The sequence below is a fragment of the Equus przewalskii genome, chromosome 10 (assembly GCF_037783145.1).
Source record: "Equus przewalskii isolate Varuska chromosome 10, EquPr2, whole genome shotgun sequence".
Classification (NCBI taxonomy): Eukaryota; Metazoa; Chordata; class Mammalia; order Perissodactyla; family Equidae; genus Equus; species Equus przewalskii.
This window is the reverse complement of record NC_091840.1, coordinates 53,375,486-53,863,072: the sequence shown is the minus strand read 5'-3', so window position 1 is coordinate 53,863,072 and position 487,587 is coordinate 53,375,486. Positions and strand designations below refer to the sequence as shown.

Here is a 487,587-nt window from a genome sequence, read left to right as displayed (position 1 = left end):
TGGTTTCCTGGACTGGTTGCTAGAGATTGTGGGTCAGAGTTCTATTTTTATATATGGTCTGGCCATTGTCCATTTGTATATTCAGTCTCTCAATATACAAGTTTTTTTTTTTTGGCAAATCTGAGTTGCATGACTGTGGAAAATGTACCTTCATCCCATACAAATACTACTATCTACTGCCTCCTAATACATACCTCCCAGAATCCAGTCTACCTCCAGTCCCATTGTTTTATGGGAGTTCTGCTTTTGACTGTAGAAAGATGATGAGGATGGAGAGTGTGGAGTAAGATTAACTGGAGGACAGGAGGGGGTAAAATATTATTATGGTTACTTCACATACTCAGCACTTATGGTTAACATTACAGGTCAGCAAACCATAGCCTGTGGATCAAATCCAACCCACCACCTATTTTTGCAAAGAAAATTTTATTGGAACACAGCCATGCCGATTCATTTATGTGTGTATTCATTTATGAATTATGGATTATGAAAAATCTACAGCTTTTTTCACACTATAAGGGCGGAGTTGAGTAGTTACAACTATACAGAGACTGGATGTCCCACAAAGCCTAAAATATTTCTCTCCTCACAGAGAATGTTTGCGAGCCTCTAGTTTAGATAGTATAATAACAAATCTTGTGGCTGGTAAGGACTCAAGGTGGAGAAGGTATACAGCAGTCTCATTTTCACAAAGTCAAATTCAGAATGTGTCTTGGTGGTTTCCACATGCTTTAGAGTAAAAGGTCATTCTTTGCAGATTCTAGAATCAGGTAACCCATCAGTGATAGTTGTCAAAATGAAGAGTATTCTTCTTTTTGTGTGTTTTCTTAGTTATTCGAGTAAGAAGTTGGGAGCGATTGCGCTGAGTCCCTAGCTAAATATCATTTTAAACAATAAATCCATGATGTGCTTTCTCATTAATGGTTATTAATGGTACTAAGTACCTTCTTTTCTCCCTCCTGACCCAACCTGTTCTTGAGGCTGTAGAAGTAGTGAGCTCACACTTCTGAGAGCAGGAGTGTGTTCATCAGCCATCTGTCTTGCCTGCCTTGAGGACACGGTGATGAATAGAATATAGTCTCATCTTCAGAGAGAGGGAACCATCCAGTGACAATCCAAACTTGTCATAAACTGTTATTAATTATAATAAAATGTGAAAAGGACAATACTAGAGACTGTCTACATTCCATCTGAGTCAGGTCACTTTCCATACCGCACTCTCCCTGCTAATCAAGAGTCAGCAGAAAGATGGTTTTTGTTTATTTGTTTGTGTTTTTACCCCAGCATCAATTCACCCTTCTTCTAGTAAAATTGTTCATCACTTTTTCTTTGGGGAACTACCTCCATCCTCTGAACCACTTTCTATCTACTTCCAGTCCACGTATTTTTGATAGGGCTCAATTCCCGACTCTAGAGCCGAAGCATGTGACTTGGCTTAAGCTAAGTGGATCATTCCATCCCTCGTCCACAGTCATCAGTGGGGCAATGGGCCTATGATCCCATCAGGACAGTACCGTCAGACCCAAGTTTTAGTTTAACTGTTGAGGTAAATCAGGGCTTTCTACTTTCTCTTGAGCTTGAACTTGGGAGGATGTCGGGCAGGGACACTGTGGCCACTTTGGCACCATGAGGGGAGTAGCTATCTGAAAGTGGAGCCAAGACAAGGGAAGTGGAGCTGAGAGATGGAGAAGAGAAAGCATTCCTGATGATATTGTTTGAGCTGCAGCCTGCACACTGGACTTTTCATTAACATGAGCAAAGTCGTCTCCTCCCCAGTAAGCCAGTGTTTTCTGTCCCTCTTAATGAAGAGCCACAACTGATGCAAGTGGCAAGTAAAGAAGAATTTCTTCAAGAAAGAGGAGAGCTGAAGATGTTTATGGTAACGGGGAAGGAATCCATCAAGAAGACAGTTGAGAGAGAAAACATAAAAGGGATACCATACTTCCGTGGTCAATTTCTATAGGAGATGTGAAGGGCAAACCTTCCATCACTTTGTTTATCACATAAGGACTCAAGATCACAGACTTAGCTCTTGATTTTCACTCTGCTTTTGAAGTAAGGCAGTAAACCAGAAATTAATATAGGCACATTTCCCTGTGTTTATTCACCACTCAGTGTTTAATTCCCAGAAGGATGAAAGAAATACTTACTTAATTAAATGTGCTAAACAATAACAATCTCACTTGCTTTTCACATGTACTTGTCTTACAAAAATATGGCATGAAAACTCTATGAAGCTATTTTTAAAAAAATTAATCCCACACGCTATTTAATTATAATAATCTATGGAGTGTAACTGTGTGTTTTCCACCCCAGGATAGAGGTGGGCAGAACAAGGAAAGCTGCCGAAAATATACCTTCTCAGCTCTTTGCTTTTGCGATTGTGGGAATTCTTGGGGCTTGGTATTAACTTTAGTTCTCAGGGGTGGTCCTCTTGATTTTTGGAAGAAATCACACATCCCAGAGACCTAGGGAGCTGACCCTTCTGGTGGGAGTGGGATTATAAATTTGCCAAATATATATTCAGTCGTGACTGCCTGAGTTAATGAAGTAATACATGTCTTATCAAACATCTGAAAAATTATGTTCACCTCTGAGCTGGTCACATGGGTGGGTGTGAATGAGGGGTAGGATGGGAAAGAGTTGTGATGGAAAATAAATGCTGTTCTTCAAGGTTCCTGGAATTGAGAAGAAGAGAAAAGATCCTTGATTCTTTATCTAATTGCTATTTTTTCTCATATTCAAAGATAGCTTTCCTGATTTTTCTTGTTTGCCTCGAGGAAAGAGGAAGATCTCAGTTCCTTTTCACTCTCTTCCTCTTCTTTTAGCCACAACCCCCTTCCTAACAGGAGATGCAGAACCAGATGGACCAAATTACTTCCAGTATGTAGGGGACCCAGTCTACCAAGAGGAGCCTTCCAAGGTTGAGAGATGAGTGGACCTGGGCTGTGCTGCTCTCTATTCCAGTGGTTCTCAACTGCAGCCACACATTACAGTCCCCTGGGGATATTTAAAGATATCGACACCCAGGCCCACCCCAGGGTAGCTGAAGCAGTAGCTGGGGATGGGGCCCAAGCCTTAGGATGTGTTAAAATATCTCCAGGTGATTCCATTGTGTCGCCAGGGTAGAGAACTGCTGGGCTTTGGGGAAGCTCTTCCTTCTACAGGGTCAACGCAATGGAAGAGCTGACCCTTTTTTCCTCATTTTAATTCTCCTTCTTCCGATCTTTGTTTCTCTTTCCACCTCTCCCTCTCTTTGACTTCATCTATCTTCATCTGTTTCTCTGCTTTTACCTTTCTTTCTCTCTTTATTCCTTTGGACATTCTAATTTACGGAGACCCTAAGAGAAAACTAAGCCCCCACTGCCTCTTATTCCTTTAGGATCCCTTCAGTTACTGAGGTCATGATTGAAGTAAAAAGAATTGCAACAGCTCTGGGTGGAAAGCCGAGCCCAGCCCGACAGAGCCCTGGGGTGGAGTGATTAGGGCTGCTGTGCTCTAGGGCTGGGTCAGTGCTTCTGAGTGTGATCCTGCGCAGGCAGCATCAGCAGCACCTGGGAACATGTTAGAAATGCAAATTCAGATCTACTGAAACAGGAACTCTGGGAGCGTATCTCAGCAAATGTGTTTTCAGAAGACTTCCAGGTAATTCTGATGCATGCCAAAGTTGGAGAACCAGCCTCCGTGGACAAATGCTCCCGGGTTTACTCTTCACAGGCCTCTACCTTGGAGAAAGGAAATCTTCCAGACGTCTGAGCTCACAGTGGACTCAGAACCTATATTTTTCCCAGTAAATAATGCTCTCTGCTGAAAGAATCAACCCCAAATCTCAGTGACTTGTGTGAAAATAAAGAGAAAAATGAGAAGCAAGAAAAGCAGAGAGTCCTTATTCAGAGCTTGCTATAAGAAGGGAGTCAGTCACTCTGTGAGAGACAAGGGCATTTCTATAGTTAGTCCCTCCCCCTCCACGCACATACCCAGTAGATCGAAAGTAAGTCACAACCTCTTCCAACATTTCTTGAGAGCTTACTCTGTGCTGAGCCCTGTTTTAAGTGCTTTACATGTCTTAACTTATTTCATCCTCGCAAAAACCCTGTGACTTAAGCACAATGGTCATCCCCATTTTATAGATGAGTTGTCAGAAGTGCAAAGAGTTTAAATATAAGGTCTCTAGACAGTAGTGGCCTGGCTCCAGGGCCACAGTCCTTACCACTCTCCTTTGCTGCCTCTTGCCCTTCGTGGGGAGATTTCTTCCAAGTAAGTTTCATGTTCACAAGTGATAAACTACACAGATAACTTGCATGTGTTGACTAGCATCCTGGCAAATATGAAAACAGGAGGATTTTGTCTTTTTTGGTGGGAACAATAGAGTTCATCATATGAAACCTCATATGATGGCTACAAATTTGTGCGTTTTTGAATTGAAGTTGCCACATTATTTGGGCTAGGTTGTTTTGTGGTGCGTTTCGTGCAGCCCTATCTGATGAGCTTATTTGGAGTTGGAGCTAAGCTTAATTTCTGTGGAGACAGAGAGAGAGAATGATGGTTGGCTTGGTATTGGTGAGGATCAAGGCTGCCCCAGGGAGAGAAGCCCAAGGCATCCTGCCCTACATACTGATCTGTATCATCCTCCGGGAAGCATAGGACGTCCTGACCTGATCTGATCTGATTCTTATCTAAAGTTATAGGCCCACCCAATAACCAGACCCCAGTGCCACTGACACCATTTAGTGACTTTTTACATTATCTTTCCTTTCTCTTGTAAAGAAATAACTCACACACCTATGCCTTATAAATTTAGCTCTAACCCTCAACACATGGCAGCTCTGACTGCCCATGGGTCCTGTCCCCATGCCTGCAGCTCTTACTGCCCATGGGTCCTATCCCCATGCTATTCTCTGAATAAAAGAGCACTACTGCCAGAACTTGAGAGTCCAAGAAATCTTTGTTTTGACTCCTTGACTCACCGAGCCCGCATCAGTATGGCCTAGAGGTAAACCTAATTTTCACTGTCTTGGCTTGACCTGTTTCATCAGATTCTAAGAACAAAATCAGAGACAATCACAATGGTTGTGAGGGGTGAGCTGCTCACTTCATTGGTGCTCATGGGGGTCAGAAGGGAACTGTCAGGACTGGGAAGGCAGCCCACAAAGGTGTAGACAGAACTTATGGGGCTTCTCTGACTCTTTATTGCTCTCCTCCCGAGGGAAGGACACCAGTGCCCACTGGTTGACCACAGGCTTGAGCTGAGCCCTTAAGTTAACAGGAAGACTGGAAAATGTCTGGTCTCCAAGGGAGTGGAAGCTCACATCAACTCCCTAGACGACTTTTTTCTCCTATGTCCACCCTAAATTCAAAGAGGAGGATCTGTAATCTGGATTGACCAAATTCCAGGACAAAATGTTTAGTCCTAGTCCAAAGTGAATCCCAGGGACACCCCTTCTTCACATATTCTGAGAAGTTGAGAGGGCAGGGATTTCTCTCAAGGGAGAGAGAGGCCAACTAGCTCAGTTTCACCTTGGCTGTCTACACTGCGTTCTCTTCCCTCCACCACCACTGACCAACACACATGCTTGTGAGGCATACTTGCTCACAGGGTTGGATAAACAAGACTGGGAGGAGCTATTCTTTTCTAAAAGAAAGTCAGGCCATCTTTTTTTCTCCATTTGGCCTTTCGTCCTTTGAGATCTTTCTCCCCTCTGGTTGATGTCAGCTGGCCTGGGGCACACCTTGAAATGGAGTTGCCTAGATTTAATAAGGCCCGGGCACTCTGATTATACCAGCTGTGCCCTAGATTTAAGAGTCTCTCCCTCTTTTTCTTCCTCCAACTCTTAACTAGTTCCAGCTGAGTTCACTAAAATTCTACACGGCCCTAGCCAATCATAAATGTTTCTTTGCTCTCGTTGCATATATTTCTCTCTAAGATTTTGTGTTGAGAAGTGACAGTTTGAGGGAAAGATTTAGATGTTTGGGATTTGATATTTCATCTTTCTCTTTCTGCTGTATTTTGACATGATTTCAATTTACTGCTACGCTGACTTTCTCTTGGTGACACAGCTTTCTACAGTTGTCAGAGCTACACAGTGAGACCAAACCATAGTCCAGCTCTGAATCTTCAGAAGCTTTACTGACTTGTGAGAAGGGCATCATGGAAATAAGCAAAATCATATCTCAAGGCCAGCTCAGGGAAGTAAACTTTTCAGCAGTTTATATAGATCACGCTGTACTCATATTGTTCAATAAGCCCTTATGATGTAGCCAACACCTTTTACTATAAAAACCTACATCCCATGACCTACCCGGAAGTGGGATGACATCCCCAATTTTCAGTATCCAAGGGAGGTGTTTATACCCAGGAGTTCTTGTTTATCATCTTGTGGGTTCTTGAAATGCCTGGGTCATCCCCCTTGGTTCAAGGTATTACTCATTTACTTGCGCCCAGGCTATTTTTCAGAATCACAGGTTCTACCCGTTATATTCAGTATTAGTACTTCAGAGCTGCTATAGATGTGGGAGACTAAGGAATCCCAGCTCTGACTCTGTTTGATTTGGAGGTTATGTAGTTTTGGTCGACCAAACAATCCATGGCTTGCAGACATATTATGTTCAGCCAGAACTCATTGGCCCAGAGAGTGTTTTCTTTTTAAATGAATTAATTGCCATCATTTTAAAACCCATGTATTTTTATTCTTTAAAAATATAAAAGATAGGCCATTCTGGGCTGGCGTTTCCACACTGTAATGATTGGCTGGGGGTGAGAGGTGTAATCCCCTTTAGACAGGGCTTATGCTCTTCAATTTGATGTAGGGCTCACTACTTCCTAATGGATCTGACATGTGATAGTAGCTAAGATTAAAGCTAGACTAGAAGTCATGTCTCCTCAAAGGCAATAGTAATTGTCTTATAAGAGATACAACAGAGAGTGATGGGGACTGGGCAGACCAGAGATGGCGTGTTCTTTCTAAGAGGGACAGCTGCCACTCAGCCCACCTGGCCCATGTTGCAAGCCTCAATTTACCAATTCCCCAATTACAAATGGAACTAATACACTCTCTGCCTATTAGAGAGTGATAAAAGCACTGTCCAGGAAAAGAAAGAAAAAGGGGGCAAGGGTCAGAGAGGCTGATGGCAGACTCTGCCCCCTAAGGTGGGTGCCCCATAGAACTTCCCATTCATACCGTAATTTAAGCCAACCTCTGTAGGAATATTGGGGCTCCTTTATAGAGGACGTTCTGCTGGAGAATGGCGACAAGCTTTGCTGCTTTATTTTCAGAAATGTGTAGCATCTTTGTTCAAAGTGAGTCCTCCAGTCCCACTTCTTTTAAAAATTAAAAAAATAAATTTTATTTTTTCCATTAAAAGAGTAATGCATGCTCGTTATAGAAAATTGGGGAAATGCATAAAAGTAAAAGGAAATTTAAAAATTACCTAGACTGACTACAACTGTTAATAATTTGGGGTAGCTTTCTTTCAGTCATTTTGCCACACTCACGTGCACACACACACACACACACACAAACACACATACACATATATACATTTATATATAAAATGATCTAATGACATTTATGACATTGTGCATGCTGATTATTTTTGCAATATAAAAGTAATGTATACTCATTATGGAAAATTAGAAATTATCAAAAATATAAAGAAAATATAGAGAAATAACTATAAATTAGATACAGTCCCACCACCTAGTGATAACATAATTGATTTTGGGTATATTTGCTTACTCTTTTATCTACACACTTCATACATATACACAACTTGGGTGTTTTAAAGCCCAGTGTAACCAGAATAATCTCAGTCCTACATGGAAGATAGAGGGGGACTTGTGACAAATCCTGTCTACTGCTAAGTAGTTTATTAGTCTACATATTTTTTAAAACATTAATGATGTAGATTATTCAATATGATTTTTGAATAAGGAGAAAATGACTCAGAATCCTCAAGTGGCCGCTGTGTTGCTTTATACAACTGAAGTGTTAAGGATGGGGCAGAAGTTCTGATTTGGTGGGTCTCCGGGCACAAGATCGCCCTGCTCCTCGCTGGTCGCCCCGCCTTGCGAGGGAATTTCTGGAACCCAGTGTGTACAGTAGAGCGCTCTGATTCCTCCCAAATTTAATCTTGATTTTGCCACCACGCTTCCTATGGCCCCTCAATGGCTTCTCTTCCTCCTTAGGATAAGGTCAAGCTCCTTCACAATGGGACATGCAGTAGTCCCTGCCCAGGAAGAGATGGCCTGAGCATTAAATGAGTTAATGCATGCAAAGTGCTTTGTAATAGTGCCTAGTACGTAGTAAGCCTTAAATTAACGTTAGCTATCATTATTATTCTTTTCTACTGCCTGCATTCCTTCCCCTTATTGTGTGGGACATGGCTTCTGGTTGCCCCAGATTCGAATCATTAAGATCCATTCCCTGAGAAGGAAGGAATTTTCTCTCTTTAAATTTCAATTTGGAAATTAAAGAAACAGACTTTAATTGGTCTGGTCTGAGTCATGTACCTACACTGTGGCTGGGGTATGGTGGGAGCCTGTTACCAAGATGTGTGGGGGGCATGGCGTGGTAGCCAGGATGATGTAGGACGAAAAATCAGATGTCTATGCTCTCTCCTTAAGATTTTCCCGTTTCCTTCCTATCTCTCCTTAAGATTTTCTGTTCCTGATATATAAAAGCCTTGTCTGCTTGTAGTCTATTGAGGATATCGTATAGTTTCTCATTCCTATGATTTTATGACCCTCCTTTGAGTCTTTAGCATGAATGTTCCCTTTTCCTTAATCTGGGGTATTTTGCAAAGGTCTCATGCAAGATGTATATAAACATTGTGTCAGGCAAGTAAATCCTACTGTATTACCAGTAAACGACTTTATTCCTTCCTCCTACTTTTCAGGTTATTCTTAGAAAATAAGAAGTCATTTGGTAACTTCTCAGCTTAATAATTAATATTCCCAGTTCATTATAATATTAACAGTTCCAAATTAATGTGAAACTTACACTTTCCCCTGGCCTAGGCTCAGGCTTGCTTTGGGCTGGCCTGCAGCAGTGGGAAAGGGGGCTTTTCCCTTTTTCTCTGTTGGTACTTGTCCTCCTCCCCTGGCCGTTTATTAGGCTGCCGCTGTGGGGGCCGGTGTACAAGGTGTGATACTGCAATGGACTAAGTGCAAGAGCAGATATCAAAATCTTTGTTGTTGGTGGTGGTGCTGTCGAGTGGATTCTGACTCCTGGTGACCCTGTGCACAGCAGAGCAGAACCTGCCCCATCTTTCTGCACCATCCACTGCCCTTCTGGTGCTTTATCAGACAATGCTCTGCTGCTCTTCACAGGGTTTTCATGGCCATGTTCTTTGAAAGTGGGTGGCCACATCCTTCTTCCCAGTCTGCCTTAGTCTAGTAGCTCCGCTGAAACCTGTCCACCATGGGTGACCCTGCTGATATTTGAAATACCTGTGGCATAGCTTTCAGCATCACAGCAACACGCAGCCACCACAGTGTGACAACCAACGAGCAGGTGGTGTGGTTCACTGACTGGGAAATGAACCCAGGCTGTGGCGGTGAGAGTACCTAATCTTAACCAGTAGACCACCAGGGCCAGCTATCAAAATCTCGTTATCTTCTAACAAGCCAGACATTAAAGAAATTTGCAAAAGAGTAAAATATTTCCACTCTTCTCACTATTTTTTAAAAAAATACAGTTATTTCTTATAAAAATGTTTTATTTACATTAACACATCATGGATGTATTGTTCTTATTTTAATATGCTTCAATAAATAATTTTTTAACTGCTCTTCACTTTAATTTTTAATATAATAAATGTATATAGGTATGTTTTACCCAAGCAAAAGCTCTTTGAGATTCTCAATAATTTTTGAGTGTACAGAGGTCCTGAGACTAAAAGTCTCGAGAACCACTCTTGAAAGATATGGGTGTACCAGCTTTAAAATTTATAGGCATAACTCAGATATGCAAGTTTCGCTTGTCTTCATTTCTCGGTCATGGTGGTGCTCTGCTGTTATGAGTCCTTGAAAGAGATACCCATTCTTCAGAGGTATCTTTCAGATTCCTAGCAGGGCACTCATTGTCTTCTGTGTATCACTTAGGGCCTGGGGGCCTGGAGTTAAAGGTGGGAGAGGGACTTGCTCTGTGTAGACGTGTCTTGCTACCATTTCCATGCTACCATACCTGCTGTATGTGGGCATGGAACAGTCATCAGAAGTTTTCCTCCCAGAGTTCTAGGCAGGAAGCTGAGCAGAAGTCTGAGTTCTGCCCTCAGATGCTCCTTCTATGTGAAGAATTCTGTCATTCACCTCCCCCTTCCCCCGTCCCTACTAGCCCACCCCATGGTGGTGATCCGTGTCTGGGCTCTCTCAGAGATACGTGTGTATAACTCCCTTGCTATTTTCTCTGATTCCTCCTGAATTTCTTCTCTCAGTGCATAAAGGTATTTCTCTCTGCCCTGTACAGCATGGAAGTTCTCCACCAGGAAATCTGCTGTGCAATCTACTCAGTGGTTTCTTATCAAGCTTGGCTCATTGAAACTCAAAGGTCAGCTTTCAATATCAACGACAATACTCTCTTTCCTCTTTTTTGCTACTGTGAGCTTGACAAAAGTCAATTTTGAAAGTCAAGGTTGAACAAAGACTTCTGGTCTCTAACTTTCCTTAGGGGCAGAATAGATGGAAGGTTTCTGTTGTTTTTGGAATGGTGGAGAAAAGAGTAGGGGTAAAAGAGAGGGGGAAAACCCACCACAGTTTAAAATCATCACCCTGTTGTAGAGAAATATTTTAATGTGATTTCACAGAATCCACTGTTAGCATGTCCTGGAGTCCTGAGTTTAGAACTAAAGGGCAGGTGCTCTGTTCATGGTTTCTCAATGCTTCCCAGATGTCTCATTGTAAAGAGGCTGCTTAAGGTATGGGCTTATCCTACACTTCATTTTCTGAAAAGTGCCCACAACTCCAGGGGTGGACGATTGCCGCCATTTTGGAGTATGTGTTCCAAGGTTCCTTACCCACAGCTATGGGACCAGGAATAGACACTTGACGCAAAGTGTGGCAGATTGTATTTTCCAAGGATGGCCATCGCAATATCTCCTATCTACATGCTTTGCTTACAAGGTAACCTTGCTAAACTCCCTTCAGACTGTAGACTCTGTGTCCTCTCTCTTTGAACCTGGGCAGAACCTCATGATTCTTTGACCTGGAGAATGTACTGTGTGACTTCTGAGGCTACATCACTTGAGATAATGTGGCTTTCACCTGGATCACTCTCTCAATATCTCCCTTTCGCCCACTCCCTGTCTTTTTTCCTACCTCCAGAGCCTTGCTCTTGGAACCCGGCTGCCACGTGGTGAGGACACATGTAAGAGTTGAGGTTCCAACCAACACCTAGTGTTGACAGGCAGACATGTGAGTGAGGAAGCCTTGGAGAGGACTCCAGCCTCACCCACCATCTGACTGCAACCACATAAGGGACCCCGAGTGAGAACTGGCTGGCCTAGCTCAGTTAACTCTCAGAATAATGAGAGATTACAGCAAGAAATAATTGTTGTTGTTCTGCTGTGAAATTTGGGATGTTTTGTCATGCAGCAAAAGATAACTGACATGCAAGGGGAGTCATTATAGAGATTTTCAGATTCTCTCCCAGGGATTTTGGAATTGGGGCACAAAGAGGTTGTGTCAGCTAACCATAAGGGTTGGACCTGAGAAGTCATGCAGACTCAACCACTGAAGATGTCATTTCAGTCAGGTTTGACGTGTGTGAAAGGAACCACACAGAGAGGAATCGAAATTTTCATAAAAAAGGAGAGTTCATGCTACCTACGGAGAGACTTTTGTCATGGTTTTGGGTAACTTTCAGCTTCTTAGATTTGGAGAAGCCCCATTATACATTCAGGCCTTAGGTCCTGTGGGATGGTTTTATATATAATAATAATCATCATCATAATAAATAAATAGTATTCTCATTTTTTGCCTCAACTACTTTAAGTGAGATTTTGTTTCTTATAACCAAATGACTCCCCGTTAAGACGTCTACTAACCACTTTGAAATGGAAATGGACATACCACTGGCTTCATATAAAATAAACCAGCTGCAGAAAAGTTTTTACCTGCTTTAAAAAATGAGAACATTTTGATGGTTTTGTCACAGTCACGAGGAGGGGTCATTTGCCCTGTAAATTCCCAGTCTTTAGCTCTCAGCACAACATGGCAACTGTGGTAGTCACTGATGCCACTCACTGGATATTTTCTGCTCCCCATCTACCTGGAATGTTATAGAATCACATTTCCTGGCTCTCCTGTGGTGTGGTGGGATGGTATAACCAGATCTAGCCAAGAAGATTTGAGCAGAAGTGATATGTGTCACATCTGGGCTGCCATTTAGTTGTCCTTGCCAGACCCTCCAGCATTCTCTTTTTCCTCTGCCATGGTGGCAGGCAATGTTACGGATAGTGGCTGCTCTGCTGTCTCTGAGCCCTTGAATAAGGATGAGGAAGTGTAACGGAAGTCCCAGCTGGTCCACAATAGAGTGGGAGTGAAAAATAATCCTTTGATGTTTTAAGGAGATTTGGGAGTTGTTTATTACCATAGCATAATCCAGCCTATCTTGCCTGATACAGTGACTCTGCATCACACGTTACCAAGAAGATTGAGACCCTCCAGGAAAAGCTCCCGGAGCAGCCCCTTCTCCTTATCTCAATGGCTGCCATCTTGCCTTCCCAAGAAGTTTCTGAGGAGCACCTTTCCGTCCTCCTGTACTCCTCCTTTGCCCAAGGGAATGGATCTTTTTCTGTATCCCGTCCTTACCCAACTCTCCTTTCTCTTCAAGTTTTAACACACTCACGTTTGTGCAATCTTTAAAAATTCTCATTCAACCTTATGATGCCTTCCAATTGTTGTATATTTTCTCTTCTATTAAACTTTCCTATAGATAGTTTATACACTCTGCCTCAGCTTTATCCTCATTTCCTAAGTACTTAATCCTCTGTAAACTCATTTTTGTTCTACCCTCTTCACTGAAGCTGGTCCCTTAAAGTTGTTTGGCTACATGGATCAAAGCTACTCTGATCCCCCAAATTCCATATCTTTCTTCTTCTTGTTTTTTTGGTGAGGAAGATTGGCTCTGAGCTAACATCCGTGCCAGCCTTCCTCTATTTTATATGTGGGATGCTACCACAGCATGACTTGATGAGCAGTGTGTAGGTCCATGCACGGGATCTGAACCTGTGAACCCTGGGCTGTGGGGCCGCTGAAGTAGAGTGCACGAACTTAACCACTATGCTGCTGGGCTGCGCCCACTGCCCCTCCCCCCAACTCTTTATTCTTATCGTAGAGTTATAGAATTTCAAAAGTGAAAAAAAAAAAGGCAGAATGAGGTGCTTCTCAAACTTTAATGTGCATAGAGTCACCTAGGGATCTTGTTAAAAGGCAAATTCTAGGGTCCCACCCCCAGAGATTCTGAATCAGTACGTCTAGGGTGAGGACTGGCAATCTGCAGTGCAGTGAGCTCCCAGTGGGTACTGATGTTGCTGCTTGGTGGGCACACATTGAGTAGCACTGGATTAGATGACAGTTTTTTGTTTTCTCCAAGTCTAAAATAAAGACTGTTATATGGACCAATACCCCTTGGGTAGCAAACCAGATCTTCTCTATGTTTGCTGTGATGAACCAGCAGGAGTAGCTCTTACAAATGGTTGAAGAAACAATAATTAAGGTACATGCAATTGGGAAAGAGGGCAGCTGTCCCAGTCTTCTACATTTAGCACGTATCTCCAGAACTGGGACTTGGGGTTGAGATTGAGGCTGGAGGCAAAACAACTTGTTTTTTCTTTGTGGAGAGAGCTGTGGTCCTGAAACATACATTTGAGCTCTATGTCTATGGACAAACAGTAAAATAATGAACTGTTGAGACCTTTCTGTGAAAATACATTCTTTGGGTTTTTTTTTTAACAGGTTGATTAACAGTTGTTGATTTTGATCAACAGTTTGTTGTTTGATTTTGAATTGATTAACAGTTGTTGATTTTGGGAAATCACAAAAAGTTAAATAGAAGAGGCCATTTTCTAAGGACCTTGTTCTTCCTTTAGCTTAATACCTTTTCTTCTTCTGTAGCCATCTTGTTGATACAGGGCAGATAAGCTGGCAATTGCAAAGATGCTATCTCATAAGCAGTGGCTCCAGCCAAGGGTTTTCTCCTTCCCTCCTGTCACTCTATCCTCCCACTACCCTTCTTCCATGACTAGTACCAGGTGAGCTCACCAACTCCCTGCAAAGTCTTTATTTTTTTTTTAAGATTGGCACCTGAGCTAACAACTGTTGCCAATCTTTTTTTTTTTTTTCCTGCTTTTTGCTCCCCCAGATTCCCCCAGTATATAGTTGTATATTTTAGTTGTGGGTCCTTCTAGTTGTGGCTTGTGGGACGCTGCATTACTGTGGCCTGATGAGCGGTGCCATGTCCACGCCCAGAATCCAAACCGGCGAAACCCTGGGCCGCCGAAGGGGAGCGCGCAAACTTAACCGCTTGGCCACTGGGCGGCCCCCTCCCTGAAAGGTCTTAACAAAGACCAGAAGCAGAGACTAAAAGTACCGAGAAGGATTTTTAGAGATATAGAGTGATCTGGTCCACTCATTTTGTTAAATGAGAAAATTGAGATTTGAAGAAGAAAATAAATCTTTCAAGGTCATGTAACAAAATGCTGGCAGAGCCGGTACAATGAACAAGGTCTTCTGACTCCCAATCCAGTGCTCTTTGACTGCGTATTCTCATGGGATGGGAAAGTCGAGATGGGCAGGACCAAGGAAGACAGCAGGATGGGTTACTCACAGGTTCATTCAGCTACCTAGAGGCCCAGTTATAATTTGAGTATTGTTTTGTGATAATTCAGGGATAAGATATATCAGACGTGAGAAGAATCTTTGAGTCTAATATCCCAACTTTTACAGATGAGGAAACCAAGGCCCAGAGATGACATTGGCCAACACATCCATGATGTAAAAGTTACTGATTGCCTCATTCTTGAACTTTCAAAGCACCCATTCCCATCCTCTGCTCTTTGTGATTTTCCCACTGAGTGTCCTTGGTTTTCTTCTTAGAATCTTGAAGGAAAATCTTTCTTACTCCTCCCTAAGGTTTTGCGCTTCCTTCTCATGCTCAACTAGAGAGAAGAAAGATAAGTGTCCAAAGTGACATTGAAGGTGAAAAGTTACCAGAAACTTCTTCCATCTCAATGCTTCTACCATGAGTTTTCTCTGTCCTTAGCTTGTTAATGATGGTATATCAAGACCTCATGTATTCAGATCTCACCAATTTGGAATTAGTGACAACTGTGACAGAAGCTAAATTGAGGTTTACCTTTGAGAGTCAAAGAGAAAAAGTTGAACAAATTGTTAAGAGTTAATGATATTTAAAAGGGGATATTTAACCTACTTAAGAGAAGAATCTTTTAAAGTATTTTAGAAACACCATTTAAAGCATGTTCAAAACTCTCTGGTTCATACCTGTTGACCATTTTTATATTAATTACCCATTATTCTTCAAAAAGGGAGATTCCTATTAGGGAACATGTTGCTAGTCTGATTTAGTCATTGTATGTATGTGTAAGCATTGTAATTAAATTGCACTCCTCGAAAAAAAATTTTTTCCAAATCTGAATTTTATTTTCCCTTCTGTTTCCTTCTGATGATGAATACAGATTAATGAAGCTTTCCTATGCTTGTAATGTGTGTGTTTGTGTGTGTACTTGCTATGGATCATCATGGGTTAGAGCCTGTATGATTCAGAAGCAATGTACTGTAATAATGATTGCTACAGCGAGCAAAATACATTTCAGAATATGTGTGGTTATGTGTTATTATGTATTAGAAGAGTAAACAGGTTTGAAACTTTGTCCTAGGTAAAGAATGCCATTGCCAGGAGATAAAAGGATTTTTGAATATAAGTTCAACGCATCCAGTGAGACTGGTTTTCATTACAAAGGAGTTGGGCAGTTGGTGAGGACATGTGACTCTGGATTCTAGGAACACTGGAGGTGCTGAAGTTGGCTGAAGACCATGTCCTGTTTGCCAAACCTTTGTTTGCTGAACCTGAGCCCACCAATATCTAGGTTATGGTGAAAATTCAGAAACACAGAACAACAGATGAACTTAGCAGCAAAGTGAATATGTGCCAAAGAAAATGAAAGAGGAGTCCAGAGAAAGAGGGTCTTGAGCAAGACTCCAAATCTAAATCAATTTTCATGGTGCAACTTGATTCTCTGGTTTAAATGGCATGGATATTTAACCACCTGTACTCTAATCGCCCATGGTAACTACAAGAACTAACTCTAAAACCAAACTAAGACCTAATGTCCAAGAATAATAGTGCTAGAATAGATGAATATGGATACAAAATTATAACTTCTAATTCTGCTTTGAATTGGTATACCTTCTCCTTGGCACTTGTCTTAAGCCTACCTTCCTACATTCCTTTTGTTCTCCATTTTTAAGAGCATCATTAAGGTCTAATTTGCATATCATACAATTGTCCCATGGTAACTATAAAGTTTGATGATTTTTAGTAAATTTATACAGTTCTAAGCATCACCATAATCCAGTTTTAAAAACTGCTCCCATCACCCTAAAATTTCCCTCATTCCCACTTGCGGTCAATCCTTGCTTCAGCCCCCATCTCGAATGATCTTTTACATTTCTGTGATGTTTAATTGCCTTTAGTTTTGGCTCTGTGTTTGTAAAAGTAAGTATGTGGCTACTTTAAGAGACACAGGTTATGTTGAAACGGCTTTATTTTTTTAATCCATAAATATCTGTTACTGACAAAAGTGGAAAAATCCTTAAGACTAAACCTTACTAAAGTGATATCTGTTTACAGTACATATAGAATGTGCTTTGACAGGTAAGTAGAACAATGAGATTTGTACAGAAGCAGCAGTTACGAGAGCACTGCTCATCATGAAGCTTACTTATGAGGAAAGAAGAAACCGCAAAGGTACGATAGAAAGGTACTTTTCATCAGTACTACCATATAATAAACATGGAATCCATAAATTGGGCTAATGCGTAAAAATGTTCATTAATCCCCCCTTAGGAAATTGTGTCCCCAAACTAAAAATATTACAGTAAGAAGTGCTTTTTATTAGAGAATTTCAAGAATTCTTTACTACAAAATGTCTAGTTGAGTTATAGAACTAGAGGAATATTTGCCACTATGAAGCAAATGAATGAGTCCTCCCATGGAGTGGCATTCAAGGGTCACAGCAGGGGTGGACAGCAAAGTTGAGCAGGGGTGTTCTCTCCCTCAGGAGGGAAGATATTAAGGAGACGTATAATGTCATTTCTCTGACTGATGGAAGGTTGGTATGTTTGCCGATTTACAGGATGGGTTTGATGATACTGACGTGTACTCTGAATTCTTGCTTCACAAGCTTTCACCGGGAGGACAGCAGTCTCAGGAGGAGAGGCTAGAAAGGTACTAGGACGGGGTGAGCATCCACCTCCTAGCAGCCCAGGGGCTCATGCCGCTTCCTCCTCCAGCTGAAATGGAGCCCAGTGTCCAGACTCGGTCTTCAGGACACAAGTTCTGGAGCGGGCTATAATCACATCCATTGCTACACAGAGCCTTGGAGGCTTGGAATGCATTTCCAAGCTGCCCTCAAATACAGACTTCACGCCCTTTTGGGCCAACCTCTGGACTTTTCTCCTCCAACTCATCCCCTCTCTGAAATTGGAACCGCCTCCCTCCAGCTTTGAGGACCACATGAAAATGAAAATTTCAAATTCAGAATTCCCCAGTGACACAGATACCCAGGATGACTTAGGTGTGTCTATATGAGAGGCCTTCCATGACACATGGTTGGTGACCTATTGAATGGGTAGGCCCTTACACTTTCAGATAGAGAGCATCCCTGGGTGGCTGAGACCATGGGGCCCACCCCAGGCTTTGGTGAGGAGTCTGGTGGCTGTCTATGTCATCTGAAGATGTCACCTTGGGGCAGGCATAATGGGATGTGTGCAGGTCAGTTGAGGTGGGGAGGAATCTGAAGAAAGGAGGATGTGCCAATGGGGAATGAAAGCCCTAGCATGTAAGAGCTGGATGAAACTTCAGAGCTCATCTAGTCAAAGCCCCTTGTTTTACAGATGGGGAAACTGAGGCACTGAGCAAGAACGTGACATCCTTGGTCACATGGCAAGATGGAGACAAAGCTAGGGCCAAAGCCATGTCTCCAAGAGCCTCAGCCCTGTGCTTTTTCCTCCTGTAGTATGCTGCCTTCAGAAGTCAAATATAGAGCCCAGGAAGACATAGCTTTCATATCAAATCTGTCAATAAAATGCTGCATTTATAAAAATATCATTTGAACCCTGAAAAATACTTCATTAAAACACAACAAGCTTCCTTGAAAATACTCCAGAGCAAAGTTTCCCAGGTTTGGGGGAGGATGGTGGAGGAATGTGTGTGGGAGGCAACATGTCAACTCTTCCCAGAGCAGGTGCTTCCTGGGGTCCATGTCATCAACAGCCCTTTCAGATGACCTCCCATCAAGTCCACAGTGGCCTGTGGATGGAGTCTGAGGATGGAAGGCTAGTGGCAGACAAGGTTTCTCTGAAGAAAGTGGATGGTTTGGTGGCAGGGTTATTGGAATGAATATTTCTCCATGCTTAGAGAGTCATGAGGCTCTCCAGTCTTTGGGGACAAAAGGTGATGTGTGACACACACAAGCAGGACAGGTGTAAGTGAGGTGGAACAGAGGCAGAAAGCCCTCAAGAATATGAATCTTTGGCCAGCGCAGGAGCCTCTGGGCTAGTGGCAGGCTGGGGCAGCAGCTTCAGGGGACTTGCCAGCTGCAGGGACCAAAACTGATCTTTGAACCGTGATGCCTCTGACAGGACAGCTTCTCTCCCTTCCCTCCCAAAGATTAGAGGGTGAGATCCCTTGGCTACATGCCTAGGAGTATCATCTCATAGGGGCAGGAGGTGAAGGATAAACCAATGAGGCAAACAGAAGTCCTGAAGAATGTCGCATTTTTTGACTGCTTTCATTGAGCGCTCTAAGTTTTAGAACTAGAGAGTATAGCAGGCCTGAGGAAAAGAAATAAGGAGTGGAGGAAGGTAAATGGACGAAGAAGGCAGGGCAAGTGAGGTGAGAGGAAGGAAAGACTGAAGTGGCATAGAAGACTGAGGTTAAGACAGGAGGTTCAGGGTGTGAGAGTGGAAAGAGGGGAGAAGAAATTAGAATTAAGGAAAGGTTGGAACTTTCTAGAAGGCAGACCCATGACCCAAGACACTGTGGAGCCCTGAGGGCAGAAGCCCAGTTAGGGGGTTAAGGGAATTCTCTGGAAGGCCTTTGTGATTTATGAACTCATGGAGCCAAGAGTGAACTGCAGAAAGCAGGGCAGGAAGGGTGGCATTACATGAGCGACCGTGAGAGCTTCTTTGCCATCAAAGGGCAGGGAGACCAGCAAGAACCTTCAGGGCAGGGGAGAACCTGTGCAGAGCCCAGTCCATTCCCATGAGAGCAATGGAAACTCGCACAAAGAGCAGAGTGAGCAGAGGGAAATTTGGGGCTTTGGGCTTCCCTTGTAGGGGGAGGGGACTTTCATTGTCAGGGAGGGATGGCCCTTCTATGTGTGGCAGAAGCCACCAGCCTGGTGGGGCTGGAAGTCGTGACGTTTGGGTCCCAGTGCCAGAACCCTCTCTTATCTGCTACATGAATTTGTCTTGTAATGCAGCTTTGCTTGTTCCTCAGACATGGGTGGGACGATGGAATAAGTGAGAAATTTCTGTGTCCCAGTTAAGACATAATTTTATGGATTTTTGACTGAATTAGAGCAACTCTGTAGACTTCTTTTTCTTTTTCCCTCCCTCTCTCCCTCTTCCCCTCCCTCCTTTCCTTTTTTCTTTGCTTCTTTCCTGCCCTCCTTCCAGACCCAAGGGTGAAGCAGAAGAATCATTTAAAAGAAGTGAAGGTTCAGGTAGAATATTCTGATCCAACTGACAACAGAGGTTTTAAATCGGATGAGGCTGGAGATGAGAAATGTTTTGGAATCAACCTATCAGACAACCCCTGAGACAGACAGACAGGTCTGGGTAGAAGCGTCATCCTGAGGGCTGGAGAGCTTGGTGCCGAGAAGATGCTCTGACGTGGGATGAGATCAGGTTTCTGGTCCGGGGTGTGTGTGTAGACACCTGGGGAGGGAATTCTCACCCGCCCACGTTCTCTCCCCTCCCCACCAGCAGGCAGCCCAGTGAGACTGGCTGAGAGCTGGATTAGAGGGCAGTGGGTTTAGGGGACCAGCTGTGAGAGACACACCTTTATTTCTGGGAGTGGTGCACTACTCTATTTAGGATGATTTCCTCCAGCCCAGCCCTCTCAGCCTCGCCTTCTGGAACAAACAGTCATAAACCCTTGGGGACCAGCCCTTGAGAAGGTTTATGTGTTTGTAGGGGAGGAAAGCAGAGACTTATTCCTGTCCTCACAGCCTCGCAGTCCCTGTGACGCCGCCCCAGTGGCGAAGCTGAGGGCTGTGTTCATCACCCCCAGCCTTAATCCACTCCTGACTCATGTGATGGGGAGTCTCGGGAGGAGACAGGAACTTTGGAATTCTTGAAATAAGTAAGAGGAATCAGTCGATTGATTTCTCTGTGGATTGTGGACTTGGTCAGATTAAAAATTCCCAGGGCTGACACTGGGGAGTTCTCGCTGCCCCGCCTCCCTTTTAAAGGGCCATGCATGTTGTATGCAGAACTGGGGGAAGCTAAAATCCCACTGTAAGGTCATTGCTTTTGGAGTCTGACTGTGGTGACAGTCACATTTTTAGTATCATACCTTCACCCAATGATCTGGAGCTGATTCCCCTAGCCCCGGCCCAGGGAGATGCCCTGGCCCTGAGAATGGGGGAGCCTCTTCTCTCCCTTCAGGCTCTGGTTTTGGGGGAGTGGATGCAACTTAGTTCACTGTCTCCAGGAGGCGGTCACACCCTGCCCACCCCCCCAGGTTGGAGGCAGAGAAGGAGCTGAGTTGGGCTGGCAGGGTGGTCACCCAGCAGAGCTGAGGGCATGGATCTGCCTGGTACAGAGGAGGGACTGGGGAGCTGCCCATTAGCCCCCAGACCAATAGCCTGGAGTACCATTATTTGCGTTTGCTAATGGGTCTCTGCCCCTTTGACATAGAGGAGGCACTGGTCGGAAGAAGCAGTAGCCAGGAGAGAGGAGTGGAATTGTCGGAGGACAGGAGGTGGGGAAGGGGAAACAGGCAGCAAGAGCGAGTTCTAAAGATAGAAGGGGTCAAGCAGGGGGGTAGTGATCGGGAGAGAGGAGCGGGCAAGGTGCAGGACAACTGCCTCGGGTCCTCCTTTATTAGGGGCTGAACTGACCTTCTCTAGAAGCCTCTGCCTCAGTCCCACCTGATGTGCCTGATGGGAGACAGGCAGAGCCCTGGACAATGGGAATGGTGAGCCCCTGAGACCCAGAGCATCACAGTGGCCCTCCCCACCCACCGCTCTCTGGCCAGGGCGGCAGATGCCTCTAGGGCGCAGAGTCGGGGAGGGGAAGGCAGGCCTGAGTGGTGGGTCACAGTTCAGACCTAGAGGCCCAGAGGAAGTGTGGAGATAATCAGGTTGCCGGGGAGGGCACCCCAAAAGTCCCTGCACCCCATCGCTACTCTCCTCTGGGAGGGCTAGAGTGAAGCCCCAGAGAACTCAGGAGTGGAACATTTAGGACTAGAGGAGGGGCCAAGTCTCCCAGAATAGGGGCCGGGGGGCCTTCTAGGTGGGGCAGCCAGCTGGAACTGGGCAGGGTTCCCGGCAATGAGCAGGCAGCCGAAGGACGGAACCCCTCCCTATCCTGGGCCTCAGGGAGGGGTGCAGGGCCAGCGTGGGGCCGTAGGGTCAGTGAAGGAAGGGCCACTCAGTGGGGACCAGAGAGTTCCAGCAGGCAGAAGAGAATCGTTATTGTGCTTATGGACACGGCAGCTCCCCGGCTCTGAGAGAGCGAGCAGGCAGTTTTTAGGCACTAGAAGATTTCTGTGATGCGGTTTTAGGTAAATGAATGAGACCGAGTAGTCTATTCGGTCAGCCCATTGACTGCACCCACTGGCCAATTCAAACCCAGGCAGCGTCGGACCAGGATCAGGCCAGGGTCTTTTGGCTGACAGAACCTGCAGCTGAGCCCCCAGGAGAGGGAGAGGGGATGTGGGACTGCAAGGGAGTTGGTGACATTGGGGAGGGTGAGACTGGGGCCTATACCCTCTCCTCACTCCTCGCTGACTCTTCTGGAAGAGTGAGAGCAGTCGCTCTAGATCCCACGTCTGAGCATGCTGTGCCAGGCCACCAGGCTGTGTCCCCCTGGAGTATGGCTTTCTGGGCAAAGCTGGCCCACCCCCAGCTCCTCTGGAGGGGACAAGGGAAGGGAGATGTACAGGGCTAGAAGTTCTGCTCCAGGGCCCTCCTGACCCCTGCCCTGCCCTGCCCAGTGGCTCAGCCCCTCCTGGCGGTCAGACGGTCACTTCGGTCTTGCTGGCTGTATAGCAGGTGTGGTGGCCCGGGATGTAGTGCAGCTGCTCCACCGTGTTGTGCCTGCGCGAGGCAAAGGCCTGGCGCTTGGCTGCCGTCTGGCTCTTGCCCAGGGTGGCGTAGGAGTTATTGGAGGCACTGGGATGGGAGTGCATCTTGGTCATGCGGTAGCGGTCCAGGACGGGCGTGGACACAAAGACGTCCGTGTGTGAGATGGCCCGCGACAGGGACTGCTCTGGGAAGGTCGTCCGCTCCGGGGACAGCAGCGGGTCCTGGGAGTGCAGGCGCTCGGTGGAGAGCAACTGCTCATCGGACAGGATGCGGTCATAGGGCATGCCGAATTCATCTGCCAGGCTCCGCTGTGGGGACAGGACCCTGTCTTGGGACATGGCCCGGAGGGGCCGGCGAGGTCGCTCTCGCGGCAGCGGCTTCTGTTGGGACATCTGGATGACGTTGAGGGGGAGGGTGCCACGGGCGGCCAGGTCAGGCAGGTGCCGTCTCCTCATGTAATACTCATCAGCCTCCTTGTCAGCTGCAGGGGAAAGAGAGAGAGAAGGCAGCTGGGGTGACACCAGAGCCAGGACTGAGCTAGGACCCTGCAGCCCAGACAAGTGGAGGCAATGCTTCTCCACTGAATGTGCAAACCATTCAGTCTTCTTAAGTGCAGAGTCTCATTCAGACCTCTTGGGTCTGGGGTGGGCCTGAGAGTCTGCATCTCTAACAAGCTCCCAGACAATGCTGATGCCCCTGGTCCGTGGACCACTTTGAGTAGCGAGGAGTTAAGGGACTTCCTCAAGGTCCCCAGGAGTTGAGTTCACAGCACAGTGGAGGGCAAGCCCAAGCCCCGAAATTCCCTCCAGTGCAGCTTCTACTACACGTGGTCAAGGAACAGAATGGCTCCCTGGTCTTGCTGAAACATCCAAGTAGCAGCTGGCGGCTTTCCAATGAGGTCCACGGCCTCTTTCCAAGGAAGCTGGGTTGCAGAACCAGCCTCCTGCTAGAATAAAGTGAGATGCTCCAACTAGGAGGCACTTGTGAAAATGCTTGGCTGGTGACTTAGGAACATAGTGACAACTTCTCTGGAGTAACAGCCAAAGCACAAGAAACCAACACATGGGCATCCGCCCCACACAACCACAGAATCAAGCCTACACATACTTCACCTGTGCCCACAACCTGAGCAGGCCAGAGCAGTCCTCTATGTGCACCCCATTCAGATGCTCCACCCTTCTCTCCATCCAGGAGGCCCTCCCAAGCTCACACTGCCTGCTGCACCCTTGAATTTACCCATGACATACACAAGCCTGCTTTGCTCCAAATTTCGGGAATGAGGCTTCCAATAGACAGCCTTCTGGATCTCTGCAGAATGTGGGAATGCTGACTGCTCTTCAGTTTTCCCAGAGGGTCACTGAAGGGTAGATCTTACCTCCTGAGTCACATTCCCTCATCCCAGGGCGTGCATCAGATTCCTTGGGTCATTGAGAGTCACCACCTCTAGCCACAGAAACTCAATGTTCCACGTTAGAGGTGGCTGATGTGGAATCGTGGGCTGACTTTCTATCAGGGTAGGTTGCCCTGTAGCTTCAAGCAAATGCTCAGTGCTGAAGTTGGGTGGTCATCAAAATAGAGTCTTGGGGAATAAGGGCAGAAGGTCCAAGGGTTGGAAAGCTGAGAGACAAGAGCTTTCCTGCCATGTACCTTCTTGACATTGCAACATCTTAAACCCATCAATCGCCAGAGCTTCCCCAGACTCAAATGTCAGAGCTGGGATCACTTGATGAACTGGACTCAACTGATGGAATGGGGTACATGTGTGGGATGGGGGAGTCTCAGGTTTTCAGGACAGTGTTGGGGTGGAGACAAGGCTCTCTCTTGCAGTTAAACTAGCGCATGAGTTGAAGCATTGCCTCCCATGGGAAAGTGGACCTGAGGACTCCATGACCTCCCTTTTATCTAGGGGGAGAATGGAATCAGACCATAAAGAACAAAACAAGGGGCTTGTCTATTCTCTTCTTCATGCTACACCTTGCTCTTTCTTCTTGGGACTTTACACTGGTCCCCTCAGGTGTAGGGCAAGAAAGTTAGACACAGGAGAATGTCGTGGAAGCCCCAGAGGCAGACCCCAACCCTGGGAAAACCCCACTTACTTAGCCTCTTCAGGGATGAGTACTTGCTGGGGTGGGTCTTCACTGCAGACTCATAGGATGGGGGCAGGTGGGCCAAGTTCTGGAATGAGCGGGAGAAGGAAAGGTCATAGGGCTCGGTGGCTGATGTCAGGATGTTGTTCATCCGTGGCTTCTCTGCAAGAGAAGGGAGGGGTGCATTGCATTAGTGAGGACAACGTTTGGGGCAGGCAGAAGGGAAGGGTCTAGGTTCTATCTCTTCACTTTCTGCCTCATCCCCATCCTGCTTTCCTGGCCTCCTGTGCTAGGATATAGGTGGTGCTGGTGACTCAGTTTCCCTCATGCTCAGTTCCAGTTGTCAACAAGCCTGGAGGCAGGTGCTATTTTAGGTGCCACTAGCAACAATGCCAGTGTGCCCTTCCTTGAATGGCAAACTCTTTCTGCCAGTACATCGCTGGGCCATCTGATGAAAATGTAAGCCTGATGGAGCTGAGGGGGGTCATAAAATCATCCACTTTGGTGTGAAAGTTCTGCCCTTTCTCTAACAGCTTTAGGCAAATTTAGCTCTCAAGCTTAGAAAAATCTGGGTTTGAAGGAGTGCGGGTGACTGGTCTTGTCTACATACCCATAGAAGAACTGAGTCTAGGACCCAGCTCCACTGAGATTCCAACCCACACTGTCCATGATGTCATTTCACTTCTCACATCACCCCCTTCTGCCTCAGGCTTCTCTAATCCCCACGTCTGAATAGCCCCCTTAACTGTCTCTGAGCTGCTGGAGGAAAAAATGTGGGCAAAATGCTTAGCACATCATTCCTCTTTTCTCCCTCCCCTTTCTTTCCTCCTCTTGAGGTAGAACCTTGAGATTCCAAAATCTGAAGAGAGAGAAGGGAGTGTTGTTCAATGCCAGACCTGAGGAAAAGACTCGGGGAAGGAATGAGAGAAAAGATGAAAGGGAATTGATGTGAATGACTAATGAAGTGAATGAGCTGTCCTGGGCTCTGGGGGCCAGAGAAGGAATAGCACAGGAGTGAGGGGTAGAGGAGATGCCGGTCTGGGTGAAGGAGTGGCTGTGAAGATGGAAGGACATAAAGGAATGGAGGTCTGGGGAAGGAAGATGAGCATGCCTTGGTGCTTGACTGACTTGAGGCACAGCAAGAAGTCAACAGGTATTTCTGGGGGAAACAGTGGTACCATTCCCAGGACTGAGGTAGTTAGGTGGCTCTAGTTTGGCCATAACATCCCTCCATCCTCTTTGGTTTGGGATGCCCAAGAATTGGCAGGCTTTAACTTTGGAGAAATGTATCAGAGGACTGTGGCTCCCCATGCCTCTTGGCAAAGAGAGTGCTGAACCATGGAAGGCTGGAATTCTATGAACCATGGGACAAAGGGAAGCACTCCTAGCCTAGCCTGGTCCAAGGGCAGCCTAAGCACAGGGAACTCCCAGCTTCTCTAGCCCTTCCTGCCTTCACTGGCACTCCTAAAATTGAGCCAGGGGAGCCCAGCCAATGAGCTGGTGTTCACGCCAGCTCAGTACATATGTGAGGGGGTGGGGGATGCTCTACATCCCTGAGAGATCAGAACATGCTGTATAGAAAGAGCCTCCCCGGCATGGATCGGGACAGACGCCAGGAAGAGGAGTGGGCGGGAAGCTGGGAGCACTGCTACCCAGAGCTGGGTAATAGCCACTGTCCCTTAGCTCTTGTTTCTTCATTTTTGGCCATGCTAGAGAAGAACGAACTTCCCTCTGCCTGTTGGCATCATATTCCCACCGAGGGCATCACTCAGCTCATCTACTTCCAAATGCAACATTTCTGGATGCTCTTACCCTACACTGTTCTCCAAAACATGCCGATGAGCCAAGGCCACCTCTTCCTTGCCTTCTGCCTCCACCAAGATTGCCCCTGGCCTCTTGCTCATGCTCTCTCTCTTATTGCAATGGCCTTCCTTATTCTTTCTTTATCCAAATTCTCCCCTTGCTCAAGGCTCTTCGCTATGACAATGTCACACCTTTTCAGCCCACAGTGATATCTGGTCTTCAAGCCCCTATTGCTCTTGTAGTCAATACCACCCAATTTAGTGTCTACGTGATCTCTCATCATTTGACTTGAGTTAGTCTTGTTGATCTCCAAAGATTGCAATCTCCTTGACAGCAGGAGTCTTGCTTTCCAATTTTTCTGATGCCTTCATAATGCTTGGCCCAAAATAAAGATTCAATTAATGCTCTTTGCTTAATCAAGTAGACACAGGCCCATTCCTTGCTTAATAGTCTCTCTGCTATCTCCTGGGAAAAGTGTAACATCCAAAGAAGGAATTCAGAGAAAACCCTGCTTCCACTAGGCTGTGAGCTGCTCAAGGGCAGGGACTGAGTCTCATCTATGTTCATCTCCTTGCCACCCAGTGGGAGAGAGAAGACAGGAAGAGGAGGAGGGAAGAACGGTTCCCTCTTTCGTATTTAAGAGGCTGTGCCTCTGTTGGCTCCGTCTGGGGAAAACCAGATCATAGTTATTCTTCCAGAATGTTACTGAGTAAGGGGAGCATTCCTTGCTTGCCTTTTCTGGCTCCTCTTCCTGCTGCTGCTTAATCACCATGGGCATCCCCCAGGCTGTCTGCTCATGCCTTCTGCTTTTCTCTCTCAGCCTTCTCGTACAGATTGCCCCTACTCCCAAGCCTTCTGTTACTGCTTCCAAAGGGTAACTTACATCTTCAGCTGTAACCTCCCTTCAGACCTCATGTTAGCATTTCTCACTGCCTGTTTAATGACTTTTCTTGCATATCCTGTGGTTGTATCTAGCTCCAGATGTCCAGATCCAAACTCACCGTCAACAATTCCATCCCCTGTACACACTGGCTGCTTTCCTGATTCCTTAGATTGTGTTAATACTCCCCCACCCCATTCTTCTAATTAATCTTGGCTCTCCATTTTACTTATAATTGATTCTCATCAGTCATATTCAGTTAGTAACTGAGTTTTCCCAAGTCTTTCTTCAAAATGTATCATATCAGAACACTCCTTTCCATTTCCACTTTCAAAATCACCACTGGTATTATCTTCTTTTTAATTGATCTCTCTAATTTCTTGCAGTTCTAATTCTTCCTAGACCCCACAACATTTCACATCTTATTAAACTGTTGCTGTCATCATATATTTCCACTAGGAGCCTAGCACTGGAGGGGGACATCAAAATAGTCCACTTCTCTGCTCCTAATTATATTGTCCTTCAATCTCAACGCTGAAGTAGGACATGATCTGACGTGATTAGTAGGTCTTTCTACCAGGTGAGCTGTAGAATTTATCTTTGTTTTGAGTTTCTTTCTCACTAAAATTTAATGATGTTTTCACTGTCTCACAGCAAAGACAGAAGAATGACTGATAGTTCATAATTTACATGGCTGTCTTATGTTCTATCAAGTTTTGAGCAGGTATCAAAAACACTTTTTCTCTGCAGTTCCAAATATGAAGTTGTGATCTGGTGTGAGGATGTTATAACCTAAGAGGGAAACATGGCTTTGTAACCCTTTGGCACGATGCTGACACTGCTGTGCTCTACAGGTTTCAGCCTCTTCCCCTGCCAAGAGGTGGAAGCTCAAATCACCCAGTTCGGTTTTGTGTTTTATCAAATCTTAATTAGTTCGAAGAGGATCGATATAGTTCACCAAGTCTCATGTCATTTGTAAATGGTACCACAAGTAGCCTTGCTCAAAGGAGAGTGTTCACTCCTTGCTGTGGACATATGGAGATTATGAGTGCAAGAAGGGATCTGGATTGCAAGTGAAAATGGGTTAAGAAAGGGTCTCACTCCTTCCCTTTCATGGTGCAACATCACTCTGATGTTAGAGACAGACACACCAAGAGGACAATGGTCTAAAAGTGAGAGTGAGGCATTGTGGCCCTGGAGGAAGGTGGACACCTGCCACCTTACACCTCCTTAGCTTCAATGAGTCAGTGATCATGTGTCTGATACCCTGATAGGCATCAGTGGTTAGGATGGAGCCACTTGGAATGAGGATGGAATGCAGAGCACTCTCAATCATCTCTCACCATGTGTAGGGGTCTGGGTAGCACTGCTTAAAATCGGATGGTTATACTGATGATCACCTGAAAGTTATAGAAAAGAAATTTTTAATGAAGAATTCAGGCATTCCGTTGTCTCTCCACCACAACAGCACCTTTCTTGACCTCTAATATGCTTCTTTGAGTCAAAGGAATACTTCTAAAAAGCCCAGGCCTTTTGATGACCTGGAAAAATAAAGGGCAGGGGGCAGTGTGTTAGCCTCAAAGAAGCTTCCCTCGCTGTTTCTCTCTCTCTCTTTCTGCATCAGGGCTTCCTTTGTCACCATGGTGACCCACCCACATCTGTGCATCTGGCTGACTAGCTACAGAGGCTTTGTTGGGCAAGGGTGGGTAGAGGAGGAGAAGGATGGAGACTAGGGGGCATTTGGCAAGTATGCACACATAGGGTGGGGAACTGAGTAGGGGAAGTAGATCCTTTTTAGGGGGTGGGGGATGTTAGGGTATGGTTAGCTAGGAAGAAGATGTCTTAACTTAGGGGGCTTTGATTTGTTCCCCATCTTTATACACAAGTGTCTGCATCCTGAGATGCAGCAAGCTGATGTGAACTGTCCACTGCTTGGGATCAGGAGTCCTGGGTCCTAGGCTTTGTCCTGCCTATAAATGACACAGCCCAATATTCAAAAGCACTTATTTTAATTAATAAGTCCAAAAGTATGCAAAAGTCCACATAGATTGAACAAGCCACAACATTAATAGAGTCTTAGTTGCCAGAGCCCAGAGTTCGAGGCATTCCAAGGGCTTCTAAAACTGAACGGAGATTTGGCTTAACACTAAAGCGCACTTCAACATTGTATTATTGCTTCAATTCAACATTGCATTTTTGTTGTTCATGAGAGCATGCATCTAATTTCAACTAAAGCAGAGGGAAGAGGAGGTATGACATCTTTGCTTTAGTTTATCTACACCATGGACTACAGCTCGGCCATTCTCTGCTAGACGATCTGCTTCCAGTTTCTTACGTCTTGTTATTGAAACCATCTTTCCCACCTTTGGCATAGTACCTTCTGGATACTCATTTTTCTACCTCCTTCACTAGATCCCTTTTCCTCTTCTATTCTCTAAATATCAGTGCTCCATAAGGCTCAGATGTCTTCTTGAGGAGTTGGGCTCTACCTTCTTGCCCAAGTTGATTCTTAGACCTACACTTCTAGCTTGAGGTCCAACTAGTCTGTAGGGGTAGATTTTAAACTGCTTATGGACATCCTTTTGAAATCCCTGCCCTTAGCCCAACCCATTACATCCCAAAGTGAGCGCGTCATTTTATTCTCTAATGCTCCAGCTTCTGTCCATGGTACTAAGGTTCCATGGACTTGGAATGTGAAACTTCAGTCATCATTCACTATTTCCCTCCCTTCATCCTCCGTATCCAGTGAGTCCCCAAATCCTGTTCCTATATCCATCTCTTAAATCAAGGCCCACAATATATCATTTTGTTCAGATTTCTCTTAGCTTTGGTCTCTGGCCACTTCTAAGATAAATCATCCTGTGTACTCCTACCACACAAAATTTCTCATACCAATGGAATCATTACATCATTCTTTTGGTTCAGACCAGAATTTTAAATTGAATAGTTTATCCCCACAGACACTATCCAATGTGGTGTGGATTTGGGCAGTAAGTCAGAATTTCTCACACGAAGACATTCTCCCTTCACAAGATGGAATATTAAGTTATTTCCAGAAAAAAACCATTTGCCAAAGGTTGAATCAATTCTACATTGGACCTGGATTTAAGCAAAAAGAGAATCCAAGAAGGGAGATAAAGGACAGATTTTTTTCTGCTTTTCTTCCAGAAGCAAGGAGAAAACCAGTTTCACTGTTTTTTTTTTTTTTTTCTTATTTTTTGGTTTGTTTTTAAGCAATATGGCAGCATCAAAGACATAGTTGCAAGAAATGAGAGAACCCAGGCTGAATGGTGGACAGTGGCAGTGAGAGAGAAACACGTTTAATCTTCCATCTCGGAGTCTAGGTGTCACCAGGAGAGGGGGATAATTCATGTTTGGTTAATAATTCCTGGTAACTAGTAGTCTCCAGGCTCTGTGCTAAACACTTTCACATACATTTTTTAAAACTAATCTTCACAATGATTTTCACTTGAGTATGTATTATTGGCCTACTGATTTCCAGACACTGTTAAAAAACTCCTTAAGTATCTTCTTTGAAGTAGTTCTTAAAATTCTTTTCTAAACAGGTGAGTTTACAAACAGGATAAATGTCTTGAATTTAGATATTTTGTAGACAAGTGGAGTGCTTTTCCTTTGTTTGAATCTCACTTCCAATGTTTTACTAACATTTGATTTTTTCCTACATTGGCATTAAGGAAAATAAGGCATAAAGATGAAAATTAAAACTGTCCTAAAATAACCCCTGTGACATTCTGTTATATTTCCCTTTATTTCCCTCCCCCTGTAAATTACTGTGTGTATGTAAACATACACACACACACACACGCATAAACAATAGTGCAATGAATAACCATTTGCATTTTTCATTTTGCGTGAGTGATTATCAGATTACAGCTCTTAAAATCGAGAAATCAAATATGGTGATTTGATCCTCACACTTGTGCAGAATAACACATGTGAGGTTATTCATTGCAGCATTTTTATAGTAGCAAAAGAAAAGAAACAAGCTAAATGTTCATACATACATGTACATATACACACAGAGATAAATTTGGATAGTTTCCATATGGACATATGTAGGCATGCTATATGTAGGCATGGTATACTGCTTTTAATCTGTTTCCTTTATGCTTAATTGACAGCATATCTTGAATAGATTTTCATGTTTTGAAATATTCTTTGAAATATTTTGTATGGTTTCACAATAGTCTTTTCTATAGAATACTCTTATTGTATATTTGTATATATAATTTAAGTATAATATGTTTATTTAATATATATACATTTAAGCATTCCCCTATTATTGTGTATTGTTTAAAAGTTCAGTAATGTTATCCCAAAAAACCTTCAACACAAATCTTTGGCCGAGTCTCACTTCCCTAGGCTAATAACTAAAGGTAGTGTTTCTAGGTCAAAACACTGCCAACTGCCTAGTGATGTGATGATGTGGATTGATAGATTTCCTCATACTGAACCATTCATTTATTCCTGGGAAATACCTTATTTGATTTTGGTGTCTTAATCTTTCATTACAACACTGGATTCTATTTTCATATATTTTATTTAATTCATGTATATTCATAAAAGAAAATTTGTATTTTTTTGTGACATCCCAGGTTTTTGTATCAAGATAATGATTGTAAAGTCAATGAATAACATTTCATCTTTCTTTATGCCTTGAAACTAGTAATATAGCATATGACATATCTGTTCTTCGGAAGTTTGAAAGAACACAACGATAAAAATGCCTTGTGTCTTTTGGGGAGTCCTCCTGTTAGCGCTATGGTAGGTGGTTGGCTTGTGTTATTTCATTGACTGCACGACAACTTTGGGAAGCAGATGTTGTTATCATCACCAAATAGATTAAGGAAACTGAGGTTTGGAGAATAATTTGAATAATTTGCCTAACAGGTGAAGCTGGGATGCAAACCCAGGCAGCCTGGCTGTAGATCTCACATCCTTAATCATTATGCATACTGCCTCTCATACCTGGCAACATTTTCCTTGCATATTAATTCATTCAAGTTTTCTAATTCTAAATTCTATTTGTAATTTCTATTTTTCTTAAAAAAATCCATTGGGCATCTTCAACTTTATTAGCTTAAAACTATAATATTCCTTCAAAAGAAAAAATCCGTATATGAAATGATATCCTTTTCTCATTCTTCATTTTCTGTATTAATGTTTTCTGTATTAGCAGTTTATTCATACTCATTCTTTTTCATAGAGCTACCTCATATATATATCCCTTCATTTTTTATCTTCAAATGATTATTTTGTGCTTTTGGATTTGTTAATTCCTGCCTCCTAATTTTCTTTGGTTTGGTTTGTTATTGTTTTCTAATTTCTGGGTTTGAATCTTTAGTCCACTTATTTTCACTCTTTTCTGTTAACAATATAAGGTCTTTAGCTCTGAATTTGTCTCTGGCACTATCCCATGAGCGTCGTTATGCAATGTTCTTAGCGTTGTTGTGTCCTAAATGATCTCTAATTGAAGCCTTGATATTCTCTCTGACCCAGGAGTTCTTTAGTAGAGTGTTGTTAAACTTCAAAGAGTTTGGGTTTGTTGGTTTGAACTTGTGCCATTAGTTTTCTGTTTTATTATATTGTGGTCAGAGAACAGAGTCTGTACAATTTCTGCTTTTTGGAATTTATTGAAATTTCCTTTGTGGTCTTGTATATGGTCAATTTTGGTAAATGTTTCATGAGTACTTAGAGAAAAGGTATATTTTCTTTTTGTAGAGTACAAAATTGACATATATCTATCATATATTGACATAAATCAGACACATGAAATACGTTATTCAGTTCCTCTCTATCCTAATTCATTCTTTGCCTACTTACTCTGTCAAAGACTGAGGGAGGTGTATTAAGGTCTCCCACTTCTGTTGTGTTCCTGTCATTTTCTCTTTGTATTTGTTACAGAATTGGTTTTATGTATTTCACGGCTACATTATTCAGCACAAAAAGGCTCATGATGCCTATGTCTTCTTTGTGGCTTGTATGCTTTGTCAACATTAAATAACCCTTTCTGTCCTATTTAATGCCTTTTTTTTAGCCTTTAAGCCTTCTTGATCTGATATTTGTATTGCCCACCCAGCTTTCTCTTTGTTTACATTTGCCTGATAAACTTTGCCTATCCTTTTATATCTAACCTTTCTGTGTCATGTTGTTTTACTCTGGTCTCTTGACAAGAGCATACATTAAAAAAAAAAAATCACCTTCTGTGCTTTGGCACTTTCTAGGTTGTCTTGCTTGCTGAAATCTTGATAGCTAATTCTCCTGCTCAGAAAACTGTCCTCCCTTCTATTGGGGTATCCTCTCCTCCTTGCTCTAGTTGTACGATATGACCCTGCTCCTCTGCACACAGCCCAAACTCTAGGTCATGGCTGATTTGACCAGGTTGGAATACCTGACTCAACCTGGGCCTATGAGAGCTCCTTCTCCAGAAATTAAGAATCATTATAAGAGAGGTGATTCTGGATCCATGACATGTAAACTAGATAGCTGTGGGCAGTCTTGTAGATTCAGAAGAGAGAAAGTCAGAGACTGTGGCAAATTGTATTTTCCAAAAATGGCCACAGTTATACTTCTAGTCCCACATGCTGTCCCAGAACCTTCTCATTTCCTCAATAGGTAGAGTATATTCTCCTCCTTGAAACTGGAGGGCCTTTGTGACTGCCTTGGTGCCCATAAGGAAGTGCATGACTTCCACCGAGGTTGCAAAAGGTGATCTAGCTTTCATCCGTTTCTCTCTTGTGGCACACTCAACCTTGGATCCCAGCCACCATGCTGTAAGGAAGTCCAGGCCACGAGCAAAGGCTACCTGTAACCGCGGTCAGCTCCAGCTAAGGTATCCATCAACAGCCGAATCGACTGCCAGACACATGAGTGAGCAAGACTTCAGATGATTCCCGCCCTCAGCCTTCTAGCTGTCCTAGCCGATACAAGTAGAACAGAGATGAGCTATCCCCACCGAGTCCTTCCAAAATTATAGGTTGATAAGCAAAATAAATGTTGTCTTTATTGTATCATTTTCTAAAATTAAAATATTTCTTTTGAGGGGCCAGCCTGATGGTGTAGTGGTTAAGAATGTGTGCTCCGCTTCAGCGGCCCAGGGTTTGCAGGTTCGGATCCCAGGCATGGACCTTCACACCGCTTATCAAGCCATGCTGTGGCAAGGGTCCCACATATAAATTAGGAGAAGATGGGCACAGATGTTAGCTCAAGGCCAATCTTCCTCAGCAAAAAGAGGAGGATTGGCAGCAGATGTTAGCTCAGGGCTAATCTTCCTCAAAAAAAAAAAAAAATATTTTGAGATCATTGTAGTTTCAAATGCAACTATAAGAAATAATACAGAGGTCCTCTGTACTCTTTAGCCAGTTTCCCCAGTGGTTCTATATCAAAACCACAGTATCGACATCAATACAGTCAGGTACAAAACATTTCTATCACTAGGAGGATCCCTCATGTTGCCCTTTGTAGCCACACCTACCCTTTCATTAACCTCTGGCAACTGTCAACCTGTATGTTATTCTATAATTGTGTCATTTCAAGGAGGTCATATAAATGGAATCATACAGTATGGAACCTTTGGGATTGGATTTTTTAATCAAGCATAATTCTCTGGAGATTCATCCAGGTTGTTGCATATTTGTAACAATAGTTAACTGGTTGTATCGATAGTTGATTCCTTTTTATTGCTGAATAGTAAATATTCCATGGCATGGATGTATCACAGTTTGTTTAACTATTCATCTTTTGAAGGACATTTGGATTGTTTTCAGTTTTGCTATATTATAAATAGAGTTGCTATAAACACTCATGCGCAGGTTTTTGTGTCAACGTAAGTCATCTTATTTATCTGAGATAAATGCCTAGGAGCGCAATTGCTGCATTGTATGGTGGCTGCCTGTTTACTTTTTAAAGAAATGCCAAACTGCTTTCCAGATTGGCCGTACCATTTTACATTCCCCCCAGCAATGAATGAGTGGTCCAGTTTCTCCACATCCTTGCCAGCATCTGATGTTGTCACTATTTTTCATTTTCACCGTGATAACTACGCAGTGATACCTCACTTTGGCCTTAATTCGCATTTCCCTAATGGCTAATGATGTTGAACATCTTTTTTTTTTTTTTTTTTTTGAGGAAGATTAGCCCTGAGCTAACTATTGCCAATCCTCCTCTTTTTGCTGAGGAAGACTGGCCCTGAGCTAACATCCATGCCCATCTTCCTCTATACGTGGGACGCCTACCACAGCATGGCTTTTGCCGAGCGGTGCCATGTCCACACCCGGGATCGAAACTGGCGAACGCCAGGCTGCTGAGATGAGGAACGTGCGAACTTAACCGCTGCGCTACCGGGCTGGCCCCTGAACGTCTTTTCATGTGCTTATTTTTCATCTGTATATCTTCTCCAGTGAAATGTTTCTTGATTATTTTTGCCCATTTTCTAATCAGATTGTTTGCATTTTTCATGTTAAATTTTTGAGTGTTTTTCTATATCTTAGATTCTAGTCCTTTGTCGGATATATGCTTTGCAAATATCTTCTCCATCTATAGCTTGTCTTGTCATCCTTTTAACATGGTCTTTTGCAGAATGTAAGTTTCAGTTTTGATGAAGTTCAATTTACCAATCTTTTCTTTTACAGATTATGCTTTTGATGTCAAGTCTAAGAACTCTTTTCCTAGCCCTACGTCCTGAAGATTTTTTTCTGTTATTTTTCTAAATGAGTTTTGGTTTTATGTGTTACATTTAAGTCTAGGATCTATTTTGAGTTAATTTTCATATAAGATGAGACTTAGGTTGAGGTTCTTTTGTTTATTTATTTATGGATGTCCAATTACTCCAGCATATTTCTTGAAAAGGCTCTCTTTCCTTCATTAAATTGCTTTTGCACCTTTGCCAAAAAATCAGTGGGAAATATTTGTGTGAGACTATTTCTGGGTTTTCTATTCTGTTCCATTGATCTACATGTCTGTTCCTCTGCTAATACCACACAGATTATTGTAGGAATCTGTGTGGTAGCTATGGGATATTTGATTTCTGTAGCTCTAGGATATTTCTTGGAATTGAGTAGACTGATCTCTTCCACTTTATTTTTCCTTTTAAAAATTATTTTAGCTATTCTAGTCCCTTTGCCTTTCTATATATATTTTAGAATAAGATAGTCTGTATCTACAAACAATCTTGCAAGGTTGTTGATAAGAATTGTGTTAAACTTGTGTATTATTTGGGAAGAATTGACATCTTTAATCTGTTAAGTCTTTCAGTCCATGAGCATGGTATGTCTCTCTATTTAAAGTGTACCATTTTAATTCCTCTGACATTTTTGCTACATTTTTTAGATTATTTTCTTAGTGGTTGCTCTAGTGATTATAATATGCATCTTAACTTATTTTAATCTTCGGAACTAACATAATTCCAGTAGCATGTGGAAACTTTGTCCCCATATTGCTCCAATGAATGTTCCTCCTTTATACTATCTTTGTCGTATATGTTCTATCAATCTATCTACCTACCTACATATGTTATACCCAACAATACCGTATTAAAATTGTCACTTTATAAGGTGTTATTTTTTTTAAAGTGAAGAAAAGACAAGAGAAAAATATGTGTATAGAGTCTCTTACATTAACCATATATTTATCATTTCTAGTGTTTTTCATTTCTTCCTGTGAATTTGATTTATTGTCTAGTGTCCATTTCCTTTCAGTCTGTGAAGATTCTTTAGTATTTCTTGTAAATCAAGTTTGCTAGCAAAGAATTTTCTCCCTCTTTGTTTATTTGAGAATGTCTTTATTTCACCTTCATTTTTTGAAGGTTAATTCTGCTGAGTATAGAATTCTTGGTTGACAGGTTTTCTTTTAACACTTTGAGCCTCTGGCCTCCACTGCTGTAGATGAGAAGTCAACCATTAACCATACAGATGCTCCTCTTTATGTGGCGAGAGGTCAAGGATGTCACTCAACACTCCTAATCCTTTGAGTCTCTTTGACCCAACAGTAGCACAGTTGCCAGTCCTCCCAGCCTGCCCTGGCCTGGCAGAACCTTGTCCTGACTGATCTTAGGGGAGGATGGGAGCGGTCCTTGGCATGAATGTCATAAACTCTCACTGTTCCTGCTTGAAGTTGAGCAGTTTTTTAGAAGTTTATGCTGGGAAGCATAAACACTTCCCAGATTGTATACTTTGATCAGTTTCTAGAACACTGACATGGCTGTTTTAATCATTTCTGTCCAGCTTTGTAGTTGCTTTGTGGAGAGAGGATTTGCTAACCTTCTCACTGGGCCATGGCCAGCTTCACCTAGGTGTTTGGGGTACCGTCCCCGATCACACTGCAGCTCCCTGTTTCTCTGCCAGGCCAGTGGAGGAGAACTGGAGACCTCAGTGCTTAGTCAAGAAGATGTTTGGAGGGAGGTGGGGAAGAAGCAGGAGCTCTGGCTGGGTCCTTAGTCCCTGGATAGCTTAAAGGTATTTTCAAAGCTTTTGGTATCAGTAAAATCGCAAATATTCTTTGTATCCTGGGACAATGAGATCTGTGTCCAGATTTCAGACCCGTTCACACATTTTGATAGTTAGAATATTGGCTGAGAAGAGTCATTTGGTATTGAAGACACTTCCTAGGAGGGTATAATAGGCTCTGAAGTCTTTTTACTCTGAGATGAAGGAAGTTACTTGCTGCCAAAAACTGACGTACTTTCAGAAATAGATTCCACGTAGGGCTCTTTGCCAGCCTCACCATAAATGCAGACTCAGTGGCTCTCTCTACTTCTTCCAGTTGGTGTGGCAAGAAGGGTAGGAGGCAACAGAGACTCCATGTGAAGACCACCTTGGCCCACATCAAAGCAGGCACTTAAGGGTGCCTCTAGGACGGTGTTTCCAACACTGGCTTCAGGGAGTCTTGTGGGTTCCTTTGAAGTGCCTTAAGGGCCGCTGTTTAAGAGACTGAGTCTAGTGGGTGTTGTTTTAGCACTGTCCCCCTCACCTTTACCTCACACCGAGCAGCTTGATTTCCATCTGTCTTCTGTATTCAGCTTATTCCTAAGATCTTATTTAAAGAAACAGTTCCATTGCTAATATGTTTAAAATCCACTGATCAAATTCATCTACTTCATTTTACAGGTGAGAAAAGAGGCCCAGAGAAGTGAAGTGACTTGCCCAAGATCACAAAGTTGGTGGCAGAGAAAGGACCAGGTCTTTTTTCCCAGAGTTGTATTTTTTTCGTGATGTGTGATTGTCTGCAAGCTTGTGTGCTAGTTACAAAGTCTCTCTTGTGCTCTCCAGCAGAGGTTCCAAGCAGCTGTGTGTTTTTGGGTGGCTCTGCCCCTCTTAGCTAGGTGCATTTGGCCAAAGTGTTTATCGAGGTTCCCTGAAATACTTTGAACTCTGGGGTTACGGGGAGAATGGAGGGTAGTTCTGGGTCAAAAAAGCTTTGGATTCTGCACACTAAATCCTTCCCCTTGGATATTCACCATGCATGTTAAAGGCTAAGAAGTCTAGCCATAAATAACCCATTTTATTAGTTATTTGACCATGGGGATTCTTTTTTCACCTAACACAGTGAGGGTGCAGACAGGAAACAGATACCAATCCAATGGGGTATTTTAGAAGGACTTAATAAAATGAGTATTTTCAAAGGTTTGGGGAACCCATAAGGGATAGTACAGTGCCCAAGGACTAGTAAGAGTGGGCACCTTTATACAAACGGAGCCTCAATGGTGAAGGAAGGCAGTTGCTTCTGGAACCCAAAGGGAGAGAGTTGTGTAGACAGGGCCCCCTGATCTTTGATTGAGGGACAAGCCAGTCCCCCGTGAATGGACCAGGAGGTAGCCTGGGAAGTAAGTATCCCAACTTCACTCTCCTCCATCCCTCTGATCTCTTTCCAGGATTCCCCATTTGCCAAACCCAACTAACATCCAAAGAACAAGGTAGCCCCATGAAGCAATCCATGGAGGCCAGCACTCAGGAGACTGAACAGGGTGGGCGGTGGATACAGAGGGTTAAATGGACAAACCGTCCAGCACAGACTTAACCCACTGTGACAAAGGCTACTCTAGTGCATCGTGAAGACGGTCTGTGGGGTGTGGGCAGATGGTGTTCTAGGTAATGGATGGGAGGTTTGGGGTGTGTGGGCAGCTAGGTGTTGATGAGGAAGGGAAAAAAGCAGAATTTGTGATGTACAAAGAATAGGAAGGCTAACAATTGCACGATTTTGCCCCAGAGTTCCTCTCTACTGTGATGTGTATACAGTCTTTTACACTTGGCGTCCTGTCTCTCCCTGGACTTATCAAGGGATCACATCTCCACTCCTCAATTACCAGTCTCCCCATCCCCCTCCCCTTTCAGGGAGTCCTGGGCTTGGCACAGTGCCCAGTGAGGGCCATCAGCCTTCCTGATGGATTGAGCTGGATAACATAACAATTAATTAGTGCTCAGGACTCATCGATCGATATGCTGACAAGACTACAAAGTGACAAAACAATCTCCATCTGAGCTCCAAGGGTGCTTGAAGGAAGCAGAGAAGCCAGGTGGGGCCCTCTGCCCACTGAGAGAGTGTGGACCACCTGTGGTTAACAGGTCTCTTAGAATCAGAACGTCCCCCCTCACCTCTGCAGCCGCCAAGCTGGTGGAGCTGACTGAGTTGCCTCACATTGGTATCTGGCTTAACTGCTAAGGGAAGTGGCTAGTTTTCTCTGTGGAGCAAATAAGCTGTGTGTATGCATTTATGTGTCTGTGTGTTTGCTTATGTGTGTGTTTGGGGTGGGGAGGGGGTGAAAGAGAAGAAGAGTGATTTGGGATTGGACGTGTCTAGTGACAGATGTAGCAAAAGCAATTTCTGTTTCGTGAGTCACAGGAAGATTGTGGGGTACAAATAATACCCAAAGACATAAACAATGACTTGATCAATGGGATCCTGAAAGTACAAAACAAAGAGGTAATATGCATGTTGGTTATAAACTCTCAAGTCTCAGGCCTCATCACCACCGGAATTGCTATGATCACCTGCTTTCCTCTCTGCCCTTTTGGGTCCACCCTACACAATCCTGCTAGATTAGTCTCTCTCAAATGCTAATTTCATCCTGGCCTTTAGCCTGCAAGTATTCCAAACTGCCAATAGATTAACAGATGCCTAAGGCCAAAGAGTTTTGAATTCTAATATACCCAAGAATCACCTGAGGAACTCATTAAAAAATTCTGGGCCCTTCCCCCAGCCCGTGAATTATGATTTAGGTGATTTGAGAAGGCCACAAGAACTAGCATTTTTAAAAGCATCCTAGTTGATACTTTTGCAGCTAGAATCTGGACCACACTTTGAGAAATGCTACAGATGTTACCGCATTTTCAAAGCTGCCCATGGTCCAGTTCCATCTCATCTCACCCAACACACCAATGATTAATGAACTGGTTTCACCTCTCCTATTCCCAACCCCTGCCACCACCTCGGTGCTTTGGTCAGGAACATCTTCCACCTGGATTACTCTTCTCCTCACTTCCCCCAGACCCTTTCAATCCTTGAAGATAAAACTCCAGATTCATCTCCATAAAGTCATTCTCAGGTCCTCCAGTACACGGTGATGTTCCTTGCCCTCCTGATAACTGCAGCATTTATTACCACCACCATTGGTTTTGGTGTTTAATCATATATTATTTTGCTTTTTTACTTTTCTGTCTCATTCATTCACTCTTTCAAAGATGCTTAAATACTTCTGCATGTAAGGCACTTCTCCCCAACTCTTAATACAGTGAACATTCCTGGAGGTGGAGATCGATCACACTTCTTTTGTGTTTACCTTAACACAATACTCGCTGGGCTGGGTTCCTTGGTGGCACTTGTACAATTTCTTGAATTATGAATGAATGAGTAAATGAATCAACTCTTGGGCAAGAGGCCATGGTGATGATACTTGATTGCCCATCCTACTTTCTTCTTGTTCTCCCCACTCTTCTTCAGGCTCAGAGTGGCAGATTTTCTGGGCCTGCAGCCAGGTTTGTGGGTTGTAATATTTTGTATGTGTCTGAGTACGAGTGTGTGTGGAGGAGTAAGGCACCCCTCCTTCCTCACCTCAAATCCAACCCACACTTTGCACTCCTTCTTGAGGCTCAGTTGCCATTCTAATGCATCTCAACACAAGCCCATGAATCCTGGTGATGAAAAAGTCAGTGTAGAGAGGCAGGCCTGTGAGTCATGGTGTCAAAGGTGGGACTCCTTCCAAGACGACTGGTTGTTGCCAATGACATCATGAGGCCATCAATCCCTGTGCTTCTGTCCATTCTCCATCCTTCTTTGTGTCTCAGTCTCCTCTTCCTGCCTCAGAGGCTTTGACTTGGGGTCCCCTGGGTCCCACCCATGAGAGTCTGGCTTCGTGTGAGCACCTCCCTAGCAGGCCTGCTCTGCTTCTCCACTTCTGGCAAAGATTTTCATTTTCAGTTCTGCCTGAAGAAAATGGCATCATGGGGGTTGTCATGCCCACACAGGAAAACAGTGTCTTCTGCCAGATTCACTTAAAAAGACAAAACTTTAGGTTTCCCTGGGAGAGCTGCCTGCTACCTGCTGTGATCCACTTCTTCCTGATGGCTCTGGTTCATCTGAGCCTGGAGGCACTGGAGCTGTGTTTGTTCTGCTAGTGGTTATTGTGATCACTACAAAAGGAGTATTTACCATCCCCTCCGCTCCAGAGGACGAATCATCCTCTTGGCAATAAGGACTCTGAGCTTGTTCCTGAGAGCTATTTAAATCATACCTATAGAAAGTCAACCTTGGGATGCCCTGGAATTACCTGAGAGGAGGATAGGGTATGAGCACAGATGTGTGATGAGGTGGATCTGGGAGAACGTGAGGTGGTCTTGGCCTCTGATGCTAGGCCAAGCTGGCCTGTCAGGTGGGCTCCCTAAGGAGGTTTAAGGTCTAAGATATTCCCTCAGAAGTGAGGTTTTTGTGAGATTCTTTGGCAAATTCCATTCTCTTCTCACCCCTACCCATAGATACCCCATCCTACCATTTCCCAAGCTTGATCTAGGCACCCAATTCATCTACTGGGTAATACAAAGTGGCTCAGTATCGCAAGAGGTGACTCAAGTTGAAATATCTAGAACAGAGGGATGATTGATATTTAGAGGGCATGCAGTCTTTTGGGAAAGCCCAAAATATCCCAAATAAGAAGTAGGTCACTAGAGGACCTGCCTCTGTCCTGTAATTACTATAAGCTATGAGTGTATCTGACATACTGTCAGATTTCTCTTTAAGAAGTGAATTTTTGGTGTGATCTGGGTCCATTTTTAACCTTCACGTTTGTTCACGTTATCATACCAACTAGAGGAAATTCTAAGCCTGGTGCCTGGTGCAAGAAAACACACACACTGCTATCCCAGCATAAATGGAGTTTTATCATGTTTGGGCAAAGACTACATATGTGTGTGTATATATATATTTTTCCTATCAGCTACCATTTGTTCTGTCAGACACTGTGCTAAGTAGTTTATAAGTATCATGTCATTGAAATCTCACAACAATTCTATAAGGTCACTCACACTTTATAGATGACATTGAGTTGCGCAAGTTTGCATGGAAAATAAGTGGCTGAACCCGGATTCAAACTCATATCTAAAGACTCCAAACACAGTGCTCTTGAACTCTATACTATACTGCCATTTTGCAAGCATGTAGCAATATAGACTCATCTGCAGCATCAACCACAGAGCTGGACTGAGTTTCTAGAGGGATCTAGGTTCTCCTGATTTGCAAACTGGTAATAAATGGCTGATACCTGGAGATAATCTCATACAATTTCTAATCTACAGGAACTGCTCTTACACCTACCACACATACCTCCGTGAAGGCTGCCCCCCGACTCAGCCCAGGGCAATGCAGATCTTTCTCATCCTTGCATTTCCCAACGGATGGCAAGATTCTAGCTTCCCATAGGAGTTCTCCTGTTTCTTCCCCTAAAGCCGTCATGCAGTCAGTGCATGCAGCTTAGCAGAAGCCGGCCACACTGCTAGGGACATAGAGGACCAGGAGTTCAGGCAGTGAGTGTTCTTTTGCTGGGGATCATCATGCAGGCAGTGAGTCATGGCCGTCTGGAGAAATGTGAACATGTGGGAGCCCTCAGCCCTCCCACGTCTGCTTTCCTGCCCATGGCCTTCATAGTCTCCACACACAGCCCTTGCTGGCCTTCCCAGCGAGTTTCATTTATATGCAGTCATTACTGTCTTGTACTCTGATTCTTTCTCCCTAGCATGTCTCTTCCCCCATGGCCACTTGCTCAGTTCTTATCCATCCTTCAAGACCAGCTGAAACACCACCTCTTCACTGCAGCGTTCTCCAATCCCTTCAGCTGCAGGTGATCTCTCCTTGTTGTGAACTCTCTATGCTCTATAATATTTGGGGGGCACTTACCACTTTCTACGTTGTGTTATAATTACACACGTGCATGCCTTGTCTCTTCTAGCACACTGTAAGTGTTTTGATGAGGGTGGGTGATAGAGGATTCATCTTTGTATCTACTAACTTATCTAACATAGTGCTTCCACTCAATAAGCATCTATTGGATGAATAAATGAGTTCTTTATGCTGGGCTCTTCACAGATGTGAAGGTGCATCTGACACAATCCTATTTGTACATAATAGGTGTTCAATAAATATTTTTGAATGAAATAATAAATACGTGTATATATAATTGCAGAGCATCCATAAAATATTTTGAAGATTTTGGTCGAGTATATTTAGGGAAGGCTTCATAAAGAAGGTAAATCTTGAACAAGGCGATAAGAGAGACTTGATTTTGGACTGGGACATGGGAAGTCAAGGAAGGGACTGCTTTCAATTAAAGGAAGGCCAAGAATAAAGAGTAAGGGTGGAGCCGGCAGGGCAGAAGGTTAGGATTAGATCCAGGGTATGTGCTGGGGAAGGCAGCAGTAAAGGTGGGTGGAATGAGGTTAGCTTATGGCAGGTTTTAATGGCACGTTAAAGACTTTGAACTTACCCTGTTGGTAAGTTCTCAAACGTACCAACAGTAAGTGTTGGTTCTCAAACAGGAGGGTGATATGACAAAGGCCTTGTTACCTAAGGACTGATTAGTGGGAAGGACTGGAATGAGGAAAGGAAATCAGTTGGGAGGTGCTGTGGTCTGAATGTTTGTGTCTCCTCAAAATTCATATGTTGAAATCCTAACCCCCAGATGGTGTTAGGAGGTGGGGCCTTTGGGAAGTAATTAGGTCATGAAAGTGGAGCCCTCATGAATGGGATTAATGCCCTTATAAAAGAGACCCCAGAGAGCTCTCTAGATCTTTTTCTGCCATGTGAGGATAAGACGAGAAGTTGGCAGTGTACCTCCTGGAAGAGGATTCTCACTAGACCCCGACCATGCTGTCACCCTGATCTTGGACTCCCAGCCTCCAAAACTGAGAAATCAATCTCTGTTTTTTCTAAGCCACTCAGTCAATGGTAATTTGTCATAGCAGCTGGAATGATTTAAGACAGGAGGCTACTGTAGAAATGCAAGTGGGAAGTAATAGGAACTGAATCGGGATTTCTTCCAGACTGAGGTCTCTGTAATTCATGGTCTTCATGTTTAATGAGCAAAGAGCCAGGTAGAAGATGTAAAGAGGGCTGACAATAAATACTTGATTACATTTCTTCATCGAGGGACTCATTCCTACTGGTTGCTGGTTGCAGCATTTGTCTCAGGCAGATGGGCAGGCTTCGTGGCTAACAGACAGAGCTCAATTGTGATGACACCCAGAACCCAGAGCCGCTGTCCACGCTCACACAGTGACTCAGATCGCTGACAGACTTGGGGCTTGGGCTTGGGGCTCTAAATGAAATGTGGGGAAGGGGAGAAGAGAAAATTTACCCAAAGAAGAATTACTCTAGGAGAGATAGGGAGGGCCAGAAAGAAGGATCTGTGTTCACCGGGCACCAGGTGCTTCGGCCTTGGAGTTCACAGATGCTCTTTCTCCTGTCCACTGTCCTACCTTTACTGGTCCATCAGACGCTAATCACGCAGGCTCTGGAGGCAGTGGAGAAACGGTATGCATGACTTGGTCCACCTGCTTTCCCCAGGGAAGATTTGGTTCCCTATTTCTCCCCTAATTCTGTACCACTTATATCCTAGTTCAAATCTACCAACAGGCACTGGCCAAGTGTCACTCAAACCCTCTCTTCTCTTGCTTCAATTTTCTCTGCCCCCATCAAATTTCCTCTTCTATATGTGTCTCTATATTTTATCATTTGCTTTCTTAGTGAATTTCTCGTTACTTCCCCTAATTACTAACTTTCTCATATTTCCTCTGCTTGGATTTCATCATGCATTGTTTTTGAATCTGTGCATGAAGCCAGCGATTAGTGTCGATGTCATAAATATAAAAGACTCAATAAACTTTAGGGACTGTCTTGATTCTTTAGACACATTACTCTATTTAATTTTTACAGCAACTCTGAGATGTAGGAACTAGTATCATCCCCATTTTATAGATGAGAAAACTGAGGCACAGAGAGGTAACTTGCCCGGGTCAGAGGGCTGTTGATCAGGGCACAGGTTGAGGAACCCAGCCGACTGCAGAGCAACCATCTTAACTCTCACTAACAAGATCTGAGTGGCTGTTTGTTCTCCACTGCTTCACAGTTGATCGCGTCACGGCACATTCTACTCAAATCACTTACTAAGACAACTGAAAAGACGTTATTGATCTCCTGGGAATCCTGTTCATATGAACATTGCAGTAAAATAACAAGCATCAGCTGATATCCCCATTGCGAAAGAAAGAAAAATTAATAAATTCATCATTTGTTGGACAATTCCATGGTGAAACAGATTCGCTTATTAGACTGAGAAATGTCTACCATCATTATCGAGTCCAGCTCCCTTGCTGTGAAACATATCCTTGCTTTGTTTGTGAAGAGTTCACACACCGCTTCTTTCCCTCATGAGTATGGGAAGCCTTCCACAAAGAATAGCTTAAATAAATGACTAGCCTTGACAACAGACATGCCAATGATGCTGCTCCAAATTGATCCCATGCTGTTCTGAGACATTCCTTCAAGAGCGATAAAGTGAGGGGAGACTTGAAGGAAGCATTCCACCTCTGCACTCACTAGTTGCACTCCTGGAAGTCTCTGGAAGTCTCTCTGTCACCCTTTTGGAAACAACTCCAGTTGTTACTAGTTTTAATTTTTAAAAACTATATAATCAACACATGCATTTGTTGAAAAACTAGAAAACAAAAATGAACTGAAAAAAAAAGATGTGTGTATTTTTTTCCACAAAAAAATGGGATAATGCTGAACAAACTGTTCTGTGATGTGATTTTTCAGTACCAAAATACTGTATTTTTCCAAGTGAATAACGAACACATCTCTGATGACTGTAAATGTTAGCTTAGCATTCAGCCATATAGACGCTTCATAATCGTTGTTGCTGTTTTTTGTTTTTTTCTAACTAGATCCCTATTGTCAGAAATCTGAGTTGTTTCCATTTCAATGGTGTTATAAACAATACTTTACACCTCTGCAGGCAGACTTTTGTGCCTATCCTTAATTGTTTTCCCTAGGAAAAATTTCTAGAATCAGAATTTCTAGGTTAGAGGGAATGTAATTGTAAAGGTTTTGGTTTAATTTCTTGTCAGAATGTGCTGATTGATAATTCTTTCAATTCTGAATGAGAGTGTAGTGCCCACTCCCCTCACTCTGAGTGGCACTGGGTAGGATTTATTTTTTTCTTTTCTAAGATTGGCACCTGAGCTAACAACTGTTGCCAATCTTCTTTTTTTTTTCCCCTGCTTTTTCTTCCCAAATCCCACCAGCATATAGTTGTACATTTTTAGTTGTGGGTCCTTCTAGTTGTGGCATGTGGGACCCCACCTCAGCATGGCCTAATGACTGGTGCCATGTCCGAGCCCAGGATTCGAACCTGCGAAACCCTGGGCTGCCAAAGCAGAGCGTGCCAACCTAACCACTTGGCCATGGGGCCGGCCCTGGATTTTTTCTTTTTTGAGGAGAGTGGTTTTCACCAAGTTGAAAGGTTGTATTGCATTGATTACTAGTGAGAGTCATCATTTTTTAATTTCTATGATATTTGATAGGGGAAATATGTTTGGTGTATGTTTGAATATGTTTGATAGTTTCTTTTGCTCATTTCTTCTCCATTCAGGTGATTATCTTATTTTTATCTTCTTGTTTTTTAATTTTTAAGAATTCTCTATATAAAGGATATCAATCCCACATCCACCACACATTTTTCACAATTTTTTTTTATCGTTTGTCTTAATTTTTTGACTCACAAATATCTTAAACTCAAATACAGTCAAACATCTGTATTTTCCTCTGCATTTTGTCTCTTTGGCAATTTACTAATTTATTTATTTATTTATTTATTTTTTTAATTTTTTTTTTTTTTAAAGATTTTATTTTTTCCTTTTTCTCCCCAAAGCCCCCCTGGTACATAGTTGTATATTCTTTGTTGTGGGTCCTTCTAGTTGTGGCATGTGGGACGCCGCCTCAGCGTGGTCTGATGAGCAGTGTCATGTCCGCGCCCAGGATTCGAACCAACAAAACACTGGGCCGCCTGCAGCAGAGCGCGCGAACCTAACCGCTCGGCCACGGGGCCAGCCCCTGCAATTTACTAATTTATAATTCAACAAGCAGTTTGTGAGTAATAAATAATAATACATAAATGGAATCGTGAGCAATTTCCATTCCCAGATGGCACAAATGTTGTTTTTCCTTATTCTTTTACACTTTCACTTTTGGCATTTCAATCGTTAATACACGTGCATTTATTGTGTTATGTCATGAGATAAGAATTTAATTTATTTCAAAGTGGTTAACTGTTGAGTCCAATGCAGTCTTTCCTCACTTTTATGCAAATCCATCTTAATCCCATACCAAATAATTATCCGGCAAGGAAGCCTCCCGTTTGGCAGCCAAGCACAGGGGCTATTTAGATTAATGATGGTATCCGGGGGCAGCCCAGTGAGAGGTCTGCAGGGGGAAATGTCTATGAACTTACATCCAGAAGTGATTCAACAGTTTTGAGAATATTTTGATAAAGGAGCAACTAGGGGAAATCAAGATTTTGCCTAGGAATCTATCTTATAAAATGTTCAGCAACAGTTGACTATGAAAGAAAATGGCGAGCTAAGCTAGCTCATCTGAGGCCTGCCTCATGCAGGCTGTTGTCTTTGCGGTCTGTGGCCTGAAGGTACATCTCCTTGGGGCTCTGACACCCACCTGGTGCTGCGGAATCCCCCTGCTGCTGGCCCTGGCTCTCTGTGCTGTTCACATAAGTATGAGCATGTTCTTTATCTTGAAGTGATCATTTATTTCCACTGGAAGTCTGTGTCTCAGTGCTTTCCCTGTCCACCACAATTCATCACACACACGATCCCATGCTGCTTATTCTGTCTTGTTGGTACCACTCTCACACTGTTTTAATCATGAATTTTTTATTTTACCTTTAAATATCTAAATATGTAGCAGCACAAGTGTCCATCTGTATTTTTACACGTATGTGTATGTACATATTAGTCCCATGCATTTATTCTGCCAGAGGTATTTTACTGCTATTTTTGTGAAATTAACAAATCCAGATTTTTGTTTGGAATTACGTTTATAGATTAACTGGGGGGTAATTGAAATTTTTCCCATTTGGGGCCATGGTATGTATACCCTGTTTATTTAAATCCTTTATTATATACCTTAGTAAGTATATTGTCTTCTTTACATAGATCCTGCACATTTTTAATGATAACATTTATTTGTAATTATTTCATATTTTTCTTGTTATAGTAGTTGTAAGTGCCTGATTTGGAAAATACTATCAAGAAGCCAAAAATAACTTTGGGAGGTTATAATTTACCAAGAAATTGACAAAATTTGAAAGTAACTCTCAGGGACTTTATAATATTTAAAGTTTATTTTAAAGTTCTTCATCTTTAAAAAAAAAAAAAAACTGATGGACTAGAAACACATAGTTACAAATAAACCTAGAGGGAAGGGGCTTGCTTCTGATAGATTTGGCAACTGGATCAGACAAAGCGGTCCAGTTCAGAAGTGTAAGGTAACCCGTGGATGCGCAAATTCTGAGTGACACCAAGAGGCTTCCAGCTGTCTCTCTAAATCCAGGTGTCTCCCCTGATATTTTACTTCAAGCTCCTTTTTACTTAAATAGTTTTTACTGGCAATAGTTCTTCATTACACAGCTGAGTTAAAAACAAACCAGAATAGAACACTCAAGAAAGTGTTTGCTTCCAGGCCTGCTTAAGGACCATTCTGTATGATGGGCTCTGCTCCTCACTAGCTTCTTGATCTTAACAAGCACTCCAGGTGAGCTCCTACCTGCCTGGACCAAGCAGAAACTGAATCCCATCTTCCAAAAGGGGAATGCTTTCCCACTCCATGTAACAGACCTAGTCCCTTCCCAGACATTTTACCCAAAGGAGAAGCCAGCTTCCACTTGATCAGCCCTAAGTTGGGGTTTCCCCAGGCCAAGGTTGCATATGAAGAATGGTGGATGTTAGTCATGGCTATTCCCTAAAAAGACCTCTTCCTATTCTGTGAAGAAATCCATAAAGAGCACTAATGGACTATGTATGGAGTAAATAGATTTATGGACAGGAATCAGTTCAGGCTTATGCTATAGGCATTCTGCATAGACTCTTGGTTTGGAGGGAAATTTAAAACCGCACTGCAATATTATTATAGGACTTGGTAAAAATCTCTGGCTGAGTAAACTGGCTTGAATTCTGTCTCGTTGGTTACTGCTGTGGGTCTACTGTTGGATGAATTATACACGTGCATTTTCACCATATAGGGATGAGAAGGATAATCATTCTTTTTATACTGAATGAAATTTTTGTAACGTTTATTTTATTAGCTTATTAGGAATAACCTGATGAGAAAATTGGCCTTTCTGGGTAATTACTGCCAGAAAGAATGGCATAGATCCAGAGTTGGCAAGCTGTGGTCTATGGGCTAAATCTGGCCTCCCGCCTCTTTTGGAAATGCAGTTTTATTGCAATACAGCTACACTCCTAGTTTATGTATTGTCTGTGATCCTTTCCTGCTAGAACAGTAGACATGAGTAGTTGTGAGAGAGGGTGGAAGGCCTGTAAAGCCTAAAATATTTAATCTCTGGCCCTTTACAAAAAGTGTTTGCCAACCCCTGGCATAGATCACCTTCTCGACATTTGAAGTCATTATTTTTGGTTGATAGTCCCTAATTTTTATCCATTTTACACAAAATCTCATACAAGTTACCTTGGTCATTTTGCTTTATCCCTGAAGGTAATATGACGTGGCAGTGTTCAAACCAGAAAGTCTGTGTTGAGACTTGCACTTTGCCTGGGGTGTGTATGTGGCCAAACGTGCTCCAAAAGCTTTGCAGGCTAAAATGGTTTTGTCCCTGCTATGTGGGGTACAAGTGTGACACGCTCACCCGCCTGATCCCACGTGGAGTAGGTGAAAAAGAGTGGCGCTGTGGGGACAGACTGTGGGCACATTTTGGACTCAGGTGTGCCGTAGAAATGAAGCAAGCACTCTTGCCAGCTTTCTTAGTTTTCAGAGGCAGACGTGAACTGCTCTCAGATTCATGGTCTAGTTCACACTGCAGCGTATTTGCACTGCCCACAATACAGTCTCCAGCTCTCTACCATGCAATATTTATCAATAGTGTGGTTGAAAGAAACAACATCCAGGGAGAACTATAGGAAGGAAATATAGGCTGTTGACTCATCCTGATATTTGAAACTATATCTGAACCAACGAAATCTGCAGAGATCAGGTAGCTCACAGCACAGGGTACCACCACCACCATTCGCATTTACTGACATTCACTCTGATACGCTCAGTCTATTGACGGTCATTATGTGAAACAGCCCTGTGAACCTCATCATTTAGGCTATCTTTGTTCATGACATCACATTATCCCCTTTAGGAAAAACCCCGTGAGAAAGAAGCTTTATTTTCATACCAATAGGTATACATCTCTTGGCTGATGGACCCTTTTCTTCTTATGAACACTATAAATTGCATACCCGAGAAGATCCCATTTCTCTGGCTGGCTGTTAGAACGGCCAGATCAAATGTGCAGGCGGGTAAATGACTGGGTCGTACAGTTTAGCTTAATTCCCGCCTTTACTTTGTCCTCCACCTTTGTTTTGCTTTCTCCCCTTTTAAGTCCTCTTTTGCCTTTGTAAGGCGCTTTAATTCCTTTGAGACAAAGTGAAAGCTATAGGAACAACAACGAAAGTCAAACACAACAGCAACAACCAAATCCCGCTGGCCTTCCACGTGTTAGACGTAAGAGAACCCTCCACCCCTTGTTCCAGGGCTTTGCAGTGTGTTACTTTTCAAGATGATGATCTAAAAACGATACAGCCAACCCATCTCTAACCTTTTTCCTTTTAAAAAGAAGATTAAAAAACAATCAGATTATAGCAGTAAAAACATTCAGAAATTATAGAAAAACAAATAAAATAGAATAAAATTAAAACTACCTATAAGCCCACTACCCAGAGAATTATCTTGTTTCTTAAAATATAAGAACTGAACTCAACTACGATCCATGAGTTCAGCCTGCCTCCTCCAGGACACTTTCTTTTATAATTCTGGACCATATTAATCTACAGAAGGAAAAAAAAAAACTTGTCTTTCTAGAATACTTATTTTTTGCCACAAGTTGCCATCTCATGATTTTAGGTGTTGCCATTTCATAAGTGAAAAGGTAGGGTCCAGTGTCTTTCTCAGGAGTTTTGGGGCCCTGTGACCAGATGGCGTAAATGTGACCTCATCATAGGTTCAAGCTAAAAGGTATGCATATTCTTTTCAAAGAGTTCAAGATTGTAGTTCTGTACAGCTCTCCACCCAGTAAATAACTGTGTGGAGAATACAGCAGATAAACATAAGCACATTTTAAATAAATATCAAAGGAGCCGTTTTCAAAGCTGACACACACGACGTTTGACCATCATAATTAGTGTAATTAGTTAGAGTCAGCCTGACACTTCATTGGTGGCCCAACCCCAAGCTACAACTTCGACTTCTCGCTCCGGCTTCCAGCCAACGCTCGTTTCTCCTCTCTCAGGCGTATCTATCTCCTGAGCTCACAAGAGAGACAGCTGCCCGCTTCTGCAGTGATCTTTCAGCATTTTGATTCAGCTACACTTTTAGGTGTTTTGTTAGATTTCCTCTGCAGACTCTATCCTCCCACAGGCAACGGGAGGACTAAATTGCCAGAAACAAGAACAGTGAGGTGGCAGCCCTTGTGCGGCGGAGGCAAATCCGGCCAGAGTGAGCAGGATGCTCTTCTCCCCTCTCTATTTTTTAAGCTCTCCAACTTCTCTGCTCAGCTCTAGGACGTGCCACACACATGTCCATGCCTGTTAACTCACAGGCTCCGTTGCTGGCTCCTAGAAAACTTACCATCGGGGTTTTTTAGCTGCTCTGAGAGCGCTCAGAGTCAGTATCCAGAATGAGACCACTGTAAACATCTGCTGAGAGACTGTGTTTAAACATTGGTAAGAAGATTCTTTAAAAAATTCTGTTCAAGCGAAGGATACAAATTGTTTTAGAAGATGGCTCTGAAAACAGGGAATCTGAGGCAATCTGTAATTTCAAGGCACATCTGGGAACTGGCTAAGGCAAAGAAGCATCTGGAAGCCTAGATGTAAAGTATTATTGCATGCATGCCAGCGTAGAGAGGTTCCGGTTGAAAATACTTCATTGGAATGGAGAACAAAAGCGCCGTCTGAATGATATGAACTATGCCAGCAGCTAAGGAGACAGACCCTGGTTGTGAGTTTGGTGTTTTTTAAACACTCACTGTAAAAACTACATCTCTAAGTAGACTTTCCTTCTTCATCACTCCTCCTCTGTCTCTTCAAAGAGAAAAAAGATAAGCTAGGAGGGAAGAGCTCAAGTCTCGCTAGTTTCTTCATAACTACTTTCTGAAAAGCAGCCATGACAAGAAAGATCGGCTCAAAGTTCGTAACCAGCAACTCTCAAATAAGCTGCAAATATTCTTGGAGTTAGGCTGACTTAAGCCTCAAATCCCAGGAGGGTTTTGCCTAAGCTAAGAATGAGGATAAGTTGATATTAGGGATTTGTGAAAAAGATACCAAATAAATACTCATTTTTATAAAAATCTTGCTGTAAGTAAAAATATATATTTAATTATTATCTTCAAAAACTTGCTTTGTAGAGTAATGTACTCCACTGGGTAACATTGATCGAGATCAACTGTCTTAATAAAGAATTTAATTTTTGTTAGTAAATTAAAATGGGGAAAGTTCAGGATTATAAATTTCTGGAGCATGACCAGAAAAGTCTACCTTAATCTGAATCCAAGCTTTAAATCCAAAGCATCATGTCTCATGGTGACCCTGTACCCCAATCTGTCAAACAAGTTATTTATCAGGTGGATGTGCAGTTCTCAGGCAGACACTATCAGAGGGTCTCTAGGACTATCGTGGGGAATGGAACAGACACAGAGCCTGCACTCACGGAGTTCAGGATTTACTGGCAGAATCAGGTAATAATGAGTTAACAAACATAAATAATTGCTAATGGCGATCAGGTCTCAGAAGATAACAACTAGACATAAGGGATGGAAGACAACAGAAGGTGGTGCCTATTTAGAGTGATCAAGGAAGGCGGGCTTCTCTGAGGAAGTGACATTTATGCAGAGATCTTAAGGATGAGAGGGGCCAGCCATGCAAATGGACATGGGTGAGGAGGAGGAGAGCATGAGAAGGAAGAATGTGTGTGTGCATGTGTGTGAGTGCAAAGGCCCTGGGGTAGGAAAGAGTTAGGCTAAGTTGAGCACATGCATAGTTAAGAAACTGAAATGACCAGTGTGCCTAGAGCAGAGAGGCTGAGATAAGCTTGAAGGAGCAGAATCAGTCAGGACTCTGGGCCGGTAAGAAGGCAGCTGCAATAGTCTAGCTGGGAAAAGATGGTGATTGGTACTAAAGAGGTAGTGGGCATGTTGAGAAGCAGACAGATCCCAGACATAATTTTGAAGGAAGAACTGTCAGGATTTCCTAATGCATTATATATATGGAGGATGAGGAAATGAGAGAAATTAGGGATGCTACTCAGAGTTGAACGACTCAACCTTTGCTGAGATGGAGGAGAATGTTGGATGCACAGTTTGAGGGGGAGGGAAAGTCAAGAATTCCTTGTTTCACACATTAAGGGTGAGATGCCCGTGAAACACTGAGATGGTGATGTCAAGCAGGCACTGAAGTGTGCAAGGCTGGAGTTCAGAGAGAGATTGGGACTAGAGATGTAATTCAGAGAGTCATCGGCATGTAGATTGTATTTAAAACGATGAGAGGAGGCAAGTTCCACTAGAAAAAGAACAGTGTAAACACAGAGAGGAGAGAGAGGGTCCACGAGAGACCTCAGGAAGCCTTAAACCCACAGCCTGAACCCAGGGGCCCGAGAATGAGGGGGCAGTCAGGAGGGAGAAACAGGAGAGTGTGGTGTCATGGAAACCAGGAGAGTGGAGCATCACAGGAAGACAGCTGAGCCTTCAGCGAGGCTAAGTGAGGGGAGGAAGGGAAGGTGTTTACTGGATTTGTAAACATGCATGTCAAGGTGACCTTGGCCAGAGCAGGGTTGATGGAGCGGGGGAAGCAGAACCCAGCGCGGTTGTGGGTTGAAGAACAAACGGGAGGCTAGTGTGGGGACAGCAGGTATGTACAGCTATTATTATATTATTTTTAACTGTGGTAAATACACATGACATAAAATTTACCATCCTAACAATTTTTAAGTGTACAGTTCAGTGGCAACCACCTTTCTACTTTCTGTCTCCATAACGTAGAGTGGTATCCTACAGTATTTGGCCTTTCGTGACTGGCTTATTTCATTCAGCATAGCGTCCTCAAGGCTCATCCATGCTGCAGCACTTGTCAAATTTCATTCCTATACATTGCATGGATACACCGCATTTTGTTCATCCATTCTTCCGTCAATAGACACTTGGTTTGCTTCCACCCCTTGGCTGCTCTGAACCCTGCTGCTGTGACCATGGGTGTGCACAGACAGCTCTTTTGAGTTGAGTAACCAGGTGAGAGCTGGAAGGGATGTGGAGGCAAGGGGCGGGTTGGTTTTTGTTTTTGTGTTGTGTTCTGCCCCAAGCTGAGAGAAGCTAGAGCATTTTTGTATGCCACCTGCAGAAGGAGAGGCAAATGCTGAGCAGAAAGAAGGACACCAGGAGGCATGAGGGGGGAGGCCAGGCTCTATAGCTGCACGTGGGGAAGCTGGCCTGACAGGGGCGCACGCTGCCTCTGCTGAAGAGATGGGAGAAGACTTGGCTTCAGATGCAAATCCTGTAGGGGCTTTGGTGGTGGGAGGATAAGGAAGTTTCCTTCAAATGGCTCGAGTTTTCTCCATGAAGTGTGGAGCAAGTTCATGAGCTGAGAGTTGAAAGAAGGGAGGGGAGGAGGTTTGGAGGAGACAGAAGGGATGAAACGATCATCTTAAAGGAATGTTTCTAGTAGAATCACTTGCAGAACTTTCCAAATATTCTCATAGCTGCTCCCTCCTCCACATTGCGCCTGGGATTTAAGTGGTCTTGGGTGGGTCCTGGGCCTCTACAATTTAACTGTAGTTTAGTTAAAAACTGTATAGTTTTAAACTACAGTTTAGTTGACAGTAGCTATAACTAACTATAAAGTTAGTTATAAACTCCTTAGACGATTCTAATGTGCCACATGGGTTGTGAATGATTGTCTCAGAGTGGGAAAGCAGGCTTGTTAGAGAAAAATAATAGGATTACTGGGAATGCGGAACCCCAATCTGAGATTTATAATCATAAATTTCAAGTGAAATGAGCTTGTACAGGTTTCAGAGTGTGGATGTGTGTGTGTGTGTGTTTCCTGGCTCAACATGTTGAAGTCCAGCAGATTTTTGTCATCAGCCTTTTTCTTTTTAAACTTAATCACGTAAGCGCCCATCTATTTCTCATCACTGACTTCTGTCGATAATAGGAACAGCTAATGTCACCATGTGCCAAGCGCTGTTCTAAGCATCTCCTGTCCATTAATTTTTTCAGTCCTCACAATATCAACATCTCCATTTTACAAAGAAGCAAATGAGGCACAAAAACAAGATCAGGCAGTTGCCAATATTCACATAGTTAATGTGTAAGAACGGTGGGAGCTGAGACCAGGAAATCTAGACCCGGAGTCTGTGCTCTTGACCATGGGACCACACCACTTCTGTGTGCACAATCTAAAATATGTACCCCCAGCCCTGCCCTTCCTACCACGTGAAACAGACAATGGAATTGACAAGAATGCAATTGTCGGGGGACACTTCACAGGGTTGGAAGAAATCCTTCGATAAACCCTCTGGCAAGGAGGAGACCCCACAGAGGGCATGAGAGTGGTGATCAATGGTGGTGGGCCCTGCTGATGCTGGGGTGGGGTGAGCAAGTAGTGAGGTGAGCCTGGAATGCAAGCCTGAGGGCAGAGCTGAAATTCTTCACCTGCTAGAGGAGAGGGGTGCACAGGAGGGGTGGTGTGACCCAGGGGAACTTTGGCAAACAGATATGACTGAGGCCGACATTGAAACCCTACCCTGCATGTTCCCCACGAAATCATCTGCTACTCTTACATTGCCCACCACTGATGTCGTTAGTGTTAGTGGATTATTTTGGGGGAAGGTGACCAGGTGCTGAGGTCTATGGCAAGACTGTGTGGGTGGAAAGCAGACTAAAGAGAGGGGCAGTTGCATCTGGGTTATATCACTAGAGCGCAGGCTACATTTTGGATGGTCTCCTGGACACTTACACCATTAAGCTCATTAAATGCAGAATTACCTCCCTAATGCCCCAAGCCAGTTTCTCTTTCTGGCTTCCAGACTCTTGCCAGTGGTAGCAGATTCCCCAACTTCAAAGACTGGAAATCTCAGCACCATCTTTGAGCACAGAACCTGTACCAAAATGTATTGAGTTTGGGTGGATCTTGGCGTAGCAATAGAGGAACATTGGAGATTTTTTTATCAACATGTCTGAAAGTTTGGAATGAGCATCAGACAAAGACTTTTTTAGACATCCCTATGGAGACTATCCTCAGCTGAGAACAGTCCCACTGGCTCCTTTCCTAAGCCATTTATCTAACAAGCGTGGGCAGGTACCAGTAACCGCCATTTTGATGGATTTAGCGGTGGGGTGCTAAAGCCACCTCCCACTAGCTCCCCTGAGCAGATTTTCAGACATTCAGGAATTTTGCAAGTTGGTCGTAAAACCATGGGTAGTTTGAAATCAGCCATGGCGGGAATATTTACACCCCAGAAATCAGCAAACACTGTAAATTGGGGGTACTCCCCCAGCTAGTTCCCGCTCCAGCCAGTTTACCAGCACATCGCTGACTTAGTGCCCGCTGGTTGTGATAAGGTGCTGTTAGGTTCGTTGGGATCCCCGTCCTTATTCCGCCTCTGTGAATGAGCTGGAGGAGGTTAAGTGTGTTGTCAAGCATCACTTGGCTGGTGAGTAGCAGCACTGGAATTGGAACCTAGTGTCTTAAACTGAAGGTCTGAAGAGAGAGTGGAATTAGACCCTGAGGTATTATTACAAGGAGTCGATTTGACATCTGCCACCAATGTCTGGAAGATACTGCCTGGGAAGATAGTTCCTGAGCTTTCTGTCAGACATTCCTACAGGAGAAGTAGAGATTTCACTTCTGAGGCAATGTGATGCTTGAGGAAGCGCTCCGGTGTTCAGCTTATAAAAAGATTCCTAATTATCTGCATGCAACCCTGGAGGGAATGATGGAGACTTTGAGCATTTTCATGCTAATGACTGGGATGATGTCATAACATTTAAAAATCTGTATTTGGAGAGACTCCCTGGCGCTCCGCTGAGGTCTCTCTGTTGGAACTTTGTTTTGCATGAAGATGAGAAAGAGAGGGAGGCTCCTCAAGATTAGGCAGAGAGCTCTGGGTAGGGGAGGTGTCAGAGCACACAGCCAGAGCAGAAGTCTGCATCCTGAAGAATTTGAAGGAAACAATGGTCTTCCTCACTTCTCACGAGCTCTCTCTTAGGGAAATGAAGTGGATGCTGCCGGGGCCCCTTTGTTGAGCTGGTGCACCTACCCCAGTTCTTGGGAAGATCGCCTTGGTCAGAATCCGAGCCACTGTACTAGGGAAGTGTTGGGGTGAGGGCAGCCTTCAGCCAATGTCTGATGGCGAAGGGGTACACAAGGACAGTCCGTATGCCTCGAGGGATGAGCAACACTGCACTTTGTGCTCCAGGGCGCTCCACGGTCTCCGTGGGGCCAGTCTCCAGCTGAGCCCACATCCTTGCCAGCTTTCTTCCCCTGCCCTGCCCTCCTTTTTCACACCCTTTCTCCTGAGACAACTCCCTCAATAAAACACTTCCCCAAGAATCCCATTTCAGACTGTTTCTAAGGAACCTGACATAAGATGGGAGATTTCCCTATTCTGAGGATCCAAGAAATATACGAAGTCTTAGTGGTTACTTGGAGCATCTTCTAGGGTCTCCTGGTGATGTCACTTCCTCCTTCCCCATGACTCAGAGAAAGATTTAGGGGAGTTCTGGGTCCTCCTGGTTCCCTGGCAGGGACAGCATCACCGGCTCTGGTCTCGGAAGGGGCTGTGCAGAGCTCTCTGTGCCACTTTGCAGCGCCCTGTGCTCCTCACAAGATGACCTCCTGGCTCCCACAACACCCCCTCAAAGCAACAGGGAGAGCCAAGGATGTGGGTGCATGCTGTTCACTTGGGGAATGATCTCGGAATTCAGGAAAGAAAACAAGCCTTATATTTAAGGGTGTGCAACTGAGGCTGCTGCTATGTGCAACAGGACATGTGCTACGTGCAGGGGACTTCAGGGAGATGTTATTTTTATTCCCACCTGAGGGAAGGGCAGCTGGAGCACTAATGCACTGGCTCCCATCCCACACTAGCTGAGAGTTACCCCAGGTGTGTTAACTCCCTTGCATTTCTGGGTTTCTCCTGAATGAGGCAAGGCCTTTGAGTACAAAGTTGTGCATAAGAGGGGATGCTGTCCTGGTGAGGGACTCTCAGGTTGCATGGAACTGTGCCTGGCAGTAGAGGCTGAAAGCAGTCACCCACCTCATCATTTCAAAGTGTCTTAAAGCAATTCCCAAAAGGAGGACATCATTAGAGCTGGTTACTCACTTTCCTTAAAAAACGGTAAGCCTAGTACCTTCATGCCTCGGAACTGTGTTATCTCAGACACCACCAGAAGCCCAAGTCTTATGCCCGATGCCTGACACATAGGAAGTTCTTAACATGCAAGTATTCAACACAGGGGAAATAAAACAGAATATGAAACTTTAAATCAGGCCGTTAAGCGTGAGTCAAATCTCTTTAAAAAGACAAATGACTGATGGAACAGCAAGACCAGACAGTGCCGTGCCTGAAGCTGTGGTCACAGCTAAGGCAGGACAGGGCTGACCACGAGGAGGTCGGGGTGCCGGTCAGCCACAAAGCACAGAACCCAAACTGGCTGTGCCCACCCAGGCACCGTCCAGGGGAGAGGGCGGGAAACAGGGGCAGCAGGGCCTGATGCTGGCAAACTTTCAAATCCTGCAACCTACTCCCCTCATTCTGCCCTCCCGCTCCTCCAGCACCCCTCTGAGATGGTCAGCTGCTTCTGTGGCTTGCCTGAGGGATAAATTGTACTGGAGAGTCCAGCAATTGTCTGGTCTGCCTGACAGTTCTATTTCTCATCACAAATAAAGAAGTTGGCCTCTGGTTTATATAGTCAGGTCTCCTGTGAGTTTAGTCACTATGAGTCAGCCTGTTCGGGATCAGCTCCTGGGCACTAATGAGATGGAGCTTCTGGAGGGGGAAGATGGACTCTCAGCTCTAGCATGGAGTAAATTCTCTGGAGTAGATGCCACACCAGGAGGGCACTTGGGGTCAGCTAGCTGGCATCCTTGCATGGACCTCCCCTACATATTTCTCCACTTGTTTAGTGGAGAGGCAGAAGAAGAGCAGGCTAAGGGAGGTCAGTAATGAGGTCTTGGTAGATCACGCCACGGAGGATGGGAGAGAATTTACGTAAGTCAGCTTACAGGATCTGTTACCCAGAGATGTGGTATAGGTTGAAAACGAAGAGATTCAAGAAGCAATTTGCTCATTTAAAAGTTATATCTTTTTACATTAATGGGAGAAGAAATACAAGAAGAGTCCTTGGTACATAGTAGCTGATTAATTGTTTGTTAAATGAATAAACTATAATTGGTCAAGGAACATGTGAAAAAATATCCAGCCTCAGTGATCAGAGAAATGCCTATTAAAACAGTAATGAAATATCACTTTCCCCCTCTTAGATTAACAAAGTTAAGAGAAAAACATATAATATAAATGAAGAAAATAATACATGCTCCTTGGGAAAGGGAAAGTAAATAGGTATTCTTATAATTACTCCAAAATTTCTGGAACTAAATCCAGTAATATGCATCAAAAATCTTAAAGAAATATATAGACCATTTTGCCCAGCCATTTCATTAATAGGAACGGACTCTAAGAAAATAATTGAGCGAGTTCACTGCAAAATTGTTGATAATTGCAAAAAATTGGAAACCACCTCAGTGTCCAACAGTAGCAGAATTAGTTGAATAAAATCCCCAGCCATGGAATACTGCTCAGTCTTTACAACTCAAATGTAGAGAATGACCAAATTTATACCTGTTAAGTGAAGAAAGCAGGTTGGAAACAGTAAAACAGAATATGACTCTCTCTTTTAATTATATGAACTATTTGCTTGTAAACAATCCAGAAGGATATGTAATAAAAGGTTATCTTTGAGCAGTAGGATTATTGGCATTTTTATTTGCTTTCTTGACTAATTCATATTTCCTAATTTGTCTATAATCTAGTTAGAGTGTTGCAATAATAAATAGGTACTTATACTTAAAAAATAAAGTGAATTAAATGTTGCCAATTTCCAAATGGACTGGATTTGACTTAGGAGGTGTAAACACAGAGTTACAAAGTTATCCTGTACATGTAAGGTTAACTGAGAACAGAACTCACGATAGAAAGTGGAAGAATGAGCTGTTACTGGGTGTGTGAGGTGATTACTGTAAGGGGTGCTGCACTTATGAATGAGTATCCTGCTAGGTAGGGCAAAAAAGAACAGAGCAGGTGAGACTGTTTTTTGCTTGAAAGGGAAGGCAAACAGATTCATCTGAGGGGCACATTCCTCCAGGCGCAAAGATGAGACAGGATATATTATGTATTAGTGCCAGTAGATAATGTAGTTATTCTTTGTTAAATAGAGTGTCAATCCCTCATTCAAGAAGGTAATTTTGAATAGAACTTTCCTTAAAAACAGAGGTTGCAACATTAAATTGTACTTTGAAATCACTGAGTGTTCAAATTGGATGGAAGTAACCTTGGGGATCAAACTCATTTACAGATGAAGAAACTGAGGGTCAGACTGGTGAAGTAATTTGCTCAGTGAGCGGGAAAAGTGGGACTAGAATCCATATCTCTTGATTCCTGGCCCAGTGCCCTTTGTACCACACCCCAAAGTCTTCATCCTCCATGCCTCTGGCTTATTTGTGCATTCAGAACTGGACAGGCTGTTGCCAGCCATGTGTCAGTTGTGTCTGACTGACCCATCCTCTGATTAGGGTCTTCTCTGAAGCAGGAATCTCGTCTATCCACCACACCAGCTGCACAGCGCTCTGCACACAGAAGGCACTCGGGCTTACTGATTTGCGATCAATGAGGGGATCGTGCGCAAGATGAGAGTTTCATAATACGATAATTTCGTTTTATTATAACCTAATTTTCTATAGCTTTGAAAGGTTAGACAACATTAAAGGTTGATACTAATAAGCACGACCGTACTAAGTGAACATTTACTGAGCACTTGCTGCGCACCAGACAGGCTTCTGAGCACTGCTCATATATCATCTCATTTCACCTATGACATGGGTGCTCTTCCTACCTCCATTTAACAGATAAGAACGCTCAGGCACAGAGCAGGAAATGAATTTGGCTGAGGCACCATGTCTAGAAGATGACAGAACTGAGGCATCAACCCAGGCGGAATGTTCTAGAATTCGATCCTTAGCTACCACCTACATTGACTCTCCAGGAATAACAAGAATGATAATGCCTACCATGTGGTGAGCCATTTGCACGAGCTGGGGCCTGAGCTTGGTTAATTCTAATATACTGGTTGGTAGACAGTACTGTCTGCATTTGATTCAGGGCCTGATGTAAGTTATTTACCCCAACCCAAGACAGCTGATAAGTGATGAAACGTGGATTGAAACCCACGTCTCTTAAATGTCTGTGTTGTTTCTACTCTATCCTATAGGAAATAAGAGCCCCACAATAGGGCACATTTGGAACCTCTGCATAGAAACCAGGCCGAGCAAGGATTTTACTCACCTCCTGGATTGATCCCCAGATTTGTGGCTTAAAAACTACCTAGACAGTTACAGGCTATGGGAATGCTTTCCCCATTGTGGGCCAACCCCATCACTAGGCAAGGTCGACTGGGTGGCTGTTTCTGCATTTTGAAACTTGGAAAAATTCTTGCCCAACCCAGGAAGGCCTTCAGTTGAAGCAAGAATAGAGGCTAATAGAGGCTTCTTCCCCCAACCAGGACTCAACAACCACTCAGGCACTCCATTTAGTGGGTGGACAGGCGAGCATATGGTGTCCCAGTGGGGGATCATGGGCCCTTTGGAGGGGGTAGGCGTCAGAGTAGGCTTCCTGGAGGAACTGCCGTCTAATCTGTGATATCAAGAAAGAATCAAAGGAGTGAGCTTTGGGAAAGGAGGCCGTGAGTGAAGTGGCTGAGGGACAGGGCTCCCCAGGTTAGGAAGGTGCCAGGTCACTCGTGTCCCTTGATGGCTCAACCCTGTGCAAAGCTGCAGGCAGGAAGTGTATGCTTCCCTCCCAGTTTCTCTTTTATGTGCCTTTTGCTCCTTGCGTGATCCCCTTCTCTCCTCTCCCATCTCCCACATCCAGTCTGCCCCTTCCTTCATGGACTCCTGCTTTCAAAGCTTCTCTTCTCCAAGATGTAAGTGATCAATAAGACCCCACATGTTCTGCCACCCATGGCGATGTGCACAAAGCATCCCTTGGACCATCAGGAAGCTGTGCGTCCTCTCTCCTCATCCTGGCTTCTGCCTGCTGCCACTCTAGCTTTCTCTTCCCAACCCCAGAGTGGGACACCCGCCCAACTTACCCCGCTCCCTCTGGTGAAAGTCCAGCCTTGTGCTTCTCATTGTTGTAGGAGTTAAGTTGCTTGCTCTGGTCTCTGTGGAGGCAGTTTGGATGGTCTAAAGGGGAGGGAGTTTCCGGGCCAGGCAGCAGTTGCCAAAGGTGGGAGTGAGGACATCTCTGCCTATCCAGGAGACAGTTCTCTGCAGTTGTGGAAAGGCACTGTCCTGGTTTACACCCCAAGAAGTGAGATAGCCTTGGGCATCTGCAAGCTCTCTGAAGCTCCATTTGCTGATGGCCTCACATAACTGTGGTGAGCCTCTACTGAGATGAGGGTGGTTGAAAGTGCTTTGTGGACGGTAAAGCCCTGTGCAGGTATGACTATGTGTGATGCTGTAGTGGACTATGGGTGTGTGCTTTTGGAGTGAATTCACCCAGACTGGGTGCCTCACCTCAGGATTGCTAATGGGCTTGGGGGTAAAGCCTGAGGAGGGGCTCTCCTAGCAGTGGGTAAGCCACTTCTGCCCATGCTCAGTCTGTATAATCCTCCAGCCAGATAATCGGGCCTTCAACCCTACTTACACCTGGATTATCTGAGAGGCTATGGTTGTGTAGGCATGGAGTCTGAATTTCTTTTGCCTGCCCATCCTTTGAGAGTCAATCGATGCTTTATTCAGTCAAACCTTCCTGGGAGGGTTTTAAGATGGCATTATTATCCCTTTTGGGTACAAAATCTTGTCCCCAATGCTCTTTATTCCTATAAATGAGAATGATTGATTTAGACTCTTTTAATGTAATCCTCAGACAAATGAGTGCTTCATTGAAACTTAATATGATCACCTGGAAAGGAAATTCCCCTCCTGAGAGACAAGGAGCCAGACAGACTATAGGAGAGACATCCTCTGAAGGCATGTGGGAAAAGCTCTCTCTCTCTTCCTCATTCCCTCCCACTTGGGGGTGTGTATGGAGGGGAGAGAGCAGTAGGAAGAATAGGAGGGATGGAGTCAGTATGTGGTGTGTGTTGAAGATGCTCAAAGTTAGGGAGGAACGAGGCTGGATGAGCTCAAGAGCTTCCATTCTTCATCCAGTTCCTCAGGCCAAAAACCTGGAGTTATTCTTGACTCTTCTCTTTCCTTCACACCTCACATCCAATTTTCAAAGTGTTGGCTCTAAGTATAAAACATGCCCATTTTGGGAGGGTCAGAATCCTCATATGGCTTCTCCTTGTGCTCAGAATAACATCCACACTCTCTACCATGGCTTGCAACATCCAATCTCTTTTAGCCTCTGTCTTCTTCTCTGAACCACCTCCTTTCTTCCTCATACCAAACAAGCCAAATAAGCTCCATCTTTGTTATTCAAACATGGCAAGCTCCGTCCTACCTCAAAGCATTTATCCATGGTGTTCCTCTGCCTGCTGTTCTCAAGGCTGATTCTTCCCTGTCATTTAGATCTAAGTGCACATTTTTCTTCCTCAGGAGGGTTTCTCTGACTCCCTATCTAAAGTGTGTGCCATATCACTCTTTTGAATCCTATTGCCTTATGACCCTTATCACAACTTGCATCTGTCTTATTCATGTGCTTGGTCATTGGCTCTCTCCCCTACTAGAGGATAAGTCCTTTGAGTGAAGGGACTGTATTTGTCTTTGTCAATGCTTGTATCACCAGTAGCTTAAAGAGTGACTGGTACATAGTAGGTAATGCAATAAATATTTGCTGGATGAATAAAAAGGAAGCCACAAGAGTGCAAGCCAAGGAGAGAAGCAGCGAAGAAACTGGCCCTCTGAATGCTGTGTCTGCCATCTTGTATGTAGCACCTACCTATGGATACCACCTATGGGGACATGACCAAGGAGCAGTGGCAGAGTAGACATAGGGATGCCCATATGGACTGGCTCAACCACTGTTGGACTTGAGGACTTGTCCACAAGTTCCTAGGCCTGAGAGATCTTCAGGTCTAAATCCTGTCTTTCTTAAAATATGTGAGAAATGAGCCTCAGAGAGCTTCAGGCACTTGCCCAAAGTCACACAACTAGTATACCTCAGAGCAAGAATTAGAATCAGACCTTGGCTTCCAGTCCAATGTTTTCTCACTGTACCTTGCTGCCCCCAGTGCCTTGGGATACAGAAGAATGAAGCTGCTTTGGCAGAAGGCTTAGAGAAGGTCCCCAGTGCGTCCAAAGTTAGTTGCCTGGATGATGGAAGCATAGGCAACTGACTAGTGGTTGGCACTGGGATCCTTGGGCTGACTCATTCCCTTTGGCCTCATGTCTCCCTTGTGTGGGAGGGTGACATGTGTATCAGTGCTTGCAAGTCACAACTAAGTGGAATTTGAGCAGATATTTCAAGAGGAAATACAAAAAGAATGAAAACTTTATGAGTTTGGAGGGGGTACTGAAGATCAGAAATTAAGGAATCGTTGTTTTAAAGAAGAGATATACTTTTAAGTTAGAGGCAAGAGACAATGTTAGAGGCAAGATCATAATGTTGAAGCTGGGGGGTGTTGGAGGGGCAGCAGGCAGATTTTCACTGGGCTCATTTGCTCTAAATGCTCTTTTCAAGTAATAAACTTGGAGAGGTGGTCAAGCCTCTTCTGTACTGCAAGAGAGAGTATCATGTCTCAGGGATCTAGGGAAAGAGGGAAGGGGAGGCCACATCTGTTTAAAAACAAGTAGAAAAGTAAGGGAATGGGTTACTTTTCCCAGCAGGTGGGAAACATAGGGTATCTCTTAATTCAAGAGGCAGTGCAGACTGAAATAGACCTGGTGGTTCAAGAAGGATGGAGAGAGATGCCTGGAGAAGAGACCCCTGTGCAGAAGGCAGAGGTGGTGGTGCACTGCTCTGCTCCATACATCACCACGGCCGAGAAAGCCTAGGCTTGCCATGAGTGGGAGGTCTTATGTGTTATTTGCAAGGAAAAGGCAGATATTCTGTTCCCCAGGGTGCCTGTCGAATTCACTTTACTTCAAGAATAAAATAATAATAATAATAATAGAAAAAGTTGTATTTATTGAGCAATTTATACTGCAGGGTGCTTTATACACATTAGTTTATCAAATATTCATGAGATACTGGTGGGACAGGTATAATTATTTTCCTCATTTTACAGATTAAGAAACTGAGGCTGAGAAAGGCTAAGTAACTCACCGAAGATGCAGAAGTGATGAATGGCAGAGCCAAGACTTGAACCCTCACTCTGCACCATTAGGCTACGTGGCTTCAACATGCCTAGGCTCTAAGATCCTCTCTTCAGGGGCAGGCAGTCTTGACACTGCCTCCCTTTTCCCCTGGTGCCCATCCTTGAGTCAGTGTGATGCTGCCTCCTACTCCCTCCCCAACAGACTGCCCGGGTGCTGTCCTAGGTTCTGAACTTTGTTTTATAAAACTTGAAGTGCATAGGAAGAAGGGTCTGTCTGCACTACTGATTCTAATTTTAAGCTCTTTTATAAAAGCTCACAGCACATCATGGTGTCACACTCTGAATGGCATCGGGTCACTATTTTTTCAGATAGTAGCAAGTCCAGAAGCTCCCAGATGAGCATCCCACTCCCACTTAGTGCTCCACTGGGGCTGAGAATGATCCCAAGGGACCAGTTGGGTGCAACTACCAGACCTCATCATAATAGCATGAGTCAATACATAAATTAACTTTGAAGAGCTCAATCCTATCTACATTCTCATGTGATTGATTATAACTGATGGGTTTTGGGGGACTGGGGCAAATAAGGACAATGTCTCTATTTTCCAAAGGGGAAAAGAGACCATGACCAAAGGATTTGCCTAATGCTAAACTCCTTATGTGTGGTACCTAGATCTCTCTACTAAATTAAGACTCTTTCTGCTATTCTATATCATCTCCCCAAAGTGATGACAGACAGGAATCAAGGAAGGGGAGGAAAGAGAGAGTAAGAAGGAGGGAAGAGAGATGGAAAGAAACAAAGGGAGAAGAGGTGCAGGGAGGCCAGAAGTAAAAGGAAAAGAGGTGTAGATGTTTTCGGATAAGGGAACAGGATGCTCTTATCACTTCCTCAAGTGTCACTCAGAGAATGGGTTTTCTTCAGTTTCATGAATATCAATGTCTCATTCAAGGGCACAATCTCCTGGATATGCTTTGTTCCCTATCTCCTGTTTCAGTGGAAATCTACGTTAAGAATGACCAAGTGTCATACCACAACTGCAGATTAAGAATCAAGTTCTTCCCAGTTCTACCATCCCCCAATCCCCACGAATACTCCCTACCCTTTCACGTCTCATAACACTGTCTTCTTTGCCTATAATATCTTTTAAGCAACTGGCCCTTGGTCATGAAGCAGTTGAGAGGGCCACTATTCTTCCCTGAGTCCATCTCCAACCAAACCTCTTCCAGGAAGCTTTCCCAGATCCTTGTACATGGAAAACTTTTCTCCTTCTTGGAATTCTCCATTATCCTTAGATTGCACTGCTATTCCAACACTTATCATGGACTCTCTTGTGCTATTATAATATGTATCTGTGTCTTCTCCATTTGATTTTGCATCATCTTTGGAAGGCAAAGTCTTTATCCTATTGTTTTTTGGTCTCCTGCCTCCCAAGCATACTGGTCACCAAGCACACTGATTCACAAAGAAAGTATTCAATATTGTTTAAATGAATAGCATTTTTTACTTGAAAACATTTCTAGGACATATGTAGGACTTAATTTTACAGAGATGACAATGCCATAAAAGAATCCAGTTATCTTATCTGATTCACAGTCCTGTCTTTGTTTATTCCATTGAATTTCCATCCACTCCAAGGCTCTGGGAAGCCCCATGAGCTTGAGAGTCATTGACCTGAGTCTGCATGAAGCAGAAGACTGGTTCCCAGGACAGTGTTGCCATTGTACTCTAGACTATGTCTAAGGTGGCCAGCTCCGAGAAAGCTAGTGTAGGAAGGTCTTAGGAGAGAACTAAGAGGCACTCTTGAGTGTTCCTACACTAAAGCATGTGTCTGGAGTCTATGGAGTTACATTCTACTCCATATCTATCTTTACAAGGCCAGCAGTCAGGGAGATTTCCATTTTTGGAGCCCATACATGAACCTGGCAATGTTCAAGAGGGATCCTCTTGGCAAGAACTTCTCCAAAGGACTGTCGTGTGTGAGATCCTGGGACATAAGCCACACTTCTACTTTCTTTTTAGAGGAGATATAACAATTGTAAACTCCTTTGTGGAGGAGAAAAGAGAGAGGCGGAGTTGCCTGGACTTTCTGAAAGTGCTGGAACTTTTCTCCCAACAACACAAAAAGACAAGGTTCTGGTCAGATATTTACAGCCCCTGAACATGGAGGTTTGCTAAAGCATCTCAGTCCCAGAAAAGTCAGAGATTTGGAAGTCCAGTCTCAGGAATCCCAGATGGGCACTGGCTAGTGAGGACAAGGAGAGTTTGAAGGCAATGTTAGACACATATTGATTGAACATCTTCATAAAAGCCTATGTATTTTTTGGGACACAAGACCTGGGTTTACCTTTTCTTTGGGGTCTTCTGGACCCTGCCGAGGACCAATGGTATCACATTCTGAGACCAGCAGCTCCTTTTCAATCCAAGTATCTCCAGGTCCCTAGAATTTGTCTCCTTTCCATGAGAGGTGTGAGGGAGGGTGTGTCCCTCCCCTAATTGCATCAGGGTATATTTGTGGCATCCCTGCTGACTTTCATGCTGAGGCTCCAGGTCACTAGAAGCTAGAAGTTCCCCGGATTGGGGTGTAACCATGGATTCTCCTCTCTCTCTTTTTGCAACACCATCCTCCTTTTCTACATGGGCTCATCCATGTGATTTGAGAGACAGTTTCCTTCTCCATGCCTTCAAATCTCTGGCCAAAGCCAGGGATGCTGGCTTCACTTCTTAACAACAGGACCATGTCAATACCTGGGGACAAATCTCTCCCAAATGGGTTAAGTTCCTCATGCTTCTATGATCAGGACAGAGAGGGCAGGCTAGGAGGGATGGACAGCCTTCTCCTTATGATGAAATTTTCTCAAGGTGATGAAAATTCTCAAGGTGAAATTCTGCAGAGTGCTTTAAAAATTCTACCAAAGACTGGAGGCCACGGAGCTTCCACTGATACCGGGAGACTCAGTCTGCTAATAGCTGCCTCATTTCTGCTCTGCACTTTGAGATTTCATGCAGAACACTCTGGATTGCAATGCTTCACCTGCAAGGCCTGTGAAATCAGCCTTCCCTCTTGCCCTTCATATGTGAGCCCCTTCTTACCTGCCTCCCTTCAGCAGAGGGCCAAGAGGCTCAGGGACACTTCCAAGGTCATTGAGGAGTCATTTTATCCAATCCATTGCCTTTCCATAATAACTCATGCATCCATCCCAGATAAGTGAGCATCTCCCCTAGGTTTAAAAATCGCCAGAAGGCGTTGTGTTCTTTTGGTTCTGTTTTTATTACATTGTGAACATTGGTACAAGGTTAAATACACACAGAGACAGACATCAGAAGGCTGCAGAGAGCATACACAGTAACATACTTGTACACAGAGAAGGAGTACAGAGAGACTGACAGAGCACACAAATACACATAGAATACAGATAACAGCTACAGGAGTGTTGGCTCCATCTGGTATACATTCCTACACAAAACAGAGCATAGGATACAGACAGCGATGTCAGTTGATAAACATCATCAATTAAAATCCAGCCATTGGGTTACATATGACAACAACAACAATATACAAAGCCTTATTACATCTCCAAGGGGCAAAAGGTCTAGGAAACCTCAAAGAGCTTTTGGGAATTGTCTCAGAGGCTAGGCTCTGAGGGGAGGAATGAAACAAGCAGACCACAAAGATAACCAGGGGAGGAGACCTGACTGTCAGGCTGAGAAGTGGGAACAATGGAGGCAAGTCAGTGGGGACATGGGGCCACATTCTTCAAGAACCTCAGGGACATCAAGAAGATCAAAGGCCCCTGTCTGTCCAGACCCTCAGCCCCAGCCCCACCTCCACTCTCCAGCCCTGCTGGAAAAGTCCAGGGATTGATAATGACTGAACAGGAGCCTGTTTTTGCTTTAAGTTACATTTGGTGACTGAGGTCCCAGCGCCAGCTACTAGGGAAAGGATGTCACCCCTGCATGGTGAGCACTGCCATCAAAGCCCCCGTGCTGTCAGCCTTGGGTTCTAGCCTTGGCTCTGCAATCAACTAGCTGAGCGATCTTGGACAAGTCACTTAACCTCTCAGTTTCTTCATCTGTCATATGAGGGCGCTGGCTAGATGACCTCTAGACCTCTCCCAGTTCTTATAGAGGGAAATTCAGATGCATTTTAATAGCACCTTTTTCTGAAGGAGAAATAAAACAAAAGGGAAGTGAACAAAGGTAATCCATCTTCCCAACCACCCATCTACCCACTCACTTCCACAGTCGCAGTCACTCCCAAAGACCAGACCCTGAAATCCAGCAATTAGATACCTTGAGACCCGGCTTTAAGCCGAACCCATCCCAAGAAGCCACCTTCTGTTGAGGGCAGACTTCTCAGGAGCAGGAGTAAACTAGTGCATGCTGCTTGAAAGTAGAGATGACATTGTATTTGCTGTGTAAACCCTAATACCCCAACCCAGTGTCTGGCAAATAGAAGCTATTTTTAGCCTTCGCCATCTGCAACTTTATATGTCAGAGTAGTTTGAACCAAATTTCGGTAGGACTCGAGTTCAAAACATTTCAGTCTTTCCCTTTGTTTCTGAGGCTCAAGTAGAGGGACCTCAAAAAAACCAAAGTGGAAAATAGGGAACAACAAAGTGATTTGGTATCAAGAATTGTCCACTTCCGGGGCTGGCCCCGTGGCCGAGTGGTTAAGTTCGCGCGCTCCGCTGCAGGCGGCCCAGTGTTTCGTTGGTTCGAATCCTGGGCGCGGACATGGCACTGCTCATCAAACCACGCTGAGGCAGCGTCCCACATGCCACAACTAGAAGGACCCACAACGAAGAATATACAACTATGTACTGGGGGGCTTTGGGGAGAAAAAGGAAAAAAAAATAAAATCTTAAAAAAAAAAAAAAAAAAAGAATTGTCCACTTCCTGGAAAAGCACTGGCCAGGGGACACATTAGTCCCTCCACCATCTCTGTCTGTCTTTCCCGCCTCTTCCTCTCCTTTTCCTTCATTAGGAGAGGGGACAAGATCCTTTTTCTTCTTTCCCTATCTTCAAGGCACCATTGGGACTATGAAGGGTGTGTAACAGGAGTCTCTTTTTCTCTGAATATTTCTAGGTGGCAGTTGTCATCTCTCTCCTTGTCTTCTCCATTGCTCAGTGCTCAAAAAGCACCACCTTATGGCCCCCTGAGTTCTTTGCTCCATGTCTTTTCTCTTTTCTGGCCTTTAGCATCCACAGAGGGCTACTGCCTACATAGCTGTCACCCATTCTCAGAGATGGGATTAATCACACCTTCATCTTCTCTTCTAGTACCAAACGAGCCTCATTAATTCCTATAATTGTTTCTGAGCCCTTTAATTGTCTTTGCCATCTTGAAAGTGGCATCTGTTTGCTTGGCTCTACAGCAGCACTTTGGTTTATATCCTTTTCTATCTGTTAAAAGCAGTAGAGATTAAGTAATTAAGTACCTGGCCTCTGAAGTCAAACAGACTTGGGTTGGAGTCTTGGCTCACTGCTTATAAGCTGTGTGATCATGGCAAGTTACTTAACTTTGCTGGGTTCATCTATAAAAGGGATTAACGAGAGCACCTACAACACAGCACTTGTGAAGACCGAAGGAGGTCAGACATGCAAAGTGCTTACCACAATGCTTGGCACACTGTACCCCTTAAAAAGAAAAAAGCAACTCTTTCTGCCTTGCCTCCCAGTCTCCCTGTAGACCTATGTATAATCTATAGTCCAGCTATGTCCACCCAGAACTTGCTGAGATGATGGAAATTCCAATATGGTAGCCACTAGCCACATGTAGCTACTGAATACTTAAAATGTGGCTGTGCAACTCAGGAAATGAAACTTTAATTTTATTTCGTTTGAATTATTTAGATTTAAAGTGCCACATGTGCTTAGTGGCTACCATACTGGAAATATCCAATGGATATATGGACATATATATATATATATATGGACATAGCTGGGCCAGTGGCTACCTATAGCTATATCTTTGCTGTACATGAGGGAAGGGCTGGCCTTTTGAGCACACTGGGGAAAGTGTGATATGAAATGTGTCATGGGCTGGGGGTCTCCACTTGACACTACCATGGAAGCTTCAGCAGGTCAATTCACCTCTGTGCCTCAGTTTCCTCACCTATAAAGTTGAGTAGTTGACCAATGTTCCAAGATCCCTTCCATCCAGGGCTGCTGTCTATGAGCACATGGACTGTGCACAGCGCTACTGCAGGCTGGCAGCACCATTCACAGAGACTACAATGTGAAGGGTGCCCCCTGGAGTTGCGGAACCTCATAGTCTTGCTTCTCTCCCTAAATATTCTGGGGCTTGACAAGGTTGATTTCCCAAACTGCCTCTTCTGAGACATCCTGCAAGTCTGGAGGGGCTTCCAGGCTACTTCAGAATGCAATCTGTGAGGGGAACGGGGGTGCTGGGGAAGAGTGCATGCATATGACATTAGGTCTGAATCCCTTTGCCAATACTGCCTGGTTAATCTGCCCAACCCTCTGCCTTGGTCTCAGACTCCACAGACATACTGCAAATGTTTACACCCACTATTTAATAGGCACTAATGTGAGGCACTGCTCCTATTAAATCACTGAATGAGTAGACATGCAGTCTTAGTGGACATTAACACCATAGCACAAATTAGCCCATTCTAAAGTGCTAACTAGCTGAGAGCCGTTTTGCTAAGGCAGAGAGCTATTTGGAGTCTGCCAGTGCCTAGAGAAGGTAGACCTAGATAGGACCTGGTGGGCGAGTGAAGCAGAGGTTTCTGCTGTGTGCATGTCTGTGGGGGTGCATGCAGAAGTACTTTAGAGGAGTTGAAAGGTCCTGAACGAGGGGACAGTGGTGCTCCATGGCCCACTTCCTGGGTGGCCCCATTCTGCCCAGTGCCGGCCCCGCACAGGGATGCATGAAGCACTATTCACACAGCAGTGCTGCTCCTGCCGCCTCCTCTTGGGGTCCTGCCATCTCTCTCAGTTCACTGATGCCACGCATTCTAGGCCCTGTGAACTTCCTGTTCCAGGGTGGACCCTGGGGTTTGCATCCTTGCCCTTCTTTTCAGAAGAGAAGCTTCAGTCGGCTGGATGTTAATTACGCATCCTTAGGCAGCCAGCCCTGTGTCGCTGCTAAGGGGCGCAGCCACAGCTGTTGCCAGCCCAAGCCCTGGAGGCCCATGGGACACGCTTGTGACAGCAGCCTAGTGTGACTGCAACATCCTTCCTTCTCCTCCTGTTCTCTCTCTTAAAACTAATCATGACAATGAAGTAAAAATAACAAACATTTACTGAGTGACTACGCCATGCTCTGTGCCAAGCACTTCAGATCTGTCACCTCACTGAATCCTCAAGCCAATCCCTAAATGTAGGGATTCAGGCTCAGAGAGGTGAAGTAACTCCTACAAGGTCACATATTTTATTACGTGGTTGAGCTGGAACTCCAACCCAGGTCTGTGTGGCCCCGCAGTCCCGGCTCCCCGCTACCGCCTCCTTCTTTCCTTTCTTTCATTACACTGCTCCTTCCCTCCCTGCTCTCTCCTGGCACACAGACTCAGGAGCTGCCCTGGGGAGACAGACACTCACGTCGGTGATTCTAATGGAGTGTGAGAAAGGATGGGATGTGGGGAAGGATGAGCCATCAGGGAAGGCTCTATGGGAAGATGCGTGCTTGGGCTGAGCCTTAATCGTGGAAGAGGACACCTCCCTGTTTAGTCTGAGAACTCAGGCTTACCAGTATGTCCCACTTGTGGATTCTATTTGTGGAGGGGAGAAACTGGAAGAGGAGAGCAATGAGCTGCTAGGCTACAACTAGTAAGAGGCCCCCACCCCTCACCCCACTCCCTTCTCTTCCTTCTACAAACACTGTGTTCACAAAGCACTTACTGGGAGCTGAGGGATGAATATATAAAGAAATAAAGTGTGATACCTGCTCCCAAGGTCTCGAAATCCAGGCTGGGAGCACATATACCCAATGGCTTGTGCTGTAAGTCAGCAAAATAGAAATGGGCTTTGGCAACATTCAAATATGGTGCCGTGTGGGCCTGGAGGGGAGGAGGTGTCTGAGTCTGTTACTGAGGAATAGACACAGGAAGAAGGTGAGAGAGGGAGAGATGGCGAGGAGGAGAGCCTTAGAGAAAGAGGGAATGGAAAATAAGGTGGCTGCTGGAAGGATCTTATGAGGAGTGAGAAGTCTGATGGGCTTGGGAGCTCAAGATTGTGGGGTACATGACTGGTGACAATTAGTGGCCAGCTTTGGGGTCAAGGGAAAGATTTTGGACAAATGTTTGATAAGGCATGATTGGTTCCTGAAGTGGCATTTTCCCAGTGTTTTGACAAACTTGCTGCTGTTTTCAAGGCCAGCGGCCCAAAGCATCTGGGAAGCCTTCCCTGTCTGTTCCATGGTACCAGCCTCCTTGGCTGACGCACCTTAGGCACAGTTATCGGCTCTTTCTTGGACCACTGCAGTAGCCTATTCAGCGGTCATACTGTTTTACTTGGACCCTGCTACGACCCCCCTTTCTCCTCACAGCAGCCAGAGTGATTGTTTTAACCCGTAAATCAGATCACCTCCCTCCTGCCCACCAGGCTTGATGGAAATCAGGTCATTTGAAAATGACAGCTGAGACACAAGAATTTCTAGCAGCAATCTCAGAACATGAGGTGGTCTAGTCTCCCATGATGTCAGGTTCCTTGTTCTTCACCCATATTTTTTTTGCCCATGATGCCCTCTTCTCTTCTCCTCTCCCCAGGTCAAGGCCTCAGGGTGTCCCCTATCAGAAATGGTCCTGAGGAAAGAATCTAAAGAAGCCTGGCCAAGGACAGGGCTCCTGGGACTCCTCCCTGCCAGAGTATGTGGTTCAGTGTCTGCAGTTATGCGGAGCAGCATGCAAACTGAATCTGGCAAGCATAGGTATTTCTTCAGCCTTCATTGTTTTAAAAGTTAGGAAATTACATACAAAATCTGGATTCCTGACTTCTCTTGAAAAATGAGACAGTACAGTCACACAAGATCTGCATTCCCAAGTGGAAATGATTGGAGAAAGCTCAATAATTGGCTGATTCCTTTAAATGAGACTATGCTTTCCAGTTTGCCACAATCCTCACCACTCCCTATTGTTTTCCATCGGTCTCACCTCATCCCATTCTATGCCTAGCTCTTGTAGGCATTTGAGTTTACAGCCTCCTGGACTGCAGCAATCTCTTGTTAATTTTACTCTACAGTGAGTCCAAATCAAGATAGTAACTCAGGAGAGCTTGCTTTTAAGTCTCGTCTGTGAGGACTGAAGGGTGTTAAAGGAGTTTCAGGTGGCAGAAGATTGGCTGGGAGAAAAACAGTGGTAAAGGAAGGGGCACCCTCCTGTGGACCTGGAAATCTCACCAGGTTGGACACCATTGCTTGGCAAATGGGGAGGCCCAGTTAGTTCCCAGGAGATTATGCCTGGAGAATCTTAAGTTTTGTTACAGGTAGACTGTGAGTAACAGAACAGCAGGCATAAGATTATTTCTAGTACATAGTAGGTCATCAATAAACAGTTGTGGGATGGATGGATGGATGGATGGGTGGGTGGGTGGATGGATGGATGGATGGGTGGGTGGACGGATGGATGGATGGGTGAGTGGGTGGATGGATGGATGGATGGATGGGTGGATGAATAGATGGACGGGTGGATGGGTGGATGGATGGATGGGTGGGTGGATGGATGGATGGGTGAGTGGATGGATGGATGGATGGATGGATGGGTGGGTGGATGGATGGGATGGATGGATGGATGGATGGATGGACAGATGGATGGGTGAGTGGATGGATGGATGGATGGATGGGATGAATGGGTGGGTGGACTTTTAGTCTCAGGTTCAGGACTTGTTCTGGCTGAGTGGGGGCATGGGCCAGACATGAAGGAGGTGCCCTGGGAGAGGTCTCTGGGAATCCTCCAGATGCAGCCTCTTTTAATAACTCACACTTTTTTCCCTCAGCTTCTAATTGTGTGACTTAAAAGTCTGGTCTGCAGTCAGAACTGCACAACTATTACACATTTCATAGATAAATCAACCCCCTGATGGTTTGAAACTAAAGGGACTGAGAGAATGCGAACCCAAGACACATGAACCAACATGCTCACTCAGTTCTCAGAGGGATGGTGTGGTGGCTGCGCCCACACCAGGAACAGTGGAAGAAAGCTCAGAGTCCTTGTAGTCTGGCAGTCTTTGTACCACATTTCCAGGCCAGGGGCATAACTAGGGGACACAGAAGCAGGTGGCTACCCTGAGAGAAGCCCCGAGGGAAGATTCTGGACATAGGGCTCCTCTTTGCTAAATTCTGCCAAACAGCATTGGAAGGAGCTGGAAGAAGGAGTGCATGCATGCTTAGGGCACACCCCAGGCCAGTGGTAACCCCAGCACGGCAGGTCTCATCTGCTCCTCTGCTCTCCCCTCGTCCCTGCTCTTCTCTAGCAACCTTCCAGTCCCCAGTTCTCTTGGCCTTCTGAAACTTGTTTCCATCTGGCCCTATGTGCTAGAGAACACAGCCCACTGGATGCAGCTCAATCTGTGACCCCCAGGGAAGGTGAGAAGGAAGGACAGAGAAGTACTGAAGTGCTCGAGTAGAAAAGTCAGCTTGCCCAAGGTTGCATAGCTAGTGAGTGAGGGAGCCTGGCCCACTCTGACTCCGAGGTTCACACTGTTTGATTAATACACCCCAAAGACTTGACAATAGACAAGATGCTTCCACCCTGAGGTTTGGGCTTCTCTCAGTTACAGCTGTGTGAAGACAGGGTGACTGACTCATTCCACCTTGCCTGGGCCTTTCCTGGTTTTAGCCCTGAATTTCCCATGTCCCAGGGAACCCCCTATTCCTGGGCAGACTCAGGATGGTTGGCCACTTAATCTAAAGGTAGGTCATCCTCAGCCCAGTGAGCCTCAGTTTGGTTATATATTTGGTGCTTTGAACAGTATTAATTACTATTACTGGCTCCTGACTCCAGACATTTTGATTTAATCGATCTAGACTTCAGCCTGCTAACCAAGAGTTGGAAATGCTTCCCTGGTGATTCAAATGCATGGCCATGGTTGAGAACCACCAGCTCAGCCCGAGGAATCTAGCCCGATACTCTCACCAGGTTAGTCAATCGTCTGCTCGGCTTTGTCCATGTCCCTCTGTGATATTGTGATTTATAATAAGAAGTATACATTTGGTCTTCATCCCTATTTCTGGCACAGAGCTCTGAAAACTCTTGGAATTTCTTGTAATGAGAGGATCTGGGTGTCTTTTGTTATGTAAATAAGGTGCCACCAGGAATGCATAGACCTAAGATGGGAGTTGGTTGCCAGGAGAACCAACCCTGTGATTAGAGGGTTGGAACTCAGTCCCACCCCCCAACCTCTGGGGAGGGGAGAGGGGCTGGAGGTTGAATCAATTGCCAATGATCAGTAATTCAATCCATAATGACTATGTAATGAAGCCTCCATAAAACCCCGAGAGGACAGGTCTCAGAGAGCTTCCAGCATAGTGAACACGTGGAGGTGCTGGCCAAGTGGTGCACTTAGATGGGGCATGGAAGCTCCGCACCCTGTCCCCACACCCTGCCCTATGCATCTGTCCCATCTGGCTGTTCCTGAGTTATATCCTTTTAAAATGAATTGGTAATCTTTTTTTTTTTTTTTAAAGATTGGTACCTGGGCTAACAACTGTTGCCAATCTTTTTTTTTTTTTTCCCTGCTTTATCTCCCCAAACCCCCCCTGTACACAGTTGTATATCTTAGTTGCACGTCCTTCTAGTTGCGGGATGTGTGACGCCGCCTCAACGTGGCCTGACTAGCGGTGCCATGTCCGCGCCCAGGATCCGAACCCTGGGCCGCCGCAGCGGAGCACGCGAACTTAACCACTCGGCCACGGAGCCGGCCCCTAAATTGGTAATGTTAAGTAAAATATTTCTCTGAGTTCTGTGAGCCACTCTAGCAAATTGATTGAACCCAAGGAGGGGATTGCAGGAACTTCGGATCTATAGCTGGTAGGTCAGAGGCACAGATGACAACCTGGACTTGAGATTGGTGTCTGAAGTAGGGGGAGGGGGTGGACAGCCTTGCGGGACTGAGCCCTTAACCTGTGGGATCTGACACAATCTCCAGGTAGATAGTGTCAACAATGAGTTGAAGTGTTTGGGCTGCGAGCCACTGTGGCCCCGAGGAAGGGGCTTGGTGCAAGGGCTGGGGCAAGGCAGGGAATAGGACGGGGGTCCAAGCTGACATGGGACTTTCAGGCAGCGGATTCTAAGGGAGTAGGAAAAGGGTGGCGTGAGGGAGCTATAAGGCGGTGTGGGGAGAGAAACGCTCTGCTCCTGCCCCCGCTCCCCCCGGCTCTGAGGGGGATGAAGCCCGGGTCCTGTCCGGCATGTGGACTGGGAGGGTGGTGGAGATAGGAGCGCTGGCTGAGCCGCAGTCTCCAATAAGGATGTCACTGAGGGCTGCCGCCTGCTTGTGCAGCCTGACTTAATTGGTATTTCTCCTCATTATCAGATTTAATCACCACCTCTCTGGTGAAATAATTTTTGACTCAAATGAGAAATTAGTATAAAAAAAGAACACGTAGAAGGGAGAACGGAATTCAGTAAAGGAAACATTTTTAGATAACTTTTTTGTATCGTGAAACACTATTCTCCTTTCCATTCTCTCTATCTGACAGGAGCCCAAAGGCCAGGGTCTCTAAGGGACTCCTGCACTTGGCAGCTGTCTCCGGCTGGGGGAGGAGTCCAGTGGTTCTGAGGTTGCTGAGGCTGGGAATCTCCAACCCGAAAATGTCTCTCTTGCTTTGGTGCCCATCCATATGGTCCGCCCTGTGCTTGGTCCCTTGCTGATGGGCTGGAGGTGAAGAACCTGTGACTTCTCTTGAACTCTGGGGTTTTCAGCAGATGTGGGGGTTGGGGGGAGTGTGTGAGTGTGTGTGTGTGTGTGTGTGTGTGCATGTGTGTGGTGCCAAACAAGTAGCAGTTGCTTTATTTCCTTCCAGGAGTCATATTTGACCAGCTAAGTGGTCCCAGGGACCAGGAGATGCCCCTGCTATATAGATGAGGGAGGTGTCCTGAACTCAACAGTCCTTAGCCACAGCTTCCTGAGCCAGCCCTGACATTCATAGAAAAGTTAAGTAAACGTTAGTGTTTGGGGGATCAGAGAAGGGTCCCCATTTGCCAGAAGGTGGCCGAGGGCAGATGGGCTGACCTCCAAACTCCCTTCCTACCAATGCTGGAATTCTGTGATGGAAGCCGGCATGACAGAGGGACTGTGGGCAGAAGAGGGCAGAGAGGAGCGGAAACCTGTGAAGAGAGTGTGATAATAAAGAAGCAAAAGGAAGCGAAGGAGGGGAAGGGGGCCTTGAGCTTGGGAATCCCAAGACTATCTGAACAAAAGTGCCTGAGCTAGGGTCTGATTTCGGGTGGGGTGCATGCAGGGCCCTGGGCTTCAGGAGGAGGCTGCATTTGCCTTAACCTACCGTCAGGGGAAGGGACACCTGGTGACGGGACACCAAGCCTTAATGCATAGAGGCGTGTGTTGCATGGGGGACAGAGGTGGAGAGAAGATGCAAGTGTTTACTGAGCCCTCACCATGCACCATGGTCTGGGCTAGACACTTCCATGCATCTACTCCCTACAACAGCCTTGAGAAGTGTCCATCATCTTCATTTTATAGATGATAAAACTGGGCTCAGAGGGATTAAATGATGTTCCCGCAGTACACACCCACTGTTAGCAAAGGGAGACCTGAGACATAAACCCAGTCTTTCTGATTCCTAGACTGGATCATCTTCTACTGTATCACTAAGGCTTAGGCAGCTTGCTGGTCAACGCAGGAATGGTTTTTATTAGCCAATTTCAGGGACATTCAACTGAACTGTTGTATTCAACTTAAGCCGTTGTAACTATTAGTACAATTCGACCTAGGTCCAGTAATAAGAAGCTAAACATTTGGAACCCGTGCTCTCAACCTTCTGTGGCCTCTTAGCAGCTCATCCCTCTCTGATTGCGCATTCTTGGAAAACTCCAAGGAGAATATGAAGATCCAGGCAGGACCCCCACCTGCTATCTCACATCCAGGATTCTAATTATACCACACTTCACTTCCCCAAAACCTTCAACAGTTTCCCTTGAATTGCACAATACTGGACACTAATTTTCAAGTTGGCATTTAAGTCCCTACACATAAGGGCTCAATGGGTCCTTCCAGTCCTTCTTCCTGTTACCATTCCATACGCCAATCAAAAGGGACACCTCCTGGGCTGTTTCCCTGTGGCTCTATTTATTCAAAATTTTCTTCCTCACCAGCCTCAACTCCTTCTGGCAAAATTCCCACTTAAGGCTGTGATTTCCATGAAAACTTTCCTGGTTCATTCTGCTGATAATAGGTCTCTCCCTCCAGGTTCCTCAGTAAGTTACAGAGCTGGCCATGGCCTCTTGGACCCTCACTGCCCTGGCCACTAGCTTAGTCCTTTTCTGGAGAATCTTGATGTTGGGGAGGCCATTCCTTAACCAGGCAGTGGCACTAGGCTGAAGGGACTCCAAAGGAACCCACAGTAGTGGAGGTCAATGAGGCCGGGATCTGGTGTGAGACCTGACTTTGTGTTTTAAATCTGTGCTTGTCTGACTTCTCCTGGGAGGCCCAGGCAAGGTTTGCTGCACAAAGCCAAAGCCACTGGCAAAACTCTTCCTTTTCATTGGGCCATCAGATGGATGAGGTCATCACACTTGAAATGCTCCTGTGGCTGAACCTCTCTCCCTGAGCTTTACAGCCCCACACAAATTCACCAACAGACGCCTCTTGTGCTCCCTCCCACCACCACTCATGCACGATCTGGAGGAAACAAGATAGGAAACGGCAAGAAAGGCCTTTGGCCCAGGTCTGACCACCAGCAGCTGGGAACCAGGCTGCTCTCCCTTCCTTCTGCAATGAATAAGGATCCAGAGTCACCACCGGCTGAACCTCTCCAGAGTGTAGTAGAGCGTGTGGGCTCAGAAACCGCTGGAGCAGAGTGTGAATAATGGAAACTGCTTCTGACTTAATTAGACTCACATTAAAATCGCACTCCCTGAAGCTTGCCGAGGCGGCAGGGAGGCCCCCACTCCCCCCTCCTCCGTGACCTGGGATGCTCTTCCCATTCCATCCAAGTCCGAACATCCCTCCTGCTCTCCCTTTCTCCTTCATCCTTCCTCATCTCTCACCCCCTCTCAGTGTCTGCTCCCCTGTCACGATTACTCACCATTCTTTTCTTCCCCTCTCTCCCTCCTTCTGCCTCCCCTCTCTCGGGTACCCCACGGCCCTATAGCTGTCCATCTACAGTGTCTCTCTGCTCAGTAACCATGAGCACAGGTCAAAGCTTTGGTGTGCGCTCGTCCTGTGAAAACTAGAACGGATGGCAGGAAGAAGAGTCCTTCAGCTCTAGCTCCTGATACGCAGGCCTATATATTTCCAACCCGCTTCTGATAAAGAAGAAATAACAGTAATGGCTGATTGAGTTTTCCTGTGGCTGAAGACAGAAGGGAAAGCCCTTAGGGCTACGGATGGGAACTCTTATCTCTGGATACTTGTAAGCCAGGGTTTCTCAACCTCAGCTCTATGACATTTGGGGATCAGATGATTGTTTGTTGTGTGTCAGGGTGGGTGGGTGGGGCTGTCCTGTGCATTGTAGTTTGTTTAGCAGCATCTCTGGTTTTTATTCAATAGGTGCCAGTAAAGTGGCACCTATCAGGCTAATGAAATTGGGCTCATGAAAAATGTCTCCAGGTATTGCCAAATGTCCCCTGGGGAGCAAAACTGTCCCGGTTTGAGAAATGCTGTCTCAGCTTAGCTTCTCATTTGGGCATCTGTGCAGCTGAAATAGAAGGCCCACTGGCCTTGGTGTTTATATCCTGGATCTTCCATTTCCCAGCTCCCACCCTTGGCTTCCTGGCACCTACCCTGAAGCACATTTAAGCTCTCTGAGTTGGTCTGCTCATTTGACAAATGGGGCCATTGCCTACTTCACAGGCTTAATGTGAAGAACAAATGAGACACAAACTATAAAGCACCACATCGTATTACAGAAAGTATATTTCAGTACTACACTGTGTTATTATTATGTGCAAGGAAGACTAAATCTATATACTCATGGGAGAGTTAATTTTAAGTGATGATGGATAAGGGCACTCCAGAAACTCAGTTGATTAGATTGGGAGACTTGTGAGAAATAGTTTAAAGGGAGGAAGGGACTCAGCGGTTGGGGTGGGAGAAGGAGAAAACCGGGAAAGCAGTTGTGAAGAGAAGGATCCATGAGAATAGGGGCTCTGACAAACACTGTGGTTAAGAGGCTAACAGTCTCGGGGGTGGACTTCTCCCTAATTGAGGGACTGATCTGGGGAGTCAATGAAGAGACATGTAGCTCAGAGCTGAAGGGGAAGGGCAGCTGCACTGGAGTGAGGGGGAGACATGGCAAGAATCGAGAGTCTTCTCGGCTAGCCAAGGAGAGTGAGCAAGGAGGAGAGCCTGAACAGGAAGGCTCCAAACCAGGATTGACACGCCCCAAATTAAGAAAATAAGATAGCTTCAGAGATATACTTGGCAGGGAGGAGTACGGATATCTGCTGATTTTGTCCCCAGCATCTCTTGTCCTTTCCTCTGGGAACAGTACCCTGATTTTTCCTCGGGGAATGACTCATTTCCCATTCTCTATCCGTATGACTTCAGGAGTAGACATGAGTGTCACATCCCCCCAACTGCAGCGACAGAGTCAAGGATGGGCACATAATCAAGTGAGGCTTCAGAGCCAGTGAGCGTCAGCCCTGGGACTTCTACACACATTGCTGGAAAGGATGCCCTCTTTCTGCTGAGGGTGCCAACCTGGAAGGATGTGAAGGAGCCTGTCTGAGAAGGAAGCCAACACAGAACAAAGCAGAACAGAGACGGACAGAGACAGATGACTGATGACACCATCTGTACACCTGGATCCAACCATGCCTGAACTCTAGCACCCCAGGCATTTTCAGTAAAATGAGGCCATAAATTCCTTTTTTCCTTTTTTTTCTTAGTCCAGTTTGAGTTGGGCTTCTGAAGTTGAAATAATATAAGTACTCAGTAATATAAGGAGTAAATATAAGGTAATATAAACTAAACCGGCAAAAAGGTTGGCTTAGGAATCAGGAATTCTAATCTTGGCTGGAGGAAGTCATCTCGCCTCTCTGAGCTTCAGTTTACTCATCTATATAATATGAGGATATTGAACAAGATGGTGTTGAAGGACCCTTCCACTAGTAAATGTGATCATTTTGGCTACTCTGTTACCAATAATTACGGCCTCCAAATAGTGAGCACTAAGACTTCCTCAGGGCCAGTTACTGGACACTGTTCAGCCACTGTGTGCGGCTTCTGGTTATCTATTTGTCCAGAAAGCTGACGGCTCACAGGGCTGGCCTTGAACAAAAACGTAAGGAAAGTTTTTCTCCTTTGGAAACATAACCTCCACCAGTGTTACAACACTCTAGGTTCTTTAATCCCAGTGGCTCCCACCCAAACAAAAACTGATCTGGTCATAGACTTTTGCCCCCTTGCCCTTTAGTCTAGATGAGATTTGAACGAGTTTTTGCCTTTTAAAGCAACTTGGGCCAACATTTCGTTGGGCTCCTAATAATCTTCACTGAGAGGCACTTTATGACCCTCAGGGCAGCTGGCCTGAAGGTGAGTTGTCACCAGTGACTTGCTGTCAAAAAAGGTCACAGCCCTAAGATCAGACTCCAGGTTCTCAGGAGGGGGCAAGGCAAGCTAATTTCTTTCCAAGCTGGAACTCAGAAGAGACTGGCAGACCAGAGAGGATATTCACAAAAGGGTCCTGGCATTAGCAAATTGCTAAATTGAAATGTTTCCCGGCTCAGAGTCAGGGGCATTAGTACACTCCTGCTCAGGTAATCCTGTCATTTGGCGCTCTAGCAGCACGTTCTTCTGGCTGGAGCCTCATCTCGGGCTGTTTGTCATTCCTGCACTCCATGCTTTGATGATATTTCCTGGGTTCAGGGCCGGATTAGGACAAGACAGCAGCTGACCCTTCCCTGGCCCCCACCCTCCTCCCAACCAAATTCCCCATCGTCCCCTACGAGCACTGTTTATGGTTAATAATGATAAGCTGGTGAGAAAGTGTCTTTCGCAAACAGTGAAAAACAACAACAGAAATCTACTTTCCACCCTGTCAGGCTTTAACTGGCACATTAATTGTCATAGCCTCTGGATGCTCAAGAGAGGAGGAGAGAACCTTGCTACAACTTGGAACTTCATTCATTCATTCATTCATTCACTCAATGCCATGGCTCTTGGCGCCTCCTCCTGGTGGATGTGGTGATGGTCTGCCAGTGCTTACGCAAGCCTGTGTACGTGCGTGAACAGGGCTGCCTGTGTTTTCCCTAGTTGGGGGTCAAGAAACTTCTGTAAAAGGCTGTGTAGGCTGCACGCTCTCTGTCATAACTATTCAACTTTGCCGTCGTGGCCTGAAAGCAACCATACACAATATGTTAACAAATGGCGTGGTTATGTTCTAATAAAACTTTATTTATTGACGGACATTGTACTGGCTGTGGCCCCACAGGCCTAGTTTGCTGACCCTGAGGCTAGACACCAACTGCACTGAGTGACTTGGTTTATCATTGTAAACCTAGTAACAACAGTCTGCCTGTTTCATTTCTCATCCTTCTGCAATGGGTGTTGGATGGCCTTCTTCCTGGGAAGGTATGAGGAGAGCTGATGAAGACAAACGGGGTAGAGGAGATGGTCCCTTGAGATTCCTCCTAGTCCCCAGATGCCAGGGTCCAGGGTGGATGAAGAATGATGGAAGACTCTTCCTCCGTGTGTCTATTTATGGTCTCATCTTGGGTGGTGGGTCCTTCAAGATAACATGGCACAGCGCCCACAGGGCTGGGGTCTCTGTCAGCCCGTCTTATTGATCCTGCTGGTGATGCCATGTCATAGTGTGTATTTATTGATTCAACTCCTTGTTCTTCCCTTTAGCAGTCCTTGCATATTTACAGTAGAGGTGTTTCATAATTATTTGTTGAATATCTGCCAACTACGTGTCAGGCCCTGTGCTAGGCATTCTGGGTTCAGAGGAAAAGACATGGTCTCTGGCTCCAGGGAGCTCACAGAGTAGTAGGCAAAAAGAAAAATAAACCATTACAGTACAAGGTGTTGGGTGCTGTGATGGTGGTAAGCTGACAGGATGATGGAACAAGAAGTTTCAAGCGCCACCGAAGACTAGGCAGGGGCTGACAGCCAGGCCCTGTCTTCTTCTCGGACTGAATTCCAGAGCAAAGAGTGCCGCGTGGAAGAAATAACTCCCCTCTAGGCGGCTGCTAGAGTCCCACCCAGTGCTCTTCACCTGCTCAGAACCACAGAGCGCTGCGGCAGAGCCCTCCCAAGCACATTTGTAGAGATGAAGAGTGGCCCATTCAAGTTAAAAAAACTCCCCCTATTTGCTTCTTACAGCAGTTTTTGTTTATCTCATTATCTCCCAACCTGAAGAACAGGACCATCTGGCATGCGGGCATGTTAACAAGATCATAAATTAGGAGGAGAAATGAAGCCAGATTTCCATAATGGTCGCAAGACAGAAATCAACAGTGCTGGGACGGCATTTGCTGGGAAGGTAGGGTGGGGGGAGATGGAGCAAAATGAAAATGCCGCCACACAGCCAGTCTGAATGAAAAACACAAATCCAGAGTCATTTAGAAGGACTGTTTTCAAAAAGTGCCGGCGAAGCATCTCTCTCCCCTTTCTCCCCCTTCCCTCCCTCTTCCTGTCTTCTGGGTCTTCCCTTAGGAATGGGGCCAACTCGAACCCCCTTGTTCTCGTAGGTTATTATTACAATTATTGTAGTAATTGTGGGAAGACTGACGCAGCTTATCATTTCACAGAGGAAGCCTCGCCCCATGCACAAGTCCGCATGCTGGCCAGAGCTCTGGGCCGCCAGTGCTTCCAGAGATTTCTAGTATATCCTGGGACTCTGTGCCTTGGTTCTGGCAAATGCACTGAGGGTAATTAATGAGAGGGGGCATTGCCCACCAATGGCTTGGATGCTGAGGGTCCCCAGGACATGTGCGCACGCACAGCTTTCCCCAGGGTCACCACCCATTAGATTGCTCTTCCCTTCTTGGCAGAGAGCCCCTCCCCATTCCCCATAGTGTTAAATGACATTAGATGCCCCCACCTGGGGCCGGCCCTGTGGCCGAGTGATTAAGTTCGAGCGCTCTGCTTCGGTGGCCCAGGGTTTTGCCAGTTCGGATCCTGGGCGCGGACATGGCCCCACTCATCTAAGCCATGCTGAGGTGGCATCCCACATACCACAGCTAGAAGGACCCACAACTGAAAGTGTACAACTATGTACCGGAGGGGCTTTGGGGAGAAAAAGGAAAAAATAAAATCTTAAAAATAAATAAATAAATAAATAAATGCTGCCACCTTTGGTGGCTCTGGATGCCCTCCCTGTCTGTCACAGCTTCTCCAGTCCTACGCCTCCCTCTTTGTGAAGCTGCTCTCCTCTCCTAGGTCATCTTTCCCTTCTTTTGACCTATCCTGATAGTAAAAATGCTATATCTGTTTTAAAAATGCGGAGAGTGGGAGACAATTTTGTTCCGTTGATGGTACCTATAGAGGGACCTCGGGAAAAGGGTCTGTGCTTCATAACAGGTCCACCCGGGCGATGCTGTGTGGCGTACGGCTCTACTGTTGCCTGCAAATTTCTCTCTGCTCAGTTTCTTTTCAGGGGACAATTCATTGACAAATTTTTCAATTTCTTTGATGATTTTTCACCTATTCAGCCCTTTAAACTTTTTTAAAAGTCGATTTTGATAATTTATACTTGCCTAGAAAATTGCTCTCTTTGTGCACATTAAAAAAAACCTATTTTCTATATCTGTGGTTTCTTACCCTATTTTTGTCCTTATTTTGTATATTCATATTTTTCTAGTTCTTTCTCATTAATGTGGACACTTGTTTTGTATATTTTATGTAAGCTGCAATTCTTGGATTGATTAATCAATTCTGCTTTGTAATTTATTAATTTATGCTTTTATCTTTATCAGTTATGCCTTGCTAATATCCGAGGATTTATTTAATTGTATCTTTCTGTATTCTGAGATGAATGGATAATTCATTTGTTTTCATTCATTTTTGCTCAATCAGTTCACTGACATTTTCTTTACAGCCCAATATATGGTCAAATTTTGTAAATGTCCCAAGGTCACCAGAAAAAAAAACATTTTAACTTCTTTGTAGGTTAGTGATATAAATATTTAATTATTGAATCTTTATGCAGATGATTATGGCCTTATTTATTCTTTGAATTCTGAATTTCTCAAGAAATGCTCCCCTTTATTATTTGTCAAAAATTTTTTTCAATTCTATTTGGGTTTTACATATATATATAAAAATACATATATAGATATTTTCTTTTTGGTGAGGAAGATTGTCGGTGAGCTAACATCTGTTGCCAATCTTCCTCTTTTTGCTTGAGGAAGATTATCGCTGAGCTAACATCTGTGCCAAACTTCCTCTATTTTGTATGTGGGATGCCATCACAGCAGGGCTTGATGAGTGATGAGTAGGTCTGCGCCTGGGATCCGAACCCAGGAACCCAGGGCCACCAAAGTGGAATGGGTGGTGGAACTACACTACCGGGCCAGTCCTTGGGCTTTATATATTTTGATGTAATATTATGTGCATGGAGAGGTGGGTCAGCTAGATGTTCATTATGGATTATGTACTTCGTTGGTAAAAAAATGACTGTCCTATAAATGATTTATCACTTTATTTTTTATTTTTTTGCATCACCTGGTATTTTTCTGTCCAGCTCTTAACTTTTAAACTTTTGGAGTAATTATGCTGTAGGTATGTTTCTTGTAGGTGATATAAAGCTAAGCTTTATTTCGTGCACCATTGAAAGTCTGTATTTTAACACAGGAGTCGAATCCATTTATCTTTCTCTCACACCTGATTTGTTTGTGCTTATTTCTGCATTATTATTATTATTTTGTTTTTTTGCTTTTTATGTTTCCTTGATTGTTAATTTCATATCATTAGCTTTAGGGGATCATGTTTTGTTTAGTTTTCCCCCTATAAGGTTATTTTTAGTCAAATATGTATTTTTTATGTTATCAAAATCAACAATGAAACTATACCTAACGACTGATATACATATAAGAGGAAACTGTTATCTCATACTTCTATCTTCTCTATTCTTCCCAGATTTACCTGTCATGGTATCAATTTTTGGCCCTATTTAACATTGATAAATGATTATCCTTACAATGTCCTTTTCTTTTCGCCTTCAAGAATCATGATATTTGCATTGGCTTGTAACTGCGTTGACAATAACTCTTTAGAACTGTGCATCTAAGGAGTTTCCATGGCCACCACTGACGCCACGGTCTGCTCTTGAGAGCTCCCCGACTCATCGTTTGGCTGTCAGGTATACATCTTAGTGTACTTTCTTTTTAGGAGGAAACTGCATGATGGTATATTTTTGGAATTTTTACATATCTGAGAAAGCCTTTGTATTGTCTTAAAAGTAAACAACACCTTGGTTGGCTGGTGTGTTCTTGTTCTTGATTCAGAACCTTTCCCTCCCCTGTGTAGCTGCTGCTCTCTCTCCATCTCGCTCCCTTTTTTTTTTTTTTTAATTTTTTTAGCTTTTTAGCTGCTTTCTGGAACTTACATCATCTTATGTTATGGAAATCTCTGCGGCAAATCTAACTTGCGTTCCTTTGTAGAGAGCTTTTTTTTCTTTTTCAATTCCCCGCCTGGACATTTGTCGAATTCTTTATCCTTGTAATTAAAAACAAATCATCAATATATGTCTATGTGTTGGTTACTTTCAAATAATTATGCATGCGGAGCCCTTTCCATCTACTCATTCAAGTCTTTCTAAATTCAGGAAAGTTTTCCTCTACTCCGTCCTATTTTGTCCTTTATATTGATTCGATTCCTTTTTAAAAAATGAATCCCCTTGCACTTCTTCAAGGACTCCCTTTATCAGTATGTTGGTTTTTACTCTCTGAGCTCAAACCCAAGGGTCTTTTTTCTGGCCACTTCCATCTCCTAGTCCTTTTTGCTTCAGCATCTGGAGAGCATCTCTAGCTTGTCCTTCACGACTCTGTTGGTATTTTTATGGAATCTATTTTGCTCCCTGTCATTTCCAATGGCATTATTTGCTTCCCTTGTTTCTTTCCTTAACCTATCATGCCTTTAAAAGCATCTTCAGTCTGTCATCTTATTACCTCCTCTTTTATCTCATATTTTATTAAGTTTACGGTCTCTTCTATTTCACTTAAAATAAATGCCATTTAATATTTACATATGTTTCTAAATACTTTTAAATCATTTTTTATCTCTAATTCTTGAATGCTATGTTTATCTTTTTATATACTCCATATTTTTAATATACCTCACCCCCACCAACTGACTTATCTTTAAATGAGATGGCCATCTCAGTTTGGAATGGCCCCAGATGTAGTACCATCAGATTCTCCTTGGGAACCCTTTCTGTTCTATCCCGGATGCTGTACCCCACTCAAGATCCTAAGGTAGTGTAAGTTACACACAACTGTCTACAATTCCAGCAAGTGACTGTGATCACTCTGACTTCTTTCCAGCCAAGGCTCAGCTTTTTTTGTCTTGTAGGTAACAATGTGGGAGTCCGGCCCCTTCTTGGAACCCATGCGGGGAGCACACTGAAGCAAAACTGCCATGGCGGCAGCACTCCAGAGAGTCAGGAGAAAGCCTGGTAGACAGGGGCCCCTGACTTTGGGGTGAACCTGGCCATTTTCTGGCGGCTGTCTGGTGGGGCAGTATGTCACTTGGATAACTTCTACTCAGTCTTTAGATTTCCTTTTCATTCATTCATTCATTCAATAAATATTAGTTTATTGATCCATTCAACAAGTGTTTGAGAATATATGCCAGGCATAGTGATAGTCGCAGGGGATATGATCCAGAAAAAGAAAAACAAGGTCCCTGCACCAGGCTTTCATTCCAGTGGGTCAAACAGACTCACCAGTCCCAGTCTAGAGACATATGGCAAAGGAGTAAACAACCACCCAACAAGTGGATTACAGACTGTGGTAGAAGCTGCAGAAGATATCATAAAGGTCAAGTGCTGTTACTTTAGATCCAGAGGTCAGTGAAGGCTTCCTCTGAGGAGATGACGTTGGAGCTGAGACAGGAGAGGTGAGAGAGCTGGCGTGTTGGAGATCAGAAGGGAGCCCAACACTTTGGAGTAAGTGTGCCAGTGTCTTCTGTTAGCTCTCCAAATCCACTCTCACCTTCTCTACTCTTATCCACCCCAGATTCCTTGATCCTCTGGTTTCCAGCCAGGCTCGGTCAGTGGGGATCCCCAGCAGGAGGGTAGGTGGACAGGGAAGTCAGTTAGGGTATACATTTGCCCAGCAGTGCCCACGTGGATCACTGCAGATTGGCTCCAGCTCCTGTATGTGGCCTTTCCACACCTTCTCTGCGTCTGGCCCCCACCCCTCCCTTTGCCCCATTAGGTCAGGGATTATAGCCACTCTCCACCATTGTTAGCCCCTTGTGAGTTTCCCTAACTATGCCCAACTTTTCTTCAAGAACCCACTTCAGGTGCACCATTTGCTTCCTGCCAGAAGAAAGTGGCACGAGATGACATTGCACATTTTTCAGGGCAAAACAGATGACTGTCCTCTGTCCTACCACCACACATTCCTCCGATGCCGAGTTATGACTTTAATGCTTACTGAATTGAATCACTGTCTGCCTCGTGTCTGCCTTGTTATTCACTTTAATCTTGTTTCACTTGCTTTTGGTGGAGACTGAGAAGGGGATGCCCGCTCATCTGGATCCCAGCGGGTCCCAAGGAGCGTGTGTCACAGTCCTTGCAGAAGAGAATCCAAATTGAGGGGGGCTTGGGGTGACCTTTGGGTCTCTTTGAGGGGGACAGTCTTCCTAATAAGAGAAGGGGGAAGAGCATCAGCAGTTTTCTGCACATGCCTGCGGGGACTGAGCCCTGTAAGGAGGCCTCCCCAGAGAGGCCCCTGACCTCCTTCTCACTGTGGGCTCATAACCCACCATTGGAAACCGAGAAACTCCGAGCAGAAAGCAGCAGAGGTGCTCTGAGGGGGCTTGGCTGTGTGAACAGAGGCTCTGCTCAGAGTTGCCACCTTGATGGTCCCATGAGGAGGAAAATCAGAGCAGAAGGTCTGCTGAGTCCAGACAGGAGCCCCGAGAAGAGAAAACTGCCTGCTCGCCGTGCCATTCAGTCTAGAGCAGCCACTCTGCTGGGCAGTGGGAAGAAGGAGGGAGGAGGAGGAACCAGAGCACTGCATCAAGGGATCCAACATGGCGGACATTCTGAGGGAGGCCCGTGTGGTCCAGGCTGCCTCCCCACCAGAGGGCAGCACACCCTCAATGCCTGCTCTCTTTTCCTCCTCCTCAGGGGCCATAGTAGTTTGCAACTGCTGCTGTGACAAGTTACAGCAAACCCACTAGCTCAAAACCACATAAACTTATTATCTTACAGTTCCAGAGGTCAGAAGTCTGAAATGGGTCCCACTGGGCTAAAAGAAAGGTGCTACAGGGCTGCGTTCCTTCCGGAGGCTCCAGAGGAGAATCTGTTCTCTTGCCCTAGAAGCTGCCTGCGTTCTTGGCTTGTGGCCCCATCCTCCGCCTTCAGCATCAGCAGTGTAGCACCTTTCAAACTCTCTCTCTTAGATGCCCCCTCCTGCCTCCTTATTATAAGGACCCTTGTGATTCCATTAAACCAGCCTGGATAATCCAGGATTATCTTCCACTCCCCATTGCCGTGAATGTAGCACATGTACAGGTTTCAATGATTAGGATGTGGACATCTTTGGGACCATTATTCTGCCGACCACAGGGGGCTCATTCTGCTTGTCCCAGAGGCTTTCTTCTGTCCTTGGGAGGGCACCAGGGCACAAAGACTTATCTTCAGAGGAAATGGTGGAAGCCACAAATCTCAGTCAGGACCCAGTGCTGCTTGGGGCCTCTTCAGGAACAGCCTTTCCCTCTCAGGTGGGTTTGGAAAGGAAGGAAATACTGGCCTGATAAAGGCGGACCACTTCACCAGCGCTGCTGGTCTAGTGGTTAAGATTGGGTGCTCTCACCACTGTAGCCCAGATTCATTTCCTGCTCTGGGAACCACACCACCGTCTGTCGGTTGTCATACTGTGGTGGCTGCATGTTGCAAGTACAAGCAGGGTCCCTCATGGGGGACAGGTTTCAGTGGAGCTTCTAGACTAAGACAGACTAGGAAGAAGGATGTGGCCACCCACTTCTGTAAAAACTGGCCATGAACACCCTGTGAAGAGCAGCAGAGCATTGTCTGATAGAGCACTGGAAGGTGAGACGATGGTGCAAAAAGATCGGGCAGGGTTCCACTCTGCTGTGCACAGGATCACTAGGAGTCGGAATCGGCTCAACAGCACTAACAAAAGGTGAAGCAAGACTGGGTGGAGGGAGCGATAGATATCCCAGCAGCGGCTCCCCCTTAGCCCCCAACTCTGAGAGGGTTGGCTCCCCACAGTCAAACACGTGCTGAGTCCTAAAGTTCAGGACGGGATCCCAGGGCTGCACAGCCCGTGCAGGTTCTGACCCCTGTGGGCCCATGGAGAGAAAAGTGAGGTCCTTCACGGTGGGCACAAGGGTTCCCCTGACCCCTTCCCATGCCACTGACCTGCATTCAAGACAGGGGCCTCGGGGAGGGAGGGGTTGGGTAGTTTGTGGCTGCAGCTCATGGCTTCACCCTGCAGCTTACTCTTTTGAGAATCAGACTTGGACTGGCCTGTGTGCTGACAAATCTGGGTGCTGTCCCGTTATTCCTCTGGGAATAACCCTAGGGAACAGTGTTCCTAAGGTTAGAGTTCAGAGGAGAACTAGCCTACAGCCCTCCTGAGTTCTCACTGTGCTAAGAGAGTCAGGCACAGTAACCCGCCTTCCTGCAGGATGCCCCTGGATGATTCTGTTCCTGGCTTATGAAATCTGGGTCCTGTCTGTGCAGCCTGTCCCTCTGCAACCCTGTTAAGACACCAAAGCCAGTGGACTCTCCTCTGCACTCTAAGCACGGGCAGAGAGAAGGTGTGGCAGCCATGTGGCTGGTGTTTCAGGAAAGCAGGGGACATCAAAGAACGGGTTCAAGGAGAGAGCTGGCCTGGGGAGGGGGCGGGAGCAGGAGGAAAGGGCAGCGAGTGGGCAGTGAATGGAACAGCGCAGAGGGAAGAGGAAATCGGAGTGCATAAACTCATCGCCCCTAAGTTGTAGAACCGGGAAAATTAAAAATATAAATAAAACAATGCTTTTGTTCTCCGATGTCCCTTCCAGCTTTAAAATCTTATGCTTCCATAAGCTTTTGGGGAAAAGAATAAACCAACCGCTAACATCAAGGAGATTTTGAAAGCTTTCAAGGTTTTAGGAGCTGTGTCTGACGGGAACAAGGATGTCTGCTGCACACGTGGGAAGGTCTGAAGGGAAAGGACACGCTTGGCCCTCCAGCCTCTGACCAGAGGCTGACCCAGAGCCAGCGCTGCCTTCCGGCACTTCCCTGCATCTATTTCACCGATCTAAGATCTTGGAACACGGAGAGTGTTTTCCTCTCACACCAACAGAGCTGCAAGAGGAGGCCCTCCAGTCCATCACATAGTCCCCTCGCCCAAAGCAGCAAGACCCCCTTAAGACAAAGAGCAAAGCCCTCCCTGTGGAAAGCCCTGACAAGGGCGGGTGCCGCCTAAGCTCCGAGGCTCTGAGTGGCACTACCCTTGGCTGTGACCACCGTGGGGATGGTTCCTCTCCTGCCCCACCGCCTTCTAGCTTTTCTTCTTTTATGCAGGGACAAAGTCATCTGCCATGCCTTTTTGCCATCTAGTAACAGAGGACACTGAAAAGTCCTTTGGGACCGTTGTCATAATATGGTCAAGGTGACAAAAATTAGAGGTGACTTTTTTTTTTCTGCTGAGGAAGATTCACCCTGAGCTAACATCTGTGCAAATCTTCCTCTATTTTGTACGTGGGTTGCCACCACAACATGACCATGGATGAGTGGTGTAGGTCTGTGCATGGCAACTGAACCCGGGCTGCCGAACTTAACTACTAGGCCACAGGGCCAGCCCTAGAGGTGATCTTTAAAATCCATAAACTGGGGGAGGGATGGTCTCTACTTGAAGTTAAACCTTAATTATCTCCCAGGTGGGAACCAGTGTGTGTGTGTGTGTGTGTGTGTGCGTGCACACACACCCAGCTGGTCCTTAAACTTTCTGAGGGCAGAGACCATCTTTCGCTTGTTCATCATTATAACCCTAAGGCCAAGAGCAGCACCTGGACACAGCAGATGCTCAATAAGGACTCAATGAATGGATCAATAATTAGGAAGGAGGTAAATCTTCATACCCATAGGAATTAACTCTGAACGGCTTGCAAATACATCTTGGCAACGTTCCCCATAAGGTCACCTAAACTAGTGAGAGGGATGTTCCACGTTAAGGAAAAATCTGTAATCTCAAAGCTTCTGGTGTTTCCTTGTGGCTGCTGAGTGGGAAGACCCAGAGACATGCTCCTTTGTTTAGCAGGCGTTCAGTGACATTTGGGTGCTACAAAAAGTAGGCCTGGAAGGCGGGATGGGGGGTGAATAGCCTAATCTGCATAAAAGAGTCCTAAGCAAGCAGAAAGGAGGAAAGACAAGCCAGGTTCCAGGAGGCCGACTCAGGGGACACATGGGCCATGAGAAAGTCCCTGTGGAGGGCAGTGGTCAATACATGTCTAGGATCAATGATGTCTAGGATCTGATATCCATTTAGAAACTGTTTCCTGCTCTCTGCTTTTCTTTTACCCTTCTAACTCCAAATTTTCAGAAAAAGTGCTTACAAAGCCTTGTGTAAGGGGGGCTTTGGAGGATGAACAGAAAAGGAGGATGGGTGATGTCTGGGGTGGGTGGTCTAGAGAAACATCTGTGACTGAGGAGTGAAGACCAATTATGGATAGCCACGTGGAGGTGTAAACCTTAGAGTAACTCAGGAATGGACAGGGGCAAACACGCCGGTGGCAGGCTGAATCATGGCCCCCTAAGGTTGTCCCCGAAACCTGTGAATATGTCACCTTGCTGGGCAAAAGAGACTTTGCAAATGTGATTAAGTTAAGGATCCTGAGCCAGAGATGATCCTGGATTATCTGGGTGGGGCCGATGTAATCAAGGGTCCTTATAAGAGGGAGGCAGGAAGGTCAGAGTCAGAGAACGGAATGTGATGACAGTGAAAACAGAGCTTGGAGTTGTGTGGTCAGGAGCCAAGGAATGCAAGTGGCCTGTAGAAATTGGAAAAGGCAAGGAAATGGATTCCCCCTAGAGCCTCCGAAAGGAACACAGTCCTCCTGACCCCTTGATTTCAGCCCAGTGAGACCTATTGTGGACTTCTGAGCTCAGGAACTGTAAGATAAGAAATCTGTGTTGTTTTAGGGACTAGGTTTGTGGTAATTTGTTACAGCAGCAATAGGAAACTAATACCTTACTTTTCCACAGAGAGCCAGGAAAAAGCTAACCCTTGAGAGAAGGGAGACAGACAGCAGGGTTCTGATGAACATATGGGTGGGGCTAGTGAGTTCTGACCGCCTGGTTCAGTAATAGGTAGTTCAGTGTGGCTTCCTTTGCCCTATCTCAATTCTAAGAACTGGTTATTGTTAGTGCCATCAAGTCAATTCAGACTCCTAGTGACCCTGTGCACAGCAGAGCAGACCCTGTCCAGTCTTTTGGTGCCATCCTCTCACCTTCCAGCACTAAATCAGACAGTGCTCCACTGCTATTCACAGGGTTTTCATGGCCAGTTTTTTTGGAAGTGAGCGGCCAGGCGGTCCTTCTTCCCAGTCTACCTTAGTCTGGAAGCTCCACTGAACTTGTCCACCACGAGTGACTCTGCTGGAATTTGTAATACCAGTGGCCCAGCTTTCAGCATCACAGCAACATGCAGCTGCCACAATATGACACCCGACAGACGGTGGTATGTTTCCCCGACCGGGAAATGAACCTGGGCTGCGGTGGTGAGAGCACCAAGTCTTAACCACTAGACCACCAGGGCTGGCTCTACACGCTAGACACCCGTGAAAAAGCTAGCACAGAGGGCTGGGGAGAGGGAAACGGTCCTTCACAACACACAACTCCTATCCTCGCCATCAGCCATTCTCCACCAAGATCCCAGTTATGAAAGGACTGATTGGCAGGTCTGATGATCAGACTGTTAGGCAGAAAGGCAGGTCTTGAAATAGAGCAGGCGGCACCTACAACCAGTCTTGCCATGTCATAGACAAGGAGCTGAGGTCTAGATAATGACTCGTCCAAGCACAAAGAGCTAGAAGTGGAACCAAAACCTCAGGCTGCTCATTTCCAAGCATGTGCCCTTTGCTCCAGAAATGCCCTTGTCAAGGACTGGGCCCCAGCACAGGATTCTCTGCCCTCTCACCTGAAGGTGACGTTCTGCTGAAACGCATAGCTGAGTGAGCCAGTCTGGAGTGCCATTATCTATGACTACGGGGCCATCCAGCTCCCTCTCCTCCATGTGAGAGACCCCTGAGGACTTTGGGTTGGGCGTGTCTGTATCTGAGAGGGTCACTTCAGAGGTGGTGGGTCTGGGGCTGTGGGTGTTGTGTTCCCCACTGTCATAATTGGCCTTTATAGTCCAGAGCTGCCTGCAACCCAGAGGGCACCTCGGAGCGGAGGCTGCTTCCCTCCTTCAGGAATGTTTTCCCCTTCCTCAAGCTCCTTTATCCTTTATGGCCTATTTAGCATCCTGTGTTCTTTCCCTGACCAGCCCCCTCAGATTAGGACCTGTCTGTCTGGTGGATTCTCAGCACTTTCAGGCTCTACATCAGCATTGATGGCAAATGTGTTCTTTTGTCCTCTGGATGTTTGCATTCATAAATTCCTATGTTTGGCAAGCACGATTGTGCAGCCACTGGGGGCAGGCCCCAAGCTAGCAGCCCTGTGTGCTGAGGTCTCGAACCCTGGAGCCCAGCTCAGAGCCCAGGCCTGTGGGCTGTGTGAACACAGGCTGTGCAGTATGAGAGGGCGCACTGCTGCTCCCCTCCACCCGCAGTGGCTTCCCCAGGACTCGGTTTCACGAGAACCTTCTTCAGCTTGAGTTTTTAGCACTGGGTTTGGGGCCGTGGTGGAGGGAATATTTCTGCTATTAGCAGAGTTGAGTTGAGAGCAACCAAAGCTACATGACTGTTTATAAGCTCTTCCTTCTCAAAGGGCGCTTCTTCCCACGCCGTGGAAAAAGGCATGGAGGCTGCCTTTGCAAGGGCTCCTGGCACACGTGCAGCTGTGTGAACTGCAGCAACGTGAGGCTGTCCTTCTGAACGGCACGGTAAGGTGACCCAGTGGGAAGCGCAGCCTGGGAGCAGTGCCACCCCTGGGGTTCCTCCGCGAAGCACAGGACTCAGGCAGAGAAGGGAGAGCACACTGGCTCTTGGGGTGACTGTGGGGGAGCAGAGGAGGGGGGAACCAGGGCAGGGCGGGAGTAGGTGGGCAGGGTGGGATCAGACAGAGGTGGGCTGGGATAGGAGGCATGCAGCACGAGTCCAGCATTCTAGAGAAGCCTTCAGTTCTCCTGGGGGCAGGCGACTAGGACAGCTCGACAGAGGAAGCTGAGGAAGCAGCTTACCTGGTCTAGGTGATGGGATCCTGCGTTCCCTCCCAGATGTCAACCTCCTGGCTCTCCCAAATGCCCCCTCCCTCCCTTTAGCTGAGGACCACACGCACTCTTCCCCCACACCTGCACTGGTGCACCCTTCCCGGAGGCTGAGAAGACGGAGCGGTGTGTTTCTGGAGGCCCACCTGCTCTTCCCTCCCCTACACAATGCAGACAGCCTGGCAACTAGATACTGATTTGGGGAAACCAGAAAACGGTCCTCGAAAAATTAACAGTGTGGCTGTAAGTCATGTTCTTAACTTAGCACAACGTTTTAAAATATGCATTAAGTGCTTATTATGTACAGGGGACAGTAGATAGTAAGCAATGCTTTATGTGGCCTGACGCCCGTCCTCCGGGACCTGATAATCTAATGTAGGACATAAGCCATATATATGCAAACAGCAGCAATGCAAAGTTGAATGTGGGAGGCATCATGAATGTGAAAATAATTTAAGAGACAGATACGATTGTTATACCCAGGCTTCCTGGGGAGGTGGCCTCTGTACTAAGCCCCAAATGCCTTGTAGGAGTCAGTCAGCTGGAGATGGGAAGGCAGAGGGAGCAGAGAAAGCAACGCGGGAAGCAGGAAAGGACATGGTGTGGTGGGAAGACGGGGAGAGGATCGTTGGGCCAGATGCTGTGGGAGAGGAAGCTGGAACAGTTGGTAGAGGCCAAGCGTTGAAGGCTTTGAGTGCTGGTCTGAGGAGTTTAAGCTTTGGGTAAGTGATGGGGAGCAGCCGAGAGTCTGGGAGGAAAGTGGAGACATTATCAAGGGGTGGCTTTGATTCCTTTGACAAACAGCCTGCACCTGGTGCTTATAAAAGGGGGTTTCTTTTTTGGCTTTTTTCTTTGCCTGGGGGCACGACGGGTCCTTCCCCCATGATGGGAGTCTGAGCTTTCCTGGCTCCCTTCTCCAGGGAACGGCACATTGATGTCAGGGAAGTGAGCTTGTGATCGGGGCCCGCGTGCAGAGGGGAGCTGTTACTAGGCAGAGGTGCAGTTTTGCCTTGTTCCACACCTTTCCTGAGGTGATGAGACTTGAAAATCACTCAGGCAGGATGGAAAATGGATCCCCTGCTCCCTGGTCCCCAAATCTATGAGAAATATGTTCTCCTTTGAGTGATAGGGCTAGGGCCCGGGTGGGCACGGGAACGGGGCTAATTATGATGTTAACAATTATAGTTCATCCAAACAGGAGGAAAACGAAGCACAAAATCTATTGATTGTATGGCTTCTTGTGTACTGTAAATTTAAACAAAGCCCTCTGCACGACCTTGAATTCAATAGCTCTTTCCCCAATGCCTTATAGGTGCCTGGCATGTGTTTACAATATGTATAAGCAAAAGCTTTTCACATCACATTACACTTGAGACGCATGAGGAGTACAACCTAAATGTCCATCAGTAGGGGGCTGGCTAAATAAAGGATGGCACATTTATTCCACGAGGTACTATGTAGCTATTAAAACAAGAACACAATAGATCTGAATGAGCTGACCAGGAACGTGCTCCATGACATACTGTCAAGTGAAATAAGTTCCGGACCAATATGGATGGCATAATTTCACTTTCATATAAAAAGATGTATGTGTATATAGGCACACAGATACGCAATAAAGCCTAACAAAATCTTAGAAAAGATTCTGTTAAAGGCTAAGTAATGGAGGGTGGGATTGGAGGAAAAGAGGCTGTAATTTCGACTTCTTTCTTTAATCATTATAAATGGTGGGATTTGAGGCAGCTTTCATTTTCTTTTTGTTCGTCTGTATTGTTTTTTAAAATAAAACCTTTTAAAAGATTCATAAAGGGTTTTCACTATTTAAAGAAGTCATTTGGTAAAGTGAAGCATAATAACAGCTATTGTTTGTTGAGTGCTTGCTGTATGCCAAGCCCTGTGTCAAGAGCTTTACAAACACTATCTCGTTGATTCAATCCCCTTTTGAAGTAGATACCATTATTATCTCCACTTTGCGGACAAGGGAACAGGCTCATAGAGGTTAAAAGACTTGCTGGAGATCCCACGTCAGCACGTGGTGAAGCCAGTATTCCATTTGCGGTCTGGTGGCTGCATAGGCTAATTTTGACTGGTACACTGCTCCTGAACAATCCCTTGAAAAAGGGAATAATTCTGTGTTCTGTATTTAGGTTTTTCATAAAGCAGAGTTTAAAATCATGGGTATGTGAAGCGATGATTCGTGGTGATGGTCAGCTTCATAAGAACAACATCTGAATTTGTACTCCACTTCTCTTCACCCTTTCTTTCCTCCTTTCTTCTTTCCTTCCTCCTCTCCTTCCTTCCTTCCTTCCTTCCATTCATTCATTCAACTTTCCATCTATCTATCCATCCATCCATTCACGTACCCATGCCCTCATCCATCCTTCTATCTTTCCATCTATCCATCAATTGAGCAAACATTTATGGGATGCATGCGAGGGAATTTGTTAGGAGCTATGAAGAATACTAAATGGTATCAGACAATTCTCAAGGAACTTACAGACTAGCCCCATGTCACTGTGATGTGGTTCTTGGGCTGGATCGGCTGAAGATCACAGTTATGAAATCGAGGAAGCCAATGCCCATCACATCCCTTGGGGGACTGAGCCTGGGAGCCTCCACATGGAACCTCTGAGACTTGGGCCTGGAATGCCCCGGTGAGGTGGCAGCCTGGATCTGGGAAGGAGGGTACGCTGGGGAATCTTGCACCAAGGTGAGGCCACCTGGGGAATGGGGATTATGCCTGCTTTTGATCTTATTAGGAAGAGACCCAGGCTTTAATAAGTCTGAAGAAAGTCTGCTTTGTTCAGATGGAAGGTTGCTGTCTTTTGATAACGGCATGACTGCTTTTGTGGGGGACCCAAGCAGAGAGAAATGGCTAGGCTGCTAGGGGGGATCCTGGTGATGGTGGTGAGGTGGTGCTGGGTAGTGAGGTGCAGCAGCCAGAGACTCTCTCCAGTAAGGTCTCCCAGGGATGACAAAGCACCCTCATCAAAGAGTCCCCACAATTTGATCCTGGGCCTGAGGATCAAATTGGAAGAACAGGAGTGCAACTGGTGGCATGAGAAGGGATCACAGCTCCTGCCTTTTCTCCTCTCTGAAGCTGTGTATCCTCAGACATAGATGATATTTCAAGTTGTGTCACAGTCCCCAGTAAAGGCAACTGTGATAACAAGGGAAGAGTACAGGGTCTGGCATCAAAAGCTGAGTTCAAACCCTGCCTCCACCACTTAATGACCTCATCATCATAGGCATGCCACTGAACCTCTATGAGCCACTGCTTTCTTATATATAGAATGAATGGTTGTGGAGATTAAGTGAGAAAATCATGGGGCAGCGCCTGGCATGGGTGCTTTGCATTTATTTTGGTGCATGTTTTTGCTGCTGAGTGAGGCCTTCTCCCAGCTCCAGACTGTGATTTGCCCAGAAGCTGCAGGACATGTCCCTATTCAAGAAACAGGCAGATCAGAGGACTCTCCATGCTACTAGCAGGTAGTCTGTCCTTCCTAGACGAACTGTAACACACTCTTCTCAGTTCCTGTGCTCTAGACCTATCCTTCTAGAGGAGCGGCTCTCAAGTAGGAGCCATTTTGTCCCCTAGAGGACATTTGTAATGTCTGGAGACATTTATGATTGTCCTAACAGGGGAAGAGGATGCTACTGGCTTCCAGGGGGTGGAGTCCAGGGATGCTGCTAACCATCCTACAATGCACAGGACAGCCCTCCAACAAAGAATTATCCCTCCCCAAAATGTCAATGGTGCTGTGACTGAGAAACTCTGCTCTTGGGTCAAGAATGAGAACAATGATGCCAAGCTGGAGAAGGTGATTCATTAAGGCCAAACCAGGTGTGGATACTAACAGCATCCTTCCTGAGACCTGAGTTGGGGCCAAGCATTATTAATAATGATGATTATGATGGGTCTAATGGTAATATTGAACATTTACCCCCAGCGTCTTCTTTCCCAGTCTTCTCCATCTCAGACACAGCACCACCACCCAGGGTCCAAAGCCAGAAGCCTGCAGGTTAGCCTGGATTCTTCTCCTCACCCTCTTCCATGTCCTACTCAACTGCTGGTTCTGTACACCCCACATCCACCTGCTGCCCGAGGCACCTTCCTCTCTCTCTCGACTTCACCATTCAACTGCCTCTTAGCTGATTGGTCTGCTCCCCGGCTTGCCTCCTGAAGTTCAGTCTCCATAGAGCTGCCAAACTGATCTTTTAGAAAACATTATTTCAATCACGTCATGCCCCTGCTTCAAACCCTCCCACTGCCCTTGGAAGAAAGTCCGAATTCCCTCATGTTCCTTGGAGCTCAGTTCCTAGAACAAGTCATGTTCTTCCCTCCTTGGGGCTTTTGTGCACTCATTCATTCCAACTGTGCAGAGAGAAGTTTCTCTGCCTTGCCACAGGCTGCCTTCCGCTCAGCTTCCTGAGATCTCGGTTTAAATGACTTCCCCTCGGACAGGCCAAACCTGATCTCTCCAAATAGGCCCACCTTATTATTCTCCTCCACACATCCCTGTTTATTTCTGTCGCTGCATTTACACAGTGTGCAATTAAGTAAACTAATTATTTTGTGTACTTATCATCTATCTCCCTCTACTAAACAAGGGTATGACCTGTGTTTCTCATGTTCATTGCTGTTTCCCCAGCACCTAGCACAATGCCTAGCTCCGGTAGTTATTCAAGAAATTCACTGTCAAATAAATGAGCTGCCTTTTAAAATTACATATGGTGTTGTAGTTGACAAAACACTGTCAGCCATATTTATTATCTCTAGAAGGAGGGCAGTAAAGGGAAGCTCTCATGGAGGGTTGTCTACCGTTGGCATTGATGGTGGTGGTGGCTATAGAGTAGATCCTGCTAATAATATCACCCAGTGGCAGCTGCACAGCACTCCATCCTGGGTGGGGGCTGGGGGGAGGGTCAGCGGTTGCCTGATCCATTGTTCCCAGTGGCTACAAATACTTAATAGACAGCTGTGTTAAGATTGGAATCTGTGATCTTGCAACACAGACAGATCTCTTGGCCCACTGGGGAGAAACCCTTACTGGTGGCATCCTTAGCATGCCTCCTAACTGGATAAGCCATTCAGCCTCCAGGGCATGCCTTATAGATCATAGATTCACACTGGCCTTGCCCTCTCCACCGAGGAGGGAGCAGAAAGAAGGAGGGGATGGGAGGAATGGGCAAGGTTTAGTCTTTCTTCTCTGTCCCTTTGCCTTCTTTCTCTTAACTTGCTGGTCCCCCCCACCTCTCATCCCCCAGTGTATAGATTTGCCTGAATATTTTTGCATCTCTCTAAGGTTCATTAATTTTTAGTTGTCCACCAACATCAACAAAACTGTAAATTGTGTCCCTATTTACACTTTTGGAAGTAGAGTTGTATTAAGTATATTTTCTTATTTTCTGTATTCTTGATGAACTGGCATCTGGGGCCTTGCTGACTGGGGGAGGTACTCCCCCTTCCCAGGTTAGCTAATTCTGAAAGATACTGAATGACTTACCTGTGAGCAAGCCTTTCATATGCAAACTAACCAATCCGGAGCCACGTCTTCCCTCCCCCCATCTCCTCCAAGGGTCTCTTACACTCTGGACCACTACCCACCTGCCTTAATCACTCCAGGGCTAGGTACCAGGCAACTAGAGTCAGCCCTGATGCTTCAAAGCCCACTAAAATTATTCAAACCACACAATCCTCAGCCTACTTACCCTACCCTGCCTTTTCTTTCCTGCAGAAACCACAATAAAGACTCTTAACCATCTTTTCCCCTCGATTCCTCTGCCTCCTGACTGACCCTGATGCTTCCTCTGGTGGCCCTTCATGGCATGCCATGCCTTCCAATTTGAGGGATCTGTGAGCATAAAATCTTCTTCTTCCATAACAGTCATTTCCATGTCTATGTGTCTTACGATACTTTACTATGAAACACATCCTAAGTAAATATTAAAACAAGTGTTTTCTTTTGAACTGTATATCAAAAGATGATTTTTACATCTATACAAATATTTTTATTTTCAATAGATTCAACATACACTGTTTGGATATACTGGCACTTCCTGATGAAGACAGAAACCATGAGATACTCATTCATGAATTAACTGATAAAACTATCCTGAAAAAAAATCCCTCTATTTTGCAAACACACTTCTTATTCCAGTCACAATCCATTGATTATGGCTTTCTATCAGCCAATAGCAGATTAAGAGACAGTCAGAGACTTGCCACCTCTCTGCAGGCTCACCCATGCCCCGGGGCAAGTGGCAGGACCCATGTCAAGGGATGTGCACTTTGCTTAGTCAAAGACTAGATATCTGAGGATCTCTCTGGCCCCTTTACCCAAGAGCCCTGGATCTGCTCAGAGGGAGAAGTATAAAAGCTCATCACTCTCTTTCCTCTCAGTCCCAGATGCAAAAATTGTTGGGTTTCTCTGCTAGACTTGGGTCCATCATTTTTACCAAGAAAATCAGATTATAAAGCTGCTTCTGGGAGACCGTACTGGCGCCTGGCTGTGCTGATTGCCAGGCAGTGGGAAAGTTCTTCCTTACTACGTCTGGACAAAATCCCTCATGTGGTGGTTCATGCCCTTCTCTTCCTCTTCTGGCCTCATTGAGCCGGGCATTGCCATCCTTCTTGTAGAAAATGTCCACAGACTTGTACATTGTTATTTGTTCTCCTCCACAATAAATCAAACAGATGGCTTCATCCTTTCCTCACAGGTCCTATTTTCTGGCCTTTAATCATGTTTGTTGCTTAATGTTGGCCAATCCGCTCGGCAGCCATTTGTCTGAGACCTCTATGGCCAAGGCTGTCCATGGTCCCTCTTAAACTCGTTTGGGTTCTGGGGTTTGATGAGCAATCACTCCTATCAGCGGGCTGGATATTAAACAGCTGGGGCTCTCTGCAGCCATTTCAGGGAATTGCCCAGAAGATAAGGAAGCAATTTCAGAGACAAGAAGCAATTGCTTCAAAGACTCCATCTAGTTTTCTTCAACTGTTCTGTGGCTGAACGCAGAAAAATGATGGGGGGAAGGAGCTGGGCTCTGTGTTTCATAGCCAGACTCTCTTTTGTTCCCATTATTTCTCACTTACAACACCAGCTCACTCAACTGGAGCCTGTCCCCGGGGTTGGGGAGTGGGGACCTTAACAGAAATTTCCTTCTCCTACCTCTAGATACTGAATAGCAGATAAAAGATAACATGCAGCCTGAGTCCAGGCAGAAAGGGGCCTTCATTCTTTCATTCATTAAACACTTACTGAGCATCTTCCACGTGCCAGGCATTGTGCTGCAGATGCTGGTGAAGGTAAAGATGAATAAGCTCCATACCCCGCCCGCCTGCCCCTGTAGAGATTACGATCTAGCAGTCAAACAGACACTGCCCTTATTATCCAGGGTAGGCTGTGAGAAATGCTATCACAGGGGCACATTATTAATATTCAGGAGGCAGTCCAGAGGAGTACCAGATTAATTCTGTGTAGGAAGGGAAGGGAAGGCTTCCTGAAGGCTGGGGCATTTGGAATGAGTCTTGTATTCACAACGTCTTTTAACCCATGACTCCATTTAATTCTCACAACAACCCAATGATGTGGGCAGGGATTATGCTCATTTGTCAAGTGGAATATCAGGGCTCAGAGAGGTTGGGCGACCAATCGAAGACCACCCAGGGAGTAGGTTTGCAGATCCACATGGAGCCTGTCTAAATCTAAGAGCAGTGTTGTGCCATCTTGCTTCTCAGGAGAGGAGGGTGGACTCAGGAAAAGGCATTGCATCTGGGGCTGGTGGATGCCGAATTGGTACAAGGACACAAAGGTGGTTTTAGCACCAAACAAGGGGGACTGGTCCAGCCTGACAGTTCGGAGAGGGGCTCCTCGTCCTGGCCATCACGACTGCCTGCATCCGAGGTTCAGTCTCCTCTGAGATCCTTTCCATCACACAGCCCCATCCATCCTCATTAGCACAAGGTCTGCTACCCTCAACAGGGTGGCCACAGAAATAACTGCTCCTCCTTCAGCGTCTGTTTCGGTAGAGCTCAGAGCTCACTCTTTGGGTCATTTAGCCTTCTCTATGCCCTGACAACAAACCCAGAGGACGGAGAGCGAAGAAGGGGTGATGAAGGGACAGGAGGAAGAACTACCATCTGTGCCCACTGACTAGCTTTGCAAAGCTTATTCCCTTCCATCATTTCATCCATGTAACAACATGACAGGCAGATATATTCTCCCTTTTACAGATGAGGAAACTGAAGCCTGAGAAAATTCTATTATTGCCCAGGAGGTGCTCACTGGTTTGACCTAAAGAAAGATAAGACTTGTAGAGAATATGACAATTCTTAACACATGGTAAGTGCTCAATAAATGCTAGTTGTTTTGTTGATGATGTTGCTTTTGTTAAGCATCAGTATCTCTATGGAAGACAATGGAAAACTGAGATTGCCCCATGCAGCGATTAGCCTCATGAAGCTCATGGAAAGCTTCTGTTCTGCAAGAGGGCTTTTAACGTGTGTTGTAACTGTGGTCTGTATGGGTGGGGGTCTAACTCAGAAAAGGCTCCTCTGGAAGACTTGAGGCAGGCTCATGCATAAAGGATTGATGGGCTGGGATAACAGCAATCGGGGAGGAGTGCATGGCAGAGAGATGAGTGGCAGGGACAGCACTGGGGGTCGGGGAAAGGGACATCTGCCACAGCCTAGGGAAGGCTGCATGCATTAGAAAGACTGCGTGTAGATAGGGGAGAAGACTCGGCCAATGGAGCTTTTTTGGCATAATAAATATTCAGTTGGTCACCATGAATATTCAATCAGGAAGAGATTTGCAGATAGGCCCTTGAAGAAGCTGGGATTGACAGAGGGGCTGACTTCTTTTAAGAGTCTCACAATATCAGAAAAAAGCAGAAGTGGGGAGAAGAAGATTGGCAAGAGTTGTTAGCTCAGGTGCCAATCTTTGGAAAAAAAGAATCTCCCAATATCGGGGGAATGTACGCCACAGCAGAGAACTGGATGGGATCACAGGTGGAGGCAAAGAGCTAGAAGTTTCAAAGAAGAGAAGTGGGAGAGTGACAGCTGGCAGGAGCTGAGGGTGTGCCAGAAAGACTTGAAAAGCATCGCTTAGTTGAACGGCCAGGGCATACAGTGGAATTGTGGGTCTCATTATTTGCATTTGTGTGCAACTCTCTACAATCTCTAGGGGATATTTTCCTCCTTGGCAGGTTCTCATAGAATCACAGAAATACAGCGCTAAAGAGAATGTTAAAGGCAGTCAGTGACTACTGCGGTGCTTAACCCTGTGCGGAGGGGTGTGGCTCCGCCATGGTGGTGACCAAGGGTGCAGGCCGCCATCCACCTCCCACAGTACATCCTCAAGGTTATTTGCTTTACTTGCTGGCTTCTGAGAAGAATTTCACCAGAGGACATGGCTGTGCAGCTACAAAATAAAATGTGTGAAAAACAACTGTCTCGTCCACACCCATCATTTTATGGATGTGGATGCCTGGGGCCAGAGAAGAGTCTTGTCTAACTCAGAGGCAGAATGCAGGCTGATACTCAGTTCTGCTCACTCCCAGTCCAGTTTCTGCTCATTTCTGTCTGTGAAGGAGGGTGTTCTTGGAGCCCGTGCCAGCTCATTTGGTGCCTTTGGGTGAATAAGAAAAAGGCGGACTCTTGTGGGTAGTCATAGCCCCAGTGAGCAAAAAGGCTCCTTCTGCCAGGTGCCTCTGTGCAGAACGCAGCTTGTACAGTCCTGTGTGATGAGAAATTAGAGGTGCATATGGTGGGGTCCGGGGTGCCATTTATGGATCTTTCTTCCTCCTTCCAATCTTCTATGTACCACTCATGCACTTTTTTAAAATGTGCATCTAGTAAATGCCTCCTGCATGCACAGTGACACCTTCCTGACTCATCTGGTAAAGAATACCACTGAAAAGGGAAAGTGATGGGTTTAAATTTCAAAATGCTTTTCTGACTATGGCAATTTTAAATTCCTAGAATGCGGGTAGGAGACTGGGAGAGGCTGTGATGCTTCGAGGAGGTGAGTGAGGGTGAAGGTGTGGTTAAGACAGTGTGGCTCCATAATTGTCTCTCCTGTCAGCCTGCAATCCTTCATGCTCACTTGGAGAAAATGGGCTAGCTGGAAGACAAAGGCAAGTTGGAGAATATCTTACAATGATGTTTATCGTTTTGACTCCTAAGAGCTTTCTGATGACCAGATGGGTCTGTAGTGGTTCATCTTTGCAGACACAAGCAGCACCCGGTGCACCGCCCTCCTGCGGAGGGATGCACTTGAAAATGGAGGAGTGCACACCCTTCCTGGGGTTTCTATGGAGGCTGGGATGTCAGGGAGAGAGAGCTCTAGGGTTGGGGGGAGAATCATCGCTTCTGGGCTGTTCTTGGAGCAAACTCTGAAGGGTCTGTGTTCTGTTCTCATGAGGAACGCCATTTGGTGTGATGCTTACATTTGTGCATACACTTCCTTTCTTGCAGACTCAGTAAATATTTGTCAAAGGAATGAAGAGCTCTATTCTCCTAAGAGGGTTAAAACTCCTCCTTTCTCACAAATTTGCTTGTGCCACTACCATTTTTTAAGCTCCTACTTATATCGCGTCCACTGGGTGCCAGGCACTGTTGCAGGGGTTTTACATGCATTGATGCATTGGATCCTAATCCTATGAGGTGAGTACTGTTATCCCATACCAAATCCCTACAAACTCCCTCTCCTTTAGTCTTTAATAAGTAGTATAGGCTGTCATCCTTGCATTAATTCATTCCCTTATTCCTTGACTATTCCTAAAACACCTACTATGTGCCAGGAACTGACTCAGGAACTGTCCCAGTACTAGCAACAGCCGGATGAGATCCCTGTTTTAACAGTGCTCCTGTTTTAGTTAGAAAGACATAGACAACAAGTTAACACAAAAGTAACCAATTTGAATAGGTGCCCTGATAGCTATGAAGGCCCTCTGAGAATGTGGCCCTTAAACTAGCACGTAAAGGAGCCAACATGCACAGAGCCCAGAGAAGAGCATTCTACAGAGTAGGCAGCATGGCCACAGGCCCCGAGGTGGGAGAACCCGGCTCGTCTGGAACATACGGAAGGCCAGCTGACTTCAGCAGAGGAAATGCAGAGGGGAGTGGAAAGAGGGCTGAGCTGTAGGCAAAGGCCAGATCACTGAGTGCTCCGAAGGCCAAGGGCAGTGGGACGTCAATGAGGGGCTTGAAGTAGGCAGTTAGCTGATCTGATTAATGTCTTAAAAGAATCACAATGGCTGCCTTGTGGCGAAAGGGCCGTAGCGGAAGAGGGCAGAGAGGATGTGGGAGGTTTGCAGGCAGTCTTGCAGTAGCCCTGGCAAGAGATATTGGTGACTTCCGTTGAGACAGTGGCAGGGAAGATGGATGGAAATGGACCATTTGAAGCAATAGTTTGGAGGGAGAACCATGAAGAATTGCAGATAGAATGAATGTGGGGAGTTAGAGAAAGAGAGTGATAAAGAATGATTTCTAGCTTTTGACTTTAAAAATTGAATGGATGACAGCCACTTGGGAAAATAGTTTGACTTATTGGTTTATATAAGCCAATCTAAGTTATTGGTTTAACTTACTAAATTAAACATAAATATACCAGATGACCCAGAAATCCCACTCCTAGGTATTCACCCAAGAGAAATAAAAACTTACATCCAAACAAAAACTTGTACCCTAAATGTCCTTCAGTGAGTGAATCAATAAACACATTGTGGTATATCCTAACCCTTAATCCTGGCAATCACTGATCTGTTCTCTGTCCCTATACTTTGACCTTTTCCAGAATGTCATATTTATGAAATCATAAGTATATAACCTTCTGAGACCAGCTTCACTCAATCAGCGGAACGCCTTTGAGATTCATCCACACTGTCGTGTGCTTCAATAGTCCATTCCTTTTATTGTTGAGTAGTTTTCCAGCAACGGTTCCACCAAAAGCCAATTTTAATGTATGGAAATTTAAAAGTAAATTTAACAAATGTTTTGAAATAGAAAAGGAAAAAGCAGCAGCAGAAATGACAAAGAAATTTTTTGGATGGTGGTACTATTTTCTGAGATGGGGAAGATGGAAGAAGAAAGGGATTGGTGGGATGGGGAGGGAGATAAAGAAGCTACATCTGAATTCCGTAAATTCTAGTTCAGTAGGCTTGAACCAAGCTTAAGAGTATGTTTGGTTAGGCAGCAAGTAAGCACTGCCCCTCTGAGGGTCTGTGGGAGGGGAGGAGTGTGAATTTCTTGAGGAAGAGGAATGGGCGGGGTGACGGGGTAGGGGGAAATGAGAGTCCAGTCTCCCTGAAGCTGCTGTGCTGAGTGGACCCCAGAGCCTCCCTTGTGGCCAGCACTGTCCATGGAGTCAGGCGGCAAATGACCTTTTCTCATCCACATCTGATTGTCTCTGCTGTTCCTGTGCAGGTCTTACCCTGTTTGGGGCCAGCTGTCATTATCTCTGAACCTTTTCCAAAATCATTAGTGTAGATTAATGAGACATTACAAGAGGAAGGGAAGTGCTGGAAGGAAATAGATGCTGTCTGTGCTCTGGTCCCGAGGAAGTTCGAGGAGTGTTTCCCAGAGACCGGGATCCAGACTGAGGGTGGGAAGGAAGAGGAGAAGAAAAAGGAGGGGGAGGGGGAAGAAGCTGGGTAGAGGGGGAGGAAAGAGATGCTGGCTCCACGAGTCTTTTAGATTTCAGCTTTCTGGTTAGAATCTCAGCCTCCGGGGTATGTAGCCTGCCTAGTGGAAAGCTAGTGCCGGAAGCAAGACTCCAGGCACAAATTCTGCCCACTTCCCACCTTCGCAGTGGGGAGAAGCCTGCGGATATACATATCTGCTTTTGAGATGTTTCTGCAACAAAGGGCTGGAAAGGAGGATACCAAATTGTGAACAGTGATTTCCTTTAGCTGGTGCAATTATGGGTGACTTTGGGGGAAAAAAACTATCATAAAAAGGAAAAACATCGGGAACCCTAAGCCATGGATTCCACACAGACACAGGGATGGTGTAAGTCACAGAATGACCAGGAGGCTTTGGTCACTACTCTCCCTTCTCTAAATTTCTCCGGTGTCATGGCATCTTACTTTTTCCCTTGGGTGTTCTCTAATTCATGGGAAAATATTATCCCCATGTTAGACTATAGGAAGGCTCTTCCAAAAACTCTATGCGATGAGGAGTATCCGCTACACTCAGATATGCTGGTTGCTCAATAAACATTTCTTGTAGAAATAGAAAAATGACCACTCAACAGGGTCTACCCCAGTGCCGTCCAATAGAAAGATAACGCAAGCTACATATGCAATTTTAAATTTTCTAGTAGCCACATTAGAAACATTAAAAGAAGCAGGCAAGATTAAATTTAATAATATATATTACTTAATCCCATATATCTGGAATAGTATCACTTCAACCTCTAATCAGTATGAAAATTGTTAATATTTTCCATTCTCTGTTTGTTTGTACTACCTCTTAAAAATCCGGTGTGTCTTTTACTCTCACAGAATAACTCAATTTGGACTAGCGACATTTCAAGTGCTCAAAAGCCACACGTGGCCAGTGGCTACCTTATTGGGCAGCACTGGTCTAACCCAAGGCTTGACATATGGTTGACTGTTGATATTTTCTGAATAACTGTCTGAATAGGGACCAGAGGGAGAGCTGACCCTTGGAGGGGCTTGGGCAATATAATGCTGTGGGATTCAGTGCCACGCTGTCAGGTCCGAGAGCAGGGGATATTTGCTAATGGGATATTGCCCCCACCTGTGTCCCTGGCATGACACACAAAGGTGTCGACCTGCTGCATTCCTCTTACTCGTTTTATCTAGTGATCAGGAAGCTGGCTCTGTGTCCTTTAACCAGCATTGCCAATGAAAGAGGAAACAGGACTGGGCTTGCATGCATGGTAATGTTCACATGGTGGGCAAAGCCTGCCTCAGAATTCCAGGAACACAACTGTGAGAATGTGCAGACAGGGGAACATATAGAATACACATGCCTCCCACAAAGAAACGCTGCACACAGTTGGGGAGATGCAATGATGGAGCCACCCATCACACTGCTACCCCCAGGAGTGCTCGTCTTGTCAGGGCAGCTGGTCAGCTGCCTTCTCTCTTGCAAGCTGGTCCTCTCTCAACTCACCATGCGTGGCTCTGCTTGAGGGACCTCAAACCATCCCTGGAAGTGGGGGTTGTTCTCCACATTGTGTGGGCCTGTGTCCTGCCCACAGATAAGCAGCAATGCTCCCCATTGCCTGTGTCAGGCAGTTGCTCAGCTGGGTGAGCAGGACCCTGATGGCAAGTCAGAGACTTTTAGAGGTAAAGAGTCCTTCCATTGAGCCCAATCTGCAACAGATTCTAGAAATTTCTTCTACAGTCTTCTTTATTGATGGTCATCCTTCATAAAGCTTGAACATCTCTGAACACGGGGAGCTCATGACAATGCAGGCAGTGCATTCCACGAATGGCAGCTCTGATGGTCTGAAAAGCCTTTCTGATATTGTGCCCGATTCTGCCTCTATGTAACCTCCACACGCTGGGCCAACACAGAGCTAGCCTGCCCTGGGCTGTGCGCAATGTGCATTTGTGTCCAGGATTCAACTCAAATGCCAGTTCTGCAGACAGGACCTCCTCAACTACTGTGTTGGTCCTTGTCCTCTATCCCCTACCCAGTCACTCTCTGTCACATTACCTGGTTTGATTTACGTCCCCTCTGGTTTATGATATATTTATGTAACATTATCTTAGCTACTTAACTACTGGACTATTTTCTGTCTTCCCAACTGAAGGTAACCTCTTTGAGAGTATTCACAGAACATATAACCATGTCTGACTTGGTAGATGGTAGATAAACTTTTGTTGAATGAACAAATATGTATAACGATGTATTTATATCTATCTAAATGTATAAATATGCATTTTTATCTCCTCCTCTTTCAGAGAGCAAAGATAATGAGAACTGAAAAAGCCAATTGGATGTGGTGAAATTTTAAGATAGCAGTTTGTGTACAGTGGGGAAAAAACCCTGAGATCATTTTGAAGGGGATAAAAGATGGATGGGAAAAAATGGAGCCAGGGGGCTGTGGGTAAAACTATGCATTTGAGATGCCCTTGGAAGAGTGGGGAGGAGCAACTGGTTGCACAATGACTAGAAGTTTCCATTTCTTTATTGTCTAGCTCCTCCTGAACCCCCAGCAATCTGACCTCTCTTCCTTTGTCATACTATTGAACCTGGTCACGAATAATCTTGCCAAATCTAAATTTTATTATTTTTTATTTTCCCATTTGTTCTGTTCTACCTTGCTCCTTATAATGAATGAATAAATAACATCTTCAACACCAAATATTGAATTGCCACAATGAACCTGGACCCAGTGCTGACGAGGCAAGGGCTCATAGTCCATCAGCAAAAAGGCATCGTGCACCGCAACGGGTTTCTAAAACCATTGACCAGTTGTGCTTTCTCACAATTCTTCCTCTCTTATTGTGATCTCCTTGTCTCCTGGTATTTTCGTTCTTGACCTACTTTCTTGGATTACTCTTTGTTACGGGTTGAATTCTGTCCTCCAAAAAGACATGTTGAAGTCCTGACCCCCAGTATCTCAGAATGTGACCCGATTTGGAGACAGACTTGCTGCAGATGTAATTAGTTAAGGTTAAGATGAAGTTATAATGGAGTAGGATGGGCCTTAATCCAATGTGACCCATGTCCTTATAAGAACAGAGCTATTGGGGAGAAGGGCAAATGAAGATGGATAGGCAGAGATTAGACTGATGCATCTACGAGCCAAGGAAGGACAAGGATTGCCAGTTGTCACCAGAAACTAAAAGAAGGGCTTGGAACAGATTCTCCCTTAGAATCCTCAGAAGGAAACAAGTCTAGAGACATCTAGCCTCCAGAACTGTGAGATAATACATCTGTGTTGTCTTAACCTGCCCAATAGTACTTTGTGACAGTAGCCCTAGGAAACTAAGACACTCTTTCTTTGCTTGGTTGATTTCTCTTCTTCCTTCCATTTTCTGTCTTCCTCATCTATGATTCTCCCACGCCCCCTTTCTACAAGACCCACCATTTCTTCACTCTCTCTGACCTCCACACTGAAGACTTCCAGGCCTCAATTTCTATTCCTAACTTTTCCCTCAACTTCCTGCAGATCTCTAATCTCAATCCTCCATATATATTTCAGACTCAGCTGGAATCATACTAAAATAATCTTTTCTCCTCTGCCCAACTGTGTTCCCAAACATCCTTCTTTCTGCCCCGTCACTGTCATGCTTTTCCTCACCCAGACCTCAAGTTTTTGACTCCTCTGTTCTACCCCTAAGTGAAACTTCACATTTGTCACCTTTTCTCTCTTCTCCACTTTTTCCCACCTTAATTCAAGACCGTATGACTTGGATTATTGCAAGGGTCCACTAACTCATCCTTGTCTCCAGTCTTTCCTTACCTGGGGGCCATAAGGTCTATGAAACTCAGCTGTGACCGTGTTCATTCCTCCTCAAGGACTTAGGGTCTTTCTAGCAATAGGCAGCTCTTTCCAGGCTAGCCTTACATTGCCCAACTGCAGCACCACATCTGGCCCATCTCCTCACCGGCCCCTCCACTGCCCGTGGACATTTCACCTCTCATAGCATGGCTTAATCCCACTGCTCTGGACTGAATGCATACTTATCTCTAGATCTACTGACCTGCAGCCAACACTATGGGGGTGTACTAACTAAAAAAGGTAAATGATGTTCTCTAACCATGGGCCCATGAGTTATTGTGGAGCAGGATGTATTAGCCTGTCAGCATTGTTTAGTAACAACAATTGGATTTATGATTTACAACTGGTTTCAGTGGATGCTGAGGCTAGGTGAGTGGTTTCAATGGTTAAGGCTGGTCATGTAGCTAGAATGTGCCTCTGTGACCAGCTCAATAAGAGACCCCGTCGTGAACAGACTTGGGGCTTCCTGGCACCAAGATGCTTTGCATGTATGCTGACGGTGGCTCAAGACTTGGGGACAGTGCATAGCCTGTGTGTCAGCCTGCACCTGAGATCTCCAGACCCCTCTGAGTGCATATTCTCCTGCTATTGGCGTGGCCTTAGCCTGTGATAAAACTGTTCTGTGTGTATAAACTGGGTCTTGTGAGTCCTTTTAAAGGTTGAACATGTAAGGTGATTAGTGTGTAATTAACACAGGCTTTTACTATGCCTTTCTGACACATGAACTGCCCAGTCTATTTCTTTCTCCCATCCACCCATTTGAGATCTAACCTCTAAGGAGGTCTCAAACTCCACCCCTCCAAGAGGTCTCAACCACTGTCTTCCTGCCTTACTGCTCTTCCCAGAACTTGGCCTCCGGGGGCTCTAACACTTGGTTAACTTGTATCATTTTTGGGCATCGCACCTTAACAAGAAGTCCAGTTCCAATTCAGCCAGTTGTTAGCTATACAAAATTTGGGAGGTTACTAGGGATGCTAATGCCTACCGCAAAGGATCGTTGTGCAATCTGAACAAAATAATGTAGAAAGAGTGCCTGATGTTTAAGAAGCAGGCAATATCTTCTCCCATCCCTGTATTTTCTTGCTCTTTCCAAAGAGACTGTAAGCTCCTTAGAAGGGATCATTTTTTAATATTTGCATGGTGCCCCCCAAAGCAATAAGCCTGGTGGGACACAAAACAGACATTCAAGTCACAGAGTTCAAGACTGTCATGAGAAAGCTAATGGCACGATTTGTGTTGAGTACACCTCAGTGGAGGCACACACATACTGGCTTGGCTTGAGACAACTTAACTCTTAGAAAACTTTCTTTCCTTATCTTTTTAATAAGACAATCAAAGCTCACTTTCCAGAGTTAAATAAAATAAGGTACGCAAAGTTCCCGGTGCTTAGGAGGCACTCCATAAATGTTAGTTCTCCTCTTTGCTGCTCTTCTTTCCCCTTCTGCTCCCAGGGGATTATTAACGAGGTAGTTATTATATTTCCATTGTGTACCCTAACACACCATGTCCTGGGGGATGCACAACAGACAGTCACAACAGAGAGCCTGAAGCGTCATTAGAAAGTGGGAAGCACCATTACCATGCAGCCGCCCATGCCCACTGGCCACTATAGTTTTCAGGTTTGATAAGTCTTCTCCTGGCTCATAAGCCTTCATCTTCATAACGCTCCCCCTCAAGCACAACGGGGGTTATTTCCATCGGTAACAGAACATGCCTGCCATGAAACACTTGGGTTTAGAGTGGAAGAAAATGAGAAGAAGAAAAATTCATTGAGGAATAATCACAAAGCCTGTGCTAAAGCCTTTAATGGGGCAGCTCTCCTGTGAATCCATCATATAGGACCGAGCAGGAATCTGTCAAATCAGCAAGGGTATTTATTATACACGGAGAAATATGAAATGCCTGCCTCCTCTCTGAAAAGGTTGAGTTGGAAAAAAGCAAAAAACCCTGTGGAGGCTGGAGTGGGGTGAGCTGTTAATGAGTCTGGCATTAAGAGATCTGTGTTAACTCAAGGGAGGTGGCTCCATTCCCAGGTTTGATTCAGCCTGTTCCGGGGGAGCTGTGGGGGGTCTTCTCTGAGGTCAGCAGCAGTTAAACTAAAATATTCAACTGCCCATTATTCCCATAGATTACACCACTTTCCCCAGAGTATTTTGGGAACGAGACAATAGCCCCACATTGCGTGAATTAGTCCAGCCCTAAATTCTGAGGATATCGTCCTTAATTTGGAGATCCTTCCTTCTCATTTCCTTCCTGCCCTCCCTCCTCAGAAAACTGTGAATGCTGTAGGTTACTCCAGTTCTGAATGTCACCTTGACACCAATTCTTGTGTGCATATTATTTGTTTTACACAAATATTTTTGTTTACATTTGGTTTACAAATAAAACTGATGGCTTTATTTTCACCTGAGGATAGTTCATTGTTATTGAGGCAAAAGTGATAGCTCTCTGCTTCCTTTGGAAGAAGCAAGATGGCGCCCGGTCTGAGAGAAGACAGACTCAGAGGGGGCTCTGAGAGTCTAGATTGGAGTAAGATCACACAGTGGAGATTTTTAGCTAGACAAATGTTGGGGATGAGATGGTACCTGCTTCTTCAAGTGTTCAGACTGAAAGAAGCAGAAGGGTTCCGGAAGCCATATCTCACTGGCTTCTCCTACATCTATGGGAGATGGAGCAGGCCCGTATCACTCCTGTTTTCTGACAAGGAACCTGCATCTCAGAATTTAAGTGACTTGCACAAGATCACAATCACAAAGGCAAACACAAGATCAGAAATTTCCTGGGCTCCACACTGTGGAAGCTGGGTTAGGAAAAGCTGAATCAGGTGGCTGGTCAGAGACATCCAGAGAGAACAATGACACGTCTTCTAGGCTGGACACAGCAGAAAACCACAGCTCCCCCGCCCCACCTCTTCATCTTTACCTGTCTGCTGCAATTTCTTTTCACTCAACATTTTTCTAACAGTGTTTTGCCGACAGCAGCCTTTCTGGGGAGGAGTGTGAGGAATTGGATTAGAAATGTTATATTGTAAAGGTCAGAGCCACAGTAATTAGCACAAACATGATTGAATAGTGACAGTCATGCACAGCAAGGATGGAGAGCTGCTGAGTTTCCATAGTTCCTAAGGCTCCAAGTCTTTGTCTTTAAAACCAGTCCCACCATACGTGGAGGACGTGTGTGTGTGTGTGTGTGTTGGCTTCTATGCCGTTCACCACATGTAGATTCATGTGACCACCACCAAAGTCAGCTGATGCACAGTTCCATGCAAGAACACTGTTTTGACCCATGCTGTTCCCTCTGCATGCAACATCCTCCATCACTGGCTATTCCTTGGTTTGGCCAACCCCTGTGCATCTTTCAAGACTCAGTCCACAGGTCATCTCCTTTAAAAAGCTTGCCCCGATCTCTTGTCTACTTGTGCATAAGAGGTTTTGTTTACTTCCCCTGGGCCCCCAGAGCTTCCACTGCTTACCTCCTTACCGTCTCCTTGCCTATTTATTATTGTTATAGCCTCTCCTAGCTTTTGAGCTCTCTAAGGTCAAGGACAGTGTCTCTAATATCTCTGCATCACCAGTACTTGGCATACTGCCTGACACATAGGAGGGGCTCAATCATTGTTTGCTGAATGTAATCAAAGGTTACAAAGAATAAATGTCCTACGGCCGAGGGCAAAACTGTACAGAAGCCAAGCTATTGTACAATTACGATTTAATATACTTGACTAATATTGGTATACTTCCATTGCTAAAACACATTAGTATTAAATTAATCTGAGCTATTTTGCAAGGATAGATGGGTGAGCGTGTACAGTGATGCTTTGCATGCAATTACACCTCTTCCTTCAGGAGTATTAAGTGCTCTGCAGATCCTCTCCTAAATACCTCCCCTGAGTTTTGCTTTACTGTTATACCTTCAGCTTCATCAAGGGCCATCTTTAAAAAGTCATATTAAAACCACCTCTCTACACCTGCATTTTCTATAAAACTGTCATTCACTGCCTTCTACATAATTTATCTGCACTGTGCAATAAAATTATTTTAGAGTTTAACACTGAGAAAATCATGGTCTCCTTGCCGAACTACTAAGGCTCTATCTTTCTAGTAACTAGATGTATATAACTGATCATCTTTTCCTTTTTGACGTGGTTGCCAGGAAACTCAGTCACATCTGATTCTCGTTTGCTGATTCTCAATCATTGTGTTAACCACTCTCTGACTTCCTGGTATTTCCTTGGGAGAATTATAAACCACCGTTAAATAAATCTCTGTTGCTTCTTCCCTTGGTGTAAGCCACAGGGGTTGCCTGTTTGAGAAGAAGCTACATCTAGATCTATGCCTGGACGAGAAGCTTCTCCTTTGATGACTTTAGATTTGGGGCTCACATTTCTTTGTCATTGTCGTTACTGTTGTTTTGTTTTGATCCAGAGCACCCAAATCCACATAGCCCATCCCTCCTGACTCACAGGTAGGGAGGGATCTCTGGTGGACCTCCATTTCGACTGCTCTGGAGGACCATTGGTCTCTCTGAGGTTTCTTCCAAAACTTCTCAAAAAGGCATTTCACGTATGTTGTATCATCCGTGTGAAAATTCCTTATGGCTGTTTTCATGAAATATGGTAACAGAAAAAGAGACAAAAACTTAATCATCTTCCTTCTTGGTCTTGATTTTTCTACCCCTCTTTTATTTCCCTGACTTTATTTTATGCTTGTCATTTATGAGAAGATGTCTCAAATCCTTTCCAGAAGGAAACAGTCCCTCTATGTCTAGCTCAAATGTCTCTGACCCTGTGAATCTCTCCTGATCTTACCCTCCCCACCCATCTCAGGGGGCAAAATGGACATCTCTCTTCTCTGTTTTCAGAACAACTTTATCCTATTGTTTCTGTTACAGCATAAATCGTATTATATCGTACTTTTTTATTCACATGCCTAAGAATCGCCCTAGCCTCTGTGCCTCTTGTGGTCCAGTGATGTGCCCCATTATCTCTGTATTCTACAGGCCTCCCCTTAGTGGAGGCATGGATGCACACACTTTTCATGCTTCAGTTTCTTTATTTGAAAAATACACATAGTAATGGCATCTACCTTATATGGTAGTTGTGAGGAGTAAGAGAGATGAGCCAAATAGGGCCTGCCACACAGAGCAACCACTCAATGAAAGCTGGTTCATAGGAACTATTATTACCAGTGGTAGTACCAGCACTATTGTTTATAATATTCCTGGTACATAGCAGTGCCTGGTACACAGTGTAGAGCTCACTAAGTATTTGCAGAATAAATGCTGAGTGATGAGTGTATATGAATATGCTATCCCTCTCTCCTTGTGAGGGGCATCATGCTGCCCATTTCTGAGATGGGAATGTAGAGGCAGACATCATAAAGGGTGGAGCTGAAGCCAGCATCCACGTGTGCAAATCCCTGGCCTTATGCTTTACACTAAGATGTGCAGCCTTTGTCTGAGGGCTCAGGCACCTGCAAGAGAAAAGAAACTCTCCAAATCCCAGGGTGTCTGTCCTTCAGGACTCCTGAAGACAAGGCTTCTCAGGCCGGGTCAAGCACGTGTGTCAAAACTGTCAAATGCAACCTCCGCTCAAATACCCAGACGGGGCAGGGAAGACAGTGCACACACACTCCAGTGTAATCGTGGGCACTTCAACTTCAACTCAACTTTCACCAGTTCTGAGTTTTCTTTTTCTGCTAGGAAGTGCCAGGACAGACAGGATTTAGACCTGTCTCCTTCCTTGTCGGAGCTCAGGTGGCAGTGCTAATGAGCAGTGGCTTGGCTAAAAGGAAGGCTGCAGGTGACAGGCGAGACATCATTAGATCGGACGCCCAGGCCAGCCCAGCCCAGCACGGCTCTGCTGCCTGGGATCCCACACCGCCCTGCTGCATGCATGGAGCCCGGCAGCCTCCCACCTCCCGGGCTCCCTCCCAGCACGCCCAGAGGTGGTGGGAGCTCTGTCTGTAGGAGGATCCTGTGCAAAGGCAAACTTCTGCCACTAGAATCTATTAGGAAAGAGTACCAGAAACCAGTGTGTGTGTCAGGCACTGGGCTAATATATGTGTTATTTTACTTAATCTCACAACAGCCTCTGAAGGAGGTGCTATTGTTAGTCCCATGTGCAGGTGCGGAAACCAAGGCTAAGAAAGGTCAACTTTGTGTGAGGTCACACAGCTAGTGAAGGCTGAGCTGGGATGGGGACTCAGGTCCTCCTGGACCCAGAGAGCTCTTCATGGCAGTGTTCCCTCTGCTAGTCTCTCAAGAGCAGGGCTCTGATGGAGTCACAGAAAGGATGCGTAAGTTTTTCGGGGGAAATAGGGGACTTGTGGGAAAGGAAAAGGCCAGAAACTTGAGAGGCTTTCCTTGTGGGCAGATCCAAGTGGATCAGGTTCAGGCTGCCCCCAGGCAGGATGACTCATTGTTGGCTGCCCAGCAATCCCGTACCATCCATGTGACTTTGAGTCTGAGGCTCCATTTCTTTAGCTATAAAATACGGATAACAATACTAAGACATGATAGTATTCCAAAGATCCAGATGCCAGAATATTGGAGAACTACCCTAAAGCATGTACCAGCGTGATGATGACAATGAAGTCACCTGTATACACACAGAAAGGGGATGGCAGAGGAAGGAAGAGCTCCACAAGAGGGAGACGAGGCAGTGGCAGTTTTCCACTTCTCGGCTTTGCCCTGGTCTGCTCTGAGGAGCTGCTCTGGGCACTGCACTTGTTAGGAACGAAGGCCTCCAGCGTTCTCTCATTTAGCAAAGGTGAGATGTCCACAAATCTGCTCGCTGCTCACAGAAGCCTCCCTTGGAAGTTTCTAATACATGGTTTCCCAGCACTGGGTCAATGGCGTTCATTATGGGACCAGACTCAGCTCATAGTCAACCCAAAAGAAGTTAGTTTGAAAAAGTGGCAGAACCCTGGGTATGTGTCAACTTAACGCAGGTGAAATTGTCTAACACTATGAGACTAGTAGTGACTATGAATATAATTTGGGTTTGACTCTTGAACCTATGACAACACTTTCCTTCCCACGCCTCACCACATACATACCCACTATAGGTATGTATGGAGAGTAATTTTAGCCCTTTATTGTTTACTCCATGGATGTTCAAATCAGAAGTGACTCGTCAAATCTTGAATGCCATCCCTCATCGGATTCTCACTAAGCTCGTGTTCTAGTGTGTCTACTGACGAATGTTGCACTCCTGATAGAGGCGGGCCAATCCACCTAAGGATGGCTTAGATGGTTTTGATGAGGATTTTAGGCTGGTTACTTTTAAAACTACAGATGAGAAGCAGGCTCCGAGGACTGGAATTTTGCTTGCCCTTTTGAGACATTTGCGTTTGTGAAGGAAGAGGGGATGACCTTGTCGGGACCTGAAATTGGCCACCCCAGGATATGTCTCTTTGGCATCAGGATTGTTTTGGACTGATTGCTTTCGATAAACTGGGACAGGGAAGGAGGCTCTGGGGAATGGAACTTGCCCTTGTTGGGACACATTTACATTTGTAAGGTAAATCTGTACCTGTAAAACGTGCCTCCCTTTCTGTACCAGGAAGAAGAGGAGAGATGACTTTATCCCTAGAAACTCTTAATGGGGAAGGCAAGAACTTAAGTTGGTTGCTGTCTGGCAATCTCATGTAACTGATTTAGGGTGGAGGCTTCTGACCTTTACTTAATCCGATTTGATTCTTGTCTAAAAGTCATGGGATCACCCAATGACCAGATCCCACCTGCACTGATACCATTTTTTTTCATGTTCTTTCCTTTGTCTTCGTAAAGAGATGACTCACATACCTATGCCTTAAATTTAGCCCTAACCCTCAACTCGGGGCAGCAGCAGGAGCTCTGACTGCCCGTGGGTCTTGTCCCCATGCCAGCAGCGGCAGCAGCAGGAGCTCTGACTGCCCGTGGGTCCTGTCCCCATGCACCAGCTCTGCCTGCCCATGGGCCCTGTCCCCATGCCAGCGGGGGCAGCAGCAGCAGCAGCAGAAACTCTGACTGCCCATGGGTCCTGTCCCCATGCTATTCTACTCTCTAAATAAAAGAGCACTACTGCCAGATCTTAAGAGTCTAAGAAATCTTTCTTTCGACTCCTTGGCTCACCGACCCCGCATCATTTCCGCACCTTCCTTATGCTAAAGAGTCAAATATGTTCCTGTCCCTGACCATTCTAGATGGGTCAACATTTCAGAATATCCAATCCCTCGTGCAAATGAAAGACCCTCACATGTCTGTGCCCATAGACCTCTCTTTTCAACCCTTCTCCATGGGGGTAGTTTGCAATCTTTTCTGTCTGCTCTCCTGAATTTATCTTAAGTTGGCTCTTTCAGGAAGGCAGCTTTTGGGAGGCCCCATCAGTGCCTTCAGCCTGGCTTCCTGACAGCAGAGGAACTGGGAAGGGTCTAAGATGCATCTGGAGGCGGACTTATGGAAGGAAGCAGCTCCTTCATTCATTAGAAGAGGCTGAAGCTTCGGGGAAGATGGCGGTGAGGGACTCAACTTCCCTCACTCCTTCCTCTTTTCACATTTTTCTCTGCTGTCCTCTCTATGTCACCAAGTTTTTCCCTTCTTCTCTCCCTTCCTCCTGATTGGCCATTTCTCTCTGTATCTAGGCTGTTTCTGTCCCACCTCCTTTCTCCTATCTCTCAATGCAGCTATAAGAGCAGCATGTCTGGGAGTGTCTGGGCCGGGAAAGGACCCAATCCAAACCTCCAGTTATCAGCCACAGTTGGGTATTGGAGGCGGGCCAGTGGTGGTGGTGGTGGTGGCAGTAAGAATAATGAAAGAGCCTCCATTTGTGAGGTGGCTATTTCTATATTTCAGGCATTTGCTCTATATTATCCCTGATTCTTACACCCCGTGTAGACGAGCAAACTGATGCTTAGAGAAGCCATGGCTTGTCCAAACCCACAGAGAGGTAAGTAATATAGGAAGATTTAAATAAATAGCTTTTGGGCTATTTAGATCCAAATCCAAAGCCTGTGTTCTCTCTTCCATGCTCCCCTGCTTCTTCCATTCACGCCTGGGGTAAGTCCAGACCCGGCAGGAATGCACGGAGGAGTAAGGGGGAAGAGGAAAGCAGGAGCGAGGGCTGGTATATTCTCTTGTCACAAACTGGATTTTCCCCTATCCTTCCATATCCCCTCTCCTCTCAAAGAAACCCACGAAAGTCACCCGATGGAAGTGTTGTTGGCTAGAGTTTAATGCAAATTATCAAGTAGCAGATACTTGTTTGGTTCCCACCCATCTTCTACTTCTGTATCTCTTTCCCCTTCTCCATTGCTCCTGAAGGAGAGAAATGCCCTGGAGGGCAGGCTCCCAGTCTTCCTCTTTCTTGTTTCCTGCTCAGCACTAAGCAGGTACTAGATAAGTATGGAATGAAAGAATGAATGGATGAATGAAGGATTAAATTCACCAGGCCAACACACCCAGCACCCTCAGGCCGCCTCCTGTTTAGTTGGGAGGCACCCTGCTATGCCCTGCCTGGGTTGTCTTTCCCTTTCCTCCACCCAAGTACAATTAGGGTCCATCCCCTCAGGATGTTCTGAGTCATAAAAGAGTGTGAACCTCCTCTCTTCTCAGTAAAGGACCAGAAGACATGGAAGGAAGAGCCATCATCAGATCATAAAACCCTCTCTCCCCAAAGTGCTAAAAACTTTAGACCAAAAGAGACAGGTGGAAGCAGAGTAGCTTTCAGATGTTTCCAGAAGCAGGCATGTGATTACGCATAAGGAAGAAAAGATGAGAGTGGAAGGAGAAACTAATGTTTCTGAAGTGATCCTAAGTGCAGGGTAATTTCCTGGCAGCTGTATTTATATGATGTCCCCATCGTAGAGATGACATTTAGGATCAGTTGGATTTGGTTAGTTGAGTGATGGCACCACTTGCTTAAGGTCGCACAATTAGTAAGCCGTAGATGCAGGATCCAACTTGGATATGCTGGACTCCAGTCCATGCAGTTTTTTTTATTTTTCAGGGGTCTAAGAGGACACAACTTTTTGAAGGTTCCACTCATGAAGTATGTGGCTCCCCACTGCTAAATAGTAGGGCTTTCCTGTGTTCTCTTTGGGAAGGAAAAGTGTTAGCAAATGACTTCATGCCTTTCATCTGAGAGCGAGGCTGGCCAGGATGACTGAGCGCTGCCCAAAATGCTGGCTCCTGCACCGACTGCTCCTCCACCCTAAAATATACTTTCTATTTCACTCCATCTGTTGATGGATCTCCGTGACCACTTCTGTGCAACCTCCCCTAGGTCAAGTGTGCTTTAGTCTCCAGTGGAAATACTTGTCTCTTCTTTGAAGGATTTTCTTGGGTGCAGAGAACTGGAAGTGCCTGGAAATTTATGTCCCCAAGTCAAGCCCTTAGCTGTGACTGATAGGTTCAGGAGTAGGAAAGCCCAGCCCCCAGGCCAGCGTGACTCTAGGTGTAATTAACACCCCCTGTGGGCTCAGTCCTCCTTGGACTGAGCCTGGATTTGCTTTATTTGCTTTCCCTCTTCTCCTTCCTTGTCCTGTCCTCCCATTCCCTTACAGCCTCCTCTGAGACTTGCTTAATAAATCACTGGCATGCGAATCCTCCTCTCAGGGTTAGTTGCTGGGGAACCCAACCTTTCCTTGACTCCTGCTTCATCATCTGTGACTGGGGCCCCTGAAGGTGAGTCATACTCTAGCCATTGTTTTCCAACAGGAGTGAGAAATAGTATCTTTAAAATAGAGTGAGCTTGTTACATATGCTTATTGTTATGGACTGAATTATGTTGCCTCAAAATTCATATGTTGAAGACCTAACCCTCCAATGTGACTGTATTGGAGACAGGGCATTTAAGGAGGTAATAAACGTTAAATGAGGTCATAAGGGTGGGCTGCTACTCCTTATAAGAAGAGGAAGGGACAGCAGAGTTCTCTCTCTTTCCGGGCATGCTCACAGAGGAAGGCCATGTGAGGACACAGTGAGAAGGCTGCTGACTGAAGCCAGGAAGAGAGCTCTAACCAGATACCAGTCCTGCTGGCACCTTGATCTTGGACTTCCAGCCTCCAGAACTATGAGAACATAAATGTCTGTGGTTTAAACCACTGACCATGCTGTTTTGTTATGGCCGCCCAAACAGACTCATACAGTTACTAAGGAAACACTCTAGGCTTAAACAGGGCTTAACGCTTGGAGAAGGAGAAAGATGAAAACAGGGACAACAAAGTTGTGAAAATCATGCTTAGGTCAAAACAAATCACTGATTAATTAATTAGTTAATAATTAAACAAAGACCATGTACCGAGTATCTGCCTTATATCAAGCATGGGGATGGTGATGCAGAGGTGGCCCTTAGGCAGCAGGGTAGTACGAGAGAACCTTGTAGAAAGGATGGAAAATAAGTCTAGCACTAAATCCTCATCCACCCTAACTCAACCTGCCAAGGTTCAAAACATCACAATGAGTGACATCAGGCCAGAGTCATCTTATCACTATTTCCAACATTATCGTCACCAGCTCCACTTTCATCAGCAGCAACAGTGGCTGCAGCCCCAACATCAGAGGGTCAATGTTAAAATTCCCCTGATCCAGGCTGCACTGGCTGCTCTTCGAACCAAATCCACCACTACACCTGCTCACAAGGACCTGTTACGCTTACGGACTCGCAGAATCGGAAAATGAATGAGAGAAACACACGGGACACGCAAGCACATGGAGTGGAATGTACCTTTGGAGCTCTGCTTGGAGAGTCAGGAGAAATGACAGATAGTTTTGCTACTCCTTTTTGGGAGTCCTCATAACTGGCTACTAATGAGCCCCACTCACTGTTCCATCCCTCCATGCCAAGTGTCCTCATGGCATAGAGAACAAGTCTATCACCAACTTAAGCCTAAGATGAAGAATGAAGGAAGTGTGTTACTGCAAAAGAAAAATGCTGAGCTGGGGCTCACTACGGTAGCAGGCACTTATGATCTCCCACGTCTGGTTTCAGGTCCAGTTATGGAGGACAGTTCCCTACAAGGAACTACTTGTTGGGAACCGTGTCCCACTTCAAGAAGGCACTGTGTCTCTCTTTTCTGCCTTGGAGCCTTCTCCAAACCCCTGGAGATCCTCTTAGTCTCCACCCAATGGCAGCCTGGAAGCATGGGGAATAAATCGGTCTGGGATGATCCTCAGCCAACAAGAGATGAAAGCTGGTGGATAAGTGACCTGGTGTCCTATCCTTTAAGAGACAATTCCAGGCACTTTCCAAGGTTGCAGGTTAACCAAGCCCCTGTTGTCTACAACAGCAACTTTGACAACACAACCTTGTGCTGGTTTTTTCTCCTTTCTCTCATCTCCTTGACCCTCACTGATGCTTCTTTGGAATAACCTTCCCGAACCTGAGCCCCTCTCTTGGGCTCTGCTCTCAGGGGAACAAACTAAGAGAGCTACTACTTAGTGACACACATGTTACACAGCAGAGGCTAATGACTTGTCTCCCAGGCCTTTTGGCTTCAGTTGGGGAGTGGCCATGACGCAGACAGCCATGTACAAGTTTGACCTTATGGTTGGAAAATTCAGATTTCCAATAGGGCATCCCTGAATTGAAGACAAAATCTTACAACTCGATGAGGTTCTTTGAAAGTCTAAAAGAGAATCTTTTACTAAAACAACCAAGCAAAAGAAGTTACCAATTCATAATAGTCAGGAGCATCAGGATTCATTCATTTGTTTAAACATTCAACAACTGTTTCTCAGTGTCTACTATGATAAGCCCTGACGCTAGAGTAGAGTTCGGACAGACAGAGGTGCTGCCCTCATATGGTTTACAGTCTAGAAGGATAAACTGACATTGAGCAAGTCATTAAACAAACTGGTATAAGTATGGGACCAGCCCAGTGGCATAGTGGTTAAGTTCATGTACTTTGCTTCAGTGGCCCAGGGTTCGTGGGTTTGGATCCTGGGTGCTGACCGAGAACCGCTCAACAAGCCATGCTGTGGTGGCATCCCATATAAAATAGCAGAAGACTGGCAAAGATGTTAGCTCAGCAACAATCTTCCTCACCAAAAAAAAAAAAAAAAGGTATAAGTACAACCAAGAAGAAATACGAGACACTGTGAAAGTGTATAATGGGGATCTGATAAAGAATGGGATGATAGCAGAGTCAGAAATCCATAAGTAATTTTCAATTAACATTTACAAGAGAATGATATAGCTGAATAGCTTGTAGAAGACCATGTGGATACATAAATACATAGGTACAATTCGGTGCCCATCTTAGCCTGTTCAGGCTGCCATAACAAAATACCACAGACAGGGTGGCTTAAATAACAGGAATTCATTTTCTTACAGTTCTGGAGGCTGGGAAGTCCAAGATCAAGGTTATGACAAGGTAGGTTTCATTCTGAGTCCTCTCCTCTTGGCTTGTAAGTGGCCGCCGTCTTGCTCTGTGTTCACATGACCTCTTCTTTGTGTGTGCATGTGCAATAGAGAGAGAGAGACGGAGAGGAAGAGAGACAGAGCGAGAGCTCTCTGGTGTCTTACAAGGGCACTGATCCCATCAGACCAGGGCCCTGCCCTCATGACCTCATCTAACCCTAATTATCTCCCCAAAGCCTCATCAAAAAATACCATCGCATTGAGAGGTATGGCTTCAGTGCTCTTTCAGTGGCATGACAAACATTTAGTCCATAACAGTGCCTCTTTCGACAACCTTTAACTGTTTTCAATCTTTAAAATTTGTGAAGGAGGCTAGGGTAGCAAGATTTAGAAATGTGGTGAGAGGTTTTCACTTCCTCCTCCTCTGTCTTGGATATTTCCTTGCATTTCAGGTTAAAAGACTGTTTAAATGTACTAGATAGGTAGAGACAAGAGTGATGTATTAGACTAGAAAAATTCTTAAATGTGGGAGACAATGGTACTCGGTACCAGTTAAATAATATGTAGAAACTGTATTTTACGTAAGTTTCTCCTGCGTGTAAGGAAAAACTCTAGATGTGACACAGGGGTAAGTGAAGAAACTGAAGATGGATTTGCGTGAAGCTAGTTACACCTGCTGCTTTATGCTAAGGAAGACCGGAATGCTATCCTTATAAACCTGTAAAAGGAACCGAGGGAGGGGTGGTCAGCTGGCTGCAGAGTTCAGGCCAAGGTCGGCTTGCATTATTAGACACCGCTGCAAATACTTGTGAGGACACTGGGGAGGAAGAATATTTGGGCTGTAATAAGTCTGGACCTTAGTGATCAGACAAAAGAATGCCAAAAGGAGTCTCTCATGGTATACAAAACGGGGCTCTGGACAAACTTGGAATGAGCGCGCACTGATTTTGACCTCTCACATCTGTATTTCCTCCTTTGGTTAAAGCCTCTTGATTTCCTTTTGGAAATTACCTGTTTTCCATTCAATGTAGTCTTGTTTAGTCTGCAAATCCCCAAACAAGTCAATAAGATGCTCTCCTGGGGCTTTGCATCTCGAGAGGAATAAGCGAACATGAGGACAAGAGTGGCTGAAGGTCATTCAATCCACGGGAGGCAGCCTCTAGAGTGTCCTGGGTCCTGAGTATTTCTCAGCCAGGATCTCATTCTCCCTTTCAAGTTTTTGAAGATGTTCAATGTAATCTTTTTAAAAAATATATTACAGCTTTTTTGAGCTGTAATTCACATACTATACAATTCAATATTTATGTATACAATTCAATGATTTGTAGTATATTCACAGAGTTGTGCCATCATCACCACAATCAATTTTGGAATATTTTCAACACCCCAAGAAGAAATTCTGTACCCATTAGCAGTCACTCTCCATTTCCCCCCAGCTCTCCAGTCCTAGTCAACAACTAATCTACTTGCTGTCTCTATAGATTTCTCTCTTCTGGACATTTCATATGAATGGAATCATACAATATCTGGTCTTTTGTAACTGGCTTCTTTCCCTTTGCATATTTTCAAGCTTTGTCCATGTTGTAGCACACGTCAGTACTTCATTCCTTTTGTGGCTGAACAATATTCCATTGTATGGATATAGTACGTTTTATTTATCCATTCTTCAGTTGATGGACATTTGGGTTGTTTCTCCCTTTTGTTTTTATGACCTACCCGATTGTCCTTCCAATAAATCCCTCCTCTACTTAAGGTAGGCAGGGTCAGTTTTCATTGCTTGAAGCTAAACAAGCATAACAAATACAATTTTCTCTATAACTGCCCATATAGAACATATATTTCAGATGCAGTTGCCCCAGGTTCAGGTAGCATCCAGCCCTGTGCCTCATTCAACTTCCACCTTTTTTTTAGGACTCTTAGTGACGTAGGCTGAGCATAATAATCAGGGCCGCAAACTAGACTTTATAGATAATTGAATGTTTGGGGTATCTATTTAGCTGTCCCATTCTCACTGACTCTGAGTAAGCATCCACCCTACCTAGTGTCCCAGGAGAAATGCTCACAGCCAATAGCAGAACCCATCCTATACGGAAGTGTGAAATCTATTTTTATTTTTCCTTCTCTTAGCTTCTCAAGGAGCCATTCCTTCACCACCACCTCAAGGCCTTTATCTTCTCCTTCCTGACCTTTCAATGTCCACTCCCATGGAAGACTCAGACCTTCACAGTGAGCTTGCATCTTTTTATTCTTTCCTTTTTTGTTGTATGCTATGAGACAAGGGTTGATATTTGTTTTTCCCTTATGAATATCTAGTTGTTTCTGCATCACTTTTTGAAAAGACTATCCCTTTTGTTTTTGGTGAGGAAAATTGGCCCTGAACTAACATCTATTGCCAATCTTCCTCTTTTTGCTTGAGAAAGACCGTCACTGAGCTAACATCTGTGCCCATCTTCCTCTGTTTTGTATGTGGGATGCCTCCACAGCATGGCTTGAGGAGTAGTGTGTAGGTCCTCACCTGGAATCCGAACCTGTGAACACCAGGCCGCCGAAGTGGAGCATATGAACTTAACCACTATGCCACTGGGCCAGCCCCTTTTTATTCTTCCTTACAAGGAAATTTGCTTTCAGGATTCTTAGTACCCCAAGGGCACTCTAACAGTGGCAAAGCACTTGAGCTCAGTTTGTTACATCTGTAAAATGAGGGGCAGTGGCAGTTGGACAGGTCAGTGATGTTTCCACTTTATCTAGTGACAGAAACAATTCTTCCAGTGCTGTCATGGGTGAAAACCGCAGACACAGGCGAGGCTGAGGAAGAGCTTTGCTGTATTTTTTTCTTTTTTTACTTAAAGTACCTAAATCTAGCTTGGAAGGTGGTGCTAATGTTCCCCCCTGCCCCATGCCCCGGGTGTGTTTGTAGACTGAATGAAATTTAGGCTTAGGGAAATGCACTGCTGGGTGGGGAGGAAGAGGGAACGGAGCTCTTGGGCGAGATCAGCCCTTGCAGTGGGGTTTTCTGAAGGGTGGGTACAAATTCATAGGAGAAGTCTGAAGAAGGAATCACTCTGGAAAAATCCTGGACTTGAGGACAAAGAAGCAAAATTAGGAGCTGAGGCTGTCCATCATGTCACTCCCTCAGAAAGGGTGGTTTTCCTTGCACCACGGGAAAAAGTAGATTTAGTATGTAGTTGAAAATGTTACTTCTTTGACTCAGTGATATAACCCGATCTTTGAGCAAAATGTGATGCAGCCGTGGGACCCGGTGTGATGGTAGGGTGTGGACTAAACAGAGCCATCAATGGGGGCTGCATCTCTGCTGCTGCCTGTGGGGAGGATGCAACTGCCTCCCAAGGGAATCACGTCCATCTGGGAGCTCTGTGTGGTGAGCAGCTGTGAGATGGTGCTACTGCTCAGTGCTATGCAGGACAGCAGAGAGGATCCGACAGCCAGAGGAACAAGCTGCAGGGCTGACGACTCGGGCAGCACGGAAGACAATTCTGCCTTCCCAATGGAAGGACGTGTGGGAGGCCGATACTTGGGATACATGATAATCTATGCTTCAGTCCCTCCCCACATTATCCCAAGTCTTGACACCCCAACCCTGTGTGAACCAGTCCCTAGCCCAGCTAAAGGGAGACTGGCTTAGCCAATGCCCATTCCGGCCACCAAGGCTTCTTGGTGACAAGCTGCCCTGACGTGAGGATGCTGCTCCACTTACGTCTCTTTTACGTCTCCACCAAAGCCTCTTGCTGTGCTGCGTGTTGGAACAGGCCTGGGAAGGGATAACACTGCTCCTGCTCTGTTTGTGCTCTTTGCTGTTCTAAAGCAAGGAGTGTTCAGACTGGATGAGGCGGCGGGATTCACACCCTGCCTCCGAGTAATGCCATCTGTCCCTCAGTCCTTACTCTATCCAGTTGTGTCCAGAAACAGAAGTCTGTCAGGATGCAGACCCTGTGGAGCCCAGGTTGCTGAGGCAAAGACGAGTGCCTGCCAGGCCTTAGGGCACCGTAGGACAGAACCAGAGCGACTCGTGGGGCAGCCTCTGCACGCCCCTCCCTCTCTGCTCCTTCATCTTCTCTTCAGTGGTGCATCAGCCGGGAGAGTTGGAATCCCCTCCCCCTACAACGTCAGTGACTCCCAATGACAAAAGTTTATTTCCTGTTCATGCTCTGTGCCCACTGTGGGTTGGTCGGGGGTGGGATGAGAGGGTCTGCTCATCACAGTCACTCAGGGATTCAAACTTTGCTGGTGCCATGGCAGAGGGAGAAGAGGCCCTGGAAGGGTCTTGCTATTACATGCTGGGCCTGGAAGCAAGACTCTTCGCTTTTACTGCCAACACCTGGGCCAGAACTAGTCTCCGGGCCCCACGCAATCACATGAAGCCAGAAAGTACAGTCATCCTATTGGCCCTGAGTGGGCAGAACTGGAACTCTTTGACAAACAGCACTAATGACTAAGATAACTGGAGACAATGTGGTTTTAGGATCAGGAAAACTCGAGTTGCACTCTTAACTCCACCCTTTCTGGCCAAGTGACCTTTTGTTTCTGTTATTAGTGCTGTCAAGTCAATTCCAACTCCTAGCGACCCTGTGGAGAGCAGAGCCCATTCTTTCTGCACCATCCTCTCACCTTCCAGCACTCCATCGGACAATGCTCAGCTGCCATTCACAGGCTTTTCACGGCCAACTTTTTCAGAAGTGGGCAGCCAGGTCCTTCTTCCTAGTCTGTCTTAGTCTGGAAGCTCTGCTGAAACCTGTCCACCATGGGGGACCCTATTGGTGTTTGAAATCCCAGTGGCATAGCTTTCAGCATCACAGCAACACGCAGCCATCACAGTATGACAAGTGACAGATGGGTGCTGTGGTTCCCTCACCAGGAAGCTAACCTGGGCTGTGGTGGTGAGAGCGCTGAATCTTAACCACTAGACCACCAGGGCTGGCTGTGTGACCTCTAACAAATTATTTAAGTCTGTGAGCCTCAGTTTCCTCAACTGGAAAGTGAGGAAATAACACCTTCCTTGGGATATCCACTAGTGTTTAGCACACACAATAGGGCACTGACAAATCTTAGCTCCCTTCCTTCCTCTTCCTATTCAAATACCTGATCACGGGTAACTATCTTGATGGACACGATTTAATAATCACTTTCGACCTGAAGAGTAAATGCAGATAATGACATAAGTTTACTGGGTTTTTTTGCAACTGTTCTGAGTGGTATTCGCATTTTGAGGGGCAAAGTTCAAATGGTCAGACAGGCTTTGAACACCGTGGGGTGAAGCCCTCTGAAATGGCTCCCATGATTCTCACCCCCCAATATTAACACTCTTCTGGAATCCCCTCCCCTTGAATGTGGGCTGGACCCAGCGACTCACAGAAATGATGGGTGTCACTTCTGGGATTAGGTTACAAAGGACTGTGACTTCTGTTTTGCTGGTTTTCTCTCTCCCGGCTCTGTCTCTTGACGCCTCTGATGAAGCAAGTTGCCCTGTGGGAGAGGCCCATGGGGCAAGCATCCAAGGGCAGCATCTGGACAATGCCCACACGGAAGTGAATCCTGCCAACCAACACTGGGTGAACTTGGAAGTGGGTCTCCCCCAGCTGAGCCTGGAGATGACTGTAGCCTTGGCCAACCCTGAGATGTCAGTCTTGTGGGAAACCATTGGTCAGAGGCACATGGGTAAGCCAGGCCTGGACACCTGACCCACAGAAACTGTGAGATAATAAATATGCATTATTTTAAGCCTCTAAGTTTTGGGGTAATTTGTTATCCAGCAATTGATAACTAATACAAACACTAGCTATATGCCAAGCATTCTGCGAGGTGTGGAAGCCACAGAGGGTAGAACATTTCTCTTTCCTAAAGAGACAATCTTGCTGCCACCACCCAGTGCCCACACTTAGCCTCACTCCTTCAAGCAGGGACAGCACTCACATTAAGTGCAGCCCAGCCATGCTTGGAGTGGGCTGTTCTAGAACACACATGCCTTTCTTGACCTCAAACTTCCTCATGCTTGATGAACCCTGCCTTAGCTGTTTCAAAGGACCGAGTACATGCCTGTTTCCTACCCCTATCCCAGTTCTTTTATCAGGAGACAGTTTGGTGTGGTGGTCAAAATCAGATTCTGGAGCTAGATTACCTGGGAGTCAGGCTCTGTCCCACTACGTAATAAGTGTGTGCCTGTGGGAGCGTTATTCCACCTCTCTGTGCTTTAGTTTGCTTAGGCGTAAATGAGGGATAAGATAGTACTTGGGTTGTCAGAGGGTAAAACGAAGTATTACAAATAAAGAGCACAGCCTAGTGGCTGGGCAACGGGTCGGTACTCAATAGACGTCAGCTCTCCTTAGTCTCAGACGTCATGGCTCTCTGACTAGGTGGAGCGTCTGTCCTGCTGAACATCCATACGCTCTCAGCGCTACTCCAGTCTCAGCAATTACACTCAGTCTATATCAGTAAACTAGGGACAGCCAGGCCGTGAATGGCTACAATCCAACTCAATTCAATTCAACTATATTTATGTCCTGCTCCATCTCCCCCACCCAAGAACAGGGTGCCATGAATACATGCTAGGATACCTCATATCGGGGGTTTTACTTTGCTTCATTTACATTGTGGACTGGAGTTTTCTGTTCTCTTCACCTCCTATTGGTCCTCATATGACTTACCTCTGATGGGAAGTGAGTCTTTCAGCATAATAATTCATGTAAGTTGTGTCATGAACACAACCCATGAGAGGCAAGTTGTGCAGAAAATATCTTTAAAATTAATTGATTAGTTAACTAATTAGTTAATTAACTTGAAGACATTTGCCTGTGAAAAGTGAGGGCCTAGAGTGGAACAGGACTCGCCAATGCAGTGTTGAGGGGTGTCATGGGAACTGGCCTGGGTTTGATGGGAACTGGCAGAATGAAGCCTGGGCCTGGAGGGCAGGACGAGTAGAAAAGCAAAGAGGAAAGGAAGTGAGAGGTGGGTTCTTCTGGCTGTTTTGACTGAAAGGCACCCAGAGGAGTCTTAGAAAACTTCTGCACTATCCTCAGGGCTCTCGAGCACATCCCTAGTTTATGACACGTAACACTAGGTTGCTTCTGGTAGTATCTTTGTACCCGTTGCAGGGAGTCGATGCATGATTGCAACATGGTTTTGATGTTGGCTTCTGGACAGAGGTTGTGTGGAAAAGGAAGATGGAGGAGGTAAGATGAAGGTGGAAGATCTAGAATATCTGGGTCAACAGATAAGGATGGGAGGATAGAGAAAAGCTTCTCCAACCCTCCCCTGCTTCCCCATGTTTTACTCTCCCCCATTTTCAGGATTATTTAACTGTATGGGACTCGCATCCAACAAACATTTACTATGCACCTATTATGTGTAAACATACTTATTTTATTCTAAATTATTGTTTTGTCTATTTACATTTATTAAGTTTTGAGAATGGTTCAAAAATAAATATAATTTTTTTCTTGCAGTGCTGTGAAGATAAATGATATGCAAACTCATGTTCTAGTGACAGAGGCACTTCAGGCAAAGCTGTCACTTGCCTTACATAGTACCATTCTCCAGAGGTGTGTGCCCTGCCCCAGTCATCTCTTGGTAAGATGTCAGGCTCTATCTTCCACAAACTGACATACGCCTTCTGAAACCACTTAGTTTTCATTTTTATTTTTGGTGCACATCTCATGGCCCATACTTTCCTGTCATTCTAATTAGAACTCATTTGACTGATCCTAAAACTACACCTTTCAAGGTAAATAAGCCCCTGCCTCATTCATGAACACTATAATTTGGGGGCCAATATGGGTTTGTCTTTGCATGGTCCCTTTTTATGCTTAGAATGCTCTTCACTTTTAAGATTTCCCTCTCACCTTTTGTCATTCCATATAAAAAGAGACTAAAATTCTTAGATGGTCCTTATTGGGAAATCACTCCTGTAATTTTGTGGTTTACATGTAGTGGACATTTGTTTTTGCCATCCAATATCTATTCTTCCTCTTTCTGGTGACCACATCCTTGTTTCTGTCTAGGAAATGACAGTCTTCCCCTACTCTTAGTCTATCTGGCTGCGGTGAAACTGTGCCCACTCCAGATTGGGAGCATGTTCAGAACTCAAGTTGATCAGCATACAGCCCTCTCCTGCCTATAATGAGCGGCTCAGTGTTGGGCTTAGAGCTCTATCAAAGCTGATGAGACACAGTGAGTGTTTTACTGGGACTTCAAGGAAAGAGATTTTGGTTTTCTTGCAGTACAGAAAACTGCGAGGATTGAAGGGCTTGAGCTACCATCACCATCTGGCTACAACCACCATCTGGCTCATCACATGATAGCCGAGAAGGAGACCAGTGTAACTAAAGACACACTATAGAAGATTAAAAAAATAACTCGGGCACATGGTAGTATTTTTGAGGCCCTAAATAGAGCTGTGCCTAAAGCTAGACCCAACTTTAGTCTTTCATCTTACATAAAACAGTAATTTTTCACTTTCCTTAAGCCAGTTTGGGCTGAATTCCACATCACTTGAAACCAAAGGAGTCTTTACTAATACAGCTGCATCAGTGAAAGCCATTTTCATGCCTGAAAATGTAGCCATCTGAAAAGTCAAGGGAAGTGGAACAAAAGAATGCTGGAAATGGAAAGGATCTTGTTAATTAACTAGCTCCAATCCCATTAATTAAAAAATGAGGAAACTGAGAGTCAGGGAGGGGAATTCCGTGCATGGGTTCCCATAGTTGCTTAGTGATAGAAGTGGGAGCAGGTCCTAGATTTGACACCCAGTTCTCTTTGTCACTTATTTCCAATTAGATTGGAATGGACTCTCAATCCCATCCAACCTACCCAGCAGTAACTACTATCTGAAATGTGGTTGTACTTTCCTCAATATTGCTTTGTACTTTAAGTACATGAACAGTAGATACTTCAGCGTTGAACTTTAAATTTTATGTCAATAATATTGTACACATCCTGCTGGAGCTTGCTTTTCTCACTCAGTACTGTGTTTTCAGGTTTATTTATGTTGATAGAGGTAGATTTCTTAGTCTTTATCTGTGCAAAAATATATTTATTTTGTCTTAACTCCTGAATGATAGTTTAGCTCCTTATAGACTCCTAAGATGATGATGACGCTGTTTCATCACAGCATCACCTGGCACAGTTGTGTATGTTGTGCAGTCTTCTGCCAGTTCAAATTTGTTCCTGTGTAAGGAACCAGTCATCAATTTCTATCTGCTGTAAAACGTTACCTGTGATTTTGGATTTTGATTATTTAACCTGCTTGAAAAGTCACCGTGTTTCTTGAATGCATGCATTCAGGTCATTCATCAATGTTGGAAAACTTTTTACCATTATCTATTCAAATACGGTTTCTCCCATATTCTCTGAATATTTTTTCTTTCTGTAACATATAACATTTTAGTTATATGTGGGATCTACACATTTTAAACTAGTTAGCCTAATTCTTCCCTTTTATACTTTCCCTCTGCTTTTTATTCTGTGTAAATTTCCCTAAATTATTTTCCAATCTACTAATTCTCTCTTTGGTGGTGTTTAATCCATTATTTAACCTATCCACCGGGATTTTTCTTTTTAATCTCAGTTACTACTTTTTCCATGTCTAGAAATTGTATTTTGTTCTTTTTCAAAGTTTCCTGTTCTTTTTTCATAAGAGTTTATCTTTTACTAGTAGGATGAATTCTTTTCTTTACATTTTCCATAATTTTAAGTACACTTTTTATATTCTTTTTCAGATTGCTCTGTCAAGTTCCGGAAGTCTAATTATCAGATAATTTGCCTGGCTGTATGGTGAGCTGATCTGTTGAGGACTATTCCTTTTTCCTTCAGAAATCCTGTGGTTTGCCTTTCCACTGTATTTCTGTTTTTGCTTCTATTCAGCACCCTAGGAGTATCACTGTCCCTAGGAGCATCAGAGTTCACATGTTTTATGATATATTTTTATGTTGATGGTTCCCTGTACCCTCTGGCAGTATAAAATCAGACCTCAGACCTCTAATAAATGCAGTCTTGGTTTTTATTTTTCAGGAGAAACTTTTTTACCTGACCAAATGCAAGCAGTGAGAGAAATACTTCCTTGTCACTGCCTTGTAATGATGGGTATGTATTTTTTTCTAGTTGTACTAAGGATGCAGTTTTTTCAGGGTCCTGAGTCTATGCTTTTCACTTTGCTCAGGCCTAAGGTTGGTGTCCTTTTTCTATGTGGGAGAAAAAAAATCCAATGTCATAGGTTATTGGCATGAAAAAAAACACTCCTTTCCATCCTCCAAGAATAGCTCCAAAACCAGCCCATACATTTACCAATCTGGTTTTAATTTCTTCTTTTTTTCTGGAACCAGTGATTTCCCCTTCTTCCTTTTGAGTCCAGCCATGCATTTTAATTTATTTGTACTCTATCAAGCAATTTTTGATGTCTATAGTGAAAGAGTTTTCAGGTTATCTTAGTGTACCTAACCCAGTTTATTTACCTCTGCATACCCTTGGTCATGTTTTTCTGTTGATGATACTGGTGAGCCTCCATGAAGATCTCCTGGCCCAAATGCTTTCTTGTAGGTGCAAAAGGAATGTTTTCATCTCTATGCCCTCCTTCATGGTGTTCCACTTGTTTCGTTGACTAGGGTCTCTCTCTGCAGTGACTGCTCTAGGTCCCTCATGTCACTCACAGGCATGTCTTGTGCCTTGCTGTGCATGACTCTTGCCTCTCGTTCTTGGGATTTCCTGTTGCTACTGAGGCATGAGACTGTGGGGCCCTTTGATGAATGCAATGACTTGCCCAGCTGGCCCAGCAAGGCTGCAGGTGGAAAGATGGAGAGTGCTTCTGGCTCCCTTCTATCACAGGCTCAGCCCGAGTATGGTAGCTTGTGCCATGGATGCTACCTTCCTAGGTGCCAGGGGTCTGGATTCCTAGGTGGCTACTGGAGGGCCTAGGAGATAAACCCAGAAGTACAGGAGAGTTATGTCACATGGGATACGTTTGACCAAAGAGAGATAAGAGCTAGCACAAAAATTCTTCTCCCTTCCTCCTCTGAGATGGACTATTAAAACATGCAGTGTTTTCAGGTGGCCTTTCTGAAGACGGCCTTAGAGACTGAGCAATCAACTGTACTTGTTATAAAAGCTGTGATATAATCCCTTAAATTTTCTCTCCTGCTTTTCCTGACTCACTCCTGTTTTTTCCACACTCCAGTTTTCCCCCTGGAATTGTATTCCTTTATATACTGTTAACACCTAAGACTTTGCCTCAAGTCCATTTTCTAGGGAACTCGGGATAAGATATTCATTTGCCATCTTACTGAATCTGTAACCCTTCTGTTTGTTTCTAATCAGGCAACAATGGAGGGAAGGCAAAAAGCCCTTGCAAGTAAAAGGTACATTCCTTCCATTGTTTTTTTTTTTTATATGGCTATCAACCCTGAACAGGCTCTCAAAGCTTCCATTCTTTCTACCTCATGGCCTATTGCATCTTGGTGCTGGATACAGGCAAAGTGGAGATAGCTGGCAGTATAAGATCTAGGCAGTGCTGAAGTGAGTCAACTTCTAGATTCATGTTATAGGCTATAAGTCCTTTACTTGTACAACCCTGTCTGCAGCTTATATAATGAAGTTTAACAGTGGACATTGATGGGGCCTGAGAAATCCCCCTGGTGCTGTTATTACCTCTTTCTTGTTGAGCAAATTATCTTTTCCAGCCATGCCTCTCTGCTGAATCTGCAAGATACTTCTGATAGTACTCTTCATTTTAAATAAGGCTTTCTAAAATTTCATCATGAAAACAATGTTCTTAACACAGTGTTTTATCACCAGGAAAATGCTACATGGCAACATTTAATCATAAGATCTCAAAATAGGAGAGCTAGAGGAATCCCATCACAGGGCGTAGTATATGGGAAAGGTCCAATATTCATTAAAAGACTGAACACATTTATATGAGGAAACACAAAATGGTGAAAAGGTCTAGGAGACCAGGAATAAGAAGACATGGGATGTAGACCTGCCAGCAATAATTTGAGTAGGTCATTTAACCCAAATGGGCCTGAAACTGACTTCTGAACACCCTTGCTACATGGCAAGAAATCCCAGGAGAGATAAGAGACAGAATCCTGCCTCCTACTATGGAAGTTGAGGAGGTTAGGTATGCTGTCTCTCAGCATCCTGGGAACCAGAGTGCAAGCTAATCTTAGCCAATCAACTGGTTCCATCTAGGACTTTGAATCTAGAGCAGACGATGCTATAAGGCAAGTGACCATTTAGAATTCATTTGGGTGGTGGCAGTGTCAGCTCCTTCTGGGGCCAGTGGTAGTAGCCATAGGGCCAATTGTGGCAATAGCAGTGCCAGTGACACTCTTCCTGTGGCATTTTGCAGTACAGTTCTGGCCCCTACTTTCCATTGATTCTTGGATAGTTTCCGAGCCTGGATCTTCAGCTTTGCTACTGAATCTGTGAGCCATGTGATATCATTCCAATACACTCCTTCTCTGCTTAACATACAGAGTTAGTTTCTGTTGCTTTCAACCAAAATTGTACAAGCAGAAGGTCTAAAATTCTTACCTTGCTCCTAATATCCCACAAACTGCTGTGTGATTCTTTGGACCTTGCATAGTACTTAAATACATATGGCCTTATATCATCCTCAAAATAGCCATATGGGAATGCTTTATCATCCATATTATATGGATGGAAACAAATGAAGATGACAAGGGTAATGGCTTGCTCAATGACACATAACCAGTCCTGATAGGGCAGGACTTTTGCCCAGTTGAATGTCCATGTGCTTCTCTTATGTCACCAGTGGAACTATATCCAGGTTCAAATGAGATGATGAGCATGAAAGTGCATTCTAACCTGAAGAACACTGTACAATCGTTATTACTGTTTAAGGTCACCCAGGGACAAGGTAGCAGACATGGAATGAAAAGACAGATCTGAGTTCTAGCTCAGTGCCATTTCCATTACACCATGCCCCCTCCCTGCAAAGGAATGCTTTTTAATTAAATTTATAGGTTACATTTTTTGCTACTTATTTTTACAGGTAGTTTTGGCATAGAAATAAGAAATCTCTTGGCTATATTCAAAGAATTCAAGAAATCTTTGCATGGTGTTTTCAAGAGCCATATGAAAATGTCTCTACCTCACCCCAAATCCCTAATGATTCTTTCAAGGTCATCTAATTATACCAGTGATTTAATCATAACTCTTGAGTGAATTTATGATAACAATGGAGAATCTGCTCTGGAATGACCCAATACCCTCCAAATTGTCCTAACAGGATTCCTTTCTTAGTTCCTGTCTCTCCTGCCCTCTCTTCTTGTTAAACCTCATGACTTAATCGCATCCCTTGACATTCCTGGAAGCCTCCCCTATTCTGGTAGGGAGGGAGAAAGGCAGGTGAACAGAGGAATGGAAAGACAGGCAGTGCCCCAATTAGTAGTCACTGCTGAGCAGATGAAAATGGAATAGAAAAGAAATGATCTTCACTGACCAGATAAACAAGACTCAAGTAGCTGAAAGGGAAAAGAGCAAATCCATCATAAATCCAAGACTGTGATGGTGACAGTAGGCTGGGGGGTGGAGGAAGAGGCACTCTTCCTTCCCCATCAGCCTTTTCAACAAGCAAAATGACTGACAGCCTCAACCAGGGCCAGGCTTATGCTATAGTGGGAAACGTGGGCATAGGGCAATAATAATCACAACAAAAAACTTATATTTGGATAGCACTTTACAGTTTGCCAAGTGAGGCGGGCAGCGCAGTTATTACTTCTCTTTTATATATGAGGAAATAGCCTCCAAGATACGCTAGGAGACTTGTCGAGTATCACATAGCCATTAAGTGGTGGAGCCACGGATCAAACCAAAGAACGTGTGTGTGTGTGTGTGTGTGTGTGTGTGTGTGAGTGTTGGGGGCGGGGGAGAAGAAAAAAGAACAAAGAAATAAGGGGAGGGATATGGTTGAGAAGGGGAGGCAAGACAAAATGTGGAATAGAGATGTCTCTTATACAACAAGATGGAACGAAGAAGAACGATACCAATAAAATAACCATCAGGATAAAAGATCTTACCCCATATGGAACTGAGAGAGAACATCCCAACCAAGCATAGATCATACAAATGATCTATCATCATTACTTGGACACCAAGATATTCACAGATTTTTTTAAAAACATCATAACGATTTAAAAGAAAAAAAAATACACTGTCACAGAGTATAAAGAACCATGGCTTACATTTCACATTTTTTTGGTGATACTTTGGACTTATTCAGTTCTACTTCCAACATTTGGAAGGCATTTGTTTGTTTTGAAGTTTGAGGGTTCAGGAGGGGTGCATTGGCCTGCATTCCACATGTATCCCTGCTTACAAGATACGCTGATGTCTGCTTCTTCACGATTCCTCCTTGTTGCCTTTCCCTTAAAACTGACCAAGCTAGTTCTTAGATCTCTCCCCTGATAATAACAGAGGCTGAATTTATTCAGAAGGAAACACCCATCCTGACCTGTGACCTCTTCATCACTTTGCTTCATAAATGCTCAAACTGTAGCTCAAATTCCAGAAGCTCTGTTCCTGCCATGACCAAAATGCCAGCAGTGACTTTGCTTAGAAGAGGATACAAAGCATCTAGCTAAACCCTAACCTGAGTGAAGGTTACGTCTCCAACTGGCCCCCAGTCTGTGAAGGGCCAGATCTATCCCATAGGGTCTCAACTGTGATCATCAACATCCAAGGTGAATCTACAATGCCATTTCCCTGAACAGACTGTCTAGCTGGTCATCAGGCTGTACCAAAGGGCACGTTGTGAGTGAGCATAGTTGTCTTACATAATCTTGCAATCAAAAGTTCTAAACACAAACTATTCAATAATGTATCCACTTAATTCTTCAACCTACTTTATGTTTTTAGAATAAACCCTCTTGTAGTGGTACTATAGTTAATAACTTTATTACCTATTTTGTTAATTAATAGTTTGATCTTTCTGAAAATAACCCTAGTCAAGCTTTAAACCAGCCCCTAATTTTTGAATCTAGAGAACAGACTAGATTAGTTTCTTAGTCGCTCTTTGTGGTTTAATGGATACTGATCACGCCCTCTTTTAGCCTGTTCTGTCACGTCGGAGTAATGTGACCATTGTTGTTACTGTTGTTATTATGAGTTTGCCAATCAAATCTGTTTTCAAACGGTAGCTTTTTAATTTAATTCTTTTTTTTCATAATAAATAGAATATATGTTTTAGAGTCAGGCAGATTTGAGCTCAAACCCTAACTCTTTTGCTTATTATCTGTGTCAACTTAAATAGTTTGATTTATATGAAATGCAGGTTTTGTATTTGTAAAGTGAAGACACAAATAACTATCTCAAAGGGTTAAGAAAGGATTAAGTGAGACATGAAAATGACCTACAGAAAGCAAACACTCCAAAAATGTTAGTTTCCTCCCACATTCAGTCTTATGTCTCTCTTGAATTTGGCACCAGAAATCTAAATATCCAAGTGGGGATGCAGCATACTTTTGCACATAGTCAATATACATCAAGAACATAATGAATGCTTTCTGTTTGCTATTTAAAAGCCAACATAAATTATGTTTTTTGTTGGCCTTTACATAAACAAACATGGGAAATCCTAAATCTTTAAAAGCAAAGTAATTTTCACTCAAAATGAAAAGAATTTTTAGAAGAATGGGAAGAAAATAATTTTCAAAAATGAAACATTTTGATATTTATGAGTGCAACTGGAGATATATACAGTTCCGCTGACATTTATGAACTCTGGCCAATCACAATGAGATCAGATTGACCAGCAATCAAATAGTCAGTATTTCTCATTGTCCCGTAGGTATGGCCAACAAAGCAGAATAGACTGATCTCTTGGAGATCCACAATGAAGATTACCATATATAAAAGGCTCCAATAAGTTTTACGGTAGACAAATGAACCTTCAATGTTAATGAACCCTACATTTTACAAATTTATTTGGGACCCTTTTTGTTCATGGGACAACTATGAACACAAAACAGAATTAGCTGTTAGTACTCTGGGGAACACAGTTTGGGAAACACTAATCTGTTGGCTAATACCAAAATCCTATAGTACAAAAACAACAAACAACAATAAACAAAAATAGCAAACCCCACAACAAACTCCAGACCTGTAACTGTAGTTTAATATACATAAATGACATAGCTAATGAATAACTTCATTAATAAATATCTTGTCTACAGCCTTTAAAACTACCAATAATTGTCGGGCTTAAGCAATATCTTCTTCTTCATTAAATGACACCATGGTCATTAGCGCCCGTAAGTAACTGCACATTCATTTGAGTTTTAGTTGCTTCGGCTCTCACATAGGGCACGGGCTCAGTTGGCCAAGACTGTCAGCTGACACTTATAAAGCATAAATTATTTTCTGGGCTTACTCATAATTACCTAACCTAACTGTGCCTCAGTTTCATCATATGTAAAATGGGGATATTTCCTACTCCTTTAGATTTTTTGAGGATTAAAGGAGATTATGTAAAATGCTTAGTACGCTACCAGGAACATAAGTGTTCAATAAATGCTCACTGTTACGCTGTGAACTTCAGATTATGAGTTTATTCATTGTTTTTCTCTTTTGTGAAGAATAACCTTCTTTATCCTCAAGGTATATATATAGCCACTGACACGCCAATGTAGCCAGCAAGCTTCTGCATCCAGACTGATATTTACCTATATGCCATTTACAAATCATTTGGCTTTCAAGTAAAAATCCGTAGGGAGAGTTATTATTATATGCAGGTTTCCGAAGTTCTCCTTTCATACCTCCTCACAGAGGGCGTTTCTGGGGAGAGCGGGGAGAACGGCAGGGCAGCAGGGTGGCCCTTCTGTACTGAGAGAGACTTTGCAAGAGTTTGCGCTGACTGACATTTCAATGGTGGGGAGTGGCGGGGAAAGAAAAGAGGCATATTTTCTGTATCACTCACCCTCCTTCAACGTCCACAGGAACCCAGTGCCCTTCTGAGGGCTGCGTGGGTCAAAATGAGTGCTTCCAGGAACATGCCAATAGGAGCTGCATCAGCACTGAGGTTTCTGACAGTCTAATAGGGATGCTGGTCCAAGAACTTTTTTAGCAAAGTCAAGGATGAGGGTTAAATGATATGGTGAGTAGTACAAAGTGGTTTATCCCAACACCCTTTTTCCTGACCTGTCTTTATTATAGGGTCTGGTAAAGCTTACAAAAAAAGAAAGAGAAGGAAGAGGAGGAGCGGGGTGGGGGGGGGGGGGGAAGGGAAGGTAGAGGAGGATGGGGTAGGAAGGAAAGAAGAAAAAGAAAGGAAAAAGCCCTTACTTTGCCAGTTTCAGTTTTGGCTAACGAGTCTGTGGTAGGTGGATGGCCTCCATCCTCCGGCCCTCCCAGTATGCACATCTCTTCACATTGTGACTTTGCAGCTACTCCCATCAGGAGATGGGGGTCTGTTTTTTCAGCTCTTGAAGCTGAACTGGCCTTGCTTTGGCCAACAGAATGAGACAAAGTGATGTTGGACCAGTTCTGAGGTCAGGATTCAAGAGGCCTAGCATGCTCCTGCCCTCTCCTGGAAACGCTGCTGGGCAGCTGGCCAGAACAAGCCCCGGGGAGCCTCCAGGATGATGACAGACACGTGACCAGGCGCCCCATCCACACAGGCTGATCCGCCTGCTGACCTCAGCCCAATGCATACACATGAGAAAACCCCACAGACAAAAGAACTCCCTGGCTGAGCCAGCCCAAACTGCCTCCCACGTGGATTGTAGTTAAATAAATTGTTAGTTAAATAAATGCCCTAGTTTTAGGATCATCTGTTAAGCAGCAGTAGAGAAGTGGTACAGAGACAGGATTGGGTGGGGCATCCGGTGGTATTACTCTCCCTCTGTCCTCACTCTTCTGCCCTTGAATGCCTGGACAATGTGACAGCTAGAATTTTCCAGCCATCAAGCAACCACGAGGGAGAGCACAGCCTTCTCGCCTTGTGAGGTAAATAAATTCCTCTTGGTTTAAGGGAGGTTTTCTGTAACTTGCAGCTCAACACACTCCCAACTGAAAGGGGGAGGTTACTGAAAGTCTGACTGGAGTTAGGGTGATCAGTGATGGCAGGTATAGGATGCATAGTGGAAGGAGATAGTGGCCTGAGGGATACACGATCAAAGTTCATTCATTCATTCATTTACTCAGTCCTTGATATATGCACTAGTGCCTATCTGCAGACCTGTGAGTGGAGGGAGCCAAGTGGATGGGAATCAGACCCACAAGCTCTCATGGTTGGGAAGGACGTGAGGAGTCACCAAGCCCTGCCTTCCCCCAACAAAACCTTTTATGGCATCTCTGGTAGGCTCCTCATTACCATGCAGCCTCCCTCTAATTGTCAGAAAGTAACTACTTCCAGTTAAACCATTATCTGTCTACTTATTTTCACCCACTGCTCACAGTCCTACTTTCCAGATTGTTCCTGTGAAGTCTGCCTAGGAGTAAAGGAAATGCATGCAATACACAGCGGGTGGGGCTGGTGGTACGGACAGAATACAAAGCAACAAAGCACGTTTATGAAGTCTAAACTGTCTTCAAAATCACGCTTTATCTTAAAAATTCAAAAACATGTAGGGGAGACTCAACAGAATCTTGGTTTGTCTTAATAGAGAAATCATATTTCTATTTCTTCCTATGAAATAAATGTGGTCCTTGAGGAACATATACCACCTTTACCTGGTGGCTTCCACACCTCTACTCCTGAGGAAGGAGACCAGTTCATTCTCTACAACAAGAGGGCTGTTATTTATTGAGTTCTCACACACGCCAAGCACTGCGCTAGGCACCTCACTCTCATTCATCACATCATTCTCACGACAGGCCTCTGCGCTATTATTTTCTCCATATTAAAGATGAAAAAATCAAAGTTCAGAGATTTTAAGTGATTTTTTTTTCCAAGGCCTCAAAGCTGGTCAAGTGGAAAAGATATTTACACCCAGTTCCGTAGATCCCCAAAGCTCATCTTTTCCACCACAACTTGCTGTTAATAAGCAACAGCCTCACATATTCAAAGACAACCTTTCTCTTATCTTCTCCAAATATCCTGGGAAGGAAAGAAAACTAAAAGAAGATCACATTCCATTTTCAAGACAGAATCATAAAATGGTAGGCATTCAGTAATTAGAGAAAATGGAAGGGAGAGGCAGAGTTCTTTTTATTTTTTTTAAGTCACTGCATCCCAGAGAGCCTGGAGACCATTTGAACACACCCACTGGAATCCTGGGTGCATGTTTGTGGTGAGTAAAACTCCAGGTACCAAGAAGAAAATACTAATCACCTGGCAAGGTGAGGAGACAGGTGTTGTCCCCCTAGATGGAGAGGTTCTCCATGTTGAGTTTGGGGGGGGGGGGGGGTCCATGATAACCTCAGTGAATTAGAAGTGATTTTGCCAAACCAAAAACCAATATGAGGGGCTTCAAAGCCAATGTAAGAAATTTTAAAATATACGAAAGACAGGAAATTAGTGAGAGAGAGAATAGGAGAGATTAACTAGACCAAATTTAATCTGTTTCCCTGTTTCAGTCTACACCAAATACAATAGACCGATGGTTCTCAGACCTTGCACATGCACGAGAACCACCTGGAGAACTTGTTAAAAGCCAGATTGCTGGGCCTCACCCCCAGAGTTTCTGATTAAGTAGCTCTGGGGTGGGGCCTGATAATCTGCATTTCTAACTTGTTCATAGGTGACACTGATGCAGGTCCAGGGGCCACAAATTGACAGCCACTACCTCCTAAACTATTCCTGGAGCCAACCAAACTGGAAGAGTGGATGCAAGGGTGTCCTAGACCTAAGAGATGGACCAAGGAAGACTGGTTAGCATCCACCTGCAAAACTTTCATATTACCAGTCAGCCAGGTTATTGGAGGGCAGTTTATTGGGGTCGCCACTTTCATAGCAAGGGCCAGGGCAGAAGCTGGACTTCAGAGGTAGAGCTTACTCTAACCTTAACTGTTACTGGACCCAAGCTCAAATCCTAGCTCTGCTACTTAATGGCTGTGCTAAATTGGACAAGGCACTTAATCTCTCTAAGCTTCCTTTTCCTCACCTGCACCAGAGAGATCATAACACCTAACTTGTAGAATTGTTATGAGAACGAAAGAAGATATAGGTGAGGGACCTGCTAACACAAAGTGATGTTCAAGAATTGATATTGCTTCAGGGAATTGGGTAAACTCATCTAACTTCCTCTGACCATTGTGGATGGGGGTATTAAAACTGAAAAGGTGAGGTCAGAGGCAACTTGAGTTATTCCTCCTTGCTAGAGCCTGACTCTATAGCCTGCAGCTTTAGGGAATCAAGGCTGGTTTAATGAGGGGCCTAAGAATGAGGGACAGTTCTTAGACTTCTGGGAGGAGGAAAGGCATCTGGATCTTAAGCCACAGCTTGTGTCTACTGCCAATGAAAGGGGATGAGGAGAGCTGACCCCTTCCACCAACACAAAGAATTCTGTGAGCCTTATGACCTCTTACCACTTTGCTTCCAGTACCATATAAACCTTTCATCTTGGTGCCTTCGGACTCAGGGAAAGGAAAACGACCAAAGATAGGTGTATCAGAAGCAACACATTAGGGCATGCCAATGGTCTACCCAGGTAAGTTGTGGTGGTGTCCCCCAAGGGGGGCCTGGAACTCTGATCCTTTATGATGTTATCCATACGTGGTTGGGATGATATCCTAAGAGCTCCTACTTTCTCAAACAGACACATGGCATTGTCAGTTACTAAAAAAAGACAATGTTGAACAATAGCTCCATTAACTTGGAACTATGGATGCTCTTGAGTTTGAAGACCTCCTATTTAATCTTTAATCTTGCATGTGAACCCATGTCCGATTTTTTTTTGAGAGGGTAATTATCACTAGTATTCTCCATAGAATAGTATTTGAAAAGCAAGTTAGTTATTGTTTGACCTAATTAGGTGCACGACTTTTAGAATTTGTACTGGCTTCTTCAAAAAGAAGAGCTAAAGTTATTTTAGACACTGAAGCTATAATGACACCACAATGCATGGGTCTAATGAGTAATTTTATCAAATTAATTATTTCTAAAAGGATAAATTTTTATGCTCACAAAGTCACTCCAGCTTTTTTATATTTTGATCTTTGTAACTAATTTTAAAGATCACACTATGTCTGTTCCACTTCTCTGTGAGTCTTGCAATGGCCCCAGCCAAAAGCAATAACATTTGAATTTGACCGAAGCCCCAGTCTTTATAGTCTTTCAGCGCGTCCTATCACCCTGGGTGATTAAAGTCAGTTGGTTGAATTAGCTTTCAGAATTGTCACAGTTTAATATCATAGTTTCAATAAGGCAGCTGTGAGCAAGGAAGACAGCTGAGCTCTTCCAGTAAGAACCATCTGAATTAATCATCAGCCCTCCACCACATCCCACCTGCCTTGATCAATGGGCAAATAATGGTTTGTACACTGGGGAGGTATTTTTCTGAGGTTCAGTAGTAAATGGATGGCTTCAATTTCTCAGCAGTTTATGTTTAGCTCCTTACAATTTAACGAATCTTCATGCCTGGTACAGAACTCCATTACAAGGCAATATCAGCTGAGCTATCCTTTGAGGACACGATACTGAAATCATGTAGCTTTTGCATCTATCTACTTGGGTGAGGTCATATATTAAGAAGCATGTTTTAATTATGTATCTTAATTCTTTATGACAGTCGTTCTCAAACTTAAGCTTGCATCAGAATTAGCTGGAGGGTTTATTAGAACACACATTGTTGATCCCCACCTCCAGAGTTTCTGATTCAGTAAGTATAGAGTAGAGCCCAAGAATCTGCATTTCTAACAAGTTTCCAGGTAACACTGATGCTGCTGGTATGGGGGCCACACTTCAGAACCAGTGCTTTGAATATACTAATGTTACTTTTATTTTCAAAAATTAAGTTGTAATGGTTTCCCATGTGGCATAAAAAGGACTGAGAATATAGAAACTACTGTGAAGTCCTTACCTTGCTGGATATTTTTCTCTCACAGAAGAAGAGTCTGCTGTAGAAAACTTTGTTAAAAACATCAGCTCCCAGATTCTCCCGCTGACCTCAGAGATGGGAAGAGGCATGTGTGCCTGCCGGGTCTGAGCGCATCAACTCATATTTGTTCCTACGTGTCAGGGAGACCACATCTTGGAAGAAATGGCCATGCAAAAATATTGATACCAAGTCTTAGTTTTTCAAATGTGAGGTCACCAATGAAATGGTTCACACTAAAGTTGAAAAACTCCAGGAACGAGGGCAAATTCATTTCACAGGAAGGTCCTTGATTGTGTGACAGGGACCCCATCACTCTAATTTTCTTCATGGAGGAAGGGGTTTGGATGCACCCCAGAGAGCACAGGCGGAGGACTGAGGTTCCTCGTTGACCCGGAAAAGAGCCATCAAGCAAGGACGAAGAGCAGTATCATTAACAGGAGTATTATAGACTCAGAAACCATCAGCCGTACTCCTTATTATAGCATATCCAAAAGCAAATAAAATTCTAGGAAAACAACAGTATTGTTCTCATTCTGAATAATTTTATTTTGCATTTATAGATAAGTTGTCCATTGAAGGTTCCTAAGTCTCTATTTCCTGAGAGATGGGTATGTCTGTACGTGTGTGTGTATTTGACAGAGAGAGCAAAAATGAACTGGATATGCCTACAATTGGAGGACTGCTACTCTAATAAGATGGAGAACTCTGATGGTTCATTCTGCTTCCACGGGTCAAGTTAGGTCTCTTACTTACTAAGCCATGAACTATGGGGAAGGCTAACAGAGTCCTACTGAGAAATTTGATCGATGTTGTATCTGAAGAGGCCCACTGTCTCGTGCAGTACAGCAGGGAAGAGCACAGACTTGGACCTAGTGTAGCTGGTCCTAATAGAGACTCCACCATTTACCAGCTGTGTAATCTTGGCCAAGTTACCTAATCTCTCTGTGCCTTAGTTTCCTCACTATGAAATTGAGATACTAATAGTACTTCTCTCATAGGGCTGTTATGCTGAGTAAAGGAGTTAATATATGTAAACTACTTAGAGGAGAGCCTAGCAAGTAGAAAATGCTACATAAGTGCTAGCTATTATTATTTATGTCCAAATACTGTGCCATCCTTCTCCTTTTGTTCTATGCAAATTCCTCATGCTAATGCTATTTAGATTGGCTAACATCCAAAATTTAGACTTCTGTCATAATTATCTACATATGGCAGCAGGATCATTCCAGAACTACCCTAATGACTTTGATTAGGACCAATCACCTGTGCCTATTTACACAGCAGAATGATTGGCAGGGTTTTGGAAGGACTGCGTATTCCAATTATACTCTCTTCGGCTATGGACCAGTTTGAGCAAATATGCTAGTCAGAATCATGCTAAAACAGATCAGTTTATGTACATCTTATACCCAATAGGGAAAGCCGAAAAAAGATAGAAAAAGGAGAGGAACTGTTGATTCATTTACTAAATGTTGTTTGAGCTTCTGCTGTTTTGAGCATCGTGCAAGATGGTGTAGAGTCAGAGGTGGGCAAGACACTCCCACTCTCAAAGAGCTCACCTTCTAGTGGAGTGGGAAACAGATTAGAAAATCAATACATACTGCACAAAATCCTAAAGATTATCATAGACGTTTCATGGGCTGCTGGAGGAGCACAGAGCAGCTGCCTAGAACTGCAGTGCCCACTTTGGTCTGGGGAGGTGAAGTCCTTCCAAAGTCAAGAAAGAAAGAAAGAGCTGAAAGACAAGTAGGAGCCAGCCATGCCAACCAGGTGGGCAAGGGCATTCTGAGCAATGCTGAGTACAAATGCGCAGAAGTACAGATGACACTGAAGGAGGTGGAAGAGGTAGGGAAGCAAGATACTAATTTCTTAGGGTTCTTAAGGAAGGACTGGGAGTATAAAATGACAGGAAGTCAAAGATGAAGGGGTTGTGTGAGTGAGAGGTTAATCCCATGAATGTGGTGTGTCTACCACATGCCCATGTAGTTGTGTAAATGCACAATCCAGATTGCTCCAGAAGAAGGAGAGAAGCTAAGAAAACATTAGCCAACAATTAAGAATTAATTTCCTGTACAAATGGAATATACTGGATGTACAGGCTTGCTAATGTTGCTATTGGTTATCTGCAGAAAGGGATGTATTTCAATGAGCTCTTCTGTGATGATAATATGTATTGTCTAGCTGTCTGGAAAACAATATGCAGTGCCCAGCTGGTTGGTTGGAAAATGGATTTTGGAGAGTAGCTAGCGGGTCCATGGTTGAGATGGGAGCTAAGCAGCTGAATCACAGATTCACTCTGGTAGGAAACAGCTCCCAGACCAGCAATTCTCAACCAGGGCTGCACAAAGTCATCACCTGGGAAGCTTTGAAATTACTGATGTCTGGGTCCCAGCCCCAGAAACTATGACTTAGTTGTCAAGGGTTCAGCCTGGGCAATAGGATATTTAAAAACTCCCCAGATGATTCTAATGTGCCCCCAGGATTGAGAACCATAACTCTATTCCTTTGTTACCTGAAGTTTGCTCCTGGACAAGCAGCAACCCTATGATTCGTGAGACTTGCTGCATCTCAGGCCCACCCAGACCTACAGGATCAGAATCAGCATTTTAACATCTCAGGCGATCCAAACGCACAAGAGAGTGTGAGAAGCACTGACCAGAGCTGCGTGTCAGAATCACCTTGGAAGCTGATCAGAGTTATAGATTGCACTTCTATAGATTACGATGGAGGAGGTCTTGGATGGAGCCTTTCATCTGCATGTATTTTTTAAGTTTTGGTGAGTTCTGGTACGCAACTGGAGTTGGAAACCACTGTCTCACTGTGCAGTTAAAGTTGAACAGCGGGCCCGCGATGGAAGGATTTGGGGAAGACTGCTGTTATGCAGACCGGATGCTCCGCCCCTCACATAAACGGAGTGCCTTATGAGAAGGGGAACATACGTCACTCAGGGATCTTTGTGGGAGGGCTGCGCAGCCCCTTGTAGTTGCAGAGGGAACAGATGGAGATAATCAATGAGGCCGAAGGTGAGGTCATCCTTGTGCTGTAAAATGGCTCAAAACTTCAGTGCAGTTCTCCAGAAAGGAAAGTTGAGAAGCAAAGAATTTAAATCTCCTCGTGTTCATCTGTGTGTGTGTGTGTGTGTGTGTGTGTGTGTGTGTAGTGCAACAGAGCATTAATATGCGTCTGTGGGCATCCTTCGGTTCTTATAAGAATGTCTCTCCAGTTAAGGAGTCCCTGCGATTCATGCCTCACAATGACCTCCCTCACCATCTGGCCTGCAGCTTGTCATTGGCAGAGAGTTGGAGGCCCATACAGGCAATGAGAGGGAAGATGGAGGAGGGCGGGCAAACGTAAAGACAGAGCCATGACAGTTCATTACAGGCATTTTCCTTCCTCTCCCTCCACTGAGAGCCAGCTGGAAGCAATCTGGCGTCTGGGTCAGCAGGGCGTTGGGCTGCAGAGGCACAAAGCCTGTGGACTATCTCCGCCCTCATTCCGGTCTTCAGGGGGCTAGATTAGGGCCCGGTTCCAGGTCCCTGATGCCATTTCCTGCTCAGTGACATTCTTGCCAATAGAATCTTTCAGGATCTAGCACAGGGTCAAACGCAGAGAATGAATGAATGAATGAATGAATGAATGGGTGGATGAATAATAAAAGTATATTATTCCTATTGCATTTCCTATTTTTTCCTTCAAGAGAACAAAGGAAAGAGCCTCAGAAGCACCTGTGCCAGGAGCTTTACTGAATCTGGCTTTGATGTCCTTAGAAGCTGCTCGATATTTTTATTTTTATTTTGACAGGACACCTTGCTTCTTTGGCTGAAGTGTATAATTTCCTACATAGCTCTTGAGTGGTGCCTCAGCCCTCACACGCAAAAGTAAGAAAGCAGGTGTGAGAACTTTATGTCCCTGGGCTGTGGCCTCAGGGCTACGGGGACTCCCCCTGCTGTCCCTGCCTTGGGATTTCTAGGCGACTGTGCTCCTGAGTGGCCCCAGTGGGACCCCCCTGGGCCTGATTGACAAGAGGCCTCTGGGAATACCATCCAGCCCTCCTTTCTCTCTGCCTCCAATTACCCAGGGTGGGGGGAGCGAATTGAGAACATATTTAGAAAATGTGTTCATTGTTGCTTTTAAAAATCTGCTCTGTAATTAGGTACCACGGGGGTAGTCAACCACGAAAAGCCACAACCAATGCTGTCAAGTTCCATAAAACAAAAGAGAAACCAATTAATCAAAACGGAGAAGAGGCTGGCTGAGCCTCAGCACCTGTCTTAGCTCCTCCATGCCTACACCCACCCACTGACAGCCCTGACTCTCAGGCAGGCCCCACTCAGCCTGGGCATTTCCAGAGACCATGTCTCACGTTGGCATGAAGTCACTGCATCTTTGACCTCTCACCTGAGAACCCATCTCATCAATAATGGGGCCAGCAGTTTTGTTGTGCTCCCCTAGTAAAACTTCCAGAATGAGCCTCTGAACCTGACAATTGCAAAAAAGTAAAAGAAACAATCAGCATCTTAGCACTTTTTGCATCGTAGGGGCTTCTGGGAAGTGTTTGTATGCACGGGAAGAGATGAAGGTGCAAAGACCTGCTCAGACTCCGTCTTGTTCCCTGATGGTTTCTGAACTTTCTCTAGTCAAACCTGAGTCTTGGAAAGGATTGCCCTCTAACACACAGAGTGAGTGAGTGAGTGTGAGTTTTAAGTAGAGCGCTTGAGGAAGTCTTAGTTGTATTAGCATAACCACCAAGAAGCGTGGTCTCTCAGGGGCATTTACTCTCTGGGATTCCAAGCCACCTAAAATGAGTTCTCTTTCAACCCTCCCTCTCCACGAGAGAGGAACTTCAGGGTACCACGGTCAAAGGATAGAAGGTTGTGAGGCAGCCAATCCAGAAGCTTCCAGGCAGAGCACTAGGTTCTTTCCATAGGGTTCCAAGTATTTGTCTGACTCTGACCCAAAGGAAGAATCTGCACCTTCTGGCATACTCCAATAGACACACTTCTCGTTCCTTTACTGAGGCCTGCCTCGGTGCCTCCCAGTTGTAGCCTACAGTTTCCACTCAGAAGTGACGCACTCCATTCTATCCATTATTTAATCTTCCTCTCCTCCCCTCCCAGTCCAAGAAGAATACATTTCTTTGCTCTCGTCAAGTCTGGAATGTCCCAGTGACTTGCTTTGGCCAATGACATAAGTGGAAGTCACACGTATCGTATCAAAGTGGAAGCACTGAAGAGCTGGCGTACCATTTTTCCCGCTTCTTTTCCCCTCCTACATTAGCTGAGGAGGTCAGCATTTTAATTGGAGAAGTGACTCAGAGTAAAGACCATAAGGGTGTGTTCTCCCACAAAGTCTGACAGGTTCAGAATACCTCCCGTTAAGTGGGGAGGAGAGGTGGGGGCCTGGGGAGCAAAGGAACAGCAGTTCTGAGGCCTGTGTCTCAAGAAGAACTGTGCATGTTTACTTGCACACGGAGTTGACCGGAATCACAAAGGTTAGGAAACCTCCCACTTTAAGAGTTGAACTGCCCAGGAACACGGAACCTGATGCTTTAAACAACCCCATGCCTCTGACTCTCCACGGGAAGGTGGTGGGCTGAGAAAGCTGTGGAGTTCCTAGAACGTGTTCCCCAACACTCATTTCTGATATGGCCAAGGAAGATACCGAAAAACCTCCTAGAGGGCGGAGCCAGGAGCCATGGCAAACACTGGACAAGGAAACCCCTCCAGAGAGCAGAACTGCAGCCTAACTGAGGAACACTCCCCAACCCAGGGCAGGGGCCCCTCACCATGTCTGCTCAGAGAGGCTTCAAAATTGCCAAGGATCAGTGGCTGCCTAGTGCCTCCCTTTCTTCCCCTTTCTGAATAGGAGTGCTTGCTGTGGGTTCCCTGTCCATATTCTTACCGCACTGGGTGTGCGTGGAAGCTAACATGACTTTTTAGTTTATAGATCTCTAGAGGGATTATGAAGAGCCCCCTATAGACCTGATGTGGGGAAAACTCTTAGAAGTTGAAGTGCATGAAAAAAAGCAAGATTTACGTAAGTGAAAAGGTGGGAGACCAAACATTTCAGGTTTCATGGAGACAAAAAGAATAAGGTTCCTTCAGTGAAAGGTTAAGTATACCGCAGGCTACCCATATATGGTTTGAACTGAGAAGAAGGGAAATCAGAATGACCAGGAAGGTGGAGGAAGTTGAATGCCTAGCTAATGGAAGAATGGAAGAAATACAGGAAATGAGGAGCCACTCTAGGATTGTGAGCGGGAGTATGATTTGCTGAAAATGATAGTGAAGAAGGATTAATCCAGCAATGGACTGTGGGAAGGTGTAGAGCAGAGATGGGGTAGGCAGAGATTCCAGTTAGGCAGCTATTAAATTAAACTAGAAATGAGCTGACATTTGTATTGGGGCAGGGGACAAACATGAAAGATTCAAAAGATGTACTGAAGATGAACCAACAGAACAAGGATGGGGGCCAGGGAGTATGTATCAAAAGAATCAAGCAAAAGTAATGCTCATTTCCAGTTTGGGCAACTAGAGGAAAATGATGTCAATGAATTTTTATCAAACATAGAAGTTGGTTTTGGAAAAAAGATGAAGATTCACCTTAGGACATGCTGAGTTTGAGATGACGGCAGAAAATGCAGGTAGGTCTCTCCCTTTTCCACTCCCTGCTAAAAGATTTTATCACTGGAGTTCAGCAAAAAGGTCAAGGTTGAGAGAGATGTTCTTTGGGCCATTTGGCATAGGAATGATGACAGGAGTCAGGCATATGAGTACATTCTCTAAGGGAAAGTTTTAAGAGAAGAATAGAAGGTTAATACAGAGCTTGGAAAATATTTGTGGAGTGATGGAAGGAACCTATATCCAGAAAAGGAGATAAAGAAGGTGTGGTCAAAGGAAACTGTAGTCTAGCATCATGAGAAATGACTTTCAAGTAAGAGTGGGCAGTCCATGGTATCAAATTCTGGAGAGAAAGCAAAAAACAAGAAGAATGAAGACTAAGACAAGTCCTTAGATCTGGAGATTTAACTTTTATCAGGGATCTTTAGCAGTGGAGTTTAGTCTAGTTCTTTGCCTGAAGAGTTGCATCATCATCTGCTAAAATTCCTCACCTTCTGCATGGCCTGACATTTCCGTAAAAGTTGTTCCAATTCCTGTGCTGGTGCATCTGCCACTCTAGGAAAATAGGGAGAGGAGTGATGAAATAATTCCATACTTGTCAATGACATAATATTTAGTCCTATATCCCATTAGTAGAATTAATAATCACCACTTAGGGTTTCTATAGTCAGTGGCAAAAGCAGGAAGTAGCTACTGCATTACACATAAAGCCATGCACTATGGCTGATCGAGTTAGATTTTGCGTCACATGTGTACCTATATCTATACACCTGTATATTACGTGAATCCTATTCAGCTCTCTGTCGTATAAGACAATCAAAAGTTTTATAATCAGGCAGCCCTGGCCTTAATTCCAGCTCTCTTATTTCTAGCTGTGTGCTCAGCATAATCAGAAAATGTCCAGATTTTAAATTACATTTAATAAAAAAGGAAAAATAACAAATCCCAGCAAATTATCTTTCCAGTCCTGCTACAAGCCTGTGGTGAACAAGGTCAGTCTGGAAAAAACTACATGGAAGAGAGAAAAGGAGAGATATCATCAGGCTTAAGAATGATCTAAAACTACTGTTGAAATGAGGAAGGTCACCCTAAGTGTGAAAACTGAAAAGGTGTTCTGGTAGGTCAGAGTACTGGCTACATGCAATTCCAAGTGACAGTCTTCTAAAGCATAGCTTCTGGTTAAGAAGGTGGTAAAAAGGAAGGGAGATTCTTTGGAGATTGGCTGGTAAAGGGGAAAAGCAGTACAGGGGTGGAGAATGGGTCCTGTAAAACAAAATAGAATAAGAAAGAGGACACAAATCTCCTTCCTAGTAATATAATAATAATAATAATAGAATGCAGTAGAGAAATTGTACTTCCTATACTAATAGAAAAGGCTACCACTAAAATAGGAATCTGACAACTGCCCCAAATCTAAAAATGGATAGAAGAAATATGAATAAACACATACAAATCTACTGTTAAAAAGTAGAAAATGAGAATCCAAACACCTCTACTGACGACAATTTTCTTCCAACCCTACACAAAAATAACCAGGAAGCAGGAGGAAATTGAACACGACACTCTGAAATGAATTAAGTAGCCTTAAAGACACATTTTGTGGTCATAAAAAATAACACCTTGAAACAGAAATTCAAAAACTAAAAACAAGTGGCAGAAAAAGAGATAGAAATTTAAAGAGAATTCATTGAATTCAGCAAAGCAATAGAAGAAAAAGACAAAATGAAAACTAAAGGACAAGATGCCTAATAAAGAATAGAGTCAAAATAAAACTTACTAAAGACATTGATGAAAGGCATGAAAGCGATCAAGACAATGAAAGTGAACTGATGTAAGCAAAAAGAATTAGATAGAAAATGGCTGCACTGGAAGAGGAAAGGAAAAATGGCATACCTATAATTGGAGTCCCTTAAGAAGAAAAACAAAACTGTGGAAGATATACAAAACTATAATTCAATCAAACTTTTTTTTAAATTAAAAGAAGATCTGATGGTACATATCAAGAGTCCAACAGGTACCTGGGAAATGTACTCCCAACGATTAACTCTGATGCCCTAGTAAAGCTAACAGACTTCAAAAACAAAGGAAAAAATTCTCAAGGCTTTCAAGCAAAAAGAGAAAATAACTTACTAAGTCAGAAGAATTAAACTGTCATCAGACTTCTCAAAAAATAGCATACAAAGCAAGGCAACGATGGAATAGCATTTCCAAAAAACTCAAGGAAAGAAAGGGTGAACCTAGAATTTTATAACCAGGGAAACTTCCCTTTAAGTGTCAAGGCTACAGAACAACAGTTTCAAGATAGAGGAACTTAGGGAATTCTGCACCCATGAGCCCTTTTTGAGCAATCTATTGGAAGATGAACTTCATCCAACCAAGAGACGACTGGGCAAACTCCGGTGGAAAAATAACAACGATGAACATGTAGATATATAGATACGTACAGTCATGTATCACCTAACAACAGGGATATGTTCTGAGAAATACATTATAAGGCAATTTCGTTGTTGTGTGAACAGGATAGAGTGTACTTGCACAAACCTAGATGGTATATCCTACTACACACCAAGGCTATATGGTACTAATTTTATTGGATCATTATAAACACAGTCCATCATTGACCAAAATGTTATTACGTGCCACATGACTGTATATAGATAGAGATAGAGATAGAGATCTCAAAGACTAAAACACAAATGAGTAAGAGGGTAGACGATTAATGTGAAGATGCTATATGCGACAAAGTAGAAATAATGCAACTAAAAACTGGGAGGAGAAAGTCGAATAAATATTCTGATCGTTGTATAGTCAAAAGGTGTAAGTTAAAGGATATCAAGAAAAACTGATCAACCAGATGAAAAAGATTAAATATAAACAGTTGGGACTAAGGAGCATTAAACATTAAGTACTAAGGTAACTACTAGAAAAAAAAACATAAAAACCAACTTAAATACCAAAGTTTAAAAAATAAACCAAATAGCAAAAATAAATATACATGTCTTGTAGAGAAAGTTATTAATAAACTATCCTCCAAAAGCTCTAGGCCCTGATGGTTTTATGGGGAAATCTTCAAAGACCAGACCAGACAGTTGAACACAAGGTTTTAGAACATTGAAAATGAGGAAAATTCCCAATTCCTTTAATAAAGCAGGTGTAACATTGATACTAAACATGACAGAGATAGTACAAGACAGACAAGGATATATCAGTATCATACATGAATATTAATACAAACACTAAATGAAATATTAACAAACAGAATCCAATACCGTATTAAGAAAATAATACATGACTAAGTGAGATTTATTCCAGGAATGCAAGATTGGGCGGGGAAATCCATTACTATTATATACCATATTAATAGATCTAAGGGAAAAAATCACAGATTATCTCTCCAAGGATGATGAAAAACTTTTGACAAAATTCAATACTCATTCTTTTTTTTGTAGGGAAGGATTCACCCTGAGCTAACATCTGTTGTCAATCTTCCTCTTTTCTTTTTCTTCCCCCCAAAGCCCCAGCACATGGGTGTATATCCTAGTTGCAAGTCCTAGTTCTTCTGTGTGAGCATGCTATGTCACAGCATGGTGACAGACAGGTGATGTGGTTCCATGACTGGGGAATGAACCTGGGCTGCCGAAGCAGTGAGAGCCAAACTTTAACCACTAGAGCATCAGGGCTGGCTCTACTCATTCTTGATTAAAAAAAAAGAAACCTCAAGAAAATAGGAATTGAAGAACACCTTTTTAACATGAATTAATCTGAATCAATATACACCTATGTATCTGTCTATCTATCTACTTTTTTCCTCAAGACAGTATCTTAATGGGAAAGCTCCAGGCATTTTCACTATCATCAGAGACAAGGCAAAGATGCCTTCTATCTCCAACACTATTCAGCATTGTGCTAGTGGTATTCAGCCAACGCCATCAGACAAGAGAAATCAATTAGATGTCTAAGTGTAAAGAGGAAGTAAAACCACCTCTATTTGCATATGACATGATAGTGTGCCTAGAATGCTGATGATAAAAAGAACTCGAACAATAAAAGGAATCACTAAGATCGCAGGATATATAACCAACACACAGAAATCTACAGCCTTCACACACACAAACATAACCAATTACAGGTCATAATAGTAGAGAAAACCCCAACGTGATCAAATACTTAGAAATAAACCTAACAACGCGTGATCTTGGACCAAAAAAACCACCACTTTCCTTTTGCTATAAAGGAAATTAATGGTACATTTGAATAAAAGCTGTAGATTAGCTAATGGTATTTTATCAATGTTAATCTTCTGATTTTGATAATAATACTGTGGATATGTAGAAGAATGTCCTTGCTTTTAGGAAATACACACAAGTATTTAGGGGTAAAGGGCCATATCTGCAATTTACTCTCAAATATTAAAAAAAAATTACTTATGTACTTTTAGAAAACAAACATATGTATATACAATACGTGTGTGTGTTTGCATATATATATATACAAGTGCAAATATATACAAATACAAATGTATAGAAAGAGACAGAGAGACAAAGAGAATGATAAAGCAAATGTGATAAAGAGTCAAAATTTTGAGAATTTGAAGGGCATACAGGAATTTTTTGCACTATTTTTATAACTTTTTTGTAAGTCTGAATTTCTAAATAAAAACATTAAAAAAATAAAAAGTCAGTGAAAATTAAGTGGTGGGCCTAATACTGGTTTATAGAAATGATGGTAGAATAGGATGGACTAGTAAGCAGCTGTCGGAAGAATAAAAAATTAAGGTAGATCTGCATGCGCAGATGTTGAATGACCTCCAAGCCATACTACGTTTCAAAAGCAAGATGCAGAATGATGCATATATTGTATTCTTTTTTGTGTTTAAAATGCATTTGGTTGGAGTTATAAAGGGTACAATGATGGTGCAAATAAAGGGGCATCAATTCTTACAGAGGTGTAGGGGGGTAGAGAACAGCTATGGAGAAGACTGAAGAAAGGACATGAGAAACTGCCTACACCATCCCTGACCGTGTGTTTCAGCACACATGAACAAGTCCCGGAACACCATGACCACAGGCATCTAGTAGAAAAGTTTGCAGGTAGGGAGGTGCAGACCCAGAGAGGGGAAGCAATATTTCCAAGACCACATTCACTTGCAAGAACTTCTCAGGTCTCTTGACTCCCAGTTTAGTGTTGTTTCAGTTCTTTCACTCACCCATTCACAAAACATCCACTGAGCATCAATTATGCGCCAGGCACTGTGCCAGCCACAGGGAACACAGTGGTAAACACCCCAGGCATGGTCTGTGGTCACATAGTTAGTGACAAAAACAGACATTAGGCAAGAAATCACACACATTACAAACAATTTTTTGAAGAGGATGGGAAAAGAAATATTAAGGGTGCAATTAGAAAATATAATGGAAGATCTGGTCCCGTTTGAAGGCCAAGGAAGACTTACTTGAAGAAGGGAAATTCAAGCAGAGACCTGAACAGTGAGTAGATTGGTTTGATGAGGACCAAAGGGGAAGAATGTTCCAGACAGAAGGACCAGGCTGTGAAAGGCCCTAAGGAAGGAAGAACAGAAAGGAAACCAATTTTGGCTAGAGTGCAGTGAACAAGAGGGAGAAGAGTATCCCAAGAAGCTCCAGCAGTAGGCAGGGGCCAGAAAGGGCAGGGCCTTGTATGCCACACGTTTGCTTTGTCACATGGTCAACAGAGGAAGAGAGGAAGGGAGGGGCAGTATGTGCACGTTGTCATCATTTACGAGTTCTGAACTCAGCCAGTATTTTTATGTTTGTTGTCTTCTGAAGACTTAGAGTTAATATTTAAGACTCCGAATCCAGCAGAGAGCCTTTGCAGTTTTATAAAGCAGAGGGTGACAACAGATCTAAGCCTGAGGTTAGGTTAGGTAAACTGGATTAAGTCAGATTAAATTAGGTGAGAATAAGTTAGGTCACTCTGGCTGCTCAGTAGAGGACAGGATGTGGGTGGCAAGAAGGCAACTCCATGCAGGAGGTCTTTGCAAGTTGTCTATATGGGAAGTGAGGGAGTCGTGGACAGGGATGCTAAGTAAAAAGAGGGAAAGCAGTGGTCAAGGTCAAGATAACAGAGTGGAATAGTAATGGACTTGGATGTGGGCAGTGAAGGAAAGATGCCAAGGACAATAGGCCGGGTTCTACTTGAGCACCTGAGCAACCAGGGGAGCCATTTGCTGCGGGACCCAAGCCTCCATCTGCGCAAGCATAAGCTTCTGTCAAATCTGCCACCATCCGATCTCTGCGGAGCTGTGTCCATGTCGCAGCCTCGTCCACTCCAGTTGAATGGATTCAGGGTTCCTGAGCAGCTGTGTTCAATTGCTCTTAGTCAAAAACCAGAAAACCATTATGCTCCCCCAGAATCACTCTCCCAGGGCAAAAGTAAAATGCTGTACTGGGAAGCAGATGAAGAGAACAAGAATCTGACATCAATCCTATTCACGCAATGACTACTTTATAAGCTCTGGCCCCTCAGAACCTAAGTCACACATTTCTGCATTGCTGGTGGAAGGGCCTTCAGGTATGAACTGTGAAAGATCTGCTGTTAACCTCAGAACACATCCCCTCTCTCCAGCTCTGCAAACATATCCAGAGGGTCTTCTTGCAAGTATCTCAGAGTGTGGGCAGGAGAAAAGGCAGCTCTGAGAACGCACGGGGGTGTTCAAGCTCAAAGCCTCCTTGGAGAGAAAAGCTGTCTGCCTTTTTCTATGAAGTACGTTCGGGAGCTATCTTATCCTAAAACTACCCCGAGTATCAGAGAACAAAGGGGCTTATTAATCCTCAATGCGCTGATTTATATGAGGAAACTGAGGCCTGACACAGTGAAACTACCAACACTGCAAGTCGGAAATCCATGGGGGAGGCCACAGCTGAGTCTCCACAGAGCACTGGCTCCACAACCCCACTCAGCTCCTTTCAGCACTGCAGTCAGAGTTACGCCACGATTCACGCAAGGGAGCATGCTCTTGGTGGGGGACAGAGGCCTGGGAAGTTGGCCATAAATTTGCTATGTCCATCTCTGCCCATGGAGTCAGCCTCCTACAAAGGCCTGCTGTTTGTGCATCTGTTTTATTCATTAGTTTTATTCTTAAAAGCAGAAAAGTGGAAAGGAGGAGGAGGGTATGGGTAGTGATATGAACTAGAATTTTGAACTCAGCCCATATTGTGTGGCTAGGAGGATTCAGGACACTGCCTCCAACCCAGCCTTCTACTTTCATTTCTTGCTATCCCCCTATGGGTGTCCCCCATCACTTCCCTGCTACCGCCCCACAGGTGTCCTATGGCCCCATCACTTCCCTGCTACCGCCCCACAGGTGTCCTATGGCCCCATCACTTTCCTGCTACCCCCTACAGGTGAGGTGTCCTATGGCCCCATCCCTTTCCTGCACCCCTTGATGAGCATCCTGTTCCATGGCTGCACTGGCATTTCCACTTCCATGCCTTTGTTCCAGAGGCTCCCCAACCTAAAATGCCCACCCTGCCCTACTCTTGGCTTCTCCCATTCTTCCTGCCCACAGGACATCTCAACTCCTGTCTCCTCTAGGAGGCCATTTAGGACTCCTCCATACAGAGACAACGTTTTCCTCTTTTAAACCCCCTCCACTCTTCTCAGGATCTACTTCACAGCACTTCCCGTGTGCTTGGCAGGAATCGTACTGCCTGGCTTCTTGAAGGCAGACACTGTTTTACTCACCTTTGCTCAACTAATACTTAAGTTTCACTAAAAGAACAAATCTCCATGATTTTGACATCTGGGACAGGCCACTGGAGTCTTAGGAAGTCTCTGTGCATCACTTCTCAGAGCTCAGGTAATTTTCTTCAAATTGTTTCCCTCCCCAGCTGCAGGACAACCTGGCTTTCAGTATGCAGAGTATCGAATGAGACTTCATGGCAAATGAAACGGAAGTGACCGTCAAGACCATCAAGGGGACCACACATAAAAGAAAATTTCTTCTATAGCAGTGCTTCTCAAACTTTAGTGTGTGTATGAAGCACCTGGAAATCTTGCTAAAATGCAGATTCTGATTCAGTAGGTTCAGGGTGGGGCCCAAGAGTCTGTTTTCTAACTAGCTCCCAGGGGATGGCCATGAGGCTGGCCCTAGTGTTTTCCTTTGAGCACTAAGATTCTACAGCACCCTTAAGCTATGGAAGATATGAAGAGCTACCACTTCTTGAGGGTTTAGTGCTCTGGTGCATGAGTTATCTCATACAATTCTACAACAGCCCCGTGAGTTAGGCGGTACCATCACCTTATTTTATAGATGAACGCCATAGAGGTCAAGGTCACATGACTAGCAAGTAGTGGCGCAAGGAGTGAATGAGCGTGTCTGACACCACTGATGCTCTTGTTCTCACCATTTTTCTTCTTCCACAACTATCTAAGGAGGGAGGTTTACAGAACTATTCGGAGGGGAGTAAGACTGAGGCTGAAGCCATGACTCTAGGCAAGAAGGGCTGGGATTTCTTTATTCTGCCATGTACATAAGCTGCATAGAAACAGAGTCACAGAATTATATTGTTATGTTCCAGAGAGTGGTGCCCTGAGAACATCAGTATTCCACCCCACTTCTAGGCCACCGTGAAACCCTGGCAACTGTTGATTGAGAGGCTGTCTTCTCCTGGCCACAGACTCCAGCTGGCAGAGAGATGGCATTCCCACCACCTTCCCGGACTTGACAGCCCCACCGCTTAGTTGTCAGGGTTGTGAGACTCTTGGCAGTGTGCAGCAGAGGATGAAAGGGGCCTATGCCAAGGGCTGGCTCCTGGGAAGGGGAGATTCCCAACTTGGATGACCAGTCAGTGCCAAGACCGGTGCCAGGAAGAGACTGTACTGGCCATAAACCTGCCCCTGGGGCCAACTTGAGCCATGGGTCATGGCAAGAGAAAGCTCAGTTCTGGCACTAGGAAGGGATAGGAAAGCAAGAAGAGCACAGGCCCGAGCTGCTAGACGTCTGGTTGAGGAAGCTAGCCTCTGAGAAAACGGAAGATCTTGATCGTCCATCCTCTTACAACAAGGATTTAAAGAGACCACCGAGATTCAGGGCACTTCCCCTCCTGCAGGGGCAGAAAAGGGGAGTCAGGCTGGCGGAAGCTGAGGAGTGAGGGATGCTTCCCTGGTCCCAATGTACCAAAAGGACTTCTCTCTTGCCCCACTGCTGCAGACTATGTGAGGTCTATTTCTACCTGGGTTATTCTTCTTTTGAGGAGAACATACCTGCTCCCTAGAGGCAAGAGTTGAAACTTCTCAAGGCAAGGAGACTTGCAGTGTATCCTGGCCCTCCTCCTTTGCCCTATACTATCTCTCCTCTCCTTACACCAGCCCAGCAGATTGTCCCAGTGGACTGGCCTGGCACCCTACATGGGCCAATGGCAGTAGGCCCACAAACAAGCGTTAAATAGGGACACGCACGGTCCAGGACTTAGTGAAAGGCCTGATAGATGGGAATGTTCCTCTGTGCCACCATTTACCGAGATAATGTGAGTTAGGTGACAGCTTTGATGCAACATTACCGGTCAGCGTGCCATTTCAACCCAAGCACTGCCTTTAGAATGAGGTGAGCCAAAGAGGGAAGGAAAGACTGTGGACTGACTTCCTCGATGCCTTGGAGAGTGGGCCTCCCAATGGCAAACTGGGTGCTCCTACCTTAGAAGTAGACTCTTGGATGGCTCAGGAAGTGGGCCCAGGGCACTGTGCTCCTCAGATCAAGCTGCACGGTTTAACTGCTGCTAAAACCAATCTAGGTGGAGACAGAGTCCTTGGTCAGATTGAGGGGAGTTGCAGCACCCTTTCTGCTTCCTGGAGGGTTATGGGTGTTCTTAGCAGGACCTACTTGGGAAAGGGGGTTTTGCAGAATAGCTGCCTTTAAGCAAAATGGCTTAATTTCTAAGCAGAAGGATCCAAATGAGAAACTCTCAAAGGTATTGCACTGGGTTTTGTTTTGCATTATTTCCTTTTATTTTGTTTGAACAGCAGTTATGTTAAGAAATGGATCCACTGGGTGAGCATGGTACTCATCATTCATGTAGGCCCATCTTTGCTTCTGAAGTAAGCAGTTTTAACCAATTAGCCACTGTGTGAGGTTGACAATTCTAACAAAATGTGGAATTACACTGATGCCATGTATTTTCCTAAGTGTAAGGCTTAGGGACAGCCTGTGTGTGCTGGCCTGGATCATGCAAATACCACTGAACAAAGCTGAGCACACTGAGGCAATGCCTGGTTCTCAGTATCCAGCCATTACTTAGGATTGAACAGGCACAGAGTCAACAAAGGGAGCTGTCCACGTGTGCACGTCACACAGCTTAGATCTTGGTGCCCTCAGCCCAGAAGCCAGGAGTTCCTCCCTCCTCTGCTCCCACTCCTTCCCGCCCACTCCTGACCTATGGGGAGGTACGGGAAAGAATGCTCCCAGGTGGTACTGGCTTCTCAAAGGCCAATCTCAGGCAAGCCAGGCCCAGCCTTCCCTCTCTCTTGCTTTCTGGCTCACTGTTGCCATGGACACCAGATGCCTTCTGAGTTCTGCGCTTTATCTGGAGTCTAGCCTTTGAACACCTTGGTTTAGTCAAACCCACTCACTCCCCTGGCTCCCTAGAGTGTGAAAATATCTAAGCTGGTTTCTTTCACCAAATGGCTCGAGGGTCCCCTTGCCACAATCCACAGGATGATATGAAGGCTCTTGCTCAAATCCTGGTGTGGGGGTGGTGGCCTGAAGTTCTGTAGAAGCCTACACACTCATTCTTTCTTTTCTAGAAGAGAAGACCTAATTCTAAACCCTGTATCATGTGCAGCCATGGCAGCACCCAGACAAATGGGCTGGTGAGAGAGATGAGCAGGGGTCCAGGGGGCACATGGGGTTCAGATCAGCAGTGGGGCTTGGGCAAGGGCTGAGGGAAGACATCCAAGAAGGACAGTGCTGGGTAGGATGTCCCTAGACCACCTGGAACCTGAAGAAGCTGAAGCAGGTCCCTGACCTCAGCTCAGACTGACCTCTCCACTTCATTCAGCCACCAACTCCCACGAGTATCCCTTGGACCTTGTCATCACCAAAAGCTACGCCACCTCCTGTATTCTAATATCTCCCACCCATCACACTGACCCAAAGGCTCTGGTCCTTGCTTTCCCTTGCCCCGCCCCCTTATTCTTGGTAGGCCTTTTACCCAGACTCATCATAACTTTTTATTATGGAGCATTTCAAACATATCCCAAAACAGAGAGGCTCACATAATCAACCATCCTCTTCTCATCACTCAGTTCGCCCAGATCATGTAGAAGCACATCTCAGGCATCATCCATTCTCTCTTGCAACCTCTCCATGTTGGGTGCCCCATGGATCCTTTCTGGAGCCTCTGCTCAGCTGGGGAGTGACAGCCACTCCCTAGCTGATCTCATCCAGTCTCCTGGCTTTATGTACTGGAAATTCCCACATTTATGTCCCCAGCCAGTATATCACCCTTGAACTTGACATTTCCACATGGATGATTAATAAGCATCTGAAACTTAATATGAAGCCAGACTGAATTCACATCACCCCCGACCTCTGCCTAAACTCTGTCCCTCCCACAGACTTCCATCTTCCTAATGCCTCAGGCCAAAAACATCTTGTTCTTCAGATCCTTAAATGGCCCACAGGAACTGTGTGGTCAAACTCTAGTCTGTCTCTGACTTCACCCTCTGCTGCCTACGCTCCAGCTGCATGTGCTCTAGCCTCATAGCTGTCCCCACGAAAGCCAGGTGGGCGATGCGTGGCTCTTCGCTCGGCCTGAGTGACCCTTCCCTGGGAATACAGATGGCTTGATCCTTCACCTCCTTCAGTCTTTGCTCAAATGTCACTTTTTTCTGAGGCCTCCTGGATGCACTTTTAAAAACTGCAATTTCTCCCTTCCTTTCCGTGCCTCATTCTGCTCCAGAGCTTTTTAAACTCCATCTGACATACTTCATATATTTAATTCTGTCATTCTTTCTGTCATTTGTCACTAGCATGTAAGTGTGTCTGCTGTGTCCTCAGTGCCTACAGCAGGGTCTGGCACAGAGCTGGTGCTCAGCGCATGTGCTCATATGAAGGAACCAACAACCAGATGGGCAATGGCGGCCGCTGCCCAAACAGGCCCAACCAGGCCCAACCACTTTGAAGCTCCTATCTTTTATCAAAGGCTTCAGAGATCTCTCTCTCTATCTCTGTCTCTCTCTCATCACACACACACACACACACACACACACACACATACACACGCCTTTCTCTGGCTCCTGGCATGGTGGAAAGGACCTGGTGAACAGTGAGAGACACCAAAGGAGAGCAGGTAGTACAGCATGTCACCCCCACTCTGAGCACAGCCTGAGTGCAGAAAGTGGCTGCAGTAAGCACATGCCCATTTGCTGCCCCTCCCCCACAACTGTCCCCCAAATAAGGACTCAGCCCTGGGGTGGCCTGGGATGCACGAACGGAGATCATTGGAATTAATATTGACATGTGGGGCTTCTTTTCGACCAGACGCAAAAACAGCCAATCTAACTGAGATTTTAACCAAACTGCCTAAATAGAACGGGGTCCCTGCAGACGTGTGCATTTGGACAGACCGTGAGAAGTTATCAAGGGGACTGAGCTTCCTTTCTGGTAGGACAGACTCTGTTAAGCTGGTGTTAATGCTCTAGTGACTGGTCTGTCTTCTTTTTGTGACTTCCCGTCTTGCATCGGTTACTGAGTGCTTACCATGTGTGGGTCCCGTCGAATCACTGCTGCTAGCCTGCCTGGCTCCTGCCGTCTTCAAGAGGCAGGATGCGCAGTGGCTGAGAGTGCGATCTTTGGAAATTGGCCTGGATTTGGAATGAAACAGCACTGTCTGATGTTGACTTGGGCAAGTTACTCAACTGCTCTAGTTTCAGTTTTTCACCCATAAAATGGGGATAGGAAGAGCTCTCCCATGGGTTGTTGTAACGATGAGAATAAGACAGTGTGGTAAAGCACTTGCAAATACCCACTGCTCCCTAGATAGAAGCCTTTATCATGGGCTTCCATCACCACAGTCTGGGCAGACTCGGTGCCTCCCTAAAGACTGCCTTGGGCTCCTGTGTGGGAGTCTGGATGATCGTGTCTAATTAACAGAGAAAACGTTGTAGGGGGAACTAAACTCAAGGCCACTCCGATCAATATCTTCCTTAGCCTTAACTTCCATTTAACCTAAGGAATGAGCAAGCAGGGGGTCAAAGAAAGAAATCAGACCAGGGGAGACATGCAGAAGTAGTTCCTTAGAAGAAGGAGAAAGCAAGAAGAAAAGTCAGAATTAAGGGAAAAAGCACATCATTCAGTGAGAAAGTCCTGAAGAGGGGTGTCTGTACAGATTCTGAGCCCGTGAGCCTAGGGTAGTGCTATGCCACCTAGGAGGCCGGCCAACAAATGTGTGACCTCCTAGGCTAAAAGGTGGGGTCTCCCAACAGGATAGAGATAGAGCAGGGGCCTTTGGTGGTCATGAAGCCTCCATAGTCAGAATTCTATTCCTTCCAATGTTTCAACTTCTCAATCCCCCTAACAAAGCAACATCCACTTATTTAGGCTCCATTTGAGAGGACTGAATTACCCTGCACCTGTGGATCTTGTTATAAAGCAGGCAGACCTATACACATCCTCATCCCTACTCTCTGAAATTGGAGGAGTCCTCACTGAAGCTAGAGAGCACTTCTCTCCCCATGACGCCCTGGGGCGTGAGACGCGGCAGACAGGGTTGGTGACATCCTGGCTTCCCACGAAGGTTCCCAATGCCATTTAGAACAGAGACCACCCATGCTAGGTTTTTACATAATCAGAGTCTGACTAGAAATCCATGTTAACTTCCATGATGCAGGTTGGTAGCGCAATGATATCACCCTCTAAAGCAGGTGTTAGCTACCCTATTGGTTCTGAGAGTCATGGTGGGGCTACACAATGGGCACGGCCACCAGAAAGCCTAAGGCAAATGTAGGAAGAAGGGAAAAAGGAATAAAGGGGGTCCAGCAAGGCAGTAACTGAAGCAGAAGCAAAAAAATAAGTAGAGAAAGAAAAGGAAGAGAATTAAATACACACAATGGACAAGGGTCCCATGTTAGACATCTGAGTGGCTCCCTTCCCATGGGATATTCACATGGGGCTGGTTTGCTTATAGGTGCTGCTTGGAGTTGAACTTAGTTTGCTCTGGAGGAAGGCAGCATGGAGCTTGGCCCTTTTCCAGACATCTGGGCTGTGCAGGGATAAAGAGTTTCTGATATTGGAAGGGAATCCCCCTTTCCAAAGCCCCCCTCCCTGATCCCAGTCTCTTTGCTCATAAAACTTTAGTTATTATCTAAATAGGAAAATACACACAAGGTCCATTTCTGGACAGAAAAGGATTTAGAGGCCCTGGGTGGATGGGAACGGAGAAGAGGATCTGGTAAAGGCAATGGCCAGGAGGACAGCCCATACATCACGCATGCACAGGAGGGCTGGGTGAGGCCACAGAACAAGCGAAGATGGGCAGATAATAAGCAGCAGTCACAGCAAAGCCCCACATGCATGGGCAAGATAGCGTCTCCTGGATACTCCAGGTGACTTTAACCAAAAAGACAGACAAGGATAAAGAATCACCTTTATGCTGTTCTGATGGAAGTCTAGTTAATTTGAAAGTAGTCTATGTCCACCACCTGATAAATGCATCATCTGGCTCCCCTATGGCTCCGATCCCTTCTCCTTCTACTCATCTTCTATCCTGCTTCCCTCACACTGGCCTCCTTCCTATTTCTTGACACCACAAGAAAGCTTCTACTTCAGGGCCTTCCTGTCACCTCTGCCTGGGATGCAGGTCTCCCTCAGTGATCAACTTATCCAAGAGAGCTTCCCTGACAAGAGCAGCTTCCTGCCGCAGCACGCTGCCCTTACCTGCTTTAGGTTTTCTCCTTGCACTTATCGTCCACAATTTATTTTGTCTGCTTCCCCCAATGGAATGTGAGTTCCACAAGGTCAGCTTCTATGTTGTTTACTTCTGAATACTGCTTAGCACATAGCAAGCCTCATGAAATATTTGTTGGATGCATGTGTGAACCAAAAGCAATAACATTTATAATATATATGTATATTAATATATTTATGTTATATATATATGTATATAAAGTGTTGTATTGATTGAACTGTTAGGTGTTTCAGGGCGAAGCATCTATACAGAGTAGGGGTAACGATAGGAAACCACTGTAGTTGAGAAGCCTTAGTAAGAGTTGCTATGCTCTGTTGGAAAGATCCAGATTTGTAGCTCTGCTCCACGGGTCACAGGCGTGTGGTAGACAGCCTCCAAAATGGCCCCCAGTGATCCTCGGCACCTGGTGTTCAGACACTTGTGTAGTGCCCTCCCATCCTGAACAGGGCTGACTTGTGTAACCAATCGAATATTGTGAAAATGATGGTGTGTAACCAGTAGGCTTGGTCATAGAAGGCATTGTGGCATCTGTCTTTCCCCTTCTTAGATCACCCATTCGGAGGAAGCCCAGCCACCATGCTGTGAGGACAGTCAAGCAGCCATGGAGAGAATGTCATAGGGAGCAACAGAGGCCTCCTACCAACAGCTAGCACAATGTGAGTGAGCCATCTTAGAAGCAGGTCCTCCTACTCCAAGTCAAGCTTTCAAATGATGCAGCCTCTGCTGACATCTTGACTGCAACCTCGTGAGAGACCCCAAGCCAGAAGCACCCAGCTCAGCTGTTCCTGAATTCCTGACCCACACAAACTATGTGAGGTAATAAATGTTTATTATTGTTTTAAAATGCTACATTTTAGAGTAATTTGTTTCACAGCGATAGATAATTATCACAAAGCAGATGACATGGGGGCCGGCCGTCTCAGGTTTGAGTTGATGTGTGTCTTTCACTGGTTAACTGTGCAGCCCATGTCCCCTTCTGGAGCCAGCAGGTCCCAATTTGATTCTGCAACTCTTAGTAGCCACAAATGCCACCTGTATCCTCAATAAACTTTATTTAGACACAAAGAGACACAACAGAATATACATACACAGATACAGATTTTTTTTTCTCTATAGGATGAACAAACATCACATAGGGAATTTAAAAATTTGGTGCATGGAATGTAAGAAAAAATTGCAACGTTCCTTGTTCACTCACACTTAAAACAGACACATGTTTCAGAGGAAGACAGAGATATACCATCCCTACAACAGAATTCACAGTTGGGCTATAACAGTACACAGGTGTGAGGACGGTAATCAAAGGAGTTAGGGATCCAGTTACTCTTGATATGACAGGATGCTCACAACACTAGTAGGACTCGGTTTAAACAAAAGGCAGAATCGAGGATTCCACACCCCCTCCACAGACGTTCTGCAAGCTGTTGGCTAGGTCATAAAGCAGCTCGGCAGAAATGCCACGTTAGCTTTCATCTTGCGGCTTGAAGGTCTCCATAACCTCTACCTTTGTGTCCACATCACAGAGAGTTTACATAGATGCACTTCAGATGCTGAAACTCTCGACATGCACGCTGGCTTCGAAACCCACAGTACGGAACACTGACATTGGTTTATAAAATGTGGCTTTAGAAAGGAAAAGGAATAATAGCCAAGAGGAGAACAAACACTTTGCAAATGCTGCCACATCCGTTGGCAGTGTTTGCCACCATGCTGCCTGTGGTCCCCTCCCACAGGGAGCCGCTGGCGTCTGTGTCCTGCTTCACGCCATGGGTGGAGCAGGATGGATGCCTCTTGGGAGTCTATTATTACCCTCTAAAGTCACACTTGTGACCTCCAGGTCACTCCTGTCAGAAGCCACGCATGTCTCCTGGACAAGCTGCAATGGAACCACCCCATTTATTCCTGTCCCAGACAAGCCTCTGGCCTCCACACCATCTTCACATTTCAGATTGGGGTTCCCTAGGCAACCTGTGTATTTTAGTAAAAAATGGTTTCCACTGTACCCTTCGTGTGTCCTCTTCCTAATGTGACAAATCCAGAAGAGATGAAGTTATGGAGATCAGGTCCTCCACTTCGGTAAGCATCCTTTCCATAATGTCCTGCAAGAAGATGGGGCAGAATTACCTGGCGCATCCATGACACCAACAAGGAGACAAATGTTGCAGCTCCAGCTCATCCCATGATGATGAGGAACTTAATTTCAAATCATCAGTAAGTCAGAAGGGAGAAGCAGTCAAGGAAATATATGTATATATTTTATATATAAATTTATATATAATATATAATATATAACATACAACATATAACATATAATATATAATAATATATATATTATTGTGCAACAAAGAAGAATCTAGGAAGGTTATGTTGAAAGCAGAAGAGGGGAAAGGGGGCACATGGCTTGATTCCGGCATTTCTGGCTGAGCGAACCAGAACATCAGTCTATTTGTCTTAACATCTTTCCCTGTGTCCTAGCTTCCCTCCTTTTCTTTCTTGCCTTATTCACTTGTTGCCTTTCTTTTCAAAGCATAGTGGCACGGGTCTGATCAGGACTGCTCTATGGATGTGACTGTTTATGAATCACGCCACATCCGATGGACCCGTAGCGTTGTAGCTTAGGAGAAATTCACCATCCACTGAGGCTGACAAGTGGAATAGTGGTTATAAAACACTGGAAAAATATTTATGCGCTCTCCTCTCTTGCCTTTCTGCAATAAGATCTTATCCCTCATCAGCCTAATGCATCCATCTTCCTGTGGGGTTGGGGTGAGGAAAAGACGGAGGACAGGTTAGGACCCTGGGAGAAGAAATTCAAAGAGAAAGAGAGTTAACGTTCTGCTTCTGACATTCGAAGTAGGATTTCACAACACACTTGCAATGCAGGCACTGAAAAGGAAGAAAGGAGTCTCAAAGTGCTATCCTGAGCTATGCACGTGAGGAAATGGAGAAAAGTCATACTTTTGTCATGGTGCCACAAGAGCGTATTAAACACTGTACTTATAACAATGTGGAGAACTACATAAGATATAATACTAAAAAGTGGACAGAAAATGCTATATTAAATATGATCACAATGCTGTAAAAAATTCAAACCAGTGTATAACAACAGCCACAAAAACAAAGATTGAAAGGAAACACACCAGATACTGACAACTGCCTTTAGATAGTTGGAACATGAGTTTTAATTCTTCTCTTTCAACTTTCTATATTTTCTAAGGTTTTTTCTTATGATAAATATGTAATTTTTATAATATAAATAGGTAAAATAAATTTCTAATGGAAAAATTTATGACAAATGCAATGATAACCTAAATCACATTTTTTTCTTAGTGGGGCACCCTCTGCATTAGATCTCAAACCTGGGTGCATGTCAGAATCATCTGGAAGCTTTTAAAAATGCAGATGTCCAGACATAACTCCAGGGGTTCCGATTCAGTTGGTCAGGGTCTGGGCCTTAGACAAGAGTACTTTTATTTTTATTTTTATTTATTTTTTAAATTATTTTTGTGTGTGTGAGGAAGATTGGCCCTGAGCTAACATCTGTTGCCAATATTCCTTTTTGCTTGAGGAAGATTGGTGCTGAACTAACATCTGTGCCAATCTTCCTCTAGTTTATGTGGGATGCCGCCACAGCGTGGTCGCAGTGCTAGGTCTGTGCCTGGGATCTGAACCTGTGACCCCTGGGCCACCCAAGTGGAGCACACGAACTTAACCACTACAGTACCGAGCCAAGCTCTAGACAAGGGTATTTTTAAAAAGCTCTCTAGGTGATTCTGATGTGCCCCTGGGAAGGAGAACCTTTGCCCTGGAGTAAATGAGGAGGGAGCCTAAGTTCAGTTTACTCAGGTGGGTTCAACGAACATTGGCTGGGACCCTTGTGGGTGCCTGGCTCCACCCACTATTTAAGTCCTGGGCTACAGTGTTCTTCCTCTGTAGAATGGAGTCTGGCTGGCCCAGTCCCTTCCTTCTTCTCCCAGATCAGTGGTTCTCAAACCTGAGTGTTAAAACACCACTACTCTCACTCCCAGAGTTTCTGATTCAGTAGATATGGGATGGGGCTCAAGATTTTGCACTTCTGTCAAGTCGCCGGGTGATGCTGATGCTGCTGTGTCGGAGGACCACACTCTGGGAACTGTTATCCTAGCGCATCAGGAACATAAGAGGATTCTACCACTGTCTCCCTCACGCCATCCACTCTGGAATAAAATACCTCATTCCTCAGGGCACACAGCTTTCCACAAGGAACTCTCTTTCTGTAAAATATGTGGTCACAACCCAGAATTTTACAGAATAGAATTATTGGAGCTGAACTAAGAGGCTTCTGTCCATATCGCATTCCCAAGTGATGTCACAGCTCCAAAAACGGGACTCTAGTACCTGGAGAAATGCATCTTCATCAGGGGATTAAGGGGAGGGGGACATGGGGTGGTGGAAGAGCACGCTACACGCCCCCAGGGAGAGTGGGGACTTTCTCTCTCCCCGCCATCTGACAATAGAAGAGCAAGAAAAGGAAGTAACAATTCAGAACTCTCATAAATTTGGACCTCATTAATTCAGAACCTTGTGATACATCCTGCAGAATTTGGGCTGGTTTATTTTTGTGCTCCTTATAAATAAAATTTTTGATAAACAAATCAATACTGAGGAAGACGGAACATAAAACAGTGCCTGTGCGACTGACAAATCATTCTTATCTGTCAGCTGAACAAGGTCCCTCAGGACTAAGTGCTGCCCTAGTGCTCTGGGGCGATGCTTGTTTGAAAGGGAATCAAATGAAGTTTGCTGATCACCTACCATGTGCCAGGCAGAGTGACAGAGCCTCTGAAAACACAGCCTAATTTTTTTGGCATAATAATAACAAACATTTTGTAGCACTGTGAAGTTTACAAGGAGCTTTCATATATACTATTTACTTAAAATTTTAATCACTACAGCAGGGTAAGTTGTGTATTATTATTACTCCCTCCATTTTACTGATGGAAAAACTGAAGTCAAAGGTGTGAAGTTGACAGATAAGTGAGCCAGCACTAGCATCCAGGTCTTCTGACTCCACCCCCATGTCTATTCTGTCATGCACACCTGGTTTCATTTACTCCTCACAAGAGCCCTGTGAAAAACAGTCACTTTCCCAAGTTCATGGAGCTAGTCAGTGGCAGACCCTGGATCCTAACCAGGGCCACCTGCCTCCAAATCCACAATCTTTCTACAACTCTCACCCTAGCCGCCTCACCCCATGGTCTAAACAGTGCAGTCATGACTCTTGTCTGAGACTTTAGCCAAGACCCAGTGGGAATGCTAAGCCAGGAGAAGTCCACTTGATGATGACCAAGTTCATGGAAGTTGGATCTCAAACATGCAGAGCTTCAAGTACTGAGGGTTTTGAGTTGGGAAAAGGAAAGATACGCTCAGGGATAATGAGGCAGGGCCAACAGCATTTGACACAAAGAATTCTATGGTCGAGTCAGTTTGGAAAATTTTGAGTTAAATAAAATGAAAAGTAAACACGAAAACCAAGTCTAGGAACCTGTCAATGGGCACCCAAATCCCCAGGGAGCCTTTACATTTTTCAAAGGCATCTCTCGGGACACGTTTTGGGAAAGCTGCCCATGAGGTTGAGTTGGAGAAGGCATAGCGGTAGTTTCAGCTTTTGTTCCAGCTGTGGTCCTCAAACCTGAGTGCATCAGACTCACGTGGACAGCATCCGCATTGCTGGGCCCCAACTCCAGAATTCCTGATTTAGCAGGTTGGAAGTGAGGCCTGATGATTTCTATTTCTAACAAGTTCCCAGGTAACGCTGATGATGGTCACAAGTCCAGGAACAACACTTTATGAACCACTGTGTTAGGGAGAACAATTGCCAGGTCAGTCTTCAGCTGGATCTAAGCCAATGCTACGAGGTCAAGGTCTAGAATGATTTACATTCTCTGTACCCTCCAAAGGAACAATCTGTTTAGCACAAACAAGGGCAGCACGAGAATAGTTGGTAAAAGTGAAACCCCACGCAACTGGATGGTCAGAAGAGAGTGGAGTCAATGATTCTTCTTTGCCTTAGTCAGGCACGGAGTCCATGGGTTGAGGACAGGGATGGTATGAACGGGTATCATAGAACTTTAGCCTTAACACAAAGAACCACCCCCTTCATAGTTCTGCACTTTGACCCCACATCTGTGCCCTTCTGCCAGCCATCGAGGCAGGAGGCCAAAGGGGTACGACCTTTGCCCAAATTTCAGTTCCAGAGACATAGCCGTATATCAGCAGAGCTCTAGGCAGAGGTCAGCAAGAGGTATGTGAGCATACTTATTAAGTAGTATGTGCACACCCATGTCACAATACTACAAGTGTACAGCCCCCGATGGGGAACAGGGGTGGTTTCAGGCTGCAGAGTGTGCCCACCACCACCTGCTGAATTGAACTTTGCAAAGCAGCCTCTGAATGACCTCTCCACCTCCAGTTCTGCCGCTGCTCTCTCACCGTCGCCATCTCCAGAAGTCAGAAGTCATAGGGACAGCGCTGAGGGACAACTGACCCAAGGCAGGAGGCAGATTAAAGGTAAAGAGAGGTCCAAGGCCGGGTTCCTGGAGCGGCGCAGTGCTGGTGGCTCTGATGAGGAGGCGACCCTGAGCAACTAGAGGGAAAGCTTCTCTGCAAAAGCGATTTGCTGCAGGAAACAGGAGGAAAAAACGAGGCAATATCTGAATGGTGATCTCAATAAGATTTAAGAGAGTTTTGCATCTGTGAAACGAGATTAACAGCCATGGGAGGGAAACAAACTGATCAGGACAGTTTGCCTGAGTTGCATATAGGGACAACAGAGTGGACACTGAAGGAAATTGGAGAAGTAGATTCCAATGAGAGAGATACACTGGGTATTTAGTGGGGAAGGCGAAAGAGATGAAAATGATGGGAGAAAAGAAGAGACAGAGAGGACAACTCTAGAAGTTACTGTCCATTTAAAATAAGATTACCAGAAGAGAGACAGAAGGGATAATTCAGAAGCAATAATTAAAAGTTAATAGATATTTTTCTTTCTGAGCAGATGGAAGACTTTATGTTTAGTCAAGCATCAGACTATATGTTAGAAGGGACCAAGACCTAGATATACCCTGGTGAGATGCCATTTAGAAAAATAAGGGAAAAACTCAAGCCAACTTCATAAAACACTAAACCTATAGAAAATGAAGTAACTTTCTAAAGAATTTTGAGGCTTATTTCTGTAGAGGCAGGACACTGTACTGGGTAAGGAACACGCACTCTGGAATCAGTTGACAAGATTCAAACCTCTCTGTGTATCTCTCACGTCCATTTCCTCAAAGGCAAAAGGAAGCAATAATAACACACATTTCATAGGCTGTTAAGAAGATTCAGTGAGTTAATATATAGAAGGCATTTAGAACAATACTTCTAAATGCTATTTAAGAGTTTGCTAATGTCTTTGAGCAGAGATGTTTTGATTCCATTCCTCTACCTCAAAATTCATTGAAAATAATGAAAAGAAGGAAGAACGGAAAAACTTTCTGCAGGAGAAAAGGCCAGACTTTTCACTGAGTAGAGGCAGCCCAAGTGGAAAACACACACACACACAAACATACACCTAAAAATCAGTTCAAAAAGGACTAAAGACCTAAATAGGAAAAATCAAACCTTAAACCCATTAGAAAAGACTATAGGAGAATATGATGTTCATCTCAAAGTAGGGAGAGCTTTTCAAGCAAGAATCAAAAGGCCCCGACGAAAGAGAAAACAACTCAAAAATGTTAACATACATCAAAAGCCATCATGAAACGACAAGTCAAAGGCTAGAAACATGTATTTACATTAATATCCAGAACACGTAAATCACTTCCAATTAATAAGAAAGTAAAACAACCAAATAGAAAAAAGAGGCAAAAGTGAGGAAAAGGTGAATCACAGAGGAGAAAACTGGAAGGGCTGATGCACAGAGAGTGGTGTTCAATCTCACAAATAATCAGGGAAATTCAAATTAAAACTATAACAAAATATCATTTCACACCCACTAGACTGGCAAAAATGAACACGCCTGTGACAACCGACACTCGTAAACAGGAACAAGAACTCTGGCATCCTTCAGGTGGGAACGCAACTGCTCTGGAAAGAACTTGGGCGGGGGCTAAGAAAGTTGAAGACGCGTATATCATGGAACCTGGCAATTCCACGTGTAGCATACGCCCAAGATAAGTGCTCACACATGGGCACAAGGAGATGCGTACAAGCTTGTTCTATGCAATACAGTTGTCCCTCGGTACCCACAGGGGATTGGTTCCAGGACTTCTGCAGGATACCTAAATCCTTGGATGCTCAAGTGCCTTATATAAAATGGCAGAGTCTTTGCTTTTAACCTAGACATATCCTCCTGTGTACTTTAAATCACCTCTAGATGACGTTTAATACCTAATACAACGTAAATGTTATGTAAATAGCTGTTACACTGTCTTGTTAAGGGAATAAGGACAAACAAAAAAAGTACATGTTCACTACAGATGCAACCACCTAGGCCCTTCCATCAGCAGTTGGTTGAATCTGTGGATGCAGAACCTGTGGATACAGAGGGCTGACTGTATTGTTTGTAATAAAGCCCAACTGAGGAAAAAACCTATATTCCTACCAAGGGAAAAGTGATAAATAGCGGTATACTCATACAATGTAATCCTATACAACGGTGCAAATGAAATGAACCAGAGCTCGAAGTGTCAACATGGACAATTCTCAGTTATAATGTTGATTACACTAAGGAAGCTTAAGAAAAACAGGAGGACATCATATAGAGAGAGAGAGTTAATTTTAAACCATGCAACATCTCATTATATTGTTTAAGGATACATACATATGTAGTGTTACTCAAGTCTCAGGAAATTCAAAGGTAAATAGTGATTTCAGGAAAGCAGATATTCTGGAGGTAGGGAGGGGAATGTAATCGAGGAGGGTATATGAGGTGCTTCTGTGTTTTATTTCCTACGTTGGGTAGTTGGGGACACATTTGACTATTAAATAATTCTTTGTTTATTAGATAATAGACAGATAAATAGATGATGGATGGATACATAATGGATGGATGGATAGAGAGATGGGTAGCTTTTGGTTAAGTAACTGTTACCGAAGTACTTTATTCACTGCCAAATTATCCTTCAACAATACAGGAAACAAAGAGTCTCAAGTTTTAAGAACTCAGAGACTAAAATAGCCACAAGTCCTCATTGGGGGGAAGAAAAGGCTGATGAGGAAATCCATCAAGCGAGCAGGAAAACCACAGAATTTCTAAAACCATGGATGTATTTATTTGTAATCTTCAAGCAGCACACAAATCCAAAAATTCCTTAAGAAAAGATTGGTAAATTAGATTATACATTTTTAGCACTTAACAAATTGTCTTTATTGACAAAAATAAGGTTAGAAGTGACACTGCAGTTGCGCTGGAAAATCTGGTATGCAAATAGGGCAATAAAAGTACATTGTTTCGATGAGATAAAACCCAAGGCAGCTTCCGTGAGAGGGGGAACAACTCTCCATCTTTAGAGCCTGCTTGAAATGCAGAGCATGCACGGAGAACAGACACGGAGCTGCTCTCTGAACAGCTGACAGGGAGCTCAAATAGCACTGGGGCCCCGCTCTGCAACCACGTCACTGCTGAACTTCTCTATAGAAAACATTCCACAGACAACAATCAAGGCGCACGGTAAACCCCAGGGAAATATGTTCAATACACGTGAGAAAGGGCTTTTTCCTTTGTTTACAAGCTCAATCATATCAATAATAATAATAATCAAACACTAGAAAAACGCACAAGGAAGGGGCCGGCCCCATGACTGAGAGGTTAAAGTTCTGTGCGCTCCACTTTGGCGGCCCAGGTTTGTGGGTTCGGATCCCAGGCACGGACCTAGTCCACTCACCAACCATGCTGTAGAGGTGTCCCATGTACAAAAAAAAAAATAGAGGAAGATTGGCACAGATGTTAGCTCAGGGCTAATCTTCTTCAAGCCACAAAAACCCACAAAAAACACAAAAATGCATAAGGAATACAAATAGGCAATTACCAACCCCCTCCCTCAGAAAAGAAAAGTTTTTTTAAAGGCCAATGGAGATATAAAAATATGATTAACCTTAACTCATAATTAAGAAAATGCAAATAAAAATACCAAGTACGTTTTTAAAAAATCAATCAATTTGGCAAAACTTAAACATTTGCTGACACCCAGTGCCGGGGATGGGCTGCTGCTGGTGGGGGTGTAAATGAGTGGTGCCTGTTTGCAGGAGAGGCCTTTGACTAGTATCTCTCTGTTGGGAATTTACCCTACATATATGCTCTCAATTTTTTCCATAATATATGACCCATCTAGACAGCTCAGCATTGACTGCAGTAGTTTCTGTCAATGGAGGCTGACTAAACTAGAATCCCTCCATATGATGGAACACTATGCGGCTGTTAAAAGGAATGATGCAGAGCCATATGTGATGTGGGAAGATCTCCAAGACGTAGAAAGTTAACAACAACAGGGCACAGAGCAATGTTTCAGTATGATCCCTTTCATCTAAATAAGAATGAAAATGATATACACGGAGAGAACACACAGGGACCCGCTGCAGGTGGGATGGTTTATATAAAAAATATTTTTTTCTAGTAGTAATTGTGAACACAAACTACTAAAACTTCCTTTCCTTGGGAAGAGGGCCTGGGATGAAGGGAGGGAGGTGTTTACCCTTGACTTTTATTACTTTCTCTACTGTTTGAATTTTCTAAACATGTGTTTTGTTTTTTATTGAGTTCACCATAGTTTACATCAATGTGAGACTTCAGTTGTACCTTATTTCTTGTCTGTCATCACGTAAGTGCTCCCCTTCACCCCCTGTGCCCACCCCCCACACACCTTCCCCCGGTAACCAGTGAACTGTTTCCTTTGTCCATGTGTTTGTTCATATTCCACATATGAGTGAAATGAAATGATCTGGTGTTTGTCTTTCTCAGTCTGGCTCATTTCACTTAGCATAATTCCCTCCAGGTCCAGCCATGTTGTTGCAAATGGGATGAATTTGTCTTTTTTATGGCTGAGTAGTACTCCATTGTATATACATGCCACATCTTCTTTATCCAATCATCAGGCGATGGGCACTTGGATTTTCCATGTCTTGGCTTAAACATGTGTTATTTTTATTTTTTCCCTATTCACAGAGTTTATCTCGGATCAGGGAGTGGGGTCATGGGCCATTTTCTGTTTTCCTCTTTATACTTCTACATAGGAAAAAAACTCTAATAAATGTCATTGTATAAAAAGAAGTACAAGGGCCAGGAAGTGAGAGGGGCCACTTTTCCTTGTGTAAATAACAAAGCATTTCTCAAACGCAGATGTTAATACCCACCTGGCAGGAGGGTGGGAAGGATTAAATGAGATTCTGTGTACAGACTGTTTCCTCTAAACTCTGCACCGATAAGCCTCAATCAATGGGAGCTTCTATTCACATCAAGACTACAATCTTTCCTCTCTCCCAAGCAGGGAACTCCCTGGGGTCCTCTTACACTGTGTGTGCCCCAAGCTGACCTCAGGTCAGAAAGAGTCAAGAGCAGAAGGTGCTGGAGAGAGTTTAGGCTTTGCTATCCAGCCTGAGGGCTCCTCCCCGGGAAACTCCAAGGCTCCTTGCAGTTCCCAAGAGCCTACAGCCACAGCTCCAGCATGCCGAGGGGGCTGGCAGCCAGGAGGCCTGTGTTCCTCTGTGCAGTCACTTTTCGCCGAGCAAATAAGGCAGCTCTGAGCTCGTTCCTCCAAGGTAAGCTGGGGGCAGGCCAGGTCTAATTGCAGATTGCACTGACAATGACTATTTACTAGTTTAAAGATCTCTAGAGAGCAGCTACTGGGAATGCTTTATTTTATGTGACAATTCTAGTGCTTGCTCACACAAGCGCATGGGGACTGTTTCCTCCAGACTCTGTGGAGTTAGCAGAGCTGTTGGCAAATAAAATACTCTGATCCAAATCCACAGATCTCCCCTCTTGTGTCTTCACTCTGCTGACTGTAGCCAGGAGACCTGGGGATGGTCAGCAGGTACACAACCCACCTAGTGAAGGCCATGTGTCCACAGCTCTGAGGGCTCAGGGTAAGCAACCCCAGATGGCCAGAATGGCATGGAAACCACCTTGGCCAACACTTCCATTTGATAAAGGAGGAAATGTAAACCCAGAGAGGGTGAGTAGAGGCATTCTCAAGGTCACACAGGCAAAGAGTTTTGGAAACCAAACCCCAGACTCCTGACTTTCAAGATGGTGCTATTCATCTTGTCGTCTGCCAGGAAAGCAAGAGGTCTCGTCAGATACACAAAATGAGGATCACAACCAGTGTCCAGTGGGGGCAGGACTTGGAGTACAGCTTGATAACCATGGCACCAGAAGGTAAGTCCTCCAAGAAATCATTCATAAACCAAACCCTTTCAATTCAAATTAATGTCCGCCATTGGTTTTGTTGGTTTGGATTTAAGAAAACTGGTGCTTTGTGTTGGAAATCAAAACAAACAAGCAAAAATATAAATAGGTCCTCTATGGAGGTCTCCAGCTTTGTGGCCGGGGCAGACTCGGGTCGACCTCTTCCACAGCAACTGGGGAGCACTGCTGTGGTCTCCTGTGTATTATATAGGCTTTTGGGTAAGATTTCTTTACAGAAAGCATTATAGGGCTCAAAAATAAAAGTCTGAACTCCACACCTCCAGCGCATCCTAATTATTTACCAAGGGGATGAGCGAGAGGCTTGCTCCGTGGTGACATTAATCTTCAGAGACTTTAGGAGGGCTAAGCTCTCTCCCTTCCCGCAGCCATTGAGACAGAATCAGAGAATGTTACAACTGAAGGAGTGTTCAAGGTCACCTTTTCTAGCCTCAATATTTACGGATGAGGGAACTGGGGCTGAGGACGGAGAATGAACAGTCTAAGGTCACAGGGGTATCAACTGCTGACTGTGACTAGAATCCACATCTTCCCAGACCAGAGCTCTCCCCAGTGCACCACGCAGCCCACAGCCTCCTCTGTGCCAGCGGACATGGTGCAGAGGATGGTCTCTCTTTCAGGGGACCCCAGTGCGCCATTTATTTTCCAAGGCTGTAATCCCCTTGGAAAGATGCCCAGAGTCTAACCAAATTCCCGTCTCTGACTGTGATCACCATTGCAGTCCAGTCTCATCTTGAGAGCAGGACCCTGGCCAAGAGCATCCTGAAGAAGGCCCGGGTAGAAGAAGCAAAGGATGCAGGCACTCTGCAGGGAGGGGAGACTCCTTCCTGGCCCCACACATCCTAGGAGATTAGGCAGACTTCAGGCTCAATTAAGAATCTGTGAATTGGTCAAATCCTCTCTTCTTATCACAATGCAGACTCACAGTGATTGGCTTAGCCTGTGGGGCACTGTGGCCTGCTTCCTCTCTGACTCTTCACTTCTTCTCATACTCTGCGAGAACACTGAGCTTCCTGTGGGTGCATCCAAATTAGTGGGGGTCAACGGAACGATGCTGAACATCTCTACCATTTGATATAACGGATGATGTGCCTCTACACAGAAACAGTGGCAACGAATGCCTTTTATGATCTAGAGGAAAATATTTGAGGAAAATATTAACATTATCTCCATTTTGCAGATGAGTAAACAGTCTCAGAGAGGTTAAATAATTATACAAAGTCACAGAGTGGCTAATCTGTGACTCAGAACAGACTCTAAATCCTCTGTCACTATTTATACAGGGGTTCCTTTCATTCTGCTAGGCTTCTAGGAAAGCCACGCTTCTAGCAGCTGCTCAAGGGACCCCACCTCTTCCAAAATACCTAAGGGAGACCCTTCTGACCGACACAGAGCAGAATAAGAAATGGGAGAGGGAAGAATTTTAGAAGCTGTATTTTTTTTCAGACTCTATCTCCCAATGGGGAAGCAATTTAATTTGTGAACTATTACATGTATCTGAGAAGTTATCAATGAGAGAAAGTTCATATTCAAATGACTGAGACATGTCTCAGAAATAAATAGGTGGTAAGAGCATAGGCTTCCAACAACTCAGCCTGGCCCTGACCCCAGCTGTGTGACTCTGCACAAAGCATTTACCCTTTCAAAGCCTCAGTTATCCTCACCTGTGAAATGGTATGAGTGTCTGCCTCATAAGGATGTGAGGAATATGAAATTAAATGCAGTAATGCCTATAAAGCACAGAGTACCTTACACTTATTTATTCAATAAGTGGTTACTATAATAATTATTATTACTAGAGGAGCAAACCTTCTCAAGTATCCTGAATTTTTCAAAACACTCCAAGAGATAGAAAAGAGAGAGTCTTCGTTTCAACATTATTCAAAGCTCTAGGAAGGTCTCTCCTCCCTCTACCCACCCTTGGGGAGAGTCCCAAGGCTCACACTGGTAATAGCCGTTTCCCTTGGTAGTTTAGGGTATTCTTGGCAATTCTTATGGCTGTGATTTGGGAAAGACAGACTCCTGAAGATCCAGTGAGAGGAAACACTCAAACCCAGCTCCTCTCACATCAACAGGAAACCACTCGGTCTCACAGCAGCCTGCCCTGGTTCCTCTGGGATGCCACGGCCCCCATTTTATTCCCGAGATCCTGGGAAATTTCAGGTTTGTGTGGGTTGGACCACATGCTAGGTTCTAGGAACAGAATTTTGCTCAGAAGTACCCAAGAGTCTTGTACTGTATTGTCCAAATGTGACTTATATAGGGCATCTGGTGGTATTTTACGTCACCAGTTGACTCAGGTTCTCTGGAAAAGTGGGTCACACGAGAGACCGGGGTTAGATGAAGTCAATGTTGAGGGGCTGAAGGAACAACAAGGACTCTAGTGGGGGGACCTTCTGGCAACTTAATTTGTGGACTATTAAATATCTCTGAGAAGAGATCAATGAGAGAAGGTTCATATTCAAATTCAGGGCATTTTTACATTGATTTAGGGTACGCATTTATCATGTTGAATAATGCAGCCTGGCAAAATGTGAGAAGAGAAATTAAATAAAGTGAGTGACTAGCAGGCATAGGTGCAGAGAAGCCTCAGAGATTTCGGAGCTAATGTCACGTGTGACTCTGTCCAGATGTTTCCTTCTGGGGGCAAAGCCAGCTCGCTCACCCTGCATCCCTGGAGCAGTCATGAGGGAGCCATGGCTGTCATGGGAGGGTGGGGAAAGGGGCCTCGCTGTGAGCATGGCATCCTCTGATCAACCTCCAGCTCCTCTCTTGCCGGGTTTGGGGGTGCGGGCAGCCGCACTCCTGTTAAGACAACAGAAAGCTGGAGGGGAGCATATATGGGAAATGATCCACATGAACTGGCCCAACATTGCACTCTCTTGGGGGTGAGCTCCTGCCATTTTCTCCTTCCTCCAATCTGCCACTCCCAGGGGTGGGGGGGAATACGATGCATCCAGTAGGCGAGATGTTGCACACTTCTTTATTTTTCCATGTTTCTTTATTTGGTAGGTGAATTCATTAGCACAGACGTGTGACCCAGCCTCTTGGTCCATTCACAAGGGGAGCACGTTCTACTTCTCCACCCCTCTCCCGCCGAGCAAGCGTGCAACCCTGTCAGAGCCAGCTCCAGGACCCCTCCCTTCCCCCTGCTCTCAGACATGAGGTCACATTCATTCAGTGGAGTGTGACGCAGAGTATGGCCCACCCCAAGACTGCCCGGCGAAGCATCTTCTCTGCAGGCCCTGCTCCTCCTCTGTGGGTCCCCAAGGCTGGATTTTGAAGGTGGAGGCGGCAGGGCCTCCACTTGACCTCTGTGAACTGTATCACAGGACTCTTGACTTCCAGCTGCCTTGGCCAGGGGGAGTCACCAGCAGGAGAGGGGAGGGCAGGAGGAACGTGAGATTACAGCCCTGCCCCACTCCATGGACGGCCTGCAGGAGCTCCTCTCCATAGAACAGTCCTTTCTTGTTCCTTTCCCTGCTCCCTTCCCCCTTGTCCCTTTAGCCTTTGTGTGGGATGGCTTGCCACTGATACTTGTCCAAAAAACTACACTATCCCTTATAGTTTCTTTAAATCCGTCCTACTTCTTTTTTTGATAATGCTTTTGTTAAACTCTTCTCAAATTACCCCTTTTAAGAGTACCACCTGTTTCCTGCCCAGGCTTTAACTGATACATTATCCATCACCATCCTGAGCCTTCCTTCTCACCTTATCCAGGTGAGATTCCACGGTCCATCCTTATAACTGCCCCCAGCCTCCATCTCACTCCACTGTGCTCACCCAGCAAAACCACCAGCGATGAAATCCAACAAGCTGCCATTTAGCAGCTGTAGGACTTCAGGCAAATTACTTGACCTCTCTGAACCCTAATTATCTCATCTGTAAAATGAGACTAATAAGAGTGCTTAATGAGGGTTTTATGATGATCAAACTAATTAATATATGCAAAGTGTTTAAGACTTTGGGTAGATATGCTAAGTACTTAATAAATGGTGGCTATTACCATTCAAGAGCTGAGCAAATGAGCCTGGCCAGGCAAAATGATGCTTAGGAGCGGTCCCAGGGTACGTGGGGAACGGTCTGCCCTCTGGAGCCACACTGACCATCTGAATTCAATCTCAGCTTCATTTCTTATTAGCTGTGTGAGTTAGGACAAATTACTTAACCTCTCGGTTTACTCATCTATAAAATGAGGAATATAGTAGAACCCGTCTCATAGGGTGATTGAAAGGATTCGATGAACAAACATATGTAAAGAATTTAGAACAGTGCCTGGGATGCGTTAAGCGCTACATGTTTGCTATTATCATTGGCGCTGCCCAGTATCTCCTAGAATTAATGACCAAAATTCCCAAAAGCCTCCTCAATCCTTTAGTAATGTTGTTCTCCTTCTCTGGAATGTTCACTCTTCTACTTTCCCAATGTCTTTTATGGCTTCTCCTGACTCCTGGAACCTCCAATACCTCCTGTTCTCCATACCCTGCAAGTGATGACCTTGCCTCATACTCCATGGAGAAACTGGAACAGTAAGAAAGGAACGCTCTCATTTACCGGGAGCTTGCATCCATCCTCTCTGTCTTCTCTGATAGTATAGTGACTGAAATCCCCTTGTTCCTGTGCGAGCCTAACACCCATCACCTTTCATCTTCTCAACAACGTAGCCCCTGAAATGATCTCCCTCCGCTCAATCATCAATTTCTCTACCTCAACAGGATCACTCGCACTTAACCTTCTCCACACTCTCACAACTCTGAACACAACACTCTCCCTTGACCCCATGCCCCCATCCCAATCACTGTCCCATTTCTTTGCTGCCCTTCACAGTAAAATTTGTCACAAGAGTTGCTAATAGTAAGTAACCTTCTTCACTTCACACGTTGTTCTCTGTTCTTTCCTGTCTGGCTTCTACGTCTACCTCTCCACTTAGCTATACTTGCCAGCATCAGCCATTGGCATAATGGATTAAGGCCCATCCTGACTCAGTATGACCTCATCTCACCTTGATTACCTCTGCAAAAACCCTATTTCCAAATATGGTCATATTCACAGGTACAGGGATTAGGACTTTAGCATATCTCTTTAGGGGACACAATGCAATCCATAATTATGGTCAAAAGAAAACCTTATTTATATAGCCCCTAAAACTCTCTCTCCCCTAGGCTTCCTTATGATCACTTACCCAATCCTAGAGTCTTGATTCCTCTCTTTCTCTTATCATCCCTATCATCAGCAAGTATCATCAGGACTATATGTAAAATTCACCCACTCTTCTCCATCTCTCCTGCCACCTCTAGTCAGAGCCAACACCACCTCCACCTGACCTACTGCAACAGGAGGACCAGCCTTCCTACTTAACTCCTTCCCCACCACCATCTGTGTTAGACATAGCACAACTTAAAAGCACTTCCTAAAAACAGACATCAGATCACGCTATGCCTCTTCCTAAAATTTGTCAAGGCTTCATAATACACTTAAAATAAAAATGTAAAATAATCTGCAAGACACAACATGCCATGGCCCTGCTGATTCCCTTCCGCCTTCTACTTTCCCCTTGGCTCACTGCGGCCACAGAAGATTCTTTCTATTCTCCAAACACGCCCAGCTCGAGCCTGTCTGACAGCCTTTGCACTGGCAGTTCCCCCAGCCTGGAACAGTCTGTCCTCAGATCTGTGCAAGCCTACATCCGTCTTCATCATTTAAGTCTTGCTGCAAATGTTGCCTCCTGAGAGAGACGTTCTCTAATCACCACATCTATTGTAGGCTCCCAACATTCTCTATCACATTATTTTATTTTCATCACGTGCATGGATAATTATAAAAAATCATCTGGTTCACCTATCTGGTTGTTGTTTATTACGTGTACCCTCTCTTGCACCCTAGAGTTTACAAGAAGTTCCACAAGAAGGGAAACCCAGTATCTAGAACAGTGTCGGTCACATAGGCTGGACCCACTGAATGGTTGTCGATGGATTAAATGAATTTCTTCTCTCTTCTTAAATTCATTAGAGAACTTTAAACCATTAAAACATATATATGTTTGATAATTTCAACCAATAATGTCTCTATATCTAGGAGAACCTTAATGATATAAGGGATTTCTTTACTTGAATTATATCAATTGCAGTAATAATAATCACAATAGCTATTTTTGTTTGTTGTTAGCGCCATCAAGTCAATTCCATCTCCTAGCTCCCCTGTGCAGAGTAGAGCGAAACCCTGACCATATTTTTGTGCAATCCTCTCACCTTCCGGTGCTGTATCAGACAATGCTCTGCTGCTATTCAGAGAGTTTGTCGTGGCCAATTTTTTTCGGAAGTGGGCGGCCAGGTCCTTCTTCCTAGTCTGTCTGAGTCTGGAAGCTCCGCTGAAAACTGTCCACCATGGGTGACCTGCTGGTATTTGAAATCCCAGTGGCATAGCTTTCAGCATCACAGCAACGTGCACCTGCCATAGTATGACAACTGACAGCTGGGTGGTGTGGTTCCCTGACTGGGAAACGAACCCAGGGCATGGCAGTGAGAGCACCAAATTTTAACCACTAGATCACCAGGGCTGGCTAAACAATAGCTATAATAGTTATTATTTAATACTGAGGTTTTTTACGAGCCAGACCTTCTGCTTTGTAACCAGTATTTCAGTTAATCTTCCTAAAACCTCCGGAGGTGGACAAGAGCCCCCACTATTCGGTAGTTAAGGATATTGAACCTGAGAGTGTGTAGGCATCTTGCTCCTGTTCACATATCTCATTGGTAGATGACCTGAGCCTCAAAAACAAATTTTTTATGGCTTAAAAAAATTGTTGCTTTTAACAGCAATGAAATACCACTACACACCCACCACAATGGCTAAAATAAAAAAGACCGGCAACACGAAATGTTGGTGAGGATGTGAGAAATGAGAAGTCTCATACACTGCTAGTAGGAATGCAAAATGATCAACCACTTTGAAAAACTTTTCGGTTGTTTCTACTGAAGATGAAACATTCCTGCTCTATACCTTGACAATTCCATACCTAGGCATTTACCCAAGAGAAATGAGCACCTATGTCCACAATGAGATATGTGCAAGAATGTTTATTGCAGATTTATTTAAAAGATTAAAAAAAAGGAAATGATCAGAGTGCTCATCAAACGTAAATTGAATAAATACACTGTGGCATATTCATGAAATGTAATACTGCACAAAGTGTGAACTAGTGACACATGTAATAACACGTGTAACTCTCACAAATATTATGTTAAGTGAAAAGCCAGACAGAACACAGTACATGCCATATGACTCCATTATATACGAAGACCAAGACCAAGTTCTTTTGAAAGAGGCTCCAAAAGAACAGGCAAAGCTATGTGATAGTGACAGAAGTCAGAATAGTGGTTCCTGGGGGTTAGGCTGGCAAGGGGCGTAAGGGAATCTTATGGGGTGAAGGAAATGTTCTATATTTTTGATTAGGTGCTGCATAAAGGGATGGGGACGGATGGATAGATGGGTAGATAGATACATAGATAAAATCATTGACTTATATACTTAAGATTAGTTCACATTCCATGCTTTAGGATTTATGTTATACCTCAATTTTAAAAATCCATGCTTTTAATCCTTGCACTAAACTGACTCTTGTTTGTACTCCAATTATAACACCACCAAGAAAAAGGCAACTATTCTCAGTATTCTAGTCCCCTAAATGCCTATATTTAATGAAATTTATAATCCAAAGGCCACCAGAGCTGCAAGGGAACTCAGAGATCCCCCATTAGAAAAATTAGGAAAGAGACCGGAAAGAGAAAGTGAGCTGTAAAATGCACAGTGCTCATAAATGGCAGGATTAGTCTAACACATCCTATCTCCTGCCTCCAAGTCTAGTCAACATTCTTTCCTCCGCACAACACTCCTTAGAAAGACCGTCTCTGCCATTCTTCTGCAAGCAAGACGACTCACAGAGATTTAGGATGTAACTCTGGGAGAGCTGACCCCATGATAATGAACAGCCCAGCAGACTTCCTTCAAAGAAAAAGAATGCACCCTGGCGCTGTCCAGGAAGGATGGAGAAGGGACTCATTGTGAAGACTTTTGAGCAGAAAGGCTTCAGAGCAGAGGCTTAAGCTGGGGCTCTAATGAAGCTGTAGCATCTGAGCCTGCTCACGTCGGGTGAGCAATGAGGGAAAGAGATCCCAAAAGAAAGTGGTACTGTACATGCCAGGAAGCGAGAGTATTCATCTCAGCAGCGGCCCGAAGACATTTATCCCGCTAATAAACTCAGTGCAAGAGCTGACAAGGAGTTTAAGGCCCAGAACTCCTTCCAGAGTAGTGATTTAAGTAAAAAGAATTATTTTCCCTGAAAGGTGAAGCCAGGCTAAACCCAGAAGTCTGATAAATCTCTAGGTTTAGGAAACCTCTGATCCAAAGGGAAGGCCAACCATTAATAAAATGGTCACCACTTCTAATGTGGCACTCGACTATATGTTTTACATAAAATCTCATTCAGCGGAATCTTTGAAACAACCTCACAAAGAATGCATTCATTATCTCCATATGGCACATAAGAAAAATAAAACCTTTCTCTGTTTAAATAATTTGTCCCAAACTGCATAGCTAGTAATCTAAGTAGGTCGGATTTGAGCAAAATGTTGTTTTACTCCAAAGCCTGTGAGCTTTCAGCAGCACCAGGCTGCTGTGAGACATAAAGATATATTATCACAAGAAAGTGCAATTAGTGAAGGCATCAGAGGCAAGAGCAGTGGAGGTCATGTCCAAAAGAACTGGGCCCAGGAATATGGACATGGCGATCGAGGATCTCAACCCCATGGGGAGAAGCGGAAAGAATATATGTTCAGTATTCTGGGCTCAAGCAACCATTCGGCAAACCCCCCAGGTGGTCAATCAGACGAGGCTTGTAGTCTGCTCTCCCCATGAAAGGGACAGGGAAAGGGCCCCTGAACCCGGCTGGCTGTGACCGGATCCCACGTCTGAGCACCCACAGCTCTTGCCCTGTTCCTTATGGCACCACTCCCATTCCACCGTCGTTATTATTATTGGTCAGTATGTCTAACACCACGCGCTGCACAGCAAGGACCAAGTTCCACCTTCATTGCCAACCCGCGGCCAGCAGAGCGCCTGGCACGTGGTGGGTGTTCGTTAATTGTTTGTTTGAATTAATGTTTGTTGAATTAATTAATGAACAAACACTAGTTTGTTTGTGTTGACATTCTCATCATTTGAAGTTCTGAGTCACGGGACTTCACGCTTTATCTACACGTCAGGAATGGTTATTAATCAGTCACAAGGACCCGTCAATGGGGTGAGCAAAACCTCCCAAACTGCTTTTGCCTCCAAGTAGATGCCAGCCCAAAGTGACCCACACCATCGTCACAGCCCCCTTGGAGTCAAGGCCATGGACACGGACTTACACACAACAGTCATTTACTCATTCACTCCCTAGGGGGCTGGGTGAGATTAACTTTGAATTTCCTATCTTGGATGATGAGATGGATCCAGTTTTTAGGTGCCATGTACCTTAAAACAAAAACACCCTCTAAATCAAATTAATTTTTGTTTAAAAGTAAAAGGAAATAGGGGCTGGCCTGGTGGCACAGTGGTTAAGCTCTCAGGCTCTACTGTGGTGGCCTGGGGTTCACAGGTTGGGATCCCAGCTGCAGACTTATACACGGCTCATCAAGCCATGCCGTGACGGCATCCCACATACAAAATAGAGGAAGACTGGCACAGATGCGACAGTCTTCCTCAAGCAAAAAAGAGGAAGGTTGGCAACAGCTATTAGCTCAGGGCCTATCTTCCTCGCCAAAAAAAAAAAAAAAAAAAAAAACCCACAGGAAATAGTGCATATATTAGATATTGTGAAAATGTAATTTCCCCTCAAATTAATTTACATGTAGTTTTAAAACAATTCTAATGAGAACCATGCATATGTGAACTAAAAAGCTGATAAATCTAAAGTCTATCTGGGAAAAATTAATGTAAGAGAAGAGCCAAGACAGTTTGAAAAAAGATGGAACAAAAGACAACCTGTACTAGATATTATATATTATATAAAGCTACAATCATTAAGACAGTATGGCACTAACCTAAGAACAGATCAATGGAACAAAACCAAAAAGCCAGGAGAAAGATCCCAGTAAATTTAAGGAATGAGGTTATGACAAAGATAGCATCCAAATCAGTGGAGAAAAGAAAAAAAGAAAAAAGGGTCTTGGTTATCTACTTGGGAAAAATCAGAGTGACGTCCACAGTTTCTCTTCACACAGACAGCTGAGGGTACGGGCCCAGCCGAACACTGTACTGAAAGCCCTACAATAATTTCCTGATAAAGGGGTGGGCCTGAAAAGCTTTGGTTTTTCTGTGTCACATGACCCTTTCCCATTATCTGGCCAGAGCTGATTGGGCCAGAAACAAAAAAAAGCACTTTTTTCTCTCAAGAATATAAATTAAGAGTTTGAGATACTCCAGTCAGAGTAGTCAGCCATGTAAAGACACAGAGATGGAGCTGGAGTCCCCATCAAGTGACCTCAAAGCAGCACACAGTCCATAATTCTGTGCCCCCTGAACCATGTGTGAGCTGAAAACCTGGTCCAGGGAGAGGCGAGCTGTTGCAGAGAGCGAGCCCCAAAGAGAGATGCTCTGCTGGCGCCCGGGAGGCCCTGTGGCCCCGGCAGCCATGAGATGCCCCCTGTATTGTTGAACAAGCTTCCGTTTATTTGAGGTATTTTGAGCATGTCTGTGCTTCTTCCAAACAAACATATTCCAAGTAGAACAAACACCATCACACGTTCTAGTTATAGTCTAGAATTTAATATGAAAAAACAAGATCATGGGGCTGGCCCCGTGGCCGAGTGGTTAAGTTGACACGCTCCGCTGCAGGCGGCCCAGTGTTTCGTTGGTTCGAATCCTGGGCGCGGACATGGCACTGCTCATCAAACCACACTGAGGCAGCGTCCCACATGCCACAACTAGAAGGATCCACAACGAAGAATATACAACTATGTACCGGGGGGCTTTGGGGAGAAAAAGGAAAAAATAAAATATTAAAAAAAAAAACAAGATCATAAAAGAAGCAGAAGAAAATGTTGGTGAATACTCTCCTAATCCTGGCTGAGCGAGACGGGTCTAAAGATGCGAGCAAAGAGGAGGTGCGACAAAAGGAAGGACTAACAGCTCAGATTTCACAAAAAGTTTCAGAATTTTGTGTGTGAAAAATCACCATGAAAGTACACCCATGTTCACAGCGGCAATACTCACAACAGCCATAAGGCAGAAGCAACCCAAGTGTCCCTCACTGGATGGATGGATAAACAAAATGTCGTATATTCCACGGGATATTATTCAGCCTTAAAAAGGAAGGCGATTCTGACACCTGCTACAGCATGGATGCACCTTGAAGACATTACGCTAAGTGATAGAAGCCGGTCACAGAAGGACAACTACAGTATGATTTCACTTACATGAGGGACCTAGAGTGTCAAATTCATAGAGACAGAAAGCAGAATGACTGCCAGGGGCTGGTGGAGCGGGGATGGGGAGTTGTTTAATGGCTATCATGTGTGTTCCAATTTTGCAAGATGGATAAGTTCTAGAGACGGATGGTGGCAATGACTGCACAACAGGAACGTACTTAACTACTGAACCATGCCCTTAAAGGTGGTTAAGATGGTAAATTTTTTGTTATGTGCATTTTATTTTAATTAAAAATTTTAAAAAGCTGTTAATGTTTTTAGCCTATATAACAAAGCCCTTACAAATAAAAAGAAGAGATGATCTTCCTTAGGGAAAAAACAGACCATGCACATGAACAGAAAAAAGAAAATGGGACAGTATCTTTTCAGGGCAATTTCATGATATATAACAAGAATCTTAAAACACGCCCACCTTGTGACTTAGTAATTCCACTTAGAGCAATCTAGCCAAGGGAAATAATTATAGACATGGCGGAGTCTTGTGTACAATGATTATCATCACAGTATTATTTATAACAGTGTAAACCTGGCATCAAGCTAAATGTGATTGACGGCTGAATAAATTGTGTCACCTCCAAAGCCTGGATGTCATGCAGTCATTCTCTGGTATCTTTTGAAGACTATTTTAGTGCTGTGGGAAGTTCTCATGAAATAACATTAAGTGATCAAAAGATTTATAATTAACATAGAACATGATTGTATCTTCGTAAAAGAAACAAAAAGTCAGGGGAGACACCTGGGGACAGAGGACACATCAGTTGCTCTCAAGGAGTTTGTTGGGATTACGAGTTATTTTCTACACTCTTCTGTTTTCCAAACTTTCTTTAACGGGCAGATATTCCTTTCATAATAATAAGCATCCTATATTGGAAATGGGGTGCATTTTGATGGGAGGGGTTACTATGAAATTGAGCAAAATAGTCATAATGCAAAATGTATGTACAGCCTGCTGTTACCAGCATAGGCCTCCCAATTTGTGCAGCCCCCTTTCTCCTTGCTATCTTCTTTCTCTTCTCACGGTACAGCAGAGCAACAGGATGAAAACCCTGTGCGAGCCAGGTCTCCAGCCCTCGCCTCCCTAAGCCTGGGAAAGTCAAAAGGTCCTTCTTTCCCTACCATGCACATTGCTTCCCTTGTGTGGCATTTAGAGGAAAGGAAAACTATCAGCCCCTCCCCCGCTCACTCAGCAGGGACTTTGCTGTGCAGCTTAAAGGGGACACACGGGGGCTTGGGTACAGGAATTGGCAGCTGGTGTGCCGCACTCCTTGGATGAACAGGAGGGATGCTGCGCGGTTGACGGCTTGCCCATGGTGGTCCTCCACTCAGAGGCAGCATCGGGGCCAGCAGAGGCCAGGCAGATGGTCTGGACCCCACAGCTGTCAGCAAAGGGGAAGTGGCCTCCTGATTCTCTGCTCATTTAGGAGAAATTAGGCATCAACACCCTCGTCTCTTCGGGTGCGAAGTTTAAATAAGACATTCCAGCTGAAGCGGGTACAGGAAGGTCTTTTGCCGTGACTGGGAAGAGAATAATCATGCAGGATGTTTGCCTCTGCTAGCCGGCAGCACTGGGAGCTGGCTTCACTCAAGTGAGGCAGATCAAGGAGTAGAGCCCAGAGGAGACCAGCGGGAAGCAGCCACCTTCACCTGGGCTGATGGAGCCGGGGTTTGGACAGCCTGTGCATGCTGCTTCTAACTCATATGATGTGGACTGCCCGGACTGGCACTCGAGTCTCTGCGGGCCCAGAGCGCAGTGTGTACACCAACAGGAAAGATGGGGAATTGGTGCAGGTCAGCTCATTAAGCCAATCCTGCCATGGGTGGATTCTGCTGGGCTGAGCCTGCTCCTTCCTGGCCCCAACCTCAGCCACAGCCCCAGAAAGGGATGTAGCATTGAAACTCCTCACCCTGGCCACGAACGCTAGAGTTTTGTGAAATTGCTTTGGTCAACAAGAATGAATTCAATGCCTCAATAGAGCTACTAATTCAGAGGCGCTTGTGGGTGGGAGACACTCTGCTTGAGGAAAAGTCAGGAACAGGATAGGGTGGGGAAGGGTTAGAGTTAGGAGTGGAGGGGTAATTGAGGCCAACTTAGCTCCCATAATCCTTCAGACTGAAATCCTGGTGGGCAGAGCCCCTGCCTGGCAAATAGGCACTCAGCAAATGTGAATTCCTCCCTGACCCCCACCCCCTCCTTACTGCCCACAACAATCTTGAAAGGGAAGTATCATCATACTCATTTGACCAGGGAGAAACCAGATTCAGAGAGGTTAAGCAAATCACCCAAGGTCACTCAGCTATTGAACAGTAGTGCTTCAAATCCATTACCCGAACATTAATTCAGATGCAGGTCATGCTCGTGAATTTGTTCAAGAATTTAAAGGCTATGCCGGGTGTAAGCGCAGGTTTGAAGTTTTCTTCACAAGCCTTAGACAGAGTGTACGTCTGAGGCTGTGTCAAGTGGGCCCACCCAGGACTGAGGCAAAGCAGTGGGGTGGAAACCACAGCGTTCCGGGGCTCCCCACGGCTTAGGCAGAAGACCAACAAGGGAGTTGGGGGGAGGGCGGGTTACCAGCCTCATTTTCAATGTTGGAAAAAATGAGTCTATTTTGGAATAAAAATAGCATATATGAGCAAAGAGGAGCATTTACCTAGTTTCACAGCTTTGAAGGACTTTGATTTGTGGACCGACTTCTCGGGATAACAAACTTAAGCCCATCTCAGTTCCTCTGGGGCCTGAGAACAGAGGACCTACAAACAGCCCTCGCTCTGCCCTCTCTCTAAGCTTTGGGGTGCAGGGGCCTGGAACAAATGCTCTCAATGGGCCTCTCTGGAGAGTTCAGTCAGGGCTTCACCCTAATGTGTTAATAGTTAAGGGCTGAATACATGGCACCTCCTGTAATTATCTGCATTTAATGGGAGTAATGCCCTGACTAGGAATCCTTTGGTAAGGGGTGGGAGTGGGGTTGGTATCTTTTCATTGTGCTCCAAATCATGACCCTACTTGGCTTCCAAATAAAGTGGGTTGCTAGCACTTTTAAAGAAAGCTCCATGATTAAACATATTCAAATTTGAAGGCTCAATGGCACACAGACTGGGAAGAAAGAGAGTCTTCAGCCCCACTGCATTTAAAAATGGCTATTCTGTTTCCGGAGGGAAGGAACAAAGGAGGAAATCACTGTGTGAGTAGGGGGGAGGCACGTGCCCACAGACAAGGCACAGACCATCTGGTCTTATTAGCTGCTGTGCCCTCTGAACTGTACCCCGCGGACTGAGACACAGCTGCCTTGGCTGATGTGTGAGCAACTCTGGGCCTCTCCAATCTCTCCATGCCCAGGGCTTCCAGTGTGACATTGGAGGCATTAACAATACGGTTGAGATGCGCCTCGTTAATTTACTCCCATCTGCCCTGTGCCCTTCCAAGCAAGAATGTGGAGAATGGGACACGGAGTACAGGGGTCCTTGCTGACATGAAGAGGAGCCCTGGTAGGCTCTCTGTCGCCACCCAGGCTCCACCCTGTGCAGCGGTACAGTGTATAGGAGGAAAAGTCAGGCAGTGTGAAGACCTCCCTACTCAAAGAGCAGTCTTTAGAGCAGCAGCATCGGCATCACCCCGGAGTTTGTTGGAAATGCAGAATCTCCACCCTAGACCTACTCAATCAGAATCTGCATTGGAACAAGTTCCCCGGGTGATTCTCAGGCACCTTCAAATTTGAGAGGCATTAGTGTAGAGCACTGGGTTGATCCTGGGAGCGGTTTTACTCCTACAGGTGACATTTGCCCATTTCTAAAGACATCTGTCAGTATCTGGAGACATTCTTGGTCATCACAACTGGGAAGGTGGGGGATGCCCTGGGTAGAGGCCAGAGATATTGATAAACATCTGACAATGCACAAGAGCAGCCCTCCAACAATAAAAAATTACCCAGTCCAAAATGTCAATACTGCTGAGTCGAGAAACCCCTGGGGTAAAGAGTTTTCTTAGGAAAGGGAAAAATTCATTGGGATCTGCTTCCTTTCTGTATCTTCCTCATAGTTCACTTGAAATTATTATTTAAACATGAATTCATACAACATGCCCAGGACAAGTCTATAAACAGATGTCTTCTTTCCAGCATTGAGTCCCAGAAGGCAGGAGTGATGTCTTCCATTTCAAAGCAACATTAAAATCTAAATTATGAACAGATAAATATCTTTCTGCCATTCCTCAAAGCGTCTATCTGTTCCTTGTGATTATCATGGTACCCTCTGAGTGTACCCATGATGATGCGAGGGCCCTGCGGCTGTGGGCAGATCTATTGCATGGCTTTTCCTAAAGCTGGAGGTAGACTGTACTGAACTCGGTTTACACATCACCCCAATCCGGGCACTTGCCTTACTTGTTGGTTGGAGTGACCCAACAATGGCTTAAGCCGTGAAGCCCGTTTTCTGTCACAGGCAGTGAGGATTCTTTCAAGGGTCAGACTCTAGAGTAACCAAACCAAGGTCCTCATCAGATACCTAATCAGTCATGAAATCTTGTTGATTCTTCCTTCTTACATCTCAATCCCACCCCCTCCTCCCTAAGTCCACTGTCAATCATCTCTTACTGAACCATTAATCGTGCCTACTGTTTTTTCTGACTTTAGTCTAACCCCTCTCCTTATTCAATCATCATAGAGTGACCAGAGCAATCTTTTTAGCATATAAATCTGGTCATGTCATTCCCTTGCTCAAAACTCCTTAACAGTTTCCCACCGATGAAAGGACAAATGCTAAACTCCTTAGCATAACGTTAAACATGATCCTGCCTTCATCTCCTGTCATGCTTATCTTTGAATATCCAAATATCCAAGTCATGTGCAGTTCTCTGAAAACAATTATCTTGGCTATCTCAACATAGTTTTACATAGTTTTTCTTTTTCTTTTTCCTAGGATACCTCCTTCTCAAAGTGCCTACCCAGTAAAATTCTATTCATTCTTCAAGCTTCAATTTGAGCATTACTTCCTCTGTGAAACCGACCCTGATCCTTTAAACAGATAAAATTCTGCCTCTTTTATCATTTCTTAATCGTGTCTTCATTATAGCAATGACAAAATTTTATGACAGTTGTTTTGTTTGCACATATCTATTTGCATTAGACCCTGAGCTTCATGAGGACAAGAACCATATTTATTCTTTGTATCTCCATCACATGGTATAGGTCCTAATTATATTAGTAGCTCATGGGAAACTTGCTGAATGAAAAAAGTATTTTTAGAAAGATGAGAAAGTTAATGTCATATGGAAGAGGGGGACCAAGAGGTGTATGCTATGATTAAAGAAGAAAGCCATACTGAAGATCTATATAGTACAAAGAATCAATGATGATCCATAGTTTCTGAACCTGAATGGTGGTACTACTAGGGGTGGGGAGAAAATAAGGAAGTCAAAAAGAGACATAGGTTTAAGGTGAAAGATGATTTTAAGTTTTTGGTGGGATATTTATAGAGAGATATTCATCAGGAAGTGAGAAATGTAAGGATGCAGCAGGGGCAAGAAGTCAGAGCTCAAGAAGTGGATTTGAGAAGGACCTCCCTAGAGATGAAAGTGAGACCCATGAGAACAGAATATATTAATAAAAGAGAGGAGAGAGAAAAAGCAGGTAAATGTCAAAGAAATTTCACCTTTGTGGAAACATGTAACTGTAGATGGTGGGAGAAAGAAGAGGAATCCCAGGCTGGAGAGAGATCTGCTGGAAAGGCAGGCATAAAATGGAGACAATGTTTATACTGGGAAATCAAAGAAGGAAAAAATTTACCAATCTGAAGATGGTTAATAGCTTCAAATAAAAAAGAGCAAATAGACTAAGCACTGAAGGAAAGGCATTGAGTTTGGTAATTAGGTGGTCACTAGTGCTCAAAAGCTGGGTAATTGCAGAAATAGAAATATTAAATATGTATATATTATATATATATTATATATATTTAGGCATCCACAGTTTGAGGTTTTAGCAGCAGAGCAGGTCTTGATGCTGATAATACCCAAAGGGGAGCTGCTGGTTGTGGGTCACCGAAGTTGGAGAGATGGAGTGACCAAGAGGCCAGAGCACTGAAGTTCCAAAGATGAAGGCAAAAGAAGAGCTGTCTGCCGGGCTGAGATTACTGAAAGAGCTGATGCACCTAGGGTAGGGCAGATCAGAACAGCAGGCTGGGCCGGGACAGGTCAGAACAGTGGCTCCTGTAAGCACTTTTGTTGCAAAAAGAGGGGTCTCTTTTTTTTATTTTTTGGAGTGGTCTTTTTAAAGAGCAATTCTGATCAAGTTTCTCCTCCCCCAATCAGTATCAACTATTTTCAAGAAGAATGAATTCCATGTCTCTTATTATCTGTTGATTTTAATAAACATTGGAATCTGTCTGGGGAATCAAAGAGTTCTTCACTTGATCCACACTCCTCAGAGTTTTCAAATTTGGATCATGTCCTGCCCTAACCTTTGTCTTTGACAAACTGAAGGGCACTAAGCTCATGCTTGTGTTTCAATATGGCAGCCTCCAACCTCCATCCCACCAATTATTTTCGTGTTCTTCCTTCTTGACATGTGGTAACCAGAGCCACACAAAGCTTTTCAGCTGCCAACGAATAATAGTCATAAAGAAGGACACTGTTTTCCACAGTTCTCAGTGAGCCCTCTTTTACCACACTGGGGGGGGCAAAGGAAATGCCAAAGAAACATTTATTTAGATAAGCAAAGCATATTTTGACGTGCTTCTTTGGTTCCCCTGGGGTCTTGCAAGACTCCACTAAAATCTATTAAGAGAAGGTCCAGTGCAAGCAGCTTTAAGCCCTGGACCCATACAACATCTTCCACTTGTTCATATTGATCCTCCACAGGCTTCATTTTCACCTGCTTCAGATCTATTGATTTGAAACCTTTAAGGTAAATAATCACTCCTCTTTTTCTTTTTTTAACCTTATTCCATTCCTTCCTTCCCATGAGTTATCAGACTTAGCAGATAGTGAAGCTGATTGACAGGTAGAACACTGCTGAGGCCAGAGCAGACACTTGGAAAGCACTGGATCTTTGTAAACAAAGCAGTTGTCCTTAGCACTAAGACCTGAAGATCGCCCCAGGCTGCTCAGCTACAGGACTTGAGCTCAGGAAGGCACAGTCACAGGCATTTACAGTTTCCTTCCAAAGTGCTGATCCATAAAATCCATCCCAGAAATAACTTCTATTGTTACTACGTAGGTGGGTGACAAAAGCACTAACTCAAAGGACTTTGTGCCAACCAAGCATAGAAAATAGTGCCAAATAATCTTATTCTAGCGTATTTACTCCAAAACCAACTCTGAAATCAAGGAATCTGAGAGGTGTTAACCTGAAAGGCTACAGGCCTAAGACATAAGCTGCGAAACAGTTTCCTTCTGACCCAATGCCTGCTGAAATATGAACAAAGTAATACTGATGGGTGATGAGCTAGGCGTGGTTCTGCTGGTGATTCATGATGCAGAGACACAGTGGGTGAATCGAATGGTAGACTTATGGGGTGGTACCTCTAGCAAAATTATCAGGGCCAGCCACAGTTTTACACTTCTTGGCAAGGCACAAACAAATATCTAGCTGACAGCATGTTTCCCCGTGGCATAAATTAAACCAAAGGATCCCAGGCAAACGTGGCCCTTAGCTCAACTCGGATAGGGGTGTGGTGTAGCGCTCCCTTCTCTCCAACATCTCAAAGCTTTAGAAGCTACTTTGGGATAAGTACACCTCTGCTTGTCTGTCCCCCCCAGAGAAAGCAGAGCCAGATGAGGAGGAGGAGCAAAAGGATGGCCAAGTTTCATGATTTCAGCTCTGATATTTGTTTCTATGTTTGCTCAACTCTTTTCATCGGTGTGAAGAATACGATTCTCACAAGATAATTATGTGGTTTGGAAATGAGCAATCTTGATACAAACATGAAATCTATATTCTATTTTACAACTTAGGATCTCAAGTGTTAAAATGTACAGATTGGGTAGACTGCTAAACATAGGCCCCAAAGGAAGTGTTTCTTTAAAAGGAAAGAAAAGAAAAAAGCTTGGTCGGACATTGCTGAGTACCAACAGAATAAAAGAAATAAAACTTCACTCATCAGTTTAGACGAACAGTGAGGAGGCCCTTTGCAATCACAGAATATTTTAAAAGAAATCATATGATTATATAATTATCTATTATATTAAATTATATTTTATAATTTATATTTATATAATTAATTAAATTTATATAATTTATAATACTATAATTTATAATTATACATTAAATAATTGTATTAAATGATTATTTAATTGTTTTTAACACAGAGGGTGATTGTCATTAACGAACCAAGAATGGTCAAGAAGGTCTTCAGGCCTGCTTTAGTAATAGGGAAAAAATTATTTACAGTTGGCATATCCATGATCTTGTAGGTGCATGGTTATTGTTAAGTTCTTGTGAATTATTTTTATCCTCTTAAGGATATATAACACCCCTATCCTTGTTTATATAAACAAATAACTTAGAAATTCTTTTCTGGCCTCATCAAAAGAGTAAAGCTAAGCTTCAGCCTAGGTCCTATCCAGACCTTCACAAATATCAAAGCAAAGGGGCCCAGTTAAATGCTGCCTCACCATACGTACTCCCAGCACGTGGAGGAAAGCGGGGCTGGGTAATTCAGCTAGGACACATTCTTACGGTGTTATGATGATTTACAGAGCCACTATATTCTGCAAACAAAATTGAATTTTACATCCTGTTATGGATCACCAATTAGCTCTGCTAGTCTGAAAAAAATCCTATTTACTCTCAGAAGTTAGCTCTGAGTTTTGGCTTTATATGTCCCCATGGATCTTTCTTTCTAGGTCAAGTCAGTTCAAGAAAGAGGAGTGGAGTGGGTGATGGGCGACGAACCCCATAAGCACCAGGCCAGATGTAGCATGAGTGTCCTCCACCATCACCCAATCAGGGCTCTCAGAGGAAAAGGTGTCCACTCTCACCCTTGGACACAGCTGTTTCTTCTCTGAGTCCACTTTCATCTTCACTGATAGGTTCTGGATCTCTCCTGCGTCTACCCACACTGCTCTGATTCTCTGCATTACCTGCTCCCTTCTTCTTTCTCCTTTAGAATCAGATTGGGTTTGAATTCCAGCTTACAATTTACTTTCTTTTGGACCTTTGGTCAAGTTAGTTAACATTTCTGAGCTACTGTTTCTTCATCTATGAGATGGAAATAATAAGATCAATCTCAAAAAGTTATTGTATTATTAAGATAATACAAGTGGACTATGTAATCTAGGTTCTGGTACCTTTTAGGTTCTCCATTACAGATCGAATTGAAAATGTCTTCTCTAATGGTACCAAATGACGTACTAGGTTGTGAATCTGAAGGCCTGTTCTCAGCCATTTAGTCTTTTCCATTGTTTCAGGCTGCTGACCACTCAGGCCTTTCTCTACCCTCCTGGCGCTTCCACTTCTCTGATTGCTCCTGCTTTCTCACCTATGCTGTCTCTTCTTGCTTTCCTCTTGCCAGTGTAGACATCCTTCAAGCCCAGTCCTCACTCCTCTGCTGGTACCCCATTTTTCCCCTGAAAAGATAACACTCAAGTTTTAGTTCCAGCCCTGACCATTATCCTCAGTCAAGTTTCCACCTTCCTACCTTCCTTGTGAATATTTGTACGTGGAGAATATATCATCACCATCTCAAACTCAGTATGTTCACATACATAGACTTTGCAGCTATAAGATGGTTTAAGTTATAGATTCACCTCCACAAACATGAAATGCAATGGCCTATAAACTCAGTGAAATGAAAAGATGTCATTGCGCTTCAAAGAATAACTCACTACATCAAATGATATAGTGAGATATCAAATGATATCAACATAAGTATTCATGAGAATATCTTCAGTATATTGACTATACCATGAGTATATTATTGAGTATCAAATAAGTATATCAATTTATTATATCAAATGATATATATCACGTATTTCATGAATATATCATGATCAGTATATTGAGTGTATCACTGAGACTCAAATATTTCTACTAATTATATCAAATAATAAACTTATATGGGCATAAGTAACAATTATTTATCACAACAAAAAGAATATTATTCTAGACTACCAAACAAGCATAGAATGGTATACTATTTGCGGAAACTATTTTCAGTTGCCTTTAACTATCTCTGGAAATATTGATTTACTGGTTTCTCTCAGATGATTCCATCTCAGGATGAACCGACAGATTTACTTTACTAGTTTGGGATTTAGAATACTCTTAAAGAGACTCAAATTTTCAAAGTTAAACTAATTCTTCAGGCAATCATCTAGCTTTGTAACCTCTGAGAGCTCATTTAAAATGGTTCTTTAGATCTTAAAACAATTTCAGAGAGGCAAATCTTCTTGAATATAGATGTAAAAATCCTTAATAAAATATTACCAAACCAAATCTAGCAATATATAAAAGGACTATACACAATGACCAAATGGGATTTATCCCATAAGTACAAAGCTGATTTAACATCTAAAAATCAATTAATATACTATGCCACATCAATAGAGAAAAAAGCCCAAAAACATCCCCACAACTCCACATAATCATCTCATTAGATGCAGAAAAAACATGTGACAACATACAACACCCTCTCATGATAACAACACTCCACAAACTAGGGACAGAAGGGAACATTCTCACCTGATAAAGAACATCTATGGAAAACACACAGCTAACATTATACTTAATGGTAAAAGACTGAATGCTTTCGCCCTAGGATCAGAAATAAGACAACAATGTCCACTTATAACTTCTACTGGACTGGAGGTTTTAGCCACGACAATTACGCAAGAAAAAGTAAAAGGCACCAGTGGAAAGGAAGAAATTAACTATCTCTATTTCCAGATGGCGTGATCTTGTCTACAGTCATGTGTCTTTTTAACAATGGAGATATGCGCTGAGAAATGCATCATTAGGCAACTGCGGTGTTGTACAATCATCATAGAGTGCACTTACACAAACCTAGATAGTATAGCCTACTACACACCCAGGCTAGATGGTCCTAATCTTATGAGACCATCATCGTATATGCCATCTGTTGTCGACCAAAATGTCGTTATGTGGTGCCTGACTATATATAAAATCCTAACGAATCCACTAAAAAGACTACCAGAACTGATAAGTTCAGCAAGGTTGTAGGATATAAGACAATATATAAAAATCAATTGTATTATACACTAGCAACTTTGACCTTTGGGCAAGTTACTTAACCTTTCTGAGCCACGGCTTCCTCAATCTAAAAATGAAATTAAGAAATTAATTCTATTTATAACATAAAAAATAATAAATTTAAGAAAAAATGCAAGATTTTTACCTTGAAAATTATAAACATTGTAGAAAGAAATTAAAGAAGACCTAAATAAGTAGGAAAACATCCCATGTTTATGGACATTGTTGTTAATGTTAATATTGTTTAAATGGCAACATTCTCAAAATTGATTTACAGCTTCAAAGTAATCCCTATCAAGATTCCAACTAGCTTTTAAAAAAAGTGACAAACTGATTCTTTAAAACGCATAGGAAAATGCAAGGAGGCCAGAATAGCCAACCCAATCATGAATAAAAAAACAAAGTTGGAGGACTCAGACTTCCCGATTTCAAAACTTATTACACAGCTACGGTAAATAAGACAGTGTGATACTAGCATAAAGAAAGATCCATCGATCAATGGATTATAAAAGAGAGTCCAGAAATAAGCCTTTACATTTACGATCCATTGATTTTCAACAAGGGTGCTAAGAAAATTATATGAGGGACAAAACAGACTTTTCAGCAAATGGTGCTGATACAACTGGATATCCACAGGCAAAAGAATCAAGTTGGCTCATAAACTTAAATATCACAGCTAAAACTATAAAACCTTTAGAAGAAAATATAAGAGTAAATCTTACAGGAGTGAACTTGGATTAGGCAAAGGCTTCTAAGATACACCACCAAAAGCAAAAGCAACAAAAGAAAAATAGATAAAATATATTTCATCTTATTTAGAAACATTCATGTTTCAAAAGACAGCCTCAGAAAAGTTAAAAGATAACCTACAGAATGGGAGAAAATATGTGCAAATCCTACATCTGATAAGAGACTTGTATCCAGCTACACAAAAACCCTTTCAACTTAAAAATAAAATGACAAATAACCCAATTAAAAAACAAAGGATTTAAATAGACGTGTCTCCAAATAAGATATCCAAATGACCAAGAAGCACAAGAAGAGATGCTCAATGTCATTAGCCATTGGGAAAATGCAAACTGAAACCCAAATGAGATACTTCTTCACACCCACGAGGATACTATAATCCAAAAGACAGATTCATAGCCAGCATTAGCGAAGATGTGGAGAAATTGGAACTCTCACTCACTGCTTGGTGATGCAACCACTTAGGATAGCAATCTAGCTGTTCCGAAAAACGCCAAACATAGAGTTACCATATGACCCAGCACTTCCACTCCTACTTACATACACAAGAGGACTGAAAACATATGTTCATGCAAAACTCTATACACGAATGTTCATAACAGCATTATTCATAATAGCCCCAAAGTAGAAACAACCCAAATGTCCATCAACTGATGAATAAATAAAGCATGATGTATCCATACAATAGAATATTATCTGGATGAACTTTGAAAACATTATACTAAGTGAAAGAAGCCAGTCCCAAAGGACTGCATATTGCTTGAATCCAATCACACGAAACGTCAAGAACAGGCAAATCCATAAACACAGAAATCTGAGGGCTGGGGGTGGAGGAGGCTGGGGGAAAGGGAGAGAGACTGCCAATGGGAGAGGGGTTTCTTTTTGGGGTGATGAAAATGCTCAGAAATTGATTGTGGTCATAGTTGTACAACTCTGAAAATACTAAAAACCACTGAATGATACACTTTAAATGAGTGAATTGTATGACATGTAAACTGTATCTTGATGAAGCTGTGCTAAAGAAATCCTGGAGACCTGATTTACCTGTCACATCAAATCTACAGCATCCAATCCAGCATCCACCGCAAAATGGATGCAATGAAGGATGCTATTTTTGATGTTATGAAGAGTACTACTAAGGTTTGGGACACTTATTGGTGGCATTATGGCTAGGGCTGCTAAAATCCCCCCTCACCCCATCTACCCTTCTCCACATGAGGTTATGAGGGGCAATGGCACGTGGAGAAAAGGCGCTGCTGTATTAGCTGGGCTTCTGCCAGAAACCTCCTTTTAGAGCTCTCTACTCAGCAGGGCTGGGACTTAGGGCTTACCCAGCGATTCCCCAACCGTGGATCTCAGACCAGCACCATCAGTACTACCTGGCCACTTGCTAGAAATGCAAATTCTCAGGCCCGCCAAGAATTAGGGAGTGAGAAACTCTGGAATGGGGCCCAGGAATACATGTTTTAACATGCCCTCAAGGGGATTCTGATGTAGCTCAAGTTTGAGAACCACTGATGTAGTCTAAAGCCTAGGGGACCCAGGTCTGGATCTCACCATCACCTGCCCAGGTCCCTGGTATAGGAAGGCGCAAATGTGTCAATCGTTTCTTACGCCCCATCTCACATCTCTTGTCCATTTTTGCTTTTGGCCGTGACAAGAGCAGCCAGCTGGCTGCACAAAGGTGTGTCTGGAGAGCCCCTCACTTCAGCTGCTCCTAGTAACTCTTGCTTTCTGCCCTGGGGCTTTGCACACTGCTGTGGGAGCCTGCTCAGCCATCCCATCATACGTGCAAATCTGGAGTGAGGGCATTTAACCACGTCTGGGTATGGGATTCAGGAGATCAATGCTCCCTGGTTCAGCTTCGCAGGCAGAAAATTTCAGGGTCCTTTCCCATGTTCTCAGCAGGATTGAGTTCCTGTTATCCCTAGTTATAACCAGCTCAATAACCCCTTGATTAGCTATCTCTCCTTCCTTGTTTGCTTTCTCGATCCTCTACTCCTTGCAATCATGTCCCCAAGTAAAGTATCCCATCCAGCCTAGTTTCAGGCTCTGCTTTCTAGGGGACCCTAGCTAAGTCACTGATCCCTGTGAACATGGGCTAAAAATGCCCAGTGATGGAACCAATCACAGCAGCTTCCACCTCTTAGAAAGGATCAAGGAAATTGATTGGGAAGCTTACCCCGGCTTGAGAAGCTGAGCTGAAAGCTCCTCTCTCCTTCTTCCAGATGCCCACTGGGATGACACACGATTTTCAGTTACTATCCTAAATAAATTATTAATTTGTCTCCAAGCTTAAATCACAAACAAGTTATTGGGGAAGAAGGGAACTGGCACTAGAGTCGGGAGCTCCAGCTGTGTTTTTCTGGGCACTCTTTCACAAGCGCGACCTCAAGTCAGCTCCTGTTTTCCGTCTTTCGCTGCACGCAGTTGTGGGTGTGAGTATTTCAGTCTCCTGGTCTGTAAAATGAGAGGCTTGGACAAGAAGCCCCAAGGTCTCCCCCAGCCCAAACTGTCCCTGGTTCTGTTTCTGGAGAGATGTGCAATTCACACAGCTTGAAAAATACATAGGAAATGGGTAAAGGTGTACCCTCAAAATCAACATGAGACCGGGGCTTGCTCTGCCTCCCTCCATCCCCAACAAGCTGAACTTTCCAGAACCAGGACTTTGTCTGTGGCATTCATAGCCAGTATTCATGGCCCACTTCTGCACAGAATAGCTGCTATATAAATATCTGTGCAATTAATGTCTCTTCCTATGAGGAAAAAAAATCAACAAAATTCCTATCAGAACATAGGTCTGTCTTATAGTCCAGGATGCAGGGGATTAGCTGTTTCTTCTGGGGAGATCCCATAATCTCTACCCACTACTAGGAAATTGTTACTGCTCTGCTGATGGGAAACAAGGTTTTGAAAAATCACCTGTGTCCTTGGGAGCATCTTTATCCTCTCTCTTTATCATCAGGGATAATACCCCGGATGCCAACAGTGACTCCAAGTCCCTCCTTTCCCTCTCCATCACCACCGTCCCAGCTTGGGCCTGGCCCTTTGCACTGGCTAAGTGCTGCACAGGCCTCAGACATCTCTTTCCTTCCTCCTTCCCTCCCTCCCTCCCCATCACCTCAGGTCTCAGCCTCTCCATGATGGATGGCTCCTCCTTCACCCCTGCTCAAATACTGCCCCTCCCAGAGGACTTTGGCTCCTCAGTCATTTAATATTCATGTGGCTTAGGCTACAGCTCTATAGGTCTTTCTTTTCTGGTAGGTACCTCTGCTTCTCTGGGCACTGGGGGCTCTGGGGTCGGAAAGCAAAGAGCAAAAGTGGAAGGGGTCTTCTCCTCTATCACTCCCCTCCCCTTCAGCAGTAATAGGGGCAGAAGGTCATTCAAGAGGCTGGATGAAAATTAGCCAGAGAGACAGGATACCCTGGTGATGTCCACTGGTCTCTGGGAGGCTCTGAAGAGAGTGGGAGAGGTGCAGAGACAGTGGGCTGAGGAGGCTCCCATCTCTGGGCTGCCCCCACAGCCCGCCGTCTTCCCCACTGCTCAGGCCTACTCAGGACTCCCAGGTCTCTTCTCTATTGCTGGGCCACAGAGCTGTGGCAGGTGGCAGAGCCCTCTGCTTGGTGCCTACTGGCAGCCCCGTATCCTACTGTTTCCTCCAAGAACACTGCACACGGTAGAACATGGGCTTCTGTGGAAGGCAGGGGAAGCCCGTGGAGGTTAGCTGAAGTACCCCTATGGCTTCAGGGCCAACCACGATAAAAACAGGCTAACAGATGAAAAGCAGTCCGCTGGCTTGTCCTCAGGCATGAACTGGCTGTCTCTCTCAGTAACCCGCAACCACGTGTGGCAGTTCTCACTTCCTGATGGTTACCTTTGGGGTTCAGTGTGTTGCCCTCAAATCCATTAACTCTTATCCTAATCTCAGTAGGGACAGAGATCCAATAACACCACCCCCAGAGGATGCAGCAAATACATTTGGGAAAGATACCATGTATAATTAATCAACAGCTAAATATCTAGTGTTCCTCATGATAATCTGCTGCAAACGAGATCACCAAGAATGTTCTATGGGCAAAGGCACCAGGATCACAACATAGGGGAGAGCACAGACTTGGAGCCAGGCTGTTGGGGTTAAAAGTGCAGCTCCACCTTGGGTGGGTTACTTAACTTCTCTTGGCCTTTGTTTTCTCATTTGTAAAATGGGTGTAATAAGAGCATCTAATTTATAGGGTTGCTTTGAGGGTTCAAAAAGTCAACATAGATAGGGCCTGCAAGCGTGTGCTGCCATCATCATCATCATTATTATTATTGCTGTTGTTGCAGTAACGCTGTATGGTGCTGGGATTATGGGCCCTGAGACAAACTCAGTCCTGGGTCCCCCAGAAGACATTCACAATCATTATCCACAGGAGAGACTTGAAAGGATTCTTGGGGCAGCGTGCAGCCTGGCTGAGCGCCACCTCTGGAACCGCAGCTGACCAGCAGTGCTCTATGGGCCGCAGTCTTTATAACCCCACCTCCACCCAGATCCAAGCTGTATCCCTCTTGTTTTTCCTTGTGTGTCCCCCTAGGGACTTACTGGGACAGATGGTCACTAGCTTTCTCATTCCACAGGTCACTGCATGGTGCCCACTATTCCAGCCAAAAGCCCCAAGAAAACCATCTGTGATCCCAGCCTTGTTAGGTGGCCTTCATGTGACTGGGGTGTCATCTCTTTGGAGTGTGATATCGGAGACCTCACGCTGCCAACCTAGCTGGCTTCTTTCCGTGCTAGACTGTCTGCAAAGATGATCAGCAATAATTCCTCCTGTCTCCATACATGCACGTGGCTACTCTATCAAGAGATGGTTGTCTGTTTTCCCTCCCCTTGAATCTGGGCTGGCCTGGAACTTGCTTTGACCAACACCATGAAGCAGAAGCAATGCTGTGCCAGGACTGGGTCTAGGCCTTGAAAGGCCTGCAAGCTTTTGCTTTAGCCACCAAGTAGGAAAGCTTAGCCTAAACTACTGACCTATGAGAGGACACAGGAGAGAGAAGTCCAGCCTTCTGAGGCCTAGATGAGCCAAGCCCCCAACTGCCCTACCATTGAATGCAACCACGAGAGCGAGCTCAGGCAAGCCCAGCAGGACAATCATCCAGCCAACCCTCAGAACTCCAGGAAATAATAAAGTGTTGTTTTAATTCACTAAGTCTTGGGATAATTTGTTATGCAGTGATAGATAACTGAGACAGTCCTCCAATCCCCACAGCACTACCCATACTCAGTTCATTTGTGCTCAAGCTTACATCACCACGCTTACATGATCACTGAGAAGTCATGTTCTCTCAACTTTTACAATGGCAGAGGGAGCAACGTACAGGAAGGCAAAACACAGGTACCCAGTTTCATCACTTAATTAGCTTGACACAATTCGAATAGTAATTAGCTTTTAACAGGCCGCTCCTTTGTTTCTCTCCTGGGTCTCATGGAGGGCCCTCGTTTGGGAGCAATTCTTGAACTTCTCTGACTTTTCTAGCAAGTCCTCAGCTTACATCCGAGCTCCAGTTCAAATGTCTTTCTCCACTACCTTAACCCCGAAGGCCCTTTGAGCCTAGGTCCAGGTCCATCCTGCAAGTCAGGACTGCTCTCTGTCTATGGCAACCAAATACCAAACGGGAAGTTCTTCCCTGGGCTCCACTAGCTGAAATCTTTCAGCCTCGCCTGACTTCTACCTGAACCCTTAATCCTTGCAGCCACACTCTCCTGAAACATAGGAGAGAAGAGGGAAGGAGAGAGTCGTTGCAGAAAATCTTTCTAAGTGTGGCCTGTGGAGGAGATTTTATGCTTTTTTATCTTACTTCAGGGTGAGCAGACTATTCCTAAAACATACTGTTCAAAATCTAGAGTGCTGTTAATTTTCATAGTTATCCTTCAAATACTTTTATTTTTATACATACAAATGAAACATGCTTCTTGTAGAAAAATTAGAAATCATAGACCCAAAAAAGGGTGAGGGGATGAATCACTTATAACTACTTTGAAATAACTACAGTAAACATTTGCAGATGATTATTCTAAATCTTTTCATTCATATTTAAAGAATTACAGTGAAAACAATTTGATCATGGTTGCACACCAATTTTTGACTTGCTTATTTCATTCAGTATATTCTGAACAGAACTTCATGTCAACACATACACATTGACAACATACTAGATGGGCCTGGGGGGCAATTTAGTGGCCTCATAGTTTTCTACCGCGTGGGTTACTACACACATTTGTTGGTGTTTTTTAAAGTAAGTCTCCTATCGTTGGGTATCTAGTTGCTCCTAGTTTTTTAAAATTTAAACAACATTGTAGGGTAACACACAGGAATGTGTAGTTTTCGTATATCATTCAATTAATTCAACAATCCTCTCTCATTGCACATTTAGGTTATTCCCAGTTTTTCAATAATTTAATCAGCAAAACATCTTTTTCATGTATCTTTGTGGCTTCAGTAGTAATTTGTAAAGGCGTAAGATTAGCATAGCCAGTTAAAATTCAAAGTCACCTTGAACCACAAATCACAGGATGACCAATTACGAGACTGATAAAACTTTCATCAGAAGCCTTCTGGTATTAAGAGGACCTGCTTAGCAGGCCGTGCCTCTAGGATACAGATTCTAGGTTGTTTTTCCAGTAGTAGTTTCTCCCTGGCCCATCACTCTGGGGTCAGAGTCCCAAACCATCATGTAGCTGGGAGGAGGGAACAACTAGTGGTAGCCCCTACAGCCTCAATAGCAGATGGATGCCAAGCCGCTGTCTAGTCTGCATACAGCTGTTGAACACCATGCTTCTGCGTGCTCCAGCTCCTGTTAGAGACCTTACCCAAATCAGATGCTGAGTCCAGAAGATTCTCCCTCAACAATGTATGTTTCTACGTGGTTCCTACCTGCACCCTGGTGTCAGGCCTCACTCACTTCTTCTTGGGCCGTTGCAACGGTCCCCAGTTGACACCTATGCTTGCCATCCCCCCTCTTCCAAGACTTCCTAAAGCTCAGAGCTTGCTACCCCCTGCTCAATCAACAGCAATGGCAATGAATAAAAGTGCTTTCTGAAGTGGGCACTGTGGAATGCATGATGAATAAATAAATAAATAACCGACAATGATTATAGGTTAGGTGGCTCGCCAGGGGCTCCGGGAACAAAGATGAAACAGTTACGGCTCCTTATCCTCCAGGGACTCGTGTCTGATAAGAAAGACTGGCAAAAAGCAGCAGTAGGATAGTAGTGGGATACAGACTGTCCTTAGCCAGGTAGAAAGGTCATGAGAAGAAGTCCAGAAGTGCCTCATTACACCTGGCCAAGCAAAGCCAACCTGGAGCAGGTAACCAGTGAGCTGGTTCTCAAAGGAAAAGGAAAGTCTATCAGAAGGACAAAGGGAGTCCCTGTCACTGCCTCTTTGTGCCAAATGGAGAAGCTGCATTTCCCAGGAGGAACTCTGGCTCCCTAGAGTTGATGCCAACAGTCCACCATGCTGCACCCCTGGGCCCCGGGGTCTTGGTGCAGCTGTGACGGACAGCTCTCTGCAAGTTGCCAGCCTCCCACATCCAGTGTGCCAGGCACCTCTCTGCCTTGCTGCTCAGGGTTTTGCCCAGTCATGTGCAGGTGCGATCCAGAAGTGCTGGGAACTAAACCACCAGGATGCTGGGCACAGGTGGCCAAATGGCCCACCTCCCAGTGGGGCAATCCTGAGGCACATTCTGCGTCATGCCATGGAGGGTCCCCAGGGGGGACCAGTTGCCCGTGGATAACCAGCTCATCCACACATCCCATGCCAGCTTTTCCTCCCGCCCAGTCACACTTTGCCGCCTCCCGCATTTCTGCCCCTGGACCCCCTCTGCAAACTACCTGCAGCCAAGTTCTTGTCTCAGGCTCTGCTTTTGGGAAAACCTAACCCAAGACACACTCTAATACTCTCCATGATTCTGGGGTCCTAAGAAGACTTGGGGCTCAATCTTAGGTTGAGCGAGGCAAAGAGGAAAGAGAAAATGAGCCCATGTGGGGTTTAAATCTGGCTCATCCTCACCTGACTTTTACACTCTCCCCACTTGCCGCACACGGACTCCAGCTCCCTTGAACTTGAGGAGTCCTACCGTGTTCTTACCACCTCTGTGCTGCCTGCCCTGGAGGAAGTTTGCAGACACTGGAGCAGCTCCCACACAGGTCTGCTTAATGACTTTCTGGAAGAAATCAGAGGTGACACAAGCACTGTAGAGTATCACAACGTGCCAGCGCTGAATCCCTGTGCCCTGGGCAACTGGGGAAGGACAGGACAGATGGCAGCTGTCAGGCCTTTAATTGCACGATGTTCCTCAGAGATGGTCAGGGGGAGGCTGTGCTCGTGGCTCAGTTCCTGCCTCACCCATGACACCATGGAGGGGAGAAGGGGGCACTGTGACTTCTCCTCTGTCCCCTCCTCATTGGCCTTCTAGAGCCCCAGGTGCGTGATGTGGAGAAGCTTCATTGTGGTGTCAGAGGTCAGACTGAGTACAGACACCTTGGGGTAGCAGCTGCAGGTCATGCCCCAAGAATGCAATACTGAGGTCTCTGGGGGCAGGGGGTCCACCCTGGGCCGTGTTGGTGACATAAGCATCTCAACCCCTCAGCGTGCCTGCGCTCTCTTCTCCCTCTCCCCTCCAATGGTTTTCCTCACTGTCCCTTAAGCTCCCAGTACCCCTCCCCAATCCCATGCCCACATTAAGGTTATTCAGGCAAAAAAGGTATGTAAGGACCAGAGCCTAAAATAGAGAAACTTATGGAGTTAGCTAACATTTCATAGCACTCTCCAGTTTTTTAAGATGCCATTTGCACACCTCATTTGAACCTCCAAGTGATGCCGTGTAGTAAACATCATTGTGACCCTCATTCTACAAATGAGGAAAAGGAAGCTCAGAGAGGTCCCATGACTACTCAGAGTCACCCAGCCAACGAGTGGTGGTGCCAGAAAAGGAACCCAAGTCTGCCTCCCTTTCGTCTATGCTCACTGGAACCTCAGGGCTCTGATAACTTCTGGGGAACATTCCACTTTCCTTGGGCATGAAATTGGCTGAGACTCCGGGTCTCTGCCCCAAGAACCTTCTCTGTGGAGCTGGCTTGGGGAGACAAGGGAAGAAGGGACCATGAATTTTGTGCCACTGGAACCTCAGCTCTCTCGCCCTGCCTTCAGAGGCCCCGGACCCTGATGAGATCCCCTATGGCAGCAAGGCTGCCCACTTTCCTGCACCACCTGTCCTTGTGGCCAAGCGTACAGAAGGAGCATTTTCATTCATTCACACATTTGTTCACCTGTTCCCCCAAACTCCGTTTGTCAGCGGCCCTATGCTGCGGGCATTGCGAGGCTCTGGAGTAGAATCTCGAGGGAGCACAAGTGTCTAAACAGAGACCTGCAACGTGGGATGGATGTTGTAGCCAGGAAGGACTAACCTGCGAGGACAGCGGAGGACGGGGCGCTCTGCACTCATATCTGTGTTCCCTGGTTACAAAACCGTCATTGTTTCCGAAGAGCACAGGCCATGCTCTTCCCCGCAGCCCAACAGAAGATCTTGAAGTGCCACCTTTGAGCACCCACTGAATGTTGAAAGATCTTACAGCTAGTCATGCCAAGGCTAGTACTCCATCAGCACCTGCTCAGAGCTTCGTGGTCTGAAATGATGCTGTTTGATCTGAGGGCCGGCTTCCAGGGAAGCCTCTTAGTGCCCCAGTGGCAGGTGACAATGGCACCATGCAGCCCCCCACCCTCAGACAGGCATCCCAGATCTGCAGGGAGAGCCAGTCCTGGCCAGGACTCCAGCTTGGCTTCAGCGTCAAACCCAAAACCTAGACTTGCCTGGCCAGTGCTCTCCTGGGAACGGAGCCGGACAAGCCGTGTTATAGCCCCCAGTATCCTGTTAGGGACCCTGATCCCCATGTGGCTGACTTCAGGGGAGATGGCACCTTGGGAGTCTGGTGCTGACAATGATTTTCAGGCCCTGGGGGCTGATTCTCAGGTACTCTCAATGAGCTGTTTTTACTCAGAAAACTTCTACCACCAACTGTGTAGGTTTTCCACACTAAGCAATTCTCCAATTCTCTGTGGACACCAACTGGGTGTCCTATGATTCAATCTAATTCTGACACTATCTACCTGGAGTCAGTGTCAGATGCCACAAGTAAGGGCTCAGTGCCACAAGACTGCCTCCACTTCAGGCTCCAATCGCAAGTCCTAGGCCTCCCATACTTCTGATCAACTGGCTGTAAATCAGGGCTTCCCATGATCCCCTTCTCAGTTTGATAATTTGCTGGAACAGCTCACAGAACTCAGGAACATGCTTTACTTATTGTCACCAGTTTATTATAAAGGATATGACTCAGGAAGAGCCAATCAGAAAACATGCACAGGGCAGGGAACGGGGGTGGACATGCACAGAGCTTCCGTGCCCTTTCCCGGCACCCCACCACCCTCCAAGCCCCTCGATGTGTTCGCCAACCCAGAAGCTCTCTGAACCCCACCGCTGAGGGGTTTTCATAGAGGTCTCACCACGGAGGCACAACTGATTATATCATTGGCCCTTGGTGACTAAACTCGACCTCCAGTCCCTCTGCCCTGTCTGAAGGTTGGTGGGGGGAGCAAAAGTTCCAAGCTTCTCATCACAGATTGGTCTTTCTGGTGACCAGCCCCCACCCTAAGCTATCTAGGGGCTCACCAAGGGTCATCTCATTAAAACAAAAGATGCTCCTATCACCCCTGACACTCAGGAAATTACAAAAGTTTTAGGAGCTCTGTGTCAGGAAATGGGGACAAACTAAATGCATAGCTCTTATTAGGCCACACTCTCCAATGCTTCGGCTCTCACAGGTCTGCTCTCTGTGTGGACCAGAGGAACCCACCCATCCCACCACCATGAACATCATGAGACGGGGCATAAATATTCCTTAGAATGCAGGACCTGTCCCAAGGACTCAAGCAAAACCATGAGGGAGCTGTACTGATGTTTTCCCATCGCACCATGAAGCAAGCCCTCCAGGGGCAGCTGCCGCACACACGGTTCCCTCTGAAGTTCCCTCCAAGGGCTCCTGCTTTTGCCATCTCGCCACACAGACTACGCCTGGGCACTGCGCTGGCCACACAGGCTTCTGTTACCACCTGCGGCAATGACGCCAAACACTCCGGCAGGCTTCAGGGCCAGGGGTTGACAGGCTTCCAGTGGAATATCATGCGATGGGCCACTCTGTCATATCCCTCCGCTAACTTATTCACGATTTTTCTAAAGCAGTGCAGTGCATTAACCACTGATCTGATAGCGTCACAAAGCCCTGTGGGGACATATTCATCCACTTCAGCTTAAAGCACTCGAAACCTGGAGGAGGTGGCTCCCAGCTGAATTCTCCGGAGCCTGGTCTGCACTAAAGGGGAAAATAGCAAAGACAATGGACAGCAAATGCAAGCTGGGGCAAGGGAGACAGGTCTGTGGCCCTCTCACACGTGGCCCTCGTCCACCCTTCATCATGGGAGGCAGGAGGAGCCAGAGCTGTGTTTAGTTTATAATTGACAAAGAACAAATGGTCCTTTTCAAAAGTTTTGGGAGTCTATGGATCTGAGCCAAGCTATGGTTACAATGCATGTCTATTCTCAAGTGTCCAGAGAATGAATTCATCATTTTACCCAGAGGGATGGACAAAAAGCAAGTTGTCTCCAGTCTATGGCGCCCAGAGTGGCAGAGCTGGTGTAAAACCAGAGAAAGCCCACAGACGACACATCCAGTGGGGGGATGGTCCCCACATGATTATTTCCCATTGTTTTCAACTCTAGTGCTCTGTTTATTGGCATCAATGAGACAGGTGACATTTTAATTAAGATGCTCACTTGTCTCCACTTTTCAAGAGAAGCGGGGGAGGATTGTGGTGTTTGGATAATTGAATCCATAACTCCTGCCATTGTAAGTGTGCACAACCAATCAACGAGAGTGTGTGAGCAGGAGAGAGAGAAGGGGGTGGCGGAGAGGGGGAAGGAGGAAGGGAGGGAGGTAAGATGGATGGGCTCTGAGGGATTAAGAGAAGAAAGGAAGTAACTGAGGTCGGCCTGGCAGTGTGCATGTCTGTGAATGAAAGAGACACAGAGAGAGAAAAGCAGCTACTGAAGGCTCGTGTTTGTGTGCAGAGCTGGGGGGCCCAGAGGGAGGAGGCAGAGATGACCACGGGACTGGAGGTTTGTGTATGTGAGAAACAGCTGGAGGAAGAGAAAGATGGAAATCAGGAAGTGACCCAAAGGCTCTGTGTGTGTGTGTCTGTGTTTAAGGGAGAGAGAATGAACTGTGTGTACGTGTGTCATGTTACAGAGAAAAAGAGAGACAGGAAGAAAAGAAATGAAGAGAGCTTGTGAGTGAAGGAGAACGCAGGCGGGTCTGTTGTGTTTACGTGTGAGTTCCTGTACGTGTGTGTGCTTCGATCAATGCATTTGGTTTCATGCATGCCATCTTTTCTATTTTAACTGTATATTGTTTATTTTCATTTAAAAAGTAATATAGAGTCATTAGAAATAGGAATATATAGAAAACTGAAGGGAGGCAGGAATCACCCATAGACCTACCTCTCAAGAACAAAGGAAGCAGGCTTTGCAGTTTTTTCTTAAGCACAGCTGTAAATCCTATTTAATTGGACTTCTGAATTCAGCGGTGAAATTTACCTGAAATAACTTACACTAAGCGTTTTGCAAAGGGCCCAACTGAGAGTCAGCATGCAGTAAATGCTGTGGTTAGTTTATGTTGTCTTTTTTGACCTCTACTTTCCTGAGGAAGAAGCATTTCCAAAGGAATTTCTGATGTTCAATTAGAGTTTGCCAAATAAAGAAGGGTAATCATGAATTATGAAGTCCCTCCTTTGAAGCTTCTTCCAGATGCCACCGGGACAGGAGAGCCCAGGCTTCCACCTGCCTGTGGAGTGGCCGGTTCAGCCCAGGTGAGAGTTCCCGCACAGGTGTCTCCCCTCTGCACCTCTGGATGGCAGGGTGGCATCTTTGCCACAAGGACCACCTGCCAGTTCCTGTAAGCAAGACATTCGCTGGCGGTGCTAATTTCAGTGGATCTCTTGGTCAGCTAGAACTTCAAATCTACTTTCCAAGACCGTACACTTCCAAGAATGACTTCATGTCGTCTCTCTAGGTGACAGATGTTTTGTCTGAGTATAAAGTCCCGGCTTGCAAACTCAGAACAGTGGGAGACTTCTCCATTGTCTTCCAGCCCTTGACACCAGACAGAAGACCGAAGCCAGCCTGAATATTATTACTTGGAATATATAATCATTTTTAAATTATCTTAAATGATTGGATGCTTACTGAGTTTTTGAACTTGTACACTCCAGTATCCTGGCAAGGTGCTCTGGGCACGGCTCTCTGTCTTGTTTGCCTGTAAATGAGGAGCATTCTTTTAACAGGGACCCCAGGGAAACCCAGGGAAAGTGATTCATTTGTATCTTGGATTCTTCTCTAAAATTGTTGTGGTGTTTCTTTGGGAACAGCTCTCATTTTTTGCCTTTTCTCTGTCTTTTCTATCTATAATCTTTTCTCTCACTATCTCTTATCTCTAGCATTACCCTTAGAATTACTGGAAAAAGTCTCGCTTTTCATCCTCATTACTGATTGGATTTTGCTCAATATCAGTTCTACTCTTTACTCGCTCTGCCATCATCTAGCACAGATGGAAAGGGTGTGAGCTTTTCGCCTGCCGAGAGTCCCTAACTCTAGGGAACCACTTCGGCGTCTTTCCACAACAACCCTGCATAGTCCAGGTGGTTCAGATGGGCTGGCTCCCTCTCCCCGAGGCCCCTGAGAGGCAACCACGTGAGCGGTCTGATCAATCAGAGGACCTCATCTCCCTAAAACTGGTTTAGATATGGGCCAATCTAAGACAAGTCAACCAGGATTTTAACCAGAATGTTGGAATGTTTGCTAGAAATAAAAGGAAAGGCTTCACTTTCCTCTTGGCTATGAAGCTGTAAGGATTATGCAAGTTGGGAGTTGCTGGGGGCCACATTCCCCTCACATGGCAATAGCCTATCTAAGAATGAAGTAAAGGCAGAGAGACTGGGAGGAATGGGGGACAGGGGCGCCAGAGAAGCAGAGAACTGAAAACATCACTCACGCACCTTGATCCGGGTGTGCCTGACACATTACACATAACGAGCCAATACATTCCCCTTTTACAAAACCTATCTGAGGTTGGTTTTCTTTACCCTACAACCACTAAGAATCCAGACCAGGACAGCTGGTTCTGCTGGACCATGATAGGATTTTCTCCCGCCCCCACTGCCTGGTTCTGGAAGACTTCTTTAATGAAAATAGCATAAGAAAAGCTGTACTATCCAGCATATTCGTTCCCAAGGCTCTTCCTAACTCCAACCCTACCTAAAACATTTTCTTTGTGTGGAGACTATGGCTCCCAAGATGCACTGTGCCATCGGCCATCTCTTGGTCCCTTTCTGGAGTCTGTAGGGAAGAATCAGGAAAGGAAGGGGCAAAAACTCGTCACTTGGAGAGAAGGTGGATGCTCAGTTTGTCTGGAAACTATGGTTTCTCAATCAATGGGTAGCAACTGAGATAACAGTGAATGCTAATCCTACATACAGTAGTTCCATTCCATAGATTGGATGCCAATTCACATTTTTAATCTAGTTCCAACAACTCTGTAATTAGTAGAAATTCCTCTAAGATTCTGATGGTCGGTGGACGCACAGTCTCGGGTTCAGTGGTCCACGCATGGCTGTACTTCTCTGTGTCTTCATAGGGCTCTTGATGTAAAGTCGGAAGAGGCTACAGCAGGGGCTGTTAGCCAGACAGCATGTAAAGTCAGAAGTCCGGCCATCTTTCCTTTATTCTCTCTTTGAATACTGTGGATTGCAATTCTGAACCACATGCTGACTATGATAACTTAGAGGGCTAAGAAGAGAAATGTGCCTAAGCACTGTCCTGAACATCCACTGAGCACTGTTTATGAAAGCATTGTTTTTATTTATCATTATTACCATCGTTATCACTAGCGTTATTAGTGGCAGAAGCACATTTCAGCACTGGGGCCTCTACAGCCACTGTTCTCTCTGCAAGAACACTGGACCCAGACGCCCTCAAGGCACACGCCTCACTCCATCCCGCTCTTTATCAAATATCACCTCCTTCAGGGTGACTTCATCTAATGAGCACCTCTTCCTCTGCTTCGTCTCATTCTTCTCCCTCATACTTATCTCCACTTGACCTACTGCATATCTATTTGTTTGAGTAATGTCTATCTCTCTCCTCTAGACTCTAGAATATAAGCTCCAATGAGAAAAAGATTGTTTCCTTACTTGTAATTTTTATTGAAATTTTTGTAAAATTACTCTTGTTGACTGTTTTATACTTTACAACACACACACACAATTTATTTATTAAATGTTTACTAAGTCCCAGACACTGTTCTAAGCACTTTATATGGATTAACTCACTTAATCCTCAGGAAAACCCTGTAAGATGAGTACCAACATCAATCCCATTTTCAGATGGAGAAACCAGGCATGGAAAGGTTAATTAAGTTGTCTGAGGTTAGGCAATTAGTAAATGTCACAACCCAGCTTTGAACCCTTACAAGTCTAGCTCCAGCGCCAGACTCTCATTCACCTCACCACACGCAAAAAGACTCTCTGGGGAAAGCTCTATTATCATCACTATTTATGATAGTGAGACCCAAGCCCACGGAGCAGAGGGAGCACATTCAGTCACGCTGTGGAGAACCCACACTCGCTCACAGGGACGGGGGCAGGACCCAGTTCCTGACCAATATGCTGGCTCCCTAGAGTCCATTTGCATCCACATCAACCCCCTGACATAGTTTTCATGATCTCTCCTTGATAGCTTAGGAAATTGAGGCTAAGAGAACTTAAAAGCCTGTGCCAAGGTTGCACCACTAGTAACTGACAAAGTGCTTTGAAAATAAATTGCAAGTCTCACCAAAAAAAGTGAATGAGTTTTTCATTTATTAAAAAAAATACATGCTTTTAAATTTGTTAAAACATGTGTGTGTGTATGTGAGTATGTGTAATGCTTCTGGAATAAGTCTGGATGGAAGAGCTTCAATTTTTAATTATCTTTTGTCACAAGTTTATACTTCTTTCCTTCAGTGTCACGAGACTTATATTGAATTTATCACGGCCACTGCTGACGAAGATTTCGTGAATAAAATAGACTGAGCTCCTCTCTCCTCCTCTTAGAGGGTCCTGAAGCCTCTCTAAACTGGAGCATCAGGGAATATCTTGGTTCAGCCCTCCCATTTCTCTGATGGGGAAACCGATCCTCAGGGAGGTGAAATGACTGGCCCAAGGTCATCCAGCTAGTGAGCAGCAGAAACATTAACTACAGAAACCCAGTCACGGTGTTCTTTCCAAATCAGAACACCATCATGCTGTTCCACCAGAAACCATCTAGGAATAGATGATCCCTTTATCCTGGGTGAATTTGGAAGTGAGATAACAGTTACTCTGATCTCTGACCCTGCACCCCAGGTTTCAGACACATAGTTTTTAAGTTCATCTTCTCAACATCATCTGCGTGGACCCCACCCCGGTCAGATGATGCCCCTACACTTCGTAGGTGCGCTCTAACCCTAGAGCTCCTCTCACTCCCACCCAGACGAGTAAAATGTCCACAGATTTTTAGGGCAAGGACATATTTGGACACTGATGCTAAGAGATGGGCACTCTCCTGTGTGAAATAAGGGATTAAAGTTATTTGGGTCCGGCTCCGTGGCCGAGTGGTTAAGTTCGCGTGCTCCGCTGCAGCGGCCCAGGGTTCGGATCTTGGGGGCGGACATGGCACCGCTCATCACGCCACGTTGAGGCGGCGTCCCACATCCCACAACTAGAAGGACCTGCAACTAAGATACACAACTATGTAGGCGGGGTTGGGGAGATAAAAGCAGAAGAAAAAAAAAAAGATTGGCAACAGTTGTTAGCCCAGGTGCCAATCTTTAAAAAAAAAGAAAAAGAAAAAAAAAGTTGTTACTTTTATGGGAAGATGTTTATTTCAGGATCTTTGTCTTAGATTGTTTCCTCAAGTCCTACTTTGCTGTCGATGTGGTAAGATAAGCGTGGGGCTGGGGTGCCGGGGGCTGCTTGCTACTTTCGTGGAAGCTCCCTACTCTGGGATGTTGGGAGGGAAGAGTGTGGCCCAGAGGAAAAGGCCTCTAAAGTCTGCCTGCATTCTTAGCATTAAGTAATTCAACAAACTCAAACTAATTCAACAAGTCTCATTCCAAGGCCAGGGGGATTGCCCAGGGAGATCTGGGTTCAAAGACTTCTCCTACGCTTGATGTATGTTTACTGAGATGTCCTCTGAGCACATAGTCCTCTGGAACCAACTAACAAAGACAGGCAGATGGTCTAGGATTCTGAAGACTGGGGCACTGGCCAAATATGGTGCCATACCATTATGAACGAATGAGTAAATAAGCTTGGCCCCAACTCCAAGGACTGCCCTGTGGGTGATAAGCTATAGGATTCACTGGCTACTGGCTATCCCTTCACATTTACATTGCCAGGAGTTTAGAGCCCTCAGTGCTCCAAATGAATGCACGCTGGATGCAGGAGTGAACTGGAGAGGGTATAGACCCCAGTAAGAAAGGAGAGAAGGCAGCTGACCTAAGCCACCTTCCTTGTCCTTGCCCCACATCCCCCTCCCTGGGCCTTCGGAGACTGCTCTGTGGGGCCCTCCACTCACTAGATCTCTAAGCCTTCTGGGATGGGGAGCACATCTTTACAGTTGCTGTCCCCTTATTGTTTCTTGGCATTGTTGACTGGAGATAATGTATAGTCATGGACTTTCAGAGCAGGAAAGACCCCTAGAGATCGCCGAAGCCAGCACTTTCATTGTACCACTGAGAGAGTTAGGCCCTGAGGGAAAGTAATTTTTCCAAGTTTAGCAACCCAAATCAATGTCTCTTGATATTGAGCTTTATCCACCGCGCCACGCACCCCCCACCCCCGAGAGCATGGCACACTTTCCTACAATGATTTTGCTTCTCTAGACTATGAAACACAAAAGTAGATGGGGAAGATTTATTGTCATTGCATTTCTTAATTCTATTTTTTTTTTTTAAGACAGTCAAAAAGCCTCTTTCCCCTTATTGTTTGGGATAAGCTTCCTGCAACAAGAATGGGCTTCATTCCATCTGGTGTTGTAAAGCTCGCTTCCACCTAGAGAGCCTGTCTTGTCAGTGCCCCGGAATTAGGGGCTGGAATTCCAGATGGAGCCGGACAAGGAGATGACCATTTCTGGGTCACCCAGCTGCCCAGTGCCCTCGGGTGGCCGCAGCAGCGGGGAGGGCAACCTAGTTTGCTTAGGAAATATTGCAGATGTCCCAGTTTATCTGATGCAGTCCTAGAAAAGTATTGGCACTGTCCTGTTTCTACAGCTCGTGCAGTTAACCTGACAAATCCCCGCTGCCCCTTCAGCCTGATCAAGGGAAATGGAGCCCAGCCCTGACTTCTACTGTGATTTGCCCTAAGTCTTCATCTCCCTTTGGGGTGATCCCAGCTTGCATCAAGGGTATCCTGACACGTCAAGGATGCCATTTGAGAATGATGGCACATTTCTCAGAAATATTTCTGGGCACATGCAGACCCTATTGGGTGAGGAAGTGGAGCCAGAAGCTAGGACCTCAGGGTTTATGCCTGGGTTGGTCAGTCTGCTTGGCTGTGTAGAGCAAAACTGATGGTAGTGGAAAGAGGTGGGGCAGAATCAGTGGGGTGGGGGAAGGCACCTGGGATCAAACATGCAGGAGCCTGGAGTTTCTGTCCTTCTTGTGCTACAAACTAGCTGTGCCACTTTGGGTATCTCCTGTCACCTCTCTGAGTTCCAGCTTCCCCATGGATAAGCTAAGGAGACCTACCTGTAGTGGAGGAATGCTTAATAGTTTCAGGTTTCAGAGTAAACCTAGAAGTCATACCTTCCAGATTTCCAGAATATGGTTCCAGATTCTCCAGCTCAGACTCTCAGAGGTTTGTGGAAAATCCCAGATCGGGGGTCAGGAGTCGGGGAGGAGGGAGAGGATTACAGCTGGCCTGGTCTCCACTATCCATGTTCCCCATCAGGGGCATCACTGTGTCCTCTTGTCTTTCCTCTCCAAAGCACCACCCAAGGGCATTTATGGATTTCCAAATGAAAACTGCTTCTACTCACGGGGAAGCTTGGCACCTAATTTCCTTGGGAGCTCCATGAGGGCGCAGCCTCTGCCTGCTCGGACCCACCGCATATCCCCCTGCCCAGCACAGGCCGCAACACTCAGGCAGTGCTCAGGAATTATTTACTGGATAAACAAATTCATGTGAGTTTCTTCTTTACCCTTTTACACCAAAGACAACTCACAGATAATTTTCTTTCTAAGTGCTGCGTTACAGGGGAAAGGAGGGGTGTCACAGACAGAAAAGGAGTCCAGGGAACGGACTGGGAAGTCTTCCTCTGTGTATGGGCATCAGATCCGACAGCCTACAGTCTGACACACTTGTGTGAATCTTAGATAAGATGAAAACCCAGTACCAAAGCTGAGAAGAGCTGCAGATGGAGAAAAGGTTCCAAGAGATGTGTAGCCAGAAACTTAGAATAACGAGCCTTTTGGGTTGCTGTTCCCATGAAATAAGGGTGCATCTCCTGCTGGGTATATACCCTGAAGTGTTGAGGCATCTTCAGTTGTCTTATCTGGAATAGCCTTCCTTCTCTAATTGACACTCTAGGATCTAGAATGATTTCAGGCTGCAGTACAAAGTAAACGACAAATGGGTACATCATACAGTATATACATTATATCTCAATAAAGCTGTTTTAAAGAGTTAAGTGAGGTCCACGTAAAGCTGGGACTGCGGATCAGGGAACTAAGTCCATGCTGGGGCCCCTGGAGCATAAGGAAAGGATGGACAGGAAAGAGACGGTTGGTGAACTGCAGCATATGATGCCCTGGCCAGGAAGGCAAAGACGACAGGTTCAAGCCCCAGCTCGGCCGTTAACGAGTGTTATGACCTTGAGCAATCCTTTGTGAAGTCTCAGGCTCCTCATTAGTCAAATAAAGCCGGCTGGGTGTGATGAGTGCCAGCTTTCTATTATTCTTTGGTTTGGGAATTATTTTAAGACAAGCTAATGAAGTTTAGATAAAATTAGAACTGAGTGAGTTTTAAAGAACTCACCCTGTTCTCAGGGACAAAGCACGGAACAGAATGGAATTCCAGGTTCCTTTGCGAACATTCCTGATGAAGGACTTGTGAAACATTTGCTCCTGTGGGCCTGGGGTGAGAAGAACTGGTTAAACTGACCTGAAAATGCTTTTTCAAAAACAATAATGTCAGTGAGTCACTCCTCTCTTCTCCTGGTCTCTTTCTCCCTCTCCCTCAAATCTTCAAACGTTCCCAGAAAAACCTAAAGAAACACCTCAAAATTAATTTCTAAAATAAGCATCCTATTGATACTCCCCTGCTCAATTCGCCCTTTAAAAGATGGATGTAAATCCACATTTTTACTGAGGCTGAGAATTTTTAGGTAAGAGACTTGGTGAAAGCATTCTAATTGAAACCTGGCATTTTACATTTGGATCAACTCATTGATAAATACAGTAAATTCCCCCCCTCCCACCCCCCGTGGACCAAATACATGGGGCTATTATCCCCAAGAAGAGAATGATGTACTGCAAAATAATTAATAAAGTTAGGTTTTCAATTCCAGTATAACTAAAAAGGAATCATACTCCAGTTTCTGAAGTCCTGAGTTCCAGTTCCAACATGGTTTGTATTGAACTAATTCTAATCTCTGGGCAAAAATAGAAAAAAAACTCAATTATTTGAAGGTATCGGAGGAAAGACGAAAAGCAGCAGAAACTGGAGGGGATTTGACCCTTGAAAGAAAAACATCATGTCTGGTGAGATGTATGTTTATACTGCTTTTGTCCTGTAGGAACTCACCAGCCCACAAGGAAGAAAGCACCTAGGATTCCAGCAGAAAGCCAGAATGTCATTGGCCTGAGTCAGAAGACAGAGTTTGGGGCTGCCAGAGGGACTGAAAATAGAAGGGGGAAATCCTGGAAATGAGGGAGCCTCAGACGGAGGGACCCCCAAAAATCTGCACTTAAAGTCCCCTCCAATCCTTGGCTTCCCCTGAACTGTACATATGGAAACAAGTCCGCCAGGGTCAAAGGCGAAAACAAGAGCTGCAAAGTTAAAGGGCTGGGCAGATTTCAGCCCAGTTCAGAGGAGATCAAATTTCATGTCCTACTGACTTAGAGAAACGTGGTAAACATCTGAGACTTTTTAATATAACCCCAGAAAAGGCCATGCTTTAGGGGTAAAGACTACATCTCTTGCCCTTAGGACTATGGGCAAAACCAAAAGACTTGCCCAGGAAAGTGCAAAACCCAGCCTCCACAAGTTCATGATCCACCAGTAATCTCACCAGTTGCTAGAACAAGACACATCACCCTTCAGAAGATGATAGCAGAATCCAGAGTCTCGACAATCCATTATCCACAATATTACAAATATGTTCCAATACTAAAGGAAAATATGGTGATAATAAATGAATAGGTGAAAATCTCAGCAGAGGAATGGAAACTCTAGAATCAAAGAGTCAAACAGAAATTCTATAACTGAAAAATAATGACACCTAAAATGTAAGAAAAAATATTAACGGATATGCTTAACAATAGGTTGGAGATGACAGAAGAATGGGTCAGTGAGCTTGAAGACAGATTATTGGAAATGACCTATTCTGAAAAATATAAAGTTTTAAAGGGTCCGGCCTGGTGGCATAGTAGTTAAGGTCACACACTGTGCTTCAGCAGCCCAGGGTTCAAGGGTTCAGATCCTGGGTGTGGACCTACACAGCGCTCGTCAAGCCACGCTGTGGCGACATCCCACATACAAAATAGAAGAAGACTGGCACAGATGTTAGCTCAGGGACAATCTGCCTCAAGCAAAAAGAGGAAGATTGGCAAGGGATGTTAGCTCAGGGCCAATCTTCCTCACCAAAAAAAAAAAAAGTTAAAAAAAATGCCTCAGTAACCTGTGGAACAATATCAAGCAAACTATCATATATTCAATTGGAGTCCAAGAGGGAGAGAAAAGAGAATCATGCAGAAAAAAATATTTGAATAAATATTGGCTAAACTTTTCCAAATTTGAATTAAAAAAACAAACCAACAACCTCATATACAAGAAGCTCAGTGCCTTCAAGCAGAATAGATTAAAAAAAATACATAGACACACCCTAGTCAAACAGCTGAAAACCAAAACTTAAGAAACAATCTTTAAAAGTAGTCAGAGGAGAAAAATGATATATCACATACAAAAAAAAGAGAGAGATTACTACTGATTTTATTGACAAACAATGGAGGCCATAGACAATGGAATAACGTCTTTAAAATGCTCAAAGGAAAAAATAATGTCAAGCCACAATTCTATAAACAGTAAATAACTTTCAAAAATGAAGGCAAACATGCTGGAACAATCTGACCAAGAAAGTAAAGTAGTATTGGATTATAACCCAAAGTATAAAATAAATATCCGCAAGTCATATTGATATACCTAAGTGGAAGAGAACAGACAAATCTCTCATGTGGAAGATTCTGAAATGGAGACATTCTCCATTTCTTAAATGTGGGGTGCACATACCGACCTCCTTCCACAGACTAGAATACGGAAGTGGAGAGAGATGGAGAAGAGCAACCTGACAGTGGAGAAGCTCACAAACACGACCGAAGCCAGGTAATCAAGACTAACACCAATGCGGTAAGTCATAGGGATGGTACACACCCTTGATTTGCTGTGATGAAAATGATACTTTATCTCTGTGGCCTTCCTCTTCAAAGCACATAGCCCCAGTCTACTCATAAAAAAACACAAGACAAATACCATTTGAGGGACATAATACAAAATACTAACCAGTCCTTCTCAAAACTGCCAAAGGCATCAAAAACAAGGAAAGTCTGGGAAACCGTCACAGCCTATGGAGACTTGACAAATAAATGTAACACAGTATCCTAGATGGAATTCTGGAGCAGGAAAAGGACACTAGCTAAAAACTAAGGAAATGTGATAAAAGTATGGACTTCAGTAGCAATAATGTACCAATTCATTCATTGTTAACAAATGTACCAGACTAATGTAAGACATTAATAACAGAAGAAACTGGATGTGGGTGTATAGGAACTCCTGGCACTATCTTTGCAACTTTTCTACAACTCTAAAGATGTTCTAAGTTAAAAGATTATTTTAAGAGAAAGATAATAAAGACATAGACAAAATTTTTTTGGATTATGGCCAAAAAAAGACAGTTTTTAGATCAACATAAGATGAGAGAATTTATCACCAGCAGATCCACTCTATAAGAAACCGTAAAGAAATTTCTCTCCACTAAAGTGAAATAGTACTAAGGGGAAATGTGGATCCCTAAGTAGAAAGAACAGTCTTTGGAAATGGCAAATATGTACAGATAAATACCAAAACTATTTTTCTTTCTTTTGTTACATTCTTTAATTGACTAAAGTGAAAATAAAACAATGCAGAATGGGGTTTAGAATACATGTAAAAGTAAAATTAATGTCACCAACAGACAAAGGATGAGAAAGGTATAAATGAGAGCACATTGTTGTAAAGATCTTACATTATACATGAAGGATATAATATTAATTCATGGTAATGGTAGACACTGAGAAGTTTAGGAGACATAGTGTACTCTCTAGAACAATGGCACACAAAAAATTATTTAAAGACATATAGGTGAAAAGCCTATAGAAGAAATAGAATCCAAGCAAAGAACAAAATGACGACAAAAACAAAACTTGATTAACCTAAAAAGAGGCAGGAAAAGAAGAAAAAAGGAACAAAACCAGAGGGGACAGATAGAAAACAAATAGCAAGACAGTAGATTTAGATTCAACTATATAAACAATTACATTAAATAGAAGTTGAGTAAACACTGTAATTAAAAGTTAGAGATTGGGCTGGCCCAGTGGCACAGCAGTTAAGTTCGCACATTCCGCTTCTCAGCAGCCTGGGGTTCACCGGTTCAGATCCCAGGTGCGGACATGGCACCAATTGGCACACCAGGCTGTGGTAGGCGTCCCACATATAAAGTAGAGGAAGATGGGCATGGATGTTAGCTCAGGGCCAGGCTTCCTCAGCAAAAAGAGGAGGACTAGCAGTAGTTAGCTCAGGGCTAATCTTCCTCAAAAAAAAAAAAAAAAAGTCAGAGATTGTCAAGCTAGCTACAAAAACCAGACTTGTCTTATGCTGTTTGTACTGGCTGCCCTTTAAATATAGTCACAGACAGGTTGAAAGTTAAAGGACGTAGAAAGATCTACCCTGCAAAATATCAAATTCCTGACCAATACTATTGGTTGCCAACCTGGAACTCATTCTCATTCACTTTCTCATTGCCTGCCTTTCCTAAAGAAGCTGAGAAAGTTAATAATTCACTTTCCTGGCCTCCTTTGCAGCTAGGAGTGGCCATATTTCTAGTTCTGGGCCGCAAGATGGGAATGGAAACTTGATGGGCTGCATTAGCTTTCCTGGTAAATAGGATATATACAGCTAAAAATCATCCTTTAACTCCATTGTACCTGCCTTGAATACAAATGTGAAACATGGCCATATAGTAGCTGCAAAGAGTTCCCTGACCCAATTCTGCTATGTGTACATGGAGGCTTCCTCACACCAACAAGAGCTTCTCACACACCAGCAGGGTGTCCAAGAATTCAACTCAATTCTGACACTATCTACCAGGAGATAGAATCAGATTCCACAGGTGAAGGGCTTAGTCCCACAAGATCGCCCCCCACTTCAGACAGTCAGATGCCCAGGCTGTTACTTTTGCTTCTAACCAACGGGCTACAGACTGGGGGTCCCAAAAACCCCCTCCAAATCAGGATGCCAATCCCAAGTCCAGGTTGTTACCCATACTTCTGACCAACTGGCTGTAAATCAGAGGTTCCCACAACTCTCTCATGGGGTTTGACTAATTTGCTAGAATAGCTCATAGAAGTCAAGAAAACCCATTTACTCACTGGATTATCCATTTATTCTACAGGATATTAATGGACACAAATCAACAGCCAGAGGAAGAGATACAGGGCAAGGTCCTGAACAAATGAGCTTGTATCTTCGTGGAGCTTGGGGCCCGGTATGGTGGCACATGGAAGCATTCTGGCTCCCCACTGTGGAAGTTCTCTGAAAAAAAGGCCAATGAGCCATCCTTTTTGGGGTTTTATGGAGGCTTCATTACATAGCCATGAGTGACTAAGTCATTGGCCACCGGCAAGCGATGCAAACTGAAGCCCCACCCTCCCCAGAAATGAGGAAGCGGGACTGAAAGTTCCATTCTTCTGATCTTACGGCTGGTTCTCCCGGCAACCAGCCCCTACCCTTTGGGGGGGGGGGGGGTTGGTCCAAACTTCACCTTCATCAACATAAAGGCTTTTCAGGAACTGAGGACAAGAGACCAAATATTACAACAAAAGATGTTCCCAATGCTCTTATCGCTCAGGAAATTCCAGGGGTTTTGAGAGCTATGAGCCAGGAATGGTGGACGAAGACGAAATACATCTGAGAAATATATTTTGGTCCTCTGAATGACCAAATATATATTTCTTATAAATCACAATATTGCAGTAGCAATCATGTGACATAAGGAAAAAAAATCAAGAAAATGACAGAGATGTTGGTGAGTATATTATTGACCTGCTTCATAAATACTTGATGCCTGTTATTTTTTGAGAAAAAATATCTCAATTTGTTTATGCGACACAAGTTAGTTATTTTGTTTTGCTTTAAAAAAGCAATCCAAACTGATACAATTTAATACAGACATGAAAGAGAATTTTCTTGCATCTGCATATATTTATGATCAGTCTGGCATCATATTTCCCACTCTGCATTACACTCAGAAAATACATTTTCACAAACGTTGGTTCTCTGGAATACAAGTTCTCTCACACTAATACATGTTTATTTCCATATGAGAACCACAAACAGGACCATGAAGAAGAAATGTGCCAACAGCTGGCACCTTGCAAATGCAAAAATGATATGTGAGGAAGTAGAGAAAGTCCCTCTCCCCTTTCCTGCATTTTTCTGCTTCCTGAAAGATGTGATCACGTCACACAAGAGGACAGGGTAGGGGTGGAGGCAGTTTGCCAAAGTGCAAATAAAAATGGGCACTCCTTCACAGATGTCCCTTTACTTGACTTGTTTTTCCCCTCCTCCTCCTCATCTCCTCATCCTTCTCCTCTTCCCCCTCCTCCCGCTCCTCCTCCTGCTCTTCCAGTTCCCCTGTTTCTCCCCTCACCCTTCCCCCCTCCTCTCTCCCACCACTCCCACCCTCACACACAAACACTGAGGAATTATAGATTGGGGACTTAAGACCTAGTACTTCCCAATTTCCCTGAAACCGTTTATTTGTCACTTACTTGTTAAGCACCAAAGATATTTACAATTCACCCTAAAGAGAGTCAAGGTATAACTAATGGCTGGAATTGTTTTCTCCACTATGTCCAGATAAATAATTGAAAATATTAAGAGGACTTCTGTTCTCGTCCTACATTCATTCTTTCCATTCTCTGAATGTCCATTCATGCATTGAAAATGTATCAAGTATTCAATATGTTGCAGACAATAGGGACTCAAAGAGGAAATAACCACTTATTTTCCCTTTCAAACATTTTAGAATTTTTCCACGTTCTTATCTTCTAGTTTTCTTTTTAGGTAATCCATTATCATGATTGTTTTAACACCGCAGTATTGCAACTATTTACCTGTCCTTCTCCCCTGACTTAGTCGAACTGACAAGGGAAAGAACAGAAATGTATTCGTTTTTCTGTCTACAGTGCCTAGGAATGTAGTATACGTTCAATTAATGTGTGTTAAACATTTTAACGAATTGATGAATGCATGTTGAATAATCCTTGTATCCTCAAGCATGGAAAAATAAAATAATTTGAATAATCCTAAAGCTATTATGCCATTCATTTTCCTTCAGTTTGTAAAAGGGAATAAGGCAGAACTGACTGACTTAGATGGTTAGAGTATTAATTTTAAAAGTGAGAAAGCAACTCATAATTTCCAACCCTTTAGGGAAAACAGTAGCATGAAAACGAAGTACTGGACTGAACAAATTGAAGAATTCCTAACAACAGAATTAACTCGAGAAACAGAAAACAACTTTAAAATACGTAACATTAGTTCCCTCAGAGATTTGACAGAACATCACACTATTAAATAAGAATACACTAACACGAAGACGAAGTAAAGTTCGTGGAGAATTTGTTGCTATTAGTACCATCGAGTCGATTCTGACTCCCAGCCACTGCGTACAGCAGAGCGGAACCCTGCCCGGTCTTTCTACGCCATCCTCTCACCTTCCACGTTACATCAGACAGTGCTCCGCTGCTGTTCACAGGGTTTCATGGCCAATATTCTCAGGAGTGGGCGGCCAGGTCCTTCTTCCTAGTCTGTCTTAGTCAGGAAGCTCCGCTGAAACCTGTCCACCATGGGGGACCCTGCTGGTAGTTGAAACACTGATGGCACAGCTTTCGGCATCACAGCAACACACAGCCACCACAGGACGACAATCGACAGGTGGGTAGGGTGGTTCCCTGAGTGGGAAATGAACCAGGCCACGGAAGTGAGAGCACCAAATCTTAACCACTAGACCGACATCTTGGAAAAAATAAAACATCACAAAAACAAAAACCCAGGGAGAGCTGAATACCAGTCCCAGAAAAGCTAATGCAACGCTGAAGCACAAATTGGTAAACGCTATGGAAAAAAATAACAAATTAAAATTATGAGAGAAAAGTAGCGTAGATAGTTTGAGTTAAATCTGGTATCCATCTAATGAGAATTCCAGGAGAAGAGAAACAATAAGATGGAATGACAAAAATCCAAAAATAAAGCATTCAGATAATAAAGACACAGTGAGTACCTTATGAAGATATCCGTCATTCATTTATTCAAGCAATTCAAACATTCAAGTGCTTAATAGATGTTTATTGAGCATCTACACGTGCAAAGCACCATGCTAGATACTGCCTATATAATGAGGAGCAAAGGTAATTACAGTCGCTGCCTTCCTGCAGCTTATTTACGGTGTAATAGGAAAAATAGATGCTGTATCAACCCCGCACTACACATACACACACACACGTAAAATGCACAATTACAGTTCTGATAAGAGGATGAGGAACAAGCGAATGGTGTTATCTAGTACAAGACTGGAGGTGGCCAGGCAGCAGGCAGGGAAGTGGTGATTATGCTCACATCCAAAGGCCATGTGGAGTTACAAAAGCAGGGAGTGGCAGGACAGTGTATGTGGAGAACACATTCCAAGAAGAGGAAATAGTCTGCACAAAGGCCCTGTGGCTTGGCATAGCAAGAAAATAAAAGGCCAGTATGGTCAGAGCTCAGAAAATAATGAAAGGCATGAAATATGTGAATCCCAAGTATAAAAAAATCATATATTGCCAGTTTCCAAAAAGCAAAAATAAACTTAACTTACAAAGAGAGCTTGGTATTATACTTCTCACCTGCAAGACTAGGTGTGAGAAAATAATTGAGCAATGACTTCCAAGTGTTGAAGTTCAAACATTTGAATCTAATTCGAAGGTGATAAGGAAGCAATGTTAATTTTTTTAGTATGATAATGGCATTGTGGTTGTTTCCAAAAGACTGTCTTTACCTTATTATCTTTCAGAAATACATACTAAAATATTCACTACTTATAGACGAAATCGCATGATCTCTAGGAGTTGCTTCCTAATAATCCAGTGTGGGAGAGTGAAGCAGAAGGAGGTGGGTCATGTGAGATAAAACAAGAGTAGACAAGAGATATGCTCTTCATACCATTCTCTATAGACGTGTATACGTTTGCCATTTTCTATAATAAATAAAGTAAAAACAGAAGTTTTAAAATTAAAATCTAGAAGAGTAAATAAAGATGTTTTTCAGAAATACATTCCTAGGCTTGTCACCCAAATCTCAGTCTATTTTGTAAAAGGAAGGGGGACTCCACCAAAACAAAAACAAAGGAAGGAAGGAAAGAAAATAAGGGAAAAGTAAATACTTAGTTATACTATGGCTATGAAACTCATTTAATTATTTTTCGAGGATTCCTAGGAAGTAAAAACAAATGTGTATATATAGACAAACACACATATATACACATACACATATATTCTATAAATAAAATGATAGAGAAAGGCAGAAAATACAGGACTGAACAAAGATAAACTATACATTATTAATAAGGAAACAGGACTAGAAATATTATATCAGATAATAGATACTACAAACCAAAAAACAGCATCAAATGGGATAAAAAGGAAACCATGTTTTGGTAAAAACTACTGACCAAAGAAGCAACAGTAATCATGCCTTTTTTTGAACAAAAGAAAAATACAGTAGAGAAACATTTAAAGCAAAATCCAAAGAAATAAAAGAGAGTTTGACAAAACCATAATCACAGTGAAAGATATAACTAATTCACTAAGGTCTTCAAAATATGATGCAGAAAAAAATATATAGGATATGTACATTATACATAACAAAACTTGCAACCATGGATGGATAACCAAACAAACATAAAAAACGTGTTTCCCAAATATCCATAAAGTATTTAGAAAAACCAGTCACTAAGCCACAAAGAAAAGCTATACCTCTCAAAGTAGAAATCATAAAAGACACTAATCCTCAAATCAAAATCATATATTAGTAAGTGAGCAATGGCCAAAATGATAACTATCTGGAATATTTTTGAATGCAAAAATAAAAACTCTGCTAAATAATTTTGGTGTAAAAAGGAAATTCAGGCTAAAATTATAAATTCTCTAGAAACAACTTTTAAAACTGAGATATTTCAACCTCGATTAGATGTGGCCAAAGTCTTATTTCAAGGAAAAATTATACCCTTAAATGCATTTGTTAAGAAAGCAAGAATGAACAAAACTGAATAAGCCTAAAGAAAAGAGAAGGATGGAATTAACACAAACACAAGGAGAAACTAATTGAATACAAAACAACAGACTTGACCAACCCAAACCTAGTTTATTGAAAAGTCCAGTAAACAAAATGTTGCAAAATCAGGTCTCAGTTGGAAGGAGCAAATGCACGGAAACCCATCCAATGTCAGAGCTGACAAAGGAAAATTAACAAGACTCCTGTGAAAACCTTACCGGTAATTTTTAAACATACTATGTTCAACTTTATACCAATAAGTTTGAAAATTTAGATAAAATAGACAAAATTGGCTCAGGATATAATAAAAATTAATCCATCAATAACAATAGAAGATAATAAACAGATAGCCAAAGAGATACTTGCCTCAAAATTCACCATGCCCAGATCATTTTATGACTGAGTTAGATCAAACTTTTAAATAACATATAATTTCTTTGTTATTTAAACCACACGAGAGCAGAGAAAGAGATTAAAACTGTTTTTCAATCATTCTTTGTGTCTAAATGATAAATGTCTTGTAATAAATACAAGAGAAGTGTCAGACTCATTTGGTTGCTCATACCAAAACCAAACAAGAATATTAGGAAAAATGAAAGTTTAAACCAATCTCATTTACAAATTTCAATGCAAAAAGTCTAAATGCTAGCAAACTAAATCTCAGTGCAAAAACACAATAAAGCATGAAGCTCAAGGTGACTTCATTCCAGGAATACAGGGAAAGTTCAACAGCAGAAAAGCAAAATAAGTTATATAATTCACAACATTATAAAGAAAAGCCATATGATTGTCACCCTAAGTGCAGAAACAGTCATTTTTTTAAAATTAATTTTTCAGTAACCTAAAAAGGTTTAACTTAACAACAAATCCCAAAAAACAATTCTACAAGGAGTGCCTGTTACCACCATAATTATTTATCTTTTTTTTAAAGTCACAATCACTGTACTAAGAAAAAAAAGAGAACCAAACATTGAAATGCAAGACATATGTGTCAGTATTTGTAGATGACATGATTGTTTACTTACAAAATCTAAGACAATTAACTGCACCACTAGTAAAACTACTGAGAAAATTCAATAAAGTGACCAAATAGAAGAAAAGCATGTGAAAATAAACAGCTTTCCCGCACACTGGCAAAACCCAGTGAAAAACAGCTCTATTCATTTAATACTAAAAATGACAAAACACCTTGTGATAAACACAAGAGAAGTATCAGAACTCTATGACAAAAAGTTTGCTAAAAGAAATAAAAGAAGGAAGGTCTGGATAACTAAAAGACATACCATATTCCTGGATAGGAAAACTTAAAACATTTAAAATGTCACTTCTCCCCAAATTAAGACATCAATTCCATTCAAGCCCTTTTAAAATCTCATTCTTTAAAAAGAGAACTTGACAAGCTGAGTCTAGAAGTCATACAGATAAGAGAATGCACATGACCAGCTGGCAGCATTCTGTAAAAGAATAATGATGAAAGGATATCTGTACCTTCAGACACCGAAATGTACCACAGAGTTCCAATTTAAAAAGCAGCACGAATGATGCAACAGTCCACTGAAAAAATACACACAATAAAAGTTTCCTACCTTATTTATAAACCAAAGTCATTTCCAGATTCATTTTAAAATCTATGGGAATTTTTTCCAATCTAAATATTGAAAAAAGAAAATATGAAAGCATGTTTTATAAATTTGCAAATAGGAAGATCTTCCTAAATGAGACAAGGAAACTCAGAAGCAAAAGGGAAAAGATCAACAAATCTGACTTCATGAAAATTTAAAACTTTGATACTTTGAATCATGAAATTGGTTATAACCAACTGTGAAAAAATATTTGCAACATATAATAACCAAAATGTATCTATTATTCAAAACATAGCTAAAAATCAGCATGGAAAAAACAAACTGTCATTTCCATGCATAGGGCTGTCAGTTACAGCAGAGCACAGAATGCAGTTTGAACGGCACCCCTTGTTCCACATGACCATCCTGGTCTAGAACGTTATTACTTTTCACTAGGAGTAGACAACAAACAGCCTCTTAACTGGCTCCAGGATTCCTTTTTGCCTCCCTATAATCCACTGTGTATACAGCAGTGAAAAGAGATCTCTATAGTTTTATTTTCAGTAGGATTACATCAGTTCTCTACCTAAACACTTCAGTGGCTAACCACTCACTTAGAATGAAATCCAGTCCCTCTCCGCGGTCTGCAGGCTCCTCCGTGGCCTGGTGCTTCTCTGTCTCACCCACTTCATCTGGTTCACCTCTCGGCCTTCATCCCTATGCTCCGGCCTCCCGGATCTTCTTCTAACAATCCCTGACTTCTCAGGGATTTTGCACACGCTATTGCTGGTGCTTAGAAAGCTTATCAGTGCCGCCTCTAACCTCCAGGCCTTAACTCCCACGCTCTTCCTGGCTGGCTCCTTCACACCTGCAGGTCTCAGCTTCAGTTCTACCTCCCAGAGAGGCCGTCCCCAAAGGTCCCATATAAGGAGGTGTCCTTTTATTATTTTCTAGCCCAGCTCCCGGGTTGTTAACTTCATAGTTTGTTTTCAACTTGTAATAATTTTATCTGTCTTGTTCCCTAGAACATGAACTTTTCTAGCAGAGAAGGGAATCTGTCTTGTTCACTGCTGGATCCCTACCAGCTACAGGACTACAGAGTAAGTAGAAGGTGCTCAACTAAAAGGCTGTTGAATGAAAAACAAAAGGGGTAAATAATATGAATAGACAATTCACAGAAGAAATAAAAGTGATATTAAATGCATGAAAAGAAATGCAAACTAAATAAAAGTGAAATATAATTTTTTAATCTATCAGATTGGAAAAATCAGGAAGATTCTTACTCTTCAGCGTTCCTGAAGTCATAGAGAGGAGTGCACTGTCACACACTGCATGAGTGTAAATTAACCCAACAATTTTGGGGGCAATTTGGTTTTTCACTGTGGTATGCTAGAACCAGCCTGAACTGGCTTAAACGAGTTCACAAGAGTCCACAGCTAAATATTCAGGATTTTTGGAGAGCAGTTGCTAGCCCAAAATTGGCCATGGTGGCGGTATTTACACCACAGAAATCAGCAAATACTATGAATCAGATGGTTGTTTTTGTCAGCTTGTTTGTTGTTTTGACAGCCAGTTTACGAGCACACCAATGCCTATATAATGTGTACATAAGAAGGAAAAATGGACATTTTGATCTAGTATTCCCACAGAAATTACGGCACAACTGAACAAGGAAAAAATAAATTTAAAAAAATAGACAATGTGGATGCCTAGATGCCCATTCGTAGGAGAATGACTAAACAAATTCATGCCATACTACAAAATAGCCACTTAAAATGAATGAGGCATATCTACGGACAGAGCCAAAGCTTACTGTTGAATAAATAAAGGAATTTGGAGGATATATGTAATTTTATCTTATTTTAATAAATTATATCTGCTTATGGTATATTATTTGATATGTCTGGACAAGGTCTATTTGGATGCATGCCAAACTGTTGAAAGTAATTACCCCTAGGACTGAGATGGGGTGGGAGAGGAGGTGGGGTGAGCTTTGCTTTTTAATTTATCCATTTATAAATTGTATGCATCTTAAAAACAGTAGCAGATATTTTCAGGAAAAAAACAACCAAGTAACTTTTGGATTAAAGAAGTAATCAAATTGTAATTACAGACTATTTAAAAATCATGACAATGAAGATAATACATAGCAAAAATTATGGAATGTGGCAAAAGCTGTAATAAGAAGGAAATTCATAGCTTTATATAATTTCATCATTAAACAAAAAGCACAATAATAAATTAACTAAGCTCTTGAGTTAATATGTTAGAAAATAAAACTCGGAAATCAAGAGAGAAGGATTCATGGATAAAACGCAGCAATGAATGAATACAGAAAACATGAAAAGTATAAATAAATAAGTCCTAGGCACCTTGTTTTATGACAAAAAAATCAGTAAAATTGGCACATTTCCTCGAGAAATATATAAATATATATATTTACATCTACCAATGAGAAAGAGGATATAACTAAAAATGTGAAGATTAAAATTCATGAAAGTAGCGATACACTTAAAAATTGAGAGCCAATAAAATGGATGTGCTATTTCTTAAAAAAAGAAATTTACATTTTAAAAAAGAAAAAAACAAAACCCAAGCAGGTTATTGACTAATGAAAGAATCTTCCAAATTTGTCCCCCCAAAATGAGGTTTTTGAAACTTCAAGGAAGGTATCACATTTACACTATTTAAATCATCCTCACAATAGAGAAAAAAGATAAGCATCCCAATTCATTTGACCAGTATTATATGACAATGGATCTGTAATACAATATAATTAGGGTGCATTTTACTAGTATAACCATGACTCCAAAACTTGACACTGTCACACACTAATAAGAAAACCTCAGACCAAATCCCATCCACACAACTTCAAAGATTCCAAAGAAAATCCTTTGGAGTTTCCTCTCCCCACAACAGCCAGAAGTGATCCTTTAAAGCATAGACAAGATCATGCCTCTCTCTTGCTCCTGACCCTCTCAAAGCTTTTCAGCTCTCTTAGGATAAACTCCAGAGCCTTCCTCTGGCCCTCAAGGCCCTTCATGAAGGGCTCTAGTGACCACTTTGACCTCATTTTCTCCCCTCTTCCCATGCTCCTGCTCCAGCCATTCATGACTTCTTGATGTTCCTCAAAGAAGCCCACTGCCGTCCAGTCTCAGGGCTTTGCAGTCTCTGCCTCTGCTGTTCTTGAGCATCCTATCTAGGTAGCAATGTTGGTCATCCTAAACCCCCTTACCAGCATTATTTTCCTTCATGGGCTTTGCCATTATGTCAAGCTATAATATGCACTTGATTATCTACTTACTGTCCATTGTCTTGAGCCAACAGCTGTGTCATCGTGGGGCCACAGATTTCGTTTTGCTCACTTTTGTAGTCTCAGCTCTAAAACAGTGCCTGGCAGACAGTGTCATTCTGTGAAGTTATATTATGATTTGAATATTTATTTACTGCCTCAAGTCAAGGTAAATTTCATGAGGGCGCAGACTTTATGCAAATAGTGTGCATGATGGAGACTGCTAGCTGTCCATCATAATCCATTCTCCCCATCTTCCATGGGAAGCGACCTGCAGTGCGACACAGAGGTGGCCGTGTGCCTATGATCTCACCTAAGAAAGATGACAAGAGAATCATGTGCCACTTCTGGTCTGAAGCCTGAAAGCTGGTGGTCCTGCCTCCTCCCCTTCCCCTCCCTTTAAGCTGGAGCACTGATGCTGAAGCCCAGCTCTGGCCATGCAGATGTGAACAATACCTCAATATGTCTGAGTGAATAAATGAATCCCTGTTCCTGACATTTCTGTTCTAGATTTGGAAATGCGGCAGGAAAATCCAAAACCAAGATAAACCACAGGAATCTGTCGGTAGAGGAGGAATTGTAGAAGAGAAGGAAGCACTATTTGTAAAGGGAATTAAGGAAACCGGCATGCAAATACAGGGCAGAGCAATTGCTTGTGTAGCAAGCATCTTTACATTTGATTTAATGAAGCACTAAAGTTATTGACAAACCACTCTGTAAATTATTGATAAAGCTTTAGAGTATGGTCACTTAACAGAACCCAGTGATCACTCACGAGGGGATAAAAATCTAACATCAGAAGTTAACACATCAAGGCATCGCAGAGTGAAAGCCAAAACAAGCACAACAAAAATGAGGGAAACTTAGGGACTAACTCCGCCCAAGCAGACAGATGTCCTCCTGCCTCCAAAGAAGAACCAGAGCAGACAGACCACTTATGAAAGGGGATCCAGGCAGAACAGACACAGGGTCAGGAGGAGAAACAATCCAATGAATCAATTCAAGTTATGGCAGAAGCCAATTTGCAATCAGACCCAAGCAGCATCTTATTCTCCCTAAAGGACAAAAGCCAGTTACGTATGGTCTCCGCCATCAAACACTTGCTTCAAGAATGCCCATGTGGAAGATTTGTGCTTCACCACCAGTGACCAATCTTTGGAAGTTTCGTAGCAGGTGAAAGCATGAAACTGATATCCTACGTGTTTACTGAGCTCATTTGTCGTCAGGCCTTCAGATCCTGCTCTGAAAGGTTGTCTGCTCTCCCCTTTATGTAATATTCTCTTTACAGCTGTGGCCTGCCTTGCAGCCACCAGGCTGGGAGGGACTCCCCTGTGGATACTTACCAAACAGAACTCGAGTATTGGCTACAGCCTGAGCCCTGGGCAAAGATCAGCTGTAAGATCGCAGAGTTTCTTTATTAAAGAACAAATCATGCTGGACAAACTTGATTGCTTTTCGGATCAGCCTGTGAAATGAGGGGGATTAGCAAACACGGGCGAGCATGGTATCTGGGGTGTTCCGTGAGTTATTTAATGAAACGCTCTGGAGATTAGACTTGGGGAGCCTGAGATGTTTGGCTCTAGGTAGAGGGAGAAGGAGAGAGCGCCCATGGTGCCCTTGGGTGTAGAAGGAAGAAAACTCTGCTTCTGCCGCTTTCAGGAAATGTCATTTTGCTGCACTTGTGTGCACATATGAGGTGGGGAGTAAGCACCAGGCATAGGCAGATGTCTGCGTGTTTAGGGGGCTGCGATCACACTGATGGAATTCTGGCAGATCTGTCCCTCTTGCTGTGCCTTCTCCACTTGGCACCTCTGCCCTCTGCGTGGCCATCCTCCTGAAAAGGAATTGTGAAAAAGCCCAAACACTGGGTGAAATTCAGGGCAGATGATTCCTCCCTCTGGATTTCTGGTTTCTCCTCTGTAAAACTAGCGGTTGGACTCGGCTTTCTCAGGATCTCTCTCACTCTGCCCTTCCACGATGAAACTTTAGTAACCTGAGCATGTGGCTTCCTTGTGCCCGTGTCCTTACCCCACCCCAAGCTGGACTGTCAAGACAACAGCTCAGACATCAAACTCACTTGGAGTATTGAAGGCACCAGAAGAAACTTCCCCTTTTCAATGACACTCCTTTCATTTGCTTGTTGATATTAAAAGTTTTATAGTTAATTTATCTTAAATATTCTCATCTCTTAAAAGAGGGGTTGGACTAGAATTTCTAGGGTCTCCCTACCCTATCTAAGTAACAATTTTGGTCATTCCATATCCCCTTAGCCACATTAATTTTCTTCAGAGCACATACCATTATGTGAAGTTATATTAACCATTTGAGTATTTATTTACCTCCTCAAGTCAAGGTAAACTTTATGAGAGCACAGACCATGCAAATAGCCTGCATGATGGAGACTGCTAGCTGTCCCGCACAATCCATTCTCCCCATCTTCCATGGGAGGAGAACTGCAGCCTGACACTCAGGTGGCCATGTGCCTCTGATCTCACCTAAGGAAGGTGACAAGAGTACCATATGCCACTTCTGGTCTGAAGCCTGAAAGATGGCAGACCTGCCACCTCCCACTGACTTTCCCATTTCTATAAGCTCAAGGACTGATTCTGATGGCCAGCTTTGGCCATGCAGGTGAGGACGATGATTTAAGGAAGGCAGAGACACAATGTGAAAGTAACCTGGGTTCCCAAACCATCTCACGGAGCAGAGCTGCTCATCACTCTGAAATTGGACAGCTGTGTGAGCAGCAATTATCTCGCTGAAGTCACCGCATCATGTGGTCTCTTCATTAGAGTAGCTCAGACTCTGATGCAGAAACAGCAGTGCTAGATATATGGCACTGTCTTAATGGTTATTTTGCAGACAGAGACAGAAGGGAATAAAAATTTTCCAGAGATGGAGGGGCATAAGGTTGGAAAAGCCAACTGCTTATTTCTTCAAAGTCTCTTTCAAAGACCTGTTAAGACTTCTCCAGCAAAAGCATCAATCCTTTTGGCAAAGATCGACTCAAGAATGCAGCCTTCCCTTCCCACCCATCTCTACTGTTTCTGATGGCCTTGAGACAGCCACCACTGAAATGGAAGAGACAGGCACAGGTACAAAGAAGCAAAGGCAAAAAGCAGATTTAAGAACTATACAAAGAATACTGAGTGTGGTTCCTGGAATATGGAACTGACTGGAAGTAAGTCAACCAGAAGCCTACTAAATTTTCTAGGGGGACTGCATTGCCAAAGCAACACTGGACCTGGCCTGAAAAAGCTTGTGACTGTTCTATGCTTAAAACCACCACCACAGCCCTGACGTGTACGAGAGGGAAGCAAGAGGTGACGCTCTCAGTTCTCCAGGAGGACGCGCCTCCCAGGGCCCACTCAGGTGCTGTCACAGAGAATGGAGAAGGAAGACCCCCTCCCAGGCAGGGACTGGGGGGTAAACACAGTCATCACAGAGCATGGTGGCCATGGATATGGGAGTTTTGTTCAGAAAGCAGAACCAGGGTCTCAGTTAGAAACCTCCTCCATTCTCAAGGCAAAGGGTCTTCACAGTTCCCACTCAGCAGAATCCCATCATTGCTGTGGACTCCCCCTCTTCTCTTTTCTGAGTGAAAACTGTTACTGTGATTTCTTCTGCCTTGGCTCCACCACTGTACACTGTGTGGAACAGGAGGAGAGTGGGGTGGGACGGATGAGGGGCTGTGGTGGAGGGAGGGCTCAGATTACTTACTTTAGTGTCTAGACCTCTGGACCATAAACAGATTCATCCAGACCTCATCAAAAGAGAACTGCTCAGGGTCCAGAGACCCTGGACCCTGAGCTGGATGTGCTAACTGATGAGACTCTGGGTGGTTTCCCTTGGGGCAGGGTTGAGTGTTCTGTTTGCAAGAAGAAGGATATGCACAGTTGTTTGATGGCCAAAAGCAAACTGTAGGGACAGGGACTGCCAGTGTCCCCCAGTAATGCCTTCCCCCTCCCTCTGTGGTGATAAAATCAGCCTCACTATGGCTGGCCAGTTCATTTCCCAGCCTTCCTTGTAGTTGGGCTTCCCAACATAGGGAAGCAGAAGTGACAGTGTCACACCTAGGCCAAGGGCTGCAGGAGGTGGATCTGCCTCCCCTACTCACATTCATTCCTTGAGGGCCAGAGCACAGATGGCTGTGACTCAACTTCCACCACACAGAAGACGCCCTATGCTTAGGGAATGGCAGAGCCACCCACCAACTCCATATCAGACTGTTACGAAAGAGAGAAAGAAACTTCCATTTTTGGGATGCATTTTGGGGTGTCTCTGTTAAAGCAGTTTAGCATGTCATCCCAAGGGGCTTCATCAGCCAATTCCAGTTTGCTGTGCATAAGTCTGTGTGGGGACCTGGATGTTGCAACCTGGCCTAGGCCTTTCCTGCCCCCACATCAAGGGCTCCCAAGAGCAAGTTGCTTTTTGGTTTGGGTTTGTTTAGCTTTGTTCTTCCTCTTCCTGTGCATTGTCTATTGATCTTGGAAATTTATGTAAACTCACTGAATCTGGGTTTCCTCACCTGTTGAATATGAATATGAATTCATGGTTAACATGGTTGTACAGAGATTCAGGAAATAGCTAGTTTTGCTGAATGCTGGCAATGTACTGAGTGCTTTATAAATGCTTGCTTAGGCAATGCAAACAATACGCCCCCAATGAGGAAACCAAGGCACAAAAGCTACGAACTCACTTGTCCAAGAGGACACCACTGGCAAGTGCTTTGCTTAACCTTGGGTGAGATGTGATGTACGTGGAAAAGCCTCAAAAGGCCCAACGCTGCAGGCCAATGTGACATCCAGGCCTCAGCTGTTGAAGGATTCTTTGAACCATGTAAAGTCTGAACAACAGGCTGTCCATGGAAGTACATCATCTGAGAATGCTACTGTCACAGCAACTCCTCCTGGTCCCTTGCTCTTCAACCAACTGGTCAGCCAGCAGCCAAGCAGGAAGGAGAGGTCTCTTGCTAGTGGTCAAGGGTGAAGGGACCAGCGTGCTACTGCCCTCAGCCCCACCCCTGCCAGGAGCTGCAGCATGTCCCACAACAGAGTTCCCCTGCACTCAGTCTTAAGTGTCTCTGGAAGGTTCCCAGAGTTCTCCTCTCCTCTCCTCCACACCTCGCTGATACTCCTTCCTCTGCGTCATCACTGAAGCATAGCCCTAAAGGGCAGAACTGACTGTGGGCTGTGTCTTGGCTTCGGGCCTTCCTCATATCCTCCTCTGACACCCTCCAATGTCCCCTACTCACTCCCTCTCCAATGAGCTCAAAATGCCTCTGAAAAAATGCCCTTCCTCATACATCCCAGCACATGCATGCCCCTTGTTTCTCTCTGCTGGCTTCCCCCGTAGCATCCTAGTAAGATGGCTTCCCATGCATCATTCATTCCCACCTCACAGAAACCCCAAGGTGGAGGCTCAAATGGGGGCTAAAAACCCTTCTTTTGACTGTAGGTTTTAGGATCAAATCTGTATGAGGAAAGGGTAGGTCTTGAACCCAAGACATCAGACGCCATGTGGCTTTCTCACTAGATCCTTCTCTCTCTCCTCATCAAGGTTACATTTCCTTCTTGTTTTCATGACATCATGCTGGCTCCCCTTCACCCCCCTCCCACATAGCTTTCATCAAGCTCCAGGCACTAGCATCTCTTGAGGCCCCTATCCTCGGGGCAGAGCAGGCTGGGCAAACCCTCAGGAGGCAGAAACTCAGAGCAAAGCGGTCACCACCAGTCAGCTTCTTGCCACTCTATCAGGACCCCCATCTCTCACCGGGAAATATGCAAACTACCCAAAAGGTTCCAGGCAATTGCTCCCAAACTCAAGGGGGCGTTTGATTCTTGAATGCTTTCCATTCTCCACTCTCCTTTCTAGAAATAAGAAAGTCTGAAGAATTCATTCATTTGGTCACTCATAGTGAGCACTTCCCAGGTCCTGCTAGAGGCTTATGTATGATACAGCTTCCTACAATGGTGGGCATCCTGCCCCCCACTCCTGTGTCCACCTCACTCTCTCTGAAACCCAAATGAAGGGAACAGACAGACGGGGAAAGCTTGTCATCCCCAACACTTCTCCCTGTCCCTAGGTCCATCCCCGAGTCACAAGGACCCAACTCAGCACACTCCTCTTAGGAGACAGTCCCACCAAACAGCTTCATTTCTGCCCTTCAGTTCTGCAGGCATCTGGGGAGAGAGGAAGGTCATCTCAAGGACATGTAAGGTCAACATGGATTGCAGGCCTCTAGAGAATCACAGCTGATGGCTCTCTTTGTCCCGAGTCCTGGAGATGATTCCCCCAAGGTTGGCCCCTGGGTACCCATGTGGGTCTCAACAGATAGAGTTTTCTATCTACCTCCTGGTGGGATAAGATGACAGCACACTCATACACACTCTCACACAGTCACATGCACATACGATTGCACACACAATCACACATTTACACACAACTACACAACCTACACTCATAAGCACTCACACATGTAATCCCATACTCAGTCACACAAGCACGCAAGCGGATCACAGCACTGTACGGCATGCGGCCTTGCTCACCCTCACGGGGAGTCACCACGCTCCTCAGCCAGACCTATGAAGACCCCACTGCTGCAGCACACCTTGCTGGGAAATGACAGTCTCCAGCGTTCAACTAAGCTCCAGCAGAGCTGGCAGAAAGTTCCAGTTTCCATCAAGAAGCCTCTAATGCCAAGCCTCTCCCTGCACTCTACCTGGATTAATCTCTGCTTTTTTCCCTCCCCTCCCCCACACTGTTTCTATAGCAACCTCCAGCCCCTGGATATGGCTGTGCTGCTGAGAGCTCTGACCCTTGGGGGCTGCCTTCTTGGCCCTACCCATAAAATGGCTGGGCTATGAGCCAGGTAGAGGTGCTCCAGGACCCAAGCATTATCATTCACGTTGGAGGCAAAAGAGGGCTTAGACCAGGCCAGATGTTCTAGAGGCCACCAACCCACTCAGGCTATTTCCTCAACATCTGCTCCTTTCTCTCTCTCCCCTTTCAAATACACATCCCTGGCAAGGAAAGGCTCGCCTGTTTCGGGCGCTTTTATGTACAGAGGCAGATGTCTAGGTGCTCCTGTGGAAAAGGGAGCCGAACAAGGATCTGGATGTCCTGGGACCTGGATTCTGGCCACGGGTCTGCCACTTGCTGGCTGTCAGCCCTTGGGCAAATTCCTCATCTGTAAAATTAGGGGTTTACACTGGATGAACTTGAGAGGTGCCTTCCAGCATAATGTTCTGTGATCTATTTCACTCTCCACAACTTCTTAAATTTTGCTGGCAGGAAACGGAGCCTGACAAAAATTTGGATTCTTTCAGAAAACTCCAACCACAGGCCTAAGGTTCAGCTCTAGGCCCCTCAAGCAAAGTATAAGCAAAAGGAAGGGACCGTCTACAGCTCAGCGCTTTCCCTTATGGGGCATCTATCCCCAAAAGTAGGGCACCTGCAAGCCCATCCCTCCTGCCTGCATGACCTTGACTTGGGGATCCACAAGGATGCATCTAGACTGCAGGAACCTTCATGGGAAAAGCAGCAAATGTGGGATGTTTCTGGAAGCTGCCCCCAGCTGGAAGAGGCAGGAAGGAAGGGAACAGCAGTGCAATGAGACTAAGGACACTCACAAGAGGAGAAAGGATCATTCATGCAGAGGATGACCTGAGGGTGGACAGCCGCCACACAGCCCTCCAGCCAGCACCCCTGCACAGGAGTGAAGTAAGGGAGAAAGTGACCCAAAGTACTGCAATCATTGGGACTAGCACATTAGGCTGCAGCAAAGCCTGAGGGCCCCCAAAGAAGTGGGAAATTGGAAAGACAAATAAAGGTCAATGTACCATCCCCTCTGATTGAGATGCGATTCTACCCACCTGGGGATTCTGATGCTCTGGGGAATGTGTGGTTAATGGTCCAGGAGGTTGCAGGGCAACCCGGGGATAAACAGTTCAGCTTCTACTTGAGATTCCAATGTGCCCAGCCCTACCTCAGCACCCAGCACCACATTACAGGCCGCAGGGGAAACAGAACACTAAGATTTCTTCCCGTTTCTGGAAGGCCCAAGATGAAGCTGAGGATGAACTCCAGGAGGCTCTGCTGGGGACTTCCTTTGGCTTTGGGCCTTGAAAATGCCCTTTAAAAGTGTTTCCCCTGCCTGATACTGAAGGCTGTTTGTTTTCTCTTCTGAGTGAACATGTTGTGATTTTTCTCTCCCCTCTTCACGCAGGGCTCAGCAATTACAGTATGTTCTCCAAGCACAGGCAGATGGGGCAGGAGGCTGGGGCTGCATTCTCCCCGTAGGCTCCACCTCCCTCCCCAACTGCCCAAATTCTGAAATTATCAACTACCATTTCAGGGAGAGCTGTGGTTCCCGGCCAGCACATCAACGAATCAGAAAATAAGAAGACTGCTTTTCCTACAACCAACTCCTCTTAAGAAGTTAATGTTTACACCCACAGTTGGTGACTTACAACAAATGGCCCTGAACTTGCAATGAACAATTCTCCCCCTAGAAGGTCACACAGGCTTGCCACAAATACCCCTCTTTCATTAGAACCACAGAAGTCTTGGATGTCCGATCCAGATGGGACTTTAGAGATCAAAACTGAGAGTGGCCCAAAGCCTTCATTGTGCATGTCAATTCAGATCAATTGATTGAGCTGCCTGGAGAACAGTGTTGAGAAGGATTCTGAAGATGAATTTGGATTCTGAGGGACAGAGGGCACGGTCAACTACTGATGCTCCACGGGCACAAAAACAAGAGTGGTGGCTCACATTCCATGCACTGGCCCTTCCTGATGCTGCAGCAGGATGATGCCCAGGGCCAGGACTACGCTGGTTGGAAGCCCATGCCTTGGGCAAGTAGACAGAATAACGGCCTCCAAAGATGTCCACATCTTAACCCCTAAACCTGGGAATACATCACCTTATAGGACAAAAAGAACTTTGTAGACTGGATTAAGTTAAGGATCTTGAGATGGGGCGATACATTCTGGATTCTGTGGGTGGGCCCAATGTGATCACAGCGTCCTCCTAAGAGGAGACAGGAGGGTCAGAGTCAGAAAGAGAAGGTGATAGGGTGGTGGAAGCAGAGACTAGAGTGACTTACTTTGAAGATGGAGCAAGAGGCCACAAACCAAGGAATACAGGCAGCCTCCAGCCCTGGAAAAGGCAAAGAAATGGATTCTCCTCTGGAGCTTCCAGAAGGAACCAGCTCTGCCAACATCCTAACTTTAACCAAGGGAAACTCATTTCAGACTTCTGGCCTCCATAAGTGTAAGAGAATAACTGTGTGTTGTTTTCAGCCACTAAGTCTGTAGTAATTTGTTACAGCAGCAATAAGAAACTAATACGGCATATTACTTATTCTCTGTGTCTCAGTTCCCTCATCAGAAAAATGGGAGTAGTAATAGTCTCTACCCCAGATGGAGATGTTGGGACAATTATACAGAATTCAATATATATAAAGCACTTACAATAGCATCTGGCACTCAGCAGTTCTTAGTAAATATTAGCTATGACTATTCTGATCCAATTGCTTTATTTTATAGGGGAGAACATTAAAGTCCAAACAGGGAACATGATGTACTAAGGGTCGTGATGACACAGCGAGGAAATGTGGTCATTCCTAGTTCATTACTCCTGAGAAGCTCTCTCGTTCACAAAAGGGGACATGGGACCTACAGAAGATGCAACTCTTCTGGGTCATAGGAGGAGACAAGGTCCAGAACTGAAGCCCCTTTAGCAGCTGACTCTGACTCTCTACTGTCCCTGGACGAATCTCCCACTAACGTCAACCCCCCTCAGACAACCGCCTTCGACAGGAGAAGAAGCTGGGCTCCTTCCTATCCTCCAACTCAGCCATGAGCTCTGCCGCTTTGAGTTGGCTGCCGACAGTGAACTCGGCACATGGTTTGCCCACTGGGAGTCACTTGTTAGTGTTCTTAGTTCTCTGTGAGCCTTCCCCCAGCCATCCACCCACCCCTAGGCTCCTATCTCAGAGCCAAAATCTGTACCAAAAAAAAAAAGTCACCATTTAAACACCCCACTGTACCACCTCCTCACAGACTCACTTTCTCTGGTCCCCCCTACTGCCACATTCCTCAGCCTCACTGGGACAGGCCCCGCTGCTTTCTCACCAGCCCTCACTCCTTCTTGTCATTACTCTCTCCCTGCTGGCCCAGTCTGTATTTCATAATCTATCATTAAAATATCTGCATTTCTAACAGTCTCCAATCTCTTGCTGTGTCTCCCTTTGCCACGCTCACCTGGAACCCTCTAATTCTCGTCAACTCTCTCTCCTCCAGTTCTGCACTCTTCAGCTGGACTTTTCCAGAGACGACGGCACAATCGGGCTTATTGGTTTCCCTTTAAACTCGTGGTCCCAGATCTCCACTGGGCACTCAGTCTTGTCAAGCAATCCCTCTTAGTGTGCTTCCCACTCTGGGAGCAGACTGTCCCACACCTCTGGTTCCAGACCGGAGGCAGTATGCACTGCGGTGAATAACACAGGTGCTGGGATGAAGCCACACAATTCAAGTCCCGTCCCTACCACATCCCAGCTGCAGGATCTTAGTTCAGTGACTGAAGTGCTCAGGCCTCAGCTCCTCATCTGTTCTTCAAAAGGTTACATCAATTAATACATGTAAAGATTTTAGAGCAGAGGCTGGCACAGAGTAAGCCCTCCACAAACACAAGCAATTATTACTCTCGTTTCAAAACTCTCCAGCATGGGATCCTCTCAGCGACTGACCTCACCTCGAAAGAGAGGAATTTTCTCGTCCAGTAGCCACCAGATTCACAAACCCTCCAGCATCGACATCCACTTTCTCTTTCTTCCTGCTGACACAAAGGCATTGCACCTTCTTTTGCTGACGGCCAACCCCTCCACTTCACCTGGGGATTCCATTCCTATGTGACTGTGACAGAAACTGCTAGAGACTCTAGACTTTGACAGAGGCGGACCCATAATAGCTGCCCCATCCTCCTTCTATGGTAGGAGAAACTCCAGTTTTCAGCTGACTACATGAATACTAGGAAAAAAATACTACACTTCCAGTCTCCTTGGCAGCTAGGCATGGCTGTGTGACCAAGTTCTGGCTAATGTGACATGAGGAGAAGTGATGTGTGCAACCTCTGGGATATAATTTTAAAAGGACAGGCCTGGCTCCTTTATTGCCCCTGCTTCCATCTTGATGCTTGGAATGTAGATATAGTGGTAAATTAATCTGGACCCTGAGGCCAATAACCTTAGAGATGGTGGAACAAACAGATTGAAGGAGCTGGGTCCTTAAACAACCCTGTATAACAGAACCATCATTCCAGCCCCAGAAAGCTTATCTTTGGCTATTAGTTGAAAAGAAAATAACCTTCTGTCTTATTTAAGTTACGTTATTTGAGGTCTCCCATACACACAGCCAAACCCATATCCTAATTAATACATTCACTTTTTCTTGGATTCACTCATCTATTTGTCCTTTCTCCATCTTCAATCTCCTGTTTTCTATTGGATGGAGCACTTTGCCATACATACATGTTCTGGTATCTTCCATCTGTACAAGACTCATTCTTGATTCCACATCCCCTCAGCACTACTTCTTCAATTCTCTTCTAAGCAAAACTTCCTGAAAGTGTCATCTATATAGTTTCCACTTCCTCTCACCCAACTATTTTACCCAACCAACCCAAACTGGCTCGAGTCCTTACAACCTGCCTGGGACGACTCTTTCCGAGGATGCTGATGACTTACTTCTGTGTCACACCCAAATGGGTGTCTTTGTGTTCTCATCTTATTTGACTTTTCCATGGCTTTGAAAAGGCTAGAAACACTCTCCTCTCCAGCTTCTAGAACACCATGCTCTCTAGGTTTTCTTTCTGCCTCCTTCATATGATTCTGTCTTTCTAACAAACCTTGAGGTGTTGGTGTGTTTTAATACTTAGTCGGCCCTCTCCTCTACTAGTTCAATATTCTCTTCCCAGAAGACTTTACCCCATCACTTCCTTTACTCCCTAGGTGCAGATAACTCACACATTTATATTCCAGTGCAGGATGCTCCTGAGCTCTACAGACACTTGTCCATATTGCGTACAGGACAGCTCCATTTGAACGTCTCAAACCAAACATGTCCAAAACGATCTCAATGTAAATGTTACCTCCTGAGACGGGCTGTTACGGGGTGAACTGTGTCCCCCTAGAATTAATATGTTGGAGCCCTAACACCTGGTACCTCAGAATGTGACTGTATTGGGAGATAGGATCTTTAAAGATGTGATGAAGCTGAGGTCTTTAGGGTGGGCCATCATCCAATATGACTGGCGTCCTCATAAGAAGAGGGAATTCAGACACCAGACAAGCATGTGCACAGAGGGAAGACCATGTGAAGACGCAGGGGGAAAATGACCATCCGCAAGTCAATGAGAGAGGCCTCGGAAGAAACCAACCCTGCTGACACCTTGATCTTGGACTTTCAGCCTCTAGAACTGTGAGAAAACAGATTTCTGTTGTTTAAGCCACGTGGTCTGTGGCATTTTCTTATGGCAGCCTGAGCAGACCAACACAGAGACCTTCGCTGGGCACCCTAGTCTAAAGAAGCCACCAGCAACTCCCCACCACGTCACTCTGTTCTAATTACATGCCTGGGAAGCATCACTCTGACCTTCTCCGTCTGCTTATTTATCATCTCTCCCTCATTAAACTCTAACTCCACAAGCGCAGGGATCTGCTGACCACTACCCTGCACTGCCCACCATGGTGCAGGGCACATGGAAGTCCCTCCGTAAATATCTATTGGATGAATGAACACATGACTCTACGTTCCGGCTGATTCTAAATAAAACTGAAGAAAGAAGAGGAAGGGAGGAAGTGAAGGGGAGGCACCAGCAGAATAAAAATAAGCTGGATATCTTCCAAATCACTGGAGAACTAAAGGGGCAAAAATAGGAAAAGAATTGAAGGGAAACAGTAAGGAAGGATTTTTTAAAATGGAAAGCAAACAAATGAAATAAAAAATATAAGAACCAAGTATATCGGTTATCAAATAAATATGCATAGGCTTACCACCTCTGTTATAAAACCCTCCCACATAGAGATGCAAAATAAAATCTGAAGGTAAGCCGTGTAAAAGAGATGTACCTAAAATAAAATTATATGAAAAGATTAACAAGAGGGATGAGCAAGCCTTTATGAGGAAAATGCAAACATGCAAAGAGTCAGAGTCGGCAATATTAATGTTGTTATAGAGCACAGAATTGGCAATATCAATGTTATAGAGTGTAGAGTTGGCAATATTAATGTTATAGAGAGTAGAATTGAAGGCAGAGAGCATCGCAGATAAGAGGGTATAACCCACTATAAATATATTTGTTCAATGAACCCTTACATACCAAACATAAAAAACATATGCACTTTTTAAATACTGTAAATATAGGTTAAACCACAGAAAGTTGTGAATATTTAATTGTCTTGACCTATAAAACCAGCAATTTATTATGTGCATAATAGAAGAAATAAAACACAATCAATAATAGAAGAAATTAATACATCTCTATCATATTTGATCAAGTTGACAGAAATAAATAAGGATAGAAAAGATTCGAATAACATGATTAATAGACTTTCTTTTAATTATTATATATTAATTATGTATTGTAAACAAATATTCTTTTAAATGCCCACTAACAGTTACAAAAATTGATCATATCATATACCACACATATACAAAAAAAAATTGAAAATTTCCAAAATTGAGAATAATATTGGTCACTCACTCTACCTAAAATGCAATCAAAGTAGATGTTAATAACGAAATACGAACAAACAAAAAAGGCAAACTAAATTGAAATTTAAGAAACAAAGTCTTTACAAAGTCCTCTTTAAAGTATTAAAGATTACTCTTTGGGTAAAGTGTAATTCAAAACAGCAACCACAGATATTTAGAACATACCAGTAACAAAAATAGTCCACATAAAAACTTTTAGGATTCAGTTATAGCTACTGAGAAGAACTTACAGCTTTAAGTTCTCTCATATTTAAGAGGAAACAATAAAATGTAAAGAATTCGGAATCCAGCTCTAATATGTGCACTAACTGGTTCTAGGAACCAACTAATTAAACCCCTGGCAACCCCAGTGAGAAGCGAGAGAGCACAAGTACCAGTGATGGAAGAGAGGAGAGGTACATAATTGCCGATTGAGAAGAGCTATTTTTAAATAATAAGAGGCTGTTTGCAGCTCTATGCCAAAAACTCAACAAAACCGAAATGATTTTCTCTGAAAGTATAAATTGCCGATATTAATTCAAGGACAAGTAAAAACCTAAGAGTTGTAAGAATCATGGAAGAAATTGAAACTATTGTTTAATATACATATATTTAATAAAACATAAACGTGTGTGTGTGTGTATATACATCTAAGTAAATATAGATATAGATATAGATTTTTTTTAAGGTTCTTGCCAAGGGCAATTTCACAGGTAAGTTCCTTCAAAGTGTCCCAGAACAAAACATATTGGGGAGGGCGGTGGGGGGAGGAATAGAAATGAAAACTTCTAATTCATGTTGCAAAGCTGGCATAACCTTGATCTCAAACCTCAACAAAGATACTTATGAAAAATAATGATAGAAGACAGTTTAAGTCATGAAATTAGATGCATAGATTCTAAATAAAATATTAGAAAACAGAATCCATCATTATTTTAAAAAGATAGCAGACTTTTGACCAAATTGGTTTTATATTCCAAGAATGAAGACTATATCAATGCTAATACACCATATTAACAAATTAGAGAGAAATATAAGTAATTATTTAAATAAATGCCCCAAAAAGGCAGCAGATAAAATTCAACATCTATTCTTAATTTTAAAATAAATCTCAATGAAAGGAAATTAAAATATATCTCTTTTCATGATAAAAATAAAAAATATCTGTTGTATGTTTACTATTTGAAAGGTTTTGTGTTAAATGTTTTACAATATTTTTTAAATCCTCGACGAGATCAGTCACAAACAAATAGGGGCTATCAGGCAAAATGAACCATGATCAGAGGCAGTTCCAGAAGCAAAGAACTGACGCCAACTATCCTCGTCACCATGTAGCCTTATTTTGGAGTATTAGCCAGTGCAAGTAAACAAGAAATACAAATAACAGGTGAGCATATTTAAAAGAAAGGGTCAAAATCATCATTATTACCAGATGATATGAATACAGATCTAGAAAACCCAAGAAAATCAATTTTTAAAAAAACCACTGAAACTAATAAGAATTTTCAGTATGGTTGTCAATTAGAGAATAAATGTACAAAAGTTAATCTTTTATACCAGTAATAATTAGTTTGGGGAAAGGAGAAAAAGAGGGAAGAGAAAGAGAGAAGAAAACCGTGGTCCCACTCACAATTATGGAAAATTATATAAAATGCATAGTGTCTTTTAAAAGAAGTATGGGAATTCATGTGAATAAAATTTAATATATTATTGAAGGACACAGAATGCTTGTTCTGGGACAGAAATTCTCAGTAGTAATATAAAACAAGTTAATCTAAAAATAATCTATTATCTAAAAATGCAGTAAAAAATAAAAACTAGCTCTATTGTAGTTTTATTTTGACAAAATAATTCTAACGTTTATACAGAAGAATAAAAATAAAACTGCAAGAATAATTAGACTGTCTCCTGTACTGCTCACAAATTGTGTGAGTACAATCAACATGGAAGGAAATTGGGCACTTTAGACTAAAAGTCTTTAAAAACATACATATCCTTTGACTCAGCAATGCCACTTTTAGCAATTTATCCTAAGAAAATAATTAGACAGGTGTGCAAAAATTTTTGTCAACGTTATTTACTGCAGCATTATTTGTGATAAAGCGACACAAGAGTACTGTCTTCCTGGGCCAACACCAGGGTCCCCGTTGAATAAAGTAGGCTGCAGTGCTATGAAAAAGCCGCACGCAACTGCAAGAGGAGATTTTGTAACTGGCCAGGTACTTGGGGATATAAAGGCAGTACTGCTAATTTCTTTAAGCAAGGTAATGGTATTGTGGATGTGGCATTTTTTTTTCTTTTAAAGATTGGCACCTGGGCTAACAACTGTTGCCAATTCTTTTTTTTTTTTCTGTGTTTATCTCCCCAAACCCCTTCTGTACACAGTTGTATATCTTAGTTGCACATCCTTCTACTTGTGGGATGTGGGACACCGCCTCAACGTGGCCTGACGAGCAGTGCCATGTCCGCGCCCAGGATCCGAACCCTGGGCCGCCGCAGCAGAGCACGCAAACTTAACCACTCGGCCACGGAGCCGGCCTCGTGGCTTTTTTTTAAGACTCTTTCTCTTTTAGAGACTCAGCCTTAAACATTCACAGACGAAATGATGTCATACCTGGAATTTGCTTCATAATAATCTGGATAGCAGTGGTGTGTGTATGTCTGTGTGTCTGTGTGTCTGTGTGTGTGTGTGTGCATGTGTGTGGTGTGTGTTGGGGTGGAGGGTGGTGGAGAGGCTATGAATAAACAGGATTAGCTGCGAGTTGACAATTTTTGGAACTGTATCATGGTACTTGGGGGTTCATTAAATATACTATTCTACTTTTACATATGTTTAAAATTTTCCAGAGCAAAAAAAAATAACTATGAAAAATGACGTTCTACATGTGTACTTATTAATATGTAAAGATATTCATGATATATTGTTAAGTGAAAAGAACAGGTTTTGAAACACTGTGTAGAGCAGAATCTCATTCTAAAAATTCAGATATACATAAAAATAAAGACCAAAATGTCAACCAGTGATTGAGTAAGATTATGAGTTGTTAATCTTTTCTTTTATTCACTGCATTTTCACATTTTTCTATAATGAAAATATTTTACTTGAGTTATAAAAATTATTAAAAGGAAAAAATTCAATGGGAGCCACATTCATCAAGAGCACAGACAACTCATGTCACTAGTTAAGATGGTTCCTTCCTCATATCGCTAGACTTACACCAAAATATTTATATCAGGCATTCAGGCCATCACCTCTTCTTTTCCATCATTCTGATAAACACGTTCAAGGTCTTCCTCCTACGTCCTGCTTCCAAGGCTAGGGGCAGTGTTCCGCATCTGAGAGGTCCCTAATTCACGTCAACTAATTAAGTAAACAAATTAATGAGATTCTGGACACAATGTCCTGGGGTCCCATGGCGTTTGAGTAGACATGTCACCTGATGAGACAGCCTGTCCCTGGACTGGGTTCCAGTTCCTTTGAAGGGAAACTGATGTTAGTCCTGACTTCCATAGAAGAAGATCCTTCTCTACTTTACCAGCAACATTTCTTTCCCAGCAACAGACATGATCTTCTTGGATATGTTCCAGCAACATCCAGACACATAACTGTGACACAGGGCAGGATGATGTGAGTGCTAACCAGAGGTACAAGCCAAAAGCTATAGGGGAGAGAGGAGGGGATAATTTTGATGTGGATGAAGTGAAGGGGAGTATCCTAGAGGGCTTCCCAGAGGAAGCAACATTTCAAGCAAGGCTTAGGGGATGACAAGGATTCCACAGGTGGTCAAGGGAGACAAGGGAGTTCCTGACACGGAGAACAACAAAAGCAAAGGCACAGAACTGTGTAATCTTGGGATTCAGGGACACAACCCTTTCCACCTGTTCCTGAATCTTTGGTAGAGAAGGAGACACACGCGTACCCTTGTCTGCTTGTCAGTGACAAGGTCCGGTCTGGGGGATGTGGGGTGGGAAGGTGGGGCGGGGGGGTGGCAAGTGGCGGGAGGTGGTCATCAGAGAACTGGACTCCCTTGTTGGAGGCACGCTCGTTCCTGCTGAAGCGATGGGAGGCACAGCTCCAGCTCAAGGATGCGCCTCCCACGTGGGGCCTCCCCTCCACCTGACAAGAAAGAGATACACACACAGCCGCTGCCACCAGCTCCACCCTCCCTCTCATTCCAACTGCTGTCACTGCAGCCACTAGCTTCGACAAAGTGCCAAAGAGCCACTTCCCAGCCCCACTAAGCCCCATCTCTGCCACAGTTATTTTTACAGTAAACAGAGACCCCCGCAAGCTCGGGCGCACACGCTCTGCAAAGGAAAAGGGGATTCCTGCCCCAGTGGCACTTGCTCAGATTAAGCTCCCATTAAATGTGTATTGTATCCAAGTGAATTAACTCCCCAACGAAAGGCCCTGAGCTGTCGGTTGGATTTATCTTTTACAAGGCGTCCACGTCATTATTCCAGACGAAGAAACGATCCCCCTTCCTTTTTGAAGATACACGCTTTCTCCGCTGCAGGGAAGATGTGCTCCTCCCGCGTCACGGCAGGGTCGGGGGACAGGGCAAGGTCGGCCCCATGTCCCCCAGAAATGTCGTCTGCAACAAGCTGAAGGGAAGGAAGAAAATGGCAGCAACTCACAAAAATCGCGTGCTGCCTCCCAGCCTCAGGATGAAGACTCTGTCCCTCACCACACGGGCCGTGCAGACTGAGTCCCAGCTCAGACTTCTAACACGGCCCTTCAAGTTGCCCAGATCATAGTGGAACAAGCAGAAGATCCCGCTGCGGAGACCGCTCTGGGGAGGTTTCCCTCTAAGGCGCCTGGGTGCACGTGAGTGGGTGTACCAGGGACCTGTAACTCGGTGAATATTTCCAGGCTCTTTTACCTTGTTGATTTCACCTTAGCAAAATGTCACGTGTTTTCAAAATGGCACCATGTTCAGTATCCCGAGCCGAGCAGCAGGTCATGGGGCCAGATGCGGTCATGCTGGGGTGCCACCTCCTCGGAGCCACAGCAGCTCTGGTTCAGAGGAGCAGGGGCAGAGCAGAGGGATGGAACCCTGCGCGAGGAGGTGCTGGGCTGAACACATCACTAACCCTCTTTGGTCTCAGTTTTCTTCCTGGAAGGATGGAGGCAGTAATATTCGTATCTCATGACTGTTACCCAGTTTAAATGGGACCCCGTCAGTGAAAATGTAAAGTGCTATAGAAGTGTAACATAGCATTAATGAAATAAAGAATAGAATGAATTCTAAGGGGCATCCAGATTATCTTCTTATGGAGCAATTTGGTTAAGTGAGCACCATAACCAAAAGCTACTCCTTCAGTGAGAAGGTCTCTTTTAAACCCATAAGAAGACAGAAGAAAGTATACCCAAAAGATAGGGCAGACACTGTGAGTTATCCACCCAACAGTCAAATTGTCCCTCTCCTTCCTTGCTAACAAAACATATTATTTAGGGCACTGATATGGTCAGCTAAATAATGGTTGCTGGCACAGCCTGTCCCCTATTCCTGTTGTTTGGAGTGTAGATGCAAAGCCTGGAGCTGGGGCAGCCACCTTGTAATCATGAGGCAATAAGATTAAGGTGAAGTGAGAAGATGGGAAAAGTAGGATTCTCTGAAGGCATTGCTGAGCAGCTGAACCAACTCCAGAAATGGCCTACCTTTGGACTTTTTTTTTTTAATACAACCTAATTATTTGCAATTTATTTTATTTTTTTAAGATTGGCACCTGAGCTAACATCTGTTGCCAGTCTTCTTTTCTTTTCCTCCCTTCTTCTCCCCAAAGCCCTCCAGTACATAGTTGAATATTCTAGTTGTAGGTCTGTCCGGCTCTGCTATGTGGGACTGGGCTCAGCATGGCCTGACGAGCAGGGCCATGTCCGTGCCAAGGATCTGTACCAGCAAAACCCTGGGCTGCAAAGTGGAGCCCGCGAACTTAGCCACTCGGCCACAGGCCAGACCCTGGACTTCTGACTAGGTAAGAAAATCAACCTTTATTTGTTTCGGCCACAGTCGGTCAGTTTTCTATTACTTGAAATTGAACATAATCTCAATGATAACAAAGCACTTCTCCCACTCTTTACCAGGTAAGGGTGTGTGTGTGTGTGTGTGTGTGTGTGTTTGAGGTGGTGATACGGCAGCCAGAGTTTTCTAATGGAGATCGTTCCGTGCAGAAGTACAAGAACTTCTGAGTGAGGAAAGCTTAGGAGAACTAAAAAGGGCCGGGGGACTAACCACCCACCAACAAACGCATCGAGCCGAAAACGCGAAGCACACTTTGTAAAGCTCAAGTTGACGAATCCTACAGGCATGCTCCACTCTGCTTCCCTACGAGCAAGAGAAGCGTGAGGTAAGTTTCCCCAGCACAGGACACAACTGGAGTTTCCTTATTAGCCGCTAAGGTTTCACGTTATTGAAATCCAGCCCTGCCCCTAGCCCCGATCGCACGCCCCCTCCCTGTCCAGCAGAAGACGACGCTGCTCGGCGCATGCGCGACCCCGCGGCTCGTCCGCATGGCACAGGCGCTAGCCGAGTCCCCAGAGCTCGGCGGCGGAGTTATGCGCTTTGTACAGTGTCTGCTGCCTCCACTTTGATGCGGCTAGCTCATTTTCCTTAATTCAGATCAAAAGAACAGAAAAATAAGCATATGCACGAATTTATTCAGCAGGAGGCTTCAGCCCTCCTTGATTTTACTTCTGTAGCAGACAAATGAGTGGCTGAGCTATAACAGGAGCGATTGAAAAACAGACCTTGAATCAGAAGACCTGAGGTCAGGTTTGGGTTAATACCTCCGGGTTGTGTGACGATGGACACATTAATGAAACCTCCTGAACCTCGATAGAAAACCACCTGTTTAAAGGAAAACAGTTCTTCCTCAACGGACCCATCTGATGGTTAACTGATATATGCATATACATACACGCGCGTATTTGCTTTTGTGGAGTGCCGTATGAATGCGATGAATTTTACTACATATATTGTCTAAAAGGACAGTAAGTAACAGGTAACTTTTCTATGGGGACACTTTGCAGAGTTCAATAACCCTAAGAAGTCGGAAGTTTTATCTTCATCTATCAAATGAAAAATCTGAAGATTTGGTTGGGGAAAAAACCCAGGCCTTCTGCTCCAAGTTCAACGATGTGTGCACTTTCCCAGATCAGTTAAACCATCCTGGAGCAAATAGGTACAAACAGCAGGACCGTTTTTTAATGTAAGCCTATGCTGAGCTCTCCACTCTCCAAACCTGAATGTGGGATGTGGCTTTTGCAGAAATCAGAGGGAACGGCTCTGTCTACATTCCAGCGTGTGGACTTGGAGCCTCAGTGAGGCCTCTCCTCACACCTGCCACTTGACAGGTGCCCTCGGGGTTGGCAGGGAGGGAGATGCCCATTCGCTTCTGTCTCTGGACTAGAGCGGTGAATACACAGTGTGCTAGCAAATAAACAAGAGGACGTTTAGGCCAAATCATCTGCCCTCTTGTCCCTTCCCCACCTTCTCCTTTCTTTCTGCCTCGATGAGTCAGCTCTAGCATTCCACCCTGATGTTCAAAGTCTGGAAAATAGATAAACAAGAGGATTCCAAAAAGCAAGGCAGCGTAAGCTGATCTAAAGAGTAAAGAGAGGGAGACCTGCAGAGGCCAGTGGGCAGTCTGGAGGAGTTTTGTGAGCCAAGAGAGCGGGGAAGCAGCTTCTGTGGAAAATGCAAGGCATTGAGAGTGAGGAAGACTGAGGAAAGGTTTTTTAAACATTTTTTTGTAATTGTTTTAATTTTAATTTTTAAATTCTTTTAATTTTTTAAATTTGTCATATGCCACAAATGTTCCCTTCAGTTTTCCTTCCAGAAGACCAGGCCAAGATTTGAACTGCTTTTTAATCATATTTGGGTATTTGACTGTTGCTTCTTCAAATATGACACCACGTCAAGACAGCTAGTTGGCCAGCCTGGTGTTTTGTGAGTTTATTTTGAGGATGTCCTGGGATCAGAGACTTCAGCAAAGTTTTAAAGTGTTTTTCAGTCATGCTTGGTTATTTCGAAAAGAATCTAATAAAGAAATTGAACTTTTAGTTTAAAATCTTCCTATAAAAAATAAATAAAACTCCAGACTCAGATGGCCTTACTAGTGAATTCTACAAAAATTCTTACACAGAAGTGAAGAGGGGGGGAAAACCTCCCAATACATTCCATGAGATCAGAATTATGCTGATTCCAAAGCAAGACAAAAAAGCAGCATACAGACCAATATGCCTTATGAACGTAGACAAAAAGTACTTAACAAAATTCTGCAAATCAAATCCAAAAATATAGAAAAATGAGGGGCCAGCCCTGTGGCCGAGTAATTAGTTTCCTGTGCTCTGCTTTGGCGGCCCAGGGTTTCACCGGTTCGGATCCTGGGCGTGGACATGGCACCGCTCGTCAGGCCATGCTGAGGCAGCGTCCCACATAGCACAACCAGAGGCACTCAACTAGAATATACAGCTACGTACTGGGGGGCTTTGAGGAGAAGAAAAAATAAAAAAGAAGATTGGCAACAGAAGTTAGCTCAGGTGCCAATGTTTAAAAGATATACATACATAAAAATGATAAGAAATCATGACCAAGTAAGGTTTGTTCCAGGAACGCAAGGTTAATTTAACATTTGAAAACCAATCAGTGTAATTCACCATATTAACAGACTAAAAAAAACACTGGGATATGATCATCTCAATAGATGCAGAAAAAGATACAGAAATAGCCACAATCCAATATCCATCCTTGATAAAAACTCTCCATGAACCAGCAATAAAAGGAAATTTTCTCAACTTGATAAAAGGCATCTCTGAAAAATGCAGCAATAACATCACAATGTAAATAACTGAATGCTTCCCCTAAGGTCAGAAACAAAGTGTTTGCCAATTAGACTCAATATTACATAGGGGGTTCTAGCCAGCAAAATAAGACAAGAAAAAGAAATAAAAGGCATCTGATAAGAAAGGAAGAAGTAAAACTGTCTTTACTGCAGATGACATAATTGTCCATGTAGAAAATTCTAAAGAGTCTGTGAAAAAGCTAGTAAAACTAATCAGGGAATTTGCAAGTTGCAGGATACAGGGTAATTATATAAAAATCAACCATATTTTTATATACTAGCCACAAGAATCAAAAATTGAAATGGTCAGCTGTTTTCGAATGGGAGTATAAATGTGAATACCATTATCATTATGGTGTCCCCTTCAGGCATTCCCCTGGGACAAATCCTGGCATTCAAGGCCTCCACATTCTGTTTCCAACCCCTTTCTCTACCCTGCTCTCCTACTATTCCCCACCACTGCACCCCTCCCCACGAGCATGCTACTTCAAAGGGGCAGGTCTATACTCCGTCCTATGAAGCCCACTTTTTCTACCCTGATGGCCTTCCTCACTTCACCCCATTCCTACCTTGGCCAATCCCTCCCCCACTTTCTGACCAACCGAGTCTTCGCTTCCCTTCAAGGTCATATTCAATATCCGTCACTTCTCACGCTGCCTCCCTGGACCATTTCAGTCTTTGGCACAGTGCCTGGTACACAGCATGCATTCACCAAAGCCTAAGAGAATGAAAGAACTTACAGCACGCTCCCGTCTATATGAATCCCCACACACAACTCACGTGTACCCCTCAATTCAGGATGGTTCAGTGTTGTATTTTGACCTCTCCACAGGCCTAGGCACAGCACCTTATTCCTAAGGATGATAAATAAACATTTCTTCAATCACAGTTTTGTGCTGATTGTTAACTCCTGTACAGCTATGTGACTCTTCATGTACACACACCTTATTTGGTTAGACTAAATTCTCCATGGGCACGAAACCCCATCAGTGGTTCCACAGTGCCTACAATAGGGTCAGTACTCAATTAATAATGGTTGAATAAGTGGATTAATGAAGCTGAATCTACGTGGAGTAAATTTCAATCATAGCAATCACACATCCCAAGGGAAGTTTCAAAACAGAAGCTGCAAGGTGCTGGAGCGAACCTTTACGTGGCAGAATTGCTACCAAGTCCCATTTCTTCAGTGGCTCCCACTTAAGGATGTTTATACAGGAAAACATCTTGTTCCTTCTCAAAGAATGGCAAAGCTCGAAACACCCACCCGGCCCTTCTGACCCACGCGAGCTCACAGGCCGGAGGGTGCTGGCCGGCCTCAGCTCAGTCGTCACGGCTCTGAAAGTCACCGTGAGCGTCTTTTACAGGAAAATCTAAGGAGCCAGGTGTTTGCCCAGAGCAGCCCTGAGAGCGCAAGCCTGCTAATGAAAACCGAAAATACAGGTCACTGCTCTGGCCTCATCTCTCTCTCTGCTCTCTGCTGTTCTTGGTCCCAGTGACCTTATGGCTGTGAATGAAAAATAATAGGAGGGGTGGAAACAACGCTCGACCGGGAGAGCAGAGGGAGCCTGTCTTTAGAAGCTCTTGTAACCACTCCTGGCACTGCCACATACAAGCTGTGTGACCTTGAGCAAGTTAGTCAGCCTCTCTGAACTTCAATCCTATCATCTGTAGATGACAGTAAGAATAATCATATCACTGACTTCATAAAATTCCAGTCTAATTGCCTCTTAGGAAAGTGGGTTCACATGGACCAAAAGAAACTACAGTTGCCTGTCCTAAAAGCATGGAAGAACAAGTCTAAGATTATCATACAACACGCCTCCCAACTACACAGTAATAATATGAGTGAGTACCGTCTATCACACATCAACCATGTGCCAGACCGTGCTAGCTGCTTTCTATGTATTGTCTCTCATCTCCACAAGAATTCCAAAAGTACATACCAGGATTCTCCTGGAGACAAAACAAACGCAGGTCCTGAGAGGTTAAGCAACGTCTGTGCTCAAGGTCACACAGCCCCCTCACTCTTTCCACTAAAACGGTGCTTCTCTGGAGCTGAAACCGTGGCCTGGCAGAGCCCTGCAGCCCTGGTCTCACACCCCTGCCTTCCCAAAGGATTAGAGGAAGTGTCTTTGCAGCTGTACCAGAAGGAGGAGTCGAGTCAGGGACCCAAACTGCTCACTCAAGAGAGGACTCAACAGCGAGCCTTAGACTTAGCTGCTTTAGCTTCTTTCCATGGAAGACACAGGGCTGTTTCTCTGCCACGAGGACACCCGACCACCTCACTGTAAAATGACCGCAAACTGCGCCCCAGCATCCCCATCCCGAAGCCATCTGGCTGGCAGTGTCTTCTCACCACCCTGGCCACTCAGCTCCACCTGCCTGCCCTGCCCGGCCTCCTCAGAGGCCCCATTTCCTTTAATCTGATTCTTTCGGGGAAAGAAATGCCACATTTATTAAAGTGCAGGCTTATCTATTTCATCACAGATCTAAGCTGCAGTGATAAATCCCCGCACTAAACACACACAAAGGGAAATAGGAAGCCTGAATACCGAGCAGAATCCAGAAGCAAGGAGGGGTAAGTGTGGGCTTCAGCCCAGCTGCTGGCTGTCTTCCCCACCCACGCGGGGGTCTTCATCCAGAAGACACTGTCCCTGCCTCCCTACAGAAGTAGGGGGTTGAGCTGAAGCAAGGGCCACATTGACATACTTTCTAGATAGTTCTGGCAAAACCTCCACAAATTTTCTGTTTAGGAAAAATTGGCTTTGTTGCATCTTGTACAACTCCGGAATAATCTAAATGGATTGCCTTCTCTTCATTCAGCAAGCACGGGCCAGGAGACAGGGTGCAGGAGGGCCCAGAGTGCCCGGCAGTGAAGGTGCAGGCACCCAAAGGTGAATGTGCACAGCCTAAGATTCCAAGGAGCTCACAGCTGGGGACACAGGGTCAGGGACTCTGCGCAGAGGTTTCCCAAAATGTATGGGCTTCACTAACGGGATGATGTCTATAGACTCCATATCAGAATAAAAGGTAGGGAAACACCAACCCATCAGAGCTTTCAGACACTTCTTCAGGGTGCCCCGTGGCCTCGCCCACCCTGCGCAAGTGCACAGTCCACTAGAGGACACCACAAACCATCATCACCGTGGGAAGCACAGACGGTAGCCACAGTGATTCAGCCCACCTGATGGCTTTTTACACCCCTGGTTTGTGGTAGAAAGCATCACACTCCCAGCCCCCTTCCAGGCCACACTGTGACACTGATCACTAACTGTCCCCCCTGAGTCATTCTTCTCCAGTGGAAGAACATATTTTAACTGGTTACATAGCCACCCAAAATGAAGATTACAGTGACTAACATGATGTACGTGGGAGTGGTATGGCAACTTCAAGCAAATGTCCTTAAAGAAATGCAGCATGATCTTCTTGGTCCTTTTTTCCTTCTCATGCTTGAAATGCAGGCACAATGGCATGAGCTTGGGCAGCCATCTTGGGCCAGGATATGGAAGCCACATGCTTAGGAGCAACTGGATGTGAGGAGCCCCAGTCCCTTACACTGTAGAGTCATACCATCCCTGGACTGACTTCTCTTACAGGAGAGAAAGAGAAACTTCTCTTTTGTATCAACAACTGTTATTTTACGTATTCTGTCATTTACGAGCTTACATAATCATAATTGCTGCACCCTGTCTAATGTATTAAATAAAAGCATTCATCCTGTCATCCATCTGTTCAAGAAATAGTTACTGAATACCTACTAAGTGCCAAGATATGTGCATTGCGAATACAGTAAGCAAAACAGACATGTCTCTGTCCTTGAGGCACTTATAGTCTAATGGGTCATTATTGGTTCTGCTTAGTTATGGTGAGATATACCTATGGCTAAATTCAGGTCTAGAACTCTGGGAGAAGGAAGTCTGTATATGTACGTATATGTACATGGGGAGGTGTGTGTGTGAGAGAGAGAGACCAGATTCTTTGACTTCTCTTATAATTGCTGTGGCAACATCCACTGGAAAGCTGGACACTCCAGCTCAGCTCAGCTCCTCCACCAACACTCAGATCCTTCCTTATCTTCTTTTGGGTAAGAGCTCTCAGCTATTCATTCCAGGTCCTTGCACTGGCCTGGCCATTCTCATCACCCATCTGCTCTGGCTAAAATCTTTGAAGTCATCCATGACTCTTGTCTTCCCCTCAGACCTTCCATATAATCCATTAACAAATGATGCCATTTCTACTTTCAAATCAATCCTGAACTCTTTATTAGATACTAGTATTGTAAAAATGATGAATTTCATAAATCTAGTAATTGTTTCATGGTTGTGTAAGAGAACATCCTTGAATTTAGAAGATACATGACGGAACAGTTAGGAGTGAAGAATCATATGATGATATCTACAACTTGCTCTCAGATGGTTCAGTCTGACGACAATGATGACGATGACGATGATGGTGATGATGATGGTGAGAGCAATGGTGATGATGATGATGGCGAGAGTGATGAGGATGATGATGGTGATGGTGATAATGAGAAGGAAGGAGAGGAAGAGAGAGAGGGGCAAATGTTAACAACTGATCAAGGCCATATAGGCATTCACTGTATCACTCGATCACGTGCAAATTTTCCATTGGTTTGAAATTGTTCAAAGTAAGAAGTTGAGAATAAATAAACGCCGAGGCTGAGCCTTTCTTACATCCTCCATCACTATCATCCTAGTCCCCCCCTCCGTCTACCTCCCATTACCTGGATGGTGCAATAGCTTCTACCTCTCCCCCACCGTCTCCTTTCCTCCATCTTTGCCTTCCCAGGGCCTATTCTGAATATGGCAACCAGAGTGATTATTTAAAACACAGATCATATCAGTCCTCACCTGCAAACCCTACAAGAGCTCCATCACACCCACAATGAAACCCAAGACCCCACCATGGCCCACAAGGCCCAGCTCTTTGACTTCATCCACTAATGGGTCTCTACCTTGGCTCTCTCCACTCCAGCCACTCCGGTCTTCTTGTTCCCCAGACACACTAGGCATGATCCCACCTCCACCCCACACAAAGTCACATGTGGCTCATGCTCTCAGTCATTTGAGTCTCTGCTGCAGTGTCCTTTCTTCAAATCAGGCTTCTGCCTACCACTTCCCATCACTTCCTACTTTCTTTCCCTGCTCTATTTCTCTTGGAAGCACTTATCATTATCATTGATCCTTTGGAAAAGAATCAAATTGTTTTTGTATGAATGAAGGGATCAGTATATCTTGAGTCCCATCTTCACCTCCCCCTTTCCTTCCTCCCAAGGTGCTGCCAAAGGGCTGTGGTCCTTTCGCCACCTCCTCTGGGCACCTCTCACCTTAGAACCTCACAAGCCTCCTCTGCAAGCCCCTTTCAGGGTCCAACCCTGTCCCATCCCATCCCCCATCACTAGTCTAACGAGCCATATGGCAGCTCCACAGTAGACAATCCTTCTTCCCACATACCTCCTGCCCTCCAGGGACACAGTCCTTATATTTAAAGAAGGAAACAAAAGTCCCCTGCTCAGAGCAGCCTTCTCCAACAGGACACTAAGGACCAGTTCCTTCTGGCCTTTTCCCAGTCCTTTAATCATTACTGTCTGTTTATAGAAAAGTCACCACCAACCTTTCCAAAGGAATTGGTCACTGCTCCACTTTGCAAACCTTTGGTCCCTAATCATCCCTACCCTCTCTCTAGGCTCTTGTTGACCCCAGTTCACCAGCCAGGAGCACCCTCCATCTTCCTCCTCACCCACTTAATCCTACCTACCCTTCAAGGCACTCGGTGCCCCATGCCGTGACCAGAGCAACCTCCCTCTGAACCTTCTGAGCATGTGGCCTGCAATTTGCGGGGGCCGGGGGGGGGCACCTGTACAGCTGATTACTTTTTATTGTATAGTCTTGTCTTTCTGCTCCTGGATTTACGCTCCTGAGGCCAGGACTGTATCTTATCCATCATCTCACTCTCAGAGAACCTAAGAGAGTGCTCAGTGCATAGCGGGTGCTTCACATCCAGCTATGGATGGCTCAATGCCGCCTCTTCCTCCATCTTCGGTTCCTAAAGAGCCTGTACTCTGTAGGCGATGGACTTGGAACTCCCTGGGGAAAAAGACCCCTAACCCTCACTGGGTTAGAGGCTGGGCTCCCCCTCACCCTGTGAGCTCTCACTCTTTGCAATCCTGAGGGCCAGGCCATCCAGCCGCCCTCCCTGGAGCCCTGCGGCCAGCTATCTTCCTTGCCCAGCACCCTCTCGCTCCTCTCCTCACTGCACTGTGGCCGTTGGCCCCTCTGTTTTGCCAACTCACTGAGGTAATTGTGAATTCTAACCCTGTCCACAGCCCTCTGGCTTTCCCTCTCGCCTCATGTTCGTGACAGCCGGAACGGATCCTAAATCCTCCCACTTCCTGGGTGCGGTGGGCAGTCAGTGGGCCAGCTCAGAGACTCTCCCTTCTCCCCGGCCATATGGTGACATCAGCCTCTGTCTGCCCCTTGCTCAGGCTCAGGCTGCCTCCCTGGCAGGAGGGGCAAGGGGGGGTGTTCCGCTCTGGCAAAGCCAGCACAGCTCCCCAGGAGGATGAGGCCCGGAGGCAGGGAGGACACCGAGGGCACAGCCAGCCTGGCCAGGGCAAGGGCAGCTCCTCTGGCCTCCGGAAGGCTCTGCCTCCAGGCACACCCCTTCTATAGCAAGCCTGTGCTGGGAAAAGCCATTCACCCTTCAGGATCGAAACACAGGGGCTTCAGACTCACTCTTTAAATGGAATTAAATGGTGAAGTGGGAATGAACCTCTCCTCCCATGACAAGCCTGGTACTCAGAATGGAATGGTGATTTGGCCATCAGGTTCACCTGGGCTCTGACTCCGGGGGTCACAGACTCCCAAGAGACAGAAAAGTTGGTGTGGCCACGAAGAGAGTGAACTCAGGCAGCCTGGGTCAGCCCCACACCTGGCCACTGATAGGCCATGCACCTGGGGATGCGCTGCCACGTCCCTCCACGCCCCTGCAGCCCCTAGTCCGCTGAGATAGTGAGAACACTCACAGGAGAAGGCTCTGAGCACATCAGCTCTCAACAAATGCTAGCTACTGCTCCTAGGAGAGTCTCAGAAACAGGGAACCTTAGAAGGTGCTAGGCCAGCGCCCGCCCCAAGCTGAAAATGCCCAGTGGCTCCCTGCATCCTGCTTAAAGGCCTCCTGGGTGAGTGGCGCCTGGCCAGGAACCGAGGGGCTCATGTCATGCGAACATCTGCCCTTAGGCTCAGCAAACACTGGCCTCCTCCTACGGTCCCAAGTCCACACCCAGGGCAACCAGGAACAGGTGTAGACCAACAGCCCCGGGACAGACTTCACGTTGCTGCAGGGCGTTGCCGGTGCCCTGTCAGCACCTCTGGTCAGTTCAACTTCAGGGCTTGGGCTCTGGGATCAGACTGCCTGCATTCAGAGCTGGGACTAGCCCCGTCCTGGTTGTGTGACCTCGGGCAGGATTCTGAAGCTCCCTGAGCCTCAGTGTTCTCATCTACGAAGTGGGCGTGGTAACAGCGACTGCTTCATAGGGCTGCACAAGAATGAGATCAGTGAATGCACGGAAGGCACTTTACAAAGCACGCCAGTTGTTAATATCACTTCGAGAATGGGCTTCTCCAGCTTCCCAGCAGCCGTGTCACTCTCCTGGCACACACAGGGCACGTGTGCCTACAGCAGGACACAGCAGCACAGGTGTCAGCACACCAGCCACGAGAAGAGCAGGCATCTCGCTGCCCTGGATCCGGATTCAAGTCTTTCAATGCAGCCTAAAAACAGCTGTTTGCAGAGCTACCAACCCATCTGCTCTGTCTGTTCACACTAACAGAGCATCAACTACACCCCATGACTCTCGCATATGACCTGCTCTTCCCCATGGAGGACTTACGGGGCCTTCTGATCCAAATGTGGGATTTTTAACATGTCATTCACTTTCCGACTCGTGTGCCAGGCCCTAAACCAGGCTCTGGGGATTGAGGGGGAGCTGAGCTGACACCGGACATGCCTTAGGGAGACTGGAGAGCACAGAAGTTACTAACTCATTTACTCCTCACTACAACACATGGGGAGATACTATTATCCCTGTTTACAGACCAGAAAACCTAGGCACAGAGAGGTTAAGTAAATTGGTCAAGGCCCACAGCTAGGAAGAGGTAGAGCCGGGTTCAAAGCTGGGCCAACACTCTTCCCTCACCCCACTGCCTCTCTGCAATGATAGGGGAGCCCAGGGCAGGGGCTCATCGGGCCAGGGAGTCAGGGAACGCACCCCCGGGGAAGTGAGAGCGAAGCTGAGACCTCGGAGACGACAAGGAATAGGAAGACTGAAGGAGAGTAGCTGCAAAGAGAATATTCCAGACAGAGCACAGAGCAGAGCACGCTGAGCAGCTCGAGAAGGTAGAGAGAACGCGCTCCAGGGACCGACCGGGCTCAGGCGGCGGGACTTCGGCTCCAATGGGGGCAGAGGCGGGAGTTCTACTGCGGCCGCAGAGCCAAACGGGAGCCTGTGCCCTGTACCCCCGAAGCTGCACAAAGGAGGTCGCTGAGCCGAAGAGTGGAGGGCACAGGAGCCAGTCTGGCGTGGGCTGAGGAGCGGATGGAGGAGAGGAAGTCGATGCAGCAGGTGCAGACAACTGTCTTGCCAAGTTCAGCTGTCAGGGAGAGCAGAGGCGGGCAGGGTGTAAAGCAGAGGGAGGGTGTCCGTCTGTGTTAAGGTGGGGGTGCGGAGCACATTTGCATGCTAAAGGAACAGAGCTCACAGAGAAGTGGGGAGGGGGCACAGATGAAGGGGGCAAGGTGTCTGTGGGCTGACCTGAGACACAAGTGGAAGGATGAGGCTTGAACAGCAGAAGGGGGATTGTTCAGTGTGACCTTGGGATGTCTACACCCATGGAGACATTTTGAACCCTGAGTCTGTCATCATCCAGGGGGTGCTGGCCAGCCCCCTAGTGATGTGTCCCTTGTAAATTTAATAAGCACACTTTCTACATCATCACCCAGGTGATAGAGAAAGCCACCGAGAAGGTGAAGGCTGCGGAGGGCCGTGGTCTCCACTGCGATGTGGTTAATTCATCAACCTTTGTGAGCCCTCGTTCCAACGGCTGTCACATCAGGATCAAGTGACACCCTGGCCAGAGTCACAGGGAAGGAAGGAGGGGAAATGGGGCCTGACATTTATGGAGCATGTTGGAGGCTCACAGCTTTGAGTTGGCCATTGACTCCCCCACAGTATCCTAGTGTGGGACCGGTAGCTATTCACTTGTCACACAGAAGCAAATGTCACCGGGAAGGTGCCTGTGGCTTTCAGAGAGGGGTTCAGAACGGGGTTGACAAACCAGAGCCCCCAGGCCAAATCCTGCCCACCGCCTATTGTTGAGAATCAGGATTCATGGTAACACAGCCATGCCCATTCATCTCTGTATCACTGTGGCTGCACCGGTGCGACAATGGCAGAACTGAGTAGCTGCACCAGAGACTTAACAACCACAGAGCCTATAATATTTATAATCTGACTCTTTTCAGAAAAAGTTCGGCCTCTGTCAAGATCCCTGGACTCAGGTCTATCAGCTTGTCCAAGCTTAGGTGGCATTTGGACCTTGGTTTGTCTAATTACAAGACCCACAGGCTACTGATGGCGGGGGGGTGGGGGTGGGGGGTTGTCCTCTTATGAAGGAGGAAGGCAGAGAAAGTTCTTTCATTAACCCATCTTGCTATTAGAAATGCTAACTGGTATCCTGCTTCTCAATAGAGCCCATTTCCACTACTCAGCAACCAGGTAATCTTATTAAAATAGAAAGAAGATCATTCTACTTAAATAAAATCCACACTCCTTACTGTGGCCTCCTAGACCCTGCATGACTGGCTCGTGTCTACCCCTCTGTTGTCATCATGCACTGCCCATTCCTTCATTCACTACACTCAATACCCATGTCTGCTTTCTGTTCCTTGAACTTGCCAGGTTTGCTCCTGCCTCAGGGCCTTTGCACTTGCTGTTCCCTCTGCCTGGAATATTCTTCCTCCAGATCTCTCCATGGCTGGCTCCTCCTCGTCGGTCAGGTGCCAGCTCAAATGCCACCTCTTAGGACCACACTGCTGAAAACACTCCTTCTCCCCAAGGTTCCCCTAACACATCACCTGCCTGATGGTGTCCTGAGCATTCAGCACTCTCTGAAGTTATTTACCAGTTTACTTTACGTCTCCTCTCATAGAGTGTCACCTCCACAGAGGGAGAGGGTTTCTTCTGTTCATGACTGAAACTTGAGCTCAAGCAGACACTCGATATCCTGAACATTTAAATCAGCTCTGCTCTATGTAAATGCGATGCGGATCCCAGATGTGAGCCATCATGTGATTTTACATTTTCCAATAGTCACGTTAAAAAAATAAAAAGTAACAAGTGAAATTAATTTTAATAATAGATTCTATTTAACCCAATACACCCAAAATGTCATCATTTCAACATGAAATCAATATAAGAAATTACGGAGATATTTTACATTCCTTTTTTCATACCAACCCTTGGAAGCCCTGGGAGGCTCTAAAACACATTTCAAGCCCTCAACAGCCACATGTGGCCCAGGGACCAACCGGGGAGACAGTGCAGACTCGAGACAGTGTTTCCCTGTGTCAGATGCTCCTCTGATGGCTTTACATTAAAACTCACTTAAACCCCACAGCACCCCTCGGAGGGAGACACTATTACTAGCCCGATTTGACAGAATGGGGAAGTGAAGGCAGAGTCCAGATTCAGACCAGACAGTTTGGCCCCACAGTCTCTGCTCTTAACTACCATCTAATTTGCCTTCAACTCTTGGTTGAAGGCAAGGGTGAATCAAGTGACGGAACTTCATAGAAAGCATCCAGTATCACGGGGAACTGGTGACAACAAGAACACAAATGGGGAGTGGCTCTGAAATAGACCATGAAAGGTCTCATTGTCCAGAAATCACTCAACTGAAATGTCCCGCAAACCCAGAGGAAGCAAGAAATGAAAATACTGGAACAACCAAAATTGATGTAAAAGGCACGTCCTTCCACTGAGAAAGGTGGGCAGGGCCTGTGGACTCTTACTTAACCACACAAGCTTAAGGAGCCTGGTGTCTGCTTGCTCGTCTAGACAAAAGCCTTGACTAGGAATGGGGAGTGGCTATGCTGAGGTCAATAGGAGGAATGAACCGACTGCTGAATCCAAGAACCCAAGGGAGGACAACAGCAAACCAAAGAAGCTCTGCCATGGGGTGGTGCGGGGGTTGGCGGGGGTGGGGGGACGCTTCACACTCACACACATCACAGCCCCTGACAGCATCCCTCTCACAGAACGCTCCTTCAGACTTTATTCACCACCCTTCCGATCTCAGCAGGCTGCCTGCACCGTTTACACGCACCCCTGGCCCACGCTGTCAGCCTGTTGACCTCCTGGGCACCCTCGAGGGCCCACCCAAGCATGGCGGTCCCGGTGGAGTCTCAGGCGTCCCACTCCCTCCTTTACTCCCAGACCGCGTGGCCCTTGTGAGGATGTCTACGTGCTCGCCAACACTTCTTCAGGGGGCAACAAAAGCTTGGGTCAAGTGTAATGGCAGACTCTTTGCAAAGCATAGATGAACGACGTCCTGTTGTCTGCATTTAACAGGAAGTGAAATAGAAGGGACCAGGAACAAGACAGGCTCATCAGTACAGTGCCTGCAGCCCAGACCAGGGCTACGTACGTGACCTGGGGCAAGGTCTCCAGTCTCCCTGTCCTCAATTTCCTCCTTGTAAAATGGGAGTAACAATGATGCTACCTCATAGATTGTGCTGATTAAACGATGTAATGTGGGTAAAGCACATATCATGGTGCCTGGTACTTCATGTTATCTATAAGTACCGACTGAAGCTACTCCTGTTATCAGAGATTAGTGATACCTTTTCTCTCCCACCACCCTTGACTCAATCCACTTTCTGGATTTTTCAGACCCTGCAAGGAAGCAATAGGGAAGGAGTGGCTGCCTCACGTGGCTGTTGTCATCAGCCTTTGGTCCACCTTGGTTCATCCCCAGGCCGAGAGCTGCAGGGGCCAATAACTGCAAGAGCAAGGGCATGGTGCAGCGGGGATGGAGGGAACCTAACATCTGCGCAAAGAGTAATGAGGCTGCACATGAGAAAGGCCAATGCCAGTCCACTGGGAAAACATTCAAACAACAGGTATAGATTCGGAAAGAAACTATTGCCAAGAGAAAACTTCAGAGTGAAAGGGGATGGCCGGGGAAGTACTAGGAATGAAAAGATGGGAGCACTGTGGGCAAAATCAGCGCATTTTTTAACAGAAGAGCTGAGAACCAGTCACTGCTGGAGACCTCTAAGGTGAGAGATGGATCAATGTAATCAGAGAAACCGTGAAAGGAATGTAGGCAGAGGGAAGCAGTGGGAGTCAGGAAGAAGGAAAAGGAGAAAAGACCAGGTGGAGAAAGAAGGAGGAGATGCAGCATCAGGAGATGGTCATGATGATGATACAAATGAAACTGACTGCTGAGCACCAACCCTGAGGCAAGCCAGTGCAAGCACTTAAACTACAAGGATTACTTCATTCAAGCCTTTCAATGGCCATTTACTTATTCCCACTTTACAGACATGGAATTGAAGCCACTGAGCCTGGGTCCTAGAGCTTGTAAGTGGGAAGCCAAGATTCACACTCAGGTCTGTCTAGCTGCACAGGCCACATTTTCAACTCCAACACTGGAGCCTGGAATGCTGAGGCCTGGCCCTCCCACCTCCCACCCAGGCAAGCTCTGTGTGCCTCAGTTTCCTCACAGGCCAAGTGCAGGGTGGGTCAACTGATCTCACCATTCCTTTAGAGCTCCTAAGTCTTACAACGCTATCATCTCAGCCTCCTCTAGAACAAGACAGTACTATTCCCCTGGGGATGACTGAGCCAAGAAAAGTCCCATTTCCCACTAGGGGCTGAGGTTGGCCCAAAGTTTCCCATGGTTCAGGTACATAGCCTAGGTTGTCTGGCTTCACCTACAGCTCTAAACCTATCCCTGGAAACAGGGACTCTGAGCTTCCTGGGCTCCTGAGACCTCTGTACAGGAGTCTTTCTTGGCAGAGTGAGCACAATGGGCAGGGCCCCCTGGGTTACTGCATCTCTGAGCCCAGCCAGGGAAGTGAGGCTCCCAGCCTCTGGCTGCACTGAGCCTTGGAGTCCTGGGTCAGCCCCAGACAGGAGGAGAGGGCCTGTGGTGCTTGGTGAGAAGCCTGGGCACTGGAAACCAGGGCCTTCCAGCTCAGCTCCCCACCCGAGGACCAGTCCACTGGGCTGTCAAAGGGACCGACTCCACACTGATTTTGCAGAGGGCCACAGAAGGTGCACGCAAGCTTGATGGGAGCTCTTCAGCATGCAGCTTCGTAACCAACACCCACACCTTGGCTCCTATGTTCAAACACGTAAAGGACGGTGTCCCCATTCATTCATCCCTGCACAAATGGCCACTAAGCAATGATGACAATCTTTGAGGCAATGTTCTTGGTTCTGGGATACCACAGTGAATAAAAAGATCAAACCCCTGCCTATATGGAGCTTCCAATCTGATAGAGACAGAGACGATAAACCAAGGAACCAATAAATATACGATAGTAGATGGCGTAAGTGCTCGGAAGGAAAGAAAGCACAGGATGAGAGCAGATGAGGAGGTTAGGAAAAATGGTGCCGTCTGAGTATCGAATTTCACAACACAAACTTCTGGTGCTGGAAAGTTTCTGCCACAAAATAGAGAGGGGAAATACCCCAGGGCAAGAATACGCGTGGCACGAGGAGGGACAGGGTTTCTGGATTCCAGTGAGAGAAGCAGAAGGCAAAACGAGCTGAGGTTAGGGGAGCACAGAGGGACTGGCCACGCAGGCTTGTGGCAAACAGCAACTCTGTCAGCTGCGCAGCCTTCATTCTTGGTCTCCATGAAGCTTAGAGTCACATCCCTTGGCTCCCTTCATTGTTAGTGTCATCGAGTCAATTCCGACTGCTGGTGACCACAGGAGCAGAAGCCTCCCCAGTCTTTCTGAGCCATCCTCTCACCTTCCAGCGCTTCCTCAGTGCTCTGATGCTATTCACAGGGCTTTCATGGCCAATTGTTTTCAGAAGTGGGCAGCCAGGTCCTTCTTCCTAGTCTGTCTTAGTCTGGAAGTTCCACTGAAAACTGTCCACCATGGGAGACCCTACTGGTATTTGAAATCCCAGTGGCACAGCTTTCAGCATCGCAGCAACAGGCAGCCGCCGCAGTATGACAACCAAGAGACGAGGGGTATGGTTCCTTGACTGACCGGGAAATGAACCCAGGCCATGGCGGTAAGAGCATCGAGTCTTATACCACTAGACCACCACTGGCTCCCTTAGTTGGCCATTGGAGTGTACAGCTTTGACAAGAGGCAGGATGACTGATTGCTCATTTATACAACTCACAGTGGTGTGTAGCCAGGGCATAAATATTTATTTCCTCCAGCTGATACCACTCTTGATAATAGGAAGTTGGATATCAAAATTCTGGAACCCCGACACATGATGTCATTGCTACTGCCAGGGACAGATAGCCCACCTCACTCTCCCCCAGCTGCTCCAAGGCAGGCTCTTTAGGAGTAGGTCAGGCCAGGCGAACATGCTGGGTCTCCACGCCTCCTCAACCATGAAGACCAAGCAAGCCCACAGGAAGCCTCTGAGATCCTGGGCTCAGGGCACCTGTACCCCCAGATGTGGTACATTTCCTGATGCCTGGCTCTGCTTGGCCTTCTAATCAATTCTGCCTGCTTCTGCCCAGCTGTCCCCATTCACAGCTGCACACTGACGCCCCACCCGCCCTCCAGATGAGCCTGAGTCCTCCACCCCCATTCTGCTCCACCTGCTTTGGAGAGGATTTGTCTCGGCAGCCCACCAACCTGGACCAGCCAGGGTCGATCTGGTGGGTCTTGATGCAAACCCAAGTCCCACAGTCCTCTAGGATGTTTTCCTTATTTGACAGTTTCCCTCTCAGCTCTGCTTCTCAAAGTTTGCCTAACAAAGGAACCATGTGGGAAGTTTTTGAGAAATGTTAATGCCTAGGTTCTCCTCCAGACCAAATAAATCAGAATCTTTAGGTGAGGCCCAGATACTAGTATTTTCAGAACTGCCTACATAACTCCAATGTGCGGCCAGGGCAGAGAATCATTGTGCTAAAGGGTTCTTCTTCAATTTTAATGTGCATACAAATCCCGTGGGGATCTTGTTAAAATGCAGATTCAAACACAGTAGGAATGGCAAAGGGCCTAATATTCTGCATTTCTAACAAGCTCCCATGGGATGCAGTCTCTGCTGGTCCGTGGACCACGCTTTGAGTAGCGAGGGTTTATAGGCAGGCAGACTTGAGTAGAGGAGGATGGAAGTGGGCTACACTGATTTTCTACATCCAAAGTAACCGTCCATTATGAAGCTCCCTTTAAAGTTGGAAAGGGACTTCTAGAAGAGTAGGATAAAAGGGAAGGCAAGGAAAGAGGAATTTTCTACTAATATGGGATTAGGAGCTTCTACCTAAGAAATGTTATAGGACCCACTCTCTATTATAAATAAAGTCCCCAACAGAGTATCCAGCACATAGTAGGTGCTCAATAAATGTTACTTGTGCTACTCATAGTATCATTGTTTTTATTATTATTAAAGCAGGACCCTCACTCTACTTCCTAAACCAAACAAGCACATGCTTTCAACATCCAAGACTTTAACAGAGTCCCACAAAGCCGTATCATCCTCAGAGGATGCACCACAGGCAGGCGCCAAGCACGGGCTGGCTTGGGTCCAGGGGTTTTCATCCTAGACACAACCCTGTGGACCCTGCCTGGTCTAGGGACACAAATGCCTTTGTTTCTCTCATTTATTTGATTAGTTTGCCGTGATTGGTGGATATACTTCCTCAGCCCGGTTATGGCTAATATTGAGTGTTGACTTTGCGGCAGGACCTGTTTTAAGTGCTCTCATTGGTTTAACTCATTACATCCTGAAAAATAACTCTAGGCAGCAAGTATTATTAGCCACTAGGCTGACGAGGAAATTCAGAAAGGCAAAGAAACTTGCTCAAGGTCACATACATAGTACGTGATAGGACCAGAAAGCAAACCACCAGGGACAGTTTTCAGAGTCCAGGCTTTTCCAGGACTCCTCAAACTTGACTTGCTAAGCGATTTCATTAAAATGCAGGTTCTCATTCAGCAGTGAGATGGAGCCTGAGACGCTGCATTGCTCACAAACTCCCAGGCGATGCTGAGGTGGCCGGTCCACAGACAGCCCTTTGAGCGGCAAACTATTCATATGCTATGATGCCTTCTGGCATTTCTGGGTATTTCCCTTAAGATCCCCCTAAAAGACTCGCCACCATACTCCTACGATTGGTGATTTGTTGATTTGACCAATGGCAAAATCACAGTAAACCTCCACTTTGAAACACTTACACAAAGTTCTGCTTAAACTTCTGTTCAAACTGCAATATTTTGTGGCAAAGGATATTAGCTGTTTGGAAAAGCAGTTGTGTTGATTATAAGCTGTAGATGTTGCAGGTTGTTACAAAATTGCATTTAAATTTAAGCATCACCATTGAGAATGCCTTCTGGGCCAGCAAACAATTCCCATCTCTACAGGCCGAATGAAGAGTTCCAATTTGAGAAATACGGGAAGAGATTTCTTGAAACACAGGAGTGAATCATATAACTCTAAATTTTCCTTCTCAGATCACCAGAGGAGAGGATGTATGCAGAAACCAGAAGAAATGACAAGTCTTCGTGCCCAGGGAAAGGCAGTTAAGGGCAAACGAAGACGTCTACTTAATCAGGCTGGACTCAGAGGCTGGGAACTACATTTCTTTGAGCTTCATTTATTTTCCATACGATAAGAAAAATAAGCCCTGCTCAGTTTCCTTCACAGGGTTACAGTAATGACCAAGTAAAAGAGTAGAAGGCATGTTGCTATTAAATGGCAGCTCATCATATATCCAGGGAATCTATAACACACAGGAAAGGGTCACCCTGTAATGCGGACATAATCCCCGCCCTCGGGAAGGGCTCTTTGCGATAGCTGAGCAGTCTCTACATCTGAGTGCAGTGACTTCTTGTCCCATTTCTAGCATCCTAGGCAGCCTAAACAGTCCCACTACACGGGCAAGTGGGCCACCACACTCCACCATGGCTGCCACAAGCTCCCTTTCAGGTAAAAGAATTATGCCAGCCACTCACTAAATCACGGATGCCCTAAATCGTCAGCTCCGGTCCAGCCCGGACACTCATTGGCAGCAGCCTCCCACATCAATCCCTTCCCAGGGGGACAGTCCTCAGACTCTTCACAAGGCTGCCTGCCCAAGAGAGTCTCTCACCGCACAGGGCTCCGCGAGCTGCCCTGCTGGAGCAGAAACATCACCGAAATTTCTCAGCAGTCTCAGCAAAGACTCAAGGCGATCAGCTCTCACTTACCTGGAGTCTGCTTGGCCGTGCGCACGGGGGTGTAGTGGTTTTTGGAGGACGATCTGACCGGTGTGTTCTCTTTGGGAGAGGTATCGATAGCCGAGATAGTTTCTCTTTCACAGTGTGCTATGGGGATTGGTCCCTGTTGTCTTAAGATGTCAGCCAGAGCCCTAAACAAGAAGGAGATCACACAGTGAGATTCACCGAGCAGGTGTGCATACCACAAGCAGAGTGGGCTTACTTTCGGAGGCCCTCTGAGGCGCGGCGCCTTGGGAGGAGATGGAGAGACAGCACTTGGTTCTCAACAGTCACAGCTTCATCTGGTGCAGGTCTCAGTGGGAGGGCAGGGTGGAGGTTGCCATGCCTGGGGGTACAGGAACTGAAAGGCAGGGGTTATGGTTTCTTTCTTTAATTCATTTCACTTCAACAGACTCTGAGCCCTTTCAAAATACCGGCTCCCCAAATACCCCCCATGCCAGGCAGACATCTACAGCAGCTGCCCAGTGGAATGCCACTGCAGGGGAGGGCTGACACCGCTGGCCTCAAATTCAGCAGCAGGTTACTAATATTAGGGGCATCAACTTCCCCATCGAAAACCACACACTGGTGACCCAAATAAGTACAAGACACAACTCCCGCCATCAAAGAAAGGTGTGATTTAGCTGCACAGACAGGATGTACAGAGAAAAAGAGGAATATCAGAACACATGGATGATGCAGACAGTGAACACAACTGGAGCTTAGAGGAGGGAGCAATGACAAACACAGAGAGGAACACAGACAGGAAGAAACAGAGATGCACAGAGACGTTGCTGTAGCTGGAGAGCCCCACCCCTCTGCAAGAGACCCAGTTACCCCAAGAGGGCAGCTCTCATTCACTCAACACCTGGCTTCGACAATCACACGTGCATTTATTGAGGACTCACGTGCATCAGTCACTGCAGAGACACAGGTAAACAGGACATAATTCCTGCCATTGAGGGGCTCATAATGTAGGGGATCGCTCCCCTACCTGGTTTCAAACAGGACGCCCTCTCTCGGTGGAAAACATGCAAGGATGCTGTGAGGAGGCAAAGATGAGTGTGGACAAGCCACTAGAGACCACCATCTGGATATTGTCATTTTAGGGCCAGGTGCCCAGTCCTGAGTGCACCTCTATTTTGCATGAGTCAGGCAACGACTCTTCCATCTACTCAGGGTGCTCCTGAGGGGTGGGCAAGGCACTTCACCTCCAGCCCTCTCCCAGCCAGCCCAGCCCACCCCAGGCTTCACTTGCACTGGGATTCTAGCTCCTGCACTCTGCCCCCTTGGAAAGTGACAATCACAGCAGTTTAAAAATGTGTCTTGTGAATTGTTTCCTTCCATTATGCCACCTCTGACATGCCGAACCTCCTAGGAGAAGAGCATCAAGCTGGCAATCTTATCATTTACTGGCATTTATACAGCAATTTCAGATTTTCCAAATGCTTTCCCCTCACTGGTTTTCTTTCCTCTCGCACTGTAAAGGAAGGAGCAGACACACGCCACCACGCCCATTCACTGTCGTGGACCAAGCAGTACGGGAGAGCACAGAGGCTCACAGCTTGGTAAAGGAAGTTCAGGCAGACCTGGCGTCTGGGTCAGAGGCCACAGGTTCAGGGCCTGGGAAAAAGAAAAAAGCATTCCCCTAGAAAGTCACGATATTTGGGTTCTAATTCCAGCTCTGCAACCAATTCACTGTGAACCTTTGGGCAGATTTGTTAACCTCTCAAATTGAAATTTAATCTTCTTTTTTCCCCATCAGCAAAATAAAAAGTATAAACTAACATGACCTCTAAGATCTCTCCTAATTCCAAAATTTGATAAATATTTTATATTTGTTTAACCACACATCCATGCAAGTTACCTTGATCCCTTCACCCCTCTGGTTATCAAAGGCACTTTCCTACCAGCTTTCCATGGGAAGAAAATAGTGAGTTAAAAGTTCTAACAGAAATATAGAGCAATGGAATAGAATTGAGAGTCCAGAAATAAACCCACACATCTATGATGAACTGATTTTCGAAAAGGGTACCAAGATCATTCACTGGGAAAAGAAGAGTTTCTTCATCAAATGGTGCTGGGACAACCAGATATCCATGTGCAAAAGAATGAAGTTGGACTCTTACCTCACACCTTATATAAAAATTAACCCAAAATGGATCTCAGACCTAAATATTAGAGCTAAAACTATAAACTCATAGATGAAAATATAGAAGTACATCCTTGTGACCTCAGATTTGGCAATGGCTTTTTAAATATGACACCAAAAGCACAAGCAACAAAAGAAAAAAGTAGATGAGTTAGATTTCATCAAAACTAAAAACTTTTCTGTATCAGATGATACCATGAAAAAGGAAAGACAACGCACAGGATGGGGGAAAATATCTGCAAATCATATTTCTGATAAGAGAATTGTATCCAGAATATATAAAAAACTCTTACAGTTAAACAAGAAAAAATAATCCAATTTAAAAATGGACAAAGAATATAAATAGAAATTTCTCCAAAGAAGGAAATATATGAAATATATATGAAAAGCTGCTCAACATCATCAGTCATCAGAAAACTACAAATCAAAATCATGAGGCGATACCCCTTCATACCCACTAAAACAGCCGTAACTAAAAAGCCAGATAATACCAAATGTTGGCAAGGATGTGGAGAAACTGGAGCCTTCATACGCTGCTGGTGGGACATGTAAAAGGGTGCAGACCCTTTTTGGGAACAATTTAGCAGTCCCTCAAAATGTTAATCACAGAGTTACCATATGGCCCAGCAATTCTACTCCTAGGTATACTACCAACAGAAATGAAAACATATGTCTATACAAAACTTGTATACGGTGGTTCATAGCAGCACTATTAAGAATAGCCAAAAGGTGGAAACACCCAAATGTCTATCAATTGATGAACAGATAAACAAAACGTGCTGTATTCACACAATGGGTTATTATTCAGCCTCAAAAAGCAATGTTGTACTGACACATGCCATAATTTGAATGAACTCTGAAAACAGCATGCTAAGTCAAAGAAGCCAGTCACAGAAGATGACATGCTGCATGATTCTATTCATATAAAATGTCCAGATTAGGAAGCTCCATAGAGACAGGAAGCAGATTTGTGGTTAGCAGGGGCTGGATGAGGGGCACACAGAGAGTGACTGCTAATCGGCACAGGGTTTCTTTTTGAGGAGACGAAACTGTTCTAAAGTTAGATAGTGGTGATAGTTGGACAACTCTGAGAATGTATAAAAATCACTGAATTGTACACTTGAAAAGTTAAGGATGAATTTTATGGTCGGTGAATTACATCTCAATAAAGCTGATATTACAAAAAAAGTTTATATTCTTTTTCTTTTTCTTGCCTCCCAAGTTCTTATAAAGACGCCTACCTCTCTGGTGCCTAAGAAGGAGAATGGAGTCACGTGGTTAAATCCACCGCCCTCAGTAGGCCAATATGAATCTACGTCAGTGGTTCGCAACCACGATGATTTTGTCTCCCCAGGCACATCTGGCAATATGGAGACATTTTTGGCAGTCACAGCCAGGGAGGGAAGAGCTACTGGCATCTGGTGGGTAGAGTCCAGAGATACTGCTAAACCATCCTACCCTGCACAGGACATCCCCCCCACAACCAAGAATTACCTGGCCCCAAATGTTAACAATGGTGATGTTGAGAAACCCTGATCTACACGGCCCTAGATGAAGTGGGTCTTTGATTTATGCTCAATGCAGTCTAGTTCCACAGATATCTACTGAGCAGCTGTATGAAGATCAGACATTAGGCTGAGTTCTGGGACACACTGAGGCTGGAGACATTGAAATGAATGTCCTGAAGGAGCGGGCCTTGTCCATTTGGGCCATCGCTGTATCCTCAGATCCCCAGGTCTTGCCATATTGCCCAGCTATTACATAACAGAGAAAGGAATGAAGATCGTCCCTGCCCCAGACTTTACAGGGCTTTCAGCCCGGCATCACTTTTGTCCACATCAATAGTGTAAATGGCAATTTCAGAGTAGATTCTCTCCAGGGCTCACTGGTCAAGGAGGAGCCAGCAGAGAAGAGATTTTCAAAGAGTTCAACCCTCCCAGAATGGGGAGACACTTGTGCCCATCTCCTGAGAGGCCTTGAAGGACGCAGGCTCGGAGGACTAAGAGATGACAAGGAAGACGCCTTCCTGAAGACCATCAGGCTCAGTGGACACCAAGTGTGCTTGGGTCTGGCTTGCTGCTGGAGAACGAGTTTTAAGCCTGGGTTATAGCTAAGTTGTCTCCTCCTGTCTCTAGGTCATGTGAGGAAAGAAGATAATGACTTGCATTGAATTCCACTGCCCAGTTGGCTGGGCTGAGCTGGGCAGTGCAGCCAAACGGGAAGGACAAGCTAGAGAAGGTGTTCCTGAAGAGAGCCCATCTGGGGGCGGGGACCCAGCCCTGTGTGGTCCCAGGGAGGAGGTGGAAATCAGGGACACGCTCCTCATCAGCCACCCTGTGGACTTCTCTGACTCCTGAACACCATTCTCCAAGATCTATCCTTTCCCAGTGCCTTCTGGCAATGAGAAAGGTGGGCCTAATTCGCAGACGGTGTGTCCTTAGGAGCTGTCCCCTCCGCCAGGTCCCCTTTCCCCCGAATCACACTCAGCTCGGTGACCTCCCTCCTTGCTCCCGTTCCTCTCCAACTTCCATCTCCTTCTCTCCAGGGTGCTTGATAAATATTATTCTAATTCTGAAATGTGTGATCCCAGGCTCACCTAATTAATTTGGATACGCCGGAGGAAATGGGTTAAGGCCTGAGCTACTTTCTAAGGGCAGGAAAGAAAATTGGTCACTTGAGGAACAAGAAAGCGGATGTGGTAAAAGAGCAGGCAGCAGGTTTCAGGGTCTGAGAGAGGCAGACTTCGAAAGAGGGGAAAGAGAGGGACAGACAGACAGTGACAAATACACAGAGAGAAAAAGAGAGACAGATGGACAGAGGTGGAGACAGAAAGAGAGGGAAGGGAAACAGGTGGAGAGAGACGGGCAGCAATGAAGCCAAACAGATGGAAAGAGAGGGAGAAAAGTCAGAGACTCAGAGCCAGAGAGAGGCAGAGATGGGGGAGTAAGAGAAAGAGACACAGATGAGGAGACACAGAAAAGAGAGACAGAATCAGAGGGACAGAGACAAACGGGTAGAAAGAGCAAGGGAGAAAATGAGAAATTCAGAGATGGAACATGATTGAGAAGGTGAGAGACAGGGAGAAGGGATCAGAGAGAGACATTCAGGGGGAAAGAGAATCAGAGGGAGAGAGACAGAGACGGGCAAGTGCAGAGTGAGGATGGGATCCCCACCAAGCACCCAGGCAGGGAGGGAGCCACCCCCACCGCCCACCCAGGCACGCTACGGATGTGTCTAATTCCAGAACTTGAAGAATCTTGCTAATGGTCCCATTCACTCCAAGCTGCCCCTCCCCCTGAGCCACTTTTGCTGCAATATCTGGATACATCAAACAAAAGAATGCTTTTGCCCGGGTTATCTGGATAACCGCCTTGGTTCGCCGCTCCTCTCGGCACATGGATTCCTTGGCTCTGGCAGAAGCGTGGCCAGCAGGGCAAAGCAAATTAATTGGAAAGCAAATCTGAGCAGGGAAAACAGTCACTCTGATCCTTCAGGCCAGGAAACTTAGCGTTCTATAGAACTCATGTTTGTATATTAATCACCTGCGTAACTGAGGTACCATCGTACATTTGGATAGCACTTTACTGTTTCTAATTGTGTTCACCCACCTTATCCCGTGTGACTCCCATACTAACCCCTTTGCAGCTATTACTTCCTGACCCCCCTTTTTTTTTTGGTGACAAAGATTGGCCCAGAGCTAACATCTGTTGCCAATCTTCCTCTTTTTTGCTTGAGGAAGATCGTCCCTGAGCTAACATCCGTGCCAACTGTCCTCTACTTTGTATGTGGGATGCTGCCACAGGATGGCTTGACAAGCAGTGTGTGGGTGTGTGCCTGGGATCCGAACTGGCAAACCCCGGGCCGCCAAAGTGAAGCACGTGAACTCAACCACTGCACCACCCGGCTGGTCCACTACCTCAATTTTTAATAAGAAACTGAGGCTCAGAATAATTCTAGGACAAGAACATGATGGACCAGAAATTTAAACTTGTGACTTGAGTCTGAGTGTCCTTCTGCTCACTGGGACCGTCTCTTATATACATCTCACTTTGCTATGAATCGTCAGCTTGAATGAGTGCTCGTGGTCTCTCCAGCAGGGTCTGCTAATTTAGAAAACACCAGTTAATATTTGGGCATGGAGAAATAATTGGCAAATGAGTGATTCAGATCACGACTAATTATTTATTTGCTTAAAACCTTGGTTAATGTTGTCAGTGGTCCCAAGGAAATGAAAGTGTGTTTGAATTTCCCTAAGTGTTAGAGTTATCTTGATACTTGACGGACCAGGGCCAGTCAACATTTTGATGTGCTGCCACCTGCATTCAAGACATGAAATCTTTCTTAAAATGGCAAATGATTTCTCTTAACAATAGAAAAATAAACAAAACTTTGTTCGTAACTTTGCTTCATAGTCTTGCCTGCTTGGGAAATTAAGAGCTATCATTTATTGAGCAATTGCTATGTGCCAGACACTGTGCTAAAGTCTTACATGCATTATATTATATAACCCTCAAAACAACTTTATATGGAAGGTGCTAGCACCATCTGCATTTTACTGACAAGAAAACTAAGACTTTGCGAGGTTAGATATCTTGCCCAAGGTCACAGAGCTAGTAATTAGAAAATTCAGATTTCAAACACAGGTAGGTTAAACTACAGAGGCTAACTTTACACCACTGAATTATCCATCCAAGACGCCATCCACCCACCCAACCATCCATCGATCCATCCCACAGTCCATCCTGCCATCTATCCACCCATCCCACCATCCATCCTTCCAACCCTTCATCCACTTAATGACATTTGTTTTTCCACCTACTAAGTCCTTGCAATGGTCTCTGAACATGAGATTTTTGGAGAGTGTTCAGTCTTTAGTGGAAAAATCTACACAGAGAGACCTTAGATGCTGCTCAACTGCCCAGTTCTATTCACGTAAGTGAGTCATCAACATCAACAGCTTCGAAGGTTTTTACACTGTTTTAGCAGGTAACATTTCCGTCAAATGAAATTCTGAGTAGAACACCAATATACTTCACTAGATGCCTGCTCTGCAAGAGGCCAAAATAAGGAGCCACAGTCCTGCTCTACCAAGCTCTTGCTCTCTCTATCCAGTAGTCCCTGGGCTTCACGAAATTTCCATGTTTAAAAACTTTAAAAGAGGGCCAAATGAAAAACTTGCAAGTTTTTTGTCCTCATCTTCACTGACTGAGCAGAGAGTAAAACTTAGGTCCCCCCAAATTAAGTGGGGACTGGAGATCCTTAGTTCATCTGGTCAGTCTTTTTGATCTCCATTGATACGCTTTCCATGTGGACCCCATGAAAGTCACTGCTCGCTAGAGTGGATCAAATGGAAACGAGCCTTCTGCTTCCACCATGTCTCTGGATTTCTGAGCCATATCAATGCCACAGAAGGGAGAAAATAAGTTCAGCTAGCATTCAGTAAGTTTTTCTGTGCCAAGAGCAAGGCAAGCTGGATAGTTTAGACCCCTAATCATGCCCTTTCTCTTTTCGGGGGCAGTAGGAAGAAATTTATGCCATGGGACAGGTATGATAAAAAGTCAAGTAGATGAACTATTCCACAAATAAGCTGTTCTGGTTAATGTTCTTATTCCTAAGGACTAAGGAGAACACTCTTGTTTTTGAAGAATTTTCTAAAAGCATTCCTGCCTAATTAAGTAGACTATGCTGTATATAATTAATTTTTTAAAAAAAGAATGCATGGTTCTTCCATGAGAGGGCCACCAGTCTAATCTTTAGTTCTCTTTGTGGAGAAAGCTAAGTAAAATGTAGACGATCTAGGAAATGGAGCTATTCATATAAAACTGCAGGACAAATCATGGAAGGTTATTTTTCTTCTTTAAGTAAATCTCTCATAGCTACTTCTTTTGTATTTCTCCTAAAAGTAGAGTGTGGACATTCTATTCCAGTTAAATGAAGGATTCTGGTTATTTGAGTCCTGGCTAACTGAGCTTTTACTTGACACTGACACCCTGGGGACAGCTAGCATCCTCTTTAGCCTCATCCTCATGCTTATCTACTGGGCAGTCGAAGTGCTTTCATTCTCTGAAATATGCACTCCGGACAATTGAAGTGAATATATTTTTAATAAACATGGACCAAGGAGAATGGCTTAATTTAGTTCTCCTTATTCCTGGTTCTCTCACAGTCCGCTTGAAAAACACAGCTGTCGGCTTTGTGTGTGCACAAGTCCGCTCTCCTCATACAGAGAGGTTCCGAATGGATGCAGAGATCTCCTTTGTTGTGGTAACAATGTTTGTGCTTCTGCACTGAGCTGTTCTGCAGGTCTGAGCTGTCCCGGCACAAGTGGAATTCATTGTGGCCAATGAACATCGCAGGCCTCGGCCAGGGAAGGCTCAGCCTGCCTGTCTGTTCCTCAGGAAAGCAGGGCAAGTGGCTCCATCCTGACGGGGCCCTATCCTGGGCTGCCGCTCAATGACCAGCCATGAGCTAGGTAGATGTGCATCCCCTGGGGCCCCAATTTATCCCAAACAGCATCATCTCCACACACTGCATTCCTTGCCTCATGAATCATGTGAAAATTCACCCAGGCCTGGGAAATTTGGTTTTAGATTTTTCAGAAATATTTAGATTGTCTGCCTGAGAATGAATCAAAGATCCTGATGCATCAAGGGCAGCTACCATTCGAAACTGGGAAAACACAAACGCTACCGAGATTTGTTAGCACAGCCGCACGGTCAACCAGGTGATAGATGAGTTAGTAAATGTTTCTGCATCCGAGGTACAAACAGGCTGATGCTATTGTTATGACTGTTGGTGTTGCTTTCTCGTTTGGCTATGGACACAGACCTAAATCTGTAGGTGACGCAAAATGAAGGCAGCATAGCCTAGTGGCTAAACACGGGGATCCTGGAGCCAGAGTCTCTGGGTGGAATGCTGGTCACTTAGTAGACTATTGGTGATCACCAGCTAGCTACTTAGGTGGCCTGTGGTTCTATGTCCTCATTGAAAAAATAAGGCCAAGGGTTATGTCTACCTCTTAGGGTTAGTATGAAGATTACATGAGTTAATATTTGTAGAGCACTTAGAACAGAACCTGGCACCTAGTAAACACTATATAAATATTTGATTAATAAATAAATCTAAATTCAACCTCCTAGTGTCTACACAGGCTCAGCCTATAGGATCAGAACAAAAGTAGAGGGGGAAGGGGGGGGTCTTGGAGGACTGACTCGACAATGCCAGACAGGCAAAACTTCTGGGGTGGAGACTGAACCACATGGCGCACCTGTGACCAAGGGTCATCCTGGCAGGGACCACCCACATCCCATATTTTCCTCTCAGGCCTAAGGACGGGAATGCATATGGCCACACACCAGTTTTCGCTGAACTCTGAACTGGGAGTTTGCGAGCCAAGCACCAAGAGAGTGTCTGTCTGTTCCTTTCTGCAAGGCCATCAAAAACTGTGCTTCCACCACATGCAAGGAAGCATCAAGATAAAGACCCATGGAAAAGCAAAGGGAGTCACATCGGGAGCAAAAGAAACCAAGATTCTATTGGGGCGTCAAAGGGCAAATGGAACAAACTGGCCAGGGCAACATTTTCAAGAAAGGATTCAGTTATTTTTTTCCTTTGATCTTCCTCCCTCTCCTTTTCCATCTTTTCTTTCTTCCTTTTTTTCCTTCCTTCCTTCTTTAAAAAATTATAAACATTATTGTCATTTCCAAGCACAAGTACCTTCACATCAATGCAACCTTCAGAAAGGTGGAATACACAAAAAAAGACCACCCAGCTCCCCCCACCTTAATTAATTGAGTCATTCATTCATCAGTCATATTTACTGAGCACCTACTCTGTGCCAGGCACTGCTCCAGGTACTAGAACAGAGGTGTGAAAAAACAAGCACACGCACGTGTCCTCTTGACATCCCTCTTGACAGCATGGTGGGGAGATGGATTGGTGCCTAGGGCTGGAGACTGACCAATTTCCCAAAAGAAATCTTTAGATATTTAAATTGTGTTTGAATGACTGAAACCCACATGGTGCTCTTGGCAACATCACTTGGGATTTTACTATAGAATTACAACCCCTTTTCTATGTGGACAAACTTTGTACAGCATGAAGACGTGAAACCACGTCCTGTGAGAAACAGACTTGTAACCAGGGATGTCTGTCCAGAAGAAAGGAAGATTGAAGGGGGCCTTGACTGCTGTCTTCACAGGGATGTCTTCTTCTCTTACAGATGAAAGGATACATTCCCTCTGGGTTGCTACAGTGGCCAGACCTCATGGCTGAGAAGTCAAAGATGGAAGTCAATTCCCCATGAGAATTAACTGGAATTGCATCTTAAGAATAGAATGAACTGGCTCTAGGTGTAGGGGGAGCCCCAGCTCTAGCGGCCTGAGCGGAAGAGGAGGTAGATCTGGTGCCCAGAGGCAGAGGCACAAAAACACTTCATGAGTCCCTTTCAACCAAGAGATTCTATGAATTTAAGACGCTAAAACCAAGCATTCTCATGAGGCCATTTGCAGACAGCATTCTTATCTGAATGGAGTGCGCAAGAAAAATGCATTTTTCCCCCACACCCTAGGGCTATTGCATTTGAAAGTACAGATGTAGACTCTGTTTTCCCAAACCTCCCAGGTGGGCTGAGATCAGAATGGGTCAGAGAAGAACAAACCTCCACAGCTTGATAGCCCACATCCTATAGCTTGGCTAATGGACCAGAACGGGGCCAAGGGATTCTCCAAGGTCATGGGGACAGAAAGTGACAGAAGCTAGGATTAGCCTGCCTCCTATCTCAACTCCCAGGAAATGCTCTAAGGCAGGGAAAGATGGATGACAACCTCCAAAAGTGAGAGAAAGGGGGCTTTGCTAGGTGTCCCTTGAAAGCCAGATAAGCAGGCAGAGGGAAGAAGATCACAGTTCTTTTCTATAAGGGGCTGGGTGCTAAGTGCATCCTGTCTCGTCCCACGGTAGGTGTGATGCCATCTCCTCAATCCAAACAGTGGTATTGGGGACAGTGATGCACGAGCAGGCTCCTTAGGCAGGAACAGGTATTTGAGAAAGAACAGAGGGAGCAAAGATAGAGCTCACCATCGTCTTATCCCCCAGAGACGTTGTCCTAAATCTGCCTCTAGGTTGCCAACTTCTCGTGCCCAGCTGGTCATCCTCATGGCAAGAGGGGATGAGGCCCTGGCCTGCTGCCATAATTCCTAACAGAGTTCTCAAAGCTGAAAGAGAGAGTTTCTGGATTCTAAAAATTCAGTGAAATACAAAAGAAAAGAAACAGGAAGCGGGGAAATTAGCAGGAGCCCCCAGAGGGGATTAAAAAGGGAATTCAAAGCAGCCAACAGTCAAGCATCACTAATTCAGCAAAAATGGGGGCAGGCTAATCCCAATCAATGATACAGACATGAAAATTATAAAACACTTCAACGGAAATGCATTTTTACTGCTTCCTGGCCATTGCAGGATTACAAACTAGGCTAAAAAAAAATTTGATCTTTGGAGAGCTACTTTATTGAATAGATAAGAATGATTTGTAATTAGCATGCGAATTGTCTACGGAAGAGCCTGCTTGGAAACAATCTGCCCTTCTGCATGGTGTATGTGGCCTGCACAATCTCTGCAGGCTTGTCTGAACTATTTAATCTGTTCATCACAGCTTTTTATCAGACGGAGAAGAGAAAAACAACTTTGCCCAAGTCCAATTTGGGTAAATTTTGAATTAGCAGAGTCTGAATAGATGTCATTTAACGAAGTTACAGCAGGACAAGTTCAAGAAGGAGAAGTGGAGGGAGAGAGGAACGGGACACGACTCCACAGAAGAGAGGAGGAATCAAAAGAAAGACAGATGGAGAGAGAAGCGACCGTGGACAAAGACGTGGAAAGGAACAAGAAGAAACACTTTAATGATGTAACTTAAAAGAGAGAGAGAGAAGCGACAGATCCTCTGCTAAAAGACCCGATTCTCTTTGCAAATACTTGAGGGCGGGGGACGAGGCGCTGGCACGGAGGTGGGTAAGAAGCCGGCTGTTGATTATCTGAGAACAGAAAAGCTGTGTAATTTCCCACAGCGTGGAGAACCTTCCAAGCCTATGGGATACCATCCCTGGGAAAGTTGAGGCAAATTTCTCAGGATGCAGTAAAAAGTCAGAGAGGGCCAACTGATAGTCCAACAAGGAGGCTGGAATCCAGATTCTTCTGCAAGTTCTGGAGCAGCCTCGGCACTTGGGCTGGGCCCCCTGCCCTGTCATTTCAGGGAGGTGGGTTAACCTGAGCCTACCCTCAGACAAAGCTGCCCAGAAGTCAGGTGACTGAAGCCAGAGTTCCCTACTGGTCTGATCTGAGGCGATCCTAGGACTCGGGGAAAAGCTCTCCTGGCAATAACTTCTTTGCTTTAATGGGGTTCGGCCCCCTCTCTGCCCGACCCCTGGGGATGACAGCGAGAGTCTGTATTCTCAGGACCTCAGAAAGGAGAGGACAGATGGGCTCTGGAACAAACTCTCAGATGCCACCTAAAATGAACAGCCACTCCTCCTCACCCCAGGATGTCCTCTCGGGGTTCAAGACCAAAAGAAGAGGGAAGAGGTGACTGTCTGGGTGGAAAGCATACTCCCCAGGACATTTGGCTAAGAGAACCACGAATATGGCCAGAGGACAGATGTCCTAAGTAATGAGACTTTAATGCCGGAGCTAATGGGAACAGTACACAAGACCAAATGCCAAAAAAGCAAGGAATAATGAGAGTGTTTGCGAAGCCTGCAGACAGCAGCGGCTCCCCTCCCTGAACACCGGGGAACAGAGCCAAGGTGCTAGCCTCCCAGAGCCTTGGTTGGAACTCAGCCTCCGTGGGTCTTGCGATGGGGACAGCAGCTCTGGGCAAAGAGGATCAAGGGTTCTCCTGCCCCTCTGACCAGGACAGAGTATAAGCCAAGCTAGGGGCTGAAATAGCACTCAGGAACTCCATGTTCCTGAGGAGAGCGAGGGAAACGGTTCCCACACCCACCCTAATCAGGTGAATGCCCTGGTCAGGGACCCCCCCCCCCGGGGCTGCAGACCCCAGAGCATGAGCCTGCCACTGACCACCACCATGGTCACGACCACCCCCACTGACCATGATGACCGCAGCTTGAGAGTGAAGCCCACGGCTCCAAGGGCTTCTGGGATTCCTTCCTTTCCATGTGCCTTTCAGGACAGCAGGTGTGCAGGCACAAGTGACAGAGAAACATGGCAGAAGAGCGAGGAATTGGAAAGTATGGCTGAAGAATCGAAACAGGAAAAGAACAAACTAGAGCAGGGAAGCAGAAGTGAGCTGGCTGAAATTCTGCCTTGTGTGCACAGTGCTGGATGTTACAAATGGGGCAGGGAGGGGACCTGTGATGAATGGAGCTCTTTGTGAGCTGTATGTCTCAGTAATTAAAACTAGGGATGGCCGAGGCCCACCCTCTCGCCCCCAAACCACTTCTTTTCTCCAGCGCCCCTGTCACTCTCAGGAGCTAGGACTCGTGCAGAACTGCCGCGGGGTTCTTTCAATACTGTAAAGGTTTGGGCGGTTTTTCTTTTTCCTCACTTAAAGTCAGGGTATTTTGTTTCATTTTTGGTTTTTTTGCATCTTCTCTGTAGTGCCTTCACTATCCTCAGCCAATATAATCCATCTGGAAAAAGAGCCCTTTCACCACCCTGGCGCCTTCGTGCCCTGCATGCAGTGTGAGCCAGGGCCACCAACCCAGTTCTGCAGGACCTGATCCATAGGTCAGGTATCCTCCCATCCCTCACTGTGATAACTGGTCCTGCGCATGGGCAGGTGGGTCTTTGCTTTCTCAAGTAATCTGGGCATCCATGACCCACTTACATCCAGGAAGGTGAGAGCCAGCTGCCCTGTGGGCCCCCAAAGGAGGTGCAGAAGGGCAATCTCCTAGCTGTGCAACCTTGGGCAAGTTACTAAGCCTCTTTGAGATGACTTCCTCGTCTGTTAAATGGGCACTCATTGCAGAGGGTGATGGAAGGATGCAGGGAGACAATGTGTGTCAAGCGCTTAGCAGGGTGTCGGGTACACAGCAAGCCCTGGGGAATGGGAGCTCTATGAGGGTTTCTCTATCACCCTCCCTGCTCCATCTATGTGACCTTGAGGCCTCATCTAAGTGAGATCTGAGGTCCTCCTCAAAGCTGGCTTTTGGGGTTGTATACGTGATTGGGTTGTGTAAGCTGCTGGGAGACAGAGCTCCCCCGTTCCTGTCGCTTGAGCAGAGACCAGGGGGCTCCCCAGCCACAGAGGAGGACTGACTCCTCCCAGAGTGTCCAAGAGTGCCCTTTAGGGGGTCAGCAGGGTGAAAGGGTCTGCCCCAGCCCACACAGTGGGTGCCACACCATTGCCCAGTCCCTCTCTACCCACTAAGTCCTGATTGAGAAGGAATGCCATCCCACCCACAGCAGCACAGCCTGCTGCTTCCCCAACCACAGAACAGCAAGAACTGGCAACAGCTGCTGCACCTGGTGGCCCCTTGTCACCGGCCCTTAAACTCCGCCGGCCCTACGCTTGCTCCATTTCTGTGATTAATCCCACTGAATGCATGCACATTTGGGGGCGTGGAGAGGCTCAGGAAATGAACACCAGGAATCTACCAGAATGCTCCCTGGAAGCCCCCTCCTCCCGTGCTTGCAAACATTTCTACTTCATCGATGGCTGTCTGGACCAAGCGGTGACCCCATCTGAATGCCAAATTGCAGGGGCGATGGCCTCAGATGCAGAGAAGGGAGGGCACAGACCCCAAGCCTGGCCACATGCATCCCAACGAAACTGGGTCCCTTTACTCTCAAAATCAAATTAGGAATCTAAATTGAGCTATCTCTTCACTGTCTCACGCAGAAATGTGGGACATTCATTTTTTTTCTTTCATCCTTTCTGGGCAGTTATTTGAGCTGTTTTCTGCATATTCAACTCCTTTCTTTTCCCCCCTCTCCCAACTCCCCCACTGTCTACCCTGACACACTGATATAGCAAGGGGCTGATCTTCTTCAGGCCGGTAACTCTCTTTCCACACGAGGAGTGGCCCCTTCAAAGTGGTCATCACGAGAGCACGGCTCGGATCCACAGGGCTGCCATTCATCACCAGAATGCCTCTTCTGGGCACCTGCCTTCGGAGACAGCTGACGTGGTTCCTAGGAGAGCAGGTCTCCTAGGAGAGCAGGTCTCATTACTGGAGTCACTCTTTATTTCTGATGAATAACAGGTCCAATCACCTCTTTCATTCATCGGCCTCAGCCCCATGACTTATGGCTGCTTACAAGAATCAAATCTCCCCTAAGAGGATAAAAATATGCTACCATTACAGAAAGCCAGAATGACACGCCATGGGCTCTGAAAGCACTTCCAGAACTGTGGAAACGTTTTCCAGGGAAGAATCAGCATGCAGCCTCCCAAGGTGACTGCTCAGAAGGACAACACATTAGGATATGTACGTCCTGGTTCTTTCAGAGGAAGAATCAGCCACATTGCAGGCAGAGGTCCCAAACTGCAGGCCACAGAGATTCATTTCACATAATGATTGGACCCCAATTTCCAGCTGCCTTAGCTGTCCTCCCTGAAGCTTCTCTGGACCCCTCACCTTGGATTCACCTTGGCCCTGTTGGTACCTCCGCCCAGAGCTGAGAAAGGGCAGGGCTGGCAGCAGTGCATGTGTTTCTGTGGTTCACAGAGCTGTCCTATATATTCAGGGGGCCATCTTCGAGGACAAACCTGAAACCCCCACACACACAGCCACAGGATGCCTGGAGGTCTCTGGTCTCTGGCCAAGCTGAAACCCATTGATTTGCCGGGTCTCAGCACTCCCGCCCAACTCTGGGAGAGACAGAAAGCATTTGCAGCCCAAATTTTTAATTACAGATTTCTGCCCATTGTTTTATTCAGCGACCCATTGCCCTGGTTCTCAACTCTGGTTGGGGCCATGTTTTCCTTCTTCAACGGTCTGCATTACTCAGATCTTATTAAAGGATTATGCTTAGATCAGGTTATTGCCCTTTACAAAGGAATGTGGAGAAGCTGCGGAAGGACCAGGGAAGATCAACGGAAATCATTTTAGTGGATGGAAAAATTGAACGAGGAAGAGCTAAAAAAAATGTAGGGAAGAAAGGGAAGGGAGAACTGTCACTCACATCTCTAAATATCTGAAAGTTATTTGGTGATGACTAAGAAACATGTGCATAAAGTAAAGCAGAACATATTTTCACTGGCCGAGATGAGGCTGAGCAGTACGATGTCAAGAGCACTGGCCTAGGACGCAGGCCCCCTGGCTTCTGGTCCTAGCTCCTTCACCCACTAGATAGGGAACCCTGGCATGGCAATCTAGCCTCCCTGGGCTTCAGCCGCCCCACTTATAAAATTAGGGAGTTAAGTTAAATGACTCGCCTGCAATAAAAATTCTATGATTCTGTAACAGATGACAAACTAATAGAAAGTACTACTCTGCCTTTTCAAAACATTTCGCACTTACTTCTAAAGAATAAAAAAAAGAAGAAGAGATTAGTAATCTGTCCTGGATGGGGTTTGAAATAAGCTTGCTCAAGACCAGGGGTCTGAGACCTTCTGAGGTTTCACTGGTCCACCCTCCCAGCAAGCCCTCTTGCCGGTCTGTAACATCTACAAAAGAAGATGCTAGAAATACGAGGTCATAAATGTGACTCAGGGAAAAATAATGAGTTGGAGTGTCCCAAGACAGAGAAGAGAGGAAAACAATTACAGCAGAAGGTATTTTAAAAATTAACTTAACCTAGGCCCATCAGAGCCCCCTCCTCCATCACCTCCTTCTACACCAGCAAGTTCAAACCACAATTTTGTGGTTCCACAGGATGTATATTGTCAAGGGACGTGACCAAAATTGTAGGACAACATGCACTTGAATGCACCATAATTTCAAAAATAGATTGCGCAGGACTCTGAATTGGGGAGACGGTGGCAGAGAAGCAGGAGAGTGGTGACATCCAATAGCCGGTAGCTGGACTAGGACCAACACGGAGTGGGGAGGCTCACTGACTACAAAAAAGAGCCAGAAAGTTAAGATCTAAAGGCAATCGTGCCGAGCCCTGGGGAAATCAGGCAGTGGAACACGAAGGATGAAGCTTCTTTTGGTGTAGTTCCCTTCTATTCCAGATCTGTGGGCACGTCTGTCTGGGGCTAGTGAATTAACCTCTTTCAATCAGCTCACTTTTTCAGCTGTCTTAACCACTGCTTCCTGCACAATTGATTTGAATCGACTGCACAGTCAATCTGATCTCTCATTAAAATACCTTGAAAACAATTAATTGGACTTTTTCTCTACCTGTGTCTTGGCAGCCTAGAACTGTGGGTAAACTCTTGGTATCTTAGCAGCAGATTCCTCCAAATGAATGTGCTCTGACCCTGGGGCAGGGCTGGATGAGGGGACAGAGGGGCAGGGGTGCATGCCTTCTGGGCTCAGGGCAGAGGAGAGGACAGGAAGAAAGTGACAACATACAAGGGAGAACTGTCAAAGTGCACATTTTTTAAAAGCATTTGCATGGATCCCCTGCTAAATCAAGAATGAGCTCTGCTAGCCCCACGTGTCAAAGGTAACATACACTTGATAGGCTAAGGTTTTATAGTTGGAAACACATCTTGCCCACAGCAGGTGAGCAGGGCTCATCCACTGAATGAATGCACCGCACGTTGCCACTGGCATCAGGAAGAAACCGACCACGGGCTCTGGGCACCGCTGTCCATTCCTCACCCAATCACCTTCCTCCTTTTGCTGTCTTCTCTGCTCTGTCTTCCTGGTGTCTAACTCCTCCTCCATAAGCCTTCTTAAACTCTTCCACAATTTCACCGCTTTCCCGACATGTGTTTCTTTTTTACGTAAAGAAAATGGAAAACATGCAAGACCTTCAGTCCAAGGCAAGATTTTTTTGTGTGTCCTTCCAACGGCTATATTTGATGTAACTCTCTGTTTAGACCAATTCATTATAGTGAGCTCACAGTGCTTCAAAAAATGGAGTGTCTTGGGGTGACGTGACAATTCACCGCCCAGGAACCTAGGATGAGAACTCACTAAATCAGCCAGTAAAGTGGTCCTGCTACCGTAGTTCTGTGGTTTGTGGGGACAAAACAGAGCTCTTAGGGTTTGTAATTAATTTCTCAAGGGACAAAAGGTGGAACAAAGCGTTCCCTTGATTCCACTAGAAATAAGCAGAGGAACCCAAAGACGAAGGACCCTTTGCCGGCTGTATGGGTCACCTCCCAATAATTTTCCTTTTTCCTAACAACATCTGCTCAGGTTTTCCTTCCCACAACCCTGAGCACTTCCCCCAGCCCCACATGCCTCCATCCCCTGCACCCCTATGCAGGCAGTGGGAGGACCCAGGGCAGCTCTGACTTCACCAACTCGTCTACAGCATCCTAAGAGCTTCCTGACCCATCTGTTAATTAGCCATTTAAAAAAGAAGCCACACAGCTCCTCCCGCAGAATGATTTTCATCTCCAAGACACTAATGAGTCAACTTAGGGTGAGGAGGAAGGAACAGGTCTGAACATGAGACAAGTGGGACAGAACTGAATGTCAAAGGCAGCCAGTCTCCTGGGCCGAGCCCCTGCCTTTGGGAGGAGAACATGGCAGCCCCTCCCTGAACAGACAGCCCCTGGGAAGGATTGCAGAAACCGATCAGGAGACACTACAATCCATGCAGGCCTGCGGTCCATCCGCTCGAGCCTCAGCCCGGGCAGGTGGAGAGTAAGGGGAAGGTGAGGTAGAGAGTGTGGTGAGAAATGGGGTTCTGGGTGGGAAAGGAGGGGGCCCAATGTCCAGAGGGCCTCCAGGTACAGAGCACTGGGTCCGTCTGGCCATCTCTTTCTCCTCCCTGGTGTCTAGCTGAGTATGACTTTACTCATCTGTGAGAAGCACCCGAGAGCTGATCATTCCCCCTACAGACAGTGGCTTCTCACATAGAAACAGGATAGCAAGGTCTAATCACTTCTGGAAAAGCCCAAATCTGTTCTTCCCAGAGGGGCTGGAGACGGGAAAGGAGCCCTGCCCTCAGGAATGCATGCACGCATGGCGGGCAGGCGGGCAGGCAAGGGCTGGCCACAGCCTGGGAACACCAGGAGGAGGCAGAGGGCTGATCTTGGGGCGGCATCCTTCTTTTCATCCCTTCTAACACTCCCACAAATATCCCTTTCAATGAGGTAGCTCTCCTCCCTCAGACTCAGCCTCTGCTTGCCCATCTACATCTTCAGAGAGGATCACCCACTGGAATGAGCTCCTCGCCTTTTCAGAAAGGAAATGTCTTTGCTGAATATTCCAAGGAATATGTAAGAGAACGCACATCCCACTTCCGGTTGACCTCTGAAGGGTCAACATTCTTTCTTCTACTCCACTTTCCCTAGGGAAAACCCACTACGGTGTGAATATTTATCTCCTTCTCCATCACTCTCTCCTCTTCCCTACCCCAATTCCCCAAAAAGACAGTCTGCACAAAACTCCCCAGAGCAGGAAGCAGTGACCTCTGAGGTGTGAGCAAAGTGAGATGAGTCGTGGCAAGACTCACACCCAGGAGTCGGTGAGCAGCTCCCTGCAATGTGCACACTCACCCTGACACGCCTGGGAAGGAAGAAGTGGAGACGGGATGCTGTTGCGCCTGAGTAACCGAGATTTGAAAACCAAGTTTCCCGACCTGCCCAGGGTCACTCATGGAGCATCCTAGATGGCTCTCTCATGCTCTGTCCCCTCCCCACAAAACACAGAGACAGACATTGTCCCCTACCTAACAAGCACCAATATGATAGCTTCCAAAGCACTGAGGAGGCAAGACTGCAGCTGCTGGAAGAGGTGCTGTGAACTGAATAAAATCAGGAGGTGAATCTGAGGGAGAAACATCCCATATTTACATGATTTCCTGAGGGCTGAAATTCATCCCCCTTCCCACGGTTAGCTCTCTTCCCTGACCCAAGAGAGAAACTGCACCAATGGCATCACCATTGAGCCACGCACTCATCCACAAACTAGTTTCCCCAGTTTGGGATTAGGGAGATCTGTGTGGTGGGGAGCGGAGAAAACACCAAGAGGGACAGGGACATCTCCAACGTCACAAGCCAATAGAACACAGGCCAATGCCCGGCATCCAAAGACCATCAATATCCTCCCAGGTGATGATGAATAAACTCAGTGGCAGGTGGCAAGGTTAGGGCAGGGGGCAGCTCCCTCTTAGAGTGTAGAGAACAATGGCTCAAGGAAGAGAGAAACTCAAAGAAAGGTTTGTGAGAATCAATCAGCAGGAGGCCATGGCCAGAGTGGAAGGTGATGAGAGGCCAGGACCACAGGAGAAGGCAGACAACCCTCTGGGCCTGGAGACAGAGGTAGAGAGACGATATGGACCAGGTACATGTGTGTCAGGAAGGTGCCTGCCCATAGGCATTCCTTCTCTGCTTTCCATAGTGAGCCAAGAGAGAGACTTCTTCGCCAGACAAGACCCAAAGGAGGGAGTGTCCTGTCCCTATTTTACTCTCCATCCCACCTGCCCTCTGCATTTGAAGGCTGGGATTGACCACAGACCATGTGTCACAATTTCTCCATCAGTTCCGAGGACCGGTCCAGGCACAGACACACTACCTGAGAGATAAGATGGGGGTAAAAGGAAGTGTGTGGCACTTTAGGGTGATGAGTGAGAATTATAAACGGGTCTCCTTTTGGAAGCACCCAGTTCTAACACCTGAGTTTGTCAGTATTAAAGTATCCACACTTTGAGGATCTGACTCAATGAAACCTGCCAGGGAATATGATCTTTTCTCAACATCCACAGTATCAAGGGGAAAAAACACATCATGTCCAGAAATTTCTATCTGCCTTTCTCTCTCTTCATCGAGGTACAGGTGATTATGTCCCCAGCAGCGAGGGAAGAGGTTTTCAGGCCAGAAGGATAACAAGCAGAGTGTGGGGATGAAAGGCGTATGGCTCAGGGAGGGGCCCGCTGGGCGCACTCAGAAGCGGGACTGCTCTGGGGGGTGGTCGCGGTTACCAGGGTAGTGCCCACACCACGTGCCAGAAATGGAGGCATTTTCTGGGGCAGGGTTTGTTCCCTGAAAGGACTTTGTTGAACCAGGTCCAGCCATTCATCATCACGAGGGGACAGAAGCAGAGCTAACTTTGCATCTTCTGAGTGCATCATTCCCAGAGTTGTAAAGAGAGGCTGGTTTCCTGTTCTCTCAGCTTTGACTTCCCAAAGGGCTCCCCAGGAGCTAGGGCGGTGGGGTGGGCGGCAGTCAGGGTGGAAGCATGGACTACGATATTTGAGCTCCTGGCACAAGTTTTGATAGGAGGCAGTCCCCACGCCTCCCTAATGCAAGATGCCCACCAGGTTTAACACAGCAAGAAGTGTGAACTCAGAAGAGTTCTGCCTACAAGGTTTAAAAGAACAAGTCCTCCAGTCTCAGCAGGAAAGATAAGCATCCCACTCAGCAGGACGCAATGAAGAGACACCATCTGCCCTTGGTCAACACGGAACGGATAAATCTTTATTCCTTCTTCCCCCAGGAGGCATCCTTCCTTTATCACCCTCATCGCTAACACCATGCAGTTTACACTAAATCACTTGGTACTCTTTCCAGCGAGGTTCCAACATTGGTCAATTTCCTATGTTGAAGATAAGCTCTGGTCTGACTCAGAAACCAAATGCAGTAAGAGCCTACACCGAAGTGCCCACATGCCATGAAAACTGAACCCTAAATCCCCATCCAGGATTACAGAATTGGTAAAATTCTCAAACTTCAGGGACTCGACCGATCCAACTTACTTTGCCTTGTAAATCCCCCTACCCCCAAAGCATGCTTTCAGGTTCGGAAGAAATGAAGAGGAAAAAGAAGGCTCTGATTTATTTCATGTAAAAGAAGCGAGGGTGAAACCGACTAAGAGAGAGTCGGGAGAGAGAGGAGGTGATGCCAAGAGTGAAGAGGACAAGGAAACATGTTAAGAGGGGTGAGGCCACGGGGAGATCGGGGGCGGGCGCCAGGGGGCCGCTCTCACCTGTGGATGTTCATCTCCCGCGGAGGGCGGTGGGCCTTGTCATAGGAGACCTTGGCGAAGACGCCGGCCACGATGACGAAGGCGATCACCCCGCAGGTGATGTAGACGGTGAAGTTGGTCTTGTCCTTCTCCGGGTCGTACTTGTTCTCGGGCCCCGGCGAAACCACCTTGGTACTGGGCGTCTGCACCCACACCGGGCTCTGGTAGTTGGTGCACTGGCGCTGGTCCAGCTTCTCGTGGCGCTTCTTGCAGCAGAAGCGGTAGTAGCAGGTGCCGCAGCAGTACAGGTAGCCGCTCTCGCTGTTGTTACACTCGAACTCCTTGTCGTACTGGCCGCTCACGTCGTAGTAGCCCCAGCACGTCTCGTAGGTGACGGCCGCGCTGGCCGCTGCCACCGCCGCCGCGGGCTGTCCCCGCCGGCTCCCCGCCTCCGGGACGCCGGGCGCCCGGGCGGTGCCGTTCAGCTCGCGGCCGCCCCGGGCCAGGGCGCCCCCGGGCCGCCGGCCCCCGACGGCAGCGGCGCCGGCGCTCAGGGTCCGGTTGGCGGCGCGGCCGCGGGCGCCGTGGGCGCCGGGCAGCAGGTCCAGGGACTCCAGCGAGAGCAGCAGCAGCAGCAGCAGGAGGCGCCGCAGCGCCATGGCGGGGCCGGGCGGGAGGGCGCGGGGAAGCTTCCGTGGCAGGCCGCTCCCTCGCCGGCCGGGCTCCGAGGGCAGCCTCGCGGGCCGGGCTGGGGGCGCGGGGCGGTCAGCGGCGCCGGGGCGATGGCGCCATCGAGGCGCGGGCGGCGGCGGCGGCGGCGCGCGGTGCGCACGGACCGGCCCGGCGCCGGCTGCTCGGGCTCTCACGCTGCGCGCCGGCTCCGCGCTCCCCCTGCGGGCTCGGCGCGCCTCCCGGGCAGCCCCATCCCCCGCCGGCGGCGGAGGCCCCGCGCGCGGCTCGGCTCAAGCAGGACCCGAAGCGCGGCTCCGGGCGGCGGCGGCGGCGGCGTGGTCCCGTCCGGGCGGGTCCTGCGGGACAAGACGGGAGCCGGTCACGGGGTGGGGCGACGGGCACTCCCGGGGGCGGGAGGGGAGCGCCGGGCGGGGAGGGAGCGCGCAGCCCTCGAGGAGCGGGGCTCCGGGCCGGGAGGGGCGCGGAACCCGCTCCCGAGACGGGCCCCGGCGGCCCTGCGCGCCGGCCACCGAGGGCGCACGGGCCGCCCGAGCCCCCGGCTGCCCGGCCCCGCCGCGCGCTCCCGCCGCCGGCTGGCTGCCCGGGACGGAGCCGGCGGCGGCTGGGGTCGGGCGGCAGCGGGGTGAGCGCGCGGCGGCTGGACTCACTCACTCACTCACCATGCCCGGCTGCGACTGCAGAGGCGGCGGTGGCGGCGGCGAGGCGGGAGCGCAGCGGCCGGAGCGAGCGAGCCAGCCGGGAGCCGCCGGCTCGCCGCCTGCACTAGTGCCGGAGCGAGTGCGAGAGGGAGCGAGGGAGACACACGCACTCACACATCCGCACACACGGGAGCGCCGCGAGGGGAGGGGAACAGAGGGGAGGGGAGGGGATGGGAGGGCAGCCGCTCACCGCCGCCCACGTCTACACGCCTGGGTGCCCGGGAGGAGGGGGGCTCCTCTTTGCTTCCCCGTCCTCGCGGCACTTGAAGCTCCGCGTCACCAAAACCCAGGACATCCGTTAATCAACACGGCGAACCAGGCGGGCAAAGACGGGGCCAGGAGGAGGGCGGCAGTGTCCCCTCCGGAGCCAGCCCGCGGCGGGGCCAAACCTCCGCTGCCTTTGCCCCGTCCAGCCCTCGCGGCTGGTCCCACCCTACCCGACTCCTGAGCTGTGCGCTGCCGAAGCCTGAGTTGGAGTTTCTGCAAGCCTTTGCTTCTCCCTAGTGGTGATGCTCACAGTGGAGGGAAGAGGTCTAACCCATTGCTACAGGTTCCTAAACTGAGACCAGGGGTCAAGTGGCATGTTGGACGTCATTTGGCTACCAGCAAGCAGGGCCTACACTCTCTTCCCCTTTTGCGCTCTGCTCCCCACCCTGCCTTCAGCATGCACACAGGCGCGAGACAGCCCCAGCCCAGCGGTGGGTGGCACCTCTTATTTCTTCTTTCTGAGACTTTTTCCAGAGCGCTGGGGCAGAGTCAGAAAAGCTGCCTGAGCCTCTAAGACTCGGCTTTGAAATCCCTGTGCTGTGGCTGACGGGAGGTGGGTGCAGAAGGGATGTGTCCCTGTATGGTTGCTGGTTGGGTCTGTGGAAAGGAGGCCTGGGTCTAACTTTCAAAGGCATGAGGCCACCCAAGGGGAGTGGTAATCATCTTTGGCATGTGTCTGTTGGAGCAGGCGCGGGAAATTAAAACAAAAAGCAGTGGCCACTGCCAAAATTCTGCCTTCTGTCCTGGACTTGTGAGCAAGTAAGTGCCCAGCAAGCTGAAGTTGAAGGCAGGGGACAGGTTGTGAGAGTGTGGACTGGGCGGTAAAGATTGTCCCCAAGGCTGTCCACTCAGTCCCACTCATGCGTGACCCAAACCAAGGATCCCCTGTGCCGGAAAGGCAGAGCGCCTCTTTTTGGAACTCCAGAATGGACACACGGGAGCTGGAACCGAGATTCCAAGGCACAGGAGGGAGATCTCCATCCTAGGATGGGAGGTGCACCAAGACCCCTGGCAACTCCCCTCTTGCTCTTATCTTTCTGATCCATCCCTCACCAACTCCTCCCTAGTCCTCTGCACTTCCTCCCGTTCCCTCAGCTTCTGCTGCCACCCTTTCTTAATGATTCTGTTCGACAAATATTTATCTAGTGCCTACCCTCCACCAGGCACGGTGGTAAGTGCTGAAATAAAAGTTGAATAAGACAGTTCCTTTCCTCAAGGAGGGGGAGCTTGTAGACCATCAGGGGGACAGATAAACAAATGATTACCATATATGTCCCATGATAAAGGTGGGCACAGCGTGCTCTCAAATAACAGGCACCCAGCCTAGCCCTGGAGGGGAAAGGTCGGGGTCAAGAGCAACTTTCTCAGTGAGGTAATGAGCAGAATCTTGAAGAATGATTAAGAGTTAATACAGCAAACAAGAGGGGAAGGATACTCTCCGAAGAGGAAACGTTATTAGCAAAACCAGAAAGACACCAAGTGGTGAGGCTATATGAGCAGGGGATACAGCAGTTGAGCATAAACTCTGAGGAAGTCTTCCAATTAAAGCTGGCAGAAGGGCATTGTATCCCCTGCCAAAGAACTTGAATTTATTCTACAGTTGATGGGGAATTGGTGGTGGATTTTACTCAAGGGGAAGACACTGTCAGATTTACACATTCACTGGATCTCTAAATCAACTGGAGTAAGGAACATGGGATGGGAGGAGAGCAATATGGAAGCCATTTAGATAATCCAGGAAAGAGGTGACGAAGGGATGAAGTGGGTTACTCGTAGTTGGTGCCTGTAGTGGAGATGACCAGCCCGGTTAAAAGAGCAGGCAGGTTCAGGACCACGTTAGCGATGGTCGTGTTGAAGTGCCTTTAAGAGCTCTAAGTGGAGCTGTTCAGCACAAGGGTTTCAAGCTCAGGAGTGCAGATAAGACTATATAAATTTGAAAATCACAACATAGGCATATTTGTCTGGCAATCATAAGAACATTTTCTTTACCCTCATACTACATGCAGTTTTTAAGTCACTCTCTTTCTTTCCTCTTCCTGAGCTTTCACCTCCCCTTCCTTATTTCAGAATTGCCTATTCCATATATCTGGGCGCTTCCTAGCAATGGGTACAAATGTGTCTTGCTCATATGGACTCCAAGATTTGATCAGTGGATCTGAATAAAGTAAATTGCTTTGGTTCCTTAGTCCATTTCACCCACAAATCTTTTCTGAACCCCTGTGCTTATAGATGGTGGTGTCAACAAACTCAAAGAAAACAATGGTATCTCAGAGTTAGGTAGGATCTTAGGGTTTATTCATTCCAACCCTTACTACAGTACACTATACTTATTGATGCTTCTAGTCCTCCCGATTTGCCCTTTGTACTATACCAGGTTGGTTGCCTACTGACATCCATTTCCCTACTTTCTCCTTCTAGCTTCAGTACCTGAACTGTTGACCATGTGGAAGTGTCTTTCTCTTGTGGATTTGATTCATTAAAAAGTGACGGAGAAGAATCATCTCTTTCAACACCTATATCAACTTCAGACAGCCCATAAACTCAGGAGAAAGCCACCCAATCCCTGGCTGTAGAAGACTGATCCCAGTTGGCCTGAGCCAACCATAAGAATCCCATTCCCCTTGCTAGTGATTGGTTAAGAATGGACATGCGATCCAGTTCTGGACAATACGAAGCAAGGGGAAATTTTCTTTGCTATTAAAAATAGTGGTAATCCCTCTACTTTTTTGAATGTTGTTTCTGTGGATGTTATGACCTTGGGGTGGGGGAAGGTGAGGGTAAGCCAGACACCAGTCATTAGTTTCAGTTCATCTTCGGTTTGATAGTCATTATTGCTGCTCACTGAATATCTCTGCCTTCCACGCATAGAGTAGAATTGCAGTTCCTGGCTTATTTGTGAGTAGGAGGGAAGAGTAACGTAGTACCACTGGTCAACAAATCGGGAGCAAAAACGATGTGTGTTATTTCTGAAGCAGAGCATCTAATCACTGCTTCAAGACACGCGAGAGTCCTCATTTTCTTCTGGCATGGCAGTCAGCAGTGGGCTGTGTGGCACTGGCTTTGTCAACCTGTAAGTGACCACAGGAAGGAGAACTCTGCAGTTAGTAAAGATAGTGCCCCGCCATGGACATGTCGCATGAGTAAAAATATACTTTTTCCTCATAAAGACGCTGGAATTGGGTCTGTTAGCGCAGCATATCCTAGCCCATCCCATCTAATATGCTAAGGATGCCAGATGGAGAGATGGAAGGAACATTATTGAGCCACTCATGGAACTAAGTCCAGGGCTCTGTCAACTCTGGTCTTCCAGTAACGTGAGATAACTGTTTGCTTTTGTTGAAGCCTTTTTGCATCGAGTTTCTCTTACATTCAGCCAAAGGCATCCTAATGGATACATCACGTATTTTCTGTCTCCATTCTGACTTTCTCCAGGGTTTCTACCTAGCTATGCAACGTTGTACTAATCATATCTGTCCTTGGAATTCGATTTTCTCCTCTACAAAATGGGGAGCTACTGGAGGGAGTGTTTCTAACAACCAATCTCTCTCTCTCTTTTTTTTTTAAGATTTTGTTTTTTCCCTTTTCTCCCCAAAGCCCCCCGGGACATAGTTGTATATTCTTCGTTGTGGGTCCTTCTAGTTGTGGCATGTGGGATGCTGCCTCAGCGTGGTTTGATGAGCAGTGCCATGTCCGTGCCCAGGATTCTAACCAACGAAACACTGGGCCGCCTCCAGCAGAGCGCGCGAACTTAACCACTCGGCCACGGGGCCAGCCCCAACTAACAACCAATCTCTATTGTCTCTCCCCACTGTGAGTCTCTACCATGGCCCCATGGTCCTGCATGATCTGGTCCCCTGCTATCCTTCTTGGCTCATCTCCTGTTACTCTCTCCTTATTCTATCCCTCCAGCCACACAGGTGTCCTTGCTGTTCCTCAAAGCCTTTGCTTCTGCTGTCTGCCTGGAACCCCTTCATGCCCCAGATGTATGCAGGGCTTTTTCTCACACCTCCCTTGGTTTCTGCTTCAGCATCATTTATTAGAGAGGTTTCCCTGACTATCCTGATGGAAATAGCACAACCATCACACCACTACCCAATAGTTCTTCTTCCATCATGAGTGCCTTCTCCCCGTCATGATGCCTCATGGCATTTATCACTAATTGATACGCATTCATTTAGATATTTTTTTAAAATTCTATTCTAACTTTCCACTAGAATGCATGCTCTTGCTTGAACTTTGTTTTCTGTTTTGTTGACTGTTGTATTCTCAATGCCTAGCACAATGCTTGGCATGCAGTAGTCTGTGGTGGACACAGAAGGACTCATCTCCAGGTATCAGCTCTTCTAGGGCCTGTCTCAGCTACAGGAAGTTGTCTCCTGTAGGAACACAGGCTTCCTTCCCTGGATGGGCCACATCTGATGACTAATCAAGTTGAAGGTATAAAAGCCCAGCCATTTCAGCCCGTTGAGGGAACTCTGATGGCTGTATTTTCTCCAAAGGCCCAGAGCTCCCTGTGGCCGAGGCTTTGTTGGGCCTGAATCTCATCTGCTCAATCCTGCTTATTCCCCCATTTCCATAGGTGTTGATCGCTGAAAAAGAGCCTGCAGGCCAAAGTTTGTCTCAGCATCTGCTTCAAGAGGTCTGAGCCTGCACCATAGGCATCCAGTAAATATGTGTTGAATGAATAAATGCATCTATGACCCATAGTTCCCTCCATGACATCCCTATAAGTGATTATATAGTTTTTGCTTTAGCATATCCAGTGACAAGTTAGGAACTATCTCCCAGGGCCATAAAGTCCAATGTTAAATAGTTCTAATAGTTAGAAAATTAGAATAGTCTGTGTTTTGTTATTGTTGCTGATAGGTAAATCAATTTATTGGCTCATACTGAGCTCACAGTTGACTAGAGTCTTTTTCACACCTGTATTAGTTAGGATGATTTTTTGCATCCATGTGAAATACTTCATATATATTTTAGTTAATTTTACAAACTCGAGCCCATTATTCCAGCCTTTTAAGCATCTTAGGAACTTGTCATCCAATATGTTATTTCTCTCAACATAGTAGACATTTGTTCCTTACCTCACAACATTCTTCTCTCTTTCTTTCAGCCATAGTCTCAGATCTTTATTCAGAGATTTGCCCTCCATCAGTCTCATTCCATGGGGTCTGCATGGGGTTCCATGTGACCCAGACTTAAGCCTAACAACACATCTTAACTCCTTAGTCTGGAGATTTAGACAGAGTAAGCCAGTGGCAGAAACCCATCCAGTCAGATGAACCACAGGACTTGTGTGAGCAGGACCAGAAAGATGCTCAGTCTTTCTCCTGGGAGGAGGTCACAATGACACTGTGGGAGTTTTCTTGCCCTCTGAAGGGAGAACCCAGGGCTGCCGCGGTCCCCACAGAAAGCCAGCGAAAGCATCCAGCCGGATACTAGGCTAAGCCAAGAGATGGAGAGAAACACGGTCTTGTAGGCACCATTTGAACCATGAATTTAGCTTTGTCTGAAGCCTGCCTATAGCTGCACATTTGTGTTACCTGAGTCAATATACCCTTACTTTAATTAAGCTCTTTTTCACTGGATTTTATATCTGCAACCAGAAGGGTTATAAATGATACAATAGACCTCACAGTTGACCAACGGCTGAAGCCTTAAGTTGGAAGAAGTGGTTTGGCCCTCTTCTGAATGACTCCACATGTCCCCTCTCTGTTTCATGGCAAAAGAGATCTGGGGACTGGGGATGAAAGGAGCGGGACAGGTCAACATATGGGAGATATCACAAGTGGCCCTTCCTAGCTGATGTCATCAAGGTGCCTCTAAACAGTATTTAGGCTAGGACCCACTAGTTCACTGGCAGCAGCTGGGAGAAGGTGCAGACATAGGTGAGTTTGTTGCTGGCATGAAAACCCACACCAGAGTGGGACAAGGTCAGGGGGAAAATGACCAGCTATTAAAGATTGTTGCAAAGGTACAGCCAAGCTTGCTAAACCCAGTGTCCAAGGGGCACATCAGTCTCAACCAGTTTTGGAAATTGTCAAAAACACGGTATCCATTCAGAGAGACATAATGTATAGATACCCAAGACTGGGGCAATCTAGGCAATTATCAACAGAACCAGCAGAGCATATTAGTAGGAGCAGGGCCTCAATTTTGGCGTTGGCATTGGGTATTGGCAGAGTGATGCTGGGGAACTGAAATTAGGGATCTAGCCAGCAGCTCTGGTCAAAAGATTTAGCCAAATGAGCCAATGTGGGGAGATGCATGGAGTGGTCCAACTTGGAGATTTGTTCCCTTGTGTGACTGAGAGCAAAGGAGACTCGAGGAGCAATGTGGAGGCCAGAAGCCATGGCTAGTTCTTAATCGAGATTGAGAGTGGCACTGAGATTAAAAATGGGATAACTCAAGCCACTCCCATGCTTTCCACTCAGACAAATCCTGTGGGTGAAACCAGTTATAAGGCATGGGGGAAAGCAGCTTTAAGAAGAATGGGCACATGGGCAAGGGCAGAGGAGCAAACAGCATCTTTGTAGTAGATTATTGGTGGCCACTCCTCCCATCAAGAGGGAGAGTCTATCTGTCCCCCTTTTGAAGCTAAGCTGGCCTTGTGACTTACTCTGACTAGTAGAATGTGGCAGAAGTGATGTTGTGCCAGCTCCAAGTCTAGCCTTTAAGAAACCTGGCAACTTCTTCTTTTGCATTCTTGAGATCTGGCCACCATGTAAGAAGCTTGAGCTACCTAGAGTACTGAAAGATGAGGCATGAGATTGCCACTTGAGAGAGATCCTGGAAGATGAGATGCCGTCTTTGGCATTTCATTCCCAACTGAGCTTCCAGCTGAAAGCAGCATAGGATTGGGCCTACGTGAGACCAGAAAAAGAACCATCCATCTAAGTCCTAGTGAGCCCACAGAATCATGAAAAGTAACAGATAATTGTTGTTTTACATGTTTTAAGCCACTAAATGTTATGGTGGTTTGCGACAACACAATAGACAGCTAAGATGATTCACATATCATAGCATAGACTCTAAAGAGAAATGTATTAGGCGCAACTTCTGGCCACAAGATGTCTGAAGCTATTTGTCATTAGCTGCTGTATTAGTTGCTGTGGCTGCCATAACAAAGTACCACAGACTGGGGTGGCTTACTAAACAGAAATTGATTGTCTCACAGTTCTAGAAGGTAGAAGTCTGAAATCAAGGCATTGGCAGGGTTGGCTCCTTCTGAGGGCTGTGAGGGGAGAATCTTTTCCAGGTCTCTCTCCTTGGCTTGTAGATGGTTGTCATTGTGTACACATGATGTTCTCCTTGTATGTATGTTGGTCTCCAAATTCCATGTTTTTATAAGGACGCATGGCGTATTGGACTAGGGCCCACCCTAATGACTCTGTTTTGATTTTATTAGCTCTGTAAAGACCTTATCTCCAAATAAAGTCATATTCTGAGATACTAGAGATTAGGACTTTAACATATGAATTTGGGAGGGAGGGAGGCACAATCCAACCCATACACCTACTAAATGGGAAAGTAGTATGCTCTGTAGAAAGCATTATGAAAGTATGAGTGCACATGAGGAAGAAAGGAAGAGAGGTCATGTTTGCAACTGTCTCTTATTAGAGAGATGTTAGAAAATGCAAGTTTAGATCATACTGGAAATGATTGTTCTTTTTCATACTGTTTTCAAGACTCAAAGCAATTTCTCTAGTGAAATAAAATATATTCCAAATGGGAAGTACAGGAAAAGGAATGTCTTCCCTTGGCCTTCCCCACCTAGAGATGGAGTCGAGGAAGTTTGCACGTGCATAATTAGAACTCTACAACTGTGGCATTTAGAATTGGACGAGTGCACAAGAATTCATATCCTCTGGACTCTTTCTTCTAAGCCTCTATCTAGTCAGCCAGACATGTGAAGGCAAGGATGACCTCAAATCATCTCTGCGACTAGCCTGGCCGGGGATTAACTCATCTCTACATTCATTTATTCATTTCTTATCATTTACTCTGCCAATCATTCCTTGAATAAATATTTAATGAGCCCTCACTATGTGCTAGGCATTGAGTGAACCCCAAAATACAAGCAAATAAATTATACTTTCTGACTTTCTACCAGGAATCCTTCTTAGGGCCTCTTAGAACTCCTTCCCTCTACCACATACCGGGTGTTAGCAACTGAATGTTTGTGCCCCTGCAGCAGTCATAAGTTCTGACCCCCAATGTGTTGGTACTTAGAGGTGGGGTCTTTGGGAGGTAGCTAGGGTTAGATGAGATCATGAGGGTGGGGCCCACGTGATGGAGTTAGTACACTTATAAGAAGAGGAAGAGAGCAGAGTTCTCTCTGCCACGTGAGGGCACAGCAAGAAGGCAGCCGTCTGCAACCCAAGGAGAGAGCTCTCATCAGGCACCAACTCTGCTGGCACCTTGATCTTGGATTTCCAGTCTCCAGAAGTGTGAGAAATAAATTCCTGTTGTCTAAGCCACCCAGTCTTTGGTATTTTGTCATGGCAGCTGGAGCTGACTAAAGACACCACTAAGATTGGGAGGAAAAAGTACTTCTGTGAGAGGGCTTCAGAAATGTTTTTCCCCCTAGCTGAATGTGCAGCGGCTCCCTGGGACACAGATTCTTTCGGGTAGGTCAGGAGCTACACGACCAGGAGGATGCCTTAGCAGATTCAGAGCACCCCAGGAGACATTCTGGAAACACAGTTGAAGAGTCTAGTGTGTGGGCGACACCTGAGCGCCATGTTCTGACAGCTTCTTGAGAAACATCACTCCTTAAGGGGCTGCTGCACATTCTTTGCAACATTGCTAGTAATGATAGGTGAATGTGCATGCACTTTGATACCTTTAACTCCAAAATGTAGAACCCTACTGTTAGAATTGGTCTGGTTATTATGGCTATCTTAAGAGTAAGGTCCGATTACAGCACCAAATGATTGAAAGTTGTTTGGGTTTTGTCCCCAATCCTAACATATATAAAGCAGTTCTGTATCTTCAAACATGTATTGAGTCACAAAGTAGCTCATTTTAGTTGAATGTTTCCTGGGTAAACTTGCACTGAATCATTTTCGATGGACACATTTAACTGGATCTATGGAATGTGATTTCTCTACATAGCATTACATCCAGTCACTCCTTGTGGCTAAAACAGGCTCTAACAATGTGCTATGCCATAATGCCCTCCTCTTGTGCCCAAGGCAGACATGACTAATCAATTATAGAACCCTTTCCTGCTGAGACCAGTCATAGCCACAGAAAGCCCTTCAACACACAAAGCTCCAAATAGCCAACAGAGATTAACTAGAGTTGGAATTAGTACAAGAAATAAATCTTACTTGCCTAACAGCTCAATGAGAGGCAACAGAATGGTGCAAGCATAGTTCTATTACTTTACGTAGACGTGGATTTAGAATTCTGTTCCAGTTATACAGCTTTATTGCCAAATTGAAACATTTATGAAAGGAAGGGAGTGAGACTGCAAGGGACACCAGTGTCATTGGTTATTATGTGCTTTTTACTGAAAGACGTCACAGATTTATAGCTAGAGGAAATGCACACTGGAGTTAGCTCTTTCTGAGAAAAGTGATAGTGGAAAGTGTGCCAAACAAATGCCAAACATAATGGTGGTACAGCCACTCCCAGGCATTCACGTGCAGATCCTGTGCATCACTGTTAGATTTTCTCTTTGGTTGGAATTTGATATTTTATTCAAAACCGCCACGAATTGACCTACAAAAATCTATTTCTCTATAAAACTAGGAGGCTTGTTATGAGCACGTTAAACATAGATGCGATTTGTCATAGCACAGGGTTCGTATCAACCAGTGTTCTGTATCAGGATAAACTGCTTTTGTCCTTCTGTGTCATACGTTTACATCATGCCTTTTGTGTCTATCATCACTTGGGTCCCCCTGAATTCGGTTTCTGACTTCCATGAAGTTAAACAGGCCATAGACAGTGGTATCTTCAGTAGAACAGGTACATGTGATCAAAAAGAACCCCACGAAAAAACGGTTGATGTGTCTTTTTTTTCTTTCAAAGGAAAAAAAATTGCATTAACTAATTGGATCTAACCCACTGATCTAATCCAATTGACTGGGCACAAATTGGTCATTAATACAGCCAAATGAATAAACAGCAGTTCTTGATTCTGTGTCAGGATGTAGACACTATCTGGATGGACCATCTGCTGGTTGAGTGCCGAGCTAAGGGTAAATCACTGAATAGTCAAACGCCATCACTAAAACAATGGAGGTAACTGTGCTGAAAGGACTGGTTCTATTATTGTTAACTCCTACCAATTTTCAAAATTACCAACTTGATCCTGAAATTACTTCTGTGGACAGATGTCCAATCTGACATCCTCAGCCTTGATCAAGACATTGAATAGCTCCATCTGCAGACATAACCAGTGCAGGAGTAGGGCCTGCTGGAGCTAGGTACCAATTAAAGAGGGAAGGCTGGCCTGAAGATGCTTGCCAAGGGAATTTCTGGAGATAGTTGGCCAGAGAACCTAAGAATCATTTTATCAACCTTTTGCTTCAGGGTCTGGTTTTCTAATTTATTTTTCAAACGCTAGCTCTGCACCTGACTGTGCCTGCTCGTTTTATCTTCCTGTTCGTTTTCCAGCCCCCAGCCCCCAGCCCCAACTCCATCTCCTAGAAGTCTAAGCTTGGGCAGAGGAGTTGAATTCTCTCAAAATCCTTTTATCAGGAGGAATCACCAGTGGCTGAAGGACAAGGTCATGGTGGTATGGCGTGGTGATGGAGGCAGCTATGGGGTTGGGAACAGTTACAGATCAAACAGAGAAACTGGGACCGGGATAATCCTGAGACATACAACATTGCAGTTGTGCTCAGGCCATTTAGAATGGGCACAAACTCAGCGAAATCACACATGGAGAACGAAGCAAAAGATTCGTTTAGAACCAGGCAGTCAGCCCAGAGAGGTTACACCCGAGAAGGAGATTGAGGCAGGGCAGCGAATGAAATCTGGCAGACCTAGAAGACCTCAAAGCAGGAAGGGTGATAATTCAATGTCCGTCTAGCAGTTGGGAATAAGGATGTCCACAAGAACTGACAGGCAGGGCAAGACATCGTCACTGGGTCCAGTCACAGTGACAGGGACCCTGGCCAAGAAATGGCTTACAAGCTTTCAACGTGAGCAGATATTTATTCCAGAGCATGGGCTCTCCAGGGCTTGCAGGGGGAAATAGCTAGAGATGCAACTGACGTGTGGGATAAACCCCACCGGGCCAAGCGTGAGTCTGTGCCCGTGAGGCCTCCATTAGCCTTTTTAGATGACTCCACTCAATTCTCTCCACATCACTTCTGTCACAAGTCTCTCTTTAGGTCCCTCCCCCCCCAATAGATTTCATAAATATGCATACTATGCTGGTTGCACAATTTTCATGATTGAAAATGTCTAATTGACCATTATTTTTATTTCCTTTCATTTTACCCTTCCTCCCATTCTTTCAATTTGATATCTTCTCAGGTTTTGATTTTCCATCAACATGTTCCCATTTTTGCATATATCCCCCCAGGGTATGTTTTAACACATTTAATTTCAGGATATGCCATTCCCTCTGAGAGATAATATATTCCAGGAGTAGAGAGAAAATTTGGCAAAAGAGCTTAGGAATTTGGTCTTAATTCTCATCTTCAAATTGTGTATTGCCCTCTCTCAGAGTTTCCTTAATTTTTGCTCCCTCACCTTTATAAAGATTACACGATATAGGACAGTGGTTCCCAACCTGAGGATGATGAGATACCTCTGGAAACTATAAAATTGTGTGTGTGTGCACGTGCACGCTATTTTTAGGAGAGATTTCATCAGACAATCAAATGAATTCAGACCCCAGAATAAAAAATAAAAACCCTAAGAATTAAATTCAGAAGACCTGAATTCCAGTCCTAAGACTACTTTATTCTAGTTCAGCAACTAGTGAGTGACCTCCGGGGGCACAGTTTCCTTTGCTGTAAAACAGAGAAGGTAATTCTGGCCTTTCTGTTAACAGAGTTGTGAGGATCAAATAAGATCATGAATGCTAAAGTATTTTTGAAACTCAAAAGTTCAATGAAAGTGTTCGTTTTTCTTATTCTGCCAAATCTCTCAGTTACGCAAAAACATAAGGGCTGGATCAAAAGTCAAACCAACCCAGTTCTGGCAGCTAGGGACGTGCTGTTTTTTGCAGCACGCACATGTCCTCTGTGATATTTAAGCCTTAGTGAATTCCTCACTGGCTTTGTGTGCAAGTGCAAAAGGATCAGAAGCATCGTGGCAATTATCCAGTTTATTAAATCAATTATCTGGATACTTGGACGAATGAGATTATATATTCTTGCTTCACTATTTCTATCTGAACCCTACTCTCCCTTTTGGTGTATAGACATTACTGAGGACATAGTCCTTGTGTGGACAGCTGCCCTTGGAGAACAACGGTTCTAAGAAGCTTCTGAAATTAGCTCTGTGTGGCGTTGACTCTGTTACCAGCTCCAGTGACAGCCAGCTTGGAGTAAAAGATGGAATGGTTCAATATTTTCCCTGCAACAGAGAAGGAGTGATCCCAGCTTGAAAATTAAACAAGGAGCCAGAGTCAAAGAGGCCAGAGCGAGGACCCAGAGGAACAGGTTATACTTTATTACCAAGAGAGTAACACCTTTTAATTGGTTAACACAACAAATAAAGAGGTGGCAGCCTTAGCTGGCTTCTGATTTGTTCACGCACCAAATGGATTTGAGAAAACAAAATCCTTTCCTCATTTAATTTAGAAGTTGTGATTTTGATTAGGGCGCAAAAGGCCACACAGGAGACAAAATGTGAAACAGAAGGAGGAGTCTCACTGATAAGACCTGAATTTATTAGAAAGTCCCCTTAAAGGCATGCACAATGAAATGAAAATAATGTTATTAATTCAACATTAAGAGGGAGATTTTAGTCCTATGAATGTCAGGAAGAGAAAAACCATATTTTGCAGGAAGCAGCACAGAAGACGGGTTTATGAGGACTCTTTAATTTTGAGTAATATGTATGTCAACTTCATGGATCCTTCCCCAAATTTGCCTCTTTCCTTCTATGGCTCAGTCATCCTACTCTGTCACCAAGCCTAGAACAAATAAATTGGAATGCTGAAAATATTGCTTTCACTTCTAAAGGAGTCTACCTGAAATTACAGGCATTTAGAACGGCATTAAATTTTAAAACCACAGCTTGCGACCATCATCATTTTTTACAATGTAAGCATAGCTATGGAGGTGGTTGTGAAGCTTCTGGGCTCTGATGGCAACTGCAAGGGTTTTCTTTTTAGTCTGGACTAGGTTTCATATTGTAGTTGGCTTTCAGAGTTCCAAGCAATAATATTGATACATTATTGTTAACTAAAGTCCATACTTTATTCTGATTTCTTTCGTTTTTCCCTAATGTTCTTTCGCTGTTCCAGGACCCCATCCAGGGTACCACATTACATTTGGTCTTCATGTTTCCTTAGGCTCCTCTGGACTGTGACACTTTCTCAGACTTTCCTTATTTTTGATGACCTTGACAGATTTGAGGAGTATTGACCAGGTATTTTGCAGAAATCCTTCAGCTTTGGCTGGTTTGATGATTTTTCTCTTGATTAGACTGGGACTATGGGACTGGGGAGGAAGATCACCAAGATGAGGTGCCGTTCTCATCATATCAAGGATGCTTGCTATTAATATGATGTAATAATATAAACCTTGATCACCTCTGCTGAGGTAGTGTTCGTCAGATTTCTCCACCATAAAGTTATTCTTCTTTTCTCTCTCTCCATACTGTACTCTTTGCAAGGAAGTCATTATGCGCAGGTCATGTGTAAAGAGTGGGGAGTTACTCTCCACCTCCATGAAGGGGGCACGCATACATAAATTATTTGGAATTCTTCTGTACATGAAATTTGTCTCTTCCCTTTCACTTATTTATATATTCAGTCAGTTATTTACATCAGTATAAACTCATCAAGAAACGGTGAGACTTGGAGGGGCAGCAATGAAAGAATTAGGAAAGATGATCAAGTGTAAGTATCATTAGAGACCAAGGCCAAGATTATCCACTCTCGTATTCCCAGTTATTATGTACGGGTGCAAAAGCTGGACAGTGAAGAAGGCTGACAAGAAAAACATTGATTCATTTGAAATGTGGTGTTGGAGGAGAGCTCTACAGAAATGCTGGACTGCCAGAAAGACAAACAAGTGGGTCCTAGAGCAAATTAACCTTGATCTATTGCTGGAGGCAAAAATGATAAAACTGAGGCTGTCCTACTTTGGGCACATCTTGAGAAGGCAGGATTCTCTGGAAAAGGCAATAATGCTGGGAAAAGCAGAATGCAGCAGGAAAAGAGGAAGACCAACTATGAGATGGATTGACTCCACAAAGGAAGCCCCAGGCATGAGCCCAAAGGAGCTGAGTAGGGCTGTTGAGGCCAGGACACTGTGGACATCTCTCATTCATAGGGTGGCCAGGAGTCAGAGCCGACTTAGTGGTACATAACAAGTGGCCTCATGGATATTTATACTTTGGGTTATAATCCTATACTACTTTATTCATTTTCTTTCTCAAATTGTCCCAGCTTTGTCTATTGGGAGCTCTTTCTGTTGGCTCTTATGTCCATTTGACGTACCTCCATTGGATTTTTTGTTAATTTGTTTTGTTTTTGAGCACTTCCATACTTTCTAGCACTATAAGATCTTCCAGGTTAGTGTTGTGTATTTACTGCCACAACCCTAGACTCAGCCATTTCTCCAAGGAGCCCTGGTTCCTTTTGTTGAAGAATGCTATTACTGCTCTTTATTTATTTTAGGTATCTATTTATATTACATTCTCCCAATCCTTCCATTGTCTCCCTAACTTTAGGAATCCAATTCTTTCTCCTGATTCTTTACTATTCTCTTTAGTGCCTTCAAACCTGCTTTACAGATGCCTCTAAGATTGAAGATTTTCATCACATTTGGAAACCCTTCTCTAATATCTCTTGCTTTTCGTTCATATTTCTACTGAACATCACGTTTTCCCCTCCCTGGCACCTATAGAGTGTCAGCTGAAAGTTGGAAGGAAAGAAATACTAAGAGAAGTGAGCTCAAGCCATCTCCCGGGTGGCGTATTATTTTTAATTAACGCTGCTGCCATTTTCTCACTTTCCCAGCCAAATTAATGCAACAAGAATTGTGTTGGCATCTGCGGCAGCAAATGGAGAGGAACAGCAGTTTACAAGGAGGAGGATGACTGCCCCCCACCCCCACTCTGGGTACACTTTGGAGCAAGGCACAATTCACATACAGATTGCCAGAATGCGACAAGTCTATGAGCTGGAACTTGGTGGCTCTGGGAACATGTTTTCTCCAAGACTGGCAGCAAGTCCTACTCTCCATCATGCTAGAGACTTCGAAGAAGACTCTCTCCTGATGAGTGCCCTGCAATCACACATAGGGCCAGCTTATGGGGAGCACAGGGGTAAAAACTGAGCACCCCCAAGACCTTGCTGTTCATTTCCAGAAAGAACTGGGATCACAGGAGCGTCCACACCCTCTCTTCACTTCGGCTCAGTTGCTCCTTCCTTACTCTCCACTCTTCAGATCACCACGCAAAGAAAGCCAGATGACGTCCTTTAAGTTTGGCTCAACAGACAGTTCTTGAGGGCCGAATGCACACCAGTGTCTTTGGTTCAAGCTACAGGTTCAAAAGGGTTACAAGATATGGCTCACAGTCCAGTGCAGAGACAGCAGATGATATCAGACTATGCGTTATCTTTAATGTACAGACCAACATTTACATAGTGGATTATGTTATATCGCCAGCCCTGATGGGTTAGTGGTTCAGATTTGATGCTCTCACCGCTGAGGCCCTGGTTTGTTTCCCAGTCAAGGAACCACATCACCCCATCAGTCGGTTGTCATACTGTGGAGGCTGTGTGTTGCTGAAAGCTATGTTTCAGCAGGACTTTCAGACTAAGACAGACTAGGAGGAAGGACCTGGCCATCCACCTCTGAAAAAAAAAAAAAATTGGCATGAAAATTCTATGAAGGCAGCAGAGCATTGTCTGATACAGTGCCAGAAGAGGAGAGGATGGCACAAAAAGCCTGGGCAGGGTTCTGCTCTGCTCTATACATGGTCGCTGGGAGTCAGAATTGACTCGCTGGCACTAACAACAACAAATTGTGTTAAATACATAAACTCTGTGGGTTTTCTCCAACTTTTTATTTTTCAGAAAAATATCTTTTGCTTCTAGATAAGTAAACTTATTTATTACCTTTTAATTTCTCAAATAATATCTCAAAGCATTCTTCTTTTAAAAAATTAAAACATTACAGATGAAGCTACTGTTCCCTTGAACAAGCCTGCCACCTCCTCCCAAAATCACCTATTCCTTCTTCTTCCCAAATCCTGAGACAACTACTGTTTCGGGTTTGTTGTCTCTCTTCCCAGAGGAAAGGTATGCTTTTTAAAAAGATGCTCAAATTCAGGACTGTCTAATTCAAAACGGTATAGCTGACAATCACTCCCTCATCTCTCCCCTCTCCTTCCATTCTTTTCCGCCTGTCACTTAGCCTGGGTTGGCGATAAAATTCCAGGCAGTGCTTGGAATGTGGATGAGCCAAAATGGGTCTTGTCAAAACCGAATAAGAAGGATTGAAGAGAGAGGCTGGGCCTGGGGAAAGCACGCAGCTGTCCTCATTGACTAATCCAGGGTGGACCAGGGAAATGAGCAAGGAATGACTATCACCAAGAGAAGCAGTAGGGGAGGGGCGTGCAAAATTGGAGTAAGCATCCAAGCTGGGGTGGAGAAGTGGAGAAGGAGCACCCCATCTCAGGCCTGGGTGGGACTGGAAAAAGCAAGGCGGTGCAGGTAAAGCCATAGTCTTTGAACAGACCTTGGTCGTAGGCAAGACTCTGTGGATCCCAAAGGAGAGGTTGGTTTAACCAAGACTTCCTGCCATGGATATCTTTGTATACTTTTTACTAACAGCACGCAGTTCGAGAAACATAACATTGCCATGAGCATAGAAGTCCCCTCCTGAAAAAACTTGAGGTTTTCCTTGGCAACCCTATTCAAAGTTTTCTGTCCTGGTCTCTAAGAGCCCCAGAGGGTTCAGCAGAACAGAGAAAGGGGAGTTGTGTGAGTGTGTGAGTGTGTGTGTGTGTGTGTGTTGTTGGAAGAGAGCACTCCTTTTCTTGTGTAATAGGGACAAGATTTTTAAGATATTAATATACATTTTTTTTCCTTCTACATCCATGACCTGCTCCCTAATAGACTCCTGACGTTAACCCACCTGGGGAGGAGAGGGGACTACTTTGCTAGGGAGGGAATTCATAGGACTGGTTGGGAAGGGAGGCAAAGAGATGCTTTTGACCTGTGCAAAGTAAACAATAGGGTTGATGCTGGGCGTTGTTAGGAAAGGACTGATGTTCTAAATTCCCTAGTTCCCACTTCACACATCAAGGGTCAGGCCCGCCAACAAGCTCCCAGAGCTTTGAGTAAAGGAGGTCTGAGTAGGTAGGAAAGAAGTTAAAGAAAAACTCACTCTTTCTGACCTGAGTGATGGTGGGGAGTCAAAGGCAGAGAAAAGAGGAAACAGAGGACAGGGAGAGCGACTGGAAACTGTTAAACAAGCAACCCTATATCCCCTTTTAGAATGTCTCTCTCTGTATAATTATAATATGTAGAATTAAGGCAACCTGGGGCATAGCTGGGAAGGTGGAGGTGCTGGTTGGGCAGGAATGGCTTGCTCCCCTGAGCCGCCCTTGCACCCCATGGTGTGTGGACACTGCCTCAAGCGCCATGAGGCCCACTGGTAGAAGAAGCCCACACAGAAGCAGCTGAGAGGTGGACAGCCTTGGCCAGGGGCCAGATGGAGGCTGTAGTAAAGACATAGGGAGGAATGCAGCATCAGCAAGAGCAGAGAGGAGGCCATGGGCGCACTGATGGGCCCTGGGTCCTGGCCCAGCCAAGAAAGAAAAGACCTCGGAGTCTCAGCCACAGGCATTAGCATCAAACACCTGCAGGACATCCAATGATGTGCTGTGGGTTCCTTGGGGCAAACAGAAGTGCCTCCGGGTGCTTGGATCCTTTCTTTTATCACAAAAGAGGGGAGGCGGTGATCACTGGCCGCCTTCCGTGTTTTCCGGGCCACGTATCACCGCAGTCTTGCAGGGTGTGCTGGCCACGTTCTCTTCACCCCTTACACTCATCCTTTTCCTGGAACAGGAAGTGCAGATACTTCTGGCTCTTTCTCCAAGTGTTGTTCTCCCCACACCTTCCCTGGGAGAGGCATTTTGGACAGCTTAGTCTTTTGTGGCCTCTTCCTGGGCAGAGGATTCTTGGTCTGGGAGACCCAGCTCTGTGGGACAGCTCTGCTGGCAGCCTGGGCCCTCGAAGTCTCCCCTTGCCATTATAGGACCAGCAAAGAGAGAGCACATCCCTGCCTGTTAACAAGGCTCCTGCAGAGCTGCTCCTGATAATAGAGCAGAAATAAGTCTGAAATGGCTCACCAGGGGAAGCTGCCACCCTCCCAGCCTTCCTTTCAGGATTTACCAAGTAGGCAGGATGCTTCTGCCTGAGCAAACTTGATAATCACAGGGCGTGATGGTGGGGAGAGCTCTCCTCTGAGAAGTGGCTTCCTCCGGAGCCTTCCCAGATCTCAGGCACGGAGAAGGGACACCAAAGGCTCAGCTTCTTCCTGAGGTAGAAACCAACACAGGCCAGTTTAGAAACAAAATTGGCACTACTGGCTTGGATTGCAGACTCCCACTTCTTCTAGAGAACAACAGATAGGCTCAGACCTCAGGCTGGGGGCTGTAGTCAACATGAATGGTCCAAGACCATCCTGATTCCATGTAATATTCTCTCTTCAATAAAGACCCTTCCCTTAGTGTATAATCAATTGCCATTTCATGTTACTATCTCTGTAAGGCTTTTCATCTCAACTTAAAAAATTCCACGTGTTCAATTTCTTCATCTCAAAACATAGCCCCTTCCTGTATCCATAGCTACGGAAGCTGGGATAAGTCAGCTGGGGTCCCTTCAGAGTCCACACTCACATATCATATCTCATCATAAATAATTTTAATGGGAAATGTTGAATGCTAATAAAAAAAGCGGAGGTTGAAAATGATGTATGTGTTCAAAGGAAGGAAAGATGCCATTGTCTTGGGGAATTGGGAAGGCTCCACGTGTCTCCTAAGTGGTGAAAATAACCGGAAGAATTATATTGTGTCAGATTATATCATGCTGCCTAAATACACAGAGAAATTCATTCACTGTGGGGTAGTGGAAAGGTCCTTGAACTAGAAGTCAAGGCAAGGTACTTAACCCTTAATCTGTAAAATGGGGAGAAAATTCCAGCCCTGATGTCCATAGTTCTCAGTTTCGATAGACACTTTTCCTACAGAATTTGAGAGTGTACATTTTTCAACCACCACACTTGGGTAGTATATATGTCACATTTCTTGATTTTTTTCCCCTAAATTAAGAAAAACTGATCAATTGGATCTCATAAAAATTAACTTCTGCTCTGTGAAAGTCACTGTTAAGAGAATGAAATGACAAGCCACAGACTAGAATAAAATATCTGCAAGCTACATATCTGACAAAAGAGTGGTATCCAGAATGTACAGAGAAACCCAAAACTCAACAGTAAAAACTAAAAAGTCCAATTAGAAAATGGGCGAGAGATATGAACAGGCATTTCACTGAAGGGGATATACAGAAGGAAAATACGCACAGGAAAAGATTTCAGCATCATTAGCCATTAGGGAAACACAAATTAAAACCACAATGAGAGATCACTATATTCGCATCAGAATGGTTAAAATAAATAGGGACGATACCAAATGCTGATGAGGATGCAGGGAAACTGGATCACTCATGCATTGCTGGTGGTACAGCCACTCTTAGAAGTTCGGCAGTTTCTTGCAAAAGTATACATGATTACTAATGACCCAGCAAACACACTCACAGGCATTTATCCCACAGAAATGAGAACATATGTTCACACAAACACCTGTACATCAATGTCCATAGTAGCTTTACTAGTGAAAGCCCCAAATTTGAAAAAACCAAATGTCCTTCAGAGATAAATAGCTAAGTGGTGCTACATCCATATCATGAAATCCTGCTCAGCAATAAAAAGGAGGTAATTATTGATATGCAACAAGTTGGATGAATCTCAAGGGAATTATGCTGAGCAAAAAAAGCCAATCTCAAAAGGTTACATACCGCCTTTTTCCATTGATATAACATTCTTGAAATAAAATTATAGGGATGGAGAACAGATTAATGCTGCCAGAGCTTCATTACAGGAGGCAAAGGTAGGAGGTAGGTGGGTGTCATCATAAAAGGGCAGCGTGAGAGATCTCTGTGGTGATGGGAAATGTTCTGTATCTGTGGTGACGGATACGCAAACCTATACATGTGATAAAAATGCACAGAACTAAATACACACATGGGTACACAAATGCACACACAAATACACCTATACACTGAGTACATGTAAAACTAATAAAATTTGAACAAGATCAATAGATTCTATCAATGTCAATTTCCTGTTTGTAATATTGTATTACAGTTTTCCAAGATGTAACCATTGAAGGAAAGTGGATAAAGGGTATATGGGATTATGCTACCATAAAGTATAATGTAAAACCCAAATTTCATAAAAGAAAATATTAATAAATTTAACTTAATAACAACAGTAAAAGGTCTGCATGAGGGAGATATTTAGCAAAATCAATGACAAATGACAACCTGAGAAAACATTTGTAATTCAATCAGAGATGATTAGCTAATTTTTCCAACTCATAAAGAGCTCTTAAAGAAAGACTAACAACTCAATAGAAAAATGAACAAAAGATGTGACTAATTGTTCATAGAAAAGTATAAGATGACCCTCAAATACCTGAAAAGATATGAACCTCAATTGTAATAATATAAATGAAAATTAAAACCACACTGTCATACCTTTTTTTAACCACTCAGATTAGCAATGATCAAAAAGTTTGATAACATCATGCTAGTGAACGCGTGGGGAAAGAGGCAGAGTTATCGTATGAAATATAATGGTATAACCTCTATGGAGGAGAGCAATTAGAAATCTCTCAAAATTACAGATGTGCATTCCCTTTGACTCAGCAATTCCACTTCCGGAAATTTATTCTACTTGTAAACTTGTCCACGTGCAAAATGATACTCAGGCTATTTATGGCAGCACTTGTTTGAAAAGCAAATTAATGGAAACAAGCTACATGCCCATCCAGTGGGGAGTAGTTAGAGAAATACCGGTACATTCATATGGTGGAATACAATTCAGCCATAAAAAAGTATAAGGAAGTGCTTTATATACTGATATGAAATTATCTCCATGAATGGCAAGTGAAAAAGGAAGTTCAGAACAGTGCGTATGATATGTTGCCATTTCTATCACAATGGGAATATGTATATGCTTGTCACTGCTTATAAATGCTTAAAATTCCACAGTAAGAATATAGAAAAGTTGAATAGCATTGATTTGCTTCTACAAGGGGAATTTTTTCACTGGGGGACGAGGGTGGCAAGGAGATTTTTTTTGTATGTACATCATTTCACAACGTGGAGGTTAAGCCATGTGCATTCATTGTATATTCAAAAATAAATTAAACTATTTCTTAAAGAATACGGGCTTTGAAAACTATCCTTTCCTAAATATAAATGATTGCCAGAGTTTTCTGAGGCCCAGGAGGCCTCCACATCCCCTGCTCAGCTTTCGTAAGTGATTGGCACTGAAGCTGCACTGTCTGCACAGGAAAGAGAGAAGCTGGAGCCTTGGTGGACAGCAGGGAGTAGGGGTGAGTTGGTGGCATCAGGGAGAGCAGTGTTTGAAAGAGCAGACAGGTCTTTTCACCTAAAGCAATGCAATTAGGACACCTGGTGCCCAGTGATGTGGGCTCCCCTCACCAGACCTGCCCCCAAAACCGTGTCGGCAAAGGAAACAAAAAGGAGACATTTGAGTGCCCCTGCCTTGATTCTCCTCTCTTGTTACATTTTTAACACTGAAATTACTCCTACCTGAGATGATTTCATTGAGTATGTTTTTGGTTCGTCAACCTCAGCCGTTTCCCAGGTGAAATCTGAAACTGGCCCCCATACACAGAGGGCAGGGAGAGACCAAAGAAAGAGGCAGACCACCCCAGATTGGTAGGTTGCAGTGTCAATAAGCAAGGGAACTTGCATATGAGGCTTACCTTGGGTGGCCACAAGACAAGTAGATCTCTGTACCCACCCGCCAGAATCTTAAAAGTTTATACGGAGACCTTAATGGGATTCAGTCACGTATCCTGTTCAGATGGTCTCAACATCTTACTCTCTCAAGGCTGCATCCTTGAAAATGGATCCCACTGTGGGAGTGGTGGGCAGAACCTACATTCCAAGGACAGTGGATGGGGTTAGGCCTCTGATTGCCCAGGTCCAGCTCTGAGGGTCAACAAGCAGTCATATCCTCTCCATGACCTGCTCCAACAGTGTTGAGACATCTGTTAATTTCTCCTCTACCAATGGGGTGTTTAAACAACCAGGGCCAGCTCCAAGAGGAGCACTTTTAAACTTCCAGGGCTGTTTTGTCCTTCCTGCAAGGCTAGCCCAACCCCTGTGGTGACTCTGTAGCTCTTCTGTGGCTGGTTGCAAGAAGCACTAGAGTCCAAACTCCCTCCCAGCCTCAGAGTCTAGACCATGGCGTCCAGACACGGCTAACTGCATTACTAAGGTGAGCAAGGGCAATTCCAAACTAACAGCTTACTGTTGTGCACTCTCCATCCTCTCTTAGATGTCTTCCCTTTGTACAAGTCTCTGAAGCTACCTCTGAAGCCCAGGAGAATTTGTCTCTAGTTGCTCCTTCTGGAACTGTCTTCAGAGAGCCTGCTAAGTTTTGTGCTCTGATCTGCAAGTGAAATTCCTAAGGATGCATTAGATCGAAGGTCACTGCACCCCCTTCCAACATTGACTGGAAAGCTAACTGGGTACACTCTTCTCTGCATCTCCCTCACCTGTGTAAATCTGTGGTTCTATTTCATTATCCTGTTTTATTCTTCGAGCAGCTATGCTGTTACTGTGGCAGAAACAAGAAGCTGCAATATTCATAGGTCTATTCACAGAAGACGTAATAAAATCTGACCCCGTAGGTCAGGGCGTTCATATCCCATGGAAAATAGTGTGTGCATGGGCATCAGGATTAAATACATATATAATACTAGGGTTTCAGTTCATCTGCCTAATATATTTGACAATGACTCAATTTATTGCAAACTAAGATTTAGAAAGTTCAGTTTACAGGTTGACAAATTAGCATTTGTCTGCACATATTTCACTATTTTGCATAATTAATTCCTCCCCATAGTACACAGGCATTTTCATCTACAACAAAACCAGCCTATTTCTTGTTCCCTTCCTGTTAGCATCATGTAAATGGTATTGATTCGGAAGATGCATATTCTTTTCCAAAGCATCCCCTGGAACATGACTGAGATTTTCATCCCAATCATTATCAGCTGTTTATTACCCAGCTTCCCAAATCTCATTCAGAAAAGAAAATTAGAAAAGGAAAAGTTGAGTCATAGGAAACAAAGACAGCTGATGAAATGGATTCTCCCAATTCAGATTAACTAGGTGTATTAGCTAGTGTTACAAGGAACAGAGAAGAAAGAAGCTAATTAAAACTGGCTTTAACAATAGAGAAAATATACTGATTCATTTGCCAAAAAAATCCACAGGTAGAGTAGCTCAAGAATGCCACCAAGGGTCTTTTTTTGTCTTTCAACAATGTTTTCTTCAGCGTTGTCTTCTCCTAAGGCTGGCTCTCCTCTTCATTCTAAGATGGTGTTCAGAAGTTTCAACAGCTACCAGCTGCAGCAAGAAAGAGCCACCAGCTTTATTCCCAGCAAAAGTCCTAAGTATCACTCTGATTGGATTGGTTAAGGTCACATGCCCAACATTGAGCTAATCACTGTGGCCAGAGAGGACAAATGCCCTGATTGGTCATGTGCTGTCTCTCCAGAAGAGGGGTAAAGTGAGCTTGCCTAGAACAGCGTGCATCTCCAACCCGAACTGGGAGCTGTTAGGAAAAAAAGAAGTTTGGGTGGAGGGGAGGTGAGGGGCAGACAGACAGGAAAGCAACGAGAAAGTATTTACTGCAGTAGAGGAAAGTGAATCTGAACTAGAGAAAAGTCTGAATTATAGAAGACTGCCAATCTGAATTTTTAAAAAAATGTTCTATACTGCGGTTTTCTTTCTTTCACGTACCTGCAGTAACTTGAATTAGGCCAACAAGGTGTTGACAGGCACTCGCTTGAATGAACAGATACAGCTGATTGGCAATTAGCCTCTCAATTATACATAAGCACACTGACTTATTTTCTTTTTTGTAGTAAGTACTTGAGAAGAGTTTGCTCTTTGAAGGCAGGCACACTCAGCCATTTTTATGAAGTATTGTTCATTTCTGTAGGTTTGAAATCTTGAGGTCACTGGGGTAGGAGTGGCAATTAAGGCCTTGAATGGAACAGGAAAGAGGCACCACTGCTTACTGCCCTTCCTTCTGTCCTGGGAAATTGGACAAAGCAAGGAGTTTGGAAGACCTGGCTAAGAGAGTCCATAATGGAGCATGGGCAAGGACAACAGGTCTGGATTTCCACCGGGTAAGCATTTGAGATGTTATAGGATAGCAACCATCTTTAGTGGTGTAAACCTAATCTCACAATGTGTTTATATTATTGTTCGCATGGCAATTATTTCCCTGTTTGGAAATAGCAGGAAAGAGATCGTACTTAGCAGGAATGACTGAGTCTTTCTACTAGAGTGGAACTTGGATAACTGTACAATCACTGCCTAAAGCAGAAATGGCAAGGATGCATTCGATTCTCCTTCTCCTTCTCCTTGCCAGTGGCAGACATAACTAATCAATCAATGCTCACTTTTCTGCTAAGCCTAGAAATGACTTCACAATCGCTCTTGACTAAGTGCTCCTGGGAGCTTCTTCCGATTGATCAGACTTGGAAACAGAGATAAAATCTGCTTGACATAAAAAATTTTAGCCTGATTCTTTCCCATTTTCATTTTCTGTGATGTTTCTCTTAAGGACACAATCTATTTGGTAGCTCATTCATTCTCTATGCTGAACTGATGGATCTATGGATCCTCTTCTTCCTGAAGGAATCCTTCTCTGTTCATGGCTCTCAGGTGCCTCCTGTGACAGCATTTTCTCCCAGGATCATTTTTAAGCGTAACAAGCTGTCCCCAAGTCACTCCTTATTTCATTATCTGTAACCAGAAGTGATTGGTTAATTTGCCCTCCTTTTCGGTCATACTGTTTATTCCTATCTCTGGGGTTCTTGCCTCTGCACTCCATTTGGAATAAGAGGCAGCTGCACAATATCTCTTTTTTTTTATCCCCTCCTCATCTTAAATAAATACAGCCAGGTTTCTAGGTCATGAAGGTTTGTGTAATGTGTACTGATTATGTCTTAGTGTGAAGGCAATGCTCCACCTGCATCAAAATTTACTAGGGCGGGGCCCTTATTAGAAACGGTATTTCTGGGCCTGATGCTGAAGCCAATAACTCAGAATTTCTGGTGATCTGACTTTTTAGCTGAATCTCAAGGTGATTCTTATAAACACTAAAGTTTGAAAATAACTGCTACCGGAAACAGAGGATTGAGGAAAAATGATGGTGAGCCTACCCAGACAGAAGGAGTCTTAAAAGTTTTTGACAATGGTATCTCCTGAGCTCTATTGATTTTCAGGGGGAGCTATGTCTGATCCTTCTTAAGCCTTCCCTGACTCATATCTTGTGATTCTTCTCTGCTGAAAGTCAGACTAGAACATAGCCAGAATACGAGGCAGGCTGATGGAACCTTTGTATGGGACACCAGCCTGATTGTGCCCCTCAAACGTCACTGGGTAGGAGAAAGTGGAGAAAATTGTGGTTTACTGGAATGCTCTCAGGAAGTGACATGCACGTGAGTTAGAAGGAATATTCTGATGAGTTGCTTAGGGGGAAAACATTCAAGAAGCTTGTCCATATAATAATAGTAATAAAAATAACCACAATAATGATGATGATAACATGGCTTTCTAAGGAGATTGGGTGCGGTGAACTACAAGGCGTGGGTTTTGCTGCATGGAATGTTCAAAGTTTGGGCCAGAGCTGAATGTTCTGGAAGAGAGAACAGTCTAGGAAGCGGTGCCAGTGGCCTTCCACCACTGCTTCACCACCTCTGTGATTGGTTGTGTTTATAAATAAATGAACCAATAAACACTCAAATTATAACAGTTTTAAGAGGCACCGAATTTGTAACCTTCCTAGGAAATCTGTATATTTCACTGTGGCCTGTGAGAACGATCCAATTCTTTCATTTTTCCTTTTTATTCTTGAGAATTTTTCTCCCAGGACCCTATCCCTTTCTCTCAAAAGTCAGCTCTATAGACTTTAGAGACCACACGATTCATGCATTAAAAATAGAAACAGAAGCCAATTAAGGCCCTAAAATCTCAACTAAGAGTTATTTGCATCTCTGAAGAAACTTCTGACAAGCATGACAAGCAACCACAGCTAATAAGTCTTATCGCTTCACACAGAAACGTCATCTCAGGCTGGTCCCCAGTCCTTTCTCTCCCTCCTCACTGGTGTCTTTGAATCCTAACATACAACTCAGAGTGAACACTTGCCTACTATCTCTCTGCTTTGGAAGATTTATCTCATCTCCTCTGCTTACCTATTCAAGCAAAAAGTCAGTTAATTTTCTGATGTTCCCCCTCCCTTCAACACAAGTGTCTGCAGTATCAAATACAAACTCTTCAAAGTCCCAGAAATATTGAGGACCTGCCTCTAAAGGTTTCAGGCTGGCCATAAAATTCTGTATCATTTTTTTCCCCACTCTCTGATGCTTATTGTCCCTTATGCTGTTCCAGTGTGTATGTGAGACAAGGATGGCCTTTGGCAACGTGGGCAAATGTACCACTCTCTCTTGGGAATACGCATCTAAGTTCATTTTTCATGGATTTCCCCTAGGTAATTATTTTTATGGGATATTAGTAGATGGTACATTCTTTACTTGCCCCAAACTCCTAAAACTATCTAAAATACAAGATGAGCCCTCTTACCACTGAATTCTATTTAGGAATCTAATAGGTTTCTGGTCAAGATGGCAGCCTGAGCACATGTTGCTACTTCCATATTCTCCCAAGTTTGTTGAAATTACTTAGACACACACACAAACATACACTCACACACCATAACAGAGCAAGAGATAAGAAATAGATACCATTAATAACTCTTAAATTTTGAGGAGTATCTGGAGGATACAGTACAGTTTTTATCTGACTAACCAAGAAAAAGTAGAAGAAACTTCAGTCCAAGGCACCAGAGTTAAGCATCAGTCCTCTCAGAGGAGCCCAGAGGAGATCTGAGTCAGAGTCCCCAAATGCTAGAATGAGCATAGAGGTCATCTTCGGGGTTTTTATTGGAGAACTGCATTTTGAAGACTCTGTTAGTGAGTCCTTTTCCCTTAAACAGAGTTGCTGGCAGCCACACCCTTTATCCTCAGGCCAAAGTTTAAGAACTGCTTTTAAGAGAAAATAGCTGATCTGTTGCTACCAGAAATGGGTGATCTATCATTGTTGCTTTGTAACAAACCACTCTAAAACTTAAAGGTTAAAAATAATCCCATATTATCTCCTCTCATCTTTCTGTGGGTTGACTGGGCAGCTTGATGGTTTCTCTCTCTCTCTCTCTATCTCTCTCGTGTAGGTGCAGGAGGATGAGAGATGGGGCTGGTGGAGTCTACTGGAGGTTTCTCATTCACGTGTCTGGTGCCTGGGTGCAAGCCATCCAAGTGGCTCGGATATCTGGGTTCAGTCAGGCAACTATCTCTCCATACAGCCTCTCCATATGGCAAGCTTCAGCTTCCTCACTGCATGATGGTCTCAGGAAAGTTGGACCTTTTACATGCCACGGCTGAGTTTCCCCAGAGCAACTGTTCTAGGAGACAGGAAGTGAGAGCTGGCCCAGCCCCAGAACTGACAGTGTTACTTCAGCTATAGGTCAAAGTAATCATAGATCCCCACAGACTCAAGGAAAGAGGGTTCAAACTCTACCTTGCAATGACAGATGTAAACAAATGGTTTGCATTCATCTTTAGTCTACCCTAGGAGAGCTCCTGATGAGGATGTTGGGGACTGCAAGAGAACAGAGCAGAACTAAATCACTCAAAGGCTCCAGTCTCAGAGGGATTTGCAGTGGCAAGTATGGGCGTCCCTAGCCTGTTTCCTTGTTCTTGGTCCCCAAACATTACAAGGGAATCTGCCTATAATTATGTTTGCTGACTGAAAGCTCACATTTGGTCTGTCTATTTAAGAAAAAGCCTGTTATGAAAGAGACATACACAACTCCTGAGGAAATGCACACCAATTATCTGCACATATCAAAGTAGCTCTTCATTAAAAAAAGAAAGAAAAGAAAAAAAACCCTTGCAAACAAAAAATGCAAGGCGTTAAAAAAAAACAGCATCATGAAAGAGACAGAAAAGGATCAGTATACACAAAATAAATAATCCCAGAGGGGGAAAAAAAGAGATAATTTAGGGAAAAGATGAGAACTGTTTAAAATATTCTGATTTCTGCCTACAGGTTTGAGAAGTTACTATAACTACAAATCAGAAGCTGTCTGCTTTGAAAGAGTTTCAATCAGGGAATAAGAAATAACTTTTCAAAATTAAGACATTACTGCAAGAGTAAAGATTTCACTAGATAGGTTGAATAATAAGCAGGCAGAGCTGATCAAGTTTTTGATGTGGAAAATAAAGTCAAGGAAATCTCTCGGAATTAAGAGCAAAAGGATAAATGAAATGTAAGAAGAAAATTAACAGACACAATGACAAATCTAGGAGACCTGACAGCAATCTCACTGCCTTTCTAGAAGAAGAGAACAGAAGCATAAGAAGGTAAAAAATAATTATATGCATTAAAGATAAAAATAAAATTCCCTAAGGGGCTGGCCCAGTGACGTAGTGGTTAAGTTTGCGCGCTCGGCTTCGGCAGCCTGGGGTTCACTGGTTTGGATCTTGGGCGCGGACATAGGCACTGCTTATCAAGCCATGCTGTGGCAAGTGTCCCACATATGAAATAGAGGAAGATGGGCACAGATGTTAGCTCAGGGCCAATCTTCCTCAGCAAAAAGAGGATTGGCAGCGGATGTTAGCTCCGGCTAATCTTCCTCACCAAATTAATTAGTTAATTAATTATAATAAAATTCCCTGAGCTGACAAGAGACATAACTCTTATGACCACGCATCTACTGAGTAGAGTAGAGGGAAGGATAAATAAGAAAATAACCCAATATAGACACATCCTGCTGAAATGTCCTAACTCAAAGGAAAGAGTGAATGTTCTTAAAGCTTCTAGGGATAAAAAGAAGGTCACCCACAAAAAAGCATACTGAAATCCGCTTCAGGTCAGCAACACTGGATTTTAAGTAGAGGAGCAATATAGTCAAATTTCTAAGATGAAACTTTCGAATCTAGGCTTCTATACCCAGCTATGCTATGAAGAAAATTCAGGGACATAAAAACAAAAAAGATGTTTATGGACACACAGGATCCAGCAAGTGTATCACCTGTATTTCTTATATGTAAAGAGAATTTACCAAAGGGTTCCCACAAAATGAAGAGAAACTGCAAGAGGAAGCCTGGCACGAAACACGCACAAAGAGTCGAGTCGAGGCAGCTGAGTGTAATTCAGAAGTGGAGGAAGCAAGAAAGACATTAAAAGAGAATACTTTGGACTGAAGTGCTTGGAAATTACAAAGAAAAGATGGATAAATGTGATTATCCAAACTTTTAAAATTTCACAACAACAAAAATAAGGTTGAAATATAAGTAGCAAACCAGAAAAAATATTTGTATCACATATGACAAAGGACAAATATTCTTAGTATAAAAGGCTGCTCCTCCCTAGAAATTCCACCTGAGCAGGATTCCATTCACACCCAGGGCTCCTGTGAGTGTGTGAGTCGGGAAGGAGTGTTAGGAAGTATTGACTTTCAAAGGAGGCCATGTGGCAGTGAAGGGACTACATGTAGAGGGCAGGGGACATTTTTTTCTTTTAATTGAAGGTCTTGCTTTTTAAAAATTTTTTGTTTAAAGACATTTTTTTGTGTGAGAAGATTGGTTCTGAGCTAACATCTGCTGCCAATCTTCCTTTTTTTTTTTTTTTTTTGCTTGAGGAAGATGGTCCCTGAGCTAACATCTGTGCCAGTCTTCCTCTATTTTGTATGTGGGATGCCTGCCACAGCATGGCTTGATGAGCAGTGCATAGGTCCACACCCGGGTTCTGATCCCATGACCTCCAGACCACTGAAGCAGAGCACGCTAACTTAACCACTTCACCACTGGGCTGGCCCCAGCAGGGGACATTTTTTTAACAGCTGCCACACGTGAGACTTTGAGGAAAGAGAAGTTAGATGAAGGAGAACTTTTAGGAAGTTTGATTCTGCTGCATATGTGTGGATGTGTTTAATAATTATCACATTTATTCGTCATTATGACCTCCTGAAAAGCAATTTGCTTAGCAGTCAGAACTTGGTGAGTCCTAAATCAATCAGCTTTATTTTTCCTATCGGTGCTTTCATCCACACTCTATTGAACCTGCTTCCCATCCCCTCAGCCACAACTTGGGCAAACTGTATACCTTTCTGGTTTCTCTAGTTATTAAAGTCCGGTCTGGTTTAAGGTTTTCATCAAATATCCCATTTTGGGGATAAAAAATTGTATTTTTATACAATTTCATGTCTCTGTGTAATCTGCTCTGGAGCCTTGTAGGGAAGCAGAGGGTGGGGTCTAGTTTCAGACCCCTCCCTGGCAGTGCAGGGTGGGGCCATGGTCTGCTTCTGGGTTATCTTCTTCACACCACATTTCCAGGCTCTGTTCCTCCAGAAGAGCAGGGAAGAATTAGAGGGACATCAGAGATGGCCCTGCCTGGCAGCTTCCCGAAGCATCCTGGTCTCACTGAGTTCATCTCCTTCCATCTGTTTCCATGGGTCTCCAGAAATGTGGTGGCTCCTGTGTAGATGTGTGTGAGGTTTTCCTGGGATAATCTGCAACGTCATTGTAGCCTATTTTGTCACTGATATCCTCCTCGTCTCCCTTTGGAGCTGCCAGTGGTCCATACCCTTGACTTTGCTCCTGATGGATATCACCGTGCTTGCCTGACTGAGCCCTGGGCACGTCCTCAGCACCTGCCCACTCTTCTAACTTGGGCAACCCTCTGTGTGATGCTGTGGGATGACTAAGTGCCTCTTCTCACTCTTAGAGGGTCTGGGAGGCCAGGGGTGCAGCCCCTCCATCCTCTGTCAGGCACACTCTACCACAGCCCCCACTGCTCACCTGCCGAGGGCTTCTTCTGCAAGCTTCCTATCTTAGAAATCTCCAGGGAAGGGAGTGTCTGTCACTCTGCTCATATCACTTTCAGGAACACGGTCAGATTCCCCAGGAATTGTCACGTGTGCCCTGTTCCGAGCGTGGGATCCGACATCTCCTGGCAGAGACTGGCAATTTCTTCTAGTGATGCCCTTAGAACCCTCTTCCCCACCTCTCACTTGTCTTTTTTTTTGAGGGGGGAGGGAATAAGGTCCCTGCCCCAATGAGAAGGAGAAGGAATGGCTCCCACAGACACTGTACCTCGAACTTCTAATGATCTTCCTGCTCATCCCTTCTTGCTACACTTCATGCTCACACACCTCAGGACAGTAGAGAGCTTCCATCTTTGCCTGATGAATCTCCAAACCTGGGGACCTCACCCAGCTCCTAGGCTGTGCCCCCATCTGCTAGTCCCACCTTACAGCCCACCCCCAGCTTTGCCAGAGATTTCTAAAGCAGGCTGTGGTGCTGCGGAAGAGAAAAGCCACACCCCCTCTGAAATGTCAGAATACTTTCTTGACTATGGCCATTCATATACTGAAAATGGTTCCATTCAGATTTTTTTTCCGCCTCTCTTTACATTTGAAAAGACAAGAGCATTAATTAACATATGACTTGATGTAAAAACATAAATAGAAATCATAACAAAAGTCTAACCTTTAAAGGGTTCGAATTTAAAATCTCTGAGAAAGCAAGTGATTATTTTATTGATGTGGTTTCTCCACCAACTCTCAAAGCCTGCAGGTGTTAAATTAGCTGCACAAGAATTTCTCTCTGCTTCCGAGTCTGCGGTAGAAACACGCTAATGAGAATTAGAGGAAATTAATGGGAGAGGGTCCAGGAGGCCACGAGAGAAGTTCAGCACAGCTTCCTGTTGGTAAATTTTCAGAAAAGCTGCTTTAATTTACCACAACCCAGGAGCTGATAAGTAAAAACAATAAACGTGCAAAATTACCACCTTATCATTCCTTTCTCCTAATACACAAGTCTAAAAAATGCTAAAGGGAATGTCAGCATCCAAACAGCCACTGCCAAAAAAGCCACCCCAAAACAACAACCAAAAAGCAGGAGGAGGAGTGAGGCATTCCCCACACCTGCGTCCAAGAAACTGAACAAGAGCAAGACTGACGCTAATACTGACGGTGCCACGAGTCTATAAACTCTGACTCCAGCGTGAAAGATGGGACTAGTGCTAGATCTTTGGCAAACAAAAGGTTCATAGTTTATCTGGTCCAAAGAACTCATTTTACAGATAAAGAAACTGAGGTCCAGAGAGATTAGGATGGTACCAAGATGGCTCCTAAGGTCTGTGACAGTGTTGGGATTTGAAATCACACCTAGAAGCCAAGTCTGCTAAGCCGTATTTGATGGTGACACAGACATTGACAGGGATGTTAATAATGACAGTGATGTCAGTGGCCAAGAGGGCGGTGACTGTGTTAAGGCTGACCTGAAGGCCAGCACGCATGCTATTACCAGTATTCTATTAAATTCCATCTGGCGAATATTTATTGAACACCTACTGTACTGAGCACTGTTATGACCTCAAAGAATTCATGGTTTAGCAAAGGAAGCGAATGCCCAGTATTCAAAGAAATACATATAAGCCAAGATGATAAATGCTGGGCCAAGTGCTCTGGAAACAAAGATAAAGGAGCAATTAATCCTACCTCAGGCACAGGAGGGTGCGGTGGCTTTCTGAAAAGAGTGGAGAAGAGTAGCTATTTTTTTTAGTGGGGATGAGTACCAAACAGGCTCCTGAAAGATAAGGCGTCTGTCAAGAAAAAAGCGGGAAGAGTGAGAAAGCGTGAATGAAAGTAGAGTCTGGAAAGCGCACAGGGAGTCTGGGGAATGGGAGGGGAGTCCAATTTACAGAAAGGCTGGAAATGTCAGCTGGAGCTAAACTGGATTTATATAACCTTCTGCTCCAGGCTAGAGATTTTGTTCTTTATCTTGCAAATGATGGAGAGACAATGGAGGACTTTTTTAGAATGAGTGAGAGTGGATCAGATTTCTGCTTTAGAAAATGATTCTGTTGGTATTCCAGAGGATGGATGGCAGAGTACAGGGTCTAAAGGCAGGAAGATCAATGAACCAGCAACTGAAATAGTGTAAGCGAGAAAGAAATGGCCCAGCAAAGCCATGCAGGTGGGGACGGAGAGGAGGCCCGGGTTGTGAGCAATGTGTCTGCGGTAGAATTGACAGGACTCGTGATGGTGGCATATGACAGCTGGGCAGCTTGGACTTCTGGTGAGAGCATTATTGATGCCGATGTTTAAAGGACTGTTCACAATGATGATGAAGCTAACACTGAGCTCCCCCTTCCTCTCTGCTTTCCGGCATTGACTGCTGCCTTGTTCTTGAACATCAAGCTTGTTTCCACTTCTGCTTTTCTCTCAGCCTGGAATGCCCAGCTCCAGATTATTGTACAGCAGGATCCTCACGCTTTAAGCTTCGTTAAGGGTGGAATTATGTCCTCCCAAATTCGTCTGTTGAATACCTGACCCCTCAGTGCCTCAGAACGGCCCCTTATGTGGAAATAGTCATGGCAGATGTAATTAGTTAAATTAGGATGAGGTCACACTGGAGTAGGGTGCGTCCATGATCCCATATGACTGGTGTCCTTCGGAAAAGGGAAATGGGAGATAGACACACAGGGAGAACTCCCTGTGAAGATGAAGACAGAGACGGCAGTGATGCCTCTTTAAGCCAATGAATGGCAAAGATAGCCAGCGAGCCACCAGAGCGAGGAGAGAAGCCTGGAACAGATTCTCCCTTGCAGCCCTCAGAAGGAAACAACACTGCCAACATCTTGATCTTGGACTTCTGACTTCCAGAACTGTGGGACAGTAGATTTCTGTTATTTAACCCCCCAGTCTGTGGTACTTTGTTATGACAGCCCCGGGAAACTAGTATAAGAACTCAGACAAATATACAAGGCCTTCGCTGACCACACAACCTAAAATAGTGCCTCCGTGTCGCATCACCTTGATTCATTGCCTTCACGACATTTAACATTCCTTATGTTATCTTGCTAATGTGTTTGTTTAGTTGTTGTATCTATCCCTGAAGCCACATCCTGCCCTGCCACCTTTAGAATGCACACTCCATGACGCTGGGGGATTTTTCTGGGTCTTTGATGTATCTCCAGATTTTAGAACAATCTGGCAATAGCAGGCAATCAATAAATATTTTATTGAATGAATGGATAAATAAACTATTGTCAATCTTGACATTAAAGCTAACTCAAATACCAATAACAACTCAAGGGGCCAGCCCTGTGGCCAAGCGGTTAAGTTTGCAAACTCTGCTTCCGTGGCCCAGGGTTTCATCGGTTCGGCTCCTGGGGGTGCACCTAGCACTGCTCGTCAAGCCATGCTGAGGTGGCGTCCCACATAGCAGAACAAGAGGGACCTACAACTAGAATATACAAGTATGTGCTGCGGGGCTTTGGGGAGAAGAACAAAAAGGAAAAAAAGAGGAAGATTGGCAACAGATGTTAGCTCAGGGCCAATCTTTTTTTAAAAAAAAAAGAAGGATGTAGTCTTTAAAAAGAAAAAGAAAAACAACTCCAGTGTTATCATCTGTCCTCATTGGATAGTGTTGAATTTGGAAGGCTCATCTTCTAGAGCAGAATCATTTTAATCACTCTTCACTCAAACGTCTGGGCTGGGACCACTTGGGAAGTGAGACTGTCCACCAGAAAACCTACAAGGGCCTCCCCAGGTGGCTTGACTTCCACACAGCAAGACACCCTCAGCAGAGCTGGACATATACGGTGACTCAGAACTCTAAGTGTGAGGACTCCGAGGACAAGGTGGAAACTGCATCACCTTTTATGACCCAGCCTCGGAAGTCACTCTGTGTCACTTCCACCATAGTTGATTCATCAAAGCAGCCATAAGCCCACCCAGATTCAAGGAGGGAGGGGGACACAGAGCCCCACCTCTTGACGGTGTGGAGGCAACATTGTATTGCAGAAGAGGATGTGGGCTGGGAGGTGTTTTGTTGGAGCAATCTTCGGAAAATGGAGTTTGCCACAGATTCGTATTCAAAACCTGAATCTTGGGTCTTGTTCCACAAGATTCTGATTCCTGGGTCTCAGTCCAAGACTGGAAACCTTTTGGGAGTCTTGGGAATGCACTTTTCTTTTTTTTTTGAGGAAGATTAGCCCTGAGCTAACTACTGCCAGTCCTCCTCTTTTTGCTGAGGAAGACTGGCCCTGAGCTAAGATCTGTGCCCATCTTCCTCTACTTTATATGTGGAATGCCTACCACAGCATGCCGTGCCAACCGGTGCCATGTCCACACCCGGGATCTGAACTGGCGAACCCCGGGCTGCTGAGGAGCAGAGCGTGTGCACTTAACGGCTGCACCACTGGACTGGCCCCGGAAATGCACATTTTTAACAAACATTTCAGGTGTTTCTGACGCTGAGGTCCACAGCCCCACTGTCTAAGAACTCTTCTTCCGGCCTGTTTACTGTCTCCCAGCAGCTGCCACCTTGCAATCTAAATGCACAAGCCAGTCTGCTGTCGTTCTCTCCCCAAGAAGGAAAAACGTAGAGATGCAATAAGCCAAAATGCCAGGGCTCCTAAACCTATAAAAGCAAGCTATTAATAGAACTATAGAGAGAGATAAAAAATTACCATATTTACATATCAATTTTTAAATAGCCTTAGAGAAATATTGCAGAATGAAAAAACCTAAACCAAGTTTTATGCCCTTAGTGGTGCAAATGTTGTCAATTTCTGCCTAATGAAATTGCTAGTATTCTCCTAGTCCTAAATTATGAATTTACTGTAAGTCGCTTCCCAATATCATAGACTTTGTGGGGTGTTCGTGTGCTTTCTGTGATTGCTGAGGATGCTTTAAAAACCCCTCCAGTTGGCATCTTTTTAGAGGTGGCGACCCTGCCTCTCACCTTAGCTTTTGGGTTAATGCTGATTCTTCCTGCTCATTGTTCTCTGGTTCATATCCATGCCGTCCTGTAGACAATGTCAAAGCACCACAAACGATCATGCCCTCATCCATTACAGTTCCTAAGATTATCTTAGTCTGAGTTTAGGTTTTTCTTGCAACAGGTTACAAACCAATCCCGAAGCACTTAGTGGCCTTTGTGAGAAGTTACAATGGCTTGCATCACTTAAAAATTTTTAAAAAGCTGTTAACTCCCTGAAAAGATTTGAACCTGATTTCTTTCCAGAAATTGTCTTTGAATTGATTATGTGTTCCCCGGCCCACCACCGCCATTCTCAATCCTATAAACGTTATCTGAATGTGACAGAGGAGCCCTTCAGTGAAGATCTATTCTGGACCCATAACGGCTGGCTCGGGGCAGGGTGCTCTAGGCTGTGCGTAATCAATTCCTGAAACTGGTTGTTAGGGGCTCAGAGCTAGACCCAAATTGCTCTGCAGATCAGACCTAGGAATGGAAAGGAGCCAGGTGAATTCTGAGACAAGCAAAGGAAGTGAGGGGGATACAGGATCGGAGACCAATGCACATCCCAGGGGCCAAGCCAGCCAGGAGCTGAGCTAATTAATGGCTGTTAGAAGAGCTAAAGCAAAGCCAGGTGAAAGTGATAACAGAACAAGGTAGCCGGGAAAGTACCAGTGGTTCTCCTATGGGTAAGAAGGCTTTGGCTCATGGCCACCAGTCTTAAGGAAGTAGTTGGGAGTCCTTGATGATGCAGAGTGACTGGGATGCTGATGCTGGTGGTGCATGCTCAGAGCACACCGGTGTGGATGCTCGGGACCCCGTCTCTGCAGGACAACCTCGGCCAGGTGTTCATTGGGCTGCCTGGGCAACTCAATGCCAGTGGGCCAGACTCACAGCCCAAGTGCTTCCCTCATCTCCTCTTTGGTCCCCCAGAGTTATGAACTCACAAGGGAGGGATCCTCATGGGTTTTGGAGAGTGGGGTGTCGGAGGGAGAGCATTCCTGAATCATCTGCAGGATGCTGCCCTTTAAGAAGTTAATTAGGACTTCAGTTGTTTATGATAATGATTGTAATCATGATTACTGTAGAGATTACTTATAGCTCTGCGAGGAATATTTTCTGCAAATCTGTGTTGTTTTCCTCTTTATTGTGGCAGCCTTCCTCATCTTTCCTCCCCCTCCTTTTCTAAGAAGCCTCATCCACCTGCTTTCCACCTTCTTCCCTTCTCCCATCTCCTCCTTTTCTTCATCCTTTCCCGTTTTGAATAACTGAATCATAGGACGTTAGAGACGGAAGCTGAATCAAGACCACCTCATCTAACCCCAGCCCTTTACACCTGCATAAACTGCATCCAGTGAGAGGAAGTGACTGTTATGGTCACGCAGATGGCTCATGACAGATCGAAGCAGAATACCCAGGGCTCCTAGGGCCATCTGATGTTCTATTTGTTGCTCTCCACAGCCGCATCTTCCTGGTTTTCTTTTTTCTCCTTGCCTGCCTTCCTCCCTCCTCTTTCTGACTCTAGGAAAGACGGGTGGGTTCCTGAGGGCTCCCAGAACAAGAAAAGCTATGTGTTTGTGGTGTGAAGAGCTTGCAAGTGGCAAGAACTACTGGCCAGAAACAGCCATCTGAAGCCCCTAAGGATTCACTGCCCAAACTTGTCCCAACAGAAACCCACACCTCCCTTCCCATCCAGCACAGAGCACTGGAGGGGTCATTCTGACTTGCGAAGTGTAAATTGGTTGTTTGGTGGTGGTTCACACCAGGAGCCACTGAATCCCAACCGACAGTTACTGACATTATTGCAAATAGCAACTTTTCTGCTGCAAATGAAGCTGCAAATGAAATGTTGGTTTCCAGCAGGGCGCCTCCAACTGTGTGTGAATTGTTTGCAGGCATGCACACTGCAATGCTGGCCCTTTTCTAGTCGTTTATTTTTCTTGTCTTTGCTTAGGTCATGCTTGATGCTGGGGAGCCTCATGGAACTCACTCCTACGGACCAAGGTCACAGCAATCCCAGCCTCTGCTGTTCCTTGACTGTGTGGTACATCTACTATGATGACAGAATCCTAAAATGCTTGAATTAAAAGGAACCTCAGCCATCACCCCATGCTCTACTCTTTTATTTCACAGATGATGAAATTGACACCTAGATAAATTAGGGTCTGACATTTAGTGAGAAAGTTAGGAAGCAACCTAACTTAGGAAGCAGGGGGAGGGTGGAAATCAGGGACTAATATTTATTGAACTCCTACTATGTGCCAGGCGTGAAACTTGCAATCTCATTGAATTTTTCAAGTGAGGACTTTTAAAAAGGAAGGGCACTGAGACTCTACATGGATGAAGGACATGAGCGATGTCACACGGTGCAAAGAGGAGGAGTCAGTGGCAGGAAGCCTTGCCTGGTCTCCCTCCAAAGGCCAGCTGGTTCTTTGTTCCAGACCCTGGTGTAGTCTTGAAAGTGCATTCCTGCAGAGCCACAAGCACTTAGAAGTGGAGGAGAAAGGAATTCCTCCCCCAGGTGTGGCCTGAACTCCATACCCCCAGCCCTGCCCAGCAACTGCGTCTGCTTTCTTGCTCTGATTTTTCCTCCACATACACAGCCCACTAAGGTGTATTCCCTGCAAGCAATATATAGACTGTAAGAGAGTGCTTCTGGAGATTCCTTGTATCTGTGCCCACTACTTCAGTGGTGCAGTGCAACTCAGGCTCACAATTGTAAATGCCTATTTGTCACTTCACAGAAAGCTGTGTTGCTAAAGGAGATGAGAGAGTCACTTGGGTTTAACAAATAGGAAATTAGTCTGGAACCATCAGTGTGGATGGAGTCTATCTCAAAGACCTTTTCAGAGACATGAGGATTACAATGTAGGTATTTTCATTTCTACCTCCACCTTTCCAGCAAATGAGACTCCTGGGTCATAAAAAACGCCTATTTTTAGGCCTCTTGACTCTTTGCATTTATGGTTCAGTATTAATTTTGCTTATTCTAGTCATAATCACTTTTTAGCTTTCTATGTGTCTAGATGTATCTAGTACTTGAACAATTTGTCAGAATCAACCCAGCAATACTTGTTTATGTGATTATTTTAATAGTCTCTGGCTCCCCCATCAAAATGTAAGCTGAGATGATGTCAAATTTTTTCACCATTATACTCCAAGCCCTTACTACAGTGCCTGGTATATAGTAGATGTTCCGTAAACAGTTGTTGAATAAATGAACAAATGGATGAGTGAATGAATGAAATAATAATTTATTTTTCATCTGCCAAAATAGGGAGATGAGAAAACTTTGTCTTGTAATTGTTTTAGAATGATAAATTAAATGCTTGGAATAAAGTGCTCTCATTCAGCCATTTGGTCTTTAATTCATACTCATATTTTTTAAAGTTATATACTAGGCTTTGTGGTTTACTGGGAGAAGCACTGGAGATCAGATTCCAACCCAGCACCACTATTTTGGGTGCCTTGTAACAGGCTGCTTTTCCTCTCAGACCCACAGTTTCTCTCCTTGTAAATCAAGGGTGTTGGAGTCAATGAGCTGCTTATTTCCTTCTAATCTAATGCTCTTTGAATTTTATGAGAAACTATGAGCCATATCAGGTCAAGAGAATATCTGTATGCTACAGCTTCCTCAGACGTATCAGTACATACACTTTGCTTCTAGGCTTCTAGGCTGTGCTGCCAGTCCTGTGAAAAGCAAGAAGGACTCAGGGCCTTGCTGATAACTGAGCATCTTGCTAGCGACTTTCTGTTACTGGATGTGTTCCTTTCCTTAATCCTCATCCATTGCCATGGAGGGCAGGAGATATTCACACCCCACTTCATGTTTGCCACGCACAGCTGGTCCTGGCTTACCCACCCCTCAGACACTTCCTTTCCTAGGGAGCCTGGCGGAGCTGGTGTGTTGCAACTCGCTTGCCCCGCTGATCCCTTACCTTATCTGCACAGGTTGAGGAAGGCCCAAATGAGTGAGAACTGAAATTGCTCAAAAGTTGGAACACTGCTTCTCAAAGTGTCTCCCCAGAAAAATTTTTCCAGTAAGAAACTCCAGCAAAATGTTTACCACCATCAACAAGGTCTGGGAAATGCTGCCTAATAGAGCCACTTCCTAGAAATTCACAATGCACTCCGCATATTTTAGTGTCTGAGTATCGACACAATAAACAAACCTCTGAAACTTTATTTAATCCTGTTTCCTTAATATATTTGACCACAGAAGCCTCTTTTTTCCTCATCACCCTTATTCACAGATCACAAAATTCTTCCTTGTCACACTTGTGTGGGAGACCTTGAGATCCTGAAGGAAGAGAAATGGCCAATGCCAGCCCAGGGCTAATTTGCACAGAAGATAAAGTTTCCTTAAAAGGCACTGCTATGTCACTTTCCAGACCCCTTCCATCTCCTGGGGTCCGGAGCCCTCCTGTTGTTCACTTTCAGCATCAGACCACCGATTCTGCTCCCCACCAGCTCATTTCATCCAAATGAGGGTTGGACTAGGAGCTGTACTCATTCACTTATGCTGTAGCCATGGGTCTAACAGGGGATTTAATCATCACTCAGGTGGGCAGAAGGCCACATCAAGGCATCAAGGGAAATTTAAGTACCTGTTTGCGAAAAATACTGCTGAAGAAGAGAAAGGTAATATGAAGTCGAAGACAAATAAGAGTCTATATCTGAAAATGACATATTTCAGAATCAAGGACAAATTGTTAGGAAATGATCTGACATTTTCTGCAGCGTATGTGAAGTCATTATTTCTCTGACACATAATAAAAATTTCCTTTTTGTTTTTTTTTTTTAAAGTTTGGCACCTGAGCTAACAACTATTGCTAATCTTTTTTTTTTTTTCTGTTTTTTTCTCACTAAATCCCCCCAGTACGTAAGTTGTATATTTCAGTTGTGGGTCCTTCTAGTTGTGGCATGTGGGATGTCCCCTCAGTGTGGCCTGACAAGCGGTGCCATGTCTGCGCCCAGGATCTGAACCAGCAAAACCCCAGGCCACCAAAGAGGAGCACGGGAACTTAAACACTTGGCCATGGGGCCGACCCCCTAAAAATTTCCTTAAAGAGAGGATGACCTAAATGAAAAGACAGTAGGATAAGATGGAAAAGGAGGTGGAAGAATATAACAGTGAAGCTAATATTTTAACAGGAGTTGAAAAAAAATAGAACTGATTCTGCAGGAAAAAAAAATCATATAAGTGGCATAGAGAACAAATTGGAGAAGTTCCCCAAGAATATAGAAGAAAATGAGGGGAAATTCAAATTAGCAAAATAATAGATAATGAGAACAGAGAATGAAAAATCAGCATAGAGATGATTATTATTTTTGAAGTAGAAAAATAGGACAGTTTAACCAGAAGCAATAATCAAAGACACAGTAGAAGAAAATCTTCCTGAGATGAAGAAAGACTTGTGTCTACATAGCGAAAGATTCACTGCACAGTAAAAATGTATATGCTTTATTTTTTAAAACCTAGAAAAAAGAATTAATCAAAATAATGGTAATATATAGTCTGACTTCTTAGATATAACCACTGTTAACATTTTGGTGTATCCTTGTTGCTTTTGCTCTTTTCATAGTTTATATGGCTATATTAGTATTTTGAAAATAATTTTTGAAAATTCTACTCAGTGAAAGGGATAAAAATAAAGATGTTTATTTTGGCCTGGGCCACTAAAGCAGGATCAGGATTTTCTTGGGGACCAGCATGGCTGTCGTGGTGGCAGTGGGGATTATGGTGATAGACATTTGAGAGGTGGGGGGCCTTGGGGCTGGGCCCTTGGCCAGCTACCCCTCCTCACTTTAGTTGTTTCCTTCCCAAGGTAAACTTAAAAATTTTGGATTTTGTTTTAGAAAGTACTGACCTGCAACCATTGATCAGTTTTGTTTGTAAAAGAGAAGAAAAACACAATGTAGTTAGTTACTTGACCAGTTGTGGGATTGAATTGTTTGTAGGCAGCTGTTGGATGTCAGTATCCAGATGGTGGTTTCCTTGGGTATCTTTAGGAAAAGCACCAGTAACTCTGTGTTTGGAGAGTTCAGGAATCTACTTGTCTTCAGGTGGGAGGCACGACAGAATGAACTCCAAAGACCCGTTTCTGTTCTGTTAGTTTGTGTTTCTATGGTGCCACTGGATCCACTTCTAGCCATTCACTCTAGTGTTTCATCACCATAATTAACATTGCTGTGTGGAAATAGCAAGTGTGTAGGAAACCAGGAGAGAGAGAACTTAGGCCCTAATGAGCACATCAATTACAATAAGGATAAACTTACTGTCATTCCCACAACTGATCTTCACATTACTTAGCTGTTGATTGCAAACGAGCAGAAGGAAGGAAAAATCTCCTATAATCCTACCACCCATTAAATTACTACTAACTTTTCGGTGTATGTCCTTTGAAGCTTTATGCTGCACATATTTTAAGCAGGGATTTTGATCATATCCTATAGTTTAAATTGTATATATTTATTACTTAAAATTCCACCTATTTTTCTGATATGGAAAAGAATAGATGTTCATTGTAGACAATTTTGGAAAGTATAAAAAATATAATGAAGAAAATTTTAAAACGATCCAGCTGCCCATTACTTAAACATAACATTGTTAGCATTTGGTGTATATTCTTTAAGTGTTAAAAATCTTTATTGTCTTTCTTGATTGTAGCAGTTTTATAAACACATGGTAAAAATTCAAACAATATAAAAATATATTAAGTAGAAGGTGAAGTCCTTTGTCGTCACACCCTTCTCAAAATGACCACTGATGAGGGTTTTCTGTACGTTTTTCCAGAATTTTTTCTAAGCACAGACATAAGTGTATGTTTATTTCTTTACTCATTTTTCTACAAATTTGGATTATAGTATACACTCTCTTTTTCCATATTCTTTTTGCATTTAGCAATATGATATGGTAACATTATTATTTATTTTAAAAAGTTTCCAATTGATTCATATTTAGGTTTCTTCCCATTTTCTGTTAGAAACAGACCTGTAAGGGATGCCCTTTTACCTGTGTCTTTCGCAGTTGCATAATCATCTCTGTAGGAACCATAGGGTCAAAAGTCTCACAATTTTAAAATGTTGATAAAATGTAAGTTTTTTTGTTTTTTGTTTTTTTTTAGGAACATTAGACCTGAGCTAACATCTGCTGCCAATCCTCCTCTTTTCGCTGAGGAAGACTGGCCCTGAGCTAACATCTGTGCCCATCTTCCTCTACTTTATATGTGGGACACCTGCTACAACATGGCTTGACAAGTGGTGCCATGTCCCCATCCAGGATCCAAACTGGCGAACCCCAGGCCACCAAAGTGCAATGTGCATACTTAACCGCTGCGCCACTGGGCGGCCCCAAAATCTAAGTTTTAAATCTTAAAACATATTGCTTTCAAAGGGGGTATTCCAGTCCCACTCTTGCCAACAATGTATGAGATTACCTGTTTGCACAAAATTGGGTATTTTTAATATTTTTTAATATTTGAAAGTCTGATAACTGAAGAATCTCAGTATTCTTTTAATTTGCATTTATTCGTGTCTCGTGAAGCTGTGTATCCTTTTATGTTTATGGTCACTGTCACTTATTCTGTAATTATTGCTGTTCTTACTCTTTTCCCATTTTCTTTTGGACTTTTTCTTGTTTTTTTACTTACATGTAGAAATACTTCATACATGCTAGGTATCAACCTCAGTTTAAGTTTTAAATAAACAGAAAATTTCTATTCAAGTTCCTGGACAATGAAAATATCAGCATGTTGCTTTATGGAGCATTTTTGTTTTTTGGTAGCGAAAATTAGAAATTTTTGATTTAGTAGTTCTGGTGTGATGTGCCACATGTGTAAATAATTTAACTGTTACTAACAAATGGCATAACAAAACAATATCAGATAACATTTTAAATGATCAACAAGCTTGCCAGGAATTGTGAGGTGAACAATATGGCCCAAGAAAACATATTTCCCAGAAAAATACATTTCCACGAATGAACGTACTTTCTGAGGAAAGTTCTGCAAAGCCAAATTCTCCCCACAGGCCAAAGGATCCCCCTGAACGTGGAGAAAGAACTGGATTCCTAACTTAGGAACCAAAGCGAGAAAGGAAGTCTTTCCCGCCCCTTTACTGTGGTAACGAGGTTAGAAATGAGAGGAAGGGATGGACGTCACCTGCCCCTCCCCACACGCCTCCACGTTGGAGCAAGGAGCAGACCTCAGATTTCCCTGAGATGCAGACCTTGAGTTTCTAATCCAGAGTAACGATACTGAAGAAGGAAGAAATGCGTTTCTGCCTATTTTCAAGTAGACAGACTCAGCTGCGGCATCATACAGGTGTCTGCCAAAATTGCTTTCAGTCCCTTACAGGCAGACTTGAGGCACACGGAAAATTCCCTCCAGTGCTGGCAACAGGTTTGACTGCCAAACGTGGAGTGTTCGAGTTTTCATCTTTTTTTTTTTGCTATCTTAATAGGCATTTCAGTGAGAAAGTTAGAAAGATTTTTCAGCAGCTGCTATCCAGAAGCCATTTAATTTTTTGAGAAGCAGAGAGAATGAAGTTTTCATATGTGTCTGTACGTGTGTGTGAACTTTTAATTAAAGTATAATATATATTTAGAAGAGTGCACAACGGTGCAAATCAATTAATTTTCACAAACTGCACACAGCAATGTAACTAGCATCCGAATCAAGAAACAGAATATTACCAGTACCCCCAGAAGTCTACCTGGTGCCCCACTTTCCTGACTTCTGAAGTCATAGATTCATTTTGCCTGTTTTTGACATTTATATAAATAAAATAGTATATTACATACGTTTTTTTTTGGTCTGACTTCTTTCATTCAACATTAAGTTGTGAGGTTCGTCTACACTGTTGCATGTAGTTGCAGCGTGTTCATTCTCATTGCTGTACAGTATTCCATTGTGTGAATGTACCACTATTTGTCCACTCTATTGTTCGCGGGCATTTGGTAAGTTTCCAATTATGGGCTATTATGAGTAGTGCTGCTATGAACATCCTACAACATGTCTTTTGAGGAACATATGGATGCACGGGAGTGGAATTACTGGGTCATAGGCTATTGCACATATTCATCTTTAGTAGATAATGCCAAGGAATTTTCCAGAGTCGTTGTCCCATTTTATATTCCTGACAGCAGTGTATAAGAGTTCCAGTTGCTCCCCATCCTCACCAAGACTTGGTATTTTTTGTCTTTTTTATGTTGGCAATTCTGGTGGGTGTGTGTTAGTGTCTAGGTGTGGCTTCAATTTGTATTTCCCTCATAACTGATGAAACTGAGAAACCTCAAGAAATTTTTTTTGGCCACTGGATATCCTTTTTATGAACTATTGCTTCAAACCTTTGGCCCTAGAAACCGTACTTTAAGCAGAAGTCTTTCTATATATTTCTTTGGCCATTAGAAAGAGTTCACATTGGCTCCCTAAACCAACTTCATGACAATCAAATCATGTGAGAGGAGGTTAGGATGCCCACTTTACAGATGAGGAAAGTGAGGCACAGTAAATGTAGATGATTTATCCAGGCCTTCATTCTTGGTAAGTGAACCCAGGTCTTCTGGTTTTCCTTCAACTGACTCTTGTATTCTAGCATATTGCTAGTCATGGCCAGCTGTCATTGTGGAGCACCAACTATCATTGCCAGGGTCTGTGGTGGATCTAGAGGACCGAATGATGAATAAGGCCTGGATCATGCCCCAAAGAAAGACCTTGCAAATACCATTTATTGGTAGCATAGTTTGTCTAAATTCATGGTCATAGCATGTGACAAAATGGACACAGTACCCCATGCACTAACTTAAACCTGGAGAGAACGATCTCAGGAAAATTAAGAAATGGCTTAGGACCAAAACATTGGGACTGTATCACCTCTGGCCCTGCTGGTTGGGTTCAAGCTCCAGCTATACCACAAAGTGGCATGTGATCATGGACTACTTGCCTAAACTCTCTGTGCTTTCATTTTTTAATTTCATTTTTGTTTTTTGGAAAAGGGAATAATTATAATTCTTTTTTCTTTAAGATTTTATTTTTCCTTTTTCTCCGCAAAGCCCCCCAGTACATAGCTGTATATTTTTAGCTGTGGGTCCTTCTAGTGGTGGCATGTGGGATGCCACCTCAGCATGACCTGACAAGTGGTGCCATGTCCCCACCCAGGGTCCGAACCGGGGAAACCCTGGGCTGCTGAAGCAGAGCACGCAAACTTAACCACTCAGCTATGGGGCCGGCCCCTATAATTCTTAATTAATAGAATTGTCACCATGATTCAGTGAATTAATACATGAAAGTTCTCAACAGAGTGCCTGGCATATGGTAAGCACTATATGCCATGATGCCAATAAATACTAACTATAAACATTATTATTGTTATACCCTGGGCTCTACTAGCAAAGTGACTACGTCATTCTTGGATGAAACTCTCGGAGTATCAGGATTACTCATTCATCTTCCCTCTGTCTCCTTATGCTCTTCTTTCTGCTATGCCTTCCCATCCCTTCTACATCTCTTCTCTTCAGGTCGACTTTTAATTTTGTCTCCATCCCCTTATGGACCATGGGACATGAGAATTCTAACAAGACATTTCCTGGGATGTGATACCCCGCTCAGCGTTTCCAAAACCAGCATTACCATTGGTCTCCTGGAGATGATTTAAGGTGGTAAACACACTAAGCATTGCATTACATTGAGTCACCTTGAGAAAATGTTATAACTCTTTAACCCCACTCCAACCTTCTCAAGACACCAAGGAGGACATCTCAGTGTAGTGCCAGCCTGTCTTTAACGCATCTCTAATGGTTGACACTCCCATTTTGCTTTAACAAAGACACAAAAGGTCCAACCTAAGAGCCTGAACTAGGAAACAATATTTCAATGATACCTACTAACATTATCGTGTATGTATAGTTATCTTCGTTTTATATGTGATACTGGTTTCCATTTAGAGCAGTAAAGATTCATTCTTTATTTAAGCCAAATATGTGAGCTGATTTAAATAAAATTATCAAACATATTATGATATGGCCAAAAATTATGTGAGTGTGAAAAACACTGCTTTAACTTGAAGAAGTGTGTCTTTAATGTGACACGACAGCCTCCATGGCCGACCAGTGGAGAATTTCTTCCCCTGCAGAAGGAGATTCATTCTGCAGGAGAAACAAGAGCTTGGGTTGAAAAATTAAATAGACTTGGTTTGGAGTGGTTTCTCTACTTGTTTACTATTTAACCTTGAATAATTATTAATCTCTTTAACTTCAGTTTTATCATTTGCTTATTGAAGATAATTCCTATTCTCTGATTAAATTAGATAACTCGTGTAAAGCATGTCATTTAGTGTCTGACTCACAGTAGGTACTCAGTAAAGGCCATCACTTTGTTGTAATACCTCACCGTATGGGTGACTATCTTTCTTGTCTACTGTTCCCCATTCTTCAAATCCTAATCTCAGTTTCCAAAGACCTCATCTCTGAGTTCCAGCACAGCCAAGGGCACTTAAACACAACACTGACCTAACAGATAATAGGTGCTCAGTAAGGGCATTTTAATTGATCAGTCGATTAACTGATTAGGAGACCTCAGGTAGAGTTGTGGGTGAAATCCCCAGTGAGCCCACATCAGCACACCTGTTTATCAGTCCACTCCAGAGAAGTCTTTAAAGTTGTCGGAGGAGGCACATAGCACGATATTCTGTTTGGTTAAACTCTTGTTTTGTTTTGTTTTCTCCTTTACTTGGACTAGGGGGATTTGAGATGGTGGCAGAGCTTAAGTCTATGGGATGAAAATAGGCAATGTAGTCTACTTTGGGATGATCTCTTCATTTTGCCCTTTTTGAACTTCTTAGTTGAAATTCCTCACTCTTCTGTGTGGTGCCGTAGACTCCCATTCTATCTCTAGGATAGCCATTGTCACTCTGCTGCTGAACATGAGGGAGGGGTGGTACCCATTCCCACTGCTCACGTTTCTGTAGAGGAGGGAATTCCTACTCCATTACACAGGGATGGAATGCATAGGAGGAATACTTAGGCTTTTCTCTACTTTCTCAGTCTTCATCATGAGAGGAAGAGGAGCAACTAACTAATTGATGAGTTTGGCAGAAAAATTCCAGGATGCTTAGCTCAGGCCCTGCTCTCCTCTTCTCTGAGAGCCAGCCTGCCTGCCAGAAGCACACATTCTCTGCTTCTCCACGCTTTAAGTTTACGAGACAGTCCCCTGTGGGGGAAGCCTGTGGTTGACAATCTGTGCCCATGACTCGGAGCACTTGTATCTAATTAGGAGGGGAAATATTAGGAAGATCATTGCAGACACATTTAGAAGCTTTCCCTCCAGCCCAGGTGACTAGACTTGGGATCACCTTTACCTTAAGAGAGGATTGTCAAAGCAGAAACACAACAATGGAACCAAATTTTTTACCTTTGGATTTCTAAAGCCAGGATTCGGGATATAAGACCAATAGCTTCAGAAGAATATGCAAAGCAGTTTTTCCCACTCTTGGACTAGATAATGATGCCACAAACCGGTTGGGAGCAAACAGATAGTAGCCAAGCCACTAATAAAGGACTGTCCATCCCAGGCACAAGTGAGCTCCATCTGTCCCCAGTACCAGAGTGGCACGTGCAAGTTGAGTCACCACCTGAAGATCTTCCCTTCCCATTCAAGTGAGAACTGAACATCCTGTGTGCCAAGGAACTGCGAGAATTCCCACCTCTCTACCACCTAGTGAGTAATTTTCACGGAAAGCTGCCGGAACATTGCCTGTTGATGTAGAATGATATCCAGATGCATTTGGACACTCTGTACAACCCTCCTCCCCCTTGCCATGTGCACAGTCCTCCTAGCATGACCCAGAACTCTTGGAAGCTCTTTGAGATGGAGGTGATGGTGGTCTGGACAAAATAAAAGAATGATGGTGGTTTAGAAGTAAAACCGCATATTCTTAGTTAAAGTGAGACTGAATTGGACCAATCTAAGATTCACTCCTTACTCATCCCGAGAATAAGATGCTCCCCACACCTGTTCTATCCTTTTGTATTCCTTGAATCATCTGACACAAAGGAATTATGCCTTTAGAAGGCCTTCGATAGAATACATCTTTGTTGGATTTAATAGAGGTTTATTTGAAATTTAATGATGCTTTGTCTATCCGGTCAATGGGCGCACTGATCGTGTTTCTGACACTTAGTTCCTAAATCAACTCTGGTCAAAGCTAGAAGCAACAGATGTCTCTGTATGTTTGGTTTCAGGTACTGAGGTTTCCATGTTAGGAAAGAAAGCTTTTCTTCAAAGAAGAAAACAAATTTTAGAAATTTGGTCCCCCCTGTCACAGCAGGTATATTGCTAGGTAGTCATACATGCCTTCAACTCCCAGGTTCAGGCATATCTGGAGAGGTTGAAAGTCAACATAACAGAGCACAATAGTTAAGTTAGGAACTCCGACTTTGAAATTTGATGGTTACAGGCTATGCCACTTTCTACCTATAAGACCTTGAATAACTTGTTAAGTTCTCTATCCCTCAGTTTTTCATTTGTATAATAGGGATAATAAAGTCTCTGTAACAAAGAGTTGTTCTAAAACTCAATGAGATGGTGTCTATAAAGGGATTAGAAAACTCTCTAGCACAAAAAAGTTATCAATATATGGTAGTTACAACTTTGCATAGTGAAGCCACGCTATAATTTTTTAAACTCAAACCACCATCACTTATTCAGTTGAAGCTGTGAGAGTCACTTGCTAGAAAGCTAGGAGAACAGTGAACCATTAGGTCATGTGACTTCCTTTGAGAGGCTAGGAAAAAAGGGTGTGGGAAACAGTTGGAAGACTGCCCTATGACTCAGAACCTCAAAGTGCTAGTCTAAGCTCCTCCCTGTGGTGCTGTGGCAAGTCTAGGTCATGCCTGAGCGGCTCTGGACAGGAGCAGTGAAATTGCACTGGAACTACCGCCATCTTGAAAAACCTATCACCAGACGAGGTGACACAGTCTGTTGAGCACCCTGGCACTTCAGTGGGAAGAGCTCAGTGACCTGTGGCTGAGAGTGAGCTTCTGGCAGGCAGCAGACTGCAGAAATGGCTTGAGTCATTTCAGGCTCATTAACACCATCTGCTGTGGCCATCTAAGCTTGGTCAGCTGGAGAGGACTCCTAGGTTATTGACACCATGGGGACCTTATAGGAGTGATTTTCCTGCTGTTCAGCGATCACCACTCTGTGGAAAGGACCTCCATGAAGTGATGCCCATTATCTTCCTTGGTTAGGAGTAGGCAGTCATTTATGTGTTACCATTTGGGTTCTACTGCAAGGATTCCTCACTCCCCAAATCTTTCAACTCCCCCCAATTCCTTACCATCCAGCCACTGTACCTGCTTCTAACTGTCCCATATTTCCTACAACTCTGTCATTACTTTGAGTGAAAGAATAAAAATAGGGACATAGTTCCCGGAGGTCGCAGTTAGATAAGCTTCCTTACTATTTCCTTATTTCGGAGTAGTGTACCCCCAATCTTCTTTCTTTATGCACGCTTTCTCTCTCCCAAGTTTTTCTCACTTATTCACTCAGAAATTATTTTCTGAGTGCATCCTATATGCTAGGCACACAGCATTGTGCCAAATGCTGGGGAATAGTCGTGACCATGACAGACAGGGCCCCTGCTCTCATGGATGGTATATTCTAGTGCAAGGAGACGGAAACATGTAAGTGTGTAAATAAGATCAGTTCAGATTGTGAGAGAGGTAGTGTGGTGCAGCGGATACGAGCCGGGTCTCTAGGCCTAAGTTCAATTCTTTGTAACTTCACTTGTTAGTTGGGTGACTTTGGATGAGTTACTTAACCGTTACAGAATATTCCTGATTTGTGAAACGGGGATTCTAATAGGACCCCTCGAAGCATTTGACCTGAGACTTAACTGCTGACCTGGAGGCAGCCACGCAAAGAACGTGAACAAGAACGTTTTAACAGTAAGTACAAATGTCCTATGATGGAAACAAGCTTAAAGGATTTTAGTTACTAAAGGAAGGCCCATGTGTCTGGCAGACAGTGAGAAATGGTAAAGGTGAGAAAGGATGGGACTGGACAAGGAGACAGGCACCGGATCATGACGACCTCATGGGCCACGCTGAGAACTTCGGATTTTATTCTACGGATTTCATTCTATTGATTAGGTTTTAACCTCTGCCAGGAGCGATTTCCCCTCACCTGGTCCTTTATCTTCAGAAAAGAACCTGCTGATGAAAACTTACTCATATTTCAAACTCAGTTCTCATCTCGTTTTCTCTACAGAGTCTCTATTCCCATACCCATCAGAAAAATGAGTTCCTGCCTCCTTGGTGCTCCAGTCATCACCTTGGTTGTAGATATTTTTGTTCCCTTTATTCATTGTGAGTGTTTAAGGTCAGGGATTGAGTCCCATTCATTTTAGAATCACCTAGCAAAGTATGTGGCGCAAATGCATAATAAATATTCTTTCGATGATTGAGTGGATGAATAAATGTGTGATGCATAAATGAATGAGTGAATGAAGGATATCTGCTTGCGTCTTTTGGTCAGATTTGTTAGTTGAAAATCTGGATCCGAAGGGAATAATATAAAGGCCAAGTAGATTTCACCTGGAGCGAAAACAGACGTTGAAAACAACTGAGTGAATAGAGGACATAAAAGGGAGAAGAATTGAAATGGAACTCCATGTACTTTGATGAAGGACACACTTCTTTTTCTCACTTCTAACCCTAGCTGTTATCATGTCAGCTGGGGAGAATCACACAACAAAAATTACTCAGTAAAAACCACAATGCTCCACTTATCCAGGAGTTAGACTTCTGACAACCCCAATCTCTTTAACTTGGGCAAAGCAAAACAAAACCCACAATGAAAACAAAAACAAAAAAAACCCCAGAAATTAAAGGAGAAACAAATTAAAGGAAAAGAAATTAAAGGAAAAGAAGTGGTTAGAAAACCCACGATCTCAGAGTCAGAATTCCTTCAGGTAACAGCCTGTTTATTTCCTTTCCTTCTTTTTTCCCTTGCTTCCTGACTCTTGTCCTTCTTCCCACATATTTATTGGGCACCTACTGTGTGTCAACATAGTACTGCTGCTGGGGCTGACAGTCAACACGACAGGCAAGTCCTTGTGCTCAGGGAACTTTCTTTCTCCTTCCCTCTTTCTTCCTGCCATCCTGCCCGCCTCCTGACCTACCTTCCTTTCTTGCAAGCTTCTCCTACCTATTATAGTAAGAAAAGGCAAGAGACTCTGAAATCAAAGATTTAGGGTTCAGTTCCTGTCTCTGCCAGTTGGTAATTTCTCTCTTCCCCAAATTTTGAAAGCTCTAAGTTAAACCTGCCCCAGGTACAGGAAGTCATTAAGAAAGCCTGAAAGAGGAGGACAGCACAGGAGGATCAGAGACCTAGGAGGGAGCCTCATCTCTGGCATTTTGACCCCTATGCCCTTGGGTGAGTATGTGACTTCTCCGGCCCTCCGTCTCTCCATCTGTAAGGGGCAACTACTTTCCTTCTCAACCTTCTATGGCTCTGGGCAGCACCTTTCAAAGTGGTAAGTCAGCTCATATCCCTGCCTCAAGTGCCGTTGTATTTGCTACAACTAGCAGATGCCACATCTGCCAGCCTGTAACAACACCTCCAGGGAAAGAGCCTTAAAGATTTTACGAAAAACAGGTCTTTTTCATTTCTCTGATGAAGAGACTGACTTTAAAGCCAGGAAGAGAGAACTGTGTGCAATTTGATGGAATTCAAAACATCAAAGGCGGTTGAGTTGGTGTTTGGAACAATCTCTCAGGTCAAATCTAATTTTATCTGAGCTGATGTTTCCAAGCTCTGGTAATTGCTCCCAGCAAAACTGCCAATTGCTTGTTGTAAGGCTGTGAGTGCAATTGCTTCAGGGCTGCCAGCAGAGGGGCCAGCAGATGGCTTTTGCCTTTGTTGCTCTTGGGGCCTGGGCACGAGGCAAGATTTAAAATCTTGGGAGCTACGGGCTGATGTAGCAGAAAGGAACTGCACCTGGAGTCAGGACCTCTGTCTTCAACTCTTGGCTCCACTGGAGATCTTCAGAGATTCTCCTTCCCAAGGGCGTTCCTGGTTGAACTTGACAGTGTCGTGTGCTGGTTTCCAGAAGACTTTATGACAGAAGAGGGATGGAGAGAAGCTGGGGCTGGTGGAGGGTGGGATGCTATCTGGGCATTAGGGAAGGCAAAGTTGACTGACAAAAGCACAATGTGGCACAATGACTAGTACACAGCCGTTTTCCTGAGTTAGAAAAGAAGTGTCAGCCTAAAGATTAGGAGTCGCTGAGAATTGCAGTAGGCTGCTGGCGTTGGGGCTGACAATATAGTTGTGGAGAAAGGACCTGTGATGGTTAATTTTATATGTCAACACAGTGTGCCCAGGTATTTGGTCAAATATTATTCTGGGTGTTTCTGTGAGGGTGTTGGATGAGATGGATGAGATGAACATTTAAATCAGTAGACTGGGTAAAGCAGATTTCCCTCTCTGACGTGGGTGAGCCTCATCCAATCAGTTGAAAGTCTGAATAGAAAACAGGGCTGACCCTCCCCCAAGTGAGAAGGAATTCTCCTATGCGACACTTTCAAACTGGGTCATCTGCTCTTCTTGGTTCTACAGCAGCCCAACGGCCTTTGGACTTGAACTAGGTCATTAGCTCTACAGATTTTTGACTTGTCAGCTCCCATAATCACAGGAGCAATTATTATAATTCCTTATAATAAATCTTAACAAATAATTTCCTATTGCTTATGATTCTCCTATTGATTTTGATTCTGCTTCTCTGGAGAACCCTGCTAACACAGGGCACTGTATCTGCAGTAGACACTCTTGTATTCAACAAGGTAAGTTGGATACAGACATTCAAATAAAGAACAAGTCAGAGTCCAAGGCAACCCCTCACTTGATCATCTGTTTGAATCTACCAGACTCTAGCCCCCCAACCTCTTTCCAGACGTAGAAGGGAGGAGATCTACTGTTAGCCAAGCACAGCAGAGTAGCCTCTAAATTTTGGAAGATTTCCTAATCCTTTATCCTCATCTTCTTGCCCTAACTTGGTAATGAGGGTTTTTGTACTCTTATCATCAGTATTCCCAGCCCACCCTCTTAGCTCAGAAACAAACATGGCGGACACCCACTTTATATCTCCTCCATTCGTGACATTCCAGATTCCACTTGAGAAACTGGGTGACTCTCATCTGGTCCCTGGCTTGTTGAGGTGGAGCATCCACAAAGTATGCAAGGATGCCAAGGGAGAGCTTCTGGACCATGCCTTGGACTAGTTCTGGGATATAGGCTGAAGGTGTACACAGATGTAATTTTATTTGCTGTAAGTGATATTTTGATATTAATGTGTATGATTTAGTTTGATTTCTTTTACCTTCTACCTTTCCCTTCATCGTTGAAGAAAGGGCTTTCCATATATACTCCCCTTAGGGTACTGATGGTACAAAGTGAACCAAAGAGTCAAATGCAGGTCTTTTGACCTTGTAGTTAATTTGGGGGGGATAAATCTATCTCAGATATTAATGCTATAGATCTTTATTCCAAGAACCAGGTGTTTGAAAAGAAAAAAAAAACCCCGATGTTTTGAATTCTAGAAATCTTGACTAAAAGATCAGGAGGTAAGGCTTGGAAACAGAGAGCAAAGTTTGTCCATAAACAATAGACTACAAAGAGGACTTTGGAGAAGAGCTAAGTCCCGCCCTAAAAGGAGGAAGAGCAGCTGAGTTTCAGGAGAGAAGGAGGAGTCTGAAAGCATCCTGGCAGCAGCGGGGTCTGCACACAAGAAGAAGCCTTGGAAGTAGGGTGATGACAGCCCAGCAGCTACAACAGTGAGTTCTAGAGTGTCAGAGGCAGGTGCCCAAGGCTGGAGAGTACCAGCTGCTGCCTCCCCTACGATGGGCTTCTGCTCATGCCAGGAGGGTACCTGCCCCGACCTCCATCCCCTGTCATGAACGGAAATCACTCTCCTGTCTGGAAAGATGAGGAAGGATGTGGAAAACCCTAGAATTAAATGATCATTTACCTAAATGAGATTAAATCTTAAAGAGCAGAGAATGAATTGCCTTAAATTAGCAAGATTACATATTCCACCTTCAGCAGAGATGGGATTTGAGACCTAAACCAAATCATTTTATAAATTAAGTTTTGTCTTTCCAACTCTCATTTTTTTCTTTTACTACAATATTTATTCCTGTCCTGATACCATTGATGGAAACGGCCAGATTCTGCTGGGCTGTACAGATTTGTAAATCATAGCTCTCTGATGCCAGGACTGTCCCCAGGAGGGAAGCTGACTCAAGAGATCTAATGGGTTTGAGGCTATCCTTCAGGAGCATTCTTGTGCATTTACTATTTCCTCTTCTATTCCTGCCTTTGTTCCTGTTAACATTGTTATTAATGCTAGTTACTGTTATTTCTTGAGAATTTACCATCTTCTAGTAATTTGCTAAGTGCTATAGCTAGATTATTTCGTTTAAGTATTGTCACATCTAGTCGAAGTAGGTATTATCATCTCTGGTTTATAAATGAGTAAACTGAGGATCAAAGAGGTTAAGTTACCACTTGAGGTTAAGTTTTTAGGATTTCACAGCTGGTGGGTAGCAAGTGTGGGATTGAAATTCATGTATCCCTGATTCTATATCCTTTGCTCAAAGGTGGCTCAGTTATACTGAATTGAGTTGAATTGAATAACATGTGTACTGACCTGAAGTGTCTGAAGGACCCTCTCTCAAATCATTCCAATCATTAGAAATTTAATGAATAATTATTATTTGTTTTGGATGCCCGTCCTCTACATCTCTCTGTTTGAGATATTTCCCACTGTTGGGTCTTGGTGGAGAACCATTTGAAATGGCTCTGGGTGAACACAGGCAAGCAACACTCAGTACATACTGAGATTCAAGGGTAAAAGGTTCGACAGCCTCGTAGGTCACCCATTCTCCCATCATCATACCGAGCAGCACTGAGACCTGTACAAGACCTGCTAGATGCACTATGGGGTCATCACCAGGAAAAGGACCTCACTTTCCTTTTGCTCTTTCATTTTATAGGGCAAGCTTGAGAGTGATTTTCACGCAGCAAATAAACATGGGCTTGGGAACCAAATCTGCATTTAACTGGGCCAACTGTCCGTGGAAGTGCCGAGAAATGCCAGCTGGCTAGCACCTGGAGACTTTGGAGGAAGTTGAGATCATGTGCAAATTCTCCTCATGGGGCGAGGGGGAGCCCCCAGTCTCAGCCAGCTCATTGCAAGCCAACCTGAGTTTCAGTCATTTGATAGATAATCTTGCTTGTCTCCGAAGTCCAGGGGGCTCATCAAACGTAAGTCTTTCCATTAGGGGAAATGATGGGTCCATATATGAAACATGAAGAAAGAAAGGATTGTTCAGCCTCTACTTCTACCCACTTCCTGGTACTGGAAAAGTTTCTGTCCAACCTGAGGGAAAATCTCTAACCCAGTTCTTTTCATCCAGGTGATCTCAATCTAAGCAATGAAACATGTTCATTCCCAACTGATGGAGAGGCCCCATTCAGATAAAGCCCATTGTGCACATGCTTCCGGTGCTGGGCCCAGCCCAGGCAAGCAGAGGCATTCACTGATGAAGGGCCGGACCTGGGTGGGAATTAAGTCAGTCAAGATGAAAGTCATGTCCCCTTCTTCTTCCACTCTCAAAACCTAGGCATCACTTGAAGGGTACCTGAGCCCATTGGCCCACATTCCACTCTATGCCATATGCCCATCCTCCCCACCCTGCTATGTCCCAGCAAGGGTACAGAGGACAGAATCCAATGGGGATTATAGAGACCAAAGGACACTGCCAGCCGTTGGCTTCCATCTCAGGTTCCAGACTGTGCTATTCCACTACCTACTCCAGCTTCCCGAGTGCCCAGGAGCTTTGCTAGGACAGGGAAACCTAGAATTGTGGTTATTCTTTCAATGAGATCTTCTCACTGGGATGCCCCCCTGCAATCAGCAGGAGTTGTTCAATAGATATGTCGGCACATTTCCCCAGGGTCAAAGGAAAGTGCCATAATCCAGCTAAAGGGGGCTAAATGGTGCTACCTGCACTGCCTAGCAAGCTCAGTAATGTTTGGGGTCTTCCCTGTTTATCAGTGCACATGGTGGCAATGTTTCTGTCACCGTAAGTTAGTTTCGCCTGTTCTTGGATTCCTCTACATCTGGCTTCCTTCACTCAGCATGAAGTCTTTGAGATTCACCCAAGTTGTTTTGGGTATCCGTAGCTTGCTCCTTTCTATTGCTGAGTAGCATTCTCTTGTATGAAAATACTACAAATCATTCACCCAGTCTCCTGTTAAGGGACGTGAGATTTGTTTTCCAGTTTTTGGTTATTCTGAATGAGACTGATATGAGCATTCTTGTACAAATGTTTTTTGTGGACGTGTGCTTTTATTTCTTGTGGATACAAAGCTAGGAGTGGAATTGCTGGGTCATAAGTTAGACGTGCGTCTAATTTTAACAAGCTTCTCTTCTGCTAAACTTACCTAGAGTTGGTTTGTTTCTGACACTTGTAATGAAGAGCACTCACACTACTGGCATCATTGTCACTATTATTAATTATGCACTTTTGTTGAGCAGCATAAAATATCAAGTACTCTGCTAAGTGTGGGGGATACAGAGGTGAAAAGACAAGGTTTTGTTGTCAAGGCTATTAGAATCTAGAAAGAGGGGCACCACATCTACACATAGAGATATTAAAAAATGCAAGGGAGCTCATGCCAGGGGCCTAGCACACGGAGAGAGAATGCTCGGTAGTTCAGAGGAGGGAACCTTCTGACGCCCGGGATATCCACTTGACGCTTCCTAAAGACATGGGACTGAGATGTGCCTTGAAGAATCACTCAGTTTCATTGAGTAGATGTTAAGTGAATTATAGAAAAATCAGCTCCATGGAATATTATATGATCATAAAATTATAATTAGAAAAATGGAGAAAAAACTTGGAAAAAAATGGTACACTATTCAATGAAAATGGCAGAATAAAACTCTCTCTGCTATGATTATGACTATGTAAACTCTATGCTTATGAACGTGGGATGGAAAGAAAGCTGGAAAATAAAAACAAAGGATGTATTTTTGTGGTGCAATTCTGGGTGAATTTTCCTCTTAATTTCCATTCTCCTTTGGATTTTTTTGTTGTTGTTGCAATGACATTTTTGAAGCAACAGGAGCTGGGAAGGAGATGAGTATTCCCAGCCAGAAAAACAACCTTGTCACAGACTGAAGATGTGAAAGTAGTTTGTTTGCATGCCAGGATTTCTGCAGTTGAGTTTTCGTCTGTTGAATAAGTGTGCTCAGACGGCACTACCAAACCAGAATCCAGGACTGTTTTGACTGAATGTGCCAGACAGGCGCAACTTAGGCAAGCAGCCCACTCCTGGACTTAGACAAGGAGCCACCAGCATCTCAGCAAGTCCTTTCTACCCGAGACATGCAGGAGAGAGAGAGGGACTCATGGGTGGGAGCGTTTGGTGGGGGAGTCTGGGTGGCAGGGGGTTTGGAGGCCTAAGAGGAATGTAGAGAATCAAGCATCTTTGCTCTGGTAGCTTTAGGAGCGGCAGTCACACCCTTTGTCCAGCACCACTTACCCCACATCCCTTTTTCCAGAAAAACTGAGGAGCAGGGAGCTGCCTATCCAGGGGCCAACTAAGCTGCTTTCATTTTACTTTAATTGGCTCCAAACTGGCGAACACGGTTGTGGGGATGCTCCCTCTCCTAGCATCCCATGGCACAGTCAGTGCAATCCAGGGAGATCACCTTACTTTCAAGCAGCTCAAACAGGGGTGCCCAGCTGCAATCCAGATCAAAGAGGTAAGCAACCTGTTTCCAAATGAATTACTGGTCAGGGCAGGTTGTGAGGCACTCACGTTTTTCGTACAGAGAGCAACCTTGGAAAGGCCCCCTAAAGGGTGGGAGGGTTTGGAGATCTCAAGCACAGGGGCTGTGTTAGCTTTCCTGGCTCACATATCTAATATGAAATATCAGATATCAACTTGAAAGGGATAATCATCAGGGCTTTCTCAAATCCTTGCTTCTGTCACCAGGCGTACCAACCTGTGGGTACAAATGAGGTTGCGTTAGTGTGAATTGGATACCCTGTGTCGCTGACTTCTGCTCTCTATCTGTTCCCTGTAACCTCCCCCAAAGCCCTGCTGTGAGTACCTGTGGCCCCAGGGTGCTCACAGAGAGCCCTCTTAAGGTCTTCTGCCTTGAGCTTATTGTTGATGCTTATGTCCACGTAGAAGGTTGAACAATCCCTGCCTCTTCTGCTGAGGCTACCAGGAATTTCCACAAAGATTGTCTGCTGGTTCAGCCAGAGCTGCAGAGCCCTCAAGGCAATGCATCTTCACTAAGCGACCGCTCCCCACTGCGTGTGATCCTCAGCGTGTGAGCTGAGCTGGCTTCTACCCAGAACTAGGGAGCAAGACCCCCAAGTTCTGCTTTCCTTTGTCATTTGAGCCTCAAAGCAGCCTTCTTGGTGCCTTGGATGAGCCAGAAAGCAGTTGATTCTGTTTTTACATTCAGTCTTTCTCATTTTAGGATTCAACATTGACCGTAGAGCAGGGCTATGGATCAGGCACCTGGATGGGTCCACAGTAGGCCTTTGGTCACATCCTTCCCTCCCAGAAAGGTCCTTCTGCCTCCTCAGCACTTTCCAAGCAGTTTATGCTGAGGGATACATAAATATCACCATCCCCACACCCAGAATGCGTGACTCTCTGTGTGGCTCAGCCATAATCCCCCTCTACATGCCCTCAAGTTATCTAAACTCAGACCTCTTCCAAATATAGGTGCTGAACAAGAGGATGTGAAACACTATATCGCAATCACTATTCACCTAACTCCCTCCTCTTCACCATGTGTCGTGGGTACCATGGTATTCCTGATGTGTGCTCTGGTCTTATTTAGCATCAACTCTCAGCTCATATTATCTGAGATCAGTGATGCCCTGAGTTTACTCCCTGAGCACCCAATGGAGTATGAGTGAAGCCAGTTGATATTGGACAGTATCTTTGTGTAACTGTGTTTTGAAATGTACCTGGGATTTATTTTAATTATGTTTGGTAAGACACATAGACATGGAAATGACTGTCATGAAGGAAAAAGGTTTTATACTGATAGATCCTTAGAAACAGGAGGGAGGCAGGGCCACATGGGGAAGCACCAGCGTCAGTCAGGAGGCAGAAGAAGCAAAGGAAATGTGGGCAAGAGCCTTAACTGTGATTTCTTCAGGAAAGAACTGGAGAGGCAGGGGAGATAGGCTTGGCATTGGCTTGTTTGAATAATTTCTGCTGGCTCTAAGGTGTAGGGGCTGTTCTGTTTGTCTGGTACCTGGCCCCTGCAATGGGGTGATTAGGGCACATGGATGGTGGTCTGGAGTGGAAGAGGTGGTTGGAGAAAATGGGTTCTGGATTGGGTAGTTTGCACATGAGTGATGCACTCAGGTGAGTTGTTTGCTATCTCTAGGAACTGGTTAGCCCTGGGAGGGACAATCTCTCCAGAGTCAGCAAGGCCCCACATGTCAAAGGATCTGAATAAGAAGACATGCCTACTACAAACTGTCATACATAGATTTATTATAATGGTTAACTGTTGAACAACCTTACATTCTAGTTCTGTAACCTACAAATCTAAGTTCCCAAGAGGATCAAAACTAACAAGAAGGCAGAGATCCAAATAGTCAAGACACTCCTGAACCATCACGGAGCATCAGTGGTGACCTTGAAGGAGGAAGAGGTCACCAAAGGGAAACCCAGGGTGTGTGTGGATAGAGAGGAAGGCTGGCAGTGCTGATGTAGGGTGTGGTCTGTGAAACAGCAGCCTCTTCTCCACTGGCTGAATTGCTGACTCACTAACAGAAGTGGCTAATCCACCAAAGGACAGTGCTTGGATCATGCTGCTCTCCTCTCTGAACCACTGGTCTCAGAATCATTTACTCTCAGTCCCTGTGGGACAAAGACTCTTTGCTGTAATGTGGTTGAGTGGGACAGGCTTAGATGGCTTTCCAGCTCTACAACTCATGACTTGAGTGTCTTTGTTATCGAGTAACCTCTCAGCACCTTGGTTTCTTAAGATGTAAAATAAGAATAATATCACTGTTGTTGGGTCATTATGAGAATTCAATAATATATAGCATGTCAAGTGCCTGGCACAGAGCTTAATACATGGTAGGGGTGCAACAGAGATGGTTTCTTTTCCCTGACAAGGTTGTGACAGTGTTGCTAAATTAGCATTTTGCCCCATGAAAGTTTTTCAAAGACCCACTCTGCAGAAAGTACAGCTTGGGTCCTTGAGGCCACTGCAGCTTTTAGACCCAAATCAAGAATAGGGGGAAATGCTTCATAGAATCCTTTTATCCACTGAGGCTCCCATGGTGAAACTCATAGTGAGTTGGAAATAGCAAGCCAAGGTATTTGTTGGCACCCCAATTCTACTGAGGGAACAATAAGCCTTTTGAAAACTGTCATGTGCCGTGGACATGGAGTTGGTAAGACAGGTGTCTAGCCTTCCTGTCCTTGCCTGGAGAAGGAGTCTGCTTCTCGGTTACAGAAAAACGCCAGGAGGGGAAATACAGACGCGTGAATTTTAGGGGCTCATTTTCCAGAGCTAACATTGGGTCATAATGGAGAAGAATATTTTCTGTTGCTGTTGCGTTAATAGATGTTATTTGTTAGAGCAGTTTCAGCAAAATTGAGAGGAAGACACAGAGAGTTCCCACATACCCTCTGCTCCCCTTCCACACACGCATATAGCCTCTCCCTCTCAATATCCCACCAGAGTGGCACATTTGAACCTACAGTGACATGTCATTATTACCCAAAGTCCATATTTTACATTAGGGTTCACTCTGGGTGCTGTACATTCTATGGGTTCAGACAAATGTATAATGAACCGTATCCACCATTATAGTATCGTGTAGAGCAGTTTCACTGCCCCAAGAATCCTCTGTCCTCTGCCTACTCATTCCTCCCTCCGCCCATCCCCTGACAACCACTGATCTTTTTACTGTCTCTATAGTTTTGCCTTTTACAGAATGTCATATAGTTGGAATTATACAGTATGTATTCTTTTCAGATCAGCTTCTTTCACTTAGTAATATGCATTTAAGTTTCCCTTATGTCTTTTCATGGCTTGATAGCTCATTTCTTTTTAGCATTGAATAATATCCCATTATCTGGATATACAGCAGTTTATTTACCCACTCACCTAGAGAAGGACATCTTGGATTCTTCTAAGTATTAGCAATTATGAATAACTCTGCTGTATACATCTGTGGGAGGATTGCTGGGAAGATGGCAGCATACAAGGACTCTGAACTCACCTCCTCCCATGGATGCAACAAATTTATAACTACTCTCAGAACAATTACCCCTGAGAGAGAACTGAAAACTGGATAAAAAGAACTCCCACTCAAGGGACAGTGCTGACTGAGTGGAAGAGGCAGAAATTCCTTTCTGGAGAGGAAAAAGCTACATTTTAGCCGTGGTGCTTCATCCAGAAGCAATCTCAAGATACGAAGCTTTTCCTGGAGGAGTGGGAGATCCAAGCAGGAGAGCTTTGCCACAATAAGCAGCTTTTGGACTCAACACAACCAAGATGAGTGTCATCATATCTGGCTTTGCTGGCTACTAATAACAATGGGGAATACCCCCAGAAAAGCTGTCAGACCTAAGGGGAAAGAAAATCCTTTTCTTAAAGAGGCCCATACACAAATTCACACATTTCAGAAAGCAACCTAAAATCACCAGAAAGGTGCACTGTCCTTCAGAGAAAAAAGACTCACTGGGGCGGGGGGGGGGGGGGGAACAACAAGATGGCGGAGTGAGAGGTCTTCTTTATCTCTCCCCCGTCGAATCTACAACTAATTGGACATTCATCAATTAACAAAGGATATCCAGATAGCATCTCAAGACACCTAAAAGTCTCGTGCTACTACACATCAGAACACAGACAGACTTCCTCCCGGGAGGAGGTGGAAATAGGTGAAAACTCTCTGACCCCCGACCCCTGGACAGCCTAGTTCCTGCAGGAGGCTCTCTTCCAGCGGACTACACCATAGCATCACCAAGCACCAAGGGCAGGAGTGTGCATTCACCAGCAGAGCGACAGTGGAAACAGGTGACAACACCGCTACCCAAGCCCCCCGTGATCACACCTAAGCCCAGGAGGAAATCCCCAGGGCCCCGCACCCACTGGCAGGGAAGGCCTCCACTTGCCATTAGCAGGGAGGCCCTGCCCAGAAGCCAGAACAAAGAGAAGCTCCTGGCGGGCCCGGCACGGCACCAGACTGCAAGCTGCCACTGAGCTCATGGTCTCCGGCGCACGGCTCAGTACAGGGGGCACCCTGACTTCCTGTAGACGTGCTTGGGGACACGTTTGGAGCTCCAGTGCCTGGCTCTGTGGCACAGGGGAAGGCTTCAGGGTCCCACACCTCCCCGGCAGGGAAAGCCTCTGCTCGCCATTAGCAGAGAGGCCACGCCCAGAAGCCAGGAAAAAGGGATGCTCCCAGTGGGCAGATCCCCTGGGGCGGCTCCAGACTGCAAGCTGCCACTGGGCTCACGGTCCCCGGTGCAGGGCTCTGTGCAGGGAGTGCCCAGACTTCCCGTAGACGTGCTTGGGGACATGGTTGGAGCTCCAGCACCTGGCTCTGTGGCGTGGGGGAAGGCTCCGGGGTCCCGCATCTCCCCGGCAGGGAAAGCCTCTGCTCGCCATTAACAGGGAGGCCACACCCAGAATCCAGGAAAAAGGAAAGCTCCCGGTGGACGGACACCCCGGGGTGGCTCCAGACTGCAAGCTGCCACAGGGTGTACGGTCTCCGGCACTTGGCTCAGTGCAAGGGGTACCCAGACTTCCCGTAGACGTGCTTGGGGACACGATTGGAGCTCTAGTGCCTGGCTCTATGGAGCGGGGGAAGGCTCCAGGGTCCCGCATCTCCCCAGCAGGGAAAGCCTCTGCTCGCCATTAGCAGGGAGGCCACACCCAGAATCCAGGAGAAAGGAAAGCTCCCGGTGGGCGGATCTCCCGGGGTAGCTCCAGGCTGCAAGCTGCCGCTGGGCTCACGGTCTCCTGCACACAGGTTCCTACAGGGTGTGCCCGGACTTCCCGTGGACGCACCTGGAGACTGGGTGGAGCTCCAACACCTGGCTCTGTGGCCCGGGGGGTTGCTCCAGGGTCCCACACCCCCCCAGCAGGGAGGGCCTCTGCTCGCCATTGGCAGGGAGGCCCCACACAGCATTCGGAACACCAGGAAGCTCCCTAGAGCAGAATTCCCCACAAGGCAGCAGCTTACAAGCCACCACCAGGCCTACGGACTCTGGCCGTGTCCCAGACGAGGCAAGCGGCTCCCAGAGATCCTGTGAGAGTAAAGTGGGGCAGAGTAGAGCTCCAGTGAAACTACTGCATAGCCCAGGAGGGAACTCCAGGTTCTTACAGCAGCCTCAGTGAAAGCCACTGCACAGCACTAGTGGAGAGGTCCCGACTGGCAATCACAAGGCAGGAAGGCCCTGGGGCAAAAGCAGCACAGCTAAGTGAGCTAATGACAGACTGCAGAAGATGCCCATAGCTCTGCTGGGACCTATAGTGGACAAGTGTGATCTGGTGGGCTCTGTTAGGGACAAATCAGAGATTATAGGTGATCCTGCTCCTGGCTGATGGGAAAGCCCACAACACCGCTGCAGACCACAAGAAGGGAGCACGTCTAGGTGGGCTGCAGCAGTAGGCAGCAGCAGCCTGAGGCCCCCTTGCGATAGCCCCCACAACCAACGAGGGACTCCACAGGACCCCTGTGACTATGAGGAGGGGTCCAGACCCAGTCAGTAACAGCTGACAGGGTTCCTGGTTGGGGCAGTCTAAACAGCTGCCCCCCCACACACACACCAGTCGCAACAAGTGGAAGCAACGACTAAACTCTATCTCTATGCGGAGGCACAAACCCATGCCATCAAGCAGTATGAAAAAATATATTAACTCTCCAGAACAGAAGGAAAATGATAAGCATCCAGAAAACAATCCCAAAGACAATGAAATCTACAACCTAAATGACGATGATTTCAAAACTGCCATTATGAAAAAACTCAACGACCTAAAAGAGAATTCAGATAGACAACTCAATGAGTTCAGGAGCTATGTCACAAAAGAGCTTGACACCATAAAGAAGAACCAATTAGAAATACTGGAGATGAAGAACACAATGGAGGAGATTAAGAAAAATCTGGACTCTCTGAACAGTAGGGTCGATAATATGGAGAACAGAATTAGCAATTTGGAGGATAGGAATATAGAAATGCTGCAGGCAGAGGAGGAGAGAGAATTAAGACTAAAAAGAAATGAAGAAACTCTCCGAGAATTATCCGACTCAATTAAGAGATGCAACATAAGGATTATAGGTATACCAGAGGGAGAAGAGAAGGAGAAGGGGACAGAAGGCCTGTTCAAAGAAATAATAGCTGAGAACTTTCCAAACTTGGGAAGAGAGATGGAACCTCATGTCACATAAGCCAATAGATCTCCAAACTTTATTAACGCAAGAAGACCAACCCCAAGACATATAGTAGTGAAACTAGCAAAAGTCAATGACAAAGAGAAAATACTAAGGGCAGCCAGGCAGAAGAAAATAACTTACAAAGGAAACCCCATAAGGCTATCAGCAGGTTTCTCAGGAGAGACCTTGCAGGCTAGAAGAGATTGGAATGAAATATTCAAAACTCTGAAGGATAAAAACTTGCAGCCAAGAATACTCTACCCAGCAAAAATATCCTTCAAATATGATGGAGAAATAAAAACTTTCCCAGATAAACAAAAGTTAAGGGAGTTCATCACCACAAAACCTCCTCTTCAAGAATTGCTCAGGAAGAAACTCATTCCTGAAAAATCAAAAAAAGGAAAGGGGTTACAAAATCCAGAACAAAGGAGATAAGCAGAAGGACAATAACACAAAGTAACAGCTCTCCATCAGGACAAAATGCAAAAGAACTGGAAAGCAAGTGATAAAATTGCAACAGTAGGCCCCCACGTTTCAATAATCACACTAAACGTGAATGGATTGAACTCTCCAATCAAAAGGCACAGAGTGGCAGGATGGATCAAACAACAAGATCCAACAATATGCTGCCTCCAAGAAACACACCTCAGCCCCAAAGACAAACACAGACTCAGAGTGAAGGGGTGGAAGACAATGCTCCAAGCCAATAATGAACAAAAGAAAGTAGGTGTTGCCATACTTATATCAGAAAAAGTAGACTTCAAAGCAAAACAGGTAACGAAAGACAAAGAGGGGCAGTATATAATGATAAAAGGGACACTCCACCAAGATGACATAACAGTCATAAATATATACGCACCTAACACAGGAGCACCAAAATTCGTGAAGAAACTCTTAACAAAACTAAAAGGAGACATCAACAGTAATACAATAATAGTAGGGGACCTCAACACCCCATTAACACCAATGGACAGATCATCCAGACAGAAAATCAACAAGGAAATTATAGAATTAAATGAAAAATTAGATCAGATGGACCTAATAGATATATATAGAACACTTCATCCAAAAACAGCAGGTTACACATTCTTCTCAAGCATGCATGGAACATTCTCAAGGATAGACCATATCTTGGGAAACAAAGCAAGCATCAATAAGTTCTGGAGGGTTGAAATAATATCAAGCATCTTTCCTGATCACAATGCTATGAAACTAGAAATCAACTACAAGAATAAAGCTGGGAAAGGGCCAAAAATGTGGAGACTAAACAACATGCTACTGAACAAACAATGGATTATTGAAGAAATTAAAGAAGAAATCAAATATTATCAGGAGACAAATGAAAATGAAAACACACCATACCAAATTATTTGGGATGCAGCAAAGGCAGTCCTAAGAGGAAAATTCATTGCAATACAGGCTCATCTCAATAAGCAAGAAAAATCTTACATAAACAACCTCAAACGACACCTAACGGAATTAGAAAAAGAAGAACAAACAAAGCCCAAAGTCAATAGAAGGAGGGAAATAATAAGAATTAGAGCAGAAATAAATGATATTGACACAAAAAAGACAGTAGAAAGGATCAATGAAACAAAGAGTTGGTTCTTCGAAAAAATTAACAAAATCGACAAACCCTTAGCCAGACTCACTAAAAAAAAAAAAAAGAGAGAGAAGTCTCAAATAAATAAAATTAGAAACGAGAGAGGAGAAATCACAACATTTACCGAAGAAATACAAAGGATCATAAGAGAATACTATGAAAAACTATATGCCAACAAATTGAACAACCTCAATGAGATGGATAAATTCCTAGACTCATACAACCTACCCAAACTGAATCAGGAAGAAATAGAGAATCTGAATAGACCAATCACAAGTAAAGAAATAGAAACAGTAATCAAAAACCTCCCCCAAAATAAGAGTCCAGGACCAGACGGCTTCTCTGGAGAATTCTACCAAACATTCAAAGAAGATTTAATACCTATCCTTCTCAAACTGTTCCAGAAAATAGAGGAAGATGGAGCACTCCCTAATACATTCTATGAAGCCAACATCACCTGGATCCCCAAACCTGACAAGGACAACACAAAGAAGGAAAACTACAGGCCAATATCACTGATGAATATAGATGCAAAAATCCTCAACAAAATTTTGGCAAACCGAATACAGCAATATATCAAAAAGATTATACACCATGATCAATGGGATTTATACCAGGGACACAGGGATGGTTCAACATCCGCAAGTCAATCAACGTGATTTGCTACATTAACAATATGAGAAACAAAAACCACATGATCATCTCAGTAGATGCAGAGAAAGCATTCGACAAGATCCAACATCCATTTATGATAAAAACCCTCAATAAAATAGGTATAGAAGGAAAGTACCTCAACATAATAAAGGCCATATATGACAAACCCACAGCCAACATCATACTCAACAGACAAAAACTGAAACCCATCCCTCTCAGAACAGGAACAAGACAAGGGTGCCCACTTTCACCACTCCTATTCAACATAGTACTGGAGATGTTGGCCAAAGCTATTTGGCAGGAAAAAGAAATAAAAGGAATCCAAATAGGCAACAAAGAAGTAAAACTCTCGCTGTTTGCAGACGACATGATCTTAGATATACAAAACCCCAAAGAATCCATACAAAAACTATTAGAAACAATCAACAACTACAGCAAAGTTGCAGGGTAGAAAATCAACATACATAAATCAGTAGCATTTCTATATGCTAACAATGAACTAACAGAAAAAGAACTCAAGAACTCAATCCCATTCACGATCGCAACAAAAAGAATTAAATACCTTGGGATAAATTTAACCAAGGAAGTGAAAGATCTATACAACGAAAACTACAAGACCTTCTTGAAAGAAATTGACGACGACATAAAGAGATGGAAAGACATTCCATGCACATGGATTGGACGAATAAACATAGTTAAAATGTCCATACTACCTAAAGCAATCTACAGATTCAACGCTTTCCCAATCAGAATTCCAATGTCATTCTTTACAGAAATCAAACAAAGAATCCAAAAATTCATATGGGGCAACAAAAGACCCCGAATTGCTAAAGCAATCCTGAGAAAGAAGAACAAAGCTGGAGGCATCACAATCCCTGACTTCAAAACATACTACAAAGCCACAGTAATCAAAACAGCATGGTACTGGAACAAAAACAGATGCACAGATCAATGGAACAGAATTGAAAGCCCGGAAATAAAACCACACATCTATGGACAGCTAAGCTTTGACAAAGGAGCTGAGGGCCTACAATGGAGGAAAGAAAGTCTCTTCAACAAATGGTGCTGGGAAAACTGGACAGCCACATGTAAAAGAATGAAAATCAACCATTCTTTTTCACCATTTACGAAAATAAACTCAAAATGGATCAAAGGCCTAAAGATTAGGCCTGAAACAATAAGTCTTCTAGAAGAGAATATCGGCAGCACACTCTTTGACATCAGCTTCAAAAGAATCTTTTCGGACACCATAACCCCTCACATGAGGGAAACTATAGAAAAAATAAACAAATGGGACTTCATCAGGCTAAAGAGCTTCTTCAAGGCAAGGGAAAACAGGATTGAAACAAAAAAACAGCCCACTAAGTGGGAAAAAATATTCACAAGTTATTTATCCGACAAAGGGTTAATCTCCATAATATACAAAGAACTCACACAACTCAACAACAAAAAATCGAACAACCCAATTTCAAAATGGGCAGGGGCCATGAACAGACACTTCTCCAAAGAAGATATACAGACGGCCAATAGACACATGAAAAGATGCTCATCATCACTAATCATCAGGGAAATGCGAGTCAAAACTACACTAAGATATCACTTTACACCTGTTAGAATGGCAAAAATTTCCAAAACCAAGAGTGACAAATGTTGGAGAGGCTGTGGAGAAAAGGGAACCCTCATACACTGTTGGTGGGAATGCAAACTGGTGCAACCACTATGGAAACCAGTATGGAGATTCCTCAAAAAGTTAAGAATAGAAATACCTTATGACCCAGCCATCCCACTACTGGGTATCTCTCCTAAGAACCTGAAATCAGCAATTTCAGAAGCTCCATGCACCCCTATCTTCATTGCAGCATTATTCACAATAGCCAAGTCATGGAACCAACCTAAGTGCCCAGCAACTGATGATTGGATAAAGAAGTTGTGGTATATATATACACAATGGAATACTACTCAGCAATAAAAAAGGACAAAGTCGTCCCATTCACAACAACATGGATAGACCTTGAGAGTATTATGTTGAGTGAAATAAGCCAGACAGAGAAAGACAAACTCTGTATGACTCCACTCATAGGTGGTAGTTAACATATGGACAAAGAGAACTGATCAGTTGTTGCCAGGGGAAAGGGGGGTGGGGGTAGGGCACTAGGGGTGAAGTGGTGTACCTACAACATGACTAATAATAATGTACAACTGTAATTTCACAAGGATGTTAACTTTTATAACCTTAATAAAAAAAAACTCACTGGATAGGCTCTGGGGACATCTTGGCAACAGGTAAGACCTCCCCCTGCTGGGACCACCTCCCCAGGGGCTGAGACATTGGTGCCAGACATTGTTGTGACCTAATACAGGTGTGCTGACACAGACGCTGACAGACACCATTGGAGTTCTTCCCCTGGCCTGTTAGCCCAGGAGTCTGCCCCACCTACTAGAGCACCAATTTAATCCAGCTAAGCCAGGGCAGGAGCTCACCCTAGGGACTAGGCCCCACCCAACTGCAAGCCCTCAGGCAACTTGTGGGCCTGAATAAGCCAGGTGTGTGGGACCTCTGCAGTAGGGTGAGTGGGTCCACCTCAGTAGGGCAGGGCATGTGCAAGGGGCAGGCCTGCATTGGTGGAGTGTGTGGGGCCTCTGCAGGAGGGCACTTGGGTCCACTTCAGTGGGCCAGGGCATGAGCACCAGGCAGGACTATGTGGACAAGGTGTGTGGGCCCACAGGAAGTGGGGCTTGTCAGCTACAACAGACCTGTGCTTCTCAAACAGCCACACAGGGTATTGGACCCATCTTCCAAAGCCTGAAACAATTGTGTGCTGCCACACCTGGGGCTAGTTGCACCCACTTGAACTCTTGAAAGAGCTGACAACAGCTTTGCCTCCAGCATACAGCAATTGTAAGCCCCTGAGTGCAGCAACTGGCCACACTGGGGACCTACTCACTTAACAGAAAAACTGCAGCAGGAATGTGCTATTAGACCTTGCAGCCAACTGTGCTGGGTCTCCCCATGCCTGATAAGGTGACTGAAGGGAACATAGCAGCTGCACACAGCTGAGCATTACAACCAGACAGCCAGGGGGACAGCTTAGCCTCCCTGTGCACCTGCAGCAAGAACAGTCCTGCCACAACAGAAGAACACATGTAGCCCACACAGGGAACACTCCTGGAACACTTGGAACTAGTGACAAAGGAGAAGCACACTGCTGGGCCTTGCAAGGCATCTCTTACATAAGACCACTTCTCCAAGATCAAGAGACATAGCTGATCCACCAAATACATAGATATAAGCACAGAGAAAGAGGCAATATGAAGTGACAAAGGAATATGCTTCAAATAAGGGAACAGGATAAATCCTCAGAAAAAGAACTAAATGAAACAGGGATAAACAATCTACCTGATAAACAGCACAAATTAATATTCATAAGGATTTTCACTGATCTTGGGAGAGGAATGGATGAATTCAGTGAGAACTTCAACAAAGGATTGAACAATATAAAAAAGAACCAATCAGAAATAAAGAATACAATAAAGAAAATGAAAATTTGCTAGAGGGACTCAATAGCAGAGTAAATGATACAGAAAATGCGTAAGTGAGCTGGACAAAAGACTACGGGAAATCACCCAAGCTGAACAAATAACAGAAAAAAGAATTAAAAAGAATGAGGACAGTCTAAGGAACCTCTGAGACAATGTCAAACATACTAATATCCATATTATAGGTGTCCCAGAAGGAGAAGAGAGAGACAAAGGGGCAGAGAATCTATTGGAAGAAATAATAACTGAAAACTTTCCTAACCTAAGGAAGGAAACAGATATTCAGGTACAGGAAGTACAGAGAGCAGCAAACAAGATAAACCCAAAGAGGCCCACACTAATGTCAAGTGTTAAAGATAAAGAGAGAATCCTGAAAGCTGCAAGAGAAAAGCAACAAGTTACATACAAAGGAAACCCCTTGCGGCTATGAGCTGACTTCTCAGCCAAAACCTTACAGGCTAGAAGGGAATGGCACAATATCTTCAAAGTGCTGAAAGGAAAAAACCTACAGCCAAGAAAACTCCACATGGCAAGGTTATCCTTCAGAATGGAAAAAGAGATAAAGAGCTTCCCACACAAGCAAAAACTAAAGGAATTTATCACCAATAAACCAGCCTTACAAAAAATGCTAAAGGGATTTATTTAAAGTGGAAAAAAAAGACCACAAATAGGAATAAGAAAATTATTTTAAAAAATAAAATAAAATTACTGGTAAAGGCAAATATACAGTAAAGGTAGCAGATCAACCACATATGAAGCTAATACAAAGGTCGAAAGATAAGAGTACTAAAATTATCTATTTCCATGATAAAAGGCTAATGGATACACATGCACAAAAAAGAGGTTAAATATGATATCAAAAACATAAAATGTGGGGAGGGGGAGTAAAAGAGTAGAGCTTTTAGGAAGAGGTCAAACTTAAGAGATTATCAACTTAATGTAGATTGTGTACATAGAATATGTAGGTTATTGTATATAAACCTCATGGTAATCACAAACCAGAAACCTATGATAAATAGACAAAAAATTGAGAAAGGAACAAAAAATAATACTAAAGAAAACCATCAAACAACAAGGGAAAAGACCAACAGAAGAAGAAAAGAACAGAAAAGAACCACTGAAAAACCCAGAAAAAAAGTAACAAAACTGCAATAAGTACATTCTTATCAATAGCTACTTCAAATATCAATGGACTAAATGCTCCAGTCAAAAGACATAGGGTAGCCGATGGATAAAGAAGCAAGACCTATAGATATGCTGCATACCAGAGACACACTTCAGACTTAAAGACACTCACAAACTGAAATTGAAGGGAAAAAACCTACTCCATGCAAATGGCAATGAAAGAAAAGCTGGGGTAGCAATGCCTATATCAGACAAAATAGGCTTTAAAACAAAAACTGTAACAAGAGACAAAGAAGGGCACTACATAACGATAAAAGGAATAATCCAACAAGAGGGTATAACACTTATATGTATCTGTGCACCCAACATAAGAGCACCTAAATACCTAAAGCAACTATTAACAGACATAAAAGGTGAAATAGACAGTAACACACTAATAGAAGGGAACTTCAACACTCCACTTCTACCAGTGGATAGATCATCCAAACAGAAGATCAATAAGGAAACATTGGCCTTAAATGACACATTAGACCAGATGGACTTAGATATACAGAACATTCCATCCAAAAACCATAGGACACGCATTCTTTTTGAATGCACATGGAACATTCTCTAGGATAGATCACATACTAGGCCACAAAACAAGTCTCAGTAAATTAAAGACTGAAATAATACCAAGCATCTTTTCTGACTACAATGGTATGAAACTAGAAATCAAGTACAGGAAGAAAATCAGAAGAGCCACAAATAGGTGGAGAATAAGCAAAATGCTACCGAATAATGATTGAGTCATTGAAGAAATCAAAAAGTACCAGGAGACAAATGAAAATGAAAATACGGCATGCCAAAATTTATGGGATACAGAAAAAGTGGTCCTAGAGGGAAGTTTATAGCAATACAGGCCTACCTCAACAAACAAGAAAAATCTTGAATAAATAATTTAACAGTGCACCTAAAGGAGCTAGAAAAAGAAGAACAAAGCCCAAAGTCAGTAGAAGAAGGGAAATAATAAAAATCAGAGCAGAAATAAATGCAATAGAGACTAAAATAACAAATGAAGAGATAGTTCTTTGAAAAGATAAACAAAATTGACAAAAGTTTAGCTAGACTCGCCAAGAAAAAAAACAGAATTCTCAAATAAATGAAATCAAAAATGAGAGAGAAGAAATTACAAAGGATACCTCAGAAATACAAAAGATTATATGGGACTACTATGAAAAGCTATACAACAACAAATTGGATAATCTAGAAGAAATGGATAATTCTTAGAATCACACAATCTTCCAAAACTGAATCAAGAAGGAATAGAGAATTTAAATAGACCAATCACCAGAAGATCAAAACAGGAATTGAAAGCATCCCAAAAAATAAAAATCCAGGAGTGGACGGTGAATTCTCTGGTGAATTCTACAAAACATTCAAAGAATACTTAATGCCTATCCTTCTCAAATTCTTCCAAAAAATTAAAGAGGAGGAGAAGCTTCCTAACTCATTCTATGAGGCCAACATTACCCTGATACCAAAACCAGACAAAGACAACACACAAAAAAGAAAATTACAGGCCAATATCATTGATGAACATCGATGCAAAAATCCTCAACAAAATTCTAGCAAATCTAATACAACAATACATTAAAAAGATCATCCATCATGATCAAGTTGAAGTTCCCTGACCCTTGGCTTCCTCCATCTGTTTTTCCAAAAGCCTTTGGTCCTTGCTGTCCACTGTGGCTGTGTTCCAGAATGGCAATGCTTCCCAAAGGAACAAAGTAGAAACTGGGGTCCTGTGAAAACTGGCACGTAGACCAGGAAACAGAGTGTCAGGAAGCAGAAAGGAGTGGGGAATACACCAGGAGTGGATGCTGTGAGGAACACCAGCATACCCACTGCCGGGTCAGCTGGAGAGCGAGCAAGCAATGAGCAAGGAAAGCAAGTAAAAGTTGAGACTGGGAAAAATCTCAGAGCAGCGGAGGTGCTGACCATCCCTTCCTGGTAGGGACAAGCAAACACCAAACCAAGACACGTTGGAGACTAATCTGAGCAGGTCCCGGGATCCAAGATTTCCAAAGATGATGTACATCTATGTTTCTTAACATGGAAATATCTTCAAGACATAATTTAAATGGAAAAGGGAAGCTTCAAAACAGAAACCATGCTATGATTGCGTGAATATAGTACGAATATATGTATGTATAGAATAACATAGAAATTTTTCCTAGACCATGGGTTTTCCTGTGGGAATTGTGTGTAAAATAACCTGCAACAGGAGCTTGCTTCTCTTCCTTTTTCTCCCTCTCTCCTTTACTTTCTCTCGCCTTCTCTCCCTCCCTCCTTTCCCCCCACGAGTGTAAATGGAATGCTACTGTGCGCTACCTACTTGGGGATCCTATGAAGCAAGCAGGATTGATAGAGCCCCTGCCTGGTTGGGTAGCTTTTGGACTTCCTTTTCTCTAGAGGGTTTATCACTCTGCGGCATTGTACACACTGTGTGTTTGCCTGTTGTTTTTCTGTTTTCCTTCTAGAAAGTAAGCACATGAGAGCAGCTCTGAGTTGCTGGAGTGAGCCCAAGTGAGTCCTCACTCACCAGGCCACTCCTGTGCACCTTCCTTGGGGTGGGGAGGGGTACTCAGCCTGAGAGTGCAGCCACCCACTCCTTCTCAGCCCCTTGGACAAGGAGGATGGACTGCATTGCCAGCAACATGGCAAAGATCAAAGGCAAAAATAGTAGCGCTCATGAGAGAACCCCAGGTGTGTGGACTGAAGAACGAACAAAGGCATTGCGTATGTTTTGGAGAGTTTTTATCCACAAATTTATTCTTTTCAGCTTGCAATGAAAATAGATTAATAACTATGGAAGTACTTTTATTATTAAAACTGCCATAAGAAAAATATATTTTTTTGTCAGTCTGAAACTCTGTAGCCTTTAACCACTTTGCTGTGAGTATGGAAACGATGTATTATAAACCGTTTTTTTTTAAATTGTGAAACATGGTACACAGGAAACAATGTGCAAAAAGAAAAGATGGACAGCTCAAAAATTTGTCACAAAGAAGATATCCAAACACCCATGAACTTAATACCAAGTCAGGAAATAGAACATCATTAGGACCCTAGAAGCCCCACTTATGCCTAAGCTGGCTCACTGCCCACCCCTCCCGCCAAAGAGAACCATCCTCCTGATGTTTATGGTTCTCACTTCTGTGTGTGTATATGAGATATACATATAAACATCACACATGCATATCTAAATGCTGCATTTTGGTTTTAGCCATTCCTTAAACTTTCCGTAAATGAATACACAATATGTATTTTGTTGTTGTGTCTGGCTTCCTTCATTCAACACTGTGTTTTCGTGTAGGTTTACACGTGTTTTCATTGTGAGGTTCATGTTGATGATGCTTTGTTTTTCTTCATTTCATTGCTCTGGGGTTTGTTTGTTTGTTGTTTTTAAAGATTGGCACCTGAGCTAACATCTGTCTCCAATCTTCTTTTTTCCTTCTTCTTCTTCTCCCCAAAATCCTCCCAGTATATAGTTGTATATTCTAGTTATGGGTCCTTCTATTTGTGGTATGTGGGATGCCACCTCTATATGGCTTAATGAGCGGTGCCATGTCTGTGCCCAGGATCCAAACCGGCGAAACTCTGGGCTGCACAAAGCAGAACGTGCAAACTTAACCACTCGGCCATGGGGCCGGCCCCTGCTTGTGGTGTTTTGATGGATGGACATACCACAAGTTATTTATCTGTTTTTACTGCTGATGCATGTCGGGTTGTTTCCAGTTTGGGGCTGTTACAAATAGCCCTGCTGTGAGCATTCTGGTACATGATTCCCGATGCACATGTGTACGTGTTCCCGCTAAGTTATATAGTTAGAAATAGTTAGAAATGGAGTGCTGAGTTATAGGGAACAGACATCTTCAACTTTAGCAGACAATGTCTAACAGTTTTCCCAAGTAGTTGCACCCATTTCCACTCTTTATAAATTTATAAACTGGTTGTTCCCTGTCCGCACTTACTTGGTAAAGTCAGCCTTTCAAATTTTAGCCATCCTTCTCAAGGGTATGCAGTGGCTTTGCATTGTAGTTTTAATTCACATTCTTTGATTTCTAATGAGGTTGAGCGTTTTTTTTCATGTTTGTTGGCCATTTGGATATGACCTTTTGTACCTGTTTAAAAGCCTGTTCAAGCCTCTTGCCCATTTTTCTGTTAGACTGTCTGCCTTTTCTTATTGACTTATTACAGTTCTTTATATTCTGCACGCAAGCCGTCTATTGGCTTTATGAGCGACCAATATATTCTTCCAGTCTTTGGGTTGCCTTTTCATTCATTTTCTCATTGGCAGCTTTTGATGAGCAGAAGTTCTTAATTTTTTAAGATAGTTGAGTTAACCTTTTCCTTTGTGGTTAGCAGTGTGTTGTGTGTGTGTGTGTGACATTTAAAAGTCATCTACCCCAAGATCATGAAGATATCCTTTAAAAGTTTCATTGTTTTACTTTGAGCACTTAATGCATTCTAAATTCAACCAGAATTAATTTGGGGTATGACATATGAGGTAAATGCCAAAAGTTTCTTTTTCTTTCCTTTATTTTTGTGTATGAATATTTAATTGTTTCAGCAGAATTTATTGAAAAGACCACCCTAACTTCCTTCTCTAAGGTACCACATCTGTCATCTGTCCATACATGCACGATTCTATTTCTGGGCTCTTTTTTATTCCACTGATCTATTTGTCTATTCTTGTCTTAATTAATCCAGTCTTATAACAATTTTTGATACCAAAGTAGAGTCAGCCTCCCACCTTGTTTGTCTTTGAAAGCATCTTACCTACCTTTACCCTTTGTTTTTCCACTTAAAGGTTAGGATCAGTTCCCAATTTTCCACAAAAAATAAAAACCTGAGATTGTATTGAATTTATCAATTTAGTAAGAATTGACGTCTTAAAAATATTGAATTTCAAATTTGCATGGTACATCCCTTCATTTATGTGGGTCTTCTTTAATTTCGTTTTTTACGTTTTCTACAAAGAAGTCATACAACTTTTGTTAGATTGATTTCCTGGTATTTAACATTTGATATTTCTGATGTTCATGTAAGGTGTATATTTTAAATCTTTTATTTTATAGCAGATATTATTTCTAATCTTAAAGGAAAAACTCTTAATAATTCACCATAAAGGATCAAGTTTGCTGTAGGTATATGCAAACACAAACACACACACACATATACAAAAAAATACCTTTTATCAGGTTAATGAAGTTTCTATTCTTAGCTTGCTAAGTTTTTTTTTAATTTAATGAACAGAAGTTGAAATTTATCAAATGACTTTTCTGCATCTGTTATTTTTCTCCTTTATTCTGTTAATGTGGTGTATCACATTGATTTTTGACTGTTTAATTAAACCATGCATTCCTGAAGTAAATTCAAACTAGTCATAATATAGTATCCTTTTTGTATATTGCTGGATTCAGCTTGCTGGCATTTTCTTTAGAATTTTTGCCTCCCTGCTCACAAGTGAGTGTTTCCTTTCTCATAATGACCCCATCAGATATTTGTGTTAAGGTATTCTGACCTCATAAAACACACTGGGGAGTAGTCTATCTTATAATCTGAGGAAAGTTTGTGTGAGATTGTCATTTGCCAGTGCATCCATTTGCTCCTAGAATTGCATTTGTGGGAATATCTTAAATTATGGTTTCATTTTCTTTGAGAGTTAGACTATTTGGATTTTCTATTTCCTCTTGTGTCACTTTTTTTTTTTTTAAAGATTTTATTTTTTTTGTCCTTTTTCTCCCCAAAGCCCCCCAGTACATAGTTGTGTAGTCTTCGTTGTGGGTCCTTCTAGTTGTGGCATGTGGGACGCTGCCTCAGCGTGGTTTGATGAGCAGTGCCATGTCAGCGCCCAGGATTCGAACCAATGAAACACTGGGCCACTTGCAGCGGAGCGACTCGAACTTTACCACTCGGCCACGGGGCCAGCCCCACCTCTTGTGTCACTTTTGATCAATTATATTCCTGCATCCGTTTCATCTAAAACTTAAAAAATTTTTGGCAGAAAGCTGTTAATAATTTTCTCTTATTTCCTTTTGAAGGCCTGCATGCTCTTTAGTGATACGCCTCATCTTCTTCCTGGTGTTGCATATTTGTGTCTTCCTTTGTTTTCCTTAATCAATCTCCTTAGGCATGTATCGATTTTGTTAGGCTCCCCTGCCCACCAAATTTATGGCTTTACTGATCCTCTTTTGTAGACTATTTTCTATTTCATCAGCTTCTGCTTTTATATTTATTTTTCTTTCTTCTACTTTTTTTATAATTAACTTGTTATGTTTTAACTTATTCCTTTCTCAAATTTCTTGAAACGTATGCACCCTACTAGTTTTCTGGGGTTTGTGTTAAAATGCACATAACATAAAATTTACCATTAGTAACATTTAGGACATTCACAATGTTATGCAACCATCACCACTATCTAGTTCCAGAATATCTCCATGACCCCGAAAGGAAGCTCTGTACCCATTAAACAATCACTTACTATTCCCCTCTTCTCCCAGTTCCTGGCAACCACTGATCTGCTTTCCGTCTGTATGGATTTGCCTATTCTGGTATTTAATACAAATAGAACCATTCAATACATGGCCTTTTGTGTCTGGCTTCTTTTACTAAGTGTAATGCTTTTGAAATTCACCCATATTGTAGCATATATCAGTATATCATTCCTTTTTGTGGCCAAATAATATTCCACTGTCTGGATATACCACTCGTTTATCCATGCATCAGTTGATGGACATTTGGGCTGTTTCTTCCTTTTGACTATTGTGAATAGCACTTCCATTTGCATACAAGTTTTTGTTTGTGTACCTGTTTTCAATCATTTTGGGTATATACCCAGGAGTGGAATTGCTGGGTCATACGGTAATGCTGTGTTTAACTTATTGAGGAACTATCCAACTGTTTTCCTCAGTTGCTGCACCATTTCATCTCACTACTTTCTTTTTCTAGTTAATAATTATTTTAGGGCAGTTTTAGGTTTACAGAAAAATAGAGCAGGACGTACAGAGATTTCCCACATGCACTTTCCCCTGCCCTGCACATAATATCTCCTATTATTAATGTCTTGCATCAGTGTGGTACATTACAACTGATGAACCAATATTGCTATATAGTCTTTAACTAAAGACTAGAGTTTATATCAGGGCTCATTTTTTTGTGTTGTATATTCTGTGAGTTTGGACAAAATGACATGTATCTCCTGTTTCAGTAACAGAACAGTTTCACTGGTATAAAAACCCTTCCTCCACCTCATCCCATTAGTTTTTATATTTTTATTATCATTTGGTATGACTTATTTTCTAATTTGTATTATAATTTCTTCTCTTCTATTTAGTTATATAGAAGTTTAGTTCTTAGTTTCCAGCCATTTACAGGATATTTTTAGTATCATTGTTGATTTATAGCATTCTTGAATTTGATCAGAAGACATATTTTGTATTATTTCAATCTTTTGATTGAATTTTAAGAAACTTGCTTTTGGGCCAAGATATGATGATTTTTTTGTAAATGTTCCATGTGCACTTGAAAAGAATGTATAGTTCTCAGTCATTAAGGGGAATCCAACTTATGTCTCTATCAGGTCATGTTTTATGATTGTGTTATAGTAATCTTCTATAACTTCACTGATTTTTGGTCTACTTTTCTAACAGTTATTGAGAGAGGAATGTTAAAATCTCCCACTATGGTGGTGGATTTGTCTATTTAATTTTGGTTCTATCAGTTTGTCTGTATATATTTGGAGGCTATGTGATTAAATGCATACAAATTTACAACTGTTCTATCTACTTGGTGAATTGAACCTTTCTGTCATTATAAAATATTCCTTTTTATTTTCAGTAATACATTTTGCCTTAAAGTAGATTTTGTCTCTTGTTAGTTTAGTTATACTAGCTTTTTAAAAATTAAGTTTTGCGTGATGTCTTAGTCTTTCGGTCTGCTATAATGAAGTACCATAGACTAGGTGGCCTCTGAATAACAGAAATTTATTTCTCACTGTTTGGGAGGATGGGAAGTCCAAGATCAGGGTGCTGGCAGATTCAATGTCCAGTGAGCGTCTGCTTTCTGGTTCCCAGAAGACCATCCTCTTGCTGTGTCCTCACACGGTAGAAGGTGGGGGTGGGGGCACCAGGCCTGGTTGCCTAGTGGTTAAGCTCGGCCTGCTCCACTCCAGCCTGGGTTCAGTTCCTGGGCGCAGACCTACACCACTCATCTGTCAGTGGCCATACTGTCTTGGCAGCTCACATACAAAAATAGGAAGATTGGCAATAGACGTTAGCTCAAGGGGAATTTTCCTTAGCAAAAAGAGGAAGATTGGCAACAGATGTTAGCTCAGGGCAAATCTTCCTCAGGAAAAAAAAAAAGAAAAAGAAAAGAAAGAAGGTGGGGGAGGGAGGCTCTGGGGTCTCTTTTATAGGGGCTTCAGCCTTGTGATCTAATCACTTCCCCAAAGCCCCACCTCCAAATACCATCACACTGGGGATTAGGTTTCAATATATAAAATTTGGGGAACACATTCAGTCTATACCATACAATATCTCTTTTTCCATCCTTTTATATTTAACCTTTTTGTTTCTTTATATTTAAAATTCACCTCTTATAAGGAGAATATCTTTTGTTTTTTTTTAACCCAGTTGACAACTTTGTATTTTAAATGGCATATATAGTCTTTTTTATTGAAGTAATATTGGTTTATATCATTATATAAATTTCAGAGGTACACCATTATATTTTGACTCCTCTATAGACTACATTGTGTTCACCACCAAAAGTCTAGTTGTCATCTGTCACCATACAAATAAGCACCTTTAGCCCTTTCACCCTCCCTGCACCCCAATTCCCCTCTGGTAACCCCCAATTTGTTCTCTGTATCTATGTGTTTGTTTATCTTCCACATATGAATGAAATCTTATGGTATTTGTCTTTATCCATATGACTTATTTTGATTAGAATAACACCCTCAAGGTCCATCCATGTTGTTGCAAATGGCAAGATTTCATCCTTTTTTATGACTGAGTAGTATTCCATTGTATATATATATACCACATCTTCTTTATCTGTCAGAATGGCTATTATTAAAAAGATAAGAAATAAAAAGTGTTGGAGAGGATGTGGAGAAAAGGGAACCTTCGTATGTTGCTGGTGGGAATGTAAACTGGTTCAGCCACTATGGAAAACATTAGGGAAAGTCCTCAAAAAATTAAAAATAGAAATACCATATGATCCAACTATTTCACTTCTGGATGAAAAAGAACATGAAAACACTAACTTGAAAACATATATGCACCCCCATGCTCATTGCAGCATTATGCACAATAGCCAAGGCTTGGAAACAACCTAAGTGCCCATTAAAGGATGAGTATATATTTTATTGATGTTTATTGTAATTGCTAATATATTTTTGTTTTACTATTTAAATCATCTTTCTATTTGTTTTCAATTTGTCCCACCTTTACTGTATTCTTTGTCTCTTCTTTCTTTCTTCTTTTGGATTTTGTTATATTATCCCATTTTAGATAGACAAGCTTTTATTACTCTTTCAGTATTTACTCAACATTCAATTTTGAATTTTGAATGTCTAATATTGATTACTACTTTATATCTGTTCTGAAAAAATGTAAGCCCTTATAACACTTTAATTCCTTTTTTCCTCTTTTCATCTTATAAGCAACTTTTATTGTGATTTTAATTTTATATATATTTTAAACCTAATATGTTATTATTATTGTGTTATACAACCAATATGTATTTAGCCATGGATGTCTTTTTCAGAACTCCCAATTTCTTTACTATTTCTGAACTCCTATCTATATTTATTCTCCTAAAGAACACCATTTAGTATCTCTTTAATGCAGTAATGAAATTATTTATCATTGTTTTAAAATATTGTTACTTCTTTATTTTTGAAAGCTATTTTTCTGAATAGAATTCTTGATTGTCTACTGTTTGCTTGCACTTTAAATTCATCATCTATTGTTTTCTAGTTCCTGTTTTTCCTCTGGAGAAGTCAGTTGTCAGTCAAACTATTGCTCCATTAGCTGTGACCGTGGTACCTCTTAGTGCTGTTCGCCAGTTACTTCTAGCTCTTCAGCTCATGGCTGAATTCTACTTCCGAGACACTTGTGGTTGGATGGCGGCATGTGATTAATTCTGGCTAACGAGAGGCAAGTAGAAGTAAAACATGTCACTCTCAAGCTGAAGCATTTAACTGCTGATGCAAAACCTTTCAAAATTCTCTTGTGCTTCTGGGATGGTGCCTGGCAACATTATAGCTGGTAACAGACCCATTGTGTCAGTTTAGGTCTTTCAGGAAGCAGAAGCTTTGACAGAGAACTACAAGAGTTTTATAGGTGGATGGGTGACAACTGTGCAAGATAAAGGAGGAGGAAGCAGAGTTAGGTGGGCAATCCTTCAGACCGCAGTGTAGAGCTGACACCAAATGTCGAGTTGAAGGGGAAGGAGGGAAGAATCAGGTAGGGAGAGACTCAGCTTACCATGCAGATCTGACAAAGTCTTGGCCAACCAAATGGGGAGCTCTGGGACAAAATCTTGCCCTTTAGAGGACACTCTAATTGAGTTACTGTGCTCAGTCATTGGCTGAGAGATGCTTGAGCAGAGGGTGACTTTGGCTGTACTGCTGTCGTGGATCCTGAAGATGCCGCAGCTGAAGGCTCAGCTAGTTGCACTCCTTGCAGCTGAACGGCAAGTTCTTTCTCGAAGGAAAATGCAAGTGATGTACTTTTTTATTGCCTCCACACCCATTAGCCTGCATCCCTGAGTGATTAGGATGAGCCACGTGTCTTCGGTCTCCTGCTGATAGATACACAGTGGGGATGTAACATGAACAAAAAACTTACCTTTACTGTTTATGGTTACTGCAACTTTGAGGTTGCTAATATATCTTACTTTGCTTAATAAGCAATCGTTTTTTTTCTTTCTCTAGCTGCTTTTAAAATTTTCTCTTTGTCTTTGGTTTTCAATAGTTTTTATTGTTATGTATTTAGATCTGAACTTCTTTTCATTTATCCTTCTTGGGCTTCTTGAATTTTTGACACCTTATCTCTTTAAATATTGCTTCATCATTCTCCCTTTCCTCTCCTTCTCACTGTGTTCATATCTAGTATCCTCTGTTTTGCGTTTCTACCCTTTTGTCCTCCAAGATTTATTCTGAATATTGTCTTCTGATCTATATTTCACCTCACTCATTTCTATTTGGCTCTGTCCAATCTACTGTTAATCTCTCTGTTGAATTCTTAACGTCACTTTTTATTTCCATTCTAAAATTTTTACTTGGTTCTTTCATTTCATAGTTTTTAATGCTTTGTCAAATTCTCAACTGTGTCAGTTATTGTCACAGACATAATAAGTGTGTTTATTTTAAAGTCTGTGCCTACTAATTAAAAACTCTAGAACCACGTGAGTCTATTTCACTCTTTGTTGTTTTGCTGAGATTTGTTCACTTTTTTTCTCTTGTGCTGTTTTTATTGTGTGGCACACACTGTACTGGAAAAATTCTTTGTAGAAATAATTTCCATTTGCTTCTGCCGTTTGGTAGCTTTAACGCTAGAGCATCATCAGAGATACAGATGACGGGAAGATGTACTTCACGCCCTGGAAGGACTTGTCTACTTCTGGTTCACTCTGATTCTAGGGTGCAGTCCTTTGAAGTTCCCACACAAAGTGAGAGTGCTCATAAGAGCCCAGCCTAGTGCACCCTAGACTTTAATTTTTGACCTACCAACTCCTCCTAGCCACCCCCCAAGGAATCAGAAATTACCCACAAGTGAAAAGTGACCGGAAACTCTAGGCTCAACTTCCTGGGGTCTGTCCTCACCTGCATCCTGTCCAGAAACTTTCTATTACCTTGGCAAGTCAGTTTCCTGGGAGATTGATTTTTGAGATGAATCTTTTGTAATGTAATTTTTGTCATCGCAAGGTATCATAAAAACTCAACTATCTTATTATGGCAAATGTGTATATGTTTGTGTGTATAATATATATATATGTATATACATATAAATATACTATATATATAACTTCCTATGATAAAGCAATAAGTAGGAACTAAAAATTCAATTGCATAAAATGTAGGTTAATGGAAATTGATATTTTTTCATTCAATCTGTATTTCTACAAGACTGTATTGTCATATACTGTACAATATTGATTATGTGCTGAAATGAGAAAGTCCCAAATTATCACAAGGTTTTCACCTCCTACTGGATCCTTTCTCCAATAAAAGATAATAAAGTTAGCCATCCCTTTTTCCAAATGGGGGCTGCCAGAGGATGAGAGCCCAAACACCAATCATGTCTTTTCCAAATTCACACCAGCGTACAGTGTGTTATTTCAGGACACACACGCACACAAGCAGAGCTTGAATTAAAATCCAAGGATTGCTGTATTTGTAGTTGTAGACCATATAATCTTCTCCAGCTACTTTGGCAGGAAGGAATTTATTAAAGGTCATTTAGTAGCTTGGGAAATCTTTGGAAAGGCTGGTGGAACAGGTTTTGGACTAAGTTTCCAGAAACGATTATGGATGAGAACCAGTTACCTCTGCCATGTTTAGAAAGCTGTTGCCATTACCTTTCTCTCTAAAATGGATGATCCATGCATGCCTCTTACCTCAGCTTCAAATCAAAGTCTCACTTGGGTGCACCTGATTGGTAGAAATTCAATGAAGTTGCTTGCTATTATTGTGGTTGACTTTACATTATTCTCCCTTTAAATCCAACATATTCTCATTGGCTGCTTTGGGAACAACACAGAAAGCCATTGCAGATTCTTGCACTTGCCTCTGGAACTTCCTCGGGCTCAAGAATTATCCTGGGCTGCTTCTTAGTGATTTCCCACCTTTCTTTGTTGGCTCCCATCGTGGCTGATATCACTGGTATCATGTACTGACTCTTCCTCTGTGCCCTGCTCTGTTTGAATTGGTGAGCTCATTTTAAACTGCCTATTTGAGTCTTAGGATAGAGAGTCCAGCGATTGTGTCTCAGTTCCATGCACCAAAGTCCTGGGAAAGTTTCCTCCATCATCTATGATGCACCTGGGTCTTTGAAATGCTTCTCCAAACAGTCTCACGATGCCCTCGTCCCCTCTCTCAGGGGAAGGGGGAGATACTGTACTGATTTATTCATAAGAGAGAGCGCTCTAGCATAGGAAAGCTCCCAAAGTGAAGGGCCTTCCCTGGATTTGTGCAACGTGGTAGTACTGACACAGCATCCTTTGGTGGGAGAGAGAAAAAGAACTGGGGAGGAAACAAGCAGACAAAAAGAAGGAAGATGAATGAAGCCTGGGATATTTATCAAGATGAATATAGTAGCTCTTAGACTTTTGAGGCTGGTAACACAGTCCTCTTGCAGGCTGCAAAATAAAAGAGATCATAGTATGTTTCTCTGTGCTTGCAAGACGTGGGTCGTTTCAGTGAGTTTCTGGGTGTGAGGCGAGGATGATCGTTAGAGACCTGTGTTCTCACCATTGTACCTGGAAGCACCTTGTTCCTTTTGATCATTTTCTATTTCATGTACTATGTTTAGCATCTCTACATTTATACTTATGCCTGTGATCTTTTGAAGATCTAAGCACATGAATTTCTGTAAAGGTCAAAGAAATCTCGTTTAATGTTATCTCCAATTTGGGGGTGATTTTTTTTCACTTGATAATAAAGATTTTGTTTTTAAAAATAAGGAAATACGTCTTTGATTTCCTATCTTTGGAAATTCTTTTTGAATACACTTTTCATACATGCACATATATTTATATATGCCGGACTATGCTGCTTTCAGCGTTTCATGCTTATGGGTCCCAATGTGTGCATTCACGCACGTGTGCGTGTGTGTATACATGCGTGTATATTATGAACTGTTATTATGAAGTAATGATAGTGGTTTTTGTAACATGAGTGCTGAAATGACAAGAGTAGCAAACGTCTAGGGCAGTGAACTCAACTGGGAGGGACTTTGCTCCCAGAGGGCATTTGGCCATGTCTGCAGACACTTTTGGTTGCCACAACTGGGATTGGGGTGCTCCTGGTGTCTAGTAAACAGAGGCCAGGGATGCTGCCAAACATCCTACAATGCATGGGACAGCCCCCCACAACAGAGTTATCCATGCCAAAGTGTCAGTAGGGCCCAGGTTGATAAACTCCGGTCTAGAGGTGGAGAAGCATATTATTAACTGAACAAGTGTTTCTTGGGCACCTATAATAAGCAGGACTCTATTTTAGCTATGGCTCAGATATAAGCGTAATCCAAACATATTTTGATATGTTCTCTATTTATTTAGTAAGAGAGTGTATCTGGAAGGGTCCCAACTGGACATATTTGGTATGCCCAGAATAAGCTAAGCTGAAGAGCTATTTACAAAGGCGTGACTATAGGGGGAGCACAAGGAGCAGTGTGGTTACCTGGGCTAGTGAAGCTAAGGTGCTCTCCTCCCTCGGCCCTATAGAACTTAGGGTTGTGGTGGATCCTGGAACCTGGAAGGGGATGGAGTCTCCTGGCGTCAGCTACCTTAAGAGATGTGGCCACTTTGAGGTGACTTCCCAGGGAAAGAAAAGGGAACTAAATATCCCAACCTCCCTCCCACTTACTGTATGAGCTCCTCCTGGGCCAACAGAAGCTGGAGACATGGGCGACGGCTGGTGTTTGCATAAAGCTCAGCATCCTACTACAGAAGGCAGGAGAGAGAAGAGTGAAAAGTGGAGCAGATCTGGGGGGAAATGAAGGCAAACCAGAGGTCTCTGGGCAAAGACTTCTTTATAAATAACTCTCATTTAGAGCAGACATTGGTGAGCGCCGTAAGGGAGGCCCAAATCAAGGGCTCTCAGCTTTCAGAGGTGTAAGGGATTCTTTCTGGCTTGGAGGAGCTCAGGGACAGCTCAGTAAAGGATGCGGCATTTGAGAAGATGGCCTTGAGGAGTGAATAGAGTAACCAGCACGTCAGCCTTTTCCCACTTTGAAAGGTCACCTTCTTCTCATCCTGCAGGGAGCGAGGAGGGTTTCCTTCACAGGCCTTCCAAGCCTCGTCATCCTACTCCCTCCCACGGCTCCTAGCACCATCTCTGTTCTCTGAACGTTTGACTGGGAAGCAGTTTCTCTCTAGATGCCTCTTGCTCTGCATGGCACCCACCATGAATTGGGCCATGAATAGGAAGGGTGAACTGGGAAGGCCCTGCTTCCCTTCATTAGTCTGTTCCTCTGTCCTTCATAAGCCACTGTTACAGAAATAAATACAAAAGTATATACATACATACATATCTCAACTGTTACGTAAGATTGCAGTAATCAAAGGACATTACAATAGAGGAGCACAGATATTTAAAACTCTGATACGACTTGCACCGTGGTACAAGGGAAAACAGCCACAATGTTAATCACATGCAGAGAATGCCCTATGGGCTCCCTCCAGCTCCTAGTGGTGCTGTTCTGTTTTGGGGTCTGCTCCCCATCGTGAACCCTTTCCTTCTTCGACTCTCCTTCCTATGACTCTTGACTCAGGGTTCAGGAAGCCTGTGTCTTCCTCCAGGGACCAATCTCAACCCAGTAACTACCTCCCTCCTGGCCAACAGAACACTTGCCCAGCTGTGAGTCTTTCCATTTAAGACAATATCCCAGGGAGAGTCCATGGTGGTCTTTGGCAACCCAAGTCCCAAAGAGCTGTCCAGGAGTGATGTGGATGCTCCTAGTCCAGCCCCCTCGGGGTCTCCATACCATAGTGAGTTGCGGACAATGCTTCTTCTTCTACTGATGCCTCATTGGAGAGCTATGGGATTTCTTTCCAATTCCTCCTCCAGCACACACACATAGCGTTTCCTGAGGATAAATATTAATTATCAGAGATATTAAAGTCTAAACCCATCAGTTGGAAAAGAAATATTTTTCTAACATCCCCATAGTTTTCAAAACGTCCGCTCTAAATGTAATTAATGCCTTACATCATTTGCCTTTGAGCAGTGTAGGTGCCCTACCCTTTCAAACGGTGACCCGTAGAGCCCATTGGAAATAAGAAATGGGCCCATTTTCCAGCTTTATGCCTCTTAAGAACTGCTCTCATGGCTACACAAAGACCTAACAGGGGCTTTGTAATTACTTCTCGAAAGAGCTAGATTAAATTCTTCGCCAAGGGCCATGCTCTTCCCCAGACTCTCTGAAGGGAGAGGAAAAGAATAGCTTTGTTTTTCTAGCACCATAAGATTTTAAATTGAGAGAGACGAATTGGAGTGCAAGGACTGATATTCAAGGTAAAGAAAACAATGTGAGCAAATAACACAGGGTGGAAATAACAGACATAACCTATAGTTTGCTAACATTATCTGAATATGCGAAAGCAATTAACTGTGTATATATATAACAAGTATCAAATTATAGTTGATGTTTAATCATTTCCTTTAAAGATGTTTTTGTATTTTTTTAAATTTTACGTACCCGATTAGAGAAGGATATCAACTCACTGGAATAGAAACACAAAGTCATGTTGTTTTTCCAATTTCTGCTATTATTTGGGTTATAATTAGCCTTTTTCTCCCTCACTTGAGAGCGGATTCCCTTTATGACATCGCAGTTGAATTCCATAACTGTTTGGTCACTTTTGGTTATCAGCTCAATCTTTCTTCCTTTCTCACAGATTCAGTGCTGTTTATTTTAAATTGCTAAGTCTGTAATCTTTTCAAAGTCCTCATTGCCCATCCCCCAGCCGCTTCCCCCCACCACAGGGGCTGGCTTGCTGCTAGTGGCTTGGAATATAGAGGGTTGTACATGCCTTGCGATGTTGGGGTGCAGGGAAGGAAGAGGGTGACGTGCATTTTCTTACTGGCTGCCCAGGGGAAAGTTGCTTCTTTCTGTTGGCTGCTGTTTTGCTCTAACGCTGAGTAGCCATTGGCCACTGGTTCTCCCCGTGTGTCGAGTTTCCAAAAGAAAGCTGGTTACTTCACAGAGGATATTTGTTGCTGTTTCAGAGAGCCCTAGGGGGTCCTTCCCGCCTACATGTTACCCTAGATTTGTCTCTCAACTGCCATGTCCTCTCCCGATTCCTCCTGGTACCCACTCCAGGCTGTCTGTCCATCACCTCTTGTTTATGGGTCTCCCACAGCACGTGAGCAGCCCTGTAGGCTGAAGTACCTTCAGGTTGTCTGGAGCTACCTGCCCTCATGCAGACATGTAAACCGCTTTACGCCATGAAGTGTTGAGTCCTGGCTCCTCCACCCACATATCCTTCTCGGCCATACCTTCTCTCTTCCATTACCTCTGACACACCCTAGTAGTAGGCATTTTGCCAATCCATTCACTTGTCGACTTTCAGACAAGATGACCTCTAGTCCCCAACTTAGGGGAGGGAGACGAGATTCAGGTACTTTCCACTTTATGATTGATTCTCTTGGTAGCTCTCTCTCTCTTAACTTCCGGGAGAAAAAGCAAGAGCTACTTTTCATGCATGTGACACTCCTTCAAAATGCCACCTCCTCTCCTTCTCAGCCTTCCTTTTATATTCCCTTGTGCGAGGAGTGGGCGGGCAGTGCTAACTGTGCTGAGTGGCACCATTCTACATGCCCTGAAGGAAGGGGGCTGACCACACAGTTGGTGACCCTCTCAAGTGAGAACGTGGGGTACTTAGCAGCACTTGTTCTCAGTTATGGACCTTAGTAGCCAATTCCAATATTTGGCAGCTGACATCATTCTGTTACTGTTGTGACCACCCTTTAAAGATAGATAGACCTTCTCCCAAAATTTGGTTTGTATGTCAAAACTGATGATGCTACACACTCACCAAGATGGTATGAAAAGGCTTATTACTTACATAATTGAGGTCTCTGGGGAGAGCAGGGCAGGCCTCTCAAGCAGGTCCAAAATGACTTCAGAGATGGAGGAAAGGAGACTGTCCTGCATTAGTATGGTGGTTAAAGGATGAGACCCGAACTGAGTTCCCAGGAAGAGGCAGGGGCTAGTGGAGTTTGAATTTCCTGCTGGTGCCAACAAAGGAGCACTCAGGCTTTCTTACCAGCTTTCCCAGACGTGGCGTACAAAAGGTAGAGGGAGAGATGAAAGTTAAAAACTGTCAGAAGTCAAACATAAAAGACGGGCCATATTCTTTATTACAGTTACATAGAAATTAGAGAAAATAAAGATGATGCTATTCTTTAAAGTGGTCACTGTAGAAAGCTGGGTCTGGTCCTCCAAGAAGCGGAACCCAAGATGTGATTAATTGTGCAAAGTTTTTTCAGAAAAAGGCCTATGGGGAAAAAAAATAGGGAGGGGCCCAGGCAAGCTGGAAAAGCCATCAGACTGTGAAGCAAATTTGACCTTGAGTGAAGGACAGAGGAAGAGAAGGTTTGATGGAAAGATCCCAGACTGCCGTGTACTCTAAAAACAGGTCAGCAAAGTCTTGGGATGATATCTTTGAGCCAAGGTTGGCCATCAGAGGAGTCCTTTCTAAAATTGGGTCTGCCATCATGGTCCTGCTGCATGCATTTCTGAGCTGGGAACCACATGGAGGCCCGGCCTTCTCATGAAAAAGTGAATGGATTTCACAGCTCTGCAGCTGGGCCTCTGCTCAAGTGTCCTTCCTGTAGTTGGAGGACTGCAAGGCACAGGCTCACGGCCACCACAAATGTACACCTGGTCCAGTGATTCTTTCATTGCTAAAAACATTTTGGAGTTCCTTTTCAGGGAAACTTCCTCACAGGATAGCACAGAAGCAAGGAAGGGACAAAAGAGTTTGATAGCTTTTAAAGAGACTCTCTGTTGTAGTACCATTGAGTTGATTCCGACTTCTAGCACCCCTGTGTACAGCAGGGTAGAACCCTGCCCTGTCTTTTTGCCCCACCCTCTCACCTTGCAGCACTAAATCAGAAAATGCTCCACTGCTAATCATATGCTTTTCATGGCCAATTCTTCAGAAGTGGGCGGCCAGGTCCTTCTCACTGGTCTGTCTTAGTCTGGAAGCTCTGCTGAAACCTGTCCACCATGGGGGACCCTGATGGTAATTAAAATCCTGGTGGCATAACTTTCAGCATCACAGCAACATGCAGCCACCACAGTGTGACAACTGACAGACAGGTGGTGTGATTGCCTGACAGGAAACAAACCTGGACCACGGCGGTGAGAGCGCCAGATCTTAACCACTGGACCACCAGGGCTGGCTAAAAGACTCTTTACTTTTGACCCAAAACAGCATCAGCCAGCTTGATTATCCATCTTACTACTTTGCAGGGTTGGTTCTGTGTGGCTTTGGTTATTGCAAAAAAAGAAAAGAAAAGAAAAGAATCTTACATACCACAACTAGAAGGACCCACAACGAAGAATATACAACTATGTACCGGAGGGGCTTTGGGGAGAAAAAGGAAAAAATTAAAAAATCTTTAAAAAAAAAAAAAAAGAATCTGCACTTAAATGATAAAAGTCGTCATCATTAATGATATTGCAAGGAATACACTATGGGATCTGAAGGCAGTTCCAAGGAACAAGGTGGCTTTACTGAGGTGAACCATTCTCCGTGTATGTAGAATTTCAGCGGTAATTCTAAAAGATAAAAATAGCTCTGTGTTACACCTTCTTTTCGTCTCTGTATGTGCACAAGCAGATGGGTATGTGCGAGGATTATTCACTGTGAAGCTGATGAAGCCCCTCCAAGGCTCTGTACTTAATTTCGTATTTGTACTTTTATATTCTTTTTATCAAAGGGAGATTCCCAAATTTTATAACCTTTAGTGCCCATGAAGCTGCCGTCCTCTGCAGGTATGTGTATTTGTGTATGCACATACACATGTATGCACAGTGTGTTCTCTGTGTTTCTATGGCTTCTCCCCCTCTACCGTCACTCTTAGATACATACGGTTTTCCATATGGGATAATGCTCATCTTCACTCATGTTTTTAAATGCCTTTGGATTGTTTAATTTTAAAAAAGCTGAAGGGTAAAAGAGAAAAAATTCCTGGTGAGACGAATCTCTGAACCGGAGAGAGGGCTGGAGGAGGAGCATTTTCTTTCCCTCCCAGGGGCTCACGCTTGAAGTTTCCACTGTAGACAAGTTTTGGGGAAAAGATCTCCTTCTTCAATCCACTAGAGGGCATCGGTGTGCAGACAATTGTCAGATTTGGGCAGGGTGCTGAGCTCCAGGGAGTAAGAAGCAAGGTGACTTTCATCCTATACCCACTAAGTCCCTTTTCCTTTTCAAAACACCTCTTCCTCCAATCAAGATATTTCTTCTTGCTCTGAATCATCCTAGTATTTCCTTCTCACCTCCTACAGCCCAATAAGGCCACACACATTCCTCCTCCAGATTCGTTGTTGTCATGACTATCATCCTGTGCATGAAGGTTAAAGGATCCCCATTGTCTTTAGGAGTATAGGCCAAGGAGACACATGGGCCATGGAAAAAACACTGAACTGACTATCAGGAGACCTGGACTTAAGCTCCAGATCTGTCATTGGCTGTGTGATCTTGAGAAAATCACTTTACCTCTCTGATCCTAGGTGTGCTTATCTGTAAAATGGGAGGAAAAGTCTTCTAAAGTTTTATGTATCTATAAGAAAAGGACCAGATCTAGGTAACTATTCTCATTTGAAAGCAAAAGCCTAGTTCTTTCCTGTCATTCACCAAGTAAGCAACCCAAATCAGTGCTTAAAGCTTTCATTCTAAAATTCTACAACCAGCTTCCTTAATATTGTTTATAAACTCCTGATGAATGAAATTCAAATTAAAAACTTTTTTGAGTTTCTAGACCAACATGTAAGGAGCTTAGAAGTCATCTCTCCCATCCGCCAACAAGAGAAAAGATGAACAAACTGAAAACCAACAAGTTTTCTTAGATCCATCAGAAAATTGATGCTATAGGGCAGACTGATGCCCCCAAAATGGAAGAGGCGGTCAAGCAGACAGAGACCCACACCTTACTGGAGCTGAAGCCCAGGAGCAGAAAACTCTGCAGGAGTCAATACCAGCTTCCTTTTATCCAGTACACAAAATGACAAGGCATACTAAAAGACAAAAAAACACAGTTCGAAGAGACAGAACAAGCATCAGAACCAGACTCAAATATGGTAGACGTGTTGGAATTCTCAGACTGGGAATTTAAAATGACTGTGGTTAATATGCTAAGGGCTCTGATGGAAAGAGTGGCCATCATGCAAGAATGAACTGGTAATGTAGGCAGAGAGAGGAAAACTCTAAGAAAGAATCAAAAGGAAATGCTAGAAATCAACACACGTAACAGAAATGAAGAATGCCTTCCATGGGCCCATCAATAAACTGGACTCAGCTGAGGAAAGAATCAGTAAGTCTGAAGAAATGAATGAATGAATGAATTTGGAATTTGCATTCCAAAACTGAAAGGAAAGAGGAAAAGAATGACAAAGACAGAACAGAATACCCAAGGACTGTGGGACACAACGAAAGCTGCAGCATTCACGTATTAGCAATACCAAATTAAGGACTTCCACTCTCATCTACTCAGTACTCCGCCACCTCCCACATACCCACACCACTCTACCCTGCAAAACCCTAAGATGAACTATGGTTTTCCTTGTAACTCTTAAAATTGCCAAATCTTATTAAATTATCTTTGTTTAAAAGATGAAAGACTTCACAAGGGGTGGGGGAGAATTTGAGAAGGGGGGAAGAGGGCTCACTCAGTCTCTCTGTCACCTCATTCAGTTGGGCTTGAAGTGATTTCTACCTTCTCCTGTCTTCTACCTGAATCTCTGACTCCTCAAAAGACAGCTCATTCAAACCACTGGACTGTGACACATGAGGCCTCAGAGACGATGTTTCTTTATGGTACAAGCTGGAAGGTCCTACTCCATTTCCACTATACCTTTGTATGGAGCTGGAGACAGACTGGATCAGAATTTGGAGTAGCACATAGAGAGACAGACTCCTTGCTGTCCCTCCAAGGACACAGTCTTGAGGTCTCCTGACTATACTCGTTTCTCCTGTTGTATCCCCTCCTCTTCATTTTAATCACCTTTATTATAAATTCCTCATAAAAGGCCTCCTACCTTCCATCTTCATTCCTACCCACTCCGTGGTTCCATTTGCATCCTGCTTAAGATTCTTTGGTAGCATCCTTCTTGAGAGTGACATTCAAGGTCATCTGGGACCTAGTGAATGATCTCTTGCTGTATCTCTCTGACCTTTTCTTTTCATACCAGCTGCTGAGTTTGTGCAACACTCAGCTATTTATTGTTACTGAAACCCAAGACATCTTCTTACTTCCTTCTCTTTACATTTGCTCTTCCCTCTGTCCTAGAAAGATCTCTCCTCTCTCTTTGGACTGAATAATCAACATCGTGCTTTAAGATACAGCTCAAGTGTTACCTCCACAGGAAGTCTTCCCTAAAAAAACCAGCCCAGGTTGCATGCCTCTCTGACGTCCTCCCCCATAACACAGGCACAACTCTGCTGTACCACTTGCCCTGGATTATAACTGCTTCCCTATCAGCCTTCAGGTGCCTAGAGGGCGAGGAGTATGTTCCTTTCTCCAAACCCACTGTCTGGTACAATATATGGAACAAGGTTTGTTACATGATAAAAGTATGAATGAGCTGATAGAATGTAAAATCTCAAAAATACGTTGTGAAAAGAAGGTAAATGTGGGTCATAAGGGAGAAGAAAAGAAAAGCAGAATTTAAATACAAAAATTAGGTGAATTAATGCTTCAGTCCTGATTCAGACGATTAAGGAAATACAGTTTAAGAAATGCCTTTTGAAAAGCATTTTTGGAAAGACTTAATTGGTAGAGCTAAAAAAGGAATACGTCTCTCAAAACGCGAAATCCATTTATCAAAAGTCAGAAAGCAAACAAAACATGAAAAGGTGGAAAGCACAGAAAAGATGACAGAAGAAAGATCAAACACTGGAGTTGTACCAATAAAAGCGAAAGGAGGAAGCTTCTCTATGAAAAGACAAACAGATGGGGTCAAAACCCCAAACCTGAGTGTCTACAATCTACACACCTAAAATAAAGTGATCCAAACAGACTAAGAGACACTCAGAGACATGACTGAAATATTAAAAAAGGAAAAATATGGAGAATGGAAGTTAATATATTACTAGAAGACAAAATAAAGATCTAAGGCAAAAGACATTATACAAGACAAAAGCCTCTTTGTTTTACTTTTTAATAATTTGAATTTTTTAATCAAACGAGTTAAACATGTGCATTGTCTAAAAATTAAATTCTAAAAATGTATGACATATATAGCTCCTTCCTCCTCACCCCATCCAACATTCTAAAGGCAACATTTTTCAACTCTTGCATAAACATGTGTGGTAGCCATCACTTTTCAGACTTTTGCATTTCTACCCTAACACTTAAGTGAAAATCTTGCCAGTCCAGGATGCTAGGTTGGAGTAGGTTTCTCTCAGAGTTTTGAAGTCTTTGCCTCATTGCTTTCTAGCTCCTGCTTTTCTGAAGTCCAGTGACATTCGGATTACTGATCCTTTGTTTGTGACCCATTTCCCACCCCACCTTGGACGTTTCTAGGAGCCCCCCTTTCTCCCAGTATTCTGAAATTTCACTATTGTGCGTACCGATGTGGGTATTTTATCATCCATCGCTCTGAGCATCTGGTAGGAAGTAATCTGGGAGCTCTTACCCTTCCATTCTGGGAAGGTTAATTTTATTGATTTTTGTTTTCAAAAACCGTAATGAAATTAGAGCTGGATTCTTTCCTCTTGTCTGTTTCCTTATCATTTTGTTCTACTTCTCTGAAGACTTTTTCAACTTTGTTTTCCAAACTCTTTACTGAACTTTTCATCATGGTTATCACATTTTTAATTTCCAAAGGCTGCCCCCTCTGATTGCTGCCCCCTCTTTGTAAACAGCATCCTGTACTTGTTTCACAGACGCTCGGTATTTTCCTATCTCTGAGGACACTGATTCCAATCTCTTTAAAGTTTAAAGAAGTTAAACTTTACAACTCCCTGCATTGTTTTTACTTCTGCCAATTTCCTTTTTGTTTGTTTTGATTTCTCTCTTTCATATCAGAAGTTTTCTTCAGAGGCCTAGTGATTACCTGCTGTTCACATTTGCGAGTGAAGCACTAAATAACTAATGGAAAGCTACGCAGGTGGAAGTTATTGACTTGATTGTGTGGTAAACAAGTGGCCGTCTAGCTTTTCCTTGGGAGCCCAAAAGTCAGTGTAGGTAGATGTTGTCTTTGGTTGTGTATAGAAAGGTTATTTTCTCCAGCCTAGCTCCCAGAATTCTGAGGCTGGCAGGAGGTGTTCTCATCATTCAGGAAACGGACTTTTACAGAATTCCCTGTCTTAGTTCTCCATCTCACTCTGACCCTACTCGATGTTTAACGAATCTGAGTTTAAAGGCTCTCCGATTCCATTTTTAAAAAGTATTGGTCTTTTGCTTTATGTTGGGGATAATTACCTGACTATGTAGGGTAGTGGTAGGTAGGGTAGGGCATGTTAGATCTAACTGCTTCTGTAAAGACTTTCAAAGACTCCTCTGGTTGTCAGACCTGCCTCCCCTCAGGCTTCTCTGGTATTTGGTTTCTCCAGTCCCTCAGGCTTTCTGGCACTGGCACAGGGAATACTGCTCACCAGCTTCCCCCTCTACTGGAGGTGGGACAGACCTTTCTCAAATCGCTGTCATTTAGCAGTCATCCATTCATGCCCCCTTTTCACAGAAGTAGTCTGGTCTGGGGTTGCTAAAGTCTTCTGGTGTCACCAAAGACAAAATTTAGGGTTCAGTTTCTCCTTGTTATTTTGGAATGATTTTGAAAAGAAACAGAAACCAAACCACCTCCTCTCTGTGACTTTAAAACTGGAAGCCTCATTTGTTTTGATAAAAGTTACAATTCACAGTGAATATATAACTGACAAATTTTTACCTGGGGAATAATGTTGCATCAAAATATATAAAAGCAAAATAGTTGATATTCATGGAGAAATTGACAGAATTAGAATGGTCATGAGGAAGTTATTATACTTCCTTAAATCTTTGACAGACCAATAGGCAAAAATAGGGGGTTTGAAGATCTGAATAATGTAATTAATTAGTTTGATTTAAAAAATATGTTTCAATCTCTGTAATTCACAGAGAATAAAAAAGAACAAAATACAAACTTCAGTAATAGATCCGAGACCATCTGAGAGTGTGTCCCAGATGAAGCTGACATTTCAGATGGGTAAGTAAAGGGTAGATTATTCAACAAATGGTGTCGGGAAAACTGGCAAATGATCTGGAAATAAAGAGAAAGAGACTAATGATTTCTGCCTTCTAGTTACTGCTGCCAGTTCTTGGCAGAGAGTTTGACACAGGGGCTTTTCCCAAAGAGTCCTTGTTTCCTGGTCTTTAGCACATTACCATAGGCTACTTTCTAGGAATTCCAAAGAATAATCAGTATTAAGCCATTTGGCTTCATCTGGTCATTTAAATGGCTACACTACAGTCATGTGCCACATAAAATTTCAGTCAACGACAGACTGCAAATATGATGGTGATCACATAAGGTTAGTACCATATAGCCTAGGTATGTAGTAGGCTATCCCATCTAGGTTTGTGTAAGTACACTCTATGATGTTAGCACCACAACGGAATCGCCTAACGACACATTTCTCAGAATGTATCCCCATCGTTAAATGACACACGACTGTACGTCCTCAACTCTAAGACACACACTTTTGTTTCACAATTTGACATTTTTGATACCGAGATGTATCTTACAGTCAATAGTGTCTTATAATTGACTTTTTTTGGGGGTCAGAGATGTATAAAATAGTAGTGTGTATTAAAACCTTTGGCGTCTTAGATTTATGAACTGGGGTACTTCACCATGTTTATGTGTGTGCCTGATTTTACCTTAGTTGTGCTTGGTAACTGTAACCAAGAATTCACACCCACTGAATGGTAACTTAGCATTCTAATCAGAAAGCCCACCTGCCAGAGAAGCTATCAGATGTGCTTCTGTCATGTTTATCTCTGATCAATGTCTTTGATCAATATAATTAGCATGACAAATTCTAGAAATGGATTTTCATTGGTGAAATAATGGTGTTCAAGAAATGTAAATTGGCTAAAACATCTTTTTTCTTTTTACAGTTTTTGTGTGAAGATGTTTTCTTTTTTAAAAAATTTTTTCCAGTTCTACTGAGATATAGTTGACATAGAACATTGTATAAGTTTAACGTGTACAACATAATGATTTGATATATGTATATATTGCAAAATGATTACCACGGTAAGCTTAGTTAACATCCATCTCTTCACAGTTACAAATTTTTTTTCGTTTGATAAGAACTTTTAAGATCTACTATCTTAGCAAGTTTAAAATATACCTCACGGTATTGTTAACTACAGTCCTCATGTTGCACATTACATCCCCAGGCCTTATATATCTTATAACTGGAAGTTTATACCTTTTGACTTGGCTAAAATATTTTAGAGATCCATCCCAACTTTGACTAAATAGTATTTAAACATCTAGCAGCAATTTTAGTCCGTGCCTTTTCAAGGCGTGCATCTGAAATGGTCTGTGCACAGCCATAATTTTCCTTCTGGATTATTGTGTTGGCTTCCAGTGAGCCTCTCATGGAAGGTCAGCAGAGAGCAGGACTTCACAGAGCTCACGTGACAGCTTATGTGAACTGCCTTTGTGCCTTACTGTTAATAAATATTTTTGTCTAATAAACATATATTATGTGATTTTGGTTGGCGACCTTCTTTCATTATACCCTGGTGGGCAAGGTTGTGGAGGGTTAGCCATCTCTAGTCTACCTCCAACTATTGGAAGCCACCAAGAGCTACCTAGAATAAACCAATGTTTGTGCACGATCAACTTGTTTTAGAAAAGTTCACAACATCTGGGGAGAGACTTGCTCCAGCAGGATTGGTAGTTACCTGAGACTCTGCCCAAGCCCATTCCTTTAGACTTCAAAGGTCAGTAGTCAGAGATCCTGGCCTCTGGATTATCTATGACAGCACTGATGAGCAGGGTCCTTGAAGACAACTAGGCTGGAGGACATATGTGTGCATAACTTGCTCTGTAGTTTTAGTAGGAAGCGATGTCCTGCTCAGAAAACTGCTGGCATTAGAGGCATCAGCAGCAACACGGCCTTAATCAGGTGAGTGATTGGGGAGCAGCCCAAGATCAAGGAGGCACCATCGAATCTCCTGCTCCAGCAAACAGGCAATTGTGGACTAGCTCTTTAGACATGAATTAGCTGATCTTGGGGGTTCTTTGTCCTAGCAGCAGAGGAGAACTTTAGATGGAACATTGGATGGATGGGTGAGGAAAGATGAAACTGGACTTCCTGATATGGGTCAGAGTTTTATTGAGTTGTATTTTTGGACATCAAGTTATCTCAGACATATTATTTCAGACAACTTGGTGAAGCAGGATTGTATTTGTGGACTGTAATAAAGCAACTCAAGCCAATTTAGTTCTTTCATGAGTATATGTGTGTGTTTATGTATTTGGTAGCCCCTATCGTGAAAGGTAGATGAAGATTATACTCTCTTTCTTAATTCTTGCAACCTCACTACTAAGTGGTGATACAGTAATAAAATCAAATCTCAGGTCAAATTTCACCAAACGTACAGATATCATTAGTGAGAAGATGCAAACAGTCCTACAACCTTTCTGTGGTAGTTTGTTTTTTTCACACCTTTAAGCACCCCTACCAGCACAGTACGCTTACCAGCACTCATACCAGGCTTACATTGAGGCAGAGGCAATTGTGTTCTCTTTTTTTTTTTTTTTTTTTTGAGGAAGGTTAACCCTGAGCTAACTGCTGCCAATCCTCCTCTTTTTGCTGAGGAAGACTGGCCCTGAGCTAACATCTGTGCCCGTCTTCCTCTACTTTATACGTGGGACGCCTACCACAGCATGGTGTGCCAAGCGGTGCGGTGCCATGTCCGTACCTGGAATCCGAACCAGCAAACCCCAGGCCGCCGAAGTGGAAAGTGCGCACTTAACCGCTGCGCCACCGGGTTGGCCCCAGCAATTTTGTTCTTAAGGCTCTTCACCGAGTAGGATTTGAGGCAGTAGGACCTTCCATAATGGAAGCATAAACTTCTGGACCTGCCTATTTTATACCTGAGTCACACAGGGTGTTGGGTCCTGTTAACCATTCCTAATCATCCATAAACCTTCAATACTGCTGATCAAATCTCCCTCAGACAAAACTTACTCTAACATTCCTTACCTTGATTGGCCAACCTGAAAGCGGTGTTTCAAATTAGAATGTTTCACATACCAATTGGCCAAGCCCAATATGAGGGTTCATGTTAGTTTGTTCTCACACACACATCACATTGATCATACTAAAGGACTTTAAAATGCCACACACACATCAATGATATATTGATTATTTATGCAATTGATGACAGTGAACCATCAAGAACAATGTTATAGAAATATATTTGTTCTGCAATATGGAGAATAACATGCAATAAAGATTAAAAGATAAAAAAGGAAATATATTTGTTGGTATTGAGTGATGTTTACAATATGTAGATAAAAATCAAAAAACGGTACTAACCAGTATATATGTACTATTATATATGCATAGTATATATAATACTAATACATAGTATTATACTATAGTATATAGTATAATTATATATTATTTAACTTTGATGAGGCTCAAGGTATGCCACCCCAAAATATGCCATTTTGGCATATTGGTTATTTTGAATTAAAGTTATTTAAGAAACAGCCAATGCAGGAAGGACACTCTGACCCTCATTTGTCCCCCCTTAAAATGGGATTTAGATCTCCCACATGAATGATGTCTCTCCTGTACCAGGAGAAAGAGACAGCCTTATCACCAGAGATGGGGAATCCAGAGGCTGTGTAAACAAACCTTGTTACTTCTTTACTAATTTACTACCCCAAGCCCAAACTTCTTTGTCTTGTCAATTCTTCACACATTTGTTTCTTTGTTTAAAAGGTATAAAAGCTGCCTGCTTTGGTCACTTCTTTGAGCCTCATGTCTTTGGTCTTCTTTACATAGAAAATTAAATGTGTTTTTCTTTTTCTCCTGTTAATCTGTCTTATGTCAATTTAATTATTAGGCCAGCCAAAGAACCTAGAAAGGAAAAAGGGAGGCGTTTTCCCGCCCTACAACCCCCATTCTCTTTTTACACAAAAGTTTGGAAATACGTCAGCCAAAATGTTACAAAAGTTTTCAAAAGTTGCATCAGCCAAAATGGTAATGGTGATTGTCTTTGGATTATGTGTGATTCTTTTTCCTTCTTTCTGTTTGAATTATCTGTACTTTCTAAGTTGTCTGATGTGAATGTGCGCTATTTGTATAATTAGGAAGAAGGTGAGTTAATTGATTAAAGTTAACAGATGGCAGGTAGAAACTTTCTCGTCAAGGCACCAATGCCCAACATGCTCTCTTCTCAGTCTCCTTCCCATGCCTTTGAGCAGCATTTAGTGCATAGTACTCTCTCCTTTTAAAAATCTTAAAAAAAAGTTTCAGCAGCTTTATTGAGGCATAATTTATATGCCATAAAATATACCTATTGTAGGTGTGCAAGTCAACAACTTTTAGGAAATTCAGAGTTGTGCAACTGTCACCATAATTCAGGTGCAAACAACCCCATCACCTGAAAAAGTTCCCCCACGCCCGATGGCAGTCAGTCCCTACTCCCACCCCAGCACAGGTAATCACTGATCTTCAGTCTATATGGATTTGCCTTTTCTGACTATTTTATACAAATAGAGTCCATCAGTATGAGGTATTTTCTGTCTGACATCTTTCACTTAGCATAATGCTTTTGAAGTTCAACCGTGTTGTAACTTGCATCAGTAGTTTGTTCCTTTTGATGGCTATATAGTATTTCAGTGTATGAATACATCGTATTGTTTTTCTCCACTCACCGGGTGCTGGGCATGTGGGTTGTTTCCACTTTTTGGCTATGGAGCATTATGCATAATGCTCCTATGAACTACTCCTACAAGTCTTTGTACAGACCTAACTTTTTGTTTCTTTTGGGTGGATAGTTAAGAGTGGAATTGACAGATCTTCTGGTAAGTTTAAATTTAACTTTTTAAGAAACTGCCAAACTGTTTTCCAGGTGGTTATGCCATTATACATTCCCACCAGCAATGCATTAGGGTTTTAGTGTCTCCATTCTGTGAAGAAACTGAATTATTAATGATTTATTAACCATTTATATATCTTCTTTGATGAATTGTTTAATTCTCCAGCTCAGTTTTAATTGGGTTGTTTGTCTTCTTATCATTGAGTCACAGTTCTTTATACTCTGAATATAAATTGTTTATCAGATATGTAATTTTCCAATATTTTCCCTCATTCTATGATTTTTTTAACTTTCTAAACAGCGTCTTTTCAGAGAAAAAGTTTTTAATGTTTGTTGAAGTCCAATTTATTGATTTTTCTATTATGGATTATGCTTTTTTGATGTCATATTTAAGAAATCTTTGCTTAACCCAAAGTCATAAGATTTTCTCTTGTTTTCTTCTAAGGCTTTTATAGTTTTAGCACTTAAATTTAAGATTACAATCAATTTTGAGTTGATTTTTGTTCATTTTGTGAAATAAAAATCTGCTTATCCTTAAAAAATTATTGATATACCATTGTCCCAGCACCTTTGTTGGAAAAAAAGTCCTTTTTTTTTTGGAGGAAGATTAGCCCTGAGCTAACTACTGCCAGTCCTCCTCTGTTTTGCTGAGGAAGCCTGGTCCTGAGCTTACATCGTGCCCATCTTCCTCTACTTTATATGTGGGATACCTACCACAGCATGGTATGCCAAGCGGTGCCATGTCCACACCCTGGATCCGAACCGGAGAACCCTGGGCCGCTGAGAAGCGGAACGTGCGAACTTAACCACTGCACCACCGGGCCAGCCCCAAAAAGTCCTTTTTTAAAAAAAGGTAGGGGGCCAGCGCCATGGCCGAGTGGTTAAGTTCGTGCACTCCCTTCAGTGGCCCAGTGTTTTACCACTTTGGATCCTGGGTGCGGATATGGCACTGCTCATCAGGCCATCCTGAGGTGGCGTCCCACCTAGCATAACCAGAAGGACCTGCAACTAGAATATACAACTATGTACTGGGGGGCTTTGGGGAGAAGAAAAAAAAAAGAAGATTGACAACAGATGTTAGCTCAGGTGCCAACGTTTAAAAAAAAAAGATAAAATATACATAGCAGAAAATTTACAATTTTGGCTAAAATTTTGAGTGTAAAATTTTTTTAGTGTAGTTCATTTTTTAAATGCAGTTCAGTGGCATTAAGTGCATTCACATTGTGCAACCATCCCCACCATCCATCTCCAGAACTGTTTTCATCTTCCAAGACTGAAACTCTGTACCCATTAAAAACACCTCCCCATTTCCTCTTGCCCCCACCCCATGGAAACCACCATTCTACTTTCTGACTCTGAATTCGACTACTCTAGTGGAACATACATAAGAGGAACCATAAAGTATTTGTGCTTTTGTAGCTGGCTTATTTCACTTAGTATAATGTCTTCAAGGTTCATCCATATGATAGCACATGTCAGAATTTTCTTCTTTTTAAGGCTGAGTAAGTATCCCATTGTATGTATATACCACGCTTTGTTTATCCATTCATCTGTTGCTGGACACTTGAGTTGCTTCCAACTTTTGGCTGTTGTGAATAATGCTGCTATAAACATAGGTGTACAAATATTTGTTTGAGTCCTTGCTTTTAATTCTTTAGAGTATATACCCAAGAAGTGGAATTGCTGGGTTATATAGTAAATCTATTTTTAATTTGTTGAGGAACCGTATTATTTTCCACAGCAGCTACCCCATTTTAGATTCCCATCAGCAGTGCACAAGTGTTCCAGTTTCTCTACATCCTTACCAACACTTGCTATTTTCTGTTTTTTTAAACAATAGCCATCTTGATGGATGTGATAAAAAGAAAAAACACATTCTTTTTGACTCCCTCCTTCTTAAAATGTTCTTTTTCATACGGCTTTTAGAACTCCATATGGCTCTGTATTTCTTCCTACTGCGCTGGTCATTCATTCTGTTTCTTCTGCTGCATTTGCCTCTTCTTCCTGACATAACATTTCAGACCTCCTATTCTCTATTCTTCTACCCTAAAGAGCTTTTAAAAAATTAAAACCCGGAGGAATTCCAAGATGGCGCCGTGAGTAGTCCTCTTTGTCTCTCGCCCTTCGAGTCTACAATTATTTGGACACTTATCGCTTGACAAAGGATATCCAGACAGCATCTCAGGACGTCTGAGACACCCACGCGACTATACATCGGAAGGCGGACGGACTTTCCTCCGGGAGGATGTGGAAATAGGTGAAAACTCTCCGACCCCGACGGGCAGCCTAGTACCCGCAAGCGGCTTTCTTCCAACGGACGCCCCCAGAGGATCCACACACATCTAGGGCAGGAGCGAGAACACAACAGAGGAGCGACGGTGGAAACAGGTGACCAGAACCCTACTTAAACCCCCCGCAATTACTCCTAAACGCAGAGGGAAACTTTGGAGTTGCACACCTGAGCCCGCGGGGAGAGTCTCTCCCCGCCATTGGCGGGGAGACCCGGCCTGGTGCTCGGGGCGCCCGGAGGGTCCCAGAGAGAGACACGGAGGGCACGGAGGTCTCCCAGCTGCCGTTGCCCGCCCCGTGGGACTAGGGATTGCCGGAGATCTCGGAGAGGACCGGGGCGGGGGAACTTTCAAAGGCGGGTCCGGCGACCCGGTGGGGAAGCGCCGGAGCTCCGCCAGGCAGCAGACAAAACTCTCTGTCTGCCGGTAGCAGAGGGGCCACGCTGAGCACTCAGGGCTCCCGGCAGAGGCCCGGAGAGAAGCCCAGAGGGCGGGGCGACCCCCAGCTGCCGTTGCCCGCCCCGGGGGACTAGGGATTGCCGGAGATCTCGGAGAGGACCGGGGCGGGGGAACTTTCAAAGGCCGGATCGGCGACCCGGAGGGGAAGCGCCGGAGCTCCGCCAGGCAGCAGACAAAACTCTCTGTCTGCCGGTAGCAGAGGGGCCACGCTGAGCACTCAGGGCTCCCGGCAGAGGCCCGGAGAGAAGCCCAGAGGGCGGGGCGACCCCCAGCTGCCGTTGCCCGCCCCGTGGGACTAGGGATTGCCGGAGATCTCGGAGAGGACCGGGGCGGGGGAACTTTCAAAGGCCGGATCGGCGACCCGGAGGGGAAGTGCCGGAGCTCCCCCAGGCAGCAGACAAAACTCTCTGTCTGCCGGTAGCAGAGGGGCCACGCTGAGCACTCAGGGCTCCCGGCAGAGGCCCGGAGAGAAGCCCAGAGGGCGGGGCGACCCCCAGCTGCCGTTGCCCGCCCCGTGGGACTAGGGATTGCCGGAGATCTCGGAGAGGACCGGGGCGGGGGAACTTTCAAAGGCGGGTCCGGCGACCCGGTGGAGAAGCGCCGGAGCTCCGCCCGGGCAGCAGACAAAACTCTCTGTCTGCCATTAGCAGAGGGGCCACGCCCAGCATTCAGGGCTCCCGGCAGAGGCTCGGACAGAAGCCCAGAGGGCGGGGCGTCCCCCAGCTGCCGTTGCCCGCCCCGTGGGACTAGGGATTGCCGGAGATCTCGGAGAGGACCGGGGCGGGGGAACTTTCAAAGGCGGGTCCGGCGACCCGGAGGGGAAGCGCCGGAGCTCCGCCAGGCAGCAGACAAAACTCTCTGTCTGCCGGTAGCAGAGGGGCCACGCCCAGCATTCAGGGCTCCCGGCAGAGGCTCGGACAGAAGCCCAGAGGGCGGGGCGTCCCCCAGCTGCCGTTGCCCGCCCCGTGGGACTAGGGATTGCCGGAGATCTCGGAGAGGACCGGGGCGGGGGAACTTTCAAAGGCGGGTCCGGCGACCCGGAGGGGAAGCGCCGGAGCTCCGCCAGGCAGCAGACAAAACTCTCTGTCTGCCGGTAGCAGAGGGGCCACGCTGAGCATTCAGAGCTCCCGGCAGAGGCCCGGAGAGAAGCCCAGAGGGCGGGGCGACCCCCAGCTGCCGTTGCCCACCCGGTGAGGCTAGGGATTGCCGGAGATCTCGGAGAGGACTGGGGCTGGAGAGAGTTCCAGAGACCCAGCTTAGTAGCCTAGGGGGAAACCCTACAGGCTCACAGAAGCCTTAGGGAAAGCCTCTGCACAGCACCAGTAGAAGGCACCCAGCCGCCAGCCACAAGGCTGGAAGACCCCAGGGCAAAAGCAGCATAGCTAGGTGTACTAACCACAGACTGTAGAAGATGCCAATAGCTCTCCTGCGACCCATAGAGGACAAGTGAGATTTGGTGGGTGCCGACAGCAACCGAGCGACAAATAAAAGTGATCCCACCCCTGGCCGCTGGAAAAGCCCATAACACCGTTGCAGACCCCAAGGAGAGAGCGCATCTAGGTGGGCAACAACAGTAGGCACCTGCAGCCTGAAGCCCCCCGTGACGGCCCCCACGGCAGAGGAGGGAATCCAAAGGGCCACTGTGGCTACGAAGAGGGGCCCAGGCCCAGTTAGCAACTACGGACAGGGTTCCTGGTTGGTGAAGTATAAACAGCTGCTCCCCCCACCGCAGCAGCTGAAACAAGTGAAAGGAGCAACTAAACTCTATCTCCATGCGGAGGCACAAATCAACATCATCAAGCAATATGAAAAAATACATTAAATCTCCAGAACAGAAAGAAAGTAACAAATACACAGAAAACAATCCCAAAGAAAATGAGATATATAACCTAAATGATGATGACTTCAAAACAGCCATCATTAAAATACTCACTGAGTTAAGAGAGAATTCTGACCGACAACTCAACGAGTTCAGGAGCTATGTCACAAAAGAGTTTGATACGATAAAGAAGAACCAAACAGAAATACTGGAAATGAAGAACACAATAGAGGAGATTAAGAAAAATCTAGATGCTCTGAACAGTAGGGCCGATAATATGGAGGAAAGAATTAGCAATTTGGAAGATGGCAATATAGAATTGTTGCAGGCAGAGGAGGAGAGAGAAGCAAGACTTAAAAGAAATGAAGAAACTCTCCGAGAATTATCAGACACAATTAGGAGATGCAACGTAAGGATTATAGGTATACCAGAGGGAGAAGAGAAGGAGAAAGGGGCAGAAAACCTATTCAAAGAAATAATGGCTGAGAACTTCCCAAATCTGGTGAGGGAGATGGATCTTCAGGTGACAGAAGCCAATAGATCTCCAAACTTTATCAATGCAAGAAGACCAACTCCACGGCATATAGTAGTGAAGCTAGCAAAAGTCAACGACAAGGAGAAAATATTAAGGACAGCCAGGCAAAAGAAACTAACCTACAAAGGAACCCCCATCAGGCTATCAGCAGATTTCTCAGCAGAAACTTTACAGGCTAGAAGAGAGTGGAATGATATATTCAAAAATCTGAAGGACAAAAACCTACAGCCGAGAATTCTCTACCCAGCGAAAATATCCTTCAAATACGATGGAGAAATAAAAACTTTCCCAGATAAACAAAAATTAAGGGAGTTCATTGCCACAAAACCTCCTCTTCAGGAAATCCTCAGGAAAACCCTCATTCCTGAAAAATCCAAAAAAGGAAAGGGGCTACAAAACCAAGAGCAGAGGAGATAAGTAGAAGGACAACAACAGAGAGTAGCAGCTCTACATCAGAACAGATTAAACCATGGGACGAGAAACAAAGGAAACTGAAGAAAACCGGAAAACAAGACACAAAATGGTAGTGGTAGGCCCCCACGTCTCAATAATCACTCTAAATGTAAACGGATTGAACTCCCCAATCAAAAGACACAGAGTGGCAGGATGGATCAAAGAACAAGATCCAACAATATGCTGCCTCCAGGAAACACACCTCAGCCCCAAAGACAAACACAGACTCAGAGTGAAGGGATGGAGAACAATACTCCAAGCTAATAATGAACAAAAGAAAGCAGGTGTCGCTATACTAATATCAGACAAGGTAGATTTCAAAGCAAAACAGATAAAGAAAGACAAAGAGGGACAGTATATAATGATAAAAGGGACTCTCCACCAAGAAGACATAACACTTATAAATATATACGCACCCAACACAGGAGCACCAAAATTTGTAAAGCAACTCTTAATAGAACTAAAAGAAGACATCAACAACAATACAATAATAGTAGGGGACCTCAACACACCATTAACACCAATGGACAGAACATCCAGACAGAAAATCAACAAGGAAATAATAGAATTAAATGAAAAATTAGACCAGATGGACTTAATAGATATATATAGAACACTTCATCCAAAAACAGCAGGTTACACATTCTTCTCAAGTGCACATGGAACATTCTCAAGGATTGACCATATTTTGGGAACCAAAGCAAACATCAATAAATACAAGAGAGTTGAAATAATATCAAGCATCTTTTCTGATCATAACGCTATTAAACTAGAAATCAACTACAAGAAAAAAGCAGAGAAAGGTGCAAAAATGTGGAGACTAAACAACACGCTTCTCAACAAACAATGGATCATTGAAGAAATTAAAGAAGAAATCAAATATTATCTGGAGACAAATGAAAATGAGAACACGACATACCAAATCATTTGGGATGCAGCAAAAGCAGTCCTAAGAGGGAAATTCATCGCAATACAGGCTCACCTCACTAAACAAGAAAAAGCTCACGTAAGCAACCTCAAACGACACCTAACAGAACTAGAAAAAGAAGAACAAACAAGGCCCAGAGTCAGTAGAAGGAGGGAAATAATAAAAATAAGAGCAGAAATAAACGATATTGAAACAAAAAAGACAATAGAAAGGATCAATGAAACAAAGAGTTGGTTCTTCGAAAGAATTAACAAAATTGACAAACCCCTAGCCAGACTCACCAAGAAAAGAAGAGAGAAATCGCAAATTAATAAAATCAGGAATGACAGAGGAGAAATCACAACAGATACCAATGAAATACAAGAGATCATAAGAGAATACTATGAAAAACTATATGCCAACAAATTGAACAACCTGGAAGAAATGGACAAATTCCTAGACTCCTACAATCTCCCCAAACTGAATCAGGAAGAAATGGAGAATCTGAATAGACCAATCACAAGTAAGGAAATAGAAACGGTAATCAAAAACCTCCCCAAAAACAAGAGTCCAGGACCAGACGGCTTCTCTGGAGAATTCTACCAAACATTCAAAGAAGACTTAATACCTATTCTCCTCAAACTGTTCCAGAAAATTGAGAAAGATGGAGAACTCCCTAACACATTCTATGAAGCCAACATCACTCTGATCCCCAAACCTGACAAGGACAACACAAAGAAGGAGAACTACAGGCCGATATCACTGATGAACATAGATGCAAAAATCCTCAACAAAATTTTGGCAAACCGATTACAGCAATACATCAAAAAGATTATACACCATGATCAAGTGGGATTTATACCAGGGACACAGGGATGGTTCAACATCCGCAAGTCAATCAACGTGATACACTACATTAACAAAATGAAAACCAAAAACCACATGATCATCTCAATAGATGCAGAGAAAGCATTCGACAAGATCCAACACCCATTTATGATAAAAACCCTCAGTAAAATGGGTATAGATGGAAAGTACCTCAACATAATAAAGGCCATATATGATAGACCCACAGCCAACATCATACTCAATGGACAAAAGCTGAAAGCCATCCCTCTGAGGACAGGAACAAGACAAGGGTGCCCACTTTCACCACTCCTATTCAACATAGTTCTGGAGGTGCTGGCCAGAGCAATTCGGCAGGAAAAAGAAATAAAAGGAATCCAAATAGGTAACGAAGAAGTAAAACTCTCGTTGTTTGCAGACGACATGATCTTATACATAGAAAACCCCAAAGAATCCACAGAAAAACTATTAGAAATAATCAACAACTACAGCAAAGTAGCAGGGTATAAAATTAACGTGCATAAATCAGTAGCATTTCTATACACTAACAATAAACTAACAGAAAAAGAACTCAAGCACTCTATCCCATTCACAATCGCAACGAAAAGAATAAAATACCTTGGGATAAACTTAACCAAGGAAGTGAAGGATCTATACAATGAAAACTACAAGACTCTCTTGAAAGAAATAGGCGATGACATAAAGAGATGGAAAGACATCCCTTGCACATGGATTGGAAGAATAAACATAGTTAAAATGTCCATACTACCTAAAGCAATATACAGATTCAATGCTATCCCAATCAGAATCCCAAGAACATTCTTCACAGAAATTGAACAAACAATCCTAAAATTCATATGGGGCAACAAAAGACCGCGAATTGCTAAAGCAATCCTGAGCAAGAAAAACAAAGCCGGCGGAATCACAATCCCCGATTTCAAAACATACTACAAAGCTACAGTGATCAAAACAGCATGGTACTGGTACAAAAACAGGTCCACAGATCAATGGAACAGAATTGAAAGCCCAGAGATAAAACCACACATCTATGGACAGCTAATCTTCGACAAAGGAGCAGAGGGCCTACAATGGAGAAAAGAAAGTCTCTTCAACAAATGGTGCTGGGAAAACTGGACAGCCACATGCAAAAGATTGAAAATTGACCATTCTTTTTCACCACACACCAAAATAAACTCAAAATGGATCAAAGACCTAAAGATTAGGCCTGAGACAATAAGTCTTTTGGAAGAGAATATAGGCAGTACACTCTTTGACATCAGTTTCAAAAGAATCTTTTCGGACACTGTAACTCCTCAGTTGAGGGAAACAATAGAAAGAATAAACAAATGGGACTTCATCAGACTAAAGAGCTTCTTCAAGGCAAGGGAAAACAGGATTGAAACAAAAAAACAGCTCACTAATTGGGAAAAAATATTTACAAGCCACTTATCCGACAAAGGGTTAATCTCCATAATATACAAAGAACTCACACTACTTAACAACAAAAAAACAAACAACCCGATCAAAAAATGGGCAGAGGACATGAACAGACATTTCTCAAAAGAAGATATGAATATGGCCAATAGACACATGAAAAGATGTTCATCATCGCTAATCATCAGGGAAATGCAAATCAAAACTACACTAAGATATCACCTTACCCCCGTTAGATTGGCAAAAACATCCAAAACCAAGAACGACAAATGTTGGAGAGGTTGTGGAGAAAGAGGAACCCTCATACACTGTTGGTGGGAATGCAAACTGGTACAGCCACTATGGAAAACAGTATGGAGATTTCTCAAAAAGTTAAAAATAGAAATACCCTATGACCCAGCCATCCCATTACTGGGTATCTATCCTAAGAACCTGATATCAGATATCTCAAGAGTCCGTTGCACCCCTATGTTCATTGCAGCATTATTTACAATAGCCAAGACGTGGAACCAGCCTACATGCCCAGAAACTAATGATTGGATAAAGAAGATGTGGTATATATACACAATGGAATACTACTCAGCCATAAAAAAAGACGAAATTGGCCCATTCACAACAATGTGGATGGACCTCGAGGGTATTATGTTAAGCGAAATAAGTCAGTCAGAGAAAGACGAACTCTATATGACTCCACTCATAGGTGGAAATTAGTATATTGAGAAGGAGATCTGATTGGTGGTTACCAGGGAAAAGGGGGGGTGGGGGGAGGGTACGGAGGGGGAAGTGGTGTACCCACAACATGACTAACAAAAATGTACAACTGAAATCTCACAAGGTTGTAATCTATCATAACATTAATAAAAAAAAAAAATAAAAAAAAAATAAAAAAAATTAAAACCCATAATTTTAATCGTGACCCGTACACTGAATTTACCTGACTTAAAATCTCTAGTCTCAATCTTCACGCCAAATTCCAAATTTGAATACATAACTGCCCAATCGACATTTCTACTTTCATACCTAATAGGCTTCTGAGACTTAAAATAGTCGAAGCACATTCTTAATTTTCGCTCCAATTCTGCAGATCCTGTTGTGCCCTCCTCTCGATAAATGGTAACGTCATTTACCCATTTGCCCAGGATGCATATCTTAGATTATCTTTCACTCATTTCTTCCTCTCATACCCTCATCTCATTCAACAGAAAATCCTACCAACCTACCTTCAAAATACATTCTGAATCCAACCACTTGTCATATTCCACACCCCTGACATCTGAGTTCAAGCTGTATTAATACCTCTCACAGACTTGTAATAGCTTCCTTATTGGTGTCCTTGCTGCTATTCTCCTCTCTCCCCACTGCAATTAATTCCCCACACACAGAAGCCAGAGCAATCTTTGGAAAGCATCAACCAGTCATGTCACTCCTTGCTTCCAAGCTTCCAATGGCTTCCCTTGACCTAACAGCATCCAAAGACCCTACCGTGGCCATCAAGGCCATGGGATCTCAGCTCTGGCTGCTTCTCTGTTCTTATTTCAGACCACTCCTGCTCATGGCACGTGGCCACACTGGCCTCCTTGTTCCCTGAATTCATCAGGGCCTTGGCACTTGCTGTTTTCTTTCCTAGAATGCTATTTCCTTAAATATTTTGCACGGCCTCCTTCATCACTTCAAACAGGTCTCTGAACAAACTTCATTTCCTCAGAGAGGCTTTTCCTGACTATCCCTTATAAACGGGCTCCCTGTTGCATCATTAGCTGTCATTTTACTTGTGCTTTACTTTCGTCCCAGCTCTTATCATTAACTGGCCGAACATTGTATAATTATTTATTTGTCTATTTATTTTCTCCCAGTCCTGTCACATGACAGCACAGACATTGTCTTTTTTATTTACTTCTCCATTCCCTGGCACCTAGAACAGTGCCTGGCCCCCGAAGAATTTATATTATCTTTTAAAAAAAATAATACAAAAATTTGTGAGGCTTCCAAATAATTTCTTCTATGAGCCAGCAGCCTTTGTTATATATTAATAAAAAATTCCCTCTCTTTATTTGATGGAGAGTTTTACTTTCTGATCACATATTCAATAACAATCAAATAAAATGTCAGTCAGTCTAAACCCAGAGTCCTGACATTCTGACCTCCTTTCTCGGTCAATACTTAAGAAATTTCCCTGAGGACATCCGTTTGCTCTAGTCTTCCCCATCCCACTTGAAGTCATCAACAGGACAGCCCTTGTTTCCAAGTTTCTACCTTGATTTGATCTCAGGAACAGCATCTGTGCCCTGCGGTGAGAGATGGAGAAACCCCAGGAGGGTTGCTAAATCAGGAGACTGGCTTCATTATTATGCATCCCCTGCAAATCCTAAGCATGACTTATGAGACTCCTTTTAGGATGATTAAAAGAAAGAAAGAAACTAATGAGAAGATCACACACTTCATTTGTAGCAAACATTTCAGGCAGTTTTCTTCCAAGATGTTTATAAAGGAAACCCAGGGGAATGAATTGGGTCTCTACATCTCGATACCCCAAGTCAAAAACTGCAAGAAGCCATATATCTTAAAGAAGAATGCGGGATGTCCAGTAGAGCTGAAACCTGGAGATAAATGGTGTGTGGTGCTTGGTAGTGTGCGTGTATGTGTGTGTGTGTGTGTGTGTGTGTGGTTGGTGGAGAGCTGATGTTGGAGAACGATGAGAATGAGGGTAGGTGGTGCCCAGATGGCAAAATATTTACAAGAATTTTCAGTGGGGAACCATTGAAAGGTTTTAAGCTAGGATCTGATTTAATAAAAATTGCATTTTGGAAAGATCTTTCCAGTTGCAGTATGGAGAAGGAGGTGGGGGGGCGCACAGAGACATCAACACAAGTGACAAGATTGCCGTAGTAATTCAGGGGAGATGTGAAAGTGGCAATGTGGACAGAGAGAGAGATAGCAAAGTGCAGGAATGACTTTATATCCTGGGATTTGAAGGAGCACAAAGCCGTCTTTAGAGAATCTTAACCTCCCAAGAGTAGCACATGGTTCTCCCTTAGAGAGATGGACAGAAGATGAAGAATTAGTGCTTCCATTCCTCTGCAAACCCTGAGAACCTTCCCGGGGGACTAAGATCCACGCTGCAGATAAAATGAGCTTCTCCTTCTCCTTGGGTTCTGATAATATGGGCAGACCTGTGCGGCCACAAGAGGGACATGACCCGTTAAGAGAGCTTTCCAGCGTAAGATGGAAAGTCAAGTTTTACGAACCTACTCAGAGTAAACTCTGCTCTCACCAACTTTGCTCAACCATAGTAACGAGGGCAGTGAGCCAGGAATAGAGGTATGTCAGGAGAGTTCCTGAAGACCCTGCCAAGCAGGGCAGTGGACCAACATGGAAATGACAAAAAGTTAGATGTAGACAGGTCACATGAGATATCAGAAGAAGCCTGGCCACAAACATAGTATGGCACCTCCTCCAGAGAAGCCCTGTACAAGCCCATTCCTCTCCGGAGTCAGACCAGGGACCTTGCAGGAACCTCCTTCTGAGCTGTGATTTCCTGCCAGCCAATCATTCCTAGCATGTGCCTGCTGGAATAATCTGTCCCAAACCCACACATTGGAGACTACTGAGTTTTTTCTTTTTAAAAGCAGAACTTCATACCAGACAGCTGTCCTGTGTGATTGTTCTCCATCTGCCAACTCCTCTTCACCAACCTCCACCAGATCCATTCTCCACCTTTCTCTGCTCAGCTCTGCTCTCTGTCCTGTATCACCCCAGGCTCTTTCCAGATGCTTTCTGATTGGGTTCAGCCGATGGGAAGTATGAGCAGGAGGCTAGAAAGTGGAGGAGAGAGAGGTCAGGATGTCTTCCCCTCTTCCTCCCATCTTTGGCGCTGCATCTTTGGCTTCCCTCCATGACTGTAGCTCCCTCCAGGTGGCCCCTCCTCCACTGTTCCAACTCCTTCAGCGCTCCATGAACATCTTTCCTCCCCACGTTCCTTCAGCCCTAGGGGTGGCCACAGCTTCCTTCTGTTTCTGGGCTCTCCTCATCTTTTGTTTGTCCCCTGAACCCAGCCTACCTCTCTGTAAGTGGTCTCTTCATGTATTTCTCTTCATGTACTGAATCATCTGCAGTGAATTCAGTTTCCTGCTAAGACTCTGACAGAAGCACAATTCCATTATAAATCATGCCTGTCATCTGCATAGTTTATGGTGCTTCCCATCATGTGGGACTTCAGCCCGAGGAAACTATGGATCAGTACTCTAACTCGTGTTAGGAATCATGTGTTTTCTTCTAGGTACTCACATATAGGTTTGTCCTTATCTCTTAAAAATACGCGCATGCGTGCTTGGCTATTCCACAGCAGTTTTGGACCTTTTCCATGGCGAAAAGGACTGGCCTCAGAGTTGTCTTTATAAATTCCCTTTTGAATTTGAGGTGGAGTCTTCGGTTCCATCTAGTCATATCCTTATTTTCCTCGGCTACGTGTCCAAAAGTTTAACATCCATGGTGAGAATTCAATTCTGGTCTATTCTAGGGTGGGGATTTAATTTGAGATCAAGTTAATCTAAATTATTGAGAACAGTATCCCAAGATGGAACTCAAATCGTGAATGGGGATCCCCCTACCTCTGCCGCTGAGCAAGCTGTCTGTTTACTCCTATGTAAATAGGATATAGAAATCAGGCCTTTTACCAGTTCTCACCAGAAATCCAATCAGCCTTAACATTTCATGATTTTTATAGACTTAACTAAAGGTTTGGGGAGTCACGGAAACCAGTAACATCCCATCATGCCCACATTCTGCCCCCTCACTTTTCTTTCTTCTCCATAATTCCTTCCTCTCAGTTTTCCCCCAGAGGCTCAAATTCTCCTTCATAAAGCAGAATAACTTCCCTCTTCCTCTGCAGATTTAGCCATTGTCTTAGATTGAGTTTCCTGGGTGGAGGCTCTGAGACAGAGAGTTGCGTGCAAGATTTTTAGAGAGTACTCTTAGGAGGCACGAAAGAGTGAGAAAATAAGATTGCACAAAAGGAGAAGCTGGCTCACACTGTGTTTGCAACTGGGACCTCAGAAGATCCCATGGGGAGGCCTGTAGTTGGGATGGTCCTTCCTAGTTGTTTCAAATTGTGCAAGGGACGGGAACTTTGTATTCTCTCGTCAGCCAGTCACTGGCAGTTCTCAGTTAGGTTAGCAGATTATGTTCCCAGCAGTCTGGGGATGGATGTATTGGCTTTGGAGAGGAGATCTGGGTGGAACACATTAGTATCTATGACAGGCTGATGGACACCTTGGCCCTATAGGCTCAGGGTCTAATCCCAACAAGAATGCTATCGAGAATTTTCCCAGCAAGGAGAAATTTCTCCCTAAGCCAAATTTTCATAGCGATGGGGAGAGAATAAAAATTTCTCCTCATTTTTCCTTTGGTAATATTGATCCTGTTCATAACAGTGTTCATTATCTGAGTTCAAGGGCAGCCACTCTTCAGGACTTTGGCCACTGACCATCTTTAACAGAGCATATACAGCCGTGGATAATTAATAGCAGAGTTACCATCTCAGGGAGCTGGTTGGAACTGTCCAAATTCTGGGTCTTTGAATTAAAGATCATGGAGCTTGAAGGTTCCATAATGAATCATCAGGTGAAGCCTCCTACTTTTGGAAGATAAACAAATGCACTTCACATGCTAAGCATCTGAGTCTTTGCATCATTTATCCCCAGTTATATGACCGAGAAGCTATAAAGACACAACCAGGACACATCCCATCAAAAAGAACCTTTTCCAGGATACTGTACTCTCTCGGGTGGAAGTCAGTAATACCTTGCCTGAGAAGCCCACAGACAGGGGTGATGGAACAAGAACAGGAGATACCATTTCATAGACAGATAATGTGCTTATCTGGTGAGCTCCCGACCAGATCGATAACACCCACACCTTCATCATGATTCTTTCTTCAGGGAGGGTCCAGGTCCCCATTTGGAAGACCTTCCCAAACTACCTTAAGGAGCTTGTTCAAGACTCAGTTTTCAGAAGGGGTCTGCACTGCCTGGGTCTACTTTGTGGTGATATTACCTTTGTTTTGAAGCCCCTCAGCCCTTCTACAATGCCAACATCCCACTACTTGACTCACTTGGAGCCTCAAACTTTAATCTTCTTGTGTCTATGTCTTTTCATCCACAAATTAAATTTAGCTGCTCAACATTTTCCCTTTCTTTTTGCTCATTTTTATCCCCAATCATAAAGTAGAGATGGTATAAATTATGGATCTGTGTAGTTATATGATATTGCCTATGTCCCTAATATATATATTTGATATATTATTAATGGTTAGTCTGGAGGGTAAAATGACTTTTTAGAAAGAAATAAAATACAGGGGGTCTCAATTACATGAAGAAGCAATCAGTAGAAAAAGTAATTTTTGCTAAGATGATAAAGTTCTATTTAACATTCAGTAGTTAGTTGGCAATCACATTAAAATGACACTTTGATATGACATATATATGACATATATTTACATATCCATAAATCAATAATTTATTTTAATTCATTGTTGAGATTTATGTCTTTCCAACTCGATTTTAATCTAGTCTGTGATATATTTTGATGCCTTATTTTTTTATTTACCGTAGAATCTAGTATATTTACTTGCCCATAATACTCATGAAACATTGAGTGGCTAACTTACTGAGATCCAATGTTCTGCCATGTCTCTGCTATTCTCCTATTTTTGTTAAGGTAGTGTTTCTCTCCCTCCATCTAGCCCCTCTCACACCCACTGAAATTTATCTGAACCAGGTCTTGTTCTCACAGTTGTAGAAATAGTCAGCTATAATGATAAATGTAATCCGGCTCACATGGTCAACAAATTGAGGCAACTTTAGGTCCTATATCAGGTAAACCACTGTGTTTCTGCGGCTTAACATAATAAAATTTATTTTGTGTTCATGTAAAGCCCAGTGTGGGTGATCCTAATTGACAGGTAATTCTTCTTGATGCAATGACACCCAGATTCTTTCCATGTTGTGACAACCATGTGGCTTCCAACGTTACATGCTTGTCTGCCTCCAGTTGGTAGAAGGGCAAAGGACTTTGAGATTTTTCAGACCAGGTTTGGAAGTGGTGCTTATCACTCTAGCTGGCACACCATTGACAGACTTAGTCCTGTGGCCTCATCTGACTGCAAGGCAGGTCTATTTCTGTGTCTAGGAAGAAGAGAGGACAAACGGTGAATAGCCATCCCACCCCTATCAATTAGGATTTAAAAGGGGAGAGGGGAAGACAGGAGGATATTATGGAAAAATGGTGTATAAATGCTTCAAATGCCATCTTTATACTAATGTGTTCTGTCTATCTTATCAGCCCAGATCTCTCTCCTGAGCTCCAGATCTTGTATATAGATACTGATGACTCCACTTGGGTTTTCCACATGCCATTCAAATTCACCATTGTCCTCACCATATCTACTGCTCCTCTTGTTTCTTTTCTGTAATGATGGGGACAATGGTTATTCATCACCGCAGGTGCCTTCTAAGCAGGATAGCTCCTTTTTATTGGAGACCCCTGTTTTTTGAGCACCATGGTGGAGTTGAGTTCACTATGCAAGTGTTGAGGGAGAAGCTGGAGGCAAAGCTCAATTTCTCTTAATAGAGAGAAGAGTAAGCTTGTTTTGCCTGAGGGGAGTGGGTGTGGAATCCAGGAGGCTGAGCACTGTGGGGAGAGAAGGAGAGAAAGGAACGGTAAATACAAGTGATAAAGACTTTATTGTTGGTATTATCTAAGGGAGATTTTATAGAGCTGAAATATTGAACAGGGGTTTTAGTGCTGTTTGTTGTGGGCTGAGTGATATAAACCCCTCATCTACATAATCTTCAGTAATGTCTTGCTTGCTCAGTAGAGATTTTGAGAGAATGAATTATTTTATAGTGATTGAAAGATATTTGAAAATTTTTATCTGGTTCAACATGGCAAAGAGCAGAGACAACATTCAAGGTTGAAAAAACTTGGGGATAGCAGAGGGTACATCCCTGAGAATTAGCACAAATTGTGGGGAGCACTCCAGAGTCTCACAGGCTATGGAATTGATGGAAGTAGGAAGAAATTATAGAAGAGGACCTCATCTGACGTCAGAGTTACTCTTGACTCAGTGAACAGCACTATATCATCTCCTAAGTTCTCTAAGCCAAAAATCTGAGTTTTGTCTGTTCATTGATGTATGTATATATGTGTGTGCGTAGATATATATATTGCTAAAGAAATATTGAATGAATGAATGAATCCCTGGTTCCTTTCTCTACCCGGCCTACCTCATGCAAATAATATCTAAGTCCTATTGCTTCTAACTTCATTGTATCTGTCAAACCTACCTTCTTTTCTTTATCTCTACCTCGTCTACTCTATCTTAAGCCACCTACATCTCTCACTTGGATAAAGGAAGCAAATTCCTATCTAGTCTCCCCGATTCCAGTCATAACTCTCTTTCTAATCCATCTTTCTAAAATGCAAATTTGATCAAGTCACTTCCTTGCATAAAACTCTTCAATGGCTCCAATTTGCCCTCAAACTCCTTAAAATGGCTTACAATAAGGTCATTCTTGATTTGATGTCTATTTAACTTTCCAGACTTTTCTCTTGCCACTCTCAACCTCACACGGTGTGTTCCAGCAACGCAATAAAAATTCTTCGATTGTACCATATGCTCTCTTACCTCTGAGTCTCAACTATTCCATGTTTTCCTTGGGACCCGAACACTCCATGTTCTCTCTTGCCTTGGGACTTTGCCCAGAGCCCTCTTTCTTTCTCTTGCCATTCCCTAACTAACTTTTACCTACCTTTAGGTTTCAACTAGATGCCACTTCACCAGTGAAGCAGTTGGTGGCTCCCCTAAGGTACAGATTCATTTCCCATCTATTGCACTCTATGTTCTCTGCCTCTATTGCACTGTATGTTTATTTTACCAAAGCATTTGTCATCTTGTATGTATTTGCTGGTTACTTGTCTGTATCCTTTACCAGAATCTGCAGATGAGCTCTGTGAGGGCTCGCTCGCTCTATCTTTCTAGCAATCATGGTCTAGTCAGAAAAACAGAATCAACTCCAGTAATTTTAATAGAAGGAATTTAATACAAAGAAATGGGCAAATAGGCATCGGAGAACTGAAAAGGCAAAAGAGGGACACTAAGGTTACACAGGGATAGCAATGCAGGGAGCAGCAGCACCCCTCGGGCTTGGGAAATGAAGGAAAGAGGTTGGGGTACTGGAATCTTAGGGTCTTCAAGGTGGGCCTGCAGAGCTGGACCCCAGATCTCTGAGGAAAGGGTGTTGCCTGCCTGGTGCAGGTGTGCAGCTGTTTAGAGGAGGGGCCCTGGAACTGAGACCCAGAGCCGTAGGGGTGCTGGCTGGCTGGAGCTGCTATCTCTTGACGAGGCTGGTTTGGGGAGTGTGAGGAAAAAACTGAAACTGGAACCAGCTGCCACGCTGGCAACAAAGACCATTGTTGTGGCAGTGCTGACAAGAACAGTGCTCTGCAAGAAGTTCGCTTCCTCTACCTCGTTCCAGGCTCCCTCTAGCATATCCTGTTGGAAGAATCTAGCAGGGCAACCTCTGGCAAAACAGGACCCTGGTTTGTAGAGTCCTAAACTTAGGATCACAAGGGGTGGATTCAGAGCTGAGAGATGACAGCTGAAGACAACATAGTCTAGTTTCACTGTGATTGAAGCATATTCAGCACTCAGGAAATATTTATGAAATGAATGAGTGAATTGAAAATGAGCAAGTAAACTTCTGTCCCAGAAACTGAACGAAATGACCAAAATGAAGTACCAATAAAGGGAAAACTCCAAAACTCTTCTCAGGGCAGAAACCAGGGAATGGTACCAACCATGTGTCGTACCACCAACCCCTGTGTGTGATTACTGCTGGATAAAGAGCAGGTCTTGCCAAATTCAAGAAAGACAATAGGAATCAGCAGATAACTCCTTGCCTGAGAAATAGATACCGAAATTCTGACAAATCCAACTGATATCCCCGAATTAGAGGGCATGGAGAAGTCGTGGGAGAGCTGGGGGCTGCCCCGCTGTGTTATCAGCATCCCCCACCATGCTGGTGGGTTGGAAAGAAAGCTCATTGTATAGCTTTTCTCTCACATGGCTCAGACTTTCTCTGGTGGGCGTGGGGGAGGAAACAGGGAAACATCCTCTATTGGTTGGGTAGGGCCTGAGGAAAGAGCCAACCAGCAGATCTTTTGGGGGTTACTCTATTGACAGCCACTTCTTCACCTCGAACTATTGAGAAAGACTATAGAAAGCAGAGCTTTTAGCTCAAGTAACTGTGTCACTCCAAATTGAGATATTTTCAGAATTAGAGGGATAAAGCCACCTACCCCCAAGGGGCAGAAAGGGGACAAAGACACATGGTGTACACATAATGGAGCTCATCCAAATAGAAAATCTGTGGAGGAAGCTTGTGCCTAGTGCTGCAGCTTCAATGAACACAAAGAAAATAAAATAGACAAGTCAGTTCCCCTGATGTTTAGACTGCCATGGCCTCAGCTCCCTTCCCACTTCTCTCAGGACACTGAATAGCTGAGCTGGTGATGCAGACCAACAGCACCCAGGTAGATAGAAGGTGATTCACAGGAACATGCACCTATTCATCTTAGTAAAATGATTTGTCTGGACTCTGAATAAATTGAAGGAACAGTAAACAGCAGGGCAAACACAACACGTAACTTATTTTAATGTTTATTTTAAAACATTAAAGAAGGAAATAAATAAGCCATGAAAATAATAAATGGGAAATCACTGAAACATTTATCCTAGGGAGACAAAAAAAAAAAAGTTTAGGCTGTAGCTACTCCAAATTTTTTCTCAAAGTGAACTCAATGAAAATAACATGACAAGATAATCGGCTAAAGAAAAGTGATATGGGAGACAAAGACAAAGGTAGAATTGAAACAGTTTCCCTTCAGAGTTCATAACAGGAATTAGAAGCAACAAGAAAGATATGCAGAGCTGCAAAGTTGAATTATAGGCTGTGGACAGTTTTGATAAGAATCACCCATAATGCAGAGAAAGAGAACAAAGAGATGGATGTAATAGAAACAATAGGAAAGCCGAAGAGTAAACAGTGGAAATTTAAAAAATTAGGTAATCAGCATTCTTGAAGAAGAGGAAAAAACAAAAGGATCATGAACATTTTCAAAGATATATGAAAAGAAAAATTCCTTGCACTTAGGGAAGATCTGAATTTCTGCATCAAAAGAATTCACCAATTCTTAGGTGAAATTAATGAAAAGAAACAATTGGTCATGTTATGGTGACAGTATAACTTCTAGAATAAACAATTCTACCATCATCTAGATAGAAGGAGAGGGTCATCTACAAAAGAAAAAGAAATTGGGCCTACCTTAGATTTTTCTCTGATGCTAAATGCCAGAAATAATAAATAAAATGTTTAGAGAACTTTGAGAGGACTCAAGAATGCTCTTGCCTGTAAAACCACCATTTTAATGTGAAGAGAGTGCATGTGTACCAAGTTAGGGAGTATATGACCCATGTGCTCATCCTCAAACATCTACTCAGGAAGGTAAAAAGCCAGGAGATGAGTTAAGTATGCGAAGCTGATAAATAGGGTAGTGAAGAGGTAAAGAGCTTGCTGGGGGACTGAATTCATGTAGACATACATATTCTATACGTACAGATCACATCAAAATAACTGGTCAATGTGGTTACAAAAACCATGCAAGTGATAAACTTATTAGAAGAAAAAAATAGAGAATGTAAAAGTAATGATAACAGAACAGGACAAAAATTTCTAAAACCTCCAGAGGTAGGGCAGAGGAAGGAGGCGGAGAGAGGTTGAAAGAAAGGAAAAGAGCTAAGTTCCTCTTCCGACAGCAGCCAATAGGAACTGTTGCATTATCGAAGTTAAAACTTTGGGAAATCCAGGTTTTACGTGTATTCTTTAAAGATTTAGAAGTGGCTACCACAAGAAAGAAAATAGACAATGTGACTTCCACACGCCCAAGGGACAACACAGATGATCTCTAGAGAAGTCTGTTTCAAACTGCAACGCACATGCAAATCACCTGGGATCTGGTCAAAATGCAGATTCTGATTCAGTAAGTCCGGGGTGGGGCCTGAGACTCTGCATTTCTAACTACGTCCAGCTGGTGATGCTGCTGGTCTGCAGCCACACTTGCAGAAGGATATTGAAGACAGCAGTAGAAGCACACAGTCTTAAGCTCTGCAAACCCTGTTCACAGCAGGTTGGAACATGCTAGACGTCTCAGAGTACTCAAACACGCTCTGCAGCTTCCTGCCTCTGTGCCTTAACTCACACAGGGTGTCCTACTGGGAACGCCCTTCTGGACACTATCCTCACTGTCAAAATTCTACCAAATGACCCAGGGCAAGGTCTGTTCAAGTCAGACTTGCTCCATGTGGCCTGCCTGATTTCCTAGACTACTTAATCACTCCTTTCACTTGATACTTGTCTGCCCGCTTTCTACTACACCTTAAGCTGTCTGTGTACATACATGTCCTGATTCCCTTAGAAATGCAAGGATCTCAAGGTGGGGATCCTATTTTATTCAATGCTATTTACTCATAAGACCAAACACAAGGCTGTGTTTGCGTTCAACGCTCAACACCTTAGTTGAATTAAGTTCACTGAGAAATTCACAATGTCTTGGCCAGAGGAGAACTACATGGAAGCAGGAGAAACTTAGCAGTGCCTTCTCAATTAGTATCTTTTTCAGCGGCCTGATCTATTGTCTGGCGTCTCTCAGGAGAGTTGGCTAATTGAGGTGGTAAAGTACAGCCAATTGATAAATCCAGACAGTTTGCCCTGTGTGCCAACCAAAATCATTCAACCCGCCAATATGCAGAATGGAGGGGGGGAAAAGCGTTCTGTTGATTAACCGAATTCCTCATCTTGAAACCATTTGTTTTGGCTTGATATATATACACGATAAATATCAGTCTATAAAGGATTAATTTTCTTAAAATTTATGAGCGATTTCTTCCATTCCCTTACTAACGCATTTTCATTTTTCTCTGTCCAATTTCTGGGGCAAATCTAAGCCTATATTTAAAAAGAGCTGAAAAATGAAAACATATAGCCAAAAATATAAAAGCGGTTCAAATGAACTCAAAGTTTGTTTTAATTACATTTAATCAGACTACTTGGAGATGAATGCTATTATATTAACAGATGACAGGGGAAAGGCAATTCAACTTAATTTTGTTCTTTTCTTCTGCGTTAGGGAAATTATCTTCAAATCAGGAAGGCTAGACTAACCATAAAGAAGAGACGGCTAAAGCCCCAGATAGGAAGAAAGCAAGAAGACTTCTCGCCAGGCTCAATGAGTCCAAGGGACTCAAGCCTTATAAACTGCAGCCTTGAAAAGGAAAGGATGTGCAGATATTACTGAAGAATCAATGTTTTCTTTGAAAAGTTATAAAAGATGAGTAGGGTGACAGAATGGGAAGAATGGGCTAACACTGATCTGATCTATTTTAATGGGAGAAATTGAATTTTTCAAAATAGAGATTTGCTCCCTGACAAAATCCCAGAATGGAAGATTTACATGTAATTCATTCATTGCCTTAAAATTATCTGTGAGCTCTTGTTAAAGAAATGGAATATTCCTGAGAATCAGGATAGGATCACCTTCGAATTAAGCAAAACAATGTTACATTCCTTTGAATAGGATCCCTGGTCTGGAAAATCAAGGAACTAAAAGATCAAATGTTCACTATCTCAGCAAAAGATGTAGTATAGATCTAACTACATTATTTTGGTACTGATAAACTTAACCACATGCACTGGTAGTTAATGGAGCAATGTCAAAATAGAAGTCTCTAGTAACATGCCACAGGGCTCTGATTTTTACTCACTTCTGTTGAACACATATCAAACGGTGAATTTGGGGGGATACTGTAGGTAGTCTCCTACTGCCCACTTCTGGCCTTTGGCTTTATTAAGTTGGAGTCATCCTTTAGTTCTTCCCTTAAACATGAGTTCTCTCACTATGACCCTCCCCATGATTGCTCAGGCCCCCTGTCTGTAGGCTTTCATTGTATTATGCAATGTCTGAAGACCCTGGGTTTTGCAAAACCTTCTCAATTTTGAAGGTTCCTTTTCATTATCTAAAACCTTCAATGAGGGGCCAGCCCGGTGGTGTGGCGATTAAGTTCACACGCTCCTCTTCAGTTGCCTGGGATTCACAGGTTCACAGGTTTGGATCCCGGGCATGGACCTAGCAATGTTCATCAAGCCATGCTGTGGCGGCATCCCACATAAAAACGAGGAAGATTGACACAGATGTTAGCTCAAGGACAATTTTCCTCTAACAAAAAGAGGAAGATTGGCAATGGATGTTAGCACAGGGCCAATCTTCACATTAAAAAAAAACACAAAAAAACCAAACCTTCAATGAAATCTTAAGAATCTGTTTTACATGTGGGGTAGGATGATCAATATTTGTGGTTTGCTCAGGACTGGTGGGTTTATCAGGATGCTGGACTGTCAATGCCAACACTGTGGAAGCCCTGGGTGAATTCGGACAAGTCTCTCTCTCTAACCTGAGGAATCCTTGCTTCCTCCTTCACTGTCCCCAGAACTTTGCTTCTCTTCTCCCTCTTTGGATTGAGCAAGGCTCAGCACCAAGAGTATTGGATGGCAGAAGAACCACTTGCCAGCAGGGGCCACCTTTTGATACATCATGGCCTGTAGGATGAATTTTCATCAAGTATGAGGGGTCCTGAAACAAGTTGTGCTTTCCTTTGTTAAGTATTGAGTTGTGTTAGAGCAAAAGATCCCTATAAATGATACCCCACCCCCCAAAGTGGGGGTGAAAGAGTCAGGGTAGATCTTGCTTTTTTGGTCAGGCTGATCAAAGGAAATGTCAAATTAGAGAAGCCCAGCTGGATTAGTAGAGACTGAACCTCTCAGTCTCAAGTTGTGTGCCTGATGCACAGTAGCCAATCGCTGAGGCACTGGTGCTTGGAGGTAGAGAAAGGTTTATTTGAACTGGTGAAAGGAGAAGGCGGGAGGAGAGGTTCTCTCAAATCCGCCTTCAGGAAAGAAGAAAGCAGGGAATCTCCTTTATAGAGCTAAGGGATCTGGGAGGAGGACTTTTGAAGAAACAAAGGGGAAGTCCATGTTTCTTTCACTCCGGGTAAGACCTTGGGCAACCAGACTTCTGGGCATCGGTGCAGCTGTGGGCTGGTTATTTGGTGGTAGTAACTTCCTTGAAGGCATTCTTTTTCTTCCACAAATGAGCTCATAAATCCTTATGACCCTTGAGTCACCCCTCAGTTTAAAGGAAAAAAAAAAAGGGAAATTAACAAGCCTATAATGACATATGGATGAACTTCTTTTCATCTGTGTCTGTGTTGGGAACAAGGTCAAAGGGTAACCATGTTCTTATTCTATATTTACAGTAACCTTCATGTACCTGGCTTCAGTAGATTCAGGAAGTGGAAAACTGGCTTCAAGTTTCTAAGAGGAAGTCAGTCCTCCCAAATCAGGACTCATTAGAATCCTATCCCCTATAGACAATGGAAGAACGCTAATTTGTTGTTTATACTGTGGGAAAGCTAAAATCTCTATCCTCTAGTAAGCTCAGAAAAGTTCAATTTCTCCTTCTGGGAGTTTTATATAGGACTGTGGCCAGGAGAAGGGTTTTGAGAGGTAGAATTGGGAGAAGAAATGAGAGCTGAGGAGGTAAAACTCAAGTTGAACATTGAAAAGACAGAGTGAAATGTGAGTCCACAGTAGGCACACATCAGGATGGGGCAGAGGACAGCCCTGGAGATGCAAAGAATGAGGACTCAAGAAGGAAGCAGGATGTGGAAAGAACCCCTGGGAGGTGGTTAGACCATCCATGGCCTGTGCCTCCAAGGCCCTGAGCTGGTCCTGACATCATCTCCCACCCAGGTCCCCTTTTCTGAGTGAAACAGGGTGAGGCAAGCTAGGTAGCAGCTTCTCACCTGCTGAGCAGCATCCTGAGGGTGAGAAGTAGATTCCTATGTTGTTCCTGCAAACCAAGTCCTTCCCAAAAGACTAACGTGATATTGTGATTTATAATAAGAAATATATATTTGATCTTCAACTCAATTCCTGGCACAGAGCTCCTAAAACCCTTAGTTTCCTAAATAATGAAGGAGATTAAAGTGTCTTTTGCTTGTTAATGAGGGGGCTTTTGGAAAGCCGCTGGTAACCTAAGGATGGGGGCTAGTTGCTGGGGGAACCAACCCTGTGATTAGAGGGTTGGAACTTTCAGTCTAACGTCCCTGACCTTCAGGGAGGAGAGAGGGGCGAGGGGCTGAAGATTAAGTTCAATCACCAATGGTCAATGATTTAATCAATCATGCCTATGTAATGAAGTCTCCATAAAAATCCCAAAGGGCGGGGTTTGGAGAGCTTCTGGGTTGGTGAACACATGGAGATTTGGGGAGGGTGGCACACCCAGAGAAGGCATGGAAGCTCTGAGCACTTTCCCCATGCCTTGCCCTATGCCTCTCTCCCATCTGGCTGTTCCTGAGTTATATATACCCTTTTATAATAAACGGGTGATCTAGTGAGTAAAATGTTGCTGTGTTCTGCCAGCTGCTCTGGCAAATTAATTGAACCAGAGGAGGGCATTGTTGGAACCTCCAATCTATAGCTGGTTGGTCAGAAGCTCGTGTGACAACCTGGACTTGTAACTGGTGTCTGGAGTGTGTGTAGGGGGCAATCTTGTAGGACTGAGCCCTTAGCCTGTGGGACCTGATGTTATCCCCAGGTAAACAGTCAGAATTGAGTTGAATTTTAGGACACTCAGCTGGTGTCAGAGAATTGCTTGGCGCTGCAGGAACCCACACCCACACTGGAATTGGTGACCAGAATCTTAACTAACCTTACAGGCTGCCTCCAGCACTGTTTCCAGGAATCAATAAGTCACTAGAAACTTGCAAGATGCACAGTTAATTGGAAGGTTACTGAAACAAAGGAAGAAAGGTGTGGTGTTAATGGTTTGGGCAGTCATGCAAAATGTGGATTATCAAACATTAGGAGGGAGCCAAGGGGACTGCATAGGACAAGCAGCATCACTGTCTAACTCTACTAACCCAAGTACATTTTGATTACAGACTTCTATATGGCAGCTTCCTGAATATGGATTAAGTTTGAGATGTGCAGGTGGGCTAATTTTGCAAAGACATGAACCATGAAATACAAATTAAAACAATAAGGAGACAGGATTGTGTGGGATACTTACAGATACTTTACAGTTTTTGTAAAGTTTTATTTTTAAAACATCCAAAGCAAATGGCAAAATGTTAACATTTGTCAAATATCAGCAGCGAGTACATGGATGTATGTTAATATTATTTTCTGTACTCTTCTCTGGGTTTGAAATATCCCATAATAAACTATTTTTAAAAATCAGAAATGGAAAATACATGCCCCATGGAGTCAGTCCTGACAGTTGAAACCAGCATGATCAGGTAATGACCACAGATGGAAACCACCTCCTCCCTCCTATTCAGAGTTTTAAATCTTTCTTTTGCCAGTTGTCGGAAAATGAACCATGGAACTTTTGCAAAGAGTTAGTACAAATTGGCAAGGCTTATCTTTGTCAATCTTGGGGGTTTACTTGCGTTAAAAAGAAAACCACAAGCCCCAAATGGTGGTGCTTGTACTAAAGCCCATGATACCGAACCTAGATTTAAGACCTGATCTAATGCAGTTTCATCCTCTCCCAGAAACATCATCTTAATCAACCAATCTGGAATTTTCTGGTCAAGCACCAGTACGGTAACCTGTCACATGAACCCTCTCCATTCTATAGAGGAAGAAGAGGTAATCTGCGTGATAAAGACCCTTGCCCTTCCCTTTGCCCAAGAAGAAATGGCCTGACCTAAAACTAATCCTTTCTTTTCATTTGCTAATTGCTTTCTTGCCCCACCCTTTTTCCCATAAAAATCTTGCATTTTTCTACAACCTGTCCAAGCAGTGGGATGCTGCCTGATTCATGAATCATCTAATAAAGCCAATTAAATCTTCAAATTTACTTGGTTGATTTTTTTTTTTTGCATTTTGTTTATATGATATATTTTTTCTTCTTTGGTCTGTTTTGATTTAATTCCTGAAAAGCTGGGTGTGACTTCTCTTTACCTGTACATTCTCCTGTCAATGCAAATTTGGTATGGCTAGATATATGGTTTTGTTTCATGATGATTTAAACTTTATATATTCTAGTTATTTCATGGAAGAACTAATTAATCGTTACATTAAGTGGTGTAGGGAAAGAGGAAGAATTCCTCCCCCATTTCCCTAAGGTTCTTATGACTGGTCAAATAATTAAAAAGGCAGGCTGGCAGGAGAAAATCAAAGTTTAATAACATGTATACATGGGAGAAACCCAGGAAAACTGAGCAACTCGGCCATCTGGCTGAAGCTGCCCCCTTAAATATCATCTTCAGCTAAAGACAAAGGAGGACATTGGGGGTAGTGGTTTGGGATTTCAGAAGGGAGGAAGACAATTTACATGGAGGTGGAAATGTAAATGTATAATAAACAAGTTTTGCTAGGCCAAAAACGAGCTTGTTGGTGCCTTTCTATCACATCTATTTTACACTATACCATAGCTATCTTATGGTATGAGCTCCTTCCTGGAACAGGCCTTCTATGTTAAATTCTTTCAGGCAGTTTGAGGGAAGGTCAAACGTTCTTCCTGAGTCTTCTGAGCCTTTATTGTCTTCAGCTCGAAACTCTGCATACCAGAGTGGCACATCTTGGGGTGGCCTGCCCCAAACCCCATCAGTAGCAAGTCTGATGATATCTTCCTTGGCGTTTCTACAGAATGGAGTGATTGCTTTCCTATATGACAAATATGTTGCAATTGACACAGGAAATATCTTAACAAATGCATATATCAAATACAGAACTTGACGTAACTTTATTATTGAAAAAAGAAAGCAAAACCAAACAGCCTTGAGGAAGAACTGAGCCCAGCTTTTATAAATGGTGAGGTCAAATTCTGCGTTGCAGTTACCTAATGCATAAGTCTTGTAAGTGAGGTTAAAGGGGCTCTACAATATAGGAGTGGCTTTGGCTGCAAGTAACAGAATGTCTGGTTTGCAAAGACTGGTGTATTAAGACATTTAGTTATCTTGCAGGGCAGAGTCTGCAGGCAGGAAGCCCAGGACTGGTTCTTCTGCTCACCCATCTTGGCAAGGCCCAGGCTTTTTCCATCTTTCTGCTCTGCCAACCCCAGCATGGCATCTTGTTGTTTTCATGGTTGTAAGATGGTTGATACAGCTAGGAGCATCATGACTGCTTTCACAGGCAGGAGGCAGGGGCTGGGAGAAATGGAGAGGGGTAGAGTGGAAGAAACAAACAAAAAAAGACCCTTTTCTCTCGTGGTTCTTTTCTTTTATCAACAAAGGAATAACTTTCACAAAACCTTCCAAGCAGACTTGATTCATGACTTATTGCCCAGGCTTAGCATATTACAACCCCAAGAAAATCTGGGCTCTTTCAGCAAAAAATAAGTGTGGAGGAAGAGCTATTAAATTGACAGTAAAGAGAGCCTTTAATAGAGATGCCTAGGACCCGCACTTCTCCAGGAACTATAAACTAAATAAACTGCCTTAAACTTTCTGGATCCCAGGCCACTTTGAGCCTGGGTGAAGGTAATGGCACTCTAGAGTTATTTTGAAAACTATGGTGAATAAAACAACCAGAGATACTTTCTCTTGACAGAGCTATTTAAGAACCTCCCAAAATAATAAAATTTTTGCAGACTCGTTAACCTTTATTGGTTTTTCAAATATGCCCCCATCTGACTGGAATCAGAGTACAGTTTATTCTATTTTCAAAATTAGCGAACTTCCGTTCTCCTTAAATTACGGACCTATTAGTTTGTTGTGCAATCCATCAATACTGTGCTCTAGTGACTTGCTTAACAAATTGCAAATGTGGGTTTCTCAGGTCAAAGTATTACAAGAGATGCAGACAACAAAAAGTCATGGCTGGTTTCTTGTAGACAAGTTACAACCTACCACCTCCTAGAATAAGCAGCCTAGAAAATAGCAGAGGATGAGTAGCTTCAATTGATCTTTTTCAACCTTTGACACTATAGACAGGAAACAATCTGTGTTCTCAGTTAGCCTGAACTACATTTCCCAGCATCCCCTCTCCTGCATGTTTCTGGTTTCCATGGGCCTAGGGCAGAGCCCTCACATGGGGCCCTGGTGAGGTTCACAGAGAAGCCGCCAAGGGCATTAGAGCTGACCCCTACCTTCTTCCAAGAATACATGCTAAGTGCCTGTTACCTGCCTGGAGCTGTGTTGGCTGAGAAGAATCTTCTGTAGTACACTTAAAGACTTTCAGCTGTAAATCAAGGATATATCTGGTACTTTTTAAAAAGACTTCTTTTCAATCTGATACCTGTCAGTGGATCAATGATGGATCAATTGGAGAAGCACAACCACTGATATATATAGACAGATAACTCTCTGTATATAACTCTATAACTCTCTCTCTAAATACATATGTACAAATATATATCTGAATCATGGCATGAATCTGGTAAGAGATATATGTATATATATATATAATTAGCTACAAAGGCTTGAACTTGTCCAGTTGTGGGAGCTGGTTAAGCAGTCTCTGCAAGGCTGCTGCCTTCACATTTGTTGCTGGAGCTTGAAGTCCAAAGGGCACAGAGAGCAGGCAGTTGAGAGGGAAAGAAGGACGTCAAGTAGGAAAAGCGAGAACAAGACAAACAGAACCACAAGCATGAGCTGGGCCCTTGAGGATGGACAGACACCAAAGCCGGTTCTTATTGCCTCTGAGCTTGGTGGTGTGGGCGTCTGCAGAAGCCAGGACAGCTCATCGTGGAGCCGAGCACACACCTGTGGCCCAGGGGTCGGAGCAGCTGAAGGAGGATCCAGGGAGCGTGGAGCAGTTGCAGCCGCTCGGCCTCACACGGATGAGGTGAGCCGGCAGAGTAGCGATTCGTGAGTGAGCTTCAGAGTGGCTGCCGCTTCCCTTCTGCCTCCAAACTTCTCATGGGGTCTCTCTGTGACCCCCTCCCTCCTTGGAAACACCCAGGGAAAGAAATTCTGGGAAATATAGTTCAGTCTAGCCAAGCTGCTCTGTCTCACGCCTCCACACTAGGTGGGCTAGAAGAATGTCTCTCCTTTACAGAAAACAGAAAGACCTGATTTTCTCAAATAGAGGATGTCCTAATCAGATAGTTGTCCCTCCTAGCTAATGTCCTTTTCTAAAAAGAAGGGGCACAGACCATCAATTCAAAATAGCTGATAGTGAGTGCTTGTTATGTGGCATGTGCTGCATGGAGCACCTGTGCAATAGGCTCCTGGCTGGTCTCCCTGCCACCACTCTTGGCCCTCGACAAGCTGTCCTTCAACAGTGGCTTAAAAACATCAATCAGGGAGCTGGCCCTCTGGCCTAGTAGTTAAATTTGGTCTACTCTGCGTTGGCAGCCTGGGTTCAGGGGTTCTGATCCTGGGCGTGGACCTACGTCACTTGTCAACCATGCCATGGCAGCAACCCACATATAAAATAGAGGAAGACTGGCACAGATGTTAGCTGAGGGCTAATCTTCCCCAGCAAATAAAACAAAAAACATCAATCAGATCATATAACTCCACTGCTTAAATCCTCCAATGGCCTCCCTTTACACACGGAATAAAATCCAGGCCCCTTACCCCGGTGCCATGACCTCTGGTTCCTGTCTACTTCTCTAACCTTGTCTCTTTCCACCAGCACCCTCATTCCCTCCGTTGCAGCCACACTGGCCTTCTGGCTGTTTCTTAAAACATGAGGCTCATTGTTGATTTTCTTTTTGCTTAGATGGTTCTTCCCTGAAAACTTTCTTTTCATCTTTCAGATCCCTGTTAAACTAGGATCTTTTCTGAGAGGAATTCCCTGATCAACATATCTTAAAAAGGGCACACACATACCTTTATCTCTAGGCTCATTACTTGCATTATTTTCTTGAGTAAAAGTGTCACTGAAATTACATTACCTATTTGTTTTCTTGTCCTCTGTCTCCACCCCCACCAGAAAGTAAACTTCATAAGGATAGAGACTCAATTGCCCTCCCTTCCTGTGGGACGGGAACAGTGCCTGCCACCCAGTGTGTCTCAATAAATATTTGTTGAATCTCTGATAAATCTTCAGAAGAATGCGGTAAGGTGGATATTTCTTGCCCTCAGTTTTACACGAAGAATCAGAGAGATGAGGTCATTTTGTCAGGATAACCAGCTCGAAAGCAGCAGAGCTGGCATTTGGACCCATTCTTCTTTCCTGCCTCTCAGCTATTCTGAGATTAAAAGCTCTTCTCAGCTACGTCTGACATTATTCAACTATTCTTAAGTTATCAATTGTGTAGATATTCCCTAACTTTTGACTAGTTCAAAAATGACTATTTCTTATATGAGGCTTCTTTTTCTCGCGACCGTTTTATACCTACACCCCAACCAATGCACGCACTGAACATCCTTGCTCAAGGTCAGCTGTTCTGGATGTGTTTGATGGGGATCTGCTTTGGCAAAGAAGGGTGTCTGATTTGTCCTTTCTTAAATATCCTTGATTCAACTCTATCTTTAACCTCGTTTCTCTTCCTTTTGTATTCCATTTTAAATTTATTCCATCTCATTGTATTTTATGTGTCTTTTCAGGCTCCCTTAAATCCTCCTTAGTATAAAGTGGGCATAAAGAAGACCAATAGTTAAAGATGTTTTCCTGACGGATGCACTCGACACAGATTATTCTGAGTAGCACTAACACTCCGTGTAGGTAAAATAATGAGATAAAATCTGAATTTCAGCATTAAGAAGCCAGAGGGGGAGCCATTAAAAGTGATGATCACAAAGACTATACAACTGTGCAAAGATGCTTACAGTATAATGTGAGTAGGAAAGCTGGGCGCAAAATTGCATATTCAGTACTGGTTAGAACAATTTAAAAAATAAGATTGGAAGGAAATACAAATGTCCTCCATGTGCAAATCTCTTGTATGCAGATTTGAAACATAGTGATATTCAAATATAATATCCCACTTTCTAAATCAAACTTCATAACTATTCCCTTTTTAAACTCTTTACTATGGAAAATTTAAAGCACACCCAAGACAAAGAGAAATAAATCACATTCATCATCACCCAGCTTTAAAAGCAACTTCTGCCACTGTTTCTGTCTCCACCGACTCTCCCTCTTCTGGAACATTTATTTGTTAAATTTACTTAAATTGAAAGGCATAGGTATGATTTTGAAATCCATGTAAACTACTCCTTTTATTCCAGAAAGTTCTCTGGAATCCCCTTCTAGTCAATCTCTCACTCCGACAGAGGAAACCACTGCTTTGCAGTTTCCCATCATAAATTAGTTTTATTTATTCTAGAACTTCATTTAAACAGAATGATAAAACCAGAGTTTTTTGTGTCTGACTCTTTTGCCCGCCTTGTTACCTCTATTAGCAGTTGGCCCCTCCTTCACCTTCTGAAATAGGTTGTGCAAATTTGGTGTTATTTCTTCCTTGAACATTTGATGAAATTCCCTAGTGAAACCACATGGGCCTGAAGTTTTCTTTGGGTGAGGTTTCTGATAACCAGTTTACTTTTTTGGTAGATAGAAGGCTATTCTTGTGTCAGTTTGGGTAATTTGTTTCAAGGAACTGGCCCATTTCATCTACGTTGTCGGTTTTGTTAACGTTAACTTACTCATAGTATTCCCTCCTAATTGTTTTGATAAGTATGCACTCTGTAATGATAATCCATCTTTCATTTCTGATATTGATCATTTGTGTTCTCTTTTTTTCTTAATCACTTTTGCTTGGGGTTTATCAGTTTTGTTAATCTTTTGAACAAAAGAGCTAAGTTTTAGCTTTATTGATTGTTTTCATTTTCATTGATTTCTGCTCTTATCTAAATTATTTCTTTCTCTCTACTTATTTTCAGTGAGCTTTCCTAGACTTTATCTAATTTCTGAAAGTGGAAATTTAGATAATTCATTTTAGCCCTTTCTTCATTTCTTTTTTTTTTTGAGGAAGATTAGCCCTGAGCTAACTGCTGCCAATCCTCCTCTTTTTGCTGAGGAAGACTGGCCCTGAGCTAACATCTGTGCCCATCTTCCTCTACTTTATATGTGGGACACCTACCACAGCACAGTGTGCCAAGTGGTGCCGTGTCTGCACCTGGGATCCGAACTGGCAAACCCCGGGCTGCCAAAGCGAATGTGCACACGCTGTGCCACCCGGCCGGCCCCCTTTCTTCGTTTCTAATAGAAGCACTTAAAGCTATAGATTTCCTTCCAAAAAGACCTACGGTGGGGATGACAGAAAGAAAAAACAAAGCAGCAAATTCTTTGGATAAGCTAAAGGGATGGCATTCAGGACAATAATGGAGGGATCTAGTTTGGGTTAGTGGTGAAATAGCCAGCCCTGATGGTCCAGTGGTTGATTCGGGGCTCTAGCTGCCAAGGCAGGGGTTTGTTCCCTGGTCAGAGAACCATATCACCCATCTGTTGGTTGTCATAGGGTGGTGGCTGCGTGTTTCTGTGATGCTGAAAGCTATGCCACTGGGATTTCAAATACCAGCAGGGTCACCTATGGTGGACAGATTTCAGTGAAGCTTCCCAGCTAGGAAGAAGAACCTAGCCACGCACTTCCAAAAGAATTTGCCGTGAAAACTCTATCAATAGCAGCAGTGTAGGGGAGGAAGTCGTATTCCTCTACCCTCTAGGTTCTTCTGCCTGTTCTAAGAATTAAATTGGCATGAGACAGAGTAATAGGAGAAAATAAAACAAACTTAGTATGATATATACATGGGAGAAACCCAGGAAAACGGAGTAACTTGCCAAAACAGCCAAAGCCACTACCTTAAATACCATCTTCAGCTAAAGACAAAGGAGGATGTTGTCAGGGGAGCGGTTTGGGACTTCAAAGGGGAGGAAGGCAATTCACATGGAGATGGAAAAGCAAATGTTTGGTGAAGAATTTTTGCCATACCTTGCAAAGACAATGGGGCATGGGGGGTGGGGAGTTTGATTAAAAGGGCCTTGCTAGGTTTCTCCCTGTCAACCACACCTCGTTTACTTTATATTATAGTTATCTATGGTAATAGCTCCTTCCTGAAATAGGTCTTCTATCTCAAATTCTTTTAGGTAGTTAGGGGGAAGGTCAAAGTTTCTTCCTGAGTCTTTTGTTCTTAATCAAGCCAAAGATGCACATTTTGGGTTGGCAAATTCAGATCCCCCATAGAAGCATTGTCTGATATAGCATGTGGAAGGTGAGAGGATGGTGCAAAAAGACCAGGCAGGGTTCTTCTCTGCTGTGCACAGGGTCACTAGGAGTCAGAATCCACTGGATGGCACCACCAACAAAAAAGTGGTGAAATGCTTTTTGTTACAAAAGGAGGGAAAAAGGAGGAGATGGATAAAAATGAATGAAGACTTACAGATTTACTGATGAGAAGTTGAGAGCATTCCCACCTGGTGGCTTACATTTTCTCAGTAAGCATGAGGGGAGATCACCAACTGAGTGTGTGGGAGAGGAGAGTGGGGAAGGTATGAGCAAAAAGGAAACTCTATGAAATAGTCATCTCAGGGCATGGAGAAGGGAATTTAGTAATGAAGATAACAGATGCATCAGCCAGAATGAAGGGCTCACCTGGGGATAAATGCTGTGATTTCTAATGCAAAGCAGTTAACCTGGATCTGTGATTTTCTTCCCAAAGCTCAGCTCCTTGTGTGAAGTCATGGAGTAGCAGATTTGTGGGTTCAGCCAGGGCTGGAGTTTACCAGCTAAGGAAGACAGTGAGACAGGAGTGAAGGGTCAGAGAATATTTGGGAAGAAGTGATTAAACTAATGCGCCATGGATTTGTAGCTGGGCAACTAGAAAAGTGAGGCTAGGGTTTGGAAGTCAGAATGAAATCAAAGGATTGTAGCATTGGGGGATTCCTGAGTAAAAGACCTAGAAGTGGTGGTCATAGGGTCAAAGTCTTAAAGTGAGTTTTGAAGGAGATACAGTTACTGGAGGGGGAGGTGACAAGGAATAGGTGTCACCATGGAAGACAGTACATAACATAGAGCTGGAAAATATCTTTGGAGATGATGAATCAAGGATCTGAGAGGCCAGGGTGCTATTTGAGTTATGGGCACAGATGTTCCTATCATCAAGAATGTTGACAGGGGTAGGGGTAGACAGGAAAAGTGTAGGACCTAATGTTTTCACTGAATGATGGGGAGTGACTGGCCAGCCAATAGATGGCAGGAATGAGAGAGAGAGAAGATGATAGAGCTAAGTAGCATGAACTTTAAATAAGAGGGAGTTTTTGCAGGAGAGAGGGGGGTAAGTGATCTGGAAGTGCCAATGGTGATTTAGGAGGACATTGAAACTACTTCCTGACCCTGAGGACTTCAGTCTGTGAAAGAAAACTTAGACTCTGCTTGGGTGGCCTTCAGAGACACCAGGGCTTTCAGATGGTGTCCAACATGAGATATGGGATGTTCCAAGAGAAGACTGAAGTTAGAGAGGAGATAGTGAGTCATAGAGTGGGAGTTCCAGAGGACACAGTGATGGGATTTACACAAAGAGGAAGAGTGGAAATTGACTCAGATTTGCAGGTATGAAAAACAAGGATAAGATTGGGAGAGGAAGAAATGTGAGAAATGAGTTGAAAAGGGTGGTTAGAACTACATCTGCAAGCAAATATGCATTGGAATATCTTTTATGGGGTATGTGTTAGTTTCCAGTGGCTGCTATAAGAAGTTACCACAAACTCAGTGGTTTGAAACAACACAAATGTATTATCTCACAGTTCTGGAGGTCAGAAGTCCAAAAGGGATTTCACTAGGCTAGTATCAAGGGGTTAGCAGGGCTGTGTTCCTTCTAAAGGCTTTAAGGGAGAATTCATTTCCTTGCCTTTTCCAACTTCCGGAGACTGCTTGCGTTCCTTGTCTTGTGTCCTTTGCCTCCACTTTCAAAACCAGCCATCTCTCTAGTTCTGATTCACCTTCTTCCCTCTTCCTCTTTTAAGGACTCTTATAAGTGCATTGGACCCACTGGGATATAGAGGATAATCTTTTATTTTAAGGTCATCTGATTAGCAACCTTAATTCCCCCTGGCCATGTAACTCAACATATTCACAGGTCCCCAGGATTAGGATGTGGACATCTTTGGGGAGATATTATTCTGCCCACCAGAGCATCTTGCCTAAGATGAAAGGATACACACAGCCACTTAAAGGAGCCATCCCAGGTGGAACAGGAGGTGATGGAGGCAGGGGAAGCGAGGGGGAGGGGAATAAACTACTGCTTGGTTTCCGGGGAGAGAAACACAGTGGCCCAAGAACTGTTCCAGGTCCTCCACATCCAATGATGGAACCCTGCTTCAAAGCAGCGGTTCGTAAATTTCACTAAGCATCTGAATCACCTGGAGGGTGTGTTAAATCACAAGATGTTTCCCAGTCTACCTCTTCCCATTTGTGATTCAGTAGGTCAAGGGTGGAGCCTAAGATTTATAGTTCTAACAAGTTCTCAGGTGATGCCAATGCTGTTGATTCAGGAGCTGTACCTTGAGAACCATTACACTAATGTGTTCTTGCTTCAAAAATTCAGTGAATCAAGGTACTTTTGTTGGTGTATGTATGTTATGTTTGTTGTGTTTTTATTTTTGGTTCAATCTTCAATCTAGAGCCCATCTTGAATCCCAGCTCTGTCACTAATTTACTGTGTGATCTCTCTGTTACTTGTTCTCCGCATCTGTAAAATGGGGCTAATGATAGTACCCACTTCATGGGGAAAGTCGTGAGGATTATATGAGTTAATAATGTAAAGCACTTAATAATGTTATAAAAGTGTTAGCTATTATTTAAGAACTTTATCAGCCAAGAAAGAGGAAGAATTAGAGGTCTTTATAAGAGCGTTTATTCAGGGAATTGGTTACACAGGTGATAGAGGAGCTGGGAAGACAAGATTAGCAATAGTGGGAAGTCATTGCTACCTTAGGGGCAGGGACCATGGGAGATGTTTCCAGAGCTCAGAAACTGGGGCCACAGTGGGTGCCGTCCCATAAGAGCAGAGCAGAGGAAGGGTGGAAAAGGGTCTACCAGCAAGCAGGAGTTGACTGGCCCACTAACTTATCCACAGATCCTAGTTAGGGATAAAAAGAGCAAAAGGAAAACTCTTCCTGCAGAGTCCCATGATCCCAGTTAACTGATTTGTTTCAGCTCAACTGTGGTTCAGGCAATCCCCATTCATTTCCCTCTCTTGGAATGATTAACTGGGAAACAACATTTCGAGCAGACACCGAGAGAACATCTACTCCCACATACAATCTGTACTTGTGTTCAGTTCTGCACAAGGAGACTTCATTAGTGCCTGAACACATGCAGGAATCCTCATGTGGCTCTGAGAGCGTGCGGTGGGGCTTCCTGGGAGGCAGCCCTTTCAGCACATGGAGGAGGCCAGAAGGTGCTCAGTGAGATGTATCACACGGAACAAACCGAAGAAAATGGAGAGGTGGATCCCGGATGTGTCTGGAGCTCAGGGGAATGAAATATCTGTCTCAATATGCTTCAGGAAGGTCATTTCTTCCCAAATGGCTTGGCTGTATTTCATGGGAAAAGTGCCTCCTTGTGTCATTATGATGAGTAACAACCATAGGCTATATGGTGTTTTCCACACAGGGCGTAAATTCCCTGTTGCTAGAGGCTCATGTTAGAACATAGAGCCATGTGAATGGCTTGGAGAAATGAAGACACTAGCATTTAGAATGTTGTCCTCAGCTGGTTGCCTGCTCGTGGGCAGCTGCCAAATGGACCTGAGCGAGCTGGACTTAAACCTGGAATCAAGGTAGACCTATATGCATGCAGGCTGGGAACACCCTTCCCACATGTGGCCTCCTATGTTACTGTGATTTATAATAAGAAAGAGGTATTTTCATCTTCATCTGGGGTTCCTGACACACAGCTTCTAAAACCCTTGGAATTTCCTAAGTGATAAGAGCCATAAAGATGTCCTTTGTTATTTTTGACAACCACACCTGAGTTTCTGTTAATGAGATGACTTTTGGAAAGCCCCTAAGGATGGGGCTGGTTGCCAGGGGAACCAACCCTGTGATTAGAGTTGGAACTTCCAGTTCCCCACTCCTCCCCTACTCCACTTCCAGGGAGAGGCGAGGGACTTGGAGGTTGAGTTCAATCACCAATAGGTAACAATTTAATCAATCATGCCTATGTAATGAAGCCTCCATAAAAAATCCTAACTGAAGTGGTTTGGAGAGCATCACGGTTGGTAAACACGTGGAGGTGTTGGGAGGGTGGGGAGCCCAGAGAGGGCATGGAAGCCCCACACCCTCTCCCCTACACCTTGCCCTATGCATCTCTTCCATCTGCTTGTTCCTGAGTTGTATCCTTTGTAATAAACCATTAATCTAGTAAGTAAACTGTTTTCCTGAGTTTTGTGAGCCATTATAACAAATGATCAAACCCGAGGAGGGGGTTGTGAGAACCTCCAATTTATAGCCTGTCAGTCAGAAGCCCAGGTGACAACCCTGACTTGAGACTGGTGTGTGAAACAGGGGCAATCTTTTGCGACTGAGCCCTTAATGTGTGGGGTTGGCACTAACTCCCGGTAAATAGTATCAGAATTAAATTATATTGTAGGTATAGGGGAGGAAGAAATTTTCCTCTACCCTTCAAAGTTCTTTTGGCTGGTCTGAGAATTAAATCGGCATGAGAAAGAATAACAGGAGAAAACTATACAAGTTTAATAAAATGTATACATGGGAGAAACCCAGGAAAACTCAGTAACTCACCAAAATGGACAAAGCCACCACCTTAAATACTACCTTCAGCTAAAGACAAAAGAGGACGTTGGGGATAGCGGTCTGGGACTTTGAAGGGGAGGAAGGCAATTTACATGGAGATGGGAAAGCAAAAGTTTGGTAAACACATGTTTGCCATGCCTTGCAAAGACAATGGGAGATGGAGAGGACTTTGATCAAATGGGCCTTGCTCAGTTCCCCCCTGTCTACCATGCCTAGTTCATATCATACTATAGTTATCTATGGTGGTAGCTCCTTCCTAGAACAGTCACTCTGTCTTAAATTCTTTTAGGCAGTTAGGGGGAAGGTCAAGCTTTCTTCCTGAGTCTTTTGTTCTTAAAAACAATCAAGCCAAAGAGACACATTTTGGGATAGCAAATTCTGTCCCTCTACACAGGACACCCAGCTGGTGTTGAAGAATTGGTTGGTGTGGGAAAGACCCACACAGATTCAGCAATGAGAACTATTGAGAACATTTTGTGAGCAGACAGAACGCAGAGGAGTCTTTTCTTTATACCTCTCAAGGTCCAGCAGGAAAGAAGGTTCAGTGAGCGGCCTCTGGCAGGGAGGCTGGGGACAGCATCTTGAGATAACAGGCAGACAATGTAAAATTCTCTTTAGCGCTTTTTGGGGAACCTCCTGTATCCTGTGACCTGTTGTGAAAGTATTTTCTTCCACTCCATAGATTCTAGAATCCACTTTGTCCATAAAGAGAGGGAATTGAGGAATTCCTTGATCAGTAGTTTATTTCTTTAAATGCCATCCACTTTACTTCTGCTTCATCCCCCACAGGCCCTGCCTTTTTTCCTGTGATGAAGTTGCTGACTGTAATCCTACTCCAAGGGTCTGAGTTTCCTGTACCTGAGCCCTAGTTGCCCACCGCTTGCTCTTTGCTTCCTGCAGTCTGACTCACAGCATCCTGGGCCTCCACAGGCCACACGCCCTATCCCCCTGCACATATAGACCCTGGCTCTGAGGCTGAGCTCAGACTTTTGGTACCTGCAGCCTGTCAATACTCCTCCCTCCTTATACCCGGCCTCTGGACTTGCTTCATTCCGTGTTGTAGCTAGATCATCACTTGCCTCGCAGGGAGGGAACACTTTTGACATTGACCCAAGTGATGTCTGATTATTGATGCAAGACCAAAGGCAACTGTTTTATACCCTGGTTTACAGGTTCTCCTTTCTGGGGACAGAAAGTGTGGCAGGCACGTGCTGAGAGGAAGGCCATTACCTAGAGGATAGCCACTGATCGATACAGAGAGATTAAGCCCATTATCAACCCTGGCTGCTCACGTGATTACCCAAGAGCTTAAAGACACACTCGTGCTTCAGTCCCATCCCAGGACAACTGAGTAAGAATCCCAAGGTGCAACCATGGCCAAGGACCGTGGAATCAAGTCTTTCCTTTCTTGATTCAGTAGACCTAAAGTGAGGCCTGAAATCAGTCTTTAGAACTAACATCTCAAATAAGTTTTACTAGTAAGAAAAGGTAAGTTTAAGTGAAACTGTAAGATCTGATCCCAAAGCCTCTCACAATCCGTGAAATGCCACAACCAAACTAGTGAGCTTCAAATGTCCCAAAGTGTCCCATCTCCTAGACAGGGTTCAAACCAGTTAGCTACATAACCACAGTAAGAAAACCCAAGATTATAAGCAAAAAAACAAATTACACTAAAAATTAGTAAAGAAGGTCTTACATCATGCCTGCGTTTTTGTATTTAAATCTTTCACTGGGTTTTATGTTTCCTAATATGTTAAAAAAAAGTTCTGGTTGGTTAACACTTTGCATATTATTTTCAATACATCTGAGATTTTTGTTTTGAGAAAGTAGAAAAGAGATCAGCCCACATCTTATACAGTCTCCCTCTGTTTTTTTAATTAATAGTCCATATACATGAAAGGCCAGAGCAGAGTCTCATGCAGTCATGACTTGAGGTTGCATGAGATAAAGAACATGAGCTCAGAAGCTGATGTCTAGTTCCGATCCATCCATTTCAAGACCTGTAGACAGATTGCTTATTCTCTGGGCCTTGATTTCCTTACATCCAAAATGTAAAACAGTGATAATCATGAGCTTTATTTCATAGGATTGCTGTGAGGATTAAAAAGGTTAAAAATACATGTAAGGCGCTTAGAAAAAGGCCTGCGTTTAGTAAGCACCTAACCATGATTATTATCATTTTCACCATTTATCTTTTGGCAGATACTATACTCATGGTACCTTGGCAGAAGTCAAAACACCCTCCAAAGGACTGGTCTCATTGATCATCTTTGGCAAGCCAGTAACAGACCAAATAATCATCACAGTACTCAGTTCATTTTTCTGACATTTCCCCTGAAATTTGAGACAGGACATAGTCACTGAGCTTCACTAGCTTCCAATTTCCTGGGCAGCATCATGCTCATTAAGGAAGGAAGAAACCTGACAGGGACCCACAGATCTCTCCCTTCCACCAACCCTCAGGTACACCCTAGACCAAAGTGTCTCCTCAGCCTTCCCGGCCCTGCTTTGAATTAATCTCAATATGGCTCATCCTCTATTGGAAAAGGGGTGCATTTCAGTTGAGTTTCCTTCCAACCGGCACTGCCTTGGGAGGGAATTCTTGCTGTTTAGGTGGGATGAGACCACCCCAAGAGTTGTGGTCCTCAGGGGCCACGAGGCCTGCAATATTCACAACTACTGCTTTTTGTGTTGAGCTTCCTGAAGCTGGCAATTTGTTAGGAAGACATAAGAGATATATTCGAGCTGAAATTTGGAAAATAACAGGTCTCCTGCACTCCCCTCAGCCTACTCAATAACTTGGGGCTCCACAGGGGCTTTTGTGTCTGTGTTCCTGCCTGCTAAAAGGCATTGTTTCCTTTCTCCATGGGGACTCCTTTCAGCCAGGGGAGTCGCTGGGTTGGTCCCAGGAAGGGGAGAAGTAGCTCAGTGCCCAGGCAGCTGGTGAACCAGAACAGAAACCTGAGTCACTAGCAGCATACATGCTTTGCAGCAGGCGAATCCTCTGTGTTACATTTCTCAAGAACTGCGAGTAAGGTGGTAAATTGACAGGATGTACACGGAAACTGGAGAGGAAAGGGAATCCCTACTTGTTACAGAAATAACACCATGGCCTGAGAACTGGAAGAGGTGACATTGCCCTGTGTGGTTCTACAGATCTTGGCTACATGGCTAACCTCACAGAGCTGTGGTGAGATAGCACAGTGAGTACCTGGCACAGAATGAATGCTCAACAAATGGCAGTTATTAATAATGTGATGATTGTTATCAACTCTTAAGGTACTATTCCCTGTTCTAGCCCTTTCAGAGGATGAGTGTGGAAATTGTAGCAATAATAATAATAATAATAAATAATTAGTGTCTCTACAAGAACTTTCTGCTCTTTCTAGGTAATGCTGGCTTTCCCCAAGTTTGAGGGAACTGAGACGAATGTATTATGTTTCAGATAAACCACTCGCTCTCCTCTGGGAATGTTGTTTAGATGCTATATCTCTTGCATAATCCCATTTGTTGGAAAGTTGGAAACCAAGGTGGAAGCTGTGGGGTAGAGGGAAACACCACTGGGTTCAGAGCCTGAAGATCTGACTTAGAATGTGTAGGGGTTTGAGGGATTGGGGGCAGATCAAGGGAAAAGGCAATACGCAAGGGTCAGTAATGCAGAACAGGCTGTATTGGCCAGGGCGTGGGCTGGGTGTCATGAGAGGAGAAGCTCCTCACTGCCTGAGAGCGTCAGAGGCTTAGGAGTGAGGCGCCACCATCCAAGAGGGGAGGAGGGCAGGGGAACTCCCAGGGTAGGGGACCATCGGAGAGGCAGCTTACATCGAGGGCTGTCGCTCAGCAGCAATGTGGGCTGCCTCTGGGTCAGAGAGGTCCAAAGGCCAAGGTCATAGGAGTTTGGGGTCTTTATGACCTTGGGCTTATCTTGTTCATTATCAACAGATGTAAGGTGAGGTTTCCTGGGGTATGCAAAGGAGGCAAGCTCTATATGGCTAAAAATCTGCTCATTTGGGCTATTTTTAAAACAACTGGATGAGTAAAAACTTGAGGTAGGTACCAGTGGACTTTTAAGATAATGAGTCCCAGCCTGCAGTGATAAAATAAACAACCTAGAAAAAAAAGAAGAGGGGCCGACCCCATGGCTGAGTGACTAAGTTTGTGTGCTCCCCTTCGGCGGCCCAGGGTTTCACAGGTTCAGATCCTGGGTGTGGACATGCCACCATTCATCAGGCTATGCTGAGGTGGCATCCCACATGCCACAACTAGAAGGACCCACAACTGAAATACACCACTATGTACTGTGGGGATTTGGGGAGGAAAAGCAGGGGAAAAAAAGAAGAAATAAACAACTTAGGGCCAATATACAGAGGCCTTTGAGGGGGAGCAGAATACACCACACCCAAATATGCCATTTGGCATATTGATTATTTTGAATTAAAGTTACTTAAGAAACAGCCAGTGCAAGAAAGACACTCTGAGCCTCCTTTGTCTCCCTGCAAGCAGGAACTCAATCTCCCATCTACCCTCCCTGCACCTGGAGGGTACAAGGCATCTTTATAGCTGGAGATAGAGAATTCAGGGCTGAGAAGGCTGTACAAACAACCTTTATACCATCTTCTCCAATTTACTACCCCAAACCCAAACCCCTTTGTCTTGTCAATTCTTCACAAATTTATTGTTTCTTTGTCTAAAAAGTATAGAAACTGCCCACTTTGGTCATTTCTTGGAGTCTCATATTTCTATGAGCTCCCGTACATACGAAATTAAATTTGCTTTTCTCCCATTAATCTGTTTTGTGTCAATTTAATTATTACGCCAGCCAAAAGACCTAGAAGGGAAGAAAGGAAAACTTTTCCTTCCTTACACCATCTTCAGCTCATTTGTATAACAGAATACCAAGACAATCACTTCCTGGCTGAGTTGCTTTGGAAGATTTCCTTAATGTCTTTGAGGCATGGCTTTTTCATCTACTAATTGGTGGTGACTATCTCAAATACTTGTTGAAAATTAAAATCAAGGACCCAGCCCAAGAACTTCAAGCAATTTCACAGCTTGTCTTTTTTTTTTGGTGGCCATTTTCTTTTCATTTGAGAAAGTGAATTGCGTCTCTCCTTTGTTAGAAAATCTTAAAATGGGAGGAGTGGGGCCCTGAAATTGAACCCGTTTCCCCATCTCACCTCTTTAACCCTGACTTTGAACACATGATCCTTACCCCATTGCTGCTTAAACTTTGGAAAAACAGAGGACAGAGAATGTAATCCAAGAAAGAAAGAGGAGGATGACAGGACAGGGGTAAACATGAGGATGGTCCCAGCAACCTTGGGCATGTCAGGATAGGCAAGGAAGTGAAATTAGTAGTATTGAAAGTAAAACCAGGTGTGACTCCTTTCCAGGCCCCCTCCTCAGCCTGAAATGTCCAGGCTCCCTCCTGCTCCAGCCACATGGATGACACGCCTTGGATTTAGAGAGTCAGTCCTCACCTGATACACCCTGACCATCCTTCATCTGTCCTGCAGGGGCAGGGCCTTGGCTCTTCTGGTCTCTGAGGGCATCAGTAGCACGTTAATAGCACTGTGTTTTCCCTCATACCGGGGTTTCCCAACCTCATGACAACGGACATTTTGGGCCAGATAATTCTTTGTTATGGGGGACTATCTTGTGTTTTGTAGGATGTTTAGCAGCATCACTGGCCTCTACCGACTAGACGCCAGGAGCACTTCCCCTAGTTGTAACAATCAAAAATGTCTCCAGATGTCAGATGTCCTCTGGGTGAAGGAGAGCGGGGCAAAGTCATCCCAGCTGAGAACCACTGCCTTATTATACCCCCCCTTTATGTTTTTTTTCTATTTTCTTCTGAGATTAAGTTAAATTAAAATTCAAGAGGGTGAAGCCTCCTTGCAGTCGAAGCGCTTTGCAGGACCTCTGACATATATAAGTGCTGGCTAAGGGTAGCACCTCTTTGATCCCTTCTTGGAGTCCCCTGCCAGAAGTAAGCACTCTTTCCTGAAAATTTTTAAAGCTCTTTGTTCTTCTTGTCACATTGCCTCTCGTATTATTTCATTGCCTATCACTCCTGTTGGAGTGAAAGCCCTTGTGGTGTAAGGATCAATATCGTTGATCTTTAAGTCCCTGGAGAGACTAGCACAGGGCTGGAAACACAATCACACAGCGGTTTACTGTTTGGCCAGCACAGATTTGTCGCCAGTCCCCACTCTTGTTGGTTTTTGTTGTGAGTAGGGAGAAGTGATCAGGTGAGCTTCTCATTTGGACTGTGAGCACCTTGCCCTCAGGGGCTCCATCTCATTCCTCTCCACACCCCCAGACCTCACACAGGCCTGGCCCCCACAGGTGCTCTGGAACGAGCTCTTGAACCGCGGTGTCTTCTTGCTGCACTGGCCCCTACTGACGTCTCTTTCCTCTTCTGTTACTCCTCCAAACCTCCGCTGTCTCCACCTTCTCGAGGAAAGCAGCTGTATCTCCGTGGAGCCAGAATCCAACCATTTCTCGAAAGTTTGCTTTGCTTTATGGGCCAGCTAGCACCAACTATTAAAAAACATTTTTCAGCAAAATCTAGAGCCATGATGTTCCCAGCCCCCTGGCAGGGTTCCCTCACAACAGAGCTTTCTTCCTATTGGCAGGGGAGAGAAAATGAGAAACATGGAAATTTAATATTTTCACATTATGCAGAACTGATTTCATCAGAGATGAGGATAAAGTGCAATAAAAACTATAGTTTCATTAAGTTTATGACTTTCAGACCGTGTGTCAATTATTCTGTTACCATGGCCACCAGCAGTAACAGCCTCTGCACGATTGTTTCCCCACAGAGATAGGAAGGGGAGGAAGGATAAGAGACAGGGCTGAATTTCCCATTTTATATCCTTTTCCTGTGTTGGAAGTTTCTGGAAAGGAGTAAATCAAGTTGCAAGAGTCTTGACAATTCCTTCTTGGAGGAAAGCCAGGTAGAGAATGAGAAGGAAATAAGAGAGGCCTTGTCTGTCTTCTGACTTTCACTGGTTCCAAGAGTCTTACAGACTCTTACCTTCCGGGAGCAATTCAACCCAGGAATATTACCACATGTCAAACTGTCAAGTAGCAAAAGTGAGCGACAAGAGCTTGGCTGTTGCCCAGTCCTCTTCCTTTGGCTTGCCAACATGATGGCCCGTCCTGTACCTTATGTTCTTCTCAAGGATTGCAATAGAAACCTGAATTTGTGGATTCTTCCAAGGGTGGATGGCAGTTGCTTAAGTGGATTTATTGTTTAAGTAGTTGTTTAAGTAGATTATAAGTTTAAGTAGATTATATGGCTGCCACCTCTTCCACACACTCCATGGGGCACGAGGACAGAGGAGTCACCAAAGAGAAATGTTGACAAGTTACTAGTGGGAGGTTTGGCTCGTGGATCCTAATATAACTGTCCCCACACTGCATGACTCATGGATATGTCAGAGGAAGGAGGTCAGCTCTACACAGGGGAGATAGTGGCTCCTCTGTTAGATGTGACACTGAGCAGATCGCGCTAATTGCCTGCCCCAAATCCACTACCCTCTTCCTTACAGGCTGTATTCTTACTTATGGACCATCCAGCTAAAATTCCTCACTCTTTAGTTTTCCTTCTATTTAGAGGTGGCCATGTGAGGCCCACATTTCTGGCTGATGACAATTAAGTTGAGGGTACAAGGGGAGGTAGTTTTATTTTTTTAATCGTGGTCATAATAGCTTATAATATAGTGAGATTTCAGTTGTACATTATTGTTTGTCATACATCATATAAGTATGCCCCTTCACCCCTTGTGCCCACCCTCCACCAGCATTCCCCCAGTAACCACTAATTTATTCTCTTTGTCCGTGTTTGTTTATATTCCACATATAAGTGAAATCATATGGTATTTGTCTTTCTCTGTCTGGCTTATTTCGCTTAACATGATGCCCTCAGGCTTCATCCATGTGGTTGCAAATGGGATGAATTTATCTTTTTTCTGGCTGAGTAGTATTCCACTGTATGTATATACCACACCTTCTTTATCCAATCATCAGTCGATGGGTTCTTAGGTTGCTTCCACATCTTGGCTATTGTGAATAATGCTGCAGTGAACACAGGGATGCATAAGTCTCTTTGAATTGTTGATTTCAAGTTTTTTGGATAGATGCCCAGTAGTGAGATCGCTGGGTCATATGGTATTTCTGTTTTTAATTTTTTTGAGAAATCTCCATACTGTTTTCCACAGTGACTGCACCAGTTTGCATTCCTACCAGCAGTGGATGAGGGTTCCCTTTTCTCCACACCCTCTCCAACATTTGTTGTTTTTTGTCTTGGTGATTATAGGCATCCTAATGGGTGTAAGGTGGTATCTAAGTGTAGTTTTGATTTGCATTTCCCTGATGATTAGTGATGTTGAGCATCTTTTCATGTGCCTATTGGCCATCTGTATATCTTCTCTGGAAAAATGTCTGTTCATATCTTCTGCCCACTTTTTGATTGAGTTGTTTGTTTTCTTGTAGTTCATTTGTGTGAGCTCTTTGTATATTATGGAGATTAACAAGGGGAGGTAGTTTGTACTTTCTTGGTTGTAGCAGATGATTTTTGTGACTTCTGCCACATCTTCTCCACCCACCTCTGATTTCAGCCACAGCTGTGGGGGGCAATTCCAGGCTCGCTGCCATCTCAAGGACTTGCTATGGCATTTCTTTATTTTTCTGACTTGGGCTTTTCTTTAAAGTCACAGAAGTCCACTCAGCTTACATCCTGGCACAGTCAGGAAGAGCAGGAAGGTTAATGCCCCAGAGGTTAACTCTCAAACAGTGGGGGATGGCAGCCCATGGATTAATGTCCCAGCCTTCTGTCCTTCAGATAGAAAATTCTGGGAGGCATTCTATATGCCTCTCCACGATCTCCGAAGTGCTGAGCTCCCCTACAGCAGTAGTGTACCCTTTATTGACTCCTCCTTCCCTGCCTCACTCTTACTATATATATTCTCCCTTACTCCTGTTTCTTGGGGTTATCTCCCAAATAAACGGCATGCACCCAAGTCTTTGTCTCAGGCTTTGCTTTTGCAGAAACCCAAACAGGCATACAAAGAGACCAATCCAAACCTGACCATCATCAAAGCAGGATTCAGATCACTTCTCCTCCGTCCATTCTTTCCCTATCACCTTTGTCTTCATAGATGGCATCCCTCTGTCCTCCCTCTAAGCTTACTGTCTATGAACAACAATTGACCTCTCAAATAATCACTGTATGGAGTTGCTTGCAGAGGGTTCCCTGCATAAGTCTTTTTTCTCCAAACAAATCTAAACTTCTCTAGGACATGGGTGATACCTTAGACTTCTAAATATCTCCTACCAGTTAGCTCAGTGCTGGGCAGAGGAGACATTGACACTCTATGATTAGTTCATGGATTGGATTTGTCAAGTTGTATATTAGTTAAACCATGGATAATAATGGAAAAAAAAAGAAAGAATCTCCTTTAAGGTGAAAAATACATTTGGCTTTAAGGAATTTCCTACTTACTCAAATGGATATATCTAGTCTAGAAAGATGTTCAGACACAAAGTTTTCTCTTTCTCTCTTTATCTCCTTCTCTTTACGACTGAAAAATGTTGTCTCTGAATAAGATAAATCCACTCAGCTAAACAGAACTAGGTTCCGAGGTTAATGTGATTTGACTAAATGCAGTGTATAGTTGGTGCCCTGAGAATTTTTCACCTTATCTCTTTCTTAGGTTTTACCCTCAAGTTTAGCTCAAAAGTATTCCAATGGAGTGATGATACTCTTTTATCAGCCTAATTTTCAACTTCAGCTTTGGTTTCAGCTGCCAGTCTTCTCTCAATCACAGACACATGCTACGTTTCCTTCTTTCTCTCCTTCACATAAGTAGCCTCCATTCATACTTGCTCGTTCATATCACACAGGCTTCATACTCATGAAGACAATTTTGATTTCACTTCTGAGACTCTAGGCAAATCGTTGAAGTCCTCTGAGTCTCATTAGGTCTGATGGGGAAAGATGTAGATAACTTAGTTTAATGCCTGGGATGTAGTAGGCACTCAATACATTGTAGTTTTTTTATTTTATCATATTTTCATATTTTACTCTTTCATGACTATCCAAATATCTTGAACATGTCAGGGAGTATTCATTTTATTAGGCAGGCAATATCATAGAGTGGTCAAGAGTACAGATTTGCAGAGAGCAGACCCATGCTCAAATCCAAATTCTGCCAGTCTCCGAGATGTCCCCTAATGATTCTCTCTTCCTCATAGCTATGTCCTTGTGTAGGAATTTCCTCCACTGAGTTATGGTAGACTTGTGTGTCCAACCCAGCATGGAAGAAGGGCCAATGTATGATTTCTGGCACTAGATTATAAAGACATTGAATTTTCCACCTTGGTCTCTCTCTTGGATTACTCAGTCTGGAGAAAGCCAGCTGCAATGTTACTAAAACATTAAAGCACCTCCCCCACCCCTGCCCCGTCCCAGAGAGGCCCACATGGTGAAAACATGAGGCCTTCTTCCAAAAGCCAGCACCAGCTCACCAGCCATGTGAGTGAGCCATCTTGCAAACAGATCCTCCAGCCCCGGTCAAGCCTTCAGATGATGCAGCCCCAACCATAATCTTGACTGTAACCTAATGAAAGGGTCCTGAGCCAGAAGTACCCACTAAGCTAGTCATGAATTCCTGACCTAGAAATTGTGTGAGATGATAAATGTTTTTTATTATTTTAAGCTTCTAAGCTGTGGGATAATTTGTTATGGAATAAAAGATCGCTAATATACTACTTATGTTCATAGTATGGGGTGTTGCTTTTAAGTCTTAATTTCCTTATTTGCAAAATGAGAATAATAATGCAGTTACTCCAAAGTGTTAAGAGGATGCAACGAGCTAATACATGCACAGCAATTGTAAAAGTGCCTTGCACGTAGGAGTGCTCAGTAAGGAGTAGTGCTGCTATTGATGATAAATATTTCCTGATGCTATTGTGCATCTAGCCCTGGCCTTTAAGTACATTAAGCAGCTGACCTCTTCTTTATAGCAAATTCTGTCTACAACAGAAGGAACATTCATCACAAAAGACATGGTACTAGCTGATTCAGAAATAATCTGGATTCCAAGGATCAGAGATTTCCTGGACCAAGGAAAACTGGGAAGATGAAATTTAAGAAACAAAATGCTCAACTGTTCTTTGTCTTCTTAACGTACCTGTATGGTGGGTACCTGTTTAGATAATGGGTGTAGTTGAAGCTGTGCAGTGGTGGATTATTCCCCTATGCATCCTACTAGATAAAGGTGTGTGGCAGCCCAGCCCAGGAGTTAAATTTTCTTTAGGCTTAAAGAACTGTTTACAGCAGAAATACCCCATAATCTTCATTCACTTTCTAATAAAAAGGTCAGTCATTTGGTTCAATAATGGGCACAACTAAAATTTAACCCTAGCTTTTTATACAGAGCAATCGTAAAGCAGGACAACATTTAACTAGCACTCATTTGCGACTCCTCTCTACAGGGTAATCTGTAATTTAGCTGATTAGCAAGAAGCGTTTGAAGAGGTCTTTGTCACTTACCTTGTGCAGATACCCAGCTGGCTCCTAGGTGCAGTTTGTCTGCAGCTGCCCTTCAGAAGCACAGTACTAATCATTTCATTAGCTCCTACCCTCCGAATTCCTTGAGAATGTAAGAGTTCTCAAGATGCCTGGCTCTTGAAGCTCCCACCTCTCCTCCTCTTTGTGGATAAGGCTTACAAAATGGAGAAATGGACTTTTCACCTTCATCTCTATTACAAACTGAGCATCTGAGGACCTCCTCCTTATTACTTAAGTGTCTCCCTCCCCATACCATTTTAACTCATTAAAACACATACACAATTTGAACACACTTAGTTTTATGAACATGTTGCGATAGATTACATATTCTTAAGTAGCTCTTCCAGAACCGAAGAGCAGAAGCCTCGGCTCACCATTGACTGGTAGATGCTGAGGAGGATGGGATGGCTGGAAGAGACAAATAAAGCCCAAAGGTTCTTGGGTCAGAGAGGTGGACTGCTCATTGCAGACCTGAGCCTGGCCTTTCTTCAAGAAGCATAAGAGTCTGTACTTTGGGGCTCTGTGACCCACCTGCTCTTCACACCACCTCTTACTGCCCCTGTCACAAAGCATGAAAGCTAGAGATGACGAAACATCACTGTGCTTGTAGGTACCATGCAAGGAATCTCAACTGTGGTGTTAGGAGATCTGTACTCTTATCTCGCCTCTGCCTCTAACTAGCCAGTTGTGTTGGGTAAGTCATTTACTTCTGAGTTTTTGTTGGTGTTTAACCTGGAAAAAATGGAAACCTCTACCTGGTGCAATTGCCTGACTTCTGGTCTGAATCAGAGGAAGAAAAGCATTCAGATATGAATGCTACTACGTGCCAGGATTTTTATAGATACGATTTCATTTCATCTGTATGCACCACGTGAGATAAGTGTTTAGTCACTGTTTTACAGATGAGAAAGCAAAGCTCAGAGCCCAGTCACCTGACTCATCCCTCATTCTCCAGATCTCATACTCCCAGCCTTTCCTCTGACCACCCACGATGGAATGCTTGGCATCCTCCAGGTGCATATTTGGGGTTTTTCAGTAGTCTGGTACTTTGGTGCTCCCATCACAGCCTGTGCTTATTTCTAGCATTACATCACAATATTTTATAACATTCTGGTTGAATACACTCATCTCCCACCCAAGTTTGAACTCCTTCAGGATAGAAGCTCTGATTTATCTTTGCATGACCAGATTTGCATACTGCCTAGCATGTAGTAAGTGTTCAGTAAGCATTTTTAAGTAACATTTGTTAAATTATGTTTTTTTTTTAACCTAGAAAATAGGGAGAAAATTTAAATGGCTCTTAATCTCACCACCTAGATAACACTGGTAACCTTAAATTGTACCCTTAATAATGTAAATTACGTGTACATTATTTTAAAAAATCCAAATAGTACCAAAGATGAAGAATAAAATTTTCTTTTCCTCCTTCTACCCCCTGTTCCTTTCCACAAAAATGTCAAACCAAAATTGAAAGTTTCCTTTCCTGGGTATCTTTCTAAAAAATTTATATACATATACACATGTATAAACATACATATGTAAATTATCTATCTATATATATACACATGTATTTTGCACACATTGATCAATATATTTGTACTTTGCTTTTTCCCTTAATAGTATAATTTGGAATTCTCATATCAGAAGAGAGAAAGAGCTACATCATATTTTTAACCTATGCATAACACAGTATTTCATGATATGGATCTTCCATAATTTATTTAACCAGCCTCCAACTATTTAATGATTAGTTTATTCGCAGTCACCCCCGCCCACTGGCTCTTTCTACAATAACCATCCTTCTCTAAGCATCTTGATGTTCTTTTGTGTCTTTATCCATATCTTGACATCGACAATGTTGATGACATTTACACCACGCCATCCAAAAATATTGACAATCATTTGCCTAAAAGCTTATTCTGAAAGCTGAAAAACAACCACACGTGCTTATAGTATTATGACTGTGCAAGTCTTGTTTATTGAAGAGCCAGTGTTCTAGGTTTCTAACTCCTTCTTTACACACTGTGATAGTCAGTTTGATGTGTCAACTTGGTTAGGCCTCAGTCCCCAGTTATTCAATCAAACACAAATCTTAATGTTGCTGTGAGGGTATTTTGTAGATGTGATTAAAGTCCATAATCAGTTGACTTTAAGTAGAGATTGTCCTGGATAATCTGGGTGGGCCTGAATCAATCAGTTGAAAGGCCTAAAGAGCAGAGCTGAGGCTTCTCTGAATGAGAAGAAATTCCACCTGTGGACAGAAGGTTCAGTTCACGCCAGAGTTCCAGCTGCCCTTTCTGGTGCCCTGCCCTTTGGATTTTGGACTTGCCTAGCCAGCCACCACTTTTGTCTAACCCAACCCCTTGCAACAAATCTCTTAATATATCTCTCTTCCTGGTTTTACTTCTCTAGCTGAACCCTGACAGATACACAGACCCAATGTCACAAATCTTGTTGCACCCAATGCAGGCTTATTTTGAGCACCCAGATCAAGTGGACTATTTTTTCTTATATGTCATCAATAGCTTAAAACTATGCTTCATTTTATTTTAGTTCATATCTAGATTGTGATTTTTTATGTTTCTCTTCCCTGAAGTCTCTAAGTGACTTTCTTTTCTCTTACTGAGAAAAGAAATATATACTTTCTTTACTGTGTTGTGATAATCATCCAGCCATTTAATCATTGTATTGCTTGATTAATTTCCATTTTCTTTACTGAAGACATTCTTCTCGGAATTTGCTGTGTATTTCTGTTTAATTTTGGCCTGCTGCACAGCTCTCACTCTGGAATTTCTTTTCTTTAGCTTTCTCCATTTCTTGTTACTTACATCTTCTTTCTTCACTTCTGTTCATGTTTTTCTGGAATAAATACTCAGCCTCTTCAGAAAGGGATCATAGGAGGTAAATTTTAAGTTTTTGCAAGTCGGAAAGTCTTTCTCTCTTCTTCTCCACTTGACTGATAGTATAATTGATTGTAGAATTATGCTCAAAATAATTTCCCCCCAAAACTTTGCCTTCTAACATTGAGTGTTGCTAGTTAGAAGCCTGTTGATCAGCTAATTTTGGTCTCTATCTATGACTCTTTTTTTTTCTTTGAAGTCTTTGAGGATTATCTCTTTATCCTTGGGTTTCTGGGAGTTCACATGATGTGTATTGGTGTATTGGTGTAACTTTGTGGAACTTCACGTGATGTGTGGAAGCATAGATCTTTCTGCATTCATGTTAGTCTGCTCTAGGAAGGCCCTTTAGAATCCCCGAACACATGTCTTCACAGACCTGGAATTGCTTTTACTTCTGTTTATTATTGTCTAATTGCTCCCCTCCATTTTCTCTCTACTCTTTTTCTTGGACTCAACCTGGAAGGTGTGCCTCTTCAATCCTCTTTATCCTCCATGCTCCTATCCTTTCAGATTTTCCACATCTTTAATTTTTTGCTCTGTGATCTGGGAGATATCCTTAATGGTTTCTTCCAATCCTTAAATGAATTTTTAATTTTAGCCATCATATGTTTACTTTCTAAGAGCCTCATATTTTTTAAATTACTACTTTTTTATAACAAACTGCTGCTGTTTTATGATTGCAATATCTTCTCAAATCTCTTTGACGTTACTAATTGGAGATTCTTTTTTTTTTAAGGTTTTCGTTTGTTTTTAAGTTATCTTGTTTCTGGCACTGATTATCCTATTTGTTCTTCTTGGTCTGTCTCTTTAGTGCTACTTTCTTTTTTTATCCTATGTTTAGTAAATGAGGGGCTGGGTTGGTTTTTCTAAAGAGCTGCCTATTGCTACTATTTATATTGGTCGATATTCTCCTGGGTCTGTGCCATGAATGGGAAAGCTGACTGGAAATACGTGGTGGGAGAGGCTCGTAGGTGAGCAGGTTGCTACAGGGTGAGCAGGTGAGAAGGTCTTGGTGGGGGACCAACTGCCAAAATTTAGATGATTTAACTCTGGCTTTCCCTCATCTGCTTTACCTGCCCTCATTATTCCTAAGCAGTGTGTATTCCATTTCTTTGGAGAGGAATCCTCTATTCCTTGTAAACTAACCAGCTAGCATCTTGAAATTTCTTATCTTCTGTAATTTTGTTACTTGACTCTGTTGCTTTTACAAGTTATACAATCATATCTGCAAATAATGATAATTCTGCCTCCTCCGATTTTATTCTCTTGTCTAATTGCATTGGTTAGGGCTTCCAGAAGAGTGTTAACTAATATTGGTGCTCGGATTATCCTCTTTTGTTCCTGACTTTAATGAGCATTATTCTAGTGTTTCCCCAGCAAGCAAGGTGCTGGCTTTTCATTTATGCTATATATTTTTATTATGTAATTTTTTTAAGGCTTGTTTTTACTGTTTTGTCAAGATTCAATGTTGAGTTTTTTCAAATGCCTCTTGGCATCTCCTGAGACTATCATGTGGTTTTTCTCTTTTAACCACCTGAGGGTTATAATTATGATGGAGAATCTGTTCCAGACCTCTCTTCTAGCTTCTGTGGTTTGCTGGCAGTCTTTGGATTTCTTGGCTTGTAGATGCAGCATCATGATCTCTGCCTTCATCTTCACATGGTGTTCTCCCTGCGTGTCTATCTGTCTGTGTCCAAATTTCCCCTTTTATGTGGACACCAGTTATATTAGATTAGGACCTACCCTAATGACTTCATTTTAACTTGACCACCTGCAAAGACCCTATTTTCAAAGAAGGTCATATTCACAGGCATTGGAGTTAGGATTTGAACGTTTTTTGAGGGGACACAATTCAACCCATAACACCAGTCTTACACTCATCAAAAAAAAAAAACCAAGCAAACAAACCCATATGGTATACCATTCATTTGACATTTTGCTAGTTTATTTTGATAATATTTTATTGAAGATTTTCTCCATTGACAATCGTTAAGTAAGGTAGGTCTTTTCTTTGTGCTATTTTTATCTTATCTTGGAACAAAATTTTGTTTATGATGTTAGTATTAGAGTTACCATAATTCTGTATACATATTAAAGTATACATACTAAGTATATGTACTTAAAAATTTGTCTTTAAGTCCTAATATCTAGATAAGAATAAATAGTATTGGAATTATACATTCCTTGATGGTTAGAATGATGTCTATGAAAACATCTGAGCCTTTTGGGTGTTTGTTGTTGTTGCTGTTGCTGTTCTCAGTTTCTTCCAATATTATCAGTATATTAAGAATTTCTATCTCTTTCAGAATTAGTTTTGGCCATTTATATTTTTCTAGGTAATTATCCATTTCATCCAGTTTTTATCTAATTTATTTGCATAAAAGTGACTTGCAATATTTTTTATTTAAAGTATTCTCTATATATGAGAGAATTTCACCTTATTCATTGCTAATTAGTTACTTTTTTCTCTACTAGGATAATCAGTGATGTGTGTGTATGTATGATAGGCGCCAGGTTGCCTCCAATCTTGTGCTCCTGCAAACTATTTTGCAATGGATGCTGCCATGTGAGTCTCTCTGTGGACTCATGGGAAGCTTCTCATGGGTGTGGACAGGATGCTGGATCTTGAGATATTAAGCTTACGTAATTTCACTAAGTGCAACAGTTTGCTTTGAAGTATTGCTGCACTTCCACAGCAGAGGATGAAGATTCTTACTTATTCACATCCTCACTAACACTTATCATTATCTGAGAGTCTAGATTTTATCAATCTGATGGGTGTAAAGTAGGATCTCCATAAACTAATTTTCCATCATCCCACTCAACAACCACTGCCCCTTATCTTTCCAGATCCTTCCGTCTAGTACTCAACTCGAAAACCCTTTTCCCATGGAGACGGTCAATCAATCCACCTACTCCACTTACTTTTATTATATCTTACCCTCTTGATTCCTACTGTCATCCTTACCCAGCTTAAATTCATGGTTTATCACAATTATCGCTGTGGCTTCTTTACACCTCTCTTACCTCATCATACTGTCTTGGCTGGTCCATAGCCCTTATTAAATTTAACTCCTCACCCACTTCATGCCTGCATCTATCGAGCTGAATGTGGTTGGAATAAGGCACACAGCATGTTGGCTAGTTTCATTTGAAATTAATGATCACTAGCCTTAAGTGGGCCCTTATTGCTGATCAGCTACCACACCATATTTTCCTAGTCCATCCATTCTCCCTATTCTCTTAGATGGCTATTTCAAACCTTTCTTCTCTTCTCAAACCTCTAACACCTCCCTCCTCATCCTACTGTTGGCTAGTGATCTTCTTTCCTATTTCATTGAGAAAAGAGCAGCACTCAATAGAACTTCCACATGCTCCCACCAACATTACCGCTACATACCTATGGGCTCCTATGCCCATAACTTACCTTTTTTCTCCAGTTATTATGGATGAGCTGTCTATTCATCAGCTAAGACCAACTCTTCCACTTGTGAAAATCCTGTTGGTGCTAACGGTATTGTATAGTTAGAATCTGACTACTTCTCACCACCCAAACTGCCACCATTTTGGTCCAAGCCACCAGGATGGTTTATTTCAAGAACCCCCTTATTAGTTCATGGTTTCTTCCTTATCACCAAGAGCCTATTCTCAATTCAACACACAGTGTGGTGCTGTTGAAATTGAATTATAGCATGGCATATCTCCATCAGAAAGCCTTCAGGGATTTGCCATGTCATAGTAAAAGCCAAAATCTTCACTATGATGTATGATAATTTAACTCTCCATCACCTCTCTAAGCTCATCTCCCACTACTTTCCCCTTCATTTACTCCACTCCAGGCTATTTCTAGAACACATCTGGCAGCCTCCTGCCTCAGAGACTCTACATCTGCCCTTTCCCCACCTGTGCAAATGGCTTACTCCTTCACCTCCATTGGGTCTTTATTGAAAATTCACTTTTTTTTTTTAGATGAGTTTCTTGCATAATGTTGGGAGTTTTGATCCCCACAATCTAAACATTTTTTTTCTTTTAATAGATAATTCTATACCACCAGCTTTCATTTATATAAAAGATTTATGTGATCTTAATTCTGTCTTTGCTTGTTATATTTTCTTCTTTAAAGTCATCTCTTTTCCCCTGTTTTCTTATGTAAGTTCTGTTTTCTTTGTTTAGGGGGGTGTCATCCTAGTTGTAGAGGGTTTATAATCTGTTGTTAGTCCTTCTATAGTCTCTGCTTGTGCCTTTTCTTTGCTTTCATCCTCCAGTTTTCTTAGAGGATCTTGGCTTACCTTTTTTCTCTTATTTATTTGTCTTCTGTTTTTCTAAACCCTTGTTCATTCTTGGAGATAATTAGCTCCCAGTGATTGTAATCATTCTACGGCTTCTGTCTGTTTTTCTTGTCTCTGGTGGGACCAAGGGACGGGAGAGTCTCTTCCCTGCGGCCCTGTGCACCTCCACCCTGGGGTGACTGCATAGCTCTCAATCCACCTCCCCCTACGTTGGGGCGAGGAATGGATTTGTAGGACCATTTCCTTTATCCTTCCTTTCACCCCCTCCCAACCTCAGGTAGTATTTCTGGGGGATGGAGCACAAGTGGAGGGGGTTCTAATCCCGTCATAATGCACCAAGCTCTGCAGATTCTTGGGATCTTCTGTCTCTCTTTCTCTGATGGCACTTTTCAAAGGTTACAGCTTGAAATTTCCTTTTATTGCTGCTGGGAAAGTTTTTTATTTTAATTATTCATCTATTGTATTAAGTTTGGATGAAGAAGAACTTTTGATTTCCCTATGATTGTGCTCTTTCACCCTGGAAGAAAATGAATGTCCTTTAGAAGAAACAGTGGGGTGAAGCAGTGGGCGTGCCCCAGGTCTATTTGCTCTGTTTGGCACCAGACCAGTGATGATGGCATCTGCCACTAAGGGTTCATAGTGCCTATTTAGTATACTTACCAGTCAGCTGTATTCTCTCTTGCAAGGAAAACAATTTTGTTCCTATAAAGATAATTGTTAAATTAATCTGTTGAAACATGAAAATGTTTCCCATTTCTACTTAAAATTAAGAAAAGTTAAGGCTAAGGCAAAATGAATAGAAATAGAACTTGAACAGATTCAAGATGGCAACTGTCTAAGTACTCTCAATATTTGAAAACCACTGCTTGATTGAAACCTGGCTGTCAAGTCCAGTGAGACGGCTGAAGTTTTCCTTGAGCTTTCTCCAGGTTTAGGGCTTGCCTGCCCACGATCTCTCAAATCGAAGGTCAGTCATTGTAGCTTTATGTGGACAGCCTCCAGCACGAGCTTTCCCAGAGTCTTCGTGAACAGACATTCAATGTGGTACAGCTTCCAGAGTTGAACTATTCCTCCTCTGCAGACAAACTGCCAGTCGGGGATAAAATTTCACATCTCCTCTAGCATTCACTTTCTGATTCACAATTTTTCCTCTTCAATAAAGTGATGTTTTGTTTTCTCTAAAGCTCTTTATAGCCCACCAAATGTTACCTGGGTAACTCATTTGGGGGTGCCTGATCTTCACCACAAATATTATCTCAGCAAAGGTTTTGTAAAGTGAGGGAGCCATTTACTACAACTGTAATCTGACCCATAAAAGTTAGAGCGGCCTACCACATTCTTTCTTTTCTATACCATATTACATGAATTTAACAAAAGCTTACATTTGGCCTTTTAAAAATGTTATTTTATTTGACAATGCTGAAGGTATGGACTAAATGTTTGTGTCTCCCCAAAATTCATATGTGGAAGCCCTAGCCCCCCATGGGATGGGGTTAGGGACGTGATTAGGGTTAGATGAGGTCATGAGGGTGGGACCTTCATGATGGGATTAATGCCCTTATGAGAAGAGAAAGCTCTCTCCCTCCCCTTCCTCCTCCCCTCCCCCTCCCCTCCTCCTCCCCTTCCATCTCACCCTCCATCTCCCCCCTTCCTCTCCTTCCTTCCCCTCCTCCCCCTTCCAGCCGCCCACCCCCTTCTCCATGTGCAAGCACCCAGGAAAGACCACCTGAGGACACAGCGAGAAGGCGGCTATCTGTAAGCCAGGAAGAGAGCTCTCACCAGAACTGGGCCATGCTGGCACCCTGATCTTGGCACTCTAGAACTGTGAGAAGAAAATAACTGTCTGCTGTTTTAACCACCAAGCCTGTGGCATTTTGTTACAGCAGCCCAAGCAGACTAAGACGCTGACTCACACAGTGCTTATCACCTAGACTCCCATTCAGTCACATAGCTTCCCTTCTTATGCTCACACTGATTTTTTTAAAACCAAGATATGAAGATTTATATTTACCTTTATTTACATTTCGTATTCTTAGTCAATATTTTTTTTTTTTTTTGAGGAAGATTAGCCCTGAGCTAAGTGCTGCCAATCCTCCTCTTTTTGCTGAGGAAGACTGGCCCTGAGCTAACATCCATGCCCATCTTCCTCTACTTTATATGTGGGACGCCTACCACAGCATGGCGTGCCAAGCGGTGCCACGTCCGCACCCGGGATCTGAACCGGCGAACTCCAGGCCACCGAAGCCGAACTTGTGCACTTAACCGCTGTGCGACCGGGCCGGCCCCTCAATATTTTTATTTACATAAATCTTGTCTTTTTATTATGATGCTTTTGCATTGTTCCCAAGGCGAGTCTTATAAATGAGAGCACCCAGGGAGGGGCCAGGGTTCCCGGGTGATCCCCGCAGCCTGAAAGAAGTGCAGTCGCGGACGGGGCTTGAAAATGAAAACTCACCGAACAGCCAGACGCCGGGGATGAAATGAGGATTGGAGAAGACAGAAAGAGTTGAAGCTAAGCCGAGTTCATTGAGTAACGGCTGCACCTCTAAGCTTCTGCTTCTGCAGGCACTTTACCCCCTGAAATTCCATCACAGAGCATTCAAGTCAATTGCAGCCTAAAGAGCTGACTTGCTGCCCTGACTATATATATTCTCTACTGTATTAAAGGAGAAGAGAAAATGTGATCCAGGCTGAATGGAGTGTAGAAAAAGGATGGACCTAGCCTACCCAGATTCTCACTGAGACCTGCTGTGTGACCTTATGTAAATTAAACAACATCTCTGAGCATGGATTATTTTGATGTGTAAAGCGCAGGCATTGGCTCCGAAGTCCGTTCCAGCCCTGAGGTTCTAGATTTCTAGTGTAAAGAGAGATGGGGTAGGGGATGTCAGCATGTCCCCTGGTGTCCTACAGTTTGACCCAAAAGGGAGCTGGGCAAAGGTGTAGGGAGGAGCTTGCTCCCCGGCCCCTCTCCTCCACATGTAAATAAGAACTAGGAGGAAAGAGTCAGTGATTCTGCAGAACAGCCCCGCCTGCTCTCTGCCCTGAGCCACCTGAGTCAGTTCCTGTCACTGCCAACACATCCCAGCGGGTCCCCCGAATTTCTGGGGGCCGTAAAAGAGACGTACACACATCCCAGCCCCTTTCTGCTGACTCTGGGATTGCACAGCAAGCTGCAGCCATTATTTTTATTGCTGATGCCACTTCCTATCGAAACAATTTGGTGTTAATAAGCCCCTATAATAGTAAGCAATGGTTTGGCTGAATAATTGTCACTAAATACCATTCAAGGCTTTGTTGCTTCTTGGGCATATTGCTAATTATTCCGCATCTGAAATAACACCCAGAGGCCCACTGAATGCTAGTAAATGGGGTTTCTTAACGCTCCTGAGCCCGAGGCTGGGCGTGATTAGGAATGCCAAGGCTCTAATCCAGTAAACAATGGCTGCCTCACAGTCTCAACTCCTACAAAATCACAGTTTTTTTGCAAATTGTACCGGAGCTCAGACAAATCAAGGCGTCCGTCTCGTGCCAGAATTGGCAGAGTAGACTGGTGTGGGTGAGGGTCTCCTTGGGGCTGCCCAGGAGGGCTTCTGGGGTGAGAGAGGGGTGGGGTTCGTAGGAAGAGGCGGAGTGGCATCCCCAGGTCTGGCTCGTCCTCCTCAGAACTGGATGGGCGTGATCCCCGCAGCTAGGAAAGCAATGGGCGGTGACATAAGGGGAGTCAATCCTGGGGCAGGACGGGGTCGGGGTGGGCAGTTTAGAATATCCGCGTAAAGCTCCCTCTTACAGACCAGTCCATGCAGACTGTTTGCACCTGATTGGGGCAGCTGGTGATTTTGTCTTCCGTCTCCTGGTATCATGCAACTCCACACCCTCGGTTTCCCTGCTTGCCCAGGGAGCCTGGCGCCCCACTCCTCCTCACGCTCAGGATGCTTCCGTTGGCCATGCTGGGAATCACAGGCATCTGCGGCACAATCCTGCGGAGGAGCACATGTTACGGAATTAATTCATGCTCCTACGTGCATTCAACAGCTCAACGAAGATCCATAAGAAAGCAGTTAACAGGAGTAAGGCAGAAATTAGGGGACTTGGAGACAGGAATGGAAGGCAGCCATACTACTCATTTTACATCCGTTCCTACAACTTAAAGTTATAAAGCATGGGGCCAGCCTGGTGGGGCAGTGCTTAACTTCTCGCTCCCCCTTCAGCAGGGGGGCGGTTCACAGGCCCGGATCCCGGGCGCAGACCTATGCACTACTGTCAAGCCATGCTATGGCATGTCCCCCATACAAAATAGAGGAAGACTGGCATACATGTTAGCTCAGGGCCAATCTTCCTCACCAAAAATCTGTACAGCAAGATCCGCATGGTAAAAATAGCATTTAAAAATGTTATAGCATGTGCATGACCCAAGCTTAGTTCCATGTCTGAGACTCTGTGGATGTGAACAGGTGGAAGTACCCATAAGGCACTGGGGCTTTTCATTTTTCTGCAAAATTTCTACTCCATCCAGCCAATGTTCTTCAATCAACAAGTACTCATTGACTACCTGTTCTTTGTGGGCAAAGCCTAGGCCCCAAGATTAGAAATTATTCCTATAAGAAAGTCTTCAATGCTCATGGAGTTAAAAATTTAGTAGAAAAAAGACAGAAAAGTTCACAAATAATTATAATCAAATTTGATCAATCCACCCATTCAGGTATGCAGCTGACGGGGATGCTGGAAGCCCAGAGGACAGAGGATACTGAGGAAGGCTTCCTGGGGGAGGGCAGGGACTCGGAGGGGCTCAGGAGAGGCCATTGAGTGATGACGCAACTTAGAACTTTACTCTTTTGAGCACTTAAAAGGCTCCTATGATTCGAAGAGACATCACTCAATTTCAAAGTGTAATTGTTTTGGGGGAAACTGGTAAAGATTTAGGAAAATGACCCACCATCCTCCTCCCTCTTATTTGCTGTTGGGATAGAGAAGAGGGCTGTTTCTTTGAAGCCTAAAGTCAGGGCTATAGTCTTACCTCTGGTGATGTGGAAGACAAAGATTTCTTGGATAAGGTAGAAAATGCTAGAAAATCAGGAAAGGGGTGGAGTTGGCAAGTCAGCTGCAAGAAGAGCCTGTTGGAGCAACTAGGGTCAGATGCTTCCTCGCCCTGCAGGCAGCAGACATCCAGTAAAGAGGTGCTGGGGCATCAGGCAGGAGGAAGCTGCAGGAGAGAGTGAGGTGGAGCGGCATCAGGACTAGCATCAGATGAGGGGAGTGACACATGTGCAGGCAGGGGACCACACACTCTCCATTTAGAAGGGAGTTAGCACTCAGCTTCCCTGATGGACATGCCAGACCCATCATAAGCACCAGGGATAAAACGAGAAGAGGTCCCGAATAGGAGCAGCTAAGACACCTCCTACTCAGATGACTTTCTTCTTCTTCTCAAACCATGAGAATGAGGTTTACTTGCACAAAATTCAAACCTACATCCACTTACCCTACTTGGGAGGGGTGGTGTCTATGTCATGCATTTTGACTGACTACAACCTGAGATCTGGATTTAAGTTGGGTACATTTTACTTTTGGAGCAAAGGGTCTTTTATGGAGACGCGATGGAGCCTAAACCTCCCCCAAACCTTTTCCTTTGAGGTTCAAAGTTATCGAAACCTGTCAGATGGTCTAGGGGAGAAACAATTATTCTGTTCTGCCCTTGTCACGTGGAAGCAGCCATGAGCAGCACAAGGCCCCGGAGTGCCCAACCAGGTATGGCAAGAGACTGTGCTGATGACCCAGACTGGGCATGCGGGCTGATTCTGAGGACCTGAATAACTGAGGACCTGGATTCAGGTGGCCTGATGCTGGAACTTCTCCTGACCTAGCCACTTGGGCACTGAGGGCAAGCTCAAGGAAATGGTCACGCTCATAGACGGCAATCCACATTTGTTTGTTGAGTAAAGGAATGTAAAGATCAGCTCCTGAAGCGTTTAATTTGGGGCACCTAACTTGGGCCTGGAGCAGTGGTCAGAAAGCAGATCACAGGGGAAAGATTTCTCTTCAAGTTGTGAGGAAGCTCCACGGCACCGGGCCCTCTGCAGGATGGATGCTACTGCTCGGCTGTCCACTTGTGTGAATGAGGACGCTCATGGTGTCAGCGAAGGCTCTGACCACAAAGGGATGCATGAGAATTTCTGTAAGGAGAACAAGACAACTAATGGAAAAAAACCTGGCTGTCTGTAAGTCGGCCTAGGGAGAGGAACTGTAGAAGGAGGGCTGTCTTTCCTGATTCGCTGAGCAGAAGCAGGGGTCTGGTGAGAGTCATTCGAATTGAAACATTAAATGAAATATGCTCTTACTTTGTAGGCAAAGAATGAAATACACTTGATGCTGTTGTTGGAAACTCCTCATCCACCTCTTCCAGGAAAGCTTTTCATTGACGCAACGTCTTTCTCCCACCTCTACCCTAACTTTGTCCTCCACTTAACTGGCAAATATCTTGGAAAATCTGTAAATACTCATCATCTGTACTCCCTCTTTTTTTACATTCACTCCATTATCGTATCACTTCTTTTCCACCACTCCATGACCTGTTCTCTCCAAGGTCGTCATTGCTCTCCTTGTGGCTAAATCCACTGGACGTCCCACAGTCTTCACCTCTTGCAGGCATTTGGCAGCATTTTCCTCCTTGAAACACCTTCTTGCCTTGGCTTCCGGGAACTCTCCTTGACCACCGTCTGCCTCTCTGGCACTCCTTGTTTTCTTAGTCTGTTCTTCTCCTGCATCCATGCCTTAAATGTCAGGGTCCTTAAGGGTTCTTTTTTTAGGTTCTCTGCACATTTTACTTCTCAATTTACATATTATTTTTTTCCCTGAGTGGTCTCAAATACTCCTGTTACTTTAATTACCATCTGTATGCTGACAGCTTTCAAATGGCTGTCTCCAGCCCAGCTTTCGCTCCGGGACCGTAGTCTCATATATCCAAATTTCCACCCTGTGAGCCAAACTTACACCCAGCATTGGTGATGCTACAGGAATCCTCATACACAGGGAATGTAATGTATAATTTTAGAGGTTAATTTGCCCATACCACCAAATCTAAAACTATGCATGCTACTTCAGCCTAATCTTTCATTTTTAAGAATTTATTCTGTAAAATATTCCACTTATATGAGACAAATAAAATAGTCAAACTTATAAAAACAGAAAATAAAGCGATGATTTCCAGGGGATGGGGGAGGAAGAAATGAGGAGGAGTTGTTCAATAGATACAAAGTTACCGTTATGCAAGCTCTGCTGTACAACGTGGTGCCCATAGTGAACGCCAGGCTATTGTGCACTTAAAAATGTGTTGAGAAGGTAGATTTTTATGTTAAGTGTTCTTAACAAATACACAAACAAAACAAAGGGACACAAGGAAATTTCTGGTGGTGATAGATATGTTTGTTACCATGATCGTGGTGATGGTATTATGGGTGTATGCATATTTCCAAATTAATCAAATTTTATGCATCAAATATGTGCAGTTCTTTCTGTATCAATTACGCCCTAATAAAGCTATGAAAAACTGAAAAAAAATGCACAAAAGTGTGCAACGATATACATACAAGATTATTTTTTGCAATATTTTCTACACAAGTGAAAAATGGGGAATAAAGTAACTACCAAAAGTCAGTACGTAAGTCAAAGGTAGGACACGTCTACCATCACCCATTCGTTCCACCTCAGCACTCGCTGTTTGGGTATGTGCCAGTGCATCCTACCTGCACGCACTTGTGACTCTCTAGAGTAGGGGTCAGCAAGTTTTTCTGCAAAGGACCAGAGAGTAGATATGTTAGCCTTTGTGGAACAGACAGTCTCTTTCACAACTACTCTACTCCGCGTCTGTAGTCAAAGACAAAATGTAAATGATTGGCCATGGCTGTGTTCCAATAAAACTTTATTTACAAAAACAGGAAGTGGACAGGAGTTAACCTGTAAACTGAAGTTTGCTGACCCCTGATCTAAGGGCTTTCTTTCAGACCCCATATAGGGCTGGCCAAAAGTGCCAAGCAGTTAATCTTACCAGGAACAACCATCATCCAATGATAGAGGGGATTTGGAGGATAAATACTAAGGTTCCTTGCCCTTTGGAGGGGGAACAACTTTGAGATTCCTACCAGGATTGAGTCTGAGTTGCCTGTAGCAGCAACTTGCTCGTTCATACAGCTTCTATTGGCTTTTTTCCCCTATTTTTGTCTCCTTCCTCACTCCCCTAGCAGGCTTCCTGGCATCACCTCCCTAACAAACCACTTGAACTCAAATTTTTGTCTCAAGATCTGTTTCTGGGGGAAACTCAACCCGGGATAGTTGGTAAAAGAAGCGATACTAGAAAACAGACCCTCAGGTTGGGTTTGTGAAGTCAGATGTTTCTTCAATCATATGACAACAGGGACCCTATTGCCACTTCTGATGTTAAGGGGGTATGGTCAAAATCTTTATCTTGCTGTAGAATCACGTTTATTAAGAGTCTCACCTATGGTTTATTTGGTTAGAATAACAGTGGTGGGATATATATGCTTATGCAATTGCTCTGGTGCTTGAGAGATATGGGCACAGAAGTAAATATAAGGATTAAGGAGTCGGATGTTGTTTACTACTATGCAAGCTCTACAGAAAGAAAATGACTCAGGTCAACCAATTATCACCTTAGGGCATAGTGAGAATGCCAGAAAGTGCCCATCATAGTATTTAAAGAGATTCTCATCTCCTGCAGGGAGAAGGAAGACTGTGCTGAAAGTCCGGCCCAAGACTTCACGGTAAGAGTGGCAGAATTATAAAGGAGGCTGAATGCACAACCTGGTATGTCTCCTATACTGATTCTTGAGAACTCTGAACTACTAGTTTCCTCTGAACTCTATGGGTCAACAGATGTGGCATTTTCCCTCTTGCTAGAGGATGTGGACCTTATTGCCTGGGGACTCCTAAGTAGCATGCCTTAAGGGAATAAGCTTGTCTTTCTTAAGATCTGCCTCTGCTTTCTCTCATTGTTTCAAGAGCAATAACGAGGGTCGAGATTCAAGATGACTCAAGCAGGGAAGTGCTATTTCTGCTATGAGAAGAAAGTGATTGTTTTCTAAAAAGAGCTGCAGGCATGGCTGATGTGTACTGGAATGATTTGAGAGAACACAGCTGGGCTCTAGAGATTGTTGGACCAAAAGCTGAAGTATATGGTTGGGAGTGGAAAGTTTACTGGTACAGGCATACTCTCCAGTGACTATAGACTTAACATCTTGGTGAGGATACTTGGAGCTGAGCAAAACATGTTGCTGGATTGGCTTCTTCTTGAAGCTTGGAAACAATGATGTTTTACAGAAAATGAAGCAGAGATGTTGAAATTGCCTTGGCAGAGTTCTGAGGAAGATGTCAATAGATTCAGAGGCATGCATGTTAGAATGGATTTTTAAGGAATACCAGACAGCTCGCCAGCTGACTATGTTTCCTGGGAGGGCCCAAAGGAGAGTAGTTTCAGTAAAGGAATAAGGAATGTGCTAGTAAGGAGACCCTGGCTTTATTGAGAAGCTCAATGTAGCTTCCTCTATAGCCCAGGGTTGATAGTTGGAGATGCTTCAGTGAAACTAGGCTCCCTGGTATCAATGGAAATGGTAGAATTACAGAACAGGAGAAGCAAAGTGGTGGCTTGTAACGATCAGAGGCTTGGTGGACTTAATGATCATAATGGACAGCAAGGCTGGAATAGCAATTAGGAGGCCTAGAACCTCAGGGCTCTGTGGCAGACTAATAGACCATGGTATTGCTGGGGGCAGCCTGTTGGGGAACCAACAAGGGTATCACTTGGCTTATGTGACCAAAGTAAACCAAAAGCAGATGATCAGAATGCTGAAGTTGGCTGCCCAATGTAATATAATAATCCCCCAACCAGTTTCCAGATCTGAGCCAGTTCTCTGATCCATAATCCTGTGATTGAGGGAGATACTAAATCCTCTGGCAGAAAATCCTACAAAACCTCAGAAAGAACATATAGTACTAATTCCCTCAATCCTTCTCCAAAGGGACCTACACTACAGAAAGGGAAATACCCAGACAGTGTACACTGCACTGTGCACTGCAGAAAGGGAAGTACCCAGATATTTCAAGGGCTGTTGGATCCAGGGTTTGAGCTTGGACTAAAACCTGGGAAACCAAAGCACCATCATGATGACCTTGTTGGAGTGGTTGTGTGAAAACCAGATGATCAATGGAGTTTTGGCCCAAGTCCATTTCATAAATGCCCACTGAGTCTGCCTGCCTACACTGTGACAATTTTCATGGTTCCTGAGTGCTTAGTTGGGTTGGATATACTTAGCAGCTGGAAGAACCCTCATATTGGTTCCTGACCCGCAGAGTGAAAGCTATTACATTAGAAAGAGCCAAGTGGAAGGCCCTGAAACTGCTTACCATTCCAGCCAAGATGGTAAATTAGAAACAATAATTCATTTCAGCAGAAACTAGTGCCACACTAAAAGACTGAAAGGTGTCAGAGGTGATCGTTCCCATATCTCCATTTAATTCACTGGTATGGCCCTTGCAAAAACCAGATGGATCATAAAGGACAAGGGTAAACTGTAAATATAACCAAACAGTAGACCCAGTTGCAGCTGCTTTGTTAGGTATTCCAGTTTCTTTACTGGAGCAAATCTATGCAAATATAGGCTCTTGGTGTGTAGCTATTGTATTGGATTGTACCAGAGGACTGGCTCAACATGTTGGTGTGGGCAGAAATCAGAGCACTGCCACACTATAACCCAACACAGGGGTGGCCCTCAAATAGTGGCAGGGGAAATCCTCTCAGAGGGCAGGGCTTAGAGCAGTACACCAGGCCAGCAACTTTGTGTGGAAAGAAAAGTGGCCCGAGACAAAGGTATATACAGATCCCTTGGTGGTGGCAAATGTCATGGTTGATTGTCAGGGGCCTGGGCATGGGGAAACTGGAAGTACATAAACAAGCAATCTGGAGAAGGGATGGGGCATATGGATAGACATATAGGAGCGGGCACAAAGTGCATAGATGCTCACATCTCAAGTTCATGACAACTAGAAAGCATCTACTACTGTCAAGTCACTGAAAACCTGGGTGCTGGGTTGACTTGTAGATTTCAGCCAGCCTCTGTCCTCAACCACCCAGTGCCTACAAAATGAGCCCATCATCCATAAGGAAGGGTATTCATGGACCCGACAGCATGAGCTCCAAATCACCAAGGCTGAACCGGCTACTGCTGCTGCCGATTGTCCTGGCATAAGAGCAGCACAGCCCAGCACCGAGCCTGGGGTTTTCAGGAGACCAACTAGCACTAGATGTCAAGTTGATTACGTTGGAACCATTCTTTCCTGGAAAGGGCAATGATTAATCCTTATTAGGATTGGTACATATTCTGGGTATGGGTTTGCTTTCCCAACCACAGTGTCTCAGTCAGTACCACTATCCAAGGGCTCATGAAGTCTGATTTTCCAATATGGGATCCTGAATAACATCACCTAAGACCAAGGGACCCACCTTAAGGCAAAGGAGATGTGATGATGGGCACATGATCATAGGATCCACTGGTCTTAACACATACTGCTTCATCCAGAAGTGGCTCATCTAATCGAATATTGTAATGGCCTCTTAAAGTTTCAGCTAATGCATCATCTTAAGAGATACTCTGAAAAGTTTGGGTGCTGTCCTTCAAGAGTTAATATATACTTGGGTCCAGAAGCCAACGAGTGATAGTAAGAATGGCTTTTCTCCACACCCCTGCCAGACACTCATTTGGGGAAATTGTGCTTCTGGTCCCCACAGCTTCAGGCTCTTCTGAGCTAGAAGCGCTGGTTACGGTGTGGAGGGGATACTTCCACCAGGAGAAACAATGAGATCCACTCAACCTAAAGTTGTGGCTGCTATCTGACTATCTCGGGCTCCTCGCTTCAGCAGATAATCAGGCAAAGAAAGGATTTTCTGTACTGGTAATGGTCATTGATCACGATTATCATGAGGAGAGAGGACGGGAAGAATCATTTGGGACTCAGGGGATTCACGGGGGGGCCTGTTTGTGCTTTTACACCTGGTGATGACCATGAATTGGGCAATTGCAGCAACCAAGGCTTTACAAGGGTCCAGGAAGTCACGGGTTCAGACTCTGCAAGGATAAAGTGCTGGCTAAGGCTAAGGGTGCTACCCTTTGTTTGGAATGAAAGATAGAGGAAGGAGATGCCGAATCAGGACCAACCACAGCAGCAGTCTGTCTCACCAATCCTCTTGTTGTAAGTCCTTTTTGAAAGGTCGTGATCCCAACTTCCTTGAAGAAGCAGTATCAGGACCAAATCAACACAGGGATCTGAGCAGTGCCGGGGTCAACTATGGCAGATACTCTGGGTTCCCTGCTCACATGGTCTTGGCACTCACTGTTTCAACAGCATCCGACAGCAAGAACTGTGATTCTCCACCTATGAGCTTTCTCTTAACCCCCTCAGGGCAGCACAGAGAGTTGGGAGTTTCTACCTCCAGGAGTAACCCTCAGACACTGACAGATGGGAGCTGGAGAGGATAAATACCCTTGCTTCCTTCCTTCTAGGTGGGCTAATTCTGGAGCATGTTCCATATCATCTCCCAGATACACCCATTGAGATGGAGTCCTGGTCAACCACAGTGGTACCCTGCTCACTACTGCACCTTGTACTACTTCCTTTTCTTTCCGTCTCCATCCTCCTCGACTTGTGTTTCCTGGACCTGCCAAATAAGCCACATGTACTCAAACCCTTGTCTCAGGATCTGATTCTGAGAGAAGCTAGCCTAAGACTCATACCTTTTAAGCACTGCCTTGGGGAGCATTGATTCATAAAAGTGATGTTTATCTCAGAATTATTTAATATTTAAAACATAGATATGTATCCATTAAAAGTTCTGAGGAAGGCAGAATTGCCTTTTCCAAGTGTGTCAGCCAGAAGAGTAAGCTGAGCTCTGTCATGTGTTTTAGCCAATGAGTGCTAAAAGGAGACACTGGCTTCTCTCAGGTTGAATCTTGCTTGCCAATCTGCTTGCCCCACTTGATCCCTTTCTTCCACTGTTTCATGTTACGGTAAAGAGCTCTGATCCATAGTGGCTGACAAAAGACATGCAAGAAAGCATGCCAGGAGTGCTGCAAAAATGCTAGAAGAGCGTCATAGGATAGGGTTTATGCAAGTATCAAAGTGGTTCCAGGTGCCCTGAGGGAAATTGAGGGGGACACAGAGTGATATAAAATACAGCAGGAAATTAGAGGCTGGTGGGCATGCTGTGACATCATGAAGGTATTATGAACACGACTTGTACTGGAAGAATCCACAGCCAGATCTGTGTCCTGACTTCGGGGACTGGGAAGGGAAAGGAAAGGTTTGCCATTGGATTCAATATTGGGAGCACATTTCCTAAGGGCACTATAGTGACCCCAAGTAATGACAACTAAGTCAGAGCTTCCATTTCCAGAAAAATGGAGTGAGCATACGTGTGTGTGTGTCCATTCATACAAAGGAGGTTCTGTGTCTATATGTGCTCACATGGAAGGAAGTACGAGATAAGTTTTAATAAGTGTATATGTTTATTAAAAGCGAATTTTGTTAAAAAACTTATTATTTCTATAAGGAAATAGTATATTATGGGCATAAGTTTATTGTACATTTTACCTTTCTTCTCTCACTATTTTTGAGTAGTCTAAATTTTTTAGAGTAAGTATACATTTCTCTTATAATCAGCAAAAAAGAATCTCTGCTCCTCTTTTCTTCTTGAAACTACCTGAAAACAACAAAAGGAATGAGAAACAGAAAAGAAAATTATATATTTGATGAAACTAAGACGTACTCATAACTGCAAATAACAATTTGTGAGTGAGGGCTAACACACACAGTTAGATTCAGACTAGGGTGAGAGAAGATGCTGAGAGAGGACTCTTGCCTCCGGGGTATTTGGATGGAATGGGCAGAGCACAGAATTCACAAGTGGGACCCTTAGTTTAGAAAAATAAGTCTGGAGCACGTGGTAACTAAGAGAGTTTCTCCAAAAGTTGGCATCACGGTGGGGAAGTGGGGCTAACTGTATAATTATGTAGACCTGCCACCTTTGTAAAAAGTAGGTCATCATGGAGAAGAGAGCAAAAGGTGGAAGGCATACTTACAGCCGTCACTCTGACCTGCTGGATAAAAGGAAAGGCTAAATCACCCTCACCAAATCCACTGTGACTTTCAGAGCTTCCCTGTGACCAAGGAGACTTTCTGCCAGCCTGTGGCAGGAGAAAATGCAGCGAAAAAGTGCTTAGAGATAGCAGACCAAACTCCAGGGTGCTCACTACCCCAGCTCAACCCTGCCCCCTCACTCTCACTGTCTGTCATAATGAGCTCATCTAGGAAGAACCAACTCCATTCCAAGAAAAGCAATACTCAGAAAGAAAATAACAAACCAATGTGAGTGGGGGAGGGGAACCTAAAAAAGGACACACCTCGGAAATATTATAGAACAAAGCAGGTAGAAATTATGACCAGAGTTCTATATGAAATAAAAGATACAATGTTCAACATGAAACAAAATCTCAAAGAAGAGATGCACGGGCTCAAGAAAGAAATGATAGAAGGGGATGAAAAGTGTGTTGGTAAAGCTCAAGAATTAAATGGAAATGAAAAGTAAACCATTTTGGAAATGATGGTAGCACCAGAAACAGTAAAAAAGAAAACTAGATAATGCAGAAACACAGACAGGAATATGGAAGATGGGATTGAGAAAATGATTTTGACTAGGGCAAAGGGTTTAAAAGAATTAGAGAGAAAATGATAAAACAGATCAGGAAAACTATTCAAGATAAGATGCAAAAACTTTGGTGTCTCTGTAGATTCCTCCCATGGAGACTGAAAGAGGTTGAATAACTACCAGGAGCAAAAATTATCCTGATAAAGTTAGAGGAGTTCAATGAAAAATTTAGTTAACAAAGAATTCTATCCAGACACCCTGTCTTAGTTACTTATCGATGCATGACACATTACCCCAAAACTCAGTTGCTTAAAAAATCCAAACATCTATTATCTCATAGTTTCTGTTGGTCTAGTACGCAACTGTGGCTTAGCTGGTGCCTTCGGCTCAGGTCCTCATGAGGGAGCAACCGTGGGGGCGGCCCAAGCCTCAGGCATCTCAAAGCTCAGCTAGGGGAGGATTCATTTCCAGGCTCGCTCACAGGTTTGTTGGCAGGATTCACTTCCTCAAACGCTGTTGGACTGAGCGCTTCAGTTCCTTTCTTGCCATTGGCTAGAGGCTGTCCTTAGACCCTTGCCACATGGGGTTTCCATTAAGCAACTCAGGATATGAGAGCTGGTGCACCTCTGAGCTAGAGGTGCCAGATATAACACAAGAGGTCCAACTGAATTTCAGATAAGCGATGAATAATTTTTTAGTCCCAAACATTGCATGAGACATACTTATACTAAAAGATTCCTTGTTGCTTGTCTGAAATTCGAATTTACCCAGGCATCCTGTATTTTTATTTCCCAAATCTGGCAACCCTACTCAGGACGCGCCAGTAACAGAGCTAGAGAGGACAAGAAAGGCAGAAGTCACAGTCTTCTTGTAACTTAATATTGGAAGTGATGTCCCGTCACTTGTGCCAGACCCTATTTATTAGAAGCAAGGCACTAGGCACAGCCCACGCCCAAGGGTTGGGGATTTCACAGGAGCGCGAATACTAAGAGGAAGAGAGCATTGTGGGTCATCTTAGAGGGTTCCTAATGCACACTCCTACACACACACACCCGAGAACCAAATCATGTACAAGGATGAAATCAAAATTAGGCACATGCTAAGGCTTATCTACAGCAACATTCAAAGCTACAAAACTGCGAAATGATGTCTACAAAGTTCTCGGGGCAGTGTGTTTAGGGGGGAGTAAATGAAATTCAGATATAAAGCCCACAGAAATATTTGCAAATCTTCAAGAACTCAGGTTGTCAAGGTCCTAGAGCATTTCCTAAAACAATGAAACTGAAAGGCAAAGTCCAGCTCATCACGAGGTGAACACAGTCACAAAGTAGAAGGACTGGTTTTGTGTGTCCGTGTACAATGCAAAACTACAGCTGAGTATCTGTGGAAAATATACACATATGCTTACCCTGAAAATGTATAATGATATAATTAACCAAACCCATGAGCTGAGATGTAGAAAGAAAGTGGGGATCATATATGTGGGCTGACTTCCTTGTCTTTCATAGCAGACCAGGGAGGGACATCAAAAATAGGATACAGAGGTGACACATAAAATAATAGGGTTGTAGGTGTTATTTCATAACAAGGTTAATCACAAGAGAAACCATGGGAAATAATACAACCAAGTCAAATCAGGTGATGGAGAATGAGGGTGAAGGGAGTCGTAGGAGAAGGGGCGGAACACTGAGGCACACCAAGCTCCTTATCTTCTGTAGGGGGCGCCGTTAGATACTATCCAAAGGCGAAAACTCAAGGAAACGTAGATGGCCACTACACAAGAAAAAGAAGTGCTTATAACCTTCCAAATTACCAGAAGGGAAGCATCGTCAAAACAAAGAAAACAAATACGATAGAGCGAAAGGTTTTTGGGTTTTTTCAGCATTAAGAGTAGAAATGATAGAAAAACAAGATGGTAAAAACAAGATAATTTAGGGGCTGGGCCCGTAACCGAGTGGTTAAGTTCGCACGCTCCGCTCCAGGCGGCCCAGTGTTTCGTTGGTTCGAATCCTGGGCGCGGACATGGCACAGCTCATCAAACCACGCTGAGGCAGCGTCCCACAGGCCACAACTAGAAGGACCCACAATGAAGAATATACAACTATATACCGGGGGGCTTTGGGGAGAAAAAGGAAAAAATAAAATCTTTAAAAAAAAAAAAAACAAGATAATTTAGGGGCCGGCCACGTTCTGCTTTGGCAGCCCAGGGTTCGCCAGCCCAGGGTTCGCCAGTTCAGATCCTGGGCACGTGCCTACACACTGCTTGTCAAGCCATGCTTGGGCAGGCGTCCCACATAAAATAGAAGAAGATGGGCACAGATGTTAGCTCAGGGCCAGTCTTCCTCAGCAAAAAGAGGAGGATTGGCAGCATATGTTAACTCAGGGCTCATCTTCCTAAAAAAAAAAAAAGTAATTTGTCTTATCAATAAATTTAAATCAAACACACTCACCTTTTAAAATCTGTTATTTTATTAAATATTAGTAGACAGAACCAAAATGCAAAACCCAAGAGAGGTATCTAAATCAAAATGCTCTGAAGAATTGAAAATAGAGGGATGGTCAATGATATAACAAACAAGTGTATAAATAAATGTGGAAAAACCATTATATGGGACAAGTAAGGGTTATTTATAATACAAGGATATAGTTTATAATATAATGAACGTTCTCTATGCATTGTTATGCATTAAACAGTATGTAAACAGTGTTTGTATGGCAGAATTGGAGATTTTAATACACCTGTCTCAGTGCTTCATGGATGAAGTGGATCAAAACCATGTAGTGACAGAGATGCCCCAAACAACAAACGAGGTGCACATAACGTAGAAGAACATGTCAGAGTAAAAAGGAAAAGTCTTTTCAAGTGACCGTGGAACACTTCAAAGAGTAGTAGTAACACACAGCGTGCTTCCTGAACACAAAGCAATAAACACAAAATAGCAAAGTAAAAGACTGAAAAAACCCCTACTGTCTAGAAAAGTTAAACTCTCGCTTAAACATTTCTTGTGCCAAAGAGAGAAACAAAACCAAAACTGTAAAATCTCTATAAAATAAGGACAATTTTAAAAGATTATATTGGTCTTGATCAGTAAAAACAAAGTCTGTTTCTTCAAAAAAGACATATATCTGACCATGCCATCCTGTTCCTTAAAACTACTCAGTGGCTGTCCATCGCTTTTTGCATGAAGCCGAAACTCTGTAAGGCCTTTCACATTCCATACGTGTGGTAGGCGGTCTCTAAGATGGTCCCCCGTGACCTCCCCTCCTCGCATTTACATCCTTGTGTAATCTTCTTCCATAGACCGTAGATCAGACTTAGAGAATCCCTTCTAGCAAACAGACTGAGGCGAAATGGTGGATGTCACTTTTGAGATTAGGTTTAAAAAAGGCTGTTTTCTCTCTTTCTCTCCTTCTCTTCCTCCCTCCCTCTCTTCCTCTCTGCCTTCTCACTCTGAGGGAAGCCAGCTGCCATATTGTGAATAGCCCTATGGAAAGATCCATATGGCAAGGAACTGATGTCTGATGGCCAGTGAGAACCTGAGGCCGGCCAATAGGTGAGCTTGGAAATGGTCCCCCCACCCCAACACCCCATGCCGTCAAGCCTTGACATGACTGCAGCTCTGGCCAACACCTTGATGACAGCCTCGTAGAAGATCCTGTGTCAGAAGCACCCAGCTAATCAACGCTCAGATTCTTGACCCACACACACTGTGAAATAATAAACGTTTGTTGATTCAAGTCATTCAGCTTTGGGGTAATTACTCATGGAGCAATACACAACTAATATATCATGTCTCTCTTCAACTTGAGTCATCCTCCTCCTATCCACTTGAACTCTGAGACACCTCTCAGTCCATCCTATTGCTCTATTTCTGCTACCACAGTCCCTTGGCACATACTATTCCTTCTGCCTGAAGTGTTCTCCCTCATTCCAAATTTATTCAAATTCATTCTTCATAGCTTAGCTCAATGATACCTTCCCTGAACTTCTTCTTCTTCTTTTTTTTTTTTTGAGGAAGACTAGCCCTGAGCTAACTACTGCCAATCCTCCTCTTTTTGCTGAGGAAGACTGGCCCTGAGCTAACATCCATGCCCATCTTCCTCTACTTTATATGTGGGACGCCTACCACAGCATGGCTTTTGCCAAGCAGTGCCATGTCCGCACCCAGGAACCGAACTGGCAAACCCCAGGGCACCGAGAAGTGGAATGTGCGAACTTAACCACTGCACCACTGGCCTGGCCCCTCCCTGAACTTCTCGACAACAAAATCTGCAAATTACAGATTTCCTTCTTCATAGCATTTGCCAATATTATAACTTTAAAATTGCTTTTGTAATTATCTGATTAATGTCTACTTCCTTCTATCGATGGTAAGTTCCCCCAAGGCCAAGGTCATGTAGCTTTTTCCCATCACTGTTTATCCAGCACCCATCATAGCACCAGGCCTCATAGCAGGTGCTCACTAAATATTTGTTGATTGAGTAAATTAAGTTATATTAACTTCATTTCCTTATCTGTTAGTTTTTCTATTCATTGAGTGTGGTATCTCTCTTCGAAGGTATTTATTTTCTTCAGATATTGGGGTTGCTTTGGTTGTAACTTCCTCTTGCTGTTTGACAATTTCTGTTTGCTCGTCCGTTTGCAGAACTTGGAATAAAGGGATCTTTATTTTAACTTTATTTATTCTTTATTTAATCTTTAGTTTAAACACTGTGGGAAAAAGTGCAAATTGTGGCCAGATTGGGGGAGTATTAAGTTGCCTTCTGTTAGAGGAGGTCACTGAGAAGACATGACTGCTGGTTGACCCAAGAGCTGGACGCGGGCAATCGGAGGTCCTCACCCCTCCCCTGCCCTTGGAATATACATTCTGCTCACCGTTCCCACAGTGGGAACCCTTTTAAGATTCAGCCTTGAGAGAGCAATGTGTCGTTGTGACTATCTAGACTGAATATGTGGCTTGAACCCAGTAAAAGCCTCTATATAAACTTCTAAGATTCTGGTGGGCGTGCGCAGAGATCTACTCGTCTTGCCGTCACCCAAGACTAGCCTTTATGTACGTTCTCCTGCTTGTTAACACTGCCAGCTGCCAATCTGGGGTGGTCTGCCTCTTTCTCAGTCTCTCCTTGCCCTCCATGCACAGGGGCCAGTTTCAGATTTCACCTGGGGAGCTCCCAAAGTTGTGAACCAATATCTTCTGGGTGTGGGGCTTCCTGTTGCTCCTGAAAACCAAGAAATGCTGGGGTTTCTCTCTCTCTCTCTCTTCTTTTTCTTAGAGCCTACACATACTCTCCAGTCTGTGAACAAACCAACCCACCTGTCACTCTATGTAATCCTAAGGGAGGACAAGTAAAGAGCTCACATGGGCAATATTACTTCTTTAAATATTTTTAAATCAAATTCTACATTTTAAAACTCTTATAAGGATGCCTCAATCAAAGGAAATGTACGATTTGAGAATTTTAGATTCTTCTAGATATTTCTTGGAAGACACACCTGGATACTGGACACTGATTTTTCTATACTAATTAAGATCCCATTGGCCTAACCTCCCCGTATAGGGATTGGGAATAGGTCATGGTTTGTATAACGTCAACTTAAGGAAGCTGGAACTAGTCTCCCAGAGCCCCCTTCCCTCTATGGTTCCACGTTAGATTTGCACAAAAGAGAAATTTGCAAGCGAGTAGAGAAGCATGACTCGTGAAGGCCATCGAGGTTAGATGCGGTGACAGGCAGACACAGAGGTACTGGTGGGCTCCAGCTTGTTCTTGCTCTCCTCCTACTGCCTCTAGCTCTTCTTCCCTATTCCTGGCCCTGTGGACAAACAGCAGCTGAGTTCCTCAGCAGATGCTTAGGGGTGGATCTGCAAAGGCAGAAGCTAGAGGGGCATCTTCCCATAGAAGTCCACTCGAGCCTTCCCTTCACAACCCCACTTTGGTGGCTGGACATGTTTGGCTTCTCAGATTGAATGGATGATGATCTCTTCTGTGGTCCTCCTCCTTCCCTCTTGGATCTTCGCTTCCCCCTACAATTGTGCATTATCAAATTCCTCTCGCATAACTCATCACAGTTCTGCTTGCCAGCCTGAATTCTGAGAAGATCTTGTCATACAAACAAAATCTGTGCCCTCAAACTTCACATGTAGCCAGAAAAATTGCTCCACTAGTGCTCCCATAAGATGTAACTACAGAGAAAGAAGGAATCTGGAATGAAAGAAGTGAGGCTGATGCTCTTGAAGGTACAATGTTTTCCAAATCTGGGCAGAGTGAAGGCTTGCATGAGGAATTCTGTTTGTGCCAAGTACAAACAAAACTGAGTAGTAGTTTTGGAAGAAAGA

The 487,587-nt window shown here is 44.1% G+C and overlaps 1 protein-coding gene and 1 long non-coding RNA gene across 5 annotated transcripts; both read right to left on the bottom strand.

Annotated features, from left to right (window-relative positions):
- Positions 1-16,764: 16,764 nt before the first annotated feature.
- SHISA6 (shisa family member 6) lies at positions 16,765-305,623 on the bottom strand. Of its 4 annotated transcripts, XM_070561111.1 has the most exons (6): positions 304,700-305,623; positions 282,533-282,693; positions 173,740-173,835; positions 28,668-28,724; positions 24,651-24,803; positions 16,765-23,035 (listed from the first exon to the last, which is right to left on the bottom strand). In XM_070561111.1, the coding sequence occupies exons 1-6, from the start codon at positions 305,335-305,337 to the stop codon at positions 22,485-22,487; spliced, it is 1,656 nt and encodes a 551-aa protein (XP_070417212.1). In that variant the 5' UTR covers positions 305,338-305,623; the 3' UTR covers positions 16,765-22,484. The 4 variants fall into 4 exon arrangements, with proteins under 4 accessions (XP_070417212.1, XP_070417210.1, XP_070417209.1 ...); XM_070561109.1 differs by lacking the exon at positions 173,740-173,835 and having other exon boundaries at positions 304,700-305,446; XM_070561108.1 differs by lacking the exon at positions 28,668-28,724 and having other exon boundaries at positions 304,700-305,445.
- On the bottom strand, positions 91,365-97,242 carry LOC139073963 (uncharacterized). The gene is made up of 2 exons (XR_011523202.1): positions 97,109-97,242; positions 91,365-91,598 (listed from the first exon to the last, which is right to left on the bottom strand). It is a non-coding gene; the product is annotated as an uncharacterized lncRNA (long non-coding RNA).
- Positions 305,624-487,587: the final 181,964 nt, after the last annotated feature.

Bases quoted from the DNA above. Each gene is read 5' to 3' on its own strand.
- SHISA6 (XM_070561111.1), bottom strand. From the start codon at position 305,337: ATGGCGCTGCGGCGCCTCCTGCTGCTGCTGCTGCTGCTCTCGCTGGAG. The intron at 282,694-304,699 runs GTGAGAGCGGCC...CTTCTTGTTTAG, and splicing joins CGGGAGATGAACATCCACAG to GGCTCTGGCTGACATCTTAA. The intron at 28,725-173,739 runs GTACAGTGGAAA...TATAACTTTCAG, and splicing joins AGGAAGAGGACACACGAAGG to GTGATCATCAGTATAACCAT.